Source organism: Canis lupus, chromosome 12 (genome assembly GCF_003254725.2).
Source record: "Canis lupus dingo isolate Sandy chromosome 12, ASM325472v2, whole genome shotgun sequence".
In the NCBI taxonomy this organism is placed as follows: domain Eukaryota; kingdom Metazoa; phylum Chordata; class Mammalia; order Carnivora; family Canidae; genus Canis; species Canis lupus.
Genome location: NC_064254.1, coordinates 32,621,088 through 33,129,290, shown reverse-complemented (window position 1 = coordinate 33,129,290; position 508,203 = coordinate 32,621,088). Strand labels below are relative to the sequence as shown.

General features: G+C 36.0%; 2 protein-coding genes and 2 long non-coding RNA genes across 5 annotated transcripts; 3 read left to right on the top strand and 1 right to left on the bottom strand.

Moving 5' to 3' along the window:
• Positions 1-15,284: 15,284 nt before the first annotated feature.
• Positions 15,285-55,024, top strand: LOC112658649 (uncharacterized). The gene is made up of 5 exons (XR_003135860.3): positions 15,285-19,730; positions 26,673-26,763; positions 27,971-28,057; positions 45,176-45,332; positions 53,856-55,024. It is a non-coding gene; the product is annotated as an uncharacterized LOC112658649 (long non-coding RNA).
• Positions 55,025-68,372: 13,348 nt separating this feature from the next.
• Positions 68,373-158,780, top strand: COL9A1 (collagen type IX alpha 1 chain). Its single transcript, XM_035697416.2, has 38 exons — positions 68,373-68,386; positions 75,611-75,684; positions 76,865-76,942; positions 77,079-77,211; positions 83,451-83,847; positions 95,655-95,738; positions 96,489-96,509; positions 98,030-98,104; positions 98,402-98,437; positions 98,562-98,624; positions 105,179-105,232; positions 105,497-105,532; positions 107,555-107,578; positions 108,396-108,449; positions 109,740-109,793; positions 110,682-110,714; positions 111,470-111,526; positions 114,043-114,096; positions 117,951-118,004; positions 118,676-118,729; positions 121,552-121,605; positions 123,206-123,259; positions 123,392-123,445; positions 123,586-123,639; positions 124,013-124,066; positions 125,056-125,100; positions 126,227-126,280; positions 126,386-126,439; positions 133,609-133,662; positions 134,277-134,348; positions 134,918-134,953; positions 135,636-135,680; positions 137,242-137,274; positions 140,347-140,493; positions 140,722-140,776; positions 143,189-143,377; positions 149,689-149,766; positions 157,827-158,780. Exons 1-38 carry the CDS (start codon positions 68,373-68,375, stop codon positions 158,009-158,011), a joined length of 2,766 nt encoding a protein of 921 aa, XP_035553309.1. The 3' UTR covers positions 158,012-158,780.
• Positions 158,781-162,237: 3,457 nt separating this feature from the next.
• Positions 162,238-470,144, bottom strand: COL19A1 (collagen type XIX alpha 1 chain). 2 transcript variants are annotated; one of them, XM_025444536.3, is made up of 52 exons: positions 469,761-470,144; positions 456,249-456,374; positions 448,090-448,164; positions 447,187-447,286; positions 430,005-430,128; positions 428,464-428,739; positions 418,261-418,341; positions 413,772-413,897; positions 412,635-412,697; positions 402,036-402,089; positions 388,374-388,418; positions 385,658-385,702; positions 346,295-346,348; positions 336,441-336,494; positions 334,817-334,852; positions 304,296-304,349; positions 267,651-267,704; positions 247,056-247,106; positions 239,822-239,866; positions 234,098-234,160; positions 230,723-230,758; positions 229,705-229,740; positions 229,557-229,610; positions 228,792-228,845; positions 227,131-227,184; positions 226,137-226,226; positions 225,137-225,181; positions 224,959-225,036; positions 223,375-223,410; positions 223,214-223,267; positions 223,022-223,075; positions 221,607-221,648; positions 216,900-217,004; positions 216,763-216,816; positions 216,446-216,499; positions 211,260-211,313; positions 209,801-209,854; positions 207,551-207,595; positions 205,492-205,542; positions 205,358-205,402; positions 204,906-204,932; positions 201,775-201,828; positions 197,005-197,049; positions 194,440-194,484; positions 194,283-194,345; positions 189,882-189,917; positions 189,702-189,746; positions 186,875-187,045; positions 185,090-185,156; positions 174,372-174,500; positions 167,727-167,804; positions 162,238-167,549 (listed from the first exon to the last, which is right to left on the bottom strand). In XM_025444536.3, the coding sequence occupies exons 2-52, from the start codon at positions 456,337-456,339 to the stop codon at positions 167,422-167,424; spliced, it is 3,474 nt and encodes a 1,157-aa protein (XP_025300321.1). In that variant the 5' UTR covers positions 456,340-456,374; positions 469,761-470,144; the 3' UTR covers positions 162,238-167,421. The 2 variants fall into 2 exon arrangements, with proteins under 2 accessions (XP_025300321.1, XP_025300322.1); XM_025444537.3 differs by lacking the exon at positions 239,822-239,866.
• Positions 173,178-182,991, top strand: LOC125752229 (uncharacterized). Its single transcript, XR_007401210.1, has 2 exons — positions 173,178-173,289; positions 182,868-182,991. It is a non-coding gene; the product is annotated as an uncharacterized LOC125752229 (long non-coding RNA).
• Positions 470,145-508,203: the final 38,059 nt, after the last annotated feature.

Here is a 508,203-nt window from a genome sequence, read left to right as displayed (position 1 = left end):
AAAGATGCTTTCATAAAGTAGAAAAGTTTTCAGTAGGGATTACATCTAAATGCAGAAAATATTTACTGCATGAATATTTATTTTTGTTCAGGGAGTACTATTCTCCTGTCATTTTGGTAAAATGAAAAGACTATTATTACATTTTCAGATTTGAAAAACTGTGTGAATCTGGGCTAGCCATATAGCCACCCTAGCTCTCACTTCTACTGTATTATGAGCAGGATGCTAATGTCATAGGCTCCATTTATCTGTAAATAACTTTGTAAGTTCTAGTTACCTTACTGCTTTCATTCATTTCATTATGTGTTGATGTTTTCTCAGGATATTTCATTAAGTAGGAGCGGAGGTAGGGTAGATGTGGGGCCTATTTTGGTCTGCCCAATTTTTTTACGGATGGGGAGGGGCAGAGAAAAAGGGAGAGAGAGAATCTTAAGCAGTCTCCATGCCCAGCAAAGAGCCCAACTCGGGGCTTGATCTCATAACCCTTACATCATGACCTGAGCCAAAATCAAGAGTTGGATGCTTAATTGACTGAGCCACCCAGCCACCCCAGTCTGCTCAGTTATTTATAAATCTTTAGTCTGGAATCAGATTTATTTTTTTCTGGCTATAGCAACTGAATTTATGTAGCAATCACAAATGCTTCCTATGTACTGTTCTGGCATAGAAGATATTCATGTTACACTGATTTTTTTTGGTATATATTTTAGTATGAGTTTCTTTAAGATAGAGAACATGTTTTTCTCTTCTTTCTCTCTGTGCATAGTGCCTTGTACAAAGCAGACTTCAATAAATATACTTTATATTTATGCTTTCACATACTTTAATGAAACAATTCATTAAGAGTGAATGGTTAAGGTAGCATTTAATTTAGAATTCTGGGTCTCTGAGAAAAAAATTTCAAATAGAACTCACTTATCTTTTTTTAATCTTTAAAGAGTTAATCTATTATTTTAGATTTGCTAGAGACAGTACAATAATAGGGTAATAAAATTAGTCCTGCTTGAAATCAGCTAATGAATCCTTTGTAAACAAATTAATAGTCTATCTTTCTTACATGCAGGGAGAATATAAAGTTCAATGTTCAATGATTTTTAATTTTAAATGGATTTAGCTCATCTTCTTCTCTATTTCTACAAGACAAATAAAAGAACTTTAACATTCCTGAACTGATATGTTCAAGATCTCTTGAATACAGTAATTTCTCTAAGACTATATTTCTTTTCACTGATAATACCAAGGCCTCAAATTAGCCCTCCTCCTTTTCTTCTTCCTTCCCCTCCTCCCTTTCTTTCTTCTCCCTTTCTTTCTTATTCCTCTTCTTCTAGCTTACTCTGAATGTCTTCTGCTTCAGTTTATTCCCCTTCAAACCATCTTCCCCTCTGCTGAGTAATTTTCCTAAACTGCAAATTTTATTATGTTACGATGCTTATAATTAAAATTATTTTAATTTTAACTAGGGTCAAGTGCAGATTTCTTAGGAAGGCTTATAAACAGGGCATCTGGGATGAGAATAGTACTAGCAGAAAAAGTGAAAGGGCAGGTGGAGCAAGGGAATCAGGAAGAGTATTTAACTAAGGTGGCTTGAGGCAGCTTTTCCAGAGAACTACTGTAGATCTCTAGTAGAGATAGAGATTTTTCCCTTCCCCTATGTTGATCTGTTTTATTTCTTAAATTCTACATATGAGTAAAATCATATGGTATTTGTCTTGACTAAATTTGCTTAGCATAGAATCTCTACCTCCATCCATGTCATTGCAAATGGCAGGATTTCATTATTTTTTGATGGCTGAATAATATTCCTCTGTGTGTGTGTGTGTGTGTGTGTGTGTGTGTGTGTGGCGTATGTATTTGGTACCCTTTTGATTTCTAGTTCAATTTTCTCCTTTGACCTATAAATGCTATGTGTTGTATGTCTAGCCACCTATGTTAAACTTTCCTTCCATTTCATGAGAGTAAAAATTTCTTAATTAGGGTTGATTTTTCTTTTAATGTATTCTTAAATTTAATTTGCCATAGTTTTACTTAACATTTGTCTCCATCTATATTCATAAATATGTTGTGTTTAATTTCTTTCCCTTTTTTTTTCTCTTAGTATCTCCCTTTTCCTCCTATGCTCCTTCCCTTCTTTTCTTTGCATTTTTCACCTATTGGTATAAAGTTTGTACTAAATTTGTAAAATAAATTGGAAGCTTTGTTGTTGTTATATTACATAGGATTTTAAAAGGATTTATTGTTAAAAATGATCTAGCCCTAGAGTCTCTTTATATTTTCCTAGAAAAAAATTACTTAAAGATAGGCTTTTACCTCACATATATTCTTTTCTATTATTTTTGGTTATACCTGTGAGTTAGACACAAAGAGCACAAGTTTATCTGAGGCATAGTCAAAGAAAGGATAATGGTCAGAAATTCTGCATAAGCAATGATCTGTTTTTAATAAACATATTTCTATGTAAAACATTTCAAATATATATATATATTTATAAAAGTTTATAAATATATATATATATATATATAAAAGTATAAAGAAGAACACCCAAGCCCTTATAACCCATCTTTGTCAAATCTGTTCATTTTGTCTTTTACTTTTCCCTTTGTGACTTTCAGTGGGATTGCTTCTTTTGATATTGAATCTTGATGCTGCTTATGTTTGGAATTTTAGTCCTGTTTTGATAGAGTTATTTCTCATTGTCATAGGATGTTTACTTTGAAAATGTCATCATCTTGTGATTTTTAAAAAATAAAAATGGTAAAATTTTTATATCAAAACAGTTTATTACATATACAATATAAACTATAAGATTATGCAGGCTGCATGCTAGTTACATGAATTTTATTTAATACTACATAGGCAATATAATATAATAATTCTGACTTAAAAACAAACTAAACTTTGGCTTAACTTTTTGCTCAGCTGTGGACCACTGGGCAAGTTACTATCCTAAGTTTCTTTCTCTTTGAAATGGTGAAATAATGGCTTAAAATAGACTTATGGTGAGCTTTGTTGTGAGCAAAAGCATGTAAATTGCTTGGTTGGCTCAGCACCAACTACATGGTAAGTATTCAATGCAAAATTAACTCATTTGGTTTCAGGAGTTTTTTTCCTAAAGAAGATTAAATTCCTTTGTCCTTGCATTTAGGAAATGAAATACTTCTTATGGTGTTTTATGAATTAAGGGTGTCCTCAGCTCCCAAGTAGATAAGAACTGATTATATTTGCTCCTATGAAAAAGGAAGTGCTTAACTTGCTGTGTCTCCTCAAAGCCTCACCAACCCTCCACGCCTCCAGGCTCTCCTCTGAATCAAGTATATGTCTGGCTGGAGGGAGGAAGGGCACCAAAGTGTATCACTTGGCATTGTCACACCACAGGCTGCTATACAGAAAACATACCCACGGGTCTAGTCTTTTCTTTTAGTGGAAAGAAGGACATGTGCTCCCAGTGCTGTTTTTCTTCCAAGTGGAGGAGGAACTTCTCAGTTTGGGGTCACATTTAATCATCATAGACTCTCACTTCCCATTTTCCACTCCCATACTCCCTAAATTAGGACGCAGCTCTATGCTTTGCAACAGCTCACAGCCTCAAAAAAGATTTATTGACCTTTCATAACAAACAAGGCAATGGTGTTTAAAAGAAAACAAACACCAATTCTATTGACAATGTGTCTTTCACTCTCTCAGCCTCAGTGACTGTGCACTAAAGAAGCCATGATGGTAAACTTTCCGGGGCATTCAGCCTTCAGCAGCAGTACTTAGAGAGATTACTGGTTTGCTGAAATATGAATATAAAACACCTGACTCATCAAATGATTTCCTAGAATAGTTAGCTGGGTGGAGGCTCACCAAGTTAATAACTAAACCCTGCCTACAAGTCTATTGGCAAAGGACATATTTATGCTTCATGACTCCGTATCCACCCAGAAAGATAAAGAGGCTTTGATATCCTGCTCAGTTGACTGGGAAGAGGAACATGACTCATTAGTACTAAACAAGTCTTCTGGAGACTGTACCACAACAACCCTGAGGCAGATGATGCATCAAGAAATAGAACTTATAAAAGAGAGAAAATCTTGTGCAAGAGAAACATAGGATGGAGCAGATAATCTTTGCATTATGAACATATGAGTCAAGATTTATGCTACTTTAGAAAAACTAAACACCTCTGCTATACAACATTTCCTATCTAATTATATTGTTAAATGATCTAAGGTATGTAAAGCATCTAGCCCAGTATCTGGCTGGCATTTAGTGTCACTCAATGTTTGTTTCTTCCCTTCATCTCTGACCTTTGCTTTTTTTTTTTTAAGAGAAAAAGTACTTCTACATAGTTTCATGTTAGTTCATATTTCTAAGGTATTAGTGCTTAAAGTCTAGCTCTCTCTGTTGGTTTTACTATTAACAATAATCAAAGATGACACTAAATTTAGTCATCTGTATCGAATTTCTGCCATATGGTTCAGAAACCATATGGGGGAACATTTTGGAATGAAGACTGTTAGCTCACTTTGGTATAGTTACTATGATTTTGCCTAAAAAAATTCCTGTACATATAGCCAGAACATGAATTTTAAAATATCATTGGTAACTCCATATAGTTATTCATATTTGAATGCTAAATTACTAGATTTGACATTTTAAACTTGGAACCAATCTTTCTAGTTCTTTCCCTGAGAAAATAAATGATGCTTTGAAATATTAGCAAATTTCAGCTTTTCCACAATAAATTATTCTGCAGGCTTAAAAAAAATGATTCTACAAGTACCATTAAAAGTCATTGTATTCGGGGCACCTGGGTGGCTCAGTGTTTGAGTGTCTGTCTTTGGCTCAGGTTGTGATCCTGGAGTCCTGGGATGGAGTACTGCGTTAGGCTCACAGCAGGGAGCCTGCTTCTCCCTCTGCCTATATCTCTCTGTGTCTCTCATGAATAAATAAAATCTTTAAAAAAATATTTGAGTACCTCTTTTTCAACTCCACCTATTTCATATTTACTTAATGTATGCAGGTAGGGGTTCTACATATTTATAGGACTTCATTAAAGTTAAGTGTATGAAATAACCTCAAAATAATTTTTTCCCAATAACAGTTAATTGTACATCTTTCACTTAATGATGTTTTATCAAAGTTTATCTTTTCTAGAATATGCTAATATTGCTACTAGCAAAAATAATCACAAGGCTTTGCCTAAGTATATATAAAATTTTGATGGGTTGGATTTTATCTCTTTTGAAAATCTGCTTTCCTTTTTAAACTCCCTTCCCCCACACCCCTCTGCTCCAACACACACCCTTTTGGGCAAGTTTCACTTCAATGGATACAACTTTGTTGTTGGGCCAGTCTGTCTACATACAGGATGTAACTTGTAAGAAAGAGGACTGGTTGCCAGGAGGACAGAGGCTACCAAGCTGAGGGGCAAGTCTACCTCTTCTCTTTGCTTTTCTACCCAGTGTATGCAGAAGTAGGCCACCCTAACTCAACAGTCTGAGGGGTTGTGACTGATATCCAGCTCTTCCTAAGAAAGAAGGAGAGTGCAGGATGCAGGATAATTTAAGGGCAAGAGATGCTCCCAAAAGGAAGAAAAAAAAGCCAAAAAGGGTGATTTAAAGACTTTAAAGATTTGGCAACTTCTTCATCTTCTTCATACCTAGGGCCTGTGTGTGTGTGTGTGTGTGTGTGTGTGTGTATGTGTATGTATGTGTATGTGTGTGTGGGTAGGGGTTTGGGTGTGTATACAGGAAAGAACTAGCATTGTGAAATATCCCTGAACACCCTTGGTTGGCCTGCCTCTCTTTGAAAACAACAATAAAAACAAACTACTTTAAATAATATCAAAACAGGAAATAACAGGGGAAGCCAGAGAATTGTGATGTGGAAAACTCTAAGAACTCGGAACAATAGAAACCAAATAATTTATTAAAATAGCAGGTATAATTGAAGTTGAGAATAAGTAGAGAGGGATTTTTAGGAATCTAGTGTAGTTTACTAGGCATTAAGTCAGGTCTGCAAACAACTATGAGTCCATTTGCCAGGTTTCATAAGTATCAATAGATTTTTAGTACTCTCATCCTCAACTATAATTGTAAACTATATTCTTTTTTGCATTTCAACTCTCTTAAATTCAAATATCAGTAGTAGGGCACTGAAGAAGAATTGATTGCCTAGGCTTCAGAAGAGCAAAAGTGTTGGTAATTAGGAAAATATAACTAGTAAAGATGAATGGGTTATTATAGAATTTAAAAGGCATCCATATCATATTTTTATATTAGTCAAATTAGAAAGTTTATCCTACTATCATAAGTAGAAATGGCATGTATGCACTCATTATCAGCCATTATTTATTTATTTTTTTGTGATATGATATCTACCAAGAATACAATTCTGAAAATCATTCCTACCCACATCTGACCTAGATGATTATGGGAAGAGGACACTGGAAGTAATAATATATATACCAAACAATACCATAATGAAAAGTGTTAAGGAATAAGGTTCTTTCCCTATCAATTTTAATTATTTTATTGTTTTACAGTGTATGTGATTTCAAGATCTGTATTTCCCTTTTCTTTAGACACAGAACACCTCTATTGTTTGATCATGAACTCTTTTTCATGCAGCCTTTAACTTTTTTTCATTGACCCACTTTGTTTTGAGAGAAAGTCAAAGAGGGGAGGAAATGACATACTAATTATCATCTGTACCTCTCTTCCAGAGACAGTGGAAGTGTATGCGAAACTAAAGCCCAGTGGCAGATCTTCATAGACTCATTGTTTAGAGTTTGTTTATTCTGAAGAATTTGCCTCATAAATTTTGTTTATAACATGCTTCTGACTATACTTATATTAATTTTTTTCCTTATTACTATTCTTCTTTTTTGTTTTTCCTCAATTTGGTTCATTACCATTTAGTAAATCATCTTGTCCTTCATCCACTGACCATTTCTTTGATGTACTTTTTTTTTTTTTTTTTAAGATTTTATTTATTCATGAGAGACACAGAAAAAGAGGCAGAGACACCGGCAGAGGGAGAAGCAAGCTCCATGCAGGGAGCCCGATGTGGGACTTGATCCTGAGACTCCAGGATCACGCCCTGGGCCAAAGGCAGGCACTAAGCCGCCAAGCCACCCAGGGATCCCTGATGTACTTTTTATATTGACAACTGACACTTTAGAAAGAGGGCAAGTACTGAGTCTACTTGTTGGTGAGCTTTAATGTCAATCCTGTGCCATTTATTGTTTTGTGAATAAGGTCTGAGGTATTTAATAAATTCTATCTTGAAAAGATCAATGAAGTGCTTGCCTATTTTACACTCAAAACAATTTGCTACAAACTACTGAATGCTAAAATTGAACTAATATGCATATATCTACATGAACTATTTGAAATAATTGATTCTAGGGATGCCTGGGTGGCTGAGTAGTTGGGTGTCTGCCTTTGGCTCAGGGCGTGATCCTGCCATCCGGAGATTGAATCCCACATCAAGCTCCCTGCATGGAGCCCACTTCTCTTCCCTCTGCCTGTGTCTCTGCCTCTCTTTCTGTGTCTCTTATGAATAAATAAATAAAATCTTTTTAAAAAAGAAATAATTGATTCTAAAATGTCTGTTTTGCTGGAGGTGCGAGTTTTAAACCATAATTGGATAGAGGATAAAAAAATTCTCCAGACTTTTACGCTAAATATGAAAAGTCAGGTATGAAACTGATGTTTCTCTGACTAAGCCTTGTACTTTATATAGCTTATTATATAATCAGTTATGTAATCTTTTAGATAGCTGAAAGGATATTAAAACAATAATCTTTCAACTATGCTTTCCTTTTCCAATAACTGGCTTGCATGTTAATCAGCATATTCAAACATCGTTCTTATTAGTTTTTAAAAATTCTAGGAAATATTGTTTATTGTATGCTATGAGAGATTTTATTATAGGATTAAAATCCTTTCAGTAGACAATAAGGGCATGAGGCAGTGTACGGGTATTCTGTACCATAAGCCAAGATTACTCTGTCAGGTAAATCTTGAAATGGAACAAATTTAATTATTTCTACTTTATTTTATGGCAAAAGTAGCCATGTTATAAATTTTGCATGCCACATCTTACCTCAAATTCTCCATGCTTGATCTATCTAGCCATCTTGTTTTTACGTTCCGAGCACTGGAAGAGCTGCTGGGGGGAAAATCCTCTGAATTTTTTTTAGATTTGCAATACTCTAATTCATGCTTTTCATTCAATGTCTTCTCTGTCCTTAATGTGGTCTTTTGGGGGCAAGGAGACGCAGGGACATCTCTGGCCCCCTCCTATCATCAGCTATTCCTAATGCTCACTCTGTACCAACTTCCTATATTTGGCCATAGATGGCCTTGCTGTTACTTCATTGACAAAACTAAAGCACCAGTGGGGAACCCTTCAGCTTTACTAACTGCCGTCTACAAACTTACCTGCTTCCATGCACAACATCCTCACGGGTTTCTTTCTCTTGCAGTAGAAAGAGGATCCTCCTTGTAACAAAGGCCAAGCTGCCTTTTTTTATTGCTAAAAATGCCAACCATCATTTGAGCTTTCAGCAAGTTGCAATTACTGATCACTATAACAAATATAATAATGAAATATTATTTGAAATACTGAGAGAATCATCAAAATGTGACAGAGACAGGAGGAGAACAAATACTGTTGGAAAAATGGTGCCAATAGACTTGCTCAATGCAGGGTTGCCAGAAAAACTTTACTTTGTAAAAAAGGTAAAGTAAAAAAATTTTACTTTGTAAAATATCTGCAAAGCACAATGAGGCAAAGGTCAATAAAACAAGGTAGACCATATATATTTGAATTTGTTCTCATTCCACATATTCTTTTCTTTCAGAACCGTGATTGTTGTCCATATTTGCCATCTTTCTGATAACTTTATGTGTTTGTTCTTTTCTATTTCAATTTTGACATTCCCTTAAGCCTTTCCTCTTTATTTCTGACCATATTTTTATCCTATATCTACTTTACCTTTTATTGATTCCTCTGTAATAGTTTCATTATATTCTTCTATTCATTCCTGACCTGAGCTCCATAAACTCACTTTTCATCTCTGTTCTGTTCTCTCTTCATCTCTGTTTTGATCCCTTGTTAGTCTTTCAGGGTTTTTTTGTTTTGCTTTTTCTTTCTTTCTTTTTTTTTTTTTTTTTTTTTTTGGAAGAGCAAGTTTTAGAAAGGCACCACTGGTCAGGCTGCCTCTCTTTGAAAAGCAACAATAAAAAATTAACTACTTTGAATAATCTCATAACAGGAAATAACACACTGGAAACTGAAGAATTGTGGTGCGGAAAAATCTAATAACTTAGAACAATAGAAGCTAAATAATTTAGTTCCTTTGAGTCTTGGGAGAACTATTTGACATTGACCTATTTTTCTAGGGAAGTTCCTGAGATTCTGTGTTGTTTGACTTTGGTTTCCTTTTCTCTGTATTTTTTCCTTAGTACCTATGTTTCTACCAGGGAAATGGATGTCTCAGAAAGAATGAAAGACGGAGACTGGTGATAGTTTCTAAGAAATAAATGTATATAACCAGCTTTAAGGGAGAATTTTATTAATTCCTTCATCTTCCCTTTAACATGCCAAGGGCTGAATCTGGATGATCTGGCACATAGATTTCTCATGTAGTATAGAAAGGATACTCCTTGGCCAATGATAGTGAAAATGTTTATGATCTATAAGCAAGATGCTTGCTTACTTACAGAGGAAGGAATATATGGTATAGGGAGGGTCAAAAAAAGATTGCCTGTGTTTCAGCATCAAACTGAGAGGAGAGAGGATCCATGAACCCAGACTCACCTCATTAGAAGAAAAGACATTCCCATCACCCAGGAAGTTACAAGGACTTTAGGAACTCTGTGTCAGAACTGGGGTCAAAGATCAAATGTTAGAGCAAAAGAAGCTCCTATTGCTCTTATCCCTTAGGAAATAGCCTGAGTTTTGGGAGCTCTATGCCAGGTACTGGGGGCAGAGACCAATATATATTTTTTTCTATTATCTCACAGTTGTGCTATCAAACAGGTTACCACTGTGGACAACTGGAATCTAATCCCACTGAAGGATTCTGGGGAAGAGTTTAGGATGCATACCTCAGGTTATCCAACACCAAAGGTGAAGGAGCTAAAGTATCTACTATCTCACAGATGGTCATTGGTTGAGGACCACTTCCAAAGGGCATTAACTCCTTGGCATTTCTAGCTTGTAGTATATTCAGACTGAGTGGCCACTGGTGGCCACAGAAAGCCTTCAGGCAGAAAAATGAAGGCATTGGGAAAGTAAAGTCAGGCCTGTGTCCATGGAAATGCAGTGTAGGGGAATAATGGCTGGGCCCTGACAGCAGCAGATACACTGTTCTTTTCATTTCCAGGTGGCATGGATACTGACTCTACATGGCATCCTGATGGCAAGGCTCTGTGATGCCAAAACTGAAGCAGAAAGGGGACCAAATGGAGACAAGGGAGCCTGGAGCCAGGAAAAACTGAGAGGAGGTTTTGTCAGTACCGCCTAAGCCAGAAGACTGATGCAGGAATTTAAAAGCCTGTAGTATTAATCCACAGCTCAGTTACATTGAATATATGTTATCTGTTTCTGTCTGTAACAATTCAGATCTTTTTTGAAGCTTCCAGCTTCTGATAAGTGGAAATACTTGTTAAGCCTATGACATTTAAAACTTACTCTAGCCCTATAACCTAAAGAATCCTGGGTAAAGTTCAGTCTCAAGGAGGATACGCTCAAGCTCTCAGATACCTTCCCTTCTCACATCTCCTGCTTGTGACTCCTTCACATGTGGTGCCTTCACTTCGTAAGTGGAGAGAGTGGTGTGCCTTCCTTGACTTCCTGATTGTGGAAGAATCAAGGTCTTCCACTGTGATACCCTCTGTGTCCTCTGGTTTCTAGGGGGTAAAAAGGATAATTTTTATCCATGTGAGGTTTAGATAAGAGATTTATTGCATTTAGCCACAATCCCAGTTATAATAATTCTTTACTGGTTTTGCCCACACTAGTGCATATTTGTTATCTGCTCATTTTCTCTTCCCTCTTATATGACAACAAAGTCCCTAATCCTCTAGCCACATAAATGGTCATGTGACCTAATCAGAGTGCATCACCCACTGGCCACAGTGATAATTAATTTAAGGTATGATCTTGTAACCCAGGCTGATCCAATCACAGATCTGGTCAGGATATTTCAACCTGGAACAGAGAAGAAATTGGAAGGAAGTGAATCTGGATCTACAGAAACAATGTCCCTTTGCTTGACAGAGAGACATTCTGAGAGAATGACACCAGCACATTCATTGAGAAGCAGAAATAAGAGCCAGAGAAGTCCTGATGAAATTCAAATTTCATTTCCTGATGAATTCAAATTCACATCCAAGGCCAACTCTACCTTTACCCTTTTTACAGTTTGGTTATGTGAGCCAATCAATTTCTCCTTTTAGAGTTTGCTTCTAATACTTGTAACCAAGAGGATCTACAAAGGAAAGTTCATACTGTTGCTTTATTTGTAACTGAATAAATGGCATTGAAAAGTAAACTCAAACATTGAAGAATATAAACTTGTACAACCACTTTGGAAAAATTATTTGGCATTATCTGCTGAGGTTAAAGATATGCATACTTATGATCTAAGAATTCCACTCCTAGATATTCACTCATATGAAACTTTCACCATGTGCCAAGAGACATGTCTAAGATTGTGCTCAGCATTGTTTTTTGTAATAGGAAAAAGCAAAAGAAAAACTGAAACTGGAAACAATCCAAATGCCTTCTGCATGAATATAAGAAGGAGTACTTTATGGTACATACTGATACAACTGGATATATAACATTGAACAAAATGAAGTACAGATACATTTATCGACATGGTAAATCTAAAAAATGTAATGCTGAATGAAGAAAATTTATTGAAGAATGCTATCACATGATTTCATTTATATAATGCTTAAAAACATGTAAAACTAGGGGTGCTTGGGTGGCTCAGTCAGTTGAGCATACAACTCTTGGTTTTAACTCAGGTCACAATCTCAGGGTGGTGAGGTTGAGCTGCACCAGGCTCCATGCTCAGCAGGGAGTCTGCTTGGGATTCCCTTTCTCCCTCTTTCTCTGCACCTCTTCCCTGCCACCCCCCTACTTGAGCTCTCTCTATCTCAAATAAATAAATACATCTTAAAAATATAAAGTTAAACATATGCATAATTTTATATACTGCATACAGGTGGCAAAACTGCAGAGAAAAGCATGGAGTGATGTTCATTAAATTAGGGTTAGCTTTCATCTCTTATAAGGGAGAGAGGGAAACAAAGATTTTGTTATATTTCTTAAATTCTGTGGTGGGTGCATGGGTGTTTGCTTTATTATTATTCTTTTTTTATTATTATTCTTTAGGTTGTGTGTTTAAACTGTACTGTTTTGTTTGTATGACAGATTTCATTAAGGTAAATATGATTAATTAATTTTGAAGTAGCATATTATTAAGTTAGGTCCATTTTTTCTGGCTTTAGATAATAAACCACAGGAAATTAGATACATTTAAATTCAAATGTTTGGAAACAGTCGTCACTAACTCTGCGACCAATTTTTTTTTTTTAATTTTAAGTTTCTAGCTATTCTGCAACTTAAAACAAATGATACAACACACATAGGCACCACATCCCAAACAGTCTCATTGAGGTATCAAGATAGTATTAGTCAATTCAAATAATGGAATGATAAACCATCACCATTGACTATATTTTCATCTTCTAATGTCTCAGTTAAAGTTTTAGTTTAGTCTCTGAAAATATCCTGCATTTATTTTGCTATAGATGTGTTAACCAAAAGTAGCAAATCAACAACTTTTACCCTTGTAAAGCTAAAAAAATTAGTCATCTTCCCCTTCAGGACATACATTATTTCTCCATATGGAATTGGGAACCATAGAAACTATGTCTGAAAGCATTGTTGGAACAAACAAACATGACTATTTTTAAGACTATGATGACTTTGAATATAATCATCACTCAACTAGTAAGTCATATGGAATTAGATTGGCTATATATTTGTGTTGAATGGATCCTGGCAACCTCTGATCAAATGCCTTCCAATTAAACTTCACAACACCTCCAGGGTGAGTTGTCTGGGCCAGTACACAGATAAATATTTACATAAGCCTGCTGCACAGCTGTACTCTATTATCTTGGTAGTTCATGTGGATACACAACTCAAATGTCTATAATAAGAATGTCTAGTGCCTCCTTCTAGGTTTATCTACTAAATTTGTCTTTTTAAAAACATTTAGGGACTCCTGGGTGGCTCTGTGATTGAAGTCTGCCTTTGGCACAGGTCATGATCCCAGGGTCCTGGAATGGAGTCCTTCATCGGGCTCCCCGCAAGGAGCCTTCTTCTCCCTCTGCCTAGGTCTCTGTCTCTCTCTGTTTCTTTTAAAAAAAAAAAAACCTTTAAAAGTTTTTACTGTAAAATATAACATACATACATATAAATGCATGAAATACAAAAATAGATAATTATGTTAAAGGGAATACTAATGAAATTACTACCTAGTTCAAAAAACACAATATGGCATTACCCCAGAAGTCCCTCATGTGTCTTTCCTCATGGCAACTCCCTCTGTACCCTTTAGAAGGAACAATCATCCTGGTGTTTTCATTAATTGCTTGCTTTGCTTTGTAGTTTTGCCTCCTAAATATGAATTCCCCAAAATATAGTTTTGTCATGCCTGTTTTTAATGTTTACAGTCATAGTGTTTATGTTACTATGTCTTGCTTCTTTTGTTCAACATTGTATTCTATTAGCTCCATCCATGTTTTCATACAGAAGTGTTCCCTCAAATCTCCTAAATCTGTCTTCAATCTGCTATGTTTTTAATTTCTACAGCACACTACTGATGGGAAGCATCAACAATTCTACTGTGGTATGTATGTAACTGTAATCTCCCTGGTCTTCCGATCATATATTTTTTTAAAAATTTCACTGAGTATCTACCATGTGCTAGGACTGCACGAAACACTGTTCATATCATATTGTTGTACTCAGGATAATCCTGTATAGTATATATTTTCACAGAGAATAAGCTGAAATTCAGAAAGCTAAGGTAAATTCAGGATGTAGCCTTTCTGAGATTTAGTTATACTTAGTTATCAAATCTTGTTTTTATTCTTTTTATGTTTTTAGTCACATTAAGTGGGTAAATAAGTAAACTTGCCATATCATGGTATTCTTTGGATCTCTCAGAAAGCTCTTGACATTTTGCCATAATGTTCCACTGGTGCTTGTATAGTTTGAACTCCCCTTTTGAGAGCAGTCTTTCTTCTATTCACTCATTGGTAACTTCTTTCTGGTATATGGTACCTACAAAATACTGTGTGTGAGCTTCTCTTCATAGGAGGGGCCAAAGAGGTGACTGCTTCCGTTGAAGGAATTTAGGGGAAGGGCAGTCAGGATGGGTGTCAGGGTGTCAGGATGGGAAGGGCACAGAGCTGGGAGTTAGGCTACCTCAGTTCCACACTTGATTGTTATTATTTAGCTATGTGACTCTGGGTCAGTTATTTAACCTCTTGGGCTCAGTTTCATTATGTGTAAGTGAAGAAGTTGGTCAGTAATTTTCAAACTAGAGTTCAAGGACCATCCTGAGTTCTTGTTTTAGATACAGACTTTTTGACCTCGTAATTTCTCAGTGTGGAAATCTGTGAGTTTAATAAGCACCTGTGAGTAAGTGATTCTGATGTTCACCATGAGTGAAAGCTAAAAAAGCAAGTGATGGGGCATGTCTCTGATTTTAAAAATTATGGGATGGAATTTGAACTTTTGGTACCTTAGTATCTTTCATCAGAGCTGAGTGCCAACTCATTTCAAACCGTTCTCTTTTGTTAATGAAAATAGACACAAAACCATTAAAATCTAAGATGGCAACTATCATTGCTATGAGTAAAACAATAATTACACAGGTCTAAGGTACCAGTCATCAAAACAGCTTGGGACTATTTGGCGTTCATAAACTGAATAAAGAGATGACTGCCTCAATGGAATTGTATCCATGTCATTAAGGGGTATTAATACAGTGCTGCAGGAAAAAGCAGCCATCATCTGTCTACGGGACACAGAAGCATAAATACGATTGACAAGGAATACAGAGTGACATGCAGTCATATTAGGAAAACAAAGTAGTTGTTTAGACTCTCAAAACAACTTTAAAAGTCAGCTTATTTAATTAAAAATATGCTAAGGATGTCATCTAACAGATTGGAGACAGTCTGTTGGCTGATTTATTTTTACTTTGATATTGCATTCCTTACATATTTTTCAAGTTTTTATGTGACTATCCAGGAGGAAAAAAACTCCTTATACCATTTAATACTTTCCTGGGGGATATTTTTTATATTCTGAGGAATTGAAGTCACCCAACTAATTTCTTCCACTTTTTGTGTTTCCTTTTCACTAGGAAGCCTGATATTTCATAACAGTTCTGACTTTTCCCCCTCACATACTCTATAATAGTTCTCAAACCCCTACCTGGGGCAACCAGCTCATTCATCAGTGAGGACTCACAGAGCAGGGGTTTGTAGTTGGGGGTGTGTAGCCCCCAAGTGATGTGAGAACAGACTCTCCATGAATGCGCATATTCTTTAAAAGTTCCCAGGGTATTTTTCTCTAGTGGTTGAGTTACAAAACTGGGTCCCAAACCTATCAAATAGCAATTATACATATACATTTTCAGTGGGATGCTAGAAACCTTTAAATACAGCAGTTGTTATGGTACTGTAAAAGCAAGACATTACAGTTTGGAGTAAATAGGTAACTTAAATACCAAAAGTATATAAATGCATAGTCAGGAATATTATTTTCAAAATTGCATAGTTATTGATCTCCACATTGATATAGACATTGTTACTTATTTTCTTCGGCTGTTTTCCCTTCTCTTTTCACCCTTCCCTTCTTTCTACCCCACTAGTAAGGTAAAATAGATGAACTTGCTTAGTAATTCACATCCTTTTCTTTCTTCCTTTACATAAAGACTTGGAAGTTAGCTTGATCCCTGAAGGACAGGTAGGATTGATTACTTGAGAAAAGCCAAATGGTATATCAGTTAGGAGGAAGAGAGTGCTCAATGCTTGGAACATGAGAACAGTTGAGAAGTCCATCTTGGCTAAAGCAGGGTAGGAAGACTGAGAGGATCAGTCCTCGACAAATGTCAGATGTCAGGCTGAAGTGTGAATAAGAGACAATGAGGAATCATTGAAGTTTTTAAAGTGGAGAATCACATTCAGAAACTGCCATTCTAGAAGATTCATCTGATAGCAGGTATGTGGTATATGGCTGGGAGGGAGAACAATCAGAAGCAGGGAAAGTTGTTCAGAGGATTGGAAGTAGATCAGAGATAAAGCAAGAAGGATTGACAAACAACTGAAAGAGAGGAAGGGACAGTCTTGAAAAGAATTTGCATGAACTATCAACAGAACATAACTGTTGATTGGATTGAGGGAATACAGAAGAAGAAAGAGACTCAGAGTCTTTAGTCTGGGATGCTTTCTTTGATCCTCTCTCACAAGCTGCCATTTGATTTCTTCCAAACTTCTCGAAACAGTTGTTCTCACCTGCTGTCTTTGCAATTTTATTTCTGCCCCCATCGCCGCATTGAAATGGTTCTGGCAAGGATCACCAATGACTTGACTGCTACATGGAATGGCCTTTTTTCTGTCTTTATTTTCTTTTGCCCACTCTGGAGCATTTGGGAATGCTGACTTCTTTCTTCATCCTAAAATATTTCTGTTGGATTTTATAACATTGCTCATTTTACTCTCTCCTCATACTTTTGATTACTTTTTGGAATCTTTTCATGACTCCTTTTAACCTCTGTCAACACCTTATATATTGTGAGTGTCTGGAATTTCACTCTTAGTCTTCTTATACCTCACTCCCTGAACCACCCACAGCACTGTCAAATTCTAACTCATTGACATCTATTAGTTTGCTTATTGTATAGCAATTCCCAAAGTTAGAGCTTATATTCATATGACTCTCCTGAACTACAGACTTGTGTTCCATTGCTTTCTGGACATCTCCACTTGAACGACTCATAGACATTTCAAAGTCAACATGTTTAAAACTGAGCTCAACATACCCCTTCCAAAACTTGCATCTCCATTTCCATTGCCTATCTCAGTGAAAGAGCCTGCTTTCCAAATATTTGGCTAAGCTAACTCTATCAGTACTTATCCATTAATATTCACATATGGCTTATTTTGTGTTGTCTTGTTCATTCTCCATCCTGTCTGTACCTATTGCCCCTGCCTTTATTCAGGTCCATATAGTTTTCTGCTGAAACGCTTCCTAACTCATTGAAGTTCATCCAGTCTTTCTCTATTCTAGTCTAATCCTTCATACTATCACCAGACATATTTTCCTAAAACATATCCCTATTCATCTGTATTTCTTTTTATTTAAATATTTTCTTTATTTATTAGAGAGAGAAAGAGAGGGAGCAGAAGCCTGCGGGGGGCGAGTGGAGGAGGTCAGAGGGAAACAGAGAAGCAGGCTCCTTGCTGAGCAGAGATCCCAATGCGGCACTCGATCCCAGGACCCAAGGATCATGACCTGAGCTAAAAGGCAGATACGACACTGACTGAGCCACCCAGGCACCCCTCCTCTGTATTTCTCTTCAGCTTACAAATAGCTCCCATTCTCTCTGGCTTTAGGAAAGAATCCAGACTTTTCATTATGGCATTCAAGAGATACTCTGACCCCAAAATGTTTCCCAAACTTCTCTCTTGATATTGCTCAAACACTCGGTCTCTGCTTCATTTATGTTAAATGATGACACATTTCTCCATTTTCTGTCTCTGGTTTTGCACTTTCCTCCTGAATTCTTCACCTAATAAACTCTTATTCTCTTTCAAGGGACAACTCAAATTACCTGAGAGACTGGCCTGTTAATGCTGAAATTCTCAAGAGAGCATTGCCATGGATTTATAGTCTACTCCTTGGTTTAGCAAGACAGAGCCCTGAAATTTCCTTAGCATTCAGATATAAGAATGTTGATTTCTATGAGTTAGACTCATGACCTTCATATAAATAGTACACTGAACCTGTTTATTAACTTACATCGAGAAGCATAAATAAAGCATAAATCAAGCAGAATTTAAAGTTCATGATCACTAGTATAGGAACTCACTTCTCATAGGAAATTCTCCATGGGAAGCTACATTATATTCAGCTTGTTATTGAGCATTGAATCATTGCAAGAAGACTAAAGTGGATGATCATAATGGCTGTTGCCAAGACAGCCTGATGCATCTGTCTGTGTTATACGGATATATGTGCCAAGAAGCCAGACTGAATGCGAAAACATGGCCAACATTTTGCCTATCTGGGATAATTCTAGAGACAGAGTAGGAAAGCCATTGCTCCCTTTTTTTTTTAGACAGCAGAGCACACTATGTCCCTTTTGGTCCCACACCCTTTCTTTATAGCTGTGAATCTTGAACATCTCAAGCATTTTTAGCTATGATTATAAATGTAGTTCTTGTAATTGCAATGTCTCTGATGGATCCTCCTGCCTGTCCCCTGCCAAGGAACTTCCAAGAATGCTTACTTGGGTTTATGCGTAAGCCTTGATCATCACTCCATGCCATAATCAACTGCAGCCTTCAAACTGGTATTTTCAAAAGGGCCATCTCTAATTTGGAATTCTGATGTCCATGTATCAATGGGATTGCATAACTACCACTGAATGACTATAGTTACCATTTCTTCTTGCCTGGAGTATAGCATCTTACAGGTCTCCCTTAGTCTACTCTTGCCCTCCTATAATCTATCCTCCAGACAGCAGCCAGAGTATTGTTCAGAATCATGTCAAACCATGTCATTCCTTTGTCTAAGACCTTCTAATAGTTTCTCACCTCACTCAGAGAAAGATTTTGTCTTTCATTATTTTCTCCCTGGATGAGTCTGCTCCAGCCAGACTGGGCTTCCTGCTGTTCTATGAATACACCAGGCACATGCCCTTCCTGCACCTTTGCACATGCTCTTTCCTGAGCCTGGCACTCACTTCTGTTGATATCCTTTTGGCCATCCCTGCTCACCACATTTAAAATAGCAACCCCTCTTCTCTATTTCCCTTTCCTGCTTTACTTTTATTCCTAGCACTTACACCATTTAATCCATTGTATATTTATTTGTCTATCATCTGCATCTTGTTACTAGATGGTAAACTCCACAAGGGCTGAGGTTTTGACCCTTTCATTCTCTGCTGCATTCTCTAGGAGAATGGGGGTGGTGCAGGGTTTGCTGTGGAGTGGGTGCCCTAAAAAGCATTTGTGGAATAAATGAACCCAAGATCTTTGCCTTCACTTTTTACTTGGAGATGCAGATATTTAAAAGTAATCATGGGACAGGTATTTGTCTTTTTCTCCCCTCCCTCCCTTTAATTTTTAGGAGGAAAAACCTGCTAAGGCAAGAGAGAAACTGTTTGTTTTGGTTCCTGTATAAGAGTTGTCCAGAAGTACAGAACCAGTAGGATGTATGTGTATGTGTATGTATGTATATATGCACATATATTTATATATATAAATATAAATTTATATATATTTATTTATGGAGAGACAGGAACAGATGGAAATGGAGAGAGAGAGACACAGAGGGATCTGAAGAATTGGCTTACATTATTGTACAGGCCAGCAAGTTCAAATCTGGGTTGAGTGAACAGCAGGCTGGAAACACAGGTAAGTGTTGATGTTGCAACTAGGGTTCAAAGGCAGACTGCAGACAGATTTACTTCTTCCTCTGAGGAACCTCAGTCTGTTTTCTCTTAAAGCCTTGGATGAGGCCTATCCACATTATAGAGTATAATCTGCTTTACTCTAAGTCTACTGCTGTAGTAAATGTTAATATCATCTAAAAAATACCTTTACAGCAACATCCAGACTGGCACTTGACCAAATATCTGGATGCCATAGCATACCCAAGTTAGCACATAAAACTAGCCATCACAGTTTTTCACTCCTGGTTTTTCTGGCCACTGCGTTCACTTGGGATCTACTAAGAGCCATTATCTATGCAGCTAAATATTGCTGGTAGTTTGTGTTAAACCTTGTGGTTGCTTTTATTTTTCTATATCAGCAGAAAATTTGTTAGTTTACTAGCTTACTAGTTTATTAATTACTAACTTGCTCCAACTTTAGCTGATCAAGAGTCCCATAGCAATGAATCCTTAACTCACAGTCTTATGAACTGATTTTTGATACAGATTATTTTTTGAGAAGGTAGACTTTTAAAACACATAAAAACAAAACTTTAGGTTTAAAAAATACATTCAAAATTATTTCACCAAAAGCTATCTAAGGTTTAAAAACAACAGCAAAGAAGTATTTTGGACATGATTTGAAAATAGAAATGTATTCTATACTATTTACTATTCAAGTCTTCACTAACATACTTTTATTTTCTCAAATACTGTTCATACCATCATTACTCTTGAAAACTGCTTTTACATGAGCAGTTATTGTTTATATACTCTTTTGATTACAGCCTAGCAGATGCCAGGATCATGAGTTTAATTCTACCAGAATCCAGTGAGATCTACTTGCTTTGGGGCCTACAGGACCACTCCTAGGCTATCTCCAGCCATTGTAAAAATGCATGGTTTGGGGCACACAGGCCTTGTCTAAGAGAATGGATGGATGTGTACAAAGCTGGAGTTATTAATGGGAAGTCAGTTGGAAGTCTGTCACCCTTTAATTGTGATTTGGTGGCACACACACACACACACACATGCACACACAAAAGAGTGCTTTAAAAATTGTCTTTATTTGTGTTTTCCCCCTCAAAAACAGAAGGAAATAATTCCAAGGAAAATTTCCTTTTATATTCCTTCTCCTAGACATTCTGAAAATTTTTCTAACATGTAGTTTTTCAGATGGTGTTTTTTTTTTAGCCTGAAAATCATGATCTCATCTTCCAGATTTTCCTTCTAAACACCTTCAATGAGTTAGGTAAGATGTCTGTAAGGTTAATGGAAATAAATATGACTTTATCTTTTGCTTCTAGAACATTTTAGATTAGGTCATGCTTTTGGAAAGCTTTGAGATATCTGGCACCCAAGCAAGTAAATTTCTCACTATTCTTTTTTCTTATCTTCTCTTTCTTTTTTTAAAATCATGTTTTGAAAGTGTGATTAGTATAAAGGGTTGGGGAAATTTTTGGCTTGATGTTAGAAATCTCAGTTATACATTAAATAACAAGGTGGCTTGAACAGAGTGATTAAAAAATGACAAGATTGGTATTTCAACTTTAGGTTGTGCTCTTAATAGCAATTCTTGGAATGGCTTGCCTATCATTCATTGTTTCCTAGTTGTCCACTGCTAACTTATTGCGACAGAAGCATAAAGCATTAAGGCTTTGAAGTGAGGGTCCTTTAGCACTACCACTTTAGCTGATCTCTTATCAGATTTTTCACAGGCCCATCTTTTCAGATTTTATCAAGTTTGGGTGAGAAAGATCCAGAGCAATTCATCTTTTGCTGAGAACTGAAACTCTAATGGAATCTAGTACTTTCAAATTAACACAGCTTACTCATTTAGCAGTAGTAGATCTTATCCTTTCCCATTTCAATGAAACAATTGGCTAGAGGGACTTGTAAAAAAAGTTTTGTGTCAGAATTTGGTAGTATGAATTTGTAAGCCTTTAGGCATGATTTCCATAGATTCGCATGTTGGCAAATGGGGCAACATTGCATCCTTGACCTTTGCAACTCTTTTCACATTAGCATAGTTCTCATGATTTTAAGAATTTCTTTCACTTAAAACCTTTCTTCATATTTCTCTTATATAATTAAAAGACATGCTTAATTATAGAAGAAATTCATGAATACACTCTCATTGTAAACAACAACAACAACAACAACAACAACAACAAAATGAACCAAAATCAGACATTTGGGATAAAGCCCAAGTTCCCTCTGACTACTGCTGTTCCCTGATGGCTTCTCCAGAGGCAATTGTGGCTATAACCCATTGGTGTGTCTTCTTGAAGCCCTTTCTTCATGAATTTATACGTATATACATATAGGATATACATAGGAAGATAGTATGGGGGGGAGTATACAATTAAAAATGTATCACATTATCTTTGTTTCTATTTCAGATCTTTTGGTGCCCAGAATATTTATTAGAGTTTTGCTACGCTTGATTAAATTTATCTGTGGACTTTGTCACATTCCAGACTTCCTTTTCCTTATCAGGTTCCCACATATTTCTAGTGATAGCCCTTCACAGTTTCTTTTTATTTTGGCCCCATGATATAGCACAATGTGATAACACACCTGTAACTCTCATATACTGCACCTTATCACCAAACATATTCTAATCTCAGCTAGCAAACTGGGGCTGGATCAAATAAAATTGGTCAGTTTTGCTTTTTCTTACAGTTTTCACTCTTAGTTTGTGACCATCCTGAAAGTTTTGAGTGGCATGAATAATATCAGTTAAGGGTTTGTGGATAAAGGAGCTGTAATTTTTAACTTTCTTCTCTTTCTCAGAATCACACAGAGTGTTTCATGACCTTGGTAGCCTGACTCTATCTTGAAAGACTCATACTCTGAGACAGAACCATTGTTTCTTTGAAATGGAAAAGATAGATCAGTTGTTGAACAATATCCAACAGTGGCCATCCTAAAAGCCAGGCCTTGTAAAAAGGTTAAGTGAGGGCCATAGGTTGTAAGATTGGGCCCTGAGTCAGGCTCCGCACTCAGCATGGAGTCTGCTTGAGATTTTCTTTCCCTCTCCTTCTGACTCTCCTCCCCTACTGCACCCTGCACCTCTATTCCCCACCCCTGCTCTCACACTCTCTCTCAAATAAATAAATCTTTTTTTGTTTAAAGTTAAGTGAAAGCCAAGTACTTGTAAATAGCAGCATATTTTAAATGGAGTAAGGGAGTGTCTCAGCCAGTAACTCTAGTTGTAAGACACCCACCCAAACCAAAAGATTCTTATATTCTGAGTCTGCATGCTCTCTTGTTTCTGCTTTTTGGTCTGCCACTTTCTACTGTCTTCATCCCAGCCTCATCTTCCTTCTCTCCTACCCTAGCCCGCTATTCACAATTTTTGCTCCCCTCTAACTGCAGCATGTGCTTGGCTTTGTTTTACTGTGGTTTGGCTTTAAGCTCTTTATCTTTGGCCTTTCAGCTCCAGAACCAACACCTGAAGGGGCTCTTTTTGTCTCTGTTCTATCAATCCTCTGCCAATAAATTAGCCAGCCATGAGTAAACTTGGTCCATTCACATGTGTCTTGGGGTTAGGAAATGAAAGTACGTGGTACAAACATGGATGTCTGGCTGGTTTCTCAGGTGGGATTACAGATCAAGGTAGTTTGCAGGAACAGAGGCTGTGATTGTGGGGCAGCTACCCCTGTCTACCACCAGGAGCACATGTAACTATTCAAATGAAGAGCCCTTTGGTAATTATAGTAAAGTAGTTTATTTTTTTTCTAAGAACAATAAATATAATAAACTATGTGTCATTATTGGCAGAGGCATGGTGTGATTAAAATTGTTGGAATGCATAATCTGATGTAGTGATGGAAAATTTAAATTTTCCTCCAGAGGAAAAAAGTGAGAAATAGAGATTTTCCTCTTATTTTAATTTCAACCCTGTTAGGAAATTTACATTTTCTTTTCTGTTTTACAAAACAAAAACAAAAACATGAATTATATTTTCTAATTTAAGACCTTCTTATAAATGTAAGTCCTTTATTTCTGTTAACTGTAATATCTGATATGTCAGCAAGATATTCTTGGTTCTACTTCTAAAATATATACTACTTTGAAAATATATCTACTTCTAAAATACACATAATCACTTCTACTATATCCACTGATCATGTTATTTTTTTTTGCTTGAAATCCTCTAAAGTCTACTCCCTTCAATTAGACCAATGCCCAAAGTCCTTATCATGGCCAACAAGCCTGCACAACCTGATCTCACCTGTTCCCCAGATTCATCACCACCACTCTCATTGCCATCTACTGTGTTCCAACCTCTGTAGCCATCTGCCTCTTCCTGCAACAGCTATGCTAGTTGTCATCTCCATATGTTTTCACTTGCTTTGTCTGTTCCTTCCGCCTGGCACTCTATTTTCTCAGATCATGACATAGTTGGCTCCTTCTCATCTTTTTTGGTGTAAGTGCAAATGTCGCCTTCACAGAGAGATCTTGTCTGACTCTCTGAGCCAATGTAGCCCCTTGCTGCCACAACTCTTTATTTCATCACTCTTTTGAAATCTTTTTGAGCTTTCTTTCATCATCAAAAATGAGCTTATTTTATTATTAGGTACCTGCATTTCTTCTCTGTGTCTATTCACTACAAGGGAGGTCCCCAAGTGCAGGATTTTTATTGTTCATCAATGTATCTTCAGTGCCTAGGGCATTGTGTAACATAGGATCATCACTCTAAATATTTGCTGAATGAATGAATAAAGGAAAGAACAAATGAATGAATACTGTCATGCTTCACATTCTGTTATGCTTCTTAGTTATATATATATCTGTATTAAAATGTTGGGTGGGTACACATTTTGAAATAGGAGGTCTTATTGTCCCCAGGCCTCCTTGGTGTTATCATTACAAATTCAAATCCTGTCTATAGGCCTACAGACACATATATTACATCTTCATTGGGAAATTTAATACAATCCTATCATCTCCACGGACACAATAAAGAAGCCAGAACAACTGCCCTTAGAAGTCAGACATCTCTTGTTGAATCCAAGTTCAGTAGTTTACTAAATTTGTTGCCTCAAACCAGTGGCTAATCATATGTAAATGACTGGTACAATGTTCAATAACAGGTGGTAGTAGTTGTCCTCACCACATTGTATATCACTTTAAAAAAAATATTTTATTTATTTATTTGAGAGACAGAAAGAGAGCATGAGTGGGGGGTGGGAGAGGGAGAAGCTGACTCCCTGCTGAGTGGAAGCCCAACATGGGACTCCATTCCAGGACCCTGGGATCATGACCTGAGCCAGAGACAGACACTTAACTGACTAAGCCACCCACGCACCCCTGTATATCACTTTTATTAAATAAATATAGGAAGCATTTTGTGTCATCTGCCATTGCCACTAGTAGATTGCAGTCAAGTCTGAAAAACAGCACTTGTGAAAAAATTTGACCAGTTAGTAACATGATGTTTTACTATGAGTAGTCTTCTAAACAAGTTTCTTTATAGTAATTTTTATCAAGAGCCAAAATGAATAGACATAAATAAGAATTCAGTGAATTTAACAGTGTCATGTCATAAAATTTGAGAATTTTATAATTCATAAGTAACATGTTCAAAGTCAAGATGAAGTAGGAGATAGAAAAACTGGTTTTTGAAAACCAAAAATACAATGAAAGCCACAATGAAATACCACTTCATACACTCTAAGATGGTTATAAAAAACAAACAAACAATCTCCAGAAAATAGTACTTGGAACACTTGTGCATCACTAATGGGAATGTAAAATGGTGCAGCCACTCTGGAAAACAGTTTGACATTTGCTCAAAAAGCTAAACATAGAATTCTATGACCCGGTAATTCCGCTCCTAGGTATGTGACCCAAAATTTGAAAACAGAGATTCAAATAGATACTTGTGTACCATTGTTCATAGTAACATTATTTATAATAGCCAAAAGCCCCTCCCCCCCACTCATGCTCTCTCTCTCTGTCTCTCAAATAAATAATGTCTATCAATGTCTATCAACTGATGAATGGATAACGAAAGTGTGATATATCCATAGGATGGAATATTTTCAGCCATAAAAAGGAATGAAGTTCTAATACATGAGACAACATGAATAAACCTTGAAAACATTACAATAAGGGTATGAAGCCAATCACAATGGACCATATATTGTGCAATTCCATCTACATGAAAAACCCCAAATAAGCAAATCCATAGATACATAAAATAAATTAGTTACTGAGATGAGTAGTAAACGAGATGAGTACTGACAGCCAATTGCTACAGAGTTTCTTTTAAAGGAGACAGAATATTATAAAATTAGATTGTGGTAATGGTTGTATAGCTTTGTGGTTATACTGAAAAAAACTGTACACCTTGAGTGCTCGAATTATATGGTATGTGAATTTTATTTCAATAAAGCTGTTAAAAATGTTATTTGGAGTAAAAATTACTATTGGGATTTATAAATACAAAGTTGCATTTACAGGCATCTACATAGCTCAGTATGCCACCAGATGGCTTAAATTTAAATTCAACTAATTTATTAATACGTAAGAGTACGTTTTTAATAGTTGCATACATATATTTATCTATGTTCATTCCAAAGTGAGTGGAGGGGAGAACCATGAGTTTTAACTTCTATAGATTCCCTTTATTGCTCTTCTACTGTAATATTTCTTTTAGTGAAAAACAGACAAATTTCACGGAAAATTTTTTTTTCTTTCACCACCAATTTTCTTCCCTACTGCCATGTATGCCAAATTGCAAAATTCTAATATCCTAAATCTTTATATAGGAAACCTAAATATGGTATAAGGAAAGGTTAATGATTAATTTTTTTGCTTCTTTGATCCAAAGTATTATAAACTATATTTCTCTATGCCCACCATTCCCATAAAGTTTTGTTTTGTGTTTTGTTTTTGTTTAAACTACTTTTAGGCCAAGACCCCGAGTCTCCAAGTCTCTGCCATCTAGTGGCCATAGTCAAGAGATACTGGTTTTCTACACAGCTTTAAATGTACAAATGTTGGTAGGTAGCCAAGAAATGTTAAGAACCATCAGCAAATTAATGACTAATCTTTATGTTTACTTTTGAATTCAAAGCACTGAAATATGTGTTTAAATCAAATTTTTATAGCTATATTATTCTTTTGTTGTCTTGGTGTTGACTATGTGAAATATAAAACCTGTTCTACTAGTTTCTAGGCACTTATAATTGAGGCAGACTAGATTTTACAAAAGCATATCTGTTTGCAGTATGAACAAGCTAAATGAAGAATCTGTTAATTTCTGTCAGTAATATCACCTATATTCAATCTTAAGTTCTGATATATACTACATGTTAAATGTTGGTTATGTTCATTCTTTTAAATTAAGATTTGATTGATTGAATATATTTTCCCACATGTGCAAAGTGATTAATCTCTATAGCATGGGTTATTTATATGATGGGTGAAATTATGTTTGTCACGTTAAAAATCAAGAATGGGGTGTCTCATTCTTTAGAATATGTAAAATCCAATGTTGGTAATGTCTTTATCCAGTGAAAATATTATGATAAAGCAATTTTAAAGCTGTTTTATAGTAAGTGTATTACATTACTCATAATAAGTAAAGCTTACTTCAAAGTGATCTATTTTTATAAAATTTGACAGTATAAAATTTGATTTGGATCAGCTGATTTGAAAGATACTTCTTTATTAAAAATGGAAAATGCTTGAGGTTAGTTTAAAAAGTAATATAAAGTACAATTATTTAAAATAGAAATGAGGTGATTCATTTACATTGTGGACTCATTTTAGCTCACTTCTGAGTAAATGTTAATTTACTTTTAGAAAAGTAATGTCAGACATGTGGGCAACATATTCAGTAATAACCTGGGTAGGGATTTTAATAAATCCTGCTTTCAGACACTCAGCTGCATTTATGTTCAAATGAACCAAAATCTTATTATTATGGATGAATTTAGAGAGGATAAGCTTAGAACTTAATTTTGAATAGATCATCCATTTTGGAACTAATACTGGCAGACTGAATCTTTCCATAGCTTTAGAAAATAGAATAATTAGCACATATCTGTATTTGTGAATTATAAAGTTGTACATTGGGGTTGCACAGGGGAAGGGGTGCAGAGGCCAGTGAAGATAACATGGTTAGCACATCCTCTTTCTGCCTAAATGCCATTGATTAAGTGCTGCCATGTTCTACTAATATTTTTTGCAATCCTGTAATTGCAGACCACTAGATTTTTAGGACTGAAACGGAACTTAAAGAAGTCATCAAGCCTGTCCTCAATATTTCTGAGCTCAGCAGGATTCCAGGAGGTAAGAATCATCTTTTCTCTTTGGCAAACCTCAACTCATAGCTACATGAACTAGGGCATGTGTTGTCATAGCAAACCCTTTGCCAATGCCCACACCAAGACAATAGTACTACTTCCCCTATCATCTTGGTTTGTATACATATTTGTCTGATTTTAGTTGTGATTAACTATTATTTTTCTAGTTTTGATGAATTTTCAGAATTTTGTTGGAAATTCACATGGTAAGTAATATTTTAATTTTTTTTTCAGAAAGATCTACACAATTTGCCTCTGAGAGGTCTGGATCTTATACTCCAGTCATTTTAATGCCAGGGACAGACCAGCTAGCTAAACTATTAACTCCATATCCTAGAAATCTATATAAAGAAGGATTATGAAAAGAAAGAGTGAACAATATAGGAGTGTTAGGTCCTGTAGTAGAAATATAGAAATGTTACATCTTGTAATAGAAAACTATAACTTCAGATAAGACTGTTTGAAAATGTTTAAGGGGATGATTTTCTTTTAGGGGTCAATGTAGGGTAAAAGAAACATGTCTTGAATTATCTGTTTGAAGATATCCATTATTAATAAGAAAGAAGTGGAAATTTAAGAAAGGACTCACGAGTATCAACAGAGGAGTTAGGAAAGAATCCAGGAGAGGTAGTTGTTTCTGTAGCCAGAGCACAAAGCAGGAAGAGGTGTCAACAGTCCACAGAAACGTACTGGAGCTGGATGGTAAAGAACGGAGAATAACTGGTTTTGAGGGAGAAAAATCCTGGTGACCTTGAATTGTCCCACGGATGGGGCCACTAGAGTCATTACCATTTGGTGACAGAAGAGGGCAGCAGAGAGCTGCCAGTGTGGCCCGGTTGGCTCAAAGTTAATTTAGGAAATGAGAATACAAGGGAAAAGCTAGAAGGAGGACCAGAAAGCATCTCAGTGAGTGTTACAGAAGTGCCAGCTGGCTGATTAAGTGGTAAAAGTTTTCAGAGACAGCCCCAGCATGATTCTCTAGCCTTTGAATGCCTATCCTTAAAGGACCATTCAAATACTCACTTTGTCATGGCCAGGCAATAAATGGCTCAGCCACTAGAGAGACACCAAACGGTAGTACTTTATCCAGAGCCTATTATTCACATTTAACCACATTAAAGGTGCAATACCAGTAATGATATTAATAGTAATGAATACGCCTCTGCTTTTCTATCAGTTGCTTTGTGAACGTCAACAAGTTTCCATATAGCCTCCTCTCATTGCTTGGTATTACCTCTGAATGTCACACTTGACATTGATTTATGCATGACTTCCATCTGCCTAATCGCAACATAATTTCAGAATCAAGTCTAGATGATTTAACTACTTAGAAAAAAAAAACTCTCCATTGGTTCTGGCCAATGCTTTTGTCACACTTGTTCCTAGAAGTGTGATGAGCAACACCACCACTGGGGGAGCAGGGTCAAGCTCAAGGTAGTGAGCTGAGGTGGGGAGGAGGTTAGTGCTTTTGCACTAGAGTCAGGTTTTCATCTTGTTCTCTCTCTCTCTCTCTGTATATATGTATATATGTGTATATATTTGTTTGTTCAGAGACACAGAGAGAGGCAGAGACCTAGGCAGAGGGAGAAGCAGGCTCCCTGGAGGGAGCTTGATGTGGGACTCCATCCCAGGACCTCGGGATCATGATCTGAGCCAAAGGCAGATGCTTGACCACTGAGCCACCCAGGGACCCCTCAACTCTTTATATATTTTTTATTAAGTGCATCATTTGTTAGCTAGATAGATTCACTATTTCATTTTGTTTGCCACAAATGGGCAGGCCTGGCTAAACTTTCACTGAAACCAGGAGGAGGCTGGAGATCTATAGGTGTTGGTTGGTTGTTGATGGATTTATTACGTGTTTATTGTCATCTACCAACAGCGGTACATTTGATTCAGCTTGTACTGACTCCTAAGAGCCAATTGTTAGCATCTCAGTTACATCACGTTGGTAGCTTAAAATTGGCCATGAAGGAAACATTTACATCACTGAAATTGGAAAACCCTATAAATGAGTCTCCACCCTTCCTGCTCTGAATGCTGGTTGTTAAATATTTACCAGCACACCACTGACTAGTTGCCAGACACAATGCTAGGCCCTAATTCTGGTATGGGCAGAGATGGTAGGATTACCTCGCCCTTTTTGTGTCTTCACACTTTTTTATTATTAGAATCTCCAAAGGTGTTCAGTATTATAAACTGCTAAAGTGAAATATTACCATTTTCCCACCTATTCTCTGGCTTTATAGTCATGAATGGTTTTTCCTCTAATTCTGGTATGAGATCAAATGGTTTGGATCAGGTTATAGAGCTGGCTGTGTGGCATACATCAAACAAACCTTACACTAGCAGATGAGAAATGTAGTGTTGACTGTGCTGTCAGTTAACTTGGGTGAGACAGATATCCTCCCCAAACCTGAGTTTCTTTTCTGTAAAATAAAGGGGCTTGATTTAGTAAACTCTGGTTATTCTAACATTCTGGATTACAGATCTGATTTTCCTTTGGAATGTCAACTATCTATATATCTATATACAAGGGTCAACTATCTATATACAAGGGTTACTTGTAACTAAATAATTTACCCAACACCTCTATTTGTACTAAACTACTTTTCATTTCTCAAAAAACTCTGTGTCAGGTCTCTGGGCCTTTGAATTTAATGCTACTTTTATGGATTATCCTGCCTTCCCCTTTGTTCATCTGACAAAATCCTGCTCTTCTTTGAAGGGACAGTTTATTGTGACCACAGCTGTAAAGCTTCTAGGACTCTTTCAGCACACTTTAGTGTCCTTTCTCATTGGTACATCTGGAGGCTCCTTTGTAAGGAGTCTGGCTGTAAGTATGGGCACTCCAGAGTCTCTTTTTAATGTTCCATTTTCTGCTTATCTTCTTGAATTCATTGGTTTCATATAGCTTGGCTGAACTTTGGAATCTGCTACTGCTTGATTTTAATTCTTCGCCCACACACTCCTTTGAACCTGATGTGTTAGATGGATCTCTTTGGAAATTACTTTCATTCCCCCTCTAGCTCTTGACACCTAAGGGCCATTTCTCTTACTGCACTCTCATAATTTGTTTCAATTCCTGAAAGACCAGGCCTGCTCACAGACCTAATTCCCCATCTGCCCGAGAGGTGTGTTCTGATAAGAGCTTAGAAATAGTTTAAGGATGAAACTGTTCTTTTACTTATGCATCCTCTGTGTCCATAATCATGTCTGTATCATAAAAGTACTCGAGAAATGTTCATTGAGTGGATGAATAAGTAAATGAATATGATGAGGAGAACTAACCCATTAGAAGATCTGACTTAGAGGCCGCTAGTAAAATGCAAGCTTGATATTATTTCTTGTATGCTGGTCATTGAGTTTGGATTTGCTCTATATATTGGTGATTCTTGAACGTTTTTAGAGTTTCCCATAGGATATTAGAAAGCTGGATATTTTTACCAGCAAAATAATATACAGCATAATAAAATTTGTACAGAATTTCAATGCCCTCAAAAATCCCCTTGAAGCCCATCCCTGAATCCTAGTTAAATAATCTCTCTACTATACACAGTGGAAAGGCACTGCAAGTTTTAATTCTGAGAATTACATGATAAAAATAGTACTTTAAGAAGGCATCCAGGATAGACTGGAGGGCTGGGAACTCTGAAGACCTAGAGAATCTGGATATAAGGTGATGAAGGGCTGAAATAGAATATGATACACTATGGGCAGATATAAGATATATTGGAAAGGAAGATAGAGGGTTTGATTACCAATTGTATGAAGAAACCAACTAATAATTACTCTGTGCTTTTAAAATAGGATACTGGAAAGAGTTAAAGACTGATCTCTTGAGGACAAGACATGATAATTATCACTTGATTTTAGAGAGTGATACTGGCACATGTGAAATAAATTAATATTTCCAAATCTATCAACTCATTTCTTGGGAACAGTGCATTTGCATGCCCAATTATCCACTAATCTGGTCATTATTGGTTTAAGAATTTAATGGGAGAGAACAGAAATAGGAGGGAGAGGTATTTTACAACTTACCAAAATTTTAGACCTGGCACCTTTCCCTCCCTCCTTTGATTCCTCCCTTCCAATCTCTTTAATTCAAAGCATATGGTACTTTTCTGTAAATTATTTTTTAAAACTTTTTTTCCAAATGAAATATACCTTTTTCTTCTGTTTGGTACTCAGCTCAAACAAAATACCTTCCTATAAAACCCGTGCTTAATTCTGTTGGACTTTCATCCAGCGCAAGTTGGTAAACTCATATCTCAGTAATTCCCAATTCTAATTTATGATATTGCTAGTGTGCAAGGAGCATGAGTAACTCTGCTCAGAAATGCATTAAAAGCACATAAGATTTAGAAGATATCAAGCTTAGTATACCTTAAGAATAGGTATTAAGTGTGGTCTGTGGGGATAAAGTTGAATAAATTTAAGTATGTGAGAGAAGGCTAATACAAGCTCAAGTCATTTGGAAATTCCCTTGATTATACCTCTATCAGAAGATAGGCAAAAGTGGTCCATTTTATTCTTGTTAGATTTTCTACAACTTTTAATAATTTTTCCATCTCATTTCTTTATTTTATCCTTTTTTCTTTGCACAAACACTCCTTCCCAGACTTCTTCATTTGTGTTTTTAATCTTAGTCTTTCTTTTCCCTGCATGAAAACTGACCCACCTATGATCTCCTCTCTTCTTTACATTGTTAATTTCTTACTTTATTGGCTCTTCTCACCAGTGTACAAACAAGCTCAAGTGGGTTTGCTGTCATTTCATGCACTTACCCTCTCTTTCTCCTTTGTTTCTTTGGTCAAAGTCAGTGTAGCCTATTTTTTTGGCCTCATCTTCCAGTCTATTTTTGCATTAAATAGGATGCATGAGATTACAATATGGTAAAAAATAAATCCTAGACTCTTAGTGGCTTAGTAAAACAGAGATGTATGTCTCTTTACATCACAATCTGATGCAGACTGGGAAGACCACTTTTCTCCTAATGGCAACTCAGAGATCCAGGGAACATTTAGTTCAACAGTGCCATGTTAGACTTGAGTTCTTAGTTTTCAGCCACACAGCCAAGGGAGAGAGTATACATAAAGAAGATATGCTTGATTTTAGCTGCTCAGACCACAAGAGAAACCTCATTTCCCTTTATGTTCCACTTTGAAAACTGGTCGTATTACCCTAACTTGATGCATGAAGGGTGGGAAATGTCTTAGGAACACATAGATATTCAATGAACACTAAAGGTCTTGGCTCCATCCCCATCTCCTCAGTATCATGTTTCTGTTCTCACCTCTCTGAAGGAGTGTAAGCAGATCATGACCTTGACACACTCTATGTCCTTTAGGCTGTATTGACTAATGCTTTGGAAGGCAAGGTTATAAACACTAAATGGAATATAAGATTTGAAAATTTAAACTAGCCTAGAATGGGCTAGATTTTTTAATATTCAAAGTGACCTGAAAGCTATAGGTTCTGCCTAAGATCCTGCTAAGGACCAGGAAAAGGATATTTGACAAAGTATATTTGAAAGCAGTGATTGGAGGAAAGAAATAAAACGTGTAATGTTTGCACCTTATTGGGTTCAAGACTGTCCAATATTAAACTCATATTTAGGTGAGAAAATAATATCATCAGATATAAAGAAAACTATGCGACAATTTGTTGTTAAATATAAGCTACATAAAGAAACCAAACACTAATAATGTTATTCTTTTGTCTTTGAATAAGCTTAAACAATACCTCAGTTTAGATAACAGAAAAGGGAACTTAATCACATTTTAAATTAAATTCAAAGACAGATCTTCTAAAAATAATTGAAATCTGATGAATGTCTTTCTTCTAAGAGTGCTATGAAACTCTCATAATTGGATTAGTGTGTTTAATTCCCCTAGAGTATTGTACTTAATGTGAGTCAGCCCTAATCATAAATGCATCACATCTAAACAAAGTAAATACCCTTTAATGTCTTTGCAGTGACCTTTTGAGTGGAGTTTTGAAATTCTCATACACATTTTTAACTTCTGGGGACTTTAGGACAAATTATGATTCGAATGAGTTTAATTAATAACGTATGTCCATGGATAATTAAAAAGAACTCTTCCTTTATGGAAAAAAATGTTAAGTATGAAGAAATTATCTTGGAAATGCTTAGAGAGTTGGAATGTGTTTGATATGTCGTCTCAATTTTCCTATTTCTTAAGCCATCCCACTGCAATTTGGAATCTGCTTTGTCTTTAAAGACCTGTAGGAAAAAAGATTTCAATATTGCACAGTGTGAACCATCCTGGTCACAACTGAACCTGTGTATTATTGATTATACTGAACATTCTTTGTTATATATTTCTTAAAGCCAAGTCTATTGCATTTGTACAATTTTTCTTATCACTTATTTGTATGAATTGTTTATACATCAATAATTTTAAGTCCATTTTCCCTGCCAGGAGACACAGCCTTTATTTGTTATGAAATAGTGAATTTTGGGGATCCAAAATAATGTTGGGATTGAAAAAATATTTATAATGTGATTTTAAAATTGGAAGGACCCTACTGGGACATCTATAGTACCACTTAACTTTACAGAATCCAAAGAACTCTGCAAGTTCACTTGATTAGTAGCAGAGCTGGACTGAACTACTGAACTGATGTTCAGGTCAGTGCCCTATGCTTTATATAACAATTTCTTCATTGTGTATAACTCTTTACATAGAGTAGGTGGAAAGGCTGATTTAGGATCTCAGCAAGCAAGATTAATAGCAATAAGTAAAAAGTACTATGGACAAATTGCTTAGAGAAGATAGATAATATAAAATCCAAATTAGAGCACCCAAATATACAAAAAATTAATAACAAACATAAAGGAACAGATAATAACACCATAATAATAGGGGACTTTAACACACTGCTTACATCAATGGACAGACTATCTAAACAGAAAATAAACAGGGAACAATGGTTTTGATGACACACTGGACCAGATGTACTTAACAGATATATTTGAAGCATTCTATCCTAAAACAGCAGGACACACATTATTTTCAAGGGCACGTGGAACATTATCCAGAATAGATCACATATTAAGTCATAAAATAGGCCTTAACAAATACAAAACGATTGAAATCACACCATGGGTTTTTTTCTGACCATAACACTATGAAACTAGAAGTCAACCTTGAACATGAAAAAAATTGGAAAGACCACAAGTACATGGAGGTTAAACAACTTGCTATTAAACAATGAATGGCTCAACCAGGACATCAGAGAAGAAACTAAAAAAATACATGGAAACAAATGAAAATGAAAACACAACAGTCCAGAACCTTTGGGATGCAGCAAAAAGAGTTTTAAGGGAAAGTATATAGCAGTACAGGCCTACCTCAAGAAGCAAGAAAAATCTCAAATAAGCAACCTAACCTTATGCCTAAAGGAGCTATAAAAAGAACAACAAATGAAGCCTAAAGATAGCAGAAGGAAGGAAATAATAAAGATCAGAGTAGAAAGAAATTATATAGGAACTAAAAGTCAGTGAAATCAGGAGCTGGTTCTTTGAAAACAAATAAAACTGATAAACCTCTAGCCAGACTTATCAAAAAGAAAAGAGATAGGACTCAAATAAAATAACAAAAGAGAAAGGACTCAAATAAATAAAATACCAAATAAGAGAGGAGAAATAACAACCAACACCACAGAAATACAAATGATTAGAAGAGAATCTTATGAAATACTATATGCCAACAAATTAGACAACCTGGAAGAAATGAATGCATCCCTAAAAACATATATACTATCAAAACTGAAACAGGAAGAGATAGAAAACTTGAACAGACTGATAATCATAAAAGAAATTGATTCAGTAATCAAAAAATTCCCAACAAACAGAAATCCAGGGCCAGATGGCTCCACAGGCAAATTCTACCAAACATTTAGAGAAGAGTTAATACCTGTTCTTAAACTGTTCCAAGAAATAGAAAAGGAAGAAAACTTCCAAGTTCGTTCTATGAGGCCAACATTACCCTGATACCAAAACTAGATAAAGACTTCACTAAAAATGAGAACTACAGGCCAATATCCCTGATTAATGTGGATGCACAAATTCTCAGCAAAATATTAGCAAACTAAATCCAAAAATACATTAAAAGAATCATTCACCATGATCAAGCGGGATTTATTCCTGGGTTGTCAGGGTGGTTCAATACTTGAAAATCAATCAACGTTGATACTTCACATTATTAAAAGAAAGGATAAGAACCATATGATCATTTCAATAGATGCAGAAAAATCATTCGACAAAGTGCAACCTCCATTAATGATACCTCAACAAAGGTTGAGTAGGTTTAAAGGGACATACTATAATATAAGAAAAACTATATATGAAAAATCTACAGCTAATATTATCCTTAATGGGAAAAAACTCAGCGCTTTTCTTCTATGGTCAGGAACAAGACAGGGATGTCTACTCTCATCACTGTTATTTAATAGTACTGAACATGTTAGCTTAGCAATCAGAGAACACAGAGAAATAAAAGGCATCCAAATCAGCAAGGAAGAAGTCAAACTAGACTACATCATCATTTGTAGATGACATGATACTCTATGTAAGAAAACCCAAAAGACTCCACCAAAAAATAGCTAGAGCTGATAAACATGTTCGGTAAAGTCGCAGGATACAAAATCAATGTACAGAAATCTGTTGCATTTCTATACACCAATAATGAAGCAACAGAAAGAGACATTAAAGAGTCAATCTCATACAACTGCACCAAAAGTAATAATATATCTAGGAATAAACCTAACCCAAGAAGTGAAGGATATATACTCTGAAAACTGTAAAACAAAACAAAACAAAAACCCAAAACACAAAATGGAAGATGACACAAAGAAATGGAAGGATATTCCATGCTTATGGATGGGAGGAACCAATAGTGTTAAAATGTCTATACTACCCAAAGCGATGTACATATTTAATGCAAACTCTATCAAAATACCGATAGCATTTTTCACAGAGCTAAAACAAAAAAATCCTAAAGTTTATATGAAACCACAAAAAATCCCAAATAGCTAAAACAACCTTGAAAAAGACAAGCAAAGGTGGAGCCATCACAATCCTGGACTTCAAGTTATATAATAAAGCTATAGTGATGAAAACAGTGTAGTACTGGCACAAAAATAGACACATAGATCAATAGAACAGAATAGAAAACCCAGAAATGAACCCACAATTATATGGTCAATTAATCTTTGACAAGGCAGGAAAGAATATCCAATGGGAAAGACAGTCTCTTCAAAAAATAATGTTTAGAAAATTAGCAACATGCAGAAGAATGAAATTGGACCACTTTCTTACACCATACACAAAAATAAATTCAAAATGGATTAAAGAACTAAATGTGGGATCCCAAACCATCAAAATCCTAGAGAAGAACACAGGCAGCAACCTCTTTGACATTGGCCATAGCAACTTTCTAGAGATGCCTCCTGAGGCAAGGGAAACAAAGTGAATATAAACTATTGGAACTTCATCAAAATAAAAGCTTCTGAGCAGTGAAAGAAACAATCAACAAAACTAAAAGGCCCAATAGAATGGGAGAAGATATTTGCAAATGACATCGATAAAGGATTAGTATCCAAAATATATAAAGAACTAATAAAACTCAATACCCCCAAAATAAATAATCTGATTAAAAAATGAACAAAAGACATGGATAGGCATTTTCCAAAGACAACACACAAATGGCCAACAGGCACAAGGGAAGATGCTCAACATACTCATCATCAGGGAAATACAAATAAAAACCACAATGTGATATTACTTCACACCTGTCAACAAAAGAAACAAGTGTTGTCAAGAATGTGGAGAAAGGGGAACCCTCTTGCACTGTTGGTGGGAATGCAAACTAGTACAGCTGCTTTGGAAAATAGTATGGAAATTTGACAAAAAGTTAAAAATAGAACTACCCTATAATCTAGCAATTGTACTACTAGGTATTTACCCAAAGAATATAAAAATACTAATTCAAAGGGATACATGCACCCTAGCGTTTATAGCAGCATTATATACAATAGCCAAACTATGGAAACAGGCCAAGTGTCCATAGCCTGATAAATGGATAAAGAAGAGGTAATACATATACACAATGGAATATTACTCAGCCATTAAAAAGAATGAAGTCTTGTCATTTGCAGTGACATAGATGGAATTGAGTGTATTATGCTAAGCAAAATAAGTCAGTCAGAGAAAGATAAATACTGTATGATTTCACTCATGTAGAATTTAAGAAACAACAAACAAACAAAGGGGAAAAAAGATAGGCAAAACAATAAAAAGACTCTTAACTACAGAGAACAATACTGATGGCAATCAGAGGGGAGAGGGATGGGGGAAGGGTGAAATAGGTGGTAGGCGCTTGTGATGAGCACAGGGTATTGTATGGAAGTGTTGAATCACTATATTGTGCACCTGAAACTAATATAACATTGTATGTTAACTAACTGGAATTAAAACTTTAATAATCCAAATTATTGTTTTAATTATACACTAATTTATTTGATTGTTTAATTAATATCTGTCTGACTCACTAAATTATAAGCTCTAAGGCAGCAGTAATTATATTTTGAGTTATATTCTGTTAACAGGCATATGGTTGTCCTTCTTAAAAGAGATATATAATTTGGCAACTTGTAATTTCCTTTTAAGCATTTTATCTAGTCCTATATTAGCAGTTCCACAGATGATATCTAAGCTCTAAATTTTGTTAAGTTTTTGAACACTTCTTTTTCAGGAAGTCATCTGTTAAAATAATTGTTGAATTTTATATATATTTCTAAATGTCATCAGAAGAGCCCCATTTTAGTACTCTATTGCATTTTGATATTGTCTTAAAGGATCTCTTCACTGCAGTACTTATTCATTGCATCACTTTAAAGTTGACAAGTGGATCAATGAGACATTTTACAAATTGAGAGTGAATATTGATTAGACTGTCCATTGATGTCTTTCACTGATGGCTCATTCAACCTACAGTTTGTCCAATTTTGAAGTTTAAGAGATATCTGAAGGTATCATTCAAAGGAATTATAGGCCTTTTTCCCTTGATCTTTTATTCATTTTAAATTATAAAATAATACATTAATGTATTATCATAAAAAAGTTAAATAAAATAGCAGTTATAGAAAAAAAAACTAAAATTCTTCTTTAATAATTGTCTTAGTCTGCTCAGGCTGCCATAACAAAATACCACAGATTGGATGGCTTCCATAAGTTTATTTTCTCACAGTTCTAGAAGTTAGAGAAGCCTGGGTCAGTGTGCTGGCATGGCCAGTTCCTTAGGAAAACTTTCTTCCTGGCTTTCAGATAGAAGCCTTCTCACTGTGTGCTTACACAGTAGACAGAGCAAGTTTCCTCATGTCTCTTCTTATGAAAGCACTAATCCCATCATGAGGGCATCACCATCATGAACTCATCTAAACCTAATTATGGTCAAGTGCCCCATCTCCAAGTACTACCACACTGGGATTCAGGGCTTCAACAAAATGAATTTTGGGGGGACGCAATTCAGTCCACATCAATGATACTGATGAACGTCAGTATAGTGCTTGCTAATTTAAATAATGCATATTATGTGCCAAGATCTCTCCTAAGCAGTGCTTGCACACATATTTATATTTTACACATAAGGAAGCTGAGGGCAGTAAAAAAACACACAGCTAATAAATGGCAGGGCCAGGACTTGAATCGGGGTTTGAGCACAAAGTCCATGCCTGTAAATACTACCCTACGAAAGCTTCTTTTTAAAAATTTTTGTTTATTTATTCATGAGAGAGAGAGAGAGAGAGAGAGGCAGGCAGAGAGGCAGAGGAGCCTGATGTAGGACTAGACCCCAGGACCCCAGGATCATGCCCTGGGCCGAAGGCAGGTGCTAAACCACTGAGCCCCCCACAGGGATCCCCCTACAAAAGCTTCTTTAAGTCCTCACTCTTTCCAATGAACTCTCTTCAGCAAGTGGTGTGAATTCTTCTAAACAAGTTTATAGGCCACTTGGGCTCTGTTTTTTGGTCAGGAGAGTGTTGTTATAGTATGTAGTGTATAGAACAGGATATGCTAAACCTTCTGGATTATTATCCATCCTGCACCCAACCCCACCCCACTTGCCTTGTTAATGCCTACCAGTCCTTCAGGATTCAATGAAGTGATACCTAATCATGGAAGTCTCCCTGATTTCTACCCTTTTTGTTCTAACAGAGAAGAAAATGAACCCAGAGAAGTAAACTGATTTGCGAGAGGCTGCCTAGCTATTTGGTATCAGACTGTAACTAGAATTCCTACTTCCCGATTTAGCTGATCACTCTTTTTCAGCACCCCACTTTTGATTTGATTGATTTCTGGAACTCAAACTCACCATTTACAACTTAAGGGAAAAAGTCATAAGAGTACTACAGTCTTGTTATTTGGCTCATTTTGGACAGGTTCATTTTAGATCTTAAATCTATAAACCGATTCTTCTAAAAAGCAGCACCAAAATAAAAGAACATTTTAACTTTCACCACAAAGCACAAATTTTTGAAATTACTTCTGTGAAAGACAAGATTATTTAAAATAATCTTTGGATTATAAGTAACATGAGGGCATGGAGGCATTATTAGTATACTACTACAGAAGCAGAGAGGATCAAATTCTTCTAATAATCTAACCATGTAAGGGAATGTGTATTGGTTGCCTGTGGTTACTAGTATAAACCATCATGAACTCAGCAGTGTAAAACAGCATAAATATATTATTTTGCAGAGAAGTTAGGAGTCTGGTAGGCTCCGTTGGTTTCTCTGCTATGGGTGCCACAAGGCTGAAATCAAGGTATTGGCCAACCTAGGATTTTATCTGGAGGTTCTAAGGCAGAAGCCACTTCCAGGTTCATTCAGGTTATCTGCAAAATTCAGTTCCATGTGGCTATAGCACTGACGTCCTTATTTCTTTGCTGCTTGTTAACTAAGGTTGTTTTCTGCTTCTAGAGGCTGGCTGCATTCCTTGAACTGTGGCCTCCTTTCTCCAACTTTAGAGCCAACAACAGTGTGTTCGGTCCTCTCATATTCATCTCTCTGACCTCTCTTCTTATCTCATCTTTCTTGCTTCTTTCCTGCTATGTCTAATTAACTCTTCTCCTTTCTTCTTCTACTTTTAAGCACACAAGTGATTATATTAGGCCCTTGAATAATATAGAATAGTATCACTATTTTTTAAAAGATTTTATTTATTCATAAGAGAGAGAGAGAGAGAGAGAGAGAGAGGCAGAAACACAGGCAGAGGGAGAAGCAGGCTCCCCATGGGGAGCTTGATGAGGGAATCAATCCCAGGACCCTATGATTACTACCTGAGCCAAAGGCAGAGGCTCAACCACTGAGACACCCAGGTGCCCTAATATCACTATTTTAATGTCCATAACCATTATCACATTGATACAGTGATTATGCCTTCCCTTTTGCTATAAAATAACACTGTTCTGGAAATTAGGGCATGAAAATCTTTGGAAGTTTATTATTCTGCTTACCACAGTCTACCTTTTTGGTCCTCAAAGATTCATGTCCATTTCACATAAAATATATTCATCTCATTCTAAGATCATCAACAATCTCATCCCATTACAGCATCAATCTAAGTTCAAAATTTCGCCAGCTCTAAAATCACAGATCTGATCACCTAATCTACCTAAATCAGGTATGAGTGAAACCCTGGGTATAATTCTTCTTGAATCACAATTCCTCTCCATCTTTGGCCTTGTGAAAATAAAGCAACTAGCTATTTATTCCAAACATATGATGATGTGATAGGCATTGGATTAAAAAAAAGAAAATGGAAAGATAAATGACTGGTCCCAAGTAATTTTGAAATCTAGTCAAACAAACTCCTTTAGATGTCAAGGTCCAGGGGAAATAATTCTCTGTGGTTCTCAGCTTTTGGTTGTCTCCTCTGAGTTATGCTTTCCTTTTCATGAAGGCAGCACATGTTTGCAACAAGTAGTTTTAACAGCATTTTCTACAGGTGGAATTGGAGGATCCTGACAACCTCTTTTCATTTTGTACTCTCTTTGCCTCATTCAAAAATAACAGTGGCAGTTTCTGCTGTCATAATACTCTCAAGAACTTCATGAATCTCCCATGTATGTCATGGGGATTCACTACCCAGGTCCTTTATTTATTTATTTAATTTTATTATTTATTTATTTATTTGAGAGAACGCACAAGCGGGGGGTGGGGGGGCAGAGGGAGAGAGTAAAGCAGATTCCCCCCTGATCAGGTGCCCAACTTGAGGCTCCATCCCAGGAACCTGGGAGCATGACCTGAGCCAAAGGCAGATGCTTAACCACCTGAGCCACCTAGTGCCCCTACACATGTTTTTCTTAGATAAACTCATCTCTAGGGCTTTTGATGATATGGCTGACAGGATCTATCACATCTTTAGTCTCTTCAAATAGCACTTTCTGGAACTGAATATTCTTCATTTTGAACTTCCTAAGGTGTTAGCAAAAGGTTTTACAGACACACCTGGCCTTTCTCTATAACATATCTTTCTGGCAAGCAGATCTCTTCAAAGCCAGCAATGACAGGTCAAAAACTTAGGTGTTGACTCTCTCTGATCTTCCCTTTTGCTTCATCTTTCCTCTGCCTCTTTTGTCTTCTGCTGCATCTCTGACCAACTCCAGCCAGAGAAATTTCTCTACTTTTGGTTGCTCCACTGATTAGACTGGGTATACCTTCAAAATCCAGGATAATCTCCCCATTTTAAGATTCATAACTTGAATTACATTTTCAGTCTCTTTTAGCATGTAACATAATACATTCATAGGTTTTGGGGATTAGCATGTAGAAATTCTTGGGGATCCATTTTTCTGTCTATCATAGAAATAATCCCACGAATTTATCAATGCATGGGTAAGGACAAGAGAGGGGGGTGTAAACTGAAAAGAAAATAGCTCCTGGGAGCTAAACAAAACTGGAAAGTATTTGTGGCTTATGGCCTTCAGGTTTTGGAGTAACTACGTAGGCTGATGGCTGGGAGTACTGAGCAACTGCTCAGCAGCCTGACAGATAGAAGGGCTTCTCTGGCTTGAACCAGGGAGGTAAGCTTAGGCAGCAAGGAAGCTTAAGTAGGAAAAGAATTGCCTTGTTCTTTAGTCGTCATGAATGAATTTGACAGAGTGAGAATAGAGAGACATGGTGGCTTCATAGACCTACACTGAACTATGGTTTATGTTCAGTAAGTGTTTTAATTTAATTATGCAGTGGTAAGAGTCCTAGCATGCTTGCCTCATATTGCAGATATTATATGTGTCAGAGTAAGAATCAAACATCAAATAATAACATCAAATCTCCAAAACTATTTATTTGAAGAACTTTCATTAGGGTGTCAGATAGACCTTTACCTGGTTAGACCGTGGAGCCATCATAATATATAACAGTATAGGAATATTATATTTATTTTTTCCTTTGGAATTATTAGCCTGGATCACATGAATCACACTCCCTCTAACCTGGAAGCTTGTTAGGAGTAGCAGATATCAAAAGGTAAATCACCATTAAGACAGGCTATGGTACTTAAATAAGAGACTACTATATCCTGGAAGAGTGCTAAGGAATCTATTTAAGGACACTGCCATTTCCATCTGCTGTAATTTAAATTACATCACCAATGTGATGTTTAAACTGTCTTGTACTAGAAAATTAATCAAAGAAACTCATTCATTTCAGTTTGCTTTTCTGTGGTGTTGGCTCACAAGTACAGAAATATGATGAGAAACTATATTTAGCTTAGCACTTAAATCAAGGTTACAAGGCTCTCTTAAGTATATGTAGTGACTTCAGTGTGTTAATACTTCTTTCCCTGCCCTAACTGCTTGCTTTCTAAGTGGGATTCTTTCCAAATCCCCTCTATAGGGGGAAATAAAAGCAATTTAGAATTTGAAATAAACCAGTAACAAATAGTTTACATAACATGTTTCATCAGGAAGCTAAATCTTAAACATTTTATTCCAATTATCAAGAATTTGGACTTAAGCCACAGTAATAACTAAAAGGTTTCTATTTTTTCTTTTCTTCTTTGTTTTTGGTGGTGAAATAAAGACTGTGGTCAGGTAGTGAGGTACCTATCCCACTTTGTGTATTGGCCATTTTTCTCATTTATGTCTTCCTTAAAGATGTAGTACTTAATGCTTGGATATGCTGCTACTTCTTGAAGGATATCATCTGAACTCCACCCCAGAACACTATTTAGTCCTATGTGAAGTGACTTTTCTTTTTTTTTTCTTTTTTCTTTTTATTTTTTTAAATTTCTTTTTTTTATGGAGTGACTTTTCTTAATTATGCCATGATCATCTGGGGACAGTGTGGAATGAACAGTTTGTCTTTTGGCTTACCTAGATTTATGGCCATTTAATTTTATTCCTTCTTATCATACATTTCCTATTCTATGTCACAATTAGTCCAGGTCCCACATCCAGTTATATTCCACAGTGAAGGAAATTGAGCCTCAGGCTTCATAGGGATTTAAGAATTATAACCACTGCTTAGAATTTTATTGGTGTCAGTCTCACTTGGTGACACTGGCCTATAGCAGGTGCCTCTCCAGCTGTCCCTTAGTTACCTCAGGCCCATAGTTCACATTGCCTGATGGCAGGATCCAGATACAACTTGAGAGACCAAGAGGGTGATGATAGATTTTTAAAGTTATTTTTGAAATGATGTGATAAATGACCTTTTTTCATGTGTCCCCAATCCCAACATCAAAATCTCCAGTTGGTTCTACTAATTACATGAATGGTGGAAATTGATGAAAGGTCTGTAATTTCTGTCTAAATCATTGCCTAGTGAAGCAGACACACATTCATGGATGCAAGAATCCAAGAGTAGAGGAGACTTCGAGAATGTAATCACCCCAAAATCAGCAAAGTCCTAGGAAGGGCTTTGGAATTACACAGATCTGGGCAATTTTATTTAGAACTCAAGGAATAGGGAGACCCCAGCTACCATCTGCATTATTCATGTCAACACGATAATAAATTTAATATTATTTATTTTGTATTGTTTTTAAAAAGATTTTATTTATTTATTTTAGAGAGAGAAAGAGAGAGAGTATGAGTGGGGAGGAAGAAAGAGAGAGGAAGAAATAATCTAAAGCAGACTGTGCTGAGTATGGAGCTTGATCTCATGACCAGGAGATTATGACCTCAGCCAAAATCAAGAGTCAGAAGCTCAACCAACTGAACCACCAGGTGCCCTATATGTTTAAATATTATCAAAGTCTTTATCATGGATGTTGGTATTAGTTGGAAGTTCAGATCAGTAGAAGCATTATTCCAAATGTGATCTTTACCCTCCTGATAGTTCCAGAGGCTAAAAATCCAATATGGGAGGACTTGGAAAAATTATATTTGGGTCATCTTCTTGTTATCTCCAAATCTAGTTCTGACCTTTGTACCATTTCTTTCTTTCCTACTGTTCCTACTGTTACTCTGTACTTCAAATTTACATGAAGCCAAATTACCTTCTCTGACAGAGGTGGACTACTTATTAAGGGGAGGCTGTTGGTTAGACAGCCAAGGTGAAGTACGAGTACATACAAGTACATGTTGCCATGTCTTTGATATCACATGGGCAGTTTCCCAAATTGCGGTTAAACATAGTTCAAAATATTCCAGGAAATCTGTAACTCCAACACTGAAGGTATGTTGTCTCTTTAGAATCTTTAAGCACACATCTGGGAGCAAGGGGCTTGCTACATGTTTGTTTTTGGGCAACTGTACAGTGAAAGTAGTTTTAAATATAAAGGGGGCTCTGAGTTTAATTTCTCACTGAAAGGAAAGCTTTTTGCTTCTTGCCCTGACCTACTTAAACTCCACCAAAGAGACATTGCTGGACAAACAAGAGCTTTCCTTGTCTGCTTTTGAAATGTCATTAAAATGATGAGACGAGCACACCAGGTCCATTTATAAAATAAAACTGTTTTAAGCCACAACTAGCAGCATTCCAATTCAGATTTTTCCAGACTTCATGTCTTTCTGTAACATTTGAAGAAACAATTTTATAATGTGTTAAAAATTTCTCTAAACTCTTAAGTTTTAGATATTTTATCATTTGGTATTGTATTTAAGATATAAATACAGAGGGAGTTAATATATATGTGGGAGTTATTGGTTTATTTGAATATCATGTTAAGAAATCTTCTGAGAAGTGTAAAGTTGTGGCTATAAATATGTTGTTTTCAGAGCTGGGTGGGTCATTGATGGGCTCTGCATGTCTTGGAATAATTTGAAACAGGATTTCCTGCAGTGAAAAATTTATTCTATCTAACTTTCCTGTGCTACTAGGTAATGAAAATAAGGGAAGAGTAACACATACTAAGAAAGACAAGGTGAATACACAGTAAAAAGAAAAAAAAATTTTACTAATGAGGCTACAATTAAGAGAAAAGAAAAGTTGACAGAATGTGTTGATAAGTCTCACGAATCTTTGTGGAATCACTGGGTTTATAGTCTTAAATTTTGCTGGTGAACAAATTTGAATAGGCTTACTCAGTATAAATCATGATAACCTCTGTTTCCTCCACCACTTCTCATGAGTTACCAAAATTTCTCATGTTAAAATATTACTTCAATGATAATTTAAAAAAGCATCTAATATGTATTGAGTGCTCCCACATGATAGGCACTGCTAAATGCGTTAATGCATCATTTTTTTTTGAGAGAGAGAGAGAGAGAGAGGGAGAGAATATGTATCAGAAGGGGTAGGGGTAGGGCAGAGGGAGAGAGGGAGAAAGGAGGAGAAAGAGGGACAGAGAGAGAAAAGAGAATCTTAAGTAGGTTCCACACCCAGAATAGAGGCCAACCTGGGGTTTGTCGATCTCACAAACCTGAGATTATGACCTGAGCCAAAATCAAGAGTTAGATGCTTAGTCAACTGAGCCACCCAGGCACCCAATTGCATCATTTCTTTTAATCTTCAAAACAATCCCATGCATTAGTAGTAGTATTAACCCTATTGAGCAGATAAAATTATTCAGGTTCTGTGAGGTTAGGTAACTTGACTATGAGGCTAGCAAATTATGGAAATGAAGTATAATAACAATGGCTACAATTTTTATAGCAAGTAACATAACATATTGAATCTTCATATCAACCCAACAATGGAGAGGAGAAGAGTAACAGAGAAAAAGCAGGGAAGCCAAAGTTTGAACCTTGTCAGTTTGACTCCAATTCTGAGTATGAGTATTAAGTTACAAAGGTGTGCTATCTGTAGCCACTAGCCACATGTCATAATTCAAATTTAAATTAGTTAACTTATTTTAAAAGTTTGGCTTTTTAGTCACATTAGCTATATTCAAGTACTCACTAGCTAGGGACTACCATATTGGACAGCACAGATTGCAGTATACTTTCATCATTGCAGAAAGTTCTATTGAACAGTGCTGCTGATAGACTCTGTACTAATGTTTTCCTGATAAAGTTTTAATAAAATAATATGGACTCCAGGAAGAGATATGGGAAACAATTCAATTTTATTATCAGTGCTAAACTAATCATCATTTGGAGTGGACTAATTTTACTGATGGTTACTAATTAATTTTATTTTTATTCTTCTTGTCATAAATTCCATGGGAGAAAAGTTTCTGATCTTGTCCTTAAAAATTAAAAATTTTGGATTGGGGGGATCTCTGGTGGCTCAGCGGTTTAGCGCCTGCCTTTGGCCTGGGGCGTGATCCTGGAGTCCCAGGATGAAGTCCCATGTTGGGTTCCCCCAATGGAGCCTGCTTCTCCCTCTGCCTGTGTCTCTGCCTCTCTCTCTCTCTGCGTCTCTCATGAATAAATAAATAAAATCTTTAAAGAAAATTTTTGGATTGCTGGTTTAGATCTGTGACTTCCCTTTTCATGGATTAAATAACTTATAATAATTTTCCACTTGGGAATATTAAGTTGGCAAAAATAATTTTAAGGAGATAAGAAGTACAAGATAGCCACTCTAAAAATTGAAATTCTTTCAATAAATAAATTCACAGTTTTTATTTATTTATTTATTTTTGCTAAGAAGGATAATGGTGTTTAAATGAACCATCGCATTCTGTTTACTCATTTGAAACATGTCTCGCCTTTTATGAATGGCATATGTTGCTCTAGTTTAATGCAATTTCCAGAATAAAATAATCAAGAAGAAATGTTCTTACTTAGAATGACTATCTTTGTGTTTTTATGTATATCTAAGATGGGTTCTTCTCTGCATGTCTTGTCATTGACATAATTAAATAAAAGGAGAAATGCAACTTACTGCCTATATACTGACATTCTGGATACCTGTTGGATTCATTCCAATTTATGAAGGTGTTCTGAATGATAATTTCAGAATTGATTGGATACATTTCAGATGGAGATCTGTTTCTATGGCAACATACTAGGTTTACAGATTGAAAGACTATTGTAAACAGCATTAACCAAAATTGCATATGCACAGGATGACTCCACTTCTTCCCTAGAAAATTCATTAAAGGAAAAAAAATAAAGGCTAGAGCAGGTCAAACCTAATCCCAGTTGCCTCTAATGATAATCTAGTCACCATCAGTCACCAGCCCTAGAAATAGTCAATTTCATAGCTAAGATGTGTTGAGGGGAGGGGGCCTTATTAGGCCGGTACCAGAGTCTCAGTGCAAGCTTGGTAAGGAAGTCTACTGGTAGGTTATCTGTGGGAGCATCTTGCCAGAAGGCATGAGTTAAACACATGTGCTAGAGGCAAACCTAAAATCTGGGGCTAGAAGTGAGTAGCTCAGGAACCAGAGCAAAACCAGACTAAGGAGGAATAGAGTCAATATGGAAAAGCCACCAGGGACCAAAAAGGGGGGAAAGGGGAGAAATTTGGGACTGGGGTGATGCATATAGAGTTTTTGAGGAAGATGGTGCCATGCTGTCCTAAACTGCAATTGGAGATTTTAAAGAAAGAACCATGAGCTATATTTCAGTATGGAGTTTTCCCGCCTGGTTAGTATTGAGAGATAATTCTCCATGGGTCTCTTAAATTTCTGTACATCTTATAAACAGGGGCACTAACTGACTTTATTCTAGATTATCTTTTCAAGGATGTTGGTATGGTGACCAGCCTTGGATGACTGAGATAATGTTTCTATTCGGAACAAGGTCAAGTTTGTTTTTCTTTAGCATGATAAATATGTCTCCCCCCCCAGAGTATAATCTGACAGGTTTACTTATAAAAGATTTGGGTTTCCAAAGCTTTTTAGTATCATACCCCACTACATGTGTATAATCACCCGGCCTTCTTCACATCACCTTGCTCAGGAAATCAGCACAAATGCTGATACTCTGGGTATAGCTATTAATAGTAAACTACCCTTTGTTTCTGACCTAGGAATCTTGTGTCTTTTGTTAGTACCTACCTATCTTGGTGGCTTGCAATTAGGGTAAAATTTTAGACCTTCACAGTTCTCAACAGTTAATATAATTTGGAAATAATTTTCATCTCTCTTATCTGAAACCTGACGATAATATTGTCATCTAAAGTACCAACAAATATGGACTTCAGCTTCCCTATGCTCTCTTTACTGCAGGGAAAGTACTGGGGTAAGTAGAGCCATTGAAACTTTTGACTAGGTTTCTGGTATCTCTTGCTACCGGTTTCCCAAAGTCTTTGGCATAAAGGGTAGAGAGATATAAACTGTAATTACACATATGTGTTGGCTTACACTGGTTTTTAAATTCAGTAATAGTGCCTACGTTAAGATTTTTTTTTATCACATTCATATACTTATGCAGAAATACTATATAATTATCTTCTCATTTTGTTAAGGTATATTAATTTTGATCATCAGTGGCCTCTATTATCTCACATGGATACCAACACCTATCTTAAACTGGGTTTGGGATTTTCCACTCTTCATTAGATTTGGCTGCTGTGAACCGCCATTCAATACACATTATGTGGGATCCCTGGGTGGCGCAGCGGTTTGGCGCCTGCCTTTGGCCCAGGGCGCGATCCTGGAGACCCGGGATCGAATCCCACATCGGGCTCCCGGTGCATGGAGCCTGCTTCTCCCTCTGCCGTGTCTCTGCCTCTCTCTCTCTCTCTCTCTCTCTGTGACTATCATAAATAAATAAAAATTGAAAAAAAAATTAACAAAAGAGGAAAAAAAAATACACATTATGTGGCTTGGTGTGACCCTGTGTTTCATTAGCCCCTTCCAGGAGATTGTCATGACACAACTAATATTCAGGATATGGATAAGATATTTGCGTGACAACTGAGAAAGATTAGAACTTTAATTATAAAGTCAAAATTCTCTAAGTAACAGGAAAGAAACATTATTAGCTTCTAAAATTATTTCCTGTTTTATACTCTTGTAGAGAATCAAAAAAATAATGTGACTCACAGTTTGCTGCTAGCAGATACAAGATGCTTTTGAGAATCCTTCAGCCTTGGTTTTGACTTGTTTTGCCATTGGTAAGAATTCTAAAACACTTGATCCAGGCTTCTTGCAGATCATTGCCTCCCCCACCTCACTCCACTATAGCTTCACACAATGTCTAAGTTTCTAGAAAAAAAAAATATATATATATATAAATTTCAGCAAAATGGAAACTGTAAAAGCCAACTTCCCCACTCAATGGCTACCTTGAGATTTATTTTCTGTTCTCTTCACATTCAAGCTCCTGTGTAACAATGTGACCTTTTTAAAAATACACAAATTAGTAGTTATAATTTGCAATTTCATTCACGCTACAGAAATATGGGAATTATAATGGCATTGGCAATTAACTTGTCCATTTGTGTTCAATTTTGGCTTGCTAATGTATAATGATGGTGAAGAAAAGAGCATAGGTAAATAGGAAATACGACCTATAATTTATAATTACACATATGTATTGGCTTGTACTGAATTTGTATTTAGAAACAGTGCCTAGATTTTAACTCTTTGAGTTGAGCTTTTGTACAAAAGAAGTATTTAATTATTTTAGAGGTTTTTCTGTTTTTATGGATCAATTTGTGTCACTATTCAGAGTGTCCATCTGTTCTTCATGAGTTCTGGGAATATAGTAAAGCTTGCATGTTATTTTTTCCCCATTGGTAATGAAGCAGAATATAACCAAAGAAAGAAGACATCTACATATTTATTAGCCAAATAAAATAATACAATATAACCACTAAGATTTTCAGCTCACAGGAATTACAATAATAAAATTGGGTTTGCTTTTATTTCAGGTTATTTTTTTCCACTTTTTTCTTTTGAGAGTACAGATGAAGCATTTACAACAATTTTTAAAAACCTGGCAACACTATTAAATGATACTAACTCCATATAGTACCTAATTTAAAATAAAAGGAACTTTTGCTCTCACTCTTGATTTTCTTATGTTTCTCATCAGCTGGTGGAAGAGTTCCCAGCCCTGATTTTTCATGCCTTCAAATATTGGTTTAAGATGCCACAAGAGTCTGCCTTAGTCAGTTTGGGCTGCTATAACAAATTACCATAGACAACAGAAATCTATTTCTCTGCAAAGTCCAAGATCAAGCAGTGGGCAGATTCAGTGTCTGGTGAGGACTAGATTCCCAGTTCACAGAAGGTTGTTTGTTTGCTGTATCCTCATGTGGTGGAAGAGACCAGACAGCATCCAGGGTCCTCTTTCATAAGAATACTAATCCTAGCTATGGGCTCCATGTGACCTTATGATTTAATCACCCCTGAAAGGCCCAACCTCCTAATACCATCACATTGGAGATTCGGATTTCAACATATGAATCTGGCAGGGAGCAGGGGATGACACAAACATTCAGTCCATAGCAGAGTCCATCTAATTTACACATAAAGTTCAAAGGAAGGTACTTTTGCTACCAGGGAATATTGTACATTATTTCTTAGAGAATATCTAATATGGAGAGACTAAATTACATCTAATTTGCTTTATAATGGCCAGTTGGTAGAACCTGCCAGAAATACTTAAGTCCATTTTTTATGGAACATAACATTTTGGTGGTCTTTCATTTCTATGCTAACATAAAGACTATTCAGGTTTTCCTTAGAAAAAGATCTTTATAGAAAGCTCTGAAATGTGCCATGACTGGATCTTCTCTAAGAAAAAGGTATCCTAAAGATGGAAGGAAATGGTAACCTAAAGACATCTTAGTAAACTTTTCCAGAAGATTTCTGTAGTGTTTGCTAAATCACAATATTAGAGACTTTGGATATAATTGAGATCTTGGCAATTTTAGGGCTGGTTATTGATTCTGCCACTTGTAAATCTGGTTGTCTTACCATATCTAAGAGTATTGAACTTTTTTAAGTTACTGAACAACTTTAAGATGATATGAAGTATGAACATACATTAAAAAAAATCAATTAAAGGTCAGCATCAAAAAGCTGCCTCTCTATTCTGAGAAATTCACAGGGGGACCCTGCCATTGGCTGTCACACATTGTCAGGACTCATTCTCATTAACACCGATGGATATCAACTCCTTTTTTTTTTTCTACTAGAAGGAAATCTCTTTTGGTATGCACTTTTCCTAAGATCCAGTGTAAGATGGCAGATAACAGGACTGACATACAGGGAGAAATTAGGAGTATTCAAGAGTGTCAAGTAAAAAGCAGCAGAGATGAATTTCTTGAGGAATATCCTTGCAATTATGTTCATTCAAGAATATGTGCTGATTCAACTCAGATTTAAATATATGCTGGGAATAAATCTGTATAGTTAAGAATTATAAATCAACAATTTCTTGCCTGTTTTAGACAGTTCTTAAATAGCAGCTTTATAATCTTATTTTTCTTTGTAAGCATATAGGATAAATCAAAATATAAAAATTTAAGCAACAAATCATATTTACACTAGGTATTATTATTCACTCTGAGGACAAATAATTAGGAACAAAATATTTCATACATATGAATAGAAAATTCTTTTTGCCTAAGGCAATAAGTATTTTACTTGTCTACTTGGGAGGATGTTATAAAGAATCTTATGAATCTGACTTCAGGCAATTTGTAATCCATCAATTAGCTCCTGGTTGTCTTATTTATGCCCTATATTTTATTGCACTCGTATAGATTCTGATTCTTTATTATTTCCATTCTCCCTCTATATTTTATTACTTGCTTTAGCTCTTATAATATCTCCTCTCTTTAGGTCTTCTTAAAATTTATTATGGTTGATAGATTTCAGAATGCAATAGGCAGAGAATGAAACAGACTGAGCATAAGCTTTGAAGTCAGGCAGGACTACGCCTGAATCTCAGTTCTACCACTTACTGCCAGTGTGGGCTTGGGCAGGGCACTTAATTTATCAGAGCCTCAATTTCTGATACTATAATATTAGGACAATGGCAATTACCTTCCACAATTGTTGGGAGCATTTCAGATAACATATATAAAGCATGGTAGTAGCTGATGGTGGATTGTGGTATCAGTCTGGCCCTCATTGGCACGTACTGATTAGCATTATCAGGAAAGAACACCTGGTTTGAAGGATGGGTCCAATACTTCAAAGACTACTCCAGACTGGATTCTCATTTTGGTTCTTTTTAAGGTAACTACCTAGCCCAATTTGGTTGGGACTGGGGTAGGTGGGACCAGACTTTTAGTGCTAAAATTGGGAAAGTCCTGGGCAAATGGGAACTGTTGGCCACCCTAGATATTTGTTTAGGCTTTATATATAAGATTTTTGTTGAGGCTTTATATATAAGACAAAGAACCACTCAAACTAAGTATCATAAGAATTGTGTTTCACTTCCCTCTGTCTTTTGCAGGAAAAAAGTCCTTGCACCTTGAGGAAAGGCTCTCCATCTAGTAGGCGAACCTTAGAACAAAATCAACCAGGGATGAAATGTAGCTGCAAACAAGGCCAAGCAACGGAGTGGCAACCACCAGTGCAGTTAGCTCAAAACTTTGAAAAAAAAAAAAAAAAACAAAAACAAAACCTGGGTGGCTCAGTGTTTGGGCATCTGCCTTTGGCTCAGGGCATGATCCTGGAGTCCCAGGATCGAGTCCCGTATTGGGCTCCCTGCTCATGGAGCCTGCTTCTCCCTCTGCCTATGTCTCTGCCTCTCTCCTTCTGTGTATCTCATGAATAAGTAAATCTTAAAAAAAAACCTTTGAAGCATGGTTAATTATTAATAAATTATTAATTATGAATTAATGCCCTCTAACTTGGGGTATAATTTTTCAGTTTTCACTAGTAACTGAAGAATGAAATGCTTTGTTGTTTTTTGACATATATGTTGACAAATAATTTTTATTGAAGTATGATTAACATACAATGTCATATTAGTTTCAGGTATATAATATATTGATTCAACAATTCTATACATTATTCAGTGCTCATTTGGTCAGCATTCCAACATGCCTCCTACACCTACCTCTCTCTTGGCTTCTACTTTCTCACCAACCCTGTGGCTTTGGAGGACGTGGGCCACTTCTTCCTGGAGTGGGCAGAGAAGCGTGAGGGTGCTGAATGCCTCTTGAAGATGCAAAACCAGCCCAGTGACCACTCCCTCTTCCAGCATGGGCAGAAACCATTACAAAATGGGTAGAGTAAAATCCTGGACACCATAGAACTGCCATGGCTCTGGGGAAGAATATGAACCAAGCTCTTTCGGATCTGCATGCCCTGGGGTCTGCCTCTATAGACGACCATCTCTGTGAATGCCTGGAGAACCACTTCCTGGATGAAGAGGTAAAACTTACCAAGAAGATGGTGGGTGATCACCTGACTCACCTCAGCAGGCTGCCTGGGGCTGCAGGCTGGGCTGGGCATGTATCTCTCTAAAAGGCTCACCCTCAAGCATGACTAGGAACCTCTGAACCCAGTTGCCTTTGAGGGACCCCTCTGGCTTCCCCCTGGTGTCAGTGCTTCCGGCCTGAACATCCCCACACAGCCACTAGGCAGCTTTTTAACCACCCTGGAGCCCTCTCCCAACCTGTGGACCAAATAGAAACAATAAAGCTTTTTGCAGTAAAAAAGTGGTTTTGTCATTTTTATTTTATTTTATTTTATTTTATTTATTTTATTTTATTTATTTTTGGTTTTGTCATTTTAAATATGAACATACTATATTTGGACCACCTGGACATTTATCTGTTGCATAATTGGAAACTAGAAATTGAAGCAAAGAATGGCTTTCTCTATCTCAAAGCTCCCCAGGTATCTTGGTGTTCAAGGAAGATTATACAATTTCACTCTGATATTTTTAAAAAATACTGTGTCTCCTCCTAGACACTCGTGACAGAATTTGCTGCTTCTGCTTTCTTGGCTCAATCTTATTAACGTCTAAGGATAATTTTTCTTCCCAAACAACTTTGGTGTCTCATTAACAAGTTTAGCAATGTCACATGCAGATGGTATAGAGATAACTAGGTCAGGTTTCTCGGTTAGTCCCTTGAGCAGCCCTTGAGTGCTGTTTTAATTTAATACTTGTGTGCGTATTAAAAGAAAAGATTATTTGGTGAATAGTTTTGACTGTATTTTAACCTCAGATACAATCTCAATTTTAATGACAAGGAAACTAGATCTAGAATGTATTCCAAGATCTACTGAGGGTATCTCCTATACCCTATCTACCTATATCTAGGTATCTATTGATCTATTCAAACTTTTTAAATTTTTAGGTTTTTCAAGTGGCTCTATACCAGTGATTCTCAACCTGGCTACACTTTAGAATCATTAGAGGTTGGGGTAGAGGGTAGGTGGGGGTATAGGGAGGGACTTAAGAAATACCAATGCTCAGGTAGCATCCATCTCAGGTCAATTAAATCTAAATCTCTGGGTAGGTCCAAACATTTGAATTTTTTTTTTAGAAATTTCTATTTTATTATTTTTTAAGATTTTATTTATTCATGAGAGACAGAGAGAGAGAGAGAGAGAGGCAGAGACACAGGCAGAGGGAGAAGTAGGCTCCATGCAGGGAGCCCGACGTGGGACTCGATCCCTAGACTCCAGGATCACGCCCTGGGCCGAAGCTGGCGCCAAACCGCTGAGCCACCCAGGAATCCTCCAAACGTTTGAATTTTTAAAAAGATCTCCAAGCAATTCTAAATACTTTAACAACTAAACTCTCTCTTACGGATCAAAAAAATTCAGAGGCAAATAGTTACAGAATATCAGGCATTTTGTGACAGCTTTAATATGATCATATTGAAATTAGAACCTACATTCTATTTTAAGGGGTTCTTTTTTCATTCCTCTCCTGGGAGCCCTCTCATATGCACTTCTAGGGAGAAGTGTAAAGTAGGTGCACACTTATAACATCTACCTCTTTTGTGAATATGCTAAATGTAGGTCCACACAAGGGCCTATGCATGGAGACAAGCAACATGCTTATCTTTCTTCCTCCCAAACAACTGTCTCCTTCTTCCTGGACCAAGCCCTGCTGGACCTGCACTGAAACTTGGGAGGATGTGCTTATCACAAATGGAAACTGGGAGTTTTGGCTTCCTCCCTTGAATTTTTAATGTATTGAGGAAACAAGGGGAATGGTTCTCCCAAGAATAAAATGAAAACATGAACTTCAGAGATGGGTTTGCTAAGAGGGAAGGAGGAGAAATGCATATCAAAATTTAAAGGAAACAGCCATTTTGCTTTCTCCTTCCCTAAATAAACAACAGTGACAGCAACTTTAAAAATAAATAATTTGAAGGAAAGCTACCTTACTTTAAGTGTAAAAGATTACAATTTAATTTGTAACTCATGAAAATAACAAGGAACAAAAATGATAGTATGCACAACTTATTACTTGGATATCCAGGTCTTAGGATGGTAGGAAGGCTGTGAATCTCCAACACAGGACAATTGAGAGCCAACAACAGAATGAGTCTGCCACCTAGCTGGCTCCAGAAGTTTCCTTATTTTCCAAGGTTTATAAGTAGTGGTGGTAGGAAATGGAATAATGGAAGGGGGACAGAAGGGAAGGAAAAAGAATTAAAGGCAGATACTAAAAGTACTTGCGGACAGTAATATAGGGTAGTTAGTATAGTGAAAACTAAATTTGAGGGCATTATTAACAAGCATCTGGGTTTGGTTGGGTTTAATTTTGTTTCCTTCAAAAGAAACACACATGCCACCCCACCACCACCACCACCACCACCACACACATACCAGGTGCTAGATGATGGGGAGAAAAGAAAAATAAGGCATCATTTCTACTCTCAGGGAGCTAACTCTCTTATTGGAAAACTTATTTCTTATTTTTACATAGAATAAATATTTTTTTTTATTTTTTTATTTTTTATTATTTATTTATGATAGTCACACACAGAGAGAGAGAGAGGCAGAGACATAGGCAGAGGGAGAAGCAGGCTCCATGCACCGGGAGCCCGATGTGGGATTCGATCCCGGGTCTCCAGGATCGCGCCCTGGGCCAAAGGCAGGCGCCAAACCGCTGCGCCACCCAGGGATCCCTACATAGAATAAATAAAGAATAATTTAGACAAATCACTGAAGTGATTGTGTATTTTTCCATTGTTTAGTTTTCTGATTATAAAGGGGATAATGCCTATTGTAGAGAAGTTAGCAGTTACAGACAAACAAGGAAAATAATGATCACCCCTAATTCCTGAGCTCTTCCTGTTCTGATATGACAGCATCTTTTCTTCGGTTTCATCTTCATTTTCTCTCTCTACACTGGCTCCTTTCTCTCAGCCCACAAGTGTGTTATCTCTCCCTCATCTCAGTATCCTCATCACTATAATGGGGGTAATTGCAACTACCACTGAAGGTTGCTGTGTGATTAAATGAGGTAATATAGGTAAATGCTTGGAACAGTGTCTACCATGTGGTAAACACCATACAATCGTTATTTTTAAATTATTTTAGATCAGGGCAGCCAGGGTGGCTTAGCGGTTGAGCGCTGCCTTCAGCCCAGGACGTGATCCTGGAGACCTGGGATCGAGTCCCATGTCAGGCTCCCGGCATGGAGCCTGCTTCTGCCTCTGTCTGTGTCTCTGCCTCTCTGTCTCTCATAAATAAAATAAATTTAAAAATTAATCATTTTAGAGCAAATATACAAGAAAACTTTTTGCTAGATCCTGTTCTCCCCTAACCACTGTCTCAGCTGTTCCCATCCCTTGGCTCCCTGATCTCTGCTGACTTTATTCTCTTCTTTCCCCATTGTAATTAGACTTCTGCCAGGGACTTGCAAAAGTGTAAGCTTGCTCTCAGCATATTACCAGAGTGTTTTTCCAGCTCAGCTGAATCTCCAGTCACCTCCATTTCCTCCCAGTGTCCATCTACCTTATAGCGCTAGTCAATCTGATGCCAGTTCTGATCCTTTTCACCTTTTCTGGAAATGAAAATCCAGTCTTTGAAAACAAATTTTAAGCTTTGACATCCATCCTTGAGCATCTAGCCTTAAGCCTTTCAGTCTATCTACCCACCTAAACCTAATTCATTCTTATTAAGCACTTTCTCTACAGCGTTTATCATAATCTGCCTTGTATTGTTGTTGTGTGTCTGTCCTTTTGGCTGGACAGGCAACAGTGAGCATTGTGTTTACCTTTGTATCTCTAGATCCTGTTTCATGGATATTTGTCAAACTGTGTTGAAGTCCTGGTGGGGAGGGTACTGCTTAAGGCATTTACTATTTACTACTGTGGGTTTTAATTATTAAGGTATATCTCTTCACTTCTTTACTATATTTTAAAGTCTTTGTGAGGTGGGAATCTGGCTTTTTCAGTTGTATTTATCCCACAGGGTTCAAAATTGTGTCCTGCATATAAGAGGTACTTCCTAAATATTTCTGAAATGATAATTACCTTTGCAGAATACTTTATACTTTACAAAGCTCTTCCACATGGATCAGCTCATTGAATCTCCTGGTGAGCTTCCAAGGGAAGCCCCATTTGGCAGAAGATGAATGAAAAGACACACACTAGTGGAACTAGCAAGGGCTCAAGTTAAAGGTGTCTGATTTTATTTTTTATTTTTTTTTTTTTTTTTTTTTTTTTTTTTTTTTAAATTTATTTATGTATGATAGTCACAGAGAGAGAGAGGCAGAGACACAGGCAGAGGGAGAAGCAGGCTCCATGCACCGGGAGCCCGATGTGGGACTCGATCCCGGGTCTCCAGGATCGCGCCCCGGGCCAAAGGCAGGCGCCAAACCGCTGCGCCACCCAGGGATCCCCAGGTGTCTGATTTTAGATGTCTCGGTTCTCTCTACTATACTCTCCAGCCTGTGAAACTGAATGTAACATCATTTCATGCAAATAGGTTTTCCTGAGTGATCAAAATGGGGAACATCTGGCTGGAGATACAGGGGAGCTCTGAGGAAGAGGTGGGGCTACTTGAGAAGGGCTTGGAAGTGTGCCTTGGAAGAACATGCTGTATGTGAGACAGAGAGAAGGTGAATGATGCTTTGGAAGTTATAGTATGTGAAAGGTTTTGTATTAAACCTAGTTTCACTATTTCATATTTGAAAAAAGCAGGTTGCAGAAAGTGTTTATTTTTAAAGGAAATGCATGCATTTGGCAACTAAAATTATAGTTGAATTTGTAACTCTGTACACAGCAATAGGAATGACTGTGATGGGTTCTGTAGGCAACACAGCAAAACCCTGAGGCTTTTTACAATCTTTCAATTTTTAAAAAAAGTCTTTTTATGGTTATTTACAGTCTAACGTAGGTCAACTAACTTGGTGGTTTTTTGTCTTCTCAAATAACTGCTTACAGTTACACACCAAGGGTCTATCATTTAGCCTTTGGATATAACATTGAAGTTATTTGTTTCTTTCCTTCTGTTTATAGCGTATATTTATGGACAACTTTATTATGGTACAAATCTGTAGCTAAATGACATTTCCCAATATTGCACCAAGAGACTGGTTACTCCAGTGATTCTAGTAATAACATTTTACACATTCTTTTGGCTTTCAACAGTGTCCTGTCAGATAACAAAGCTTAAAAGAACATCTACAGTGATGAAAGCCTTGTGGGGTTGCAATTTCTCTACATCTGCTTCCAAAACCAGCCCTATGTAGCAAGTTATGCTTGGTGAGGCCAATAATTCTAGGTCATTTATTCTTTTATTGCTTCTTTACTATTTTGTTCTACTTGACTGAATAGGTTTTAGGAAATACACCATGGGCATGCTGATTTCCATTCGAGTTGCTCCAGCTACACTGTACATTTTTCCCTTTCTCCCTTTTGAGCTCCACTTGAGAGCTCATTTCACCGTTCAGAGCAACTTCAATTTCAAATCTTTTCCTTGTATACAACCCATTTCCCATTCTTGGCTCTGTGCCTTCATTCTTGAATTCTAAAGTCATCACTTAGTATGTACCCAGGATACTCTTGGACCTTTGTTTTTTAAAAGTAATATACATTTTATTTACTGATCAAGTTTCCCCTACAGAAAGTATTGTTAACTGCGTATGCCATTGACCCTTCCTAGCACCCGACTTTAGTGAGTTTACTTGCCTATTACTAATATTAATTAAAAAAAAAGAATTGTAATTTATGTGGTAGAAAATAACTTGTGTTCTAGTACAGACATCTTGCCTCTTTTACTCTTGCTGCTGGCATCAGGATATCTGGTGTTTCTTAGGTTTTGACAGTCCCCCCAAACTGGGAATTCTTTGCAGACAACAAAAAGGTTCTCCTAGAACTGTGTTACTCTGCAATTGAAACTCTTATCTATGTTTGCCATAGAAATGGATTGCTGATTTGTTTTTCAGTGGGAGAAAGAATACCTCTGGGAATGAAAACTTTAGTACTGTGATAGGCAGCTTAATAGAAGGTAGTTATAAACATTGTTAGACTCATTTTTTTTATTTACCAAAGGCAGTTTAATGATACTAATTTTGTCAACCTATAGGTTAACAATGACACACAAATAATATTTTCAAAAAGTCATACCTTTAACAAAATTAAGTACACTCCATGCATTATCATGCCTCTGAGGTTTTACTCTCATTATTCCAGTTGCCTTGTAATCTGTTCTGTCTTTCTCTGAGTGTAAAATATGATTCACTCCTCAAGGTCAAGGTGAAATGTCACTTCCTCTGTGAAATTTTTTTGAATCCTTCTGAACAGCATCAGTTACTTTTGCCTTTCTGTCTCCCAAACATTTTATAAATCTACTTATTTTCTTTTGGGTATTTTTTTAGGCCAAAATGTGCTTCACAGTTGTGTGTGTGTGTGTGTGTGTGTGTGTGTCCTTCCTTAAAGGCAGATAGGCATTATCTGGCTCTGAAAGTTTCCTTAGCACCCAGAATTGTGCTTTTAATATGGTATTGGTTGAAGTTTTGACTGCTGAAGAATATTCAAAATGATGACTAGTTGTAATAAAGGTAGTATGGGTGAGATTACAAATAATTAATGTCCTTAACCTGGGAGAGTTTAAGATCTGGGCCAAATTTTGATATGGCTAGAACCACAGAAAAATATAGAAGAGCCGTTTACTACCACATTTTGTAACTTTTAGCAAAGCACCAGTAAGGTAAACATTTGCATGCAGCTCACTCAATTAGGGCACCAAATTGGTGACTAGTACAATGGGCAAAATTTTACCAACTTTTGAGTTCTTTAGTTTGGAAGTTATGAAGAAAAGAAAATAATTGTGAAGGATTAGATGCACAGTGAAATGGAAAATGTACATAAGCACATTGTGCTGCATGTGTGTGTGTGTATGCATTTGTGTGTACTCAGAAACAACAAATTATAGGAAGAGCACTGGCTTTGGTGGCATATAAACCCAAGCTTGCTTTTTCCCTGCCATCTGGAGTTTCCCTTAGCAAGTTACCTAACAGTTTTGAGCCTCACTTACTTCACCTGTAAAAGGGCAATTATAATGAGTTATGCAGATTAAATGGGATAATTTCTTTTTTAAGTATGAAGCACAGTTCCTGGCATAGTAGAGGCATTTCTTCTCCTGCTTTCTCCTATGTTTCACTTCTAGAAAAAGTCCTGGAAGCCCAGGGGAAACCCTTGGCCAAAACAGACTAGAATAATACCAGCAGTCCTAATCTTGCGCCTCTGTCACCATCTAGTACTCCCTGTCCACTTCTTCATTCCTGCTAGTCCACCCTGGACTGACCATTCCCTGAAAACTGTGCTAATGCCAGTGGCCTTTCAGCTTATAAGGGCTCTAAGTTCAGTCCTCAAGAACAAAGCCTCTTTAACACCTGTCCACATGTCAGTTGCTACTGCTATTCCTGGCATTAATCATAGTTTCAGGGATATTTGAGAAGCAGGAATGGCAGGAGGCAGGACTTCTCTGTGGTTGCCCTTTGGTGGCTCTGGAATGTCTGTGCATGCCTGTGCTGCTTTGTGGTTAGTTGGTTGTGAATTTACAGTTCCAAGTGACTTTGGGTGAGAAAAAGAATGTCTTTCAAAAACCTTGAGCTGCTGGAAGAATTCTCCTAGTTACTCAAATGTTTCTTTCTCTGTAGTTGTTTTCTCTTTCGAGGTTACAGCAGTTAGAATTAAAAGCTGTAATACTGGCTTCAAGGCAAAATTGTTACAACTGGGCTTTGCTATTTATTTTGTATATGCATTTAAATTTTGTGAAAGAATATGTGTAAGTATTTCAAGTGATGTGCATTTATTAAAGTTGTAAATCTGTGTAGAGTAAGACCACAATTTGTGAGTAGAAACATCCTAAAATATTAATAGTGGGTTGTCTAACTTTTTCTTTTTTCTATGTACATATTTTCTGGTTCTGATTCTGTATAATATTTGCATATTACTTCTAAAACAAAACCCCAATTGTATATTATGTCACATATTATTGTTTTTTCATTTTAGAAGTTATATATGTATATAATGCTCAGTTAAATATAATGAGAGGGAAGACATTATTGATACTGAGGTGCTTGAAGGGCTTATTAAGGGGAGTTTTGTAAAAGGAAGAATCCTAAAAGTGTAGCAGAGAACAAAAGATGTGAGTATGAAAGAGAGGAGAGGGCTTTTGACTGATTTACTTTGATATCTATAGGTGGGTTTTTCCAGTAGTTAAATATTGTCTAGGAGTTTTTAACTTCTTCTATAGTCACATCCTTCTTTCCTAAGAAGATCTAAATAAGCCACCATTTACTATAGCAGAGTGGAGTTGAGTCAGAAAATTAAGTAGAGAGTAAGTGATAATAACAAAAAGTTTTAGCTGAAATTTTTTGAGTTAGAGGCACTATTTAAGCTCCAGTTTAGTCCTTATAAAATATACCAAGAGGTGGGTACTTTTATTATTTATATTTACAAATAAGCAAATCAAGTAACAGGGAGATTAGTTACTTCTCCAGGGTCTCCCCACTAGAAAGTAATGGTGCTGATTTGAACCTAAGTAGTCACACTTCTAACCTTGGAGATGGCCTTATTTAAATAGTGATAACAACAGCCTACAGAGATACAGTGTAGAAGAAGTAGTTTGAAAAACTCTTGGGACACACAGGAGAGTTATTTACTAACCTCAGAGCATGTCCTAAGGGGGCAAGCTTCATTGAAAAATTTCTCCAGGAACAAAGTAGCTGGCTGGCACCAACTCTCTCCCTTGCCCCCCAGCATAAACACATGGTCACCTGCAGGAACTACTGAGGTGCCAGCATTCATTACCTAACTTGCTTACACCAAGCAAGTTTTGGTAGATTGGCGTTTCCCAGTCATGTTTTGGTAGATTGGCGTTTCCCAGTCATGTTTGCCTCAGTCCCAGTGCTGCGGGCCACCTCTGCCCCCAAAACTGGGGCAAACCTTGACAACACCATTTCTCCCAACCTGTGTGTTTTGTGGGGTCTTGGTCCTGGGGGATGGTAGTGACAGTGGCAGTGGTAGGCCATGAGAAAGCCTGTTGCACATCTTGTTAAAATCACATGCCCTGTATATGCCACTTTGTGGATCTACCCAGGCCACACGATCCTGGAGGTAGTGGCAGTAGGTCTCATTTCAAAAGCAGACTGGTGTGTGTCATTTTAAAACCACATGCCCCACCCTGACTGGGGACCAAAAATGCCCACAATAGGCAAAGAGAGCCTCTGCAGATGAGTGGACTGAAGAAAAAAAGCAGCCAGGACACAATAGCAGGATGCACACAACACACATAGAAGACACTCAAGTTCTGGTGAACAGGAAACACTGTTCTGTAGGATACTACAGGAACTCTTCTTCATAAGGCCATTACTTTCAAGAGCAGGAGATATAGGTAACTTACTTAACACACAGAAACATACACAGAGAGTTAGACACGACAGAGAAATTTGTCCCATATGAAAGAATGGGAACCACAGCAAGAGACACAAGCAAAATGGATATAAGTAATATGCCTGGCAGAGAATTTAAAGTAATGATCAGAAAAATACTCACTGGTATCAATAAAAGATTGGAGGATGTCAGTGAGACCCTTAACAGAGATAAAGAAGAACCAATTGGAGATGAAAAACACAATAAATGAACTTTAAAATACCTGAGATGGAATAAATAGCAGGCTAGAGGAAGTGGAGGAATGAATTAGCAACCAGGAAGAGAGTAATGTAAACTAATCAAGCTGCACAGCTGAAAGGAGAAAAATATGTAAAATAAGAATATTCTTGGGATGCTTGGGTGGCTCAGTAGTTGAGCACCTGCTTTCGACTCAGGTCGTGATGCCAGGATCCGGGTTTAAGTCCCACATCAGGTTCCCTGCAAGGAGTCTGCTTCTTCCTCTGCCTATGTCTCTGCCTCTCTCTCTCAGTCTGTGTCTCTCATGAATAAATAAATCCTAAAAAAAAAAAAAGAATATTCTTAGGGAATTCAGCAACTCCATCAAGCATAACTACATTCACATTATAGGGACGCTAGAAGAAGAGAGAGAAAAGGGGGCACAAAATTTATTTGAAGAAATAATAGCTTATAACTTCCCAAATCTGGGGAAAGGAAAATAAATCCAGAACCAGGAGGCACAGAGATCCCCCAGCAAAATCAACTCAATGTGCACACCAAGGCACATAGTAATTAAAATGGCAAAAAGTAGGATAAAGAGAGAATTTTAAAAGCAGCAAGTGAAAAGATAGTTACATGCAAAGGAAGCCCCATAGAGCTATCAGTAGATTCTTTAGCAGAAACTTTGTAGGACAGAGGGAGTTGATATATTCAAAGTGCTGAATGGGAAAAAAATCTCCACCCAACAATACTTTATCCAGAAAGACTATCATTCAGAATAATAAAATGAATGATAAAGAGTATATCACACAAGCAAAAGCTAAAGGAGTTCATGACCACTAAACCAGCACTATAAGAAATGTCAAAAAGGACACTTTGAGTGGATAGATAAGACCACAAGGGTAAGGAAAGTAGGGAACACAAAAACAATAAAAATAGGTATACTATAAATATCAGTTAAGGAATTCATAAAATAAAATTATGTGAAGTATTACACCCTATGCTTAAAATATAGTGGGGGGTGGTGAGTAAAGAATGGGTTCAGACCTAAGCAACCACCAACTTAATATAGACTTATATGCAGGATGTATGTTTTATACAAATGTAGTAGTAACCGTAAATAAAAAACCAGTGATAGATATGTAAAAAATAAAGAGAAAAGAACCCAAGTATATCACTATCTTTAGTGAACCAGTGAACCATGAAAAAGAGCTGAAAGAAAGGATCAGAGAACTATAGAACAACCACAAAATAAGTAACAATATGGCAATAAATACATATCTAGTAATAGTTACTTTGCATGAAAATGAACTAAATGTTCAATCAAAACATACAAAATGATAGAATGGATAAAGAAACAAGTCCCATCTATATCTGCCTATAAGATTCTTATTTCAAGCCTAAAGACACATGCAGATTAAAAGTGAGGGGATGGAGAAACATTTATCATGCAAATAGATGTAAGCTGAGGTAGCAATACTTATATCAGACAAAATAGACTTTATTTTTTTATTTTTTTTAACTTCCTTTATTTTATTTTATTTTATTTTATTTTATTTTTATTGGTGTTCAATTTACTAACATACAGAATAACCCCCAGTGCCTGTCACCCATTCACTCCCACCCCCCGCCCTCCTCCCCTTCCAACACCCCTAGTTCGTTTCCCAGAGTTAGCAGTCTTTACGTTCTGTCTCCCTTTCTGATATTTCCCACACATTTCTTCCCCCTTCCCTTATATTCCCTTACACTATTATTTATATTCCCCAAAGGAATGAGAACATATAATGTTTGTCCTTCTCCGACTGGCTTACTTCACTCAGCATAATACCCTCCAGTTCCATCCACGTTGAAGCAAATGGTGGGTATTTGTCATTTCTAATAGCTGAGTAATATTCCATTGTATACATAAACCACATCTTCTTTATCCATTCATCTTTCGATGGACACCGAGGCTCCTTCCACAGTTTGGCTATCGTGGCCATTGCTGCTATAAACATCGGGGTGCAGGTGTCCCGGCGTTTCACTGCATCTGTATCTTTGGGGTAAATCCCCAGCAGTGCAATCGCTGGGTCGTAGGGCAGGTATATTTTTAACTGTTTGAGGAACCTCCACACAGTTTTCCAGAGTGGCTGCACCAGTTCACATTCCCACCAACAGTGCAAGAGGGTTCCCTTTTCTCCACATCCTCTCCAACATTTGTTGTTTCCTGCCTTGTTAATTTTCCCCATTCTCACTGGTGTGAGGTGGTATCTCATTGTGGTTTTGATTTGTATTTCCCTGATGGCAAGTGATGCAGAGCATTTTCTCATGTGCATGTTGGCCATGCCTAGGTCTTATTGTGAAAATGTCAATGTTACCCAGGGCAATATACACGTTTAATGCAATCCCTATCAAAATACCATGGACTTTCTTCAGAGAGTTAGAACAAATTATTTTAAGATTTGTGTGGAATCAGAAAAGACCCCGAATAGCCAGGGGAATTTTAAAAAAGAAAACCATATCTGGGGGCATCACAATGCCAGATTTCAGGTTGTACTACAAAGCTGTGGTCATCAAGACAGTGTGGTACTGGCACAAAAACAGACACATAGATCAGTGGAACAGAATAGAGAATCCAGAAGTGGACCCTGAACTTTATGGGCAACTAATATTCGATAAAGGAGGAAAGACTATCCATTGGAAGAAAGACAGTCTCTTCAATAAATGGTGCTGGGAAAATTGGACATCCACATGCAGAAGAATGAAACTAGACCACTCTCTTTCACCATACACAAAGATAAACTCAAAATGGATGAAAGATCTAAATGTGAGACAAGATTCCATCAAAATCCTAGAGGAGAACACAGGCAACACCCTTTTTGAACTCGGCCATAGTAACTTCTTGCAAGATACATCCACGAAGGCAAAAGAAACAAAAGCAAAAATGAACTATTGGGACTTCATCAAGATAAGAAGCTTTTGCACAGCAAAGGATACAGTCAACAAAACTCAAAGACAACCTACAGAATGGGAGAAGATATTTGCAAATGACGTATCAGATAAAGGGCTAGTTTCCAAGATCTATAAAGAACTTATTAAACTCAACACCAAAGAAACAAACAATCCAATCATGAAATGGGCAAAAGACATGAACAGAAATCTCACAGAGGAAGACAAAATAGACTTTAAAACAAAGACTGTAACAAGAGACAAAAAGGGCACCATATAATAAAGAGGACAATCTTTAATATTTATGCATCCAACATGGGAACAATTACATGAAACAATTAATAGCAAACATAAAGGAATTAATCAATAGTAATACAATAATAGAAGGGGACTTTATTTTATTTTTTTTATTGGAGTTCGATTTGCCAACATATAGTATAACACCCAGTTCTCATCCTGTCAAGTGTCCCCCTCAGTGCCCATCACCCAGTCACCCTGTCCCCCCACCCACCTCCCCTTCCACTACCCCTTGTTCATTTCTAGAAGGGGGCTTTAACACCTCACTTATATCAAAGGACATATTGTCCAAACAGAAAATCAACAAGCTAACAATAAAAAAACAAAAACAAAAAACAAAAAACAAAAAACAAAAAAAACAAAAAAACAAGCTAACAGTGGCTTTGAATGACACACTAGACCAATTGGATTCAACAGATATATTCAGAATATCCCACCCTAAAACAGCAGAATACACATTCTTTTCAAGTGCACATGATTCTCCTGAAATGATCACATATTAGGCTATAAAACAAGTCTCAACAAGTTCAAAAAGATCTAAGTCATGAATCTTTTCTGACCGCAATGCTATGAAACTAGAGATCTACCACAAGAAAAAATCTGGAAGGAGCACAAATACATGGAGGTTAAATAAGATGCTACTAACAGTGAATGGGTCAACCAGGAAATCAAATAAGAAATCAAAAATTACATGGAGAGAAATGAAAATGAAAACACAGTGGTGCAAAATCTCTGGTATGAAGCAAAAGCGGTTCTAAGAGGCAAGTGTATAGCAATACAGGCCTACCTCAAGAAGCAAGAAAAATCTTAAATAAACAACCTAACCTTACACTCAAAGGAGCTAGAAAAAAGCACAAATAAAATTCCAAACCAGCAAAAGGAGAAAACTAATAAAGATTGGAACAGAAATAAATGATATAGAAACAAAAAGAATAGAACAGATCAATGAATCCAGGAGCTTGTTCTTCGAAAAGATAAAAAAAAAAAAATTGATAAACCTGTAGCCAGACTCATTTGAGAAAGAAAAAATAAGATGACTCAAACAAAATCATATGAAAGATAAGAAATAATTGACACTACAGAAATACAAATGATTGTAAGATTGTAAGATTATGAAGTTATATGCCAACAAATTGGACAATCTGGGAGAAATGGATACATTCTTAGAAACATATAATTTCCCAACACTGAAGCAGGAAGAAATAGAAAATTTAAACAGGCTGATTACCAGCAATGAAATTGAATTAGTAATAAAATAAAAACTCCTGACAAAAAAAAGCCCAAGGCCAGAGAGCTTGCCAGGTGAATTCTACCAAACATTTTTTTTTTCTACCGAACATTTTTTAAAAAAGATTTTATGTGAATAAACATAAATAAATAAACTGAATCCAACAATACTAAAAAAAATTCAAAAACCATTTGATTTCTCTCATATGTAGAATTTAAGAAATAGCACAAATGAAGAAAGGGAAAAAAAGAGACAAGCCAAAAATCAGACTCTTTCCTATAGAAAACAAACAAGTGGTTACAGAGGAGCGGTGGGTAGGGGGATGGATGAAATAGATGAAGGGGATTAAGAGTATAGCTATCTTGATGAGCACTGGGTAATAATGGGACTGTTGAGTTACTATACTGTACACCTGAAACTAACAGAACACTGTATGTTAACTATACTGGAATTAAAATTCAAAAAAATTTGAGTGTTTAGTGTCTTTCTCCTTCAATAGACTTTCTGAACGATTAGGTTGCTTTGTATTTGCACATTGATTCTGAGAACAACCATAAAATGGAATCAATTATAATAATTCAATATATACATATGGAAACCAACCAAAAATGGAATATCTGCATAAAATCAAAGTTTATTTAAAGACTGGAAATCAAATTCTAGTCTGACTTCTCAGCTCAGGTTTCAAATTGCAGGATTACACTGCCACCTAGTGTAAGCAAACATTTCCCAGCGTGTGAAAGCTAGTGAATGCATAAAATCTCATAGGATGCAACCTAAAACAATGTTTACTTAAAAGTTCTTTGGTAAAAGAGCAAAAGCAATTTCAGAATGAAGGATCTTTCTATATTTTATTAATAGAGTGTGACATGGATTCAGGAATACATTTTATATTTTTTGCTTGATAAATGAGAATAGTGCAGAAGGGAAGGCTTGGGTTTCTGTACTTCATTCTGCCAAGTAAATTTCTTTAATACTTATAACATAAAGAAATTAATACAATTTGTTTTCATAAGCTAATACAATTTATTTTCATAAGTGTTAATGTTTCCAGTAGATCTGTCCTATGGGTACAACTGACGTTTATTTTAAAAAGCTATTTGGCAAGTAATTATGGATTTGCAGACTAATATTTTTAATATCAGTAAAAGGGAAAGTAGCTCAATGGAATTGAAAACATTACCTTTATGATCAGCTTTTCTCACTGGGCCAGCAGCACCAGCATCAACGAGAGAGCTTGTTAGAAATATAAATTCTTAGACCCACCTTAAATCTCCTGAATCAGAAACTCTGGGGGTGAAGCCCAGAGATACATTTTTATCTTCAGGTGATTTTGATGTAGCTTTGGGAACCACTGTTAGAAAGAAGGGCTTATGACATGTAGAAAAAAATGTTGAGTGACCAGCAGGTAAAGTTTGGAAGATGCAAAAGAGACTTAGGACATGAATCAGCTGCTACAAATTGAAGATAATTGATCTGCAAGGAAGCAAATGTAGCAACACATATTGGAAGCACATGTGTGGTGGCGAGGAATTGATTTCTCCCTTCCTTGGGGAGATGCAAATATTCATATTTTTGAGGAAGCAAAAATAATATACCAGAAAGCTTGGAGATGGGGGTGGTATTTATATTAATAACACATTCTTGTATTAATGGCTCATGGCAAGAACACATTTATTTGTGAGTGATTTCAGAGAGAATGGTTATCATCATGGGGCTCTATTAGCTTGCTATATGTGATTAGGCTACAATTACAAATGTAGAGCCAAAATAAGCAGATTAAAAATAGAGCTTTGATTGTGGTAGATTTCTTTACAGTAAAACTTAACTTAATGCAAAACTGTGGGAATCCTCGTTTTAGCAACTCTCTGATTATTAATCAGCTTCTCAGCCAGATTTCTTTGATAAATTTCATGTACTAGCTGTGGCTAATTTGCAGCATCCTCGCACCACTGCTATGTGTCACTAGGCATTTGAATCTTTTGTTTTTAAAAACAAGATATAGAGAAGAAAGCTTACAACTATATACTATTAGGAAGTTAGTTTAAAAAGAGCCTCTTCTTTGTTTTAATCTATAAAATAAATGTGAGACACATGGCATATTTTTTAAAAAGTTGTAAGTTTATGGTAACTTCACTTCAAAAGAATACTTAAAAATATTGTAGTGTAAAAACTAAGGAGTCTTCTTGACTATTCTATGAATTTTATGGGATGTCCAACTATTGTGCCTCCTCAGGTAATAAGAGGAAAGATATCTCTTGACATACCTAGTGCCTACTGCATTCTAATGCAATGTTTTTAAAACCTTGGGTTGCAACCAATTAGCTGGTCCTGAAATCAATTTATTGAGGTAGTCACCATCACTAAAAAATGAAACAGAATAAAACAGAAAATAGGGTGCACTACATTTATATGGATATATATTTTCTTCTGAAACTTGTTTCAGTTGTGTGTATGCATGCATATTTATCAAATCCATCCAATTCATCCTTCAGCAATGCCAGAACCATTTTTCGGAAGACATATCTAAAAAGTTATTATTGGCCTCAAACTCCTCAACCAGCTCCCTTAATAGCCAGAATAAAGTCCAAACTATTTCAAAGGCTTTCAATATCTCCTTACTCAATGTCTCCTGCATGGGTCCTTATATCATTTCAGAAAATGACATCACCATCTACTAGGTTGCTCAAACTTGAAAAGTGTTTCACTCGCCCTCCTCTCCTTTATCCAGTCTACCCTTAGTCTTGTCTCCGGATTCTCATCTAGTCTGAGTCAAAATTTATCATCTCAGAGGAGCCTTTTTTGACCCCTCAATCTTGATCAGCTTCTACACCTATCCCTGCCTTTCTCTAATACACATTGCCCATTTTTGTATATATATTTTTATAACAGTTCCAATTCAAACTATCTTGTCTATTCTTCTACCTGAATTTAGTATCTGTCTCCCCACCAGCTGTAAGGTCCATGGGGCAGGGACCTAGACTTTCTCTGCTGTACCTCTGTGCTGAGACCAGTTCAAGGCTCATGGTAGAAGAGTCACCAATAAATATTTACCAAGTGAAAGAGTTCCTGAATTAAACCTGGGTTCCTAAAATACTCTCTTCTACCTTTTTTGCCAGGGTATCTGCTATTTCATCTGCCCAGAATGTACTGTTCCCACCTATTCTCTTGGTAAGCTTCCATTCATTCTTTAAGATTTCACTTCCTTTATGAAAAATTTCCTGATGCTCCTGGACCGAGTTCATATATGTTCTCAATGGTACTGCAGCTTCATTCCCTCACTGTTTTGCAAACATTTTCATATTGGATTTCCCAACTGGGCTGTGAACTTCCTTGGCACGGCTTTTTGTCTCCTCAACTCCTAGCACTTGGTAAGAATGGTTTTATACTTGGTACATATAGTCATTCACTAAGTGTTTGCTAAATGGTTGAGGACACAAATGAAAGAGAATAGATGATCAAGAAAGATGATTATTTGTGATTATGTTCCCTGATTTAAACTGCAAGTAAATTAAATTCTGGATTTCTAGAGAGGGGAAGATGTGTGTGTGTGTGTGTGTGTGTGTGTGTGTGTGTGTGTGTGTTAGGAGAGGGAGGGAGTAAAAAGAGATGAAAGCATAATTATTCTGCTAAAATATTTCTATTTACAAAATGGATCATCTTTAAATATCGAGCTGTCTTACTGCATTTATGATTTTATATAATTGATCAGATTTCATTTCCACATAGCTTTTTAGGAGCAAACTGTTAGGTAAAGTGAGGGAACAATGTTAGTGATGAAAAAGCTTATGTGTCTGTGACTTTAGAGTGCAATTTGACCTGACCAGAGGGTGTGGGGTTTGCCCTGCTCCCTGCGAGACTCTCGTGTCAAGGTATGAAATATAATTAATAGAAAACAGGGTAGAAAAAGGAGAAAAAGTATCCTTAAATGTGGTGTGTGTGTGTGTGTGTGTGTGTGTGTGTGTATGAGAAAGAGACAGACAGACAGACAGAGAGACAGCGAGAAAGAGAGAGAGAGAGAGAGAGATCTTGTTTTCTCTGGACTTACATTCTTTCTTAATAGAGCTCTAGCTTGCTCTTCAACATCTTACATAAAACTGCCAAACTAGAATAAAGCCAAACCACTTATAAGAAAACCTATTTTGTTCTCATTTAAAAAAACATTTATTAAAATTCCCCCTTCATTTGCCTTCTCATTCTAGCTGTAGAGGACTGTTCAAAGTGGGAGGAGGAGGGGACAAAAGCAGGTAAGATCTTTAAAACACTTAACAAAAGGATTTCTCAAACACTTAATTACACAGGAAAATCTGCCTCTTTTGTCTCCCACAGTAAATAGTATTAGAAGATCTGTGATACAAATAAAGAACTTAAGTGGAGAGGATCCCTTTGGAAAATGCCCCTTGCCTTGTGAATCTAGGGCTGGCTTACCTTGTGTGATTTCAGAGAGGTCCCCAGCTGCACGGTTTCTCTTCTGAAGTCCTACCATTAGAGTTCAGGTTTTTTTTTGTGTTGGTTTTGTTTTTGTTTTTTGTTTTTTTTGTTTTTTGATTAGTTAACTGCTCCATTTACGTAAGCCCTGGTCAACTTTCAAGAAAAAGCCAGGCTAGAACCATTTATAATTCTGTGATTCAGCCAAAATGGCTGCCTTTGGGAACCATAATTTTGATTGATGGAAGGAGAATGACAAGGCCCTGTGGAGAGTCCAAACAACATGAAGAAATGGATGTCCTAATGCCAGGGGAGAGACAGGGAGGTCAAAAGTAGAAACTAGAAAGAGGAACAAATGAGGTAGATGTTCAGGTTTACCTGGCTCTCAGCTCATCATGGCAAACAAATTCTCCATCAAACTGAGGAAAACAGAAGAGGAAAGAATTTTTTTTAAAGAAACAAACAAAAAAATAATACCATTTATTTTGCAATTAAAAAATTCAATTGATTTAAAAATTAAAGAAATATCAAGAAAACAAAACTACCTCATACTAGACACCAAAACTTATTAAGATCAGTGGATCATCTGAACCTGACAAGTATTTGTTTTTGATTGGACACTGATGTCTCCCAAGATGGGACAAAAAGCAGACCATCCCAAGTGGATAAGGTGGAGGCTCTTTCTTGAAGTATTTAGGTTCTGAAGAGAAGATGGATATATGTGATATGGTGTTGATAAAAAAAACCTTTCCCTTCAGGTCTATGCTCCTTGTAACATGTTCTCAACTTGTTTATAGAGGATAATATGTTGTTTACGTCCCAGGATATTCTGCTTAGCTCTGGTAATTATAGAGCTTAAGAAGAAATAAAAACTAGGGGACTTGATATTACATTTTACCAAGTTTTTTGTGCCTCAATTGTCTAACCTGTAGAATAGGAGTCATTTTAGTTTTACTTTATAGTGTTTAGAGAATTAAATGTTATCAGGCTTTAAGCATTTTCAACAGAGGGGTCAAATACTGAAGTGTTAGTTATAATGATGATGACAATGGGAAAGAATGACTGTTCCCCTGTGCCAGGCATTTGATTTTCTGCTTTGATATCTTGTTTCATTCTCAAAACAATTGTTTTAGGTAGCTATTTTCAACCCACTTTTCATCTAAGGTAGCTGAGTTACACACAGATTAACTAATTTGCCCCAAAACATACAACTGGTAAACTTCAGAACAAATGGAGATTCAAATCTAGGTTGGCTGTGCACCAAGGCCCCCATGAGTTCCCACATCTCTGCTTTCCAGTGAGCCCCTCTTTACCTCAGTCCTCTAAAAGCATTCACTGTATTTCTATAGCAGTTCTAAAAGCTTCCATTGTATTCCTATAGCAGCTTGCCTGAGTTTTTCTGGTGAATTTCTCCACATCCTGACTTTTTTTCTTTTCAGCAAACTTTCCCTTGCTAATCCCTCCTTCAGTGTAACCTTGTTAGCTTTGAGGACACACCCCTGGCTGGGCCTGGGCTTACAGGGCCACCTCTCCCCACCCCTTCCCTCTCCTGTGGTTTAAAGTGTCACCGATGCCTTTGGCTCACTCCCTTTGCTTTAAGTCCTTACACAGGCAGGACGAACCAAGGCTGGGCCTGGAACCCATTAGTCCTGGGGTGACAGTGAAGGGGTCTTGGGGGGAGTGCTGACCTCCCCTACAACCCCTTCATAGCCGGGACTGTTGGCACAAAAGAAAAACGAATGGGAAAATGAAGAACTTCTGGTAAGACCTTGACACTGGAAAGAGTGGTGGGGAGACTGGGTTGGGGGCCCTCGGAACCAAGGGTCTGTGTTTCTGCAGCGGTAGTGGGATAAGAGGAGGTGAAGGTAGATGGGGAGGGGAGAGGAGAGAGAGAGAGACTCAGAGAGACAGGGAAAGACAGATGGGAGTGAAACAAAAGAATAAGCATAAGAGGAGAGAGAGAAAGGAGAAAGAGAGAGCTATTAAAGTGAAGAGGGAGAAATATTAGGATGAAAGAAAACATAGACAAGGAAATAGATGTAAAAACAGTGAAATAGGGAGATACAGAGAAAGTATGATAAAGCAAATAGCGATCTCATGATTGTTTTAGAAGGAGCTGGAAACGTGAGACTTCATTAAATCTCTCAAGAGTTCAAAGTCAAATGGAAAAAGTAAACTATACTGAGATTTGATTACCTTCATTAATTGTGTTTACCATATTTCCAGATATTTAAGTAGTCCTCATCTGGAGGGACTCCTATTTGAGTCATTTTCTTTTCTCCTCTTCAGGAAAATTCCAGTTTTCTTCTTTGTATGCAGTTTTCTGGGATCTTGGACATCTGCAGCTGTCAAACGTCGCCCAAGTAAGGGCCACAGTTTCTGCATTTTGAAATATCACTTGTTCCCAGAAAGGATCAGACAGGACGGTGGTTGAGTGAGGGCTGAATGAAATATCCATGGTCCTCCACAGCCTTACTCTTCAATCCTGCTTTAGCCATGGGTTTATTCCATGGCTGGTTTTATGTGGCCAATACTGGGTATAGAAATCCCGGCTGTGATCACAATTGGCAGGAAAACCAACCTGTGTACTCTAGTGCCTTGCACATTGGACCTACTTGGTTAATGTGGTGATTGGTAATGTTGGCTGGGTGGACCGATGGATGGATGAATGGATGGGTGAATGACCTGGAGTCAGGGGAGGTGTAAAGAGTATTTTGATGTATTGGGATGGCTGGGCCAAAACTTGTAGCTGGAAAATGCTTTTTCTGAAGTCTAGGAAGCCTCTGTTGTCAGATGAGTCTTAGCAAGGTGCTGGGGTTATACAGTTACAAGAAGCTTTCTTAAAAACTTCTTCCCTGCAACCTTCCACATGTGTAAGGAGCATCCAATTTAATTCTAGGATTTCTCATTGAATTAAGAGTTTAATTATTTTCATGATTCTTGTATCTTCATTACTTTTCCCTATTCTAGGAGGATACCAATGGTCTACGTCGGCACCCATTTTTGATCTCTTAGAATGAATTTGTAAAATTAAAAGCATCTTATATACTTTATTTTGGATTAATAAATCCCAACTCTCCCTCCAAACTCCTCTATTTAACAAAGATTCCTAAGAACTCTGCTCTCCAGAAATCCCACTAACTGGCTCAAGGCTGGCTCTGGATTCTGTTAGGTATTCTAAAATATGTGGTGTTTAAGGAATATTTTCTAGTCCAAGCCACCAGAAGTTTTCCAAACAGGCATCTGACACTGTGCCATTCAGAACATTGCGCAGCTCTCATTCCAAAAGGAACAAATTCCTAACTTCCTCCAAAGGAACATTTTCCCAGTACAAATTATTAAAACTCTACACTCTGTTTCCCTTCTAGGATGAGATGAATTAATTATAATTTTAGAGCCATAGAATTAAAGCCAAATACACTATAAGCAAGCTATTTGGCATATTATTCTACTATAAATAGTTGTCCAGCCCTTATTGTTATTGATATATCTTCATGGTCCTTGTAGTGGTTGGTGTAGGATGACATGCTAACTCTTTTGCAGGATTCCCTGTTAATTCAAATTCTAATGGTGGAAATGAACTCTGTCCAAAGGTCAGGATTGGCCAAGATGATTTGCCAGGCAAGTAACCTTATATCATATTGAAAATGCATGCTTTCTATGAACCTACCTGATACATTCTTTTATTTGGAAGGTTGTGGTAAGGAATGTAACCCATTTCATTTTAGACTTTTTATTTTGTGTTCCCTTTCTGTAGGGTTTGACTTGATTTCTCAGTTCCAGGTAGATAAAGCAGCATCTAGAAGAGCTATTCAGAGGGTAGTGGGATCAACTGCATTACAAGTGGCTTACAAACTGGGAAATAATGCAGACTTCAGGATTCCAACAAGGTATATAAAAATATTTTATTTAATTATCTGCCTCAAATGCATTTTTAAAAATGAAAAGCTATCCAATGTTAGAAAATCTTCTCATACTGAATCCTTGTTAGATCATGATTTTATTTAAAGATGAAGAAATATATTTACTTATCTATCTTCAGTCTTCAGTGTTTAAATATATGAATGTTCTTCATGTCTCCAGTATGTAATTTACTTTTCATTCCAGAGAGAAAAAAAAAATCACTGAGACCATTATACATTGATTCAGGACATGTTCTTATTACTTTGCTCTCTGTTTTTGTATAATTTTTGTCTGGTTTTGGCTGAAAGGACCCTCTGTGCAAATTGCCAGAGGTTAAGCATAAATTTAACTAGGAACCGCGGAGTGGTTAGAACTCTCAATGGTGCTGTTCAAGCGTCCTGGTGCTGAAATTGAACCACACATCTCCTGCTTGGTTCCTGGCAGGAATCAAACAAAAGCAAAATTAGAATAATGGTAACTGGAGCAATGGTAGTAATAATAATTTCAAAATCCTCCATTTCATTTAACTTCTTCTCTAGAACTGTTTTTTATCCTTTAAATTATTCATAACTGTGGTGCTTTAGTGTATGGAAGTGTTGAGTCATACCGTTGTTATGAATGAACTTCAGGACTTTTAGTTTTATATCACCTAAATACTTTATATATATTTATCATAATTATTGTATGTTTTAGTGCACTGTGAAAAATTGAATTAAGATTCTTTTGATAGACGAACCAGAAAATTAGGGCTTTGATAAAAAGGTATAAAAGTAAATAATGATTAATTAGAACAGTAAAAGACTATTTTAAAGCTCTAAATGTTTATAATAGTGAAAATTTTGGTCAAATTAGAATATTCTGATGTAGTACCAGACTGCAGATAGAAATTTATGTTTTGAACATATGAACTATGTATTTTTTTTCCAAATATGAACTATATTTTATAAAATGACAATAGTTCACTGCATAAGCTCTTTTTAGAAATTTGTTAATTAACATTAAATCTCATCGTCATCGCAACCCTGTGGTAGAGACATTATTATTCACATTTTATAAAGCAGGAAACTGAGGCCAGAAGTTTAAGTTACTTACATGAGGTCCCAGGGTTGGGAGGTGCTGGAAGGATTGAAGTTCAGGCAGAATGGTGCTTCAACTGACCCTGGAAAATTATTCACATTTGGAAAGATTATAGGCATGATAACAGCTACTGACTTTTTTTTTTTTGCTTCTATTTTCTTTTCATGCACAGAAGTGCTAGTTGTGTGTGTGTGTGTTTAAAGTAGGCTCCATGCCCAGTGTGGAGTCCTATTTGCATTCTTTTTTTTTTTTAATTTATTTATTTATTCATGAGAGACACACAGAGAGAGGCAGGGACATAGGTAGAGGGAAAAGCAGGCTCCTTGCAGGGAGCCCGATGTGGACTCAATCCCGGATCCTGGGATCACACCCTGAGCCAAAGGCAGACACTCAACCACTGAGCCACCCAGGTGTCCCTCTTAGTTGCGCTCTTAAATAAGCTTTAAAAAGTTCGTTTTTTTTTTAATAAAATAAACATGACGCAAGACCCCTCGATGCTGACATAATTCTCTCTTCTATGATTTGAGCTACAATCTGGACTGTCATTAAGTAAATCTAATTTCAGATATTGACCAACTTGAGGCCACATAAACTCATACCTCGTGCTCATCTTTGCTGTTGCTCTTCTCTAAGTTCCTAGAGCTGTCACTAAATATTTGTCACAGTATATAACCAATGTTCCATATTCTCTGTTTCCTTGACTCTCTGCCCCCCTAAAAATCCTGATTTACTGGCAAAACTCATTAAAAGATGAAAAAAGAATTAGGTAGGAAGTAGAAAAAAAGTAGGGGAAAGAAATAAAAAAAGGAAGGGAGAGTCAGAGCACTGAGATAAATGGAGTCCCAAATAGGTAATAAGGTGTATTCTTGGGCAAAATACCTACACTATCTTTATTTCAGTCTCTTCAGAATAAATTAGGAATAATAATAATTAGGTCATAGATTTGCCATGAAGATCAAATATTAATAAATTGGAGAGAGCTTGGATGAAGCCTGGCACACAGTGGTATTTGTTAAGTATTTGTCTAAGTAGTGGGGAGCACTATAAGGAGCAGATGGGAACCTTTTCTCCTTAGTGGATTCTTTCTTTTCAAGCTGTCCTCCCAGTCCTACTCTTTCCAAGTGGCAAGAAAGGCAGGGTTTGGAATTTCTTTCAGATCATGTGGGGAGCAGTTTTGGTTTAAAGGAAATGTCTATACTGAGAATATAGGTTATGAGGGAATGAAAAGAAAACCTTAACAGGATCTTCATGGGAGGGAAATGAGAGTATGGTATATAAAGCTGATATAATAGAGTCACAATTTACCTTCATCTTTTCAATTTTTTAAAAAGATTATGAAATATTTTTTGCTGCTTTTTATTATTTAGACATAATAGTATATTCTCAACTCAAACTTACAAACATTTTGTGTTTGTTTACATTAACAAATAAAATTATTAGCTCTTTTTTGGCTTAAGGTCATAAACAAATGTTTCAAGTTCTAGTTTTCTTATCTTTTATTCAAACCTTTACAGTTCTTCTTTTAAGGTACTTTGTACAGATGTAACATAATGAAATAAATCATTTATAGATCTAGCTACTTTTACATTATGTGTGCTGTCAAGTTTACTTATTGATGTGCATAGCATATTTGCAAGAACGGAATCTCAGGTGTTCAAAAAAGACAATGGTACTGACTGCTATATAAATTAGACTTGTGAGGACTTCTAAAAGGTCCTAAGTAAATATAAATAATATATATTTTATTAATTTGAACACTGAAAGGAATTTTCTTCTCTTATATTGACAAATTATATTACCTAGTTTAAAAGATTAAGAACATAATAATCTTGATTATAGTTATATACATACACAAATATATACATATATATTATCTTCATGTTTATGAATACAGAGAGCAGATGGATACATTTAATTTAACATATGTCTATAAATGAACTGTTCTAACAACCCCAGTCACCAACTCATTTTTATTTTTTATTTTTTTATTTTTTAAAAATATCTTATTTATTTATTCATGAGAGACACAGAGATTGAGAGGCAGAGACACAGGCAGAGGGAGGAGCCAGCTCCAAGCAGGAAGCCGGACGTGGGACTCGATCCAGGGTCTCCAGGATCACGCCCTGGACTGAACGTGGCGCTAAACCACTGAGCCACCCGGGCTGCCCACCAACTCATTTTTTAAAAAAGTTTTTGGCATTATAAAACCAAGTCAATGGTATATAGGGACATTATGTTCTATCCTACCTTCAACATAATCTCTTTGCTCATTTAGCAGGAAAGATGAGATGAAGCATAAGTTGGGAGAGATTCCTGAGTCAACCTGATGATGTATTTGCAAAAGAGTCACTTAGACAAGTTACTATGACTTGTGGAATCAAAGCAAGATAAGTTTGTTTTACCTAGGGACTGATAAATTCTACAGCCTTGCTAAGTCATCTGTAAACAAATACATTAGTGGCACAGGTTTACAAAAACCTAGAAAAAGAATGCTTTAAAGAAGAGAATAAAACTTTAAGATTTATCTTCCTTCTATGAAATTCTCTTACCTCAACAATAACTGTATTTGGACAAAAAAGAAAAATGAATTCTTTAAACATCTGTTTAAATCCAGATCATTAAGTAAGAAGAATATTAAAATAACATACTCACAATTTAAATAGATACTTGTCAAATTTCACCATTGAATAAAATGTGTTTTAAAGATTTTATTTATTTATTCATGAGAGACACAGAGAGAGAGAGAAAGAGAGGCAGTGACACAGACAGAGGGAGAAGCAGGCTCCATGCAGGGAACCTGATGTGGGACTTGATCCAGGGACTCTAGGATCCCTCCCTGGACCAAAGGCATGCGCTAAACTGCTGAGCCACCCAGGGATTCTATGAATAAAAATTTTAAACTTATCTCCCAGCTCCAAGTTAATTGAGGTCAGTTAAATGAAATGTAAAAACGTCTATAAGGTTTTTGTAATTATACAGTAGGTAATATACTGTCATCAGTGAAAGTGAAACTTAGTTTCTTCTCTAGAGGTTATTCTGGAATATGCATATTCTGGAGAATTGAAGTCAAAGGAAATATGTCAAACAAAATTGATATTAAAAGTAAATATCAAAATAGATGTGGGCATTTTTATCCTTGGGAAATAGTTCTTGCACACATTTTTTTTTCTTCTTTAGCTTCAAACTGAATATTTTAAATGTATTTGTTGAAACCTCCTGTATACTTAAAAAAAAAGATATTATTTGTTTGAGACACACAGAAAGAGAAGCATGAGTGAAGGAGAGGGGTAAAGGGAGAGGGAGAAGCAGACCCCACTGAGCAGAGAGCCCAATGTGGGGCTTAATCTCAGAACTCTGAGATTGTGACTTGAGCCAAAGGCAGACACTTAACTGACTGAGCCAACCAAGTGGCCTCAAACCTCCTATATACTTGACAAACATTTAATGAATTGGGAATTTTGTAATAAGTATATTGCAAATCACCAGTGATCACCAGTACATATCACCAGTGATCATTTAAGAATGTGTACTAACAAAGCAATTCACCCAGGATTATTAATAAAAACAAAGTCGTTTTAGAACATAACGGTTAAAAGAAGTACTTGGATGCTAAAAGGGAATTCAGATGAAAAGCTTCATATTTTTGTTATTTTTGTCAGCAAAGCAATGAAATTTCTTGACATAGTTGACCCATTTATTGAAGGTGTGCAAAAATATTTGTAGTAAAGAGTTATATGTTTGTTTATGCAGTTGTGAGAGATGATAAAATTTTATAGTTAAAATCAAAGTAAAGATAGAAAATCTCAGTAAATTGAGTAATTTCATTTATTGCTAAACATTCTTGGAACTGAATAATTTTTTTGGTTTAGAAATTCTTGACCTCCTCAAAATATATTTTAATGCAACTGACAATAACATGTATGCCAATACGATAAATTTATGTGTTACTCTTTTTGCTACAAATTAAATCAGCATCCACTTAGATATTCCTTCTTGCTTTTCTCTTTTTCATTTCAGAAGAGGGGCTATTTAACAGGAGTCTGACCGGAAGGAAAGTTATTTGGGGCTTTGAACTCTGGTCCATAATTATTTTCAGAAATGTCAAATGTTATTATTTACCAAACAAAATTAATGGCATCTAGTTTTCATAGCATTCTTTCCTTCCTTAGGAATTTTTCTATACTGAGGAGGAGAAAGGTAGAAAAACCTTCAAGCTTGTGAAAGATGATGCTTACCTTTAATATGTTCTGATTTTTAAAAATTGCAGTCACAGCTTTTAGCAGCTTGGTTTCAACAAAAGAAGATCCAGGTAGTTGCTGCTGAGATCACAGTTCCCACATGGACTGGAGATGGCTTTAGGACACTGCAGTTGTATGTTGCTATTTAAAGCAATAAAAGAAGGAGCAATGATACAGACTTAGTTGTCAGGTCCTGAAACAACTGGACTGGAGTAGAGAATTAAGAACTGGCCAGTTTTCCCTTGTCATACATCCAGTGACAAGCAACCAGATGCTACTTTAATGTTACACTTTAAACTCCTTGGAAAAGACTAACATGCTCAGTGTGAAGGAGCTTCTCAAGTCTGTATGGTTACTGATTCTCAAAATGCAAATGTGGGTCTAGGATAGGATATAATTGTGGAGCGAACTACCCAGGTAATTATGGAAATGACAAATACTCCTAACAATGTGCTATATAAAAAATTTAAAAGCTGCTTTAATTAAATGGCTTTATTAACTAGTAGAGCTGATATGGATTCTGAATTATTTCTTCTTTAATTTGTGGAAGGAATGCTGCCAAGAAACTTGCAAGAATATGTTTTTTGGCTGAGATGGAACTGCTGTACAGGAGCTCTTTAGGTAGCATAAATAGTAATATTGTTGGGGTTATGTAGCATTGGGAACCCAACTTAACTATGAGGAGTGAGGAAAGGCTTTTTTTTTTAATGTGTATTTTAGGATGGAGCATTAACGTATGTGAATGATTGAAGGTCTTTATGGGCAGTCATGAAAGAACAAACAGGGCATAGTTTTTCACACTGTAGCCTTTCTGTAGGTCTAGAATCTAAAAAAGCATAATAAGAAAATATGATAATATGCATGGGCACAGAAAACAAGACGTTTATTTACTGTTTTAAATTTTTACTCAGGGATTTATATCCCAGTGGTCTGCCTGAAGAATACTCCTTTTTAACTACCTTTCGGATGACTGGAAGCACACTTGAAAAGAACTGGAGCATTTGGCAGATTCAGGATTCCTCAGGGAAGGAGCAAGTTGGCGTGAAGATTAATGGCCAAACAAAATCTGTTGCATTTTCATACAAGGGAGTGGATGGAAGTCTCCAAACTGCAACTTTTTCAAATTTGCCTTCTTTGTTTGATTCCCAATGGCATAAGATCATGATTGGTGTGGAAAGGAGTAGTGCTACTCTTTTTGTTGATTGCAACAGGATTCAATCCTTACCTATAAAGCCAAGAGGCCAAATTGATGTTGATGGCTTTGCTGTGCTGGGAAAACTTGCAGATAATCCTCAAGTTTCTGTTCCGGTAAGTATAAAAAGTATGGTGTACATGGTTGATTCAAATGAAACTGGATTGCTAAAAACTAATATGTCAGGTATCTTTGATAATCATCTGAATATCTTAAGCAATAAATAGTTATTCATTTTCAAAATTCCCTCAAACACTTACTCAAAAAGTATTCAGTGCCTATCTTGTGCATTGCATATATCAAAGGGAATGGGAAATCAAGAGAAAGTCAAGTAAATGGCTCCTGGTCTGGAAGAATTTCAAGTCTACTTGGAAGATGCTACATACCTACTGGAGCTCTCAGAATCCTTCAGAGGACATGTAAAAGAAGCCAATACTGGTGTGGCTTACATTGTGTATATATAAATAACTAATGAGAATATTCAAAGTAAGGTTAATATGAATGGTGGATTTAGTTAGTCAAGAATTCTGTGCTTCTTGAAGGCAATGAACCTTGAAATAGAAGGATCTGAACTAGTGAAAAGTGTATTCTAGCTGAGGGAAAGAGCATTAAATGAAAAGAAAGTGGAGAATAAGTGGGCCCAATCAAAGTTTTGGAGACCAGCTGGTTTGGATGAAATGTGTAAGTGAATATGTGTGTGTGTGTGTGTGTGTGTGAGAGAGAGAAAGAGAGAGAGAGATGAGGGGAAGTGGGGTAGGAGATACTAACTGCAGGGTATGAGAGATAAAGTTAGGAAGTCGTACAGTATCTGATTAACAAAAATGAAAAGTATATAGATGGTACAATATTTATGTATTTAGAAGTAGGTCTTGCATGACATATTATAAAAGTAAAGGATTTTATAACTCTGTTCAGGATTTTACTGTAGAGTTTCATGGATATAAAGGTTAGGAATTATTTAATAACAGAATAATTCTGCCAATCAATAACATATAGTTCTATCATTTTGAATTGTTAAATTTTCATTGAACAATCCTTTAAAAGGGTATTTTATGATATAATTACAGGAATTAAAAATATGTCTTATAAGTGTTCTTTCTAAATTAAAGAATTTAGAGCTCAATAAACTATAGAGCTCAATAAACTATTGAGGCCAATGTATTCTCTCTCTCTCTCTCATACAAGACTATTAAATTCTAGTCACAAAACTCATATCATGGCATGTAGCAGGGGTGATACAATGATTTTGAATTGTTTCCGTGTACTTCTCCAAAGAAAAAAAGGTTATCAGGCACTCAGTAATGGAATTGTTCAAATAGCTTATTTTCAAGGGAAGAATTGTGATTAGTGTGAAGGGTAGTGTGAAATTTCTATATTCTGTGATGGACAGGAAGCAATTTGTAGCTGCCACATTACTGCTCTGGCTTGTAGACACTTGAGAAAGTATTTCTTCAACTAATGAGTTATCACACCTCAAGTGGATGGGTTAAAAAGCCAATGGGACTACTATTGCCATCTTGAAAGTTTGTGCAGTGAGGTTGTTGCAATGGCATGGGATTGGTTTGCAGACAACACCAAACTTCTGCAGTGTCCGTGTCATTTCTGGACTATGGATAAGGGCAGGGAGACCTTAAGGCACCTCTTTAATAAAATGATCATCAATCAAGTACTCACAAAAATTGATTTATTGATTCATTGGCCTTGAAAAACATTTCACTTTTTTTTTGTAGCTTCAAGTTTTTATTTAAATTTCAGTTAGTTAATATACAGTGTAATATTAGTTTCAGGTATAGAATTTGGTGATCCATCCCTTACATACAACATCTAGTGCTTATCACAACCAACATCCTCCTTAATACCTATCACCCATTTAACCCATCCCTTATAAAACATTTCAAATAATTATAATTCTGAATGCTAGGACATTATTAAATTCTTTGATTGCCAGAGTGGTGAAGTCTCAATATTACTCCACCATATTATAGTCTAGCTAATAATACTATAGCTGACTGTAGGTTTTCTGCCGAGCCTAGTCTCATGTCAGAGTGGAGACCAGTTAGTTATCCTCTATTTTATTCTCCAGTGCAGGAATGTAACAAAGAACCTGGCAGCTGATATTATATTTTGCTTCTGGTCCACCAAGGAGGTTTTCAAAGTCAGTACACTGTAGCCAATGTTAAAAGTAATTGAAACAGGCATGAACAATTTTTTCCTTTATACTGAATTTTGACTCTCTCACAAGGAAAGACAAAAGAGACTTGAACCTAAAGATTCATTAAAGTTTCATATTTGGTGAGATAGTGGTGGTAGTACTAATAACAGGTCAAAGTTATAGGCCAAAAAATAAATCCTACTTCCATCCAAGGACTGGCAGTGACAATGTCAATCTTAAACCTGCCACTAAAATGTATCCCTCAATTTTTACTCTAAATTAGACAAAGAAACAGAAAATTCTATGTAAAGAAAGCCCATTATATTTTTTAAGCACTTTAATACCCATAATATGCCAATTTAAAGTCTCAAAAATGCTTTCATTCCCATTAACTTATTTTATGCTTGCAACAATTTTGTAAGATGGAGAGCTCAGATAGGATTATTCCTATTTCTCAGTTGAAGATGTGACTTCAAGTAGGGTTCTTGGCGTGTAAGAAACCATGTTAGGCATAAAATTTCTAATCACCCTATTTTCTGCTGTGCCAACTAACTTTCCTTGGAGAAAAGTAAAAATATGTATAACCATATACCTTTTCTTATGAAGCATTTCCTCACTTTCATTTTGGAAGGCATTTGTGATTTGCATAGATTTTTTCAGAATTTACCCACAGAATAAATAAAATCAATGTTTTTTTTTTTTAAAGAAGAAGGATTGTACAGTGTAAAACATGTTTTCAGACATTAGTCCTGTTTATTAATTTAGTAAACTTCCATCATGTGCCTGTATACTGGGTGTTGAAAATCAAGTAAATTACAGGTCTTACCTTCTTCAGTCTCTTGAGTGCGAGGGGTTGAGATAAGTAAACAATGACAATACAACATAATAAGGATCATGATAGTGGATGGAAGCACATGGAAGAAGCTCAGATCAGGCCAGGGACGAAGGAGGGTGGAGGTCAATCATGTTTACTGTAGAAGGTGATGTTTAGAGAAATCCTGGGGGTGAATGAGTATTATCCAGGAGAAGATAGGGTCCAGTGTTCTAGGCAGAGAGGCTCTCATTTGGGGATTCCCAGATATGTCAGGTCTTTCCTTTTCAAGTTTTACAAGTCTTCCCACACTGCTCCTCATTTTTCTAGATTAAGAATAGTCAAAATACCCATACACATCCCCAGAGTCCAAGCCCAAGTGCCCATGAGTTGTCTCTAAGACCTTGTTTTAATTCTTGTTTTATGTTTTGATTTCTCACCAATTTAACTGCAATCTGAAGTTGCTGGCAATTGCTGAAGGTCTACAATGACCATATGTCCCTAAGAAGACTTAGAGAATGATGAATAATAGTATCCATATATTCTGAGAGGTAGAAGTATACTGAGAGGACAACTTTTTCTCCATTTGGAGACAGCATATAGTCCATAGTAATGTGTGAGAAATTTTAAATTAGAGTGAAATATGCCAATAACCTAAAAACAGTAAGGAAGAGTATATTTTTCAATTTTTCTTCATGAAATTAGATTCATTCTGTTTTTTGACATTCTAGATTAATTGAATACTTTTCTCAGAATCAACACTGGCTTTTCTTTAGTAAATAAATCAAAAGCAAACATCTCTTCTAAAGGTATTAACAAATGTCAAAAGGTAGCCCTAGGGACTGCATAATAAAAAATGCAATTGAAAACAACATTTGATGGAGTACTAATGCTAAAAGACTCATTTATATTGTACTTGTTTGTGATTTTCTCTTATCTACCCTATCTTGTGTATCTTTCTCTATTCTAAATTGGAAAAGGAAACCAATTTCAAGAGGTTTTTCATAAAGCTGGCAGTATAGCTGCGCGTGTGATCTACAACTCAAATACCTTCTCATCATTCATGGTTATTTAGTGGGCTCAGAGCATTTTATATTTTTTCCCAATATACTGCTGTAATACATTGTTTGTTTGATTTTAAAGCAACAAATTCCATATTTCCTATTCTCCTTTGTGCCCATATTTTAGGATGGTGCCATTTATCCCACTGCAAAGCTCAGTTTTCTGGCAGCATACCATAAAAACATGTTACTTTATGACAGGTTCTTTATTGTTTGTTGTCAGCATGATTGCCTAGGAGAGTTATTTGGTACAGCTCTATTAGAAAACAAAGTTAGCCTTACTCCTTTTTCAGGGATGTACACTGGGGGTTTGGGCTTAAAGAATGATACAAGTTTATGTGGCTTTACAAATACATGATTCAAAACCTTTTTCTTTTTACCAATGCTTATTCAAAATAAACAAATGTGTAAAATAATCAGAAGATATAATGCCTTTAAAAGTATATTTTAAAAAATGCTACTTTATGTTATTTTTGTTAAATTCAGAGGAAATGTGAGAGCAAATAGAAAGAACAGTCAAAACTAGTGATTGAGAAGCTCTCTGTCCTTTTTTCTATTCCATATAATTAAATAACACTAACCTCCACATGCATAAACAATGAAAATTTCAAAAATTATAACATTGGAAAATCAACTATGAGGTTGTGGTTAATATGCATTTTGGTATATAAAAAATATTGTAGGAAAGGTATGTTTTCAGTGATTTAAGAAACGCATAATATCTAAATTATTGTTTGCTTATTAAGTTGCTTTCTTCGACAAGCACACCTTTTACAAATACTCTTTCACTTGTGAGTATGAAATAAATACAAAAGAAATAGTTATCTATACATATCCATAAGAAAGTCTATCTTACTTTGATATGATTTAATTGGAATATTTTCCAAATTAGTACCAACTGTGAAGACAATTTTTTGGGAGATAAAATCTAGCCTGCCGGATTGTAAACCATATTTACAATATCAGCTGGATTTTCCACTAGGTGGCAATGAAATGACAAGCACACAGAAAAAATCTGCTAATATAGGAGGAGCCATAATTGGAGGAAGGGACTATAGATAACTAGAATAAAAGCTAAATGATGGTCAAAGTTGCTTTCAATGGAAAATTGAAAACACTAAAATTTCTTATTGACCTCAGCTGTGCCCATACCGTTGCAAGAAAAAAAAAAGTCAGTGCTATTAGTTTTCTTATTTCTATTAAAATGTATATGGGATAAGGTCATGAAGAAATCTTTGTTATGTAGACTGGGTGGTTGTAACACAAGAGATTAATTCAATGGCATTTTTCTTTCTTTTGTGTTAATCTCTGTGTGTTTGATTTCTTTGGTCACAACGTGGAGTCAATAGAATCATGGCCTCTCAAAGCTGGAGGAAACTCTGATTGTATCTACTCCAAAACTCTAAGTTGACATGTGAAGAAATTGGAACCCAGAAAGAGGAAGGGGTTTGCCCCAAGTCATAATCAAACCAGAAGATAAATACTATCAATTCTTAATTCACTATATTATTCACTAATTAACATTTGGTAACTATTTATTACATCTTAACATCTGTTAAGTTATAGAAATTAAAACTCCAATGGAGTTTACATTCATTCTGGGGAGAGGAGATGGACGCAAATGGATAAATGAATAGCTGTATAGTATGCCTGGTGTTCATGAATACTATGGAGAAAAATGAAGCAGGAAACTGGATGCTTGGAGAGAAGGCCTCATTGAGAAAAAATACATTTTATCAGAAACCTGAAGGGGCTGGGGGTATTAGCATGTGGCTCTTTGAGAGAGGAGGGCTCTAGAAAGAGAGAATATGGAGTGAAAAGGGACCGATGTTGGTGTTGTCTACTATGTTTGAAGAGGGCATGGAGACCTGTGTGGCTGGAGTAAGACTGAGAGAAATAGCCAATAAGCCTGGAGAGGTAACATGATTGAGTGAGGATGGGGAAATTGTGTTAGCACTTTGACTTTCATGCTGTGCAAGATGGGAAGCTATCAGATGGTTTGGACAGGTAAGCAACATGTTTTCATTTTTTTGAAAATATCTCCTTGACTATTGTTTTGGCCAATATAATGTAGGGGGAGAGAAGAGCACTTAGGGGCACAATAAAAAGAGACTTTTAGATACTACTGCAATAACTCAGGCAGGACTGGTGTTGGTTTGGAACAGGGTAGTAGTAGTGGAGGTGGTGCAAGGTGGTCAGATCCTGACCCATTTTGAGGGTAAAGTGAATAGATCTGAAGTGTAAGAGGAAAAAAAATCAAGAGTGACACCAATATTTTTGGAGTGATTAATCAGAAGTATATAGTTGCCATTTATTGAGATGGGAAAGACTATGGGAAGAGAAGGTATCTGTGGGAATATCAAGGGTTGGCTTGGAACATCTAAGTTTGATCAGGATTTTGATCACTATTAGACATGTAAGAGAAGATGCTGAGCAGGCAGTTAGGTATGTTCTTCTGGTGTTCAGGGAGGAGTTGTCAGCATATATATGATATTTAAAGCCATGAAATGAAATGAATTGCTGAGAGATGAATGCAGTAGAGAAGCTCTAGAACTGAAATGTGAAACAACCAAAATTTAGAGGTTGCTGAGATTCAGCCAAAGAGACCAGGAAGAGGGGATCCCTGGGTGGTTCAGCGGTTTAGCACCTGCCTTCGGCCCAGGGCGTGATCCTGGAGTCCCGGGATCGAGTCCCACATCGGGCTCCCTGCATGGAGCCTGCTTCCCCCTTTGCCTATGTCTCTGCCTCTCTCTCTCTCTCTCTCTCTCTCTCTGTCTCTCATGAATAAATAAATAAAATCTTAAAAAAAAAGAAAGAGAGACCAGGAAGAGCAGCCTGTGATATCAGAGAAAACAAGGAGATGTGGTACTCTGAAAGTCAGGGGAAATAGAATTTTAAGGAGGATAGAATGGTCTACTCACTCAAATGCTATAGACGGATTAAATAAGATGAAGAGTGAGATTTAATATTGGTTTCAAAAACCCATGAAAGTGACTTTCAGAAAAGACCTATTGGAGTATTGGGAGTGAAGTCCAGTTGGAAAGGCTTCAAGAGAGAATAGAATGGGGAGGAATTGGAGGCAATGAATATAGATAACTTTTCTGAGTTTTAAATGGAGAAGAGCAGAAAACAAGATGGCAGCTGAAGGGGAATGTGGCATGAGGGGAGGATTGATTTTTTTAAGTGGGCAGACAACTGAGGACTCATAGTTCAGAGTGTAACATTCCTTTATGCTCTATTAAAGTAGCCAGTTTCTCACTCCAGGGCCCTGGCCTCTATTACCATATGAATCTCCTTTTAAATTAGGCCCCCTTTCCCCATCCATATCCCTGGTACAGGAAAATCTTTGATGATGGCCCAATAATTAGTTATCCAATACTACTCAAATTCCTTAGCTCAAAATTCAATAGAGAAAAAAAAATCTAATGTCTATGGTTTGCCACAGTGAATCTGGTCCCTTCTGTATACATCACTTATTTCTCTTGTGCTGTGTTCCTGCCACCTCTTCTCTTTAGAACTCTAATCTTTACCCTCTCCATCTCTACTTGTGAAAATCTCAATTGCTCTTCAGGGCCTCACTCACGTTACAGGTTATATGAGCCCCTTGCTGATGACATTAGCCATCCATATTGTACATCAACTGCAATATTATATATTGTCAAAAGCAATATTTAGCCCTAAAGCTGCCCTATGTACTAAATAAACATTTTTGTGTCTTCCATAGGTTCTATCTTAAAGCACATGAATGTGTTATATAAAGAAATGTTGGATTAAAAGATAAAGTAGTCATGCCAGGTCTGCTAACTCTAAGTCTTCTGCTGTTTCCTTTCACTGTTCTGCCTCTGCCTTTGTCTGTTTCAGCTGACTGTCACCCACTCAGATTTAATGACAATTCCTAGCACTATGTCTGGAACTGCAGGGCCTAGTCTACAGAAAGTTGGGAAAATTTCTGGTTTCAGGGCAGCTCAGAGCCTCCTGTTTAGTAACTAGGAAGCTTTATTGGAGGAGATTCCCTCATGATGCTAGAAAACAAAACTTTGTCATAAACTGAAAAGGAAAAGGAAAATGAGATCTGAGTTCAAGTATTTCTTTAAATCTTTGTTGCCACCAAGGAGACAAAAGCTTGATGAAACATTTCTCCTGTTAAAAAAATTTATCTTTGAAGACCTAGTTTTTAGGTATTTTATACTTGTAAAATGTAATCATGATTCAGTAATGCAAAAAATCTAGCTTTGTGCCATTCTCATTAATAGTGAATCAAGTTCTATAGTTTGTCATTAGAATGCTCTCAGGAGGAAAAGATAGTTTGTCTGCTATTAGTTTTTGCTTAATTTTTATGAAGAGCTTAATCTTATTAATTTTTCTCAACAACCTACCAAATAAGGAATCATCAGCACTTTATCAGAGTTGGTGCCAAAATTCCTTGTTTTAATGTGTGGTCTGCTGGACGCTACTCTGGCTTGGGAGATGGGATTATACCTAGTGTTCTATAGAAAAGAATTGTATAATGCCAAATCTGGGTGATATAAGGCACTGTACAATCACACAACTCAATTTTCCCTGAGACAATGGTGAAGTATTTTATGTCAAAAAGGATGAATTGTGCTAGGGCATTTATGTTCTGTTTAACTGATATTATTTCTCTATTGTGTTTTTCTCAAGTCTTATAAACTGCAAACTCATTAGGGGGAGGAGAATATCTTTGGTTTCCCTGGAATGTTTCCCTAGTGTGTGGCTTGTATTAGGATTTCAAAAATGTTGACTGAGGGACTAAATTAAAATATTTGTCACATATATTTTGTCAGTGGGTATTCAAAGCAAACAGTGATTCCAGGTATGAAAAGGAGAAACGTGTGGAAATCAGCAGTTTAGATGTGCAATGAAAGTGACTTTTAGTAAGGAACTCTGCCAATCTTCCTTCAAAATAATTAACATGCAAATCAGAATTCATATTGCTTGCCAAAAAATGGTTGTTGTATAGATGATTATTAGTGCGTAGGTGGTGTTTATGTGGATGCACAGATGTGTGCAGAAACCTCTGATCTATGTGGTACTCTGAACAACCCAGCCTGTATTCACAGATGAATTACATTCACTCTCCCATTATCCTGTGCCACAATTGCATCTTGCATATTTAAACAGGTGTACCAATTTATCCAGAGAGAATTACATTTTTGAGAAAACAGCTTAATGAATTACTTTGCATTTACAATAAGTAACTTTAATGAACAATCTAAAAGAAGGATATAGGTTTCTTAGTTAGCCATATAATTAAAGTTTCTCAAGGTGATTAAGCTATGAATTTTTTTGAGAATCCAAATATCATACATATATAATGCATGCCTAGTGTGAATTACCAATTCACAAGGGACTTAGAGAAAAAAATATATGAATGGTGTTTCCTATTTTGAGAGTTGCGGGGGGAGACATCTTATTCTGGTGATATTTCTATCTTCATTGAAGAAGAAGAATTAAAACCCTCTTCCCTATTTGATATTTTATTATACACATGAATATGTAACTGCATATAGAAACAGTTGACAGTTTTTGAAGAAGGATTAGAAATTTGCTTCTGGATGCATTTGTGTAATAAGCAGGCAAACAGGGAGAGGGAGAGGTTTGACTTCTTAGGGGAAGTTCCGTAGTCTTGTTCTAAAGTTTTCTAGTTTTCTAGTTGGACGTAAGCTTGCAAAGTTTTAATTTCTAGATCACTCTTCTTTTCTATTCATCCTTAATACAAATGTTCAATTACCAAATTCCTTGGTTACTGGCTTACAAAATTATGGCTCATTCTGGAGATAAGATATATTCTTGGGGGAGGCTAAGTAGAGGAGTAGAGAAGGCCCTTATTCTATAGTCAGACACATTTGGAATGCTAGCTATGTCTTTTTCTAGCTGTGTGACCTGTGGCAAATGATTTAACCACTCTGCCCCACTTTACTCATGTATGAACGGCTTCAAAGAATTGTTTGAGGCACAGCTAGGTATTAGTAGTCATTAAGGAAAAGGTTGTCCCATTGTTTCATTTATCTTCCTATTAAAATTTCCACTGCAGTTTAGAACAAAACCAAAATAAAAATCCCTCCCAAGCAAATGAGACTACCCTAATAAAGTATTTGATGAAATGATTTTCTTAACTGTAAGATAATTGTGTGCTTAAAAAGCAGTTCTTTTGTAGGATGTTAATATACTATTGTTAAATAATTTATACGATAAACAGACAATTTTCATACAATTTATAGAGAGCTTTCCATCTTAAAATATATCTTGGTTTAGCTGCTTACTTTCTTTTCATCCACTTACCTTATTTTTCTAGATATCCATATTATCTGGAGAAGAGTATGGTAAGGGTTGAGAGCAACTAGGACATTTAGAATCATCTAAGAAGAGGTGCAAATGCAGGAATCTGAAAGCTTAATGTCTTATTTTCACTCCATTATAAAATAAAAAACTTCCTTCTGTTTAACTTTCTCTTCATTATGGGTAGAAGGGAAGAACTTCATCCTTCATCCTTTCCAATTCTGATCTTTCATTCAGTAACCCAACTCTGGATGTTTCCACAACAACCGGAAAAAGTGTATCTAACCGAATGCTAGATCCAACAGATCTAGAGACCTTTTGGCAGGTGGGATAGAGTGTAAATCACTACTGGATGAAAGAAAAGACATAATGTTTTAGATTTGGGGCCTTGATACATAATTAGTCATTTGCATAATGCCATAAGAATCAACTGACCAGGAAATATGGATCTGATTTGATTGAGATGATAGCAAAGAACTTCCTCAATTTAAGAAGATAGGCCAGAATGGAGGTGCTGGGTGGTATATATCTTTTTTTTTTTTTTTTTTTAACCTTGTCACCTGAGGCCTTCAGCTTCAGACCTGGACACTCTTCCATTGTACTGTTTCTCAACTGTTCCCTTCTTTCTCTCCTAACACCTACTAAAATGTAAGAACTTGTCAGGATGCATTTGAATTTCAGGTATCTGAAAATTTTATATCTCTTTACCCAATGAATGAGATAATACCAAATTTATTTATTTATTTTATTTATTTATCCTATTTATTTATTTTTTAAAAGATTTTATTTATTTATTCATTAGAGACAGAGAGAGGGGCAGAGACACAGGCAGAGGGAGAAGCAGGTGCCTCCCACAGCCCAATGTGGGACTTGATCCAGGATCACGCGGAGCCAAAGACAGATGCTCAACCGCTGAGCCACCCAGGTGTCCCGATAATACCAAATTTAAATGTTTTCTATTCTCTTGTTTTTTCCCCTGAGGTCTAGATTTCCTTCTCATTCCTTCCATTTCTAGTCCTTCCTATTTCCATTTTCAACTGTGAGTACTCCATGGAGAATGTTTTCTCTAGCATGCAAATTTTTTCCAGGACTGGATTTTCTTTCCCCGCCTTTCCCTAAGTGTCATCTCTTTGGCTATCTCTGTCTCTAATCTCCCAAGTTAACTTTTAGCACATGTGTTCTTTGTGAAGTTCAGTAGGCCTGGATTCCATGACCCTCATCTTGGCTTGTCACTTGGACGGTTTCTTGTTCTCTCAGGACCTTATTTTAATAGAACCTGCATCTTGAGGACGTGGGAAGGACAGAAATGGAAAGTCAGTGCCAGTGGTCTGTTCCTGCCTAGGGCTCTGCTGGGATACTGCAGAGCTACAAGCATCTATATTCACTCATCAGAGAAACTTGGGAAGGGTTTCTAGCCCATTTCCATTGGAAAAATCTGTATTCAAGGAACAAGAGTACTAGTCCACTGAGGTCAACTGGTTCAAATTGGTCTCCAGTCACTTAACAATTGGACCACGCTTACAAACCCATCTCTCTCTTAAATGATTTGCTTCTGTCCTCCAAAAGAATCTGAATTGACTATCTGTTATTTTTCTCCAGTTTGAACTTCAGTGGATGCTGATTCATTGTGACCCACTACGCCCCAGGAGAGAGACTTGCCATGAGCTGCCAGTTCGGGTAACTGTGAGTCCTTTGACCACCTGCAAAGGACACTTCCACCCAGCCTACCTCCCTTCAACTCCTTCAACTCCCCACCTCCTTGCTCTTTTTCTAAGGAGTTCAGGCTTTCCTGTTAGGGACCAGATAGATACTAAGGTAGCACCACTCACAGCCTGCCAAGTAGAAACCACCTCGGGGTGTCTGGTTCTACCTTTGGTGGCTTACTATCCTCACTCCTCCCCCCTCAAACATTTCTCCTGAGAACACTGGCTGTCCACTCGCGGCCCATAGTGGACAGCAAGAGCCTGCACTTGGGCGGATGGGCAGAGGCAGAAGGGGAGGCAGACGTGCCTGTGTGGCGGCGGGGAAAGGGTTAAGGGGGACTGTTGTCATTCTATCCGGCCTCCAGCCCGCAAGCTCTCCTCCAATCCCCAGGACCCTCTCCAGGGCCATTCATAAACAGGAGGAACGTAGTCGTCCCGGCTGGGCACCTCTGCAAAGACGAACTACTCCCGGGGGCGCTTTCTGCCGGGGAGAAGTGCACTTGATGCGTGTGACGGGTCCGGAAGCCTAGCGGGGCGGCCGAGGCAGTGTCCAGTGTCCGCCCAGGGGCTTAGCAGAGGGTGGCGGGCATGGCCTGGACGGCGCGGGATCGAGGGGCCTTAGGGCTGCGACTGCTGCTGTCTGGGCTCTGCTTGTGCATGGCTCAAGTAAGTTGTGCTCGAGTTTGGCGGGTGGGGAGAGCCTTCTCACTCTCTGTCTTTTCTCCTCCAGCCCAGCGAGACCGCGGACCAGGTAAGCGGAGGGCGAGTGTTTGCGCTTTCCTAGTGCACGCAGGGGAAAGTGGAGGCAGCAGCCGTCGCGGGAGCTGGGGGGAAGGCGCAGAGCTCTCCTTGGGCTCTTGGCCACGTTCTTCCTCCAGCCTTGAGCACCTGCAGCGACTACCGTCGGAGTGGGGACCCCAAATGACCCTTAGGTCGGGACCCAAGGCGTCCTCTCCCCCTCCTTGGCCCCAACACTGCAGGCAGAGATTCCGAAGGCCTTTAGTGACTTGGGACCGGTCGCTAAACTTGGGCCGTTTACCAGGTTGCTTCTTGACTCCCCCACTTCGCCCCTCCTGGTTGCATTCGAGAGCCAGGCCTTGCTGGAGAGGGCGGGGGATTCAGGCTGGCGGCGCTGCAGCTCCCCCTCCCGCTCCAGCAGCCCGCGGTGGCCGCACTAGACCCCGAGCCCCGCCGGCCGGGCCGCCGCTCCGGGACTGGAACCGGGCGGCCTTGGCTGGCATCAGTCATAATTTCAGCATTTCCCGAAAGCCCCGGCGTCTCCTTCCTCCCGCGCAGTAGAGGACCCGGCGGGGGCGGGTGAGCCCAGTCGAGGTTTGAGGTTTCACTTACAAAGACCCCATTGTAACCTGTCTGGTCATTGGGGTTTAGAGAAACAAAGTTTTCCTTGATGAAAGAAACCCCCCCCCCCCTTCTTCTTCTTTTTTTAAATTAGGAGAGGGGAAAAAATCCCACATTCCCTAAGCAACACGCTCCTGCTATTTTCAGACGCCAGTATTCCCTCTAGCACCATCAAAGCGTAGCTGTTTGCAAGCGATAAAAGCAGTAATACCCTAGGGTCAGTCTGAAATTTGGTGTAGTTTTAAAGCGAGGTGCAAAGACCTCATGCAAGAAGAGTGTCACTGCAGGGAAGTCCGAAATAAGGCCAGGGCCTTCCTGGGTGTCAAGGCTCTTTGCCCCCATGCTCCCCAGTTTTCCTCCAGCATTTCTCCCTGATTTCTAGTGGACCTAGAAAAATTTACAAAATGATCTTGGAATCATCTGGAGGAGTGCCTCCATTCTGAGTGGTTCTATTTTGGCCCCAACACTGACTCTCAGTTACTAATCAAATCGAGGTAGTTAATGAGCACCATTTCGTTACTGAATCCTTATTTATTTATTTATTTATTTATTTATTTATTTATTTATTTATTTACTGAATCCCGTTTTAAAGAGGCAAAAGGCCTTCCTTTCCTCAAGACCTCTTTTGGTTTAATGGTCTCTGTAGGGGTGAGGCCCTGTGGCCCCAGTGCCCACCTTGAGGCCTAGATCCTACTCCAACCACACTAGTAAGACTCATTCAAAATATGGAGGAACCAGAGAAACCTGGGGTCAGCTTGGGAGTTTCCTACTTGTTGATCGGGTTTCAAAACTCCTTCCTCCAAAGGGAAGTGTCCAAAGGAAGGGTGGAAGTGGGGGGCCTCAGGACGTTGTGCCCAGTTTCTCCTTGTTGCCCAAAGTTCTCCATTAACCCGCGTGTGCTGTTTTTGTCAGAGAGGTCCCCCGGGCGTGCAGGGGCCCCCGGGCCCCCCCGGCCCCCCTGGAGTTCCAGGCATCGATGGCATCGACGTAAGTTTCCAGGTCCAGGGCTCTGTTCCTCCAGTCTGGCCGGTCCCTAACCCTTTCTCCCGAGGGCTGATGGGGTTTTTGATCCGACCAGATGCCCGGCTAGGGCTTGGGTGAGGGCTGGGGTGGATCCTAGGAGCCTGGGGATTTTCGGAGGGATAAGGAAGACGCATTCAGTTGTCCCCATTGGTCCCTCCACCATTTTTACCCCGTGCGGAGAACACGCGTGTGAGTCTCCCGGCTGGGTCCTCAGCGCCTCCCACTCACGGACTGCTCTCGCCTTTTCTACTCCCCCTTCAGGGTGACCGAGGTCCCAAGGGTCCCCCGGGCCCCCCGGTAAGTTGATGAGCGCATCCGCTCTTCGCTTCTCTTCTTTAGACGCGGTTCGCAGCCCCGTGAGTCCCTAGAGTCTCAGTGTCGCCTCTTTCTCTGTCTCCCGACCTCGCCCCTCCCCGCCCAGGGTCCTGCTGGAGAACCGGGCAAGCCAGGAGCTCCGGGCAAGCCGGGCACGCCGGGCGCCGACGTGAGTAGGCGGGGCGGGGCGGGGCGGGGCGGGGGCTCTGCGGGAGGGGGGAGGGGTGCAGGCCGCGGGAGCCGGGCTGCCCGCGCTGGGGCCCTGAGCCGGGCCGTGAGCTTCGGGGTTCCTGCCCCAACAGTCCGCTCTTTCCTCGCTCGCCGCCCCAACGCTCAGCCCCGCAGCCCGCACGGGGGCGGGGGGGGGGGGGCGGGAAGAGGAGGTTTTTTTTTTTTTTTAATTTATTTATTCATGATAAAGAGAGAGAGAGAGAGGTAGAGACACAGGCAGAGGGAGAAGCAGGCTCCGTGCAGGGAGCCCGATGGGGGACTCGATCCCGGGGCTCCAGGGTCACGCCCTGGGCTGAAGGCGGCGCTAAACCGCTGAGCCACCCAGGGATCCTCACTTTTTTATTTTCTTTAAAGATTTTATTTATTTATTCATGAGACACACACACACACACACACATAGAGACACACACACACAGAGTCAGAGACCCAGGCAGAGGGAGAACCAGGCTCCATGCAGGGAGCCCGACGTGGGACTCGATCCAGGTCTCCAGGGTCACGCCCGGGGCTGAAGGCGGCGCTAAACTGCTGAGCCGCCCCCCTCCCCGCCCCCCCGCCCGGGCTGCCCCGGAGGGGGTTTCATCGCGCTCTGCTGGGGCCTCTCAGCGGGTCGCCGTCCGTCCTGCCCTTTCGTAGGCACGTCCTAGATTAAGTTAGGAGAGGACCTGTAGGCAGGCGAAGGCGCAGAGTACTGAATCCTGAAGAAGAGAAATAAAGATACCTCTGAGGGAGGCCCGGAAAAAAAATCCCGAAATGAATGGGGTGTGGGGGTGGGGGGTAAGGGGTTGGGGGGTGGGGCAGGGGCTGGGAAATGGTCAGCACACACAGAATAGGAAATTCACCACTAGTTTTCCACTTTCCATGTTTTCTTGATTGGCATCACTGACAGAAATAAGCGGAGTAGGGTTGCTTGAAAGTTGGGAATGAGCATCCTTTCTCCAGTTTACCTACCTCTACAGCTCTCCCTCCCCTTGATTGAAGAAAGCTCCGCTGTATTGTAGTATAAACCTAACAGTAAATACTATTTCCTCAGAGCATAATGACCTCAGGACTTTCTGCTTCTCCTGTCACTATGTGCTGGATTAATAGGTACTGAAGTCCTACTGCAGGCCAGTCCTTGACTTTAAAACTGGGATACAAAGTGAAGTAAAATAAAATTATCGGTTCTCAGAAAACACACAGTGGTGTATTCATCAAGTTATCCTTCAAGTTACCACGTTATGTGGCTTCCAAAACCTGAAGACTTTTCTAAATCAAAGAAAGCACTTGAAAATCTATGATTAATGATTATAATTCCTAAGAATTTTTTACTAGAATTTATACATATGGAAGAAAAAAACCGCTAGGTTTTAGTGTTTATAAGTTATGCTTTTTTTTTTTTTAAGATTTTTATTTATTTACTCATGAGAGACAGAGAGAGAGACAGAGGCAGAGACACAGAGAGAGGGCGAAGCAGGCCCCACGCAGGGAGCCTGATGTGCGATTAGATCTTGAGTCTACAGGATCACGCCCTGGGCTGAAGGCGGCGCTAAACCGCTGAGCCACCGGGCTGCCCAAGATATGCTTTCTTTATAAAGATTACCACTATGAGGGTATTTGTCTATGCTACTTGGTACGTTAGGAAAGATTTGTTTTACGGCTCATAGCCTCAAGTTTGAACTTTCTGTGTGATTGTGCAAGAATCCCCCAAGAACTAATATTTGGATAATACAAACTGAATATCAAACTGATATTTGTATAATACAAACTGAAATTATATAACTTTTTGGTTTTCAAGTTCTTCGTGGAACACTGAATAACTTGAAGCTGTCACATCCTAATAAAAAAGTCTAATAAATACAAGGCTACTCTATAAAACAGTAGCCCAGTATGGGTTGGATTCAATTCTGCATTCCTATGAAATTTGGACCTGCTTTTTGTGTGAAAAGAACGTTTATGATTACATTATTATTATTATTATTATTATTAATTTTTGTGGTGGCTGAAGCATAAACTAATCACCTGAAGTCTTCCCTTGGTATTGAGTTGAAATATTTCAGAGAGAGGGCTAGAGTTATCTGTGCATCAGTTTAATGGTGCTTTTGTAGCTGGCTCAATGCTACAAACTCTTCTTTACCTTTTACCATAAGGTCATAAAGACAATGCCTGGGTTTCCTTTGCAAAGTAATTCCCCCCATTTAAACAAATTTTGGATAAACAAATGAAAATGTTTAAAAATCTTTAAAGGTACAATATAGTTAAGAATTACAAGGAGTGTTTAGTCTTTGTCTATAGTTGAGTTGCAGTATCATAGTAAGACATTCATGTATGCCAATATTTTAGGCATTTCCTAGAATAGAAGTTAACTATAAGCAAAAAGTTAACTTTACTAATATGCATTTGTGTAGAACTTTTTTTCCTCAAATGCAGTCACAAACATTATTTCCTTTAACCTTACAATAACCTGGAAGGCAAGTTTGGCTAATATTATTCTCCACAGATAAGAAAACTGAATAATTTTGAGGATAAGTAGTTTCCTCAGGGACCTAGAGTTATTTAGTGGTTAAGATAGTGAAAGAAACTAGATTCCTTCATTTTTAGACTCACTCTCTTTCCAGATAGTTTTGCCTCATGTGTATACAAATGAATATCTTAAATAGATGAATAATCAGAGAAAATAGAAAAAGAATGATAGTAAATTTTTAGTATCTGAATTCTCAGCCAAGAAAAATGCTACGGGCAAATTCAATGGATAATAAAAATAACTTATAATTGGTCTTTTCTAATTATTTGTAAATATAGGTATGATTCCACCAGATTTTGAAATGGAACCACATGGGACTTACAAGATTCTGACTTACTGTATTCTTTGGCTCCTTTGACATTTTAAACAAATCTTTTACCTTAAATTGAGACTAGACATTGAGAATAATGAGAAATCAGTAAATGTAGAGTTTGCTGTTTCTTTGTCCCTGGCCATAGGTGAGCTAAGTAAGCAGGAGAGGTCTAATGATCTTTTCTTGTTAGGTGAGCCTAAGTGTAGTGGTGAGACCTTAAACCTCCAACCTCTTTGTTTTCTGCAATTTGGTTCATTGTAAAGCTGTACTTTTTGGTAATGTTAACAAATGGTTAATCAGATGATGTTTGGAAGAATACAGAAAGAACATGATTTAAAGAGTAATTACCCTAAGTGAAGTGGATTTTTTTGACAGAAAATGTAAAAGATTCATGGCAGCTATACTTGTGGAATTATGTCTTGAGTCTCATGAGCTGATTAGTTGGAATGCCGGAAGGAAATTACTGTTGATGGCTGGTATTGTCTGCCAAGCAGCAGCATGAAAGTTCAGAACATAGCTTTAATATCACCTCATATAGAACTTTATCTTCATAAACATTCATATGAAAGCAATTCTTTCTGCCACTGGTAATATTTTTCTCTGTCAATTCTTTGACAAATAAGAATTTTTGAAAATTGGAATTTGTATGTGTATGCAAATGTAAATGTGGGAGATTATAGATATATATGTAGATGTAAAATTAGAGAAGTTAGAGCTTGGTTATAACCTTATGCCCAAAGGACAACTGTGTTATTATCAATAATCAATAGAGATGTTCTGATTGGCACTATTTGCTGTGATATGCTTAGTGAGCTCTGAAAACAATATTTTATACATTCTTATAGCATCCATCTAAGATAGGCAGAAGAATTAGAATTGAATATGGGAATTACAGTTACACCATGCCACTTGTTATAGGAAGGAAGATAGAAAATCCTCTGGCTATATATAACTATTATCCCTGGCAGATGTTTATATGATTAGAATAGTGAGTTATTAAGAAATTATTCTGAAAGGTCAGTGTTAAGTGGAAATAGTCAGACATCAAAGAAGTGTGAGGGGGCCATGAAATACAGTGCCCATGGTTAATATCTAGATTTTTGTTTGTTTATTCATTTGTTTGTTTGCAGAACCCCTTCTGAATATTTTAAGCTGCCAGAGGGCAGGAAACATGTCTTATACTTCAGGTGAATTCTTCACAACATCTGTAGTAGTGCTGACCATATAATAATGATGATAATAAGAATAGCTGACATTTATTCAGGGCCCACTCTGGCAGGCACTGTTGTAAGCATTTGTGTATAATATCCCATTTAATTTTAAAAATTGCTGTGTCAGGTAGATATTAATATTATACATATTTTACAGATTAGGACACGGAGGCACAATACAGTTAAGCAACTTGTCATGGTTATGCAGCTCATAAGTGGCAAAGTTGGGATTTGAACCCTAAATAAAGATGATGTAGAAGGCTAAGTGTAATATCCTTCCATGTAATAGACTAACCTAAATTAAATATTCAGTGTTGATGTGTTGAGTATGTGTTAGATGCCAGGACCAGTGTGCCAGGATTATAATGGACATGTAGTTCTTGTCCTTATGGAGCTTATACTTTTCTATGTACCTATTTCATAACAGAATTCACTATAACATCTGACACCTAAATGTATTATCGATTTATTATTATTTTTTAAAGATTTTATTTATTTATTCATGAGAGACACAGAGAGAGGAAGAGACACAGGCAGAGGGAGAAGTAGGCTCCCTGTGGGGATCCCAATGTGGGACTCGATCCCAGGACTCCAGGATCATGACCTGAGCCAAAGGCAGAGGCTCAGTCACTGAGCCACCCAGGTGCCCCTGTATTATCAATTTAATTCAAAGAACTTCCTAGTGATCGATATAATTTATCATGTGTTATAGAAGGTACTTTAAATAAGAAGTGACTTGGAAGCAGCCTCCATGTTGTCTAACCATTTACTTGGTTCTGGTTTATTATTATGCAGTGAAATTCTATCATATATAGTAGCTATTGTTCACCAATCTTGTCAGTTATTCCAGTCACAGACTGAAGATTGTTAGTTGGTTGCATGTGTGGGAATTGATCAGGATTGTTTTTGGAGGGTATATATAGAATGTGGGAGTTAGGGGTTCCATTAGTCAAATGTGTTCAGAGGTTTGTAAAATCTTTGTGCCATATATGCCTGCAGAGGGTGCTCCTGGATGTATCGTTTGTTTACGAAAATCAAAAGCCAAAGTTTCATTACTCCAGGTGCTCAGCAGTTCTAAATTACGGTGCAGTACTTAGACTCAGGTGACTGAAACTCAGTCTGTGAAAAATTGTTTTATGTGTGTTTAATAATTTTCTTTGGTAAAATTTCAATAATTAACATTTTCAACTCATTTTTTTCTACTTCCTTTGATTCACACTTTGGAGTTGTAAGGGAAATGGATTGATGTAGAGAAATGTAAAAATGGTGGTCAGTGAACTAGTTGTCTATATAAATTACATGGAAGCATTTTAGTGATATTTGTGTAAACTCTGACAGATTAAATATGGATATTGGAGATCCATTTTTAAGTAGGGCTTTCATTTTTGCAAGGAATCCCTCCTCAATTAATACCATTTGAGTCTTTGTTCAAAATCTTGATAATAGTTTTGTAAGATGTTTATTTATGCATGCACATGTATGTGTACACATATGTATATACATATATACACACAGATACACATACACATTTATCTTTGGCAAGGTATAACTTCAAGATTACATTATAAATGATATCTAAGAGTGTCAGAGTAAAGAAAAAATAAAAAAATGCATCATCATCAAATATGGAAATTCAGGTGTACATATATTGTTATTAATGCTTTAAGATTTATTTTATATTAAAGATGATAGTTAAAAACAAGTACTGGCAGGGAATTAGAATGTTTGGAGGATATGCTTTAACAACTGCTTAGTATTCAATATGATAGTTATAAATGCATTTTATAGTAATTGGCTTAAATTCTATGTACCAAGTGACACACATGAAAATATATACTTAAAGCTATTTTTACTAAGGAAGATAATGTAGAGACACTCATCTTCTCAAACATTGTACCTTAAAAGTTAAGTTCTTCAATAAGCAATTGTTATTGCTGGAAGATGGCTAGAGGGTTTTTTAGATGGCTAAAGGCAATAATGAGGTTGAATATTTTAAATTTCTATTGAAGAAACATTTTATTAACTCTATTAGACACTATTAGACACTATTAGAGAGATAGAGACATATAGTATTTTTATTTTATAAATGAAGTAAAGGAGGTGCATAAACATGGGTAAATGACAGAGCCAAGATCTGTGGTCCCATTAGACTTAGCTATTAGAATGCTACAGTTGTTACATTGCATTTTTTCCAAAGCAGAGACAAAAAATACAAAATTATTGGACTCTGTGATAATACAGTTAGTAGGAAGTTAGGAATATGATAAAATTTATCAACAGAAAGTAACAGGAAGATTTCTTGGTAAACATTACCTTTAGTAAGAATATAGGAAAATTATTTCTTTGTAAACATTCACATCATACAAAGATAACCATTCTGTACATACTTAGTATATAAAATGCAATTATCCACTTAGGAGTTTGCCTAAAGATGCTATATTAGTTCTAACATCATCTTGCTTTGTTAGGGATTAACAGGACCTGATGGATCCCCTGGTTCTGTCGGACCAAGAGGACAAAAAGTAAGTTGGCCATCTGCTATTAATTGCTGGTATTAGTTAGATGCTGAAGTATAATTTTATTGTAGTGTTTGCAAATCAACTGAAAAAGTAGTCACGAAACAGAGGAAATGCACTTGTTCAACTAAAATCTTGTTTTAGTTTAATTAAATTAAATTAAAAACACCAAGATGGAGTGTTTTAATGATTTCAAAATTTATGCAATTTACGTATTTACATATTCATGCTACAAAAAGCTAAGTACAATGAAGCTATTTTTATTTTTAGGGAGAACCTGGTGTTCCTGGATCTCGGGGATTTCCAGTAAGTAACTGTAAAGCGACAGAATTGAAAATCTCCTGTCTTTTTCTGCCACTGTGAAATTTTTAATTGCAGCTTTTGATATAATATGCAGCATGAAGGAGTTCAATAGACAACTTCCCTTTCACTCCCCTTGATAGCAAACATTTCTTGCATAATAACAGCAAATCTGGATATTCGATGTTTAGACCATAGTATCACACTACTTTCTTCACAACTGGTTTTATCTCTAATGGAATATCAACCATATGATTACCAGCCTGATTACCTGGCTAGTCCCTTCCTGCACTGCCCAATCTGCCTGCTTTGTGTTATTTCTATTTATAAGAGGGCTAGGTTCTTAGGCTGCTTTTCCTTTCCATTTGCTCTTTATTCCTCTTTTGTTCTTGTCATTAATCTGTATTTTTTGTCTTTGTTTTCTATTTGCACTGTTTTCATGGCCATATTTCACTGTCTGTCAACTTTTCCATTATAAGGCTATTTTCAGAAGTGAATAACTTGCTGGCCTTTCTCCTATATTTTTCCACTCAGAGCTCAACATCTTATAGAGATACCTTTTTAAAAAACTCTGTGAAATTTGAAATTTGTCAAACATCTAGAGCTATGGTAATGAAATAACTTATTGATTACTTTGGTATTTTCAAGCATAACACATTTCCCAAATTGATTTACATATTAAAATGATCAAATAGGAGTAATTTTTCAAATGCTTTGAAAAAGCCCCATTTATTATTAAAACACACTGTTCATGTGAAATTCTTGCTCATTTTGGCTGCCTAAATAATTAGAAATAATAATATCAGTATCACACGGTGTACATTGATTCCACGAAATGGTTCATGTATGGATATTTCAGAAAAGGGAGTTTGGAATGAAAAGCTAACCCAAATATGGTATCAGAGATAGCTTGAATAAAAATTATGCAAGCCAATGTAGGAGAGAAAGGAGTAATGAGGATTCCCAATGGAGAAATACTAAACCTGGAAAGCAAAGATAAAAGAGATTCAAGGCAGCTGATGTTCAGTTATATAAAATTCAACAAGCATGTAGTTAGGGTTTAGCATATAGTAGGTCCTGTGGTAGGAATTGAGGTGAGGAGGATGAATAAGATATGGTGTCAATCCTTGATCACATGTAGTTCAGTGTAGCTAAAGAGATATAAAGGAGAGGGAGATGAAATAATCACTTTAAGATCAAATTCAGAATAATAAATTAAGATCGCATAGTAAGTCATATCTGGAGTGTCACCATTATATTTTCAATATCTACTAGATTTGGTGTCTGGAAACATAATCCTATCTGTCAAAAGAGGGTGGTTTCTGTTTTTTTTTTAATCCCCCCCCCCCCGCCTTTTTCTGTGCTGAATGTTTGTTTGGAGGAATTTCCAAACATCACATTATAAATTATAAAGCAGTACACTATATCAGTTTTAATGTAGATTTCTTATAAAACACAACAAAAAAATCTTAAACTGTCAGGTTGTGATATGCTTCTTTGTGAATGATGTTAAGTTTTCCTAACAGCAAGCATGAATGACTTCTTTGATTTTTTTTTTTTTTTTGTTAAGTTTGGGGCAAGTATTATTGGTTAGCTTAGACATCAAAGGAATATTTGAGGTGCTGAAACAAGCTTCTTCCTTTAGAAGTAGAGCCATGTTTGCTTTTATTTTTAATCCAGTCCTTTCTTAAGAATGAACATCATATATTTAGTGACAAAGTTTATACTTTGTTTTTAAACTGAGTTATGTCTTCTGTATTTATGCTGAGTTTAAATGTTTTTTTTTTTTTTTAATTTTTTTTTTTTTATTTATTTATGATAGTCACAGAGAGAGAGAGAGAGAGGCAGAGACACAGGCAGAGGGAGAAGCAGGCTCCATGCACCGGGAGCCTGATGTGGGACTCGATCCCGGGTCTCCAGGATCGCGCCCTGGGCCAAAGGCAGGCGCTAAACCGCTGCGCCACCCAGGGATCCCTTTATGCTGAGTTTAAATCACCTACCATAACAATTTTTATTTGAATCTTTTAGGGCCGTGGTATTCCTGGGCCTCCTGTAAGTACCATCTCTTGGTTTATTTCTACGCAGTCTTTAACAATGGCCTATTTCTCAGCTCCCAAGTTTACTCTCCAACTGATGCTACCCAGTGGTATTTATAGTGTCCTACCTACATGACCTTAGATAGCTATTATGACACACCTCTGTTCTGGTTTATTCATTTTAGAAATTTCTGTTCCATTTTAAGTAATTAAAATTTGTTCAAATGAGTTTTTGTGTCATTGGAAACCAAAACTAGCACAGATACATAATCCTAAATCAGTTACTTATCATATTTGATATCATTTATGATAGATTATAAAAACATCCATAAGTTACCATGTCTATTTATTTATTTATTTATAATTGCATTTTTAAAAATAGAAGGATAATTTGCATGCAGTGTTATATTAATATCAGGTATTATGATTCAACAATTCTATACATTATTCAGTACTCACTACAATAAGTGTGGTCATCATCTGTTACCAGGCAATGTTATTACTATCTTAATGACTATATCCTCTATGCTGGACTTCTCATCTCTGAGATTTATTTATATTGTCACTGGAAGTTTGTACCTTTTACCCCTCACCCCCACCTCCCCTCTGACGACCACCAGTTTGTTCTCTGAATTTAAGAGTTTGTTTTTTTTGTTGTTGGTTGTTTGCTTCTTTGTTTTGTTTTTTAGAGTCCACAAATAAGTGAAATCATGTGGTATTTTACTCTTTTTTACTTAGTGTAATACCCTCTAGGTCCATCTGTGTTGTTGCAAATGGCAAGATCTTATTCTTTTTTATAGTTGAGTAATGTTCCATTGCCTATATACATACAGGGCCCTCCTGGGGCAGCAGGGCTTCCTGGAGAGCTTGGCCGTGTTGGACCAATTGTGAGTATTACAGTGCATCTTGATAGACATTTGCTAATTTAATAGATGACATTACTCAGGAAGGCAAATTGCCCTAACTGTATGCTTTCCTCTGTAAATCCAGAAGATGGCAGATGAATTTCATTCTTGTTCATAATATTGATGGGAACCAGGGATAATAATGCTACCTCACTTTTGTAGAGTGATTTTAATTTTTTCCCCAAAGTTTTCAGCTAAATTTTTCTTCCCAACTTCCAGAATTAGTGATCAATCAAAAGGGTGTCACCTCTATTTTATAGACTCTCAGCTGGAATTAAGGTCCAGTGTCTTTTATATTAGGCTCTCTGCATGAAATGAAAAGTGAATAGCTGAAAATTGTTGCCAAGTATATTTATGTTAGGACCATTAAATTATAATTGAACCAACAGAACTTAACATTAGGCAATAAAGAGCTGAACTCCATACAAGAAATTGTTAGTAGTTAAGTTCTTGACATTACTATTCAATAAATATTTCAGAAATGTTGAGAAGTAGTGACATTATGCGGAGGATAGATAATTGTAACCACATTGAGAATAGGAGCCATGTACTATATACTTATTTTTGCTTCTCTCTAAGTTTACTATTTAATAAAATTATTCACTAAACAAATGAATAAATATGAAATGGTTGTAACGTTAAATTAATTGGAAGATGCTTTTGGCTTCTTATAGTAGACCATAAAGAAGGAAAATATATGCAAGGAGTTAATTCTAGATGTTAAGACAAATTGAAATTCATTTTCATTGAATTTAGCCATCTCTGATCTTCTATCCCATTTGCAAAATAGTATGGTGACAGGCCAAGTAATAGCTTGTGAGTGAACAGTACCAGGGAGAATCTGGCATTGCAGAGATTACCCTTCCATCCCATAGCTTCAGGTGGGGTGCAAGCCTTCTTTTGTTACCCTTATCTGGATGACACTAGCAGCATTGGCTGTTCTAGTTCCTCTGTAAATCAACTAGAAAAATATGTAGTGTTTCCAGTTTGTTTTTGCAATAAAGTGATCATTCTGTAGAGAAGAATTGGCTTTACTTTTTTCCCCAAATCTCCTTCTGCCTTGTTTTGTTACTTTGGTGAGACTGGAGCTCCTTTATTCTTCTAGTTTTGTGCAGCTAATAGGATTATGGGCCACCCATCGATTTCAGTGGCAGGTATATACATGGCTGAGCTCTGTGGGGGTTTCTAGTAATATTCTCTCATGCCTCACCAGTTTTATGCAGTGTTTCGACATGTGTATAACCACTGTGTCACAATTTTCAAATAACTTAGGGTGACCCTGGGAGAAGAGGACCACCTGGCCCACCTGGCCCTCCAGGACCCAGTGTAAGTTATTTGCAGCTTGAATTTTCCTGTATCTGAGAGTTAGGATTAAAGAAACCTAAGAATCAAAAATGGAAGTACTTGTCAATCAAGTCATTCTTTAAATTTCCAAAATGGCTACCAATTTTTTTTCATACATTCAGAGCATGAATAACAATAATTTAAAAAAGAGGTTTTCTCAGGGAATGGCTTACTCATATATTTGAAGTTCCTTTGACATTTGTGATTTCTCAAATGCTCAAAACTTGGACATATAAAAGGGACATTTTCAAATGAGCTAATTTTTACAAAGGATTTACACAATAAACAATTTAAAAAATAGGAGTTCAAATAAGAGATAATTCATACTTTATTTCTTTTTAGTTTTTTAAAAGATGTATTTATTTATTTGAGGGAGAGAAGGAGAGAAAGCGTGTGAGTCAGAGGAAGGGCAGAGGGAGAAGGAGAGAAATCCTCAAGTAGATTCCCTGCTGAACAAAGTCTAAGGCGGGACTTACTTCATTATCTTGAGATCCCAACCTGAGTTGAAATTAAGAGTCAGATGCTCATCTTACTAAGCCACCAGGGGCCCGAATAATTGATATTTTAAATGTATGATCCAGAGCTCCCCATATTATCTATCCTGTTTCTCATTTCATTTCCCTTCAGTTCCCTGAAAAAAACAATCTACTGTAATTTAAGGTCTTCAAAAGGAATATGCCCATGTGTCAAAGTTTTTAGAATATCAGCATATTCTATGCTGCTATTTGTTCCTTATATGCTATTGAACAAATAGATTTATTATATTTTTGTCCAGGGGACTTTCTAGTACTAGTAGATTTGAATTAGGTATTTAACTACATTCTTTTTTTTTAAACTACATTCTTAACTTTAATATTTTATTCACTTTAGGGAACCATTGGCTTTCATGATGGAGATCCATTGGTAAGATGTTTACCTTTGAACAAAATACAGTTTAAGTCAAAGACTTAAATTCAACTGATCTTCAGATGAATTCTCTTTAAGATTATCTTGCTGGATAATCTTGGATAGCAGAGCAATCCATAGCGCTAGTGGGCTAGTGGTTTGTATACACTCAGACTGCAACTGGTTTTCATTATGGAAATGTTTTTGTTTTTCCATAATTTTTTTGCTTTATGACTAGGGCATCATTTTCACCAGAGCACACCAATTTCAGAAGACAGAAATCAAAGAACTCCGTCTGAGACTTGCTTTACTTAGAGACTAATATTAAAATATTATTGGTAGACTGTACTAAATGCAATTTCGGCCAATTTGACAAGGGTTTGTTGACCTCAGGATACAGCCATTCTGGTGGAGGGGAAGAGGAAAAGGATCGGTTTGTGGTACATTGGGTTGGAAACATTTGGTGTCTGGAAGCATTTTATTTCTTTAATAAATCTGAAATAAATATGGCAAAATATTAACATTTATTAAATCTGGATGGAGAATATACAGGGAAAGCTTGTTCTATTCTCTGTACTTTTCTGTGAGCCAGGAGTATTTCTGAGTTTAAAAATGAAATTGAAAAAATTGAAAAAAGGGGTATTCAGAGTTATTTAATGAATGCAATTATACTAGGATACTGAAGCTGGAATCTCTAAAAAAATACCATTTTGTCGTAAAGGGAGGCTCTAATTTATGCTTTCTCTACCAATCTCTCTCTCTCTCTCTGGCAGTGTCCCAATTCCTGTCCACCAGGTCGCTCAGGATATCCAGGTTTACCAGGCATGAGGGTAAGAGAATAATTTCAGTATTTTACATTAAATAGTATTATCCACAGAAAAAAAAATTGATCCTTTCCTGAACACTGGCCTTTCTGGTGAAAGATCCCATTTTGATGGATTAAGCAAATTTATGTTTGCTTATTCTTTGGCTTAATCTGTGGCCCCTCTCTGGTCCTAGAAACTTCAGCTGGTTCTTTTGGCAGGTACCCCCTGGGAGACATGGATGTTTGATGACATAGTACTTCTGTTGTTTAGGGACTAAATACCAATAAAATGTATTGGCTTGAGAGACTCTATAACACCAAATTAAGGTTCCAACATTTGCTTCCTATGGAGGAAGACTGAGAAGTAATTATATACATAATGTATTTGAAACTATTTTAGTTAAAAAAATTGCCAAAACAGTGCAAAATAGGGAAGAAAAGAGACTTCCCAAAAATGTTTTTCTCTCACTCTATATCATGATTACTTCAAAATTTCCCATAAAAAAACACCAAATGTTGGGGTTAAGTGGTTTTTGTTCCTTAGTGTGTGAGTCTGAAGTGATTTTGAAAGTTCCAGACCAGTGGAGTTCTGCTATGATCTGAAAGGCCCCAGGGCACTGGTTTTCCAATTATGGTTTTCTCCGAGGTTAGTTTTAGTGTGTTCCCAAGACTGCAGAAGATTTGATCGTGGATTGGTGTCTTATTTTTCACAAAGACCTACACTCTCAGAACAAGAAAGTCTCTGAGGGTGAAAGCTCTGAGAGACTTAATTTTGGAATGTTCATTTCCTTTTTTTTTTTTTTTAATTTATTTTTTATTGGTGTTCAATTTACTAACATACAGAATAACCCCCAGTGCCCGTCACCCATTCACCCTCACTCCCTGCCCTCCTCCTCTTCCACCACCCCTAGTTCGTTTCCCAGAGTTAGGAGTCTTCATGTTCTGTCTCCCTTTCTGATATTTCCCACACATTTCTTCTCCCTTCCCTTATATTCCCTTTCACTATTATTTATATTCCCCAAATGAATGAGAACATATAATGTTTGTCCTTCTCCGACTGACTTACTTCACTCAGCATAATACCCTCCAGTTCCATCCACGTTGAAGCAAATGGTGGGTGTTTGTCATTTCTAATAGCTGAGTAATATTCCATTGTATACATAGACCACATCTTCTTTATCCATTCATCTTTCGTTGGACACCGAGGCTCCTTCCACAGTTTGGCTATCGTGGCCATTGCTGCTATAAACATCGGGGTGCAGGTGTCCCGGCGTTTCATTGCATTTGTATCTTTGGGGTAAATCCCCAACAGTGCAATTGCTGGGTCGTAGGGCAGGTATATTTTTAACTGTTTGAGGAATGTCCACACAGTTTTCCAGAGTGGCTGCACCAGTTCACATTCCCACCAACAGTGTATGAGGGTTCCCTTTTCTCCGCATCCTCTCCAACATTTGTTGTTTCCTGCCTTGTTAATTTTCCCCATTCTCACTGGTGTGAGGTGGTATCTCATTGTGGTTTTGATTTGTATTTCCCTGATGGCAAGTGATGCAGAGCATTTTCTCATGTGCATGTTGGCCATGTCTATGTCTTCCTCTGTGAGATTTCTGTTCATGTCTTTTGCCCATTTCATGGTTGGATTGTTTGTTTCTTTGGTGTTGAGTTTAATAAGTTCTTTATAGATCTTGGAAACTAGCCCTTTATCTGATATGTCATTTGCAAATATCTTCTCCCATTCTGTAGGTTGTCTTTGAGTTTTGTTGACTGTATCCTTTGCTGTGCAAAAGCTTCTTATCTTGATGAAGTCCCAATAGTTCATTTTTGCTTTTGTTTCTTTTGCCTTCGTGGATGTATCCCTTTGCCTCATGTTACCACCCAAACCACACATATGCTTAGAACAAATGGCCTGACAAGAAGAGATAGGGATTTTCTTCTCATGCTATGCAGCTTGCACTGACTGCCCTTTATGGCCTTCCCTTTGATTTTAAATTGTATACAAGAAGCGGTGGAAGTTGTGCATCTGGGGAGATCCCCTTCTTATATCAGCTCTTCTTCTACCTCCAGGAAGAAGGTGGGTATAGAGGAGGCAGAAGGGTTTTTGGAGAAGCATTGAGAGAGCAGGGGATAGCCAGCTGAGTTCGGTCAGGACTGTCGCCTTCGAGAAAAAAGTTACTGATCCTGAAGAAGACTTAATGCTCTTAACCCAACTGTGAGAGGAAGTTTGGGATAGAGGGATCTAGGGATCAGCTGATAATAAATCATGTTGTTGAACCAGATAATGAAGCTTTGTCATTCTAGAACAGTGTTTTTCTATTAACGAAAGCTAATATTTATTATACACACTAAATCATGTAATACACATGGCGGTATTAAGGTCGTTTAAGGCAGTCATTTTCTTTGTAACATAACCTTTTTCTGTGTAGCATACTGACACAAATTTAGGGAAGCAAGATCACTTTGTGAACTTTCTGACCACTTTCTGTGACAAACCCAATAGAATTATTTTAAAATTTATTTATTTATTTGTTAATTATGCATTTTTAGGGTCATAAAGGGGCTAAAGGAGAAATTGGTGAACCTGGAAGACAAGGTCACAAGGTAAGAAAAAGGGATATATAGTGAGTAAATTGTGATTATGAGGTAGTGATTACTTTTATTACAGGAAATTGTAAGCAATAATAAAGCATGATATTTTATCCTTCCTTTTCAAATGATGATTGATGGGTTTTCAGTAGATGCATCAATATTCTAAGCATAATATGTTCATGTTGTTCAATTACGAAAACAATAACACACCATACATTTCATTCTTTCTTGTGTTGCTACCTCTTACTTTTCTTTTGAAATCAATAATACTCAGCTTTTTTCCTTGATGCTTTTGATAGTCAAATGTTATTCAGCTAGTTTTTCCACTCTTCTAAACAAAATTTTATGGCACATGTAAAATTTTATGACAAGTGTTGCTGACACTAGCAAACAGGAAGTTGATAGCTGATAGCTTCTCATCTTAAGTTCTGAAATAATTTGTTTTTGACTTCATTTCGATAGATTATAGATGTTGAGTAATCTGGAAGTGAGTTATAGACTTATGTTATTGTCTGGATAGAAATATGGAATCCACAGCATAACTTGCATTGAGGCTAGCATGCCTTGCAGAAAAACCAAGGCAGAAATTTAAAGTAAGATGATTTATTTGCTTTTTCAAAAATCCACTAGTGTAAATTGCCTTTAAGTGTCTACAAATTTGACTTTTTGCATAACAGAAGTTTTGTCACTGTTAATTCTGTAATATTTTAAAAAGTCAAACTGTTCTTATTAATGTGGGTTTTCTAGACATTTTTTGAGCATGTCCTTCTATACCTTAATTGGGTGGAGGCAGAAAATTAGTCCTTTTCTTTGGAAGTTAAGGACTGAAGAGGCAATTTGTTAATATCATCAGGCATTAACATCCTTGAACTCTTTAGCTAAAATCAGTCTGTTGAACAATCTCAGATAATCAGGATAAGTAAGCCAATTTTCTCTAGCCTATTACATTTTGGACATTTATTTTTAGTCTTATTACTTAGGCCCTGAGTAATTAAGGTATTTTATTTATCTGGAATGTAACAGCTGGGTTCTTAATGTCAAATTAGAGAAAGTAGAAAAAAAGTTGAGTACTTTAGAAATTTTTCTACATGCTCATTCCTCCATTAAGTCTTAAGATTCATAATTGAAAAAAAATCAACATACACTTATTAAGCACCTGCTACATGCCAGGGTTTATTCTAAGTGTCAAAGGCACAGAACTGAAAAGAAAATGTCCAACCACAGGAGACTGGCTAAACTAAGTACGGCAGATTCATATAATAAAATATTATCTAACCACAAAAAAAGGTGTGTAAGAATATTACATTATACCAAAAAATATTCATGAGGTAATGCATGTAGTAAAGCAGATATGGTAAACTTCTGTTATTTTTGATGCCATGCTCCCTTCCTCCTTCTTTTAATGACCCCTTTTCTTTGGGGGAACTTTTACAGCCCCATTTGGGGATGAAACTGTCAATTAGAGTATTTTCCTCTACTGCCCAAGAAACCAATATTATTGATAACTATACCAGTTACTTATCCAGACTCTCAAATTTGGTTTGATTTACAGTGAAGAACCTTAAAATTGTTTTGGTGTGTGAGATAATTGGCCCAAATTTTATTGGTCGTTTTTGAAAACTCCTGTGATTTATTTCACATGTTGTGTGACTTACACCACTCATTGGTTTCTTTGAAAATTGGCATGTGAAGATAGGATGATAATAGCTCATTGAAGAATGAACCTTAACAGAATAATAGATGCACTGAGCTGTAAACTGAAAGTGAATTCACAATTCTGCCTTGAATTTAGTTAGTGAAGATTTTAAGATATTTTATGTATATAAGAATGAACAATCAAAGATCTTTCAGTAAAAAGATAATAAATTGCTCTTCCTAAGTTTGTCATTATGTTGTGGCTATAGATGAGTTGTGTGCCATTCATCTGCTGGTGAAATATTTAAATCAACTATATTACTACAAGGTTTATCCTATAATCTGTAGGATAATACCCCAAACCTTGCTAATGAAGACTTACTGTGCACATATCAATCACTGTTGTTCTGAGATTTAGGTAGGGATATGCAGGTAGCATTTAATTATACACATGTGTTGATTATCCATTCCTTGAACTAGCTAATTCACTGGCTTGCCCATTGGGACTGCCTCTTCTCCCTGTCAATCATATATGCCTATGGAACATAATCTGAGTATAATTATGAGACTAAGACCACTATGTAATACTCTCATAATTAATTTAAAAATCAAGTATAAATGATTTAGACATAACCTGTTCTTTGCATTTATGCCCAAAGGTTCTATATTAATATTTGCTATTCAATTTTCTGTATTTTGGTGTGTGTGCGTGATCGTCTCTATAAGGTATAGTCTGTAGAGCAAGAACATGGGTGAATTGAAATATATAATAAAGAAACAACAGAAGTAGATTTTTATCAATATTATGCACATAGTATTAAAAATGAAGAATTTTTCTCATGATTATTTTTACAGTTTAAGATATCCATTACCACAGGAGATGTAGGGCAATATATTTCTATAAAAAAGAAAACCTTTGTCAGAGGGAAAAATAGCATTTTTTCAGTCAGCAATCTTTCAGTAAGAAATAGCAGTTGGATTTCTTTTCAGAATATACTAACATTTTAAAGTATATCAGAGGTTATAAAATTAATATCAAAAAGTCAAACAATAATTAGTTAGAAAACAAAATGGAAGAAAATTCCATTGGCAAATAGTCAGGACACCTTAGAACAAACTTAAATGTTCAAGACTATATATGAGGGAAAGACCAAAGCTTTATTGAAGGAAAGAAAAAGATTCGATTCAATAGGGAGATATACTGATTTCCAAAATAGACTCAGTATTGTAAAGATTCTGATTCTGTCCATATTAATCTTTTAATTTAGGGCAGTCCTAATATAAAACAAGTAGTACTTTTATGAAGATATTCCAAATAATTCTAAAGTTCATCTGGTAGAGTAAACATTTAGGAAAAATTGAAAAGTAAGAGTAACTATAAATGAAAAATTAAGGTCAAGGAATTCTCTCTGAAATTAAAATGTATTATAAAATTTGAATAATTAAAACGTGGTTTTGGAAAATTCATACAACAGATGAGAAGAGCAGGATAAGAAATCTAGAAACAAGTATACTCTCAATTTACTTTTATGATAAAGAATTTTCCAGCCTGTGTGGAGAGAATCTAGTATTCAATAAATGATATTAGAGAAAGTGGCCAATTACCAGGAAAAAAGAAAATGATAGATTTCTACTTTATATTTTACATTAAAATCAACTAAAGATTTCTATGTAAAAAATTAAACTATAAAACTATAGAAGGAGATATGGATGAATATATATTTTGGGGGTAGAGAAAGCTTTTCTGTGGGTGGCATAAAAGGTATAAACTATGAAAAGAAAGGCTGATTTAAATACTTTTTAAAAATTGGGTATAGTGGAAAAATTATAATAAGAAAAGTTGGAATGAAAATCACAAATATATAATACGGTAGTTTGTGGAAAAGTTTGCATAGTATGATCATATTTTTCTGATAACAACCCCCCCCACTGGAAATGTGAATGTATATATGTTCTCTTTATTCTTTCCTCCCCATCACCCCTTTTTTAGAGAAGCATCTAAGATGTTACTGGTATTTATAGTTGAAGGAGGGAAGGATTTGGGTGACTTTATTTGTATAATTCTTTTTATTTTCTGAATGGCCTGCAATTAATATGGATTACTCATATAAACTAATTTAAGAAAGTATAATAACACAACTCAGGGAATGCCAAGTGAATTTAAAATGTGCTGAGTTATCTGTCTATGCTCATTGCTGGAATGACATTTGATGTGCTTTTCTGTTTATTAGGGTGAAGAAGGTGACCAGGGGGAACAGGGAGAAGTTGGAGCTCAAGGACCTCCAGTAAAGTATTTTTAAAAAAATATTTAACTAGGATATGCACATATTTTTTTTCATGACTTTTGGAATATTTCCTGTTTAGTATTTGGGTTAATAGTATTACAGTAACATGATATTCTGTATTGTCCCACCAAGCCAGCATTGGGAGATTACCATTTTTTCAAAATAGGAAAGGAGATCCCCATTGTATATTCAAGCACCATTTTAACAGAAAAAATTTACTTATAACTACATGCATTCATTTACTAGGTTTCAGGCCTAGGCAATCTGAGAGCAAATATTGAATGCAAGAGGATGATAGAGATCTTTTATATTCTCTGGTACTCTCACATGATATAGGAAATTTCATGTACCCTGAAATATGCAGCAGGTATACCATCCGCTGGATTTAATGTACCTTATGTCAGCACGTGATCATTATAATTAGAACATTCTTAATTGCTTGTAATCATATCTATTAATAAAAAGTTAGCCCCTTGAGCTTTGGCCGATTGCTGCAATTATATGCACAATGAGGTAATTTGGGACACTGGCATCCATTTGTTTACATAATGTCACTATTTCTTAGTGTTACCTTTCGTTATGTTGACATCCTTCTGGATCAACTTTTGTGATAAGATAAACAAGTGTGTTCCTCAACTAAGACAATTCACTGTTCTTTTTTATATTTACAGGGAGCTCAAGGATTACGAGGCATCACTGGCATTGTTGGGGCCAAAGGGGAAAAAGTAAGATGATGATTATATGACATCAACATGTATAAATAAATTTTTGCCCACTTAAAAATATCTTATTTTCAGCAACATCATTTTTAATTTCTTATTTGCTTTGTAGATGTTTGATTACGTTTTCACATTTCTGTTATAAACAATAGAAACAAGTAGTATGTATGATACTTATGTATTACATATATTAAATTATCTTTGGTAAATAAGAATAAACAGGGATGTTAAATTTTTATCTCTTTTATTATCAGTGGTTAATACTGATACCACTGAGACAATACCTAAAAATCAAAACAAAGACAGGGGAGGATGGAAAGAGAGAGGAAAGAAAGAGGTAACAGAAGGCAGGATATCCCTGGGGACACCAGGGCCATTTGTGGCTCTCCCTCCAGGCTGATCCCTGAGCTCTGTACTCAACAGGGATCATACACTTGTGGCTTGAGTTTATCAACCTGTCCTTAGCCCATTCTCAAAGATCAGATTCTCCCACCATTTCATAGCAAGGAATTGTGAGATGTTTGGGGAGATTCAAAGAGAAATAAGAGAAATAATGTTCACATTTGTAACAAGAGACACATACATTTGAGGACAAGGGCAAGTGATGTGAGGGAGTGATCAGGGAACTAGGAGGGCTCATGGAGGAGGTGGCATTAGAAGGATGCCAGACCTAGAAGGATGACATATTCCCATTGCGAGACAATGGAAGATAGGGAATGCTTTTTCTGAGTGAATATCATAAACAAAAACAATGGAAACCTGAATGTTCATGATGGGCTCAGGAATGTTTTCCTCACTGTGTATGTGTGTAGGGGTGTGTCTAGCTTCTCTATCAGATTTTAAGAAAAATGGTTACTACTTAGAGAATGTATTAGGAAAGCCAATTTATAGGTTCCAGGAAAAAAAGCACTTTGCCTACCACCACTTCTGACCCTTGCCTCTTTCTTTTTAGAATCTCTATGGCTAATTTGTGTCATTTCACACAGAAGCAGAGGCTTTTTATTAACAGTGAAGTGGGAATAACTTGCACATTGTAGGTGCTCAATAAATAAAATTTTTAAAAGAAATGCATATTTTTGGAAATTGAAGGAATTATTTTGTGACTAATTCCTTCAACTTCATTTTTTTCAGTCTCTTTGTTCCTTCTAAGTATTCTAATTCTGCCTGTTTTACTCTTCCATTTCCTCTAGAATATTTCTTTTCTAAAAAAGCATATTTCATATTTCTATATTCATGTTACCTTAAGTAACATTCTGTGTGTATCTCTTCTGTTATTAAATAATAAATCCCATTTATTTTGGAGTTGCTGATACCTAGACCTTTGCTTTTTGGGGTTTAAATCATCTAAAATATGTGACCCCACACTTTGAAACCAATTACTGTTCTTGATATGCTCTTTGTATGAGATATTCTTTTACTTGGCATTTTTCAAAATTTCTCATTTCCTCTGAGTTCTGTCAAATTGCTTTCAATAACAAAAAGAAAAAAAAAAAAAAGCAAACTCTTCTCATGAACTCAGACCCCTGGAGTGGTTGCCTAGTAACAGCATTTTGGGTCTGAGCTCATGCTGAACAGCAATAAGAGAGAGTGAGTGCATCACAGCTTTTTCTATAATGCAAAGGCTGGGCTCCAGGCTCACAACGCAGGGTGAATGATGAATTCAAGGTCTTTTTTGGGTCTTCCAAACCTCTTCTTCCCTGGTGAATGTAAAATGCTTTCTACTCTGCTCTAGTTTTTAGGGATCAAAGAATTTCAAGGCTCTGAGGTACCTCTGCTTCAGTTGTGTTCTTTCTTTGATTCTACCTTTTCTGAACCTTCTATCAAAGGTTTCCTAATTCTTAATTTTTACTACAGATGCTGTCCACCTGGTTTTCTTGGCCTGACATCCATCCAGCACTCTTATGACTGTTTTCCATTTATTTTATCATCTCCCTATCTCAACCCTATTCATTAGTAGATGACCTATTGACTTCGGTTGCCCTTCTGACTTCTCATTCACTTAGCAGATGAGAAAAAGATTTAAAGAAGGGGTTTGTATTTTAACACATAGCATATATAGAAAACATTAAAAAAAACATATTTTTGTCTTAAAATCACATTTAGATTCTTATCATTAAATAAAGAGGTGATATGTACAATATAACCAAGTCACAGTTGATTTCAAGATAACTAGATTTATAAAGCTCTGTAGTTTCCATCCCTTGGGAAGATGAATCTGTTGTTAAGAAAATAGATGAATTATTTTATATAAACCGAACCTATCATCTACCTAGGATGGAACAGGGGCTACTCAAATACTTATTACAACTCATTCTTCTAAATCATATGACTGGACTTCTGATTATGGATCTTGGTGGAAATCCAGTGTCACAGAATCCCATTACAGCTGTGGCAGCAGCAGAGTCCACTGCAACTATTTGGGTGGCTCCTTGATCTTCACTGTTAATGAATATCCATAGGAATCCTGACAACCCTAGAGGGTGACTACCAAACCTCTTCTGATAGCTTTGCCAGCTTCCTAAATAGGTACCAGTGTTTTTAGTTCATGTCATCAATCAAGAATGGATGCAGTGTTAATTTAAAATACCAAGGGTGGTATCAAAGATTGGCCGTAACTACTCTTGGTGGAATGAGGAGATGTAAACTAGTGTTTTCATAACTGAGGTATCTGATTGAATACTTCCTGGGGTTCACTGATGAATACAGTATGTATTTCAAACACAAAACCTCCTTTTTATCTGTCTATTAAAGTTCTATAGAAAGATTGATGTGCCCTTCAACATAAATGACTGATCTCAATTTCATTTCTTTGTCTTCTTTTTTTAAAGGGTGCTCGGGGCATAGATGGAGAACCTGGGCCTCAAGGGATTCCTGGTGCACCTGTAAGCTGTTTGCCTTTTATAAGACCCAAAGATAGATTATTTAGCAATGATCAGTGATAGATTACTTGCTTTGTGTGTGTGTGTGTGTGTGTGAGTGCAAGTATTTTTTACATGTGAATGATTAAAGTAAAATGAGCAATAGTTTTTATATTTATTTAAACAAATTTGATTAAGATAAGCATCACTTTCTTGAATAAAGAGATATGTTCTTTTGACTTGATGTGGGTTTTTGTTTTTCACATAGGTGAAGTCTTATTGTTGAGTTTTTATGTTTGCTGTGTTTTCCATTTGTTTTGGCTGTCACAGTATGCTTAGGGTTACAGTCTCATTTCAGGTTTTGGGTAATTCTATCCTTTTTCGTTTTCTATGATTTCTGATCTCATTATATTTTGTTTGCTGTATGTACATGTCATTATTATAGGCTGTCTCACACCTTTTCTAGAAGTAAATTTAAAACCTGTCCATTAATAACTACCTTTATCACAGAAAAAGTAGAAAAGGTGTAAGTAAAATAGAATTTTCAACTATTAAGCTCCTATGGCCAGTGGGAAAGACAGAATGCAACTACATCATAAATTACAACATGAAGCCCTAGAGTATGTGGTAGAGGTAATGCATGTAAGAGAATCTTAGAGGCAGGTTGATCTGGAAAGCCATTCTGGGTGGGAAGGGCAGCAGAGTACAGGTGAGAAGAGCACTGTTGGTGGTGATAGGGCCTGAGGGGTGTCTTGTCATAGGGACTGTTACTGCCTGGCTTGGAAAGTTTCTGTTGAGAAGATGAAATTGAATAGATAAGGTAGGATCACATTATGGAAAGTATTTAATGCCAACGTGAGCTTTTTGAACTGATCTTGTAGCAATAGGAAGCCATTTGAGGTTTTAGAGTAGTCTTGCAATTCAACAAAAGCTTTATTTTAGGAAGACACATCCTCTCATCTATTACCACTTATGCCATTAGTCAACATTGGCCAGATAATTTTGACAGAAACCACTATTATTGCCATGGAGAAAAGATTGGCAACTGACCCAAACCTTAACCCACCATGATAGTGAGTTTAGCTGATAATGTAGACATAGTTACTGATGTTAAGGTTACCTACAGTATGGATCTTAATTTTATTATACCTATAAATCTAGAGAGCACAGAAGCTTTACACATTTAAAGTGAAATCAAAAGACATGCAGATCTCTTTTATCTCTATGGCAATATAAATTTTTAAGACAATGTTAATTTTTATAAAAAAAATTCTTGAGCTAGGCATCCATGAGAGAGAAAAGCACCCAATGAAAGAGCAGTAGTCAGGCAATATGGATGGTGTTTTTTTTTTTTATTTAAGATTTTATTTATTTATTCATGAGAAATAGATAGAGAAAGAGAGAGAGAGAGAGAGAGAATGGCAGAGACATAGGCAGAGGGAGAAGCAGGCTCCATGCAGGAAGCCTGACGTGGGACTTGATCCCGGGTCTCCAGGATCACACCCTGGGCTGAAGGCAGCACTAAACTGCTGAGTCACCCAGGCTGCTCAGGATGGTGTTTTATAGTTCCAAAAGTTTATCAAATAGCTTTTGTTTATATTAACAACATTTTATTTTCACATAGGGTGATCAAGGACAGCGAGGACCTCCAGGAGAAATAGGTCCCAAGGGAGATAGAGTGAGTTCAAATTAGTGTTAATTACTACAAACTTTTTGGTGTTCTCTGCTGATTATGCTTATCTCTTTGATGTGTCCTAAGCATTGTGATAAATGGGCATGTCTTGACTATCTTTTCCCTTCTGCTTTGCAGGGGCCTCAAGGTTCTAGAGGAATTCCTGGCCTCCCTGGGACCAAAGGAGACACGGTATATCCTTAGCCATAATCATCAACCACATTTTTCAAAGTGATTATTAACTGGTAACAAAACTTTAGAAAATAATGAAGGGAAGAAGAATGTGACTGTTTCTAAGAGACAGTGTGTTTCTTTGTTTTTTTTTTTTTTAGGGCTTGCCAGGTGTGGATGGCCGTGAAGGGATACCTGGAATGCCCGGAACAAAGGTAGCTGTGTAGCCCTGGCCAACAGCATTTCCATTTCTATATTACTGGGAGATTTACTTAGCTGGGTTTGGCTTTTTTCCTCCTTTTGGTTTTTTCATCAAGTGTCAACTCAAAATACTATTAGAATAGTATGTTTGTTTACTTGGTTTTAGGAACTCAGTAGAATTGCCCTGTCAATGAAAGTAGCTGAAAGAGATTGTGTATTTTGATTAAATTTATGTCTTAAATCCATCCTCCCTCTCCCCCTGCCTTGAGCAGGATCATATTATAAAAGTGCATGTAAGGTCATTTGTAGGGATAATCCTTCTATCCAGAAGCTCTGTGTCCTTTCTTTTCACACAGGTTCATGATGAAATAAAAACTTCTTTTTCAGGGTGAACCAGGGAAGCCTGGGCCTCCTGGTGATGCAGGATTGCAGGGCTTACCTGTGAGTATTTGGGTCTTTAAATATTTATTGGTTTAGCTACCTATTTGGAAAACATGAATTTTAGGGAGAAACAAATAAATTGATAAGTTCTGGGGAAGATATATGATGCTTTAATTTTACATTTTTACATTTTGTATTTTTTCCTGAATAATGAACTATTTCTCTAATAACCATACTAAGCTTTAATTATGTATTCTGCATTCCTCTTGTCTCTTTAGTTCACTCAATATTTCTTATCTTTTTACTAACCCTGAGCTGTGGGCCAGGATCACGTACTCATTCCTCCTTTTAACCAGTTCTGAAGCTCTAGTTAGCAAAGTTGAGCCATAAGAGGGTTGAGAGTATGCTCATGGAACAATGTGAGGTATAAGATACCATTGTTTTGATTGTGTGCTGTTTTAAATTATTGACATTGGTGTCTCCCTGCATTACTGTGGCTAGGGGTTAACGTGGATTATACAGATGTATTCTTGGAGACACATGTTTCAAGGTTATACTGGTAATTTGAGGACTGGCTTCAATTTATTATGATATCTGGCAATTTAAAATAATCAGAGAATATTAGGACTCCCAAGAGTACCAAGTTTTAGTTAAAGCCAGCATTCTCCTGCCTTACCGTTTTTCTACTTAAGGGTTAGCGTTTCAATAGGCCCTGTTTTGTTATTCTGTTCAAGGAGTCATACTGCTAGGAGCTCCCACTGACTGGATTATAATTTGGAAGCTCATGCTTGAAAAATAACTTTGGTTAGAGGTAGGATTTGCCTGAGGGTGTTCATACCTAACAAGCCAGATAGAGTAAAGTAACGCCTCCTAAATTGTGGGTAGTTCTATAACCATTCAGAATTTGGAAAGTAGGAAGAATCTCCCTCACACTAAAGAGTTGGTGTCATCATGACTCCGACAGCCCCTCGGCAGTGGGCAGTGGGCATGGCATCTCCCAGATTCTCAGATGAGGTGATTCAACCCATGTCCTGTGTGCCCTCTTTTAGGGTGTACCTGGAATTCCTGGTGCAAAGGGTGTTGCTGGTGAAAAGGTAAGAGATGAAAACTTTTTAATTAAAACTTGTTTCTATTTCTTTATGTTTTCATTAATATGTACTATTTATCATTTTTAGTAGTTCCAAGCTGCCTTTTATTTTATTTATTTATTTATTTATTTATTTATTTTTATTTTATTTTATCCTAAAGAGAAATAAGAACGGCTTTAAGGCTTCAAATGCTAACCTCTTTCCTAGCTGCAGAAAGCATACTTTGACAAAGTGTCGCTGATTAGATTTCCTTCCTGAAGTGTCATCCTTTGCCAGTATAAAACAGAAAGTTTTACTGCTCTTTGCCAGTTAAAATAAGGAAATTATTAATTAAGCTATAGAAATTATGTCAGTGAATATTACTAACATGATTTTGCTTAAACTAAAAAGATATTAGACATTTTGTTCTCAGTCTGATCAACCAGCACTTGTATTGCAGCATTTAAAAACAATAGGTGAAAAAAAAAAAACTAAAGGGATAAGATAATAGCTTTACTTTAAATAAAATATATAAAATGTGAATAACATAGAATTTGGTCACTACGAGGTTATATGGCTACAGCTCTCCAATTACCGAGGTCCACAGTGTCTTTAGCAGAGGTAGTCCCTCATAAGTGGATAAATGGATTGTGCGAGATTGATGGTGGAGCTGGCACCCCCAGACATGTGCTTTCCTTGGAGCTTGCCGGCAGGGTTCTCTCAACAGCACATCTTCTTATTCCACATGCTCACAGGATTCTTTTTCATTTTAGTAGTGTCATTGTCAGGTAAAAGGGCTCAAAGAAGTTTGTTGGAGATAGAAATAGTAAAGGAAAGACATATAGGATTAATATTGTGCAGAAAGAAAATCTTCATAGTATATTCTTGTCTGGGTAAAGACCTTCATTTTTGAACATTTTTTGATACCTTTATCATACTTCTGGGAATAATAGAACAGTATCCTGAATCTCAAAAACTTTAATGTATCCACCAAGAAGGAGATTCTACACTCTCCCAAATTCTCAGTGTGAAATTGGGAAATTAATGCTATTTAGGTGTAAGAAATGCCCAGTCTGGGTAAGACAGGGTGATGATTATGTTTACTTGCATAATTAAATGCCGCATTACTTTGAATGTTGCATTTTACTTTTAGGGTAACACAGGTGCTCCAGGGAAGCCTGGTCAACTGGGGAATTCAGGCAAACCGGTAAGATGACATGGGTTACCTTTCCTTATGTTATCACCTGTTGTTATCACTAAGCAAAAAATTAAGGAGCTTTATCTTTTTCTTTCCCTGCCTTTCTCATAACAGGGTCAACAGGGGCCTCCAGGAGAGGTGGGACCTCGAGGACCTCGGGGGCTTCCTGTGAGTACTCCTTTTCTGTAGAACCTTCCCAAGTGCCTTCTCAGGGTTTTGCTGGGTGTCCTTCTAATCATTTATTCATTTATCCAGGTATGCTTCCTGAAGTTTCAGTATGTGCTAGTTAAGAGAGACAGTGAAATGGGAATGCTATTCATGTATACAATCTGCTTTTTTAAATTCAGAAGGTGGAAATAAAACTTAAAAAAATTTAAAAATATTTTTAAAAAGCAAGATGACCCTTTTTTGCTCTCATCTCATATTGAAAGAAATATTTTAATGTGGTTAAAAACACCTTACTGAGATAAAATTCATATACTATATAATGTAACCATTTAAAGTATATGATTCAAGGATTTTTAGCATATTTATGGAATTATGCAACCATTACCATAGTAAATTTTAAAACATTTTCATCTTTCAAAAAAGAAACTGTGTCCACTTGCAGTCACTCAACATTTCTCCCCAATTCTCTCAGCCCTAGGCAACCACTAACCACTTTCTGTCCATGTAGATTTACCTGTTCTAAAAATTTCTTATAAATGGAATCATACAATAGGTGAGTTTTTCAATGATTGGCTTCCTTTAGCATGCTTCAAGGCTTACCTATGCTGTAGCATGTATCAGTTCTTCATTCTCTTTTATTGCTAGCTAATGTTCAGTTGTATGGATATATCACATTTCCTTCATTCTTTCATCCATTGATGGACATTTGAGTTGTTTCCACTTTTTGACTATTATGAATAATGCTGCTGTGAACATTTTTCTACAAATTTTTGTGTGGACACATGTTTTTATTTCTCTTGAGTAGAATACCTAGGAGTGGAATTTCTGGGTCCCATGGTAACTAAGGTTAATCTTTTGAGAAACTGCCAGACTTCTTTTAGTATGAGTTTGTCAATGTGTCTGTTTTGCAGCCCATAGAGCAATGTTTATTTTTTCACTAGATACACTTTAACCTTTGGAGAGAAACTGATTAGGAAATGAAACATTATGTATTTAATGTTAACTTTAAAAAATTCTCTCTGAAAAAAAAAAATTCTCTCTGGCCTTCATTTTAAGTTCTTATTTTCAAAATCTGCTGGGTAACAAAAAAAACTCCTAAGAGAGATTACAGCAGCATTTCCAAATATTGTTGTTATTTCATTTAAAGCATTTCATGAGCTTGATGAATAATGATTTTCATGTTTTAAGGGAGTGAAATATTCCAGATGTCTTGACATGAGACACTTCTCACAGGTGTTTTGTCAACTGACCTCTATCAGGTGGTTTCCAGAAGTTTCTCTGCAGCCAAAGAAACTAGCTACGTCTCCTCATAATCCTCCTTGCTCACTTAGAGCTCACTTCTCCTTTTCTTCTATCTTGCTTGAAGCCTGTGAATTTTTAATTAAAATACTTCTAAAAAATTGCCAAGGCAATGAGTTTATAGCTAGATCATATTCCTATAAAAATGAAGATGCTACAAGACTGGTCCAGAAAGATTCAACAGTGTGGGAGAGGGGCTATTAAGTCTGAGATTCACTTTATAAAGAGCAGAGAGCAATAAAATTGAAGGGACACCTGCTGTATGTTAGGACCATGCACTGAACATAAAAAGTGACTCAGTAGAGATAGCTTGGCCCATCATTGGTTAAGTGCCACAGGATGTATAAAGAATGAGAAGTAGAACTGCAGGAGGAAGTGGGATGGGGGGGGTGTTAAGTTCTCTCAGGTGAGGGGAGGCAGTTCCATTATGCCTATGTAAGCTTTGAGCCTGATTCAGGTTTTAGTTTTTATGAGTTTCTATAAATGTCCAGATTCTCATTGCTCCCATCACTGTGGCTCAAAGCCTTGGTGTTCTTCTTCCATCATGTTTTTGATCTCCAACATGACCTGACTGATTCAGCTACCTCCTTTTTCAGGTCTCTTATATTTGACTCTTTTTTTCTAAGCCCACCTCCACCATCCTGGCTCAGATCATCAGCTACTGCTTGGATTATCAGGTGTCTCTTGATTTGCCTTCCCAGCTGATCTTTCCTTTCCCTGGTTCTTCATTCCCCAGGACTCTACCCTAGAACTCCAGGAGGGTTCCCATGGTCAAGGTGACAAATAAGTTTCAAACAGAATTTCAAAGGCCTGGGGAATGGCAGCAATCTCAGTCTTCACACATTGCCATATTGGTCTTTTCAAAGTACAGCTTTTATCATAACTTCTCTTCTTTATTTAAAAATCTTTAAGGGATTTCCGCTGGCAATAAAAGAAAGTACCAAATCTTAAACCGTCTGTTTATCCCCTAGTTTTATGTATCACTTCTGCCTGGCTCAGAGCCTGTGTTCAAGTCAAACTGGACTCCATGCTAATCTCCAACGTCTCTGTGCTTCTCAGCCTGCTTGTATTCTCCTGTGGTACTGCCCTTAAGTGGCGTTCTTCTTCATTTCTCTGACTCAACATCCCATATACTTTCTTAGATGTAATTGAAATGTTAATTCGACAATGAAACCATCTCTGGTTATGCCCTATCCACCAAGTAGATGTGTTCCCTCTTTATTCTGAAACCCTGTAACCCTGGCATCTTTTTTGCTACATGCTGTGGAATCTTCAGGGAAGCAAGGACACCTCTGACCACTGTTGTCTTCCCTACATATCTTCATTTAGGGCCTGTTGCAAGGTGGTGCTCAATAAATATTTCTTAAAATGAATTGAATTGGAGGTATAATAAATCTTGCTATACTGCTTATGTTAGTAATAATTGACTTCTCACCTACTATAAATTTTACAGAAAAGTGTCATTAGAGGTTATAAGTATTATGGTTCTGGAGCAGAGTTTTAACACCAAATCTACTCACTGAAAAATGCATTTATTCTTTCATTTTACATCATTAAATTTAGTTTCATAGATAAATTCACACATTTTCAACTATTCCTTACAAGTTTTATCAGTTTTTCCCGCAAATGTCAAGTTGAAAAGCTGAGTAGAAGGAGCAAAAACCTATTTCTAATGTGTTCTACTAATGGACCAGGGCTAATTGGAGCATGTCTTTGAAATTAAGTGGTTTTTCCCTTTCAAACCATTGTTCTAACACCTTTGGCCAGTGCCACAGCAAAACATATTGGAGTTTTTTTTTTTTTTTTTTGTCACCTCCAGTGATTACATGTGAGCACATATCTTTACCACTTGGATCGTGCTTCTGGCTTTCTCAGTCACATTCTACTGGTTTATACCTGGATCTGAGTGACTCCTCAGCAGGAGAATGGCTGGGGCCTTGGATACAGTGGCACTTGGTCCATTTCCCTCTTTTAGGCTTCCCAGAACTTGCCAGGGATTTGCTGAGTGAGTTGTGTTTGCTCTGCTATCATGTTTCTGACTGGGATGAGTGCCATGCTGATCTACTTCCAGTTTTCTGAAGATTATATACTCTTGGAGTACAGAATCCTCCCTCATTTTCTCTTGAAGTCCCATCCTCACCCTACTGCCAACAGTTCTGAGCACAGAGGTCCCCATATGGTGTGTTGTTGAATGATTGAAACTGCATTCCTGTGCCATCCAGGCCATGGAATATTATCCCTGTCAATAATTTGTGAAGCAGCTGTGATGGCTATAGATTTTGATCTGCCTCTGTGTGTGAGAGAATATTTAAACCTACATCAGAGAAAAATACAAGCTCTACAATTCTGTGAAATGAAATATATATATATTTTTTTTTTTTTTTTTTTTTTTTATTTATTTATGATAGTCACAGAGAGAGAGAGAGGCAGAGACACAGGCAGAGGGAGAAGCAGGCTCCATGCACTGGGAGCCCGATGTGGGATTCGATCCTGGGTCTCCAGGATCGCGCCCTGGGCCAAAGGCAGGTGCCAAACCGCTGCGCCACCCAGGGATCCCTATATTTTAAAATATCTTTGTGGCAAGCCTAAAAATTATCATTGTAGTAGGACTAATATGATCTTCCGATGTTAATATGAAGATATGTTTGTAAAAGCAACAATCTGTAGAAATCATAATTGATCTTTTGGGTTAATCAGCATCCTTTTTCCCAGAGAGAGGCACTTAAGTATATAATTCAGACTAAGTATAATGATTTATAATTTCTCACTTCTAAAATTAGCATGGTACTAAGAATAATGTTCATTCTTCAGCTAGTTAGCATTTTGGGTAATCAGGCAAATACAACCACCATCACAACCTAGAGCACAATGGAATAAAATCTGGATTTCTTTTTTTGTGAAATACTTATGACAACACAAGTATAATGAAATAGATTTTTTTCTGTGATATTTTAAAAGTCTAGTAATTCCACTTTGAAAAGGAGACTTCCAAATGGGATTATTTGTATTTATTGAAATGGGTTTTACAAAATAGCTCCTAGTACTTGTTTATAAAGAAGGTGCCTTCTTGGGGTGCCTGTGTGGCTCAGTCGGTTAAGCAACTGACTTTTGACTTCCCCTTAGGTTTTGATCTCAGGGTTGTGAGATTGAGCCCTTCATAAGGCTCTGCACTAGGGGTGGAGCCTGCTTGGGAATTCTTCTCTCCCTCTGCCCCTTCCCGCTCCCTCTCTTAAAAAAAAAAAAAAAAGAAAAGAAAAAAAAAAAGAAGAAGATTGCTTCTTGGTGATCAGGGGTCTTGACAGAAACTGGAGAAATGAGGACTAGAGACTTTTTTGTTTGTTTGTTTTTGTTTTTGTTTTTGTTTTTGTTTTTGACAAGAGCAACTTGTGCTTTTAAAGAAACTTGGGAGCTTTGAAAGGTAAAGAACATTTAATTAAACATTTGATTAAAAAAACAATTTTGACTGATTTCTATAGTTCTTGGGTAAAACCTTGATAAAAATAATAACTAATGTTTTCATAGTGTTTACTATGCTTCAGACACTGTTCTAAGTGCTTTATATATCTATTACATCCTCTCAAAAAACCTATGAGATAGGAACTGTTTTTATCCCCACTTTACAGGTGAGGAAACTGAGGCACAGAGGTGAATTTGAGGGGCTGGAGTTGGCTGATGAATGGTGGGGCCAGGCTTCAGACCTGGCAGTGGGGCTCAGTGCCTGTGGCCTCATCTCTACCCACCCATGCCTTGACAGTTCAAGTCAAGGCTCTGCAGCATGGTTTTTATTTAAAGTTAGCTTGCTCAATTCTAATGGTACAAGATATATTTAGCAAATTTTAAATTTTTATGTTTATGGAGTCAACATAGTAATGAGAAGTTAACAAAAGCCTAAGTAAAGCTGGTGAAGACAAATAAACACAACATAAACCCAAACAGATTCCTGAGTTTGACCTCAGAACCACAGAATAAGAATCTAGGGGAGAAAAAAAAAAAAAGAATCTAGGGGAGAGAAGGGAAGCCAGAAGGAGGAACAGGGAGATGGAGTGGTTGAAGACATCTAGTGAAATATATTTCCAAAACACTCTGGGGCATTCTGATGCACAGCCACAGTTGGGAATCACTGAGAGAGGGTTAGTGGTTTCCCTTCCAATGGCTATTAATTTCTCTTTGAATTAAAGTCATATTAACCCAATGACCTTTAGGATCTTAATTATGATGCAGTTCAGAAATTACTTGAAAATGCCAACAGAGCAGATATGTTGAAGAAAATCTGTTTTGAACTTTCAAATGGTGGGCTAACTTAGTGGGGCAAAACCCAATGTTTACGGATAGAAGAATCTATCACAGTGGCTGGTTATCATCTAGTCTTACATCTTTCAAGTGCCCATCCTCATAGAACACTGCCTCAGGCTTCGAAGCTGCTCACAAGGGTTAAGCGCCAGTGTATTGTATCATTCAAACTTACATACTAGACAGGTTGCTTATATATAAAAATTTTGGAAAGTATTTAAGAGCATTTCATTTAAATCACCTCTAAGTCATTTGAAACAACTACCACTTAATTATAGCTCAAACTAGAGACTTGTAATTTGGCAGACATTTTTTTATCCTGTAAAGAAACTGAAAGTTCAGAAGGATTATGGATTTTGACACTTGGTTCAACTTAGAGACAAATGAATAGCATATGGGCCAGATCAGGATAGTCTTAGCAGAAGCATTTATAAATAACAAGAAATAATATGAAGTTGTCATCTCATTTTAAAGTAAAATGAACTCCAAAGACTACTTTCCTTTTTATAAACACCATCCAGGAAATGTGATTATTTATCCAATAACCTCATGTTAAGTTTAGTTGAATATGTGTTAGAAATAAAACAAGCTTTTGTAAGACTGCATAAAACTGTATGAGGTTCTTGGGGAAAGAAATTGAAGAATTCATGTGTCTCCTTTTCTCAAAGGGCTTCGAGTTTCAAATAAAGAATTGAAATTGGCTCGCAAAATGATATATTGCTTTTGGTGTATTTTCATTATAAACTGTACTTTCAAAGTTTATTTAATCTCTTAAGACATGTTTAGAACAAGAATGAGTAGAACAAAGAATTTTGTATGTGGGAAACTTTGTAAATTTCTATTATCTCTGTCTTTTTGAAGTTGCATTAGTAATTTAAAGGCAAACATCTCTGTCTTGTTTCTCTTTTTTCCCCACTCTTTTGCAGTTCAAGATTATTTGCCAGATGCTGCTTTAAAATATCCTGTAGACCTGAAACTTACTCTCTGTTTTAGGCATTAGGTGGAATTCCAAATTGATATACCTATACCTCAAGAACACAATCTAAATGAAAAGATAAAACATGTATTCAGATAACCATAATATAAGTTATATTGTGATTTAGATGCTGAAAATTACTGTGACTTTACATAATGTAGCAGACATTTTTGTCTAATGGGCTATAATCACAAGGAACAGCATTAACACATTCATCAAAGGATAAACACTGGGGAGGCTATAGGCATTTTGAAAGGATTTTTTTTTATTTATGATAGTCATACAGAGAGAGAGAGAGAGGCAGAGACACAGGCAGAGGGAGAAGCAGGCTCCATGCACCGGGAGCCTGACGTGGGACTCGATCCTGGATCTCCAGGATCGCGCCCTGGGCTAAAGGCAGGCACCAAACCGCTGCGCCACCCAGGGATCCCCTATAGGCATTTTGTGTAAAGATCTCTGCCTTCAGGAGAAGATAGGGAAAATACTTTAATGACTTGTGTACTTAAACAAAAACCTAAGTAGAGTGTTATTTTACTGATATAGTAATTAAGCATTTGAGTTTTAGCAAACTATCCAGTTGACAGGCATGTTTGTGTTTTTCCAGGGCAGTAGAGGGGAAGTAGGACCAGTGGGACCCCCAGGACTACCAGGTAAACTGGTAAGTAATATTTCTAGTCTCCAGAGGTTTATTTGCTTTATAAAAAACACAACCAATTTTTAAAAATAAGGAAGGAGAAAAGAACAATGTATAAAGGGTGATCTAATCAACTTTACTTGATTTCTCTTATTATGTGAATGTGTGAAAATGTAAATGTAATATTTCAAATTATATCTAGGATACTCTCAGAGGGTATTTTAATCAGTGTGGTTTGTAGCATACATTTTGAAATCAGGAGAGACATGAAGTGGTACATTTGGCCTTTGGTTGTTCTTGGAATTGAGGAGAAGTATGCGTGAATGCTGCCTTTTACTTCTTGAGCAGTGCTTGTTTACACAGTGAGAGAAGTCCCAATGCAGGGACTCCACTGAAAGAGCCCACTGTTGAGAAGGACTGCAAGCCCAGGAATTGAGAACCTCAGAGATGGGACAGAGGGGTGGAGGGACTGGCCTATTTTTTCCTGAGAGTGTGAGAGACAGGGAGATTTGAGGAGCAGAGTTAAACCACCACAGTGCATTTATTTTAGACAGGAGTCAACACACCCAACGTTTTTTTTCTGCCTTGTGTGCCTGCAGTGTTGCAGTGATTCTGGAGACACTGTGTTTGTCTTTCAGGGTTCTCTTGGTAGTCCTGGCCTCCCTGGCTTGCCTGGCCCCCCTGGACTTCCTGGAATGAAAGGTGACAGGGTAAGATATCTAGCCCCCCAAAAGGTTCTTATTGAGAAGGATGATTTTTAGTATACGGAGAAACCAAGGTTGCTTTTGGCATGGTGGAGATTTTTATAGCAATTCTCATAGACAGCTATCAAGAAAGGTGTCTAAATTACTGAGAGTTGAGATTAAGAAGCAAAAAAATCTAATATAGTAATTTGTTAGAAGGAAAAAATAAAAGTTGAGAAAAGTAAAAACTTCAGTTGTAATCATACTTCCTGTTTAGTTTTAAATTTACATTCCTACCAAATTTTATGTAGACATGATCAGAGAATACCCATGTTGTCAGCTTTTGGACAATGGTCAGTTTCTCCAGATCTTACCTGACTGTTGTTAGGTTATCCTGATTTTTTTTGTTTTTTAAATAGATTCCGTGCCCAGCATGGAGCCCTGTGTTTGTTGTGAGGACAAGAGCAAGTCCTAATCTGTTGCATTATTCATAATTGCTCTTATCTACCAGCTTGATAAGGGAAGTTGGTTCATTTGAAATTATATAGTTGAAAATGTCAAAATATTGAAAAAGTGTTATGTTTTATTCATTACAGGGAGTAGTCGGTGAACCTGGTCCAAAAGGTGAACGGGTAGGTCCTATGACAAGAGTATGGGATGCAGTCAGTGTTGTGCATGAATGTGCCTCAGCAGCAGGGGTACTTACCAGCCGGTTTATGGGTTCTAGTTAAAAGATGAGGCTAGCAGTGTTTCTCAATGTGCTTCATAGTGAGTGAAATCTAGAGCTTAGTTTGGTCTATAACCTTATCTACTATTTTAATATGCTGGAGCTGATGATGGCTCTGCCTCCAAGACTACACATGGAAAAGAGTGTCCCTGGCCCTCATTCACCAGATTGGTTGACCTGGGACTGATGGAGCCTTCTGTAGCCACATCATCATATTTTGAGGTTTTCTGTATTAAGACCTTAACAAATAAACTATGAATATGAATTAGAGTCAGTCCTTTCTCTGGGTTCCTCTTTCTACAGTTAAAGCCTTTCTTCAAGGATTAGTTAATTACACAAAATTGCTGGATACAAGCATTAATCCTTAAATTTAGAAAAAACTCAATCTTACCTTCTTTTCTCTAGGCTCTTTTCTGATTTGGACTAAGCACTGACAGCTAGATTGAAAAGCGATTGAGAGCATTTCGAATTTCTGCATGATCTGGGGAGCGCTGTGGGCACTTAGTAATGCTTATCAATGTTGACTGGTTAAAACTGAGGCAAGGGACTAAGAATTAAAAAATGTGACTTTTAATCTTAATTTTTAGGGTTCCTCTGGTGAAGAAGGCGAAGCAGGAGAAAGGGGTGAACTTGTAAGACATTTGGTTCTGGTTAATGATGAGCTGTACTGATTTCTAATGTATCAGAAACATAATTTTTCTTTTCTTTGATACTGTTACCCTTGCTGACTTCTTCAGTGGCTATGGTGTTTCTTATGTAAACCAATTAATGACTCCCCAGAAGTGCAGCCAAGTTCAAGTAGAGCAGAGGGTAATCACCCCAAAATTGATAGACGTGGCTTTAAGGCTTTGGAGAACAAGGTGTTCTCTTATAGATGGTGACATTCTTGTGGCTTTACAGCTAGACATTCAAAGTGATTCTTATATGACTATAGAAAGTCTATAAATAGTGCCTGTTGTGGAAACAAAATTAATTTTATTATTGTTAGAAAGCTGTGGCTCACAAGTTTGACTGTGGGTATTTTCCATGGTCTAAAAGCTGTCAAAGAAGTGACCTCTGTCTCCAGAGGATGCTACTGCTAAATATCCAGGAAGGAAGAATGAGAAAAAATTATCTTCACTGCCAGAACTGTTAGATCTGCTGGCTCATCTTTATGATTTTGACACAATCTAACATGACCTAATGTGTAAACTTATGTTTGGTCCTTTGGCATGGTGCCAGTTCTCATAAAACAGTCCCAGAGAGCACTTAGGGCAGGAAAAATTCTACTAATGTTGCTTTATTCAGATTTTCAGGATTTAGAGCTAATATAAATGTAACATCTGAATTAGGCAAAGCTCTTTACCAAGTAAATTTGAAAAAAGATTATTTTATTTTCTGTTAAAAATTTTCATTTTATGGGCTAAGAGGATGTTTTAGATCATTGTTTTGTAGTAGAGATGAACTGATTGAGCTGAATTCATATCTAGAATTAGGAGTGAGAGATTTCCTCTCTTAATTTTCTTTCTTAAGCATAAAATCATGCATATTTGATTTGATAGATGTTTGGGGATGAGTTAAAATACTATTAGAGCTTCAAAAATGAAGTCATTAGGTTTATTTTATTTCATTTTATAAAAGGCTGTGAGAAAGTCAGTCTGTTTTTTTTTTTTTAAGATTTTATTTATTTATGCATGAGAGACACACACACACACACACAGAGGCAGAGACACAGGCAGAGAGAGAAGCAGGCTCCATGCAGGGAGCCTGACGTGGGACTCGATTCTGGGTCTTCAGGATCACGCCCGGGGCTGAAGGCAGTGCTACACCGTTAAGCCTCCCAGGCTGCCCAGACATTAGATTTAAATATCTACTGTGTTTTAAAACAGCATACTAATTTAATATCTTTTGGCTAATGCATTTTAATTCTCAATACCTAGCATTTTAGATCTGGTTGGAGGCTTGTAGAGCTCTGATTCAAGCCCGTTATTTAACAGATAAGTTAGCCAAAGGCTAGGAGGTTACAAAGCTCACAAAGTTAAGTGAACTGGGACTAGAACCCAAATTTTGAATCTCATGATTTTCTGCAGTGCCGGAGTTCATCTTTGTATGGTTTTCTATAGATTTCAGCAGCACAATAATCTTTTAAATGTTTTTAGTAGACCATCAAATGTGAATGCATTGTTCTAATATAATTTTGTTTTATTGATTTAGGGAGAGATAGGATTACCTGGGCCAAAGGGATCTGTAAGTACAATGGACAATAATGGTATAAAAAAAATAAAAGTATCAATAAAGCTATAGAAAATGCAAGGTTCTTCTTTATGCAATCACTCTATAAAATTCAATTCTTAAAGGACTAACCTTCAAGGAGATTAATGTCTAAATTTATTATTTAAGTAATAGATTCATCCAAAGGGGGAAAAAAAAACCCAAACAACTCATAATAGTGTAAATGGATCTGCCTTTTGAATTAATCCACTCTAAAGGAAGTTTTTATCACAAGTGTCTCAATGAGTATACACGGCAATTTCTTTCACAAATTTTAAAAGAACTGACTTTTTTTTTTGTGGTGACAGGAGTATAAATGAATTTCAGTGGCAGTCATACCATTGAAAATATTTCAGTAATTTTATTAACCTCCCGTGTGTTCTAGTTGGGGAAGCAACAAAGTCATAATGCATAAGAAAATAGACAATTATTAAAGCTAGAAAATGATAATCTCATTTAATTCATCATTGTATAGACACTAAACTGATGTCCATAGAGATTAGATGTATTCAGAATTATAGAACCGATAATAGGACCAATTGCTAGAATGAATTTAATAGAACCAAGTATAGAACCAACAAGAGAACTAGCAAACCTGGGATGATTCACTAATTTAAAAGGAATGCATGTTTAATACAACAAGAAATTTAAGAAAGTATAAGGAGAAAAGATGAAGCTCAGACCTTAACCACAAATACCGCTACCACTGGCTCCCAGTTCATCTCTCAGTTCCTGTTTCTGGAATCTTTTCCACCCTCTCTGCCCCTGTACAATGTTATTCTCATAGCAGCCAGTGTCATCTAGAAAAAAGATAAAGCCCATTATTTATCCCTCCTCTGCATAAGCCCTTCAGGAATAACATTTGATAGAATAAAATCTGACTTTTACTAAAATATACAAAGTCTTTGATGAAGTGGTCTCTGCCTTGCCAACTTCATCTCTACCTTCATCTGTTTGCAGTTGTTTTTACTTGGCATGCTGTTTAATGCCTTGTGTTTTCTCCTAGCCTGGAACACTCTTCCTCTTTCCTTAGAATAGCTGTCTCCTGCCTAGGCATTTAGCCCGGATCCTCAGCTCAACTCTCTCCCAGAGGATGCTGCATCCCAGACTTGGTTGCAGTGCCAGCCCTTTACATATCCCTGAGATGGAAACTATTATACTGTATTAACTCACCTGTTTACAAATTGCCTCGAAACACCATTGACAGTCCCAGGCTTCAAGTAACATCTTTACACCTAAGAATCTTTGACAGAAAGGGTTTAGGATTGAGAAGAAATATAAAGAGTAAATCTTGATAGGATGTGGTAATAGAAATCCAATGTCACTATCTAGAAATAATCAGTGATGTTCAATGGTAGGAATTCAAGCTGTAAGAGGAAAAAGTGAATGAACAATGCAGTGATCAAAACGAGTTAAGTTCATTTAAATTTGGGTATATTACTAGGAATTAACTCTTGATTTATCACCTCCCTCCCTACCTCTTTCTTCTCTGACACTACCCACGTAATTCTGATGCAGCTAAAGTGTATTGTCCCGAAGTCATGGGAAATGGTTACTAGCAGACACATGTTCACCTTGCTCAGTAATCTCAGTAGGGACAAATCTGATAGTAGGTGAAGTCTGTACCCCAGTTTCTACTTCAGTATACCACTCAATTGAGAAATTCTTTCCAAAGACCTGCAGTCCTTGAGATGTCCTGGCCATGTTGGTCCTTGATCTCTTCATCAAAAATGCCCCATCCCTCTTTCTAGCAGTATTGTCAACAAGATGATAGACTGATTTGGTCTTTTTTGTTTTCTTCCAGTTCTTTAGTGCATTTGCAAATTCATTTTGGCTTCTCTGGGTTGTTTTAATAGTTGTTACAGTTTTACACTGTAGTCATCTGACAAGTCCAAACCCTCCACAGCACACCCTTAGCTCTCTCTTGTTGACAGCCAACAACAAAAGATGACAGCCATCTTTTGCCAAGTCCTTTAAGCCATAATTTCTTCATAGAAACTATTTTGACGACTTAGATGAGTATCAGTTTTTTTGCATAAAGAGAGATTTGAAAAAGCACACTTGCTGAGCTTTATTCCAATGTGTCTAGTGAAAACCCTGCCTCATCACCTTTTTTCCTTCAGCTTAAAATATCTGTTTGAAGGAGTTAACTCTTTCTAGGAAAATGTTGCATATGAGAAAGAAGCAGGATTAAGTTGTGTTATAGACATTATCTTGAGCACTAGCACTCTCTTAATGCCTCCTGTCCTTTTATCTTCTCATTCTTATTCTATAAACAATGGCACATTGTAACTACTATTCCATAAATTCTACCAGAGGTAGCTTAACAGAAAGTCAATTAATTTAATCTCATTTTAAAGCAGTTCTTGTGGATGGGGACTTTTAAAAATGCTTTTAGTGGTCTGCTTTCAGAACAGAAATCTAACCAGTATATGCTTTTGTGCTAAGGAAATAGTTGGTTTACTTTTTAACTTCTGTATTATTTAGATTTTTAGCTTCCGCAAGACTTAGATAAATTATGGACTCACTCATTGTTCCAGTATTTTAAGTGTATTCATTGTAAGTGAAGCATTTTAAATGTATTTAGTTAATGTTAGTATTTTATAATTTCTCATTACATCTGCTTCTTCAAATTCTCCAGAGTGTTATAAAACTATTTTAGGCTTTCTGTATTGATGATACAAAGTAACATGTCTTTGTATGAACTCAGTGGCTTTTTTTTGTGGCCAGAGAAAGTTATCAAGTCTTATTAAAAGCTAACTTGTTCTTAGGAAGTGGCTTAAAGTATAAAGAATGTAGTTTAAAAATGTCTTGTTGCAATTAACATTTTGAAACAATAACTGTACCAAAAAGAAAAGTTTTGAAAAACTTTACTTGAACTGGAAATCTCAGACACTGTGGCATTCTGTGTCTTTACCTTGAGAATTTGTAACCTCTGAACAAACATTTCTTGGCAAACCCAAAATTTCATGTAAGTCTTATATTAATACTAAGCAGACACATTACTTGTGGATAGCCCTGGTTTTATAATGTGCCATTTTGTTCTAGGTGGGTAACCCTGGGGAGCCTGGCTTGAGGGGGCCTGAAGGAAGTCGGGGGCTTCCTGGAGAGGAAGGACCCAGAGGACCGCCTGGACCACGAGGTGTGCAGGGAGAGCAGGGTGCCACTGGCCTGCCCGGCATCCAGGGTCCTCCAGTGAGTAGTGGGCATTCCCTGGGGTTTCCCTTTGGAGACTATCTCACAGCACCAGAAGGGGTGGGGAGCCAGGCTAGCCCAGACAGCAGCTCCTCAGCAGTGTGGGCGAGTTCTCTTGTAAATCCAGCCACCTGGCCTCTTGCTGAGTCTGTCAGGTTACCATTTAACAATGTCTTCTTTATGGTTCTGTGTATAAACCGTCTTTTTTTTTTTTTTTTCCTGTCTCAGGGTAGAGCACCAACAGATCAGCACATTAAGCAGGTTTGCATGAGAGTCATGCAAGGTAAATAAATCATAATATCTTGACTTTTCATGTGCTTTAAAGGTGGGAGATTTAGGGGATGCCTAGTGGCTCAGGGGTTGAGCCTCTGCCTTTGGCTCAGGTTATGATCCCAGGGTCCCGGAATCGAGTTCTGCATTGAGTTCCCCGCAGGAACCTGCTTATTATCCTTCTGCCTATATCTCTGCCCCTCTCTGTGTCTGTCTCTCATGAATAAATAAATTTTAAAAATCTTTAAAAAAGAAGGCCCAGAACTCATAGTGGAAAAATATATTTGATAAAAAAATAAAGGTGAGAGGTTTTGAATAATATATTAATTGCTATACCTAATTTGTTGTCACAGAATGGCATATTACCTCAAAGAAAAATGTTGTCTTTCTAGGTTAGCCTATTTTTAAAAAAGATTTATTTATTTATTTGAGAAAGAGAGAGAGAGAGGGAGAGAGGAGAGAGAGAGAGAGAACACACGCACAAGCAAGGGGAAGGGCAGAGGGAAAGGGAGAGAAAATCTTGAAAATCTTAAGCAGACTCCCATTGAGCATGGAGCCTCATGCAGGGCTGGATCTCAGGACCCTGAGATCATGACTTGAGCAAAACCAAGAGTCAGATGCTTAACTGAATGCATTACCCAGGTGCCTTTGGGTTAGTCTATTTTTGTTCTCAGTGGCTTTTTTGCATACATACCTGTATTTTTTTTTTTTTTTTTTTTTGCCAAGGAGGTTAATTTACAAGAAAGCACGCATACATGTGCACTTTTTCCCCCTTAGGGACACAGATTCTCAGGTATTTTTCCCCTCCTTAACATCCTTCCACCTAGTGTGTACCTGGTACTGATTCTGGCTCTCACTGTGAGATAATCTTCACAATTATCTCTGTGAAGTAATTGACAGTCTTCATGCCCATAAGAAGCATAAAGGACATTATCTCTACTAATGTATCACATATGTAGAAAATCAGTAACTCGTATTTTACCCAAATGGTGATATATTTTTACATTTGCTAACTTTTATCTAAATTCATCTATGGAGGGATGCCTGGGTGGCTAAGCGGTTGAGTGTCTTCCTTCGGCTCGGGGTGTGATCCTGAAGTTCTGGGATCGAGTCCCACATCGGGCTCCCTGCATGGAGCCTGCTTCTCCCTCTGTCTGTGTCTCTGCCCGTCTCTCTCTCTCTGTGTCTCTCATGGATAAATAAATAAAATCTTTAAAAAAATTAAATACATCTATGGCTATAGCACTTGCTATTTGCCATAGCTGTTTTAGAATTGGTCTAGTTCTACTGTCATATAGGAAAGGGAGAAACTGGGGAGACAGGAATTGGGGAGATCCTGTAAAATTGGATCCTTCTAACAAATAATTTGGTTGGAACTAATTCTGTCACAATAAATACTCTTCTTTTGTATGCTCATAAGATAGTCTGATTTGTCTAGTACACTTGTAGAGTTTTCCAGGATGGAAGTGTCACTTCTATATTTGAAAACCAATATAAGTCTCTACATTGCAGACATTTAATCTTGAAAGGATATTTCAATTTTAAACATTACATCCCTAGAAAATTATAATTTTATGCTAACTCTTACTTACATAAGGCAAACAAGAATGTTCACATTTAAACAATTTTAAAATGTTGGTTAGAAATTTGTTTCCAATTCATAATCTCCTTCACACCTTTAAAAAATATTGCACTGGCATATTTCCCATAGAGTATTTTTATAGGAAAGTTTTCTTGCTTTTCATGGTTTCGTGGATGATTCTTAATCTATTTAATGGTTTCTGAAAAAGCCCACATAGTTATTAATTTTTAAGACAGACTGTGAACATTCCCACGAAGCAGGCTATTTTTAATGTCTGTTGTCTATTCCAAGCATGAAAAAACTTTTGAGAGGGGAATTTATAAGAAGTCGTGAATGCTCAGGATATTTTAGGTCACTCAGTATCTTCAAACTAAAGATGTGGGGCTAGGTCTCAAATGCTCTCTCAGTACTAATTCTGGACAGTGTCCCTGGATTTTAAAAAGCTTCTGGACATCCACTTCTACCTCTCCTAAGAAACTCATTTTCTTCCCATCCTGGGTTTTCAGATAACCAGCCGAGACTCAGGTGACATACTCATCCTTTGAGAACACTGCTCACCCAAAAGCCTTGCCGTGTATGTTTTTTTTTTTTTTTTAACCCTCCTCCCCTTGTCTCAGAACAGCAGGACCAAATATATCCAGGGAGAGCTGAATAAAACAGCACCAGTGAAGCTTCTTGGCAGAAAGTCCATGGAAAAATGATCCAACTTTATTCACTTCTCACTACCAATTTTGAAGCTCTGGTGACACATATAGAAAAAAGACACTTGAAATACCCCTTTTTCCTTTGAATTTACTTTTATGTTTCTGACTTCTCTGGGCTGTTTTGTTTATTATCTTTTAGAGCATCTTGCTGAGATGGCTGCTAGTCTCAAGCGACCGGACTCAGGAGCCTCTGGACTCCCTGGAAGGCCTGGGCCCCCTGGTCCCCCGGGACCTCCTGGAGAGAATGGTTTCCCAGGCCAAATGGGACTTCGTGGCCTCCCAGGCATTAAAGGCCCCCCTGGTGCTCTTGGTTTGAGGGGGCCTAAAGGTAAGGCATTTTGCCCAGGTAGAATAAAAGAACACACACTGTCCTTTTTCAGATGTATCTATACATCCTTCCAAGCTCCAGATATCCTGTGAGATAAGGAGATGTATCATTCAGTGGTGATGGTAAAGATCAGGAAACTATTATACGACATCTTCTTTAACTTGCTGTAGACAATAGGAGACTAAAAACTAGAATTAAAGTCCCTTGGTTTTTAGTACTGATCTTTTTCAGTTACCCTCTGCCTCAGTCATAGTTCAAAATAAACTTTTCAGGATCTTGTAAAGTTTAAAGAATGATCGTTCAGTGTTTGTTTTTTTGTTTTGTTTTGTTTTGTTTTGTTTTTTTGAGACTCTAAAATCATTGTAGAAGTCTTGGAAGGTGGCAACCAGCCTTAGACTGTTTGCATCCATTAAATTAACAGCATTTGTTAGCAGGTCATAAGACAAATTACATCATGAATTGAAGCTGCCTCCCTCTTCTTTTAAAAAGTGACATTGGATATTTAGTTTTGATGGATTTTTTTCCGGCTCTGAAGTGCTATGGAACCTTTTCCTTCTTTACCATGTGAGGGAATGTGAGAAAGTTTGCTTCTTCCCCTTTTATTTAAAGCAAGTTAAGTCCTTAAAAACCAGTGTTTTGAAAAAAAAATTATCATGTGTTAGGTAATAAGCAGGACCTGCAGGAGGACTGGTTGCCTCACATGGTGTTTGCTCATTGAGGTAAGTATGTCAGCTGGGGCTGGTGTGTGTCCTGGATAATTTACAGAGAAGGCTAAACAAAATGAAGAATTTCTACATCATGAGTGACTGACCGCTTTCTAGGGAACTTCAGAAAGATGTGGCGTCAGAAACAAGAGAAAGTATTTTTTTTTAATGGTGGTGCTCCAATTAGGGATAAATATTATGGTGTGAAGGGTCAGAGGACAAGCAAGCTGCCTTTTTGGATCTATAAATGAATTGCTGATGTATTTGGCTAACGATGGTTTCAGCTGGAACAATTTTGTTAATTATATTTGATTTTTTTTTGGCATGTGCATTGCTGTATGTGAAAAAATGAACCCTAATTGGAGCCTCTTGTAAGGCTGGCACAATTTCCAAACTTTCAGAGGCTGGATAAAATCAAATATGGAGAGAGCTCAGAGCTCATCTCAAAGAGAACCGAGTAGTTTCTTTAAAAGAATCACATAGCCATTCATCTTTGTCCTACTTTTAGCTACTGATTCAGGAACTTATGAGTAGGTACTCTCTTTGTGCTTAGACCCTATTCATTCTGTTCACAATTTCCAAGAAATTCTGGTGCCTCAAGTGGATTGTTGACTTAGCTGGTTCTGTTGTACCAGGGCTCACAGTGATTCCTCAGCCTTTCTTATAAGTTCCTTTTAGAGCCGTGGTTCTGAGAGTGCTCCCTGGAGCGTCAGTACCACCAGGGACCCTTTTTGGAATACAAATTTTCCAGCCCACCCCTGTCCCACTGATCAGAGACTCTGCAGGGGGGGCCAGTAGTCTGTGGTCTAACAAGCCTCCAGATGAATCTGATATTGCTAAATGCCCCAGTGTAGGGGAGTCTCCTATTTTCCTGCCGAAAGGAAACACCTTGTAGGGACTATAGAAATCACAGCCCTATTTTCTTTGGCTTAAAGGAAGTCTCCATATGTGGGATAGAACTTAACTTTGAGTTAGTAAGAGAATGCACCTGAAATCTGATCTTATTTTCTAAGAAATAAGAATGTCTGTGTCTGCTTGCTATGCTAGTAGAGTCTGCCTAAATCTGTGTTTCTCAGGCCGGGGTGCACTGTGGAATGACCTGGGGAGCTTTAAAAACTGTCCACAACTGGGTCACATTCCCAGAGACTTTGACTTAATAGGTCTGAGCAGCAGGATTTAAAAACATTCCCCATGTGACTTTAATGTACAATCAGGGATGGGAACCACAGAAAACAGGGGTGAAATGTTCAGGAAGCTTCCTGGGAAGCTAATGGTAGCATTGGATGGTGACTGAGTTGGGCTGAGTTGGCTCCAGCAGATGAACCTTATTTTGAAGGGAAGAAAAATGTATTTATGTATATGGAACCTGGAAAATGCTTCTTGCACAGAGTTTATTCATCAAGCATAGTTTTATTGTATAAGGGACCTCCCCCTAATTTTTCTTCAGCATTTATGACACAGTCTATAATCCAAAAGAGATAGTCTTTTTCTTTTTTCTAAAGGACTTTTTCTCCCTAATTTCCTCCATCCCTTTATCATCACTGGGTTCCTTTAAAGCAGCATCTTCTCTGTTTTACTTCTTGAAATTTGGGGTGTGAGAAGAAAGGAGTACTATCCTGGGATTTTATCAATAAGTGCTGTCACAAATTTGGAAAGGTATGGTTCCAGGTAACCGGACTTGACCTTTCTCATCCTACTGCATACATTATAACAGTGATATTTAATTGAAAACATATAGTATCCCATTAGCCAAAGGTTACAGATCAATATTTCCCTGAGAACAAATACTCCAGTATTTGAAACTTAAATGTCCAGCTAGTTAGAGATGTATTTCAGTGTCACCTGCTGCCTCTTTCCCATGTCTAATAAAGAAGGGACAGTCTGAGTCTTGCTCACCATATTACTTTGAGAGTCTTTCTCCAAGGAAATTACTACATAAATAATGAACAAATAAATTTCACCAAAGTTTTTAGCAGTTCAAGCTATGTCTTTAATAAAAATAATTTTTTCCTAAAAAATTAGTCTGCAAAACACAGTGAAACATTTTCAGTAGGAGCTAGTAGAAATATGCCAGAAATCATACTCAAATCATTTATATATATATTTTTTTGTTTCTATCGACATGCTCTGTGCAATATTATAAAAACATGTTAGGGTCAAGACTTATGCCACATGTACATTTTTATATGTATACTCAAGCAGAAACAGAGATATCTTATTGGCTTTATGTTCACTTTGCTTAGTGTTAGTCTTCTTTGTCATAAGTACTGTTTTTAAATATTCATGGTTTGAATTAATTTTATATAGATATATATATAGATATTTTAGTGTAAGTCAAACAGATGCAATATGTAAATGAAGGCTTGAGAAAATACACATATCATTACTGTGACTAACACTTTTTTTGGATTAATCTGCTTGCGTGGGGTCAGAGTATCAGTTACACCTTTCAAATAAATGAAATAAATGGCAACTATGGAGCAATGAGATTTTCTTCCTTGCAAGCAACATTTTAAAGTTGATGTGGCTTCACGCTAGAATGTGTTTAACTTTCACTGTCTGCATGAAAGTTACTGTTTAATTTATAATCTTCCTCTCATATCTTCAGAAAATGTGGCACATTTATTGGTTCTCTTTTCATCGCTAGCCTCCAGAATTACAGTGATATGACATTTAAATTGCTAAGTTAACAAGAGCGTTTAAGTTGTTAGTTTTTAAAATGCTAATTATCATATCTTCCTAATATAGTAAGGCCATATTGATGAGTGTTAAAAAATAGTTTACGTGAATATGAGTTCAACTTGAGCTCTATATCCTTACACAGTATTTATATAAATTTAAAATTGTTTTTATTTTTTTTTATTTTTTTTAAATTTATTTATGATAGTCACACAGAGAGAGAGAGAGAGAGAGAGGCAGAGACACAGGCAGAGGGAGAAGCAGGCTCCATGCAGGGAGCCCGACGTGGGATTCGATCCCGGGTCTCCAGGATCGCGCTCTGGGCTAAAGGCAGGCGCCAAACCGCTGCGCCACCCAGGGATCCCTAAAATTGTTTTTAAAATAGAGTTGATTCATGATAAAAATATTCATACAAGGGCATTCACAGCTAAAATCAAAGTATGGTGGCTATTTAAACATTCACTTAATAATTAGAGGGGTTTTTTTTTTTTTTACTATTTTGGCATGTATGCTTTTTAAAAAATTATAACAAACGACTCAATATTGAATAAAGTTGAGCTGATACAAATGTTTGGAAAAATGATTATGTATAGAATTTGTTGCAAAATGCCACCACATCTTCTAAAAGAGTAGAAGGATAATAATATAATACTATACCAATGGGATAGTAGAATAATGACTTCTATTAGGAACCGTAAACATCATTTAGGACCAGTTGACTAGGTATTAGGGCACTTTGTTAATGAGGCCAAGTTTCTGGGTTTCTCTGCAGGGGCCAGGATAATTAATGAAATTTGGTTCTGTGGCTGCTGAATCCCCAAATTCAATCAACTGTCTTGCAAATACACATGGCTGGTTGCAATCCAAAGCATATTCCCTGTAAATAATGAATCACAAGTGAAATGTAGGCACTTGTGACAGCACATTTTAAATCTTGAAAATTCATTAATTTATTTTCAGTAACACTAAATTTACAGTGTTTGAAAATTTAAAAATACACAAAAAGATATTTAGTGAAGAGTTTTTCCCCCACCTCTGCCTCCCATCTGCCTAGATTCTTTTATCCTTCCCATTAGGTAATCCCTTTTACTAGTTACCTAAATATCCTTACCAGTGATTATATACAATATATAATTACATACATTCCCCATATCCCTTTAGAAACAAGTTGTATTGCCCTTTAGTAGTGATCTGGACCTTGATTTTTTTTCACTTAACAATATGCCTTGAGAATGTTTTGAAGAATTTCCTGGTTCTTCCTCATAGCTGCGTAGTATGCCATTCTATGGAAGTACTGTAGTACATTTAACCCTCTCACAGACATTTTGTTTCCAATCTTCTGCCATATGGCAAGGCTGCAGTGAACAACACTGTATATTTCATTTTTGTGTAAATATCAACATAACCTCTGTTTTTCTACAATAAACTCCTAGAAGTGGAATTGCCAGGTAAAATGGTACTACCATTTGTAATTTTGGTAGATATTATTTAATTATCCTCCAAGAGAATGTCCCAATTTACAGTTTTATTAGCAATTTATAATAATATCTTTTTCCACAGACTTGCTAGCATATCTTTAATTAAACTTTGGAATATTTGCCTATCTTCTAGTTCAAAGTAGCTTTCACGTTATTCATAATTTCCATGTATTTTGATGTGAAAGTGAAATCAAGGATTTTTTCATATATTTCAGAGCTATATTTGTTTCCTTTTAGTGACTTTCTTGCTTACATATTCTTTATTTATTGTTGTTGAACTTTTTATATTGATTTTAGGATCTTTTCGTATTTTGAATCATAACAGAAAGGCCAACTCAAATCTGAAGTTATAAAATAATTCTCCCTTGTTTTCTTCTGGTTCTTATACATTTAAATATTTGATTCACTTGTAATTTATCTTGGATTATGTTGTGAGGAACAAGTTCAACTTTATTTTTTTTCTCCAACTGGCTTCCCACTTTTTCCAACACCATTTTTTGACTTGTTTGACTATTTCCCACTTTAAGATGGCACCTTATTACAGAACAAATTCCTATATATATTGGAGCCTGTTTTTGGGCGGGTTCACTGGTCTATCCATGTTCCAGCACTATACCATTTTAATTGGTTTAATATGTGGTGGGATTAATTCCCTTCGAGTAGCTTTTTGGAGTTTTTGTAGCTACTCTGGCTTATGTGTTTTTCTGTATAAACTTTAGAATCCCCATTTCTGGTTAAAAAAATCTTTTTTATTGGGATCATGATAAAACTTCAGCTTAGGGACAACTCACACCTTTTTGTGATGATGTCATTCCATCTAAGAACAAGTCCTTTTGTGTCCTTTAGAAATGTTAATTTTGTAATGTTGGATTTGCATATTTCTGATAAAACTTATTTCTTGTTATTAATTTAATTGCTATTATAAATGGGATATTTTTTTCACTACACCTGATTTCGGATGATTGTGTATATGAAAACTATTGATTTTCATATATTTTCTATCTTGCTACTTGAATGAATTCTGTCATTGCTTGTAGTAGACTTTGAGTTGATTTTCAATGATTTAAGACATACACTCATATCACTTGAAAATAGGGATGTTTTTGACTGCCAAACCAAATGACAAATACTAGTGATAAAGTGGGCATCTCTGTAATGTCTGTCTATAATGGAACTGCTTCTCGTGTGTCTCATAAGCATTATGCTAACTTTCGGGTTGAGGTAAATATTATATTTTATCATGTTAAGGAGGTAGCCATTGATTCTTTATTTTGGTGAATGTTGATCATTTGATTGATTTTGTTTATCATTGGATGAATATGATTATCTGAGTTTTTTTCCCCTTAGACCTCTTCATATAATTGACTCAAGTTTTTCCTTGCTACATATTTACTACAACCTTTCTTTTTATAAACATACAGAAAAATAACATTTCTTTAATGAAATGCAGGTGACTTGGGAGAAAGGGGGGAACGTGGCCCTCCAGGAAGAGGTCCTAAGGGCTTGCCCGGAGCTACAGGTCTCCCAGGTAAGTGTGTTATATGGCAGCATGGGGTTGAGAAATTGGTAGCACATGGGAAGTCTGAATTGGACAACATCTTTAAGACTTGCTCTTTGATTACTTAAGCATATCATATGATTCTCAATAATGGTTGGTGCAGATTTTTTGAGACCAACTTTAATGAAAAGTTAAATCATTTGTAAATCCTGCCTGTGTTCCTTGTGAGAAAACAAGTGTCAGGGCTTAAAATATTATTATTGAATAGATGATTTTTAAAATTGTGTCAAGGTCCAGCCACAGTGCACTTGTTAGAAAATTCTGAATGAATGAGGTCCTTTCATTTTTAGCCGAGTTGATAGTTTTCTACTTATTTTTTAATCAAAAAAGTCAGAGCAACAAGAAAATTAATCCAAGTTTTCAAACTACTCATGTTGCTTAGGGGGTGACTGAAACCTTATTTTGAAAGCTCCTGTTTCAAATATCCAGACCCTCCAGCAACCCATACTTGCCCCCCTTTCCCCCAAATAAACCTGAACATTCCTATTCATATAGCCACAAAGAGCCATGCACAAGCCACATATCACAGCTGTGTTGGCTGAGGCGACAAAGTTGCCTCTGTTTGAAGAGCCTGGATTCTCTCACTGGGCATCTGTTCTCTTTTTACACACTGGCTACTCTGTCCCCATAGTCCAGGCCGCCACACAGTCATCCACTGGGAAATGACTTACAAGCCCAATCACAGAAGGAGCTTAGCAGGGTGGAAAGTCAGTTCGGTTTAAGGGCATGAATGACACACAGCCTCCCAGTGCACTCTTATAGCAGCTGAGGCAGTGGCTAAGGGAAGCTTCCAAACACCCTGGAGCTGAGGAGATCAGGGTGAGAGTTTCTGCAGAAAAAGGATGGTCCACGCTTGCACAGTGGATTTGGAAAACTTGGTGTAGGGAAATTTAGAAAAAGAAATGCTCATTTTCTAATTCTGACAGAAGCTTACATATTCAATCATGACTCTAATTGCAGCCAAAAACATCACTGCTTTCTCATTATCCATTTCATTGCTCCTAGGAATTGCGTTCTCATTAAAAATTTTTAAAAAAATATGAATACATTTGGAGATAGCTCAAACACTGCTTTGCTAAAGCTGTGATTCATGAGTCTGTCAAGATGCTTTCACAAACTGATAAATTTTCGTGATTGGAAAAGGAAATTTTTATGATCAGAAAAGGAAAGAAAATCTGGTTGAAGCTACAAGGGACCAAAAGAAGATTTCAGTGTATTTTAAAGCCTATATTCATTCATGGATGTTTAGAAGAGGAAAGGGAAATAGAATTTACTGAGTGCTTTCCTCCTTTATTAGTGGTAGCAATAGGTGATTTAAAGCTGATAAAAATATTACATGTAATTTACCTAATTATTTATTATAGGATTGCCTTACAATTACCCCTCCCATTTTGTTGACAAACCACGTAACAGTTCTCAACCAGCAACTTGCATTCTTGGCAAGATTTTATCAGAAATACATCTTATCATAAATATATTATCATTTTTGGTGACTCTTAGTGTTAAAAAAAAATCTGTTGGTAGACCATGTTTTAAAGTGTCAAATGGGAAGACTGAGGCAAAACCAGCTCTGTATGTGCAGCATCCCAGGCTGTCACGAGGGGACACATTATTCCCCACGTGCCATAACCCGCTCAGAGCTGCTGCATCTGACCCAGAGGGGTTTACATGTACTCTCCGGACATTGCCCTATCAGAAAGTGGCTTCCCTGATTTGCTTTTTAGCATTTCAGGCATTTATATGTGGGCAAAATGGTTAAGTCAGGGCAAGCTCATTATGGGCAGGTCTGCCTGTTATAGCTGGTCTTGGATTTAATACTTAAATAAGATTTGTTAAAAAAAAAATTTTATGGGCGTTTTCAGGACTGCTAAACCTGCCCTTTACCTTTTCTTTTCTGCCTTTTGCCAGTCCTTGCCCCTTGCTTCCTGGTACCACTCTGAAACCTGGTTCTTTGTCTACGTTTTTGTTATATTTCCCTTGAGAGGCTATGTGACATTATTTAGTGAGAAATCTGAGTTTCAGATTATATTTTAAAAGTTTAGGCTACCTTTCAAAAGCATGCAGTTTTCCAAGTGCTTTTAGCACATGGGCACAAAGGGTTATGTTTACCCCAATCACTGAGACACCAGCTGGATGCTTTGGCTTTTAGGTCAGCTCACATTCTCTTGTCTACACTATGAATATGCTTAGCTAACAATTTCTTGAATCCATCAGTCCCTGAACAAGAGCTTTTTGGGTCATTCCTCCTCTAAAGCTAGTACTCTGAAAGTGGGCTATTTGGAGCTCCACAATTCAGACATCCTGGGTTCAAATCTTGACTTTCTCACTTACTAGCTTTATGACATTGGGTGACTTTGACTCCAAATAATAAATGTAGAGTACTGGTTCACAGTAAATTATTGAACTGGTTCACTGTCCACTGAGAGGCTAGGCCTTTTAATTTTCCCGGTGGAGCTTGGAATGTGATTAGGAATGTGGTTTCCTGTCTGTCACAAGCATAATATTAATAGGATGTTAGGGTCTAGAGGAACTTCTAATAGTACTCTTTGCAGGAACTTGTCTGGTACCTGAAAGAGCCTGCGGAACAGGACATCCTGTGACCTTCTTTGTTGTCCCTACTGGGACTTTGATTCGGGACTTAAATCCTCCTGGATGGAGAAAGTTCATTTGCTCATTCTTCCTGATGCAAACATACTTGATATATTTGAAAAAACTGTAACTAATACATTAATTATTATGTTCAGTGTTAAGTATTATGTGGCCCTTGGGGTTGTAATGATACACGGGTTAGTATGGACCATAGGTCATTATTAACCCACACTGTATCATTTTGACTATAGTGCTCTGTTGTCTGAAAAGTTCCCATAAGTCTTCCAGTTTGTTTCTCACAGCTGGAGGTAGGCAGAGTAGGTATTTAAGAAGCATGGGCTGTGGAGTCAGGCTTTCAGGGTGCAATAACGGCTCTTTCCCTTATTTGCAGCTACTTTACCTCTTAGCGCTTCAGTTTCTCCTCGGTATGACAAGGTTAATAACCACATCTACCCTCTAGACTTATTTAGGAGGGTCTGTGTCCATACATGTGAAACACTTAGAATGGTGCTTGGTGCATGGCCAGCATTTTGCAAACTTAGCTATGATTATTTTGTATTCCTCTGTTTATAATAGAGGACACATATATTACAAAGGTCACCTGCCCTGACAAAGGTCTCCCAGGTATTAGGTGACAGAGACAAATATTCATACTTTCTAGGTCCAGGTTCGTGCAGTAGACAAAATGATGAGCTGGCTGTCTAGTACTGTGATTAGTTTGTCTTTGCCACTCTAGCCATATAACTTCAGCATGTCCCATAACCATTTAGAGCCTTGGTTCCTTTTCTGCCTCTCTGATGGAACAGTGTGGATCACATTAGACACCTGGGACTTTAGATGCTCCCAACCCCCCGCCCCCCCCCGTCCCCCCCACACCCCCCAGCTTCAGTTTCTTACCACAGGCCTTTGGTAGTATCGCTTGATTGAGTTGTCTCATTAAGAGAAACTCTACGCCTGCTACCGCCAAACTTGCCCACTTGGGGCCAATTCCTTGGTACTCTGTGGATTTTTAAGGAAAAATGTTTAATAATAGGTCCTGATCTCCACTGTGCAAGCTCATGAAGGAAAGAAGCCAGTTAACTAGGGACTCATATGGATGTGACTACCAGGAATGTGGCTTGTGAGCGGACATGCTTTCGCTTCTTGGACAAGGAGAGAAGGGTAGAGCCGGCTTTGTGCTGGGTCACACTAGGCAACTGGGCTATTTAGGTTTCTTTTGCAAAATTTTCACATAGGTGAACTTTGCTTGTGAATATTGAGTGGAAAAAAAACCAAGAAGCCCCAAACCAATGACACAGTCAGTTTAGGCTAGTTTAGCAGTGGCCATTTATCCTAGTTCCATCACTGCATTTATTTTATTTGGCTACTGGGATTTTATATAAACAAACCACTTTATGCCAATTCCTTAGACATGTATGCTTTGACAAACACCACAAAAATAAGCACAGCATAAGGTAAGAAATGCAAGGAAGTCCCTGGCACATATAAACATTTCACATAACCCATGGATAAATCACCAAATTAATGCTGAAAATTACTTGCAGGTTGTTTTTTGTTTAAGGCCTTTATACATAGTCCCTTTCACTCTGGGCATCTATTAAATCCTTCAGAACCGTCCAGCTGGACTGGCCTCCATCAATGTAGCATGACTACCCTCTAGTGTTCATACAGAGAATGACATGGTCATTTTAAAAAATAACGTTTGGCAATAATGTTTTTATAGGTCCTTGAATTTCAGAAAACTGTGTAGTCTTCAGTTAATTAGTGGAGCTAAAATACCCATGAGGCAGAATGAGAACACGTCAGATCTGCTTTCTTCTCAGGAGTTGGAGGGTAGTTTATAGATATTCGCTAATGCAACTGCTGGACTCCTTGAATGGACTGTGACATAGCGTCGCCCCAAAATTACACTCTTAAATCAATAACAGGAACATTTGAAATTAAATGCCCAGGGTCTAGACTCACCAGAACTGATGCTATGTTACATGATAGCTGTTTTTTCCCTCTGGTCATTTGTACAGGACAAAACCTCAGAAAAAATATCTTTGGTTTGTTATGATAGAGCTCCAGATGAATCAGTACCAACTTGATTATTGTGCCTCTTTTTACTTCCTAGTCATTTCAGGCCCAAAGAATTAAACAAAAAACACCCTCCCACCCACACACGTGGGCACATGCACTCGCAATCACACATACACACACCTCCGCAAAACTAGCTAATCAGTGAGTATGTAAATAGGGTTAGGTTGGGGTAGTGGTGAAGGGCCCTTGTTTCTAGCTGCAGCATCCTATAGCTGTGTGACCATGGACGATTATTTAGCCTTCTTAACTCTCAGTTCACAGAAGAGGAAAATAGGATCAATAATGAGCACAGTTCATGGCCATTGTAAAGCAGAAGCATTTAATAAGTGTGATGATGAGGAGGATGACAACAATGACAACATCAAAAGCTGTATTTGCCCAAAGGAGAAATGGACTAGATGTGCTTTACACAAAATAAATTGTGGGTATACAGGACGGCTTCATCAGCTCTTTCTGGAATAAATGCAGCAAGTGAAAGCCTCTCCTGGAATGTGATAATAGGGAACTAAATATGAAAACCTAAAAAGCTTTCCTTCTGCTTTCTAATATTGTTATGTAGTAGAGAATAAATTCTCTTAAATGTAAGGTTTTAGGCAAGAGGCTGGCTCTACAAATGTTAAATAGAAATTTGAGATAGTTGCTAACACTTAGAAACTGAGAGATTGAACAATGCAGCTTCCAGCTTTCCTTGACAATTATCTGCAGGCACTGCCCATCTTCTCTCATGGCAGCTGTTGGCTGGAGCAGACAACCACTCTCTGCTTTGCCACAGACCTCCGTCCTCTCTATTGCCTCCCTAACACTGATGAGAGTTTTCTTTCTTTTTTTTTTTAAGATTTTATTTTTATTTATTCATGAGAGACACACACACAGAGAGGCAGAGACACAGGCAGAGGGAGAAGCAGGCTTCCCGTAGGGAGCCCATTGGAGGGCTCCATCCCAGAACCCTGGGATCACACCCTGAGCTGAAGGCAGATGCTCAACCACTGAGCCACCCAGGAATCTCATGAGCCATCCAGGCATCCTGGGAGTTTTCATTATACTTGTATTATCAGTTTTCTTCTCCTAAAGATAGCACAGCATTTCTTAATCCAGGGCCATTTCTTTACTACCTTAAGGGTCAGGAAACTTTCTCCTTAAAGGACCAGATTTTTTGGATCTGTGGGCCCTGTGGGCTCTGTGGATTATACAGCTCTGTCCTTGTAGGACAAAGGCAACTGTGGGCAATACATAAACAAGTGATCATGGCTCTGTTCTAATAAAACTATTTACAAAAACAGGAGTTGGCTCATGGGTTACCTACTGCATGTTTGCCCACCCTGATCTACATTACCCACTTCACCTCTGTGGTCATTTGGTTTGTGACCTCTCCTTTGGGTATTTTCTCCTCTTCATCTTGATTTGATTTTGTGAAGGCAGATCTGGTGTGTCTCCATGAGAACGTACTGCTTATAAGGTGTATGAAAGTTACCCTTTATATGCACCTTTATCTGGTATATATATATATATATTTTATGAGAGAGAGAGAGAGAGAGGCAGAGACCAGAGACACAGGTAGAGGGAGAAGCAGGCTCCATGCAGGGAGCCCGACGTGGGACTCGATCCTGGATCTCCAGGATCCAGCCCTGGGCTGAAGGCAGCATTAAACCGCTGAGCCCCCCGGGCTGCCCTGGCCTTTTAAACCAAAAAAAAAAAAAAAAAAAAAAAAAAAACCCACTTGTGTCAGGAGACCTGAATAGGCTCTGCTAGAGGCTTATTTATAGGTGCTGCTGATTAAGGAAAAACTTCCTCAGGGGCCTTGTCTTAAGAGGAAAACATATAATCATATGCTTCATTACAACTTAATATAGTTAAATAGAAGCTTATGGGATAAATAAGGGAAAATTACTTACATCTCTGCTTATCTACAGACTTGAGATGGATAGAATCAAAGATAATTATTCTTTTAAAACTTAATAATGCTTTGTTCTATATTATTGCTTTTGTGTGGATCTAATTGTAGGCATAACAGGAAGAATGAGATCTTATATATAAATTAGGATCTCTGTCTTCCTTATAGAAGTATGTGAGATATATATAATAAGGCCACTTAATAAGAGTAGGCCATTAGAATAAGACCAATAAAAGACATGTGTAATAAGACCACTAAAATAGAAAAGAAAAAGAAAACCACTGAGAAAGAAGGAAAGTAATTAAATCTAAGCAAATATATAATTGAACATGTTCAGTGTTTTGGCTAAATGCCCGAGGTAAGATGGCTGAGATGGAATGAGATCTCTATAAAACCATATCATCGTGGCACATACAGGTTGTTTTACATCAATTTCTTCCTGCCATCTTTACGCTAATAGGATGAAAACACTGCTTGTATGCTGGGTTGGGTAAATAGCCTAAATTCCTGTTATGGGGTGCCCTGCCTCAGAGAATATGCTCCACTGGGTGATCAAACAACCTTTGAATATGACAACGGGAAAAAATGCTCCCTAGGCACTTAGGCCCTCATAAAAGTTCACATAGGGGTGAGCCCCTGATGGGAAAACATCTGGGACCTTTGTAGGTGCTTTACATAGGCTTCTAAGACATCAATCACTGATAATGATTATAATAGCACCTATTTATTAGATGCTTTCAAGGCATGGAATTTAGTTTTAAGGAAGGTATCATCCTGTCTTGTAGATGAAGAAACTGAAAGGTTAGTGACTTGCTAACATCACCCTATTCACAAATGGCAGAGCAAGACCTGTCTTTAAATCTTGTTCTTCTAATCACTGAGCTATACTTTTACTCCCTGCCTGGAGATTGATCACCTATTAGGGATGATGCAAGCCACAAGGAGAGTTGTGTGCATAATTTTAAATCTGCTAGTAGCCACATTAACAAATGCAAAGAATCAGGTGAAATTAGTTTTATTATAGTTTATTTAACCCATGGTGTCCAAAATATTATCATTTTATTATGTAATAAAAACAAGAATTGTTAATGAAATATATTTTAAAAATTTATACCAAGTTTTCAAAATTCCAGTGTGTTTTACACTTACAGTTCATCCCAATATGGCTTAGTACATTTCAGTGCTCAATAGACCTATGTGGCTAGAAGCCAACATACTAGAGATGCTGAGGTCTCCTTCCATTTTTAATTTCTAAGAAATCCAAGTCCAGTGGAGGAATTTTATCATCATCATCATCATCATCATCATCACCATCATCATCATCATCGGTCTCCATCCATCCTTTCCAAAAGCACTTACTAAGGCCCTCTGTGCACCCTGCTGGGCTAGGGGAGGCAATCCAGTGCCTTGGGACAGTTCACAGCCATTGGGGCTCTCTTGTTCATGTATGCAATCATTTGTGTTTCAGGTGAGCCTGGTCCTGCCAGCTACGGGAGGAATGGCCGGGATGGTGAACGAGGCCCCCCAGGGGTGGCAGGAATTCCTGGTGTACCTGGTCCTCCAGGCCCTCCTGGCCCTCCTGGGTTTTGTGAGCCAGCCTCCTGCACCATGCAGGCTGGGCAACGGGCGTTTAGCAAAGGGCCTGACCAGTGAAAAGCTTAGTGCTGCATGGCTGTCTGCAAAAACCATGTCTGGCAAAGGAGCTTGAAGGAGAAACACCACCGAAGCCAAGGCAAAAGATGACAATGCATTACCTTCATTGTTATTACATGTCTTATTTGACAGATTTAAAACAATGGTGCTATTCAATAAATGCTCTTCCCTTTCCCTTGGAGGGGAGACAGGAGAGTCATCAGATAAAAAAAAAAAAGAAAGAAAAAACAACAAAAACCTAAAACCCTTCCTTTAAATAAATTTATAATCCTATTCCCAGGATGTTGAACTTTAGTGTGCTGTACACATGTGACACATCATGGGCCTTTGTGCCAATAAACAAGAACGACTGTTTGGTTTCCCTTAGCTGTAGTAGTTATTTTCATTTTTTATTTAGCTGTTGTTCTCAGATTACTGTTTCGTTTATACAGAGGATTATCAGACTAGTTAGGAAGAAACCTCATAGTAGTCAATAGAACTGGTGCTTAAAATGCCCATCATTGTGTCCCCTTGGCAGTGGCAAGAGCATGCTGGGCCGCATGCAATGATTTCCTAATGGCACGTGTTGGTTTTTGTAGTCAGCCTGGATTTTTGTTGAACTGTACTGTATCCCAAAACCATTAATTTTTCTTAGCTCTTCTATGTGAAGCAAAGAAGGAATTTTAATATCCTGTCATTCATAAGTTTTAATGAGATTATTTATTTTCAAGGTTTGAGGTAACATCCCTGGTTGTACCAAAGAAGAAATAAATATGGTTTCTTAATCTCTTGCATGTTTTCTTATGATTAATCATGTTCAATGAAAGAAGTCCCTGAACTTAGGAACACTGAAAAATTTTAAATTACTGGTATTTCCATAGTCACGTTTATATTAGTGCTTTTTTTTTCTATAGAGAAATTAAAAAGCCCTTCCTGTTCCTCAGTGGGTGTTACCCTGTGACAGAAGTTCTTTGTATGTATGTGTGCTACCATAGGGGAAAGCTTCAAGGACTTTTTGAAATTTTAATGAAAGCTATGGGGTCATCACCTAGAAAACACATGAGTGCATATGTACAAACATGTTTGCAGACTATTTCAGACTTCATAGACCACATAAGTGCTTGGTTTCTAGGTTAGGAACCACTGCTTTCATTTCATTGGTTTGTTAGTTTCTTTCTATTCAGAACTTCACTGCTGCAAAAATGATTTATGTTTCACTATTTTTCTTAGACATTTTATAACGACAGCTCAGCTAAAACACTGTATTCTTATCAATAAGATAGGTATTGCCCGACCACTGAAACACTTTATTACTATTTACATAGTCATATTGCCGGGCTGTTTTATCGACATTTCTATGAACTATTGATCAGACTTAATATATTAATTTTATGTCATAGTGCACACAAGTAACTTCTCCCAAGGGCATAGCACAGTGCTCAAAACAGTCAATATCTTCAATTAGTTTATGGAATTCAGTTCTCTCAAGTCAAGGGGGAGTGAGCCCTAATAGGGTCTTTGATACGATCTTTTTCTTGTGTTTACTTGCTATACATTCAAAAGTTTTAGACCTATTTGCTTGGCCAAATCAATCATTACATAATTTGTATTTTTTTTAATTTTTAAAAAAGATTTATTTATTTAAGTAATCTCCACACCCAACATGGGGCTTGAACTCATGACCCTGAGATCAAGAGTTGCGTACGCTCTACCAAGTGAGCCATCCAGGTACTCCCCCCCTCTCCCATATTTGGATTTCTTTAAAGCTGCTTATGGCATCTAGTTCTGTGCTTTGAGCATGAATTGTGCTAAGGAAAATGATTCCAACTTGGTTACAAAAATGAGCGCCATTTACACACACTGAGAAGGATGTTTTTCCTTCATGTGGAATGGATAATTTTTGGAAATAGAGATATCTAACTACTTAAAATGATCTTTATATAAATGGCAGACCTTTTTAGGTACTGCAACATCTAACCAAATAAATGCAAAGGCATTACTTTATCTTTTCACAAAGATGGTTTTATTTTTACTGGAGTGACATAATCAAATACAGCAAAAGAAAAATTAACCAAATAAATAGGTTTCCCAGTTCTATAATATTGTATTCATAAGAAAATTTTTAAAAAATAAAATTTCAAAGAATAGTTCATTTAACTATTTTACAAACTTGATATATAAAAGGCTGAACAAGCTCCACGGATACCATAAGCAATATTGGAAACAACCACTTACAAATAGATTATGCAAACCAGCACATTCCAAATGGTGGGAACAATCCATTGTAAATTCAGTTAAGTGAAATAGTTTACAGAAGCAGTAAATACTTGACTGAGAAATTGCAAAGAAAAACATCCAGCAAATCCTCTTCAGTGAAAGAGCGTTGATATTTAATTAAGCCAAATCTTTCTCTCTAGCAAAATAGATATTTCCAAACATCTTTGAGGTATTTTTAAAAGTTGGATGAAGCACTCTCTGAGAGAAGAGTCTGTGAATAATTAAGGTTGGTTAGAGACTGGCATGTTACTCAAGGACAAATGATTGCTCATTTATTTCTAGTCAGTGCTTCTATGGCATTACGATATGATTTTCATCCCAAATATCTGACAGGTTGGTTAAGAACTATGGAAATCACTTCCCAGGTTGAGTGAGCACAAAAATTCACTGGCATGGTTTGGGATAATTGACTTCTGTCTAGCAGAAGAGTATGAATGAGTAGTCATATCAATTATGTGATTGATTTGATTATAGACACTTTATATGTCAAGCTGTCTAAATGAATATTGCTATTCTTCAACATTACTAAAATCTGACTTATTTGCCATCTGAAATAAGCTGATGTAAATCCCTGCTTTAGAAGATCACCTCTGACTGTATTATTTGATTTTTTGGCTGCAACAGTGTTTCTGACATATAATATCTATAATTAAAAATTAATATAGGAAGAAGATAACTAAAAATACATAGAATCATACCAAATATAAAGAAAATCCCCTTTTTCTGTTAGCCCTGGCAAAAGAAGTGAAAAAGTACTAATGAGAAAAAGTACTGGCAAAGTAGTGATTTTGCCACTTATAAATTTTGCAATGGACATAAGTGGTTTTAAATATTTTTAATAAAGAATACTTGTGCTCTATAAATATAGGCCACGTATTTTTTTTTAATTGAGTAAAATACTCTTCAGTTGTACTTAATTGTATTCAGTGAGTTTTTGATCTGGAATGGTGGTATTAAGTGCATATGGTTCAGTAAATATTAAGTAAAAATTGTTAACCATTATAAGGTATGACTGTAAATACACATGCTCAAATGCTCTTTAAATGATTAGTGAGGGGAAGTGTAATATATTTGTTAGATCCAGTTATCAGAAAGGGAACAATCATATTATTTTTAGTCTTAATAAACGGCAATCTGTCCTTTCTCCTTCACATGCTTCCACATCTTACTCTTGATTCCAACAAGTTTTCTAAGAATAGCTAGAGAGAGAACAAATGAGGGAAACTGGCTCCAAGAAACTACTTTTCTTTTTAAGATTTATTTGAATTTGTCATTAGCCTCCAAGTTGAAAATCTGTCTGAGAAAAGGCTTGAGAATATTCCTTAGAGAGCACCTGGTTAATTTATTATATAATAAGGGGACCTGAAGATGAGAATAGTTAAGAACTATGTAAATCATTTCCCAGTCTAAGCAGACATGTAAATCCACTGGCATATTTTGATAAAATCAATTTCTGTTAAATAAACATGCTATGTTTCTTATTTCCTTATCATTAATGACATAAGAGCTTATATTTATGAGAGTTAACTGTGATATTTCTTATCTTGCTCAGGCCCCTCTATACCAATGAGTCTTAAATGACTTTAGTGAGGCGATCACTTTTGTAGGACAAAAGCTGCAAAGGATGGATCGTTCTCCGACTTTTGTTTCTGCTTGTAATCTTTATCCACAATCATTAGACCAGGCTTTTTATGAGCTCCCAGGGAGATGGGTAATAAACTTAATTATTGTGAACCAAGCACTGATTCCTGTGACAAGCAAAAGCATAATTTCCAGCACAGTATAAACATGAACCTGCAATAGTCCAGTTTACAGGTTCCCTGGACATCTGTGTGGCTCATGCTTGGTATGCGAGTGCTTTGGGGGCATCTTTGTGGTTGAGACCTACCAGAATGGAACTGAAGTGTGGAGCTTCAGCCACAAGAAGTGGTGAGGCGGTGAAGAGTAGAAATGATGTTAATAACCACACCTTAGAATTCCCTGATTTAGGGTCAGATCCTTTATTGCTAAGATAAGCGAAAAGCTCATTATGTATCATGAACATAGAGGAATCAAGGCTTCAAAGCATTATATCCAAGTGGGATTTAGAATAAAACTAGTGCCATTCCACTTAGCTTGAGTATGTCGAATGAAATCTTAAGTAGTTGGATGAGGTAAGATAGAGAACAAACAAAATAGGGAAAAAATACACCTTAAATGTCATTTTAAAAATAAATAGTTATAAAATATGCCATAAAACAATCTGAATTTAAATACATCAGTACACTGAAAAATATTTATCCCTACAATATACTTTAAATAATACAGCAAAATTAAAAAAATGTAAATTAATTAGCATCTTTATATCCATAAGCTTATTACGGTCAGACTACACACACCTTTATGATAAACTTAATTCTTATTGAAATACCGCGTAAGTTTAATGAAATCTCCTACTTGATTAGCATTCACTTTTGACAAATACATAAAGCAAGTAGCTAACTCCTTGAGTAGTACCATGTACCTATCACTTATTACTGTATTATCTGAACACAAAATTTTTTAGACCTGGCTTTGGTTTTATAAACCTGCCTTATCTTTGAGGTAAGTTCTTGCTCTTTTGGGTCTGCTTGTCTGAGTGAATTTTCTCTGTGCTCAATGAGTTCTTCATTCAGTTTAAATCGATCAGTTAGTCTGGCATGATTTTGTTGAGTAAAATGTTTGGATTATAGCTCCAGCTACCCAACATAGTAAAACTGAAGACATCCATTTGTCTTGTTTCCTGAGTTTCCTAGTGATTAAAAATTAATAGAATTAATGCTACCACTGCCAGCCAACTAATCAATGACTTCAATGGGCTAAGTCACTTAGAAATACCAAGGCATAAAAGATACAAATTCAATTCTTTCCTTCATTTCCTCCTCTGAGAAGCCTGTGTAGTCTCTGTGAGAGGAAAGAGGATAGAAGGGGTTGAGATAAAGGGCATGTCCCTCAATACTAAAGTACTAAGAGAGAACATTGGGAAGAAAGAACAATAAACACTTATGTGTCTTAAGAAAGTGAACACAGGCAAATGTGAAAAAAAATGAAGAACAAAAGCAATGAACCAATCTGCAAAATGATTCTGAGAATTCATTGAAAAAAACTGAAGAATATAATTTAACCTAGAAATTCTCAATCTCAGGGTATTATTACCACCGTTAGGAAAATTATAATGGTAATTTGAAAAATAGTGATGCTTATCTTGCTTTTGTAAATAATGATATATTTCTAGAAAAATAGAAACATTGTACAAATCTAATTTTTAAATTTAAAAATTTTAAGTATCTTGAACAATATGGAGATTTAGATATTGTATAATTTTATACAATGTGGTCTACTTCTTGAGATAAGCTAAGTGCTTTTTACTTGTCCATCAAAAGAGAGTATCCTGTCAAAAAAGTAGGATGAAAAGTAGGTGTTTTCATGTTAATCACTAAAATATGAGGGTTGTATACAAACTAAAGTTACCAATAGTAAAGTTGCAAGTTAACCAGGTATATAAATCCACTTAAGAAATAAAGTGGAAACAGCCAAGGAATCACAGGTTATTGTGCCTTCTTCATAAAGATACTTAAAATGAGGAAGAACATAAATTAACAAAACAAATTAACAAAACACAAATTGATAAGAAATTATTTACAAAAGTAAAAAAAATAAAATAAGTGCAAAGGCAAGGGTCTGATTTAGTTGTCCACTAAACTATTTCTAGCCTTGTATTTCTGCAAGTCTGTTCAGTTCTTCTGATTCAAATCTCTTTAAACACCATCTTGTGGACAAAAGGAGGTATATCATAGTTTCTCAACAGAAGAGAAAGACTGCAGAAAAGCTAAGTCTTATTTAACTCCTAAAACATATTCATAAAAAAATATTTTATAATCCAAACATTAAATGGCATTATTATAACATATCTTAAGATAATTACTTAAGTTCTGCAAGTGACAAAATTTATAATTTCAACAATGTCATGAAATATAGAGATATGTATGGGATTACTTTAAAATCATTAATTAAATTACTGTGATCACATAGTGAGAAATTTCACGGTTAAGACTGGCGTGTTTCTCTTATAGTTAGGAAGAAGTGGTTAATGTATTCAGTAGGAAAGAACAATGAACAAACTCATGAATTATTCTTCCTTTTTCTTTAGATTCCAAAGGCTATGAATATTAATTGAAGTCATATCTTGTTCTTTGCTTAGAAAGAATTTTATCTGAAAGTGTTAATTGATCTTGGTATAAAATGTTAGACTGGAACCTAAACCTACTTATATAGGGCAAACCTAGTTTTAATTACTAATTGTCATCCTGGCCTATAATTATTCTGGAATCCAAATAAGAGATAATTCAGGAAATTTGTTTTTTTTTTTTTTTTTAATTCAGGAAATTTGATAATTCTTCTTCCCTGCTGTAGACACCACTGACATCTATCTGAAAGTAAACAAATGCTTTGGAATGGAATAAAATGATACAACAGAGTTTGCAACCACCACGTTATGTAGGGGAAGATATCCCACCCTACTTTGAGGCCTTAATTATCCACTTTCTTAATATTAAGGGAATTAGGCAACTGCTGAATGTCCATTTTGTTTGGTGTTGTGTTAGCTGGGCCCAGCCTTTCTCACTGCTCTTGCTTGTGGGAGACAAGAACAGGTGTTGGTGGGTAAATGATACGTAGGGTGAGAGGAGCTCGTTGCATGTGGACTCCGTCCCGTTTTTCTACTTATGCCAAAGGTAGGTTAAGTCAGTTATAACAAATGAGCTTGAATCAACGAGCTCTACTGTGTAATATGCATCATATAACATCAAATTCTCCATCCTCCTTAAATCACCTGAATAAATCCAATTCTTGGAATAGGAGTAAACCAACCCAGCATTAATGGAATTTAGAAAAATAAAGGTTCCTAAATATACAATTGGTGAGAAAGGATGCATGATATATTCTGTGGAATTAAAATGAACAGAAGTTATAAAACAAGAAAATGAACTGAGTCTTTATGACTATGTGAAACTCAAAGAAAACAAGGAAAAAATACATTGATCACCATCAGCAAAAAAATTCATGAAAACATGAACATGCTAAAATAAGTATTTCTGGGTTAGCAAAGAGGCAAAAGGATAAACAACCTATCAAATAATGTGAAAAAATAATCTTTGAAAACATATAAAATGTGTAGCTTCATGACAAGTTCAAGTAAATTAAGGAGTGGCAAATGAGTTGTAAGCTTTCAGAAAATTCAAAAAATTAAAGTTCAACAAATTAAAAGCTCAAGATATACACATAGCACCAGATTTTGGATCTCTGTACATTTCTGGGAGGGATAATTTATCATTTCACTAAGAAAATGCATATGTATACTCTAATCGTGTCATCTAAAACACAGCACCATTGTAGGTATTGCACAGGAAAGAAAATGAAGAAAAATCAATTTAAAGTTAAAAACATTTGAAATAAATAAGATAACCTTAGAGAATAAAATAAACAAACCTGGAATTGAAATATACAGCATAATTCAATATGAAATAACTCAAAGGTTGTGTGTGTGCACAGCCGTATAAACAGTACCTGACCAGCAAGCAGTTCATTCATCTATAATGAAAACCAGTTCAAATCATGGGTGCATTTCAACAAAAGCCTCCCTACACAGCCCTGTTCACAGCTTGTTCCAATCTCAGTGGGCTTGTCTCTCTAAATTCATTTTTTCAATGAACAGATAAAAGCAACCATTCTAGCCTGTTCTAGCCAAACTAGAATTTGCACTGCTCTTTGAAGAGGTGGGGCTTCCACATCTCTGTGGCAGGAGGGCTCTGGGCCACACACTCACCGCTTAGATTTCAGCAGCATCCTCATGCCCAATGTTCAGTGGTTTTCAACCTCTCAGAATAATGTATAGCTAGGCAATAAAAATACTTTAGTAAGTAATTGGGTTGGTGATCACTGTACTTTCGCTCCTTGTCAGAGGATGCGGTCTTTGCATGTCTGTTCCCCCTGAAGTTAGTGCTAACTCTTTGGTCTGAGCACTACTTGCATGTCCCATGGCTTTCCTTGGCTTCCCTGTACCTCTTGCTGCAGCTTCCTGAGAATAATGTTTCTCCATAAGAGCTTTTGGGCTTCCCCTCCTCAATATGCATGTGCAGACATCACACCATCATCTTCTAGATCAAGGAGTTTCTTTCCCAATTGCTACAAATCCTGTCTTTGTTCTGATGGCCAGTTCTTGTCTTAAAACCGAAGAGTTATCCAGTTGGAAGAGTAATGGATACAAGGACTCCAAAGCCTTGCTAGGCCATTTCAGCTTCAAAGGTACCAAAGACAGCTTGATGCCTTCACCATCAAATATCTCTTAGGGGAAACTGCCTTCTGTTCCCCAAATGAGAAGCTCAGTGAAGAGACTGCAGTATTGGGCTTTTCTTGTGGAACTGTCATACAATTGGACTTTGTTCTCTTCTTTTCATGCAGCACATATTCATGCCAGTGGTGACTACTTTGAACTGAGCTCATACAGAATTAACAAAATCATTTCAGTCATTGGCTATGGTGGGTTTGGGGTTCCCTGATAAAATAGCTTCCTGGTTTTTTTCCAAAATGAGTTATGAAGTGAAGCTCTTATTGCCTATTTCTCTGCATAAGCAGGATGGATATAGGATAGTATAAGAATTCTTCAGCTATAAAAGTAGTCAAAAACATTGAGCAGGAGCAATGCATTATGTCGAAAAAGTTGAAATCTTTAGCAATGATGGTAAATTTAAACTCCAAGAAATCTTTAAATCTGAAACTTAAAAATTCAGAAATCAAAGGCCAAAGACAAGTTGATAAGATTAGAAAATATACATCACCCTCAGCCTACTAACTCGAAAGATGTAATTTCATCTTGAAGAAGAATTAATGATAAGATTTGCTTGCTTACTTCATAGAAGATCCTGAATAAAAATCATAGTAATGGTGAAGCAAAACATATGGAATGAATTTGGGAAAAGATGAAAATGATGATATCCCAATTACTATAGGAATAGGATTCCAATTGTGCTTTTAATGTCTGGCCTACCAAAAACCAAAATGAAAAAAAAGCCACCCACATATCATGAGGGTTTGATAGTATTAAGATAGCTCCAATGTCAAGTCTTCCTCAGGTGTATTTATTTCCCACCTGTCCGCTGACGAGCATGAGACACAGGATAGAGGCAATCTTCTGGATTACATCTTCCACTAGGTCCTGGGGGGCCCTGTGGCCCTGGGGCACCTGGTGAGCCTGGCAAACCCGGAGCTAATGAAATAAAAGACCCCCATGAGAATGCAGATCACATATGGCTCTTCCTCCCTCACTCCAACCAACATGGGTCATTCAACTTCACCTGTAGCAACACATAAGGGCCACAGGCAAGAAGGTGCAGTTCCTGTTTTTAGAGGCTTTCTCGTGTTGTGAAGATAATATCACTATTACCTGAAGTCCCAGGAAGACCCGGACTTCCTGGAAGCCCAATTCCAGGCTCCCCTCTTTCTCCCTTCTGTCCTCGGTAGCCTAAATGAGAGATATATAAAAAGAGAGACATAAGAAGTTAGAGTGTTCTATGGCCACAGAGCAAGTGTAAGAATCCTGTTCTTAGTCCATACTACTTAAACATAAACAGTATATTAGCCATCTGTTTTGCTTTATAATCACATTAGGCTTACATATCGAGCAGATTACGTGCCAAATGCATTGAGAATCTTAGAAATATGCAGCTACCATAAAAGTTCCAATTAGTCAGACTACTGGTAGTGAGATTTTTGGCACTGAAAAGTGATACCTAAATAAATCAGTCATTCATACCATCTTTCAAATAGCTATGACAAGGTACGTGCACCCTCTTCAACAGAAATTCTCACTGGAGGATAGATACAGGCTAAATATAAGAAGTATTCTGAAAAAGTTCTGCTTAGTATGAGGACAAGATGATATGACAACAAGAATCTGGACCTTAGTTCAAGAAGTAAAGGGAATGAAAGGAACAAAAATTCATGATTTTAATAAATAACAGTAAGAGTGTGAGTAAATGGAAAGCCATCCACCTCAGAAATCAGGCGAGAATAAATCAGGTCTTTGTTCAAATTACTGACCATATCAACATTATATCTCTTTCAAGGAAAGTTAAAACAGTAACCACATGTTTTAACACGGCAGCGCATAACTGCAAAGGACTAGATGTTCAACAATTCTAGAATACAAGGAGGTGGAGAGCTTCATCTAAGCTCACTTCGTCAATTAGACCCTTTAGCCAAAATGAATTAGGTCTAAGATCTGTATACATTTTAAGATAAAATCATTCTTATTCTTGAATATGCTTGTCGTCACCAGAGTTAGAGTGGTGCAGAGTAATTTGTGCCTCTGGGAGTCCATATCTCTGCTCTTAAAAAGCAGAAAGACAAAGTGTGATTTCACTTACGTAAAGAATCTAAAAAATGAAACAAATAAATACACAAACAAAAGCAGAATCAGACCTATACATACAGAGAACAAATTGATGGTCGCTAGAGGGGAGAGGAGGAATGGGCAAAATGGGTGAAAGGGAGTGGGAGATACAGGCTTCCCATTATGGAATGAGTAAGTCATGGGAATAAGAGGTTACAGTATAGGGAATACAGTCAATGGTTTTGTAATAGTGTTGTACGGGGACAGATGGGAGCTACACTTGTGGGGAGCACAGCGTAATGCATAGACTTGTTAATCATTATGTCATACACCTGAAACTAATGTAATGTTGTGTGTCAACTCTACTTAAAAAAAGAGATAAAACTGTAAATAAAAGAATAAAAAGCATAAAACACTTTTTAATCTCTGTTTTATATATTGGCAACCATGTAAGACTCTGATGAAAAGGTCTTGCGGCTATGAGAGTTTCATGATGATGGTAAATAGAGTTTAATTTCCAACTTTTCATACTTAAACAGCAGCTTAAAGATGACACCTACCGAAATGAACAAAGCATGCAAACACACAACAAAGATAATAAGGAGAGTATCTCAGTAGGGAAAGTAGGTCCTGACTTAGTTGTGCCTTTCTATAAAGGTGTGTTATTACAGCAGAACATGATAAGAGGAGAAATCTTAATGTTTTCTATGAGCAGTATATAAGATAAATTATTTCTCATTATTGTTGAGAATTAGACATTAGTTTTGGGGTTGCTGTCTTCATTTTTACTTGACCATGCAGTATACACATTATAATCGAAATAATATCAGCAAGGTTATTACCACACCATTATATTTTGCTTTGGAGGTGTGACCTAATCATAAATGTGAAAATAATGGGAAAAAAGCATACACACTCAGGAAGTATTTTGAGGTGCAAATTGGAAATATATCCAGGGAGAAATTTTCACACATTCATACCTGAAAACTGTTACAGATATTCAATATAATCCTAGATTTTAGAGACAATAGTGGTTTGAACATATGGCATGATGTCCAAAGTCAATACATATTCAAATGTAAAATATTACCAGGATTTCTTTTATATAAGTAACTTTCATTTAACCTGTGTGAGCAATAAGGAAAAATGCTTACGTTTAGGGTCATTTGAAAGCACCCTTCTAATTTCATTACTGAAATATTTCTGTAGTACAGTAACATTTGTTACATGAGGTATATTTGATAGTTCAACCCAGGTCCAACTATTATGAAAAATTATATAGTTGACCCTCAAGCTATCTCAGTAAGTGCTTGAGATCACAGACTGAAAAATGAGGAAGAGAGAAAAAAAGAAAAAGGTGTATGAACTTTTAATTATCAAGTGGATTAACAAGACTGTAACAAAATTCCAAACGGGGACCCTATCTACTAAAACTTACATATTCAAATTCAGTTATCAGATTTTAATATAATGCAAAAATTTATTATTCCACGTGGATTTCAGTGCCTATGGTATCACAAAGCAAGAAACAGTAATTCACATATTTGTATAATAGGGTAACATTTACATTTCTCCTGTCAAATGTAATGATTTATTTGTACAAAGCTCTCAGTTCATTAGGTTAATAACTACCTATTATTGCTGTTGGATTGTACAAGCACATGAGAGCTTTTACTCTCAAATTTCCTAATAAGGTCTCAAGTTAATTTCTTATAAAGGCTGCCATAAAGCCATAGGGTCTTATTTTATAATTGCTTCACAACAAAACTTCAGATAAGAATGCTAAGAAAGTCAATAAGAAATTTCCCATTTTTTAGAATCAAGCTTTTCAGCCCTTTAGGGTATGCCTCTCTTGAAAAGTGGAAAATAATAAAAGGCAGGCCTATCTGTTAATGGACATGTATTTCCATAGCCTACCAGTGTGCAGGGTGACAGTTTGCTATCACTGTAGCTCAGGTAGGGAAAGAAAACAACAGCAAGGTCCTAATCTACAGTGTCTGGAGGTAGGAATTAGTTGTTAGAGAAACTTGAGGCTTGTTGTAGTGTTTTAGATGGCAGACTTTATATAGACAGATTTCTGTTTTGATCCCAGGGATTTACTTCTAAACTGTAAATCTGTGCATCTATCTGCATACTGGACCAATAAGGCCACACAAGGAATGTTTCCAGCATTTGGGGAGGGATTGGCTGGTTCTTCATATGGGGGCCCACAGCACACCTTCCAAGTTGTCCTGCCTCCTCGGTCCTAGATCACTGATCAACTGCAGTGCACCTGTCATTTTGGTATATGTGTCGCCCATTTCCTAAGGCCCTTACTGCTAAAAAAAATTTTGAAAGGTCAAATCTGTATCAGTTACATGAACTACCTTGGGGGTCACTGGCTTACAAATAACAGAATGCTTTCCTCATTATACACCAATCACAGCAAAACTTTAAAAGTTCAAAAGTAAGAGCAACCAACCATTCCCAATAAGGTCCTTCCAAAATGGATGGAGGACACATGGCATGGCTGGATCTGTTTTCTGCTACTAATTCCACAGCTACTCAGTGGGTGGGATTTTTCCAGAAACAGGGCTTTCAAGGGTAGCATCTGTTCTTCAGAATTTTCAGAGGTGGAGAATCAGTTGTGTTGGGAAAAAGTTTAAATATAGTTCTTTCTCATAAAACTCGCCCAAGAGGATAAGGTCTGTTAGGAATATCTGTCTCTCTTGATTATCTATGGAAACCCAGCTGCATCATGTCACCCAGGCTTCTTTGATCCTAGTGTGGCACCTACTTGCTCATCCCCCATGCACAAGCCATCAGACCCTATGCTGCAGATCTGAGGTGGGAATGAACAGCAAGGAAAGTTCTCTCGCTGCACAGGGGGAAGGCAAGAATCAGAAACCCACGGGATGGTTAAAATATAACCTGTCTAAAAATGCTTTTGAATTTCAAAAAGACACCAACGATCATCCCCTTTGGGACTCCAGGGAAATGCAAACGAAGTGTCTCAACTCAGAATCACACTGGTTTCTATTTTCACTGCAGGAAGACTGGGGAGAGGAGCCACACGTTTTCATTGTCAGAATCCTGGTAGGAGCACTACCTTTCTTTCTTGACTAGGATTGAGTGCTTATCCTAGTCTCGCATCAATGTCCTCATTGCTCTCTGCACATCTCCTGCTTCTCAGGATAGGCTCAGGAAACTTAGGAGATCCCTTTGAATTTCTGTCCTGCTCTTAAGATAATAAGATAATAAAGGACTCATTCTATAGTACACATTTTAATACAAACCACTTCATTTTAAATGAAAATGGATTTCTTTCCTAAAAACACCCCCAAAAAGTCTCAGAAATTTCGGAGGAGCCATCATCAAACAGAATCTATGAGTGGGCACAGCATGCTGTTCCATGCTCGGTGCCCACACTTTCCTTCCCTTTCTGTGCTGCATTTCTCACTTCAATCTTTTCTCAAACTCAATCACGCTGTGTCACGAAGAGGATGAATTCAGCCCCCAGCATCTGACGTCTGTGATGGACACTAGGGTAACAGTTTTATATGCATTTCCGTCTTTCCTTTTGGAGAAAACTTTTAAATCAGGCAGAGCAAAACTTTGAGCGTATATGCATAACTTTATCTCCTGAACACTTCATGTCTATTTCTCTACCACCACAGAAAAACAATTACATATGAACTCCTGGAGAGGCACCAAAAATCAAATAGCATTCTCTTGTTTTCTTTTTTTACAGTAAAATTTCTTGGTGGCTTTATCAGTATAGCACAACTACAGGCAAACATGCCTTAAATATGGACCCTATTTTATGCAGACTTTATTTTTTTGCCCCTTTTCTGGCAAATTTAACAAATACTGAAAAGGAGCCATCATATGAAAGTTGAGGAGACACCTAAGTTACACTCAAAGGTGCGTCATCAGAAACTCCACGGTGGGACAAAAGTTTTGTCAATTTTAGTACATGTACTGCCGGATTGTGCATGTTTTGTCAATTTTATTAAACATTGGTCTTAAAGAAGTTGGAAATCATATAGGGACATCTTTCCAATTCAAGAACTGAGTCAAAAAGTCTGATCAGGAGTAGAAGTAATCTAGAAGATTTCTTAAGCAAACAGATAAATCCCACAGAAATCTTTCACAAGACAGAAGATGAATGAATAGAAGTCTTTCTCCAAAGCTTCCCTAACACTGCTGTGTTGGAATTGCCTCTGACGGAGAGCCTTCCAGATAGGCCTTCCCCACAAGCAGAGGGAGGCTACAGACAGGTGTTTGTGTGAGCAGGTGACTCTAGGTCCAGAACTATTTTCCTTGATAAACCTGATTTTTTCCCCTACTGTTCTTGTCCTCTTTGACCACAGCTGTTTGAAGCATCAGTCTGTATTTTTTCTGTTATTGGTGTTAACAGTTCTTATCCTTCACCTGGTTTGAGGCATCACCCATCTTTAGATGGGTCTTCAAGCTCTTTGTTCCAGATTCATAGATTCTGACCTCACAACAGACCCAACTAGTGAAAGATAATAATTAACCACCTTCTATACAATGGGGCACACAGAAGGCTATACCTGTTTCTGCACAATTTTTTCCAACTATCAGCCAGACCTCTTCATGATCTCAGGGAAAGGTAGGACAGACTGTTTAGTGTAGGTGACCTAGAATGAGGTTTCCGTTGTTTTACGTTGTGCTAACTAAACCAAAAGCCTTGTCAGCTGTGACTGAAGGTTAAGACTGTAACAGACCCTGTCCTTGGAGATCATTTTTCTTTCAGATGACGAAGAGCTTGTCAATTATTTGGGCACTTCCTATGGAAAACCAGGCTCATGTTACAGAGAAGCAGTAGGAAGGACAGTGAATTAGTGAAAGAAAAAGAATTCCTTGTATATATAGTATTTTGGACTGTATTCCTATGCAATTTTGATGTTCACTCTCCGTTTCCTCCTTTATACAAACTTTTGATTACTTTAAGGAGGATCTTTGAGCTCCTCAGTGGTAACACATGAAAAGGAGTTTCCCTACTTTTATCTTTCATGCTATGTACTTACTGGATTTAATATTTCCTTGTCAGTTGCAAATCCTCTAAACCAGTCTGTTTGGTTTCTCTGCTGATTGCTAACCAGACTTTTACAAAATGGCCTTGCTGGTTTAATTTAGTCAAACTATGCTCAAAACCATGTTTTCTGTCAAGTTGTCATCAGTGGGACAATACTTATTTGCCAATTTAAATAAAGTTTTGCTTTAAAACTTAGAAAGCATATGGGGAAGGATTCTAAAATTTCTCAAAATTTTACTTGGACCTAAATCACTACTGTAGTGTCATCTCTTAAGACCCTCTCCTCAGCTTCTTCGAGATACTAAGATGATTCTTGTTGTTGAACTTACATCAATAGGGAGGCATAAACAACTCTGATTCTCACAAAATAATGACATATAAGCTCATATTTTTGCGATTATTTTTATAACAAATATTATTATTAAAATGAATTTAGATTAGAATGTGATTATTTGTCAGTTTTAAGCTTGAAGTAATAATAGTTAGAAACTCAACTTCTAGAATGTCAAATATTAATGAGATTCTATATTAAATCATTATGTATGTGTGTGTACATATAAACATATATATATATATATATACATACATATTTGCTTTAACTGTAATTAGCATGTTCTAAGTATTGAGATTTAAAAAAAAACAGCAAGAAGACTTACCTTGGGGTCCAGGGTCTCCTGGTGGCCCAGGTAATCCATCCTTTCCTGGTGGACCAGGCCTCCCATGAGCTTGAGCAGCCAACATTGCTGCTGGCAGCTTGAGCTGTGATAGGAACACAGCCATCCTCTCTTTATTTATGAAAGAAAAAAAATATGCCATGTAATAGAAATACTTTTTGCATCAAAATTTTTACATGAAATTAAAAAAAAACCCTACCTGATTTTCAATTTAAGTGCGTCTAATGTACTAAATTGACTTGATTCCTGAGATAGTTATTTTATTCATTGGTCAAGCAAAATGGATTGTACAAAGTTGTCTGAATATAAATGTAGACCGCCTGTGCTGAACAGAGGGTCTGAGAATTTTCAGTGCTTCAGAGATGTAGCAAGTCTACTGGAAAGAACACTAGCCTGGAAGCTAATTAACCTCTGGTAATGGCTTATGGAGAGAATTTTAGGTTTCCATTAAAAGGTCTTAATAAATTAAAGCCACTTTCTAGCTTGTTGCAAAAGTGTGTGGTCATTTAAAATACGTTTACAATTTTTTTGACATTCTCTTCCAAACAGGATTAGATGAAGCCTAATTCCTCTCTTCTTGAGTGTGGGCTGGAGTTATTTTTCATTTCAAATGAATAAACAAAAAAAAGAGGAATTGACTATGTAACTAGGGAAAATAAGTCATAAAAGGTGCTGTGGCTTTCTGGCTGCTTTCTCTCTTTCTTGGATTGCTCAGTGTGATTGCTCACTCTGGAGAAAGCCAGCTGCTATGTAAAAAGGACATTTAAGATGGCCCATGGAGAGGCCCACATGGATTTGAACTGAGGCCACCTGTCAGCATCCATGTGAGTGAACTTGGAAGTGGATCTTCTGGCCCCAGTCAAGCCTTCCGATGACTGCAGCCCTGGCTGACATCATAACTGAAACTTTGTTGTATGTTCTGAGCCAGAAACACAAAATTAAGCAATCCCTCAAGTCCCTGGCCCACAGAAAATGTGAGATAATAATGTTTTAAGCTACTAACATTTTAAAGTATTTTCTTATGCAGTTATAGGTAACCCATACAATAATGTGATACTTTATATCCTTGAATAAGACTGCATTATTAATAGATTTTTAATTAAAAAATGGTCATTGGTTTCATATTCACTATGAATTCACTGTTTAATTTCCAGCTAGGAAAATATTGTACTTTGCCAATTTTGCTTTTTATATTTTTAAAAGATTTTGTTTACTTATTTGACAGAGAGTGAGAGAGCACAAGCACAAGCAGGGGAAGAGGCAGAGGTAGAGGGAGAAGCAGTCTCTTCACCAAGCAGGGAGCAGGGAGCCCAATGCTGGGCTCAATCCCAGGACCCTGGGATCTTGACCTGAGACAAAGGCAGATGTTTAACTGACTGAATCACCCAAGTGCCCCAAATTTGCTTTTTTTAAAAACACGTCTTATTATACAACTTCAATATTATTCTTTCCTCAATATCATTCTTTTCTTCTGGTTTGATTTCCAGTTAGTCTCATTATTTAGTCATAGTTTTAGTAGGGTGTATATCTAATTTGGCCAAAGAAAAATATTCAGCATTGGTGCAGATGAGCATGCTCTCACTGAATTCCAAGTGTAGACAGAGTAAAAATGATAAAAAGCTTCTACACATTTCTGTGACCCTGAAGAAAACACTGAAATGAAGAACATACAAGTTATGAGAAGTTGACAAATTACCCAGAACACTTAGAAATGTCAATAAAAATAACAAAATCTTTTGCAGGTGTTGAGTGATGTGACCTTTATGAATTGAATACTTCTCGCAAAAGCAACACTGCCTTCCCAAAAAACATATCATTGCCGTTTGCCCTTTTGTTCATTCCCCAAACTGCCTGGAGCCTAATACTATTTATCTGGGTCCTAAAGAAAGAACCCAGGGAGGAAAGCGAGGACTAATTAAAGGGGCTTTGGTAAGGTGAGTTCAGTCATAAGGCCATGAAACTATCATTATAGATGGCACTGGTGTCATGCAACTATTAGAGACTTATTAATGAGTCAATAATGCCTTTGGATAAAAGTGAGTATATTACAGAACATCAGGGCATTAGTAGCTCATGAAATTGAAAGGATCTGGAAACTGAGGAAGTTCAAAGAAAATGGAAATATGAAAATATAAGTGAGCATTTTTCACTCTAAAATAAATTCCTAAATAAGAACTATCATTATATTACATTAATTACACATTCTCTGTAATCAGGGCCCTGCATTGGGCATTTTATGCTTTCTGTATTAGGTGCTCCTGTTCAGGAATCTCAGAGAAGGCCTGAAAGAGATTAGCATCCTGTGCTGTTATCCATGTTTTACAAGCCCCAGATGCTATAAAAATTATCTGCTGATAAACTTTACTTTATGACTAGAAACTTGTTCCATAATATAAGACATTCCTTCTCGGAATTGCTTTTTTGAATAATCATTCCAAGAGTGTACTTATTACTATTGACTTCTCAGTTATAAATCCTACATAGGCCAATGTCCAGTTCAATTTTTTCCTAAAAACCATATTTAATACTTTACTACCCTAGGAATTAATTTTAGTGAAATCATTAATGTAAATTTATCCAAAGCCCATTATAAATACAATCTGTCACTGGATTCTTTATTTAAACTTGCTTAGTTTGTTTATATTTCATATATCTCACATTTAACAAATAGAATATATGCATAATTAGATTTAAAATAGAAACTGAAAAAAAAAATAAAACAGAAACTGGAGCAGGGCATATCCTTAGCATGATAAAAGATATTCACTGCATTGTTTCTTTTTTTTTTTATTTTCACATATTTTCTTCAAAAAGCAAATTCAAATGATTTCATTTGTAAAACTATTTTACACCTAATTTTTTAAGGATACATCTAGTGTGTGAGAAAAAAGTGAATCTTTTTTTTAAAGTGAATCTTTAATGTAAAGAATTCAGCATGGGTTTGGTGCAAATTTTCCAGATAATTTTCTTAGTGATTAAATTAGTGTTTACTTTGTGGGTAAGGCCAAATGACAGCAACATTCTGGAAATAGTAGTTACCACTTAGAAAAAACAAAGGCCAAATCATAAAGACCTTGTGAAGAGTTACTCCAATTTTCTCTAGCCTCTTTATTCAGTTTAGTTCATTCAGTTGAACTATAAAGGTACATTTCACTTAAGCAGATATGTATGGATTACAAACTTCTGATACAGAGGAAATTATTCCCTAGTAAAACCTATTTTTCAATGGGCTTTTGATAAACAATTTGTTTAAAAAATTTAGGCTCTTATACTACATGAGAAAGTAAAACAAATTTATTTTCAAATAGAATTATTAAGGGAAGAGCCCCAACAAACATGGACTATTAGGTATAGTTATCAAAGGAATAATCACTCTATACTCCTTTTGTCAAATTATAAAGCAAGAAGAATGGAAGCATCACAACATCCAGAGGACGAGAATCTCTGGATTCATCCCTGAGTGCTATTAAATCACAGGCCTTCTGGCAAAACTTCTTATTACCTGACTATCCACCTGGAATATGTTTGGTTGATGTTCATGCATTTATTTCCAATAACTTCATAGATAAAATACATTTGTAATTAGTATATAGTTATAATTTTGCAAATCATATTGGATGCAGATATATTTTTATTATATGAAATTATAAACTGGGTGTTTTACAAACAAATATGAAATTCTATTCAAAACTCTGCATGTTGTCATTTTACACTTAAAGGAGATACATATTTCAGTACAATTTTTCTTTTTTTCTAAAAAAGATATATTTATTTGAGAGAGATTGAGAGAGAGAGTGTGCAAGAGAGCATGTGTGAAAGTGGAGATGGGGCAAAGGGAGAGGGAGAGAGAGAATATCTAAGCAGACTTTCCACTGAGCACAGAGCCTGAGGCAGGGTTTGGTCTCATGACCCATGAGATCATGGCCTACACCGAGACCAAGAGTCAGATGCTCAACCAACTGAGCCACCCAGGGGCCCCAATATAATTTTTATTAATTTGAGATATATCTCTTTGAATACCTTCAGTGTCTAAACACAAATAATCACAGTACTAATTTTTTCCTCTTTAATGTATGAATTGAATTTATAAGTAATTTGCTTTAGGTGGTTAATATTTTTAGTAAAACAATTCTTTTAGATAATTATTTCTAGCTATTAATGATCTAGCTTTAAGATATACTCAGAAATAGTCATTTAGCAAAAGGATAATTACTTCTGAACCTTGCTCTAATGCTCTATACTTTAAAATAATATGTTTTTGAGCCTCTAAATAAATTATAAAGACCTATATTCTTAATTGTTTTCCCCCTGTTTTCAGGGATCTTTGGTCAATTAAACTGTTTTTGGCAATGCTTTCTAATGAGGCAAGAAATTGAAGAGTTCAGATAGGAGCTTACATAAACCAAAAACACATATTCCATCTGCCAATGCAAACCCAGAGCAGTCATTTTAACGAATAAGACCAATGGTTTGCCTTCCCTAGAGAATAGGCTCATCAGCATAATGCAGACATTAATATTAATGTGTTGATAAATTATATTATATGGAGAATGAAGGGACATTCAGAAGTCATCTGGCCCATGTCTACCTTCTATTTCACAGGTAGAATTTGTAAATAGTTTCAAACAAGGAAATTTATCATTTTCTCCTAACACCCTTTCAAATGTTTTATGGGTACAGCTTCAACTTATTATCTTTTGATACTCTATGATGGAAACAGGAAGTAGTTAATGAGTATTTCCCTTAGGAAATCAATCATCTATTTGATAATATTGTTACCTTTTAGCCTTCAGGTTAAATAACTTTTACTCAGACTTGGTCATCTGTTTTGTAAATCACTTTTTGGCTTTACTATTCCAGTGCTTTTTCATAACATCTCTTAAACATGGAAACCAAAATTAGATACAGTTTTCTCCTAAGGGCAGAAAATATCAGGAGAGTAATTTCCTTTCATATATTTAAATAATTACTTTCGAGTTTCATTTTAACTGTGAGTTCCACAGTATCATTTGGTAGATTCATATTCATTTTGTGGTTCATTGTAACACAAGGGTTGTTACTGCTACATTTGATTTCTGACCTAATCCTTTGCCATCTTTGTAAACTTGCTGCTCTGCAATGTTATTGTGAGTAAAGACAGTGGATTTAACACATGCACCTGAATCCCTCTAAAGCAATAGTAAGATTTTTTTAACAGCCATAAAAGCATAAGAATGGGGAGACTATGAAAGATAACATGACAAAATTTTGGAAGCTGAGAACCAGATGGCTGGGTGACAGATGACTTAGCAGACTCAAGAAAACTATCTTTATATCTTTATGCTAGAAGCTGAGAAACAACCTGTTCTAAATCGCAAAATCCTTAGAAGGCTCAGGAATGGGCAATACAAATTACTTCTGGAAGCGTGGTAAAGGAGGGGAACTAAAATAAAAAGAACTAGTTGGAAGCCTGTTTAAGAAGTGGTCTTAGGTCTTAGAAGCCACCTGGGTGGCTCAGTAGTTGAGTGTTTGCCTTTGGCTCAGGTCATGATCCCGGGGTCTTGGGATCGAGTCCTGCATCAGGCTCCCCATAGGGAGCCTAATTCTCCCTCTGCCTATACCTCTGCCTCTCTCTGTGTGTCTCTCATGAATAAATAAATAAAATCTCAAAAAAAAAAAAAAAAGAAGAAGTGGCCTTAGAGATTTCTTTCTCTATACAGCTAGGTAGTTCCTCCCCAAACCTAGCCAAAAGCTGAAGGTTTATTGTCTGAACAAGGTAAACAATCATGGGTGCACTGGGGGTGCCACCAGATCCCACTGGGTCTTGGGTTTCCCTAACTGAAAACAAGAAGAAGAAATGAGCACTCATTTCTTGTTTTCAGTCCTATTCTCCTACTTTGCTCTCCAAATACTGGCAGCCAGGCAGGAAATGGAAATGCTTCCTCTGGGGGATCTGTCTAGAATAAGAGGCAGGACTTAAAGACACTGAAATTGAAGTTTTCCCAATAAAAAAGTGCATGGGACCACCCTACAGCGAAGCTCCTGGTTGGCAAGTCCCACCATTCACTCATAACTTTTGATTGGGTTTTTAGAACTTACTCTTTTGTATGAACAGACATCCATGGATTACTGGCACTCAGGAAATCCTATAAGCTGAACAACAGAACAGGTCTGAACAACAGACCCAAACAAAGAAATGGAAAGAAATAGAGGCTGTAGAAAGTATTTAAAAGGTATATGTATCTCTTCAAGATGTGTATCTATCAGATGAGGTGTATATACATGGTGCAGACACACACACACATATAAATTAGTATCTTAGTTGTTGAGATGCAAGAGAGGTATTACACTTGAAACAAGAGAATGGGATAATACATATTCATACATATTCACATATTCATGTGAAATATATGTATGGAAAATGAAAAAAACATAGATGAAGAGGCCTTCCTGGACATTGGACCTGGAGGCAGATATACTGCTCAGGGACATACAGCCCTACCATTCCTTTCTTCCCACAGTTGCAGTCGGTTCCAAGTTTGTCTAAGAACTAAGAGAGCAGGATGTGTGTCCACATTCCTGCGCAGGTTGGCAAATTCTTCTTGTGTGTTGGATGAAAATCTCCAAGTATAGTAGGGTGGTGTCAAGGCAAGAATTAAGCTTCTTAGATCTAACAAGATCCTAATTTGTGTGGGTAGCTGCAAAGCCTTTACAAAGCCAAAAGAAGCCAAGCTCAGATACACAGCATCTTGCTTCACTTTGTGCAGTCACCTTATTTGCAAAAGGATTTGATCTGTTGGCTAATCAAATGGGGAATTTAATTTAACTTTGGATTAGGCATATATTTGTCTGTTGTGATCCATCAGAAACAAGAGTTGGGGCTGGTAGGAAAATACCTTCTTCCACCATGAGTAGGTTTAAGATGGGGACATCAGGATGCTGAAGGAGGGCTTGGTGGCCTGGGGAAGAGCCCAGAGGGTGAGTTCTGTGGAAGGGGGCCACTGGGAATTCCTGAAGGGAGCTAGAGGGCCCAGATTTGCAGTTTTGGTCTAGGCTTCACTATGGGCTCCAGTGTGGACCTTTAGTGATAGGATGATAAAATGGGAGAGCAGGATCTCTTGAAGACTCCTTTGAGCCCCTGTAGTAGACAGTCCATGACTTGCTGGGTAGAGAAGGAGAGTTGCCTCTGAGGTCGTAGCTGTGCAGGGGTGAATGGGGCAGAGACAAATATTAGCTGCCACTGAGCCCACTGTCCTGTGAAAAGGTGGAGAGGGAGGCAGATGCATGCTTCCCTATGGTAACTACTGTAACATGGGAAAATTACTCTTTGCTTTTACAGAGAAAGCTTTTTGAAAGGGAGAAATGTGACCTTGGAGCTCTAGGATTGTGAAAATGGAGCTTTTCTTTATTCCTTTTTGTAAATGGTGTTCAGAAGCCTTGGAATTGGACTACTAAACAGACAGTTAAATGGACTGAATTGGGATAATCTAGGGACAAATTAACCAAAATGCTAAATAACCAAATCCTGGGTTTCAGATACAATTTTTTTTGGGAGAAAGTTTTGCTGGACTGGTACCAACAGAGATAAAAGGAGAGGGGGTATCATGTTCACAGTCTCAGAGTCTACAAGTCTCCTGAAAAGGTTTCCTTGTGGGCCACCTTAGAATACAGTTTTGAGACAAGACATGTGGCTTCTGAGGGACCTAGCCAGGCTGGAAGAGACAGGGGAAGGTGGGAAGAGAGATGAAGGAAAAACCAGAGGAGACCTGGAGAAAATTCTGCACCCTTAGCTTCCTGGCAGGCAGGAGGTGAAGAGAGGAAGTTGGGACAGGACAGCAGATGGGGAGCTGACAGATGTAGAAGAAAGTGCAAGCCACATGAGCCTGCCCAAAGACAGATGGAGAGTGGCCCAATTTCCCTGACCTCTTTCCTTGGAAGGCACAGCCCTTCACAGGAATAACCCCATAATGGCCTGCAATTAGGCAGCAGAAAGCTTTCTGTGGGTGGAAGTAGCCGGTCTCCCCTGCTGAATGCATGGGCAGGCCACAAGGGGCCTTCATCCAGTGTCCACTCGGCAAAATGGGTACTTCCCACACTCAAACTAAATTTAAAGTTGTTTAAGGAACTGACGTTCCATATTAAGCTGCCTGAGATAAGAGATAATTGATACTTGAGCCCATGGAAATTAAGAGTTGAAGGAGAATTTTAGATCACAATTCAAAAACATTTGCTGGCACTTTTCTTTCCATGATTGCATCTACTAAATGTGTGGATACTACCTGAGATCCTATAGGTCCTGTGCTCAGAGATAGCTTCAAGGACATGCCACCTGTGCAGTCATACAGAGTCTCTTGCTCAAAAGGGCCTCATGCTAGGTATGGTGTTTAACTGTGGGTGTCTTATAGTTCTTAATCATTTTTGAATAAGAGAACCTACATTTTTATTCTGTATTGAGCCCTACAAATTAACTGGTCCTGTCTATGCATTTGTATTTTTCAGTGTTTCTCTGGACAGCTCGAGACGGCTTTTTCTTTTTCAGGCAGTTGATGCTTGAGAAATGCTTGTTGAGAGGGAATGTTTGGATTGCCACGTTTGGAGCCTCTTTCATGATGCTTGATTCAAAGATTTAAGAAAAATATAATAAAAAAGGATTTGTAAATTGAAGAGCAACATTAAAATTATAAAGAGAAAACTGGTAGTTTGAAATTAAAAAACAGTGGACAATTGTATCAATGACCTATCATGTCAGAGCATGGTAAAGATACTTAGTAGAGACCAGTGTGAATTGCAATGAACAGCATTGAATTCATTACCTTTCAAAAAACCATTTTTTTCTATTTTATCATTGAAGCAGCCGAAGTCTCTGTGTCACTCTGCTCTATCTCTAGTGCTCACGTGAAATATGTAACATACACTCAAGCACTGAGATTTTGGTCTCTAACACTAACTACTGCTTAAAATTATCAGAGCTTCTAGGAGAGTAGCTAATTCCATGTTTGCAATAGGAAGACTTCCAGTGAACTTGGAGCATTCTGTAATCTTATTCCTTGCAAAATTCAATAATATATATTTAGCTTAGGAAAGAAGGGATGCTGTGCAAAAGAAGCAGGAACCAGGAGAGGCAGTATGGATTCATTTTTTTTAAAGACAAAAATTTCCCACTTTCTTAAGCTCACAGTTGAGTGAAGTGATCCTGATTTTAGCAAGTCATTTGACAAAATCTTGTGATATCTTGGGGATGGATAAAAAAATGTACAGTAGATTTTAGAAAACTATACAGATTCAGAGGTCACTAGAACAAAAGATTAATAGAATTTACAAGTGAACAGAAGGAATGCAATAACATTACATTAGGAAAGCCCTAATCCTTTACTCTTTTATTCAACATTTCTACCTATGGTTAGAATGATGATAGGCATATTAAATTCAGAGATGGCACAAAGTAATGAAGGTCAACCAACCTGTCCTATAGTCAGACAACATTCTGTAAGACAGAATGGGATAATGTATGAACACAAACTATTGGAAATTTAATATAAGAAATATAAAATTACGCACTTAGATTTTAAAAACGGACACAGTGCACAATGAAAAACACTTAATTTTTAAAAGTTTGGGTAAACAAGATCCAAGATTGTTAGTTAATTGAAAAATCAAAATCAATTAAGTTTCTTTTTTTTTTTTTTAAAGGGGATGCTATCTTAGGCAGCATTATTGAAGTGTCTATATCACAGGTTAGAAAACTTTTTCTGCAAAGGGTCAGATAATAAATAGTTAAATCTTTTCAGGCTATACAATCCCCAAGACAACTAGTCAATTCTGCTGCCCTAGCAGGAAAACAATCAGAGAAAATTCATAAAAGAATGAGTCTGACTGTACTCTAATAAAACTTTATTTGTAGAAATAAATTTGAATTTCAGGTCATTATCACATGTCATAAAATATTCTTTTGATTTTAAAAAATAAAAAAATGTACTCCCTTTGTGCCCCACCCCAGACCATCCCCCCGAAACAAAACCATTGTCAGCTTGTAGGTCACACAAAAAATAGGTGGCAGGTGAATTTGGCTGGTGGGCCATAGTTTGCTGATCCGGGACTAGATCAAAACACATCGTGCTCTGCCTTGGTCAAAATAATCCTGTGTGAATGAGGGTCATTTAAAAATGAAATGTTTCTCAAGATGGTGGGAGGGCTAGATATATTATAGAAGAGAAGAGTAAGGAGGAGTACCATGGATATGGCAAAATATTTTAAGTGCTGTCATATGAATAGAGGAAGATACTTTACCTGTGCTATTTAACAGACCAGAAATGATGAGAGGAAGTTAGAGACAGGCAAATTTAACTCATTGTAAAGAACAATTTTCTATCAAACAGAGATGTCCCATCCCCATCATAAAGTAGGTTGCCTCTGGGGAACCTGGGTAGCTCAGTTAGTTGGGCATCTGCTTTCGGCTCGTGTCATGATCTCAAGGTTCTGGTATCGAGTCCCACTTCAGGCTCTAGCTCAGTGGGGAGTCTGATTCTCCCTCTCTCTTTACCTCTCTCCTGCTTGTGCTCTCTTTCTCTCTCAAATGAATAAAAAAATCACAAAAAAATAGGTTGCCTCTTAACATTGTTGTTGCATGGTCATCTTCTGAGAAAGTGTAAAGGGATTCCCCACAGTGGATGGAAAGTAGTAATTGGTGAAAAATTCAGAAATGTTTATTAAGCAAATCTAACCTTCAAAAATCCTTAGAACTTCTTGATTAATATACTGCTTTATTTCTTCAAATGAAACTGCATCAGCCTAAAGAAGAGGGGGGAAGTTCTGTTAAAGTAGAGTGTAGCACAAATGAGTAAAGAACAGAAATATCAGATTGGTGTGCATACTTGAAATTTCTGTGGAGATACATTTATCAAGCAAAATGCTTTTGGCAACTGTCTATATTAGGCAATAGATATCTTTGTTTTGATCAAATTCTGGGATGAACTTGAAGTGCATAACTGCTTTAAAAGCTGTGGGTTGGAATCATAACCAGTGATTCGAACATATTTCGTATTAAATGGAGAGACATGGCTACATATGATTAGGAAAGACATTTCCTATTACTTCCTTTTCTGAAGTAACAGAACTTGAATTGTTATCATGACATTAATATCTCAGGCACAATTTAACTTCTAACCAATGCCTAGGCACTGGTAAAGTCAATATATAATTGATACTATGCATCTTCAAAGGAAAAGAACTCCAAGTATGCTGGATTATTCTTTAAAATGTTTTATTCATGGGCTAAAACTTAGTAAGTTTTACTCATTTTTATGGTATAGTTTACCCTGTAATTTACACTTTGTAAGCATATTTGTATTAAGCAAATTTCTTTTTTTTTAATAGAAAACTATGGAACATGAGAAAGGAAAGTAGGTAAATGATGTCAGTTGAATTTTTAACCCCTTGACAAATGAAGTTATATGAATTAGGCAAAGAATCTAACATTTATAATAGTAATATTTTACTGTAGTACCTTGATATTTTTAAAAGAGAGCTATTATTTTTCATGATGGTTAGGATTTCAAAGTCTTTTATTACACTTCTTCTTTTCTTTTTTTAGTGGCTATTATCCAGGGGTATATGTGTGACATTAAAGACAATGTGATGGGCTCATAAAATGATGATTTCTGTAGGACAGAGTAGTTCCAAAAATGCTCTCTTTCAATATTTTATTTTCATGGTATATGGGACATATGAACTTGAGTTAATGCATCTAATACCAATTACTGACACAGCACTGAGATCTCATTACACGGGCTTTATTCAAGTAGAGCTTAGAGAAAGTGGGTAAAAATAAAGAATCTCAATATTGTAGGAATGCCCAGTTTGGCCTTCCATCTGGTATTGGCTGATTATCTGAGGACAGCATGTCCTTAACTCCCAGCCCTCACTCCAGGACTCTCCTTTCTCCCTGACAAGGATATTTTTGGATTAAGTTGCTCTGTGAATGGCCATCCACCGCTCTTCCTGAGGATATTTATAATAATATGAGCTTCCTTAACCAAACACTCTTTCTTGGCCTGTTTCCAATTCAAAGTACCACTCAGGGCAGGTCTGTTGTTCTCATATTCGACAAAGAGAGATTCAACATAAAACAGATATATGTTGTCTGTGTAGTTTAAGGAGACATTATAGATGGTATTTAAGAGCATGGCTTTGGAGTTGGTCAGAACTGGGTCTACACCCACTAAATAATTGTGATCCTGAACAAGTCAACTCTCAGTTTTTGCATTTGTGAAAGTGAGACCCTCAGGACACCAGTCTTCCTAGTTGTGAGGATCTACTGAGGTCATGAATAGCAAGTACTTAGCAGAGGATCTGGCACATAACTTGAAATAAATGATAGCTATGCTACCCTTGCAGAGACCAGTTTAGTTAATTTTATTACTTTTAAAAGGATTATAATTGCTTTCACTGTAAAAGGGATACGTGGTCAATACTAGCCAGGAGCTGCTGGAGCTCTCAGCACCACTTACCGGTGTGCCTGGGATGCCTGGATTGCCTGGAGGGCCTTGGTGTCCAGGGGATCCCGTGGAGCCCTTGTTTCCTGGTGGCCCCACAGGACCTATGGCTCCCTTCATGCCTGGAAGGCCTGGTTTTCCCTGTTCACCTTGTGGGCCTCTGTCTCCTGGAATTCCCTGATCACCCTATTAAGGAAAAAGTTAATAATAATGATCTCTTCTAAAACATGTGAACTGTGGTTAAGAGCAAACATTCTGGATTCATACTGGCACTTACTAACTATGGGACTTTGGATAATGGAATTAAGCCCTCTGTACCCTACTTTCCTCTCCCATTAAATGGAGATATTAATAGTGCACACTCAAAGAGGGTGATGCTGAGCAATGAAGTACTCAAGTCAAGTGCTTAGAACAATGCTTGGCATATTGAAGGCACTCAATAAAAAGTTAGTGACAATTCTAGACTGGTTGTCAGTCTAGAATGATGACACTTTTGAAAGTCAACAGCAGCTCTCACTTCAGACGTGGGTCTCCTTTGCAATAATAAAGAGAGTTTGCTAAGAGGATTTTTTCACCAAGATTTTACATTAAGTAAAACTTTAGGACATTCAAAATTTCTTTCAGATCGCGTGCTTTCCTTCTTTCCTGCTTCCTCCTGTGTGTTTAGGGAAATGTATATCTTTATTAGAATCTTTATTAGATTCTGTGGGTAGGTTTCTTTGTGTTTTACACATGAATGTGTGTGTGTGTGTGTGTGTGTGTGTGTGTGTGCAGGGGCACACATGCTATGTCCCAAAAGATATACAACTCAGGAAAATGAGAAAGGAGAACCTTTGAAAAGGTTCAGAGTAGGTGGTTGGGGTGGAGGGTCATCACTGAGATCATATGCTTAATAACATAAATGAACTATGAGAGTATTCATTGAGTAAAGTGCCATAATAAATTAGGTATAAGATAATAATAGGTGTGCTTGACTTGGTAAGAAATTTATTTAATTCTGACTTTTACCCAGCATGGTGTCTACTACTTCATGTGTTTTTGCATTAGAGGATGGAGGCAGGTAGGGAGAAAGGTCTATATATATATACCATAGCACGTTTGTTACATATATTCCAAATACTCAGTTCTACAATGCCAGGAGATGATGATCACACCGAATATGATGGAATGGTGGACTGAGGCTGCCCTGTATTTCACTGTGTTATTCTTTTATTGGTGACTACTGTGCAAAAGGCCAAACTACATTTCTCTTAATTTAAAAAAAAGTAATGAAAACAAATGAACAACTACAGGCATCTATTTGATCATGGAATGAAGAGATGCAGAAAGAGGCCATGTAGAAAGAAGAAAAAACAGATGGACCTAATTTCAGTGCTACTGTCTTAGTTATAAAAATGTATCTGCATACAAGTATTATATCAGTTCACATTGGGGAAATACCAGAGAAGGGTAAAATTTTTAAAAATAGAGAAAAGAAGTACTAGCATGCCTTGATCAATACTGTAACCATGTACAAAATAATCACAGTCTTTAGCATATTAAAATTGTTTTATAATTTAGGCACAAGGATGTTCATTAGAGTGATGTTTATTATGAAAACCGGAAAGTACATAAATATCCAGAAAAAGGAGACTAGGAGAGTGAAGTAAGGTATATCCAAACAGTGGAATAACACATAGCCACTAAAGGTTACAGGCAGATCTGTATTTACTGACATGGAATGATGGTAATTATATATTGTTAGGTGAAAAAAATTATTTACAAAATAGTATGAACGCATTTTTTAGAAAAGCATATATTAATTTGTATTTATACATTAAGTATATATGTATATTATGTATGAGAGAAATAGAGACGTGTCCAAAATAGTGCCTGTCCAAAATCGAGAATGCTTATCTCTCTAAACAGTGGGATAACGAAGACTTTTTTTCTTTCTTTTTTCTTTATATTATCTGTTTTCATATGTCCCTCAGTTATCATGAATTATTTGTGTGATAAGTAAAAATGAGTAAACTAGACACCAGTACACAAACACACAGGTGCACACACACTAGCAGCTCCCACTAGAATTCTGTTGAATCACAAATGCTTGAGTAATCTTTGCAGTGGGATGCCTCCAACCCTACTAGAAAACATTATGGCTCACGAAGGAAAATAATGGGAAGTTGGAACAATATCAACAACCAAAACAATTCAAATAAAGGCATTTCACATAATTGGCATTACTAGTTGCTCTATATGTTCAGTTCCACTTTCCACTTCTCTAGTTCCTCATACCACCCCCCCCCCCTTATTCAAATTAGTATTCCACGAGGTCAAGGATTCTCAGCTAGGAACACTCTGGTCCCCAGAAGGCATTTGGTGACGTCTGGAGACATTTTTGGTTGTAGCACCTGGAGGAAAGGAGTGGTACTGCATCCAGTGGATAGAGGACAGGGATGCTGCTAAACATCCTACAATGCACAGGATGGACACTTACAGCAAAGAATTATCTGCCTCCAAACATCAATAGTGCTGAGGTTGTCTATGTAACAAGAAAATGGGTGATCGTTATAGTAGAAATATGCGTCTGAGAGAGGAGGATAAAAGCTTTCCAAACTGGAATAGCAAACTAGACTTAGTTCTGAATAAAGATCATTCTTGTAGATGTACCTGCCATAAGGCCTGCTTCTGGGCCCTTTAATTGGCCTATTTTATGCATAGAAGAGATCTTGGATCACATACACCTAGACTCTTTGTAGTGGGGGATTTTCAGGGATCTGCACACATATTGTTGAACTCAAAGGATGAGGCAATTGCAGCAGGCAGGCTTAAATAATGATCAGAATAGTAATATACATACGCGTTCTCCTTTGGGGCCTCTATCTCCAGGTTTACCCATGATACCCTGAAAAACAAATGTCAACACTAAAAAATCACTGCCTGCCAAGATGTTTCCTCAGCCCGCTCAATCAAGTATTCTGACAAGTACTGCGGATGAGGTTTTACATGAGAACATTTATTTGAAGTGGTATTTCCATACCTGAGCACCTGGTAATCCATCTTTTCCGTTTATTCCCTATAAAGACAAAAGATGATTAATATTTCTAATTCTACATTAGTAGACATAGTGAAGCACAATAAAAGGGTAAAGCTTCAAGGACTTAATCATCATATTTCTCATATGTTGGTGAGGCAGCACGGTGAAACAGAAAACAAAGGAATAAATTAGATGGCCCTGAGTTCAAATTCTAACTGTTACTGAAAGTTCCATTTACTTCAGGCAATTTACTGAAATGTAGTAGCATCAGCTTCTTTTACTTATAAGGTGAGGATAAAATAATGCCTTTAAGAATTTGGTGAAGTAACGAAAAATGCCTAGCTCACTGTAAACAGTCAACAAGGTTATTTTCCTTACTTATTCTATTAGGTACATTCTGAAAAATAAGTGCCCCTTGGTGCTGGGTGGCTGGTGTGTGGTGTTTGTTTTACCCTCCAACAATTTTCCAGCACAGAGAATCATTCTCAGTAAATGGTCTCAGTTGCTGCTGGGGAAATTTCATAACATGGCCAGAGCATGATCCTACTATAAAAGAAATTGTCAGCCAGAGAACAATTTATTATTTTTTCAGTTGGAGAATGTGAAAGAAAAGTCAGAAATCTGTAATCATGGTTTTTGAGAGTATTAAATAGTGGTTTTTTTATTAGTAAACTGGAAGTTCCCCAAACTTTACAAGGCAGCTCTGGGGGTGGAAATAAAGCCCCCTGCTCAGAGATTTATAAGACTGAGAGAACTATTGGCCAGGAGATGTAAAAAGGAAAAGCACTTGGGGTCAAATCAAATACCTAGAGTCCAAGAGCAGATGTGTTTTTGAGATTTGGTTTGAAGAGAGAGATCAAGGTGAGGAAAATGATTTCTTAGCCAGCAGGCAATTGCACGGACATGCTCCCCTGAAAAGCCTAGGAGAGTTTTATTGTGCTGGAATGGATTCTATGAGGCTGGAACTGTAGACAACCACATGTTTTCACTGCTGTAAATTACACTAAAATCTGTCACAGTTGATAACCCAACCAAAGTCCCCCAACCTCTGAGAAACATCCTGGGAATTATCTAGAGTACTTTAACTAAGAACATGTTACCTGCAGTGTATGGTTCAAAGAATTTATTACAACCAGAAACACAAGCAAAAAAGATAAAGCTGATTAAGGACAGGATGTGAAAAAAAAAACCCAACTGTATCACTTGAATAAAAGAGGATAAATCTAGTGTAAAAATGTAAATCATGCTTTTGGTAACAATGTATGGAAAGAAATAACCCTAAAGTTATTTTTTTCTTTTGTAATTCATTAAAAACTATCATGTGTGTTCTCCTTTGCATATAAAGGTGTTATTAACTTGCTTTTCCTAGGGGAATACAGCGTTTAAGGATTTTTAGGATAACCTGTATATATTTGCTTTGCCCTCCCTCATCTCACTTATCTGGAAGAACTCCATCCTTGGGTATAACCAGCCTTCTGTCTACCACATGTCTGCATCTGAGCAGTTGACTGTGGTTCAAGAAAAACACATAACCTTGCTCACTTGTTCCAACCTAAATGTATGATGGCGGATTGCAAGTAGCCTCTCTATATTATCAGGCAATCCTGTATTTCCTGACTTGGCTCCCTTTCCTTCTCTCCCAGAATATTATTTCACAGATTTTCCTGTGTCTTCAAATCCCCAGCATCACCACCTGATTCCTTACACTCAACTGATTTCCTCAAATTTTCTTCCACGGAGAAAATAAATACGAAGGAACCACCTTACCTTCCTTCCCTCCATGAGATCCACCAACCTACATGAATTTGTACACCAACTTTTGCCCCCGTTCTTCATGAAGACCACTTTTCCACTTCTGAGTGGAATTCCAGTCTTCTCTCCCTACTCAAAGTTACCTCCACTTCCATGGCACCATCAAAATTTCCCTTCTCAACTGGATCATTCTTATCAAGATACAAGCATGCTGTAACCTCTCCCACCAAAGACCACCACATTTCTAAACACAGTGGAGAACTGTCGGCTCTCACATTACTTATCTTCATGTTTATCATTTCTCTGCCTTAAAACACTTAGTTCCCTTGACATCTAAGAAAACTCATTCACCTGGTTTTCTTTGTATCTCAGCAGCTGTACCCTCTCAGTCTTTTTGCCAGGTCCTGTTCCCAATGCTTGAAGTGCTCTCTTCCCTTTCAGTCCACAGTGACTCCTTTGCATTCAGGCTCAGGTTTGAATACCCAAATCAGTCTCTCCAGTCTAGACAGACCTCTCCATTAATTCGAGATGTGTATATCCACTATTTACTGGCATTTCCACTTGGGTGTCTACTGGTGCTTGAGGTTGAATATGTCTATAACAGAGAATTATTGCCCCCTCACTCTCCACATCTGGTCCATCAGCGAGTTTGTTGACTCTCTGATGTGCATCCTAAACTCTCTTCTTCCTCATGATCTCCTTTTTCTCCTCCTCATCATTTCTCGTGAATATTATGCAACGTTTCTTCATGGTCTGTCTGCATCTATCCTGCTTCCTATAGTCTGCTCTCCATGTAATAGAGTGATATTTTAAAATGTACTCTGGTCATTTTCCTCCCCTACTACAAATGCTTTAGTGGGTTTTCCATCAGACTTCAAATGAAATCCAAACTCCATTCATGGCTTTGAAGTTCCTCAAGGCCTAGCCACTAACAACTTCTCTCTCAGTATCTTTCCCATTTTTGTTTAGCTTAGTGCATTCTTTTTTTTTCATTAATAATATTTTCAAAGGATTTTATTTTTAAAGAATATTGTATTTAAATTCAATTTGACAATATATAACACCCAGTGTTCATCCCACCAAGTGCCTTCCTTAATGCCCGTCACCCAGTTTCCCCATCCCTCTACCCTCCTCCCCTTCTGCAGGCCTTTCTTTGTTTCCCAGAGTTAGGAGTCTCTCTTGGTTTGTCTTTCTCTCTAATTTTTCCCTACTCAGTTTCCTTAACTTCACACTTTCTGCTGTTCCGTCAATACACCAGGCTCACTCCTCTATGGCCATTTCTCTTCCTTGAAACAATGCTTCGACAACCACTCCAGGTTTGATCTCTCACTTCATGCAGGTCTTCGCTTAAATAGAGAGAAAGCCTTTTTCAACTGCTCTATTGAAATGCTACCCTAGTGCTTCACCCTGCTTAGAGCTATTTCTACCTTAAATTGTGTGTACACTTATATTTATTTGTTTGTTGTCTGTGCCCCTATACTAGAATGTAAAGCCATGAGTTGCTGGCACCCAGAGAGTGCCTAGCATTTTAGTGGGTGCTCAAGAAATAGTAGTTGTTGTAAAAACAAATTGCTTTTTTGCATAATCCCCTCAGCAAGCATTTTAGGAAATGGTTGGGGACAGGGGTAGGCTAGGGAGTTGGGAACAGGAGGTGAAGGGGAAATCAGGGATTGAAGCTATTTGTTGAGAGCCTCCTGGGGCCAGGCACTGGCAATGCTTACTATATGTCATGTTACTTAAGTGACTCACCAAACCCTTTGAGTCACAACCCAAACTTATATCTTTCTAACTCTAACTTGTGTATGCTTCCTATATTTTTATGTTGCCTTGTCTGAGGAGATGGTGGCCAGGGAGTACTCAGACCCAGAAGGTCTCCCAGAGATCCCCAAGCAGCCTCATGAGCTCTGTGCTGCTTGTTCACCTTCACTATCTCCCTTCTTCTGATAGCACTGCCTCCCCACACATACCATGGCAAATAGACAAGCAAAAGGAAGAGTGGCCTCCTATAAAAAGTAAACCTGAGAGTGGGGTATATGTCATTCATCTTTGTGTCCCCTCTCTCATGCCCAGCACAATTTTGGCAAATGGCAGAGACTAGATGAATATATGTTGAATTGCTCTGAATTAGTAAGACTGGTTATTACAGTGTTACATCCATATATGTCAGTATCCAAGTACTCCTTTAGGACACAAGGGATGCTATATTTGGAAGCATGATATATGAAAGTATAAAAACTGAGTCCTTAGATAAAGAAGGGAATCTGAGAAAGTAGCTTCTACTTTAGTTTTTAGCCTAGCACCCAGGAGTTATATCTGTTAGCCTTCAGTTTCTTTATATTTTAGGATACAATAGGCCATTTTGTTTTTTGTTTTTTGTTTTTTTAACTCTGAGAACATCAGACTTAAGAAATGAGTCTAATTTCCTGACACTTTTAAAAGAAGTATGACTTCTTTCATCATTGTTTAAGACATAAAGATACCTCATAGGGAGCTAGGAAACTCAGTGAGAATCGCACACCCAAAAATCCATTTGTGTAACTTGCTCTTACTTCCTTAGAAACTACATGTCGGATTTTCCAAGGAGATAGGTAGAGAAGTGGTGCTTAGAATATTTCTCAAACTGGCAAATTTTAAATAGTGGCAAGTACTTACTGGCTTTCCAGAGGGTCCTTCTGGTCCAGGGAAACCTATATCTCCAACAGGCCCTCTGTCACCCTAAAGACATGTCCAAATAGCGGATATTAATTGCTAAGAAAAGCTTTGAAAGCACATGCAAGTATAACTATTAAGTAAGTGGCTGGCAACTTACCGGTTCCCCTGGAACTCCTGGGGGCCCTGGGGCTCCAGGTTTTCCCTGGGAAATCAAATCAAGGAGAAATGTTAGGAGCCAAATTATTGCATGAGACCATGTGCTTCCCCTCCCCACTCATGCATTTAATGTGCTCCAGGCCTGTGGCTCTCTATACTAAGATGGCATTCCTAATGGCACAGAGTCTATGGGGACATATACTTGACTCTGGAGGCTCCAAGGTACAGACTAGGATACAGTTCTCTGAATGTACATATATGTGTATGGCGGAGGGGTGGAAGGGGATGATAATATTTTTGAAAATATCAAACCAATGTATCATCATTACTGAAATCCCTCCTGTGCCTATTGGATTGGCAGCTCTTCTTTACTTTGGGGTTGGGAGTGCACACAGAGTCAAAGAAATCTTTCCTAGATTTTGTGTTTTGTAAGAGGATTTGTAAGCTTATAGTAGGATAGCCTGGAAAAAAAAAGTTATACTTGAAAAGCCATGTTTGGTTGAAAGGGAGAGGATACGATTGATTTGTTTCAACATACTATGTCTTGGAGGACTGGCAACAGAGAAATGTTGGGTAGAGAAACCACTGGGAGGGACAAGAGAGGAAGATGGTTCATGAGTGATTGGAAGTGAGAAGTGCCAAAGTGTCCAGACCAAGCTTAAAGATGGAATCACCTCCTACTCCTTAGACCTAATGTGGATAGAAAAATAAATAATGCAGGGATAAACTTCTTATCACAGTCAAGTACACCTATTATTATCTTATACCTATTATCTAATGCAGATAGAAAAACAAATAAAAAAAAAGAAAAACAAATAATGCAGAGATGCATGGGGCTGAAGCTGCAGAAACCCTAGTAGGTTCCCCAGGGGGAGAACACTCCAAAGGGAGAGCACTTTTCTCCTCTTGCTGTCTATAATTCTGAGAGGAGCCCCCCTCCCAGCTTCAGATATGGCTGAGTGATGAAGTTAGGCAGACCCAAGGCCTGACAGAGCAGCCCTGGTTCCCCAGAACCTGTGGGTATCAGTAGCAACTGCTGAAGCTCTTGTGGGCCTGAGCTGGGGGATTTGTTAAAGCTGAGAAGGCTAAAGTCCAACATGGTCTTGGCATAGGACACAAGGAGGAGAGCGCTCAGCCATTGAGATCTGAGACAAAGGTATCAGGGACATCGATAGAAGGCGGCAGCCATCTCAAAGGTCAAGTGGAGCTTGGAGAACCTAGGGGAGAGCATGCTAACTGGAGGCCTCACCTCACTGCCAGCACTCACAGACACTTTCTCTGCTATACCCATATGTCATCCTGGGGAGAAGTAGGGGAAAGAAGCCCTGGAGAAATCGGGGTGGGCTTGAGTATACTAGAAAGGGATAGAACAGCTAAATAAGGGGATTCATCCTCTATAAAGGATGTTTGTCTACATTAGATGGATTTAAAATTTTTGTTATTAGGCTTAACAACTACATACAGTAAAATAGAGTGGCCCCTGGCCTTTTAAAGAATGGGAGTGATAGGTGGTGGTAGATGCTCTGAGTGGTGTTGGGTGTCAGTAGATGTCAATGGGGGCTGGTGAGTGTGATGGTAGGGCCTTCTCTTATCTTGTGTTCTTATGATTCAAGCACAGGGTTTCCACTGACTTTCCTACCTTGGGCCTACCCTACAGGGCACTGAACAAAAGGATAAATGGGCTCTTATTCATAAAGTATGGCCACAAAATTTTAATTAGAGCATCATGAATGAAGATCAGAATGATCCCTAGGGCTCAGAGAAATGATTTCAACCTTTCCTGGAGTACTTCCTATTCATTTGAAAAGACCTTGATGAGATTAAAACATTTGACACCAGAGAGCAACAAAAATGATTGAGAGGCTGGAAGGGCTAGTTTACGAGGAAACATTAGCAGCAGTAAAAATCTGTTAATAACACCAGGCTGAGGGAAAACTCAAGCAGATTGCAGCTTAATATCAAGAACTTGAAGTACATGCCTGAGGTTAAGAACTTTGTCTTTTTGGGGCCACGAAACCTTAAATATGACAAGAACAGAGAAATAATACAAGCTTCTCAAAGTTGTACTTGTGTGCTAACGTTATCAGCATAGGCAAATAACTGAACATCACCTCCCTTCCTTAAGAGAGTTGGGAAGAAAAAGACAAAAAGTATGAAAAAGGTAAAAATAAGGAAAGGAGCATTCTTGGGGTGCCTGGGTGGCACAGTCAGCGAAGTGTTGGACTCTCAATTTTGGCTCAAATCATAATCCCAGGGTCATGGAATCAAGCCCCATCTTGGGCTTGGCTCTGCAGTCAGTGGGGAGTCTGCTTGAAATTCTCTCTTCATCTCCTTCTGATCCTCCCCCCCTCTAAAATAAATAGTTAAAAATAATTTAAGAAATAAAAAAGAAAGGAGTATTCTTGAGGATGGACAGAGACAAGGTGGTTTTATTTTTTTAACTGTATGTTTTTAGAACCTAATGCTATAGGAGCTACTGTGTGTTCCCCAGCCCTTCTTGATCACTAGCCATAGGTTACTGTGGAGATAGAACTGTTTCCTTGTGAAAATAATGTAGAATACTCACTGATATTCCAGCTATTCCTGGAGGACCTGCTGGGCCTCGATCCCCCTGTTGGGATTTAAAAAATTGTTATTTATAATGATATCTATAAAATCTTAACCTATAAAATAAGTGCTCAAATAATTATTTGGATTTGGTAAAGTTTTTCTTTGGTACTGATAAATATCAATATCATTGAATGGGAAAATAAAATGAATAGCTAACTGAATTAAAGATTTTTTTTCAAAGAACTAAAGCAAATAATAATCAATGAAAACAAGCATTTAGGTAATCATTTCTATGACCTATTTTTAATATAACTCCACACATACTGACAGCTAAAATTAGTCAAATTGGTATTTTTATTCCATATATTCAAAAGTAATCCATTACCAATACTTAAAAAAGAAAGCATATTGAAGTCTTCTAAAATGCTTTTCCTATACTTGTCTCATTGGATGTAGGGTTAGAATAAAGATGTTTAGAATAAGGGGTTTTGTAGTTCTCCTCATTAGGCCCATCAGAAGATTCCTTGAATTGCTCTGAAGAGAAGAGTGATTCAACTCTTTTTTCAAAGCAATGTCATATTTTAGATAAAGCTGATGATGCTAAAAGTACTGATGGTTATATATAGGATAATAAAATGGCAATTTTTGTTGAGCAGAACCTACATTAAAAAAAACTTCACAACTTCACTCAGGGACATAAAAGAATGCTTGATTAAATGGAGCAATATGTTTTGTTCTTGGAGGGCAAGACAATGTTGTAAAGGTGTCACTGCTACCCAAACTAATTTATAAATTTAATGCAATTCTTATGAAATTGCAGCTTGATCAGATGATATTACAGTTCACTTGAGATAATAAATACATGAGAAGATAAAAGAAAAAATTAAAAGAAGAACAATAAGGAGATTGGCAATATCAATATTTGAACATATAGTAAAGCTATGACAATTAAAATAATGGAATACTGGCATAAAGATTAAGCAGTATATCAATGCAATATAAAAATGCTATATGACTTCAGAAATATACCAACATCCATAATAGGATTTTAGTAAAGAAAGGGATGAACTATTCAACAAACAGTTCTAATAACTGAATAATTTCCTTGAAAAAGGTTTAATCTCTTTCTATATATATATTATACTCCATATAAATACCATATAGATTATGTAAAAATAAAATAATATGAGGTATAAAAGAACTAGAAAAAAATACTAAGTGACTACCTGATTTTGGTTGAGAATAAGAATGAAAGAATCTTAATGCATAAAAGCAAAATAAGAAACCACAAAGAAAAATAGTTTGCTATTTGACTACATAAAAGTTATATTTATCTATACAATGAGATTAAACATGAAAATGAAAGGCCAGACCAACCAGGATATAAATCCTAATATATAAATAGAAGTAGTACCTTTATAAAGCATAGCTATAGACAAATAGAAAAGGGACTAATAGAATAGTGGGCAAACAGTGTAAACAGGTAATCCTTGTCAGTTTCACTTTGTTCCTTTTAATTATGGGATTTTTACCCCTGAAATGAATATACTGAAACTTTTTATTCAGTGGAAACTCTTGTGTATCTGATAAAGGTTAATATTAAGAAGGCTTCTTTTGGACAATATGCAAAGTTCAGGTCTTGCAGTTCCTTGAACCATTCTCTAATGATCTCACCTCTTATTTCCATTGCTATACCTGGGACTTTGTCAGTAACAATAACCCCATCCCCTCCATAATCTCAATTTCATGCATTCTGAATTGGATAACCATAGTTTTAACCCCCTCCCTTGAGTACCTTGGACTCCCAAACTTCTGATATGCCAATAAGACCTCTAATCCATTGAACAAATTTTTCATCACCCTTCTATTCTCTAGATGACCTCTTTTCCTTAGTTAGTTAGTTTAAATTCCATGGTCACTTGTTAAAATCATTCCTCTTGTACACCATTGACTCTATTGGCCCTTTCTTGCTTCTAAGAGTTTTGACTCACCTGTCAAAACTGGAATCTTGTTTAAGTCTATGTCTTTACCTGGAGAATATCTCCCTGACTGGTCTCATTTTGGTTCATCTCCACGAACCTCAGGAGAATCCTGGGGCTGCCTAGTTATCATATTCCGTGGTCCCTGGACTCTCTCTCTCTCTCTCTTAGAAGACCTTCACCTTAAACCTCCAACCTCTTCTCCCTGACTTACTCTCAGATGATCACCTTCTTCCTCCACCTGTGAGAAAATTTCAGCAATCAGAAAAGAACTTCTATAGATCTCAAACGATTCTTCTTCCCATGTATCAGTGTCTATACTCCATACTCTATTTTTCCACCTGTTACCATAGATGAACTATCCAGACTCCTCTCTGAAGCTAAACCCTCCATTTATGTACTAATTCCCATTTTCTTTTAGCTATTTGAGGATGTCATTCCAGCAATTCTCCCCTCTCCTCCTATATCATCACTCTCCTACCTCATTCTACTGGATTATTCCTTTAGCATACAACTATTCTGATATTTCTATGCCCTATTTCTAAAATCCATTTTATAAAACCTTACCCTACTTCCTCCAGGAGTCACTGGCCCATTTCTTTGCTTTTTGTTTTTTTTTGTGGCAAAACTCCTTAAGTATTTTTCATACTGTATTTACCATCTCTAATTCTTTTTTTCTTATTCTCTCTTAAATCCATTTAAATCCAACAGTTGCCCCTACCAAACTGGTGAAATAGTGAATAATCTGTTATTGCTAAACCTCTGTATTGCCAAATCCAATGGTCAATACTTGATCATCCTACTCGACCCCATCCCCATCCCATATTTGACCTATTTGCAGTATTTGAGATAGGTGATCACTCTCTTCACCTTGATAAATCACCTTCACTTGATTTTCAGGACACAAGTTTCCCTCCTACCTCCCTGATTACTTCATCTCAGTCTCTCTTGTTCATTCCTCCTCTTCTTCCTGATCCCTTTATGTTGGAGGCCTCAGCGCTCAGTCCTTTGTCCTCTCCTCTTTTATAAAATCTACTGTCTTTCCCTTGGTGATCTGATCAAGTCTCCTGGTTTTTAGACAGCATCTATATGATTAGGACAACCAAGTTTAAATCTCCACTAAGACTCTTTTTTGAAACCCCATGCCTTTTTTTTTTTAATTTTTTTTATTTTTATTTTTTATTTATGATAGCCACAGAGAGAGAGAGAGAGAGGCGCAGAGACACAGGCAGAGGGAGAAGCAGGCTCCATGCACCGGGAGCCCGATGTGGGATTCGATCCTGGGTCTCCAGGATCGCGCCCTGGGCCAAAGGCAGGCGCCAAACCGCTGCGCCACCCAGGGATCCCGAAACCCCATGCCTTTATATTGTTCTTCTTACTCAATACTTCCACTTTACCATATAAAGGATATTGCCAAATCTGACCTTATGTCCAAAGTTAAACTGACCATTGTCACTGTCTCCACACAGACTCTGCATATAGCTTTTCTCATTTCAGTTGATGATTACCCCATCATGCCAGTTGCTCAGGTCAAAAAACTTGGAGTCATCTTTGACTCCTGTTTATTCTCTCATGCCCACATCCAATCAATTAGAAAGTCCTGTTAGTTCTACCTTCCCAATATATCCAGGATCTAGCCACTCATCACTATCTCCACCATTTCTACTTTGAATGGATTCAACATTACTGCCACATGTATTATGGAAATAGTCTTCTAACAGGCTTCCCTGCTTCCACCTAGCTGCAAACCCCATCACCCTTCTACCCAGAAATGAACCACTGGCTCCATATTTTACTCAGAGTGAAAGATAAAGTCCTCACAATGGATAATGAGCCTCTTTATTATCAGAGCTTCTCAAACTACTGGTGTTCCTTCAGGAATAATTTATTATTTATGTTCTAATACATCCTGAACCAAGGTGAGTCAGCTGATCACGTTTGAATATTATGGCAAAGTTAACTTGCTAGACAAGTTTTAAAACACTTATTCTCAATCTATACTTACCTTGCCACAGAACCCATAACAGAATTTGCAGACTGGAACTGGTCCTTTACCAGCCATATTTTGAGAAGTATTGCTTTGCAGGATTGCTATGACAGGGCTACACCTTACTTCTACCCCTACCTCTCCTCTCTAACCTCATCTACCACTCTTACTTCACCTCATTCCCCTGGTCTCCTTTGGTGTAGCAGGAATGCTCATGTCTCAGGACATAAACCTAATGTTTATGCTTTCAAAAAATTGTATATATTAAGGTACACAGCTTGATGATTTGATATATGCATATACTGTGAAATGATCACCACAATCAAGCTAATGATCATTTCTATCACTTCATATAGTGGTGAGAAAACTTAGCAATTTTCAAGTATACGGACCTGTTACCTATGGTCACCAGGCTACATATTAGATCTCTAGAACTTATTTATATTGCCTTGGACATATATCCTTCAGGGTTGAGAGGCTTGGCTAACTCTGTCTCACTCATTTGAGTCTTTGCTCAGATATTGCTTTCTCAGATCCACATTTCAAATAACAACCCTCTTTTTTAGAAAGGTTAATAGAGCCCTCTTAACCTGCCCTACTTTTTCTTTCTTTCATAGCACTGACCAATATTATTATGTTTATTATTTTAGTTTCTGTATCCCTGTCCTAGAAAATAAGTTCCTTGAAAGCAGAGATTTTTGTCTGCTTTGTACTCTTAGTTTTCTTTAAACCTAAAAACAGTTTCTGGTCCATTAGGAGGTGCTCAGGGCACATTTTTGAGTGTTGAATCAGTGCACTACATTTTTAACCCTGTACTTACCTTTATACCTGGAAATCCTTCTAGTCCTGGCAACCCCATTGCACCAGGTTCTCCCTGTTAAATATGAACATAAGAAATGTGGGAGCAATGACCAAAAGGTTTCTTAAGCATTGGTTTCAAAACCAAAGTTTTTTCCCCAAAAAGTATCGCCAAACACTGATTGCCAATTTAGCAAGAAATTGGTATGCTCTATTTTCAAGCATCTGCATTCTTGCATTTGATATTTGAAAATAGTTTGAGAATAAAGCTATTCCCTGGAGAAGTATGAATATATTTTCTGATTGTTTTTATTCTGATTAAGAATCTAATTAGAATGAATCCCTCTAGTCAATGATAACTCCAATTTCAATAAGAATTAGAAGGAAAGATGGGCTTTAATGAAGTTTGCCAATTTGTGAGGTACCCAGGGATAAAATATGACCAGAGAATAATGCTAAACTCCTTAAGAGCAGATGAAGATGAAGGTCTGATAGCAAAGTTTGCCATCCTGCAGTCTTCTCTGCAGCTGGCCGTGAATCGTGAATGCTTCAGAGGATGGCCCCAGGAGCAGCATCTCCAATGATTCTAAAAGTTATTGCTCAAGCTCATGGGTCACTGGCAGAACATAAGTAAGCATTTCCATTAAAAAAATCTTTACATATTCTAGTATATGGTCTCTGGAACCTATGGCCAGCTGGAACCTATAGGCTCTCAAGAACTATATTTAGAAGAGTTAGGGTGAAGGAAGCTGCTAATTTTGAGCAAATAAACATTAAGACTTTTAAATCAAGAGAGACGGATAGTTGTCTTATACCACCTCATTAATGAATTGATGTTAACTACAAATATGTTCTTAAATACTGGATGCTTTCAACATAATCACATAGAAAAGAGAGCTTTCATTCTTTGTAGATGTATTTTTTGCATGCATAATACTAATCTGCTTCAAAATATTACCAAGTCTCCAACTTCGATTTTTATGATATTGTCCTTATTACAGAAACACTTAATGAGCAAGTAGATTACTTGATACTTTTTATGCCTTAGAAATCTTTTTAAATGTCCACTAATATATAAGCTGTCAATCAGACAAAAAAAAAAAGGTTTCAGATTCCTTTTCTGTGTAAAGTGCTGTAAAAGAGGTCCTGGATTATTGACAAAGGAAATGAACTCTTTGATTCTCTGTTTACATTCTCAACAATCCTTAGGACTGAGGAAGGTGGTCACCCCATCAATCAGTATTTATTTGAAAGTAGTTAATAATTAAATATTTAATTGAAGCCACTTATAGATTAAATATCAAAGGAATAAAATGGAGCCCCTCAAAAGACAAATTCAATTAAGGGTAATTTTTATCTATAAACTTTTACTGAGAAGACTAGTAACAGTGGTGCAGATCTACCATCATGGGAAATGAAGGATACCATGAATAAATCTCCCCACACACACACCCGGGCCCTCTCTGCCTCTCAAATTGACTTTTGCATTTTCTGCTCTGTGATCTATAATTCTACCATTCCTGGCTTATTTCTCTGGTAGGAAGTAGTATTTCTCTGTACTGGGCAACTGGTGTGAAATGAAGGGAGTTGCATGGTGGTGCTGACATAATTTCAAAGGTGTATGTATGATAAACCTGAGGGTTTACATGGTATTTAATTTCATTATTCCAGATTTCTGCTTTTGTGATTTACCCACTTAGATCACAACTCTAAAAGCAAGGAACATCCTTTAATCAGTTTTTATTCTTTATCCTTTGTTGTAGCTAAGGAATTTGAAGTCTAATTTCTTCAAAGTCTACTCAAATCTATCTGCTACCTGTTTTTCAATCCAAGTGAATTATGATTTATCTTTTATTAGAATACTTAAAAAATGTTATCACCTTGATATGCAGTTATTAATGAAAAACTTGAAAGAATGTTCCAGAAAAGTCAGTGAAAAGTCAAGCCCCTCCAAATGATTCAGAGGGGCTGTAAGTCAGTAGGAGAGGGAAAAACCAGGAAGAAATTTTTATCAACGAGATGAAAGAAAATTAAGATTAGAAAGAAAGATAGGATTGGTGAAAGCATAAAAATGTTACAGATAAGAGGGGCAACAGAATTAGAAAACAAAGGAAACCTCTAAATTACATAATTGGGGTTTAGAAAATAGTACTAACTAGTTGAAATTACGCTTTCAGGGAAAAAAATTGGCTCTGACCAATAACAAAAAAAATGTGCTTTAATGCATGTCCTTTGAAAAATATATTTAGATGTGAAAATATTACTTTTTTATGGCTTCTTCCTTTGCTCTTTTAAAATTTATTCATCTAGTTTTACCAAACTATATTGTGATGAAAACGCCTTATTTTATTCACATGACAATGAAAAGTGATTTGAAAATTTATTTCAGTTTCAGGTATACCTGAGTTTCAAGCATACTGTATAAATCAAGGCTAAAAGGTTAATACAAGTGAAATATGAACATATGCTCGACAAGGGCATGACAGGAAAAATTGCCAAGGAATAAAGGGAGTCTAATGAATTTGGCAGAAGCTTTGGAGTGATGCTTTGTGGTTGAGAAGGATGTTTGAGAACAATTGTCACTCTCTAGGGGGCTACAGGACATGATCTCTTTCTGTGCTAAATGGTAACCTGATACATTATACCTAATAAGCAGGTTTATGACAGCACACCACATTTCCTACTGAATAGCTGCCTAAGACATCCAAAGCAAATAAACAATCCCTTCCTTTTTTTGGGGGGGGGGGGGGTAGGGAGTAGGGAGAGACTAGAGACATATTAAGGAATTTCTTTCCAGTAAGTATTTCTCTTCCACAATCTACTTCCACAATCCACTGAGTTAACCATCAAAATAGCTCTATCAGAAGAAAGTGTTCTATTTACCAGGAACTTCATATGTGCCTTCTTCCATCACAGAGTGATTTTGAAAGTACACTAACAAAAGAGACAAAGGCCAATGGCAGTGACATCAAGATCAATGCATCTTAAAAATGAACACATTGCTGGTATTTCTTTGATGGTTTGCCTCCTGCCTGTAATATTAGTTAATTGATGAACATCTAAGAAAATAGGCCATCTTTGCTTGATGTTCTTCTTTCAAACTTCAATAAAGACTTATTTTCAAAATGACACAAAGCATGGGAATATACATACCACTGGGCCAGGGTCTCCTTTTGGGCCCTACAAGAAAACATGGGAAGTCATTTTTAAAACAAGGGTGGAAGCAAAATTATAGAATGTAAAGCATTTTAGTTCAATTTGCTTTAATACACATATAAAATATTTGCAAGTTTTATTTTGCTACAATTTGGATTTGAAGAATAGATGACAAAACAAACCTTGATGGAATCCTATGACAGTGACTGCTTGGACATTGATTTAATTTACAATGAAGAAAGTGACTATATAGAATGTTATTTTTCATGATTTTGGCTGAGTTCATGTTCTCTATTTTATTATAATCATTATTATTTTTTTTCCTACTGCATAAAATTTTGGTTATATTTGTACCATGTATTTTTTCAGTGAACCTAGGATTGATTGATTGATTGATTGATTGTGGCTGTTCAGCTAAAGTATGCTTGGTAATAAAAAGCTGTACTCACAGGGGGACCAGGGGGTCCTGGAAAACTGGGAACATTCACACCTCCCTTCAAAAAAATACAAAAGAAAAATGTGAGAAGAATTTACAGCAATCCATTACTGGAAAATCATTTCACATAATTACAAAAGTAAATACCTGGATTTTATATAAACTGCTCATTCCATTTCCTTCATTGAATGGTACACCCTTAGGAAAGAGAAGAGATATAGAATTATTCTTTTTAAAGTTGATAGTCTCTCTATGTTTTATCTTTTTGCCAGATGATATTTTTCCTATTTTATTTTAGAAAGTGAGTTTAATACTACAAGTAAAATAAACAATGCTTCCATTTGGGGCTTTCTGAAAGCAAATGCAGGGGGAAAATGAATAGGAGTGTGAACTACACCTGGAGCCCATAGAGCCTTTCAGTGGGGGTGTGATTAATGTTCGGGTTTGACAGATGAGACACTAATGCATTCAGAGGAAAATACTATGTGCTCATTAAAATTCAGTTTCTGAACTGCCAATTTATGCTAACTGTTTACAGCCCGCTGACCTGCAGGCTATAACACGGTAGTGCTGATGAAGATGTGAATAGGGAGCAATTTGGCTACTGAAGAGTAATTTTTTCCTACAGTCTCTTCATACTAAATAGAAAATTAAAGTAAATGGGGAAAATGATGTTACTCACAATCCTGTGTGGATGTTTCTACAAAAACATATTCTTTAGAACAATACGGAATAAAACTTCCTAATAAAACTGACCTGTGAATGGAAAGTCCCAGGGTAACTAACACTGAAAGAGAACTAATTTGAGAATCTTTAAAAAAATCATATGTTTTGGCATTCAGGAAAACTTCGTAGATAAAAATTTTGGCTGGGATGTTTTATCCTTTTTTTTAAGAAGTTCCCCTAAATTCAATAATCTTCATTTTTCCCTTTTGTGATTTCCACACTTTAGTTGTGAAACTGAAGAAGCCATCATTTTCCTGTTTTTGGTGGCCAATGGTGCTCAGTGAATGGGATTTGTGTATATCTTCAAAACACTAGTGATAGGAGGAAAAATGCTCCATTCCTTTATTCCTTTATTATTTCACTCATTCATTTGACAACTGGCAAATGGCTACTGTATTTTAGTGTGCTGAGTCTTAGAGAGCTGAAGAATATTTTTGTCTGAGATTTCTAGAGGAGGTTTCCCATAAAAAGACAATATGTAATCTATTTTGAAGAATGAATAGTTTTGAAGAATTTGGGGAAAAGAGAAAGATTTCCTACCCCACTATAAGATGCAAGTCCCTATTATAAGCTCAGGCTCTATTTTGCTTGTTGTATCCCCTGGAGAGGGAGGGCATTTTAGGGTGTGAGCCCCAAATGCTTTTTGTCCTGCTTCTCTGTCAAAGGAAAAGGCAAGTAAAGAAAATGAAATACAGGTTTGGGAAAACAGAGTGCAAATCTCTTGATTTATGTGTGTAAAGTGTGCGACCACATGTAGATTAACTACATATCTTTGTTATCTTGAGAGTCACAGACTAATTCTGCCCTTTCTCAGGTGAGTTGGGTTTCTTAAAGTATTCCTATGAGATAGGGTGGAAAAGAATATTTGACCTGGATCAAAGCTCTGCTGTGATTTGAGCATGGCTCCACATGAGGGCAGACTTGCTACAGAGAGAGATACCTCTCCTCTCCACAGCCTCTCTGACAAAGTGCACATCTGTCTCCATCGCAAGCATAAACACATTGATCGCTCTTGTACATTTTATTCACTAGGTGCTATATAAATACAATTTCTCTGTGTCTCAGACATCATGGATGGTAATGAACACATACAGCCTAACACCAAATTCTGCCCCAACTCACATTGCCAGAAGGAAGCCCTTTTTAAAGCCCCTCTTTTCAGTGAAGGAGGCTTCACTGAGGCTAGATGACTTTTCCAGGGTCCTCCAGGCGGGATGTGGAGAGTTGGGGCACACAATCAGGTCTCCTGAATCCAGAGTAGGGAGGCCCATAGTATGCAAATTTGAGCACTGCATATTGGGGCTGCACTAAAGGGGAAAAAATCTGGTCTCCATAAAGCTGCACTGGCTATCGTTTACATGTATACATAAAAATCAGACAGCTTTCATCCTGGAGAACATCTAAAAAGTAGTCTGACCTCTGAGTTATAGAAGTCTCAAGCAGATACATGTATTTAATTTTTAAACATGACATAACTCACAGGTGGTCCAGGTGGTCCGGGTCTCCCAGGGGGTCCCTCACTGCCCTGCATGGGATATAGAGACCAACAATCAATGGTTTGCACATTTCAACACCAAATTTATGAACCAGATTGTGCTTGCTCAGAGAGCCATATTCTGAGATCCATATGATTTTGTTTCAGCCTTGCAAAATCTTATCCAGCTTGGCTTTCTCTTTCACCTGGGAAAATACATTCTTAGACCACAGGAAAGGTAAATGCCTTTTCCATACCCATTCTGATTCCCACTGGGTGAGCTCCAAGGCTGAAGCTTATTTTTGATAGAGACAGACAACCTGGGTGATCCTGTTCTGGCCTTTAAGTGCAGCCGAGGGAGCTCTGCCCATGTGAGGGCACAGGGCAGCATTCCTGCAAGCAGGGACAGGCTCTGGAACTTGGCTCAGCCCCTCACTTTTAGCCTCATCTCTACCACTTCATCTTTTAGGAACCAGAGGGCCATCTACAAAATTCGACCAAAGTAGAAAATCACACTGTTTGTTGTGTCTGCAGGAGGAGAAACTTTTTTTTTTTTCACTCCCTAAGGTGAAAAACCTTAGACTTTACAACAAAGTCAGATACATCTCGTTGAACAGAAGTGACTGTGGTATAACACTGTGTAAGGGAAATGTTCTATACAGTTTAAACAGCCTCAGACATTGTGCTTGCAGGAGAAGCAGACTGAAATGGGACTCTGAAAAATGAATTCAAGTTGAAACTTGAAAAACGGATTTCACTTTTATTTTTATAAAACGTACAATGCTTTTTGATCCATACTAAGCAAAGGTATTATAGTCCCTTTGGTGCCTTTAACCAGAGCTTCCTAGAACTGTGCTTTTCTTTTAGAATAATTGCCTCATAAAACTTTAAGTCCCTTACTGTCAGGGAAATGGCAAGAAATGGTTAATTAAAAAAGAATCCAGAGACAGTAAGATTCTTCCTTATAACGCCCCCAAATTTTGAGAGATTTAAGTCCATTTTCATGGATTTGATGAAAGATTTCATTCCAATCTCCCCATTTTTTTGGTAACTAAAAAAATGTATCATAAAAACTATTTATTTATATCTTTGTCAATGAAAATAAACTGTCAAGTTTTTATTGCAATGTATCTGCCTGAGAATGAGTGACAACAAGTATATTGTATCTTTTCTCAAAGTGCTTTGATGGTGGCTATCTCTCTAAGACATGTCATATTCTGCTGACTGCTGGCAGTGTCCTTCAGAGAATTATGTCATAGTTCTCATGAACTATGAGAGGACAACAAACAAGGAAAAATATGTGCCTATTGAAAAGACTCTTTCTTTGCTGGCACAATTAAAAGTCACATTTTCATCCTTGATTGTGCATCAAAGCTCATCTCAGTGTGGAATTCCCATTAACTTCAAAAGGCAAATCTCTGACTGAATAATTTCCATAGAGAACAGAGAAAAAAACTCCGGTGGGGATGGCCAAGCTTCTTGGGAATATTATAGGAAAAAAATATACAGAGACTATCTTAAGTTGCACATGGCTCCTTTCAATTTTTTTTGGAATTCCTTTACTTCTTGATGCCATTATGCACCATTTTGGTCAGTTCAGGGTAGAAGCCACTTGGGTAGCTTATGTGGATTCTTGATTCTCACTTCCCTAATCTTAATACCTGGTCTTAATTCACTCGTTGGCTAGCTGTGTCTGTTTCACACTGTTTTCACACAATTTAGACATAAATTGGGTAAATATATGAAGCCGTGGTCTTCTGACATGAGACTCCTCTATTTCGGGTCTTCCCTTCAGACCATAGCAACCCATTAGTCCACTTAGTTAGATAACCTAGAAAACAAGTGTCCTAATTACTTAGTGAACTTCCCCTGTGATCCTCAAAAGACAGAACTTCCAGATTTTCTCAGCAAATCTGAAGCCTTGGCATCTGTGGCTGGAACTCCCTGATGCAAACCATCTTACCTGTAGGAAGCTTCCCCCATTCCATCCATCCACATAACTAGATATCCAGGACCTTGAATCCAGCTTGGACTTTTGCTATATGACACCAGTGTTCTATTCATCCTTTTTTCTAGGAACCTGTATTCAGACTGATTTCTGTACCTATGTCTTTCCAAATCCACTACCGAATAGCTATTCCCTGACATTATTCCTACTTTCAGGCTTTGCTTGATTTTATGGATCTGTCTGTAGTGTCTCACCTTGCCATTCCCCAAGCCCCAATTCAGACAGTAAGTGAGGCATTTCCTCTGTACCTTGTCACCCTTTGTTCCTGAAGGACCAGGATGTCCAGTTCTTCCCAATAAGCCCTGTAAAACACAAAACTAAGTGTGTTACAAAAAACCCAACTAAATGGCCAAAGGCATTGGAAGTTGGTTGTAAAACTGATACATTTTAAAGGTCATTTGATCCTAATTAAATCAGTCCTAAAGCTTATATTTCTTCAGGCTGATACAGCAGCTGTATCCTGCTGATAAGCCCTTGCAAGGGTAAAATTTGTATTTGTGGTCGCTTTTTCACCTTGGCCAACCACATTTAATGACCTTAATTGGAACCTTTTGATACATTTAAGAATTTAGCCTTGCTGTTTAAATGGCAATTTACATAACATTATGCCTTTCTAAATGAGCTATAATTTTGGTAGCGATCAACATTTTAAATACTTCAAGACGCGGGAGAATTAACAATGTGCATATTAAGTGATGTGATCTGCATTTTACCAATGGAGAATAAAATGTAATTTTAATTCTTCTTTGAGACTGGACTTAGCTATAATTTCCATGGTTCCTTTCACAACTCTTAACTTTTAATTTTAATGTACAATTTAAAGCCATGTTTGTTCTACACAACTGTGGTAAAAGCATAAATGATAAAATTTTAATTATGGTGAATCCATGCTTTAAAGTACAAATGAGCATGCCCACATGCCTACTTGTGAGGTAAATATCTATTTGCATAGGAACTCATAGGAATTGCTGGAGAATATGAGACTTGAGTAGGGTTGCTAGATTTAGCAAATAAAAATATGATACTTGGGACAAACTTATGCTAGAACCATTTATTTATATGAAATTCAAATTTAACTGCATGTCCTGTATTTTAACTGGCTACCCTAGAATTATCAGCTCCACCTTAGTGACAGGTTGGGCTTAGCAGCTAAGAAAGGAAAAGAGATTGTTTCAGGAAAACAGTATAACCAAAGACACAAAGACCCCAAAGTTGTGTCTGAGGGACAATGAAAAAAAGTGCTAATTAAAGTAGAAGGTATTTTAATGGATAAATAGGAATTAAGATAAATCAAATGTGATAATACTTGACCCATTTTTTCCTCTTTAAAAATATATATTCTTAGTTTATGGTACTTAAAAATGTAAAGGGTGTAACCATCTGAATATCTCTTCCAAAGGTTAATGTCAAAAAATGATAATGAAAAAGTATAATGCTCCTTTACATTTAACTTCTATTTAAATAGACTAGTTTAATCACAGACTGCTTTCTGTTCTGGCAGAATTTTGGTGACAAATCTCCACGACCCTGAGCAGCCTTAAAATAATACTAACTGAAAATCTGAGAGGTAGGATGTCACTTTTCCAGGCAAAGGCTGGATAATCTACAGAGAGGCATAGAGAACAAAAGGGAACGGAGAATTTAGTTCACCCTGCATCATCCCAGCAGATATGAAGCGTGAGTGGAATAGCTTTAGCAAATACTCACAGGGGGTCCAGTGGGACCTGGAGCACCTGGAAGGCCTGGAATTCCTTGAAGACCCTAGAAGAAACAGTTCCTACCATAAAATCTGCTATGTAGTTAGAAACAAGGCATTTTAGTTGACCGAATATTTTGACTATTGAAATTAAACATTTTTGTTGGCTGAAACGCATGATATATACGATATACAAATACCCATTTTCAAAAAGTAAGGATGATGAGCTAAAATGCCATGACATGGAATCTGCAGCAAACATAATTTAGTGTGTTTGGTGATTCATAGAGCATTTCTGAGCTCACAGAGCCACCCCATCAACAATAGCATCACTGAGAATCTGGCATTGCTAAAGCATGGACATACAAATTTCAGATTGGCAGCATGCCATCAAAGAAATACACGATTACACTAATGCTTCATTCAGCTAGTGGAAAAATGGAATATGTTTTATGATATAATATTTAGTTTAGCTGAACAGTTCATTATAAGAAGAAATTTGGCTCATCAGTGAATTTAAATTTAGAACCCTTTAATGGCTTAAGCATAAAAGTGAATGAATATCCCCTCCTCCTTCTTCTTGGACTCGTAAAATAATGCTAATTATACTGGATAGGGTTTAAGATACTGATATATTCATATATTCAAGGAAGAACTGGCAAGATTAACTGGTAGTTTGTGTAATTAATTTTGTTCTTTTACCAAGTGTGTCAACAACAAATTAGTTAAATAAGTTACATAGAATAATATAAAATATTTTGCAACTATTAAAATCATGTTTCAGTAAACTACTGGCTAACATGGAAAAATTACAGTTACAAAGGGTTCCACAGAGTAATGTATAAATTATTAAAAATTATCAATGGGGGCAGCCCGGGTGGCTCAGCGGTTTAGTGCCACCTTCAGCCCAGGACGTGATCCTGGAGACCTGGGATCAAGTCCCACATCAGACTCCCTGCATGGAGCCTGCATCTCCCTCTGCTTGTGTCTCTGCCTCTCTCTCTGTGTGTCTCTCATGAATAAATAAATAAAATCTTAAAAAAATTATCAATGGACTTCTAAAAGATGAGAATGCTAGAAGTTCAAAGTACCTAATCTGGAACCTTTGGTGTCAGGTGTGTTTCAGAATTCTGAATTTTCTGATTTTTTTTTTTTAATGAAAATAACATAGCGCTCACACTAGATACTATGCGACACTCCCCGTGATGCCTAGGGCAGCACCCTCTAACAAACATACAAATATTTCTGTAGCAAAACATGATATTCTTATCAAGTGGGATAAATAGACTGGCTCCATATGTTTTCAGGTCAGATTCTGCTGCCAAAGAATTTCCTGCATATTTGGGAAAATTTTCCAGGGTTTTCAGAGGGTTCTGAGCTTTGGAATTATAAAGGAGGGGTGTAGACCATAATATAACTATTACCAATTACTCTCCCTTAGCAGTACTTTTATCTTTTTAGTGTTTTTTTTTGTATTTCCCAAGTTTTCTGTAATGAACTCAGATGACTTCTGTAACTAGAAATATATGTTTTTAAATACACTTTTGTTATTTCAGAAAACCATATGATGTGTCAAGGTCTAGATTGAAGGATCCCCCTATTTCAGGATTTAATTTTCTTTACTGAGTAATCTTTTTATATTACCAAACCATTCATTGTTATAACAAATTTCCTTTATTGTTTACTGTGAAATATACATTTTTACACGCATTATAAATATTAGGTGGAGCGACCATGGTAAAACTACTGCATATTTATTTACGAGAATTCTATAGGGCCCAGGTTCTCTTGAATCAAGATTCTTTGCATCAGTGTGATTAAGGACCAAGCTCTTGCCAGACCTGTCCATCTAATGCCAAATGGGATCGTATGTTACTTCAGGTTTTTTCGTGTGCTCTGATATGAAGAAATACTGAAAAGAATCTCCTCAAACACGCTGAAATTCCTCATGAAATAAGAGTTTTGGGTAAAATCTTATGTATGCTTGTGTTGAAGAATGTGGACATATTCTTTTTTCAAAATGGTATCGTCCTCACTGGCAATGCTGTGTGTGTATGTGTGTGTATATATGTGTGTGTGTGTGTGCATGTGCACACACAGATGTGTGGATGGGACACACTGGCATGCTGCATTGTCTCTTTTTACTCCCTCACCCTTAACATATTTATAGATTTATAAATTGAAAGGAAACAAATTTCCTTTGGAAATGGCACCTCTAAGTGTCTGGAGATTATAAATGCCATACCACAAATTGCTTTATCTCAAAATACCCACATTTCCATAAAATTCTCTCTATATGTACATGTATAAGATATGGGTGTACATATGTATTCTTTTTTTTGCTACTTTTAGTCTCATTACTGAATCAGTCAAGAGATGCTGAGTGAGTCTTTAGGTAGTTTAATTTATAAGCTTGGGACTCATTAACCTTTGATGACCACATTAAACTTTAAAATAAACCTTAGTCCATAAATAAAAAAAAATCATTCTCAGCAGTCTTTCTCTGAACAAGCTGAAATTTTGTAGTAAGGGTAAAAGTTACCATGGATGCATAAAGGGCAATAAGATAATTTTAGAAGACAAGATGGTCATTAAAGAAGACAAATACATATTAAAGAGTAGGACAGTCAATTTAGCATATAGTGCCAAACTAAAATACAAAATAAAATTTATTGCATAGATATTCAAGGATCATTTGAGCTAAGTTCTTTCTCTGAACTGATAGTTTGATTTTACAAATCCTAGCTCAGTTGCTACCAAGAATATTTATTTTTCCATTGCTATAATTTATGGTTGACAATATTTTTCGTGGCCTATTTATCAATTATTATCCTGAAATATTGTAGGAAAATCTGCATTCCAAGCAAGAGTTCACTGTATGAGAGGTGAGTGTGTTCTATTAGTGTCTTTTAAGTTGCTACTTAGATTTGTGAAACATCTGGAAAAAATGTAGAGGGTAATGTCCCTCTTCGCAGAGCAATGAACAAATAGGCAGCTCCTCTAAATTCCGAAACAGATTAAAATGAAGACATGATAATTAGAAGTCCTCAAAGAGATGAGATTCCCTCTGTGTCTTTTCCACTAAGAATAGAACAGATACTTGAGATTTTGTACAATAGATATTATATACATATTAAAATAGTATAGTTTACTGGCCACTTAGACACGTACACATTCTCAAAGTTTCATTCACCTAAACGAATCAATAAATTATAATTTCAAGTAGTATCTCAGTCCAAGCAGATACTATTCATTGAGTCTACCCAAGTAGATGAGATTCATTACTCCCTATCTGTCTGAGAGGAAAAGCCTGCATTACCCTATCCCCTCCAAAAGGCCCAACTGAATTCGTATGCTATTTCAGGCTTATTCATATAATTCATGTGATGTGAAGAAACAACCAAAAAAAATTTCCTTCTGAAATTGCTACATATAGTAATAATAATTCCTCATATAATAAGAGTCTTGTGTAAATTTTGTGTATTCTCTGTTAAGAATTCAAGAAGTATACAGTAGTTTGCCTTTCCAATGTTTCAGTATTCTACTGCTGTCTGGAAGCAGAAGCACATAAACCTCCTGTTGACTTATGGCCATAAGATCAATAGCAGCTTAACACCCATGTCAAAATGCCTATGTCATTCACCTTAGTTCATCTCATCACATAGGTATTTTATCATTTCACATCATCACAAGAAGGATGAGCACAGTATAAAAAGATATTTGGAGAGGGAGGAAGATACCACATTCACGTAACTTTTATTATAGTATATTGTTATAATTATTGTGATTAACTGTTAGTTATTATTGTTAATCTCTTACGGTGCCTAATTTATAAGTTGAACTTTATCACATGTATGCATCTATAGGAAAAATGAGTATATGTAGGGCTCAGGACTCTCTGCAGTTTTGGGCATCCAAGGCGGGGGGGTTCTTAAAACATATTCCCCACAGATAACAAGGGTCTATTATACTTAAGAAAGAACATACTAAAATAGTTGAGTAATAATAATGATGCATTTCAGTTTACCAAGAGAGCAAGGTATCCTGTAGAATCAATAAAAATTAACTTCTTATAAATTTTACTTAGAGTCACTTATAGAAAACCTGAATTCCAATTATTTCCTAATCTTTTTATTACTATCTTTTCAATTGCCTCTACAGCCTACTCCTTGAATCTAGGCAGTTAAAAGCTGTTAGACTATTAAAATCAGATATAGGGCTTGTACATTAGTGAAATTTCCTGTGAAGCATGAAGAAGCCTTTACTGCTTTATTTATAGATGAAAATAAATGTTGTATTTCTTTTTTCTTCAAATTTTAATTTGGAAAAAAAGCAAGCCAGTTTTCATAGTTTTCTAGAATAAAATCAATATTAAAAACAATAACACATGGTGATAATTTGTAATGTGAAATATAACTCTGACTCAAAAAAGAGGTCTACTTTATACCGTTATGATTTTCAGTACTAACATCAAGGTTAATATATACCAGATGGCTTACTTACTTTCATTAAGAATTATTAGCATCAAAACTGTTTAAACTAACAACAATTCATCATCCTAATTGGTTTTTCCAAGAGTTAAGGTAAATTATGCAGGAAAAGAATGATATCCTGAGCATCACCATGGCTTAGAGTCAGAAAATTATGCCATTGTCTCAAAAGTACATTTGACTTTGAACCTTAGTCTAGGGGTGGGCCGCTAATCTAAACTAGTTGAATCAGATCCTTTTGGTAGGGTTTTTTTTTTTTTTTTCCTCCGAAGAGTATGAAGTTGAACAGAGACAGACAAACCAAGGTCACTGAAGTTGAATCATGCATGTTATAGCAATATTCCAGGGAGGTTCTGCTTTTTGCAGCTGCCCTTATCCCTAGGCTGGTTGTTTAATTCTATAGCTACCTTGGGATTCTATTTAGTAAATCCTTCCTTTAATCTTGAGAGAGCTGGAATTGTTATCTGCCACATGAAAACAAAAACATAGTACCTGATGGGTCCACTCTGTGTTTTATTTTTCTTATCTCAAAAACTGAATCATGATGATAAACATCAATGTATTATTATTTAAATTGTCTTGACATTTGAAACAACATACCTAAATCTTTTTTTTTCTTTGACTTAGCATTAAACATGAGCTATAGACAGGTTGATGTCCTTCCTTGAATCTATAAAAGAGAGTCAATTATCAGACAAGAGTCTTACCTCTTCACCTTTCTCTCCAGGTATCCCAGGGTAGCCCCGCTCTCCTTTGCTTCCCTAAAGAGACAAGAAATTCAGCTAGTATACTGAATAATTTTGTCATCTTTTGAAATAATGTAATATCTCTTCTTAGTACACTTGGGACATGTAATTTGGACAGAGTCAGGGCACACAAAAAAATAACCTTTGCAAATGGCTTTTACACCACTTTTCCAAAAATATTTCTCATAAAAAGTAGTGTGTTTTAAGTTTGTTTTTGTTCTTGTTTTTTCCCCCCACACTGAACTGGCAGTAGCACAGAGTAGAGGAAACTGCCTTACCTTTGGTCCCTCTCTGCCTGGGATTCCTGGAGGACCCCGTGGGCCTGTGTCCCCCTAGAGGACAAAGCAATTTGGAAGTGAGAGAAGGCACTAGGTGTAAACTATAGGGCTCATCAACATGCAGCCTGCCTTCTCACCTTCTGGGCTATAGAATCATACTTTCCAGGCTCACCAGCGCTGGTTTCTTCTCCTTTGTTGCTTTTCAGCCCGGGGACACTGGCTTGGCAGTTGCCACAGAAGTTCTAATGAGTATAGAGATAAGGTCACTGAGAGATTCATCAAAGCAATTAATAAAAGTGAGGTCTGATCAGATTTGAACGTTTGTCAGAGACCAATGATACAGTAATTGTTACAGCACTTCTTTCAGTGACTTAATTTAACCAATTTGAAAAGACTTTTCATGAGGTAAAAACTACTTATGAAGCTAGTCAATAGTATCTGTTTATGATATTGGTGACTTTTTTTGTTTTTTTAAAGGATGTCGATGTGCCTAAGGGGCTTAGTCTGTTGAGCATCTGGCTCCTAACCTCAGTTCAGGTCATGATCTCTGGGCTCTGGGATTGAGCCCCAGGTCAGGCTCCTTGTTCAGAGGGGAGTCTGCTCGTTTTCCTCTACCCCCACAACCTGACCCCTGCTCGTATATGCGATTTTTTCCTCTCTGTAAAATAAATAAATCTTTTTTTTTTTTTAAAAAAGCATGTCTATGATGATATGTAAATGGAAAGTTCCAAATATATAAGGAAAAGAGACATAAATCAAGAACATAGACTGTTTCAATTGTTTAACAGCATATTTAAAAGGGGAGGTAGTAATAAAGTTTAGAATAACTAACAAGACTACAGACCTCATACAACCAATAGTATAAATCATTAGGAAAGAAAGAAAGAGAAAGAAAGAATGAGCTGTGAAGAAAGGATTTTTCCTTTTGAGGACAAAATTAGTTGTAAGACCCTGCACACAGTTTACCAACATTTTGTCAGTGGAAGCACTCATGTGAGAAGTAATTACTTGAGTGACTTGGACTTGACTCCATGTCAAATCCAAGTGCAGATAGGAAATCTAAGTGGAATTGCCTTGCCATTGCCTCTCTATAACCTTTAGCTGATCTGGAAAGGCTTGAATTTAAGTGTCTGAGATCACAAGATAAACTTCTTATCACATTGCTAAAGAAAAGGTGTTTGTGAAAAGCCCTAAAAATGCTTATTTTTAAATTGTTAGAATAAGAATGTGATCAGGAAAGGCACAGAATAGGGACCACTGAATGGAGAAGATAGTTTAATTTTAACAGTTGACAGAAGGTAGGACAGTATCAGCCTCTCTTCTTCCATCCTTTTCACCAAAGGGAAGAATCTTGAAATATAAAAAGGGAACTGAAGCTTGCCGTTAATGAGAAGTTGGCAAGAAAGCCCATAGCTATTCAAGTTCAATATTTTTGACTCAGTGAATATCAGAATAAGTCTGATTTCCAAAAAATACGCTTCTTGGAAGACAAATTTCGTATACTATTGAAAAAGTTCTGAGGCAGTTTCCCTAAAAAATGCTGCATTAAAGATCTCTCTTCATGGTGGTCCATTCTTAGAGCTGGTATATACAAAAGGGAGCCAGAGTATGCAACATTTCCCAAAACTAATTTTGCCATCAGGATATTTTCATAGAGCTAATGTGTTGGTAAAAGAATTTAAAAAATACCTACATAATTGTAGATCCATTACTTATAATATCTGAAAAACTATGAAGAGAGAGAGATGCCTCAGGGCTTATGAAAACCAAGAAGTTTTCTATATTGCAAAAGGCATGAAGAAGATGAATTATTGTATCTTAGACAAATAAATGTGGCATATCAGTATGAAGCAAAACCCTGGCATATCAACATGCAGCAACATTTTAGAATGAATTATTCAATTGATTGTTTTAATAAAACATTAAAAAAACTGTAATCAAATCAAAACTACAATGAGATACCACCTCACACCAATGAGAATAGGGAAAATTAACAAGACAGGAAACAGCAAATGTTGGAGAGGATGTGGAGAAAGGGGAACCCTCTTGCACTGTTGGTGGGAATGTGAACTGGTGCAGCCACTCTGGAAAACTGTGTGGAGGTTCCTCAAAGAGTTAAAAATAGATCTGCCCTACGACCCAGCAATTGCACTGCTGGGGATTTACCCCAAAGATACAGATGCAGTAAAAAGCCGAGACACCTGCACCCCAATGTTTATAGCAGCAATGTCCACGATAGCCAAACTGTGGAAGGAGCCTCGGTGTCCATCGAAAGATGAATGGATAAAGAAGATGTGGTCTATGTATACAATGGAATATTACTCAGCCATTAGAAACAACAAATACCCACCATTTGCTTCGACATGGATGGAACTGGACGGTTATTATGGTGAATGAAGTAAGTCAATCGGAGAAGGACAAACATATGGGGAAATTCATTTGGGGAACATAAAAAATAGTGAAAGGGATTAAAGGGAAAAGAGAAAAAATGAGTGGGAAATATCAGAAAGGGAGACAGAACATGAGAGACTCTAACTCTGGGAAACGGACAAGGGGCAGTGGAAAGTGAGGTGGGTGGAGGGATGGGGTGACTGGGTGACGGGCACTGAGGGGGGCACTTGATGGGATGAGCACTGGTTGTCACACTATATATTGGTAAGTTGAACTCCAATAAAAAATATACATTAAAAAAAACTACAAAAAAGTGTAATCATTATGAGACAATAAAATTACCTAAGAGTTATTTCAAATAGACCCCATTTTCTTTAGGTTAGGATTGCCAGAATGGTAAATCAAGGGAAGTGATCTCATTAAGGGTCTTGAAAAAAGTCTTCAGATTTTCTTATAGAGAGAATAGAGATGCAACAGTTACAAGCCAATGTACAATCTCAAAGAGGAAGTGATACACAGATTAACCTAATCTTTGATCTCTGAAGGGATTTCATTTGGGCCTGGAATTATGTCAGTTCTTTACTACACTTTAACCAAAGATATTTTTGAAAACAGAAAGCAGATGACCAAGTTTGTTAAAGGCTCTGGCCTGAGAGGGAGACCTAATGCATTGGATAATGATAAAATAGGATCAGGATTTAAAATTACATTAGTTGGGCCTAACAGATCCAATCTCCAATCTAAATCCCTGTATTTAGGCTCTGCTTTGGGGAACTCCATCCTTCTCTCTTCTATGGAATGCAGTTCGATGGGACTCTCAGTTGAGGCATCTTGCCTCTCACCAGTGAACTCTCCTGGGGTTGAGAACCTAAGGGAGATAATGTCAGGGCTGGAACAGTGGCAGAGCACACTCATTAAAGGGATGTTGCCCTGGTGAAACTATCAAGGATGCCCACTCCAGGCCTTTGGAGTTCTGGTTCTCCTTGGCAGAACCTATTCAGTCTTTTCATGTATTCTGTGAGCTACTCTGTATTCTATTGGAATATTCATTTCTGCTGAAGTGTACAAGTTCTGATTCCACTATTCTGCAATGGTTAGGTATAACTCTTAGAGTCCTGCCATTTCCAGTATTACTGCCCTTGGGAAGAAACTAAGAAAATGTGTGAGGACCTGTGTTCATGTGTTAATGTTGTGCTTACTAGCTGTGTGACTCTGAGGAAACTACTTGGTGGCTCAGAACTTTAGTTTCTAATGTGTAAAATGGGGATACTACCACAGTCTAAATTTACAGGATTATTGTGAAGATTAAGTGAGATGATATAAGTAAAGCAGTGTGTTGTCTGTCATGTAACTATAACTCAATGAATATAAGATCTTAAAATCTCCCTAAATGTTCTCTTTTGACTTTTATGAAAATGTTGACTTTTGAAGGTCTTAAAAACCTCCTGTAATTTATTTTTATATTGATATGTATAATATATTCTCAGGTTTTTAAACATCTAGCAAATATCTATATTAAAATTCTTGAATCTTTGAATTTAAATCAACAAATATTCCTGCCTGTCTACTATTATGTAGGTCATTGTACAAACCATTGGGCTAAATGCTAGGAATATAAAATAAATCACATGTATACACATATAGCCTCCGTGTGTGTACACTCATATATATTGTCCATTCATAGGACACATAAGGTTTGAGTATAATGTAAAAAGACAGGCTTCCATCGGGGTTCACTCAGTCGTAGCATGCCATGAAAAAAGTATTATAAAAACGTAGCCTTACAGGTATCCCATTATCATTCTCCCCCATCTACATTACATATAAAACAGAGGGCAGTATTAGAGACAAAAAAACGGTAGCAAGATTAATTCCTTATGAGATGAATAATAGATAAAGATAGTTTTTATTTAATAGAATAACAGGTGTTAGGCAATTCTTGGCTTTGGAATTTTATAACTCACTTTGTAAAATCCCATGACATCAAAGTTCAGCCCTGCCAGCTAGCTGTGTATTGAACAGCACTGCTTTTCATCCTGGGACTGGTGAGGGTAGGTCCAAGTGAGAAGGATTAGGTTTCACAGTAGTGAGCCAGGGTGGCTAAACACCCATAATGTGAGAAAGCTGTCCCTCTAGACAAGAGAATGGTCTACTTAAGAGTATTGATGACACTGTTCCTTCTGTGTGGCTCATCTCAGAACTCCCACCTTTACCTACCACCCCTTACACCCAAACTGACAGGGAGGTAAAGAAGAAGAGAGTGGAGGGATTAGTACAAGTGGCACTACATACGTACATAAAAATATGTGTTCTTTTTTCTATCTTAAAGATGTATGCCTTTTAAAAATCGCATTTTAGTTCAGGCTAAGCAGCTAACTTAATTTCTGATCAAGGTTTCCTTTCTAACTTTTCCTAAAAATTAATACATAATTTCTTTGATAGCAATAGAGTACCTTGAGCAAGACACCGATGTCTCCCAAGAGAGGAAGTGCAATCTGCATTTAGGAGAAAAAACCCAGATACATGTATTTATACTTATACATGCAAATAATAACAATACAAATATACAATATAATGTAGATTTTTCCCTCAAAGTGCCATGCCAGTTGATATTTGTCATGGGGCTTCTAAGAGCCTCACTGTCAGAATGGTTGGCTTTATGTTCATATCACAAAACAGGCATATAACAATGACAGAACTCATAACTTTGAGAAGTATTCACTATTCCTCTACTATGAACATGTAAACACACTCATATTGTTATTTTGATTATGCATCTCTATTTTATATTTTCATGACATGGCAACTTTATGCGAACCCTAATATATTCTTAGCTTTAAATAATACATGAAGGTAAATCATTTATTAAAAGGAAGTCACCACTCTGCCAAGCAAATTATCAGGCTGCTGAGAAATATGAAAAGTCTAGAGTGAGTTTGCCTTAAAGTTCTTTCTCACTGAAGTTCAAAAGAGTCAATAGGTGGCTTATGTGATTTGCAAGAGAGCCACTGAGGGAACTCAGGCAGTGTTCAGGCCTCATGTCTTAAAATGTCCTTTGAGAGAGACACTGGAAACCCAAGTAACACTTTATAAGAATCCTAGATAATGCACACACATGATTCACTAGGCAGTGGAGTTAAAATAAGGCTAAAATATGCCTCTGCACGTAGCTTATAAAGGCACATAAGGCCCAACCAGTGTGGGAGGGAGAAGGATTTGTGAGACTTAGAACCTAGAGGCCAGATTTGGATTTTATCATACAAAACTCTTAATACAATGTCATGTACCATATGGCCTCTCAAATTATAACTGCCGATTCTGAGGCTATTTAAGGGGATTTCACTGTCGCTCAAAGCCAGGTTCATCCTGAAATAAAACTTTGGAACATACAGTTAGTGCCTAAATCCATTTTTTAAGAGCCTACTCAAGCCAGTTTTTATAATTTAATCATCTCAGCATTTTAAAGCCTCAGAATCAATGGATATGTACCACATTGTAGGTAACTTACCTGCAAACTTTCATTTAGAAGAATGAAATTCATTTAGTCAGTAGCATTAAAAAGAACAGAAATTGTGGCTATATATTTTAACTCAATTTTCCATGGGATTGAGACATTATGTGCCAAGGCTCAGCCTGGGGCAAAACTGTACAACTGAATTATACCCTTAGGAAATAAGTATTCATCACACGCGCAAAAATGCTGATGCAGCTTGAATTTTTCCCCCTCTACAAAATAATGGGGATAAACAAAATCACCAAGCAGTCACTGAGCATTCTAATTAGTTTGGACAGTAAAAGTTGCTTGGTAGGCTGTTTGGCTTTTGGGTGCATTAAAGATACAAAAATCAGGCATAGTCTGTTGACTTACCGGGTCACCTGGGGGGCCTGGCAAACCTGGCCTTCCATCCCTCCCTGGAGCTCCCTGAAAACAGAATCATGTGTTCAAATTTTTGCACAGTGGTACAGGTGCAGATTAAAATGGGGTGGTGGGGAGGAGGAGGAGGTAAAGGTGGTGGAGGAGATGGGATGGTTGGGAGGAGGAGGTAAAGATGGTCCTTACATCATTCCCTGGGGTCCCTGGAGTTCCTGGCAATCCAGGGAGACCTCGAGGGCCCTGTCAAAGGGGGAGAATAGTTACTTATGAGAATAGTTTTTTTAGTAATTTTCCAAAAATAATCAAGTTAGATTTTCTGTGCCTAATAACTTGGTTAAGGAGCCTACCTGAATACCTGGCTCTCCAGCTGGTCCTTGGGAGCCCTGAGTAGAATGAGATCCAAATGTCACAATTCTTCCAGGAATGTCCATAAATTATCCAAGTAAGATTATATATTATAATTTACTCAGTGGAACAACAGGGCTTGCCACATCACACACCCTGAAAACTGTGAAGCGGGCTACGACTTTTTGAATGGCAGGTAAACACCTAACCAGATGCCTGTTGCTGGAAACATCAGAGTGATTTTGCTAGGATTCCTAGGATATCTCTCTGAGTACCATCATCTGTCCTTGTCCCTTCACAAATACTCTGTGCACCCAAAGTCTGTCTGTTTGGAACCTGGCTGCTGATAGGCTAACTGGCTCAGAACTTGCTTTCCTTTTTGCTTTCCACTTCGAGTCATTTTTCCATTTGAAGACATTGCCAGAACCGGTGTTCAGTGACAGGAACAGGCAGTAAAGCATCAATTGTCATTTTTTTTTCTACTTTAGCAAATTGGAATTTGGGGTAGCCAACATGAGGCTAGGAAGTGATCAGTGAACCTAATGATCATAGCTCTCTCCCTGGTACATAACCACACACCATGGAGGGAGGAACTGACAACCCAAGTAAGTAAAAAGTTGAGTTCTCAGCAGCTGGCTTCAGTAGCTGCTCAATGATATCTCCTTTCTTATTTTTTAAAAGAAATATTCATATTGCTGTTACTGTCAAAGCTACTGTTTGCACCCTTTCTATTTATACTGTGCCCTTAATAAACTTTTTAATTTTCTCCTTCAACCTCCTTCACTTCTTTAGTCATTTCTTGATCCTTTTTTTATACTGTGTTTAATCTCCCATCTCCAGTGGTCTTTTATATTCTTGCCCCAGAGAATCAATCACACACATGTAACCTATTCACTATGTTTTCTTTTAGCTCTCATGATAACTTCATTACAAGGCCAATTTCCCAAACTAATGTCATTAGAATTCTACTTTTCTTGTTTCAGAATCTTCTCCTTTTTTTCATAGGAAATAAAAAGTTCTACCTCTTACTACTATTTAGTCAACAAGTACACATACAGGGGTTGTTACTATCAGGCACTGTTCTTGTAGCTAAAACATATTTTAAAAAACTGCACATTTTCTGTCTACCCTATTATAAATGATTTATATTTTCTCCTCCTGAAGATATTACTTAAGAGATTTTTGATATTATATTGTTTATGCATACTCCACTTTAAATTCACTAAAAACTATTTTATTTTCACTAAAATCAAACAGTAATATATAACTTAATCTCAGATATTTGTATAATCTTTCAAACATTAATTTGTACTTTTTAATATATAGAATAGAGGAATAAAGGGTAAAATAACTGTTTATAACCCAAAATCAGTGTACATGAGTCCAGCATGTGTACATCAATAAACATCACCATCCCTGTGCTCGGTGATGTAACCTCAAGGCTCATGAATTCTCTCACTCTGACTAGTGTTTATATTTCCTCCTCTGATCATTTTATTATTTTTTCCTGATTCAAATTTGTCACTGGATTTTATTTGATTATTGGAACCAACAGGGTTTTAAGAGCTTGATGGAATTTCACTTACTGTTCGGCCAGGAACTCCCACCCCTGGTGGGCCTCTGTCACCTGGAGAACCGTGGACCCCTGGCAGTCCTCGCTCACCCTGTGCAACAAGAGGCTTCTGTTAGTATGAGGCTCAAGCTACAAAAAATTTCTGTATTTTATTATTAATTCTTTAGAAATTAGCTATGATATTTTCATACCTTTGGCCCGCGAGGACCGGGTGTTCCAGGATTTCCATCTAATCCCTAAGAGAAGAAAAAAAAGAGGTAAATAAGTTTCTTTTTCTAAAAAGGTTAAAAGCATTTTGGAGGTTATAACTCAACAATGTTTCATTGTGCTTTATTCTTGAACAAACGCTTTTCTGTCAAAGAATAAAGTAGAGGGAATACAACTTTCCCTAGGTTATAGATTTTGTATAGTTACTTTAAAATATAAGATGTTTTCATTTTTAAGGGAGGTGGGTGGGGGGATAGGTGAAACAGGTGAAGGCTATTAAGAGTACACTTATCATGGTGAGCACTGAGTCATCTATGGAAGTGTTGAATCACTATATTGTACACCTGAAACGAATATAACACTATGTACAGGAATTAAGATAAAATAAAAACGATGTTTTTATCTTTAAAATGAGGCATCTGATATTGAGAACTATTTATTATTCACAATTAGTATAAAACATCAAAGAGGATGAGGGAAAAAGTATGTGAAATAGGCATATTGGTTCTTTAGATTTTTCAGGTATCCAGTTTTTCTATGTCCTGGAAATAGCCCGGGCCACAAGGACATGTTCTGCAAATGACCACGAATGCCCATCCTTGCAGAACCTCCGGAAAGAAAAGTTCAGAAATAGTTCTTTTATTTTAACAATAGCATCCTAGGAAGGTTTGTGATTTTAAACCAGTCTATCTTACTAGCTCCATAGACCCTAAGGAATTCATGCAGAAGATTTGGGGAGGGGGGCAGCTTATGAATCTTTTAAAACTCTACATAAAATGAGTATGTGGATTTTTTTTTTTCAGAAGAGATCCCTTCAGTTCTATCAGATTTCCAAAGAGGTTAGAACTCTGACCTAAAGAACAAGATGAATATTTCTTTTTCTGCAGACTTCACCTTATTCCTATACCTGTGATCTGAAATTGGTAACATACAAGCAGAAATTAGTGAACTTTCAAGGGAGATATTAAGACGGCTGGTACTTACCGGTTCCCCTGGCAGGCTTTTCCCTGGAGGACCTGCCTCACCTTTCGGACCTGGCAGCCCAGGAGGGCCTATGATCCCACCTGGATCTCCCTGAGGAAAACAAGGTTAAGATCTTTACTTCATTGCTCGGGTTTGTGGTGGGAGATGTGCAGGGAGTAGTTTCCATCGCTTTAAGGTATCATCATAGCCAAACTTCATTTTCTCATTCATTCACTCATTCAACAATATGTACTGAGGGCCTCATTCATGCAAGGCACTGTTCTAGTTATTTTAAATGCATTTTGATTTTGTGATGAGTAATGTTATAAGTTTAGCAATTATCATGCCATATGCATGTATATAAATACATGCACAAAAGGGACATCTATCCAGAAGTTCTTTAGATGATTCTTATGTTATCTTTAAGTTACTTGTGAGTAAAGGTTCAATATTAATATATTATTTCCATGTAGACAACAAGGAACAGGTCCGGAAAGATAGAGACTTCCCAGATCTACTCCAGAATCTGTCGCTGAGCTTGAAACAGACTTTCTGGGTCCTGAGGTCTTCATCTGTGAATCAGTCCATTTTGTCACTTTGTTTTTTTTTATTTTTTTTTTTATTTTTTATTTTATTTTATGATAGTCACAGAGAGAGAGAGAGAGAGGCAGAGACATAGGCAGAGGGAGAAGCAGGCACCATGCACCGGGAGCCTGATGTGGGATTCGATCCCGGGTCTCCAGGATCGCGCCCTGGGCCAAAGGCAGGCGCCAAACCGCTGCGCCACCCAGGGATCCCCATCTTGTCACTTTGTATTTCTGTGTCAGAACGAGGGCTGTCGCATGCACAACTCCAGGGGGCACCATTCACGTTGTAGTTTATGTGTCTATCTGTCTCTTGCACAATCCCAGCAGCCTTGTCCTACCCCTTCTCTCCCCCAAAGCCCTGATGATCCTCTGGCTCCTCCTCCAACCTAGCTACTTAATTTACAAAATGGCTAAAATGGGAGCTATACCTTTTCTCCTTTAATGCCTTGCTTTCCCGGGATACCATGTTCTCCTGGCAAGCCCTAGAAAATTCAGAATTAATGGAAAAGAACAATTAGAGTATCTCCTATTATAAGAGCATTTCTATCTGTGAGTCTTTGTCAGGAGAACAGAATTGTAAGATACAAACTATAATGGGATGGATTGATTTGGGCCTATTAAAAAGGAAAACATATTAGTGAAAATATGTGGCTTGTTGTTTCAAGCAAAGTGACCTGGAAGTAATAGAAAAGAAATCAAATAAGGGAAAGTTGAACCAAATGCCCCATCCATATTATTCCCAAGAAAGGGTGGAAGGACGGTAGTTGGTAGCATCACATTATGATTTAGAAGGATGATGGGGTAAATAGGAAAATATACTTTTACTCTATTTGGCAACACTGGCTCTTTCTCTTTTGATTTTATTCTCTTTATTAGCTCCAGCCGCTATCACCTAATCTCACTTCTTGGGCAACCTATGGTTCTACCTGTGCCACCAGCATTTTCTTTCTCTTCATAAGATCTCTTCACTAGGTACATCCATACCGGCTCATTAAATGGCTTGAGGGAGCAACAAAAAGCTTTGCTCACAAACTGAGTGTTCAAAGTACCAAGAAGAACAAATGCACTGAAAAAGAGACCTTTGGAAGCTCGGTCAGGAAGCATGGAGAATACAGCAGGTGGTCATGGGGCTGTTCCCATATTGATGGGAAAAAGAGAGATCAAATAGTTGCATAGAAAGTGCTAGAATTGTGGCTAGATAGGGATCAGTTTCCAAGAAATTATGGCCAGCCAATTCTCTTATTTTGCTCAAGTGAGGATGATGGCGAGTCTTAACTCCCAAGTTGTCAGAAGGCCAGGCTAGGGTGGTTGTCCAAGGGACAAAAGGCTTATCTGGGGGAATGGATAGAAAAATGCATTTAAAAGACATGAAAGATAGAGAAAGAGAGCAACAGAGACAGAATAGTGAGACCACTAGAATTAGGTAATAATGTAACCTGAAGACTTTTCTCCAATAGCATTATAGAAATATTTTCAGCTTAAAGACCTATTCTTTTTAGAGGCTCTTGCAAGAAAACAACAAAAGCTTAAGAAGTATCTTTTTTGGATGGAGAATTGAGCCAAAGCCATACATAATGAAAACGCTTGCTTTCATAGTTGTCCTTATTTCTTTTGATGTTTCCAAGTTCTGTTACTGGTGGCACACCACTGACAAGCACGTCCAAAATGATAATTTAGTTAATTTGACTTCCAAAGACTGATTTATTAGGCTAATAATATTCAAAAGGACCTCATATAAATGTAGGAAGGTCACAGGACTATTCCCAAGATGATGGGAAAAGGAAAGATTCTAATAGTTGCATAGAAAGTGCTAGAATTGTGGTCAGATAGAGCTCAGTTTCCAAGAAGTTATGGTCAACTATTTCTCTTATTTTGCTCAAGTGAGGATTTTGGTGAGTCTTAATTGATTAAGATGGTTAATTGACCTTCCTAATAACCCCTGACATCAAGTGTCATCAGTTTTGGTAGTAGAGATGACCCACATCTTTGGAAAAGGTAGTATAACTAAGTCACATGAAAGATGTAGAAATTCTTTAAGACATTGATTTAATTTCCACATATCAAAGACACCTGTATGTGCTATACATACAGTATCTCCTGGTGGTCCTCTGGGTCCCATAGAGCCTGCAGGTCCTTCTTGACCCTGAAAGAGAAGGTGATATATCTTTCAACTCTGTTAAAAAAATTAGATCAGACCTGAATATACGTAAAACATGGTATGACCTTTATCTGCAGAAAGACGAGCTCTCTACCATCCTACCTTCTCTGAGTAATTCTGAAATGTGCTTGGACTAAACAAAGATAGTTTGAAGATGTTCTCATTTAAATGGGTCTTTTCCCACCAGCAAGTGACACCAGGATAACCTGCCTTACACTTTGGTGGGAGCACAGCACATTAATTTTTCCTGCACCTCCTGACAGCTGATCTTTCTTGGGACACTCCTGTGGAATTCTACATGGAGAACTCAAGCATCTGCATAATTTTGGCTTAGAGATTGAATCTTGAATCCCATTCACTTTAAAGCTTAGAGATTGAATCTTGAATCCCATTCACTTTAAAGATATAGCTCAGGGTCATTGGTTTTGCTCACATTATTTACTCTAAAGCTTTTAGGGATGCTATTGTGAGTATGCTCTGAAAATGAGATTAAAAACCCTACTGTGAACCAAAAGGCACAATTACTATGTGTGTAATAAATGCAGTCAGTGGGGGGAAAATCACCATGGAAACATGATAAAGTCTCTGAGAATATTTGTGAAGAAAATGAGTGGCACACCAGAGCACTTTGTTTTACACGGAAATGGCTATAATCCAAAATTATTTCCTCTTTTATCTCAGTTATTTCTTATATACCTTTAGTCCTGGGCTTCCTATTAAACCAGGGGGACCGGGATCTCCAGGTTCGCCCTGAACACATGGGTAGGAAGGAAAGTGAAATGGTTACTTTAATCTCCACAATCTCATTGGGTTGGAGATGCAATGAAGAAGGTCAGGAGATTACCTTTATTCCCTGTGATCCTATTAGCCCAGGTTCTCCCTGTAAAAAACAAACAAACAAACAAACAAACAAACAAACAAAACCCAAACCATTTATGTAATGCTTAAACTCAGATGTGGATGAGCATCTCTAATACTTGAATTTATCTGCATTTCTAGTAATTAATGTATAATAAAGGGAGGAATATGGATGATATGATGAAGTTAGGGAGAGGCATTCTAAAACATGATTTAAAATACTTACTGCTAATAAGTAAACAATAACTCCTTATTTTCTTTTTTCATTTATTTATGTTATTTAAATTCAAGTTAGTTAACATGTAGTGTAGTATTGGCTTCAGGATATCTTTCTTTTTTTATAACAGTTTATTGCCCAGTATCACTTTGACTCTGTAATCACTTCATTCTCCACTTAGGTGACATTGTCATGATTTGCTGTCAGCTAATCTTACATCTCAGAGAATTAAAACTTCAGATGAAGGAGGAAAAGAAAGTAAAATTTGTGTTATGGTGATTCCATCATTGGGTATATGTACTTAATAAAAAAAAAAACAGAAAAAAGTTAAGGTCATACAAAAAGGGACAATACTGTCTATTATGAGTTTGCTTTCCTTATTTCCATGACTTCTGGATCCCTTTGATAAAATCATCCTGTTTGATAAATTCAATTTGTATCATTAACAGAATTTTTGAAAAAAAATCTTGGATTTTCATTTTGTATTTTAGATATCTTAAATGTATATCTTTCAAAACATTCATGTCTAATCACAAATGGTAATGGTCAAAGAAAATATACACTACCCAAGCCAAGTGGTAAAGTGTCATCACATGACAAACTTAACTGGGTTCAGAATTTCTCATTTATCAAAATAAAAGAGTCAAAATTCACAGAGGAAAAAGTAAAATGCTCAGAGAGCTTATTTTATCAAATGTATTTGACTCCAAAGTATACATATGAGAAATCAGAGAGATAGAAATTGATGAAGTAGAAGACCCAAGATAGTGATAAAACATCTACTTACTCTATCTCCCTTTTCACCTTTGGAAAGAGACTCCCCCTAGGAAAATGGGTAGAAAACAGAATCATTTATGAACATTTTGAGAAATAAACTGTCCAAAACCAAATGTGGATAAATCCTGCAGGCCAAATTCAGATCTCTGTCACAAAGAAGCCTTGAAAATGACTCAGAATGTCACATAGTCCACTTGTGCAGTTTAAAGGAAGCATATAAAAATTAATTTAAAAACTCTTTCATATTCCCAAGAGAACAGTAAGTTAATCATTCTAATACTATTTTGAGAATCCTAAGTGGAACAAATTGGAATGCTGCCCAAGGCCAAAGCTTCCTCTTGCATGGTTCACAGAGATGATCTCTCTCTCTCACACACACACACACACACACATGTACACACACTCACATGCTTTTTCTTCTTAGCTTTTCTTTTTGAAGTTACATGGACATGATTTCATTTAATGTTCACAGTAATGCTTGGAGGAAGATATGGTCCCATTTTAAGCATGAGGAAAGAGACTCAGAAAGGTTCTGAGTAACTATGAGTTATTTCTCCTAAAATAGCATTCACTCACTTTATGTCTCCTTGTTTATCTTGCCTATAAACTCTGTGAATGTAGGGATATAATTCATCTCAACTATCACAGCATTCTGGTGTACTCTGTTGGTACCTAGTAAAAGTTTATTAGAGAGTTTCAAGTTATACAGATATAACAATAATAGCTGATGTTCATTAAATCCTCATAATGTATCAAGCACTGATCTAATCACTATTATAGTTAATTCTTACATGTCACTGGGGTAGGTGTGATTAGAGGAAACTGAGGCACAGAGATGTTAAGTAATTTCCCCAAGGTTATATAGCCAGTGAGAGATCATTCCGGATTTAAACCTAAACAGCTTGACTTTAATCCCAGGCTTTGGTTGCTCAGTCTGATTTTATTTGTAATTTGATTTACTTATGATTTGAAGTGAGTGATGTGACAATAAGATGGAAACCATACATTTAGAAAATTTTTTCTTGTGCATATGAAAGTCAAGAGAAAGTGTGAGAATGATATGTTAGATAATATTATTCTTGAAGGTCCTCTTAGGGACTGTGAGTCCCTTAAATAAATCACTAATAGGAGATAAGTGGTTAGTAAGTAAACCCCTGTGTTTTTCACCTCATGTCCTATGTACTAGGGACGACAGGGCTCAACTCTTCTCTCCCATACTTCCCTACTCCCTTGCTGTTACCTGGGGCCATGCAGCTAATTTTGGCAATGACATGTGAGCAGAAGCGATATGTGTTCCTGGCAGGCTGAGGCCCATTTATGATTCTCCAGTCCCATTTCCCCTGCGTGGTGACTGAGATTGTGTATTCCAGATGGCTTAGTTACCTGGTGGTAATCAGCCTTGTACCTGAGTGCAGTGGGTGTCAGTACCCACTCCTCCTGATCCAACCATACTGGGTATGTAGCATGAGCAAGAGAAAACCCTTTCTTGCATAAAGCCAGAGAAATTTCAGGGTTAATTTGTTACCTAGCATAACCTTGCCTACTATAATATGCCCTGTATCTAGCCAATGTGATTAAATATCTTATTATTGTTTATTTACTAAATATTAGATCAGGGCTTTATTTATATTCTTATCTGTCAGCCTTAAATTCAAAAATTCTACTTGATTTTTAAGATAAGAGATGATATTTAGATATGAGCAATGGGCCTCATTGCTTATATAACTGCTTATTTTTGCTCATGTCACTTGCTTATCTCAGGCTTACTTAGAGCCACTGTGAATCCACATTGATTAAAGCAACAAGTTAAAAGCAAAACAAAACAAAACTAGGAGCCTGGTCATCTCAAGACTTGATATTTAGTCCTAGTTCCAATGGTTACTATCTGGTCAAGTCACTTGCCTTTGAAGAACCTCTATTTCTTGATCTGTAAACTCATCTATAACTATAAGCTCTAACATGTGATGCATATAGTCATATTCCAAATATCCAGTAGTGAAGGAGAAACTTCCATTCAGGATAAATGGTTCAGAATCCAAATTTCGATGAAAACCATTCCTCTTTTCGGGCCTTCTGTTTATTTTGCCAAGTCAAGTCCGGATTCTGTTCTGGGATAGAAAGGTTGAGACCACAAAGAGCTAAAGTACTCTCTATAATAATGTAAAAATGTGTTTCTCGTATGTGGGGGGCAGAGAGGAAAGCAGGCAAAGATGTTCAGTAGTTCCCCCTTATCTGTGATTCCCTTTTCCATGATTTGTTATCGACGGTTGACTGCAGTCTAGAAGTGGATGATCCTCCTTCTGATGAATCACCAGGTCAGTAGTATCCTAATGCTATGTCAACATGCCAATGTCATGCACCTCACTTAATCTCATCATGTAGGCATTTTATCATCTCACATAATCACAACAAGAAGAGTAAATACAGAGAAGATACTCTCATTGTCAAACATGTCCTATGCAGATACATAAACAAATTTTGGCTTTGTAATATTAAATGCATTTCATACTGTTTCCATCTGGCACACAGACATTTTAGTGACCTCTGCATTCACTATCCCTGCTAAACCAAAGTCCTTTGTTCCCTCTGACAAGGAAAAAGGGAAAATTGATTTTTAAAAAATATTATACTTTTTAATAAAGATGAAACATGGAAGTCTGATTCTTGCCATTTCTTATGGGCTGCAGTAGGTTGTTTTTGTCTTTTAGCAGAGTTTTAAAAAGTTATTTTTAACTAGAATTCATGTAATCTTTTAAGCCAGTCCGATTTGGATATAAATGATAATTTAGATTTTCTTCTACCACAAGAACTAAATCTTGAAAGAAAGTGGTCTCAGTAATACTGAAAAGTGGCTTGAGAAGGTACTTTGATCTTATAAAAACTAAGGAAGGAAAATAACTTCAGAAGGTATACTAAGAGCATATAGATACACATTTCTAATTTCTTAGATATATTAGCTCTAATCTTTTGATATATTGATTTTATTATTTATTATAGCTGTACTGTTTAGTTATAGCAGGGCAGCTTAGTAATTTTTAAACTCTGGTTTCTAGAATCAGCCTACCTAAGTGTGATTCATAGCTCTAACATTTATTAGCTGTGTGACCTAAGGCAAGTTACTTAACCTCTCTGGATCCCAGTTACCTCATGTGAAGAATAGAGGTGATAACAGCCTACCTATTTCTTTTTTTTTTTTCAGCCTACCTATTTCATTTTTAAAAAAATAGACTGAGTGACTTCATGCCTTGCATAGATATTTGATCTATTGTTGTTTGCCAAGGCAGGAGCAAACAAAGCTCATGGAACTGGGGCTCATTAGGAAAAAAGCGTTTAATTCTATTTTTTTTAAATATCCTTCTTTTGTCCTAAAAGCTTTCATACTTACCGATTCTCCTTTTTGACCTTTCGGGCCAATGGATCCCGGGAATCCTGGTTGTCCAGTTTCACCCTTTTGAGAAAAAGTAGAAGAGAGATTTTGCATGAAGTCAGAAGAATACTGTTGGGTTCAGAGTGATTGCTTGTGCTCCTATCAAGCATGGAATTTCTCTACTATCATCCAAGAGATCATAAACTAGTTCTGAAACTAGTTAGACTGTTTGCATGATAATGTTTTGTCAGCACTTCACAATGCCTTCAGCTCTTTCAGAAATCCATAATATTCATTATGATATTTAAAATTAATGTGAGATAAAAATTATTTTTCTTTTCTTTTTTAATATATTTTTATTGGAGTTTGATTTGCCAACATATAGCATAACACCCAGTGCTCATCCCATCAAGTGCCCCCCTCAGTGCCCGTCACCCACTCTCCCCATCCCCCACCCACCTCCCTTTCCACCACCCCTTGTTCATTTCCCAGAGTTAGGAGTCTCTCATGTTCTGTCACCCTCACTGATATTTCCCACTCAGTTTCTCTCCTTTCCCCTTTATTCCCTTTCACTATTTTAAAAACTATTTTTCAAGGAATGATGTCCAGAGAAGGAAAAATGATAATTTTCTTGTTTTGCCAAAAAAAAATTATGTGTGTAACCTTAAAGACATTATTACATTGTCATAATGATCTGGACTTATTTTTATCTCAGACACTTCTTTCTTTTTTTAGGCGGGGGAGGTGAAGGAGTGAGGGAGCCATAGGAAGAAAAGTGAATCTCTCAGCTGTTTCCGGCATTTATATGATCACTTAAATGACTGGCTGTGGACAAAGAAAGCATTCTTATAGATGCGGCAACAGCAGCTTAGGAATGTCTAAGATGTTCTGGTCAGAGATCTTGAAGAGGGGTTTGTACGTGACATATAAAAAGTATTCTGAGGAAATACAATTGAGAAATAATAATGCGGAAAGGAAATAGATCACGAATCAGACTTTGGAGGAGTCCTAGTGTTGTGCTTCCTTTTAACATCTACTGAGATCCTTGAATACCACATGAGGGTTAAGGTAAACATAGCCACTGGAAGCTATGTATGTTGGCTTTATTCTAACCTCAAAAACATTTTTGCAAATTGATGCTCACCATTGCATTTCTGGGCATATACCTTTCTCATATGTCTTGTAAATTTTTTATTTTGAAAAAAAAATCTACATAAAACATAAGGTGGAATACATCAAACCTCTCTGTACCAGGCACCCAAAATGACAGAAATACAAACATTTACAAAGAAGAAATGTCCTGTATTTCCCCCTCTATTTCTATCCCAGAGGGAGCCACTCTCTTAAATGCACTATTTATATTCTCAGTTCATATTTTTTCACTTTTACTGCACATACATAATCATAAACAATATGTTACTTGGGATATTTAAAACGAATCCCATAAATAGCTTTATTTTATATATTATATTCTGTAACTTTTTCCACTCAAGGTTGTTTTTGATATCCCTTTCTATTAACACATATAAATCTAGTTCACTCATTGTAACCACTGGATAGCATTCTTTTTTTTTTTTTTTTTGGATAGCATTCTATAATGTTAACATACCAGGGGTTTAACCAAGCCCCACTGATGGCTATTTGGGTTATCTCTAGATTTCTTTATTATAAACAAGGTTGCAGTGCACATCTTCATTTCTTTTCCCTTCTATGAATATGTTTATCTGTTTATTTTGAAGCCTCAAACAACAGGCTACCCAAAGTACTTCAAGCAAAAATTTATTACAGTCCTAAAAATGTTGGCTTATTTCCACTTTGCTATTGAAATCAATATCTTGTGACTTTACACTAGAGGAAGATGGAATTTGTCATATGTAATTGATAAACAAGATGGTATTTTTCAAAGGATTCTTCTAGATTTGTGGAATATATTTTGTAAAATTAATCTTGATTTTGTTAATATAAGCATTTTCCTTCTATCATCTAAATATCCAGTGTACAGTTATCAGTCCTATACTTACCACACTGTAGCAGAAGCCATTTTTTCTAGTTATGATAAATTCTATCCAAAGTAAGAAGAGGGCAAAATTGGTAGATATATTTAAAAAGCAAACTGCTCTTGGTTTTAAAGACAAAATAAACAACAGGCCTTGTCTGAGAATTACAGTGTGCAGAGTGACCTTCTTGTCTCTCATCTGCTATGTGTTAAAATTCCCAGTGTAGGGGTGCCTGGGTGGCTCAGTAGGTTAAGAATCTGCCTTTGTCTCAGGTCATGATCTTGGGGTCCTGGGATGGAGCCGTTGGGCTCCCTGCTCAGTGGGGAGTCTGCTTCTCCCTCTCCTTCTGCCCCTACTTGTGCACTTTCTCTCTCAAATAAATAAAATCTTTTAAAAAAAAGTATCCCCAGTGCATAGGTGTGAAGGAAAAATATGCCTAGTAGTTAGACTGATCTGCAAAATATAATAGTAGAAATCAGAGAAAGGGTTCTAGGAATTACTATAAAGATCACATCCTCTTGATACCAAAGGGGAGAAGGAGAAGATTGTATAAGGAAGAACAGTAATCATATTCATAGGGGCTATATGTTTGAACCCATGTAAATAAGTCTCCTTCAAATTGTAGAGAAAGGACCCAACAAAGGCATGGGTCCATTTCTATGAGTGGTTTACTAAGAGGAAATCTTAGGGACCTATTCCCTCATATAAAATTCTGGAAACAAAAGCATTTCATACCTGATTTTTAGACATAGTTTTTCATATTTAAAATGAATGTTCAGTGATTTATCACTGTGGTATGAGCTAGAAGACAAGTGATGAATTCACTCAGCTTCAGGAAAAGCTGTCCTTTAATTTGACACTTTCAATGCTATTTGAAAAGCCTGTGCTGTTGAGGCTAAATCTTTTCCTTCTGGCAGTTGACCCCAAAAGATACCTGCTAATTTCTTAGGCGTCCTTAGATATTCTGACACCTTATTCCACTGTCTGTATAAAGGAGCAGCTCTCCTTAAACTATTTGCAAATATGTTATTCCTTCACCACACGCTGCCAGTCTCATGAAAACTGCAGAGCAGAGATGATCATTTCAACACCAGTGGACTGGTCCCCTGGCTGCTGTAGTCTTTGCTGCCATTTATCATTAATAGCCACTAGTGTTCACTGGTGTTTCTCCTTGGATGTGGCTGCTAAGCCAGGAGTGGTTTGTGTGTAGATTCTACTGCTATTTGTGTTTGTCTTGGGGCTTCATTATAGTTTTGGGTTCTAAATGATAGGCTGGTTTTGTGATTCTATTTTGTATTGAGAAGTGATATACAGCAATCACAAGTCTCTTATGTGTTGAAATTGTACTACTGATTAAGTCTTTTGTTCAACCACGTAAAGTGAGTTCTTCTCTGTCAAAGTTATGGTGGGACACACAAAGCTGAGCCAGACCATGTGTTAAGGAGGGCAATAATTACTAATACCAAAGAGAGAAGTGAGGTTTTACAAGAAGAAAGAAAGTTTGGAGCAGATGAATAGAAAGGAACAAATCTTAAGTGTGAGCTTAATATGTGTCAGGTATTGTACTTTTGGGTAAGTTCATCTCATCTCCTTTGATTTCAATCCTGCTGTCAGCTTTGTGTAGACACAATTATGCCCATTTTATGGATGAGGAAGCTGATACTCAGAGAAATGATTTTCCCAAGGAGACATAGCTGTTAATGGTACAATCAATTCTGACCTCAGAGCCCATGTTATTTCCACCACTCAGTGGTTTGCAATCCTGGTTGCCTGTTAGAATCATCTGAAGTACTTCTAAAATAGAATCATCTGGAGTCAATATGGACTCCACCCCCGATCAACCAGATGGTATGGGCTTCACACCAAATCAGATCTCTGATTGATCAATGAGGCCTGAGCACTGGTAATTTCTAAGGGCTCTCCAAATGATTTAAATGTGCAGCCAGGGTCCACCAGTGTCCACCATAGGTGCAAGGAGAGATCTGTGAGGGCAGCTTGAAGGAGCTTTAAATTATTATGGTGACCCATGAACACCATTATAATTTAAAAAAAAATGTATTGATTCAGAACAGTTACTAACCACTTAGTACCTATGTATAGGTAGAGGTGACTTCATTTTTCCAGCAAGTGCTATGCTTGTCTTTCAGTTTATTTTATGCATTATTTATTGGCAGAGTCTTTCTCCCGTTAATTAGAATTCTTACAAATCATTTCATATGTACATTTATAACAGGTACTGCATCAAGTTCCCTGTGGACTCTTCTAGGTTATTTCTCTGGGTAGGAGGAGGGAAATTATCCCACTGGCTTTTTTCTAATTCCACTTAAGATTCTGAAGCAATTAGAATAGATTTTGAGCAATAGAAAAGGTCCTTAGCATTTGAAATACACCTGTTTTACAGAATCAAATTTCTCAGCATTGAGGTCTTAAGAATTCCTAAGTAACATATGTTTCCTAATGAACATAGCAAAACAGAAGCCAGCTGTTTTGTTTCAATAAATGAATCATCATTTAAATACTTTAAAAGTGCCACAACACTCTTCTTTGCTCAGCTGTCCTATGTGACAAGCTTTGTGGCTTTTTCTCCCTGTTAGCCTGCATGTGTGCAGTAGTAATTGCTTAAAATGTAATGTGTTCGTTATGGTGGTGTAAAAATTCTGTAAGCTATCTGGTTACAGAAAATAATGCTAATGTACTAGCAGTAAAACCCTAGACACATAAATGCCTTATTATTGCTGTATAACCAATATTTCTTGGATATCTTTTTAAGAATGTCGAAGTTTTATTTATGTTTTTTGCAGAAAATTTCATTTTCAATGGTCAATCTAAAAGAAGTTCCTAGTTTCTGTTGAGACTATCTTTTAGCAGTATTTTCTGGTGATAGATGTATGATCTTTTGAATAGATTGGTTGCGCTGATTTATGAGGCACAGAAGTCATATTTTCTTGGATTCATGTCAAAATACCCTGCCCTCAATCAAGAGAATTTTTACTGGGTGAATGAATGGAAGTAGCACTCACAGGCCACATTCCCTCAGAGTATTTTCAGACCTACTCATCTCTGTCTGTAGATTTAATGTGCATTGTTTTTTTCTGACAATGGCACATTCTCAGTGAATCCAAGGTCATCACAATTTCAGAATCAAACCAGAGTGAAACATCTTTCTGAGTGGGCAAGTGAATCTGTCATCTTCACATCTCATATAATTAAACTGCTGATGGATGGCGATGAGGACGCAATGGAAATTCATCAGAGTTTTAATTTTAAAACTGTTTTGAAATAATAATTTGGTTAACCTATCATTGTACACCATAAGCCCCACCAAAAGAAAAATGCCCCCACAACAGCTTATGTTTGGATACTTAAGAAGCCACAAAAATAGGGAGCCTGAGCCTGAGCCTGAGGCACTTTGCTAGAGGGATCTTCAGATGGTTTTTGCCACCTACACAGATTCATGAAACGTCGTTTTATGAATTAAAGCTTGTGTTGGAATTTCATTTACCTTGTTACTACTCCCCCTAGATATGTTCCCCTCCTGCAGTCAACTGCTATTCAACAGTCTTCTCCAAGGAACAGAGCCTCAGTGCCTAATCCTGCTGTCTGGTCAGGAGGCAGGGAGGCTCGGGCCCACTGAAGGCCGACTTCCCCAGGGACTCCGCCCCATGTGGCAGCAGGACTGCCTCCCTCTCAAGTGTGAATGTATACATTGATGTAAAACCCTGGATGCTTTGACAAATCTGATTACCTTCTCTCCTTTTGGGCCATGAGCTCCACATTCACCAAGGTTTCCCTAGGTTAAAAAAATATGTATGTATAATAAATAATATGTATTATTATACATATATATAAATTTTTAAAAGTCCATTTATTTTTAATACATTCAGCCCCTGCATTAAAATATAGTCAGATAACAGTGCTGCAATAGCTTTTTTATGATTACATTGCCTCTCTCACCTTCTGTGAAAAATTCCTGAAAAACTTCAACTTTGTAGACTCTATCTATCTTCTCTGTGACTTCTCCCCAGGAGATGATTTGGGAGAAATATCACACCTCCAAGGGCAAATTGTCACTTCTCGAAATTAATGCCTGGCAACTTCTTTTGGTCCCCAGCAAGTCCACGAATATGACACTGTAACATTATTAATGATATCTTTGTTGCTCACTATAATGGACATTCCATCAATTAACCTCTTGGCTGCACTCATCACACTCTTGACTTGTATCATATCTCACTTTCCTAGTATCTTCCTATCTCTCTGATCTTTCCACTTCCTCCCTCACCTAAAGGGTAAATGTTGGATTTCCTTAGGACTCTATCCAGATTCTTTATTCTTGTGGCTCAACATTTTCTCTGGGGCACTCTTCTTTGCTCCCATGGCTTAGGTATCATCTACACAAAGACAAATCTATAAACCCAGCATACATCTCTTTCTGAGTTTTGACCCACGTATTTAAATTTCTACTTGCTGTATTCACTTGTAAATTCTAAAAAAAATTGTATTCAACAAGTTTGAAACTGGATTTAAAAAATACAACAATACATACACATATATGAGAGAGAAAGACAAGAGAAATATATCATGTTAGCACGCATTAGTCTAGAAGTGGGGTAATAACAGTTGCCTTCTTCCTAATCTATCTCTAGAGTTACTTGTTAAAATTCATGGTTATTTCATTTTACAAGTGAAAAAAATCAAGAAAGAAAATCTGAATTCATCCTCTCCCTTCTGTAGAAGTTTTCCTTCTTCCATCTGAGTATCATTGTTAAGGCTACCCTCCTCCTTTTCCTCAAATCCATCAGTCATTCAGTCTGGCTGCCTGTTTCTCAAGTCTCTTCACTTCACACTACCTACCTTCACTCCAGGAAAGTCATCACCATGTCTTGCCAGGACTACTGCAGTAGCTCCCTAATTGACATTCTATAATCCACTCTTGCTCCCCACACACCTACATTTTCCATATAAGTTCAGAGAGATATCTTTAAGACATCCTGAGCCCCTTCCTTCTAAATCTTAACAAAGCTACCAAAGTCCAATGTGCCTTAAATTCATTTCCCTTTCCAGAATCATGGCAGCCACTGTTCTCCCTCAGAATTTCCAGCTTTATTAGCCTTCTTTTGGTTTCTGATCCAAAATACTTGGATCAAGATACTTCCCATTTTAACCTCTAGGTCAACATTTTGTTCTCACCCATCTTTCCAGTTAGCAACTACTCATCCCTCAGGAGTTGATAAAATGCCATTCATGGAAGTTTCCTGCAGGTCTCCCAGATAGGTTCCCCTCTCATATCTTTTCATTGGATATTGTATTTTTCCCTTATAGTTTTCTGTGTCTGTTTAAAGAATCTTGCACCTTTTGCACTAGAATGTAAGCTCCATGATGACCTAGAATTAAATGCCCTATTTCTAGCACAGGACTTAACATACAGGAAATACTCAATAAATATCTGTTGAATAAATAAACCTAAAATTCTAATTTATGTGATTTTCCTATTAAATGTTTTTAATTAAAATATGTGTTGGTAGAAAAAAGTAGAGGAACATTTAAATAACAAAAACATTAGAGGCACACATTCAGATCACTGTTGCTATAATTTGACATCTTAAATATGCCTTCCATGATATTCATACTACTTCAATCAAAAATAAGTAGTTTATAACTGCTGTTATTGTTGGTCTTGTGACAGACATTTCTCATTTTTCCTGTTTAACTTTGATCTGAGATGTCTAAGTTGAAAATAAAAATTGTATTTTCAAAGTTCTGAGCTGTAAATTATTATACAAGGACATATTTGAAAATGAGCTTGTGCTTAAGGCAGGAAATTTTGAGGAAGCTGGGACATACTTTGGTTTATGGTTTATGACATGACTTATCAAGAGATAGTCTTGGATTTGGAGGCCCCATGCTCTTGAATTGCAGAAGCAGAAGAGTACCCAAAGTGCATTTGGGTGAGAGCATATTACAATATAGCATCTTGGTTTATTTCCTACTCCCATCATACCTCCTAGCAACCTACAAGATATCAGAGATGCTGTAAATGGGCTGAGAAATTGCCTCTATAGCACCAGCTCGTATTATTCTATCCATAAGTTCTATTGTTCTAAAATCTTCAATTTTTCATTGGCTTTCACACTCAAAGGAAAAAACAGGGGTATTTCCTGCCTACCAGAGCCCCATATGTTTGCTTCATTCAATAGCTAGGCCAGAAAATCCATCTAATCAAGGATCCTCAGTGGCCTCTGGAGCTGTTCTCCACTCTTGGGCTAACAGTACTCAAGGCAAATTTGACCTTGAACTTCAGTAGCATTGACATATAAGATTTTGCTCTCCATTTTCTACAAGCTAACTAAGTGTACCAGACAACTACTTGGCTTTACAGAAATAATAAGAGACATAGTTCTTGTGTTTCCGGAATCTAGCATTCTTCCATAGATACTATTCTAATTTTATTAGGTCATTTGTACTTTGGTACCATGTTATTTGAATGGGTTTTTATATGCCTTTTGAATAAATATAATAGTTTACATGTTTTTTTTTTTTTCCCTTCACCTGCTTCCTCTAATGGCTAGCCATTCACAGGTTGGCTGTGATTCGTTCCACAATCCAGCCGTAATGATTTCCAAGTTCTTTTTTTTTTTTTTTAAGATTTATTTATTTATTCATGAGAGACACAGAGAGAGAGAGAGAAGCAGGCTCCATGCAGGGAGCCCAATGCGGGACTCGATCCCGGGTCTCCAGGGTCACACCCTGGGCTGAAGGCAGGCATCAAACTGCTGAGCTACCTGTGCTGCCCTAGTTTACATGGTTTTAAATGTGTTTATTTAACATATCCTCTGGTGAAGTGATTACGGTTATAATATGGGGAGGATGCTAATCTGTCTGGCCATTTCAAGAATTTGGGGATGTCAGAACACATCCTTTGTTCTCTTGTGGGAAATGATGAATGGAACTTTGAAACTTACTGTCAGGCCAATGGGAAGACTCAAGCTATTCCATTTAACTAGGAGAAGGTATTCTCTGAAAAGAAGGGGATGTACCTGGACATGGATAGGTTGAATCACAGGAGATGGTTCATAGGAAGAGTCAGGGAATTGGGATTTAAATTTTATTTCAGGATCTTCTGGGCCTAGAAGGGTTGCTTTTAGTATCTCTAAGGAAGCCTTCACTTTCTAGGCCATGGTTGGGTTTCACTCACTTTTGGAAAGACCTTGAATGTTGGATTTTTGGAGAAAGATTTTCTGTCCTTTCTGTCTGTGGGTATTAAAATGAAGTTATGATTTGATACTTGAAAGAAAAATAGATTATTTTGCTAGAAAATTGGTTTTTTTTTGGATCAACAATTTGAAGAAGTGAATACTAGAACTGTTTGCTGGGAGGCACAGCATCAATCTCTAACAGCTGAGACTGATTCTCTGCAAATTGCACCTCGTGTGGTGATGTAAGATGACACAACTATACATTTTCAATGTGCATCTTTAAAAACAATATCAAATGTCAAATCCTTCTGTTCTTGGCCTCCATCGATAACACTTTTTTCCCCATCTAGACTGTTGTGAGAGGCTCTGAATCAGATAGCTTTAGCAGTTGACAGAGCCTATCAAATTTTTATTAAAATCCCCAGAGTTGGAGGCAATGAAGAGCAGTTTGTTGGACTGTGAGCAGATTTTCCTTAAGGGGAAGAATATTCTCAGCATTGTTGCTTTGTTTTGCAAACAATCTTACAGAGTGGGAGCAGCTGTTTGTAAATTATTTTTGTGATGGAGAGGGAAATCTTCTACCTTTTATTCTTTGCAGCCTCAAATGGGCATGCAAGAATACGTATAAACACATTTATATAATCTTCCCAACCTTCCTCCTCAGTATCTCTCTATTCCTTCCTTTCTTCCTTCTCTCCCAATTCCCTTTGTGATTTGTGCCATGAGGGGAGAAGGTTTCTTATGCTTAAGCTTTTCCCATCAGATGACATGAAGAAAACTATAGGGGAAAAGACCAACTCCTGTACAGGGACCACAGGACGGGTCCTTGGCACTTGAGGAGTCCTGGGATGATGGAATGAACTGTGGGCTCTTCTAGTTTAGAATTGGGAGTAGGAGTGTGTGAGTTGCCTGCTGCTCATCCTTGCACGGGCGGCTGCTGAAGCAGCATCCAGGCTGCATGGCTGAGAGCAGAGTTGCTGAGGTCCAGGACTCAAGAGCAGACATTACATAAATCAATGCCAATTTAAAAGGGAAGATTATTTTAACCTTGGAAAATTATTTTAACCTTGGAATATCACTTTGTATGTCTCAATACATGGTCCATCATTTAATCTCCAGGAAAGTTTCACTTATGTTTTTCTCTCTCTCTCCTCTTATATGCTACAGCCAGACAATCAGGCATGCAATGAATTACAAATGAAACCACCTTAGTCTCCAAAACAGATGGGGGCAGGTGGGTGAAGTCAGTGTCAAGTGAAAACATGCATCTTGCATTTGGCCCTTTCCTTTGTGAAGCTGAGGGTGAGGATAAAATGGTTATCATCTAGAAATACTGGTCAGTGTCAGTATTGAGAAGGTGGGCCCTACCTTCCCCATGCATTCTGGTGGGGGCTCATAAAACAGCTCTACTCTCAGAGTGAAATAGTAAAGTCTTTGTGAAGCTATTTTCCATTAATTCCCAGATAGGCCTAAAATCTTTTAATGTCAAGTGGTTATAATGCATCGTTCCAGGCAGAAAAGCTATGGTTTCTTCTCTCTAACCAGTTAGGCTCCAGCTCCAAAGCCACATTTTGAGCATATAATGGATTATATCCCTGTGAGCCTCAGTCATCTAACGGCAATAAGGATACATAGCTGGAGTTATTTTAGTCAAGACAATAGCTAAGTTCAAAGTCCTGGTTTATTACTGGCAAGACTCTCCATTTGCCTGCTCTGGTCAGCCCCCATTTTTTTTTTTTTTTTGAAATATAACCTTAAAGCTAAAAAATTTACATTCTCAACTTTAGACTAAACTATAAATGCTTCATATATCTTCATTTAAGGGAAAACTGACTCATCGGCAAGATAAACTATATATAGAAGTAGTTTTGGGAGACCTGTAAAGATATAAGCTTTAAAAGTTTTGCAAGAGATAGCAAATATTTAAGTAGCTGAGTAGCAGCTTGGTAAATTTTATACCAAAGGTGATGGTAATAGAGTGTGTTCTTTAAGTTTTTCTAGCTGACACTGTGACATCAGAGCCAACTCATTCTCATTATTTTGAAGCATTTATGATAAATCCTATTTTGTGACAGCAGGTGCTATTACAGAGAAAGCATTGTACTTTAACTGATTGATTTTAGATATGCTTCACTTTTCTTTCCACTTGTGCCAAACTCTAATGTTTTGAAAAAGCTGGTATAGATTTATTCAGAAAAATGTTTAATAGAGAATCATAAAATATACCCCAACCTTCCTAATAGAATATTCCCTAGAAAATATAAGTAAATGAGAAAATTTAAGACAGGATCACTTAGGAAGTACAACAAGCTTTCCACATTTTCCATAGTCTTTATGTAGAATTTAATTTGATCAACGAAGAATTGGGATTTTTCAAACTAATTAACTCATCATTTAATAAACACTTTTCTGAGCACCTGCTATCTTCAGGGCCTTTGCTAGCATATAACATTTCTCTGGGATTTCTAAACAGAGAAGAATGACAGTAGTCAGAGGAATTTATTAAAAGGGAGAGCAAGAATATAGAAGAAAGACATAAAGGGGGGTGTCTCTGAACTTGTTTTTATGTAGGAGCACAATTATCTACATATCAACAACAAGCTATGATGTATAGAAGGGATCCTAGTCAGTGGACACAATGCTTCATGACAAGTGATAAGACCTCAAATACTTGTAATTAAATGATAGGTCAATCAATGGTCTCACTTAGGTCTCTGGTTCTTACTTCACTAGCAACACACATGTCCTCCCGACCCCCCATTGTGTTTCCTTAAAGAACAGAGCAAAACAGGCTTGCCTTTTGCCACTCTGGTACTTCCATGTCACTATTCCATCTATTTTTATTTATTTTTTATTTTTTAATTTTTTTTATTGGAGTTCAATTTGCCAACATATAGCATATCACCCAGTGCTCATCCTGTCAAGTGCCCCACTCCGTGCCCGTCACCCAGTCACCCCAACCCCCCACCCACCTCCCATCCACTACCTCTTGTTTGTTTTCCAGAATTAGGAGACTCTCATGTTCTGTCTCCCTCACTGATATTTCCCACTCATTTTCTCTCCTTTCCCCTTTAATCCCTTTCACTGTTTTTTATATTCCCCAAATGAATGAGACCATGTAATGTTTGTCCTTCTCTGATTGACTTATTTCACTCAGTGTAATACCCTCCAGTTCCATCCATGTCGATGCCTGCATCCCAATGTTTACAGCAGCAATGTCCACAATAGCCAAACTGTGGAAGGAGCCTCGGTGCCCATCGAAAGATGAATGGATAAAGAAGCTATTCCATCTATCTTGATTGCTATTTAGAAACCTTGGGGAAGTGGTTCCCCTTAAAGTGGCTCCTCCCTGAAAGGTGGGGGACTCCCAGTCTTGACCTATGGTATGTAAAAGTTTGCCTGAGGTTTTAGCATAGCAGCAATTGGTTTTGATAAGAAATCTATCATCTATTGTGCTATTTGAGCTTCAAAGCAGCAAATAATCTATTTCAACCCTCTGAGAAACTGGATATATGACAATATCAATAGTGAAATATGATGTTTGCATTAATTTTTTGCATGAAGTTTTGCAAACTTTGAAGTAATTCTTTTAATCTATAAAAATAATATGCTGGTTTTGTAAAAAGATGCTAAGCAAAATACATTTTTTAAAACATATTTTCAGTGAGGAAAGAGATTAAGTATGTGACCATGTTTCATAACAGTTAGGAAATACTAGTTTTTTTTTAATATGATTACATAAAATCTCTGTGTATCTAAGATGGTGAAAAAGAGAAGCCATACCTTGTTATAATATCCAAGAGTCTGTTGTACTCCTTGTATTCCAGGAGGTCCCTATATTAGAAATAAATCAAAGAGAAGGTATTTACCAAAACAAAGTGAATTTAAATAATCTATCTAAGAATTCTTAAAATCTTAGAGTTAAGAAAAAGGAAGAGTATGTTTTGTCAAATATTCTAATTAATAGAGAATTACAGGGGCAATAACGTATCAAGTTCCTAAGGTATTTCTAGGTTAAATCCTGCATGAATCCAAAAAGAGGTCCTAAGTGGGAAAGAGTAACATTTTTACCATAAGGTCAGCCATCAGCATATTCTTTATTAAAAAATATTGTACCTGTAAAACTCCTCCAGGGAAGAGGTTGTAGCTTCAGTTTATTTTTGACAGTTCTCACAGGGCTTTGATCAATATATTATAGAAATGTGTGCCCATGTGTTACTAACTTAGAAAATATGGAAAATATATTTCTTCAATTTTCAATAAATTGCTTTGTTCTCTTGAATTGGTGAGTGTAAATGGCTGCACATGAACTTTCAGACCAGAAAAATATGTCTGCTCAAAAACCTCAGATTTAAGACCTTCAAATGCATTGTCTTCAGTTGACATGGAGTGTTCACTAAGCACTATGCTGAGCTTTGGGTAGACAGGGAAGAAGATGTTTGTCTGTCCCGAGAACTTCCAGATAGAGAAAAAGAGAAGAGTTTCTGAATTTTCAGGGATTACATTCTGGGGAGAGGGTGAAAAGAAAATACAAAGCTTAGCATTATTTTAAATCAAGTAGTTCAAGCCAAGAGAGAGTCAGCAATGTCAGAGAAGAGACTGCATATTTCATCTAGACCTCGAAAACGCAGAGGAGAGAAAATATTACAGAGGCCCAGTTCTTTACATTTTACCTCAGAAGATAACACAAAGAAAGATTATGATTGAGCAAATCAAATATCACTGTTATACAAAAATTATTTTCTTTACAACGGAATAGAAACCGAAAAGTAGAGAGAATTTTAAGGAACAATTACTAGCTGTACTCACTGATGTGGGTAACATTGTAAGTATGTTGAAAAAATTAAAGCTGGTTAACATTTATGACTGGCATTTGTTTATGTCTGAAGGTCTTTTCTAATGTGAAACCTTTGCATTGTGCCACTAAATGCAGAGGACACAATGATGTAATGATGGATGTCTGCAAGCAGGCTGATATAACTCTTGAGAAAATAATAGGCCTCACAAGTAACAGAGCTGAGTATGATTGGAAAGACAAATGATGCTGTTACTTTGCTAAAATAAAAACAGAGCTAATGTCAGAAGAGGATTCTCATGGCACTATATTTTTTTCCTGTTCTTTTTCTATCAGCCAGCGTTGTGTAATCTAGGTCATTTAGATGAAATAATGAGGAAAGCAATCATTGGGTTGGGAGTTGTGAAAAATTTCTAGCCAAGAAGATGCAAATTAAAAACTCATTCTTGAAAATCAGGAAACATGAGATCCCTTACACATTGATCCTTCTGCAGCTATATAATGGGGCAAGGAGAAATTTTAGATATCACATGTAGTAGCATCAACAGGTAACTGATGGGTATATGCATAGCAAGCATTTGGTGAATGGTGAATGTGTGTTGAGAATAAGGCCAGTTAGATCAAAGAATAGTGATGTGGTGGGTAAATTTAGCTTCATAGACATTCATCCCAGTTGAAAGTATTAAAAAATTAGGGCTCCTAAATATAGCAGAACAATATAGTCTCTCAAATAGAGCAGAAGAATCAATCAAATAAGAATAGCAAACATTTATATAGTACTTATTGTGTGTGAGGCATTATACCAGAGATTTTATGTGGATTAACTCATTTAATCCCTACAGTGACACTGAGAGATATATACCATCATTATTTTCAGTTCACAGATACAGGAAATGAGGGTTAGAAATTGTTAACTGGCCCAAGGTCACCCCGCTGGTAAATGGCAGGACTAGTATTTAACACAAGCAGCCTGAAACCAAACTCAATTCTCATCTACTATCCTATCTTAACTTAAAAGCACACTCATAGCCTAAAATAATTTTGTAGTAATTTTTTTATCATGTTGACTGTGCCCTAGAGAATCTTGCGTGATCACTTTTCCATGTTCTACTTAACAGACTGAAACTGAAAAAAAATCAACAGAACCTGTATTTAGCACTTCTTCTGAGCCAGCACTGTGATTGGTGCAGGAGGGGAAGATACAAGCACTTTGTAACTATAGTCCCACTGTATAGATGAAGGAGGCCCCTCTAACTATTCTTTGCATCTCCCATCTATCTTCATATATTCTTACAACCCATGATAAGGATATCATGCCTAAATCTTCCCCAAATTTCTCCCAAACCAAAGCTATACTCAAAATGCATCTTATCTTTGTTTGCAGAGGTTGGGAGAGAAGGTGGTCAAAAAATATAAAAAGTGGGAGCCTGCAAGGAGGTTCTGGAAGGCAGTATGGAAAAATATACAGGAGAGTGAACAGCGTGGTAAGGGTTACATGGCACAAAACAGATAGCAGCATGGATGAGAATAGTAAAAATAATAGAATGGAAAAAATTGGGTGAGAATTAAGTTTGATCTTTTACAGACTGGTTATCTGCCCACAGTGTATAGTTGTATTACGCAAACCCAAACCTAGGATCCTGATCTTGCTGTAGAGCATACCACTGGGGGTAGGGTGGTAGGACTCAATGCTGTTTCTCCTTCTAGAAAAAATAGCAAAAGCACAGTTCACTGAATAGAGTCTCTGCCCAATAGAAAAGTTTGAACAATATTATTCAGATACACGCAAGATTAATAAACCTATTTCCACATTTTTATAGGTTCTATTCTGGTCATAAAATGTCATATCCATGAAGTAATACTCCAAATGGGGTCAATCTGAAGTTTTAGGTTCTACTACCTAATCTGCTGATGAGCATTTATGATGACATTTTCTTTTTTGTTCTTGTAGTCAGTAGGATACTTTAGGTATCACGGATTCGAGGTTTAATATAATAAAGATTTACAGCTAACAGTCTACCCTGAAGTACTTTACACAAATTCTCCCTGAGGGCTAAAGAAACTGTGCAGTGACTGAATGAAGGTGCCAGTGTAGAGTCCTCTGGCAGTCTACCTCTGCCCTGACTGCAGCCTGCGTGGCAATAGCTCACTGGGTTGTTCTGAAATTGGCAAAAAGAAACCACCTCAATAAATGTGGAGAGAGTACTGGTAAGAGAAATACTATGCATATAAATGCCCAGAGCAACTCTCTCTTTATTGTTGGCAGACCAATATAGACCCTGGGGCCTTGGAATTGGCTGTCCTAGAGTCACATCCCCAAGAGATGTGCTATTTTCCTCTTTTCTATTCTGATACAGTGCATGGCTAGAGAAGATCCAATGAGTCATTTGTTTCCAAGTTTGGTAAGAGCTGTCAGTCTTACAGACTATCAGTCAACTCTGAGGAAGGAGAAGTTAGGACTTGTGGTATGTGACAGGTCTCTTGGCACCACATGGTGTTAGTAGATGCTCTAGGACATTTGAGGGGTCACTTTCTCTGAGGTCTGCATTTATGAAGACTTGTCAAGGAGTTGCTTAGATAGCCAAGACCCAGTGGGGAATGGAGGCTGGCTATGGAGGGCATATCAGCCTCATCTAATGCTTTCAGCCGCCCCACTAGGAAAAGCAGCTGAAGGGTTATAGAAAGAAAAAATATCCCAATATCCTGCCTATGATAGTGATCCATACGTAGTTATACAGAAATCACGGCTATACAATGTCTGTTTTATCTTTTATGTAGTGTTGCTCCACTCTACCTATACTAGGTTGGGAGACATAGGACATCTTGCTTAATGGGATGAGTACACAATTACCAAGCAGCCTTCAAATGTTCATGATCTCCAGGGAGACACACCTGTTCAAAACCAAACTGGGCTCGTGTAATTATCTGAGAGGTCCATAAACCTGTCATGGGTAGAGATCCTGAGATCCTGATGTTGTTTCCTACTGCAAAGAACCAACCAGGTGTGATAAAGTGAATTAATGCTACATTCAATTTGGGAACATATACTCTCAGCAATAGTTTATAACATTTAAAAGTTTGTTTTTACTGAAAACAGAGAAGTATTGTGATGTCTGACACCAACGTCATCAAATGCATAGTGTGAAAATAATTAGCTGTTTGCATTATCATCACCTTAGTAGATTTCTGTTTTGGCTACAGATTCCCCAAGTTTAAAAGATGGCAAGAGTTCTGTGTAAAAAACCATACTCTTCAGATCTGGTCTTGGCTGTACTTTTACTTTTCAGTTCATACAGTACATAGAGCTTAAAGAACTTTACTTTTGCCTTTTTTTCCTTTCCCTGGTCTTTGGTGTAAGCTCTCTATGTGAGTCAGGGCTAAGACCTTTTGATTCAGCTTTATCACCCCCTAGTATTCTGAATCAAAATCTCCATGGCTCCACATTTACTCTGCCTCCTCTCCAATTCTCCCTCCTGAACCATTTTCCTTTTTTCCTTTTCTCTAAAAGCATCCTTTAATTCTTCATCACTGCTGACTAAGCCTTCTTGAGCCATCTGGGTGCCACTTATCTTCATGCACCATAGCTGTTCAATCTCTTATTAGGGGCTCCTTTCAGGATTCACAAATACATATTTTCAGATTTTAAAACAACTGCCTTCTGGCCCTGTGGGCTTCCAATTAATTTCAGTTACGATCTTTGAAATACCAAAACCTCTGTAAAGAAAGCTGTACTAATCAACGATCTTCAAAACATGTTAAAATAGCTTTGCAATAAGAACAGATAGAAAATTTGTAATTGGAAAGTCATTTGGGCTAATTTTCAAGAAACATTTTCAATTTCTAATGGCTGGTATAAAAGGCAGAAACTATAATTATTTTTCCCTTGGTATTAAAAAATATCAGGAAGCCTAAAATTATTCATAGGAATGGTAAGATGGAGCATATTTTATTATATAGTAATTGCTGGAAAAGCTAATTTTTTCTTATATATTTACATCTATAATATTATATAGAACTTAATAAAGCACATTTATGCAGATTATGGGGGCTTGTGTATATAGCTGCTTTCCTGTTGGAATGAAACAACGAGTTTCGATCTGTTTTATCTTGTCATAACTCAGGATTGTAGTACATAGTAGTTCTCCCTTCTCCACCAAGGTTTGCCAGAATTTAACAGAATTATTGTTTGTACAAGAAAAAATGTAAGGGAAAAGCAAACTTCTTGCTTGTTGGTTTTGGTTTCAGCTAGAAATGGTAGCAAACCTAGCAGAGAAGTCTTGCTGCTTCCAAACTCACAGAAGATACGACCAACAGATTTAGATTAGTCTAAGAATCTGGCTAAATAATTGGAGACAAAGCTGCACTGAACTTCAGTTAAATAGAAAAGAGCTTGTGGATGGATTTTTGACCAGAATTACAACATAGAAAGTTGTATCCTATCTCTCAGAGAAAAAAATCGATAATACTCTTAAGATAGAAAATATTTGGGAAATCAATTCTTCTTTGTTTTAAACACAGAACCTCTTATTTATCTTAAATATTTGCTCTAAATGAAAATTTTTCCTTGTCTCTTGGGGTTGAATTATGTAAGTTACACAGTTATAATTTTATAATGGAATATTTTTCTGAGAATGCTTCTGCTCTAAATTTTTAGTAACTAAGGAGATATCAACACTCCTGCCCTCTCATCCCCCAAAATTTCTGAAAACTCTCAAACTGCACAATAAGATTTCTGAAGCCAGAAAATTCACTGTGTTTATACTATGTTTCCATTTCAACATAGATTCTTCAAGCTGTCCTTTTTGGGATTACAATGGGAATGTGACTAGATAGTATATAGTAGGTAAAATTTAAGGTTCCTGGAGAGGAGATCTTATTCCTGAGAATATCTCACCCACTTTCTGGTTTATTCCTAAAACTTCATAGACAAAGTTTGATTTATTTGTTTGGGTTTTATTACCAGCTCACATGCAAATGTTCCCAGGAAATGTAATACTAATGTTTCATATTTACACAACTCTGGATACCGTAAATTTGCTTTCATATATTATCTTGGATGGCAGAGTGATTACAAAACATGTTATTTTATTTGGTTCTTATAATAACTGAAGTGGGTAATATTATACTCTTCACCTAACATGAGAAAACGGAGAGATTTTCTCCTAAATCACACAATAAGCAAATGGTAGAACCAAGTCTAAGAGTTGTTCCATTCTAATATATTCTTATGAATCATTTAATAAATATTTCCTAAGAGCAAATTGAATGGGACAGAGAAGGGGTAGAGTGAAAGGGATGGTACCTGGGGAGTATGGACAGGGGAAGACAGCATCAAAAGAGAAAGGAATACAGAAAAAGGAGGATGAAAACTCTGGAGGCTGATTCTTTGCTTATACCACCATCAGCCCAGGGCTCTTGTTTCTGGCACCAGGTTCTGAGGAATGGAGTTACTTCTTTTGTTTTAAGTCTTAAGATTAACTTTGGTTGTAAGAGGTGAGGACTCAGAGAGAATAAACTTAGGGAAAACTCAGGTTTCCAGCTAATCAGGATAAATTTCATTGATGAGGCTATACACAAAAATACAATCATGAAACTGAAAATGCCTTCATCCTTAAATAGATGTTTCCATCCACACTGAAAATGGAATCTACTGAGTTTTTTTGGATGATGAATATGTCAACGAATATACTTAGGTTAACAATCTTAGATGAAGTTTACTCTTTAAAGACTTGAACAGAGAGAAACAGGAGAGGAGCAAAACAGAAGAAAAATTTTCATGAGAGTGACAATGTAGGAAATGGGTAAAGTATTAATACTTTTGCTTTAGAAATGGTAAGCTCTGGACACAATCCAGAGAAAGAAAGATGAAAATAATAAGCAGATGGTAGAGAAGGATAAGATGAAATAATGATAATAACATTAATAAATAAAAATAGTTATGCTTTGAAACTAATAATTGTGTGTCAGGGACTTATATTATTGCATTTTACTCTTACAATAATCCAGAGAGGTAGGCATTATCTTTATTTTACATATAACAAAAGGTTAACTTTCTTACCCAAGGTCACATGACTAGTGGATAAGAGCTAGATTCTAGCCCAAGTCAGCCTGACCTCAAAGCTTTGATTATTTTGATACTTCCCTCTATCAGCTTCACAGTGAGAGAGAAGCCAGATAGGAAAATAAAATAACAATTATCTTAAAGCTGGTTGTAAGAATCAAGTAGGGAATTCAATGATGAAAGATCACAGAACCCCTTAATGAGATACAGAATCAGTAAGGGCCAAGCAAAGAGATCTGGAACAGAGTGTAGATACACATCCTGAAAGATTAGGATGACAAGATGATATTAAGAGGAAAGTGACCAGAATGGAAGAAAGGTTAGGAGAAGAGAGAGGAACCACATACAGCACAGAAATGTTAAAATCATGGAGGGTTTAGATTAGAGAGAGATAAAGAGAGGGAGATTTTTGGAGAAAGAAAGAAAAAAGAAAAAGAAAGAAAGAAGAAAGAAAAAAAGAAAGAAAGAAAGAAAGAAAGAAAGAAAGAAAGAAAGATAAAGAAAGAAAGAAAGAAAGATAAAGAAAGAAAGAAAGATAAAGAAAGAAAGAAAGAAAGAAAGAAAGAAAGAAAGAAAGAAAGAAAGAAAGAAAAAGAAAAAACAGACAATGGTAATCAGCATCTTAAGCAACCATTGAAATTCAAATGACATCAAATGAGTCCTAGTATTTATGAGATGATAGAAGAAAAGGAGAAATAAAAATGGTTTATAGTTGGTAGAAAAAGATGAGCTAACTAAGAGACTAAGAGAGTAATATTGCTTGGGGATGATTTTGATAGGTTGAAATTCTATGAGCATGAAATTACAGTGAAGAACAGTCATGGGAAAGTTGTCACACTTAGTAGAGAAAACGAAGTACCCTTTAAATAGGACTACAATAGTGCCATTGTATTTGTTGTGGAAGAGAGATTAGCATTAGTATTAGCATTCAGAAAATCTGAAGAATTTAAGTGATACAATACATTGGTTTAAGCATTCATCAAGGACATCTTTTGGGGACATCCTCTAATAAAAATAATACTTTTGTTAGAAGCCAGCAGCCACACATTCATTCTTGGTGCATCTCTGGAAATTCTGGACAACACTGTGATCCATGTGATCCATCTTCTTGTCTGAGCCGGTTTCCCTCACCACAGTGGCATATACCTGCACCATACTTTGAAAGATCAATAGCTCCTAAGTGTCTCAATCTAAGATATTGCCAGCATCCCTGGTTCAGAAGTTCAGAAGCAGTGCGATTAACAGGTGAGGAATTGCAGCAAAAGCAGCTTCTGGATCTTGAATGAGAATTTTTCACATCTGCCACTTTGGACATTTTTCAAACTCATTCCTCTGTGTGTTCCAGGAAGTGCTCACTTGAGCTGGGCTTGTCTCTTCTGGCCTGCATACTGAGCTGTGTAATTGAGGGAACTCAAGCATAGGCAGTTTATGGTTGTATGAATAAGCAAAATACTCAATATGTGACCTGATTGTTTTCCAAAATTGCACAGTCCCTGGTTTTACTTGTCATTTTGGAACAGGAGTGGGAGGATGAGACTGTGACAGTGAATGCATTCAATGGGTATAATTAACCCATTTCATAAAAGCAGATTTTCTAAATTATGCTATGAAGCTCATAAGTTTTTAACACTTTATTTTCCAAGGGAGACAAAAATAATTTTCAAAGGAGCTGATTTTTCCTGACACCATGAAACAAATCGATCTAATTGGTATAAAGTTCACTGCATTATTGATAGTGTGGGACATTTTTGACTGATTTCCATGGCATGATGGTTAGAAAAATTATGATTCCTCCCCTAACACTGCTATTCTGCTTATCCATCCATAAAATGTATCATACTCATCTCTCCTCAGTATGTCCTGCAAAAAGAAAAATATCATTTGTCAGCTCCCTGCAATATAAGGAGCAACAGGAATCTTGAGAGTGGCTGGCCACCCCACAGAAACAACATCATTGACCCAGCACAAGGTGATAAAAACCACAGGGGTATGAAAACTAGGAAGAATGGAGGTGTGTGAAACAAATTATTTGTTTCCAATGGTGTTCCCCAAAGCTCACCATCAACAAAAACCATACCTGGAGAACAAGTATGCCTCCATCCCCTCGTGTGACCTCAGCAATCAAATCAGGAGGGAAGTTGGCTTACACAGCCTGCACCTATCAATGCTTTGAGCTTTCATTTACTGTAATTAAGTGATAACATTCATTCTGTTTAAAAGCCTTGGTAGGGAAAAAAAAAAAAAAAAAAGCATTGATAGGATGACAACGCTTCCTGTGCAGAGAAAATGTGATTTCCAAGGCAAACTGCTGGGACTGAAGATAACCAGGCTGATGGCACTGGCTTATACACCGCCAAATTATACAGAGGCCAAGAGCTGGTGCAAAATCTGAATAGTTGGGGACATTATGGACTGCTCTCTCAAATAGCCAAATGAACAATCTGTAGGTTTTACTTTGTCATGATTATCATCTTCACTTCATAAATTTTTTTTTTAATTTATGATAGTCACAGAGAGAGAAAGAGAGAGAGAGAGAGAGAGACAGAGACAGAGACAGAGACAGAGACACAAGCAGAGGGAGAAGCAGGCTCCATGCACCGGGAGCCCAACGTGGGATTTAATCCTGGGTCTCCAGGATCGCGTCCTGGGCCAAAGGCAGGCGCCAAACCGCTGCGCCACCCAGGGATCCCTCATCTTCACTTCAACTCAAATGTGTGACATCAAGGTTTCTCTCTCATCTATAGGTGTAGTAATGATAAATCTGCAGATGATACTTGGCTCAACTGAACCCCATGGTTACAAAGGGTACATTTAGTGGAGTTCTAGAAAAAAAGTGCTTAGTGATTTTATTTTTAAAATATTTAGTCCCCTACAAAGGATTTCAGACAAAAAAGAAGATGCTGACCCTCTAGGTCAGTAAAATTATTGGTGATACTACCCTGATGTTAACCTCGTCCAAAGGATGGTTTTCTTATTTCTTAATATAAATTTGGAATATTTCAAGCATGCTGAAAAATATAGAAAAGAATATTATAATTTCTCATGAATCCACAATCCAATATTGTCAGATTGTAACCATTTGCCAGATTTGTTTCAGGTAATCTTTTTATTTTTTACAAAATTACAGATGTAGCTGAAGCCCCTTCAAGTTTTTCTACCATATCCTCTCATGTTTCAAGTCCCCCCAGGAAATGCTGAAAACTTGCTTCTCAAGTCACCCTTGACCCAAACAGTTTTCTACTAGATAGTAGCTTTGCAGAGAAAACTGACTTCATGGAGTTAGGTAAAGCCCCTATTTCCCAAGATCTAGAGTTTTGTCACTGTTAAAATGGAAATAATCTTTTCTTGCCTACCTCACAGAATCATACAGTGGTAAAATTAAATACTGTATGGAGATACTTTTCGGAAACGACCTCATCAAATACAAACTGTTAAGTTTACTTAGGAAACAGGTCTTTCTTTCTGAATATCTCTCAAAGGCCAATCAGATTTATTAAAACCTTAATGTTTATCCAAAACAAATAAATAGTGCTTAATCCATGCACTGGCTCAAGTAATAGCAAATTCAATAACCACATATCAAGGATACCAAATATTTTTCCCATCATTGCAATACACAATGCCTGTCAATTCAGAAGTCCTAATAGTTGGTTTCAATAACATGATCCAAGATGAAAAGAGTCAGAAGTCTCTTCTTACAGTCTTATAGTCAGGCTATATGAAGATAAAATCCTTTTTCTCCAGAGTGTAGCTGTTATTAGTAAAAAGCTTAGGAAGTCAAAATGTCCTACTGCTGCTGTTTATAGGGACAGAAAAAGAGAAGTAATTGGGGGAATTGAACCCAAGTGCTAGTTTTCAAATTCTCAACCTGAAACCCCCAGCTGCCTCACATGCAAGTCTATGTATTCTTTGGCCACACAAGGTGACCCTGGAATTTTAGTAATGTAGCAACAGCTGCTTGTCTGAGACCATGACCCCAGTGACGGACAAGTGGTAATAAAAATGATTAACTGGCCATGTCTGTCTCCATTTTATAGGTCTTATGTATCTTTATTTTTAAATCTGAGGAAGTCATCTTATTTTTATTAAGAAGTGAAATTACTATTCCCATTGACTCAAATAAATGGTTAGGTTCATTTTCTCTGAAGAGATTATCATTATAGCACATGGCCTTTAGCCATTTAATAGACCAAAGAGACTGAGGATTTTTGCTGAAAGGAAAACTGAGAAAAATGATAAAAACCTGATCAGTTCAAGGTTTCTAAGTGGGATGTTAAGAATATGGACTGGATTTCCATTTAGACATGATGAGCTTCAAAATGTATATAGTCACATACAGTGTGCTTTAACCAGAAAGTAAATGTTTAAAATCAGACATTTCTTATTATCCACTTTGTTGAGTAGTCCAAAATGAATTTGAGGTACTAACTTGTTTTAAAGGTGAGTCTTGCTGTATGCTGAAAACAATGGCTTTATACCTTGAATTCTCAGTTAGTTCATAGTTGATAAAGTTGGACATGGAAGATAATCAGATGCATAATGGGATATAGTACAGAAAGCTATTAGGCCTATGGTGTTTTGAGGGCATATATTTTCATTGCTATGATTATCCATCTCACCTAACACACAAATTACCAGAAAGGTGGCATCTTTTTCTTTTCTGGCACTGTTTTTCTCCTAGCTCCTTTATGTTTATTAGATACATCAAGCTCATTCCCACCACAGGCCCTTTGCACTTCTAGTCTTTCTGGTGGAAAGATCTTGCTCTGACCCTCACGCAGCTAGCTCCTTCTCAACTAACATCATCTAAATGCTCAGAGATGTCACCTGGACCATTTTAACTAGAGTAACAACTCTTCCAAATCACTCTTAAGTTGCCCAGTTTGTTCCCCTGTATCACCTCCTACTAAACTGAAATTGTTTTGCTATTCGTTGAGTTGCTTATTAACCATTGCTACCTCCAACACACAATAGAGTGTAAGTTACTTTTCTGTAGCTTGTTTGTTTGTTGCTATGTATTTATTTTGAAACTACTGTATGCTCATTGTTTGTAATAGTGACTCACAAAGAGATGATCAGTATTTGTTGAATAAATGAATTCAATATTACACCCTAGTTTACTCCTTTACCTGTGTATAAGGCAATAGAAATATAACTTTCAAATTGTGAAATGACTCATGCTTTCAGGGTAAAAGAAATTCCATTACACTGAAGTTAAAACTAAAACAGAAATAACATGGTTGTATTTATTTTAAATCATATGGTTGTTTCAGAAAAGAAGCATACATTTCATTGGAGTCAGCTCCCAGAAAATGATCACTGTAGAGTTTTATCAGCATTTTACAAAATAAATGGGCATTTTAGATATCCATGAGCTAAGGGCTTTCACTTCAAGAGAGTATCAAATTCATATTGAAAATGATTGTGGATGAAATGACATTTTTATTTAAAATATAGGATAAGCGTAAGATGCAAAAAAACCCTGAAAATAATTTTAAAATTCATGTAGATTTATAATTAAGCCTCAAACACTGAAAATTTCATAGCTTGGATATCCTCCATGAGCTATGAAGTGTCACTTTGCTTAGAGCTTTCCCAGTGGAAACAGTAGAGGGAGCTGCTGCCCTATGTTACAAATTCCTTGAATTTCTGTTTTCAACATAAATTGCTATGCACTGAAATGTGACACATTTGAGCCCACTGCTCAATTCTCCTACTGCAATAATGAAACAATGCACAAAAACAATGCCTGAAAAAAAATGAAAGGGAATCAAGACTCTGCCTGTAACAGAAAGAAATAATAACACATTTCAAAATTAATGTGGTTTTTAATAAACACTTTTACAGTGATGATGAATGAGAAGTAAAGTTAATGTCAACTGGGTGGGCTAATACATACTTCCTTTAATGGCTCATTAGTTAAATTCTCCTGCTTTCCCTCCTGCTCCGCCTCATTTCCAGCTGCTTTCCTCTTTTCTAAAGGAACTAAAAACCAGAACACTTTGAAATAAACTAAGGCATTTCAAGTCTTGAGACTTTCCAAGTCTCATTATCATAACACAAGGCCATGATTTTCCATTGCTTATGCTATGCAGATAACTGGAAGGCTTTAAAGAAAAAGAAATTTTTATTAGAGCGTGAGGGATAGTAATGGAGACTTAGAGAACATCACAACGAATAAAATGAAACCACTCACACCATAGATAAACAAGAGCCACAAGCAAGGAAAAGGCTATAAATCAGAAGGGAAAAAAAAACCCATCATTGAATACTTAGACCCCATTATTATTAACTATGAGTAACGTTCGTCTCTCTTCATGGGGAGATTTACATATGTAGAATAGGCTTTCCGTATTTATGCAGAGCATGTGATCTTTCATTTTAGAAGTCATCAAAAGATTCACATTTTTGTTAAAGGGATTTTGGGAAATTTATAAAAAGGGAAAAAATGTGCAGGTGCAGATTCAAGACAATCCCTTTTATCTACAATACTGTATGTGTGGATGGATCTTCAGAATAATAGGAATGGATCTCAGTCATACTTAGATAGAGCTTTACATTTACAAGAAAGATCTTCACATACAAGCTATTGATTTCTCCCAGCAACTGTGAGAAGTTGATGAGGCAGGTACTATTATTTCAAATTTACAGAAAAGGAAACTGAGCCATGGAAATGTCAAGTGAATTGCCTGAGGACACGCTAGTGAAGACGCCTGAGTACCTCACAATCTTCTACACTATGCTGTCCTGAGGTACTGCAGTGCCATGGATTACCATGAGAAAATGAAACCATGTTCTGTGTATAATGTTTAAGTAAGGCTGATCCTAGTCAGATTATAAACTAGAAGGTTGTTTTTCACATCTGTGATCCAGTGAAATAAAACTGGGTTTAGGGATCAGCTCCTGGGTTTCATTTCTGGTTTTCCCACTTACACACACTTATGTGATCTTGGGCACATTACTGGATGTTTCTAAGCATCCTTTATCCTATTATAAAATGGGACTGTTTCTACATCTCACCACAATTGTCAGGATTATATAAGGTACTGGCAGTGGAGTACCTCATGCAGAGCAAGTACTATAATAAACTCTCCTGATACGTCCTTTCCTTTTGAACCTGTTTCCTCAGGAGTTAGTATTATTTCCTTCCCCCGGGGAGATACTTAATGCTCTCATGCTTCTTCTCTGAAAAACTGCTCTCCAGCACAGTGTATTTGCAGGTATTATCAATCCAAGAAATCTCTACTTAATGGATTTCCCTTCAATGAGGAGTCATTCAGAACAAGATGGTGGAAGCTATTTGAGGGGAATTTGAGAACGTCTTCCTTTGCATAGGTAAATTTGGCTTTGCCTGTTAACAGGAAATTGGACTAATATTTTATAAAAAAATATGTTTATCATAAAGGGTGTGTCTAGCTCTGTTAACCAGTTTAGTTGCTCCTCAATTATGAGTATTTTGGTTAGGAATAATTTTATTTTATGCAGATTACATGTATGTAAATTTCAACTAAATCTGCCTCAAACAGAATAAAAATTGCTATTAAATATAGGGAACTGGGGTACCTAGTGGCTCAGTTGATTAAGTGTCTGACTCTTGATTTTGGCTCAGGTCATGACCTTAGAATTGAAAGATCAAGTCCCAAGTCAGGCTCCATTCCCAGCATGGAGTCTGCTTAAGATTCTCTCCTCCTCTCCCCCTGTCCCTCCTCTGTCTCTCTCATTCTCTTTCATTCTTGCTAAATAAATAAAATCTTAAAAAACAAGTAAGTAAATAAATAAATGGGGAATTAAATTGGAGCAATATATGTGACCTTGATAAAACACTAATTCATAAAGACAATTTAATAATAGTAGTTCAATAGATCTACTTTTAGTAAATATTCCATTATTATAATTTTTTCCCCTAGGAAATGTATTCTCTAGGGGGGAAAATGGTTGTCCTTTATATGTTAACTGGAAATTTGTGGGAAATTACTCTTTGTTAAAAAAAAAAAAAACAAAAAAACCTTTTTTGGTACAAATGTTTCTTAAGAAAGTGAGAAAATACAAATTTGACTGCAGAACAAAAAATTGCAGGTAAAAGGACTGGTTAAAGTGTTTTAATTATTTGAGTTGCTTCAGGCCATTAGAGATTTCTTTCAGTTGTATTTTTTTAAAAATCTGCACTGATATTCTTTTAAATAACAATGCTACCCTTGATTTAGGAAACATCTCTAAAACCCCGAAGGGAAAACATTTTCTTGAATAAATTGAGCAAAGTATGCTTTTTATCAAAGGATTCATGCCATCTTGGTGCTTTTTTAGATAATCACACTGTTCAGAAAAAAGTTTTTCCTCCCTAACTTTTCTAAAGGCTAATTGCTCAAATATATATGCTAAAATTATATACTATTCACTGACTTGAAGGATACTACATATTATTTCATTACTGTTTGATAAGAAAGATAAAGTTAATTATTTCAAAATATTTCATATTGTGATAAGAAATTCTAACATGTGCTTTAGGAATCTCACACGCAAGCCACTAGGGTGAGTCATACGCCATCTCTAAATCTCAATTAGAAAGATTTTAGCCTTGACCAAACTTTCCTTCTTTCTTTGTTACCTTTCTTCCCACTGTGAAGTAGGGTTCATTTTACATAGGGTACAATGTTGAAAAAGACAAATAAATGAAAAACAACACCATTGTGATCTAAGTATATCCATAAGAGGAGGTATTTCCTAAACTATATATAAATTGTAACAAAATACAAATAGCTCCATGGGACATACAAAAGAGATTTTTTAAAAATGTTCTGCTGATAATTTTAAAAAATAGTAAGTACTGTGACAGCCACAGTGAATCTTGCCTAGGCTCAACAATCCAGTTTGGTCATACCTGCCACTAGAGGGATTTATCGATGACATCTGGCCTTGGGACTCCCCATTTAGAGCTCTCCATGAATTTTCGTAGTTTCACATGACTCGGGGAGCTTAATTTGAGATTCACCAGGACCCTGGCAGGGCTTGACATGCCAGTGCTGGCTTGGCGCTCTTTGCCTTAGAACCGCAAGGGCTGCTTGTCCAACCCTACTCCCTAGAGCTGCGATTCTCTGTATTTGCTCCGGCTCATTTCCTCTGTCAGCAGCACTCACTTTGCTCTCTTCTACCCCTCTATTTGTTTTACCTGACAATTCCTTTTCAACTCTTTTTTTCAAGTTTTATTGAGGTATAATTGCTACAAAAAGAACTGAACATATGTAATGTGTACAATTTGATGAGTTTGGACATATGAAAACATCTGTGCTACTATCATCACAATCAAGATAATTGATATATCCAACACTTCCCAGTCTCCTTGTGTCCCTTACGTGTTTTTGTTTTATCTTGTTTTGTTTTGTGGTAAGAACACCTAACATGAGATCTACACCCTTAACAAACTTCAGAATGCATAATATTGTTCAGGATACTCTATAGGTACTACTCTGTACAGCAGATTTCTAGAACTCATTCATCTTGCATAACTGAAACTTTATATTGTTGAATAACAACTCTCATTTCCCCAGCCCCTTGCAACCACTATTGTGTTCTCTGCTTCTCTGAGTATGACTGTTTTAGAGATTTTGTGTAAGTGGAAGCATGCAGTCTTCGTCCTATGACTGGCTTATTTCACTTAGCATAATGTCCTCCAGGTTCATTCATGTTGTTATAACCGGCAGGAATCCCTTCTTTCTTTTAAGGCTCAATCTTCACGTTTCAGTTGTCAGTTCCTGAAGGAAACCATCTTGACTATTATCTTTTCTAATTCCCTTTCTTTGTTCATATTACTGTAAACTAAACTAGAATCTACAGAGGGCAAGAATGGTATCTTATTCATTTTTGTAAGCCCTCCTCCTAACAGAGTATTAGGTACATGGTAGGCCTTAAATAAATATTTGTGAAATTGCTCACCAAGGTAGATTAAGAGCTGGTCAATTTTTTTATAAACTCATTATCTTAAGATATGAATTAATATGATCTTAAAAGGACTGCTTTTGAAGAACTCTGTTGATTTCTAACCATTTGAAAAAAACAACAGTCCTCTTGCTAAAATACACTTTGTTCAGAAAAATTAAACATGAAGGTAGCATAGAAAAATGTAGGGAGCCTATTATTTTACCTTCCTTTGCAATGCTGCCCTTGGTTAAGTCCTGTAAGTAAGAGTAGGTGCCTTGCAAGATTTTTTGCAGCAATGCTGGTATGCAGGTTATCCATTCAACCTATCATCTGAACAACTTCAAAAAATTCAAAACAGGATGAAAACTGTACCCCAAAATAAAATTTTAATAATACTTATATTGGAGGAAAGATATTTTAGTCAACTGGAGGAGTTATCCCGTAATCAAAAGGACAAAGAATTTCCATAAACCACAATTCTTAAACAGAAAATGAGCTATTTAATACCTTTCTTTTAAAACAAAAACTGATCTATGAATGAAAACCTTTTCTTTTTTTCGCCCTTATTTTTGTAGTTGGCTATTTTACAACATTTTTTAAATAATTGGTATTTTGTTACATTATGAAAGATAATAAACTACTTTTCTTTTAAATACTGTGTGCTCAGGAATTAACAAACACTGTATCAGACGCATAGCTGAGTTGAAATTTTAAATCCAGTACTTGAAATAAAATAAGTATCTCTCTTCCCCAAATACTCTGGCAATAAACTAAAACTGGTGGAATTGAATATTATAAATTCTTTCATAGAGTCGCCTACTTCTTAATCTTCTAAATTCTTTAGTAAACTCAGTTGATCTATAGTTGAAAACCCATTCCAGGACTTGGAATAATCTTCTTTCCTAGACATTTGGCAGGCTTGCCACAAAAGCCTTCATCATTCAAATTCCTCCTTTGAGACAACAATTATCCAATTTTAAAAGCAGTATGGTATGTTTAGAAAGCTACACAAAGGTCTAATCTTGCCTATTAGCATTCACCAGCTTTTTTTCTTAACAGCACAAGACAATATCAAATCTTACAATGTGTTCTCTGTTTTGCTAGAAAATTTGGAATAAAAATCAACAAAGCTAATTCCTTTAAAGACTGGATTCCAGGCTCCCAATTTATGCCTCTTTCCCACTTGCTTTTATAATCACTATCCGTTGACACCAGTACATTGCTAATAGAACAATTCACTTGAATGGCTAAAGTGGATGAAACGAAATCAATGACATTGCAGCAATCATGTTCATTTTTTGGCACACCGATGACCACATCCTAAGAAATTCCTAAAGTATCAGGTCTGGAGTCCTCTAGTGGTGGTGAAGGGAATTTCTGGTATTTATTTATTTATTTATTTATTTATTTATTTATTTATTTATTTATTTTTAAAGATTTTATTTATTATTTATTATTTATTCATGATAGACAGAGAGAGAGAGAGAGAGAGAGAGAGAGGCAGAGACACAGGCAGAGGGAGAAGCAGGCTCCATGCACCGGGAGCCCGACGTGGGATTCGATCCCGGGTCTCCAGGATTGTGCCCTGGGCCAAAGGCAGGTGCCAAATCGCTGAGCCACCCAGGGATCCCCGGAATTTCTGGTCTTTAAAAAGCCACTAATTCTCTGGTTTTCATTTTCTTATCTACAAAATATATTCATTTGTTTACTTCTTAATTACATAATTAATAATCACATGCTGCATGAAGAAACTGCGGTAGGCAATGGTGATAAAACAGAGGTTCTAAAAAATTGCAGTGTAGCAGGCAGACAGATAAAATAATGTTCCATGTGCTACATCAACGCAGGAGGTATACTACTACAAGGATCCTGGAGGATGATACCTCACACACCAAGAGCACTAATGAAGGCTGTGTAGGGAGAGCTGATGTTGAGATGAGTCATAAGATGGAGGAAAGCTTACTTAGGCCTTCAGGAGAACCTACACAAAGGATGGCATTTTTGAGATAGTAGAGGACGATTACACTACAGGCTACAAATGAAGTAAGGGCATAGAGGAGAATGGGCAAAGAGAGGTAAAGGGCCAACCAAGAAGTGCCCAGAATGCCATGTAGAAGATGTAAAAATTCACTTTGAAGGAGAGGGAAGTTATTAGAATTTCAAGTCAAAGAGTTACACAGTCTGAATTATCATTGAGAAATATTAGTCCACTTGTAGAAGGTAGAGGCAATGAGCCCCTCTCTGAGATGGCTACTAAGATACAGATACAAAGTGACAAATGCCTAACGAAGGCAGTGGCAATGAAGAAAGAGAGGAGGAAATGAATTTGTGAGCCATGGGGATGTGGAATTGACACGACTGAGGAACTGTTTGGATATGGATGCTGAGGGAGAGAAAGAAGTAAATCCAGAATTATTTATAGAGCTTAGTGTGGGAACAGGCTACTTTTGTGATATGTAGGAGACGAAGTGGAGACAGTGAGAAGGCAGTGGGAGTGTATGAGCATGGAACACAGGAGGAATGTCTGGGTTGAAATGAAAAACAAACAAACAAACAAACAAACTGGGCATCTTAATGCATGCAACATGTGGATAGGAGGGGTGGAAACACTGTTAATGGAGGAGAGAAAGAAGGTTGGCCCCAGGGGTAGGAGAAAAGAAAAATCAATGTGACTACACCAAGAGAACTGGGAGTTTTGAGGAGAGAGCCGGCACCAGTGTTAATTCCTGTATAGCAGTGAAATCAGATGAAGCCTGATATGCACCCAGGGAATGTGACGCCTCAGAGATTACTGGTGACCATGGACAGAACAGTGCCAGTGGAGCAGCTTGGACACAAATCAAACTCTAATGGGTTGAAGAATTGGCAGAACCACAAGAAATGGGATACATTTTCTAGAGGCTTGGGGTAAAGAAAACTATGAGCTAATTGGCTAGAAGATCTTTATAGCTCTCTTCAGCAATAGCATTCTACAAAATTGTACTAACAAAACAGTTATATCAAGAAACGTGGCTATGCTTCTCCAGATATCTAACTTCCTACCAGCCTGGATGTTAAGAGACTGAGGAGATGGAGCCAGGCAGGTTCAGATCAGGATTCACTGACTTGGAGACTTGGCTTAGGGTGCTCATGCAGGCAGTACAGCTGCTCTTGTCCATGTAATAAAGAAGTTGGCAAGATGTGCGGACAGCCGCTAGCCTCCCTTACCTTGTGGTTTGTGTGGTGGTGGGAGGTGTAGGGAGCATAACCATGTTATTTTATTTTTATTTTTTAAAGATCTATTTATTTATTTGGGACAGAGTGAGGGAGAGAGTTCAAGCTAATGGGGGGAGGAGCAGAGAGGAAGGGAGAGAGAGAATCTCAAGCAGACTCCATGCCTAGCACAAAGCCCAACAAGGGGTTCGATCTCACCACCCTGAGATCATGACCTGAGGGGACAAGAGTCGGATGCTTAACCAACTGAGTCACCTATGTGTCCCAGGAGTATAACCATTTTAAACAGTAGAAAGATGTAAATTAGCTACAGAAGAGTAATATAATCTGTAGATAAATACACAGAAAGAAAGAGGGGCTCTCCTAAAGAGCAGTCATCCTACTGTTTACTCACAGGTGGTCCCGGGGGGCCTGGTTTTCCTGGAGGACCTGTTTTTCCTCGTCTTCCCTGGAAACCAAAGAGAAACAGACAATAAATACTGTGATGCCTTTTTACTTTTAGATGAAACAATACTAAACAGCAATTTTCAAGATAGTAAAAATTAAAAAATAATTTCAAGCCTACTTGACCTTTAAACATCAATGAAATCTAAAAGCTATTGACCAAATTTTAATGACCAACAGGAGAAAAATAGTGCTTGAAATGAATAAACCTTAACTTATTAGCAGTCCTTTAAATGCTATCTACTTTGATACTGTAGTCAAGTAATATAAAGTATCTGAAAGATGGTCTAAGACTGGCATTTTATCTGACAATACTGTGGTTTTGGATGCAATAAAACCTGCATTTGTCATCTTAAACTGATGTTTCTCAAAAAATGGTCTGAATTGTAATTTCATAAGAGTAACCTGAGGGTGCGATTGGATGTTACAAATGCATATTCTGGAGTTCCATCCTACACTTAACTGGTTTAGTATCTCTGGGGAAGGAAGTCATGAATCTGCATTTTAAAACCATTTCAGGTCACTCTTATGCTCACTAAGGTATGAAAAGCACTACCTTAAGCCATACTATAATCCTATGTGTTATATAAAGCACATCAACTAGCTCTTTTCTTCCCTTTGGATGGTTAAGCTATTTTTTTACATAAACTAAATAAATACCCCTTGCTTATTCATCTTCATTTTCATAATTGAATTAACTTTCCCAAGTTCACCACTAGCTAAATTCCAATTGCAAGAGTTAGAAAAATAAGATTGTACCAACAGCTCTAGGTGACTATGTATCTAATACCACTTAAAGGGCAGTTAGTTATTTTTTATAAATTAACTTGAATTTTTTTCCTTTTCTAAAGGAATGATGTAAGCTTAGGTATTGAAAGCATACATTTTGAATGACAAGCATTTCTGAGCATGTTTTATTTTCAGTTTTTATTTTTTTAGAGAGAGTATGTGAGCTGGGGGCGAGGCGGGGAGGGCAAGGGGAGGGGATTGAGAGAGAATCTGAAGCTAGCTCCAGGCCTGCATGGAGCCTGATGCACAACTTGATCTTATGACCCTGAGATCATGACCTGAGCTGAAATCAAGAATCAGCTTAAGCTAACTTAATGCTTAAGCAACTGAGCCACCCAGGTGCCCCTCTGTGGATATTTTATAAATATGGTCACATTAATTCATTGTTACTAATTATTTTATTATATCCTATTGGTAGTATATTCATACACATTAAGACTTATTGCTATTGACAAAGTAAAAGTATTGGTTTCCTCTTTTAATATTTTTTGCGGGGACAACCATAAACATAAACACAGAAAAGCCCATTTCATTTACTAATTTTCTTGCTCTGAAATTGTCAAAGTAAGCTCTTCTCTCTGGTTTTTGTCTAGGCTTGGAGTAGGGTAGAAAGTCTAATGCTAGTTAAACCAGTGAAGTAAACTTTGGGAGATAAGTAAGCACATACCACACTGTAATTGGGTGGGAAATGTTTGCACTGTTATTGAAGGTAAGTAAAATGCACATCATCAAGAGTTCATATAAAAACAGCGGCTGTTCTTAGAAACAATCTTAGCTAACACCTAAAGAACAATTTTTTAAAAACTTAATTAAAAACAGAGCTATAATTAGTGGTCTTTTCATGTATTTTCTGTTTCAGAGATCTGAACCTGGGAGTTCCTTTGGGGAATTATAACACTGGAATGAATATATAATTTAATAGTCTGTATACTTAATAAAAGTTATACACATGTATATCATTTTCTGGTCTTGTAGTTTACACATTCTGAAAATCAATATATTGGGTCTTTTAGTAAATGTAAGTCAATTAGACCCTGAGGACTAATCAATGATAAAAAGTTTACTTAGAAAGTGTAAGCACTGTAATTTATTTATTCACAAGAGCACAAAGAAGCAAAATCAATGGCATCGAAGTGGGTGATTGGTTCTTTCTTTTAGGTTGAGGTAAGTTAAAACCGTAGGATCAACTTTCTGTATGCATTCTCCTTTCTTTAAAGGAGACATGTATATTGATCTGGGCAGAAGTGGGGGAAAATGAGGCTGATTATTGATCAACTTTTATCACAGAGTTACTGGTTAAGGCAAACCAAATGTCAGATATTGTTATATAATATTGGCATGTTTTAGGATGAGGAGTAAAAACATTCATGATTCAGTATGGTATGGGCAAACATCCAAGCTCTTGCCTATCACTGCTGATTTACGTGATCATTTAAGTCAGCCTTGCAATTGTCAGAGTGCATACACTGATGTGTATGCTGGAGGAGTGCCGAGGAATGCTACTTTCATTTATGCATCCTGCCTAAGGGTGGATATACGGGTCAAATATTTTTTAGGGCTGTTAAGTTACTGGAACATACTGTATGCAGCAGATAACTTCGGATGGTACATAGTTTCAGCTCAGATGTCATTTGTAGGCTTGAGTTCCTAGTTACACTCTGATACTGATTTGTATACTTTTTAAAGATTTTCTTTACAAAGCAAACACAGTCCCTATTTTCTTAGCCACACAGCCACATGTGCCTTAAATATATTTGGACTTAGGACTTTAGCTTAAGTGTTAAGTTTCAGTGATTTATTAAGGGGTTCTGACAGGACAGAACAGGAGGGTAAATAGATAAGAAACATGGTGGAAGCTCCAAAAGATGATGTTTGGGAGTGGTCATCAACCACTGTATTGATAGACATTGTGGGCCGACTCCCAGGCATCCTCTTTCTTCTCTCCAAGGAGCTCTGCCAATGAACTCCTTAGGCCTCTTTACTCCCACTTAAGGCCTCCCACTGCACGGAACAGTCTCAAAATCTCCTGTTCCTCCAAGCCATCTTTTGTTTTTTTCATTTAAAAGCATTAGGTACAGGCAACAGCCTGCCTAAGAGATAATGTAGATTTTTGGTAGTGTGAATTTTATTACTTAAGCCAGGATAATTCGGGGAATATTTTATCTATTTATTACTTAGATATGTATTATTCATAACATATGCCAAGACAGCAGGTATAAAGCACAACTCTCATCCTAGGACTAAAATCAGATCTCTCTGGTTTTTCTGAGCAAAATGTAATCTATGAATCCCTGTTCTTTTCCTTACAGGGCTCTAGGGAATTGTGTGGGGACGATTGGGGCCAGGGGCTAGTGCTGTTGCTGGTGGGGGTGCTGGGTGGGAGGAATGGCTTAACCATGTTTGTTCCCACTTCTATCACCTCCTATTTCAGTGCCTTCACTGCAGGGCTTACTCAAGACCTGCCGTAAAGTGAGACAAAAAGCAGAGAGTTAGGGGAGGGTGGGGATGAAAATCCTGACAGATAAAAAGACAAATGCTGAGCTGCAGTGGCCTTCCTGGTTAGGATGCCTGCTCCCAGGTGGCCATTTGTTCATAAGCAATTCTGATAAATTGGAGTCTGGCTGAATCTCCAAGTGGATGAGGAAATACTGTTCCAGCATAATCACAATTAGGCTAAGCCAACACTTTTCTGAAAACTGGAGTATAAAGCACAAAACGGATTTACAATATCAGATTACCCTGGAAACCTCAAAGTGCTCAACATGTAAGTTTCCTGTTTGGAAATAGTGTAAAGGTTATTAGATAGCAGATCAGATATCTATCTAATGATTTAAGCCCCAGGGTGCTCAAACCAGATTGTGCATCAGCATCATCAGGAGGGCTGGTTAAAACAGATCAATATGTAAGGAAAATGGAACCCTCGGGTACTGTTGGTAGAAATGCAAACTGGCGCAGCCCCTGTGAAAGACAGTTTGGAGGTTCCTCAAAAACGTAAAAATAGAACTACTACACTGGTTCCATTACGTTTACTAAAGAAAAAGAAAACACTAATTTGGAGAGATATATGCACCTCTATGTTGCAGCATTATTCACAATAGCCAAGATATGGAAGCAACCCAAGTGTCCACAATAGACGAACAAATAAAGAAGATGTTGCACATGCACACACACACACACACACACACACACACACACAGAAATGTTACTTAGCCATAAAGAAGAATGAAATCTTGCCATCTGCAAGGACATGAACGGACTTAGAGGGTATTATGCTAAGTAAAATAAGTCAGACAGAGAAAGACAAATACCATATGATTTCACTGATATGTAGAATTTAGAAAACAAAATAAATGAACAAACAAAACAAAACAAAACAGAAAACATAGTCTGAAATACAGAAAACAAACTGGTTGTTACCAGAGGGGAAGAGTGGAAGAGTGGGAAAATGAGTGAAATAGGTGAAGAAAGTTGATACTATTGTAATAATTTTATATGATAACAGAGGGTAATTAGGCTTATAGTGTTGATTATTTTGTAATGTATATAAATGCTGAATCACTAAGTTGCATACCTGAAACTACTATAATACTGTATATCAACTATACTTAAAAAAAAAAAGACCCAAAGATTTGTATCCCTATTTCCAGAGTTTTTGATTCACTAGGTCTTTTGGGTAAGGCCTGAGAATTTGCATTTCTAACAGGTTGTTTATAATGCTGCTGGCACACTTTGAGAGTCTCTCCTCTAAGCCTCAAGCTCTTATTCATATTTGAAGTCAGGCAATCATGTAGAGCCCCTAATATCTTGCAAATCTTGTAGCTTAGAACAAGAAAGCCCAATTGGGTTTGTGATTATATGGAACTTTGAGAAAAAAAACCAAAAAACAAAAAACATTGTCAAGTTCAAGAACACCTGGACTGGAGACCTGGCTTTTTCTTTTATGGAAATATTTTGGGTCAGGATTTCATTGCTGTAAAATTGATATTTATATTTTGCAACATGTCTGCTAAGCATTAAAAAAAAGATCATATGTAAATTCCTACCATATACACCCATTAGGATGGCTTTCTTTCAAAAAACAGAAAATAAGTGTTGGCAAGGATGTGGAAAAATTGGAACACTTATTCACTCTTGGTGAGATTGTAAAATATTGTAACTGCTATGGAAAACACTATGCAGATTCTTCAAAAATTATAATTACCATACGATCTAGAAATCCCACGCCTGGGCATATAACTAAAAGAACTGAGTACGGGCTCTTGAATTTGTACATCCGTGTTCATAGCAGCACTATCCAGGATAGCCATGAGGTGGAACCAATTCAAATGTCCACTGACAGGTGAATGAGTAAACAAAATGTGGTATATATGTGTATATATGTGTGTGTATATATATATGTGTATATGTGTGTATATATATACACACACCATGTATATATACATATATATATTACATATATAGATATGATGGAATCTTAGTCTTAGAAAGGAAAGAAATTCTGATACAGGCTACAACATGGATGAAACTTGATGATACTATGCTAATTAAATAAGCACAGTGAAATAAGTCACTAAATGAAAATGCCATATGATTACTGTATGCATTACTTATTATGAAGTATCTAGAGTAGTCAAATTTATAGAAACAGAAAGTAGAATGGTGATTACCAGGGTCAAGGGAAAGAGGAAAGAAGGGAGTTGCTGTTTAATGGGTATAGAGTTTTAGTTTGCAAGACAAAAAATTCTGGAGATCTTTTTCACAACAACATGAATATATTTAACACTACCAAACTGTTGTATACTTGAAAATGATTAAGATGGCAAATTTTATGTAATACATATTCTTTCCACAATTAAAACCAACAGCAATACTCATGACATGACGTCCAATACATAGTGGTAATAACGTTAGTTACTTCTCATCCTGCTCTTTTACCATCCTCTGCCTGATTCTCCACTTTTTTTCATTTAAAAATGCTTGATAATATATCAAGAAAAACTGAAATATGGATTGTGCATGAATTAAAAAGTATAACCAACTCTTAACTATGCATATGGCATTTTTTCGTCCAAAATAACAATCAAGGTGCCCATGAAACATAGAAATATAAGAAACAAATTGTGGGGTATTCATACAATGGAACACGTGATATAACAACAAAAATGAATGGAATACAATTATGTGCAACAATACGAGTGACTCTTGCAAACACTGTTCATCAATTTATAAAAGGAATAAACTTAAGCAGAGTGAGTCCCTACTGTTAGAAGTTATTACCAGTTACCACCGTGGGAGCCAGGAGTTTCTGAGGGCACCAGAGAGATTTTATTGTGTCAGTGAGGCTTATCTGTTGAACTGGTGTGCTGGTGACATGGATGAGCTCAATATTTGAAAAATAATCAAGATGTATATCCTTCTGACACATTTTTCTGAATGTCTGTTACAGTAAATTTTTTAAAAAATGAAACCAGGGTATTTCAACAACAGAATGATTTTACTTCAATTATCTATGTCTTCAGCTACCTGTATTTGCTGTGTGCAAGGCCACAGAGGGTCACCATTGTCAGGAAGACAAAAAAACAAAAAACCCAAAAAAGCAAAACCACCACCACAACAAAACCTCATAAGGCTACTTAAATAAATGACATCTACAATTTTTCAACAGTTAAAAATAACCATGCTTCCAGGATGACTTGCAGTATGAGAGCACGTGTATCTTAAATTAGTCACTTGATTTATAAACACTTGGCCCTGCAGGAGCATTAAGAAGAGAAAGAATGCAAATAATGGACTACTGGTACTTATCTGACAGATGGTTTTTGCTGCTGCTGAGGATGATGATGAAGAAAAGGTTATAGTAGTAATCGGACTTAAATAAAGGATGGCATGCAGACTCCAAGCCCACAGAGGAGACACATGTGAAAGTAGTCTCTCTAAATTGCCAGATCTTGCTAATACAGCTGGCTCCTCTCAAATATTTCCCTGTTCCCATGTGTGTATTTAGCACACTCTTAGGCATCAGCTCGCCTGACCAAGGTATCAAGGAAATGTCAAGGAAGAGGAGACAGGGCCTTGACTGGCACCCACAACTGTGAATGAGGTGTTAATTACACAGGAAAACATTACAGACTATTTGGGAAGTTTAGTTTTCTCTTTTTACATTGTGAGCGGAAATAAGATTTATGACCAATGTAAAAAGTTACCACATTTTGAAGTCAATGATATGTGAAAAAAAAAATGAGAATGGAATACTTATGTAAGTAATGCATAATATCTTAAATTCATTTTATTTCTTAACAGATATTTAAAAATACATGTATGACAGCAATGACTCTAGTCATAAAGGTCTCATTATTTCAGGGATCAGGCAAGTGGCTCATGTAAGGACATGGGAAGAGGATTTAATTCAGCATGGACAAACGATTTGAAATAGGTTTAGAGTTAAGGAAAGATGAATCCATAGTGTGATGCCAATCTGAATACTGCCTTCCTCATTTAGGGTGGGATCCCAAAATTTCTAAATCATTCCACAATTTCCCCATCTTTCTGTCCCTTTCCTTTCTTTTCCTTGTACAGACTTTGAGTAACCACCGTGGCTTTTCAAAACAAGTCAGAAATATGACAATATCATGTAAACCTCATCAGCTACAATTGAATAAGTGATAATCTGAATAAATGATAACACTTCATCAAAGCATTGGACTGAGCCAAGTGGTCTGTAGTCAGTAATGTCTACAGTCACTCTTTAGTATTCCTATTAAGTTATTATGTTGTTACTAATTTGGTCATGAAGATAAGTACAGTCAAGGTCTGACCTCTTAACTCCTTCTTATTGGTGTACCAACAATCAACTTTTCCCCCCGTGCCCTGAGCTATCCATGTTGTACCACAAAAACATAAGAAGAGTCTATGACTTATAATTATTAAAATGGCTACCATTGGGCAGCCCGGGTGGCTCAGTGGTTTAGCGCTACCTTAAGCCCAGGGCATGATTCTGGAGGCCTAGGATGGAGTCCCATGTCAGACTCCCTGCATGGAGCCTGCTTCTCCCTCTGTGTCTCTGCCTCTGTGTGTGTGTGTGTGTGTGTGTGTGTGTGTGTCTCATGAATAAATAAAATCTATTTAAAAAAATAAAATGGTTACTATTTATTAAGTGCTTGCTATGGTCCTGGCATAGAGTGTTAAGCAATGACTTAACATTATTTTGCTTAGTCTTTTCAAAACTACTGTGGGTGGTTGGTACTATTCCCACTTTATAAAGAAAGAAAGGTTAAACATCAAGCTCCAAATCACTCTCTTCTTAACTGGTGGAACCAAAATTTAAGACCAAGTATGTCTGATCTTAAAACCCATAATCTCAAGGTTTACTTGGTAGATAGTCTGATCATTCACAATTTAGGTTACTTTGCTGCTGTAATTGTTGAGGTTCTCTTATTTTCTCATAACCAAGGCAGTTTTTTAAAAGTCCCAGTTGCTTATCACTTTGTCCTTTGGAATTTGGGTTCTGGAGGTCTCACCTGCTCTCCTGGTTTCTGTTTGCCCTCGCCTCAGAATCTACTCTGACTTCTGCAGACCTTCCAACATACTGTCCATAACCTTCCATTAGGATTTATCTGAGGTCTCCTGATTGCCCTGCCAAACCTCCAACTCTTTCAGTCTCAATTTCTGGCTCTGTTTTCTATGCCTGCCATTGTCAATCTCTGCCAAGGAACTTGATTCATTTTGGTATCATGGGTGGGACAGCAGTAGGGTATGACCAAACAATTTCCTGAACATGCTGTGAATATATTTTCACCTCTTTATGCCACAATAAGAGGGTGGATGCTGGAAGCGCACTGTGAGATGTTCTTTTCCTCCCTAGCTGGAAATTTACAGCAGGCATGCTCATGGACTAGAAAAAGAGGAATCAGGCCTTCTACAGTGCCTTCTTTGTCTCAGGATGATCTACTGGCCTTCCACATCTCTAAGCACTTTCAGAATGCCTTGTGAATGCCGAATTTTATCTTTTCACCTTTGTTAGAGGAACTGTTATATTTCTGATTTAGGATAGATGAAATCAATACATAGAGGAAAAAATAATGCATGTAAATTGTCCTATTTTCACAGAAATATGAAAATGAAAACAATGTGGTCAGAGAAGTCACAGTCTGAACACAGCCTCACTGACTGGCACTGGGACAAAGAAATCATTAATAACATTTTGTATCTTGATTTCAATTAACGTAGTTATAAAGGGTATAATTTCAGCATTTTGAGCTGCCTACTTTAAAAGATGAAATGTAGCCTCAAGGGTGAACTTTTAGAACTGCATTTTCAATGTGTAGGATTGATTAACCAGCACCAAATAAATTCACAGAAATATGTTTTGCAGCAATCCAATAACTTCCTGGTAAAGGAAGAGAATTCCCGAGGATCCCTAAGATGAACTATACAGGTTACCTGATTTTGAAAGAGAATTTTCAGGGCATAATCCTCAATGCATCAATTTGAATTTAATAGGTCAGATTGCATTTGGATATTTAAATGCTGACTTCAGAATCAAGTCCCAACAAAAAAGCTGTGTAAATTTGTTTAAGAAAAAGGTACTATCTTTTACATACTGTGCAAGGGGAAACTACCTGGGTGACTAAGACCTAAATCTTGTCTTCAATGTAGAAGAGGAGGGACAGTTACTTGCAACAATTATTTGGATAGACTTGTTCATTTGGTTATGAGTGAATTTAGGAGTACAGGATGTGGGAGTGAGGATTAAATTCCCTCCATACTGACCATGTGCTACCTCATACTAACTCTTGTCAGTCTTCTCTTCAGAGAGAGGTAGAGGTAAGGTTACCACAATGGGGCTGAAATGTAGGGAAGAAGCTGTCAGTATACCTTTAGCAACAAGATGGGGCATCAAACTCTAAATGTCTTCTCAAGCAGGGACGGCTTGTCCGGGATGCTTCTGCACTGACACGGATGTGTGTATCTTCTTTGATCCTTTTCTTCTCTGATACTTATCACTAACCTTTTGATCAAGTGTGTTCAGAAAGCATTTCCCAGCCTGTCAGTCCTTTTTTGTTTTTTTGCTTGATTCTTGATTGATCCAAGTATTGGGAAATGTACTGATGACTTTCAAACACTGAACACTTGCCATTATACCAATACTGGGTACATTTTTTCTTGATTTGAATACTACTTAACATTCTTTAAACTTTACATTCAAATCACTTGAAACTGCGACTGGGTAGCAGTCATACTCCAGACAGTTTCTTTCTCCTTCAGCTCCAAACTCCCAGCAAAAGATTAGGATTTCCCAGGAAAGCCAGTGTTCCACTTGGTCCTGGCAGCTCTGGTGATGGGTCATTTGCTGAATTATTTTTATGTTCTTCTTTGATTTTTCCATCCCCTTTAGGGAACTATCCTACAGGCAGAAATCCCAGCTACATGTTGTTCCTAGCATCCTGCCTAGATGTAGTAATACATACATGTATGCCCGCATACATATGGATTCATACATAAAACCTACCAAATCAGCCTTCTCAACCACATAAAACTTCTGTTACAAATTTTAAACTCTTCATTTGTTCATCTGCCACCTCTTCACTGTGTCTTTGTAGGACACTTTTTCCCACTCTCAAGCAGCACATGCCCAGATTTATTCATTCACTCATTCAACAAACATTTACTGAGCCCCTAATACAGTCAGACCCTTTTCTATGCTCTGGAAATCTCTTAAATCTTGTCCTTTAATTGGGAACAATAATAGTAATAGATAACCGATGGTCCTTACTCTGTGCCAAACACCATTCTAAGCAATTTACATCTATTTATTCATTAAGTCTTCAGAATACCTTTGAGGTATCTCTGCTTTTTACAGATGAGGTAACCAAGTGCCAAGCAACTTGCCTACGAGCACATGGTTAGTAAGCAGCAAAGTTGGGAATCCAGGCAACTTGGCTGTATCATTTCTGATCATTACCACTATGTTATACTTACTGCATATCTGATAATTAAACAAATAAAGATATGAATTTTGGATAGCAATTAGAATTATTTTAAAAAGCAGGGTGAACAATATAAGTTTATATAAGGGAGATGTGCAGTTTTGGATAGAAAAATTGGACACTTGAACCAAGTAAGTCTGTGAGCCATGTAAAGCCTGAGAAAGGGCATTCAGTAGAGGGAACAGCAGAAAGCAAGCCCTGAGTATGGCTTGTTCAAGGAAGAGCAAGAAACACAGGTAGCTAGAGAAGAGCAAGCCTATGGGTGGGTAGTAGGCAGGCCAGATTATGCTGGACCTTATAGATTATGATGAGGGTTCTAAATTTTCTTATTTTGATTATGATGAGAAGCTACTGGAAGTTTTGTCTTAAAAAAGTCATATAATAGAGGTTGATCTAGGTACCTGTCTATGTAGATAATAGGCAGGAAGGTAAAATTACTATAAAGTCATCATTTAATACAGGGGCTCAACAGAACTGATTTAGGTTATCTGACTTAGATTGCTTATGGTAATACCTCCTTCCATTTATGCAGATAATCAGATGTTGATTATCTGTATATCATCTTATGATGTTTACTGACAGGGCCATGGTACCAACATGTTTGGTCAAACATTATTCTGGGTGTTTTTGCAAATGTGTTTTGTTCTGTTTTGTTTTCTGGTGAGATTAACATTTAAATCAGTGGACTTTGAATAAAGCAGACTGTCCTCCATAATGTGAGACTTGTCTAATCAGTAGAAGGTCTGAATAGAACAAAGACTGGCCTCCCCCTGGCAAGAAGGAATTCTATCAGCAGACTGCCCTCGGCCTCAAACTGCAACTCTTTACTGGGTCTCCAGTCTGCCTGCCTACTCCACAGATTTTGTATTTACTAAGCCTCCGTAACTGTGTGAGCCTATTCCTTAAAAAAACTCTATGTATACATACCCTGTTGGTTCTATTTCTCTGGGGAACCCTAATACACACTTCCATTTACATGCACAAAACATTTTTTACCTTCCATTAACATTTTATGCTACTGAATATAAGATCTATTGTTCTCTGATATTTACGCAACCCATTGCTTTAGACTGGAAAAGAAGATATATAAGGATGTGAGATCTATTTTATCTTTCACTGTGAACTGTGGCTTTAAAATAGAGAAAGCTGCATTGTGTAAGTAATCCTGGAAGACTTATACAAGGATATTAATAATTTAATGAACTAGTACTCAAGGGGAAAAGATGTTCTTGAAACATGTCAGGATGAATTTTCAAGGGAAAGACCTAATTAGCAGTGTCTGAAGCATATGTCATCACATTTAGAAAACAAGAACTAGTCCCTGTGGACAGAATGGTACGTTGGATTTTAAAGCTTTAACTACTCTAGTTAATATGTATGATTAATGAGCAATATGTCAGTTAGCTGGCCTAACTCAAGTGAAAGACCTTGCAGGGGAAAAATATGTTTCAACTAATACATAGAAATATACAAACGTATATAATATCTTTTATATTATGACAAATCAATAACTTAGAGTCCTTATTGGGAAATAACTTCATCGTTCAGATGGCTTTTAAAATATAGAATCAAAGCTACAAAGATGCCTCAAAGTAATAGATGACCAATGTCCCAATGACTTTACAAATGAATCCTGAAAGGCTAATAAAAGACAGAAAGCCCTTATTGTTGGATTATGGCTGAGAACTCAACAGGTGAGGAAAAAATATAAATGAAAGTAGTTATGTCATTATTTTTTTCTCATATACAGTATTTTTATCTGATTATTGAGGTAAAATCATATTGAAGAAATAGTTAAGTCCATTAAAAGAAGAGAACACATGAGGATGGGGTCTATTGATATCAAGATCTCCAGAGGCAAAGAGAAAAACCCAATCACTTGTATTTGTGATTCTAAACATATAATTATATGGTAATGTTCACTAGGCTCATTTGGATGTCTGGGCTCCTGAAGACAGAACATTAATTTAAATCCTCCAGAAACATCAACAACTAAAACTACAAAGGAAATAACATTGCAAATGATCAAAACTACAGATTTGTTTACTACCTTAATGAGAAATGAACTACCAGGGAAAAACACAAATGATTCTGAAAACAAAGTAAACACATAATCTTATATCAGTAATAAGCATTTGTAAATTTATTACTTATTACTTACAATGTCTACTATACGTTGATTATTGGAGATTAAAGAGAAAATCACAGACTTTACCCTTGAGGAGTTTATAATCTAATATTAGAGCATTTCTCTTTTTCCCTCTGTATAAAGGGTTTTTTTTCCACACAAAAAAATTAAGGTTGCTTAAGAGATCCAAGAAAAGAGTTATAATTAACCATTATTTTCAAGATTTGGAAGTTATGTGACACGTGGACAAAAATGGCTTTAGATTATTAGAGTAGCAATATTTCTATTTTGGCATACTTTAAATATGTGTGTACTTGGTTGTCCATGGTCATATTTTATATTATGTAGAAAGGTATAGGGGATCCCTGGGTGGTGCAGCGGTTTGGCACCTGCCTTTGGCCTAGGGCGCGATCCTGGAGACCCGGGATCGAATCCCACATCGGGCTCCCGGTGCATGGAGCCTGCTTCTCCCTCTGCCTGTGTCTCTGCCTCTCTCTCTCTCTCTGTGACTATCATAAATAAAAAAAAAAAAAGATCGAATCCCACATCGGGCTCCTGGTGCATGGAGCCTGCTTCTCCCTCTGCCTATGTCTCTGCCTCTCTCTCTCTCTCTCTGTGACTATCATAAATAATAATAATAAAAAAAGAAAGGTATATACTCACTTAAGGTGAATATAGATTCTAAGTCTCATATATTTATGGCAAAAATAAGTGATCATTGGCTTAACAATAATAGGATGGAAAAGCAGTATGCATTGTTTGAGAAGCCAGAGACCTGATCACTAGTACCTTCCCTTTTATCTATGAGCTAAGCAAACCTGACAAGTCATATAATCTTTCAGCCTTAGCTACATTTACCTTATAAGAATAAAAAGATAGCTGCCTTTGTGGAGCTTAAAATATCCTACAGAGACAATGACAAAATAAGTAAGTTTTAGTGTGGTCAATGGTGACAGATGCAACCAAAAAGAAAACAGGAGAAAGGGATAGGGAGTATTGTGAGGAAGTCAGAGAATGCTGTGTTGCAAAGATGACCTGTGAGCCAAGATCTCAAAGAGTTGCGGGAGGAGGCTCCATGGAAATCTGGGGAAAACAAGTACAAGGGCCTGAGGTGGAAATTTCAAGGAACTGCAGGAAGCCAGTGAGGCTATAATGGTGTGAGAGGAGAGAGGAAGTATTGTCTATGGGGCCTGTGGAGCAGAATCCTGTAGGCTGTTGTAGGGAGTTCAGCTTTTACTCTGAGTAAGGGCTCTAGTTTGCCCCTTGTAAAATCTAAATATTCATGGAATGAACTAGCCATAGGAATAAAAGACAGGGTACAGAGAATCTAGTCAGTGATACTGTAGTGGTGTTGTACGGTGACAGATAATGGCTACACTTGTGGTGAGCACAGCATAACTACAAAGATGTGGAATCACTATGTTGTACACCTGGAGCTAATGTAACATTGTGTGTCAACTCTACTAAAAAAAAGTCAAGATAGAATATTCATTTCATTTAGAGGTTGAGGCCAAAGCTATGAATACCACCTTCTTAGGCAAAGTGTTGTTTACATTTGAAAACTTCAGTTCCAACTCTGCCAGTCATTCAACCAGTCCTTACCCATGCTTGGAAGAGAAGAGAACTAGGTATGGGCAGTCCCAGTGGTGCAGCGGTTTGGCGCCACCTGCAGCCCGGGGCCTGATCCTGGAGACCCGGGATCGGGTCCGCGTCGGGCTCCCTGCATGGAGCCTGCTTCTCCCTCTGCCTGTGTCTCTGCCTCTCTCTCTCTCTCATGAATAAATAAATAAAATATTAAAAAAAAAGAACTAGATAGCTGATGAGTGCATATTATCACTATTTCTGTGGACATATCTTACCCATAAGTCAGCTATGATGACATGGTAGTGTTAGTGTATTCTATATAAGGTTCTGTTTTAGGCCAAGTAGGTTGATCATGATACTAAATTTTAAAAAGAGTATTTGGGATATATTTTTCCTTCATATTTGCCAAGAATGTAACTGATTCACAATCAGTTACATCTAAATGTGTTGAACTATCTTCTCCATGCCTCAATGCAGTTTAACCTGTCTTGGAAAACTTGGAACTTCTGTACCAAAGAATGGTATGGAGAACTCTGTTGTTGTACTGCAGCCATAGAAAATATGTAAGGAGAGCATGGATATGTTCCAATAAACTTTATTTAAAAAACAGATGGTGGGTCACATTTGGTCCAAGGGTGGTTTGCTGGCTCTCAATCTATTGTTTTCATTGTTCTATCTTCAATGTCTACAATAGTACCTGGCCAACAGTAGGTGTTCAATAAATATTTGTTCCTATTTTTAGACTGAGCTAACAATTAAAATGGAATTAAGTGTAATTTGCTGAACATACTAAGAGAATGGATTCATAACCTCTAGACTTTTAGGATGCCAGAGTGCAAAATTTGTGGGGGCCAATAGATGGTAGCCAACTTTTTAGTATGTCAAGCTGGGACTAATAAAAGAACAAATGCCAATGTCATTTTGTAAAAGAAGGGATATCTTAACACCCAAAAGAAAGTGTAAAAGTACTATCTCAAAATGACACATTTTATATTAAATGAAACTTTATCAGAGGAAAAAAAGTAATTTATTGAAAAGATACTGGACAAATGAGGAACTCGTGCTAATGAAAAAAAAGAGTGTGATTTCATTCATTACTATACTTTTAGACAAAGAACAATATCTAAACTGTGAAATTAATTATGTCTCAAAAATTCTTTAGGATCTAGTGATGTTTTTATTTTTATTTCTTTTAATATTGTTATTGTAGGGAATACAAGATAAAACCCTCTTGAGTACTCTGAAAATTATTTTGCTGAGAATTTTTAAAATGTTATATAAAAAAAGTAATGTAACAAATGATTTATTTCCCCACGATACAGAATTAATTGGTAATATTTTGTAATACTTTCTTCAAATCTTTTTTAAAATGAACAAAATGTTATAGAACAAAATGGAAGTACTTTTGGACCACCTCCAGTCTTATTTCCCTCACTACTCTCAAGGTGTAACTACTCACATGAGTTTGATGTTATCCTTGTGGTCTACAATTCTTTAAAAGAATACATGCACATACATGTATATATATATATATATTAATAGTGTCGTATTTTGAAATTTGTAAAAATTATTTTTATTTGTGCCCTTTAACATTTTTGTACTCAGTAATTTTGTACTCTATCTTTGTTGGGAGTGTGTGTGTGTGTGTGTATTTTTGTGTAGATAATATTTCCAAAGGAAAACATTTCCAAAGTAGCAAACTATAGAAGTACAAAACGTACAAGGCTATTTATTATATTACAAGGCAAAGTCTCAATTGTGTTTTTTCAGGTTTTGTATATTGGAGTCTAATGTTGTTCAAGTCTTTCATCCAAGGAAAGAACTAATGGCCCAAGGAATTCAGGAATTTAGCACCATTTTTTTTTTCTCTGTTAGAAAACCTTCACCCTGTAAAATGCCAATTCAATTAGTAACATATGGTAAGTGCTGTAATAGCATAACTCACTTGCAATATTTTAATTCATGCAGCTAAATTTAAAAATATCTAATTGGGGATCATAAGGACTTCCAGTTACATGAAACATTAGTAGTATCTCTAACAACACAATAATTACAAATATTTTTGAAATGGAGTATAAAATGTAAACTGAACAAGGTGAATTAAATCTGGTCTACTGATCTAAAGTATCAGTTTCTTAGAGCTTTGAAATAGAATATCCATGTTCAATAAGCTAGATAGATGGAAACCTTAAAAAAGCCTTTTGTCATATTTCATAACATCAAGGAATGAAAGAGAAAGAATGAAGAATCCTTATGAAACATTTGCAGTCCATAAAACATTTCAGAAAAGACTTGTCAACCTCTGCTATAAATAATTTAGTCATGATATGTTGCTGGTCTTTACATGTGTCTATATGATGACAAAGAGAAGAACCTCCCCAAACTGTTCTGTAATACCTCTAGAAATAGAAATGTTTTGGGGAGAGCCAATTATAGTAAAAGTCTATTCATCTAGCACTTTATTAAATGGAAAAGTCCACCAGATGGCACTTCCGAGCTCCCATCAGATTGTGATAAGTGGTGATGTCCCAGGAGACAGGGCCACCAGTTAGCTGATATGGTACTTTTGTGCTGATGAGAAAGAAACAGCCTTCCTCCTGGTGGCTGCAGCCAAAAAGGGGGCACACAGTTGGTTAGTGGGGCACAGGCTGGATTTCAGTCCCCAAGCACCTGTTGACTGGTTGCACTTCTTCAGGGCAAATGTATTAGGTGACAAATCCACAAAAGTCTCTGGGATGCTAAAAGAACCACTAAATCTTTTCCATGGTTTTAATGCTAACAGATTTCACTGTGCTCAAATACTTGGAAATTAATATTGTAAGTGTGATATCACAATTAGCAGTTGATGAGCACCTGCCATGTGACAGTCTCTGTCCTGGCTACATTCCATGTATGTTTTTCTAATCATCACTTCAGGTTAGGCATCGTTAGTGTCATTTCTACTGCATAGCTGAAGAACCCAGGCTCAGAGAGGATGGATAGCATTCCCTGAGTCACAGAACCTGGGCTTATCCAGAAGTCTGCAGGATTCCAGAACCCTAGATCTTTGAGGGTTTGCATTGGTGAAGTGATGCAGAAGTTAACATTTTATTAATAAAAAGTTCAGGCAACCAGATCTCCACATAAGATATGAATCTATCAAATGATGAATGGCCCTCCTTCCATTGGCAAGCTCTGTGGGTTGCTTTGGCTAACCACCAGGGCCATTCTATGGCAGAAGGATCACTTCCACCTACCAGCTAGCATTCATGTGCACAAGGTGAAGGTGTAAGTAGGGAAATAAATCAAGACAGCCCCAGACAGAGAGGGGGCTGGGCAGAGACTAAGAGGCAGAGAAGCTTTTGTACCAGTATCAGGTACAAAATCAGTATCATCTGGTGTCATTAATTTCCCACTACATTAGTTAAACTATTTTGAATATTTTGTTATACTCGATTTTTTTAAAAGTCTTATTAGGACCTATTAAATTGATTTCTGAATCACTAATGGATTGTCACACAGTTTGGAAACCTTGGCTATTACCGAACCAGAACTTAGCAATGGATTTGTGTTAGAACCCAACTGTTTTTTGGTTTTTTTTTTTTTTTTTTTTTTTTTGCTCCGTGACTCTTTAACTTGCTCTTTAACTTTTTTAAGCCTCAGTGTTCTTTTTGAAAAATGGAGATAATAATCCTGAACAGAAAAAAGAAAAAACTCTGAACAGAGAAGGATGTTGTAACCAGGATAATAATATAGGATTACCATACATATTATTTTTATTGCTGTAATATTGCATATATATATATGTTATATTATTGGTGTAATATAGCACCAACAATTAATGAGATGGTCCAAAATTTTGCAGTTTTGTGACAGGTCAGCTTTAGCCATGCTAAAATTAGGCATGTTCGTCTTACCTAAAGAAAACCAGTCAGCATGAACCTAAGCTCAGCTACCAAGTAAGTTATCCTTATAGATCCTTACCTGATACCTTTAACTGTATCTTGTTTGCCTGTCTATGCACCTAGATCCAATACACAATTGCGTTTTTAATTGGGCTATACCCTAGAGCCCAATAAACTCCTTTGTGTTAAAATGGATCCTCAGATCTTACAAAGGTAAGTCAGACTATTGTTCACATTTTACCCATTCATTATTCCCTTTTATCTTCTTCTTCCCAAGGAGAAAATCAACCAAGAGTGAGTCTTCTTTCCTTTTAGAATACTTTTTAGAGATTCCATTTACAAAATGACTTTTAGCTCCTCTCCTTGTCTTGACCTGCATTTAGATTCCAGAAGAACTAACATAGGTAGCCAGGAATAAAGCAGAGCAGACAGTAAAATACGTTAACCTGGCTAACTGCACATTTCTTTTCATTATTACAAGGTTGAACTACTTTAAATGCTTCATTAGCAATACTTAATTAAAAGGAATTTTTCTACTGGTGATAAAGTTTTTGTTACGGTTTTAGCCTAAAGTCAATGTAACTCACGAAATCAGTACTTCTCTAACTCTATGGTGGGGACTGTTTTTTTTTCCCCTCTCACTTACCCTACCCCACAGTCCCTGGTAACCACCATTCTAGTCCGTTTCTATGTTTTCAGCTTTTTTAGTTTCCATGTATAAGTCATATCAGGCAGTATTTGCCTTTCTCTGTCTGACTTATTTTACTGCTGTATAATGCCTCAAGGTCCATCCACGTTGTCTTAAATAGAAGACTCCTTCCTAGTGGCTAATATTTCATGGTATATATACATTATGTCTTCTTTATCCATTCACTTGCTGATAACACTTAGGTTTTTCCCTATCTTGGCTATTGTGAATAACGTAACAATGAACATAAAAGTGTAGATACATTTTCAATATTTTCATTTCCTTTGGATATTCATTTCCTTCCCCCAGAAGTGGGACTGCTGGCTCATATGGTAGTTCTATTTTTTACTTTTTGAGGAACCTATGGTGGCTGCATCAATATACATTCCCACAAATAGTCCAAAAGGGTTCTCTTTTCTCAGTATGCTCACCGATATTTGTTATCTCTCTGTCTCACGCGCTTTCTTTCTTTCTTTCTTTCTTTCTTTCTTTCTTTCTTTCTTTCTTTTTTGGATGAGAACCACTCTTAACAGGGGTGATGTGAAATTCCATTGTGATTTTGATTTACATTTCCCCAATATTAAGTGCTGTTGAGTCACTGATTTCTTATCTTGCAGAAACAATGAGTTGGTTTTATAATTCTAAAATATTTGACAAACTTTTTCTCCTCAATAATCATAACTCAGTATGCAAGAATAGTTGTTTTGACCATTTTACATACTATCTCAAAATTTTAATAATCTCAATTTTAACATATTAATCTTTACAAATTAACAATTTTTACCAATCATTAGGCCTATTGTTTCATTTAGCTTGTTTTCAATGTCTTTGTTAGCAAGAAAATCCTGATGAAGGAAGCAATAAGTGTTTTACATTTTGTGCAATCTTCCTAATCTGGGTAACTGCTCTGGAATACCTTCCTATCATTATAGCTGTGTTGTCGAAACAAACTTCTATACAAAAATTGAACTCTAAACCCCATTTGTGGACAATGTAATTCTTCATAGTTTTCTACAGCTCAGAGCTAGTCATATTTGTTGGCAAAGAAGCTGAAGAAAACGATTCTTCCTTATATTGCCGTCATGTACAATTGCACATATGGCAAAAGAACTGCCACATGAGCATTACTTCAGCATTTGTCAAGACATAGTAAAAATATTTTGCCAGTTTTATTTGTCCTTTGAGTTGATATTACCTAGTTTTTAAAAAATATGTCAAGCCATGTGATCTTTGACATACATATTCACTCAATATTTTCAAGCAAATACCTTTGATGTCATCTTTCACTAATGCCTTATCAATTGTACTTTTATTTTTGCCTCAGCAATCTAAAGTACTACTATCTAAGACATCTACAAGGCATTAATATTTAAATATGAAGTATTGGGGGATCACTGGGTGGCTCAGCGGTTTAGCGCCTGCCTTTGGCCAAGGGCGTGATTCTGGAGTCCTGGGATTGAGTCCCACATCAGGCTCCCTGCATGAAGCCTGATTCTTCCTCTGCCTGTGTCTCTACCTCTCTGTGTGTGTGTGTCTCTCATGAATAAATAAATAAAATCTTTTAAAAAAATAAAAAATAAAAAATAAATATGAAGTATTGAACATTTGCTTTAATTGGCTTTTTACATCAATGTTCAACCTTTCAAAATGCTTTTGTTTTTGAACTTACTTATGTTTTGTGTATGAATGTTGCATATGTTTTGATGGATTCATTGCTATATCAGCCAGCCCATCTCAGTAAATGACATGACATGTTTTCATACTTCACCATCAATAAACTGAACTCAATATATGAGCGATCATACTTCATAATAAAACTAATATTAATTCTTTTGATCTTTATTTCTTTGAAATCACATTTATGGTCAGCAATTAGTTTATTTCTGATGAAAATACATGTCAAAAACTCCTGTGAAGCTTGCTTTTCTATTAGTTAGTTGGGGTCAAAAATAAATAATACAAATTTTACTTCCCTAACTTGATTAAAACTTAAAATAATTTATAAGAATAAATGATTATATTTTCTCAAATTTTTTTTGTGGATTAAAGTTGATGAGCTAACCTCAAAATGTCACGTTTTGGTGTGGCCCTACTGTTCGTGACTTGTAGGCACTTAGCACCCTTGTGACTCTTGTGTAGTTCAACAGCACACAATTCATTTATAGCCTACTGGATGAGTCCAATAATCATGTGTTTAGAATACATAGCAATATTAAATTGTTATAAAAGTTTCTAAACATGTATTTTTAATTTCTGTACTATCAGGGTGCAGTATCACCTTGTCTGAGCACCATACTTGAATAGCATTGTATTACATAGCATCCACAGTTTATTAACTCCTATCTTTCATGGAGACAATCTTATCAATTCTTCTTCTTTTCAAATGCTTTTTGGCTAGGTGAACAGTGTTCTAGGCTTTAAAAGAAAGCAAACACAGTTAGTTATGAGGAAAATGCAGATAAAGCAGAGTCTATTTTCTCTGACCTTTGTCCCTTTTTCGTCTTTCTCCCTTACATAGCTCCCCCGTGTGGGCATACTGTAGGCACATCGTCCACAGCAGTCTTGTTTCATTGTCTGACACTTCTCTACCTAATTAATCCTCTGTCCCAGTGTTGGTTTAACTCATTCCAATGTCTCCAGAAAGTGATGCTGCTGACATTTTTTGTAACAGAATCAAAATGAAGTTGATTAAGTAAAACAATTCTAAGTCATAGAATATTTTCCAAGAGTGCTCTAATTTGATTTTTCAAGTGAAGCCTGCAAGACTTTCAAAATCTGAACATGAACAATAATAAGATTTGAGGTTCATAAATTTGTTTATCTTTGTAATCGTGTTATTGTTAGAAAATGTGCCTAATTGTTAGAAATAATGTGGCAGAAAAAGAAAGCAAGTTGTTTGTTTTTAAGAAAACCCATTACAGGTAATTAGACCTGAAATTAAATAGCAAGATATAAAGAAGGAGTATGGAGGTGGAGCATGAGGGACATAATTAGGAATTTTGTTGAATCTTAAGAATAAAAGATTAAAAATGAAAGTATCATCCCACTAAATGCTGTTGGGAATTTACCTATTTCATTATTTGCTTCAGTTTTTCTTATACTAGAAATTATCTAATGAAAGTATATTAGACACACTCAACTCATGCAATTTTGACAAAATAAAAAAGAAAGGGAATAGTGCACCATTTTCAAAATTAAATTAGAAGCATAACTTCTTTTGAATTAGTAATTTTTATGCCATCCTCATTTTACTTTGAAAAGGTTTTTATCTCTATGGCAACAATTGCAAAGAAACACACCATATTCATTTCCATCGGCTCCTAATGAAAATGATTTTAAGCCCATAGTAAGTTAGTAGTATGGTATACAAAAATTTATAATTATAACCTCAAGGATTTATTGATAAAAAGACACAGGCAGGACTACTTATATAGTAAATCAGTCCCTTGACATTTCCTAGCTTGGGAATTATACTTGATTAGCATGTTTCAGAAATTTTATATCATTTGAGAAAAAAATAAATGACAGTTTATGGAATGTGTGTAGAGATATAAAAAGTGAAAAAGTGCCAAAAGAAATAAAGATAAGAACAATTTGATTTTGGCAGTATTTTACTCTGACATCATTTACATTATACCAATAAAATAAAATTTTCTAAGAAGTTAGAATTGTTTTCTAGCAAAATGGCTTTTTACAACAAAAGAAATGAATTCAGACAAATGACTGATAACAGAAGCTCTTGTCAGGTACCACCGGTGACTTGCAAAGGAAAAGAGTCACAGATAGAAAGGGTCAAGGAAATGCCTACATCTTCATCAGCTGCTTAATATAGTAACATTCTGAAGTTACACTAACAGATGCAATGTCCTGCCCCACCTTCTACCTTTTTAATTTTTTTTTAGTTTAGCTTACTCTATTTCTATATTTCTCATTGCTTTTACTTGAGTGAGTTGGGCTTGTTGTTCATGGAGGAAAAAAAGTAGTTGCTATAAACTTTACTTGCCTGGAAACTATGACCAATGCCACTTTTAAACAGCAAAAGTTTTATTAAGTCATTTCTAGTGCTGAAAAATTCTTTCTGTCTGAGATAAATATGCAGAATGCCTTGACTCCTACTCTGTCCCCAAGGGAGCACTCATGCCCCTCCTCTCTTCTGACATGTCCTTGAGGTTGAGGTGCTGACTCATGTTGACACATGTGCCTTGTCTTTTATTTATTATTGTTTCATGTTCCTTGCAATTGCAGTTTCTCCCTATTTGGTGACTTGTCTAAGTTTATAAATGTACTCAATTACAAAACAAAAGAAAATGACAACAAAAAACTTTTCTTTGACCTCTCTGAAGGTGTTCTTATACCATCTCTGTTTATACCTTTTTTTTTTAAGATTTATTTATTTATTTATTTATTTATTTATTTATTTGACAGAGAGAGAGAAAGCACAAGCAGGGGGAGTGACAGGCAGAGGGAGTGGGATAAGCTGAGTCCCTGCTGAGCAGGGAGCCTGATGCAGGGCTCCATTCAGAACTCTGGGATCATGACCTGAGCTGAAGGTCATGCTTAACTGACTGAGCCACCCAGGGAACCCAATACCTCAGCTTCTGAAAAGTACAGTCCATAATCCCCTAACTTTCTCAATAACTACTCTATTCTCAAGACTCATAAAAGGTCACATCTGCCTCTGCCCAGCACAGCTGCTCTTAAAAACAGCCTTGTTCCAGATCACCAAAAGCTTTTCCCCAGACCCCATCCTCCCTGACTGTGAAGCTTTTCTAATCAGTTGACCAGCCTCTTCTTTTCAGAACTTTTCTCTTTTTCTTTTTGTCTATACAGTTGACCCTTGAACAACTCAGGGGTTAGGGGCACTGGTCCCCACATAGACGAAAATCTGTGTGTAAGTTTTTGACTCCCCTCAAAACTTGACTGCCAATAGCCTACTATTGACCAAAAGGCTTACTGATAACAGTAACAGTTGATTAACACATATTTTACATATATTTATATACTGTGTTCTTACAATAAAACTAGAGAAAATATTATTAAGAAAATCATAAGGAAGAGAAAATATATTTATAGGACTGTATTTATCAAAGAAATCCATGTAATTAAGTGGACCTACACAGTTCAAACCCATGTAGTTCAAGGGTCTGTTATACTTTTAACTTTCTCATTCACCTTCCTACCCCTATATATATAGTTTACTCTAATTACAAGGTTCTATCCTCCATTCTTTTCTTTCTACATTCTCTCCCTTAACCATCCTATCTACTCTGGTGGCTTTGTCGCCCATCAACTGATGACTTTCTAACAGAGAACTCTGTCCTTTTCCTTATGATCTCAACCTAGTTTTTAGTGGGATGATGCATTTCCATTTGCAGATCCTTTTGGCAGTTCTAATGCTATAGGCTTGAAACTGACTCATCTCCAAAAGAATGTTTTCCTTTAGTATTTTTTACTTTGGTTAAAGGCATTATCACCATTTCAGATTTGATACTTTAGTCACCATTTTAATACTTATGTCCATTACCTTGTTTCTGCTCATTCTCTCTCCTTAATGTCTGTCCCATCTGGTCATTTCACATTATTTTTATAAGCATGAGCTGAGTTTAGCCTTCTATTACTTATTGATTAGACTAAAAAATAGTTCTATCATTTGCTCCAATATAAAACATACTCATACTCTCTGTCTCCCTGTCTCCCTATCTCTCTCTCTCTCATGGTGAGGTTAATATTAATCACTCTTTTATTTTTATTCTCCTCAAAAACTATTGAGGGCTCTGCACTGGTAATATTAAGGATGATGTTTATTCCACTTCTGGGTGCAGATGTTGTTGGTATCAGACTCAGTGACCAGCTACCATGGGCGCTGGCTGCCAATGGCTTTCACCTATGCTCCTCTCAAGGTCTGCCTTAGTCTACAGAACTGCCTTGACTGCAGATACCTCAGAAGGTACTGCCTTCTCCCCACCCTGTGGCTGCTGGGTATCAAAGCCTTGCCTCCTTCTCCGATGTAGGGATAAATTCTCTGGTGCCCCAGGTTACCTGATCAGATCAGGCCAAGACTAGACTTGTGAAAGCACATTTTTCCAGTCTTCCTCTTCCTTTTTCTGCTTCCTTCACTCTTACAAGTTTCTTCTGAAAACCAGGTACACAAAAACTCCATCTAGATACTGCTTTTAGGGAAACATGACCTAAGTCAACTTCCATGGTACCTCACATAAAACAGGGATTCAAATGTTTCTCAAATAAATAAAACAGGCTTTCAGATCTATCAGAAAGAAGGTCTTCTTTCAAACATAGTTGCTTCTCTCAAAATAGGCCTTCTTACTTATTTTCTTCTTTTTCCAACTTTTTATTAATTAGCTTTTGTCTTTTCTTCCCGGTATAGAGAAGGTTTACTTATAAACCTTCAAATTCTTTTAAAGATAAACCATAAACATGATTGAATAAGTATATAACTGAAATGTTTAATTTAAATTTAAACATTATTTATATGCATACTATTAAAATGTTCTTCACAAGAGATGTGGAATATTGTAGAAAACACAAGGCCAGTGGACAATCTGTAGGGACAGCCCTCACTATAACAGAAAGTGGGGTGATATTTCCTTCAGTGGTATTTTGCTCTTTTCATCATATTTTCTGCAGTTAATGTTCTTTTTTTTTTTTTTTTTAAAGATTTTATTTATTTATTCATGAGAAACACAGAAAGGAGAGAGGGAGAGAGGCAGAGACACAGGCAGAGGGAGGAGCAGGCTCCATGCAGGGAGCCCGACATGGGACTGGATCCCGGGTCTCCAGGATCACGCCCTGGGCCGAAGGCGGCGCTAAACCGCTGAGCCACCGGGGCTGCCCTGCAGTTAATGTTCTTAAGGTGGCATTATTATTATTGAATAAAATATTATTGGATTTACATAAAATATATGTGTTTATATTGTTGAATTTTATGTGCATTTGGGGCATTAAATATACGTTGAGATATTCTTTTTCACAGTCCCATAGATGCACTGTTAATATCTCTAACAATGCAAATACAAACAACAATCCTTGCTTGTGTTCAGGTGTGTACAGTTTAGGGATTTTAGAATTGCAGATGATGAACAACAACATAGTATGGCATGTTGCATACTCTTATGAATTTTAAAAGTGTGATAAAAACACAGATATATACACACACATATATATGATTTGCTGAATTTATCAAAAATATCAAACAGATGTCAAATGTATCTATAACTAGTCATGAAAAAAATCCAAGTAAAAGTTTACTATTTTTTTAAGGAAAATTAGGAAAAGTAGGTTCTAGGCTGTTTTTGGAAAAATTAAAGAACTATTTTAAATGCTATTAGGCCAAGAATTTAGAAATAAGAATACTGTATAATTTACTTATATTCCATAAAAGAGACATTTCCAACTTTTCTTATAATTGTTATATCACATTTATTTTACAATGGCTCTATTCTCCCCTGAAAATTGAAATATAACATACTGAAAAAAATAAAGTTCCATAAAATTAAATTTGTTTTCAGAATTCTGTGCTACTACCCAAGGTAACTCAAAATACTATGGACTTTTATAAAGTTGAGGTCTTGTATTGTTTACTAGAAACATAATGCTGGCTTTCAAAGTCATTAGGCCATAAAAATGTTTCATGATCCAAACGTTTTGCATTTCTGAAAACTTATATGTTTGTATTTCCCAAACTGATTAATAACTTGTAATTAATTCTTGGTTTTGGCAGCTACCTACATATATATTCACTGTGTGCCAAATGGATAAATAGCTTTGTACTTGACATTCCCAGTGGTAAATGTACCAAATAGCTACTAACGTGTTCAGTGTGATGTTCTGAATAACGATACTGATGCAGGAATTTAGCATACTGTCACTTTAGTGGAAAGTGCCTTCTCCTTTTCCATTCTCTTTAAGTGTTTCTTTGACGAGGTAGTTTATATTTATAAGATTCATTCATAGAACACCTGTCATCAGACTGCATTCAAAGTGCTCCTGGCTTAGTCTCCTAACATGCCTAGGGCTAAGCTGTGATGAAACAGATAAATTTAGATTAGAATCTTGAATGATTTGCCTGAAGTCACAAATTAATCCAATCCCACAGCTGGAAAAAGAACAGACCTGACTCTCTGCCCCACCCCCACCTCCTGCCCCCTGTTCCCCACTGACCAGCCAATGCTTGTTCTCAACTGTTGGTGCTGGATAAGCAGGGCATGGGCACAGAATATTCGCTCTTTACGATGTGTGGAGACCACAAAAGGATCAACTGTACCTATCTACATTTGTCTCTTTATAATGTGTGGTTTTAATGAACAAAATAAATGGCTTTGGTCAAATTCCCAATATTCTCCATTTTAAAGACATGAAAATCTGGGTTTTAGAATGGAACCACAAAACAGACAGTAAGGGCTTCTTATTATACAGAAGATTAATAGCCTGAAGCCTTGAAGAACTGTTGAATGTTTCCAGACCTCAGTTTCATTATTTGGTGGACTAGAATGACACGATTGATGCCTTTCAGCTCTAAAATCTGACAACTGGATGTCCCTGAAATGGGCCCCGAAACCCATCCTCTGAAGGAGCTCCCTGCCTGTGTAGGCCTCAGGGACTGTGTGTCTGTAGTTCAAAGGAGCCTCATAAGATGGTGTGCTTCTTCTACAGCAGACACCAGGTCTTGGGCCTTAAATAAATAAATAAATAATAATAAATAAATAAGCCATTCAGAATCAGAGTCTGTATTAATCCAATAACAGCTGATAAGGCTATTCTGTTGCAATATAAATGGTGTCATTTGACTCTTTCTTTAAATGAATAAGAACCTCAGTTCCTTGTGGTTTAACGATCTATATAAGTAAGTATTACTATAATAAAACCATTGGTTACAATCTCTTTTTCTTGTTACAGCCTTCCCAGGGCACTTTGTGTCTTCTGCTTCAAGTGAATTGCAGAGACTCACTAATTAGAGTGAAGTTTACCACAATGGACCCCAGGCACACTGTCATTAACTAGCTGTGATACTTATCTGAGCAGTGGCCTATTCTCAAAAAGTCTGGGCTACATCTCATACTATGTCTTTTTTCACCAGATCCTAATTAGACTGAGCTAGAAGTTGTCTCCCAATGTCTTTTTGTTCCTTTACCTTTCCTACCAGTTAGAGTGTGAGGCAAAAGTAGAGAATTCTTGTCCTTGCTATACAACTACCACTTTGTGAACATTTGTTTGACATTTACATGTATTAGTCTCTCTCACTTCTTCCTGCTTTACTCTATGGCTTCAGCAACTATATTTAATGTAGCTTTGATGGACACCAAGCTACTGTGAGCAGGAGTGACTGGGTGGCAGGACACTAGGAGAAAATAGTGAAGTACAAATTTTCAGATAAAACACCAATGTCATTCCTTGAACTTCTAAAAAAAATATTCTGATTGTATATCCTGAGAAGTATCTAACTGACAATATTAAAAAATCTCACAAGCATTAAATCATACCTTATTATGTAATCAGTTGATGAAGTCACATGCTTAATAATGAATCACTTGCTATGGGGACTTCATCAGTTAGGACAAGCAGAAGAAATATGCAAAATAATGAATATACACTTTTGCTCCAAGAAATGTATCATATAATAAAAGTAAGAAGACTACTATGCTCTTCTTATATTCTATTCTGATTTCTCAATTTTTGGAATAGGGTATAAAATAATGAAAGCATATACATGACTTTATATTTACTTATTTATACACACATAAAACACCCAAAGCACATAAAAATAACTGAATAAAGTCAGATAACAAATGTACAAAATCTGTATATGAGATATATAATGACATAGACACTTATAATGTTTGAATGCTTTACATTCCTAGTAGAAATGGTACTTCATATAAAAAGAATATAAATACAAAATAAACCATCATATGATTTTTATATACGGTAGGAATCATATTACAGTATATATTTTTTTCTCCCAAAGTGACTATTTTAACTCAGTAAGTTTTCTCAATTATATAATGTTGAGCTTTTATAAGTGTTAATTTTAATAGTCTTATAGGTAAACTGGGGATAGTTAGATATTCTAAATGGTAAATGAGTTTCTAAAAAGACAGCAAATAAAGACAGAGATAGCAGTATCAGATATTGAAATAATAGTGAAGGTTCCCCAAAGTATCCTATGGAGCTTTGCAAATAGAAGTGTAAGGATAGATGTAAATGTGATCATTTTTATTCTCTGAGTTTTATATTTGCTTTTGTACATTCAAGTGAGATATTGGGGAAAAGTTGCATAGCCCTTGGAATCTGGATAAGGTACACAACTTCGTAGCAACCAGCTACGAAGGATCAAAGATGGTATTTTTAAGAAACTCTCAAGGTAATTCTCAAGGAGAAATTGTTAGGAAATTTCAAAGGAAGTAAATAGAAAAAATGTCATCAGTATGCCAGGAAGCTTAAAACATGTGCAATAAACACAAACCATTATTTGTAGAATGTAGAACTTCTAAGATCTATTTACAACATTTATATATACATATTTATATATGGATCCAAGCAAAGAAAGATGCTTTTTCCCTGTATTTATGTTCTACCAACGACCAGAATTAAAACAATTATTTAAAAATTTGTTGAATTTTTCCTTTTAGCAATACAAATTTTTGGTACATGATACCAGTAATAGCATTAGTGAGTGAGCAGAATTATGGATACACTCACTGTGCATTTTAAAGGTCAATGTCAGTTTCAATACATAAAGATTAGAAGATAGTCTTATATTTCTTTTTCATCATGATATGCAACTAACCAAATTACTTCCTGAAGCTGGAAACTCATCATTATTCATTCTTTTCTCTATCAGGCTCCTCCTTAAAATTCAAGCCCATGTAAAATAATTTAATCCCAACTATAGACAATTGTTAGTGGTTTCTACCAGACTCTGAACTCACTTCATTGGAACTATGAGGTCATAATGTACTGTGGAATAAGCCACCCTAAAAAAAAAGAAGAATTATTTTTTACTATAAAATTTCTGTTCAAGATCAAAATCATAATCAAGCAACAAAAAAAAAATGCATGAGTGAGGTATCATCTTGGTCCAACCAAGTAAACTTGTATTTGAGATAGTAACTAGCTGACTCCCCAAGAAAATGTTTTTCTGTTTTGTCTTTTTTTTTTTTTTTTTTCAGAGACCTAGAATGATTTCTTGAAAAAGTTCATGGTAGTTTTATGCCAACCTTGAGACTGTTCAGACATGCTCTTAATGTGATGAACAAGGAAAAACCCAAGGTCACATTAAAATAATATTTTTTTATATATTTTGGGAAATTCTATTAAGAATATTAGGAATCTCTGCAAGAATCTACATCTTAGGGAGAACTTTTATAAACACCAGTTCTTTTGAGATATTTCATATAAACTTCTATGAAAATGCTCAGTTGTCTGAAATACCCCACTTTTCACTAAAATACTTTTCTGGGCTTCCATCCAATTCCTGTCCTTACCCCTCCACCAGATTCCCCATTGCTGTCTTCTTTCCTCACAATTCACCCCTTTTTTTGCAATTTTCATTTCTAATGCTCTCTTGATTATTCAACAAAACTTCTCTCTCAGCTGGCTCCAATTTCGGCCACCTCTACTTTTATCCAACATTTTTCCTCTGACATTGTTCCAAATTTGAATTCTGTTCAACCCCCATGCATCCTGAAATGCTCTTCTGTTAACTTCTTGGTCCCTGCAGTGTCCTGGCCCTTTTTATGGCCCTTCTCTGACCTCCTCTTGGGTTGAACATCTTTTGGCCCCCTCCTATTCTCCTTTACTTCTCTCTGATATACTCTTACCTGTGCCTTAGGGTCAGTGCTAAACATTAATTGAATTTTAAGAATTGTGTTAATCTATAAGGATGTGAGACTTACAAATGTGCCAGCCAAAAGTTTTATCTGTAGAACTTTGAAAATATAACAAAGTTAAAATATATATATATTATATTTATATATATTTATAATATATATATATTATATTTATATAATGGCCTATGACAGAATCAAGGAAGAAAATCAGGAGGTTAAGAAAAAAAGCCCCAAACATTTCAGATATATATTTCCACCAAATGTTATTGAGGTTAAGAAAAGCTTTTAAGTACGAGAAGCATACTGCTACATATTTTATTGAATGAACACTTTATAATGTAAGATTTAGCAGCTTAAAAGTCAGTGAAAAGAATACAATCAACTAATACAAATTTGAAACAGAATTTTGGTGTATTTCTTGGAGAAAAAGTGTTCTTATTATGCTCATAGAAAACTGTACACAAAGGGTAAAAGAGAAAAATAAATTTATCAATCAGAATCTGTATGCCTTAATAAAAATAACAATAGTTATATTAACATGTTTTTATTTTGTTTGATATTTTTCAAAGTATGTTTAAATGTGATACCTATATTTGTTTTTCTGTTTCTGTGACACCTATGCTTGAAACTAACCATAATTGTGAGATATTGGTAGAGCAAAAGTTATTATCTATTTAACCATTGAGGAAAATGAAGAAGTCAATGATTTATTTAAAATTAAATGTTCTGCTTTCATTAAAGACATCTTTGACTAGGAGTAAGATGTATAAGATTTGCCACATATTTTATACATCATTTCAGTTAATTTAATGATAGGCAAATACCTCCTGGTCAAACACCTGGAATCAAAATATAAGAGTTTTGTTGACAATGTGCCAATAAAAAATAATTTTAAATTCATAGATTTTCCTATTGTTTTCTATTTCAAGCTTCAGTGAAATGGAAAAACTACTGGCCTTGATCTTAGCTTGCAGTATGTGTGTATAAGTATGTGTGTATGCACACACATATACATACAAGCAAATTAATATGTCTAAAAGAGGTGAGTGCTACCTAATTCTTGAGTAGAGAAGAAACGGTAGCACCAAGATTGACCTAACTGAAAATATGTAAGAATATGTAGAATAACTAATTTCTTAAATTAGTTTGCTTCCCTTTTAAGTAGCTTATAAAGCAGAATAAATCATGGATTGTAGGGGATCCCTGGGTGGCGCAGCAGTTTAGCACCTGCCTTTGGCCCAGGGTGCAATCCTGGAGACCCGGGATCGAATCCCACATCAGGCTCCCGGTGCATGGAGCCTGCTTCTCCCTCTGCCTATGTCTCTGCCTCTCTCTCTCTCTCTCTCTCTCTCTGACTATCATAAATTTAAAAAAAAAATTTTTAAAAAATCATGGATTGTATTTGAAATAATAATTTGTAAATGTGGATAATGTCAATAATATCTATTCCAGCTTCTTTTCTCAATAAATATGGTACTTATGAAAGGTGATAGCAATAATGACAAGCCATGCCTAACTGTATTCATAAAATACTTTTACTTTCTTTAACTTCTGACACTATTACTCTTGATAGAAGATAAAAAATAAAAAGTCATATTAAATTATTGGAAATATACATATTTATAAATGGAGTAAATTTGCATAAAGTAGTGGTTAAACTTTATAATTTGAATGTTCCTCCATAATCTTATCACAAAGAATACATAAATTTAATTTATTCTTTAATCCTCCTTCCTCTGAAATACAAGCTTTGAGAAAGTACAATTTCAATTTGAAGCATTATTATTTTTAAAAAGCCTCATTGGAATATTTTTTTTCATTTCAGCTAGTATCTGACAAGGACTCTCATAATTATCTTACAAGCCAAATTAAGAAATGTGGGTGGGAAGGAGGTAGAGTTTAATGTATTTGTACATGATTTAATTATCATGCCTCAAGAACATCAGTGGTAATCAAAATGGTAGCCTTTGCTGGTGTTATGTGAAATTATCAGGTTCTATTCTGTTCAGGATTTATTAAAGATTTGCAAGAAGACTTAAAGGATAGGCTTATCAAATTTTAAGGTAACGTAAAGCTGGGAGCTATTTCACTGGAAAAGAAAACTAATAGAATAATGTTAGGGACTAAAAATCCAGAAGAGGAAATTTAACAATGACAAGGATCAGTTTATTCTCTGTGATTCAAAAAGGCAACTGTACAACAGGATGTATGACCATCTGGCTTGGCAGAAGTTTTCATTAAAATAAGAGAGGGAACACGAAATTGACCACATATCAGTACAAGTCAAAAGTACACTATCATTGCACACTTAAACATTTGCTAAGAGGGTATATTTCATGTCAAATGTTCTTACCACACACCCACAAACAACTCTGCCTTAGGAGAATAATTCAGATATAATGCCCTTGGCCTAGCCTCACCTACTTAGCTCTATAATTTCCATCTTAAACCTCCTATGGAGTATAAGATTTGGGAATTGAAACTAAAAATCTGTTTATTACTATGTTTTTCTACTTTATTGAATTACAGTGGACTAAAATTATATATACTTAAGGTATACAATTTGATGATCTGATATGCATTGTGAACTATTCACCATGACCAAGATAATTAACATATCCTTCACCTCACACATAATAACCTTTTCTTGTGGTGAAAACACTTAAGATCTACCCTTTTAGCAAATTTCAAGTATACAATACAATATTAATTATACTATCATTGTTGTACTTCTCCAGAACTTATTTATCTTGCATAACTAAAACTTTGTACACTTTTTTTGGATATATCCTTTTAAAAAAATTATTCATGAGAGACAGAGAGAGAGAAAGAGAGAGAGAGAGAGAGGCAGAGACACAGGCAGAGGGAGAAGCAGGCTCCATGCAGGTAGCCTGATGTGGGATTCAATCCCAGGTCTCCAGGATCAGGCCCTGGGCTGAAGGTGGCGCTAAACCGCTAAGCCACCCACACTGCCCAACTTTGTACACTTTTAACAACATCTCCCTCTATCCCCCTCATCCCAGCCCCTAGTAATCACCATTCTTTTCTCTGTTTCTATGAATTTGACATTTTTGGATTTAGACATATAAATGAGAACATGCAGTATTTGTCCTTCTGTTTCTGGCTTATTTCACTTAGCATAATGTCCTCCCATGTTCACCCATGTGCTCACAAATGGCAAGATTTCCTTCTTTTTTAAGACTGAATAATATTTCATTGTGTGCACTTGTGTGTATGTATGTTTGTAATCACATTTTCTTTATCCATTCATCTGTCAATACACATTTAAGTTGTTTTGCATATCATGAGAATGCAGATATTTCCTTGAAATTATCATTTCCTTTGGATATATGCCCATAAGTGAAATTGCTGGGTTATAAGGTAGTTGTATTTTTAGTTTTTTTGAGAAAACTCCATATTCTTTTCCACAGTGGCTGCACCAACTTACATTCCCACCAAGAGTGCACCAGGGTTCCCTTTTCCCTTCATCCTCACCAACACTTGTTACCTCTTGTCTTTCTGATAACAGCCATTTTAACAGGTATGAAAACATCTCATTATGGTTTTGATTTACATTCCCTGGTGATTAGTGATGTTTAGACCTTCTTATGTACCTGCTGGTCATTTGTATGTCTTCTTTTGAGAAATGTCTATTCAGGTTTTTCGCCCATTTTTAAACCGGGTTACTGGGGGTTTGCTATTGTGTTGCATGAGTTCCTTATATATTCTGGATATTAATTAGGAGGTATAATTTATCATTCAGTTTCCAGGAAAGGAGAGTTACTAGAAAAGAAGTGTCCTCTGGATGCTGAACATAGAAATTAACTCAGGCACATGGCCTTTGATGTAATTAGATAGCTTGGCGATAGTTGGGACAAAACAGAAGAAGCAGCCTGGAAATTAACTTCACAAGGTAATTTCCTCTGGTCTTCTGTTCCCAATGAGTTAAGTGCTTAAGGCAGACTAAAAGCCTCAGTCCAGATAAGTAATTTTCTATTTTTCTCCCTGACACTATTTAAACTTTGATTAGGTAGATTAATGAACTCCTGAATAGAGGTGCTGGAGAGCCAAAGGGGAAACAATAGTTGTATATACAGTTGTTGGGGGAGCAGAACTCAAATAGGACTATCTTATAAATATTTTTTTAAGATATCAGCATGGTTCCACTTATTGGCAATTTGTCCTTTACAAGTTGCTTAAAGAAACCTCAGTTTCTCTGTGAGGATGATAGTATTACATACCTAATAGAACAACTGTGAGAAATAAATAAATGAAATAATAATATGAAGCATTTAGCACATTATAAGTAGCCCATAAATCTTAGCCATTATTCACAAAACTTTTCCTTTTATTTTCTTAACCATCAAAGCCTATTAAGCCCTTTTGTATTCACTAAACTAGCCATTCAGAATAAAAAAGTAAACATAGAGTTTTTTAGTTTTTAATTTTGACTTTTGTCCAAATCAAATCTTAATTGTATCATCAAAAATTTAAAAAAAATACACAGAAGCACATCAGCTCAATCTTAAACTCCAACAGAAGTATATTGTCTATAATACAAGGGTATACTCGTCACGTTTTGCTCTGCCCTAGATAAGACCACACATGTTCAATCCCATTCCTGATACCCCCTGAAAGTCCATGAGTATTTTCTGGGAAATACTATCAGCATGCTGGGAGTCAGGAATCCATAAAAGAGAGAATTAAGAGAAATGGGATTTTATTAATCTAATAAAAGGTAAGCCTTGGTAAACTACACCACTGGTTCCCAAATATATGAAGAATTCTGATATACTTGAGGCAAAAGACTTATTTGCCAGAGGACAGAACTGGGAATTATAAACAAAAATGACTAAAAAAGAGATTTCAGGTTAATATCCTAGGACACTAAAAGAGAATGTGGGATTTAGAATCAGAAGCTTCATATTCACATCCTAACTCTACTTTTTATTAGCTCTTTGACTTTAGGCAAATCATCTAAACTCTGAGTCATATAATCCTCACCTATAAGGTAGCAAAAATTATTAATAATAATAATATAAACAAGCACATAAAATGTTTCAAACCATTAATATGATTTAAAAATAGTAAGAACAATAAGCCATTATATGGGATGATCCACAACTGAAAGTGAAGCTTACTGAAGTGAAGCTTATCCATTATCATTGCAGGGGTTCCCTTTACAGGAGGAAGGTAAGACTAACTATTGCAACTGCAATTTATTCACTTACTACATATTTTATCTCAAAGGCAGTTAACTGTAATGAAGGAAGAATTACAAAGCATCACTAATGTCAATAATTTAATTCAACTGAAGACTGGAGTTAATATCCACAGTCTTTAAAGTATTCATGAACAGGCGAGAACTCCAAAAGATACTCATCAACTTAACTCTGCAAAGATCATTTTAACTCAAAAACCCCAAAATATGACCAATGTGCCCCAGATCAAATTACAGTTAATTCATTTCACCTCAACTATATCTCTACATTTGTGCTGCCAATCTTGAAAGTATATAGAACTTTCTGGATTGCAAAAGCTCTGTCAAAATCTCAAATTTCAGCCTTTGGATAGTTAATACTCTCCTTATGCCCATCTGCTTGTTATATTTTGGGGTTATTTTTATTAATGTTCAGAAATAAGTAAGCCCTGAGATAGTAGTGCCTGCCAGTTGTTCCAAGTTTACTTACCCTCTGACCTTCTTTTCCAGGTGGACCCTGTGGGCCTTGTATACCCAAGGAACCCTATAGGGAGCAGAAAGAACATATGTTAATAACTGTTTCAAGTACACCTGCCTCACAAAGAATGTTGTGAAAAGTAATACCTATCTTATTGATTAAAAAAAACTTTTAAAGTGATTTGAGACCCTGTAATATATTAATAATGATAAATTGTTCTGTGACTGATTTGTCTTTGAAGCTAACTCCAGAGAAGAAAAAAAAAAGCAATTCCAAACCAGGTGTGAGGCCAGTGTTCACTTCCAGACTCCAGACTTCCTTCCTTTCTGACTCCCATATGGTCAGAACTATGTTTCACCAAACTACCATAAATAAGTAGTAACAATATTTGCAAGCAGGAAAAAAATGTCCTTTCAATATTTGAACTCTATAAATATAGCCACATTTTTGGTTGAGAGTATCTTTTCTAAGTATCCTCCAAAAAACCCATGGTTATAACATTGGCTTCAACATATGTCTTTTCACAACATTTAATTTTTGATATCAGAGACATTATTTAATACTCTCTCACAACACTATCAGGAGGCAGAAAAAAATTAGTGATTTTTTCAGATTTTAAAAAAGACCCAGGAAATCCCAAGTGCTGTTAATCTGTAAGTCAAGTTTCCTGATTGTCACAGGTACTTTTATATAGAAATTCTTACTCAGCATGAAACTCAAAATGATGGTATAACTATTTTTTTTTAAATTTTAAATTGTACAACTAATTGTAGTTAATGCTCTCAAAGTTTCTTTTTAGCTCTCCTGATGCTTCCCCCTTCCCTATTCAAGGTTTTAAATGTGGCCATTTAGACTTATTTTCTTCTCAGTATGCATTCTCTTGCCATGATCTCATATACCATGGGCTTTGAATATTCTAGGCTAGGAATTCCAAGATTTACAACCTGGGTTATTTTCTGAGCTGCAGAGCCACGTTTCCAACTGCCTGCTTGAGACACTCTATTTCACAGGCATCTGAAATTTAGCACATCAAATACTGGACTTAGGACCCTCTTATTCCAAACTGGATTCTCTTCCAGCATTCTCCAACTTGATAAATTCACACAATATCCTGTTAGTGCTTATGCCAGAGATCTGGAACTCATCTTCCATATTTCCTTCTCTCAAATTTCTCTTCCACATCTAGTTACCAAATTTGGTTGGTGCATCTCCAAAGTATATTTGGAACCATTTATTTCTTTTCATTCCTATAGCTCCCATCATCACTTCTTGCTTGCTCATCTGTAAGAGCTTCCTACTTGAACCAGACACCAACCCCTCCATTCTCCACATCATGCCAAACTTATCTTAAGAAAATCCAGCCTGAAAAAAAAAAAGAAAAAAAAAGAAAATCCAGCCTGATCACAATTCCAGACCTCAAGCTGTATTACAAAGCTATTGTCATCAAAACACGTATGGTGCTAGCTCAAAAACAGACACAGGTCAATTGAACGGAATAGAGAACCCAGAAATGGACCCTCAAATACATGGTCAACTAATCTTTGACAAAGCAGGGAAGAATATCCAATGGAAAAAAGATAGTCTCCTCAACAAATGCTGTTGGGAAAATTGGACAGCTATGTGCAGAATGAAACAAGACGACTTTCTTATATCAGACACAAAAATAAATTCAAGATGGATAAAAGACCTCAATGTGAGACAGGAATCCATCAAAATCCTATAGAACACACATAGCAACCTCTTTGACCTTGGCCATAGCAACTTCTTAGTAGATGTGTCTCCAGAGGTGAGGGAAACAAAAACAAAAATGAACTACTGGGACTTCATCAAGATAAAAAGCTTCTGCACAGCAAAGGAAAAAACACAACAAAACAAAAGGCAACATACAGGATAGAAGAAAGTATTTGCAAATGATATGTCAGATAAAAAAGACTAGTATCCAAAATCTCTTAAGAACTTATCAAACTCAACACCCAAAAAGCAAAAAGTCTAGTCAAGAAATGGGCAGAAGACATAAACAGACATTTCTCTGAAGACCACATACAAATGGATAAAAGACACATGAAAAATGCTAAACAGCTGAGTGAAGTAAGTCAATCGGAGAAGGACAAACATTATATGTTCTCATTCATTTGGGGAATATAAATAATAGTGAAAGGGAATATAAGGGAAGGGAAAAGAAATGTGTGGGAAATATCAGAAAGGGAGACAGAACGTAAAGACTCCTAACTCTGGGAAACAAACTAGGGGTGGTAGAAGGGGAGGAGGGCGGGGGGTGGGAGTGAATGGGTGACGGGCACTGGGGGTTATTCTGTATGTTGGTAAATTGAACACCAATAAAAAATAAATTAAAAAAAATGCTAAACATCACTTATCATCAGGGAGATACAAATCAAAACTACAACGAGATACCACCTCATGCAGTCAGAATGGCTAAAATTAACAACTCAGGAAACAACAGATGTTGGCAAGGATGCAGAGAATGGGGAGTCCTCTTCCACTATTGGTGGGCATGCAAACTGGTATAGCCACTGTGGAAAACAGTATGGTGATTCCTCACAAAGTTAAAAATGGAACTACTCTCTCATCCAGCAATTCCACCACTAGATATTTACCCAAAGGAGACAAAAAGCCTAATTCAAAGGGATACAAGCACCCCAATGGTTATAGTAGCATTATCAACAGTAGCCAAATTATGGGAAGAGCCCAGATATCCATCGACTGATGAATGGATAAAGAAGCTGTGGTGTGTGCACACACACAAACACACTCAGCCATCAAAAAGAATAAAACTTGCCATTTGCAACAATGTGGGTGGAACTAGAGTGTATTATGCTAAGCAAAATAAGTCAGTCCGAGAAAGACAAATACCATACGATTTCACTCATATGTGGAATCTAAGGGGGAAAAAAACCTGAATAAACATAGGAGAAGGGAAGGGAAAATAAAAGAAGATAAAAGCAGAGGGAGCTGCAAATCATAAGAGACACTCAACTATAAAGAACAAGTAAGGGTTGCTGGAGGGGAGGTTGGCAGGGGATAAGGTAATTAAAGAGGGTACGTGTGAGCTCTCTGTGAATGAAAAAATTCATACTGGAAAATCTATTCGTTTAAATAAGTTTTTGGGTAAAGCCAACGTACCTGGGTGCCTCAATGGTTGAGTGTCTGCCTTTGGCTTAGGTTTTGATCCCATTGTCCTAGGATCAAGTTCCACATCAGACTCCTTGCAGGGAGCCTGCTCTCCCTCTGCCTATGTCTCTGCCTCTCTCTGTGTATCTCTCATGAATAAACAAATAAATTTTTTAAAAAGTTTTTGGGTAAAGCCAATAATTTTCAAAGAGTTTTACAAATATTATGATTAACCTATCACATATTAAATGGCTAAATGATTTGGAATAAATGAGAAACCTAGTAATAGTCACATAAATCTGAATTTACTTCCATTCCAGAAGAAACATTCTTTTATCTAATTTTTAAAATTTAGGATACATTTTTACATTATGAATTTTTTCTTTAAAAGTTGTAGTTACCTTTAAACTAAAACATCAGATGTGCTTGTGTTAGCCTATAATTATTTATTGTGTATATATTAATTTTTTGTTTTTATAGAAGAAACTTTTAATAAATGTCATAATATGCATATTGCCATCTAATTTTATTTTGAATTTATAAAGTTATAAATATGTAAATTTTCCTTCAGATAACTTTCATTTGATTAAAGTTCAGTATTTAATAAAATTACTCTAACTCATTTTCAAAAAATACAAAAAATTCTGCATGTATCACAAATCCTCAGTGTTTCCTCAAATCTTTCTAATTCCTTCCCTATAAAACACTAGTAAAATATATGTATTTATTACTTTCTTTTATCTATTCTTGGTATAATTTAATGTTATAGGGGCATCTAAAGCCTATGTTTTATTGATTTAAGCAGGAATAAAAAACAAGGAATGAAAAAAGTGATAAGTTCTGCTTGATTTTTTTTTTACAATAAATGTCTGCCAAACAATATATAACCAAGGAAAGTTGGCCAGTTAAGCCAAATTTAGGATGGCACATTTATTATGTGTATAGGAAAAATAATTTTTAAAATCCAAACATACCAAGTATTAATTATAATATAATTACACGGAGTTATGTCATTTTTTATAAGACTGACACAATCTTGGCTCTAGATTAAACTCCTTCCTTTTACCCTTAGGAAAGTATTATCATTTCAGGAATAGTCAAACTTATATATAACATTTTTGATATCCTTCCAAATGTTGACAGCTCTTTCAGTGTTTTTAAACATGAGCTACTAAAACATACACACACCAAATATTCATGAAGGGAGTACAATTAATTATGAGCCACATATAATCAAAATTGCACTCCCTCAGTTTGGAAAATTACATACAAAAGCCTACAAAAATGCAAAAATATTAAACTTGATTTGGAATGGATTCAATGGATTAAAAAATATTTATGAGAACCTTTGTGTGCAGGGATCCCTGGGTGGCGCAGCGGTTTGGCGCCTGCCTTTGGCCCAGGGCGCGATCCTGGAGACCTGGGATCGAATCCCACATCGGGCTCCCTGCATGGAGCCTGCTTCTCCCTCTGCCTGTGTCTCTGCCTCTCTCTCTCTCTCTGTGTGACTATCATGAATAAATAAAAAAAAAAAAAAAAAAAAAGAACCTTTGTGTGCAAAGTCCAAATGGTACACTCATACACATAAACCCGTAATATGCCCCTTAAATATTCATTATTCTGAATCCCATGCCCCATCCCCCACCTTATATTCAGTAAATCTAGAAACCAGGGAGATTTTAAATGAAAAGTTAGGGAATTATTTTTACTCTCAAATGGATTATTCACTATTTGAATTATCCATGACCAATTTTTAATCCTAGCCACGTTGCATTAATGATCAGAATATTTTTGAGCTGTCCTTATTAAATATTAGTTGAAATTTATAAAGAAAAATAATATCAATATTGTCATTTGTAAAACATAGGCCAACCAACCACAGAAAAAGTATATTTTTCCCAAAATAAGAAATTAAAATTTGTGGATGATTCATTATTTATAATTATTCAATTTACTACTCCTTCCATCTACTAAAGTCAAATAGTGAATTCGCTAATCACTTACTATTGAAAACTATATATATACCTAAGCTCCAGCGTGCCTAAACTTGGGTAGAGTTCAGCATTTGTCTCAGACTCTTCTCACAATTCTTTCTTACTCCAGCCTTAATCCCATTTTGTGTGTACTTTACTTACCCTTTTAGTTGACCAGAAGTCCTACAGGATGGAGCATCATTTTTTTCTATCTTCCACCACACTTATAGAAGAGACTTAATAGCTGCTTAGTAAATTGGATCACAAGGTAAAAAACACTGGGATGGAATAACACTGGGTGGTGGTGGTAGGAAACAGATTTCTGGTCCACGCCTAGTCATTTTCAAAACTTGAACTTAAATACCATATTGTAGAATTTTTTGTCTTGTTTGTATTTCTCATCTAAATTAATCATTTCTATTATCTGATATCTAAGAGTAAAATTGCCTGATAGTTCATTTTAGAATTAATTATTTGCCATTTATGATATCATCTCTGTTGTGGAACTTACTTAAATCTTTGACCACTATTTGATGTTTTATAGATGTAATACCATTTTTCAAGCCAGAGAATTCTTAGGTATAATCTGTGCATTATTTTCCTCTTTGATTTCATTTGCTGAAGAGTAGTGCCTGTTTATTTTTTCTACTTTTTTCATTTACTTAGTCTGTTATGAAAATAACTGTAAAGTAGATTTTCCTGAATCTTACAAACATAAAGATTTATTGCTTTTCTGAAAGAAAAGTGTAAGGATTATTTAGGATATTTGTGTCATAAACATCTGCATATGTCTATTCAAGCATTCATTCTCTTCTTTTTTTATATGGAATTCTGAACATTAAAAACTTTGACAGGCAAAGGAATTCATAAAGCTATTACCTCTTTTGGCTAGGATAAAACTATGTAAAAAACAGTCCAAGCCTGCTAAACCATTTTAAGTTCCAGTGGACAGCTATTACAGTGTGTTACACTACACATAGCTCTCTCTGGATAATCTGCTGATTATTTAAGACAGGCTAGAGCTTATCATTATGGAAGCCCATGTAAATATTTAACAGAGAAATTACTTAGAATTAACTGGTTCAGAACAGAATTTTGAAGTGTTTAACAAATACAGCAGATGTTTAGTAGAGTCAACAGGGTAGATTAATTACATTTAAACACATTTTCATTTGTGAAAAGAGGCGAGATATATTCATAACTTCTTAATCAAAAAAACAAGCTAAAGTAAAAAAGGGAAGTTTCATTTTGAGGTATTATTTGCACTCCCTTGCTAGGGATTTTGCAGAATATATGATACCTAAAACCTACAACAAAAATGTTATGCAAGTAAGTGTCTTTAAAGCATTACAATTATTGCTTTAGAATATGCTTCACAGACTTGAAACATAAGATTAAGCAGAATCTGTACAGATTCTTAAAATACCACTAGGGCATTTTCTGTCTTTCAAATAAAGTGAACAAAATTAAAATGGAAAACAGTTTATCTGTCTTTATAGAAAATTTCATGCCTTTAATATGAGAACAATGGGAACAAATATGGTAAGTTGGAGACATTAGAATAACAGCAAAAAAAGCAAATTAGTAAATATGTAACAGACATAGTTCAGTCATGGGAAGTGGGTTTTCATGTTAGTTCTGAGAAGTGTAATTCAAGGATGTTTATGTTAATAAATTAAAAGTGACCAGTTTTACGGCATTTCATATAATTATCATGACACAAGAAAGAATTTCCCTTAGGGTGTGAAAGTATTTAGAAAACGAATTCTATGTTAAATATAAGAAGCCTAGCATATTATAATAAGCAGTTGTCAGGGTACACTAGGAAGTAGATGTCTTTGGAATAAAAAAGCAACAGAATCTCTTTCGTATACTTAAAAAAAAAAAAAAAGAAGAAGAAGAAGTCCTGACAAACCTTTCCAGTAACACTGACAAGAGAAGAATAAGAAGTGCTGTCACTAGAAAGAAAATTCTATGAAATATTTGTGTCGACAGGGATGTTTCAATCATTATAAGTTACAGTAAACAGGTTCCATAATTGGATGGACAATTTTATCCCATCTCCAACAATTTAAAAAATAGAGGTCATCTGTAGTGCTTCCAAATTTAACAGTTTCATTTGAAAGTCTTGCCAGCATTTTGGACATGAGACAATAAATTACAATTGTTTCATGTGGTTACAAAGATAAATTTTAGTAATAATCTTTTTCTGTTTTCTGAACTCAGAAATCACATCTCTTTTTTTACATAGATTCTGAAATAGCACGTTTTCAGCCACTGTTGATTCAGCTATTAACGCTAGAAGTATAAATTAAATAATAGAGCATATAGTCTGTGAATCTGGAATGCCACAGGACATCTATACTTCCCACAAACTTTCCTCTAACCAGAATTTTGCCCCTATTAGGACATATGCTACTTTGTCAGTTGTATATATCCTGAGTTCCCTTCTACTTTGAATATTATCTAGCATAGTGAATTGCATTTTAATAGGCATTGAATGGACGAATGACCGCTAGATTTGGATTCTTTACATTTCTCTTGGTACTTCTGTTATAGTGAGAACATTAATTGCCATAGCTACCAAAATTCCAATTTAAAAATTTATATATTCTTCATCCACAAACCTCACTTGATACCAAAATAATCCAAGTTATTTTTAATTCTTGTGTGGTAAAACTGCAAAACAGATGCTCTACTTCTATTTGGAGGAGTTGCCATTCATTAGGGAAAGAAATATAAGTTGCATTAAGTTTATCTCACATTGATGAGGATTAAATACTTACTTTTTGAAAAAACAACATGAACTAAAGAGATTAATATATCTATACAAACCATTAATTAACAAGAAATAGAACCAATCAAGTTATTTAAAATGCTATGTCATTTAAAATAATGTAGTTTCATGTTTGGTAATTATGCTTGATTCACTTTGAGTTATAAATATTTTCATATTTTGTTAATTTCATATTTTTAGTTTTTTACTATGAAAAACTATATATATATATAAAGAAAAACTTTATGTAAATTTGCTTTATTTTGGCCCTAACTCAATAATGAAATGGTTTGATTTCAGTTAACTCAAGGCCATGTTGACATGTAAAAAATTGGTAGGCCAATGGTCTGTCAAATCCATTTGTATCATCTGTCCTAATGATTTATGAGAGGGAGAATATGATTGAGTTTAATGATGAGTCTGATCATAACAACAGTCTACTTTTGGACTGGCTTTGATAGGTCACTGGCCACATGGAGACATGGTTCCACTGGAGAAAGAGGGAACAATCTACACATAGGTTGTTTTTAAATGTCTTTTGATAACTTCTGAGAATGGACAATAGGATACAAATGTTATTCCAAATTTAATAGCACAAATAACTTTTGCGTTTGGGCTATGCAACATAAATGAAAGACTGAAGGAAACTTAATTTAGTAATTTGGGGGTTAAAACAGAAACCAGTACAGAGATATTCATACACCACAAGAAAGACCTAGGAATTTAGTGCAGATAACTATGAAGACGGTTAATACAGTATCAGACTAAGTGGGAAATGATTAAGTAAGGTGGTAAAAACCAAACATTTAAAAGGAGAATATGCTCCATACCATAATAAGGAAATTTTAAAAATATATTGAAGACTTTTTAAAGATTTTCTTTCTTTCTTTCTTTCTTTCTTTCTTTCTTTCTTTCTTTCTTTCTTTCTTTCTTTCTTTCGACAGAGTGTGTGCACATAAGCAGGGGAAGGGACAGAGGGAGATGGAGAGAATCTCAAGCAGACACTACATTTAGCATGGAGCCCAACATGGGGCTCTATTTCACAAGCATGAGATCATGACCTGAGCTGAAATTAAGTGACAACTCTTAATGGATCGAGCCACCCAGGTGCCCTGAAGACTTTAGTCTTTTTATCTTCTTTCCATGGCCTTCCTCCTTTTTGCCAGGAGTATCCATTTCCCTTAGGAGGATTAAGATCATAATAGCATAAGTGTAAAGACAATAGAAAAGTCAACTTTTGACATCTTAGAGTTCACATTAGACAGTAGTCTGGAAGCTAGGCTCCAGTAACAGAAAAGTATTTCTAAATATCAAGTACCTCATCACCACACATCAAGAGATATTCTCATAGAACACAAAGTTGAACATGAACCACATGACACAGCAGAAGGAGCAGATAGAGCCTGTTTCTATCCAACCAGAAAATGACTGAAAACATGTCCTTCCCTTCTTTTTCCTTGAATGAAGAATTTCAGGAGAAGAATGATGAATTAGATGCCAGTATTCTTGCTTTCCCTCTTCTTAGGAAATCATGAAGAAAAAGAATTCATAAGGCATTCTATTTCTCATCAGACAATGAGCAAAACCTTTATAATTGTGATGGAAATAATTTCCAACCTAGAATTCAAGTTTAAGACAAACTAGCAATTTCAAGACAAACTAGCAAACTATGCAAGCAGAATAAAAACATTTTTAGACATGCAAAATCTCAGAAAATTAACCTCCCTTTTATATTCTCTTAATAATTTGCCTGAAGATGTGTTCACATAAATGAAAGAGTGAAATCAAGTAAGGAGATGACAAGGAAAAAAAGAAGATTTGGAGTCAACCCAGAAAAAAAAAGGAGTCACAGAATGAGAAAATTTGAAAATTTGATAAACTGTATCAAATTGTCCTCCAAAGAGGCTATATCCACATATAATTTCCTCAAAATGTATAAGTATGTTTCTCCACATTTTTTCCCTGCACTGTACTATCAAGCTTTTTGACCAATCATTTTTTATTGTGGCAATATTTAAAATAAGGCCTACCTTAACAAATTCTTAAGTGCACAGTACAGTATTGTTAACTATGGGCACAATGTTGTACAGTAAATCTCTAGAACTTATGAATCTTGTAAATCTGAAACTTTATACCCATTGAACAATAGCTCTGTAAATTTTCCTCCCCAGCTCCTGGCAACTACCATTTTTCTCTTTGTTCCATTGAGTCTGACTATGCTAGATACCTCACATAAGTGGAATCATACAGTATTTGTCCTTCTGTGACTGGCTGATTTCATTTAGTTAATATCCTTCAGGTTCTTTCATGTACTTGCATAGGGCAGGATATCCTTCCTTCCTTTTTTTTTAAGATTTGCTTATTTATTTTAGAGAAAGAGAGAAACTGTGAGAGGGAAAGGGAGAGGGGAAGCAGATTCCCCACTGAGTGATGGATGATATTTCACTGTTTACATACACATTTTTGTTCATTTATCTGTCAATTGACATTTAAGTTGTTTTTGTATCTTAACTATTTTGTCATAAGTAAATGAAAAGATTTTCAACATCAATAATCATCAGGGAAATGCAAGTTAAAACCACAATGACAGATCACTTCACACCTGTTAGAATGGCTACTTTAAAAGAAAAAGGTAAGTGTTGGCAAAGAAATGGAAAAATTGGAACATTGTACACTGTTGGTGGAGATGTAAAATGGTGCAGTGGCTATAAAAACCAGTATGGAGGGATCCCTGGGTGGCGCAGCGGTTTGGCCCAGGTCGCGGTCCTGGAGACCCAGAATCGAATCCCACATCGGGCTCCCGGTGCATGGAGCCTGCTTCTCCCTCTGCCTGTGTCTCTGCCTCTCTCTCTCTCTCCCTGGACTCTCTCTCTCTCTCTCTATCATAAAAAAAATAAAAAAATAAAAATAAAAAATAAAAAAATAAAAACCAGTATGGAAATAACTAGAAAAATAAAAAATATACCACTATATGATCCAGATATCCTATTTCTAGGTATATATCCAAAAGAATCGGGCCAATATTTTAAATCAAAATTAGTATCTCAGAGACATTTTAATTTATATTTCTCTTATTATAAGTGCATTTAGATGAATTTTTATATGTTTAAGGTATCTTGTTCTTTTTTTTTTTTTGCATAGACTCTGTTCACATCCTCACTTAATTTTTAAAAAGTAGGTCCTTGAATTGCAATACAAGAATTACTTGCTCATGTGGACACATTTACTAATTTTTTAAATATTTATCTTCTGGACATTTTTATATTGAAAAAGTTTTTTAGTAATTATTTTTAAAATTTCTATATTTTCCAGCGCATTTGGATGTCTGAGTCAGTTAAACATCTGACTTCAGTGTGGGTCATGATCCCAGGGTCCTAGAATGAAGCCCTATGTTGGGCTCCATGCACAGTAGGGAGTCTGGTTGTCCCTCTGCTTCTCTCCATAATTTTGTGCACATGCACACTCTCTTTCTTAAATAAATAATATCTAAAAAATTGTGTACTTTCCATAAGATCTCTCTGATTTAGTTTCACCTTTAAAATTTTGATTCACCTAATATTTTTATTGGTATGGGAATGATAAAGGCATCCAACTTTGTATTTTTCCAAGTGCTAAATAATTGTTCCCAATCTATTAACTGAAAAATGATATTATTATGATTCTTTCAGTTTTGTTTTTAACTATGTACATAACCATTTTAAAAAATATTAAATTTTTTAAAACACTGCATAAATTAATGCAAATATACTGATTCTCAAAGTTTACTAATTACATGCAGTTTCAAATTTAGCATTTGAAATAGCAAGGAATTGCTCTAATTTTTATACCCAGCAATTCATCCTAAAGTATACAACATATGATTACTTTTAAAATTGTAATAATTGTAATAATTGTAATAATTGTAATTGTAATAATTTGCCACTTATTTGGTAACACAATGGTAATTATCATGTAGAATTTTCTTTTCAAATTTATTTTAGAGAGAGAGCATGAATGAGAGAGAGAGAGCATGGGGGACGGGGCTGGCAGAGGGAAGGAAAGTAAATTCCAAGAGGACTCCATGCTGAGTGCAGAGCCCAGTCAATGCAGGGCTGGATCCAGGATCCTGAGATAATAACCTGAGCTGAAACCAAGAGTTGGACGCCTAACTGACCACACCACCCAGGCGCCCCCATGTAAAATATTTTTTTATCATCACTTTGTCTTTAGATTCAGCTGGTACTTTATTAGTGGCAGAACTAAAGAGATGGACTTTATAGACTGATCAAGCTTTGTTAATTCTGTAGAAAATACAGAGAATGCCAGGGTATCTGTTTAAATATTGAATGGTTAATTCTTAATTTGCAAAATCAGGGAAAGCTGATTAAGAATTAACTATAAATTAAGAATTAACCATATGGTGCATTTTGGTAATTTGTACACTAACCAGTAGATAAAGTAACTGCATTGTTATTTGCTGGCTTTTTGTGGTTGTTAAGTGAGATAATGTGTGATGGTAGTTTTTATATTGACAAAAAAGGCATTCGTAAAAATACTAAAATTCTGAGATTTAGTTTAATATATCTAAGAACTAACTCAATTTTTATACTGCAAGTCAATGGACAAGTCCATCTATATACGAATATTTCCTTAAACATGATCTTTTAGAAATAGGGTTCAAATATTTACCCTCTATAATCATATACTGAATAAGTTAAGGCTGTGTCAGTAGAACTTCAATTCAGTGCAAGTAGCATTAATAAGATTAGTCATATGTATCACATAGACCCTCCTCCCCCAGGATATCATTCCCATGTTACTTTTCAATCTGCTGGGTTGGTAATTTGATCTGTCTTTTAAATGACCAGATTGTGATGTTATCAAAGCCAGGCACAAATGTCTTAATTTTCAAACTACCAATCAAACACTAGAAAGTTGGCATGAAAGTAAATTATAATTAATGTTTTCTTAATATTTCAATGAAATGGAGCAATCAGAAAGTTATTTCTAAGCTTCTAAAAGAGAGTAGTGTATCATGTGAACAAATCAACATAATTTCAAAGTCAATGTACTAATATAAAGCTATAACAAGCTAGCAAATAGTGAATAAAAGGACGATGCAAACAGCATTTAAAAAAAGACTCATATTTGCACAGAACCAAATGATAGAAGCCAAATGAAGTGCAATTCTATATCATTTCAACAAATATTTTGATGACCTCCACATATTTACAAAAATTAGGAAAAGAATAGAGAATTGACATTTATTGAGTACCTGTTCTTGTATCAAGAATCCCACTAGTCACTTTACATAAGTGATTTAATTCTAACACCTGTACAAAATAGAAATTTTCCTTCTTATAGATGTGAAAAATAAACTTCCTAAAGATAACACTGCAAATAAGTGGGGGGATCTAAGCTTTTTTTAAAAAGATTTTATTATTTGAGATAGAAAGTGGAAGAGAGAGCATGAGAGGGGGAAGGGATGGGTTTCAAAGAGAGAGGAAGAAGTAGGCTCCCTGCTGAGCAAGAAGCCTGACATGGGGCTCTATCCCAGGACCCTGGGATTGTGACTTAAGCCAAGGCAGATGCTTAACTGACTGAGTCTCTCAGGTGCCCCCATAAGCTTTAAACTCAAATATATCTGACTCCCAAACTTGATTCTACTTCTAACAGATTTTACTTCCACTTCCAAAGAAATATTTGGAGCATAAGATATATTTAAATATGCATTATGTTGATTCACAGATGGGTTTTCAGTTAATCTTATCGCATTGTAGCATCTGATAGAAGCACCCTTGACATTTTTGATACATGAAGATATTAAACTTTCTAGAATATATTATACTGGGAAACTAAGAAGTGGTTGTATCAGAATGGTGTTCTATAAGAAATGGAATGAAAAATCAACAGCATAGACTGAAGGTAAGTAAGAACAGCAACATCCCAGAAGAAGTCTGAGGATTAGAATTGGTCAGAGGCTGAATGAGGCAGCATTACTGTTAGCAAATGGTGTGGTAAATAAAAGAGCAACCATTTGCTAGGACTTGTTTGAAAAAAGATGCAAGCACATTGTTGGAGACAATTCTCTAAGAATCTTTGGCATTTCTACTGGTCTTCTTTTTTTAAGATTTTATTTATTTATTCATGAGAGACACACAGAGAGAGAGAGGCAAAGACATAGGCAGAGAAGCAGACTCCATCCTGGGACTCCAGGACCATGCCCTGGGCCAAAGGCAGATACTTACTGCTGAGCCATCTGGGGATTCCCTCTACTTGTATTATGAGTGAAACACTAACTGATCTATGTTCTAAACCATCTTTTCACACACCAGCCTAGCCAACAGGGAATCTAGAAAATTCAAACTTAATTCTGGCTCAGTCGCCTAGATGTTCTTGTTGGCTTGATGTGGTCCTAGATAAAAAAGATAATGGCTAACTTGACTGAATACTGCTCACTCAGTACCCTTATGGTAACACACTAGGTTAAAGTAGGGCACAGAATGAGTTGTAAGCTTTATTAAAAATGTGTATGTTCTTGTTGATATATTGGATTAATGCTTCAAGTCAAGGGGAAAAGGCAATTCAGAAACTTATGGAGCAAATCATCTGATTTTCTTAGGTAGATTTGGATGATTTATGGTATTTGTTCAGCTGATTGGGTCTGAGATCCAGGGGAACATGGTTAAAATCAATACTCTCAGGTGGCCTCATCTACCTGCTTGGAGTCCTGTTAATAGTAGCCCTCATAAATGCTAGATGGGACAAATTGAACAGTTTTACTCTCAGCCTGTTTTGGTAAGGTTAATAAAAATGGTTGATGCAGTGCCATGCATACTCACAGGAAAATTTGCCAGGAGCCAAGACAGTAGAAGAAAGAGGAGTGGATATTGTTGGGAGACAGTGGGTCTTTCTATGGGTCTTTCATGTTTCTGCATGTCTTGTGAGGGAGGTACTAATTGCTCTGTTGTATTTCTGTATGTATTCTCTTTTTAAGAATGCTTATATAGGAAAGCAAAGGGAAGATTTGCTTACTGTTGAATATATATATATGTGTATATATATATATTTTACTGTTCAATATTTTAAGATAATGTCTTCCTCTGGGACAAAAGGCTGTTAAAAAGTTAATTTAAAAAGATTTGGACTCTCTAAACTTGGAGTTGTGACAATTCATTGCATGGTCAGCACCTACCTGGGTTACTCCTGAGGCTTGGTGGCAAGGGCAACCAATGCAAACATGAAGCTTCTCTTGCCATGAATGAAAATACCTTTGCCTCTGACTTGGGATCTCATGTCTTCTGCTGGATCCATTAAAGTGGTAGGCCAAATTGTTACCCAGCAAGTAGGGTAAAATTTCACAGCTTCCACAATTCTTGACACTGGTAAGTGAAAATCTTTCTCTAAATTGTGGGTATATCTAACTTAACTATTTTTTTTTGCATTTAACCTCTATCCTTTCAAAATAATGTGACAAAAGAGAGGATTTGTTAAAATGTTATTAGAGAGATAGATATTACATCATATGTAGCTAAATGATTTAGAATTCCTTAGGAAATTTAGAGATGAAATAATAGAATGTCACAATTTGAATAACCTTCTGCTTTGACTACTAAGTATTAGTGACATTATTTTATAAAATAAATAAATAAAAATAGTTGCACATTTCACAATAGACTTGAGTTTCTTGGCCTTATATCTAGTGTTTATTTGTCAAAATATACTTTAATGATGAATTAAAACATATAAAGCTTCTATTCATGTCTGCAGTATATTAAACAGAAGGTAGGATCCTTCAATGAAGGAGATAATTCCAGTTGCCCACAAACAACGTGTCTCTCAAACAGACAAAAAAATAAATGAGGGACAGACAATAGGTGACACAGGATTGCCATTGTTGAAAATAAGCAATAAAGGATAAGGTGACTACCTGACCTAAATGAATTACTTTTAGTTGGAAGGAGGACATTTGCCCTTCTAGTGTTCATATCAGTGATTTAATATTTTCCTTTGGATATTTTAACTGTAGGATTTGGTGATATTTTATTTTGATACTATGTTTGTCAGTGAAAAATATCTATCTTCTGCCCATGAAGAAGAAATTTTTATTGAGTACCTACACTGCACCAAATACTTTTAGTTTCTGGAGATGCATACAGTAGAAAAGGTTGCTATCCTCATAGAGATTACACTAGAAGTAAAAAAAGAAAATACTTCAATTCAGCTTAGAGTTAATAATTTTCTTAAGAAGAAAAAATTCTACTTCACACATAAAGATGCTGTGATAATACAAAAGTCCTCTTTGAATATTTCTCAGCAATTCCTTTATAAAGGCCTCAATCCTATTGATATTCATTCCTATTGATATTTTGCCATTGAATATTAGCATAATAACAACGAGAACACTAGCTAAAAGTTAAATAGTACTTACTAGGAGTCAGTCATTGTTCAAAAAAATTTACATATTCTAATTCATTTAACCATCACTTCAACACTATGTAGTAAGAAATATTGTTAATCCATTTTACAGATGCTGAAACTAGGACACAGGAAAGTCAATTAACATGGTCAGGTTCAAATGCTAGATGAAGGGACTGGATAACCCCTAAGCTATAATGTATAAATTTTTGGTTAAAATCAGTGGAATAGTTAAGCAGAATAAATATAATTCTAATTCTTTTAAGAGTATTCACCTTTAAATTTCATTTTATAGATCAATATAAGGTTCTTACCAAAAAGGTTTTTATATACTTAGAGTGGAATTGAATTTAACTACTTTCTGTGTATACCTGACTTAAATACACATTTTTCTGCATATAATTTTTCAAAAGGCTTATCCATTTTATAATTTTCTAATGGCATTTGAGATACATTTTAATGTTTTTTTCTAGATGGTTGAATACCTATCTCATCATGAAAAATCAGCTCCTTCATAAAATTCCCTAACTGCCAGTGTATAGCACTTTTAGGAAAAAAAAAAATTTTATTGTTGAGCTTTAAAATATATAATTTCAAATTGTGATGAAAACAATTTGAAATGTCTTTTGAAACAGAAGCAAACCATAAACCGAAGGGCAGAAGGAGCTATTCTCCAATCATTTATCTAATGAAAGATATATAAATCACCTCCTGTCATATGAGCTGATGGTACGTTTTTCCAAAACATAAATCTTTTCTGAGGCTGAACATAAATCTTTCTAGGGCCTTAAGCATTCACTCCCCTATATGTCTGCACAGAGTCAATAAGAATAGTTTTGTAGTATGGAAACACCTATTTTAATCAACTAAATCATTTATGTAAGTCTTTTGCCCACAAATTAAAAAAAAAATGATTGATTTTTTTAAAAATATTTGAAATGTCTTCTTTCTTCTGGCCCATCAATACCCTAAAAATCTCAATATTGAACTAGATCTTCAGTTTCAGAATGTTAACAGTGAATTAAATATGAACTATGTGACTTTTTTTTTTAATTTTTTTTTTTTAATTTTTTTATTTATTTATGATAGTCACAGAGAGAGAGAGAGGCAGAGACACAGGCAGAGGGAGAAGCAGGCTCCATGCACCGGGAGCCCGACGTGGGAATCGATCCCGGGTCTCCAGGATCGCGCCCTGGGCCAAAGGCAGGCGCCAAACCGCTGCGCCACCCAGGGATCCTGAACTATGTGACTTTTTAAGACAAACTTCATTCAAATTCAGGCAATTCACAGAGAGACCATATAAATAATTCAGACTTTGATATGTAAGGAATTTTAAGTAATCTTAATTGAAATGCTATTATTATGCTATAGCACATATATTTATGGGTACATATCAATATGTTTAGTACATACATGCTGTAGAACACATATTTATTTGAGTCAGAACTAAAAGAAATTATGTTCTATGGGTTTTTAATAAGAACTTTTCTATTCCATTCAACAGGGGGTGGCTATATAGTTTCTTAGGAATTTTAGTAAGAAAACATTATTTATTAGTTGAGTCTGTGATTTAAATGTATTTAAACTAAGCAACTTTAAATTATAGCATAAGAATTCTATTAAAAATGATTTTCTCTTAAATAAATGTTTTTGTGTAATACCAACATAATTGCAGTTGTACAAATACTTGCATACTGTTTGTATGCTAACTGCAAATGATCAGTGTGAAAATGATCAATTTTAAACAACTGTTTTCTAATAAAGCAAATAGGTTCTGGGAAGGCAACAACACAAGTGTTGTTTCTGTGTTCCCAACACCTAGCATAGTATCTGACACATGATTAGCATTCAGGTAAGTGGGTAGGTCAAATGAAAAAGGGAGGGAATGGGCCATATCATCTTCTGAATTGATCATTTTTATATTATCAACACATTAATTTTGAAAAAAAAACCTATCTCAAGGCTTCCCTTATGTGAATACTATACGATCTCTTGTTTATGGAGGCCATCTGTTAATTTGTGTGTCATTTGATTTATTAATTACCAGCTGAGATTTTCTCTCAGTTGCTTATGATATTAAAGACAGTTTTCATAGGGCGAAATCTCTGCTCCTTCTCTGTGCCTAATTTTTGTTTATGCTAGACTTATTCGGGTCCCAAGAGACTGACATTTAAAGTATCATTTAGTAAGCATGTCTAAGACACTTCTGCTATTGACTGACTTAACCTTTGGCTTCTGTGTAAATCTTTGGTGCCATCTGGATGAGTATTTAATAACTCCCCAAAGGGACGCAGCCAGAGTAACACAGTCATTTTTCCTGGGAACTAAAACTAGTAGATATATCCCATGAAATGGCACTGTTCTACCTTCCTTCACCTGTCTCTTCTAACATGACATGCAGAAGGAGGCAGAGATATTAGCCAACTGCCTTGTTTCAATCATAGTCCCTGTCTCGATTCTGAAGCTTCAGTTAGGGATTTGGCAAAACTTTACTATAAAAACAGCAGTATATTTTTTATATGAGGAATATCTGTTAGTAGTGTGTAATAGTAAGAACATAGAACATATACAACAACTTTAATATGTTATATATAAAGACACAGTTATATATAAAGAAGTTATATGTAAAGTTATTGACAAGAAATGACAAAGAACCAAATAATTTGCACTAATTTTATTTGCACATTAAATGTGAATATTTATATCCAATATTTAAATGTAGGGATTGCCTGGGTGGCTTAGCGGTTGAGCATCTGCGTAGGGCTCAGGATGTGATCCTGGAGTCCCAGAATTGAGTCCCACATCAGGTTCTTTGTGTGGAGCCTACTTCTCCCTCTGCCTGTGTCTCTGCCTCTCTCTCTCTCTGTCTGTCATGAATAAATAAATAAAATCTTTAATTAAAAAAAAAAAGAAAGAAATGTAAAGCAGTGCTGGTGAGGATGAGAAAGGGGCACCCTCTGGCACTGTTGGTGGGAATGCAAACTGGTGCAGCCACTCTGGAAAAGAGTATGGAGATTCCTCAAAAACTTAAAAATAGAACTATATTCCAGCAATTGCACCACTAGGTATTTACCAAAGGAAACAAAAATACTTATTCAAAGGCTTACATGTACCCTGATGTTTATAGCACCATTATCAATAGCCAAATTATGGAAAGAGCTCAAATGTCCATCAACTGAAGAATAGATAAAGAAGATGTAGTATGTATATATACAATGGAATATTACTCGCTATCCAAAAAATGAAATCTTGCCATTTGCAATGACAGGGATGGAGTTAAAGAGTATTATGCTAAGCAAAATAAGTCAGTTCGAGAAAGATAAATACCATATGATTTCACTCATATGTTGAATTTAAGGAACAAAACAAATGAACATGGGGGGAAAAAGAGAGAGGGGCAAGTCAGAAAATAATCGTCTATTATAAAATATATAATATACTAATATATGTAATAACTATATAGTTAATTATATTAACTAATGATCTTAGTTAACTATAGAGGTTAAGATTATTATAAACTGATGGTTACTGGAGGGGAGGTGGGTGGTTATTAAGGAGAGCACTTGTGATAAGCACTGGGTGTTGTATGTAAGTGATGAATCGCTAAATTCTATACCTGAAACTAATATTACACTGTATGTTAACTAACTGGAATTTCAATAAAATCTTGAAAAAAATATAAAGTAAAAACTTGTGTGAAATGTCATAATTAAAATAACATAAATAAAGCATAAAATATTAACCTGTAATAGAGGATTTTTATATCAAAATCTTATGACTTCAGAACAATTTATCAGGATGTACTTTTAACATAAATTTGCATTATGATCTTAGATGAACTCTATTTTGATCAAAGAAATTTGAATATTATTATGATGTTTTATTCAGTGTTGGTTTTAGCTCATGTAAATAAACATCTGCTCCTTAAATTATAGCTATCAACAGAGGAGATATATTAAATTTATCAGTAACTCACTCTGCCCCCAAGTTTTATTGGAATATAATTGACACGTAATATTGTGGTAAGTTTTTTTTAAAGATTTTATTTATTAATTTCAGACAGACAAAGAGAACACGAACACACACAGGAGCAGAGGGGGAAGGGGCAGAGGGAGAAGCAGACAACCCCAATGAGTAGGGAGCCTGATGAAGGGCTCACTCCCAGGACCCCAAGACCATGACCAGAGCCGAAGGCAGATGCTTAGCCAACTGAGCCACCCAGATGCCTCCACATTGTATAAGTTTAAGGTGTAGAATCTGATGATTTGAAACATGTATATATAATGAAACGATTACCACAATCAGATTAATTAACACCTCCATCAACTCACAAAAATACTTTTCGTGTATGTGTGCTGATAACATTTAAGATCTAGTCTCTTAGCAACTTTCAAGTATATCACACAGTATTGTTAACTATTGTCATCATGCTGTGCATTAGATCCCCAGAACTTACGCATTGTATAACTAAAAGTTGGTAATCTTTGACCAACGTCTCTCCCATTTCCTTCATGCCCCACCCCTGGCAACCACCAGTCTACTCTCAGTTTCTATGAGTTCTGTTTCTTCAGATTCCATATAAAAATGAAAACATAAGAGTATTTGTCTTTCTCTAACTTATTTCACTTTGCATAATGCCTTCAAGGTCCACCCATGTTGTTGCTAATGGTAGGATTCCTTCTTTTTATGGCTGAATAACTATACACACACACACACACATACACACACACACACACTACACTCACTACATGTTCTTTATCCATTCATCTGTTGAAGGACACTTAGATTGTTTCCATGTCCTTGCTATTGTGAATCTATGAGCTTCATGAATTCAAGTGTCCAACTTTCTCCCCAGTTTTGGGAAATTCTCAGCCATTATTTCTTTAAATAAGCTTTCTGCCCATTTATCCTCTCTTCTCCTTTTGGTACTCCAATAATGCATAGATTTGTAACCATTTATTTGGGTTCTGTTACTGCAAAATTATTGTGTTCTTTGATGTCATGTTTCCTTGATTTTTAGGATTCTCTGACATCTTGTGTTGCTGTCTTAATTGAAAAAGCACAGTTCTTTCAGTCTTCACTGACTGGCTTTGGGAGAGAATTGCCTCCCACAAAACTTTTAGGGCTTCCAAGGCTTTCTCAGACCTTTTCTCAGATATGCTTACTCCACACTTTGCTTCTTCTTGTGGAGGTATTCTTAAGGTCTATGTCTTCTCTCAATAATACATAGTCAGGACACATAGTCAGGACACATGCTGACAGCTTCCCTTTTGTTCTTCTCAGGGCAGTGATTAACGCTCAACTTTGCATTGTTTCTTGGAATCTCAGAGTGGAGGCAGTTTCTGCAGGTGCTCACCAGTCCTCTGCAAAGGCTCATTCTTGCTGCCATTGGGAGCATGCACGTGCAGCTGGCCATGAGGTGAGTGTGTGTGGAGGTGAGGCACATGGAGTCTTGGAGGTGCCTGTGGGCCATTAGAGGGAGAATCAAAAGTGAGGAATGTCCAGAGGCTCATGGGTGAGTTTCCTAATAGTCTGGAGTATATGCACTCCATAAGATTCACATCCCTTTGGTGCCCTCTAAGAGCTCTACTTCTGTCTCCCAACATCACCCACCCTATCACACAGCATATCTCAGTATTCCAGATGAGGCAAGATGGATGTAGGTTTCTTTGGCAGCATCCTGCATAGCTGGGACAGGTGAGTTGTCATTCACAAGCTCTCACCTTCCCCTGCAGGAGAAATCATGGCTGAAGAGGTGTCTTTTAGCACTGAGCTGTGCAGCCTTGCGGAAGGGGTGATGCATGTAAATTGAAACTGTTCCTCTTACCCTTCTGGGATTTCTTTGCTTCAGTAGTATGCTGCAACTTCTCCACTAGACTCCACTGGACTTCTTCCTGGACTTCCACGAGACTATCTTACCCATGGGTGATTGTCTAAATTGATGTTCTTTGGGAGGAATATGGTAGAAAATTCCTATTCCACTACGATGATGATGTCCAGGAATTCACTTAAGTGTCGTTGTAACATTCATTCCAGGTATGGTGGCAACCAAATAAATTTCAGAAAAATGTGGTTTGTTGACATTTTTGAAACTAGAATTTTAAAAAGTACAAGCAAAATTTATTTATAAGGGAATTATTCTTTTGTTGTTGATAAGCAGTTGCTTAAAGAATTTCAGCTGGAATCAGGTACAATTTGATTTTATTTGGCTTCATTTGTGCTATTGAAAGGAAAAGTTCCAAATTATAGCAACTGATTTAATATTTTTATGGATTAGATGCCAAATTTTACCTTCTAGGAGTTAAACAAAGTGCTGAGAAATGAGTAATAAATCAGGCAGGGTTAGGTAAAACAACTGTAGGTCAAAGATGTTTATTTCAATTTATACTTTTGTGTCATAATCAAGTCATAGGAACCACAGATTTATTTTATTTGGCTAGCACTCTGCTTTCTTTAAAAAAAATGAATATTAAATAATTTTATAGAAAACTGACATGAAAACTTCAATAAACAAATGACCTTAAAACAATAAAAATGGAATAAGTAGCACAAAAATTTTGTAACAAAGAAAATATCAGTCCAAATGCTTTCATCAAAATCATTATATAAAATTCTTATTTTATAAAGACTTTCTAAGAGAAAGGAAGTTAATAAATGAAATTAATGAAGCTAAAAAGCAAAGATTATAATACTTACAAAGACGATATTCATTAAACAGCTTTTTTTTTTTTCCTTCAGGGCATACTATGTGCTAAACTCTGTTCTGTATGCTTGGAATTCAACAATAAACAAAACTCACCAAGAATCCTTGCCCCTCTTGGGATTAATAGTTAAATGTAGAGGAATACTGACAATTAACAATAAATATAATAAATAAGCATTTAAAAATATTTTATTTATTTATTCATGAGAGACACAGAGAGAGAGAGAGGCAGAGACATAAGCAGGCTCCATGGAAGGAGCCCAATAGGGGACTCAGTCAAGGGTCTCCAGGATCACGCCCTGGGCTGAAGGTGGCACTATACTGCTGAGCCACCGGGCTGTCCTAAGTAGGCATTTTAAATGTTATGTTAGAAAGTGGTAAGTGCTATGGTGAAAATGAAAAAAGTAGAGCACTAATGGGGTTTAGAAATTCTATGTGTGTATGTGTGTGTGTAATTTTAAACAGGGTGGTTGAACATGGCCATTGTTAAAACTTAAAGGAAGTAGATATGCATATAGCTAGAACAGGTGGAAGAAAGAGAAAATGCAAACCTTCTCAGGTGGGGTGCCAGGGATGCTTAAAGACCTGCAAGAAGGCCACTGCTGTGGAATAAAGTTAGCAAGAAAAGAATAAAAGATGAAGTCAGAAATGCAACAAGAGTTGAATCCTATAAGACCTTTTAGGCTAGGCCATTGTATAGAATTTGGCTTTTTCTATGAATCAAATGGAGAAACATGGGAGATTTTGAACAGAAGCATGACAAGGGGATGCCTGGGTATCTCAGTTGGTTAAGTGTTTGCCTTTGGCTCAGGGCATGATCTCTGGGTCCTGAGATTGAGTCCCATGTTGGGCTCCCTGCTCAGCAGGGAATTTGCTTCTCCCTCTCCTTCTGCCTCTGCCCTTCTTCCCCACCTGTGCTCTCTCTCTTTCCCTCAAATAAATAAATTTTTTTTAAAAGAAGCATGATGAGGAAACTTCTTGGCTTCTGTGTTTTTGTAAAACTCAAAGAGATAAAGGGAAGAAGTAGGAAAACCATTGAACAGGTACTGAAATAATCCAGGGATATATAATGCTGTCTAGAACAGGATAGCAATAGTAGAATGTGAGAATCAGATTCGGACATATATTGAAGATGAGGCAAATAGAATAAATAACTTGTAAGGCTAAGTCACTTATGTGTACAGTTGTAAAATTTCTAAGTAAATTAGAAGTAATCTAGCATTGTATAAAAAAAGTAGTTCCTATTGAATTAACATACAGATAACAACTTTAAACTCCAGAGAAAAATGTAAAAATGACTACCTGAAGACACTAGAAAATCAACAAAAGGAGGTAGACACTGGAGAGGAGTCAACATTTGGAAAAACGAAACAGCAGGTGGTCAGTTTCCTGTTTCTAAAATGTTTACTTTAGGGACGCCTGGGTGACTCAGCAGTTGAGCGTCTGTCTTTGGCTCAGGTTGTGATCCTGGGATCTGGGATCAAGTCCCGCATCAGGCTCTGTGCAGGGAGCCTGCTTCTCCATCTGCCTGTGTCTCTGTCTCTCTCTCTCTCTGTCTCATGAATAAATAAATAAAATTTAAAATAAAACAAATGTTTACTTTGAAGGCAGGTCACAGTCTGGGTCACAAGGTGGCTAAATGGAAAGCCTGCTGTCTGGCTGGACTGAAGAATTAGAGCACAGAGCTTAGAGCAAATGTACTTACCAGAAGGTAAAGAAGGTGTGGTTTGCAAAATTTTGTAAAGAACAAGGCAGTCCCAAATTCTGTGTATAAACTTTACCAAAATCTCTGGCTGATCCCTAACCATACATGTGCAGTACACACTCCAAGCATCCCAAACTAGGCTAAAAGAACAAAATCAGGATTTCAGCTGTTGTCAACTACAGGGGAGATAGTTTACAGTGTGTGCAGCTAATTTAACTCATCGCTTTAAAATATATTCATGTTCTTCAGAGAAATCTAACAAAATTCAGAGTTCCTATAACATATCATTCACAGTGCCTAAAATGCAGTCCAAAAATATTTGACATAGATGTTAAGAACAAAACATTACCAATTCTAAAAAGAAAAGATGGGTGTCTAGTGGCTCAGTCAGTTAAGTGCTTCCTGATTTCAGCTCAGGTCATGATCTTGGGGTTCTGAGATTGAGCTCCATGTTGTGCTCCGGGCTTAGTGAGGAATCTTTTTGTCCCTCTCCCTCTGCTCTTTCCTCCTTTCTCTCTCTCTCTCTCCCTCAAATAAATAAATAAATAGATAAATAAGTAAGTAAGTCAGTAAATAAATAAATAAATAAATAAAATCTTTTTTAATAAGAGAAAAGACTGTCAACAGAGACAATTTGACATTAATCAGATGACAGAATTTTTTTTAAAGATTTTATTTATTTATTTATTTATTTATTTATTTATTTATTTATTTATGAGAGAGAGAGCACAGTGTAAGATGAGGGAGAAGCAGACTCCCTTCTGAGCAGAGAGCCCAATGATGCAGGACTCAATTCCTTTGACCCTGAGATCATGACCTGAGCCGAAGGCAGACACTCAACCAACTAAGCCACCCAGGCATCCTTCAGATGATGGAATTCTAATACAAAGATATTAAAATAAAGCATCTATTAAAACTACTTTCAAGGACATGAAGGAAAATATAGCTCCCAGTGACCAAAAAGATAGAAAATGTTAGCAGAGAAACAGACATTATTTTTTAAAAAAACAAATAGAACTTCACTAACTTAAAAATATAGTATCTGAAATGAAAAATTTGAAGAATGGTCTTAATAGCAGAATGGAAATGACCAATAATGAGTAAGCTTGAAAAGAGCCCACTAGAAATGATTCATTCACAAGAAGAGAGAATTAGATGGAAAGCAAAATATTTTAAAAGTGCAACATATATGTAATCAGAGTCTCGGAAGGAGAAGATAGAGATAATAGGGCAGAAAACAAATTTGATGAAATAACAGACAAAAAGTTCCCAATTAGGTGAGATACATAAATTTATAGATCAAAGGAACTCAGGAAAAGCAGGAAAATGTAAAGATAAACACACCTACATCACGTGATCTGTGTACATCTGACTGACATACAGTATGGGTCCGGAGCCACTAATCTATGAAATGATGGTGCAGCTGGGGGTTGAGTGCTAAGCCCTTGGACTTGAAGTGTGGTCTGAGGACCAGCAGCACCTGCATCCTCCAGTTAGAAATGTAGAATCTCACATCCCACCTCAGACTTATGAAATGAAATATGTATTTGAACAAGACCTCTGAATGTTCTTGGGCACCTTAAATTCTGAGAAGTATTAAGGCACTTGAGCTTACTGCAGTCCTTGAATGGCTGGGTTAAGGCTGTAATTAAAGGTATCTTTCTAGCCTTAATCTCCTCTACTTAACCAACCAGCCTTCAGTCTTAATTTAGTTTCACTAGTATACCTCCCAAATGGAAAGAGATGTTTACATTTCTTTATTACAATGCATTAAGTTGTATTTCAGATAAAAGCCAGACTTCTTCAAAAGTCTAAAAGAATTTTTTGAACAGGAAGAAACCTTGTTCCATTACAGTACCCATATACAATGGCTTTCAATTCCAACTGCATATTTAGAAGTACCCTAGGAGCTTTAAAATATACTGGTCCTGGGATGCCTGGGTGGCTCAGCAGTTGGGCATCTCTGCCATTGGCTCAGGGTGTGATCCCGCAGTCCTGGAATCAAATCCTGCATCGGGTTCCCTGCATGGAGCCTGGTTCTCCCTCTGCCTTTCTCTCTGTGTCTCTCATGAATAAATAAAATCTTTAAAAAGTAAGTAAGTAAGTAAGTAAATAAATAAGTAAATAAATAAATAAATAAATAAAATGAATAGAATAAAATAATAAAATAAAATAAAATAAAATTAAATTAAATTAAATTAAATTAATAAAATAAAATATACTGGTCCACATCAGAGCTACTGAATTGTAATTTCTGGGGGTGGAGCCCAGGTTGGTATGTTTGAGCCCAGGTTGGTATGCGATTTTAGTGTGCAACTACCTTTGAGAAACACTATAAATGAACTTTCAATTTATTGACTCTCAGATAACAGTACCTCCTTTAATCTAAATATAGTGGAGTTAGTATAACTTTCAAGTTTATCTTCCTTGAAAACTGTTATCGATCACTTCATTAAAATATATTAATCTACCTTATAAAAATCAATTAAATATTTAGTACATGATAAGATTATATGCATTTCACTTCCTCCCTATTTCAGTTAACATTTTTTTAATTTTTAAAAATATTTATTTTCTTATTTTCTTTTTTTAAAATTTATTTATTTTCTTTCCAAGTTTTCATTCATTCATCCATTCAATCAATCATTCATTCATTTTTTGAGAGAGAGTGTAAGCATGAGCAAGTGTGGGGAGGGAGGGATAGAGAGAATCTGAAGCAGTCTCTGTCATGCCCAGAGTGGAGCCCAGTGCAGGCTCAATCTCATGACCCTGAGATCATGATGCTTTACTGACTGAGCCACCCAGGTACCCCCTAAGTTTTATTTAAATTCCAGTTAGTTAACCTACAGTGTAATATTAGTTTCAGGTGTAGAACTTAGTGATTCATCACTTATATACAATACCCAGTGCTCATCACAACAAGTACCTTCCTTATTACTCATTACCTTTTTAACCGATTCCACACCCACCTACCCTCTAGTAACCATCAATTTGTTCTCTATAGTTGAGAGTCTGTTTCCTGGTTTGCTTTTCTCTCTTTCTCTCTCTTTCTCTTTTTACTGCTATGTTCATTTGTCTTATTTCTTAAATTCCACATATGAGTGAAATCATATGGTATTTGTCTTTCTCAGATCAACTTACTTCAGTTACCATAATAATAATACTCTCTAGCTCCATCCATGTCATTGCAAATACCAAGATTTCATTCTTTTTGTGGCTGAATAATATACCATTGTGTGTGTGTGTGTGTGTGTACACACATCTTCTTTATCCATTCAGCAGTTGATGGACACTTGGGTTCTCTCCATTGTTTGGTTATTGTTGATAATACTGCTATAACCAACAGGGTGCATGTATCCCTTTGAGTAAGTACTTTTGTGTCCTTTGACAATTGCTGGATCATAGAGTAGTTATATTTTTAACTTTTTGAGGAACCTCCATACTGTTTTCCACAATGGCTGCATCAGTTTGCCTTCTCATCAACAATTTAAGAGGGTTTTCCTTTCTCCACATCCTTGCCAACAACTGTTGTTTCCTGTGTTGTTAATTTTAGCCATTCTGACAGGTGTGAGGTGGTATCTCATTATAGTTTTGATTTGTATTTCCCTGATGATGAGTGATATTAAGCATCTTTTCATGCATCTGTTGGCCATCTATATGTCTTTTTTGGAAAAATGTCTATTCATGTCTCCTCATTTTTAAACATTAATTATGTTAATAAACTAATGACAAGTGTATATTAGTAATATCCAAATAATACTAATATTTAACTTGATGAAATAAAACATCTCAGTTCAGAGTGGTTTTTGGCTTATTATATTTTTATGTAAGGGTAAAAATTCATTTGTACTCTCTCCGTGCCTGCCAGCTAAATAGTGCAGGGGCATCTACAGGGTACAACTTGGCAGGAAGACGTTAGCTGTCATTAAAAATCCATAAAGTAGGAGTGCCTGGGTGGTTCAGTCAATTAAGTGTCCAACTTTGATTTTGGCTCAGGTCATGATCTCAGTGTTGTGAGATTAAGCTCCACAATGGGCTTTGCACTGGGTGTACAGCCTGCTTAAGATTCTCTTTCTCCCTCTGCCTCTCCCTTCCTCCACCCCCAACCCCCACTCCCACATGGACACTTTTTCTCTCTCCCTCTCCAATAATAATAATTCCTTAAAATAGATATATTCCAATCCAATTTTCTGGGTAAGGGAGCAAATTTGCATTATCAGGTGAAATGACAAACATAGACTGACTACATTTTGCTCTTTAAACACAAGTTGGAAATGATTACAAAATCAGATAACTAAATAGAGTGGGTGAGTGTGGAACTTAGTTGAACAAAAGCAAGCATGTGACTTAGATAAAATGAGCAGGTTTAAGTCTAAATCACTGCCAAATAATTTTAAAAATAAACTCCACAAAGTATAAAAAAGCTGAATAATATGTAGTTAAAACAACTTCTCAAATAGTTTTTATTTCCATCTTGAAAATAAAAGCTTCAAGCACAGAATTCCATTGTAAATTGAATTTGGTTATTCCTAGATCATCTGTTTGACTCCTTAGATTTTTCATGTATGAAGAAATATTTGTCCTTTAAGTAAGCATTGCAAAAATTATTTGTATAAGACATTATTAACATATTGTTCAGAATGACATTTTCAAATACAAAGATAAATACAAATGTTATTAAAGCCACACAGTCTTTGTGATTACTGTGCTGCCTTACTGGGAAGAGCTCAACACAGATACTAGAAGATTTCTTTTCTTTTATTTATTTATTTTTTTTGATACTAGAAGATTTCTTTTTAAATCTGACCTTCTATTATCAGAACGGGCCTCAAAACTGATGATTTCAATTCTTAATTTATGTCATTAGGTAATATCAACATAAAATTGAAGAGACCTCAGGCTACAAATGACCTTATTTAAGAAAGTTTCCTCTTTTCTATTAGACTTAGAGTCATCGTTAGACCAAATCTTTAAGTTAAATGAGAGTCCTTAATGACCTATGAAAAAAATCTATAATGGTAAATTATATCTAAATATAAAGTCATTATATATTTATGACTAAATGCTTAATAAATGATGAGCCATTTAATTGAGAACAATCCCATTATGCACACATTAGAAACTTTTCTCATAAATATGTTACTGAAATATCTCCATTTATCATTTGTAAATCTCAGAATCAAATTACATAGGAAAAAAAACAATGGTCTTGGACAGGTTTTGGGGAATGTAACAATCAGTTTAAATAGTAGCTGTTTTTTACCTATTGGGATTATAGTTTATTTTGTTCTTTTACAGTTTTTTTTTTAAGATTTTATTTATATATTCATGAGAGACAGAGAGAGAGAGAGAGGCAGAGACAGGCAGAGGGAGAAGCAGGCTCCATGCAGGGAGCCTGACGTGGGACTCAATCCCTGGTCTTCAGGATCACACCCTGGGCTGAAGACAGCACTAAACTGCTGAGCCACCTGGGCGGCTCATCTTTTACAGTTTTTAAAATAAGTAGAATAGTCTCTGCTTCCATTAACTTTAAATGTCATGTTAAGAATGTATAATCAAACATTCAAGGGCCACAATTATGAACCATATGGAGGGTAGAGAATCTTGTTCAGGATTGGTACTGCCTCCAGACTTTTCTAATAACTACTGGTATGACCTCAGGTTAAGTACTTCACTGATGTGGGCAGATGCCCCATCTTAAAAATCTGGAGGTTTAGCTAGATCTACTCTAAGGTCATTTTCAGTTTTCAAATATTTTATGGCATAAATTTTGGTTTAATCATGATGTATTTTGAATAATAAACAGGAAAACATATTTCAATTTTGAATTCTGGTTTCAGGAATACTTACAGTTAAGGCTGGTGGTCCTGGAGGTCCTGTATCTCCCTAAAACAGATTAAAATTACAGTCACTATTAATCCTTTTTGGATATTTTATTTATAAGTTTTCTGAATGGATAGAAGCTATACACACACACACACACACACACACATTTTGAAAGAAAAATAGAATTTGATCTGATAGAAGTCTGTATCCTATCATATGATGACAAATGTATCGCGTGCTTTAACTCTCATGATATAAATATCACCTTATACACCCCCGTGCTTTCTGCAAAACTTGTTTGGAAAAGCTAAAATAATCTAATTTTCTATTCTTTTGTCTACTAATCCAAAATTAGAAAGAATATCTTTTCAAATATGGTTACTTGCCAATGGAGCAGCTGGGAAGTGTCACGACAGATAATTTTTCTGACAAAGTTAGTATGAGGATCAGCAGAAATAAGTGTATCTCCCCACTTCATGCCTTCCAGCTGCAAGAAGCAGTCCCACTGCCTCTTATAAAGCTCTGCTAAATTGACATTGCATTTGCCATTAATTTCAAGAGGCTTTGCCTATATTTATGTATTTTTAAATATGAAAATTGCTTTGCTAACCTATGTGAATACAAATTACCAGGTGGACATAGAGAGACTTTTCAAAATCTTTTAAAAAATGGCTTATCTAAAAGTTTACTGTTTTCTCATTTATATGTCACCTATATGCTTTATTGTATCAGGACCCCTATTTATTTAATAAGAACTCTTAATCATTAAGATCAAGCATTATTACTATAATGCTTTTTAGGTGGACATGATGGAAAACTTAAACTTTGTGGCATGAAGTTCTGAGCTATGCTCTAACGTTGAGGCTATCTCTGTAACTTTTTCTTTTCTCATCTAACATAGTCACCTCAAAAGTTAAGACAGCATGGAGTAGTCATTACTTTTTGGAACAATTGAATAAAAATAGCCAATACTTGTTGGGGAACATTGACATAGCTTAACTCGGTCACTGAGGACAATTTGTAAGATCAACTTTAACATAGAGGTAAATATTGAAGACAGACAAGGATTCCCAAATGTGCTGAAAATAGAGATAATAAAACACCCACAAGTACAATTGTTATTAAATTGAGATCATCCAATGATCTTATTCTAAATGATTCTTCCTTTTAGTATTTTTAAATCTCTTTTAAAGGTCACTGCCAATATATCATTATAAAATGGCATGCGAGAAAAAGTGGTAGGAAATGAAGCATTCAGACTGAAACTGAGTTAGAAAGTTAACCTCCTTCCCCCCAAAGGCCACCTGCTTCACCATTATGGTAGCAGTTCAGTGCTATTGGCAAAATTCCCTGATACAAGGCACAGTTGCTAATTTGGCAATGGAATAGCTAATGCTGTTAAGTGAGGGAGAGAAAGTGAAATCTTATAAACACAAATTAATGTCAACTAGCAGTTGTGCATTTAGTCTCTTCAAACTAATTAAATGAACCAAAAGGCTTTTCTTCAGATGCTTTTAACATAACAGCCTTTGGTTAATTTTAACAAAATTAACCTTTTGGCAGTTAAATAGTATCAATGAAAAGTCAGTGCAAACATTTTTAGAGTTTTCTTAAGAAAAACTGGCATTTCTCTGGGAGAATACAATACCTTTTCTCCTTTTGGGCCAGGTGGACCATGAGGACCCAAGTCACCTTTCAAACCCTATATAAAGAATACAACCAATGTGATTTCTATACACAATTCACAGAAAGCTTGAATTTCTAACAAGTCATTAGCCACAAAATAAAATAATTTACTGAACTCCCAAATCCCATTCTTCAGTTTGTAGTATAGAGAGAAACAGAGACAACTGGCACTAAAATGATAAGCAACATCTGCGTTGTGGTGAGTACAGATACATTAAATCAGCGTGAGTCCTGAATACTGCATATTTGTGCAACTTTGCTTCCTGCTAAAATTACATTAATTCACCATCTGGGAGAACATCATTTAGGTCTATATGAGCTTTTAAGTATCCACTTTGGATTAAATTTGTGGATGTTGTAAATACCTTTGATTTAGCATTGATTTGGCCTTTATAAAGCTTGCCAAAAAAATTCAAGAATTAAATTAAAAGCATTTTTATGTCTCTATCAAGTAATCTAATTGTGGGGGAAATATAAATGAAGGACATATTCTTTTCCTATCCCTCACAGCCTGAAACTAGAATGTAGTTGCTTTCCTGTTTTAAAGTATGTTTTAGTCCACTAATTCCTAATTTTCTTAACCCGAATTTATAAAGATATTAAATGAAACTATATAAGACATAGAGTATCAAATAATTATGTTCATGAATATTCTAGGTTCTTGGGTGCTTCAGTGGGTATTTAGTTGATCGGATTCAGAAATGACAGCTCTCAGAAATACTACAATAGATTTCACTGGAGGAAAAATCAGTTCTACAGTTGAAGGTATTCACAGTGTAAACAGAAAGAAAGTTAGATAGACACATCCTGACTGTGTGGTGAATAGGAAAAAGTAACTTCCTACATCCTTGATTTAACACATTGGATAAGGGAAGAACAATAATAGAAAAAAGAAATATTCTGAAGCCACACAATGCACAGTATATCTAGAGGTCTTACTTTTCCTGGCCTAGGGATCCATCTATCACTGCACTGACATTTTGTAGTCAATAAACAATGTCAAATGCTATCAGCTTTAACTACTTAATATATAATCCCATGATGAATTTAAAGAAATTAAGGAAAACTGGATACTTAAAATAATCTTTAGAGATTATGTGAAAACTGTAACCTTACGCCTTAAGAAAAAAAATTCTTTAAGGTTTGAAAACAGCTACTGATTGGCAAAACACACTTCACAATTGTAGAAGTACTTTTCAGGATAAAACTCACAGCTATATGCCTTCCACTGTTACCTCAGAATCTTTATAGAAAAAGGATGAGTGAAAAAGTAAATCATATTTGAGATGTGATATTTTCTTATTATTTGAAATAGCCATTCCTTCCCAAATAAGCAAAATGAGATTAGGCTGAATTGAGATGTGCTGTGAGTGTAAAACATACTAGGTTTTCAATATTTAGTACAAAAAATGTAAAATACCTCAATAATTTTCATACTGATTATACATTAAAGTGATAATATTTTGGGTATTTATATTTTGGATGTTATTAAAATTAGTTTCACCTGTTTCTTTTTACTTTTCTTAAGATGGCTACTGGAAAATATATTTATCTTGAAATAATATCATATTTACAAATATACCATATAAGTATTATATTCAATAGATTCTATTTCTATTGGATAGTGCTACTTAGAAATACAAAAACAAGAGGTTGACAAAGACTCTCTCCTTGACCAAACTTTAGTCAGACTCTTCTGAGTCCTCTGCTGGATCAGGCTTCAACCTTGGCTGTTGTTAAGTTCTGCCTTTGGCCTGCTTAGCCCAGTTTTAGCAAGAATCATGTTAAGTCAGTTTAGAAAGAATCCCCCACCCTTATATCAGATCAAGTTCCTCATGCTCTATCTTTGTTGTGTAAGTGACCTGCCTTTAGCAAGAATCCTATTAGGTCAGTTTGTCAAGAATCCTCCTGCCCCTGAGGTCTGCTCTTAGCAATTTCCCATTCACTGAGCCGGTCACTCCATTGGCTATACATCCTCACCTGTCCTTGTTGTATTTGGAGTTTATCTCAATTTTTCTCCCCTACTGCAATACCCCTATTCCAATAGGTTTGAACAAAAAATCCTCCTTACCATTTTATTTTATTTTATTTTATTTTATTTTATTTTATTTTATTTTAAGATTTATTTATTTATTTATTCATGAAAGACACAGAGAGAGAGAGAGGTAGAGACACAGGCAGAGGGAGAAGCAGGCTCCATGCAGGGTCACGCTCTGGGCTGAAGGTGGCACTAAACTGCTGAGCTACCCAGGGATCCCCTTACCATTTTAATAAGTGTGAGAATAATTTTTGCCTAACAGGGTCAAGATTCCTGCTCCCATGGAACTCATAAGAAGAGGGTGACTGATGATAAATAGGACAGTAGGCTGAATATGATAAAAATGAGAGGGAGAGAGCTGCTATTTCAGTTGGGGTGATCAGAACCAGCTTCTGTGTGGAGACATTTATTGTTTCAGAGGATCCTGCCATGCAAAGATCTGGGAGGAAAGCATTGAGGTTAGAAGGCATAGCAAACACCAAAGCTCCCAGAGTGAACAGAATGTCATAAGCACACAGACAAGAAACAGGAGATCAAGTCAAGTTTAGACAAAGGTCAGTACACATAGAGAATTGCAGGCCATGGTAAGGAGGATGGGTTTTGTTCTAAATGGAATGGGAAACTACTTAAATGTTTCAAGCAGAGAAATGACATGTGACTTTCTTCCAAAAAAAAAAAAAAAATCACTTTGGCTACAATGTGAAAATAGACTGTAGGCAGCAAGATTGAAGCAGAAAAGGGGTTGCCATAGTTTTCCAGGCAAAAAAGAGTAGGGTGGTTGGGATAAGGTGGTGATACTGGAAATGGAGAGGAGTGGTCAGAAGCTGTACATACTGGGAAGTAAGACATACAGATTTGTTGGAAGAGGGAGCAAAGAAAAGGAGGTGTCAAGACTTAATTGATAGGAGGCTGTACCATTTACTGGGCTGAGAAGTTTATTTAAAAAGAGATTTTCTTTCTGCTTCCTGGTATAACAGTATGCAGAGAAAGACACATGAAGAAGAAATGGCTAAGAAAGACAGCATTCATTCAACAAATATTAATGAATATCTATAAATATATAAGACTAAACTATACTTTATGAACATATGAATATGAAAATGTTATTTTTTTAAAAAAGACAACGTTAAACATAACATTCAAGAAAATGGTTAACTCTATGGTGGGGCATGGGGTTATACTGAGTTCTGGGTACACTGGTGTTCCAGTTACTACTATGACTCATAATCATCACACATCACGTTATAAAATATTATTTTTTGGCATAAAATAATACATTAAATTTTTGTTCAATATTCTTGCCTGACAAACTAACCCTCACTGCAACATCTGGGAAGAATTTATTGACCAGTGAATCAGCGTAACCATCCCTGGTTCAATCAACCAAGAAATGGTAGGGTGGGGGAAGGGTAGGGGAATAATGTCACCAACTACAAGCTGATGTAAATATTGAATATTATTATGGAAGTGTAGCAAGTGTGAAGGGAACAGTTTTCAGGGAAGCCTAATTTCATTGGAGGCACTCAAGATTCAGAAATGTGGCATTTCAGGAGAGTCAGGAAAAGAGTGGTATTTTACGCAAAATCCTAAGTTGTTCAAACTTTCCTATTAAATAGGTATAAATACTAGTTACTTTGAAGGGTTGTTCTGAGAATCATAGGTTATAAAAACACTTAGTACATGGTAGGTACTTAATAAATGTTGCTTTTACTTTTCAAGTCCAGGTTTAAGGGATAATTAATAGTTTGTTCTGTTCAGGTTTGTACTCAGTTTGATGGATATGGTACCACTGTGCTTTAACTCACATAGGATAAAATGCAATTGAGAAGTACTGCATTTATCAAGCTTCTACTTTTATGGCCATTGAAGTGGGCCCATGTAACTCATGTCCTCTTGTGACAAAGTACAATGTTTTTAAGGCCAGGGCATCATAATAGGCCCTGAGAAACAGATCAGTAATGCTTTTCTCAAGTGCAATTTTTCTCCTCATGTCACACTGGTGCTGCTATCAACGGTTATTGAGTACTGGGGAGAAAAAGATGTAGCACTCACCATAAAGCATAAAGAATCAAATGGAACAGACTATGAATTCAATATTGAATAAGACGGGAATCTATTATCAAAGTTCTCAACAAAATCATGTATATAAAGATTCTCAAAAGCACAGTAGTTGACTCAGTATGTTATGTGGAAACAGGAACTCTTATCTAAAGGTAAGATGAAAGCTGAAGGACAGTATTATATTTAGAATTATAAAAGCAGGCAGACTATGAAATTAATTTTACTGGAATGTAGTATCTTTAAAATCAGAAGATACAAAATAATATTGGTCAAAAAATTTTTGACCCATCAATTAATTCTTTGCCTCCTCTTCCCACTGATTGTGTCTTGTTTCCTAGCAATGGCACCAGCTGTTGCTAGCTGATAGCTCAGCTTTGGGATTTCTACATTTTTGTATTTAATAATACAGATTGCATTGGTATAAGGAGATTAATATGATTATTTTAGAAACATCAGATGCTGTATTTCTGATAAGGAATGTTTGAAAGACAATAATAAAGATGCAGAGGAAGAGTCTAAATTCAATGATTGAAATTTACTTTTCTAATTATATAACCCCACAAAACAAACAAATGAAGTGATATTTCTATTAGAGATAAATGTATTTTATTTAATCCGGTTTCAAATGATAGTAAATGTTTATATAGCTCCTGGGTGCCTGGGTGACTCAGTTGGTTAAGAGTCTGCCTAATGCTCGGCCTTGGGATCTAATCCCCGTCAGGCTCCCCATTGAGCAGGGAGCCTGCTTCTCCCTCTGCCTCTGCCTCCCTGCCCCCCCCCCCCCCCGTCTCATGAGTAAATAAAATCTTTAAAAAAATTTTATAGCTCTTACTATATGCAACACACTGTTCTAAATGCTTTATGCATGATAACCATGTTTACCCTCAAACACAAACACACAAAAAAGCCCTGAAGTGCTATTAATATTACCATCCCATTGTGCAAATGAAAAAAGTGAGGCACAGAGGGAATAAGTAATGTTCCAAGTAGCATGCCAGTTAGGCAGTGGCAGAGCTGAGATCTGAGCTCAGGAAGTCTGTCTTTAAAGGTTACATTAACAACTTTATAAGACTCCCTCTCAAGTCTGTTCTAATATGCAATTGTTGAATATAGTTCATAGTAGGTCACAATCAAAATCATTTAACTATAAATGCAAATGTGTGTAAAATTGAAGTCTTGTATTTTAAAGGCTAAATTCTAGCAATTCAATTTTTTGACAATTTTAATATGTTTAGTTTGCATTACTTAAACTATAAGGGAAATATGAGTATGTATTAAGTCCAATAACTTTAGTCCAATACTCCAAAACCTTGGAGAACAATCCAATGTTTACAAACACATACACTGCCAAGGATGCATTTAAAAAGATATCAGAGCAATTTTTTTTTGTCCTAATGATTAAGAACTGCTACATTAGTTGGTGTGCCTTAGGGATGCTAAACATTCTGCTCTTACCAGACAGTTCCACATGACAAAAAATTGTCTTACCCCAAATGCCAATAATGTCACATTGAGAAAGCCTGAACCGTTGAATATTTCATTGTAAATTAGGTTTACATTTTCCAGAGTGAGCTTGCTCAGGTTTTGAAAAAGCTAGCACTGAAGAAATTATTAAAAGATAGATTTACATCAAGATATTTGTAATATGCAAGAATAAAGACCATTAAAAAGGACTCTTGAATTCATTTAGTAGGAATATTAGATTCTTCCAATTTTCTTTGACTTGGAAAGTAGCTGGAGTGAGCTGGCCCATTGAGTTTATTCACTCTGCATTCTAACAGAATGTTTCTGAAGTTAAAATCTCCATCATGGCTTGACTTTAATTCAAATTGAAATCACTATTATAATGCCCTTCATTCCTTAAGAATGTGTACCTGTGCTTATTGAAAGTCAGAGTGAACTGTCATAAATGCTGAATGATTTTAATTTGCACGGTCAGTTTATTTTACCACTGAAAAATAGGCAATGACAAGTGTGGCATGACTTAGTGGGAAAGCAAGAGACTTTTCAGTCAAACATATAGGGTTAAAAGCTGATTTTACCATTTTCTAAAAAAAAAAAAAAAAAAAAAAAAAAGTGGCTTAATTTCCCAGGCCTTTATTTCTTGCCTCTGAAAATAGAGATGCTATCACCTCCTGCTATAGCTAGTCCATAAAGCAAGAATAAGGATCAAATTTCAAATTCCTGGGGATCCCTGGGTGGCCCAGTGGTTTGGCGCCTGCCTTTGGCCCAGGGTGCGATCCTGGAGTCCCGGGATCGAGTCTCACATAGGGCTCCCGGCATAGAGCCCACTTCTCCCTCCTCCTGTGTTTCTGATTCTTTCTCAATCTCTGTGTCTATCATGAATCAATCAATCAATCAATCTTTTAAAAAAATTCAAATTCCTCGTGAAAATGGTTCATGAATAATAACACAATATTAACAATACCGCCACTAATGATGTAATAGCAGAGCATTTGATTCTTTATTCCTAGTGATAGTAGAGGGAGAAAAGGAGAATTTTCATTGCTTTTTATTATTTCTCCTTAGTCATGACTCCTGAATATCTTTGGCAAAATCAAGGAAAGGAATATCATCTACATATTAATTAAGTAACCAAGTGAGAAAAGTTAATATGCTTTATCCTGTTTTATGATGTATCTAATGAGCTACATTAAACAATGATGGTGCTAAAGAAATGACAACTCTGTGATTGGGGGCATGCTAAGAACCCTTCCAAGATCCTTCTCAAAGAAAGGTTGCACTGCCTGATGTGGGGAAAAAAAAGGCAGAAGAAAATTTATTAAATGTCCTTACTACCTACAGCCCATTCACAAGTCTTTCAAACAGGCAGAGTAACTTTCCTCTAGGGACTCAACTACCTTGATGTTAATACTCGGCTAAGGGCAAAAGACAATCTTAGCCTGATCCCCAGGATCCTGTAAGTCTACTTTAACATATAAAAATTCCTTTAGAAATTTCCTTTATCTCTAAACCCCCAAAATACATGCTAGTAATCATCCTCCAAGCATATGGCCCACCAATATACATTTGAAGGGTCTCATGACTAAGATTTTATTAGGTGGTAATAAATGACCTTTTCTCAACAATAGCTAGCCTCCTCAAGGTCCTGAGATCCTTGCTTCCAAAACTCCTTAGAGACCTACAATATCCCTAACCTCCTCCCACTTTGGAAGTATATACTGGGCCACTCCTCAAGACCTCAGTGCAGGTCTTTCTGCCCACAGGTCCTGTATCTGTGCTTTAATAAAACCACCGTTTTGCATCAAAGATGCCTCAAGAATTCTTTCTTGGCCATTGGTGTTGATCCTTAACAGCGTTTCCTACATCACTGCCCACTACACTACATACTCTCTTAACAGTTTGGTCTTATTCAGGTTTAGAACTCCTACAATGGCTGCCAATCATTTGGGATGTAGTAGGCATGCAAATATATGTGTTTATCAATTAATTATTTCTAAAAGGCCTTACTTAAGAAAAATTTCCAAATCTCTAAGTTAATGTAAATAGATTTCAGTTTCCAACCCCTCAAATCTCCAGTTTTATTCATGTGTTTGGATAAGTCCCTCACTATTTCAATTCCAATGTTATCTTAATGAAATTATAAAAATCTTTGTTTTGTGTCTCTATCTCAGGAAGCCCACATACATGCAACTTGGTTATCTTTTGTAACACTATCATTAATTTAATTTCCTTCAATACTCCTAAACTTTTCACAAGATAATATCCTTCCCATAATGAACGATCAAAATCTTGAGCTATTTTTGAGTTTTCAATGCTATCAAGTGCCAAATTGCATATGTTTTACATTGTAATAATACTATCTATGCATTCCTTTCCATCTCTGTTATCCTCCTTTAGGCTCTAATTACTTATATTTTAGACTATTATAATACTTTCTCAGTTTTTAAAATTACAATTTGGCAAATAATTACTGGGAACTTACTCTGAAAATATTTACTAAGTACTAGGGAATCCAAGAAATGATCTTTGCTCTCATGAAGAATATAATAGAAAAACAAATATAGGCAAAGGTCTGAATTTTATCCATTTTACACAACACACAGTAAAGCTAATCTTCATTTAAGCACAGCTTGGATGACGTCTCCCCACTGTTCAGAGGAAAGAGGGCAAACATCCTCAAATACAGCACTTTCCATACTCTGGCTCCAGCTGTATTGTTTTGTTATTCCTTCATTTCCTTATATGCAGTAGGAATGAATTCCAATAACCTGAATGGATGCTTCAACTTTCATCAAGTTTGTGTGCTGCTCTTTAAGTTTGTAATGTTAAAAATATCTTTTTTAAATAAAATTATAGGACATTATAGTGATGGCGACCTTACATTCTAAGCCCATTCTCTACACACATAGAAGTGATTTTCTTAGCTAGTGACAGAACTGGACATGGTGGGCTCTGGGTTTCAACACCAGAACTCTTACTATGATACCAGGTACTTCCACTGGTGGGGAAGGGAGATGAATCAGATGCTCTGTTTAAGTGTATGGGCCAACAGGTGTGACATTCAATGTCTTGATGCATTGTAAAGAACTAGAGAAGATTGCAGAGATTCCTCCAGCTACAAGCCCTAGGTACCAGTTCCCTTCCTCTCATATAGAATAATCACTTCAAAGGGGAAAGGAATAAGAATGAGAGTCATATAAAATATATGAACGGGGCTCCTCAGGAAGTAATAAGAGAGGAAAGCTGTGAGGGGTCAGAACTTCAATCCAGTGTTGACTATAGGGTTAATTCCTGGGGTTAACCCTTTTTTCCTTTTTGGGGTATTTCTTCTCCACACCCAGGTATCCTTCTTTGTCCACAAAGTAGTAGTGATCTACTGCATACAAGATGGGTTTCATATTTCATATGCCTCGAAGGCATTAGGGGACCAAATCTAGTTTCCTTTTCTTTTATCTATAAAGCAAATAGTGTAGCCTCTCAGAACTTTCTAAAACATTTTTACGAAAGTGAAAAAGAAAACTGGGAAAAAGTAACTCTCATGGTGGTCACTTTCCCCAGTAAGGTTAGAATATCTACAGTAAATGGTGATTTTGATGACCAGAGGATTAGTATATATTTCAGAGAAAAACCCAGATTTGGGGTAATCTTCAAATTTTACCATAAGAATCAAAGTAAAGCTCAGGGGGTGGGGGTGGGGTGGGGATTGTCATTTTAAGGGAAAGAAGAGATGCTAGAACATCAGAATGTTACAGGCAATAGTATCCCTGAGGCCGATGACCTGGTGTGGTGGAAAAGGAGTAACACAGAGATACAAGTCTCCCCTCCCCTTCTCCTTTTCTTTTCATCATTGCAATCCCACCCATGCAGATCCTTTAGTAGATGGAACTTTGATTTAAGAAGAAGAGTGACACAAAGAAAAAAAGATGAAGAGTAACCATGGGTAAGAACACAGACCACATGATAATGTATGTAAGAAGAAAAAAGACAAAGGAAGACAAGAAAAAATGCAATCCAGAAACAATAAAAAAAGAAATCTCTGTTAAAGATGACACAATATGAAATATATAAACCCAAAGGACAACCCATGATGACACTAAGAACATGGAACCATGTAAAAAACTGCCTTGATTCTTGATTTTGCCTTGATTGTGGCCAGTTCTTCCATAGATAGTAAAGTCTTCATACCCTTAGATAGTCAAAATATTTCTGTGGCAAAATGTAAACAGAGTATTAGAAAAACAAGTTAGGCTTACATTTTGTCCATTAATGCCAGCCGGACCTGGATCTCCTTTTTCTCCTTGTTCACCCTAGAAAGAAACAATTTATACAATGAAAAATGTTATATTCTGAGAACCTTTACTAAGAAAAAAACAAGAGAGTTACCTTGTCGGGGCATTTATAACAATGTGATTACTTTGCTAATCCCCTGAAACATTTATTAAAAAAACAATTCTGAGTCCTAAAACCAAAGACAAGTTTAAAGGTTCAAAGAAAAGCTGTATAAAAATGATTAAAGGGTAGAAATAGAACAAGGATTATTTATTTTCTTCTATAAGCAACAAAGAACTTTCTGGAAGGCAATTTGGCAAAATATATCAAGAGTCTTAAATCTGTTCATTTAATTTGGCCCAGTAATTCTGCTTCTAAGAATGTATCCTAGGGAAATAATCAGACATGAAAAGTTTTAGGCACTAAATTGTAGAGTGGAATGCTATTTATAGCAGTAAGAAGGAGAAATATCCTAAATGTCCAATAAAAGGGAACTGATTAAATAAATTATAGTATTTAGATATAATGGACTATAATACAGCTGTTAAAATTATGTTTATGAATTTTACTTTATACTACAGGAAAATTCTTATGATATGAAAAGTATGATACAATTAAGGAACTGACAAATTTAATGAATTAATGTTAACAAATATCTATTTTATTAATTTAAAGTTATAAATGCTCAAAATGACCAATTGTTTATGATACATACCGATAGTGACATATATTTATGTCATTAATACCAATTGTTTATGATACATACCCATAGTGACATATATTTTTATCATCTGAAATATGTATACTTTTATTGGCAAATTCTGCACATCTGTAGCATAATTCAAAACCAATTAAATACTTATTTACCTAACTATCTACCTACCTACTTGTCCACCAACTTATGTATCCACCTATGATGGGTCTTAGAAACAATACTGTAAGAAGACAAACCAGAACAATAGAAGTAATTAATCTATGGGTTCTGTGATTATTGGTGATTTTTTTCCTTCACTATATTCTTGTTTTTTAATTTTTTAAAACAAACATGTATTATCTGTATAATCAATAAAATGCTAAAAAATAAAATAATATATTATGCATATAAAGAACTCATCCAAGTTGCTAGGTCTGTCATATAACACAGTGTGTGTATATGTGGTAGTGTTTGTAGTAATCTCTGCTTTGTGTCACTAGGATCATTTTTATTCTCTTCTTTATTCTGTTGTTCCTTTCCCTTCATTTTTTTCTTGTAGTGAATACTATTATTTTATACATTAAAAAAAAGCCTAAGGGAAAGCAAGTATCTAACTTTATGAGAAAATACATTATTCACTCTAAGACTATATATTACTAGATCTAAGACTATGTATTCATCTAAGACTATGTATTATTATGATATTGAAATAATCTATGACTATGTATTATTATACTATTGAAAACACAGGATATGAAGCAAAAATAACTTAATAACTAGAACATAATATATATAATATGTAAGATAAATGAAAGTATATACAAACACATTGGAATAGGTTCAAGTTAAAATAAAGCTGAAAATTTTAAACTGAAAATGGAAGGGTGAGGAAATAGTCTAGATCTGTGCTGTTCAAGGTTGTAGCCACCAACCACATGTGACTATTTACCTTTAAATTAATTAAGATTAAATAAAATTTAAAACTCAGCTCTTCAGTTGTCCTAGTCACATTTAAGTGCTGAATGGTGCCTATACTATTGGACTGTGCAGATTGGAACACTTCTATGATTACAGAAAATTCCATTGAACAGTGCTATTCCAGAGGATGTTATATATGACAAAAAAGCAAAATGGGAATTAAGAGGATCAGAAATACACAGAAGAAAATATCATCTAGAAAGCAGAATAAGAAACAACATGGTGTCTTCATGATGACACAAAATGCATTCAGTACACATTAATAGCATGCATTGAAATTTCTGGCACATAGAGACAAGTATAATTCTATGGATATATCATCAACTTTCAGAATGTAACTAAAAATGAATATCATCTTTATTCAAAATTAATGGTTTACATAGGAGAAAAAAATAAGCAACTCTACATATTAAAGAGATAAATGCTTATAAAGAAATCTGCAAGCTTGACAGTGGTAATAAAAGTTAAGAATATGTATAGACAGAACAGAGTTGATCATCTGATGGGGTTTATGCTGCACAGGAAGAGGATAAGAGATGTAGCAGAAGGCTACGGAAGAAACATGCTGCTTCATGTGATCACTCCCAAAAGTCTGCAATGGATTTTTAAAAGTATAATTATATAAAAAAGCAAGTGCAGGTCACTGTGATCAAATAAGGCTCACAAAAACCAAGTTATTCACTCTACTATCATTGTTAACAAATCCAGTCATGTTTACTACGTGTTAAACATTCCTTTAAGCATCTTGTAATTCTGTGACAATCCAGGATAAGTATAGGACTATTACTCTCATTTTACAGATGAGGAAACTGAAGACAGAGAGGCTATATAAGTTGCTTGGGGTCACACAGCTACTGAGAGGCAGAACCTGCTTCAGCTCAGGCAACATGGCTCGAGGGTCTCTGCTCTAAAACTCTAAAATGATTCAGCTCATTTGTTTTTGAAATAGTCCAGAGATGATTTAAAAATGCAGAGTATATCTGGATTTCTGCCAAGCAGGAGGCAAAGTCTCTTCCAGTGTTCCTCAGAATAGGAAACAGAAACATGGCTTTGGCAATACTACTATTGGGGAATAGGTAACTGGGAGAAGAATAGTAACCAATGGATTTTTCCCTCTCCCTCATCTATTAAGGTCTCTTCATCTTGACATTATTGACAATTCTTTGTTATGAGGGCTATCCTGTATATTGTAGGATATTTAACCTCATCCCTGGCTTCTACTCAGTCTCTCTCTACCCTGTCTACCCTCAGTCCTGGCAAATAAAAACATCTCTAGATAGTGCCAATTTTCCATTGAAAGTAAAATTGCCTCCAGTTGAGGACCACTGATATATTACACACCATCATTATATATGCAACAGACTCATGATATGGAATGTTACAACAGACTGAAGCAATGTGTTGTAATAAACAACATGAACTTCACTAGGATTAAATGTGCAATCCTGCACTGAAGCTAATTCTGGATGGGTTAAAGAGCTCACTTAAAAATATTAAAGGAACAGAAAAAAATACAAGTGAACATAGCTCAGAGCTCATGATGAGTAAGGTGACTCTAAGTGTGAAACCAAAAGAAGAAATTGAGAATAGGAAAAACATATTTGACAAAATATTAATTATAGACTGATAAGGCAAAAATATTATAAACTAAACTAAAAGGCAAATTACAAGATGGGAAAAAGTATTATGTGGTGGCTTAGTAGTTAACATCACTAAAATGCAAAGAGCTTTTATCATTTATAAGAAAAAGAATAATATCCAATTGGTAACTGAGCATAAATAAAGCAGGCCATTCATTACAAGGAATATAAAAGAAATGCTACTTGACGATTAATATTTTAACTGGTATCAATTCATCAGGTTATACGCTAGCACTAGGTGAGTTTTAAGGCCTCTACATTGCAAATTCTACCATCCTCCAAAAAAACCAGTGGGAGTTGTGTATGCAGACAGGAAAAAGAAAGAAATTCAAGAGTTGCATACTTAATAAGTCCCAAACAAAAGAACTTTGACAATAGTGACCAGCTGTTCTCTTCTTCTCCACTGAGTAGAATGTGCGTAAAAAGAAAACTACAGCATTAAAGACTTAAACTAGAATTAAAGAAAACTGATTTGACATCAGAGGTTGTTAGAAAGTAAATGCATTAGGATTGTTTCTCAGTGTTTGGATAATTTCAAAAGCAAAAAAGATTAAAAAACAAAGCCAAAAGAACATTTCTAGAAGTTTCTTTGAAAATACAATAAATCATTCTGGTCTGATGCAAACTTAAATGCAATCTCAAGCAAAGGAAAGAGGATAAATGGAAATTAGATTACATTTAAGATTTTTCTAATACCCATTCTTTGGTGAATTCTAATTTCAGAATTATTCCAAAAGTTAATGTTCTTCCAAACAGAATTGTGTTTTGGTATTCAAAATACTACATTAGGTAACTAATGAAACCCTTTTATAGAGTTTGAATGAATCCACAATACAGGTAGATATTTCAATAGATACTATCAATAATATACTAGCTTCTGTAATATACATCTTATTATATGCCAGACTCTGTGCCAAGTGCTATACATAATAAGGGTTCATTTTAATTCTAGCAATAACCTTACAAATGGGTATTTTCATCCCCCTTTATTGATGATAAATCATCAACTCAGATGATATATGTGACTTTCACAGGGTCAAAGAACTCTTCTTATTATCTCAAATTATTTGTTCACTTTGATCTCATAGGGACTTGGTAAACCCTAATATATTAACTTTTTCTTTTATGAATTCTCCTTTTAGTGTTGTATCTAAGTTTACAAACACATTTAGTTATTTATAAATAGACAAATATAAATGGATAAATGTAAATGTTATAGATAATGTGAGAGATATGGATTAAAAAATTTTTACATGAATACCTAATTGTTTCAGGAGTTTTGTTGAAAAAAACTATATACTATCTGCTGAATTATTTTTGTATCTCTCTTGAAAATAAGTTATCATATATGGTAGGGTTATTTTTGGATTCTGTTCTTTTCCATTGGTCTATTTGTCTATCCTTTTGTGAACAGTAAACTTTCTTGTTAGTTTATGATAAATGTTGAAATCAGGCAATATTAGTCCTTCAGGTTTTGTTTGGTTGCTTGTTTTCAGAATTGCTTTGGCTTTACCAGGTCATTTGTACCTCTATATGACTTTAAGGGAAGGGAGAAGAAATGTGTGGGAAATATCAGAACGGGAGACAGAACATAAAGACTGCTAACTCTGGGAAACGAACTAGGGGTGGTGGAAGGGGAGGAGGGCGGGGGGTGGGAGTGATTGGGTGACGGGCACTGGGGGTTATTCTGTATGTTGGTAAATTGAACACCAATAAAAAAAATTAAAAAAAAAAGATCACATTTAATGTAATTTTCGGTATGGTGGATATCTGTGTAAAAATGAAAATTAACTTGGATAGATTTTAGACTCAAATGTAAAATGCAAAACTAAAAACTGTAGAACAAAGAAGAAATCCTTTGCGACATTGGGTTAGACAGAAATTTCTACTTTGTTATCTGGTTTCTAAGTCTCATATCTTTTTCATTCCTTTGTTCTTTCATTACTGCCTTCATTTTGTTCAAAAGACATTTTTACCGTACTATTTTAGTTTTCTGAATAGTCTTTAAGATTTTTAAAAAAAGTAATTGCTCTAGCATTTACAATATGCATTTTTAACTTATCACCACCTATTCCAATTAACGCTGACTTAATTTCAGTAGACTGTCAACTTTAGCTCCATTACCTTCCCCTTTCTGTGTACTACTGCTGTCATATACATTATATATGATGTGTATGTTACATCCCTTTGTTATAAACCTAATAGTACAGTGTTAAAGTTTTCCTTTAAAAATAGGCTTTTAAAGAAATTAAGAGAATATACTCTATATATTATATATCTATATGTGAATATCTATCAGCATTTTTTACATTGACCCATATATTTATAATTTCCAGGGCTTTTTGTTCCTTCCTATGGATATTTCAGCCTGAAAGACTTCATTTAGAAACTCATGTGGGTCATGTCTGCTAGCAAAGAACTCATTTTATTTTTTGTTATCTGGAAATATCTTTCTTTTTGCCTTCATATGTGAAAGATAGTTTCACTGGATATAGAGTTCTTAATTGACAATTTCTTTTTGAGTATGTCATTCTATTGCTTCTATTCTTCACTGTTTCTAAAGAGACATTAGCCATTGTTCTTATTGTGATTCCGTGCACATGATGAAATGTTTTTCTCCTGATGCTTCAAAATTTACTATTTCCTTTGATTTTCAGCAGTTTGGCTAGATGTGGTTCTCTTTATGTTTATCCTATCTGGGATGAATATACTAATATTTTTTCATCAAATTTGGGAAGTGTTTGGCTGGTGTTTATCTCTCTCCCCTCCTGCTGGGACTCACATAAACTGGCTTCCTTAGGATCACTACTGTGTCTGGATAGCATAGTCATCATCCAGTGGTTTGGATAGAAGTTATGTTCTAGCACTTCAAATGGATAGGACTTCTAACCTTTTCTGATCAATCTGTAGGTAGGTTGGAGAGAACATTTATTCTTATAGTCTTTCTCATCTTTTTTTTTATTTTTCTTTTTGCTGGGATTGTTTAGGTTTCTCCTATATATGTGTATAGTTTACCAGTTATCCTTCTATCCTATATATATATATATTTTATGCTATATATATGTTACATATATAATACTAATATATATATGTATTATATGTAAGTGCAAACTTTTAACAAAATAAGTTTTAGTGTAGAAACTATCTGATTTGTGTTATTCTCTGGTCTATTGGTATGAAAGTAAATCTACCTGATACAGATTAGAAACAATTTAAACATTTCTTTTGTAAATGATAAAGGTTTAAATGTTTCACATACATTTATGATATAGTGAGTTTTTCAATACTTTAAATCATTAAAATGCTTTGTTTTCTATTACTGTTAAGAATCAATAAGTTAAGGAATATCATTTTAAGCAAAGCCCCTTTGCATAAATGTTGTAAATTTGAAAATTTTAAAAATATGTATATAGTATACTACTAATCACATATATAGATTAACTAAAGAAAACAGTTATAAAACAGGCCTTTTCTAAATAAAAAATCCTTTTGTAACTTAAAGGATATCCGTGATTAAGATTTATTATTGTACTATATCTCACAATACATATCAATTTAATGTTTTGTTGTTATTGATAAGATGATGACACAGAAGTGCCATGTTTATGGATTATGTTTCTGGAAGCTAAATATAGGCTAAGAAACATGATAGATTTTCAAAAACCTTCAAGCCAGAGCATAAGGTTCTAACTGTGATCTAGTGAACAGAATCTGGTGCTTGGAAACAGGAGGCTTGAGTCTAATCACACATCTGTCTCTATAGCTGTGTGAATCTTTGCCATTACTGACCTCTTGAATTTTTAACTGATAAAAGCAAATAACTTCTAAACCTATCTAATTAGTATTATTACACTGCTAGAGATAAAATAATTTATATGTAAGGTGCATTTACCCAGGTTCTTTTAAAATCAGACTCCATAAGGCCATTAAGATGAACAGAGATAAAGGCTGAGACAACTTTGTGTTGAGAGAAATGCCTCTGCTTTTAAAGTCTCAAAGAGATTGTCTTGATAAATGAATTTATGTCACAAATTGTTCAAAATTCTTTTATCTAAATGGATTAGAATCAAGATTACTCACCTAATTGCATTTGTGACATAAACCTAATTAAGTTATCTCTCCAAGGGTGAGAAAAAACTTAATCTAGTAAAATAACTTCTACAGAATCAGCTTATATCAATTTCCTTTAGCAACTAAAAATGCAGATAAATAATTATAGAATATAAATTTAATGCGGTTCAATTTTCATATATGAAGAGCATATCCTCTTTTAAGAAATATTCTCACTGATGTGTCACAAACCATTTCCAAGATCTTGTTAATCTTCCATTACTTAGAATAATTTTAGGTGCAAAAATGTTAGTATAATTAAAGAATTTAGAAGATCCTTGGAGCTCAAAATAACCAACAAATGATCTTATCTTTGATTTGCTAACTAACTGATGGGATAATCCTTGTTAAACAAACAGACGATTTTATATAAGTTCATTCAAGTCATCCACTATTAAGTTTTCCTAGTCTTGTCTACCAACTTAGCTACTTGCTAACAGGAAAGCCACTCAATTGATATTCATACAGAGTCTAGAATTCAAGACTCTTTTGTAGAAGGTGAAACCTTTAAGAATTGCTAAGGTAGTGCCAGAACTTCCAAGCTTCACAGAAATTGATTTTGCGTTACAGGGACAAAGGAGACATTCAAAGAACTGTTGTCATGAGTTCTATAGATACTAACAGTCAACTAATGTATCCATTGAAATGTTTTCAATGTATCATGTTGGCAAGATGGTAACCTGTAGCCTATCCTTTTCCACTTTGCTTAAAATTGTGGTCACTACATTAGGAATGACAAATAAGACATAAGGTATTTTCAGATTAGTTGAGGGGAGAAAGAGGTGGAGGGAGAATACCTGATTTGCTTTTTCCTCATTCTTATTTTTAAAATTTTGTTATTTTTTATTTAAGTTTCTATCTTAATTCCAGTATAGTTAACATATAGTGTAATATTAGTTTCAAGGGTATAATATAGTGACAACACTTCCATACATCTTTATGACAAGAGCCCTCCTTAATTCCCATCACCTATTTCAACCCATCACTCCCCCACACCCCTCACTCTGGCAACCATCAGTTTGTTCTCTATAATTACTCTTTCTTGCTTTCTCTTTCTTTCTTATTTTCCCCCTTTTGCTTGTTTAAATTAAATTACACATATGAGTGTAATCAAGTGGTACTGGATGGACCTAGAGAATATAATAATGCTAAGTGAAATAAGTCAGTCAGAGAAAGAGAACATTTGATTTTAAAAAGGAAGGACACAACATAGCAGAAATAAATCCTGGGTAATGTGATATACCAAGAGGATGTCTTCTTGGGGAAGCTGGGCCTAAGGTGATATCTGAGGAGATGGAAAAAGCATGGGCAGGGCATGAGAATGGGCAGGATGTGAGATATGCTAATACAGGCCCATTCCTCAAAATCATGTGACTGGTCTACCCATTCTCAGATGCACAGTCAGAGGTAAATAGTAGGTCTCCCACAAATGTCTTGTGAATGAAATATCATCGGGAGGCATTTTGAGTAAAATAATGGCATTTTAAATGACAGTTTCTCAGGCTGATTTGAAACCAGTGCCACAACTAGAATGAATTCTCAAAACTGCCAAATCATCTGTGTACTAATGTAAAATTTTCTGAATTATAGCAATGTTTGCAATGGTATTTCAGGCCCTTTTCAAAATTTGTCATTTTATTTCATTTTGCTGATGAAGAAAGGTGATGAAACCTTATTCTCATCTGGGAGACACAGTTCAGTCTATTGCAGCTGCTGCCCAGGACCCAGTGAGAATTACAGATCTAGGAGGAAACTCTCCACAGTCACCACAGGCAAATCTCAACTGCTAGGTCCAGTGATTTGTTCTTTCTCTGACTAGGATGCAAGGACCAGAGAGGTTTCTTCTTTGCTTGTTTTGACATTAAATCTTCCATAAAATTTTCTAGGAGGTCTCACTCAATTACAGCTAGCAAGATGTAAAGAGCAAAGTATTTAACATCAGTAAAATCACAATCTTTCTAAGCTTCAGTTTTCTTATCAATCAACTTGGCCTAATAATACTGTCTATCTCTTGGAATTATTTTGAGATGTTGCCTGTGAAAGGTGTTTATAAACTGCCCATAAATGTTACTTATTTTTATTAAGATAAAAATATATAATGAATTGATATAAGCTTATGAAACTTATAACTATACTGTGGTTAAGAGAATATATAAAAGAATAAGAGAAAATACATAATGAAATATTTAGGATTAAAGGGCTGTGATTTAAGTAACTTACTCTCAAGTCATATAAAAAATATATATGCATATGTGAACCATACCACTGGGTAATCAGAGAGTAGGTGAGGTGAAGTTCCTCCTTATAAAAATATTATAGCTAATAAATGGAGAGGGAATAAAATTAAAATATTTTACAACCTTAAATGAATTAATGGATATGGTATTGATGACCAATGGCTGCTATCATCACAGAAAAATATCCAGACATTTTATTGCTTCTGACAGAACTTATAGTCTTGCCAAAAACATACCTAAATCTGATCTAACTACCATTGAAAGCAAACACAGAGAAGATAGAAACATATTAAACTACTCCATGGAAATGTAATCAGCAAATCCAGACTGGAAAATTCCTTAAAACAAACAACATGGCTTCCACAACAAGTAATATAATGAAAACAAACAACAAAATGACGGAGGGATAGAGAAGAATATTACAGATAAATAGACCCTCAAAAGCATAGCAACCAACTGGAATTTGTGTGCTTTATTTGGACACTGATGAAAGCAAATCGTTAAAGAAATGTTATAGCTTTTATGATCTTATTGGAAATCTGAATATCCAATGAATAATGACACTAAGAAATTGTTAAAATTTTAAGTGTGATAATGGTGTAATAATTATGTATGAAAAGCTCTTGTCATTTAGATGCATACTGAACTGATGAAGCATATGCTGTCTAGAATTGCCTCAATATAACATAGGATAGGGTCTAGCTGGAACAAGACTGGCCATGTCCATACCAGTTGAAGCCAGCTGGTACATACATGGGGATTCATTATCTTATACTATATACTTTGCCTTTGTTGAAACTGTCCCTAATAACTTCTTTATTATACCTGAGTACAGGTTCTTTATTTTATATAAACATAAGTGAAGTATGTTTTTTCATCTCTACAAATATAGAGATATGTTATTTACACATATTCCTAGTTAAACTTTTTGATATCTATGTAAAGATTTCTTCATAGGTAAAACCCTGGAAATGAAGACAAAAGTGATTTGTTCACAACTACTATCTAACATTTATAGAATATCTTATGTGCATGAGATACTATTCTCAGAGCTTTAACTCATTTACCTCACCACAGCTAGGGATCAGGCACTAATATAGTCCGCACATTCTAGATATGGAAATTGAGGTAGGGCAAGGTAAAATATCTTGACACAGCAATTAAGTGGTGCAGCCAGGGTTTGATCTCAGGCAGTCCTGTTCTAGAGCTCAAGTTCTTAAACTTTAGTGTATATTTAATTCTGCACTTAATTATTTGCAAGATCATTATTGGCATATTTTAGACAAGATCCAGATCAAAAGAAATGGAAGAGGCTATTTCAGAATAAGATAGAGGTAAAAGTAAAGGCACAATTAAAAGGACCAGCAAGTTGGTATGGGTAAAACACAGGATTCTGAACAAGAGAAATGGAGTTGGAAAGAAAGTCAGATGAGATTGTAAGAGACTGTGAAGGGCAAGTTAGGGGTGTCAGGACATCCTCCTATAGCCACTGGGGAGTCAGCAATTCTTTTTAAGCAGAAGACTGACAGTGGACATTTGGAGATTAACAGATTAATGTAGGACATGTTATCTGGAGAGGAGAGATTAGAGACAGGAATTCAGTTAGGAGCTACTCTATCCATCTAGGCAGAAGCAAGGAGGGCTGGAGCTTAGGTTAATACCATGGGAATATAAAAGATGGGCAGCTATGAGAAATAACATGGGACAGAAGCAAGATACAAGAGAGAAACAAGAGTTAACAAAAATTACAAGTTTGAGGCCCGGGCAAAGCTCAGGAACAAAGTGAGGTAGGTACTCACCACAGATAGAAAACAGCAAACGCAGGAAGAGAAGCAGATGTGAGAGGAAAGAAGGGTTTTGCTTTGGACATACTGAACTAAAGAAATAAAGAAATCTGGGAGGATAGGTCCAGGGGGTAGTTGTGGAAAGTGGACCAGGAAAGAATGCAGGTGTAGGTTATAGATTTGGGAATCATCCTGAGAGGTGATAATTGAACTAAGACAAATTAAGAGTGCCAAGGTTGGGTTGAATCTCCAACAGTAAGTATTAGGATCTCCACTGTTTTCTACTTTGCAAAATTCCTCCAGGGCATCTAGCACAGAACTCAATAAACTCTCTTTTCTGATTCATGAAGAGATATAAGAAATGTGAGGAATCTTTTCATAAGCAGTGTTCTGATCTCCCAAACTGATCCCAGTACGATGTTTATTTATCAGTAGTGAGGACGGTTTGTTTTCTTACTGTCTTATTTGGGAACCAACTAGGAAAAGCCAAATCTCAAAAGCAAACTCTGAAGTGGAGGGTGGAAAACCATTTTCAGATAATTCAGACATACAATCCTACTTTATTTAGACTGTGTTATCTTTATCTTCTGGCCTGTATGACTCAAAAGTGATAGGGTCATGATTCACTATTGAATTGTTAGAGCTATCTGGTATGAGAAATACAGGAAATAACATATAAGTTTTTACCTGCCTTGAATGCTATAAACTACCCATAGGTAGGGCTGCAGTTAATTGGGAATGAAACTACAGGAGAAAGGAAACTGCAAGAATGCTGCACTTTTGCATGTTTAAATCATTTCTAATTTAAGTTGAAAAACTCTAAAAACTAAAAGATCTATTTCCCACAGCAAGGCCAACAGCAAACTGTTTCTGAGTCTTTCCCAGAACCTAGATGAATCAGATTATTTCATATAAAGCTTTTCAAAGATCCAAATAATTATACTTTTTACTTACTCAGTTTATTCCTCCCATGTCAGAACTCAATATTTATACTTCATTTCAAATTTTTCACATTTTTCATTTACTGCAACCTTGGGTTGAGAAAGCCCACTACTTGACTAGATTTTATAGTCACTTTTATGGTATTAACAACTCTATTCCAGAAGGGGTTCTCTATAGGAGAAAGAGGAATATTAGCCAGAGGGCTCCTAAGTAAGCACAGCGGGGGATCCTTATCAACAATCAAGAACCAACCTCACAAGGCAGTTAAGCATAGCTGGGAGGCATTTTGCTAGATCCAAGTTTTAGAAGCCAGTGAACTGAGGGGCTATAATGTAAATGGTGATACTTAATGTCTCTAACTTTTAGAAAACGTGCACAAGCACATAAAAGCACCTCTAGATGACTCTATGTTAAACCACTTTTCGGTTCAAGAAACCAGTAACCAGGCAATCCTTGCGAGGACTTTAAGCCATCAGCATGACATTTGTTTTAAATTTATTTCAACCATCAGAGCTGAAGCTTCTCAGTAGCAAATGAATTTTCCTTCAATATAAGCCTTATATCTGGGTCACAGATAAGTTCAATTTTCCCTGGGTCAAGAGGCTATTGTTTGTACTTCTAAAATGAGGGAAAATGGGAGAACTAATTTAAGAGACCGAGTTATTAGTAAATAATATAATTCCATTTTTTAATATTTTCATTTCTGAGGAAGAATATAGAATGAAAGAACACGATAGAGGGTTTTTGTTTGTTGTGCTCTGTGTTGGTGTTCCCAGTGGTGCGCTGTAGATAAAAGTTGGTTATTATTGCTGAACATCCACAGGCCTTGAGTGGACACCTCTAGGGTGATGCCTTTTGATCTCGAATGTCAAAATGATTTTTAAAAAATGCCCAAAGTCTTAGGAGTGGAGACGATTTCTAATGGACAATTGCATTCAAATCACTCCTCTATATTAATTTCCCAGCTGCTACTACAAAGTTAGAGCTCAGTGACTCAGAATTAGAGCCACAAAACTTGGTGGCCTCTTATGTAAGTCTGAAGTGTGTAGTACAGATAAGGACTAGTTTCAAAATAAGTATTCCCTTTTTTTTTAAAAAATATTTTATTTATTTATTCATGAGAGACACAGAGAAAGAGGCAGAGACATGGCAAAGGGAGAAGCAAGCTCCATGGATGAAGCCTGATGTGGGACTTGATCCTGGAACTCCGGGATCACGCCCTGAGTCAAGGTAGATGCCCAAACACTGAGCCACTCAGGCATCCCTCAAAATAAGTATTCCTTGAAGAATGTTAAAGGAGTTCTAGCATACACTCTGCAGTCAGACTGTATGCCCAGAATTCAGTCTAGATAGGATTCTAGGTATTGACCACCTTATGTGGATAGGTTTATCAATTAAAATAACTACTGCTCTAAAATTTTCCTTATTGTGCAAGAATCTCTGAGGGAGTTGATTAATGTGCAAACTCCCAAGGTACATGTCTAGACTTCTGATCCAGTAAATCTATGGTGGGACTCAGGTGAAGGCATTTTAAGCACCCAGGAAATTATGATGTAGGCAGTCTACAGACAAGAATATGAAAAACACAAAGTATTTTATTTTGAATGTTTTTCATGAAAGTATACCCATTGATAAGTAGCAATTAATAACCTCATCGTAAACTGAAACACATATACCCTCACATGCCCTGACACATAAAAAAGGACTTTTTTATACATAAATAATTTATGTCTTTAAAAACTTTTATTGGCACCTATTACTTTTAATTGACACTTTTCTTTGTATGTCATTTGAAACTAAAAACATTGTGATTAATTATAAAATTTGCTTTATTCCTATGTTGCTGAAAAAATTTACCTTTCTATTTTTATTTTTCTTAACTAAGCAAGACAAACATATTCAAGCTCTAGGCCACTAGAGCAAACTCCCTAAGTAGGATATGACATGAAGAGAATATATGTTTTAACAAGGCCCTGAACTGTGTTTTCCAAAGACCCTAATGGGCCCACTGGAGTTGTTATAATCTATTAAATTCAATTTATGAAGGTAGAAAGTCCTTAAATATGCATTTTATGATAATATGCTTTTTAAGATGTCCCTTGATATATATTATATACACTGCTAGACCATAATGGCTATTAACTCAAGAAAATTAATAATATGCATTTTTAAATGGCCTAAACTTTCAAAGACTCCCAGAAGAGACTTTTTTAAGTGAAGTTTTTGAAATAAAGGAAATTTTTACAATTTTGCAGAAAAAGAAACTTTTAAGGAACTTTCGGAGATGTTCAGTAACGATGAAGGGGACTGAGATTCCGTCTCTACTTTCCATTCTCTATACTCACTTTTAAGGATTTTTCTGATTAAGCTATCTCTCCAATAGACCTAAATGCAAAATCTGAGTCTTCTCTTTTCCTTTGTCTCCTTTTCTAATGGTGTGGAACTCACATTGGACCATAGCACCATAAATGTCAGGAAGGCTGTTCCTATTCAGAGGAAGGAGTAAAGAAATTATTATAATACCTCTGTGTTGGCATTTGTCAATCTCCATTGATTTATTTAGCATCTCTTCCACTGATAGAACCTGGCTACAAATGGACTCACTAAGCTAAAAATGCCAATACCATCCCACACAAGAAAAATGAGGTTAAATACAACTTTTAACCTTGTACTATCACAATTTTTAAAGTGAGGTATTCATTTTCTTTCTTTTTTATTTTTTTTTAAATTTTTATTTATTTATGATAGTCACAGAGAGAGAGAGAGAGGCAGAGACATAGGCAGAGGGAGAAGCAGGCTCCATGCACCAGGAGCCCGATGTAGGATTCCATCCCAGGTCTCCAGGATCGCGCCCTGGGCCAAAGGCAGGCACCAAACCGCTGTGCCACCCAGGGATCCCAGGTATTCATTTTCAAGTATTATAATGCCCAAGACAATAATTATTTCTCTAAAAGACATGTTTTGAGGTGTATTTTCTGTTTTGACCCCAACTCCTTAGATAGGGAGACTTTTTATCCTTATCCTAATTGAACCTAAACAAAAATTTCCCTCAAATGTCATCAGTTTTTATACGAGGCTAACATTATTAATTTGGTTATTACATTTACAATAATTTCTTTTCTAAAGTGAAGAAAATTATCAGTCTCCTATGGAAAAGGTTTTAGGTTGGTCTCGGCTCCACAGTGACATTCAATATTCACTGATAGTAGACCAATGGTAAAGTGTCCCCGAGGAAACAAGGAATGTCCCAAGAACTAGAGAATCCAATTAAACTGTCATTAAAGTATCAAGTAAAAGAAAATTTGGACGGATCTCCACATACTATGCATATATATTTTTCATGACCTTTTTGAGAAGAAACTACCAGAAGACAAACATCAGCCAACCAGGAGAATACAGAAGCTGTAGGTAAAGGGCTGACAATGAACACAAATTCCACTTAGTTGTATGACTAAAAAAAAAAAAGAAAAAAGAAAAAAAAGAAAAAGAAAAATTAGGGATTATGGTTAAAGAACAAAACAGATATACACATACTAAAAAATTTTGAAATTGTATATCAAAAAATTAGAAGGGAAAGGAAAAAGAGTGGCAATTTGGGTATAATAATTCCTTTATCTTTTGTGATGAGGTATTAAAACATTGTCTTTAAAACCAATTGATTAATAACTGGGATAGCATATCAGTAATATCAAGGTAAAAACTGACAAAAATAATATCATTCATTGAAGTCAGATAGTGGCAGGGATAAAAGTGTGAATCTATTAATTCTACTATTTCAGAAAAGAAAATCAGTAGCTATTGAATGGAAAAACAGAGAATGTAGTTTATTTTATAAATATAAGCACTGGAATAAAATTTTTCCAGATTTTGAGAAGAAACAAAACAAAGCAATTAAACAAGACAAAATAATTAAACCCATAATTTAATTTTTTTCACAAAGAAACCTTCAGATACTGTTTGCTTTTCTGTGAATTCTTAGAAGTACTTAGGAAGAATACAAATATTATACATATACTTTCAGCGAATAGGAAAAAGTTCACAGTTTTCAACTCATCTTATGAGACCAGCATAACTGTAATGCCAAAACCTGATAAGGAAATTATAAGAAGGGAATACCTCAAGTTTTTCATAAACATGGATGCAAAAATCCTAAAAAAAGAAGCTATTAGCTAATTTAATCCACTGATATACAAAAAGAAATAACACATCATGAACAAATGAGTTTTATTCTAGGAATCTAAGTCTAGATTAACATTTAAAAACCAATCAGTGTAATTCATCACATTAATAGGAAAGAAGGAAAATCATATTGTCATCACATCACTACTAGAAAAAGCATTTTATTTTATTTATTTTTTTTTTTTTAGAAAAAGCATTTTAAAAATATCTGCATGAGTATTTAAGGGAAAACTCAGAAAACTATATTCTTAGTACTTTTATTCTGATAAAGGTTCTCTACAAAACCCTAAAGCATATTTAATGATAAAATAGTTAACTCTTTCTCCTTCAATTCAGGGAAAAGATATAGACGTCCATTATGCCATTTGTATTCAATGTTGTACTGAACGTCCTAGCCAATGCATTATGACAAGAAAAAGAAAACCCAGGAAAAATAATGAGAAAGGAAGAAATAGAACTATTCATTCACAATCTACAAACTATTAAAATTAATTAAGCAAAGTTGCTGGATACAAGGTTAATCAACAAAACTCAATGTATTTCAATATTCTATAGCAAACAATTGGAAGTTAAAGTCTAAAATTATTCAAAATGTCATTAAAAACATAAAATGCCTCTTAATCTCATAAAAACTATGTAAGAATTCTACACTGAAAATTGTATTTGTAAGAGACAATAAAAAAGACCTAAATCTCAGCAGGCTTTATGTGACTGAAGGTGCGCAAATTGACATAATTTAAAAATTAATATGGAGATGCCAAGGGCCTGGGGTACCCCAGAAAGTCTTAATGAGCAAAATTGAAGGACTTTCTCTTACTAGTGCTTTCAGAACAATACTTATAAAATATAATTTAGGTAGTGCTGTATAGGTATAAGCATAGACAGATGAATCACTGGATCAGAATACAGAAACCTTCTTCCCTTTCTTTCTTTGTATATTTTTGTTTTTATTCTTGTTAAATTGTTCTTGTTCTGCATGATCATGCCATTATCATTGTCATGATCCTAATTCGATTTTCTTTATCTGTAGAAGTTATCTAGCTGTTTTTCCCATCTTTAATCCATCTCTCTTGAGCTTGTTTTTTAAAATTAAAAAATTACCTAAAACAGTTTTACATGAATTCCCAAAACTAATCACATAAAATACTAACTTCAGCATAGATGTTAAAATGTTTCTTATGAAATATTTGCTATACATTCCAGAACATATGTATGTATCTGTGAATTCATGTAATATAAAATATATTAATAAACTTATACATAAATTTTATGAATGTAATATAAAATAAAATTTGTAAAGTATTTTAAAATAAGATAAAATTTATAAAGTATTTCAGATACAAATTTAAAATACAGTATATAAGTTATGAAGTATAACAATAAAACATACTATCTTTCCCTTACTTTTTTGTTTTTATGCCTTCCACAGATGCCAGACCTTTGTTATCAACTTGTAGGTATCTTTCCAAATTTTTTCTCCAAACTCATATAATCATAACTGGAGACAGACAGATAGATAGTCATTTTTTTGCTTTTAAAATAAGTTTATAGGGCAGCCTGGGTGGCTCAGCAGTTTAGTGCACCTTCAGCTCAGGGCGTGATCCTGGAGACCCGGGATTGAGTCCCACATCGGGTTCCCTGCATTGAGCCTACTTCTCCCTCTGCCTGTGTCTCTGCCTCTCTCTCTGTGTTTCATGAATAAATAAATAAAATCTTAAAAAATAAGTTTATATATATATATATATATATGTATGTATGTATTATGCATTTTTATTTTCTCCCTCAATATTACCTTCTATAATGAAATTAAATTATCCACTCTAGTCCTAATTTATTCTCTCAATAGTTGCATAATACTCTCTGATAGATGTGCCATAATTTATTCAAGTGTTCTGTTAATGACTATTCATTCTTTCCAGTTTTCTGCCACTACAAATAATACTGCAATAAACACCATTACAGGCACGTGATTTACTATATATAGATCAGAATCTCAAGAAGGGGATTGCTAGGTAAAGGGATGGTGCATTTAAAAAATTTTTTGAATAGATGTTGCTAAATTGCTTTCCAAAAAAGGCTGTTGTTTTACACATACCACAAGCAATGTATGGGAATGCCTTTGTCCTTGAATCACATCCAGCAACAGGTGTCAGGGTGCTGGGTGTAAAGTCAGAGTTTATAATTGCTTTAAATTTCATATCACTGACTACTAGTGCATCTAAGACTTTTATATATGTGTTAATATTTTGGGCTTGCTCTTTAGTAAAATTGCATAGTCATACATTTTATTCACTTTAAAAAATTCACTTGTTGATCTTTTCTCATCAATTGTTAAAACTCTCTGAAAAGTATTAATGTTACTAGTCATCTGTTAATTACATTATAATATTATCAGACCATAATTTTCTAATTGATTTTGATTATGGTCTTTTCCATTGAAATGCTAAATTTTTATAGATCTGTCTTCTGCTTTGTAGTCTCTGGATTTACACATTTAGTTAGATATATCCTTGTCCCTAGACTGCAAATATAAAATATCTATTGCTTTGTTTTGATTTTTACATAAATCCTTCATCTATCAGGAATTTATTTTTGTATAGGGTGTTAGATATATTTCATATGAATAAAGTTAGTTGTGCCAGCACATCTATGAGATAATCCACTCTTTCTCATTGTATTGAAATACAAAATTTATTAAACTAAATTCTTATAAATTCAGGGACCAATTTCTATATCCTTGGTTTTGCCCCACATATCATTATACTATATGATAAGATATTTATGGCATTATGGTGACTTTATAGAATGTTGTATCTTGTAAAGCACGTACACCCTTACTATTGTTCTTTCTTATTTTTTTATTTTATTTTTATTTATTTATTTTTTTAATTTTTATTTATTTATGATAGTCACAGAGAGAGAGAGAGGTGCAGAGACACAGGCAGAGGGAGAAGCAGGCTCCATGCACCGGGAGCCCGATGTGGGATTCGATCCTGGGTCTCCAGGATCGCGCCCTGGGCCAAAGGCAGTCGCCAAACCGCTGCGCCACCCAGGGATCCCTATTGTTCTTTCTTAAAAAAAAATTATTTTTTACTATTTCCAGTTATTTATTTGTCTGTAAAACCTTAAGCAATTTTATCCAACTTAAAAGCAAATTTTAAGACATATCAGCATTCTCATTTGCATTGCATTAAATTTACATACTAACTTTAAAGTACTGAACTTTTTAATATGTAATTTTTAAGAAAATAGTATCCATATTCATTTAGCCCTTGCTTCATATGCTTTGATTTTCTTTGTACGTATCATGTTCCTTTCTTATTCAAATTTTCCCAAATTTCTTATTGCTTTTGCTATTTATATTAATATACTTCCTGTTCATAATTCTAGAGGTTTAACTCTAAAATAAAGGAAACCTATTGTGTTTTCAATATATATCTGATATCTAACCAATTACTCAAATTCTTTTATCAGCTAACCATCTTTTCCTACCAAAGTCTCTTAGATTTTCTAACTATACAATCCAGACTTCAGTAAAAATGGATAGATTTATCTCTTATCTTCTGATGCATAAAACTTAATTGTTCTTGTGAAGCAAAGGTGATGGCAATTTGATTCATTAGATCCTAATATTCCTTAATATCTCACCTAGTGTTCCCTTTAAAAAAATAATATTGACTGTTGGGTTTTAGTAAAAATATTTCATTAATTCCTACTCTACTTGAAGATTTTTTTTTTAAAGATTTTATTTATTTATTCATTAGAAACAGAGAGGCAGAGACACAGGCAGGGAGAGAAGCAGGTTCCCTGCAGGGAGCCCGATGCGGGACTCGATCCTGGGACCCAGGGATCACCTCTGAGCGAAAGGCAGACACTCAACCTCCTGAGTCACCCAGGAGTCCCTACTTGAAGATTTTTTAATAAAAATGATTAGTGCATATTATCAAAAGCTTCAGCATCTATTGACATAACCATAAACTTTCATATTTCAATTGATGTGATGTGTTGTTTATATAATTCCTTAACTTGCAAGACCCTTGACTTCTAGTATTATACTACTTGATCCATCTTTTGATAAATCATTGAATTCTATTGGCTAATATTTTATATTTTAATATATATTCATAAGTAATATTTGATTATAGTTTTATCTTTTGTTAGGTGTGGTATTAAAATTATGCTGACTTCATGAAAATCACCCATCTTCAAATATTGGCTAGATAAAATCTTGCTGAAAAACCCAATTAGTCCTGATCCTTTATTCAATGGTAGATCCTGAATCTCCACAGTAATTGCTTTGATAGTAATTAATGTAGTCATATTTTCCAGTTATTCTTTATCAATTTTTTACATTCTTTTGGAGAAAATTATCCATATTCTGGGTTATCAAATTTGCTTCTTCTTTAGACTTATACATAGTAGTCTCCCAGAATTCTCTATTCCTTACATTATCTGTGGTCAAACTTCTGTTTTTAAATTTCTTTCTTATTTCTATTTTGTCTCATTTCTACTTTCTAGTCAATCTTTCCCTGAGTTTTATTCATTTATCTTATTGGTCATTTTATTAAACTAGATTTTGGGTTTTTTTATCCTTTGTTAAAAACTTTTCTGCTTCATCAATTTTAGTACTTATATCACTTTGTTGTATTTATTGCTCTTTTTATTATTTTATAGGATAAACATTTTTTATATTTCCTCTTTTATAATAAAAACAATTTGTACTATCTATTTTCACTCTCGGTACAGCTTTTTTTGTGTTTCACATGCTTTAGTGAAAATACTTAAGTATTTTCTTATTCATTCATTTCTATGAATTTCTCTTTTCATTTGCTGTTTTGTTCAAAATTTATATTTTGGAGTGTTTTTAATTTCTTGGTTTCTTTACTGTTGCTTATATCCAGGAATATGCCTTGCAAATGTCTACTTTTTGAAGTTGATTTTTTTTTTGGCTGATGAATTATAATATTTTCTAAACATTCCATGAATATGTAAAATAATTATCTATTGGATAAATGATCCTCTCACTGTCCTTCTGTCTCTATCACTCTCTCTCTGTTGATAAATCAGCAATCAACCTAAATGAATGGAGACACAGAAAAAGCAGCAGTTGCCAGCTCAATTTACACCTGAAATTTCTTATTCCTCTTCTCAAAAACCAAATGACAGCAGCAAGGCCTACTTTTCACTTTTGTTAATCAGAGGTAACACATATAGAATCCCTGAGGATTCCTGTGACAATTTGAGGAGGGTGACAACAAGACTGGACATATGGCCTGTAAATTACTAGAATTTAGATCGGTAGAATTTTCGGTTCTTTGTAAATATGACCATGACTATTTTTTAGCAGATAAAGCCAGGCATTCACCCCTTAGACTTTAAGGTCAAATGGTAAATCTTATTTGACTAAAAAGAAGTGGTTACATCTCATGCCTTTTTTTCTTTCTTTCTTTAATTGAGGAAAGAAAAAAAAAATATTTAGATTAAGTTGTCCTAGGACTTTACCTAGAAAAAAAAACTCTAAAGGGCCAAATCTGTTTTCTCTATTAGACTAAAATTTTCAGTTATAAACTGTGAGAACTAAGAAAATAGAGAGCTTCAGAACTTCCTGGGAAATGCCAAGTAAAAAGCTTACCCAAAGTCTTATTTAAGCCAGCCTGAGTCTTTCAAAGGGATGTTAGCCTCTCTAATCTTTTGTCTGGAGACTTCAGATGGGTCTTCTAGTGAGAACATTTTTCCAGAAATATCAAGGTTCCCTACCATACTGATTGCTTGCTTGGGTGTCAGACGGTGCCCCTACTAGGGGAGAGTGAACTAAACATGTTGTCAACTGAATGCTTGAAGGGAACCTCTTTATGTTATGTTATTTCTTGGCAATTCTCCTGGTTGTGCGCTCAGCCCCAAGCTGTGCTTCAGTCAGTATTTAAAAAGTTATTTTCCTTTTTTATCCCTCTGATGGTGACTGCTTTTCATTTTGTTATACAATACACTCCATCTGGTCCCCCAGACATCTTGTACTTTATCCCCTTTTGCATTTAAATCAACTATTCCATTTGCCTTTTCCTTGCTCTAGAGAACTCCTACCTATGCTTCAAGCTTCACTAATGAATTCTTTTTTTTTTATTAAGATTTTATTTATTTATTCATAAATAAATAAATAAATGGAGAAGCAGGCTCCATGCAGGGAGCCTAATGTGGGACTCGATCCTGGGTCTCCAGGAACCCACCCTGGGCTGAAGGTGGCGCTAAACCGCTGAGCCACCCAGGCTGCCCCACTAATGAATTCTTACCTAACTTACTTCCCTCTGCCAGGTAGAGTTATGCTTTCCCTCCTCTTCCTTCCAACAGCATCCTTTATGATCCATGAAACACTTAATAAATGCTCTTTGAAAAAATGTTTTGTCACGTTCATCACTGTTATCCTAGTACTGACCACAGTATCTGGTACAGAGTAGGTAGTAAATGATCACATACACAAATGACTGAACAAACATGTTCTAAAACCTAGCGTGTTTTGTGTTTTGAAGGAAATTTCAATATCACGTTAGGTTATAGTTGGCATCAAACTACTTTGAAAATAAACTGAAGATCTTTTCCTTGACTGATTCTAGCTAACTGCCCTTGAAACCAAAATAGACATTAAGATAAGGGAGGGCAGATAAAGGACAGATAACTAAGACTTCATGAAAATTAGTCACTAACATGGATTTGTGAGAATCTTGGAGAAGGAAAGGCCAAGATTCAATAATGTTTCCTCTTTTAAAAAACATATATAAGTAGGGATGCCTGGGTGGCTCAGGAGTTGAGTGTCTGCCTTAGGCTCAAGGCCTGATCCCAGGGTCCAGGATCGAGTCCCATATAGGGCCCCCTGCATGGAGCCTGCTTCTCCTTCTGCCTGTGTCTCTGCCTCTCTCTCTCTCTCTGTCTCTCTCTTTCTCTCTGTGCCTCTCATAAATAAAAAAGCAAAACAAAAAAACAAAACAAAACAAAACAAAAAAACCCTAAAGTAAAAGCACATATAAATGGAAGTGCTTACATTTGATTCAAGAAAAAGTTGCCTGACAGGAGTATAGACCTTTCACATTTTGATATCCATTCTAGTTCTAAACATTTGTGATCCCAGAGGTAATCTAGCCTAGTGCCCTCCTTTGATAGAGGGCAACTCTGAAACAGCCACACAATCTGCTAAAAGTTGAGCCAGAATTAGGGCTCAGCTCTAGTAAATCCAAATTCCTTCATTCTACTACACTGGCTGCTGTATTCACTGCTCAAAACATGATAGAAGAACTTGTCTGCTTGTGAATGTTACACTAACAGTTCATTGACAAACCATAGCCTCACAAGATGAAGGTTATAAGGAACATGAGGGGCTCAGAAACCAGGATCCACAAAGCACAATGGAAAAACCTGAAATACCAACATGGTTCAAGAGAATATGTGGGTGATTTTAAACTCTCCAAAAACTTGTCAGTCACTTTGAAGAAGGAAAAATCTGATAATGCATTTTTCCAGAAGGTTAGAACTGGAATAAACTGGTCAAAATACCAGGAAATAGATTTTGGCTTAAAATAAAGAATTTGGAATTATCTTATTAGCATTAATGAGCAGAGCCTGGATGACCACCTGTGAAAATCCAAATAACAGTTGAGAGTCAATGTAGATGACCTTCAAAGTTCCAAAAAGAAGAACTCTGGACTTGACCTCTATTAGACACTGTTGTATGACTCAACTCTGTGATTTTTAAGAAGACATCAGCTCTGTAAACCATCTGTATATACAAGTAAACCTTAAGTGACAGGCAGGATCACTATCAGTGAGCCCCTGGAATACAGCCAGAGGGTGAAGCCATCTGCATTGCTACACTCCTTTCCAGGGCTGGACAAGTGCAGGTACCTAAAATAACATTCTCCAAAATGCTTGCCCAAAGCATTAATGTGTTAGCATTTTGTATTTATTTTTGATCTGATGGTATGCTTATCAGCAGTACATGAAGAACAAGGAAAAATGTAGAAAAAAACAAAGCAAAGCAAATGATCATTGCTTTCTATATCTTGTCTCATTTATCTTCAAATGCTATTAGGACAGATCATTGATAGTTACTTGTATGGTTTAAAGGGGATTTTGATGATTAGTAAGGAAAAATAAGAACCAAGAATAATTTCTGTAAGATATTAAACTAAGAAGCAATAGATGATCATAAGCCCAGACAATAACTTGTCACACAGTTAATGCACAACATCCACTTAGAACAGCAGCTGCACTAACACCTCTGTCTTCTGTGCAGTGGAATTCTGTTATTTAAGTCTGATAGGACACACTTGTTCAGCAATTACTATACAGTGAATTGCTTTTACATTGAATGTGAAAGTTCACATGCCAGTGGCTTCTAAATAAAAATAATGCACCTGTCATCTAATGTTTGGTGACATTGAATTAATTATCCTCCCACCATCTGGAATCATCTACATCAAAGAGATTTGATTAATAAAGTATATTTATTGACTGAGATTTAGGGAAAACAGTTAAAGATGATGAATATTTGATGATTATGTTAAGCAGAAGCAATAGCTAGATTAATTTTTAAATCCATTTCATGAAAAATATTTTTTAAAAACCGCATCTTTTTCATATGCTAAACACCCTGTCACCAAAGGCAGAGTTGCCTTTACCTTACACTTAATTTAAAATGCAGTCTTATTAGGAATGCTCAGGTGTGAGGGGGAAATGTGTAATAGATGTCTCCCTTGGTTTTGAGTACAAAAAATACTCTAGAGTCACCTGTTTGTGAATTCATATATTTCATTACAAAGTCTCTTCCTTTCCCAGAGCTTCCTAAAATAAAAATGGGAGAAGAGTAACCTAACAAGCGATTCAAGGCTTGGATGGGATGAAAGAAAACAGGTGGGAAATAAAGGACTGGCAAGTTTCACAAGAAGCTGAGGAAAGGGGAGCACAGGGAGAGTAAAGTTAAGTCCACGGAAAGGGGGTTTAAAACATAAGAGTAGAAATCTGAGACAATACCAGAACCTGGAGTGAACAAATAGGATAATTTCAATAAAAGTCAAAAAAAAAAAAAAAAGATTTGAGACAAATTGTAAACCACCCTTTAAGGATACTCAAACACTGATTAGTGAGAAATTATCTAAAGTTAAGTTGTCTTAATCATTATATAAATGAAGGTCATGCCCTTTCTACTTATCTCTCATTATGTGCCTCTGAATTTCCATATTCCTTTGTCCTGAAATTACATAAAATAGTTATTGAAAAAATTTCCTTAGCAAAACCAACCAAGATCACTATGGTCAATAGTTCTCAAATTCCACTGTCATTGTAACCAGAAATTATGACAGAAGAATTAATAGACAACCTTTAACACTACACCTAAATTAAAAAGACAGTGTAATATGTGGTATTAAAAGAACAGTATTATGTTATTTTATAGAATAAGGAGCTAAAGAATATTTGCCAGAGGCAATGTGCTTCCTAAATGTTGAAAAATAGAAATATATGAACGAATTTCTTCCCCCTGCACATTTCAGTATACTATTAAATATATTAATATTTTATATATTGTCTTTTTTGACACACAATTTCAAGGGTCATATATGTAAAATTAATTTTGATTTTTAACTCTACCTCACAAATTCAATAGCAGGAGTTTGAAAAAATAGGGTTGATACTGAATTAAGTGAATCAAAATATTAATTATCAAATACTTCTGGAAGCTGAAAAGAAACACTACCTAAACTTGTCTACACTAATATTCTCTAGTATTAAATTAGCTAATTGAATTCTTTTATTCATAATGGTAGGCATTATGTTGGATGTTGAAGATAAAGACATAGATATGGTTCTTGCTTTCATGAAGCTTCTATTCTACTGGGAGAAACAGGAAAAAAATCCCGCCATGTCAGTAAATTTATAAATCTTTTTTTTTTTTAAAGATTTTGTTTATTCATTCATGAAAGAAAGAGAGAGAGATAGAGAAAGGGAGACAGAGAGAGAGAGGCAGAGACACAGGCAGAGGGAGAAGCAGGCTCCATGCAGGGAGCCCAATGTGTGACTCGATCCCAGGACTCCAGGATCACACCCTGGGCCAAAGGCAGGCACTAAACCACTGAGCCACCCAGGGACCCCTAAATTTATAACTTTAAATGTGATAAGTGCTATAAAGGTGAAGTGTAGTGTTGAAGATATAATGAAAAGTTATAACAAAAGGAAGAGATTTTGATTGGAGTATCAAGGAAGCCTCCTTTGAGAAAATGACTTGCAAGATGTAATAAATAGAGGTTAGCTCAGTGAAGGGAAAAGCAGTCCCAGCAGTGAACACACCAGTGAAGAGTTCTGAGGCAGAGAAGAGCTTAGGAATTCAAGGAACTGAAGGAAGGCTGCCATGGCTGGAGCAGGAGAATGAGGAGGGTGTGGGGAGAGATGAGTTCTAAGAGGCAAATAGAGGACACAATGCAGGACTTTGTAGGAATATTAGGGATTTTGGATTTTAACTTAATGAAAAACAACTAAATGTTTTAAACACAAGACTCACATGATTCATTTTGTGAAGCCCCACCTCTGTAACTTAGAGAATGGGTAAGAGTAAGGGTGAAGATGGAGATTAGTCAACAGGTGACTCATAAATGACTAAGGCTTGGTAGTATTGGGGGATATGGAGGGAAATGAATGGATCTAAACTATAATTTGGAAGTAAAATTGGCATTGGCCAGAAATTTCAGAATGTTCTTAAACAGTAATGGTGGTACCTTTGTCTTATTCTTAATTTTGATGAGATTTCCTTAAATATTATATCATTAATGGCATACGTTTAATATTCCTTAGGAAGCATAAGACATTTGCAGCCCTATGTGTAAGCAAGCTGGATCTGTACTTTTCTTTCAGATCTTCCCTTGATCAATGATATCTTTCTATCAAGGACACATGCTTGGGGCCCCTGGATGGCTTGGCTGGTTAAGCGGCCAACTCTTGGTGTCCACTTAGGTCATGATCTCAGGGTCCTGGGATCAAATCCTGTGTCTGGCTCCATGCTCAGCAGGGAGTCTGCTTCTCCCTCTCTCTCTCTCCCCCTCTTCCCTCCATTTGTGATTTCTCTCCCCCCCTCTCTCTCTCAAATAAATGAATAAAATCTTTAAAAGAAACAGAACTCATGCTTGCTTTGGATATCGGTGCATTAAGGTTTCATCTTCAATAATCCACATCCCCTCCCTTGCTGTTTTTTCCTTCTTAGCCAGGTCATGAGAGGGTTTTCTGCATGCTCTTTACTCTGTCACTTGTAATTTGCTCTTCAAAAAACTCTAACATGGTGTCTCCCTTTATTATTCCACCAAAACTACTTTTGTCAAGGTCACCAATAACCTATGGGAAAAATTTTACATGCTCATCTAGGGAGGCAATGAGTTAGAGCTCTGGTATTTCTTTTTAAATTTTCACCTTCTATGTCTGTTTTTTCAGCTATATAATGGGGATAATAATAGCAGAGGGTTGTTGGGAGAATTAAGTGATATAATTCATATGAGCTCACAGAATAAAAATGCCTGAATAAAGCAAATGTTCAGTAAACATTAACTGCTGATATACCTTATTTGACTTATAAACAGCATTTTGAAGATTCAAATACCCACTTTCTTAAACACTTTCCTCTACTTGGCAACACAATCTACTGATTTTCCTTACTTCTCCAGATGCATCCTTTCCATATTCTTCTTCCTCTACTTAACTTCTTAGTGTTTATGTTTCTCAGCTTATAGTCACCTTCTTCTACTACTGACCTCTGTCCTATGCAATTTTACCCACTTCCATTGTTGTCTGCTGACTGCCCCTTCCCCCTATCTGTCATGTAATACAGACTTTTTTCTGAATTCCAGGCTTAGATCTAATTAATGCTATATAGGAATCTCAAACTTGTGGTATAAACCACTATCCAAATGTGTTCCTCTTATTATCATAATGTCCAGAAATGTAACAATAATCTATATCAGCACCTTCTCATAAATTGATGTTACCCCCAAGTTATGTTTCAGATCTATCTACCCTTCTCTGTCTCCACCAAAATAGCAAACTACTATCATCTCTTGCTTGCCTACTGCAGAGGTCTCTTAAGTAGCCACCCTACATTTACTCTTTCCATCCTGTATCTCTCACCCATGTGAAACAAACAGTAAGATGTGAAACATGAAGAGAATTAAAGCAGTTAGAATGAAGAAACAAAATCACTATGTGTACTTTCTAGGACACTATCATATATATCCATTGCTTTCAAGGAAAAACTAATAAAATTAATGAAATTAGCAATTAGAATCAATAAGAGAATTGGGTAAAGTGACCAGAAACTAAATAAAAATATAAAAATCAAGAGCTTTCCCATATACCAACAATACTCACAGTATTATTATTTTCTTTTTACCCCTGCCTCTCCTTAAAAATTTCATACCCTCAGGACACATGGGTGGCTCAGTCTGTTAAGCATCTGACTCTTGGTTTCAGCTCAGGTCTTGATCTCAGGGTCGTGAGACTGAGCTTCACATCGGGCTCTGTGCTCAGTGTGAAGTCTGTTTCAGATTTTCTTTCTCTCTCCATCCTTCTCTTTCCCCATGCCCTGCTTGAGCACACACATTCTCCCTCTCAAATAAATGAATAAAATTGTTAAAAATCTTTACAATAAACCTCTCATACACTCTCTGTAAGTCATTTGAATTGACTGTAGGGCTTTCTAGACACAGGTGATCAGACTAGAGGTGAATCAACTAAATTCTCTATACTCGAAGTGTGGGTATGAGATCCAGTGATTGGAGTCTGTTATTAGCACTAGGCTTATGAAGATATGCAAACCAAGAAACAAGGCTCCCATTTTTGCCATTTAATACTAAGTTTACCAATGAGCAAGAAGAGCCAGGCTATAAGATAAGCAGTAGAACAGAGCAGTTTCACAGAAAAGAGACATTATATAGCCAGAGAAGAAACCAGAATACAAAAGTATCTTGGTTCTTTTTTTTTTAAATTGTATTTATTTATTCATGAGAGACACACAGAGAGAGGCAGAGACATAGGCAGAGGGAGAAGCCGGCTCCTTGCGGGGAGCCCGATACTGGACTCGATCCTAGGATCCCAGGATCACAATCTGAGCCAAAGGCAGATGCTCAACCAGTGAGCCACCCAGGTGCCCTATTTCTTGGTTCTTGATGGCTTTTTAGTTCATGATTTTAAATGCCTCTGCTATATCCCAAATCAGCGTGTATATTTAACATAAAACCAATCAAAATATCAAAGATGTTATATTGTAGAACTAGCAGAACTGATACTAAATTCATAAGGAAGATCAAAATAAAAGCAAACATTCTATCAACATCCTATCAGGTACCAGGCACTAATTAGGATCCTTTGCATTTAAGTATCAAATACAATAAGATAGGAATCCTTATTATTCCCAGCTCAAGGATGAGGAAATCAAAGTTAGAGTAGATTACTATCTGAATTTAAATATCTAGTAAGTAGCAACATAGATGGATAAGGTATACAGGAAAATATTAAAAAAGAAGAGTAATGAAACTGTATTTCCAGTGCTAGATGCTAAAGTATATTCTATAACTAAAATAATTAAAATAATGTAGCAATATTATTACAATAGAAGCCTATTAATTGTATTAATACAATTAACAGAATGCATATCCCTAAAATAATCTTAGTTTATACAAGTTAGTACATGATAAAGAAGCATTATGAACAAATGTGTAAGAAAATTATTATCAGACATGGTATTGGGGGAAAAGTCCAGTTTCATCTTCATCACAATAGTCGCCAATATAAATTTTAGGTAAAAGAAAGGGTTACAATGTGAAAAGGCAAAACTAGAAAAGTATATGAGTGTATATTTAATGGATTTCTTGAAAGTATAGGATTTCAAAACACAGAAGTAATTAAGGAAATTGGGAAATAAAGACCAACTGTCAAACAAGAAATTTACAATTTCTGTATCTCAATGTACGATAAATATTAAAGGCAAACCTTAAAATGAGAATATTTATAACACATATGACATAGGATTGTTATCTTGTGTGTGTGTGAATGTTTAATGTGATATAGTTAAACACAAGAAATAAAGAAATAGAAAGTTAAAATGAAATATTATTTGATAAATATTTTTGACATTTAAAAAATGTAATACTTAAAGCTAATGAGATAGAACGAGGATGCAACCACTATTTGTAAATGTGTAAGCTGATTTAAAAAAACATACTTTCAGGGACATCTCCATGGCTCAGTTAAGAACCTGACTGGTGATTTTGTCTCAGGTCATGATCTCAGGGTCCTGGGATTGAGCCCTGTGTTTGGCTCCTCATCCAGCTTGAGATTCTCTTTCTCCCTGTCCCATTCCCTCTGCCCCTCTGTCCCCCTACACACCTGCTCTCTCTCTCTCTCTTTCAATCAATCAATCAATCAATCAATCAATCAATCTTAAAAAAAAACTCTCCGGAAAGTAATTTGAGTATATGTATCAAGAATCTTAGGGGCATCTGGGTGGTTCAGTGGGTTAAGCATCTGCCTCCGGCTCAGGTCATGATCCCAGTATCCTGGAATGGCGTCCAACGTTGGACTCCTTGCTCATGGGGGGGGGGGGGGGGCTTCTTCTCCTTCTGCCTCTAACCTCCTCCCCTCCTCTCCACCATCCCCACCCCCACTCATGCTTCTCTTGTGTGTGCAATCTCTCTGTCTCAAATGAATAAAATCTTTAAAAAAAGAATCTTAAAAATTCCTATGCTCATCAACCCAATAATTCTAACTCCAGAAATCTAGTAAAGAAAGAACAAGAGATATGTTTAAAGATGCTTGCCAAATTATGCTAATTCTGCATTATATGTACTAGCTAAAACATATTTTTAAAAAATGAAACAAAAATCAATTAAAAAGGCTCAAATTTCCAACAAGAAGGTTGTGAAATAAAATATTATATCTCCATATAGTGAAATGTTATACAGTCATTAAGAATAATACTTTAAAAGACTAATACTCATGAAATACTGTAGCCTTTGATGGTTATTCTCCTTTTTTTCATGTCCCTCTCTTTTTGGCATTTCAGTTTCGCTATAACCACTATTAAAAGATGCAGCAACAGAGGGAAGAGTTATTCACCAGCACTGTGAAGAACAAGAAAATGACACACAATCACCAATGACTAACGTTAAGCCTCTAGCTTGGCTGTGGGATTACCATTACACTTCCCAATTGCCTGCTACCACGGCTAATTGTAAGTTGGCATGGTTACTCCCATACCAATTGGCATTGGCCACAGATAAATTGCTGTGATTTTTTAAATTACAGTTATTATTCTACTCCATCTGTTCTGTTCATTTTCTGAGTCAGCTGTCAAATCAAACACATAAGTCCTTCCTAAAAGTTGTAGAAGTTTTACATGTTACCAGAGTAAATGGAGTAATTGCATCACACAGTGATGTTCAGTAGGATTCTACAAGGTAAACCAAGAATTAACAGGAAGTAAGGTGACATGTCAACAGTTGTTTTAGTGATGATGGCAAAGTGCTATATTTATGATAACAGTATTTTAATATTCTTGCATTAGTTTTAAATAGTAGGCATAATTGCCAAGAAGGCATTGTGAAATCCTAAAAATACATTTCAACTCTGACCTGCTTTTTCCAGTTGTTCTGGTCTCAATTTTATTTTAGCTAAAATTAATAAACATTTGAGACTGTGTAAAAGTACAATGTAATGTCTTGGTTTAATAATTTAACATATTGTATTTCTCTCTTCCCATTCCAATTAAGGGTTTTATTTTTCTATAATATTTTCCTATTATGCATAAAGCATCCCTGCTATTTCAAATATGAGAATATCTTTTGACACAGTCTCCAACACCCACTGTGTAAAGATAACTTTAAGAATTATACTGCAGGTCATGGGAGAAGAATGAAGTAAACTTGCTAAATCTATCCAACCTTTTTACTCTGAAGTACTGTTTAATTGTTATATTAAAATAAGAAAATTTTATCCCATTTGTGTCCAATTTGTTACAGAAATGGTCCCATTTTTCCCCGCCATGTATCCATATCCCTTGCAATATGTCTCTGCAGTTTATGTAATCAAGAAGTGGCATCTATTTCCCCAGCCCTTCAAGCTGGACTGGGTTTGGTAATTGCTTTGGCCAGTGGTGCAATATGGCAGAGGTGATGGCCTGCTAATTATGATCTGGGGGCTTTAAGAGGCTTTATATGCTTCTGCTCGCTCTCTTTGGACCCCTGCTTTACTTTGAAAACAAGAGCGGGATTATTGTTGAAGGATGAGAGACTATTTGGAGTAGACATGTGGTCTATTAAAGCCCAACCCAGACAGGCCATTCTCAGCCAACCTACCAGCTGAAAAGACATATACAAGCAAACCTAGACAAGATCAGCTGACACCAAATAACTGAGCTAAGTCCAGTCTAAACTGCTAAACCACAGAGTAATGAACTAAATAAATGAATGATGTTTTAGCTCACTAGGTTTTGGGGTTATTACCAGTAGCTAACTAATATATCCTCTTGTCTTTGTTTAATTATTTAGAAGGAAAATTAGGAAGTAGTATTAGGCAAATAAAAAGCAGATATAATAATTATATCAAATCTACTTTTCTTAAAATATCAATATTTTAATATTTTGGCTGTTGAGTATATTAACTTTTATTGAGCACCTTTTATTTACTAATTACTCATTTCACTCCTACAACAATCTCATGAAGCAGAAATTACCTTTATTTTATAGAAAAGGAGACCACTATAAAGAAAGCAAAGGACATGTCCAGATTCGCAGAGCTGGACTGAAGCATGGAACACAAAAAATGTGAATTCATTTTATTCTATGATGGGGTTACTATCAGTTCCACAATGAAATGTCAAGTCTAAGCTCTCTTTGGAGTGGTACTCCAGAAACTAGGAATGTGTGTTTTCTGTTGAAAGACCTAGATGGTGCTCCCTGAATGTTCTGAAATATAGGTTATGCATATAACATAGACTTACCCACTTGGGCTTTTTCTCATTCTGCAATAAATTTTAAATGGCTAAAATATCCCAGCTGCCTTTTTGAATTCTCAATTCAAGTTCAATGTGCAATTACCATAACAACTGAATAAAAAATCAACTAATGTAAAGTGAAAATATCTTCCAGTATAAAAGTCTTGGTTTATTTGCAGCCATAATTGTTGTTTATAGTACCAAATGATTACTATTGCTTGCCTGATTGACTATAGTTTCATGATATTTTATGCCAGAAGTCAATATTTTAGTTATTTAGTGGTAGGCAAAATAATTTACTTGTGGGACTAATAAAAAAATAGTTAGCTTCTAACCTTGTTTGTTATGAATTAAGAATGATGTTTAAATCAATCCATAGAAATAAATCAACAAAGTGCTACTGAATTAATTATCCATCATTATCATTAGCCTAGCATTTACATGTCAGGCCTATATATTATGCATCACAGGTGCTAATACATTTTTTAATACTGAAAACAAACATCATAGAATACTAGGAAATGAATTCAGTGCATCTGCTCTTTAATACTCACTTGACTAGAAACCAAAACGAATAGATTAAGCTACGAAACAGGTAAGGACATATAAGCATTTTCCATTTTTCCTATCACATCTTCAAAAGCATCCACCAAAGGCAAAAGGCTGTACATCATATATAAAATCAATTCTAAGTCTCAATATATGTTTTATTTTAGGGGCACCTGGGTAACTCAGTGGGTTATGTGGTTGACTCTTGATTTCCACTCAGGTCATGATCTCAGGTTGTGAGATCAAGCCCTACCTTGGGCTCTGCCCTGGGCATGACTTGCTTAAGATTCTCTCTCCCTCTCCTTCTGCCTCTGCCTGCATTATAAATAAATAAATAAATAAATAAATAAATAAATAAATAAATAAATAAATTTATTTTTATTTTAGGCTGGCCTATGAAAATTTGAGTTATGTCATTGGAAATTCCCTGGTGTGTTAGCTGCTGATAGAAGAAATACAAATGATTGGATGCATGGTTTAATTATAAATAACCCCAGCAGTTTTGGAGTAGTAGAGTATACTTGGACTCTACCCTACACTATAGTAGACATTTTAATAGTTTTATTCACTTGAATATCACATTTTGTACAGAATTCTACAATGATACATTATTAAATAAACCAACTCAGAATAGGGATCAGTCGGATGTTTTTCCAGTGCATTCTGTCAGGTAAAAACATTTGCAACAGCTATGGAACCAGAGGAATAAATATTTAAACAATATTTTCCAATTTAAATAATTACTTTAGTCATATGGCATTTCTGGACTGAGATAACATTCTGGTAACAACAAGACAATAAAGAATCACAAGTCACTGAAATTTTACAGCAACCAGTTTCCTAAAGTTTTAAGAGATGAATTAAAACAGGAACCATATGCATTTGTTAGTTTTGCAGGTACATTTAGTATTATGGGTTTAACTCAGAATGGAAGAAAAGATCAGTAATCAAGATGATCAAAGTAGGTAATGGCCATACATTTAAATAAGAGTAAGTCAGAACCTGCTTAACCATGAATACTCTTGGCTACAGAATGTCAAATGTTGGATACTGTCCACATATCCCTGAGCCAGATGGTTCATGAAGCAAAGAGCATTTGATTGTCCTTTTTTCTTTTCACTGAACTTAAGAAATCCTCAAGGAGAAGATCGTTTTAATTCATCAAATGGAAAAGTTCCACACTAGCTAAAACATCTTAGTCTTTGTAAAGATTTGCTACATCTGTACCCATGTTAACTTAAATGTCACTCTTGAATGAACAAAATCAACTACGTTTTAGCTAGGAAATGTAGAGAAAATGTCAGAAAAAGTGTGCCACGAACAGCAGTTGCCACTGGATGTTTCTCTCTCACAATCAAATGGTATTTAACAATAAAGTTGGGTAGAATCAAATTTAACACCTATGGAATCTGTTTTTAAACTAAGTTATTCGAGGATTGAATGACAACATAAGAGAATCGGGTTAGAAGCAAATCCAATCACATGATTTGAAGCAATTACTTAAAGATATTGAATGCTATAATGAAGCAGACATTCACATTTGCTTTTCTATTTGCTTCTTCTTTTCATAATGTAATCAAGAAATATTCCTCTTATTTTGACAAAGACCTAAAGTAATCACCAGGGGGTCATGGTGAAGATCATGGAGGAATGAAGATCACTTTAACAAACTCCTGCTAAATCTCCTTTTCCTAATGTGATGGTCAGAGCTTAGTTCATGCATTTACATTTGGTCACATAATAAAAGTTTGCCTTTATCATTGCTGGGACGCTGACAGTATAGGGATAACTGTTACCTCAAGAGCGGAATCTCCATTTTGTTCACTAGTAGTAGCCCACACAACACCTCCAAGTATAGTGAAAGAACCTAAGGAAAATCTCCAAAAGAAGGGATGTTTAGGATCACTCCCATAGAAATAGAGAAGCCAGAACACAGACCCCAGCTGTGGGTCTATTCCTCAGACAGAATACAGACCTCCTCCCTCCTGCTTCATGACGTATGGCATTGGAGTTAAAAGATCCTTGAACGATGCTCATCTGACTTTGGCAGCAAGCAATGGGACAATGGGATGGGGTCACTCCTATCCATCTAAATGATAAACCAGAAAAATACTAAGCCTGAAAATAGTTCTCCTCAGGGAGAGTCCTGCCAGCAAAAGTAATTTGAGAAAGAACCAGTCTTTTAAATAATTTTCACTTCAGGACTGATTTAGCTGAATTGTGCTTGTGCAGGTAATGCATGAGTTTCTTCCCTGTCATTAATTGCTATAAACTCAGGAATATACTTTAAAATGAGGTCCTCTATACTTGCCCAAGTTTCATGAGTCCTTCTCTGGACTAAGGATACCACGTTAGACATGTTAAAGAACCACTTGGTCAGTCTGGCTTAAGAATTCAACTGGCCTGCAGGATACTTTTCTGGCCATCAAGAAAAACAGCGGATTTCTTTACTTGGTTTATACTGGATTATAGAAATACCACATAGTGGTATCATCACTATGAAGCTATCTGAAGATCATCACATAGTGTTTCTTCTGACAATTGATAGGTGTTTTCTTGTTCAACTAGTAGCCATGTGCCTTTGGTAAGTATGACATCTCTGAACAATAACAACTTCCTGAATTCTTTCGTTTTGCAACTAGTGAATTGTATCATTCAAAACAGCCGAATTTTAAACACAGTAAAGGCCATGGTAAGGTAATTAAAGAGGAAAGGTGGGTCTTATTGTAATTATATACTCAGTTCCACAAAGAATTGAAATTCAAATTAAATTATCTTTTAGGGGGTGGGGGAATGGGGATAATGGGTGAAGGGGAGTGGGATGTGCAGGCTTCCAGTTACAGAATGAATAAATCATGGGAATGAAAGGTACAGTATAGGGAATATTGTAATAATGCTGTATGGTGACAGATGGCAGGTACACTTGTGGTGAGTATAGCATAATGTATAGGGTTGTTGAATCACTATGCTGTACACCTGAAACCAATGCAACATTGTGTGTCAACTATACTGGAGAAGCTGTTTTTAGACAACAGCCTTGAGTAATGGAGACAGGAGCAAGGCAAAAGGGCCCATAGTGACTACCGAGCTGAAGGCAAATAGGCTCATTGAACCATAGGCCCTAACTGACCAATGGAGTACCTACAACCAGGCACAGTTCCTAAGATTACCAAAAAAGGGGAAATTTCATATATTCCCATATTCTCTTATTCTGCCCTATAACTATAGCCCCTCACTACTGCCCCGTGGCAGATAGTCTCTCCTTTACTGTTCTGCCCACTGCTCCCTTGCAGTGTATTTAATAAACTTTTATCTCTTTTGTTCTATCTTAGATGAATTCTTTCACTGCTTGCACTGCCTTCCCCCATCCAACTGAGATGCCCCAAATATACTTTAACAAAAGAATTAAAAATAGATAAATAGTCTTTGTTCAGAAAACAAATTATACCATAAGCAGTGCAAAAATCTCATGTTTGTGTCACACAAATAAGTGCTTCACATACATTTCTCATTTAGTTAATCTAGAAACACAGTTTCTAATCTAGAAACAAAAAGATGACATTAATTATTTATCTTTGGGAATATGTCGTATATTAGAATACGCAGCATGAAACACCGAAAAAAACTCAAACATTTGCTACTTGGTAAATAATAATCAAAGCAGAATATATTTTTATTATAAGGATTACAATATGAATTTTACATTTGACTATAATTTGAATTATAACTCTTATTCAAGTATTCTTTTCTATTTGATGCTTTATTTCTTCCTGTTATCTCCCTCATTCTCCATAAATATGTTCACGTCATGGTGAAATTGACTATTTGAAGGCAATTGTTAATAAGTATGAGGAATTAGAAGAGAAGCCAAATATATTAAATGTTTTTTGATACTTCATAGGCTGGGAGAATCTATTTATTGCTGAGCAATACCAACTACGTATATAAAATATCAAAACAACCACTAAGATTTTAGTAAGATGGTGGCTTTAAATCACAGAGAATTTATCTGTTTCCTTGCTTAGTCTCACTTATTCCTACAGGAAAAGCCCCATTAATAAAACAGGAACATGTATAAAAAAGGCATTTATTTAAAGGCAATGACTGTCACTCTAAAGCAAAAATATTCAAAAGATCCCTAAAAAGAGAGATCTACTTTCAAAATATAGTCATCGTTTAATGGAATTCTCTTCAATTATATGATTACTATATGACTATCTTCTTTTCTTCCTCACAGTTCTGTGAGGAAAAGTAATTAGCAAGTAGCTTACAACATGTATAATTTGTCATAATTATTATAGATGCTCATTCTGTCTAAAATACTTATTGAAGAAGCAAATGACTGATCATGTCCCAGAAAACTAAATACAGGCAACACTGTCTAATTTGAGATTATCTCTCCCCCTTCCCTTCTTATGGCTGTCCAATTACATGACATTTTATGAAACAAAAGAATGGTGCTGGTTTTGTTCTATTTAAAAATAAAACTAGATTTATGAAATGCAGAAGAACTCACATGATTGTCTGAATGGAAATTTTGGATGACTAAGGCACTTCTATTCTCTGTAGTTTCAGTAGAAGGCTATAAATTTGTAAAACAAAGATGGCTTGAATTTTGGGTTCACTGCATCCCTCAGCACCAATCTGAATCCCTATCCACAGTTTTCTTTGCCTCTGAGTCTAGTAACCTTGTGGAGTTTAAGGAGTTCGTCATAACTCAATCTGGGATATTGCACAATCCTTGAGGTTTTTCTACATCAGCCCTCCCTATTAAGCCATCTCTTTATTTTAACTGTTTCAAACTATTCTATTTTCACGTCTCTTTTCTATTTGACCCTGGCTATTACAGTTCTTATTTATTTCCTCAGGAAAAATTCTACTGATAAACCAGGTGTACATGTAAACAAAACATTTTTTTAAAGACTTGGACACTTGGTGCACCAATGATATCATAGCACACGAATATATTGCTTAGTAAATGTTTGAATCATTTGTATAGCAATGGAATGCATTTAGTTAGAAATATTTAGATATAACTACCATCCAAACAAGTTTAGAAAGATTTCTATCATCAATATATTAAGTCTAACTTAAGTGAAGTAAATATTTTAATTATTGAATTGTTTCTATGGAATGCACAAGGCAAGTTAGATATTCTGCTTCAACATATTTTCATGAACACAATATATTGTTACAGATGCATGCATAAAGAGAGATATTTACCTTTTCACCAATTTCTCCTTTGCTGCCTTCAAAACCTTGCTCTCCCTGTAGAAGAGGAATATGATGTATATAATAATAGGAACTGTACTTTTACCACAATTATTACAATAATAATGACGTTTCCAATAGCAGAAAATCAATAATTATAAATAAAAAACATTTCTCATATGTAAACTTTAAGCCAATATTAACTTAGATGAAACTTAAATATTTCTAAAGAGTCCAACTACAGCTTTACTACAGTAGTCAATGCAATGTAATCTCCATAAACCTGAATTTCTCCATATATTGAACCTTTCTCATAACTGTTTTGAGAATTGAACACATCAACACAGTGCCTGGCACTAAGTTACCATTATCATTATTATTATTATTATTATTACTATTACTATATATTTCAGTAGATCCAACAGTAACAGTTTTCTCAAGGTGACATCTAGGGAATGCTGTTCCAGTGAGAACTGTGTGATGAACGAGTTCACGTTTGAACACCTAAGACTGGGTCCAGCTCTGACACCAGAGCCACGCATGCTCTTTACCACACAGATCTCCTGCTTCGCAGTCACAGAAAGGGGATTGCTGGATATAGCACTGCTGGCTTTCAATCGCCATAATTACCCCAAAAGGTATAAGTCCCCTGTTCTTCAACTAAAAACCTTCTCTGATCTGACAAGCTTATTTTCCCACTTAATTCCGCACAGATATTCATAATACTGATGTTTGAGTCATACTTTCAAACAAATATTTATTGACTGTCAGATATATGTCAGGCACTTAAGACAACATAACCAGCAAATGAGTGCTAGAGATGAGTTATCCTCACCCCTCCACCCACAAGATGCACTCAACAAACAACTGAGGGCACAGGGATGAAGAATTTCTTATCTCCAGTTTTTTCTATAATACTACAAAAAGGTGACACTTGATACAATTAAAATCCATGTGTTAGAAAAGGAATGCCAGCTTTCTTTTTTTTTTTACTATAAGTATAGTCTCTGTTTATGTGTTATGAATAATATATCATTATATTATATATATCATATATGTATATGTGCATATGTATACACACATACACACAATTAAATTTTTGTTTCTGCTTCATCTGCCCTTAAAAAAGTTAAGACAATAGGTAAGTATTTGGGTATATTTGCCACCGAATGCATGGTCTGTCTTTATTCTAGCATTTTTCCTAAAATATGGACTTTAGCTTGATCTGTTAATTCAAGCTGACATCGAAGCTGCTAAACACCCCCAGTACATCAGCCACAATGTCAGCATGATGCAGCCACCACAAACAGCTGCTGGAAAGTCCAAAACTATTTCCCAGCAGATAAATCTGCACATCCCTTGGCTTGCAACTCAACTCACAGATGCAGCACATGCTGTATCAATGGGTTTTGTCTAGAGCTGCTGTGAAGAAATTCAGAAGCTTGCCATTTCACCACTGCCAGTTTCAGTCTTATTTTCTTTATAAAGCCAAATCAGGGAAGATTTTTCAAAAGCTGTAACTATAAATAAATGCGTATCTTCTTTTAATGGTAATTTTAGCTACAGAGAAAAATCTAGATGTAATAGTAACTTCTGACGTCTTATCGCTAAGACCTGTAAAACTTCCAGAGCATAGAAATGATATGGTTGGCCTGGGTGGGCATCTAAAATTGCATCAATAATGCTCTTCCCTGTGGTGGGATTATCTGGGTGGTGTTATGACAGCTGGCCCCACCTGAAACAGCTCCCCATCCCTCCAGGAAACTGGAATAGACCAGACTCTGTGCTTCCAGCAATGCTGATCATATTTCTTGCCAGAAGAAGAAAGCAGCCTTGGGACAATACAAGGGTACAAATGAAGTTCACCTTGGTAAAGAGAAAGACACTCGGCACAGAAGAAGTAGCATAGTTGATGCAAAAATTTTTAGTTATTATGAAGCTGTTCTGAGAGATTTTTTGAAGATATTAGTTATAGCATCTTTGTAATATTTGATATTTTATGTCATTGTAACTATTATGTTTAGTCAATCTGGGGTATACAAATAGGAAGGTAAATAAAATAGAACCAAATATAGTCAAAGACCGTAAAAATTGTTTCACTCTTCATTTTATTTTATTATTTATTTATTTATTTATTTTTTCTTTAGGTCAAAATTTAAACATTTCTTTTTTTTAATTTATTTTTTATTGGTGTTCAATTTACTAACATACAGAATAACCCCCAGTGCCCGTCACCCATTCACTCCCACCCCCCGCCCTCCTCCCCTTCTACCACCCCTAGTTCGTTTCCCAGAGTTAGCAGTCTTTACGTTCTGTCTCCCTTTCTGATATTTCCCACACATTTCTTCTCCCTTCCCTTATATTCCCTTTCTCTATTATTTATATTCCCCAAATGAATGAGAGCACTCTTCATTTTAGATTCTAATAAGTGAAACATGTCCAGAGCAGCTCTGTATACTCCCATGGCCCCCAGAAAACACCATCATCGACTTCTCTGGAGAAGCATGTTGCTAAAGCTCTCTGATAAAGCTCTCCTATAGTGATTTCTTTGAGAAGGGATTATTTCCACAGATTCTCTTTGAAAAGACCATTAATTGGCTTTCTAAGAGCTTTCCAGGGATTTCAGTTTCATCAAACAAGTTTTCTGAATCTCTACTATATTATGGAAAATTCAGTTTTTTAAGATGTTAAATTCTTAACTTGTAAAGGACATTTAAAAACTCTTTACCTTTTGACCAGGTAAGCCTGGAGCTCCATGTAAACCATTTTCACCCTAAGAGAAGTACAGAGAATAAATTTTATTAGCCATAAAAAACAAATGAATAAAGAAATTTTTGCAGTTCTAGTGTTGTGGGGAAAGGTAGCCAACACTGAACATCTATCACATTTAGGGGCTTTCTGTCTATCCTTCCTTATCTTACAACTGTAGAATTGGTACTTGAATTTTACAAGATAAGATAACAGTCTATTGGGTGCCAGGTAGTTCAGTGAGTTAAGTGCCTGACTCTTGGTTTCATATCAGGTTGTGATCTCATAGGTCATGATATTGAGCCTACATCAGGCTCTTCAGGGAGTCTACTTGAAGATTCTCCCCTTCTGCCCCCACAATTCATGTGTGTGTTCTCTGTCTCTCTTTTAAATAAATATATCTTTAGAAGGAAGGAAGGAAGGAAGGAAGGAAGGAAGGAAGGAAGGAAGGAAGGAAGGAAGGAAGGAAGGAAGGAAGTCTCTGAGTCATGTTCAGGATCATCCAACTTGTGGCATGACCTAAGATTTGAATTGAGTTCTAACTCCACAGCCCGTGTTTTCCCAGCTATTTAGTATCCTTTTTTTCATTTTGTCTTTCAAGCCTCCGGACATAATATTTAAGTCTGCATAGGTTTTCCATGGGCCATGCACTGTTCTCACAATAAATCTATTGGGTAGATACTATTATGATCTTCTTACAAGAGATGATTACACAGCCAGTAGCAGTTAGAAATGTGATTCAAAGACATATACTTCAGCTCTGTGCACACAACCACTCCCACTGTCTCATGGAGAAAATTCATTTCTGGCTTGTAAGGGACCTCATCTAACAACTGAATGTATCTATATATCTATTATAGATATATATCATATCTATCATAGTCATAGATATACAGATATGTAGTAAGCATATATATATATATCTGCTCAAATCTGTTGATTGTCTTTAAATCGAAGACATACTCAATGCCATTTTACTTGAAACAATTGCTTATAAGAATTTTTAGTTCTTTCCATTCATCTGGTTCTGGTCTTGGGTAAAAAGGTTTTTAGCAGATATTTATCAGTTTCCATTACTGGAGTTGATGGAACATTTTTTTGACAAACCTGCCTTGTAAACAGCACACCAGCTAAAATGAGATACTCCTGAGAGGATGTGCATATTCTCAGCGGAGCCTTAGGAATTTTGCTGCTTACAGGAGCTGACTTTGACTCTTGAGTTTCCGGGCTTACACAGTTCAAAATAAATTGACAATTCTATTTATCTGCTTTATTTCTAGAAAATCTTTTTTTTTTTAAAGATTTTATTTATTTATTCATAGAGACACAGAGAGAGAGAGGCAGAGACACAGGCAGAGGGAGAAGCAGGCTCCATGCAGAGAGCCTGATGTGGGACTCGATCCCCGGTCTCCAGGATCAAGCCCTGGGCTGCAGGCGGCGCTAAACCGCTGCGCCACCAGGGCTGCCCTATTTCTAGAAAATCTAAGTAATTTATAAGACAACAATTCTTAAGCACTACCTAGAATGAAGTCAGATACCGTTCTTAGAATTTTTAAATAAAATTCAAATATATGAAGAAAAAAATCACATTTTCATACTTTAAAATAGCAATAATATATTCTGTCTAAATCTAAAGAGATCTTTATCATTTCATTAATTAATACATTTTGAAAAGGCTTATATAAAAGTCATTTATACCATTCTATATAGACACACATATTATTTTAAAGACTAAGGCTGTTCTTAGATTAAATCATCTAAGTTTTTCCATGTATAACTGCTAACATCATAGAATATAATAAACACTAAAGGCAAAATTTTGTTGCTAAGTGAAATTAAGCATTGAAGCATCAGTAAAATACAATGTACTTAATCATGTAATAAATATATTTTTTATTATTTAAAGTAATAAATATATTTTTATTTAAAAACTATTATAGTTCTAGATTTCAGGCATTATATAAACTTCCCATTTCATTTGATAAAGTGGTAGTAAAAGCACATTATGTATTTAATGCCAGGGAACATTCTGTGGAAACTGAGCTTCTGTTACTCATCATAGAAGTATGTCCACTTGTCTATAAGGAGTAGAATTATTTTCATCGGTTGGTCTAATATAATGTTTTATATCATATTACAAGTTACACATGATAACAAGATGTGGCATGTAATCCAGTAAAGTACACTGATACAGTATTCACTGCCAAAAATACTTTTTGGGGGAAAAAAATAGGGATAGTATCTCTTTCTCATTTTCTTTGCCGACAGCCCACTCCTATGCACTCTGTGGCTAAGGTTCTGGCACCTCAAATCCTACTTCTGGCATTGTCAGGTTAGGGTTACACCCAGAAACACCCCTAATTTGGTACCAGAAATCTCTAAAGCTGTGATATTAAGACTCTTTAGTGGACACAGATTTTATGATTATTGCAATTAAAATGTTACATTTTCCTGTGGCCAGTGTTCACTGGTCCCCATTCTTTCCTGACTAGGAATTTGTTTTGTAAACACAATCCTAAACTCCCAGATAACCCAATGGACACCACTGATTACTCTCAGGGGAAAAAGCCAGTTTCACAGACCATGAGGGGGAAGATTTTGAGATTCTGAGTGGACACCATTGAAGTCTAAAGTTTGCAATACTGGTATTCAGAAACCTTTTTATTTTTTCCTCACTGATTTTCTTGAAGTTATCAGAGATGGCCTACTTAGAAACTTTTAATAATTTTAAACTACTTGTCATTTTTCTAGTTCCCAAGGGATAAATTAGCATTTTTGTTTTTGTCCCTATCTCAAAAAAAAAAGAGAGATTTGTTAAAGTAGCACAAAAACGAAAGAAGAAAATAGCCTTAAAGAGCAAACTTTTGTTTAAAAGATTCATGGATAAATGACGATTCCATCAGGATTTTTATCCAAAACCTAATACAGCTTGAAGTCAAATGGAATTCTAACTATGAAATAAATGATTATCTAAAACTACTGGATTGACAGACATTAGCTGCTTTTTCTGAACTCTTGCAGTTCCTCCTTCCAGTCCTAGAACAAAAAAGAAATAAGAAGGTTCTCTTTTGACTTTTGATCAATATTTTAACTTATTATTGAGGGAATATTACAATCAATGTTTCCCACAGCTACCATAATATTCCAAACTTGCTTCTGAGGAATATACTTTCTATTATAGGTTTTTCCATCAAAGGACCTATGTCCTTTTCCTGTTACAAATTCAAGCTACACAGAAGGACAAGTGAATGAATATGTGTAATATCAAGTGGAGCCAAATCTAATGTTGCTGCTGATAGCACTGTTGCCATGTTATTACTGTAATGCATAGCTCATCTCTGACTTCACAAAGCGATCTAAGAACCCTTTCCAGAATTCAAAGTAGCCTCTTTGAGAAGCTTTTGGAAAAAAACTAAGGTGTGACTTAGGGCCAGCTGATGGCTTTCTGAAAAACTGATCAAAGGATTTCATTTTTACCTCCTTTTTATCACTGCACATTTCCCTGAAGTAAGCACAGCTAGGCATAAAAGATAAATTATTAGTTTTCCTGATTCCTTTGACATTAGAGTCTGTCTTTTCTTATTATGCAGGAAATACACATTGTCTGAAGGACATTTGGTAAGAAATCACATTCCCCAAGGCTATCGTTTCCAAACCTAGTCCCAATGAGACCAAGTAAAGAAAGGAAGATTAAACAGGTAAATGCAAATTTGCTAATAACTACACCTAAGCCTAGAAAATAGAAAGTCATACACTAAGTTGCAGTGATTTTTTTTTTTTTGGTTTAAAAAATTAGGCATTCACTCTCTGATTAAAAAGTCTGACATCCTATTATATAACACTGCTTCCATACTTTAAAATGAAATGATAGGCCAAATTAAATTTTTAAGCATGTTTTCCAGAACTTAATCTCTTGTATGAATATATGATACACTTGGAAATACATTGATATTTTCCCACTAACTCATATTTATTAAGAGAAGATATACTTAAATTGAATGTTGAGTGAAATAGCTAGAAAAATATCTGAAATGGAATGCCAGAATTCTTGCATGAAAACTAACAAAAGAGGTAGCTAAAAATAAATGTGATTTTGCTTTTGTGTAACGCTAACTTGACCTTTACATTTCTGACTACAGGTCAACTTTACTCAGGACATAATCTTCAGAAATTGAATTTTTATGGTTCTTAAATTGTTGCCACTCTACTAAAATTTCAGGAAATAAAATAGATACCTCCTACTTTTTTTCAGACATTTCATCCAGTCTAAGTTTTTTTATTTCACAGAGGAGTATTTTTCCCTTCTATTTTGTTGGACTTTATTCCAAGACATAAATTGTCAAGTTAAAAAGTATATACTGCATAGAGTTTAAAACTTCAAACTTTCTGAATTCTTTGTATTTGCTGGATCCTTAATGCAGCAAATCCATTGGGATACATTATCATATTAATGTTCAAGATAAGGCAAATTTATATGCTTAACCATAAGGTGAACGAGCTTGTTACTTATTATTACTTAGTCTTACGGGTCATTTCAAAGGGAAAACCAGCTCACCAAAGGTAAAATATAGTCGATACATGTCTTAATCATAGTAACATAAATATAGGGAGTTAGTAGAAGCTGAATCTAACACCTACTATCTCAAAAACTACCAACCTGAGTGTATGTGTTTGTGTGGGCACACAAGTTTATGCAAGTGCACATACCAAGGAAACAAGCAGGATGGATAGTCTTAAAAATAGGGGCAAGAATAAATTTGTATATTTATACCCACTACCTCCATTAAAGAATTTGTTGAGGTACTGACTCTACTGAAGCTTCTTTATTAAAGTCAGGCACTTTTGCTGTTTAATTTGTGTTTAATTTTGGAGAGCAGAACAAAGCAATGTGGATAGTGCAACAATGCTTTCTGAACTCAACCTTCCCCCAGATTTCTGCACATTAGTCTCATTTCACAAAGGAAAAAAAAACTTATGGATCTTATATGTGACATACCTTTATGTCAATATCAAGGCTACTCAGTAAATCAATAAATTTTCAGTGATAGTTTGGAGTCCCTTAATGAATTCATCATCGTTTTCTGGGCACACACTGGTTACACAATATATCTTTTAAAATGTGGAACTCAGGGAACACCTGGGTGGCTCAGTGGTTGAGCTTCTCCCTTCGGCTCAGGGCATGATCCTGGAGTACCGGAATCAAGTCTCGCATCAGACTCTCTGCATGGAGCCTGCTTCTCTCTCTCTCTGCCTGTATCTCTGCCTCTCTCTGTGTGTCTCTCATGAATAAATAAATAAAATCTTTTTTTAAAAATGTGGAACTCCGAACTCAGCACATCACTCCAGAAATGGTCTCACCACACAGAATAGAAAACAAAAGTGTCATTATATACCACACACACACACCCCTTGTTCTAGATACTATATAGTACTCCTATTTATACAATTTGCTTTTTTAAAGCTAAATTACTTATGTATACATTGAGCTTAGAGTCAACTCTAACCATTACGTTTTCCTTTCAAGGGACTATATCTTACAATCCTTCAACAAATCAATTGAATGAAAATTGTACTGAGTTATTAAAATTTAAAAAACAAGAAAATACATAATTTTGAAATTATTTGGACAGGTAAATAATTCTTTCCATATATAACAAAGTTAAAGAACTGAGACTTGGCCAATGTAGAGCCCATTAGAAACCGGGGCTCTTACATATTTGTGATTTTTTTAAAGCAGAGAACAAGTGTTTTGGCTTTTCACTATATTGTGAGACTAGCTGTAAGGCAGTCTTTAAGTAAACTCGAAGCTTCATAAAAGCACTAAGGAAATAAAAGACATTTAATGTGAATCATCTCCTAAAGTGACATCTGAATCAAGTATTCTGACAAGTGAAAGATGATTTAAGATATAAAGAGGACAGTGTCATCAGTAAACTCCTAATTGAGGACAGTGAGATACCAGTAAGCACAAACTATTTCCTGTCCAAAGTATTCCTCGTGATGAGTAATTTATAGTTCTGCTCCATATCAATTACTTCTAGTAGAGCTTAAATGCACTCGAGTCATTTGTTATTTATCTTTAGCCCTGAGGTAAATGATTGTGAAGATATAGAGAAAGAACATGCCTTAGCAATCTTGTAAGAAAGGCAGGAGATTTTTTTTCAAACCTCATTTGGAAAAAAAAAGAGAACATGGTAACCTGAAATTTATGCTTTCAAGAGAATAAAGAGCATAGTTTCTCCAAGAGAAAATGGGAAGCAAATTCTGGAGCTGCACACACTTCTCTCTATTTGATTTCACTCTAGGAAGCAGCATCTATAAGCTTTGCTAGGTGGACAAGAGATTCTCCTGATCTCCTATTTCAATGAAGCATGTTTTTGCAGAAAGTACAGAAGACTTGCACTGAAGATCCACTGTCTTTTCCAATTCCCCATCAGTATGGTTCTAATAATCATCTTCAATTTCTTTTTTCTACTGCCCTGGGGCTAAGTCCACTTGAGTTCTGAATAACTCAACAAACACTTATCTAGAATCAATCAGGTGCCAAATGCTGGGTCAGGTGCTGGGGGTTAGAGGAACAAGATCTTGTTCTCCTGGAGCTCACAGTGGAGACAAAGACACAAACTATGTTGATAATGTAAATAAAGTACTATGTTGGCAGAGAGAAGAGGCTATTAATTTGTCTAGTGTCAAGGAAACTTTACAAAAAATACCTAATTTTTCTTGAGCTTTGAATTTAGTAATCTGTGAAAATGCAGTGATGGTAAGAGGGAAGAAGGGCACCATTTGTGTATGATCATGTTCTTGAATTTTCTACTCAGTACCTAACAGGTTCATTTAGTACCCTACACTGGCTATGTCTGACTCTCACTTGGATAGCTAAAAATCTCCTTTGGGCGGAGCCACTTTTAGAAAATTCTAGTATCTGAAATTGTAGATGTCCTTATCAAATACCAATTACATCTTTATATTTATTGTTGAGTATCTCAGCAATCTTCCCCAAGGATAAAATAATTAGTCACTAAACTAAGCAGAGAAACAGAGAATGTGTGATCTTTTTTATGGCAATATTTTAATATTTATGTACTAGATTCTCATAGTGCATTAAACCAAATAGGAACATTAGCAGAATAAGTTCTTGAAATATGGCTGTTTAGCAAATAAAAGTCAAGTGCCTGGGTGCCAGATCCACTGCATGTGTTGAGCCTGTCATCCATCTGTTGTGTTCTCTGCCAACTGCTCTACTTGGGGTGTGAGTGGAAGGCATTAGAAGGGAATAAGAAACCATTAAGAAATAAATTCAACTGCAGAGTGAGCAAGTTTTTCTTTTTTTCTGTCCTTCTGTTACCTCTATTCCTCTTATTTTTCTGCTTATTTTACTGCTGTATTGCATCAAAATAATGCCTACAAATGAGACAATTAAATGAGACTTACTCCATGTAATGGCATTAATTTTTCACTGATAATTCAAGTATCATTCTTGGAACTTCAGTAAGTGAAGCCAACAGTAGGTTGACAAAACTGCTTTCTTAAAAAAAAAGTTCAATTCTATGTCCAGATTTGCCTCTTTTTTCAATGCAGAATTTTCTGAAATATAGTAGTATACAGATGATTCTCTGTTTAAGAAGTATTTTCTTAAATATAAAGCTCATCCTTGTTTTGTAAACCTTGACAAGTTCATAGAAAAGATAGAGTCCATTGTTAGAATAAAGGAGCTGCCCTTGCTTTTATTCTTCTCAGTTAGTGTTTCGATTCCTACAATAAATTGTTGCATTCGAATAGGTATTTTAAATTTTTAAAAATTTGGGCAGACCTCTGCAATTAATACTAATTCTGAATTTCAGTGGAAAATGAGGTGAAACTTGATAATATAGATGGAAAGCCAAATGACTTAAAAATTCTCTAGTTTTTTCAATAAACGCCTATAAGTTTCTGAGTCTCGAAGGTATTACTGCTACATCTGGATCAGGGCTGTCTCTGAGTTCATTTTAATTCACAACAGCCACCGGCCTTGTCTGCACTTTCAGAAACTCTAACAGCATCTGCCTTTATTTCCTGAAGCTGCAGTCGTCTCGTAAAACATCTTTTTAAGGGGAAAATCGAGATTCAGAGATCACCGTCATTTCATTTTCCAACTGAAAAAAAAAAATACAAAGGCGGACAGGGAACAATGGATATGCCCAGTTGAGTCTTACCCTGCTGCAGAGATTGGGGGCTTCAGAGCATATGGTGAAAAGGCTGTCACACAAAGCGCCTCGGCATGAGGATAGATAGCCTGGCTGGTTTTAAGTCCGGCAACTTGGCAACTCTCTCATCATGTTATCAGATATACTTCTCAGTGCTTTAATGCATGTGGCTTTTTGCCTCTAGAAGTTCAATATTTTTTTTTAAATAAACTCATGGTATTAAGTTAAGCACTTTTGTTTTTGACCAAATATACAATAAATGTGTGTGTGTATATATATATATATATATATATATATATATATATATATACACTTTTGACCAAAAGAATATACTTTATATATATACTTATAATAGATATATAAGTATACTTACATTAGTTATACATATAATTATATATCAAAAGCATATTGCATAGAGAACATAAAGAGAACTTTCTAGGTTAGATGCTGAGGTAAGGTAACCTGGAGAGTGTGGACATGATTGGTCTGCCAGGAGGTGGGTGTGCAGGGCAGATAAGGACCTCCAGATAGACCAGGTATGAGAATTTTGAAAGTTGATTTCAAACACACTTTTGAATTTGGAAATCGAACAAAATCATGTTGCTTTCATAATATTTTGAAAGATAAAGTGAAACAAAATACTTTCATTCAGTGAAAAACTCATATGATGAAGATTTTTAATTGGTAGACACAATTTTATGAGGGTAGGAGAGTCAGAATCTCTACGGTTGGGTAGACTTTAAAGAGGGCGGGGGGCGGGGCATGGATTTAATGACAAGGAACACAGTTCCTCCTGCAGCAGAATTGAGAAAACCCTCTGTATAGTTCCTTCTCTAGGTAGTAGGCAAATTTAAGATATAATTCAGAACTGTTTGTGCAAAAGAAATCTGGATACTTGAGGAGCTACATCCAGATGAAGTAATAAGGTAAATGTGCAAAAGCTATGAACTCATATATGTAAGATTCAAGTTCTGGCCCCACCATCTGTTAGCTATGAAACACTGGGGAAGTTTTTATTCTATCTTAGTTTCTTAATCTGTGAAACACCAATGATAATAAATCTTATATCAGAGATACTGTGAGAAATAAATAATATAAAGAAGTCTCTTGACAGTGTTGAACACATAATAATAATTGAGTAAATGGCTGCTATTATTAATATTGTAAGAATTTATGCTCATACATATTTCAGCTAAATAGAAAATTAGTTGTTTTGTTAATATGCAAACATTAATTTGTTTTTAGAGGTCAAAATTATCTAAGATATGTGTGACTTTTAACATTTTCCACTAAATATATTTTGAATAAATAATATAAATTCCTTCAAATAAGTTCTAATTTAGTTCCATAGCAAGCCTAAATTTAGAATAATAGAATCATAAAACTGTTTTCTCTTAAAATTATATCTATTTACCAAATACAATCGTCCCACCCTTATCTGCAGGCTTTATCTTTCAAGACCTAAAACCACAGATATTACTAAACCCTATATATATATTGTGTTTTTTCCTATACATATATATCTATGATAAAGTTTAATTTATGAATTAGGCTCATCAAGACATTAACTATATTGTTAATATGGCTATTAACAATATATATTAACAATATAGTTAATATAATTGTTATAACAATTATAACAATAGACTTAATAAAAGTTATGTGAATATAGTTTCTCTTTCTCTCAAAATATCTTACAGTACTATATTCACACTTCTTGTGATGGATGATGTGAGATGATAAAATGCCTACATAATGAGATGAAGTGAGTTGAATGACGTAGGTATTGTGACATAGCGTTAGGATACTCCTGACCTTCTGACCATATGTCAGATGGAGGACCATCTGCTTCCAGATTGCAGTTGGCTGCTGATAAGCAGATACTACTGTATTTATAGATCAGGCACGAAGCTATCATTTTTTATGAATAATCTCATTTAATCCTTAAAACTACAAGTAGATACAATATAATGCCCATTTTAAAAATGAGACAATTTAGGAAAAAACCCAAGAGACATGCCTTGAAATTACAAATTGATGATTTGAGTTGAGTTTCAAACACAGGCAATCAAACACTGTAGTTAATATCTGATTGTTACAAGAGTGATGCCTATCTTTTACTACATACTTACTCTGTGAGAAAATTATTTTCGTGGAAGTTTTCTTAGTAAAATAAACATTTTAGGGACAAACTGTAGGTAATTAAGCAGACAGAAAATTGGTTGTAGCAATTAGGCTCCATATTTATTGAACTTTTATTATCACAGTTTTAGGATTAATATGACTAGAAAATAATTATTCCTGTTTTTTAAAAATATCCTCACTTCTCAAAAAAAATCTGGTATATGACATACATAAATGAAGTAGGGAATGAGGTAATTTTTTGTTTGAAATATACAAGTAATGAATACAAGCATGCTTTGAGTTTTATGTTTGGAGGTAACGTGGTGGGCAGGATTTGTCCAAATCCTCACCTCCTTTTCCCTCACATACTATGAGGATGTTGTGAGCACATGGGTGCATATGTGTATGTGCATGCATGTATGTATGTGTGCATGTACATGTGTGATCTTACACATTAAGTGATTTACTTCTCATGGAAATTAGACTATCCAGCTTACTCATCTTGGCTGACAGTGGTTTCTGTCCAGTCAAGCTTATCAGAAGTCACCAGTGACTAATAACTAATAACAATTGCTACACTTGCTATATAAGATAGATTTTCTTACATGAACTCAGAACAGAATATTTACCAAGTCTCTTAGGCAAAATCCTAGCTGTGCTGAGTAAATGTAAAGGGTATGGTTATTGGTTGCAGTGTGTTAGCAGTATAGCTGTATGTACATATAAGGTTAAATTGCCTAGTACAAGTTTTATAAGGTGACAAGTATCAGAATTACAAAAGAAGACAGTTTGATGCTCTAGTTCTTTATCCTCCATGACTTCACATATCCCATCAATTGATTTCATAATATAGTGTTGTTTAGTGTCCTATTTTTCTCCTGAGCCATAGAAGAAAGGAATACTTTGTTCAGGGCCTTGACTTAAAAAATTTACTGCTATCACCTAGTCAAACTTCAAAGTGTAGGTTTATCTAAGAATGATAGGATTTATATGCAAATCACTTAATTTTTTATGGTATCACACTGGATGTAAGTATAAAGTATAGTTAATATACAAATTCTACTCTACACTGCTTGGAATATGCTTCACTCGATTAATATAAATCAGCTTTCTAGTTTAAATATTAAACCTTAAAAAATTATGAAAGCTTCACTTTGGGAATACTATAGCTGAGATATATATGTTCGATGGCACTTTGCGTATGTTCTTGTTGCAAGGGAGACAATTCATCTTTTTTAATTTTATCTTGTAACAGAGCCCCTAACATTTCTAAGAAAAAGAACCCCAAAGAATTACAAGTGCTGAGAAGAAGAATCAAAGTCTATAGATACTGGAAGGGTAGTAGCCACTAAGGAGGATCTGTGAAGATGCATGAAACCTGGATCTGAGAGCTAAGTGTACCCTGATACCATATTCAGCACCACTGGAAGCTGCACAAATTCTCTAATTGTCCTGCTTTCCCATAATTTATTGTGTAAAATTATATGAATCTTACTTTACATCCCATAGTAAACAAGTCCAATTATCTATAATCTATTTTATAGTCCAAGTACTCCAGTGATTCTGTTTTTGGCTTTAAAAAAGTTCCCATATTCAAAGTAATTCCAAAAATCCCAGTGATCCGAAATCCAAGCAATCAGATTACTATAATGTATTTTAGGAAGAGGTTGGTGGAATAAGTGTATGAAGCAAATTTGGAATAGGGCAATCTGCTTAGGAGTTAGATGACTGAGTAGTATGCTGTAGGGCGAAAAGCATTTTGAAAGAATTAGACCTTTGAACAAGTGTTTGAAGGAAATTTTACTTATGATGAAGAGTCTGCAATTGATGTCATCAGCTAGCTTAATTAAGCAAGAGGATAGCAGCCCAAATAAACATTAACTTGCAGCAAGGAATTATCATTCAACATAGATTTTACTGATTCTAACATTTACACTACTACGGGAGTAAGGAATTTGCATATCGGGATAAATAATCACTAAAAGAAAAAAAGTAGCATCAATGAAGTAGTCAGAAATCAGACACATTTTAGAAGGACTCAAAAAATATCTGTCCAATTATTTCTGAACCTCCTACCACTTCTGCTTCAGTTATTCTTGTGACAACTGTAGATTAATAACCACAGGATCAAGGCCTTCTGGATAATGAGGCACAATGGACTCACTTGATAATTAGTGAGCTAAAACAGCTACAGAAACCTATACTAAATTTATTTTAGTGAAGAAGGGCATTTTCTTAGCATCAACATGTGAAACCTTAATAATTCAGCAGTTTAAGTTATATTTATGTATGGATACACACACATTTATGTATCATGAAAAATAGGACAAGCTTAATTGCAATTTATATTTACAAATATAACAATTCTTAAGGTTTCTATAAAAACTGAACTTAAATATATGGAATAGATAAGTCACAAGAATAAGACACAGCATAGGGAATATAGTCAGTGATATTATAATAGTGATGTGTGATGACAGGAGCTACATTTGTGGTGAGCGCAGCACAATGTATAGAGAAGCTGAATCACTATGTTGTACACTTGACATTAATGTAACATTGCATGTCAACTATACTCAAATAAAAAAATTTATGAAACAAAACAAAACTGAACTTAAATATAATGGTGAACTGCAACACTAACCTCTTGTGAGTAATTTCATCAAGTAGAATTATCTTCACAGTATTAGAAAAGACAACATGCATTAAGGAGAGCACATGATGAGACGAGCACTGGGTGTTATACTATATGTTGGCAAATTTAATTTAAATAAAATAAATTAAAAAAATATAAACAACATGAAAATCAACCATTTTATGAGATAAATACCATATTTTTAGCGTTTAATTGATAGACTGAATATATTTCTCATTTTTTATTGATAATATTTCATGTGGTACTGTATTTTTAAATGTCAATTTATGTCTATAGTGAAATATGTATTAAAAGATATTATAGTGTATATTTAAAAATGAAACTAAGAAGCCTTGGGGATCTCAGAATAATGGGCAATGTTCTAGAGCAGGGGACAGCAAGTTTTTTCTGCAAAGGACCAGATAAAAAGTAAATATTTTAGACTTTTCAGGTCATATGATTTTTGCCACAATTGCCTCACACTGTCATGTTGCACGAAAGCAGATAGGAAAACAAATTTGTGTGGTTGTGCTTCAGCACAATGTTATTTACAAAATGATACAGTTGGCATTTTTGGCAGCCCTACAGCAGGTTCATAGTTTGCTGACCCCTGAACTATCAGACTTCTTCTGTCTTTCTATCTGGTACAACCTTTTAAAACACCCAGAAAGTTTAATCAAATAACAAATCCACATACCTTTTCCCCAGGAATTCCAGGAGCACCAAATTCACCTTTAATACCACCTGAACCCTAAAATATAGAAATGTTCATTAGGAGGGTTTTTTCAAAGGTGTATTAATTGCTAGGGTCAAAAAAATCTACCATTTCACAGATATGTTCTTCTGCTTGCACCAAAATTTGTTCTCTGAGTCCCTTCCTCATATTGTCTACAAGTCATTAAACAATACTTTTGATCATGTTATCAAAAAGGTAATAAGTAATGAATATCAAAGTGCTAATCAAAACTAAAACAAACTAAAACTAGGCTTTCTCCACACAGATATATGTAATTCAGCTTTGCCATTTCTTTTATATTTATCAAAGGTAAGGAATGATTCTGTTGCTTTTATCTTACCTAATATCTGATGTTTTCAATTCATATAAGTCATGAAATTTTATACTCTAAGGGACTCATATTTGTTTCATTAATGTGCCTGATCTTTCTTTTTATCCTCTAGGGAAATCCCACAGCGGGGGCAATCCAATTGTTAACTTCCCTGCTTTTCCATCTAAACTGGAAAAAATATTCTCAATGAAACTGATATGTCATTACCTATATCTGCTTAATGGCTCTACCACAAATTCTGTCTAATAAATTTATCCTTGAAAGGGTGGAAAATAAGATAAACTTTTTGAATGAGTTTCTCTATCACTATTGTGTGGCAGAGACTAAGAAATATATCAGAATTTTATGAATATATCATGCTATTATTACAGTGATATTACATATTCATTTCAGATTTAAGGTACACAACTAAATTTCAACTTTAAATTCCTACTGATTAGATGAGATTACATCAGGTTGGGTAAAATTGATATAAAAATAAAATTGATACAAAACAAAATATATAAGATATATTCAATAATAGATTTATACTGACATAGAAAGTCAAAAGTCAATATTAAATCCTACCTCTGAGAGCTTACAACTAAGAGAATATATTCCATCTTTCAAAAAAATTGTGAACATGTATTGATTCAATTACTTTTTATTGGTATGGTGTGCCTATAGAATGAGCATATGAGTAATGTCAGATTGAAAAGAAAATAAAGGGAAACTCATGAGTAATCCCTCAGTTAATGCATTAGACTATTCAAAATGGAAACATCCACATACTGAGATCAGAAGGAGGGAGTAATGGAAATGAATCTATACCAAAGTTTCTGACTATAGAGTGAAGTAAGTTAACTTATTCCATTTAAAATTATTTTAGTTTTCTCTCGAAGTATGTCAGCAAAGCAATCATTTCATAAAGTCTATATGTTTTTGGAAATTAACTGGATATTGAAAGATAATAATTTAAAATAAACTGGAAAATTATTCCCCAAATAGAGCTAAGATCATACTCCCCCTTAGGTTCAGGGACATTGAAAATGAGCTGCTATTTTATAAAACTCTGATGGAATTTCAACTTTGAAGTGGGTAAAAGTATTAGCCACGGTCTTAAAGAACTGAGAAAGTAAAGTGGTTGCTAAGTAATTAGGTTGCTAACTACATATGCTAAAAAGGGGATTGGTGGTGGTGGTTTAAAAGATGTAGAAAATTACAATAATCAAATCTGAATGAAGGAAAAGTGTTCATTATTATTTCAAATAATGTCATCTAGAGTTTACTCTTGGACAAATGAGATAATTTGATTAGGTGCTCTAATATAGAATATCGATCACATCTAGGGGTTCAAATCCATGCAGTGGTTGAATTTCAAACCATCTTACTCTATGAAGAGGGTCATACTTTTTATGAAAAGAAAAAAGGCAATAAATCAGATTAATAAAGCATTAATTAAGCCCAAACTTGTTTTTTTCAACTATTTCTGATTCTTCATTGCTAATTAGCAATGTGAAGCTAAAACTGATCAGATCACTAACTTTTGTTTTTTTTTTAAAGTATAGTAGAACAATAGTTAATAACAGTCCTTTATGATTTAGCATATCTAGCTCTTTCTTTGCAAATTGACTCTTTGTCCTGCTTGACAAAGTTCCCCGGGCAATTAGGACATCAAATTTATAGGTTCTAGAAACAGCTGAGTTGATGATTTAGACTTTCTTTCAGGTGTGGTGTTGATTCATTCATTCAACACCTATTATGTGCTGTTCTACATATACTGCTCACAAAATTCCTATTCTAGTGGGGGAAATAAATAGATATATAATACTAACAAGTCAGGTGACACTAAAAATGCTATGAAAGAAGACAGAAGTGGAATGAAGGAATGTTTTTTACATAAAGGCATCAGAATAGGTTTTTCTATTTTAAAGTGATATTTGAGTAAGAACCTAAATGGTGTGAAGGAGAAAGCCAAGGGGCTATCTAAGGAAATCCCAGGTATGTATAACCTGGTGTAAAGAGCATAGAGCAAGAGTAAACAAGGGAAGAGGATATGACACGATATAGGGAGTGGAGAGTGGGATAGGGAGAGCTCTACACATTATGTGAAGCCTTGGAGCCACGGAGAGAGCTTCAGTGTTTATCTTGAAGGAGATAGGAAGTCATGGGTGGGTTTTGACTCAGGTGGGAAAGGATTTACTTACATAATTGTTCATTGTCAAATAATGTTGGGAACAGAAGACAGATTTGAAAGAAATACTTAAATCATTAAGTGACCTTTTCAAGAAAGTAACTATCAATACGTTGTTAATATTTACTGCAAGTAGCATAGAATAACAATTCAAGATTTTTATATAATAAATATTTAATCAATTGCAAATTCTAAGGGATTATTTTACAAAAGAAGATTAATTTGTTTTTGGTTAAGTCACATAAGAAACTAAACTCAAACTAAAAGAATTATTTCCACCTCTCCCTCAATATATGAACAATTATACTACGGATAGGAAAGCAGAAGAAACATATTTTTTCAGTACCTCTTATGTGTCAATTTCTGGCACTATGTAACATACATTTTATTGTATTCTTTCTTCATAATAAACCATTGACTAGGTATTGTTAAGAATAACTTTCAAAGCAAATAAGAGGTGGATGGGATTCAATCTCAAGTGGTTCAGGCTCCAAAGAGGTAAGCTTTCTAATATACTGTCCTACATATACTGTCCTAAATATCCTTTCTCATTCTTAAGACCAAAGGGAAAACCTTGAGAACATGTGGTTCCCTTAGTAACACTGCACTTCTGATCATTTCACAAAATTAACTATTCAATATGCCTTAGAGCAAAATGACTTTCAATCTTCAAGCTATGGAGGCATTATTTTGTGCACCTACTCTAATAATGAAAATTATATAGCAGACTTAAACAGAGAGGAAAGTTATCTTTATTTATTGCACATTAAAGTTGCAGGATCACACAGTACAATAAGAACAGGAACAGACTCATCATTGACTCCTTAAAATGAAACAATACATCTATGTTTATTACAAGTGCCAGAAAGCTGAACATATTCATAGCCACAGTCATCTAAAGTCATAATTATACAGCAAGTGCTATGGTAGTTTAATCAAATGCTGGTGCTTGTATTGAAAAAAATAAAGGAAGTATAATACCAATTAATTATTTGTCTTATTTTGTAGATCATCAATTTATTTTATCCCAGCTGTTTGTACCTTGCCACTAAAATCATTTGCAATTATGAATTTTGTGTAGTCTGGAAATTAAAACCAATGTTAATATTTTTTAAAACATATCTTAAATGGGAAGCTATATAACACACTTTAATCCTAAGATACATTTTTGTATATTTTATAGATTTGGAATACAAAATTTTGCTAATAATTTTCATGTTTACTAATTCCTTCCTAATCCTTTTCTACTGGTTTTCTTTCCTACGGAGGGAGGGAAAGTTCATTGAACAAATCATTACTAGATTGTAAACTCAGTGAGAGTAAGCTTGTGTTTTCTCACTACTGCCATAGCTCCAGAACTTAGCACACTTTTTGTTATAATAATAGGAACTCCATAAATAGTTGCTGATGAATTAATGAATTAATTAAAGGAGACATTTACTGTATAACTAAAGAGTATGGAGGAAAGAATGAGTCTTTAAAAGACATATGATCTAACAAGAGAGTTTTAATACTTAATCTTTTTTAAAAAAAAACATCATTTAGGGATCCCTGGGTGGTTCAGTGGTTTAGCGCCTGCCTTTGGCCCAGGGCGTGATCCTGGAGACCCGGGATCAAGTCCCATGTCCGTCTCCCTGCATGGAGCCTGCTTCTCCCTCTGCCTGTGTCTCTGCCTCTCTCTCTCTGTGTCTCTCATGAATAAATAAATAAAATATTTTAAAAAAACACACACCATTTAAAGGTGATATAATGATTTTCCTTAATATGTACTTAATGTTTTTTAAAAGTGGCAGGGATATTTTTAAAGTATTTTACTCCTTCCGAAGCTGACATATGAAATTTCTTCCTATGCCAATAATCTTAAATTGATAGAATTGGTAAGTCAAAGAATGGAAAAGTCAAGTTAAATCACCAAGAAGTAAGACAGATATGCATTTTCAAAGTACTTTGTGTCAACCTTACAACGTGAGAAGAACTGATAGATGATATGCCCTCCTTTACAGATGAGGGAAATGAAGCATGAAGAAACTGGGTGGCTTAGCCAAACTCACATTGCTAACCTGAGAAGAGTTGAGATTAATCCAGATCTTTCTACTCTATGAGTCCTCTTAATTATGTTATCATGGGCACACAATTCTACCCATTCACAGTTCTCTCAGCTGCAAAATGAGTATAAAAATATAGGGTTGAAATTCTTTATGAAGTTATAAGGAAAAATATTTCAAGTGGAAGTGTCATTATCAAAAACACAAATAATTCTGAAGAGCTTTTAAAATATAGAGCAACCTTCAAAATGCAAACTGGATTTGACATGTCTAGGTTTAGATCCCAACTTGACTAGTCACCACGTGGCCTTGGGCAATAATTTAACCTCCCTAAACTTCAGTTTTGCTTTCTCTAAAACAGTAATACCAATACTAAATATGAAGAGTTTTAAGAATCAAAAAGATAACACATCTAAATCACTCTTCCCAGTGTTGGGCACATGGTAAGTACTCAATAAATACTAACTATTGTTATAATGATTTATTTAGTTGGTTTGATTGAAGTAGTCCTTAGAACTAGTTTAATCATTTTAAATTTTTATATAACAGCATTAAGCAAAATCAACCCAAGTAATTTGATTTAAAGGGCAAAAATAAATGTTCCATCCTACATCTAAATTCCCTCAAAGATCTGCTAAGGTGCCTAAAGTTCCCATGCAAGCTACAATGAGTAGCTTGACTTCTTTTGGAAGTCAAATGTCTATGAAGTTGCTGTGCAACTTTGAAGGATCAATCATTGCTCCTACCCTTTATAATAAGGAGCCCACTTAGACTATGCTGCTAATTTAGAACCATAGACTTCCAAGTTAAGGCATGAATGGAATTCAAATCTGTTTCACCTTGGAAAGTTGAAAAAAAATAACTCCTAAGCTTAGCTCAAATTAATTTATCTAGTTAGCTAACAAAAGACATGACATTAAAAAGTGGAAAATGGAACACTTAAGTTTTGATATGGTTGGGAAAAGGGAAAGGCAAATCTGTAAGCATGGGATATTGCCTAAAATTAGTTCAACAAAGTGCTGTGCAAAAAAAGGTTAGGGAGCCAAGAAAGAATCTTCAGTGGGGAGCCATCAGCAGACAAGAGAAGTCACAAGAAAAGTAAATTATAAGCCAATATCCCTGAGAAACAGAGATGCAAGAACCCTCAACTAAATGAATTCAAGAATAAAACGAAAGCATTATCCACCAGGATCAGAACATTTCATGCAAAAGCAACAAAATATATATTGTTCTCAAGTGCACAGGGAACATTTTTTAAAGATATATCAAAGGTTAGGCCACAAAATCAATCTTAATAAACTTAAGAAGCTGATTTGTATTTCCCTGATGATGAGTATTTACCAAAAGGATGCAAAAATACTGATTCAAAGGGGCTCATGCACCCTCATGCTTATAGCAGCATTATCAACAACAGCCAAGTTAAAGAAATCACCCAAAGATCCATCAATGATGAACGGATAAAGAATATATGGTTTGTATATGTATGTATATGTACATATATACATATGTATATACACATATGCAATGGAATATTATGCAGCCATCAAAAAGAATAAACTCTTGCCATTTTCAATGATGTGAATGGAGCTAGAGTCTATTATGCTAGGTGAAATAAGTCAGTCAGAGAAAGGCAAATACTCTATGATTGCACTCATGTTTAAACTTAAGAAACAAAACAGATGAACATAGGGGAAGAGAAAAAAAAGAGAAGGAAGCAAACCATAAGACATTCCTAACTACAGAGAATAAACAGAGGTGATGGAGGTAGGTTCAAGACAGGCTAAATGGGCTATGTGAGTGATGAGTATTAAGGAGGGCACTTGTTTTGATGAAAACTGGGTGTTACATGTAAGTGATGAATCACTGAATTCTACTCCTGCAATGAATATTACCCTATATATTAACTAACTAGAATTTAAATAAAAACTTGAAACAAAAAAATTAAGAAAATGAAATCATTTCAAGCATCTCTTCCAACCACAATAAATTTCACAAATAATTGGACATTAAACAATATGCTATTGAATAATCAATAGATCAAAGAAAAATCAAAAGAGAAATAAAAAAATACCCGAGACAAATGAAAATGTAAATATAGCAGACCAAATTGTGGGATACAACAAAAAAATTCTAAGAGGGAAGTTCATAGTGATAAGTGCCTACCATATGTAATAAGAAAAGTCTCAAATAAACAGTCTAACTTTACATCTGAAGGAATTAGAGGGAAAAAAGCAAATAGATCCCAAAGTCAGTAGAAGGAAAGACAAAGTACCACAGAAATAAATGAAATAGAGACAAAAAACATAATAGAGATCAACGAAACTAAGAGTTGGTTCTTTGAAAGAGAAACAAAATTGACCACTCTAAAGTATACTTATCAAGAAAAGAAAAAGGGAGGACTCAAATAAAATCAAAAATGAAAAGGAAGTTACACCAATATCACAGAAATATAAGGGATCATGAGACTACTATAAACAATCATATGTCAACAAATTGGACAATGTAGAAAAAGTGGATAAATTCCTTGAAACATATATCCTACCAAGACTGAACCATGCCATAATAAACAGAAAATCTTAGGAGATTGATTACTAATAATGACATTGAATCATTAATAAAAAAATTCTCAGTACACATCTACAGGACCAGACAGCTTCACTGGTGAATTCTACCAAACATTCAAAAATGAATTAATACTAATCCTTCTCAAACTCTTCCAAAAAATGGAGTAAGAGGGAATGGCTCCAAACCCATTTTATGAGGCCAAAAATGCCCTGATATTAAAACTAAACAAGTATGCCACAAATAAAGAAAATTACAGGCTACTATCCCTGATGAACACAGATTAAAAAGTTTTCACAAAATATTAGCAAACAGAATTCAACAATGTATTTAAAGTATCATACACCATCATGCAAGTGGGATTTGTTACAGGCATGCAAGGATGGTTTAATATGATATATCACATTAATGAAATGAAGGATAAAAATCATATAGCATCTCAATAGATGCAGAAGAAGTATTTGACAAAATTCAACACCCATATATGATAAAAATTCTCACCAGTATGTATAGAGGGAAAGACCTCAAAATAATGATGGCTATATATGACAAGCCCACAGCCAACATAATACTCAATGGTGAAAAGTTGAAAGTCTTTCCTCCAAGATCAGGAACAAGACAAATTCCATCATTACTATTTAACATTGTATTAAAAGTCCTAGCCAAGACAATCAGGCATGAAAGAGAAAGAAAAGGCATCCGAACTGGAAAGGACTAAGTGAAACTGTCACTATTTGAAGATGACATGATTTCATATATAGAAAACTGTAAAGACTCCATCAAAAAACCGTAAGAACTAATTAACAAATTCAGTAAGCTTACAGAGTATAAAATCAAGACTAAAAAATCTGTTGTGTTTCTATGCACCAATAGTGAACTATCAGAAAGAGAAATTTCATAAACTCTTCATTATAATTGCATCAAAAGAATAAAATTCCAAGGAATAAACTTAGCCAAGGAGGTGGAAGACATATATACTGAAAACTATAAGACATTAATAAAAGAAATTGAAGAAGACACAAATGGAAAGATAATCCATGCTCATGGATTAGAAGAATTAATATTGTTTAAATATAAGCCCTATCCAAAGCAATCTACAGATACAGCGCAATCCCTATCAAAATGGCAATTTTCAAAGAAATAGAAGATATCACTCTAAAATTTGTATGGAATCACAAAAAAACCCAATAGCCAAAGCAACCTTGAGAAAGAAGAACAAAGCTGGTGGAATCATGCTTCCTGATTTCAAACTCTGTCACAAAGCTATAGTAATAAAAACAGTGGAATATTGGCAACAAAACAGATACATAGATCTGTGGAAAAATAGAGAAACAAGAAATAAATCCATACATAAATGTCCAATTAATTTATGACAAAGGAGCCAAAAATATACAATGAGGAAATGATAGCCTCTCCAATAAAGGATGTTGGGAAAACTGGGTAGCCATAGGCAGAAAAATAAGATTTGGCCACTATCTTACACAGTTATGTATGACCACTATGTTACACAGTTAACTCAAAATAGATTAAAGACATGAATATAATATCTGAAACTATAAAAACTCCTAGAAGAAAACAGGCACTAAGCTCCCTGATGTAGGTCTTGGTGATCATTTTAAAATCTGACACCAAAAGGAAAAATAAGTAAGTGGAGCTATATGACACTACAAAGCTTCTACACAGTAAAGGAAACCATCAAAAAATGAAAAGACAACCTGTTGAATGATAAAAACATGTGTAAATCACATATCTGAGAAGGGGCTAATATCCAAAATATTCATACAACCCAATAGCAAAAAAAATTAAATCCAATTTAAAAATGGGCAGAAGTCTGAATAAAATATTATTTTAAAGAAGAAATATAGATGACCAACTGGTACATGAAAAGATGCTCAACATCATTAATCATCAAGGAAATAACAAATCAAAACCATAAGGAGATGTCACCTCACATCTGTTAGAATGGCTATTATTAAAAATAAAAGTGTTCATGAGGAGGTGGAGAGAGAAAAGATTTCACACACTAGTGATGAGAATATAAATTGTACAGCCATTGTGGAAAACAGTATGGATATTCTTAAAAAAAAATTAAAAATGTAAAATGATCTAGCAATTCCACTTTGAGTATTTATCTGAAGAAAATAAAAATATTAACTCGAAAAGATTATGCACCTCACATTCATCATTACAGCATTATCTACCGTAGCCAAGATGTGGAAACAATCTAAATGTCCATCAATGAATGAATGGATAAAGAAGATACAATACACATACATGCACACACATACACATACACACACTAGAATATCATTCAGCCATAAAAAGAATAAAATCTTGCCATTTATGGCAACATGGATTGACCTCAAAGGCATTAATAGTAAGTGAAGTAAACCAGACAGTAAAAGACCAATACTATATGATCTCTCTTATATGTGAAGGAAAGAAAAGAAAGAAAGAGAGGGGGAGAAGAAGAGAGAGAGGGAGAGAAAGAAAAGAAAAAAAGAAAAGAAAAGAAAAGAAAAGAAAAGAAAAAGAAGGAAAAAAAGAAAACCAAGCTCACATACACAGAGAACAGATTGGTGGTTGTCAGAGGTAAGGAGTGGAGTTGGAGAAATGAGTGAAGGGATAAAACCTTATTTAAAAGAAAAACAAATAGGGCAGCCTGGGTGGCTCAGCGATTTAGTGCCTGTCTTCTGCCCAGGGCATGACCCTGGAGACCCTGCATGCAGCCTGCTTCTCCCTCTGCCTGTGTCTCTGCCTCCCCTTCTCTGTGTCTCTCATGAATAAATAAGTAAAATCTTTTTTTAAAAAAAGTAAAACAAATAGATAAACATGCAAACAAATGATAGGAAGCTAAAAAAATCTTTAGTGAGGATTCATCTGCACACAAGAGAAATAAGAGTTCAAATATTTGGAGAAGAGAATGCTCAAGAAGGTTAGGGCACAACTAAAAAAAGAAACTTTCTTGCTTCACAATTTTGCTTATAGTTTATAGATACAAATATTGGGGTTTCCACATCTTTTCAAATTTTAGTTCCAATAGGAACTCAAAAGCATATTTGAATGTTGATGTAGTCTTCCTTATTTCAGCAATCAGCATTTAAATATAGTCCTTAATACCCTTTAACAGGGGATCCCTAGGTGGCGCAGCGGTTTGGCGCCTGCCTTTGGCCTAGGGCGCGATCCTGGAGACCCGGGATCGAATCCCACGTCGGGCTCCCGGTGCATGGAGCCTGCTTCTCCCTCTGCCTGTGTCTCTGCCTCTCTCTCTCTCTCTCTCTGTGACTATCATAAATAAATAAAAAAAAAAAAATTTAAAAAAAAAAAAAAAAATACCCTTTAACAGAAATGTGCATTTGTATGGGACATAGAGATATGAGATGGATGCATTTTAAAGTCACTTTTAAACAAACTCACTTTCATCCTGACAACGTTCTGAGGTTTCTTACCGGTTCTCCTTTATCTCCTTTCTGACCAGGTGAGACTGGCGTTCCCGGCAATCCTGCTTCTCCCTGAGCAAAAATTAATTCTGTGTTATCAAACATTCTGTCACACTGAGCTAAAGACTAATAGTTTATAAATATGAAGGTGACAATAGAAGGATAAAGCTTTACTCTCCTCTGAGCTGATGTTGATCCCTCTGCTAGAATACCCTTCCCTTGCCCAGGAGGCTCAGTACTCTCCCTCTTCCAAATTTCACTTGACATCATCACCTCCGTGAGACTTTCCATGGACTGTGGGTGGACATGTGATGCTCCTCTACGGCCCCTGCACCTGTGCCTGCCTTTCTCATGGAGCATGTGATGCAGTATTGGTCCCTAGAAGAAATTAAGGTTCCTCTAAACTTTCACCTCACCCCTATACCTACTCGTCCAGCCAGGAGTGAAGTGGTCGCAGGATGTGTTAAGTCTCCAAGGGCATGTATTAAGTCACAGTGCTAGGGGACATTCTATTCTAGGAACCAGGGCTAGTTTTCTTTTCCTCTTTCCTTTCCTCTGGTATTGGCATAGAGGAAAACCATCAAGAAATCACTCAGTTTCCTTTTAGCACAGCCTCATGACGGCCATTAACAATACTATAAGAAGTTTATGTAGGTCCATGGGACTACTCTTTCTGACGAACGGACCATACTGGTATAGGTGTAGTACATTCTTTAAGTAAGATTCTCTGCCTATTTCCTACAGTTTCAGTACACAACAAAGAAATACTATATAGAGTATCTTCGTGTATGTGTTATAGAGCAGGCAGTTTTCTTCAACTGTGAATTCCCAGAACTAAGCCTACTCCTGACACGTTAAGTACTCAACATTTGTCCCTTGTACAGGTGGGTTCCCCCCTTACCTTTCTATCCATTCTAACTCACAGCCTGGAAAGAAAGTCTGATGGCTTCAGAACTATTCAGAAAAAAAATCCAGGAAATCCTATTCCCTTTTCTTAACCCACCTCGGGGACAGAGTGGTTTACATATTTGATTCAACTAGAGCTTAAAGGTCAAGACACATTCTATGCACTGGGGCCACATCCAAGGGGCTTGGCTCACTTTGTGTAGTGGCTTTTCAGTGAGCACAGATTTAAAACTAGCAAACCTTGTTTGGAATGCACTGGCACCGGTCTTGAAGTTCCTGCTTTACTGGCAGATAGGCAGACATTTTACTGGCGTGAGCGGGTAACAATGATGAGGCAGTACTTCCATAGCCATCCTGCTCTGGACACTAAAATCCAGAAAAATGATGAGGGTCAATTCCAAACATTCTAACATTCCAAATACTGGCTCCCACCAAACTAGGGATGACTAAACTTGCCTACAAGAACTGCCTTCTAATGAGCCAAAAGTCAACACTGGTATGTTAGAATTCATAATGCCTTTGCTCTTTTACTAGGTCCCTGATATGTTTTATTACAGTGACAACATGCAAGAAATGCACTAAAAACTTGGTGTGTTGAGGACTTCTAAAGCTATTATAAATGACTTTATGATTAAGTACAGTAATATCAAACATCTACAATATCTGCATTGTTACAATAAAATAGTTACACATATCACATCTGTGTATATGTTTGTGGAACAAAATATAAAATAAAAGCAAGCAACTTGAACTTTTAGAACAAGATGACTGGAAAGGCATGTAAAAGTGGAAAATAAATCCTTTTTATGCTCCAGGATAGGACTTAATTAAAGTATATCTTAATCCTGGTATTTAAAGTCCATTGTCCTTTAAAGTTATCAAAACGTCTCCATTGTAACAGACAAGTGGTGAATTTCATACTTAAGCAGTGGGTTCAGAACATGTAGGATGACATGAAGCAAAACTTAGTTATGAAGGAATGAACTTTTTTTTCTCTCAAAAATAAATCCAGATGGGGAGGATAAATGCATCCTTTCTTCTCCACATCATTTACTAGGCTCCTCACCACGGTCTGTAACTGTGAATCTGTAATTTCATAACTCTGAATTTGCAATTTAGGGGAAAGGGTTCACACATTACTTTTTATACTACAAATTATATATGCTTGGAAAAATATTGCTAGGATACAAAACTAAAAGATTGTTAGTGGTTATTTATTATGGTGAGACTACAGTTGATATTCTTTCTTTGAATTTGGCTGTATTTTCCAAGTTTTCTAAAATAAACATACATAAATTTTAAAGGTTTTTATATATTTATTTTTGCCAAAGAGAAAGAGAAAAAGAGAAAGTGAGAGAGCAAGCATGAGCTGGGGGAGTGGGGAGAGGCAGAGGACAAAGCAGGCTCCCCACTGAGCAGAGAGCCAGATGCAGGACTTGATTTGGAGACCCCAGGATCATGACCTAAGTGGAAGGCAGATGTTTAACCAACTGAGCCACCCAGGCACCCCATACATAATTTTTAAAACAAAAATATATTTTGAGAAAAAGAAGGGTAGCACTCTAATGCTTGTGAAAACAACAAAAACTGGAAGAAAAACAACACCCAGAAACCCTGGGACTAGTTTCCTGTTGTCTACTCCTAGGTCTATCACTTTTACTCTCTCCAGATTTAATAATTAGCTATTTTGTTATCCTAATAAGTTTCCAAGTCCACAAGTCTAAAAGTCATATTAGAATGAAATATGATTATCACCAGAATAGTCCTTTTATCTCATATGATTTGATATGATTTTCCAATAAGTTCCTGCTCTACCAGTTCCCATTCAGATGACCAAGACCTAATTTGAGTTCATAATTTTGATCTGGATAATTGATTTATTATATTAAATTGAGGATTTAAATGACTTTAAAAGTATGTCTCAACATTCACTATAAAACTTTACACACTGTCCAAAAAGTGCCTAAAGGGATCATAAAAATATATAAGTAAGAACTTCTCCCTTCATAAAACTCTGGTTTCGATTTGACATATTTAATTAATTGGCCCTACAAATTTTAATCAGATTTCTTATTTATTTTCAATGAATGTTGCTGATTTTCTCCTTCTGTTTAAGTCTGTAGTCGTAAAAGTCTAACAGTCTAAAGTCATGAAACTTTACAGAAACAGAAAATCTAATTAATAGAAGAAAAGTATATTTACAGATTATTTTGAATAAAACTTACCCTTAAAATATGCTATAAAATATTAACAAAAAACATGTCTAATTTTAAATTCCAGATAAAATTAAATTCTTAAGCAAGCACATTAAAATTTTCTGAATTCAACACATTTTTCAAAAAAAAGTTGGTGTCAGAATTATAACAGATGCACTTAAATGGCTTTTATATAATTATTTATCTTCCAAATTATATGTTCCCATTTGTAAAATGTAGCATCTCTCTATTTTCTGCTCCTCATTAACAGAATAGTGATGTCCCTTCAAATAATTATCAGCAAGAGAATGAGCAGGATTTTGTCATTTTTTTTTTCCTATGGTCAGAGATGAATTCCTACCTTATTTTTCTCACTTTAATTCCTAAATAATCGTTTTAAGATGTGATTAAATTTTTTCCATAATTTGTGAGATTAGTCATTGCATTTAATAATCAAACCACTCCATCAAATTTATCACCTATACTTCCTTAAACAGTTTTCTCATAATTTGAATTGAAAATATCTATTATGTGATGAAAGAGTAAAAAATACTGGTCAAAAATACAGTATTTAGATAAATCAAAACATTGTTTTGTTACTTTTCAACCAGGAAAAATTATTATTTTAAGAGTTATGTCCTAAAGGAATAATTAATATAAAAAATAAACTTTTAGAGAATTACATCTTCAAAATTTAAATATGTGGGTCCAGGAATTCTAAGTCTTTCAAGTATGAAGATTGGCATTATAAATTATCCTTTTAGAGATTTTTAGAAAGATATTTGGCTATCTTTCATTTTGCTTGGAATGAGAACCATAAGCTGGGTTGGAGATATGCTTTATAAAAACCAAATTATATAAGCAAAACAAATAGTTTTGAAAAATTTAGCATTGCTTTGAATCAGTCACATTGTTATTCTACTACCCACAGTGACTGACAGAAATTAAAAATATTTTTAATTACTAAACTATTGATAAAATTATCATATAATTTTGGACGGTAAGTATAGAACTTCTAGGAAATCTAATATACAAAGAAAAATGTTTTCATCTTTTACTTTCACTTTTCATATATTCTTTCTGTAATACTTCATTGAATTAGTCCCTTTTAAACACCATTTTGTTCCAACTACCTCCTTTAATAGTTGATAAAGTCAACAAGTTAAGAAATAATATTTTGATCATCTTCTACAAACAAAGCATAGGAATAAAAAAGAAGAGCATGAAAGTATAACTCCCCTCAATGAGTTTAAAAGGTAGTTGAATACATTAAAAACAAATACAACTATATCTAATAATACAAGATAGCACACATGACCATTATAATGAGAGCTGGAGAAAGTACTTTTTTTTTTTAAGATTCTATTTATTTATTCATGAGAGATACAGAGAGAGAGAGACAGAGACAGAGACACAGGCAGAGGGAGAAGCAGGCTCCCCACAAGGAGCCTGACGTGGGACTTGATCCCGGACCCTGGGATCATGCCATGAGCGGAAGGCAGACACTCAACCACTGAGCCACCCAGGCATCTCCCCCCCACCTTTTTTTTAAAGGAAAGATTAGTATAAGAAAGTAACAGTTGCACAGTTAGGTTGGGGATATTAAGAATGAGAGGCTAAGTAACTGAGTTTATGGTTTTTTGCCAACAAAGAGTGACCAAAGACTTTGAAAAAGGGATGAATAGAGGGCAGGGATTGTAGCTTATTCATGTCTGTTATTGCCTTGTTTTATAGCACAATGTCTAGAAGATCAATGTTTTTGAATAATAAATGTTTAGTAAGAGAAAATAAATGCATATACAAAGCAGTGATTCAGAGGTTATTCTGGTTATGCTGGAAAGAAAAAAGTCTAGAGACAGGGAAGGCAGTTGACATGATAATGTAACAATCCAGGCATGAGATAAAGGTGGACCAGGTCGGTAACAGGGAGAAGGAAGATGAAATATCTATCACAGGCCCCTGGGTGGCTCAATCGGTTAAGTGTCTAACTTCTGTTCAGGTCATGTTCTCAGGGTCCTGAGACTGAGCTCCACATTGGGCTCCCTGCTCAGCTCAGAGTCTGCTTGTCCTTCTTCCTCTGCCCCTCACCTCTGTTTGTGTGCTCTCTCTCTCTCTCTCTCTGTCTCTCTCAAATAAATAAAGTCTTTTAAAAAATCTATCACAAAGGAAAACTATCCAGAATGGATAACAGGCTAGAAGAGAAAAATGAGTAAGAATAAGATATGTTTACAGATTTAAAATCTCTGCAGCTGGAAAATGATGATGCTATCAGAACATAGTTTAGGGAGAAAGTCATAAATTCTCTTTAATATATGTTGAGTCCAACATAAGGATGTATCATTCCCAAAATTCAAGACAAAACAATGGGATTCGAATTTTATAAACTATGTGAGAGCACTATGAGGGGTCTCTTACTTGGAACAAATTACTTACCTGGCTTCAACAGAAGATATTCAAAGCTGCCCTATATTTGCACTCTATGGACTAGGCAACTAGCATTCTATATTCTTCACATACCAAGAAAATTAACTTACCTTAGTATCTGATATTTCGCAACAGGTTTCTTGTGCTATGAAGTTTGAGTTACAGTAGATTTTAAGCTGGTGAAGTTCAATCTATTAAAAAAGTAATAAGACACATCATTAGTTTTCTTGAAAAATCACATTTACACACTTAAGAACTGTGGTAATTTAACTGGAAAGAGAAAAGAAGCTAATACAAATAAATTATCGGTAGATATTTTTAATGTTTTTATTTAATTTAGGATTCATGATTTTATAGATCATTTGAGAAAGAGACAAGGATTCAATTATTGAGATAAATCTCTAAATAAAGGAAATCAGATAATAAAAGCAGTTGCAAATCTTTGCTAGTTATTTCATACAAAAAGTATTTAATTAAAGAGAGGTATTGTTATGCATTACAATAAAATATGTCCACAAAATGAGAAATATTTCAAAGTAAAAATTTCTGGAGAAAAAAATAAAGTCAAAGATATGAACACATGATGGAAAAGGCTTTTTCAGTAGTTCCAAACCTCTTATTTGAGGCACTGAAACAGACACTCACTTCCCAATAAGAAAAAGATATTTTGTTTTAATCGATAGTACATGGATTCTACCTAATATCTATGATTTTATACTATATTGGGATAATCCTGAGCAGTACTCACAATCTTTTTACAGAAATAATTCCTTCTATTTGCTTAGAAGATTCACATTTTTTAGCACTGGGTGTGAAATAATAAATAGTTCAAAAAAAGTACAATCATGTCTTTAAATGCAAGAACAAGCAACCATGTGAGAAGTAAATAATACAGACTATTGACAAAATTTTAATAGGATAGATGTGTAAATCAGCTATTTTAAATTAGCTTGTGGTTGCTAATTTAATAGTTAACCTTATAATGATTTGACATATCACAAACATTAGTAATAGCCTCTTCCCTCTCCTGCTCCTGCCTGCCCTTCTCTCTCTCTCGGCCTCACTCCACCTTTCTCAGTCTGCCAGTACTACCAAGCTAGCTTATGTATTACTTTGATGTCAATAAGTATGTTCCATAAAAAGATTCAACTGTCATATTACAATAATTAATCCTACCATAATGAAAAGCAGATATCTTCAGTTACTTTTTTTTTTTTAAGATTTAAATTTATTTATTCATAAGAGACACAGAGAGAGAGGCAGAGACATAGGCAGAGGGAAAAGCAGGCTCCATGCAGGGAGCCTGATGTGGGACTTGATCCCGGAACCCTAAGGTCATGCCCTGAGCCAAAGGCAGATGCTCAACCGCTGAGCCACCCAGACGTCCCTTCAGTTAGTTCTAAAACTCTATCCAATACTAAAAAAGCAAAGGAGAAAAAAGGATGTAACTATTACTCTACACTACACTGAAATGAACAAAATCAAGTCAGCTTATAGAAAGTGTTAAGAACTCTAGATTATCTTCTGAATTCATGAGTAGCCTAAGATTTGCGGCCAACCCAAAATTCTGAGGTAAAATGAAACTTATTTATTTTTTATAACTTTTTGCAAGATATTGAACTTAACTTTTGTTTATAAAGTTTAAATGCACTGTCTTATATAGTTGAATGAAACACTGCATAGTAACATATCCCTTATGTAGAATGACGAATGAGGACTCTAATTAATATTCTTAACTAAAACTAATTTAACATCATCGCTATTATCAAAATAACCAATAAACATTAAAATTTGAATATGTACCATCCACTGTACTAGGTCCTTTATAGAAATTATTTTACTTAAGACAGATAATCAATTGTTGATGGATTAACAACTAATCAAGTATCATGACATTGAAACTACAATCCTAGTTTAATGATGTTTTCTTATTCATTAGTTACTCTAGAATCCTTCACTGACACAGTACTTTACAAGGACAAGGTTTGGGGCTAAGCCTATACCAGCCCTTGTTATGCAGAGTTTGTTAAAAAAAGATCCTTTATATCAGTTTTATCACCTATTTTTTCTTATAAAAGTAACCAGATAGTATACACAAAATAAAACCCAATTATTAGAATTTTTTTCAATAACACACATCTTGAATAAATAAAACATTTTCACATTATAACAGATCTTGTGAATCACAGAGCTTGTATGGAGATGGTGAAAAACTAGTCCACTTGAGCTTTTAGTAGGACCAAGAATCCTTATAGAATATGTATTTTATTTCCTAACTCAAACACTATTTTATAAATAAGCTACATCATAATATGGCTTTAATTTTTTTTATTTTTGTCTTTCATTCATTTATTTTTAAAATTTTAATGCCAGTATAGTTAACATACAATGTTGTATTAGTTTCAGGTGTACAATATGGTGATCCAACAATTTTATACATTACTCACCGTTCATCATGATAAATGTACTGTTAATTCCCTTCATCTATTTTGTCTATCACTCGTGTTTTCTCTGGTAACCATTAGTTTCTTTTCTAGATTTAAGAGCCTATTTCTTAGTCTGTCTCTTCTTTGTTTTGTTTCTTGAATTTTATGTATGAGTTAAACCATATGGTATTTGTCTTCCTCTGATTTATTTCATTTATTTTATACTCTCCAAATCCATCCATGTTGTAATGAATGCTAAGATTTCATTCTTTTTTATGGCTGAGTAGTATTCCATATTATAATTGTGTGTAATGTAATGTATATATGTAATATATATAATGTATATAAGTTCTATTCTTAATTTTTTTCAGATTTTATTTATTCATGAGAGATATATAGAGACAGAGGCAGAAACATAGGCAGAGGGAGAAGCAGACTCCTCACAGGGAGCCTAATGTGGGACTCAATCCTGGACCCCGGGATCGCGCCCTGAGTCATAAGGCAGATGCTCAACCACTGACCCAACCAGGTGCCCCATCTATTCTTAATTTTTTATTTTTAAATTTTTTTAAAAAGGTGTTATTTATTTATTCATGAGAGACAGAGAGAGAGAGGCAGAGACACAGGCAGAGGGAGAAGCAGACTCCATGCAGGGACCCCGATTCGGGACTGGAACACGGGATTCCAGGATCATTCCCTGGGCTGAAGGCCGGCACTAAACCACTGAGCCACCCAGAGATCCTCCTATTCTTAATTTTTAAAAGAACCTCCATACAGTTTTCCTCAGTGGCTGAAAAAGTTTGCATTTCCACCAACAGTGTACAAGGGTTCCTTTTTCTTAGAATTCTAGCCAACACGTGTTGTTTCTTGTGTTTTTAATTTATCCATTCCAACAGGTGTGGGTTATATCTTATTGTGGTTTTGATTTGCATTTCCTTGATGATTAGTGATACTGAGCATCTTTTCATGTTTCTATTGGTCATCTGTATGTCTCTTTGGAGAAATGCCTGTTCATGTCTTCTGCCCATTTCTTTGGATTATTTGTTTTTCTGGGTATTGAGTTTGATAAGTTCTCTATTTTTCAATACCAATCCTTTATCAGATATGTAATATGCAAATATTTTCTCCCATGCAATAGGTTGGTTGTCTTTGAGTTTTGTTGATGGCTTCCTTTGCTGTGCAGAGCTTTTTATTCCCAGTGGGCTGTTTCTAGCTTATGCCAGTATAAAAACGTTGTCATTAATATAGTACCAAATGACTGTTTTCCTCTTCTACAACTGTACCTTAAAAGCAGTACAACCACATCCATTCAACCAAAAGATAGGGCAAGTGCTCTTCTTTTTCTTAAAGAAACTTATTTTGATTTATAGGCTGGTGCATTTTAAGCCAAACAAACAAAAAAGGATTTTCCAATGTTTGTGATACACATGGCACAGTCTTAAATGAGAAAAAAAAAAAAGAGGAAATCTCAATAGTCTATTTTTGCTTCTGTTTCTTTTGTCTCAGAAGACCTATCTAGAAAAAGAGTTGCTATAGAAGGTGTCAAAGAAATTACTGCTTATGCTATGCAGTATGCTATTACTATGCTATGCTATTACTGCCTATGCTCTTTTCTGGAATTTTTATTGTTTCAGTTCTCACAGTTAGGTCTTAATCCATTTTGAATTTATTTTTATATATGGTGTAAGAAAGTGGTTTAGTTTCATTCTTTTGCATGTGGCTGTCCAGTTTTCTGAACACCATTTGAAAAGATTGTCTTTTTCTCATTGCATATTCTTGCCTCTGTCAAAGATTAACTGGCTATATAATTGTGGGTTTATTTCTGGGCTTTTTATTCTATTCTATTGATCTATGTGTCTATTTTTGTGCCAGTACCAAACCGTTTGAATACTAAGCTTTGTAGTATATCTTGAAATCTAGGATTGTGATAACCTCCAGTTTTGTTCTTCTTTTTCAAGATTGCTTTGGATATTCAGGGACTTTTCTGGTTCCATAAAAACTTCAGGATTATTTTTTCTAATTTTGTGAAAAATGCTGTTGATATTTTGAAAGGGGTTGCATTAAATCTGAGGATTGCTTTAGGTAGCATGGAAATTTTAACAATATTTGTTCTTCCATCCATGAGCATGGAATATCTTTCCATTTGTTTGGATCCTCTTCAATTTCTTTCATTAATGTTTTATAGTTTTCAGAGCTCAGGTCTTTCACTTCCTTGGTTAAGTTGATTCCTAGGAATTTTGCTATTTTTTATACAGTTGTAAATGGGGTTGTTTTTTTAACTTTTCTGTTGGCTACTTCATTATTAATGTACAGAAATGCAGTGGATTTCTATGTTGATTTTGTATCCTGTAACCATACTGAATTCATTTACCTGTTCTAGTCAATTTTTGGTGGAGTCTTTGGGGTTTTCTATATATAGTATCATGTCATCTGCAAATAGCAAACAGTTTGCATCTTCCTTACCAACTTGGGTGCCTTTTTTTTTTTTTCTTGTCTGAGTGCTGTGTCTAGGACTTCCAGTACCATGTTGATAAAAATGTTGAGAGTGGACATCTTTGTCTTGTTCCAGAGATCAGAGGAAATCTCTCAGTTTTTCACCATTAAATACTTGTTCAAGGTCGGTTTGTCATACATGGCCTTTATTATATTGAAATATGTTCCTTCTAAACTTATTTTGTTGAGGGCTTTTTAATCATGAATGGATGTTATACTTTGTCAAATGCTTTTTCTGCATGTATTAAAATGATCATATGTTTTTTATTCTTTCTCTTGTTGATGTGATATATCACATTGATTGATATGCAAATATTGAACCACATTTGCATCCCAGGAATAAATCCCACTTGGTTGTGATGAACGATTTTGAGATTTTTTCCACCTATATTCATCAGAGATATTAGCCTGTAGTTCTGTCTCCTTTTTTTTTTTTTTTTTTTTTTTTTTAATAGTGTCTAACTGCTTTTGATTTTAGGGCAATGCTGGCCTCATAAAATGAATTTGGAAAATTTCTTTTCTATTTCTTGCAATAGTTTGAGAAGAGACAATATTAACTTTTCTTTAAATGCTTGGTTTTAAATTCTCCTGTGAAGGAGTCTGGGCCTGCATTTTTGTTTTGGGGGTTTCTTGATTACTGATTCAATTCCATTGCTGGTAATCGGTCTATTCAAATTGTCTAATCCTATTACAGTTTGGGGATTTACAGGGTTGTAAAGAATTTATTGATTTCTTCAGTTGTCCAGTTTGTTGGCATATGATTTTTCATAATATTCTCTTACAATCATTTGTATTTCTGTGATGTCAGCTTTTATTTCTCCTTTTTCATTTGATTTTGTTTGAGTTCTCTCTCAATATTTCTCTCCCCGCCCCCTCTTTGATGAGTCTGGCTAGAGGTTTATCAATTCTGTTGATGTTTTCCAGAACCAGATCCTAGTTTCACTGAACTGTTCTATTGATCTTGTAGTTTCTATCTCATGTATTTCTGCTCTAATATTTTTTATTTTCTTCCTTCTGCTGCTTTTGGGTTTTGTTTGTTCTTTTTCTAGCTCCTTTAGGTGTAAGGTTAGGTTGTTTATTTGAGATTTTTCTTGTTTCTTCAGATAGGCCTGCACCGCTATAAACTTCCCTCTTAGAACCACTTTGCTGTATTTCAAAGATTTTGGACTGTTGTGTTTTCATTTGTCTACATATATCTTTCAATTTCCTTTTTCATTTCTTGGTTCACCCACTCATTCATTTTTAGAAGCATGTTATTTAACCTTCATGTATTTGTATTTTTCCACATTTTTTTCTTGTGGCTGACTTCTAGTTTCATAGCATTATGGTCAGGATAAGATCCATGATATATGACTTTGATCTTTTTTAATTTGTTGAGACTTGCTTTGTGGCCTAATATGTAATCTATTTTGGAGAATGTTTCATGTGCACTTGAAAAGAGTGTGTATTTTGCTGTTTTAGGATGGAATATTCTGAATATATCTGTTAGCTTGATCAGGTCCAATGTGTCATTCAAAGCCATTTCCTTGTTAATTTTCTGTTTGGATTATCTATCCATTGATGTAAGTGGGTATTAATGTCCCCTATTATTATTATATTACTATCAATTACTTCCTTTATGTTTGTGACTAGCAACTTTATGTATTTGGGATCTTCCATATTGGATGCATAAGTATTTACAGTTGTTATATCTCCTTGTTGGATTGTTCCTTTTATGATTATATAGTATCCTTCTTTGTTTCTTGCTAGTCCTTGTTTGAAAGTCTAATTTGTCTGATACAAACATTGCTATCTTTCTTTTCACTTCTGTTTGTAAGGCAAATGCTTTTCTATTCCTTCCCACTTTCAATCTGCATGTTTCTATAGGTTTGAAATGAGTTTCTTATAGGCAGCATATAGGTTGGTATTTTTCTTTTTCCATTCCATCACTCTATATCTTGATTGAGCATTTAGTTCACTTACATTCAAATTAATTATTGATAGGTATGTGCTTATTGCCATTTTGTTACTTGTTTTATGATTGTTTTTGTAGTTCTTCTCTGTTCCTTTCTTCTCTTGCTTTATTCTCTCAGTTTGCTGGCTTTCTTTAGGGATATACATGGATTCCTTTCTCTTTATTTTTTGCATATCTATTATTGGTTTTTGATTAATGGTTACTATTAGGTTTATACATAACATATTATGCATATAGTAGTCTATATTAAGTATATGGTCATTTATGTTTGAACCCAATCTTTACTCTTTTCCCCCTTACATTTTTGGTATATGATGATATACTTTATATCCTTTTATTTTGTGAATCCTTTGACTGATTTTCATAGATATAATTGATTTTACCACTCCTGTGTTTCCTACTTTTCTTACTCCTACTTATGATCTTTCCTTTCCAGTAAACATTTCTTGTAGGGCTGGTTTTGTGGTCATGAATTCCTTTAACATTTGTTTGTTAGGAAACTCTTTAACTCTCCTTCTAGTGATAGCCTTGTTGGATAGCATATTCTTGGCTGCAGGTTTTTTTCCCTTCCATACTTTGAATATATCATGCCACTCTTCACTAGTCTGCAAAGTTTCTGCTGAAAAAAGTCAACTGACAGCCTTGGGGTGGGGGGGAGGGTTCCCTTGTATGCAACTGTTTTCTCTTGCCGCTTTTAAAATTCTCTATCGCTACTTTTTGCCATTTTAACTATGATGTATCTTGGTGTGGACCTCTTTGGGTTGATTTTGCTGGGGGCTCTCATTTATCCTTGACCTGGATTTCTGTTTCCTTCCTCAGATTCAGGAAATTTTCAACTATTATTTCTTCAAATAGATTTCCTGTTCCCTTTTCTTTCTCTTCTCCTTCTGGAATCCCTATAATGTGAATATCATTACACTTGATGATGTTGCTGAATTCCCTAAGTCTATTTTTATTTTTTATTATTCCTTTTATCTCTCTTGTTCAGTTTGATTGTTTTTCATTACTCTGTCCTCTGGGTCACTGATCCTTTCTTGTGCTTCCTCTTGTCTATGACTTATTCCATCTAGTATATTTTTAATTTAAGTTATTGAGCTCTTCATCTCTGATTGCTTCCTTTTTATGTTTTATAACTTTTTGTTAAGGGTATCACTGAGATTTTCCATGCTTTTCTCAAGTCCAGTTAGTATCTGTACCATTACCATATTCTTTATCAGGCATGTTACTTATCTTCATTTCATTTAGATCTCTGTCATTTTGTCCTGTTCTTTCATTTTGAACATAGCCCTCTGTCTCCTCGTTTTGGGTATTAATTTTACCCTCAAATGAATTTAAGATGCCACACTAAACTGTGAAAACTTTGTAATACTATAATTTTTACATTGTGTATTTAAAAAAATTTTTTTAAAGATTTTATTTTGTAAATTTATTTATTCATGAGAGACACAGAGAGAGGCAGAGACATAGGCAGAGGGAGAAGCAGGACCCTTGTGGGGAGCCTGATATGGGACTCAATCTGGCGATTCCAGGATCATGCCCTAAGACAAAGGCAGAGGCTCAATCACTGAGCCACCCAGGTGTTCCTACATGTGTCTTTTTAGAGAACACATCTGATATTTTTCAGCCTCGGGTTCTGGGCTTAATTCTGTTCTTGGGGGAGAAGTTAAGGAGACACAGGACACAGCACTCAACCTTCAGAGGGCAAGCTCTGTGCCTGGACCCTGCTCTTGAATAACTTATTCCTCTCTCATTGCCATCTGCCCACAAAAGTTCTGAATTAATCTCAGTGTGCTCTTAGTTCTTTCAGTCCCTCTAGAAACAGCCCACTTTGCTCTCATTAGGCCTGTAAGAGGTTCCAATCCCCAACTTTGGTACTTGCAGCAGGTGCCACTCTCTAGCACTGTTGCTAGGATTCCCTGAATTGTCTTCCTACCTACACCCCACGTGCTGCTGAAAGTTACATCTCTTATGTTCTAATTGCTGGTCTCGACTTCCTCCCTTGCCTTTGGAGACAACTTTCTGAAAGGTACTGTTGTGTTACAGTTAATATTGTTATTGTTATTGGCAGCCATTATTTACTAATTTAAACTTTGATCCTTCCATTAGTCTTTAAGATCTCTGAGAGCAAGAGAAGCAGGACTTTTCCCCATTCTCTTAGGCCAGGGTTGAGTGGAGTGTCTAGTCCTGAATAAATAAATGAATATACAGGGAACTAACCACATACTAGGCACTACGACACATGCTCTATACAATTATAAAGAAGTAACTTTACCAATACTATTTTTAAACTGAGGATACTAAGCTAACAGCTAACAAGATAAATTAGTAGATCATTACAGTTAAGTAGATGAGCTAGGATTTACAACCACATCTGTCTGATCCCTAAACCAGCTCACTCTACAAAAATCTCATGATGTCTTGCCACCATGATTGGTTTTTCCTACTCTGGCCTATTTGGCTGATCATCACTGAGCTCTAGTTATGACATTCTCACTGATTTGTTTCCTGTTTCTAAGAGAAAATAGTTAAAAAATATTTTATTGAATATATATATTTGTATGTATAGTATATATATAGATGTGTGTGTGCATGTACACACACACATATTATCTTTATCCACCTATTAATCACCTATCATGATTCTTCCACAGGGGCATTTAGAAAAAATGCACTGTCCAAATATGTATTTGTATAGAATTGTACTTCTGAAACAAAATTGAACTGTTACGTGCATTAGCAATTGTTATTGGTGGCCTACATTCAGGTTACTTTTATGGGGTTTCTCATCATTCTACCCATTAGAAAAACTGAAGTCATGAAATTTAGAGATATCTCACTTTTTAGTATTATAGGCCTTCTTTTCTAGGGAAATCAATAATAAATCTATTATTACCTGAGCATCAAATAAGACTTTTAAAGGACCTTTTCATCTGAAAGGGGATTACTAGCCAATTGTTCTCATCCAAAGCAGAACCTTGAAAAACCTTTATAGGCTCATGAGAAATAATCTGCAATACAAAACTGTTGCTATTCTGAGGATGAATAAAACAGCCTATTGTTCTTGAATGGAAACATCAGATAATCTGGGACCATTTAACTTAAAGTTCATCTTTTCCCAGACTTTTCTATTCAAAACATATAAGCTTATTCAAGCTGATTTTTTTGATATCATATGGTGCATTTTTACTAGAATTTAATTGTACGAATCTCATTTTTTAAGGCATGACCTAGTTCTTTTAAATTCACAGGCTGAAAAAAATGGGTGAAAATAGAAGATAATATATGTGAAAATACAGTTGGAAATACATAGCTATGCTTCACACATCTGATGGCTAATTTAAACAGTGTTGAGAAGGGAATGTATTACATAGTAATTAAAGAAAGAAGGTTTTAATAAGGTATCTAATTTAGAAAGTTCCATAACCAACATCACAACTCACGTCCACAGGCTTGCCATCAGAAGCTCGTGCAGCAATAACAGTCCTTCCACGAAGGTCCACAGTGTCCTTCTCATCTATATGCCGGCTTGCAATTAAATTACAATCCATATAGAGTGAAATGCCCCAGGATTGTATACCAATGCCAAGTTTATGCCATTGGCGATCAAACAAAGGACGGAGTTCTCGATTTTTAAAAATGTAGTTCAACACATCTCCCTCAGCAGCCTGGAACATAAATTCCACCACCTTCTTTCCGCCATCAACTACTATAGAAACCTGCAAAAATGCAAATTAGCTTTAAGTGTTTAAAACAAGCGTTCAAAATTACTAAAGCATACAAATAAAAAATCAGCAATGCACGTTAGTATGATTGAGGAATTTAGTAAAATGTTTTAGATGATACCCATGTCCACCAGATTTGTTAATACAAAAGAACAGCAAACATCCAGCTACAAAAATGTTTTAAATAATGTGGTATTCTGGCAAATGTAATATGCTCCTTTCTTGAGAGAACATCTGAAGGTATATATTTATATGTAAGTGTATATCTAAGTATATATATAATTCTGTATGAGCAATTCAAGAATTAAATGTTACTTAATTTAAAAAGAAAAAGAATAGAATCACTTGTCTTAGCATGCAAACTAAGATTGACTTCTTGAAACTGATAATTTACATGGTGCAGAAAAAAATGCCTTTACATAAAGGATATACTTTTTTCAGTTTAGTTCATCTTCCATCATAAAATTGTGACGGTATTAACATATTAAAAGACCAGTGAAATAAAAAAATCTCAGTGGACGTGTATAGAAATAAACACAAATGTAAGGTGCTAATAAGTAATATTGAGGTTCATCTTTCCCCCTAGAGTTCTTGCACACTCATCTTTCTGCCCAAATGCCATCTTTTATACAAGTACTCCTGGATTCCTCTTCCTCGTGGCCCATTTTAGGAAGCTGCCCCTTTCTATGCTCCCATGTCCCCAGTCAGCTCTGAGCTTACCTCTACCACTGCACCCGTCACACTGTGATTATGCTGTAGTATATTGTTCTCCTACATGCCATCCCCTTAGATGTTATGCTTCCTGTGAAAGGAACTATGCTTCTAAAAATCTCTTCTCTTTGTCACTAATTAGCATACAGCATGTGTTCAATACCTTTTTATTGGTGGAATCAATATTTATATCCCACCTCTTCACTCACTAAGGACTTCCAAATGAAACAATGAACAGCTTTAAAAATAATACGTATCAGAAATGATAGGACATAAAGAAGTTATTAGTGAGGTGGACTTAGTGGCAATGAAGCAGTTGTGAAAGAAGGGTTGTTTGAGTGTCTTTAGACAAAATGTGAATCATATTACAGATCTCAGCAAGAGCATCCTGACTATGAGAATACTTGCATTTCCCTATTGATGATTCCTCTAAATGAAAGAATATTCAGATGCTAGATTTGCTTCCAAATTTGGGCACACCATTCCAAGATTCACCTGGCATAACCACATAAAAGAAAACTAATCAGCACAACTCTATGGTTCCTTACCTGTGGTATATTCTGCTGGTTTAAAACCTGCCACAGAAACCACCGTTCCTTTTTGGTGCTTCTTCTTACACGAAATATAGTTTCTATTGCATACTCATCAGGAAGGCCTTTGGGAAATATCTTACTGGGAAAGAAAAACAAAGAATTATTGTGAGAAAACTGAAGATGAAAATCTAAGTATGAAGTTCTTTGTAATACAATAATTTTTCCCATAAAAATAAAACAAAGTTTCTTAATGGAATTTTCTAAAGTTTATTATTAAACTAAATTTCACAATGACTTATTAAACTAATGGTCATTATTAGTTTCAAAATGAACATTACTGTACTGCTTTAAGTAACACTGTTCATTAAAAAGCAAACAAAATGTTAATTCCAATTCCAGTCTGACTCTGTCATCTTTGCTGAGAGTCACATTGGGCTATGAGCTGCTTCAGGGGTGTCTTTAGGAGTCAGCACCATGGCAGAAGGCATCAGGTTCAAAATAAAGAACTACCAGACTGTCTTTTTTGGCAGCTGCTCCCCCAACCAGAACCAGACCAGGAACTGCTGGCAGAACTACCTGGACTTCCACTGCTGTGAGAAGACAATGACTGCTAAAGGGGGTGATGTCTCCATATGTGAATGATCCTGGCATGTGTACAAATCCTTCTGTCCCATAGCCTGAACGTCATCCTGGGACAACTGTGAGGCAGCAGGCACATCTGGGAAGATCTGAACTGGCTCTACCCACCTCTCCTTTGTCTTCCATCCTTTTCTCGGGGTGGTTAAGAGGGACCTGGGTACATGGTGATCCCTACCCTGGGATCCTGAATCATGGCTTAATAATAAATACTCATTGGAAAAATATAAGACTAGGTATGTGTAAAAGAGCTGGATGGGTGGTGAAGAAGCCAGGGTAGAAGTAGTACCACGACCAGTAAGAGGGACTTCACAGAGACTGTTTTTTCTATTTTGTTTCATGTCACTAAACTGACCACTTATCTTTCTTTATATCAGACAATAGAGTGAATGACTATATAAAATAGCCTCAAGCCCGTATAGGTGCTAAAGTTTATCTGTATATTTCTCTTTATTATCTATACAATCTTAAAAATTGTTCTTATGTAATTTTTGAACCACATAAAAATAGAATAATAAAAACTCCTGTGAAACTCTTTGAAGCAAAGAAACATTTAATCTATCTCTGTATCATCCACAAAGCCCAAGTGCAGTGCCACCACAGCACCTTATAACTATTTGTTAAATTAATGATTGACTTAGCAAACGAAACAAAGACAAACTTAATTTTGATAGAATTCTTTAATATTTCATAAAACAAAATGTAATTATTTTTCAGTAATTTATAATCTGATTTGAAAATTGAAAATATATCTCTTGAAAGGTTCCTTCTGTGACAAAAAATAACAAAACAAACTACTAATATAATGTTAATATAAAATAAATACAGTCTTAAAATAATACACTGAAATAAATTTAGTTATGTTTACAGGAAAATTGATATTTTCTTAGCCTAGGTTTATAATGGATTAAAATCCTTATAATTATTGTATTTTCCTTTCAGTAATTCTTGTTCTACTTTCAAAGCCAAAAGTGATTTTGCTTGCCAAAACTGTATTTTGAAGAAAAATTTCTCTTTTCTCTTTTAAAAACAATACATTACAAAACATTTCAGCTCTTATAGACTATGTTTCTTGTTTATACCACACAAGCACACTTAATGTGACACAGAATAATTTCGCTGGGTCTTGCCAAAGTTTCTATTATAAAAGAGGCCATATTAGATTACTGGTCTGCTACCAGAGAGATATAATGACAGCTTGCCATGTGTAAGATACCCATGCTTGAATATTTTTGAATGAAGTGTAATTTCCTATAAGAAATTCTATACACTGCTTATTCATGATATTCCCATTAAGAAAAATATTGCTGATCCTTACTTGCTGAACTAATTCATATATATATATGAATATATATATATATATATATATATATATATATATATACACATATATAAATTTTCACTGGGATATTTTTTACCTTCCCTCCATTTTGTACACATTGTATATAGTTCAATACTATACATGGAAAATTCATCCATATAAATTAATACTAACCTAGATTTGAAGAGCTCAAAGTTTAGTGAAATTTAAGTATAATTTATCTTTTATTTCCCATTGTTTACATTTCTTCATATTAATGAAAGTCACCTAAATATTCATGGACAGGTGAGAGCAAAAATATACCAAATTAACAAAATGTTCAATCTAAAATAAATTGTTTTAATGTGACTAAGTAAAAGTCACTGAGAGCTAAATTAAGTCTTTCCAAATTATCCAAAGGTGCCAAAGGAAATTTGCTGCCTGCAGAGTTCTCTTTACACTAGCCCCTGAGAGAGCTAGTTCTAGATATGATCTGGAGTGCCTCTGAAGTCTCATAATTCACATATTTTAGGCTCCTTTGAACTTATAATTTATTTCAATGTTGAAAAAAATCTAAAATGTAGGTTTCATCTGCTCTCTGATGTTCTCTATACGTATAGCAGCCCTCTGTTCAATCATAAAGTGGAAAGAAACACTATTAAACTCTAGAGGAAGTGGCGGAGAATCAAAAGTGGGGCTCCTTATAGAGACCAGCTATGGCAGAAGGCAATGTCCAGATCTGAGAACCAGTGAGATTTGATCCCACTAAAAAATTGATTTCCTAAAGATCTTAACATTACAGCACTTCCTTCTTAGTGTTAATAGATTTTTAAATTCTCTTTATATTTTCTCTACTTCCTCAATTTTTACAAAGAGCATAAATTGTATTAATGATCATTCATAAAACAACACTACTATTTTCAGGTTAGGAAAAAATAATTCTGTTCTTTAAAGTGAACTATAAATTAATCTGATATTTTTCAAGGTCAGAGATGAGGGGGAATTAACAATAAAAATATTTTTTTCTATTATGGGAGGCAAAAAATCATAGTAGTCTATAACTGCCTATCTAAAGCCTTCAGAATAGTTCAGTCACTGAGGCAATAAGAAAAGATGAAAGAACCTTCAAATGAAAATACACTTTTCCCAATATTTTCTCCATATACTTCAAACAGAATATCTTATTACAAAGTACTAGTACCTATACTTATGAAGTTGGATACAAATGAACATTTTATTAAACATGAAGGAGCTCACCATACAGGACTTTAAGAATAGGCCATATTTGTCTACATAGCCTACAGCCCACATCCTCTAGATATTCTCACTTGATTAATGAAAAATCCTTTGCTGATCAAAATTTATTTAAAGTCTCTTAAAAATGTAAATAAAATGATTATATCTAAAAAAGAAATTTGTATTACAGGAAAGATCTTGGCATGAGATGGAAGAAATATCTAATCATTCTTTGTATGTGTAATTGTTATTAAAAAGGGCTTTACATCCGCTGTCTTTTGTATACATGGTATGAATGTAGATTCTCCCTAACTATGAAGTACTTTTTCTTACAAGCCAAAATACCTAATACTCTACTATTAGAGCTTTCTTCCTCTCTGGAAAATCCTTGTATTTATAAAACATAAGCTCTGTTATTACCACTAAAATAGTCCCTAAAAACTGGTCATATAATACTAACAAATTGTCTAATAATTAATTATCACCTTGGAAAGAATAGAACAGAGATCTATGAGCTTGTGATAAAGCAAGGAAGTTGACAGAGAAAACACAGAGAAGGAGGAATAAATCCAGAGCAGGAAATGCCCCTGAGTTAGAAGGCCGAAATGTCATTGTCCCGATTCCTGAGCAACACAAGCATCACCTTCAGGCACTGGGAGAGAAAAGTTCCAAAAAGAAAGGTGATGCCAAAGGGGAGATGCAACCAAGATTAACCCTGACTAATTTCCCTTGACTGTGCTGTCAACTTACATGCCTAAATCCCTACAAGGCATCTCCACTTGGATGGATATTAAATGGACCTCTAGTTAAATAACTGAAATTGAACTTTGTTCAACACATCCCTTTACAAGAATTCTACATCTCAGCGTGCCTGGGTGGCTCAGTTGGTTAAGCATCTACCTTTAATTCAGGTGATGATTTCAAGGTTCTAGGATAGAGCCGGAGACTCGAAGCATTTTCAAGTATGTGTGGGAGCATAAGGAAAGTACCGTATACTTAGAGAAGGAACTCTGTGTAGAAAATATCTTTCAACTAACATCTTCTTCATGAAGATAGAAGTGTTTTCAAATATATTTTTAGAAGCGTAAGGAAAGTGCTCGTCCCTCTCCCTCCCTCCACTCTTGTGCTCCTTCATAATCTCTCTCTCATTCTCTCTCTCTCTCTCTCTCCCTCACCCTCTCCCTCTCTCCCTCCCTCCCACCATCACTCTGCTAGACAGAGGTCAGGATGGAACTTGAACTCGGGACTTCTAATTCCAAGGTCAGTTTTTTTTTTTCCAGTATATCAAGTTGCTTGCATCCTCTAGGTTAAGAATAAAATTTCCCTCATTACTGACCTGACTTAAAAATAATGTTATGTGGCTATAGGGAAGGGGAAAAAAAAGCTGCTTTTCTGAATAATAGGTGAGATGGGTGGAATATAAATAAATAGCAAATATTAGTACCAAGAAATGAATAGTTAAATATTTACAATCGTGATAATATTAACAACAACAATAAATCACATTTGAGGTTCAGAGCAAAGCATTCATTATGACATTTGCATATCTTAGGTAACCAGTATCCATGAGGGGAAGTTAATTACAGTTGTTTCTTCTAATCATATTTTGAGCATAGATCAGGAAGTATTGCAAACCACACAGTAATGTCTTTAAAATAGGGCTATGATCTGTTGGGTTTTAAGAAAGATATCCATGTTACAGAAGGTGATAACCAATCAGGAGTATTTTCTGTATACTTTTTAGAGATCATTTCTTAGAAAAATTAGGATTTGCCACCAAGCATTTCTTTAAAAATGAGTGCAATTTGCAGGAAGTTGTAAAAATTATGAGAATAGCATGTATACTAATAATTATGCTATGTGAAGAAAAGCATGAAGTATTCTGATAAAAAGTGCCTCAGTGTTTATTCCACTAGTGTGAAAATATATTTGGATTTTAATACCTTAGGAAGAATATCAATAGAATGGTAACCTGACTAAAAAGATGAGTACATGTCTTTTGCCCATTTCATGATTGGATTGTTTGTTTCCTTGGTGTTGAGTTTAATAAGTTCTTTATAGATCTTGGAAACTAGCCCTTTATCTGATATGTCATTTGCAAATATCTTCTCCCATTCTGTAGGTTGTCTTTTAGTTTTGTTGACTGTATCCTTTGCTGTGCAAAAGCTTCTTATCTTGATGAAGTCCCAATAGTTCATTTTTGCTTTTGTTTCTTTTGCCTTCGTGGATGTATCTTGCAAGAAGTTACTATGGCCAAGTTCAAAAAGGGTGTTGCCTGTGTTCTTCTCTAGGATTTTGATGGAATCTTGTCTCACATTTAGATCTTTCATCCATTTTGAGTTTATCTTTGTGTATGGTGAAAGAGAGTGGTCTAGTTTCATTCTTCTGCATGTGGATGTCCAATTTTCCCAGCACCATTTATTGAAGAGACTGTCTTTCTTCCAATGGATAGTCTTTCCTCCTTTATCGAATATTAGTTGCCCATAAAGTTCAGGGTCCACTTCTGGATTCTCTATTCTGTTCCACTGATCTATGTGTCTGTTTTTGTGCCAGTACCACACTGTCTTGGGAAGACATAGACATGGCCAACATGCATATGAGAAAATGCTCTGCATCACTTGCCATCAGGGAAATACAAATCAAAACCACAATGAGATACCACCTCACACCAGTGAGAATGGGGAAAATTAAGGCAGGAAACAACAAATGTTGGAGAGGATGCGGAGAAAAGGGAACCCTCATACACTGTTGGTGGGAATGTGAACTGGTGCAGCCACTCTGGAAAACTGTGTGGAGGGTCCTCAAAGAGGTAAAAATAGACCTGCCCTACGACCCAGCAATTGCACTGTTGGGGATTTACCCCAAAGATACAAATGCAATGAAACGCCGGGACACCTGCACCCCGATGTTTATAGCAGCAATGGCCACGATAGCCAAACTGTGGAAGGAGCCTCGGTGTCCAACGAAAGATGAATGGATAAAGAAGATGTGGTTTATGTATACAATGGAATATTACTCAGCTATTAGAAATGACAAATACCCACCATTTGCTTCAACATGGATGGAACTGGAGGGTATTATGCTGAGTGAAGTAAGTCGGTCGGAGAAGGACAAACATTATATGTTCTCATTGATTTGGGGAATATAAATAATAGTGAAAGGGAATATAGGGGAAGGGAGAAGAAATGTGTGGGAAATATCAGAAAGGGAGACAGAACGTAAAGACTGCTAACTCTGGGAAACGAACTAGGGGTGGTGGAAGGGGAGGAGGGCGGGGGGTGGGAGTGAATGGGTGACGGGCACTGGGGGTTATTCTGTATGTTAGTAAATTGAACACCAATAAAAAATAAATTAAAAAAAAAAAGATGAGTAATTCCTTAAAGTGTAAAAATAATGATGACACCAATAAAAAAAAAATAATAATGATGACAAATGTGACTATTTCAAATGATTATGGAAAAAGAACCCTTAGCACAGATTCTACATTAATGCTTTCTTGGCATGGGGATCAGTGTAAGTTTCTTTCCCATTCATCCCTTGAGGTGTGAAATCAATGCCAAACATAGCTATACACAAAGTTAACTTAATAAAGTTGAAGTGTCTGGTCTCTCAGGGACAGAAGGATGTCAGCTGAACAAATAATAGGCATTTCTGGCTGTCCAATTAATGAGAAACCAATAAGAAATACCCTAACTGGATAAACTCTGCTTTTTCAAACTCCCTTCCAGATGGGGAGCACTGCAGGCATGAAAAAATCATAAAACTTAAAAAATAATTCACTCTTTTAAAGTACATGCAAATATTTATTGATAAAGTTATTTTGTGGGGAGATGGAATCGGGGAGTAGATCTCATTTATTTTCCATGACTAAGCTCTAATGGTTTGTTATCAAGAAAAATAAAGACCATAATGAAGCTCATAAATTTATTTACTTCTTTGTATATTAATTGGTAGTTTTATTGTACCGCAAGTTCAATTTGATGTATTTGTTCAGTATTCCTAGAAGGACCATAGTTTGTAATATGGGAACTGACATCTCTGTCTCATGTATGGAAAAAATAAAGGACAAAACTAAACTGCAGAACAAGAGGGGATTAGAAAGAAAAAAATGTGACTGCCAGTTTCTTTTTTGTTCTTTTACCTAACTAAATAATAAGTAATATGAGGCAAGAAGTGAAATGTAAAATGAAGAGTAACAAACTTTTATAATTTCAGTGCTCATAAACTAGAAAGAGGACATAATTATTCTAGAGAAATTTCATTTTATATATGGTGTTCCAAAAATCAAGCATCATACACACTTGGATAGCAAAGTGTTTTAAAAATTTAGTTACTAATTACCACAGTTCCAGAGGTAATTCTTCAACTAGCTCATAGCACAAAGCTTGAAGCAAAGCCCTTTTTTTAAAAGTGCTATTTTGGTAGGGATGAAGTGAGTTTTCCAGATCACATTTAGCAAGACCAACATTTATTTACTTTTTTGCTTTTAAAATGAAATAGCTAAATGGAAAAAATCTATTTTTAAATATCAAGAACTGGCTTCCAAATTAATTCTTCCATTCTAAATAAGCATGAGGCAGAGTTTATGAAGAACTTCCGTATTTACAAGTATCAATGGGGCCTTTGACTTGCTGAATGTCTTCCAGGAAGAGAAATATGATACAAGTTACATTTCCTGAGAGTGAAGTGAGAGATGCTTGGAGTTTATAGTAAGTCATTTCTTTCCCAGCTGACACCCACCATCACCTGTCACGTTACAAGCAATTTGGCTAGCAGGGCCTGGAAGGTTTGTCTGAAATGCCTTCCCCACAAGCTGGGTGGTGATGTTTAAGTTCCACAGCCACAGCTTCTGAACTCTTAGTCTTTTTGTGCTTGCTTGCTAAGGGAATTCAGACAGATTATTAATGGGAAAGCAAAGCTTGGATGAATGACTCTCTGATAATCCAATGTCTGTCATGATTAGCACTTGTTCATTGGGACATTGTAAATGACTTCCCATTGAAAACAAGCCCTTCTACTACATGACACTCAGATAACAAAAATCAAGGGTAGACTAGAGAAGCTGCTCTTCATAAAGGCTTGGAAGGCTAATTTTTCAGATGTCTCCACCCAAAAAAGAAAATAAGTCCTGGCTCAAACCTCACCCCCAAGTGGTCCTGAGTCTGGGGGCTTGGCTTCTGCCTCAGGATCATTTGGATCTAACTGAAAACTGTGATTTTCCGGGTGGCATATATTCAGCTATTTGTTTGTTCATTTCCTAGAATGTAACGCTATTGCTCTAATACCTCCACTTTATTTTAAACAGCTTTATTGAGGTCTAATTGATATACTGTGGTTTCTCTTCAGATCTTAAAAATCCTTTACCTTTCACTTTATTTTTCATGTAAAGTTCAAACTCCTTAGCCTGGTACGTAAGTCCACTCAGAACAGCACCTCAGCCTCCGTTTTCAGCCTCCTCCACCCTGCAGACATTCCCACCAACTGTGTTCACTATCACATGGGATTTCTCATCATTCTTCAAACTGCCTTGACCTTTAAATGATACTTCCTCTAACTACATTGGCCCCCTGGCTCACCTGGCAAATCTGCACTTATCCTTCCAGCCTCTATTTTTCACATCTTTTGTGCAGCCTTCCCTCGTTCTTTCAAAATGGCTTCATCTGTTCACCTGTTCATCATCTTCATCTATATACATACATTTAAAGATTGCTACTATATTCCATAATAGCTAAATGTCAACATATCTATCTTCCCAGACAGAAATAACTCAACGCCAAGCACCACGTCTTTATTTATCCTTAAATCCTCAGTGCCTGGCACCTAGTGAGTCTTCTGCATCATTTGGGAAGCAAATAAAATACTTTATTAGAATTTCTTCTTTCACTGCCATCAAAGCTGAACTGAGAAATAATAGGGACAGCATATTATAAAATAATTGTTTTCTGTATACCTCATAAACAAAGGGAATTTTAAATTCTTATCATGGGTAAATTAGAAGAGAGATAGAAGTGAAATACCTAAAATGCCTAGTCCCTATCTATGAGCTTTTGAGTGCCTGAAAAAAAGAGTGCCAAGAGTGGATTGGCTTATATTTGTTAAATACACTGTGAGGGTCTGTGCCTTGGGCACAACCTTGAGGTCTGGGGGACAGTTAGAGAGATGGTCATTGAACCCATACCTTCAGCCCCCAGTGCATATACACATACCCTACTCAGTTGTAGCCACAAAGCAACTCTGGTACCTAAGAGCTGAGGATGAACAGCTACGAATAGAAGTTGACTAGGACCCATGGAATGGCATTTTCATGGAAAGGACTCCCAACAAAAGCAAGGTGACATGCATAAAACAAGGAGATTAGAACACCAGGACAAGAGTGTACTTTCTTCTGAACATGAGCACATGTGCAACACAGTTGGGGCTTCCCAAGGTAACAATAGTTGTTTTTAAGAGGGTCTGGTTCTACAGTTGTGCAGGTAGAAAGTAGAAACCATCACAATTTAGGCACTGATGTTAATATGACACCATTTGAACCCAATATTAATGAGTCCTGGGAACATTTAGATTATCTGAGCCAGAATGAGATCAGCATTACATGAAAACGATATTGAACCACCAAAAGAGGAAGCAATTTTGCATGACGATTTAAGTGAGGGCTGTATTTAAAAGGTAGGGTGTGTACTAAACTTTCTAGGATATATAAGATTCAAATTGGCAAAAATGATGGGCAGAATATGACAGGTAGAGAGAAACAGGTACAGAAAGTCTGTGTAGAGAAAGACTTAGGTCAGGGGCATTTGAGACAGGACAGTGGTCACCGGTAACTTTGAAAGAAATTTTAGAAGTGTCCAAGAAGTCCTGGTGAGACACAAGGGGGTTAACAGATGTGTGAGGAAGCAAAGTGGTCAGTAACATTATTCCTTTGGGAAGTCTGGGAGTAAAAGGGACTGCCAAAGGAAAATGTTTCTAGAACAGAAAAGGATTAAGTATATACTTGTAGACTAAGAGGCCAGGATACTTTGGAGAGGGACACTGAAAACAGAAGAGCAAAAGGGATCGTGGGTGGATCAAGGTATTAGAGGAGGCTGGCAGGGAGAAGATTAAGAGCACAAGTGAAGGGGTTAAACTTCAGGGTTAACAGAAGGGTCGCCTCTAGAGAAGACAGCTGACACAGGGAAATTCTCAACTAGAAAAAGTTGAGATGGTTCAAATAGGAGGAATACCTTCGGTACAAAACATCTGGCCAATTCAATCTTGTATTCAACCAACCAGATGTTCATTCTATACAGCACTACCATGTGTGTCCATCTGAACTGAAATTTTCACTGACCTTCGTTGTGATTGCTGCTAAATTACATGGATATAGCCATGGGGAGAGGAATTATTAAAGTCAATTATTTGAATATATTATTCAGCTTAAAATTATAAATATTTCACCTAACCTGGAATACATGTATTTGAGGACATACAAGTGTTAACTAAAATGAGGCAATAGATAAGGTATTCCAAGCTTATATGAGTCACATAAAATACTATAATCAGCTTTTGGCTACCTTGCTTATTTCCTGATCACCCTTCATGGTTAAGTTGAAGGAATTGAAATGATAATAAATTAATAGTTTATTAGCTAACACAATTATTCTTTCTTGATTGACATACATTTCAAAGTTTATCATTGAAATTAAAATTTTATCTCACTATCTGATTCTGTGTCTGAGAATGGGGATTAGACTATCCAATGCTATTTTATGAAACATAGAATCTGGTAAATCTACAAAAAGCCTGTCAAGTCCTTATAAAGTTCTTAAGTACTAGCATAACAAAATATCATGCATTACTACAGTCAATTCTCTGGCCAATTTATAAATTTAAAATCATGCTTAAATTTGGGTTTATAGCCATTATAAAAGCAATACATTTGCAACCACCTAAGGTTAATAACTAATTAATTCTCATCGCATTTTTATGAGTCAAATAAGATTAACGATGACTTGAAGTATATGCCTTTATGCCTTCTTTCTTTTCTATACTCTGAAAACCTGCAGTGCACACTCCACAGATACATACTTACAATCCCCACCCAAGTAAAAGCTCTGCTATCTCTTATAAGGTTTGATTTATTGTATAAAAAGATGTGTGAAGAAAGAAGAAAAATCAAATATATAACATAACAGTAGTAGATTAATCAACGCCTATCAAATTGGTCTGAATAATTACCAAATACCTTAGTTTTTTTACTTTATGATAACATTTGCATTATTATGACTCCTAAGTCATATATTTAACTGGTGCCTCACTACTTTCAAGGTAACTGGCATAAGGAGATTTTAAGATAAGATAATTTCATGCAATTAGCCATAATAAAATAGGAAATAAGCCCCAAGGACATCCTGTATCACACTGTACCTATAGTCAATAATCATAATATATTGTACACTTAAAAATGTGTTAAGAGGGTAGACCTCATGTTCTTTCTGAAATAAAATAAATGAAACAAAACAAAAATAAAATAAAGCAGATATAAATATTGTAGAATCTTTACACATATGATCAATTACTGATACGCTTTACCTTTCCCCAAGCACCACTGAATTACATGAAATCTGAAGGAGAAAAATCACAACTTATTTAAATTTAATAATATTAAATATTTCCAAAACTGATAAATGGAAATACTAAACTAATAATATTTCATATTATATTACATTTTAGTAGCCATTTCTATACAAAGCAATTTGTAAAAAAAAAAAAAAAAAAAAGCAATTTGTTATTGGAATGTATCAACATCCCTAAATTTTTTAGAAAAAAATAACATCGATCCTTGTGATTGATTCTTGTTATAGAAATATAAATATTTCCATGCAATCTGAAAATCTATATAATCATGCTCTTAAAATTCTGTTCTATCTAATATACATAATTTGGCTATATTGTAGTATTTAAAGAATTCAGTAATTGTAAGCCTATCAGGCTTGTTTTTTTCCATCTTAAGAATATATGACTTATTAATTTACCTCATATTTTTGGTATAGAAAACTATAATTAAGGAAATACAGTGATGACACAAGAATTATGTCTAACAGTCATTCAATCTCTTATAAACAGCTGGACAACTTTTTAATTAAGTCACTTTTCCTTACATGGCAAACTTATTATCTACAAAATGATGAGATGGCCTTATAAAAACCCAAGGGGTGCATAAATAGTCATTCTCTATAGTTTAATAGAATTGTGAAGTAATCCTCCTAAAATTAGAAGCTTTAAGTATCAGAGTTCTAAACGTTGTTTTGAGCCACAGAGTTTCACTGTTTTTGAGAACTTGGAGAGACCCCAAAGAAGAGCAATAAAATGAAAGATAGATTAGAAAGCCAGCCCTTATGAGAGAAAGATTGAAAATCAGCCTTGTGTGGGATGCTAAAGGAAGTTGAGTTTTTATGAGAGAAGGTGTTGCACTGAGTCCCATGGCCAATGCTTGATGATAGAAGGCAACACATCTCAGTTTTCTTGGTCAAGGCATCATGTGTCTTTCCAGCAGGTTCCAGAAGGTAAGACTAGGCCCACATTCTTTTACCATTGTAATCCCAGAGCCTAGGAAAGTACTCAGTCCATAGTGAGCTCACCAAGTGATTATTGAATAAAAAGGGTGAGCTCTATACTACCCTGCATTCACTACGGTGATTTATTGAATGTTACCTCTTATTTACCCTTCAGTGGAACAGAAACATTTTAGGAACCCCAATACTTATATAGTAAGCTACAGCTTTTATTTGTAATTGCTACAAGACTTTAGTTGAAACAACAAACTTAATGACAAAATTTTTAAATGATAATGTCTAACGCTACTGAAGATACTGGATATTATACCAAATAGAAGGATAAAACAATGATAAAACATAATTAGAAGTATATATCAAGATGTCTAAAAATGAACTAGTAATTTCACTGTAAAAATCAATCCTATGGAAATAATTTTAAACGCAGAGAAAAACAACTTTCCTCGATGTTGTGGAGTTATTTATAATGATAAAAAATCTGGAAGTAATGTAAAGCTCCATGTAGAAAAGACATGCACATAGGGTGAATCTTTTAGCACTAGTACAGACAAGGATAGATCATGCTACAATATACAAAGCAGCTTTCCTTATATTTAGGATTATTTCCAAGGGAACTGTTAAGGTTCAGAGAACTTGAACAACTCTTAAAAAACACTACCCATCTTACAAATGTATTATTACATTTGGAGGGTTATTATGTTTTTAAAAAACACAAAATGCAAGTGAAAATAGCTCCTCCTAGCTCTCTTTTTTCCATGTAAAGCTGTGAAACTAAATAGCCCTTACTTCCAGAAAGCAACCACCAATATAATGAGAGAGAGAGAGAGAGAGAGAGAGAGAGAGAGAGAAATAGAGAGATTCCTCCTCTTCACTGGAGATTTATTTATTTGTAACAAAAGCTAAGGGGACCCTATCTGTCAATTATGCTACTGTGTCTAGCTATACTATCCAAGCTCATAAAAGCTTATTAAAGTTAATCTCTGTTGATTATTTTTTTCACACATAGCTCATTTCCCCTCATTCTTAGGAACTATTTCAGTTGCAAAAGACACCAGCTCATAGGAATAATCCTAAATCAGAGAGACTACCGACTGGAAACACACATAAGCACTCCCATCTCCCCTCTTTCTGCTATTGGGTCACAGCATTCTAATCTGCTGAACCTAATATGGCCTCAGAATCCTTCTCAACACAGTACTGCAGAGAGCCACTGGCTACCAGTCACAGAACCTAAGAAATAAGGCTCTTTACCATCCTTGGATTCAATAATAAATCAGGAAATTGACTTTCCTGCTATATTTGAAATCAAATTATTTACCCATTGGCGAGTCAAAAAAGGGAGTATTGCCCCTTCAGAATCAACAGTACATGAGAATTCTACATTTAGCGGCTCTTCTAAAATATTCAACTACCAAGACTTTTTATTTTGTTATTAGAGACATTTTTATTTAAAAAATTTTTTAAAGAAGCAACTAAAGAAAGATTAAGAACTATATGATCCCAAGAAAATGAGGTGCTCCATAGTAGGTGCATGTTTTGTGTATATTTTCTATCAAAACTTCACCACTTTGCCTAATAATTGCCAAAACACAATTTAAAGATAATCAGAGTATGAACATCTGGGATATAGCTCTCAATATATATAGAAATAATGAACTATTTCTTTTGTACAACCAGGGATATTTGAAGATACCAGAAGCCAAGGAAATCTCCTCTAAAAGATAATTCCAAAAAACTAGGTAGCATGCTACCCAGAGTCTTTTTTTAAAGTATTTTATTCATTTATTTGAGAGGGAGAGAGAGAGAGAACAAGCACGAGCTGAAGGGAGAGGCAGAGGGAGAAGCAGACTCCCTGCTGAGTAGGGAGCCAGGTTCAGGCCTGGAGCCTGACCTTGAGCTCCATCCAGGAATCCCCTGGAATCATTACCTGAGCCCAAGGCAGATGCTTAACTGACTGGGCCACCCAGGAACCCTGACCACTTAGAATCTTTTAGCAAATATTTTCATTTGCTCTCCCAAGGACTACTGAAGAAATGAACAAATTTAAGGTAAAACCAAATATAAAGCCCCTTCGATGTTCCTAAAGCATGTGTCACCTTTAAGTGTACAATAATGTTATCTGAAGGGCCTCTGCAAGAGTAGCCCTTGAGATTCCCATGTTAAGCCAGGCTCAAGGCAAGGAGGATGCCCAAAAGTATCTGACCAATAGGCTTATTAAATTCTCCCCTTATGAATCTCACCTGGAGGATGACAAAACTCTAAAAATAAGCTCAGGTACAGAAAGAATCCTCATTTTCCGTGTAAAATGGCATGTGCCTTTCCCCATACTAATTCTGCAAGGCAGCTTATTTACAAACATAAATAGCTGCAACTTTACTCCAGACTCACTGAAAAATCAAAATGGCATCATGCAAGAGAAGCACCCTAGCATACTTGGCTCAATGAGTGAAATGTAAATGGAGATGAGCCAAGCTACTTGACACTGGCTAGTCAGCTTAACCAGATACCCTCCAGTTTCCTGTAGTAGAAGTACCAGGTTCTGCCCTGCAGAGCCAGGGAATTTACTTACATTGAGAGCCCAGGGATCATGCAATGATTTAGAGCTAAAAGTCGGAAAATAAGTGGCAGGTCTTGGCTAATATCTATTATTACGCATATTCAAAGGGGCAGCAAGATTGCCAATGTTACTACTTAAAATTAGTCAAATCTTCTCATGTTAAGTTCTAGTGAATTTTTAAAAGTTTTCCCACCAATCCTTTAGCCACCTGGACAGAATTACAGGGGTTTAAATTGTCAGGAAGAAGGCAGAGAGAAAATCCACCTTAATTTTTTGGGACAAATTTTATTACCTTTCTTAAATTCTTTAATTTATCTCCTACTAGTTAAAAAACTAAATCTAAATCTCTGTATATATGATATAGATGAGATACATGTTGACTTTTCTTTTTTTTAAATATTTTATGTATTTATTCATGAGAGACACACAGAGAAAGAAGCAGAGACATAGGCAGAGATAGAAGAAGGCTCCCTGCAGAAAGCCTGGTGCGGAACTTGATCCCAGGACCCAGGGATCACAACCTGAGCCAAAGGCAGATGCTCAACCACTGAGCCACCCAGGTGCCCCTTTTCTTTTCCTTTTTCTTTTTTTTTAAGACATAATGACTTTTCTTTGGGTATTCACATCTTTAAACACAGAACTGTTGTACCCTGAAGGTTCGATGCCTACATACAAAGCCACCTAAAAGCCGCCCCCAGCAGCACAAGTCTGTACCGTCCTATCTGCCGAAATTCCTCACCTCTTCCATCACCCATTCTATCCCCCAGTATCAGATTGCTTTCATAACACTCTTATTTCTTACCAATTAATGAGCAGTTTACTTTTAAGGAACCACACCATTAAACTAAAAGCACCTAAAGTATCACAAAATAGATTTAAAAGAACATTTTCTCAAGGAAAAAGTGAGCTAGGGAACTAGTTTACACAGAGCATCTGAGGATAGGCAACAAGATGATTAATTACCTTTGCGAATTCAAATGTGAAGACTCTCAACAACCCTATCTGGTAACTTAAATATTAGGCTACTCATTAAGAAGTGAAAATATCCATATATGTTTTCACACAAAAACATCTGTGTTAGGTATTAAACCAAAGTTTTAATGCTTTTTCACTGCAGTATATTCATAAAACAGAATGTTCATCTTGGACTCAAATATTAATATCAAGAATGTATATGCTCTATCTGCTTTCCAGATGACTCAAGCTTTCTGAATATTTATATATCCATCTTCCAATTACATGTGGACCATATGGGGAAGTATTATTGCCCTGTAAAGTGGCAGATCAATTGTCAGTATTTAATGGCATGTGATACTTTCTTTTTTTTAAATCTCAGGTTTATCAGTAGAAAACAAATAATAAAGATAACAAAGGAAAACTTTGGTAAATTAATTTTGAAATGAAATGTGTATCAAGACCATCTTATGCTGATATCATTATGTTATTATGCATTCTATACAATATAGAAGAGGAATACCTAAGGGCTATTTCCTTTGTTTTAATTTATTATGAAGCATACTAAATGCAGAAATGATTTCAATAAATATCAATCTTTTGTCTCTAAATCTACATTGTGTCTTATGTTTTAAAGTTCGCATTTGAAATTCTTCCTTGGTTATATCTATTTTAAACATAATACTTCTTCAAAATGGATTTAATTATTATTAATTTCTATTACTTAATTACTATATAAAGATTATGCCTGTATCTTTGGTGAATGGCATTTATACCATAGAATAAGATCACGTTGCAAAGATGATTAATAACAATGAATATATAAACAGCTCACTTACCGCAGCATTCAAGTAAGTATGACACCATTGAGAAAATTATCCTTTAAACAAATTTTGGAGCTTCCTTAGAAAAGAGTTTGTGTAGCATTATTAAAATGTAAAGAAAAATTATTATTTTACTTACATGGTATCTCTAATAAGAAATGCACTTCCCAGTTTGAAACAGGTTTTATCACCTTCACAAAATGCACGTCTCAGAGAAAAGCTCTCTCCTAGGTCAAAACCTATAAAATGTGATAAATGATGTAATCCAGTAGTTTTTGTTAAATTACAAAACTCACAAAGATATTGATATCTTTAAATGGGACTTTTTTGGTTTTCCTTATCTTAGACTGGTTTATTTCAAATAAAATCCTGTTTTTTGGGATCAGCAAAATTTCTTGATTTAATTTTTCTTCTTTTTAGGATGTATACAGGAGGATGAAATACATTTTGAAAGACTCAAATTTTAATTTTCTTTGACCTAGGAATTATCCTAAGAAAGTAATTAGGGCAGTTTGTTGTAGCATTTCTGATGTCTAAAGACAGAAAGTTAGTTAAGTAAAAAATATTACAGCAATTCAACAGAAATTTAAGTAGTCTTGTTTTTTAAAAAAATCATACCTTAGAGGAATATATGTTGATGTGCGAAAATGCTTTGATTTGAAATTCAATATACATATTATGATTATATGTGTGTTGGGAGGAGACAAAGACAGAGAAAGAAAGATAGGAATATTACACCAAAAATGAGAATCATGGCTGTCTTTAGGTAGTAAGATTTTTCTCATAAATTTTCTTTTCCTCTTTCAAAGTTTCTACAATGGATACAACTTTTATAATTTTTTTCTCCAAGAGGCTGAGTTGTCCTTAGTTAATATAGTACTCTGCTCTTAACACATTTTCTACATCATTTATCTTATTTATTTTTAATTTCTCATATTGATGTTATCTTAAATCACAATGTCAAAGCATCGCTTGTGATATAATACACATACGGTAAAAACTTCAAACAAAATGCTTCTTTCCAAAGGATTATGATGCTTACCTGAAACTTCAAGTTTAGCTCTGTTGTCCTGTGAAAACTGATGTCCCTCTGTTCTCAGTACAGGACACTGTTTTTCTATTTAAAAAAAAAAAAAATGAAGGTGTACACTGAATGTTTTAATCAATTCAAATAACTTTGAATCAGACAATACAATTAGAAACTTAAAATGAAAATAATAAACCATTTCACTAAATTTCTATAGATTGAGGATAAGATTACTCACCTCACAGTATGTTTGTGAGGATTACATATGCCTGGTACAGAGTTAATGCTTGTGTAATCTATTATTATTAGTAGTAGTAGTAGTAGTAGTACTACTACTACTATTCTAACTTTCTAATTGCTATACATTTTTTACATTATGAAATTATCTAGCTTTAACATCATTACATTTTCACATTCAAAATATATTCTAATATTAAAACAAATGGCTACTATTTTTGAAAAAAAAATTTGATTCAGGTTTTCTTGCCAGGTGATACTGAACTTTAAATCAAAAGGGGACTGTTATGGACTGAATGTCTCCCTCCAAATTCATATGTTGAAGCTTTGATCCCCAATGTAATGGTATTTGGAGGTAGGGACTTTGGACAGTAATTCGATTTGGATGAGGACATACAAGTAGAACCCTCATGATGGAATTTTGTCCATATAAGGAGCTCCTCCTCTTTTTACCATATAAGAAAACCAGGAAGAGGTCCCACAGCAGAACCTGGATGCTGGAACCCTGATCTCAAGCTTCCCAGCCTCTAGAACTGTGTGAAATAAATTTAGGTTAAGCCATCCAGCCTATGGTATTCTTAGAACAGCCTGAATTGACTAAAGCAGCAATACACATGAAAGTTATCACAATAAAATTAAAAAGCAAAGATATCTGCCTTTGCAGATATAGGCAGAAGTGGCCTATAATTTTAAAAATTGGATTAAATCATTAAGAAAGTATTAGTTATGTGCTAGGGCACCTAATGATACTTAAAAAAATAAAAGATAAAAGTAGTCTCCACTCAACAATGAATGTACATATTCAACACTACCACATCTTAATACAGTAATGTAATACATGCATTAACTTTTAGTTATCTGAGATATGTTTAAATCAAATTCAAGCTAGGTTCTGAGAAAGTAATAGTCAATTTAGACAAAAATGTAGCCAAATTTTAGAATATGCCAAGGAACTGTATAACTGTACAGATATTCTTAAAATAATCAATTAACTATTTTGGCATCATACAAGAATGATATTCATTCTTCAGGTCTAAATTCATGTTTGGATTGAATGACCTAAAAGTTTTTAATACAAAGGGGACAAAACTGCTTAAAACTCAATCTCTTGCTCAATGGGAAGTAGAAAGTACTGATTCCCAAATTAAACTGCTCAGCAAATCAGCCCTTCATTTAACAAATGTATCATGAACTTCAGGGGTGTTGACGGGGTATCATCTAAATATATTTAACTAGAAGAATAAATCAGATTCTAAATAGCGCTATCACTTAATCAGATTTAAAGGTTGTAATACCCATATGTGAAATTATAGTACTGAATAATTTTAGAGATTATTTAGCTACTTTGGAAATTCCTCTGAGATCTTAACATGACTACAGGTCTGAAATGATGAGTAAAATTGGATATTTTGTAAACATTATCAATTTTTAAATCTAAATTCATAGTCATTTTGATAAAAGCCACGCATCTCATCAAGATCTCTGTACTGAAAACCAGAGAACATTGCCAAGGGAGACTGAATTCCTAAAATAATTGAAGCAATAAACTAAGTATTTACACTGGAAGACTCAATATTGTTACGATGTCAATTCTCAATTTTATCTCTAGATTCAGTACAGTTCCAATTTAAATCCCAATGGTGTGCATGTGTGTGTGTGTGCGCGTGTGTGTGTGTGTGCGTGTGTGTGTGTGTGTGTGAGAGAGAGAGAGAAAGAGAGACTGACAAGCTGATTTTCAAATTTATACGGAATTCCAAAAAACCAAAGTAGTTAAGGCAAAAATGAAGAAAAAGCTGGAGAACTTATACCATTAGATAACAGAAATTTTTATAATGTGGTTGTGGCACTGGTGCACATATAGAACAGGTCAATGAAACAGAGTCCAAAAACAGATCTTCATCTTGACCTCAAAGGAGCCACTGTAATTCAGTGGGGGAAAGGATGGTCTTTCCAGTAAATGTTTCTGGGTGAACTGGATCTCCACATAGGAAAACACTGAACCTTGACTCTTACCTCACAACATACAGAGAAATAAATTAGAGATGACATTAGACCTAACATGAAAGGTAAAACAATAAAGCACTACAGAAAAACAGAAGATCATCATGAACTCCAGGAAGCAAAAATTTCTTAAAGGGACACAGAAAGCACTTATTATAAAAGACTGATAAATTGGACTTCATTAAAATTAAATACTTATAAATCAAAGGACCACATTAAAAGAGTGAAAAGGAGCCAAAGACTATTTCAATACATACATCCGATAATGTATCATATATCAGAATACACAAAGAACTCTCACAAGTCAGTAAGAAAGAGACTGAAAATTCTATCTTGAACAGGCACAAAAAGTTTAAGCATTTCATAAAAGTGCAGATCCAAAGTGCCAACCATCATGTGAAAAAGTGTTCAACAACACTAGTAGTCAAGGGAATGCAGATGAACAATGAGATACTGCTAAATGACTAAAACTTCAGAAACTGACAGCACCAAGTTTTGATGAGAATGTGGAACAAAAGAATTCTCCCACATTGCTTGTAGGAGTGGAAATCAGTGCAACCACTTTAGAAAACTGACAGGGTTTAGTAAAGCTAAATATACATGAACTCTCTGACTTGGAAATTCCAAGGAAATGCCCATTTAATGCTTTAATGAGCATTAAAAATGAGTGTACCCTTTCAGAAGAGAATATACATTGTAACATTACTCATAACAGTATACAACTGAAAATAATCCAAATGTTCATTGACAAGAGAGTAAGTGAATAAATTGTGGTATATACAATGAAAAATTGTACAGCAATAAAAAAGAATAAACTTCTGACACATGCAACAACCTGGGTGAATCTCACAGATGCAGTATTAGGTGGAAAGAATAGCATTCTCAAAAAAATACACGTTAATAATCTCATTTATTTGAGGTTCAAAAAACTATACAACTAATTTACGTCACAGTATAGGTTACAGTACAAGTTACCTTGGTGGGATGTCAACTGAAAGTAGATACAGGAAAGCCTTCTGGGGTTCTGGAAATGTTCTATAACCTGATCTGAGTAGTAGCTACACAAATGTATAAATGTGTATGTAAAAATTCATTAGACTGAGCATCTAAGATTTATTGAGCCTTAGTGGGTATAGTGCTTCATTAACATGAAGGAAACAGGGATCCCTAGGTGGCGCAGCGGTTTGGCGCCTGCCTTCGGCCTAGGGCACGATCCTGGAGACCCGGGATCGAATCCCACATCGGGCTCCCAGTGCATGGAGCCTGCTTCTCCCTCTGCCTGTGTCTCTGCCTCTCTCTCTCTCTCTCTGTGACTATCATAAATAAATAAAAATTAAAAAAAAAAAAAAAAACATGAAGGAAACAGAATCCTGTAGGAAATAAGCTAACAATGATTCTTCCAAAACAACTGAAATTCTGATTGAACTTTTATAATGACTTTGAATATGGCAGTTATAAATGAGGTTAACTTTAAATTCTCTACAATGTAGGTAGGACAAGCCCAACAGGTGATTGACAAAACAAATCTCAAGACAGCAAAAAGGGAGTTCCTACTATGATGCTTTCATCATGAAAGGTATCCTGGCCTACCACCAAGTTGGAAACAGTACATGTCTTATTTAAATTCTTCCAAAGGCTTAATGAATATATGATGATGTCAAAGTAATAAACCTATCACTTTGACATGAACAGAATTCAACATTTCCAGCAATATTCATGAAAGTAATTCTCCACTAAAGTCTTTAGTTTATGAAAATCAAATATAGCTTCGTATATATAGAACATGTGCTTTACTGTAAAAATCTGAACAAAACAAAGGAAAACTAAACATTAATTGTTTGGGGATAAGATTCAAGGTACAATAACAATATGAATACATAAGTCTTAGGGATCCACTGCATACAAATGGCAAGGCAGTAGACAAGGCTATCACAAGTTGGATGTGTTAACTTCTATGAGTATTGACACATAGATTTTAATATAAACTAAAGCACACTTTTTGAGTAAATGTGTGTATATCTTGAAGAACTACTGACAAGATCCAAGATCTTATCAGGTAGACCAGAGGAGAATCACTGCAGCAGTGACACTTCCAAGACTCTCTGGAATGTTTCAAAAGTAATTACTAAATTTCACCACAAAAGAGATACTACTTGGGAACCCTTAATTGACAGATCTTTTTAAAACCAAATGCAAAGGTTTCTGACAATTCCTGCTAAGATGTTGTTGGTGATTGTCAGACCCACTCTCCATCTGATTTGCCTTGAAGGACCTGGGTAGCTCACCTGGTTAGAAGGTTCCTGAAAGGAGGGAAGCTGGGTTTGATTTGGGTAGATTATGGGCATGGGGGCCAACACAGGACTCGAACCCATGACTGGGAGATCAAGACCTGAGATGAGACCAAGAGTCAGAGGCTTAACCAACTGAGCCACCCAGATACCCCTATCACTTTTCTTTTCTAACGTGCATTAAGAAAAATACTTTTCTTTACTCTGAGTGACAAAACTCATAATACAGCATTTGCCTCAGGATCATCAGACCAAAATATAACAAAAATAATATGCAAAAGTGACCAAACAAGAAAAAAAAAAAAAAAAGAAATGAGAACACAGTTATTTGAACAGAAAAGTCACAAAAGGTCACAAAATCTTCATAGCTTCTTGTGTGTTTTTGCTGCTGTTGTTGTTGTTGTTGTTGTTGTTTTAATACAAAGCTGTTCCTCCAAAGAATACCTGGTTAGGAGTTGTAATTTTTATTGAATACTTGTGAAACTTTCCTTCATTTTAAAAATTTAGGAGTTGCAAAGTATATTTGTCAGTTCCATGGTACCGTATTGAACATGAGGAAGTCCTAAAAACACAAAATAAAATTCTCTATATGATAGCATACTTTCTACTCTGAGTTTAAGAGTTTCATGTGTGTCAATTAATTAAAGCCAAGTTTCAGAGTAACAGTTTTTCCTTGTGATTGATGGAAAACTGATTTTAAAAGCTTTCTGCGTATGGTCTAGGGCCTAAGTTTATAATCAATTCCATCTAGACAGTTAACCCAAAGTTTTACCATAAGAAAAAGAAATGGCATTCTATCATCTCTCCTTTTATCTGGTCTGTTTCTTTGTTTTGTTTTGTTGTTTTTTTCTAGGGTGGGGAAGGAGAGGAACAGAGAGGGAGAGGGAGAGCATCTCAAGCAGGCTCCACATAGAGCCCTGCATAGAGCTCAATGAAGGGCTCTGTCTCACAACCCTAAGATCATGACCTGAGCTGAAATCAAAGACTGAGAGTTTACCCTACTCAGCTACCAAGGTGCCCCAGGCTGGGATTTGCTACTTTTCCTTACTCCAATTTTCTGTTGTTATTACTTTTGATGGGAACTCAGTACGTTGGCCTTAGATCAGATTTAACAAAGTAAAACAAAAAGAGGAACTATTAATTATTCAATACATAAACTTCTATCACAGTGGAAAGTTTTAAGAAACTGATTAAAACAGGTTTTAAGGTCTGTACAATGTATATTTTTAATAGGATTCTCTTCCCCACCTTCTTTTGACAACTGAGCTGATACTGCCACATTCAAATTGTTTATTTGCAACATGAAAATATATAAATATGCCTTAACTCATAATCTCAATATAATAGTAACACTGATAAAAGAATAAGAAATAACTGAATTCTGAATAGCTTCAAGATTTTAAAATTCAAGTTGTATTGAATCTTTCCATATTATTTTGGAATTCTATCCCAACTAGAACAATATCCCAAGTATCATTAAGCAGACCATAAGGTTAAAATAAAGCAATTAGAAGACTCAATCTGTCCTTCGTATATTTAGGTTTAACAGTAGACTGCTGACAACTTCACAGACTCCAGAGTTGAAACCCTAGCCTCTCCCTCAGATTTGTTATATCTTATTTTTAGATGTAATCACTTCCCTCCGGTAAATGGTTAGTGACCACACGCACAGGTCTACACATGAGGAAACTAAAAAGGGAACCTTGCAGTGTGAATCAGAGACACAAGACATAAGGAGAGCCCCTGTCCGACCATGCCCAGCATGTCATTCTTCAATAATCCTTATGACAGTGCTGTGCTGACATTTTCAATTAATACCTGAAATGAAGCAATTTTTATGGCACGTTTGGACGTGTTGCTTCAAGAACCATTTCTCTCAAACAGCCTGATAAAAATCAACTCTTCATTTTTGTCTGTATTAATTTTCCTCGGTGCTTCATGTTATGTGAATCGTGTTAGAGTTCAGATTAATTTTGAAGTCACACTTCTTAGGAAAATCTTCCAGAAAGATCAATTTAGTAAAATTAATTGGACCAGATTATATACATCTCAGATTATATACATTTCAATATATATAGCAAAATACATTTATCATAGATCCTTCAAATTATTAAGAACATTTATTATGTACTAGCATGTCTCTAAAAACCGGTCCTACTTAACCAAAGATTCATTTTCCTTTCTAACCAAAGAAGTCCTATCCCCCACGTTTAAGTTGCAAATCATATTACCTACTAGTGTTCTTAACAGAAGACATAAAGAAATTAAGAGTAGCAACATTTTCAGAATGAACTCCCCCTGCCCAATGGACTTCCTTTTGTCATGAGTCACTTCTGATTTATTTCTCACTGAAGAAAGTGTTTTCCCCCAAAAAAGTATGACAGCCTCGGGATATCATTGATAGAATGGTAGACTACTCAAACTTTCATGTGGATTATTAGGAAATGCACCTCCTTCCAAATTAACATAAAAATCATAAAAGCTTATATAACACTGAGAGACCAAGATTTATTATTATTATTTATTATTATATCTTTATAAGAATAATTTTGTGTGTGCTTTGAACTCAAAAGTCTCTACCAGAGTGTGTTTATACCTGTTTAACAAAACTTCTTAAAGATATATTCAAAAAAGTACAAAAGGACTCACAGTTTTAGAATACATCAGCATGTATGACCAACATCAGAATACATCTTATGTGCTCCTTTGCACAGGAGTTGAAATCTCTCTTTGCTTAGGAAATGGCTTCTCCAATGTGTCTAGTTTGACTTAGAAGTATATCCAGATCAGTAATTTACACATACTCAAAGTTCAAGAAAAGTTTTCCAAACTAGCCACATAATCATTTTTTTTACGATTTTATTTATTTATTCATGAGAGACACAGAGAGAAGCAGAGACAGGCAGAGGGAGAAGCAGGCTCCTCGGAGGGAGACTCAGGCGGGACTCCATCCCTGAACTAGGATCACGCCCTGAGCCAAAGGCAGACGTTCAACCACTGAGCCACCCAGGCATCCCACCACATAACCATTTTTAAAAATCAGAGGTGAGAGTAAATGTTTCAAACTGCCTTGCAGCGCTTTGGAAACATTTGTGAAATTGATATTTGTGAATTTGACAACTGCAAATAAATATTATCTATTTAGTGCAATAAGTGCTCTAACGACTGTTAATCTTTTGTTCATTTCATCTGAAACACTATAAAACTCATGTAATTAAACCATGTTTCCTTTTATATCTCCTATTCTGTTTATTGCTCTTCCTAATTAAGAGTAGGTATGTTCCTGGTTAATCCTAATTAGTGACAAATTTATGTACTTCTAATTTGAATACCTTATAATAAAGGGAAAAAGGAGAAAAATACACACAGAAAGACATGCACATATTTATATTTGTAATCATCAATGAGAGGAAAGAAAGGTTATATAGACTAATACAATATACATATGGGAAAATGAGATAGTTTTAGAAAGTCTAAATGTGCAACATTAAAGGTCAATGGGAAAAACAATGAATTATTTATTTTGTACTTGTAGATTTAACCTATGGCCTCCTCAACCCCAACAATTTATTTTTAATGACTTTTAAAAATAACTTAAAGACTATAAATAACATTTAGTGACTGGACAAAAAGAGGTGGCCTAGATACCTGACTTGTCCCGGACGGTCACGGAAGTGGAAGCAGGAAGTAGAAGCACTGCCACCCAGGGCCAAAGTTTCCAAGAGCCAGCGTGCCTCATTGTGCCTCGAAACCATGTGAACAGTGGCCACAGACCTGTAACAAAACAAAATATTGGAACGGAGTTTATTGTATATGGTTCCTCTCATCATTATCTCTAGAAGATCCTCATCACCTAAGAGAACACAAAAGATTTTACAATATAAATAATTATACAATGGGATATATGATTATTTATGTAATTATACATAATATATCAATATATACCTTAATGAGTATGAAAAGGCTCCAAAAAATTTTCAGATTAGTTCCTAATTATCAATGTCCACAAAGTCTCTTATAACTTAAATTTGCTCTTCTTTACATATGTTTTTTTAAAGTTATACCTCTTAAATGATTTAATGTGTGTGTTTGTTTATTTATTTATTTATTTATTTATTTATATATAAAAAGGATATTTTAAATCCTGGTAAAACACAAAATAAAATCTATAATCTTTTTAAGTGGTATTAAATATCTTCATATTATTGTATAATCATCACAACCATCCATAACTTCTCATCTTGCAAAACTGACACTCTATAACTATTGAAAACTAAATTCCCATTTCTCCTTCCCGCAACCCTTGGCAACCACCACTTAACTTTCTGTCTCTATAAATTTCACTACTCTAGGTGCCTCATATGAGTAGAATCAAGCAGTATTTATCCTTTTGGGACTTTATTTCACTTAGCACAATGTCCTTAAGTTTCATCCATGTGGCAGCACATGTCAGAATTTCCTTCCTTTTTAAAGCTGAATAATATTGCATTGTATGTATATACTATGTTTTGTCTATCATTCATCCTTTGATGGACACTTGGGTTGCTCCCATCTTTGACTATTGTGAATAATGTGGTTATGAACATGAATGTACAAATATCTGTTCAAGTCCCTGCTTTTAATTCTTTTGGGTACATACCAGAAATGACATTGCTGGATCATATGATAATTCTATTTTGAATTTTCTGAGGAACCAACATAATGTTTGCCATAGCAGCTGCACCATTTTATATTACTACCAACTATGCATAACGGTTCCAAATTCTCCACATCCTCATCAACATTATTATTATTAGTAGTAGGATTTTTAATAGCAACCAATGTGTGAGATGGTATCTCATTGTGTTTTTGATTTTCATTTCCCTAAGGATTAGCGATATTGAATATCTTTTCATATGCTTATTATCCATTTGAGTATCTTCTTTGGAGAATGGTCCATTTAACTCCTTTCTCCATTTTTAAATCTTGTTTTCTGTTGTTAAATTGTAGGAGTTCTTTATATATTCTGGATATTAGCCCCTTTTCAGATATATTATTTGCAAATACTTTCTTCTATATTGTGAGTTACGTCTTTATTCTGTTGATTGTGTCCTTTGCTGCAAAGAAATTTTTTTTATTTTTACATAATCCAATTTACCTATTTTTTTGCATCTGTTCTTTTGGTGTCATATACAATGATTTATATTTTTAAAATATAATCTTATTATTCACAATTCTGTTTTCTCCTCTGAATATTAGTGTTACATATTTTGTCTTAAGTTTTCTATAAACTTAATTATGTTGTTACTGAGTTAAATAATCACTGCTACTGAAGTAATTACTAGACATGTGAAAAGAAATCTTTCCACCTGTTTAGGAGAAAAATGGATATATGCCATGCCTACCTACCTGAGCCTACCACTGGTATCATGTTTAACATTGATGTGTTACTCTCCATAATCATTTGTCTTTATAAATATAGACTACTACTTTATAGGTATTACAATAAAAGATTTAATATACAGAATCTCTATAATAGAAAACATAAATATTACTTAAATTAATTTTTATAGTGAAATAACTAACAAGGGAATAAATTGCAAGTAAAAATATAACAGCTCCTTCAGCGTATTTAACAATTGCAGTATTATTAGAATAGCTATTCTAAGACTTCTAAATATGCAAATAATATTGAATCATTTATTTGTTATCATTCAAAGTTTACTCAAGAGTCAAATATAAAAGAATCCATCATACCAATGTCTAAATGTTGTCAGTACATACCCTAGAAAAAAAAACTAAAGCCACCGTTTTTGGTATTCTGCATATGCCAAATACCCTAAGATCAGCATTTTAAAATTAATTCAAGATTTTAGATATGAATAGCTAGAAGTAGCAATTGCAATACTAAAAACGTATGTGTGGTTCTAAATATCAAACAGCTGGTTGTATGCCTTATTTCTTTTGAACTCTTTCATCTAGATATAGTCCTAATCCTCATATGACTTTAAAAGCTTATCCTATTATGTCAAATTAGTTAGTAAGTGGTAAGGCAATTCTATTTCAAATAAAAGAACTCACAAATATTAATCTAATTATCAAAGAGATCCTTTGATTGTTTGCAGTTTTAACCAGTGATTTTTTTACCTTCTTCTAGAAATTTTTATTAAAGGGATTTCAATTACTAAAACATAGACAAGAAAAAAGGAGTAAATTTTACACTATTATCATTATTAAGTATTCAATAAAAAAATCACCATGCAAATAATCTTAAGGTATAAATTGATTACATCAGAAAATTTTACCAAATACTTAAGCAGTAATTATTACTGAATTTTCACTTATAAAAAAATTTCAGAGAATAGGCAAAAAGGGTCAATCAGTAAGTCAGCAAAATTATTACACCATATTTGACAATGATATAAGAAAAGAAAATTACAGGCAAATCTTTCTTGAATACGGATGCAAAATTGTCAACAAAATTTTCGCACAGTAAAGGAAACCATCAACAAAACAAAAAGGCAACCTACAGAATGGGAGAAGATATTTGAAATGATATATCTGATAAGGGGTTAAAATCCAAAATGTATAAAGAACACACACAGCCCAACACCAAGAAAAACAAAATGCAGTAAAAAAATGGGCAGAGGGCCTGAATAGACATTTTCCAGAAGCAACTCTTATTAATTGATTAGTTAGCAGAGTAGTAGAGTGGTTAAAATCATGACTGCATGTCTGGACTTTGTCACTTATGAACAAGTTATGTAATTTCACTAAGCCTTCATTTATTTACCTGAAAAATAATCTATTGCTAGACTTATTATCAGTTAACACCTGGGAAAAGTATAGTAGAGGTCCTTGAACACAATAAGTATTCATAAAAATTACCTCCTATTATAATTCTTTGCTCTACATATTCACAAATAATAATTAGTAAAAATTTAGTTATGGTTATCTCCGCAGTCTGAGGTTGACTTTGATATTTGGACAATGAGGAAGTGCCAAAGCATCCTAGAAATATAGGTTCATTGAAACTTTCGTCCCTGTTATAGCAACAAAGAACCAGAGAGCTAAACAGCCATAGTAACTCATAAGCATATTAACTCAATCTTGAGGTCTCCTGTTTCCTAAGTCACTTAGAGATAGTACTTAGGTTCAATCTCATTCATGCAAGATGTTTGAAGAAGATGATATTCTGGTTAGTTGACTAAATGTCCTACTTAATGATGAATTGCCATTCCACCTTCCATTGAGATGTCTCTACCAAGTTCAGCAAGAATTTGAAAGAATTCTTTTCTCTCCCCATCTTATTCAATTCCTGGCAGTACTTCCAATAGCTGACCATTATCTCCTTCTTGAAATTCTCACTGTCATTGGCCTCCCCGTCCTCACACTCTCTGGGATTTCCTTCAAAATCCTTTCTCAAATCTTGTTACTACCTGATTCCTTAGTCCTGGGATCTCTGGGCCGTCTTTGCCTGTCTCTTTATATCTTCTTAGGTGATCTTACCATTCTCTTGGCTTTAAACAGTATGTGTCAGATGATTTTAAAATTTGTATCCCCAGCCGACGCTTCTCTGAACATTATTAGACTGTGTAGCCAGCTGCCTATTCTGTATTCCCTCTTAGATGTTGCACAGACATCTCTAAGTTAATATGTTCAAATTAAATGCTTGATTCCCAAGCACAACTTACTCCTCTCACACTCTTCCCACTCTCAGTCCCCATCAAAATGCTCAAAGCAGGAACTCAGGCATCACATTCATTCTTCGTCTCCTGTATCACCATCACCCACATCCAGTCAGCAAGTCATTAACAGTGTTACCCCAAACCCATCTCAAATCTATCCACTGCCCTCCATTCCTCTGCCATAATCCTAGTTCAGTTTTCCCTAATCTAGACTCATCAGACTGAGTTCCCCCATCTGCTATGGGCTCCTGACCAAATTCACTTACTACACAGCACTAGAGCACTTTTCCTAAAATAAAAGTTGAATAATGGCACTCCTTTGCTTTAACCCTTGAATGTTTTCCCATTGTACTTCATATGCAATCCAAAAACCTTTTTATGGCTTAGAAGCCCTGATTAAATTAGCTCCTACTCCCTTTTTAGCCGCATTTGGTACTGTTCTCTCCACTGATGTCCTATTCCTCAAATTCCCATGCTCCTTCCAAACTCAGGACTTTATTTATTTATTTTTTTTTCCAAACTCAGGACTTTAGTGCATGCTCTTTCCTCAACCTGGATCACACTGGGTCCTATTTATCCTACATCTCTCAATGTAAATGTTACTGTGTGGAAGAGCCCTTATTCCTCACCTCATGATTCTCCAGCTCACACTATTTTGTCTGTGTACATGTTTATTTCCTCCTGTCAACTCTATGCTCCTTGAAGGCAGAGATTATGTCTGTCTTGTCCATCATCTTATCCTGGGCACCTAACATAGTATCTGGAAAAGCAGGGGCTCAATAAATAGTCTTTGAATTTAAAAAGAGATTGTCAATTTCCAAATATTGAAATACAGTAAAATGTACTTATCTTTGAATCTGTTGTGAAAATTTAAACTTTTATAATTCTTAAGGCATTTCAAGATCTTATAATATTTCAAGAATCATTATCATGAACATTCTTTTCATATATTTTTCTTTCTTTTTAAGCCTTTTTATTTTAATTTGAATATAGTTAACAGTATAATATTAGTTTCAGGTATACATCTCTTTGCACATCGTAAAGCATGTTTACTAGTTGAAGTTTCTGTTGTTTTGATCCTAAGTGCAGATGTACTCTACCTCCCTAGGATCATTTTTCCCCCTACTATGAACATTTGAAAAAACTTGGTAAAGTTTCAAAATAAATCCTTGTATATATTCTAAAAATATACCTATTTCAGATCTTTAACCTCTGCTTCAGGTAGTTGCAGGGTTGGGAAAAACTTCTACTGGAGTCTTTTTGGACCTCTCCTCCAGATCCTTCTCACTGCTTCCAGAACCCACTGTTTACAGGCTGCTTCTTATTGTCCTGGACCCACCTCCAGGGCTCTCCAGGAATTCTCAATTCAAGACTGTCTATAAGCTCCTTCATCATCAAAACTTGCCAATTTTCTATTTTGTCTCCTCAGATTCCAGGGAGGTAACCATCAAAATAGTTTGATAAATTAATCCAAACCAACATTGTCAAAATTTAATGTGTTGTTCTTCCCAGGTAAGATTTCAATGTTAACACAGACCTTCAATGCTTTCCCAATGGAATGACCAATTAAGAACCTCAGAATAATATATGTGGATGCTGAGATAGCTGAAGGCTCTCAAGTCACTTTTTTTTCAAAACTGGTACAAAGATGGCTCATGATACATTTCAAGAAGGACATGGAGAATATTGGTTACACATGTTCTCATTTTCTGAGGCAGATTTATTTTATATGTGGTATTTATTGAGAGGCAATCATCTCTGTCCCTAACACTAGCAGGGTATAGGGCAAGAGATCCATATATCATATGTCTAAATACATGAATGTTGTATCTTTTTATCTTGACAAGTATACCTTCACAAAGACCTGAAAGCCCACGTCAAGTTCAGAATTGAACACAGCAGGCTGCAAAGGATAAACTAGCCTCTGGGTCGGACTAAAGCTCTTTTCTCATTTTTTCCCATTCCTTCCTTGGTCTGCACCATGCAGGGCCTCACCCAACATGTATGAGACCATACCAGTAAATCTAAACTGTCTATAATAGCTGTAAGCAGTTACTCCTTGAAACTCACTGGGGCCTAGGAGTGTTCCTATCAGTAACTTGGTCTGTCCCTGAGGAGATGAACACTAGGAAGAGATCTACCAGTCCTGTAAGAGGACTAATAGTCCTTTGGTCAGGGAATTTCAGGACCTTGGGTGCCTAGAGCCTCATCTAACAGCTTGGGCTTTGGGTGAATAGGTCCCCTTAATACTGTGGACTCCTACTCTGAGAGCAAGACCACATCCAGAGCAAGGCCATAAAAAGGCCTTCCAAAATGTAAGGCCCAGAACAGGGACCTTGTTGCCTGGGCCTAAGAGTGGTACAGAGAACAGTATCAGGTCCTCATTCTACAGATATGAGACATCAAAGCTCATACAGAAGATCCCAGAGCCTGAGATCCAAGTCAAGTTCTTCTAGACTAAGAAGTCAGTGCTGTTATACCATCAGGATGTGGGATAGACCTATCACATCCCTATATACTACCTTTAAATCTTCAGCTATTCTTTATAAAGTTGCTAGCCAGACCCAGCAGTTCTTTCCCAGCCCTACAAAGTACCAAAGTCATAATTATGAGCATGCCCAGTACTGGCAGTCTTGAGCAGACAATAGCACAGGAGCCTATGAACCCTCTAAAATCATCCAGATAGCTCTGTAACTCATTTCTCATTGTCATGACAACAAAAAGATAAAGGCATGACAACAAAAAGATAAAGGCTGCCTGAAGGTCTGCCTATGACCTCTACTACCTCCGACCCATTATTCTCACCAACCTTGGTTAACTGGAATAGTTTTGGATATTGGTTGGGGTAAGGTAATTAAAAAAAAGAAAGTCACTATCCCTTAAATCTCCATTATTCAGCTCTTGAAAATCTATGAGTTAACTACCAAAATATTTTAATTATGACATGGATTTTCAAAAATTCCATATTAATTTAGATTTGCATACCGAGAACACAAAAGGGACAGAAAGGAACAGTGGAAAACTTTAATTTTTCATTCCATTCATGGAATTTTTCATTCCATCCAGGTCCTATGGGCCATGGGGGAGACAGTAGTCATTGGGGATAAAGCAGGGCGCCAAGTAGAGGAAGTCCTTAGTGTCACTCGGGTCAGGGAGACCAAAAATAAATACATATACTATCTTTGTGAGATAGACACTAGGAAGTAAAGGAAAGGAGAGTAAGTAGAATGATGAAACAGCAAGCTTGCTAGATAAGATGGTCAGGGACTTCTTAGCACAAGGTTTTTAGTAAACCCCACCAAATCTGCCTACAGACTGAATTGTTTTACTGTTATGCCATCTTACATTTTATAATACTCACTCTTCATCTTTGAAATTGAGGTAAAGGATCAGAATATTAGAATAAAGAGAGAAACAGAAAATAACATGGGAAAGGCAAATGAAAGGGGCAAACAGGAAAAAATAGAGAAAGAGTCCTAATTCACTTTATGCAGGCTGTTAAATGAGCAACATCACATTTTAACTTTCCAAAAAATAAGTTTGATTTGTTAAATGAAAGAACCCACATTTTCAGAGCATTCATCACAAAGAGAAATGCTGTGTGACTGGATAGGGGGTCAATTCCTAAATCAAACCTCTTGACTATCTTCCAATATGCCTGTACATAATTCCAAGAAAATCTGACCATAGTGTTATGAAGTCACACATCTTGTAAATAAGCAAAAACAACAGGTGTTACACATCTGTTCTTTTACCAATCTTTAGAATCTATCTTTAGTGAAGCTACAGCAGAGTCTGTAAACTATTGGAGAAAACCAGCTGAAAAGCCATGCCTCCAGAGTTAAATTCCGAGCTGATAATAGGATAAAAGTTTCAAGAGCTTAGGACTAGATCTAGCATTATTTCATAATTTTATCATAGACTACAGTAATGAAATTGGAGTTAATTTGCAGAAATCTGTTGCAGCTTAGGCAAGGTTCCCGCCCTCATTATAATCTATAGAAAACTCCTGACCTTTATATTTTAATTACAGGATTCTTATTTAACTTAAGAACCCATTAGAAATTTCAAAATCCTCTTCAATTCATTCTTTACCTCTCCTATATCAAACCTCTATCAAGTCTATAAAATATACTTTAAAAAATTTCCTTTGAAACCATACCAACTTCTTCATCCTTACAAAACTGATTTACTTTACCTCCTTACCATTTCTAATCTGTAAAAGTGCAGCAGACTCCTAACTACATTCCTCTTCTTCAGTCTCGTTCCCCTTGTTTCTATCTCCCTACTGCTCAAGAATTCTATAACAGGGATCTAATCACTTTAGTGTTCTGCTTTATTAAAGTCTCCTGGTACTTTTTCATTGGCCATTTCTAAGGGAAGCTCTCAAGGCTTTTCAGAGTATGGTCTTGGACTCATCTGACCAGTCTCATTGCCTGCTACCTCCTTCCTTTTTTTTTTTTTTTAAGATTTTATTTATTTATTCATGAGAGACACAGAGGGGGTGAGGTGGGGGGAGACATAGGCAGAGGGAGAAGCAGGTTCCATGCAGGGAGTCTGATGTGGGACTCAATCCCAGGATTCCGGGATCATGCCCTGAGCCGAAAGCAGACACCCAACCACTGAGCCACCCAGGCGTCCCCTGCTACCTCCTTCCATACAAACTTTACTCCATCAAACTCTTCACAATTCCTCGCATGTGCAAGGCTTCTGCACATGCAGTTTTGGCCACTGGGATATCCTTCCAATTCTCTTTCCAACTGCTAATCATTTACTCTGCCTTCCACATGCAATTCAAATGCCGTGTCCTCTATGAAGACTGCAGGAATGATCACTGGGTTCATTTACTCACTGCCTTAACAATCCAACAGAGCTCAGTATCCACCTCTACTTCAGTGCAGTCTACACTGCATTTTAATAACCTATGTGCATTCTGTCTCTTCTTTACACTGAACATCTTATAGAAGAAAGTATCTTTTTACTTGTGTTTTTTCAAACATTAAATAATTAACTACTGGCATTTAGTAGGTACTCACTTGATCAATTTGTAGGATGAATATAGTCTAAAGCAACACATTTCCAAAATGGAGGTTCAAGCTTTTAAGTAGTATATCCAGGTATGGATTTAAAATTTATAGAAGATATAGGTGGAGAATTATTATTAAAAGAAGACTCAGTGATCTAATTTCAGTTGTTTAATGAGATGCGCAAAAGATAATACTACTGAATTTTTCTTCCATCACAGAAAATATATTGCCTCGTTCTTAATGTTTATAATCCTCTAAACTGATCAACTTGATCACATTTTCTCAAACTTCCATATTATTGGGACACCTTGGGTGGCTCAGCAGTTGAGCGTCTGCCTTTGGCTTAGGGCGTGATCCCGGAGTTCCAGATCAAGTCCCACATCGGGCTCCCTTCATGGAGCCTGTCTCTCCTCCCTCTGCCTGTGTCTCTGCCTCTCTCTCTCTCTCTCTCTCTCTCTGTCTCTCATGAATAAATAAATAAAATCTTTTTTAAAGGGATCCCTGGGTGGCACAGCGGTTTGGCGCCTGCCTTTGGCCCAGGGTGCGATCCTGGAGACCCGGGATTGAGTCCCACGTAGGGCTCCCGGTGCACGGAGCCTACTTGTGTCTCTGCCTCTCTCTGTGTGTGTGTGACTATCATTAAAAAAAAAAAAAAAAATCCTTTTTAAAAAAACTTCTAGGTTATTTGTCTTGTCACTTCAAAACTAGTGCTTACTTCCCAGAGGGTCTCCAACCTCAGGTTCCTTTTGAGTGTGCTTAACTGATTCTCTTCATCCTCCACAACTTGTTTGTTTTATTGATTCACTTTTCTGACCTACTGTGGTCTCCATCAACTTTTTTGGAACCATTATCGACTTTTATCATTATGAGTGACCTACATTTTCTCAGGTTTCAATTCTATAGCTCCATTTCCACAGATATAGCTATCTCAGTGATCCAGTGCCACTTAAAATTTTGAATTAATATAGATGTATATTTTTCCCTTATGTATCAAGTTTTCCTACTTTTCATTTGACGCGCTCTACTAACTTTATGATCTAATAATCTTACAATCTCATGATTAACTCTGATTTCTCACAGAGAGGTGTCAAGACCCATTGGACTTCACAAATGTCATGGGATATCATGGGTAAGGTCTATTATTCTACTCTCACATTGGCCATCTATCAATTTCCAAACTCAATATGCAACTTCCTCACCTGATTATCTCATTAAAGGCCTACAAAATAACACCCCAAAGAGCCTCTTACCTCTTATATTCTCCTTTCCGATCTCTCCTTAGGCAAGTACTATCTGCTCTCATCTCGGGTTTCATCCCAGCTCGGATTCTCTGTCTTACCAGGCACATGATTGCTCACTCCCACCTCTAAGCCTGCACACATGCCATTCCTTCTGGTTGGAATGCCCCCTCTCTTGCTCTCTTCTGCCAAGCCATTTTATTGTCTGCCTCTTTAATTTTTTTTTAAGATTTTATTTATTTGAGAGAGAGAAGGGGAGAGCGCAAAGGGAGAGTGAGAGGGGAGAAGCAGACTACCTGCTGAGCCCTATGTGGGGCTGGATCCCAGGACCCTGAGATCATGACCTGAGCTGAAGGCCGATGCTTGAGCCACCGAGGTGCCCCTTTTCTCTGCCTCTTTAAGATATATGACCTTAATGCAGCCTGCCTTGTATAATCCAACTCCAATCCTATTCGTTCTATTTGTTTTTCCCAGCATCCTTTCCAGATTATATACTTGCATCTCTCTAGCCCTGCTAGTTTGTGTTCCTGCTAATTTTTCACTTTTCACTTGAATTTGTATTTATGATGTCAATTGGCCATAACTATGCTTTCTTTCTGTTTGTTTTAATTTAAATTAGCCAACATATAGCACATCATTAGTTTCATATGTAGACTTCAGTAATTCATCATTTGAGTGTAACACCCAGTGCATCACCCAATTACCCCATCCCCTCACCACCCAGTGCATCACCCAATTACCCCATCCCCTCACCAACTTCCCCTCCAGCAACCCTCAGTTTGTTTCCTATAGTTAATAGTCTCTCATGGTTTGTCTCCCTCTCTGATGACTTCCCATTCAGTTTTCCCTCCCTTCTTCTATGATTCTCTGTGCTGTTTCTTATATTCCACATGAGTGAAACCATACGACAGTGGCCTTTCCCTGATTGACTTATTCTGCTCAGCATAATACCCTCCAGTTTCATCCACGTCCATGTACAACTATGATTTCTATCTCTATAGCTTCTCTTGCCTCTGAAACCATACACTCTGTGTACCTACTGGGCACTTCTGCCTGCTAGGGGAAAAAAAAAAATGAACTACAATCTCAGCAGCAGAGATTAAACAGAAGGACCATAGAGTAAATGGAAATTTTCCATTTCTGGAGAATCTGTTTGAGATGGTTTCATTTGTTGGGTGACGATTTGGATACAGAGATAATGTCCTGTGATACTAATCACATTTGTTTTCCTTTCACCTTTTTGCTTTTTCCCTGACCTTTTTCATCAGGTTCAGGTGCACTCCCCTGGTGTATAACCACTTCTCTCTCCTTTCCCAGGAAACCCCACTTAGATTCCTCACCATTCTGAGAAATCAGACTGGACAAAGCCTCATGGAAGCACGTGCCAGTTACTACCTTCATTTTGTAACCCCCTAGGGAGAGGATGCACTGTTCTACCCCTGGGAATCCCCGTCCTCTTTTTCACCCTGAAGAGATATTCCCAAAGAACCCTGTCAACCTCCTCAGGAAGCGATTTTAGGTACACTTTCCACCATCTGAACACCAAACGCCCCAGCTCCTCCTTTGCAGGCACATGTCAAAAATCTCCACTTAGGAGTCCTGCGGCTCCTTCCCCACACATCTGCAAGGAGATGCTGAGAAACCAAACGTTTGGTACTTTCCTTTCTTTCTTTTTTCTTTTTTTTTTTTTCTTAATCTCTTAAAAGGACAGTACTGCTTGGTTTGGACTGATAACAAATGCCATTGCTCTTTCGCCTTTTGTTGGAGTGGGGGTAGGGAGAGACGCTGGAGGGGCTTATTTCCTCCCCTCCGTTAGCAAGCAGCTATGGATTCCTGCTGGGCACCCCGACCACCCCCACGCGCACCCCCACCCTGGTTTCTCCCCCGACTCCTCCTCAAAGCAGAAGGTGGGACCAAGCAGTCTGGGAATTGTGAATGCCAGGAGGCAGCACAAGTATCCTCCTTCCCCCTGCACTCCCCAACCTCGAGCTGGGGCTCAGGATCGCTGCCTGCTGCAATGCCTGGATGGTTCGATTAAAACTCTCCGCATTCCCAGGGTCCCGGGCGCCCTCTCCTCTGTTCTGGCCCCCGGCCCACTGCCCCCTGAGGCTGGCACGGAGCTGGGCACCCCGCACGCCTCCGCCTCCCCACCTCCCTGCGCCTCCGGCTCCCGCACCTGCCTGCCCACCGCGACCCCGCCGCCTCCCGCCCTCACCCTGCGCGGGGCAGGATTCGCGGACGCGCCGCCCGCTCCGAACGAGCCAGCGTGCCCGGCGGTGGCGGCGCGCTTGGTTCCGCGCCAGCAAACTTCCTCGGGACCCTGCAGTGCCCGGGCCGGCGGGGCTGCGCCGCCCCCTCCCCGCGGCCGCGGTGCGTCGGCGCCGGCGCGGGGGCGGCCGAGGCGGCCGGATCTCGCAGCCCGGGCGGCGGCGGCGCGGAGGCGGCGGAGGCGGGGGCCGCGTTCTCGGAGCGCCGGGACCGGGACGTTCGCGCGGCTGCGGCGGCGGGGACGGCGGCGGGGACGGCGGCGGGTCGGGCCGCGCTGCGCGTGCTGCAGGCTAGTTAAGGAGCAGCCGCCGCGGGCTGGGGGAGGCCGGAGTCCCGGGACCCCCGCCCGCGCGGCCCCGCGGAGCCGCCCTCGGGAGAAATACCCGCAGGTCGGAATAAGTAACCCCCGCACCTCGCGTCTTCCAGTTTATAGCCCTTGACTGTCTCCTCGCTTCCAGCGGGTAACATCTCTAGACGTAGCCCCCCTCCCCCCCCCAAAAAATGTTCTTATGGCATGCATCTATATGGAGTTTATTTGTTTTGTGCATTTAACCCCATGGATATTTTTTTCTTCTGTATTTGACGTCTGTTCTCCCCCGCATCAGCAGTGCTCCTAGCTCTCCTTGACAGGCACACGTAGCCAGAAAAGCCACTAGAACTAAAGTACGAGGCATAAAGCCTGCCTTATGCGAGCATCGGAACACGAACTACGTTCCAGGTAGCATACGAAAGTGGCCCCAGGGCGCCGAACGCTCCCGGTCGCGTCGCTCGGCCACCTACGGGAATGCGCAACCGCAGGTGTGCGTTATTTATCCGCCCCAACTGCGCGGCGCAGTTTTGCATTCTCTCGAAAGGCAGATGCACGCAAACGACCGGGACCCTGAGCCGATGACCCAGGCCCGGCGTGTGTGCGAGAGACGGAGCGAAAGGGCCGGCGCAGGGCAGAGCCGCGCAGCTTACCTTGGCCGCGGGGGTGAGCCCCTCAGAGGCGCCGCGGAGTCCGGCCCGCGCGGGCTGCCGCAGCGCCGAGGAGTGGCCCGAGGGAGCTCCCTGCGAGTGGGGAAGGGGGACGCATCTCTGCCCTTATTAGTCTCTCCCGGTGTGACCCTCCCACTCGACGAGCACGGAGGGACTCCGCGAGACGGGACTCCGCCAGCCCGGGCACAGGTTTTCCCTGATCACAACAACGTCGCCTTGGAGCTGGGAATAATGCCTTCTCAGGTTGACGCTTTATTAGCAGTTTCACAGGGAGGGCGACTGGTGGATGCAGGTGCTGGAGTTCCTCACTTTGATGATGAAGGGTCTTCACAGTCTCCTATGTGGTGTGCATTCACAGGTAGATTAGATGATTGAGCTGAAAAGGGATTATCATTTATGTTTCATTTTCCACTTTTATGTCAGGAGTTTATATATAAAGTTAATCGAGAGTCTTTCCGCCTTCTGACCATGTTCGTGTGTACAGGTTCAGTGTGGCACTGTTGGTCTCAGAGTCCATAAAAGTATTTTGTGATTTTAAATATTATGTCTTTCCATGGATTTGGTGCGACAAATGCCGGTTTTTGAACTCTTTGGGATCCCTTTCAACATGTGAAGGTAACATTTTTCCGCAGATCTTTCTGTAGGTATTTGTGTGTGTGTGTACACACACAGTGGGTATATATTTATATTTGAAGGCATAGATACATATTGTATGTGTGAGATATATATATATACACACACACACATATATATGTATAAATCCATCCACCTCCCCTACACACACACACACACACACACACACACATATATATATGTATAAATCCATCCACCCTCCCCTACACACACACACACACACACACATATATCTTTGGAAGAAAAATAAAACCATTATAGAACTCAGAAAAATGATCAGGCATTAGAAAATGGATAAATTGAAAAAAAAGAAAATGGATAAATTGGCTTAACATTCTTTAGTACTGCCATAGTTGGGGAAATATTATAAATTATGTTATTGATCCATAATGGTGAGAATCAGTAAGCTTAAAAGTTACCTTAAATCAGAGAAATATGTTTCATGTGTCAAGGCTCAAAGATTGGGTAATAAAATTAGGCCAGCGAAACCTAAAAATATTAAGAAAAATTTTAGGAGATAGCTCATTTCCACTTCAATGAAGTGAAACTATTAGAGTCAACTGGTGGTTTTTAAACCCTTTTCATCGTAATCAAAATGCCTACAGTTTTTGTCTTGCATCAAAACATGTTTATATGTCAGAATTTAAAACCTTATGATGTGTTTCCTTCTGTTTGATTTTCGTCACTAATTTTTGGTTGACTGTGGAAAGAGGCCAAGGAGGGAGGATATCACATGAATCATGCTGCTGAAATGGCCATTTGAAAAATATGTTTTCACAAACCTTCGTCAGACTTTTGGTGATCATTCTCCAATTTTTAAAAAGTGTTACCCCTATTTGAATCTTTCTTTTTTTTCCTTTCTAAGCAATTGTACTTTACCTTTCACTTGCTAGTGAATTGGAATAAGAGCATCCAGGCTTTATTTCTCTGATAGACCATTATGTTCACCTTATTTACATTTAATTGGTACTATTTAAAGTAAGGCTTTAAAATTACTTAAGAGAAAGCCTGAAATTTTGCCTCTAATTTGTGTTTTAATGCATCTTTATTTTAGTGTTATTTTTGCAAACATCTTAATTTCATAATCTTTAAAAATTTTTTTCAAAATAACCACTGTCATATTTTTTTTTCAACCTCAAATTGCTCCTTTCCCTACTCACAGCATTGAACTAAACAAGAGTTTGGAAGAAAGTGAGAAATGATTAAAAATAAAAATTATTATTATCTGTTGCTTATTCTGCACCAACAATCCTAGGTCAATAAATATTCCTCATTTTTCTTCCAAGAAAGCGTTCAAATTTGGACTGGTTTCATAATTACAAACAATGATATCCCTAAGTGTTGGCTCCTTAAACCAATTCTTTTCACTGAGTTTTAAAGTGACTTCAAATAGAAACAGCCCCTAACCGAGCAATTTTATATATCCAACCCAAATACAATTATAAACGATCAGTTTTTTCACTTGCTTCTGAAGCTACTGCTGGTGAACGCACATCTGAAAATAATAGGAGTTCTGACAGGACTTTGAATTCTGGCGAACAGCTTGCAGGGCTTCTAATGCCCAGTTTAGCTGCATGCATGTGTGACTTTAAAAAATAAGATTTCAAAAGCAAACCGCTTTCAATATTTACGTGCCGTGGAAGACACGTTCCCTATTTTTATGTCCTGTGAGGAATAAATTCCTTTTAGTACATTGAAAAACTCTTCATATTTGTAAAGCCCCACTTATATAATTTAAGCGTCATAAAAGGAACATTGCACCATATTTTGATAATTGCCCCATAATAAATATAATGTTTTTTTCTTTCCTGAGCCTCACTTCTCAATCTCCTGAGTTAATATGGCTATTTGTTTTTGTTTTTCTTTTTTCTGTACTTTTGTGCTCCCAGCCATGTTACTTTGCCTTTTCTCTTTTGTAATTCCTTTCACTTTTCTCCTCCTTCATAGTTTCCATTTTCCAAGAAGAAAGAATTTCAGCATTGCCCCCAGCTAACTTCTTAGTTACCAAACCATAAGAGTGTTCATTCTCTATTGAATTGACGGGGCACAGACATACATGACTCCCATACATATCCCATGGAAATACTTCAGTGCCTCAATAGGAGCTGAACAGACCGTACTGTTAACTGTAATTACCAAATCTGACTTGTCATCGCTAGCATGCACTTCCCATTCTTTTCTTTTGAGACCAGTACTACATATAATATTCTTCAGGGTAAACAGAAAGTAGGCATATCAGTTCTAATTTTTTAGTAATCATCATAAGTATGGACATTTAAAATTTTTAAAGGCTATTTTTACCTTTGTTTCTGGAAATAATTCTCCTCACAGAGAAAATGATATTGCACGGGAGGTTGTTATGTCTGCTCCCATTCCTGGAAGACATTCTAGCTCCTCACATTGACTCAGCTTAGAAATGAGAGGAAGAAGTGATCACAGATCTGACATTCACTTAGTTTATTAGACTTTACTTCCTAGGGATCAGTGACCCTGAAAGGAAATAGGGTAAAAGACAAATGCCTGACTGGGGAAAATGTTTATTAATACACATCCACCTCTCAAAAATAATGATTTTTAAAAATAGAGACAGATAAATATCCCAATAGAAAAATGGGCAAAACTGTGAAAAGGCCATTCACAAAGGAAATACAAATGGTCAATAAACGCATGAAAAAATACTCAAATTGATATTGAAAGAAATTAATTTCTAAAGGAATGATTCTTGTCCCCTACCCATTTCGCCAAGACTAAGATGAGTGGTATATTCAGGGTTAGCATAAATGAGGAGCATTCTCACACTCAGGAGCATAAAATAGTTGTCTTTCTGAAGGACAGATTTGCCATATTTATTAAAAGCTCTAAAAACTCCTCTAAAACCATGAACTGTGGTTATTTCTGAGTTATGATTATGGGAGATTTTGATTTCTTCCTTTTGCTTTTCTATGATAATATAAAGTTTCTACAATGAATATGTATTACGGTTGTAATAAAAATATAACAAACATAACCTAGTGTGGTATTTTTATATATCTCCAACAAATTAATAAAGTAATGGTGTTAAGAGAGCTGAGATATTTGCCTCTCAAGTGCTCTTTTCAATCATTTCCAGCAGGAATCTTCCAGGTAAAAGTGAGCCTGTGACATGAAACATTTAAACTTGTTCTAATGATTTCTCTGGGAAGCAGATATTAATTAAACTGTTCATTCAACACAGTTTTAAATACCTCTTCAGCTGAGCACTGTAGAGCAGGCAAAGAGGTTGCACATGGGCCCCACCTGGAGTTTAACATTTAGTAAGAAAGAGAAGACATGTATACGCATACACAATGGTAATATGAAATGAAAATACAAAGTGCAATAAAGTAGATATAAAATACTGAGAAAGTTCGAAGGTGGGGAGAAACTATTACTATGCAGAAGCATGAAGATCAGAAACTTCCGGTGAACAAAACTGTCTCTCTTGTTTTGTCAGTCTAAATCTACTTAAAAATCATCATAGAATCATAGTACTAGAAGGGGCACTGTAAATAATAATTTGGGAAACGATGAGTTTACTGTAATAAATATTTGTTGAAAGAATCAACAGAGGAAAAAAAAAAACACCTAAGAACCAGCAGAGAACAAATCCACTTCTCTCCCCATTCGGGTGAGGAAAATGAAGTTCCTTTCCTACTGAGCTAAATCCTTTCAACAGTGCAACTTCAGTGGGCTCCGCTCAGACCCCTCAGACCCCCAGGAGGTCCCAACCAGATTAATTGCTCTTAAGCACAGAATGAACTACCCAGCCCGTCCACTATGCTATTACTCCTACTACCTCCAGGTGAACCTCAAGGTGGCTGTTGACATTCTGCCAATCATTTGAGGCTTATTTCAGGTGTTCTGTCTATAACAGGGTTTCTTCTGGGCACCAAACAAACTCTTCCCCTACCTCTAGAGAGTGGAGTAGTCACTTTTTACATGACAATCTACTTTTCCCTACCTTGTTTCAAACACATTTCTGTATTTGGCCCTCTGATGTGATTGTAAACTCCTTGAGGACTAGAATGGAGTCTTTTTTAATAATACCTAGAGCACCTAGTACAATACATTTTTTCTTAATATAATCTTCAAATATTTGTTGAGATGAGGCTTGTAGAGGTTAAGTAACTGAGGACATACAACTTTCTAATTACAAAGCATAGACTGAATCTCAGAGTCAATATGGAAAAATGGTAGGTTTATTTTGGTATGCTATCTAGGGGATTAAATTATTACACTAATAAAGTAACCACAGGATAATTTGTTCTCGCCTATAAAGGATTCTCAGAACAAGGACTTGTGTGTGTATGTGTGTGTGTGTGTGTGTGTGTGTGTACAGCAATATATCAAGACAACAAGACTATTATTAGTTGAAAATGTCCTCATCATGTGTCCCCTTCACTTCTTTTCCACACTTAAGGTTAATTTTCATTATTGACAAAAAGAATGCAACTCTGTTTAAATAATCTTTTGTTATTCTTAGAACATGAGAAAAAGACTCCCAATTAAACTTTGTTCTAACTCCTCAATGTTTTTATTTATTTATTTATTAAGGATTTTATTTATCTATTTGACACAGAGAGAGGAGGCACAAACGGGGAACAGCAGAGGGAATGGGAGAAGCAAGCTCCTCACTGAGCAGGGAGCTTCATGCAGGACTCGATCCCAGGACCCTGAGATCATGAGCGAAGCCCAAGGCAGACATTTAACCAACTGAGCCACCAAGGCGCTCCTGAATATTTTTAAATAACGAACCCTTATACAACATTTAAAAAAAATAATTCAACATTGACGCAGTATGATTAGTCAGCTAGTAAGTTAATCAAGTTCATGTTTAAAAGCTGTAATTCTTTTCATTGTAATCTCTTTGGAGTGTTTATTTTCAACTTAAAACTATTTAGCTTATTTTCTGATTCTCATGAAATCATTTTTTAAAGATTTATTTATTTATTTATTTATTTATTTATTTATTTATTTATTTATTTGACAGAGAGAGCACAAACAGGGGGCATAGCAGAGGGAGAGGGAGAAGCAGGCTCCCCACTGAACAAGGAACTGCAGGGCTCCATCCCAGGACCCTGGGATCATGAGCTGAAGACAGATGCTTAGCTGACTGAGCCACTCTGGCGCCCCATCTCATGAAATCATTTTTAAAAAATCATTTGCTAGGCATGGTACTGAGTGCTTTACATATTTCATATTTTCAAAATCCTTCAACAACTTCATTGTCCTATTTTCACAGTTTAGGACTAAGGCCCTGAACCAACCTGACAGAGCCAGGATTTGCACCCATGTCTGTCTCATTCCAATGTCCAGGCTCTTATCTACTATGCTCTAGTACATTGTCTTTAATCACTTTTCAACAAACATTTTGCAAACCCAGATCACCTAACAGACTGATTAAATGGGTGCTCAAGGCAAAGCAGAGGTCCTCAAAGTTTTGTGGCAACAATTTCCCTTACAAGGTAATATGAGAAAGACAAAATGAAATAAACCTATAAGTCTCTGTTTTAAGAAAGGAATCAATTTTAAGAGAAAACCATGAACTAAATTAGTTGGACTTAAAAATAATTTTATTTATGTGTTTGTTTAAAGATTTTATTTATTCATGACAGAGAGACAGAGAGGCAGAGACATAGGCAGAGGGAAAGCAGGCTCCCTGTGGAGATCTTGATGCAGGACTCCATCCTGGGATGCCAGGATCACTGCCCAAGCCAAAGACAGACGCTCAAACACTGAGCCACCCAGGTGCCCCTAAATACTTTATGTATTCAGACAATGTCCAACAATACGCTTTAGTTTGTGCTAAATTAAAAGGAAAAAAAAATTCCAAGATAGAAAACTAGGCAAAGCTCTTTGCTTAGTTGACTATTCAACTAAGCCAAAGTAAGATAAATCTGACCAGACTCTGTTCTCTCTCAAAGGTGACAGATTTACCTGGTTTTCTAATACTTGAGGACATTCTTGCTGTCAAATTATTTTACCATAAACCCATTTTTATCCATTTTAAATGTAAACTTCTATGTTTATAAAACCCCTTTCAAGTAATTATGAGAAGTCATAAAACATAGCTAGTGAAAGAAACAATGATAGTTCATAAATCTATTCTTATTTTTAAGCACTTTGGGTGTTAACCAAAAACAGAATATTTTTTCTTATGTAGAATAGCTCTTTATTTTTAGTAAAAACTTCATAATAACTTTTAGTGTTCAGATAGCCATATTGAAATCCACTATCTTTTATCTAGAGACTTGGCTGCACGGGTTATGAATCTTTTGCTAATCCTGTCCCTAACTGTGGCGCTGCTCAGCTGGTTCTGCTGTGGTGCCATTGCTCAGTTTTGACCCCAGCCCTGGGGATGCTGGTGTAGCCAGGTGCCTTCTGAAGCAGAGGAAAGGTCTGTTTTCTCCATCAAGGTCAATCTCATGTCAGTGGATTCTATTAGAATGACATTCTCACAGTAGGTGACACAAGTGGTATTTTCAGGCAGTGTTCAGCTTCTTTACTTGATGTATCATCAGCTTATTGTTGCATAATATCCTATCCCAAAACTCAGTAGCTGAAAAAACTTTTATTATTGTTCATGAGTCTACTGATTGAAGTTCTGGTCTAGGCTGGGTTTGGCCAATTTCAGTCAGGTTCTCTTATGTCTCTGCCTTCAGCTGGCAGGTCAGAAGATGATTGGCTGGCAGTAAGGTGGCTCATTTGGGACAAGTCATCTAGTCTCCATGTGATCTCTCACTCCTCCAAAAGGCTAGCCTAATGCAGGAGACCACATGGATTCCAGACAGAGTAGAAGCCCACGAAGTCTCTTGAGCTTGAGCTCAGAACAGGCACATGGTCACTTTTGTCACATCCTATTGGTCAAAGCAAGTCCCAAGGCCATGTCAGAGTTAAAATTTCCATCTCTTGAAGAGAGAAGGCTCAAAATCACAATGTCATGAGCACAGATAGGGAGTGAAAAACTGGAGCCACTGGTAATTTTCTATGATTAGGAGAATACACAAAGGGCATCTTCATTCAGCTCACCAGTGCTAAGTCCCATATCCTCCTCTGGATACCTTTTACCTCTAGAACTACCAATAAGCAACTTCAGCAGCTTGAAAGGTCTCATCCCTCAGTTAATTAGAGCCTCTCTAACTTGTGATCATGGAAACTGAAGAGATTCTTCCCTTCACTCTCCCCTAGAGATATAGAAAATTGGGATGTTCTCATGGATGCCTGCCTACCCTCCCCTTCTCAGAAAGCCTAGACAGTAGTTTCCTCATGTCCTGCTGGTGCAAGGAAATCCAGCAAACTTCCTGACTTCAGAAATCTCAAAGGAAGAAATGAAACTTGTCTTCATTCTTTAGAAAGTTTCACCACATCTCAGGGGAGATAGATTAGGGGTGATTAATAAGAGACTCTTCAGCAGCTCTTCATTTTCTCTCTTCTAGAATAACTCTTTCTTTTGTAGCTCCCACTACTTTTCTGGTGACAAAAACTACCAAGCCAGTTGAACATTTTTCAAACCATGAGAGCCTGGAAAGCTAACTTACCAGAATCTTTCTTCTTTTGCACCTGGCCTTTGGAAATTTAACATTTTTTTTCTTTTCCTGTTTGCTGTTTCTATAATAATGGGTAGGTGATGTGACAAAGAAAGCTACTTGGGAAGGGAGTAAGGGACAACTTTAGATGGGATAGCCATAGAAAGCTTCTCTAAGGTGGTGATATGTGATATTAGAGTTGAGACCTTAATGCCCAGAAGGAGCCAGCTCTGCAAAGATCAGAGGAAAGGAACAGCTGGTGCAAAGGCTCTGGTTAGGCAGAGTAGGGCCTGTTCAATGAACATAGAAAGGCCTTAATGCCAGGAAAGGGGTTAACAAAAGAAGGCATGGTAAGGGATGATGTTGTCTGGGGTCAGATATTGCAGAGCCTTTTAAGCCCTCGTAAATAGTTTATATTTTATATTGTAAAAAGTAGAAAAGTGTTGGAGGGTTTAAGCAGGGAATGAAATGAACTAATTTCTTATTTTTAAAGAATCCCTCTGGCTTCCCTGTAGAGAATAGGACTGTAGAAAGGCAAGAGTAGAAAAATGAGACAAGTTCTGAGGCTGCTGTACTCCAGGCAAGAGATGATGGTGGCTACATTGAAGGTGGTAGTAGTAGAAGGAAAGAAGTAAACAAATTCAAGACGTATTTTAGAAATAAACTTGCTAAGACTTGCTAAAGGGCTGGATGTTGGGGCCCAGAAAAACAGAGAAGCACAAAGCAAGCCTGTGTTTCAGGAACACAAGGGACCTTAAAAATCACTTGGACCAATCATGTTTCTATGCTCGTTTTAATCAATACAAATTAAATAGAAGTTGCTTGGTTTTCAAATGCTTATCCTTTAGGGAAAAGGGAGACATTCCTGTATAAATGGTAGGTAAGCTCCTGTGTTGCCATCTGTATTAGAGTGCTAAGGAAGGTCATAAGCCCTCCCAAATGATTGACTATCACGTCACGGACAGAAGAGGGACAGGGGAGAGAAGGTGGTGACCTAGAATCACATGAGCTTCTCCAAGATTAAAAAGACTAACGTGACAGGGGCTGCACATGAAACCAGATTTGTTTTCCGCACAGAAGGTATGATAATTAACAGCTCTTTTGATCCTTGAATCTGAACTGGAGTTGCTATAGCCTTGGATGTCTGCCATCCAACCACCTTGGATAAACTGAGAAAAGGACACAGTAGGGAAAGGAAAATGGGATTCTAGAGAGAGAATTTAAGTAACAGACTTCTTTGCTTTTCATGAATCATAATTATAATTATGAATACAGAGACATCTATAGATGTACAGAAGTGAAAGAGAAAATTAAACACTATATTATAAACTATTTTATAGATAAGATGAAATAAATCAAACTCTAAAAATCTGTGTTGATCTAGTGGTTAGGTTTCTCCTAGACTTAAGTTTCTTGCCTAAGACATGGCAAAATATTGTTTCAATAATCCAGTGATTAATATCTTGAATCTGTTTTTGTGGAGTTTTTTTGTTTAGGTTATTATAAATGACCATGTACACCCACACCATTCCCCCAAGAAAGCAAGGAAGTTAATTGGGTGAGTAGCTGAAGCCTGTGCCACTACTCAAGGCAGCATCCTCTGTCATCACAGGTAGTATCAGCTCTGTGAAAAAGATAAGAACTCTTCAATATTTTGGAGATTGTAAGTTTATTTTGGGAAAAGAGGAGGAAACAATAACCTCATTGTGAAAAACTGATATTCATGTAATAAGTTCATATGAACAAAAGTGAATTTGAAGTAAAAGTTATTTGTATTTTTAAATAATTTATATAAACACATGAAAACATAATTTTGAAATTATTTACTAACAACCAAAATGTATTCTTTAAATGATCAAAAGGAAATCAGTTCCAAAGCATTTCTGTGCCTTTCCTCTTAATAAATCTCTCCAAGGATATGCTCGGCGGTCCCAGAAAGATTTGGAATAGCTTCTGCCTCTGAAACAAAGAAACTTTTCACTTGATTGTACAGAGATGGGTTTGAGTAGAGTGACCACATCACTTCTTTTCAAATAGGCACACTTTCAAGAGTGAAAGGAGGCTCTATGACTAGTGTGACAGGACAATGGATATAAATGCCCATGTGATAGCCCTAGACTTAGTGCACATGATAAGCCAACAAAATGTCAACAGAGGGGAAAGGTCTTGTGTAGTTACCTTTATATTTAGAATTTATTTTCACAAACCAGATTGGCACCTAAGTAGCTATATATCCATGAAAGCCCCTAAACCCTTGCTCCAGTCTTGTAAGCTTCTGTGTATTTGTCACCTTATCTGTAGGGCCCAAGCCTCCCTCAGTGTGTGTGATACTGTGTGGTGTATCTTACTGCTCTCTAGATGCTCACAAATGTTAATGTGCTTCTCTAAACACCTTCTCCCAGAGCATGACTTGTGCTTTAAGAAAAAGTTAATCTTCTGTTTTAACATATTTGTTGCATATTTAAGGTAAGATTGTAGTTCCTAATACTGTTGTCCAATTTCTTCATGTTTTATATTGGTGCCCATATAAATAACTTAATTAGTATGACAGGTATCTTTTTATAAATAAAATTAAAAATTCAATCCTATATATTGTCAAACCACACTGTATAAATATAATGGACTTTAAAAATTAATGTGTGTGTGTGTGTGTGTGTGCACACATGTGTGTTCTTCAGAGAATATTGAATGTGTGATTGGGCTTAAGGAATTCTCATAAAATAGATTGTGTACTATAAAAAAATTGGATGACATGAACAAGAGAGATCAAATGCTATGTAATACTAAGGAGAACACATGCCTAAATTGTCTTCTTATAAAAACGGGGGCATTTATAAGTTGCAGCTGGCTTTGGTTAATACCTTGGTAATTTACAAGGTTGGAGCATCTGGTTTTGTGTTTTATTTGAACATGCAAGAAAAAAATAGAATATTTATTCATCAAATAATCAAGAGGTTCCGATGGCATAGAACTTTATGCACAGTAGGGTATATACAAAATCCATATGTATATAAACACACAAACATATATTCTATATGACAAATATACATTGAGTTCCTTGAACTGTTTTCACTTCTTGGAAAACAATCATTAGCATGGCAGGCAAGATTCCATGTTCTTTACATGAATTGTGATGGAAAAGTTAATTGAGATGAAGGTTGCTAGATATTTCCACAATACTTCTGCTTTAGCCAGTTGCAGACATGTATAAGGATCCTTCTAAGTGAGGTAGTATTTATGAATAATATACTGTAAATAATTATCTCCTAGAGGCTTAGAAAAGTTGACAACTTTCTCAAAATGCCTCCTTACTATGCATTCAACATCCATTCATTCAACAAATACTTAGAATGCTACCATGTGCTGGCAACTATTGTGGTCATTTAGATATAAAATGGAACAAAATTGTCTTCCCTCTTTCTGTTTGTATCCCAAGGAAAGAGATGGATAGCAACTAGAGAAATAAGTGAATAATATATATTATGTCAGATGGTGAAAATGGAGCAAAGGAGATAGTGCCAGTGGATGGTGAGGGTAAAGCATATATATGGTGAGGGTAAATTATATAATTTCAGAAACCTGAAAGAAGTAAGGGAATGAATTATGGAGACACCTGGGGCAGGAGGGAGAAGTTCTCAGACAAAAGGAAAAGTTAGTGCAAAAGTCCTGAGTTGGGAATATGTTTTACATATTCAGGGAACACCACAAATGCCAGTGATGCTGAAATGGAGCAGCGACAGGAAGACAAGTAGGCGGTGACATCTGAGAGACTGGGTTGCCTCGGGTAACTGCTGCACGGTAGTCTACCGTGGCAGATATGCTGGCAGTAGAAAGAGGTGTTCATTTGAAGAATATTGGACATTTTAAAAGAAACTGCTCTACTCTATTTTGGTCTATTTATCCTATTAAATTCTTTCTAGACTTTTTATTTCTCATGCTGGTGATAAAAATGTGTCATCTTCAGGCTATGTGTGTAAAATAAGATTTCTGAAATAACTTCACTTTGCTGAGATTTTTTTTTTTAATTTACTTTTTGGCAAATGATATAGCATCCACTCCCTGAAGTATCTTTCAGAGGAGAATTTATGAAAAAAAAAAGCAAGGACATTTATTCCATTTCTGGAAATCATGATATGTTTAGCTGCTAGACAAGTGAAAGATTTTTCTGGCCAATCTGCTATGTAAAAGAAAAACATTCTCTCTTTCTCTCCTGTATATGTGTGTAACTGTCTATATGTAATATGTATATCTGTATTTTTAAAAAATCTATTCTTAACCCATGAAGAACCTAATCCTTTCTCAAATTGTATAAAATCTTTAAAAATTATTTATTTATTGGCAGGTGGGTTATGGATTGATGGTGACTATATTGGATATTTTCTTATAAGATTAAGGAAAGCACCAAAGAAGAGGGAAAAAATGAAACTTCCAGAAGCAAAGAATATTTTTCATGATATATATGTATGAATGTATATCCAGATCTATGTATATGTAGTTGTCTAATCGAGTTTATGGATTTTTCCTTTGTCCCTGAAAATACATTTTTTTCTGTGCTTATGCTTAAAACCTTAGGCATCATAGAATAATGGCTAAAAGCTTTGGGGTTAGACAGACCTGAATTTGAATTCCACTTTTGCCACTTTCAGGTAGAGGAACAAACCTCACTCTGTTTTTTTTTTGTTTTTTGTTTTATTTAAATTCTGGTTAGTTAGCATATAATGTAATATTGGTTTCAGGAGTAGATAACCTCACAGAGAAACTAATTAAATGCCTACTTCACAGAGAATTTAACTATTATCTGATATAATGTATACAGTAATTCAGAACTATCTAATATGCAATAAATATTCAGTGGAGCATAGTTAATATAATTCTTAACTCCTCCCTCATCTCTCAGTTTCTACATTCAGTCGTTCACCATTTTCTATTAACTCAACAGCAAGATTATGAGCTCTTTCCCTTTATTTGTTCTCAAATATAATGAACTAAATCACCCTTTTATTCATTCATCCAATACTTATTGAGCACATACTCTGCACCAGGGACTGTGCTAGGAGACAAAGAGAGCAGTGGAAAAGATGGAGAATTGCCATTAAGCTTTCAATCTATATAGTACTGCCTTGAATACTAAATTTAGATAAGATATCCCCTCAGTATCTAGCACCGGTCCAAACATTGAGGATATTCCAAAATAACCATAGACTTAGTCTTGTAGAATTAGGAAAGAACCTAGATATAATCCTGTATAAACCCCTTACTTTTAAATAAAAATTTATGGCTAAGCATAGCTAAATATTGTAAGGTAATGCTTCAAGTAGTATGAAGAACATCATTTTGTTTATCCCGATACAGATCTCTTTATTTGATAGATGAAAAATAGTGACTTTATTATTTAATGTTAGAAAGGTTGTTAGAATTAGAAGTGGTACTGAATAAATATTGTGAGACATGAACATTAAAATAACTACAAATAACATGTCAAAGAAATTCAATGAAAAGATGGAGAATTTTTAACAGAAACATAATTACATGAAAAATAATCAAGTGGAAACTATAGAGGGGAAAAGCTCAGAGTAATTGAAATTAGTTCCACAAATGAGATTAACAGTAAATTTAGACACAGTAGAAGAGAAGATTGGTGAAACTGGAAGAAAATCAGTAGACAAACTAGATGGAAGAATGAAGACCAATGATGAGAAAATAGCCAGAAAGTCATATGGACAAAATGAAATATCTCACATACATGTCATTAGTGTCCCTGAAGAAGAGAGTATGGAGAATAGGTCAAAAGTGTATTTGAAGAGATAATGACCAATACTTTTCCAAGACTGGTAAAAGATACAGAGCCACAGGTTCAAGGAGTGTTATAAAACCAAACAGAATAAATGCAAAGAAAACCACATCTACGAACATCATACTAAAGCTGCAGATTAAATAACCAACACTCAACAAATTTTTAACAATATATATTTTGTGCAAACTATTGTGTAGTGAAAATATAGAATCTATAATTAGAGAGGTAATTTTTTAAATTAACTTTATTTATACAGGGATAGAGAGAGAGCACGCATGAGCCAGGGGGAGGGGCAGAGGGAGAGGGAGAGAGAATCTCAAGCAGACTCCACAGTCAGTATTGAGCTCAATTTGAGGCTCAAGCTCATGATCCCAAGATCACAACCTGAGCCAAGATCATGACCTGAGCTGAAATCAAGAGTCAGGTGCTTAACCAACTGAGGCACTCAGGCACTCCAAGAGATTAAAACATTTTTTAAAAAATTTTATTTATTTATTTGAGAGAGTGAGCATGTGCACACGAGAGAGTGAGCATGAGAAGCAAGGAGGGGCAATGAGAGGGAAAAGCAGAGTCCCCGCTGAGCAGAGAGCCTGATGTAGGGCTTGATTGCAGGACTCCAGGATCATGACCTGAGCTAAAGGCAGATGCTTAACCGACTGAGCCACCCAGGTGCCCCCCAAGAGATAAAATTTACATTAAGGGGTATTTGGATGGCTCAGTCGGTTAAGTGTCTGCCTTCAGCTTGAGTTGTGATCTCAGGGCCCTGGGATCTCGAGCCTTGCATCAGGCTCCCAATGGGGAGCCTGCTTCTCCTTCTACCTATATCTCTGCCTCTCTCTCTGTATCTCTCATGAATAAATAAATAAAATCTTTTTTAAAAAAAGTTATGTTAAATATAAAGCAAAATTCTCTCATTTTTGGATTAATGTATTTTTGTGTGCTCTATTTAATAATATATAATATATGTTCATATATAAAATATATTTCATTATACATATATATTAAATTCAACAATACATTACATTTGGTTTTATCAGTCAAAATCTATTTAGCTTTATTCACTTGTTTATCTTTTCCATTATATACACAGACACACAAAAGGGGGAGGGAAGAAAATAAAGTGTTTAAAGTTTATTGAATTGTGTGGGATGTAGTCAAAGGACTAAATTTTATGAGACTCTAGTAAATTAAGTATTCATTCTGTAATCTCCATGATATCCAATAGAAGAACAGCAAAAGAATACATAGCAAGTGGAATAACAAAGGGGAAATGGAATACTTGATTAAAGAAGACAAGAAAGGAATAAAGGATATAAGGAGTAGAGAGAAATAAATAGAACTCTCCTTTTCATAGATAACATAACTGAATGGTAGAAAATTCAAAAGGATTTTTATATACTGCTAGAATTAATAAGTGAATTTAGCAATGTTACCGATCAGTATATAAACATTACATGTATCAAACAAATTTTCTTTTTTTAAAATGATTTATGAATAGAAATAAAAACATAAAATACAAAGGAATAATTTTAATAAGGTTGTGTGACTTCTATATAGAAAATTATAGAAATTAAAGATCATGAAAATTGGACTTACTTCCAAATATCAAGATTTATTGTGAACCTACAGTAATTAAGACTTACGAAGACTGTGAGGCCTGGGTGCAAAGACAGACAAATAGACCAGAATAGGGGACCTGGAGAAAACCCTGGGTATGTACGATTTATGTCAAAGGTGGCATGCAGAGCATTGGAGAAAAGAGAGTATCAAAACATGGTTTCAATAAATGATGAGAAGGTTTTCCTACATGACACCAAATTTTTTATGAAATTCAATTCCAACTTAATTATAGATCTAAATATAAACATATATTTTAATTTTAGGGGTACCTGGGTGACTCAGTCGGTTAAGCATCTGCCTTATGCTCAGATCACGATCCCAGGGTTCTGGGATCCAGCTCCCTGCTCAGAGAGGAGTCTGATTCTCCCTCCATCTCTGCCCCTCTCCCTACTTAAGCACTTGCTCTCTCTTTCCCAAATAAATAAAATACTTAAAAAATAATAAAAAATGAAAATAAAAATTTAAGAAGATAATGTAGCAAAATATGTTCATCACCTGATGATAAGCAAACTTTTTTTTTAAAGTGCACACAAAATATACTAATTTTAAAATGGGTGAACTTTGCCTTATATTTAATGTAACTTTTTATTTTAAAATTTTATCTCTCAGGACACCTGGGTGGCTCAGTGGTTTAGTGCCTACCTTGGGCCCAGGGCTTGATCCTGGAGTCCCAGGATCAAGTCCCACATTGGGCTCCCTGCATGGAGCCTGCTTCTCTCCTTGCCTATGTCTCTGCCTCTTTCTCTCTCTGTGTTTCTCATGAATGAATAAATAAAATCTTTTAAAAAATTTTTAAAAATAAAATTTTATGTCTCTTATTATTGATAGTCTAAATTTTTTACTACACAGTGCTTTGCACAAATATATATTGTTAAAAATTTATCTTTTTTTTGTTCATTGGCCCTTTTTACTATAACTTTTCCATAATTCATAAAATAGTTTAAGCATGTAGCAAACTTTTAAAATGCACTATTTATAGGCCTGTTTACATGTTCACATGCCAGAAAATAATGTTATATTTCTTTGTAATCTTTGCAACAATATTTTGAAAGAAATCTAAAACTAAATCTCTCTTTATGCTCCTTATTTATAAACCATAGATCCCAGAATTTTAGAATTTGAAAGACTTAACAGATAGCATTGGAAGATGTCTGCATTGAAGAAAACTTAGAGTCTAGAGATGTTCAGTTCTGTCCCCACAGTCACAGACATGGTTAATGTTGTGGCCAAGAGGGAAGCCAGAGCTTTTTATGCCCAGAATAGTGCTTTCTTTATATATTTAATCCACTAATAAAAATTCCTATCTACATTGTAGGTATTTAGAAAACAAATAAAAAATGCCTGACACTCCCCCTCATTCTGACATAATCTTATTTTTAATACAAATTCATGATTAAATATAATAATAACATACATAAAAATGTAAAAATGACTTTTTTTCTTTCAGATTAGAAACAGACATTTTGTCCTGGTTTTAATAACCTATATTTATAATGCTTGCATAATATTCCAAAAATAAGGTGTAGTTAATCATTTTCCTACTTTAGAATGTTTAGGTGGTGAAACGTGATGAATGTATTTATGAAACTAGAGTTTCCTACATTTGAGATTACTTCCCCAAATTTTCACTTTCTTATGGCTCTTGATATACACTGCTAAACTGCTAAAAGGTATACAATATCATCAGTGATAAAAAGCATGCTATTTTAACAATGAGAAAGGGTCTCATTTTTAATTCCAGTAAAATTACTATTAGTTTCAGGGGTACAATATAGTGATTCGACAATTCTATACATTACTCGGTGCTCATCAAGTTAAGTGTACTCTGAATCCTCATCACCTATTTCCCCCATCACCCGCACCCCCCCCAACCTTCCCTCTGGTAACCATCTGCTTATTCTCTATAGTTAAGAGTCTGTTTTTTGGTTTCTCTCTCTCTTTTTTTTCCTTTGTTTTGTTTCTCAAATTCTATGTATGTGTAAATTCATATGATATTTTTATTTATATAAATCATTTATATGATTTATCTTTACTGAAAACAGCATAAATTTTCCATGTTTTTTCTTGTTTTTCCTCTTTCATGAATTTTCTGTTCAGATCCTTTTTCTAGGCATATATTTTAGTGGTGTTTTTGCCCTACGTATTCTTTTTATCTATTGATCAATTCATCAGCTGATCTATCTTCTATAAATAGGATATCATTTCTGTACCTGCTATATTTGCTAAACTTTTTTCTACCTTCTGTTTGTCTCTATACTATGCCCATCACAAAATAATCTAGTTATAAAAAATTACAATCTTTACTAAATCTATATAGAAGAGGCAAGTAATCACTATTATGACTAGTAGATTTTCCTTCTTTTTCTTATTTTAGACAATGGTCTGAAAGTGTTTTTGAGTGTTCCTTTTCATTATGAAGATATCATTCTTCAGTAGCGTCATAGTAGAGTTCATGAGGTTCATGTTCACCATTATATAGTTTTAACATCACACAGAGATCCCAAATGACTATGAGTAAAATAACTAGATCTTCACTAGTATGAATAGTATGAATTTGGTATAAAACTAATTAATGTATAAGTGCATCAGGGTTGTAAACTTACATATACCACAATTTGGATGTGCATATAATGTGACTTCCTCATTTCTCTATAACAGATCTAATTACCAGGGAGTATGGTTGAAATACTAAATTTAGCTCAATCTGACTCAAAAATTAGTCAATCCAATTATTTGAACAAACTTTGAGAATAATCCTAAAGTAATCATGCAACAATTTCTCATTCTCTTTCCTCTATTTCTCTTCAAGATGGGATTTGGATGTGAAAGAGAGAAGTGTAAACCATCCCATGGCATTGGGGGAGAGAGGAATGCTGGTCTCATGCTGGTCCTTAGATATGCAGTGATTGACCAGTCTCTAAAGTTTGGTTGTCACTTATTGATTGTAATAGTAAAAACTTTTAAAAAACTAGTACAACATGGGCACCTAAGAATACAGACACTGGCTATAAACAACCAGTACAGTCATACTCTGCATGCTGGATGAATCACAGTTCTGCACCTGCTGCTAATGTCTTATGCTAATAAATCCCTTTTCTATCCGATCTTAGCTTAGTTAGGATCCATTGGCTTCTTCCAGCTAACCAGATCTCTCTAATCTTGTACTGAAAATACCTGTCCTGCCTTTGACTCCCCAGTTCTCTGCACAAATGCCTGGACAAAGGGAGCAGGCTTTTCACTACATCATAGCCTCTTCCTTCCAGAGAAAGCATCTCCCCTCCTCTGTCTCTTTGCCTGAAACTATAATGGTAAACTTCGTATAGGGAGAGAAAACCAACTTACCAATGAGAGGGGGATATCAGGAATTCATTTTAAAATATAGTATACTTACATCACATGCAATGACAAAATAAGAAGAGAGGTGTGTGTCATAGAAATACTAGAACAATACAACATAAAATATGTCTTAAAATAATGAATTAAGGTTCTTTAAATCTCTGTTTCCTTCCTCTTAATATGTGGCAAGAGATAATTCTTTGTAAATTTGCTTCCAAAGTCTCTATCTGTCCTTCATTCTGATACCATAAAAATCAAGATGAACTTACATTTTTAATGCTAGTCATTTATAACCCAAATCAAGCATCATATGTGGAAAAGATAACAAATGAATTAATGGAAGTAATCTAGCAGTAAGTAGACTCAAATAACCTGAAGTTGTGGGTAAGTAGACATGTAATGCTTTTTCCTATTTAGCTTCTTTCTTCTGGTAACATCATATGATTTTCTTTGAGGAAACCCACACATCTCCTCTGTCAGTTTAAGTAGATTGGCTGGATGGGACAGTAGCTCTCTAATCCAGGAGTGGGCATATGACCTAACCTTGCACAATGAATATATTCCTTTGCCCCTAGGAAGTGTGCATGATCTGTGGCATCCAATGATACTTAGTGTTGGGATTTTTTTTTTGGAATAATTGAGAAGAGAACCCTCTTTTCACTGGAACAGCTAGCAGTACCTAGAGTTGCCAGAGGCCACCTTAGGTAGACAATTTACTTGATGAGTATAATCAACACAAAGCAAATTATAGCTGGAAAATGAAAAGTAAATCTCTTGAGCATCTGAATTTAGCAATTCCTCGAGAAGGATCTAAGCCTCAAGTTTTCTATGATATTAGTCAATGAATTCTCTTTTCATTTTAGTTAATGTGAATTTAAATTTTTGTTACTTGCAAACAAAAAGACTGCTGAATGATATGGACTGTAAGGTTTGTATTTTATATCATGCCATTGCCAAGAATTTATCTGTCTCCTTACACTTTATTTAAATTCTTTCCAGAGGACTAGTTAGATGTATTCAGAAATATTTCATATGCCATTGATGCATGTAAGAAAAATAAACTTTCTTTTTATTATCTCTCAAGAGATATTATAGTAATTGGGTAAAGAACAGTGACTTGCAGGTTGTGCATACATAACAATTAAAAAAAAAAAGAACAAACCAAATCAAAAAGAGCAAGCAGGAAAAATTTGATAAAAAAATTACATATTAACCTCTGCCAGCCATCTCATTTCAAGTGCCAAAGGCAATAAATTTTTTGCTACTTCAAATATAAATACATGTCTAGGAATAGAAATTCCAACATTAGCAGGCATAGTTATTTACAATATTTTAAATATGGTGGGAAAATATAAATTACATTTGAAATATATGATGGTAGGCTGATGACTTGAAAGTCTTTAATAGTATTTGCTTACAAATTATCTAAAATTATATAATTAATATATATGATCTTTATATTTATTTAATTTATATTTTTATATATTCCTGGAAGATTATAGACCAACTACTTAACTTTTCATAGCAATATCTGCCTTTAACCACTATAAAAATTACCTAGATTAGAGTTTCTGTAAATTCTCCGAAAGTAAAGGTTTTCGTTTTCAATATCGCCATAAAGATATGTGCTTCCGGATCATAGACAAAACTATTAACAAAATGCTAGGGTTCTGGAATTTCTCAGAAATACTTATATTTAGCTTAAAAATATACTATGCTTCAGAGCATACTATACTATGCTTTTTTTGGTAAGAAATCAGATTATTCAAATTTATTACCATCAAGAATTATGCAATGATGTTGTAGTTCTCTTAAGTAGAATACAGACTGTGTACAACAGTGAACTCTACAGCACTAGCATCCACAGGTAAAAATGAATGTTTCATCCAACATTACGAACCCTGGGAATCCCTTGTTGGCTCAGCGGTTTAGCGTCTTCGGCCCAGGGCGTGATCCTGGAGTCCCGGGATCGAGTCTCAAGTCAATCTCCCTGCGTGGAGCCTGCTTCTCCCTCTGCCTGTGTCTCTGCCTCTCTCTCTCTTCTTTCTGTGTCTCTCATGAATAAATAAACAAAATCTTTTTAAAAAAAAAATTACCAACCCTGGATTGTTGATCTCGACTGAGCCTAGTTAGATCTGGGGACGTGTGCTCCATGTCCCTCAGCTGAAACAGCTATGCACCCTTCCCCGCCCCCACTTACCTATCTAGATAGTGTTGCCCAGAGGCCCTCTTCCTGCCCCTCAGCAAGCCGAGATAATAGGGATTCGTTATAGTACCATTGAGAGAAGTCCAGTAGTCTTGCCACATTGGTTTATGGGGGCATCTTGAGAGAGTGGAATAGAGCGATTCTCAGGGGCTCTGACGACAGCTGCAAACCAGGGAGGGAAATCATCTGGCCCCTGCTCTGAGGACACATGTGTGCTCCCAGGCCCACCGGCCCCCCTCTGTGCTCCCAGAAAAACCACAACAATGCTTTCTACTTTGGGGATTTGGGAGCGATAAGTATTAATATAGTTGTATCATTACTAAAAATTTTTTCACAGGCTCAGTGCATGCACCATTTTATTGTAACATGTACATTATGCATCCAACTATCTACAGGGTTTTGAAAATTAGATATGCTAGACCTGTTTCAAAGTTTGCTTTGTGCATAACGATTCTGAGTAGTCTCATTAGGAACAAAAATAGAAAATTTTCACAGCTTCTTATTGCTATTCATACTTTTGAAAAATAACGAAAGGAATCAAGGTTTTAATAAAGTGGAGACTGAGTATGCTATCATCAAAATTTTAATATGTGGAAGCTAGCTGGCATTATAAAAATAAAACAAGTTTGAAACTGAGCCTTTTTCTTAAAGATTTATTTATTTATTTTAGAGAGAGAGAAAGAGAGGGCATGCACACATCTGTGAGGGGGCGGGGAAGAGTCAGAGGGAGAATTTTAAGCAGACTCCTTGGTGAGTGCAGAGCCTGAATGGGAGCTTGGGGCTTCATCTCACAACCAGAGATCACAACCTGAACTGAACCAAAGTTGGACACTTAGCCAATTGCACCACCCAGGCACCCCTAAAACTGAGCCTTTTATTATTTCAAGAAATTTATTTATTTATTTATTTATTTATTTAGTCTATAAATATATTTGTGAACTAAATGTTGTCTGAATTCCTTAAGAAAGCAACACACTGCTTTCATTTTACTACATGTGATTTAGTTGGCAATCTGTGATAAACAATAGGTTCATATATTTCTTTAATAAAAATTAAATGTCAGAGTTGGAACTTTCTTTTTGTGAATAATTGATATAAAAAAATAATTGATATAAACAACCCTTTGTGACTTACAAGTTATACTCCTTTGAAACAGCAAAATTAGTGCTACCTCCAATTTTAAGCTTTATTTTTTTTAAGATTATATTTATTTATTCATTCATGAGAAACAGAGAGAGAGAGAGAGAGAAGCAGAGACACAGGCAGAGGGAGAAGCAGGTTCCATGCAGGGAGCCTGATGTGGGACTGGATCCTGAGTCTCCAGGATCACGCCCTAGGCTGAAGTCAGCGCTAAACCTCTGAGCCACCCGGGCTGCCCTTTAAGCTTTCTTTAAAAGACAAAAGCATTTAAAAGCATAAGATACAGCATTTTGTTTTTATGGATTTTGCCTGTGTGTGTGTGTTAAACAGCATTCTGAAACTTTTAATAAAAATAAATCCATCCTATTGTTTTTTATCCAAACCAAAATGTTAAAAGAAACAAAAAATTTCAAGTGAAACTTGTTTCTTCACCCACACTTTTAGCATGTGTAAAAGAGAAAAATCTTTATCTGCTTGTCTAAAATGCTGTTGACAGCATTTTTTAAAATTTAAATTTGAATTTTTTTTAGTCTACTGAAAATTTTTCTCATGTAACCCAAGCCTCCTTGACTTACAGGAAGCTATTATTTGGAAATGTATATACAGCATGGACCTGGGAATTCCCCAATACCAGTATGACTATCCCTTTGCTGTTGTACCCTTTTGGCATTGTATTTAATTTCACACACATAAGATTATTCCATCCTTTTTAGGGTTCTCAAAATCACTTTGAGAGCAAATGTTAATTTATTTATTTTGCATTCCCAATATTTTGTATTCTTAGGTCTATTTGAATATTTGTTAAAGGTGCAGACAGGTACTTTGAAATGTGAACAAAAAAATGATAGTCCAGGTGGACACTCAGGCCTGTCACTTATATGTCACCAACATTGGATAAACCACGTAAACTTACTGGGTCTCAATTTCCTAAACTGTGAAGTGATAGATAAGATCTGAGCTTTTCCAGATCTAATGTTCTATGGATCTCCAGAGGGCTACACCCAAAAAAGACATGTCTGGGGTAAACAATTCTAAAACATATGCCCTATGCTAAGATTTCATAGCTATATAAAAATAGACTCCCTGAACTTAATATCTCTATTCTATACTGTTTAAAAGCCATCAATACCTTCTATGACATTTTTTTCCACATCCATGTAATGACAGTAATTCATAAACTTAATATGACTGTGAGATCTGGGAAGGCAGATTCCATTCAGGTTTCTATATCTTTAATATCTCCTTTAGTGATTTTAGATGATATGGATTCAACACTTGTTTATTACAGTGGCTAAAGAATGCTGATCTTTAACCATTTAAAAAAATCTATTTAATAATGCTTTAACTTCTTTCCATTTTCCTTTTTTCAACTGACATTGTCAATTCCAGGTATACAAGGGTCCTGCATGCTGAGTCCATATTTCTATTTGTAATATAACACTTTTAAATTTAAATGCATATAATTATTGACTCATGAGCCTTGCAAATAATGTTTGCATCATCATCTATTTCCCTAAATCAAGCATGCCAGCATAGGGTGAATAATTATATTTTGGTACCTAATTCTCATTTTAGCATTACTGAGCCTACACACATCTGCTACTCACAGATGAAAATATAGAAAATGATTGAAAATAAGAGTAAAGAAATAAAGACAACCAATCTAAGAAGAAATCAAGCAGGAGAATTTAGACATTGGCAATTTTAAGATTCAAAAATATAAAAGACACATATAGGGAAGAGAAAAAAATACTATGGAAAAAAGTTGACTCTGAAAAAAAATATGAAAACAAAAGCTTTCTTAGTCCAACCTTAGAAACCTAGGCAAATATTTCTATTAGAAATGACTGCTTTGGCTCAAATTTTTTCCATATTTCTTTTCATGTATCAGAGCAGTCAATGGAAGTGAAAAGTCTTAGACAAATTGGTAGGCAATGATTGTGTAGTGCCTTTAAATATTGGTCCTTAGAATAGAAAAAACCTACTAGGATGCCCCTTTAATGGAACTACTGATGGAAGAGAATGAGCCTGAAGACTAAGAGAAATAGGAACTTTCAGGGAATATGGGAAAGTCTGAAGCACATGAATTCAAAGTCAAGGGTGTGGAAAGACAGTAATGCTTTGGACATACTAAAAAACTGAGATTGGAAAAGAGGTGGTTCTGTAAGTAACAAGTTAAAATATAAGTAATCCAGAGGCTAGGCTGGCTGGTGCTAGAGAAGTCAAGAGAGAGAGAGTGAAAGAAACCCCACATATAAGCACAAGGTTGGATACAGCAGCTTGCTTACATTTATGGAAATAGACAAACAGAGAAGATATGGGAAAGAATTCATCCTAGTGAAAATAGGTGGCAACATAATGAAGAGCTTTAGAGCATAATTGCCACCAAAACTACCCCAGGGAAAGATCTCAGATCTGATGGGAATTTAGAAAACCTGGCTTTGAGAATCTCAGCCTAAAATCAAAACAGCTGAGCAACCACAGGCAAATGATTTACTGTCTAGGATCATACAGAAATATACATGTCAGGCTGTATTTCCTCAATTCTGAGCCAGGCACAATCAAGAATGGGAGGAATGAGAATGGAAACACTGCACCAGTGAGATCTGACTTTGCCCTCAGGGAGCTTAGATTCAACGAAATAAGCAAAAGTGACAAGAGCTTTCTGGTTCAGAGTAGAGATACATAAATGTTAACTAGAACACTGTGAGTCTTGAACAAAGAAACCATTTTCTTTTTGGGGAGCAGAAGAAAAATGTTTTATTTTTTTTTTTTTATTTTTTTTTTTTTAAGAAAAATGTTTTAAACTGGTTAAAAATAGTGCATAGGAAAAGACTGAGAAGTAACGAAGTGCACAGTTGTTTCAGGGGCTAGTTAAGCAGATTGATGGTCAAATGAAGTATGGCAAGTGGTGCAGATGAGTCTGGAAAATTGTTAGAAGTCAGGCAGGCCTGGGGTCCCTGGGTGGCGCAGCGGTTTAGCACCTGCCTTTGGCCCAGGGTGCGATCCTGGAGACCCGGGATGGAATCCCCCCACGTCAGGCTCCCGGTGCATGGAGCCTGCTTCTCCCTCTGCCTCTCTCTCTCTCTGTGTGACTATCATAAATAAATTAATTAATTAAAAAAAAAAAAAAGTCAGGCAGGCCTTACAAGAAATGTCGTGTTTTTTCTTTTGGCAACTGACTACAACTACAGAAATTTTTGCAACATGTAATCTGATCTAACCATTAATCTCAAAAACATTTTTCAAAATTGACTATTTCAACAGCCAAATGTGTATTTCTATCTATTGCAAAGGTCATTTAGATAATAGTTATGCCATTCAAAAACTAAAGGTTAAAGCACATGGTTTGAGGACAAATTCTAGAGTCAGGCTGACTTGAGTTCACACCCTATATCTGCCACTTTCCAGCACTATGACTTGGGTGTGTTACTTAATCCTTCTGTTCTCCAAGTGTAGTGTTCAAAGCAACAGTAGCCAACATCACAGAGGGCCTTGTTAGAAATGCAAATTCTCTTGCCCCACCCCCAATTTACTGAATCAGAAACTCAAAGAGTGGGTATAGCAGTAGGTGGTTTAAGAAATCCTCTGGGCGATTCTGATACTAATCAATATTTGAAAACCACTGCAATAAGTTTTGCTCTAACTTGTAAAGAGTGTCTCTAGAAGTATTCTGGAAGAGGAAATCTCTTTCCTTTCTCTCCACAAGGCTATGAAACCCAATGTAACTGGGGTAGACAGAACATTTTGAGAACCATTTGAGAACTCACCTTGTGTTCCAATAGATACCATGCTAGTCTGATAGTTAGATCAAATATATTCATAACATCACCTTCCCTGGAAGACAGGGCAATTTTTCAAATGTGAATTTTTCAACTTTGGTCATCTACTCTGGGCAAAGTTTATTGTAGTACCACAGGGAACTTGAAATTTGTGCAGTGGATGAAAAAACGTTTAATGCAAAATAAATTGATAAAAAAGCAAATAAAAACAAATATTAAATGACCATGATTTTTTAAAAAATCGAAAAGTCAGGGAAAACAACTTTAAAAATCTCTCCTGCCTCTTCAATCCTAAAACACAAGTGGAATGCCCTGGCTAGTTTTGCGAGAAGGAAAAAATGATAACACGTTGATTTAGCTAAGAATAGAACTAGCAGTTACCATACTTAAGATAAAATTACAGGGACTATAAATCTTTATCCCTTAGGGCATACTGCTGGGATTAGAAAGAAAATCTACTTATGATTTATTCTTTTAATAGTTCTGAGATTTCTAGGGTCTTTTGTTTTCACTCCTTGTACCCACTTTGCCTAACCTTTATATCAGCACTTGGGGGATACTTTCTATAGTGGAAATAGATGAAATGAGCATGATGTATGTTCACTGTCTCAATAGGAAATGTTCCTTACCAATACATATTATCCAAATATAGTTTCTTGTGAAAAAAATGTTGAGTCCAAATCCTAAGTATTTCAAAGCAACAAGCAGCAAGTAGTGGAAGAAAATGCAATTAGCTGTAAATGTGGGTTGAGGTGTTTCATCAACCTGGTGAGATTTGGTGGGCTCTGTTGAGAGACACCATGTTCATAAAAAACAACACAGCTGACCCACACCTGTGTAGACAGGTTATAAACATAGCCTATAAGTGTTCCAAGATACAACAAGTAAAAGGGAAGCTTTCTTTGAGGTCATTTATTAAGAGCTCTGAAATTCCTTCCATAAAGAAAACAAGTGCTAAAGACAGTGTTCTGGAGAGACTGAGCAATATAAATGTAATTTTTAAAATTTAGTTCAGTCTTTATGATCTATTTGGTAGTTTATATTGATCATATTCACTGGATAATTACCCAATTCTATAGGCAGCTTTGAAGTATAAGAGGGCATAAGCTATTTATAGAAATCAGTGTTTTCTGCTGTGGGACTGAAATGTAGGAATTCAGAATGGAAGTTGACCAGAACTAAATATTCAAAAAGCTTGATGTAAAAGTACTGTTAAGGGTGCAGGGATGCCAGAAACATCTAACATAAAAAAATGAATCCTTCGGTGATATTTTATGATTTGTGGAATCTGAATGGAAGAATTTTTTTTTTAATTCACTATAAACGTTTTGAATTTCCATGCAGGAAACTTGTAAAGGCAGTCTTGAGAAAGTGATAATTTAAAAACAAAAACAGAAGCAGAATTGTAGTAGATTAATAATAATATGGAAAAGACTCATGACCTACAATTATTTTCATTTCCAGCCCTTAACTTTTCTGATTTTAATTCTTTAACCACCTAAAGGAAATTCCAAAGAGGAGGATGGTAAGTGAAAGGAAAGCTGTTGTCAGGGCATATTCTATTTCTATCTGTTGATTACACAGTCTTATATTCCTATCTTTACCTGCTGGAATAGGCCTCACCAATATAATGTATGTGGTCATTTCTGACCTCAAACTTCTCCTCAGCTATCTCAATGGACTTTGATTCCTTATAGATTCCAAATAGCTGTGTACCTATTATCCTATTAAATCCTAACTATACCTCTGTAGGATACCAAAGTGGTTATCGAATCTATCATATCCTACAGAGACTCAGCAGATCAGAGTTACAGCCCAAGTTTGTAGCCAGGTTTTGTCACTCGTAGCTGTGGGAGTTTGAGAAGTCACTTACCCTCTATGTGCCTCAGTTTATTTATCTGTAAAATAAGGATAACAATAGTATTTCTCTCAAAGAGTTGTGAAGTTTAAGTTCGTTAATATATGGAATGTGCTTAGAGCCATACCTGCATCATAAAAGGTGCTAAATAAATATAAGCTATTTGTACTCAATTTACAATTGAACCTAATTTTGCATCCTAGTTCCATGGAACTGACTTGCTGTGTGTTCTAGGAAAATCTCTTTACTTAATGATCTTTGGTTTCCTCAGGGGTAATTTCAAGAATAAAAACAAAACAAATCTCATAGCCATGAAGGCTTAATGGGATAAAATGTGCATGGGTCTTTGATAAACCAAAAGGACTAAAAATTGGCCAAGATGGTTGAAAAGTTTTGGTGTCAGAGATCAAATGCACATATGTGATGTTAAACTACCTAGATGTGGTGCTCACTGACTCTGACTCTGGGAGGACATTCTAGATTGGTCTGGTACGAAGTGAATGTAAAATTGATGCTAATCCACTGGGATAACAAAGTTGCACCTACCATGGAGAATGAAAATATTAAAATTTACATCTCTGACAAAAGTTGCACATTTATGATAATCTTTCATTTTAGTTTGAGCATCATTCCCAGTTATGTGAAAATACTGTAATTAAATGCTGGCAAAAGCTAATGAAATACTACAAAATGTCAACTGTAAAGTTAATTTTAGTGAGACAAATTCAAGAAGTAGAAAAGAGAGTTCGGTTAGGAGTAAGACCGTCTTAATAATTAGCCAGCTGGAGAGGTCTCACTGAGCATAACCAAAGTCACATAGAGGTCCTGGTGAGGTTCTGAATTATTGTAAATTAGAAATTGAATGGTATTCAAGGGCACTTGGGTGGCTCAGTAGGTTAAGCATCAGATTCTTGATGTTGGCTCAGGTCATGATCTCAGGGTTGTGAGATCAAGTCCCACATTGGGTTCTGCACCAGGCATGGACCTGTTTAAGATTATCTTTCTCCTTCTCCCTCTCACTCAAACCCCCTCATTCCTCTCTTAAAAAAAAAAAAAAGCAAATAGTATTCATAAATCAATAGAGAAATTAGACATTCAACTGTGCAGCAAAATCAATGCATTACACTTTGATGATAAACTCTTTCTTCATCTCTACAAATACATGACAACTGTGACAACCCAGACAGAGGTGGATGAAAGGTTGAGGAGGGAAGGAACATAGCTTTACATCTGATGAGTGGGCAATTTTAAGGGTCTCTCTGCAGATATGGGTTTCTTATAAGCCAGGCATGAAATGAAAGTCTTATTCCAAGGCCAATGTCATTTCTTCATCATCATAAGTGATTGTATTCAGACAAATGCATGCCCAACTGGGTGTGGCAGTACCTGGACAGGTCCTCGTTCCACAAGCCTTTCATTCAGGGGCTCTGACTCCATCATTCTTCTCTCCTCTGTAAGGCTCAGGCCTATTTTGCAGATAGTTGTCAATAGTAAAAGTGTGATGAATAAATCTTTATACATGTCTTACCCAGTAATTTACTAAGAACATAAAGAAAGAGGGGATCCCTGGGTAGCTCAGCGATTTAGCGCCTGCCTTTGGCCCAGGGCATGATTCTGGAGTCCTGGGATCGAGTCCCATGTCAGGCTCCCTGCATGGAGCCTGCTTCTCCCTCTGCCTGTGTCTCTGCCTCTCTCTCTGTCTCTGTGTGTCTCTCATGAATAAATATAAATAATATATTTTTAAAAAAGAACATAAAGGAAGAAATCATATCTTCTATTTCTTTGTATCTTTTATAAAGTATATGGCATAATAAATATAATTGTAGATAATCATTAAAATTTAATTGGAAGATTTTTATTTGTACTTTTGAGAAATTACTTTATGGTCATAACACTATTGTTGATTGCTCATTAACTAGCAAAATTGTGAAAGAAGATAGTTGATATTGATTATAAGAAATAAAACCAATAAAGATGTATGAGTCGACCATTTTCATGTGCTTAAGTTTTATCTCAAAACAAATTTATTATCAAAAGACTTATATTCTTATCTGTCATTGCCACTAACTGACTATTTGAGGTTGGAAATTTCATTTTCTGTTCATAGGACAATGGAGCTGTCTATTATATTAAATGAGATAATAGGATTGCACATTGTAGAGTATTAATCTAGAGTTATAGCATACTCACTATGGATGGACTCCAAAAAAGAGAAAATGACTAGTTTTCTTGGATGCCTTAATTAAAGTTGTAGAAAACCCCATCGGTAATAGAATTAGAGTTCAGGTCAAGTTCTTAAATCTGCCACTTACTGACCTTGGCGAATTATTCACTTGACTGCCAAATTCCTCAGATATAAAAGAGATCATTCATTCACAATCTCCTTTGATTGATTCAAAAATTAAACAAGCAAACACATGGCAAGTGTGTAAAGCAGTGCCTAGCACATAGAATATGCTATTTTATGAGTTTTTTCTAGTCCTCTTCCTTCCTATTCTTCCTTCTATCAGCAGATCTCCAAAGTGGAGGATGGGACAATGAGGTTATTTAGCGAAGAGAGCCAAAATGACTGTGATGAAAGAACAACAACCAGGTCTCATTCCTGACTCTTCCAACTCCTTGCCATAAGTGAATTTAGTCTTCCTGGCTGTACTTTCTCATCTTGTTTGGTCAGAAGGCTCATCTTGATAGGGCAAATACCAGAGTGTTAATTCTAGCCAGAGGTTTGTCTAGCTATATAATATATAATATAATATTGAATATTTCCCTTAAATATTACTCTAGGACTTAATTTCTTTATCCAACATTGAAATGTCTAATAATTTTACAGGTGTTAAATAAGGGCTAAAAGGTGGGGCAAGGAATAACTAAGACAATAAATGGAAAAAGCGTAACTCCTACTACCTAAAAAGGTATAATTAAGAAGAAAAGGAGAGGAGTCAAATTAGAAACTTATCCTTAGTTAAATCATTAAATACATCTTTAACTAAGCCCTTAATTCCAACTACACTAAAAAGCTGGAAATAGCCGTGAAGCACTGGTTACTATAGAGCACCATCTAGTTTTGGCCTCTAGAACTGCAAATGAGTCTTAATTCCCTAAGGAAACTTACTTCCCTATAAAGTAAATACACTGGAGGGTGGAAATAGAGAAACTTACTCTTTAGTGTTTTGAGTTTTTTAATTATTAAAATTGTAAATTGCAGCCATTGATTCCTTATTCCCTCAGAAAGGTTAAGCATGCTTTTTTTTGCAACAGCCACTGTTCGTTTGATATATTTGTTTCTTATGAAAAATAAATGATCTCTAGGTAAATATGAGACATAAAACAGATCATGAAAGCAAAGATCTATGTATATTTAGGACAATGTCAACACTTCCATTATGAACTTTTTTTCCTAGAGCTCATGGATTAGCTGCATAAATTTAAGTAAGTGTAAACTTGATGTATAATGACTTCAAGCGTATCCTAGAAACAATCAAATCTTTAATAAAATCAGTATCTTATAAAAATGGCAAGACTTCAGTTGGCCCACCAGTCTTTATTTCAAAAGTATATTTTAGCCTTGAATGAGAAATTAAGTTTTGGTTCTCTGAAAATATTTTAAAACAGAGAATGCTCTTGTTGTCTTTATTTTTCCTTGGCTTAGAGGTTACATTATACATTTCAGCTAACTATACTAGTAGTATAGTATACTATATTATATATATATACATATATATATATGTATATATATATATACTTCTTTAGATGATCCAAAATACTCCTAGAGATAGGCTTTTGTGCATATATAACTAGTTAGAAATAACTGAAATACAATAAAATTTTTACAAGAGGATTTTTGAAGATGAGAATACAGATTGATTTAGTTAATATGAATTCTATTTATAAAAGATACCTTTTGTGCTTGGCAACTCATTATGATACTCATGTTATATTTCTACATGAGCTTTTAAAATATTCATTAGCTATAATGAGGATAATCACCTATATACAGTCTGACAAAAATCTTTCAAAAGATTCACATAGAAAAAAATGTGACAAGCCAGCAGTACTCCAAAGTCATGACACTTTGAATTTATACAGGACTGTGGCATCTCAAAACAACATTTAATAAATCACTCATTTGCAGAGGAGGATAATTTATCTGACAAAATAATATGCTTTATATGAGAGACCACTTTAACTTTTATTTTTTTCTATTCTTCAGCCATGTTACCTGTGATTAATTAAACTTCTGGAACATCACTTTTTGTTATTATAGTTAAAAATGTGTTTGTTACTCGAGAAAAATATATAACTACATGATTTTCAGGGTGGCTATTTGGAGAAGTGAAGTCCTAGCATTCAAGCTATACAGCTTTGAAGATTTTCAGAAACGAAAACACAGGTAAAATTGAACCTAATCAGAGGCAAAATAAGCCATTCTTCAGAGTAGTCACTTCTACAACATTCTGATGAATTGGTTTCATGCCTCCTGACCCAATGACGCATAGCTCTGAAGAGGATTCAACATATTGGTCAGTTATTCTTTAAGAAAATCACCTTTATTCAGGTGCTAATCCTTCAAGCTCATATCACATTGTTAGTTTCCATAGAAACTATATTTCCAATTCTTTTATCAAATATTACTTAGGGTTTTAAGCCAAGGCAAGTGTCATTGAGTCAGTTTTGAGTAAAATAGAATACAAATAACAAACAATCAGGAAGCAAATTGAGTGGGCAAGTGAGAGTAAATGGCCAAATCACTGGCTTTCTAGAAAAGACAAAAATTCTCTCAGTTTTAGTAAGGATCAAATGTGGAATGACCAAATGTGTCAAAATTAAGGTAGAATGCTTTAGCTATCTGAATGATACTGGCAGATATAATTACATTTTATTTTCAAATTGGTGTTTGTTACTTAAAGCAAATATTTGAATTGTCAAGGACTAAACCTATTTGCTAACCAGTTTGAAAATACAGATATCTTACTTTGCAAAGAATTATCCATTATTTTTGAAAATATAATTTAATTTGTGAATGCTCTTTTCTCCAAAACAAAATTGCTCTCATCTTATGTTTTACTATAATTCAGGAACTGTTTTTGAGTATGTAACTGCTGAAAATTTATTATTTTAAAATTTTACTCATGCAGATAGAAAATTCAAAAATAATATGTGAACTGTAGTATAGTATACACAGTATGTAATGAGTGATTCAGAAGTGTGTTTCTCAGCATCAGTAGAACTATTAATGAAAGGAAAAAGGTCTTCTACAAGGGATTTAGGAAAAAAACTCTGATCGCTCTAAAATGACTGCAGCAGCTGGCAATTAGATAACAAGGCTGCCTCAATAGGGAACTAAATGTAGAAACAGGGAATTCTGACCAAGTATCTAAAATTGTTGAGGCACCTGAGTGGCTCAGTTGGTTGAGCGTCTGCCTTTGGCTCAGGCCATGATTCCAGAGTCCTGGGATTGAGCCCTTCATTGGGCTCCCTGATAGCGGAGACTCTGCTTCTACCTCTCTTTCTGCCCCTCTCCCTGCTCATGCTCTCTCTCTTTAAAATAAGTAAAAGAAAATCCTTTTTTTTAAAGTATCTAAAATTGTTAAGATCATGATGAATAAGCTTATAACTCTTGACTAGATAGAATCCTAAAATAAGTATTATGTTTTAGAACTTCTTCCCTTTGTCTTGTATTTTATAAGCTGGATCATGTTCATGGTTATTGCTAGAAGGAGTTTTGATCTGATCCTAAATTTCTCCTAGGGCGCCAACTTTGTATTAGTAAAAGTGTCAATAATTGCTAACAATATCTTGAAACGAAAGGTGTTCCATGATAAATGTGTAAATTTTACAATAATATAACTATTCAAGTCTTGAATTATATGGAATCTTGTCATTTAGTGTTGATATGCTATCAGAATGTGACCAGATAGTTGGAGGCAGAAGAGATAAAAACAGGAAGGAATAACTGACTAGAGTACAGGGCCCTAAGAGATGTGATAGCTAACTTGAGCAGCAAGTCACTGCTGACAGGATGAGTGGAATACTGGCATAGCAGGATGAAATATATCATCTCCCATCTCTTGAGAAACCCAACAGCCCATAGTTGTACTATCCATTTTCCATTGGTTTCTATTTGTTCCCATCATGTAGAATAGTTGCATAGCACAGAGCTATTGTATTTGATCAAACATTTTCCATTATATTTATATTTCCCACGAAAATAAATTTAATGGAACATGAAAAATAAACCAAAACACCGAGGTTAATGGAATAAAAATAAAATCTATGAAGTGAAATTAATTCTTCTTTAATTTATGGTCCCCTTATATCTATTGGAATGTCATGTGGTCCCAGAATTTAGGCCAAACTAATAGTGACAAAAAGATTGATAAAATTCCATATTACTTTTATGATATTTTTGATCTATTACTCTTTCCTTTTAAAACTATGTCAGAGTTCACATTTTCTCATTTTATTGTTATAAATTTATACAACAGATTGAGTTTTCTGTTAATTATTAGATAAGATAGAAATTATTCAAAATTAGTATATGTACTAATATATACACTATTATAGAATGTAGTCTAATTTCATTTCTTTTTGTCTGCCACAGTATATGCTAGAGGTAATGGAGTGGACACCTTTATTCTTTTTAGCTATCCAACACATGAATTCCTTTTCCATGTTTGGGAAATTCCTACCATATGAGACTGAACCTTTCTCCCACTGTAAAAGCTGAAAATATGAGATACTCTTGTTTCCCAGCTAAGTACACAATGATGGTGGCAGTAGTGTTTTCACCAGACTATCTCTGTGGTATGATTTAGTCATTATTCCTTGTATACCTTGAAGAAGTTGGGTGAGTTACCCAGTATCTATTTAACAAAACCATTTTCTGCCTAAATCAAGCAGAATTAGTTTCATTTGCTGAATGATAGTGCAAATAAAGAGACTTGGTTGCATACCATATTACAACTTGAGAGAGGAGGGCCTAGTTGGAATTGAAAGCAATAAAAATCCAGCTTATGTTAATTGATGGAACATTAGAAACTCAAAGCATAAAATTATTTACTAGGTTACTTGAGATGAAATACTCATTGGAGAAAAAGGTTTTGGGAATTACGTGGCCAATACCAAGGGCTTGAAGAATTAAAGGACTATGGGGAGGGATGGTTATTTCTAATAGCACCATAAAGTTTATACATAAAGAGAATGACAAGGTCAGAGTAGATGGCCAAAGATAGCTCTGTTCCACATTTATGGAGTGAATTTATGCATTTTCCTGATGTTGCTCCTTGGATATATCTTCCCTAAGGAAATTCATAGTAGGATGGATGCCTGAGAGAACACTAAAATTGACTAAAGTCAACTCCTTTTTGCAAAATGTTCAATGTGAACATTTTATTTTTTCCCCTGTAAAAGAGTCAGACAGATAATTTAAATGACAAATTAATCAAGCATAGTTAAAGAAGTAAGAAAACACCCAGCCCTTTAGTGTATCAAATATCCAGGTCCAGCTAAGTGAATTATGCTATCAATAAGGCAGGTTCAGGTATAAAACAAGTTTAAGTCCTTAAAAATGCAGGGTGGGGTAAAGAAGTTAAGAACAAGGAGTGAGCAGAAAGATGAATATATGTATTCATGATTTGAAGACCGGTGGAGGCCAACCTAACTGCAAAGATTAGCCCCAATGATAGGAGCAAGTGTTCAAAGTAGGCTGAAGCAAGACTCAGGCAAGTACTGACACCAGATAATATAATTTCAATTGCAGGACTAAGTAGCAAGAGAACCTAGTTAGTAGTCCAACTCAGAAGTTAGCAGAATCTCCACCCTTTGACATTTCCGAGGGAGCAAACACCTGTAAGTAACCAGCAGAGTGAGACTACAGCCACTGGCTTGGGATCAACTTGATTTCTCAAGAGGCTGTATTAGTTAAGAAATTAAGAATAGAACTAAAATAACTAAGGATGAATATATAGATATGAAGGTGGAAACACAGCCTGATAATTCAGACCTATACAGAAGGCCTACTGCCATAATAACATGGGAGTCTCAGAACAGCACAGAATTTACTGCTGTGGAATCAGATTCTGGGTGTAGGAAACATGGCTATTTCCAAAGCCCCAGATAACAAAGTTTTCTGCCTTGAATATAACAACTGACATTTTAGGACATAGATTGATACCTATTTTTAAAATTGTGTGGCACCAAGATGACTGAAGAAAACAAAACAAGGAAAGAATTGAAAAACTACCTCAGAAATCCATCTTCGAAGTTTTGTCGTCATATTTTAGGGATCACAGGAAATTTGAGTGCTGCAGAAGAACAGAGATGAGTAAATATTGCCTTGATTTTCAAAAAGAAAAAAATAGATAAATCATTCAAAAATTTAAAATGTAGATCGAAAAATACAGACATCAAGAGAATGAAAAGACAAACCACAGAATGGGAGAAAATGTTCAGAAAAGACACATCTGATAAAGGACTGTTATTTAAAATACATAAAGAACTCTTTAAAGATCAATAATAAGAAGCAAACAACCTGGTTAAAGAATGAATCAAAGCCCTTAGCAGACACCCCAAGGAAGATAAACAGATGGCAAATAAGCATATGAAAATATGCTTCCCATCATATGTTACCAGGGAAATGCAAATTAAAACAAACATAAGATACCGCTATACAATATTAGAATGGCTAAAATTCAGAACACTGGCAACAGGAATGCTGGCAAGGATGTGGGGCAACAGGAGCTCTTATTCATTGCTGACAGGAATGCAAAAATAGTACAGCCATTTTGGAAGGCAGTTTGGCAATTTCTTACAAAATTAAATGTACTCTTTCCATACAATTCAGTAATTCTGATCCTCAGTACTTACCCAAAGGAGTTGAAAATTCTTGTCCACATAAAACCTTGCTTTACTCATAATTGCCAAAACTAGGAAGCAACTAAGATGTCTTTCAGAAGGTGAATGGACAAATCATGGTACATCCAGACAATAGAGCACTATCCAACGCTAAAAAGAAATGAGCTACCAAGCCATGAAAAGACTTGGAAGAACCTCAAATGCCATTACTAAGTAAAAGACGCCAATTTGAAAAGACTACGTGCTGTGTGATTCCAGCTATATGACATTCTAGAAAAGGCAAAACTCTGGAGACAGGAAAAAGATCAGGAGTTGCAGGCCGGTGGGGAGGAATAGATGAAAAGGTGGAGCACAGAGGATGTTTAGGGCAGTGGAAATACTCCATATGATAACAACTACTCTGTATGAGAACAAATACTCTTTATGATGGGTACATGTTATTATACATTTGTCCACCCATAGAATATACAAAAGTGAATTCTAATGTAAACAATGGACTTGGGGTGATACCGGTATATGATGTAGGTTCATTGGTTGTAGCAAATATACCACTCTGGTGGGGGATGTTGATAATGGAGAAGGCTTTGCATATGTGGGAACAGAGAATATATAGGAAATCTCTGTACTTTCCCTCTTAAGAGAGAATCTTAAGAACATTCCACACCCAGCATGGAGTCCAACATGGAGCTCAATCTCACAACATTGAGATCATGACCTAAGCTGATATCAAGAGTCAGACACTTAACCGACTGAGCCATCCAGGTGCCTCCTCAAAAAAGTCTTAATTAAACACTTTTTTAAAGTAAATCTTGGAAAAAAATAGACCTTGCTTCCTGGGAAAAGAAAGTCCATTTGGATCATTAAGTAGAATTGTGAACTTTGGGAAGACAATGTAGTAAGTACTAAATATATCAATAAGTCACATAAGATATGCTAAATATCTTGGCTAAAATAATATTTCTTTTTTTTTTTTTAATTTGGGTTTCTGGACTAGTGGTACATTAAGTCAAAACCAAATGTGTAGTGTACCTTAAATTGAGCCAAAGAATTTGATAGAAAACTTTTTTGATTGTCTCAAGGAAAAGATGACAAAATGTTCATTGAATAATAGTGTAGATATTAACAACGTAAATTGGAAATATAGTATACATTCAATATAAAATTAAAATTTATTTGTTCTGGCTATAAAATGTCCTCAAATATTAAAGATATTAATTATTTAATATTTTATAGAAAAATAACTTAGGCCAGGAAGACTGAGATGAGTTAAGGCAATGAATTTAAATTTTATATATATTTTTATGTAAATTTATATGTAATTAATTATCAGGTAACTTCATATTTTCCCATCTCTTCATAGTTTTCCCATCTTCATCATAGTTACTTCTGTTAAGTAGGCTTTGATGGGGAAGAATCAGATAGAATTTGAAATTTTTACCTTGCCTTGGCCTGTATTTCATGGCACCCTTGTGTTCTCTATGATAGATGTATTATAATGGTTAACACTTTTTTTTAACATCCTGAAATTTCTCCTCTGAAAATAGAACCACCTGGAGCATATGTGCTTTCTCTTTTTATAGGTTCTGATAAGAATGAACTTTGATGGCATTTTCTTTATTACTGTGGATGGTTTTTGTGACCTGGCTGTTCCTCTTGCTT

Excerpts from the sequence above, each read along its gene's own strand:
- COL19A1 (XM_025444536.3), bottom strand. The coding sequence starts at position 456,339 with ATGAGGCACGCTGGCTCTTGGAAACTTTGGCCCTGGGTGGCAGTGCTT. Across the intron at positions 223,268-223,374 it reads CTGGAGAGCCAGGTATTCAG|GGCCCTCGAGGTCTCCCTGG; the intron begins GTAGGCTCCTTA and ends CCCCTTTGACAG. Across the intron at positions 167,805-174,371 it reads AGGAGACCCTGGACCCCAAG|GCTACCGAGGACAGAAGGGA; the intron begins GTAAGTCTTCTT and ends TCTCTCATTTAG.
- COL9A1 (XM_035697416.2), top strand. Across the intron at positions 76,943-77,078 it reads TGGCCAAGATGATTTGCCAG|GGTTTGACTTGATTTCTCAG; the intron begins GCAAGTAACCTT and ends CCCTTTCTGTAG. Across the intron at positions 137,275-140,346 it reads TACCTGGGCCAAAGGGATCT|GTGGGTAACCCTGGGGAGCC; the intron begins GTAAGTACAATG and ends ATTTTGTTCTAG.